Raw genomic sequence first — 576,716 nt, forward strand, 5'->3', positions numbered from 1 at the left:
AGTTTCTTAAACTGAATTGCTCACATTACAGTATTATATTAATTATATGTATTATTTTTACTTTTCCTATTAGAACTAACTTGGTGGACAGAGCTGAATTAAAAAAACAGCATTATATATATTTTTAAAAATTAGGGTGTAATTTGAAAAAATATATTGGAATGAGAGAAGAATTATTAATATAAATAAACGTGACAGGCTTAATATGCTAAACAGGGAACTTACCAAAAAGCATTCTTGATATATCCTATCAGATTTTTGTCATTAAAGTTTTCAGGATTTAATTCCACTTTTTCATTTGGCAATATTTTCTCTAAAGTTGTTATAGTAATATGTATTTGTTCAACAATTTTAGGTTTTATTCGTTTGTATTTATTTCTGTATATCTCAATAGTTACACATTTATGAACCTATGTGACCTTAGTTTCTTATTCTAATCTATAAATCTTATAACTTTTAGACTGAAGGGCTAGATGGAATTGACATTTTCATGAGCAGAGCTCTCATAATTGAGAAAACTGTTTTCAAAATTAATATTAACTTGACTTCTTAAATTAAATACAATGACTAAACACATATACTATTATATAATAATTCCCCTATATCATAGTTTATATAAAATATACATAATTACATAATGCATATTTTAATATGTAACATGTAATTATATGAAATATATTAATAATACATTAATATTACATATATCATTGTAAATCTATCTCAAAGAGAATTTCTATATTAAAAAATAAAATTATAGAAATGTGGTTACTTCAGTAATAATAACAATCTATAATTAGATAATGGATGATAGGTTTCTTTTTACATATGAAGCTCCTTTGGGACAAAACTGTAATTTGATCAGTGTGCTTATTTCAGGATATTCTTTTAGTATTATTAGAAGTGAATCATAAAACATTTATAGTCACAATCAATTCTGCAGTTACCTCATGGCTGATCAAATTTCATCTACATCCCTACTTACTTATGCTCCTTCTTAGACAAGGCCATATACTCAAGAGAATATAAAATTAGTTAACGAACAGTCATCTCAAAGAGCTTTCAACTAACTATTAAAGTTCTACTTTAAATCAACTGAGGAGAAAGTGAAATAAATGAATTAAAGATCAAAAGAAAATGCTATTACACACCTGTGAGTATGCTGGGAAAGCTCATTTTATAAAAATTGTTTTATAAAACATCTACTCTGAAAGTTTCGGTGACCCCAAGTTATATAGCAGCTCACATATTCCGAGCATGATGGATTGAATTGAGCATGAGATTGGTTATTTGGAGGCTTCATTTTTATTTTCTGAATGTAAGCTACCTTAAGCAAATCAATTCACCTTTTTATAATATGAGTTTCCCTACCACTTTCTTTAATTTTATATATTCAAGATTTTTTTTAAACTTTCAAATCATAACATAGAGCAGACTGCTAGACTTTTTAAATCTTGCAATACTGCCTTTCATCTCAAGCATTCTCTGTCCACACTTTTCTCATTGTCTGGCATTTATGTGATTTTTGGAAACAATCCACAACTTTTAAAGAATCCACGTTTTATTAGACATGTTGAATCCCCCAAAAGGCCTTAAATAATCTACATTTTTATTTCAAATACAGTAAAAATGCGTACTTTATTCTCACCTCCATAGCTACATTTAATGTGATTCTGGAGCTGAGGCTAATGTATGGGCTGGAGACATTTTTCTTTAGTAGGTTACTCTAACGTCTATGGAGTGAAGTAAGTGAAAATAAAGAAAGGCCATTATACAAATTAATCAGTGTCTGCTCTCACTTGTCTTAAAGATGTAACATTTCTGCCTTAATTTATCTGCTGATAACTCTATTTGCCATGCCTTGTTACTGTACAATTGCAATGAAAATAAATGTGAGGAAAATTTTAGCAAAGGTTGCATAATAGTAGGGCTAAAAAAATGTTTGTGAACTCCTCCCTGGCTGAACCCATGTTTGTATCAGTATATCTCAAGTCTGAGATCACAGGTTATTAATGTATGTCCAATTAAACTTATGAAGAGGCCTGCCAGTCAAATCTTCTTTGTCTTAATTTACCTTAATGCAGGACCTGACATACTTTCTCTAAAGAAATGAAAATATATTTTCATCTGTAAAATAGAAGTGCTTCAGTAAAGTAGAGTGTTAAAGAAGCCAAGTATCCTGGCTGATTTTTAATATGTTTTGGGGTCTCGCATTCTCTTTTTCTATAGAGTCCCAAAGTGGGTAACTGAAATGGGAATGTAGGACAAAAACTATGATGGGGATTACAGATATAGGTGATTGAGTATTTTCCTGGTTAATCAGAAAACTCCGGCCGGGCACGGTGGCTCACGCATGTAATCCCAGCACCTTGGGAGGCTGAGGTGGGCAGATCATGAGGTCAGGAGATCGAGACGATCCTGGCCAATATGGTGAAACCCTGTCTCTACTAAAAATACAAAAAAATAGCTGGGTGTGGTGGCAGGTGCCTGTAGGAGCTCATGAATTCAAAGAAGGAAACAACAGACACTGGAGTTTACCTGAGGGTGAAGAGTCAGGGGAGGAAGAGAAGCAGAAAAAATACTATTGGGTACTAGACTTAATATCTGGGTGATATAATAATCTGTACAACAAACCCCCATGACATGAGTTTGCCTATATAACAAACCTTCACGTGTACCCATGAACCTAAAGTAAACATTAGAAATTAAAAAAAAAATAGAAAAACAAAGTTAAGCCTCGGCAACATAATGAGACCCTATCTGTACAAAAAAAAAAAAAAAAAAAAAAGGCTGAGCATATTTGTGCATTCCTGTAATCCCAACTACTCAGGAGTATCACTTGAACCCAAGGGTTTGGAGGCTGCAGTGAGTGATCACACCACTGCACTCCAACCTGGGTGACAGAGTGAGACCCTGTCTTCAAAAAAAAAAAAAAAAAAAAGAGAGAAAGTAATGTGAAGAAACATGTACCCTCGCACCCAACTTGAAGATGTTTGGACAAGCTGTTACCAATTCAACCAACCTCAGTGGAAAACAAAATAAAATTTTCTATGTCTGAAATACTTGTCATAATAACAAAGATCAAGACTATTGGATGGAACTATTAATACTTTGAGTGTTTTAAATTTTCATTGTAATAATAACATTTTTTTCTTTTCTAGTAAATGTTCAAAAAATAACTTACATAGTAAACATTTGTGATACTAAAAACAATCTGTGCATTTTCAGTACAGATGCATTTTTTTGAAGAATATTTGTTGAATCCACAAATATGGAACACACAGATAACAGAGGGTCAAGTGTACACACACACACACCTTTTCAGCTGTTGTCTGTCTTGCTAATGTTTTCAAAGATCAACAGAGATCATGATAAAGTTTAGCTAAAATTTGTAAAGGTAGAAAAATACCCTGAAGTCCTGTTTTTTATTCTATTCACTAAGAATATTAGAATTAAGTTATCCATTTTTTTTGGCTTACTTTAAGATTTTATTTTGTAGTTCTTTAAAGGAAATTATTTTCTTGGAAACCTTTTGTTTGGTTAAGAAGTGGTGCAGCCAAAAGACACATTGAAAAAATGCTCACCATCACTGGCCATCAGAGAAATGCACATCAAAATCACAATGAGATACCATCTCACACCAGTTAGAACGGCGATCATTAAAAAGTCAGGAAACAACAGGTGCTGGAGAGGATGTGGAGAAATAGGAATACTTTTACACTGTTGGTGGGACTGTAAACTAGTTCAACCATTGTGGAAGACAGTGAGGCAATTCCTCAGGGATCCAGAACTAGAAATACCATTTGACCCAGCCATCCCATTACTGGGTATATACCCAAAGGATTATAAATCATGCTTCTATAAGGACACATGCACACGTATGTTTATTGTGGCACTATTCACAATAGCAAAGACTTGGAACCAACCCAAATGTCCAACAATGATAGACTGGATTAAGAAAATGTGCCACATATACACCATGGAATGCTATGCAGCCATAAAAAAGGATGAGTTCATGTCCTTTGTAGGGACATGGATGAAGCTGGAAACCATTATTCTCAGCAAACTATCACAAGGACTAAAAACCAAACACCGCATGTTCTCACTCATAGGTGGGAATTGAACAATGAGAACACATGGACACAGGAAGGGGAACATCATGCACAGGGGCCTGTTGTGGGGTGGGGGGAGCAGGGAGGGATAGCATTAGGAGATATACCTAATGTTAAATGATGAGTGAATGGGTGCAGCACACCAACATGGCACATGTATACATATGTAACTAACCTGCACGTTGTGCACATGTACCCTAAAACTTAAAGTATAATAAAAATAAATAAATAAATAAAAATAAATAAATAAAAATGTTGAAAAAAAAAGAAGTGGTGATCTCAAAATACTTTTCTTATGTTTCAAATATATTTTTCCTAAAACTTATTTACATTCTTCTTTATGAATTCACATATATTTATCTTTTTATCAAAATCAACATTTTATGTTCTTAGTAAGCTGCATTATTTCCAAATGACATTATAGTTAACATACACTCTTATGATGTTATATTTTAATATCTACTATTGTGCAAAGACATAAATATGTTTGATATCAGTCTTTAATGTTCCTGTCCTTATAAACCTATTTCACAAAGTTCATTCAATGCTCTCTCTTTATTCTACATTAAAACACTATAAAGTGAACTCCAAATGTGTAGTAGCAGCTAAGACACTGCCTACTTATTATACCATTTACAAGGAAACTATTCACATTGGTGAGGTTATATTAACTAATATCTTTATTAGATCAAAGATATAATGGACTAAAATATGGCGATAAGCTAGAAGATATCTTCATAGCTCAAATGAGACTGCTGTTGCAGGATAAACAGGAAAGTATAGGCAAAGATATGGACCCAAGAAAGCTCATAGTGATCTAGGAAACAGGGGTTTATGTTAATGACTGGAGCTTAAGGGATATAGAGGTACATGCAAACCTTTTAGGTCAGTTGATCCTAAATAATTAATAATTTTAAAATTCATGATAATTATTTGAGTTTATGCAATGATTTCAACTTTTTAATTTCATTTTATTTAAAATTGACAAATAAAAATTGTCCATATTTATGAGGTACAATGTGATGTTTCGATACATGTACACATTTGTGGAATGATCAAGCCAACCTAATTAACATTTCAAAATAACTAAAAAATGATTTTTTTCTATTTGAGAAATTAAATCACATATCAACTGTACAAAAGATGTACTTGACATGTAACAGCTATAACAGCAGGATCCTTTAGGAAACAGTTACTTTAGTAGGACACTTTACAGAAGTTCAAATAAGCAAAACTCAGGGTTTGGCTTGGGGCAGCAGGAATGCAAGCAAAAGGGAGGAGACATGTAAGGTTGTAGTTATAGGTGTAATTACTGCTAAAAATGTGGGGGTCTTTGAGATTAGATGTAATAAATGGTTACCAACATCCAAATTCAAATAACATTGTTGGTTGCTGCACTATTAGTTAAGACATGGAATGCAGAAAGTACAGGCTGTCTATAAATATGTGTTTTGCATTGTAATCCCACTTTCAAGATGAAAGTAAGAAAATTATGTGGATTTATCCAAGTTGCAAAGATTATCAACTGACCATTTCAGAAAAAAAAAAAAAACTGGCACTGCAAGTTTTTGTTTGTTTATTTTACCCAAGCAATAAATTCATATAACTTTACAACTTTAACTATACAACTATACAACTTCATATAAACTATACAACTTTACAACCGTATAGTTGCATAGTTTATACAACTATACAACTTTAACTTTTTAGATTTCTAAGTAAGAATGGCAAAGCCAAGCCATATCATATTAAATATTCTGAATATCTAATAAAATGAAGAAACACTATAAATACGAGTAACAACTTTAACCATAGAAATCAAACAAGAAATTTGATAAAATATTAATTGAAATTATTCAAAAGACATCTGCCAAAGAAACAAGGGAAGTTTATTGTGAGGATGGATGAGACTCTGTGTGGCTCCCAATCCTAGTTTCAACCATCAGAAACAGAAGATGTGTTTTCTAACTCTACAGCTTGGAAATACACATACACACACACACACACACACACACACACACAGAATATTATCGTTATCTTTCTCACCTTCTGACTGGACCAAAGATTAGAAGAGTACAGAGGTGAGACTAGGAAATTGTGAAAAACAAAAAATGTAATGGTAATTTCTCAGTTAAGTAGTAAAAAGAAATTGTCAGAGTTAATTAAAAGAAGACTCAGCTATATATTGTCTATAAGAAACCCATGGTATTACATTAAAAGTCTCAGGTTGAAAGTAAAGGATTAGAAGATGTATTATCCTAACACTAATCAAAAGAAAGCTGGAGTAGCTGTATTAATTTCAAGAAAATTAGACATGAAAACAAAGAAGACTGTCAGAGATAAAGATAAATGTTAGATTATAATAAAATGGTCAATTGTTCAATTCTTCAAAAAGACATATAATTCCAAATATGTCTGAACATGACTTAATAAAAAAGTTTGAAAATACATGAACCAAAACTCATAAAACACAAAGGAGAATTAGGAAAATCTACTATTAAATTCAAGAATTCAACACCCTAAGATGACCCAAATAACACTGCTGAACAACTTTATCTTATTGGAATTTATGGAATCTTCCATCCAATAGCAGAGTACACATTCTTTGTAAGCTCACATGTGACATTCTCCACGATTAACCCATATTCTTAGCCATAAAACACACCTTAACAAATGAAAAGAATATAAATTATACAAGTATGTCCTCAGATGACAAAGGATTTAAACTAGGAATGTTTATACAAAGCTGCACAATCTCATAATAGAGATTTTTAAAATTTCTAACTAACACTTTGGTCAAAAAGGAAGTATCAGATAAAAACAATTTCAATTATATGAAAATGAAAATACAATTTATCAAAATTTGTGGGATGTAGTGCAAAGAGTACTTAGAAAATTATAGTATTACATGCACATATTAGAAAATAGGAAAGATTTAAAAAATAACTTCAGTTTCTCCTCTGGAAAACTAGACAAAGAGAAGCAAATTAAGCCTAAAGCAAGGCAAAGACAAAGAAAACAATAGGAATTAGAATGTTCTCTCATTCCTACTATTCATCATCACACTGGATGATATGGGTTGGGTCTGTGTCCTTACCCAAATCCCATCTCAATTTGTAACCCCCACATGTTTGGGGAGGGGCATTGTGGGAAGTGATTGAATCTTGAGGGTGAACTTCCCTTTTTCTTGTCTCATGATAGTAAGTTCTCACACAATCTGGTTGTTTGAAGTGTGTGGCACTTCCCTCTTTGTTCTCTCTCTCTCCTCCCACCATGTGAAGAACTTCCCCTTTACCTTCTGCCAAGATTATAATTTTCCTGAGGCCTCCCAGTCATGTTTCCTTTTAAGTCTGTGGAACTGTAAGTCAATTAAATCTCTTTTCTTCATAAATTACCCAGTCTCAGATAGTTCTTTATAGCAGTGTGAGGAAAAATACAGAAAATTGGTACCAGGAATGAGGGGCATTTCTGTTAAGATATCTGAAAATGTAGAAGTGATTTTTGAACTTGGTAATGGACAGAGGATGGAACAGTTTGGAGTGTGCAATTAAAGAAAGAATGATGTAGAACGTTTGGAACTTCCTAGAGACTTGTTGAATGGTTTTGACCAAAATGCTGATAGTGATATGGACAGTGAAGTCAAGGTTGAGGTGGTCTCAGATAAAGATGAGGAACTTATTGGGAAGTGGAATATAGGTTACTCTTGCTATGCTTTAGCAAAGGGATTGGTGACAATTTTCCCCTCCTAGAGATCTATGGAACTTTGAACTTGAGAGATATAATTTAGTGTATCTGGCAGAAGAAATTTCTAAGCACCAAAGTATTCAAGAAGTTACCTGGCTGCTCCTAATAGCATACAGTCATATGCATTCACGAAGAGATGCTCTGAAATTAAAACTTATGTTTAAAAGAAAAGCAGAGCGTAAAATTTTGGAAAATTTGCAACCTGACCATGTGGTAGAAAAGAAAAAAAAATGTGGGGAGAAATTCAAGCTGGCTGCAGAAATTTGCATAAGTAAAGAGGAGCTGGATGTTAGTAGCCAGGACAATGGGGAAAATGTCTACAGAGCATGTCAGAACATTCATGACAGCCCCTCCCATAACAGGCCTGGAGGCCTAGGAAGGAGAAATGGTTTCGTGGGCCAGGCCCAGGGCACAGGCCCCAACCTTTGATGGCTTCCACATGGTGTTGAGTCTCTGGGTGCACAGAAGTCAAGAGTTGAGATTTGGGAACCTCTGCCTAGATTTCAGAGGATGTATGGAAGCACATGGATTTCCAGGCAGAAGTCTACTGCAGGGGCAGAGCTCTCATGGAGAACCTTTACTAGGGCAGTGGAGAGGGGAAATGTGGGTTTGGAGCCCCCACACAGATTCTGCACTGGCACACGGCCTAGTAGAGCTGTGAGATAGGGCCACCATCCTTCAGAACGCAGAAATGTAGATCCACTGACAGCTTGCGCAGTGTTCCTGGAAAAGCCACAGGCTCTCAATGCCATGCGAATAAGCAGTGGTGGGTACTGTACCCTTTGGAGCCACAGAGGTGGAGCTACCCAAGGCCTTGGGAGCTCATGTCTTGAATCACCATGCCCTGGATATGTGACATGGATTCAAAGACTATTTTGGAGCTTTAAAATTTAATGATCTGGTTGTTTGAAAGTCTGTGACACTTCCCCCTTCACTCTCTCTCTCTTCCCACCATGTGAAGAGCTTTCTCTTCACCTTCCACCATGATTATCAGTTTCCTGAGGCCTCCCAGCCATGCTTCCTGTTAAGCATGCAGAATGTGAGTCAAACCTCTTTACTTCATAAATTACCCAGTCTCAAGTAGTTTTATGTAGCCATGTGAAAAAGTACTAATTCAATGGAAGTCCAAGTTAGTGTATTAAAACAACAATAAATAAAATCTATCCAGACTAAAAATGAAGAAATCTAACTGTCTTTATTTGCCAATAACATGATTGTCTATGGAGAAAAGTCAAAAGAACCTACAACAAAAAATTCCTGGTACTAATAAGCATGTAGAGTATGCATGCAAAATACAAAGTCAATATGTAAAAGTTGGTTAATTTTCAATATAAGCAACAAAAAATGGGAATTTGAAATGTAAAAAAGTACTAATTACAATAGCACCTATATATATAAACATTTAGATATCAACCTAACAAAATATATACAGATTATAAATGTAGAAAAATACGAAACACTGATGAAATAAATCATAGAAGATCAAAATAATAGATACGTCATATACATTGATGGGAAATTCAATGGTTAGAATGTCAATTATTAACAATTTGATCTAAAAATTAATAAGATTCCAATCAAAACCACAGAACAGTATTTCATAGTTGTAGATAAACATTTATAATTTACACAGAAAGGCAAGAATCTAGGACAGTCAATAAAATGCTAAAGTAGAACAAAGTAGGAGTACTGGCACTACCCCAATTTCAAGACTCCTATAAAGCTTCCTGTAGCCATCTATAAATCTGCAGTAATCAAAACAGTGTTAATAAGAGAATAACACATAGATGAATATGACAGAATAGAGCACTCAGAAATAGACACATACAAATATTGTTTATTGGTTTTGAACAAAGGACCATGGGCATTTCAGCTAAAAAGAGATAGACTATTTAATAAATATTGCTGGAACAATTGAATGTCCCTATTAAAAAACAAAATTGAACACAGATACAGACCTTATAATTTAACCAAATATTATATTAGCACAAAATAAATCATAGCTCTAAATAATAAATGCAATACCATAAAAATTATAGAAAAAAAATCAGAAAAAAAAATTCATGTGAACAAAGGCTGAAAAACCTTTCAATTTTTAGGTACAATAACAAAAGCACAATCTGAAAGGAAAAGGTTGGTTTTTAGAATGTATTAAGTAAACTTTTGTTCTGTTAAAACCACTAATGCCTAATTGGGTCAACTATTTGAAAAATAGTTGAAAAATCATATTTCTGAAAGAGGACTTACAACCAAAATATAAAAAGAATTATTAAAACTCATTAAGAAAATGAAATTTAAATTTTAAAATGAGCATAAGATGTGAACAGATATTTTACCAAAGTAGACAGACAGGTGGAAAATAGCATATACAAAACATAGTCAACATAATTTGCCATTAGAGGACGGCAAATGAAAAAATTTTTTAAAAAATGGGATAAGAACACCCATCTATTAGAATGACTGAAATCCAAAAATTTAAGAATCTACTAACAGGGTTACAGAGCAAAAAATCCCTTATTCCTTCCTGGTGGGAATGTAAAATGGCATCTCTATTTTGATATAGTTTGGCAGGTTTTACAAAGCTAAATCTATTTTTTCAATACAATTCAGAAATTTTGCTCCTGGGTATTTACTCGACTTATCTGAAAACTGATGTTCATATACAAATATGCACAAAAATATTGAGAGCACATCTCTTTATGGACACTCAAAACAGAAAGCAATCAAAATATCCTTTTGAAGGTAAATTATTAAGCAAATGTGGTATATCCCATAGAATGGAAACCAATTCAGTGAAAAAAAGGAATGAGTTTTCAATCCATGCAAATACAAATACATAGTTTTTTTTTCCTGCTGTTTTATTATTATTATTATTATTTTTGACAAGGTATTGTTCTGTCACCCAGGCTGAAGTGCAGTGGCATATTCTAGACTCACTGCAACATCCACCTTCTGGGTTCAAGATGTCTCCCACCTCAGCGTCCCAGGTAGCTGGGATTACAGGCATGCGCCACCAAGCCCACCTAATCTTTGTATTTTTGGTAGAGACAGGGTTTTGCCATATTGCCCAGGCTGGTCTTTAACTCCTGAGTTCAAGTGATCCACCCGCCTCACTCCCCCAAATTGCTGGGATTACAGGTGTGAGCCACTGCACCCAGCCTAGATAATTCTTAAATGCATATTTCTTAGTGAATTTACTCAATGTGTAAAGACAACATACTGCACCATTCCATTCAGCTAGTATCCTGGAAAATGCAAAACTATAGAAATTATAGATAAGTAGTTGCCAGGAATTTGGGGAAGGGTATGTTTTGAGTAAGGGAAGTACAGTGAATGTTTCAGAACAGTAAAACTATTCTATATGACACTGTAATCATGGATAGTGGCACTATGCTTTTGTTAAAAGCCATAGAATATTATAGCACCAAAAATAAAAACATAATGTATAAAAATATTTTTAAATAATGTAGGAGAGCAGGGAATTCCAAGATATAATATAGAATGCTACAAAAGCATCCGACCTTGTAAGTGTGTAAAATAACCTCACTGAAAGATGTGGGGTAAATATACTGACCCAAGTAAGTTTTAAAATTAAAGGCATTAAGGAACTGTGCATAAGCACTATATTCTAATTGGGAAGGCAATAGAGAAAGTTAAGTGGGTAGTATATAAAATCTTTATATAACCTCTTTGCAACTTTTTTGTAAATTTAAAAATGCTCTAAAATAAAGTATTTATTAAAAATGAAGAAAACATTATGCCAAGTGAATGAAGCTTATAATTAAAGGTTTCATGCTGAAGTGCAGGTGTATCCAAAAGGATCTTCGCATTGAAACAGGATTCACCATCTAATCTGTCAAAGAAACTCTAGTGCTAGACATTTAAAAAATAACATCCTGAAGAATGAAGAAAGCACTTCCAAGATGGCCGAATAGGATCAGCTACAGTCTGCGGCTCCCAGCAAGATGGATGCAGAAGACGAGTGACTCCTGCATTTCCAACTGAAATACCTGGTTCATCTCACTGGGACTGGCTGGATAGTGGGTGCAGACTACGGAGGGTGAGCTGAAGCAGGGCGGGGTGTTGCCTCACCCAGGAAGCTCAAGGGGCCAAAGGATTTCCCTTTCCTAGCCAAGGGAAGCCATGACAGACCGTACCTGGAGAAACTGTACACTCTTGACCAAATACTGTGCAACCTGCAGACAAGGAGGTACCCTCCTCTGCCTGGCTCAGTGGGTCCCAAGCTCACAGAGACTTGCTCACTACTAGTGCAACAGTCTGAAATTGACCTGCGATGTTGCAGATTGGGGGGGAAGGGGGTGTCCGCCATTGCTGAGGTTTGAGTAGCTCACAGTGTAAACAAAGAGGCCCAGAAGCACAAACTGGGCGGAGCCCACCACAGCTCAACAAGGCCTATTGCCTCTATGGATTCCACCGCTGAGGGCAGGGCATAGAAGAACAAAAGGCAGCAGACAGCTTCTGCAGACTTAAATGTCCCTGTCTGACAGCCCTGAAGAGAGCAGTGGTTCTCTCAGCAAGGTGATTGAGCTCTGAGAACAGATAGACTGCCTCCTCAAGTGGGTCCCTGACCCCTGTGTAGCCTGACTGGGAAACACCTCCCAGTAGGGGCCGACAGACACCTCAAACAGGTGGGTGCCCCTCTGGGACAACGCTTCCAGAGGAAGGATCAGGCGGCAATATTTGCTGTTCTGCAGCCTCCGCTGGTGATACCCAGGCAAACAGGGTCTAGAGTGAACCTCCAGCAGACTCCTCAGCAGACCTGCAGCTGAGGGATCTGACTGTTAGAAGAAAAACTAACAAACAGAAAGAAATAGCATCAACACCAACAAAAAGGACATCCACATCAAAACTCTATCTGTAGGTCACCAACATCAAAGACTGAAGGTAGATAAAACCACAAATATGGGGACAAACCAGAGCAGAAAAGCTGAAAATTCCAAAAAAACAGAGTGCCTCTTTTCCAAAGGATCACAGCTCCTCACCAGCAAGGGAACAAAACTGGACAGAGAATAAGTTTGATGAGCTGACGGAAGTAGGCTTCAGAAGGTCTGTAATAACAAATTCTCTGAGCTAAAAGAGCATGTTCTAACTCACCGCAAGGAAGGTAAAAACCTTGATAAAAGGTTAGACGAATGGCTAACTAGAATAAACAGTGTAGAGAAGACCTTAAATGACGTGATGGAGCTGAAAACCATGGCATGAGAGCTTCGTGAACACGCACAAGCTTCGATAGCTGATTCAATCAAGTGGAAGAAAGAATATCAGTGATTGAAGATCAATTTAATGAAATAAAATTAGAAGACAAGATTAGAGAACAAAGAGCAAAAAGAAATGAACAAAACCTCCAAGAAATATGGGACTATGTGAAAAAACCAAATATACGTTTGATTGGTGTACCAGAAAGAGACGGGGAGAATGGAACCAAGTTAGAAAACACTCTTCAGGATATTACCCAGTAGAATTTCCCTAACTTAGCAAGGCAGGCCAACATTCAAATTCAGGAAATAGAGAGAACACCACAAGATACTCCTTGAGAAGAACAACCCCAAGACACATAACTGTCAGATTCACCAAGGTTGAAATAAAGGAAAAAATGTTAAGGGCAGCCAGAGAGAAAGGTCAGGTTACCCACAAAGGTAAGCCTATCAGACTAACAGCAGATCACTTGGCAGAAACCCTATAAGCCAGAAGAGAGTGGGGCCAATAATCAAAATTCTTAATGGAAAGAATTTTCAACCCAGAATTTCATATCCAGCCAAATCAAGCTTCATAAGTGAAGGAGAAATAAAATCCTTTACAGACAAGCAAATGCTGAGAGATTTTATCAACATCAGGCCTGCCTTACAAGAGCTCCTTTAAAGGAAGCACGAAACATGGAAAGGAACAACTGGTACCAGCCATTGCAAAAACATGCCAAATGGTAAAGGCCATTAACGTTATGAAGAAACTGCATCAATTAATGGGCAAAATAACCAGTTAACGTCATTATGACAGGATCAAATTCACACATAACAATATTAACCTTAAAAGTAAATGGGATAAATGCTCCCATTAAAAGACACAGACTGGCAAATTGGATAAAGAGTCAAGACCCATCAGTGTGCCGTATTCAGGAAACCCATCTCACGTGCAGAGACACACATAGGCTCAAAATAAAGGGATGGAGGAAGATCTATCAAGCAAATGGAAAGCAAAAAAAAGCAGGGGTTGCAATCCTAGTCTCTGACAAAACAGACTTTAAACCAACAAAGATTAAAAGAGACAAAGAAGGCCACTACATAATGATAAAGGGATCAATTCACCAAGAAGATCTAACTATCCTAAATATATATGCACCCAATACATGAGCACCCAGATTCATAAAGCAAGTTCTTAGAGACCCACAAAGAGACTTAGACTCCCACAAAATAATAACGGGAGACTTTAACACCCCACTGTCAATATTAGACAGATCAATGAGACAGAAGGTTAACAAGGATATCCAGGACTTGTACTCAGCTCTGGACCAAGCAGACCCAATAGACATCTACAGAACTATCCACCCCAAATCAACAGAATGCACATTCTTCTCAGCACCACATAGCACTTATGCTAAAATTGAGCACATAATTGGTAGTAAAACACTCTTCAGTAATGCAAAAGAACAGAAATCACAGCAAACTGTCTCTCAGCCCACAGTACAATCAAATTAGAACACAGGATTAATAAACTAACTCAAAACCACACAACTACATGGAAACTGAACAACCTGCTCCCGAATGACTACTGGGTAAATAACGAAATGAAGTCAGAAATAAAGATGTTATTTGAAACCAATGAGAACAAATACACAACATACCAGAATCTCGGGGACACATATAAAGCAGTGTGTAGAGGGAAATTTATTGCACTAAATGCCCATAAGAGAAAGCAGGAAAGATATAAAATCGGCACCTTAACATCACAATTAATAGAAGTAGAGAAGCAAGAGCGAACAAATAGAAAAGCTAGCAGGAGGCAAGAAATAACGAAGATCAAAGCAAAACTAAAGGAGATAGACACACAAAAAACCCTTCAAAAAAATCAATGAATCCAGGAGCTGGTTTTTGAAAAGATGAACAAAATAGATAGACTGCAAGCAAGACTAATAAAGAAGAAAAGAGAGAAGAATCAAATAGACTCAATAAAAATGATAAAGAGCATATCACCATTGATCCCACAGAAATACAAACTACCACCAGAGAATACTATAAAAACCTCTACGCAAATAAACTAGAAAATATAGAAGACATGGATAAATTCCTGGACACATACACCCTCCCAAGACTAAACCAGGAAGAAGTTGAATCTCTGAATAGACCAATAACAGGTTCTGAAATTGAGGCAATAATTAATAGCCTACCAACCAAAAAAAGCCCAGGACCACATGGATTCACAGCTGAATTCTACCAGAGATACAAAGAGGAGCTGGTACCATTCCTTCTGAAACTATTCCAATCAATAGAAAAAGAGGGAATCCTCCCTACCTCATTTGATGAGGCTAGCATCATCCTGATACCAAAGCCTGGTAGAGACAGAACAAAAAAAAAAGAAAATTTTAGGCGAATATCCCTGATGGACATCAATGTGAAAATCCTCAATACTCACAGACTGAACCCAGAAGCACATCAAAAAGCTTATCCACCACAATCAAGTCGGCATCCCCATCCTGGGATGCAAGGCTGATTCAACATACACAAATCAATAAGCGTAATCCATCACATAAACAGAACCAATGACAAAAACCACATGATTGTCTCAATAGATGCAGAAAAGGCCTTCAACAAAATTAAACAGCTCTTCATGCTAAAAGCTCTCAATAAACTAGATATTGATGGAACATATGTCAAAGTAATAAGAACTATTTATGACAAACCCACAGCCAATATCATACCGAATGGGCAAAAACTGGAAGCAGTCCCTTTGAAAAACAGCACGAGACAAGGATGCCCTTTCACCACTCTTATTCAACATAGTGTTGGAAGTTCTGGCTAGGGCAGTCCAGCAAGAGAAAGCAATAAAGGGTATTCAATTAGGAAAAGAAGAAGTCAAATTGTCCCTGTTTGCAGATGACATGATTGTATATTTAGAAAACCCCATCGTCTCAGCCCAAAATCTCCTTAAGCTGATAAGCAACTTCAGCAAAGTCTCAGGATACAAAATCAATGTGCAAAAATCACAAGCATTCTTATACACCAATAACAGACAAACAGAGAGCCAAATCATGAGTGAACTCCCATTCACAATTACTACCAAGAGTATAAAATATATAGAAATCCAACTTACAAGTGATGTGAAGGACTTCTTTAAGGAGAACTACAAAAGGAGAACTACAAATCACTGCTCAATGAAATAAAAGAGGACACAAATAAATGGAAGAACATTCCATGCTCATGGGTAGGAAGAATCAATATCGTGAAAGTGGCCATACTGCCCAAGGTAATTTGTAGATTCAATACTATCTTCATCAAGGTACCACTGACTTTCTTCACAGAATTGGAAAAAAACACTTTAAAGTTCATATGAAACCAAAAAGAGCCCACATAGCCAAGACAATCCTAAGCCAAAAGAGCAAAGCCGGAGACATCATGCTACCTGACTTCAAACTGTACTACAAGGCTATAGTAACTAAAACAGCGTGGTACTGGTACTAAAACAGATATATAAACTAAGGGAACAGAACAGAGGCCTCAGAAATAATGCCACACATCTAAAACTATCTGATCTTTGACAAACCTGACAAAAACAAACAATAGAGAAAGGATTCCCTATTTAATGGTGCTGGGAAAACTGGCTAGCCATATGTAGAAAGCTGAAACTGGATCCCTTCCTTACACTGTATACAAAAATTAAGATAGATGAAAGACTTAAACATAAGACCTAACATCATAAAAACCCTAGAAGAAAACCTAGGCAATACCCTTCAGGATATAGGCATGGGCAACGACTTCATGACTAAAACACCAAAAGCAATGGCAACAATAGCCAAAATAGACAAATGGGATCTAATTAAACTAAAGAGCTTCTGCACAGCAAAAGAAAATATCATCAGAGTGAACAGGCATCCTACAGAATGGGAGAAAATCTTTTTAATCTACCTGTCTGACAAAGAGCTAATATCCAGAATCTACAAGGAACTTAAACAGATTTACAAGAAAAAAACAAACAACCCCACCAAAAAGTGGGCAAAGGATATGAACAGACACTTCTCAAAAGAAGACATTTATACAGAGCCAACAAACATGCAAAAATGTTCGTCATCACTGGTCCTCAGAGAGGTGCAAATCAAAACCACAATGAGATATCATCTCACATCAGTTAGAATGGTGATCATTAAAAAGTCAAGAAACAACAGACGCTGGAGATAAAGTCATACTGTAGTAGGGTGGGCTCCTAATCCCATAAGACTCATGTCCCTATAAAAGGGGACATCTGAAGATAGACAAACAGGGAGAACAAACACTTCTCAAAGAAGACATTTATGTAGCCAACAAACATGAAAAAAATCTCATCATCACTGGTCATTAGAGAAATGCAAATCAAAACCGCAATGAGATACCATCTCACGCCAGTTAAAATGGCAATCATTAAAAAGTCAGGAAACAACAGATGCTGGAGAGGATTTGGAGAAATGGGAACACTTTTACACTGTTGGTGTGAGAGTAAATTAGTTCAACCATTGTGGAAGACAGTGTGGCGATTCCTCAACGATCTAGAAGTAGATAGACCGTTTGACCCAGCAATCCCATTACTGGGTATATACCCAAAGGATTATAAATCATGCTACTAAAAAGACACATGCACACGTATGTATGTTTATTGTGGCACTATTCACAATAGTAAAGACTTGGAACCAACCCAAAAGTCCATCAATGATAGACTGGACTGAGAAAATGTGGCACATATACACCATGGAATACTATGCAGCCATAAAAAAGGATGAGTTCATGTCATTTTCAGTGACAAGGATGAAGCTGGAAACCATCATTCTCAGCAAACGATCACAAGAACAGAAAACCAAATACCACATGTTCTCACTCATAGGTGGGAGTTGAACAATGAGAACACATGGACACGGGGTGGGGGGAACATCACACAGTGGGGCCTGTCAGGGGGTGGGGGGCTTGGGGAGGGATAGTGTTAGGATAGATACCTAATGTAAATGACGAGTTGATGGGTGCAGCAAACCAACATGGCACATATATACCTCTGTAACAAACCTGCACGTTGTGCACATGCACCCTAGAACTTAAAGTACAATAAAAAAAATTTAAAAAATCACATCAAGAGACAGCATGGTGAACTTTCTTTACCAATTTATGCACATAGCTCAAATTAAGTACCCTTCTCCACCCATGTAATTGTAACCAGTCAACCCAGTATCCAGTCCTCGAACTAGAATTTGAACAATCTTTCTTTAAAGTAGCACTTCTGACCTAGAGTTTGTGTAAAGCAAATGGGTCACAAGAACTGTCTGACAGTATATCATAACTTGTAGAAGATCTGCGCAAATCTACCCATGTTAAATATAAACAAAATATAAAGAAACAATGAAATTCCATTATTAGAATATATGGGAAACTAGATAACCTAAAACTCTTCTGCTAAAACATAGATAAAATTACTACATAAAATCAAATGAAGTCTTTTAAATGATTAGACAAGACTCCAAAAATGTAATAAGATTTCTCTAAGGCCAGGAATACATGACAAAGGAATTAAGACAATAGTGCCTCTAACATGTTTCCTGAGCATATCCAGCGATCTGGGAGGTTTAAATATTGTGTGCCCCACATGGAATAGAGTATACAGTCTTCGTGTGTGTGTGTGTGTGTGTGTGTGTGTGTGTGTGTGTGAGATGGAGTTTTACTCTGTTGCCCAGGCTGGAGTGCGGTGGCGTGATCTCAGCTTACTGCAACATCCGCTTCCCAGGTTCAAGTAATTCTCCTGCCTCAGCCTCTCGAGTAGCTAAGATTAAAGGCGCCCACCACCACGCCTGGCTAATTTTTGTATGTTTGGTATATACGGGGTTTCACCATGTTGGCCAGGCTGGTCTTGAACTCCTGACCTCAGGTGATCCACTCGCCTCCGCCTTCCAAAGTGCTATGACTACAGGTGTGAGTCACTGTGCACTGCCAAGAATAGAGTCTTAATGAAGACCAAGCCGTGTAAAGACAGTATGTAGAAAAAACTTACTCAGCAATGCCAGACTGAAGGAAGAATTTTCTTTCTCATCATTAGTTTGGTTGGTACTGAAGAAAAAGGAAATTTCCTTTGATATTTCATAAATGTACATAAGCTAACATACTTTTGGAACTGAAGATCATATCTGTGTAATGCGAAACCTTAAAAAATAATTCTATTTAGCAAAGAAAAATTTTATTGTGTATTAGATGCTTGGCAGAGGCAAAACACAGGTACTTCATGGAGGAAGACCCCCTAAAATATGCCTCATAGAATACTCATGGAAAGAATTCTTAATCATTAGCTTAAATTTGAGGTGTTTTTTTTTTTTTTTTGTGGTGGCTGTGCTTGGCTATCATTGTCCATTTTCTCATTGGACTAGTTTTTTATTAATATTTAAATATTCTGCATATTACATTGTCATCATAAATGTATTTTTTCATAATCTATTATTTGTAGATTTTTCATGGTATATTTTCTATATCCCAAATTTTATTTTTATACATCCTTTGAGTCTTCTGTCTGGGTTGAGAAACTCCTTCTTGACTCAGGATAGTATTAGTAGTTGCACATTTCTTGCAAAATTTTTTAAAAAAATCTATGTCTAAGAAAAAGATTTAATTTATTTCTACATGTGACAAAAGATATGGGTGTTATAGTCTTAAGAAGTTCATAATTTTTAAGATAGTAATTTGTGTCAGAACCATTTATTAAAATCTTGTTTAACATTATTTTTAACTGTAATATAATTGAACACTGTCAAAATTATTTCAAAGAACCATAAAAAATATGTATTAGCAGATACTTCAAGCAAATCGATCAATTTCCCACTTTATCCCACTAGCAAAACTATCAGGTGGAAAATGTGAAATAAGCATGTCTAGTATGCTTAAGGAAATACCAGAAAGAATACAATACATAGCAAAAAGCAATGAAAAAAATAAAAAGATAACAATAGAAATTATAATTCTAAGTAAATATTTAATAGCAGACTAACCATGACAGAAGATAAAGACACTCGCAATTTTAGCTATACAAAATTTACAAATAATGTAGCAAAGAGAGATAAAGAAGTGGAAATTTGGAAACAGAAGTTAGCATAGTTCAGAGTTCCTGAATGAGATCATAGGGTAGACAGCAGAGTGATGAAATTTTCTTGAAAGAAAAAACAGCTGACAATTATTCAGCATAGATTTAGCGACAAAGATTTTTATTGTCTGTTACTATAAGAACTACAAACAGAAAATAAAAATAAATCTATACCATAGCCAAATGGCAAAATAACAGAGTCTTGAAGTAGATATAGAAAAAACAAAAGATAGATTATTTGAAGGGAACTACATTGACAGTTGCAACTGTCTCAACAAGGGTAGATAACAGAAGACAATTTCTTCACTGTTCTATGAGAAAATAATTGTCAAACTAGAATTCTTATGTCATGTAAATTCTTTCACAAGAGGGATTGTGAAATAAAAGTATTTTATATAAATAAAACTCCAATCTTTTACCATCAAAAACTCTCATTAATAAAATTCCCTGGGAATATTAAAAAATAAATCTCTGATAAGCAAAAAGAACAAATAAATTAAGAAAACTGTAACAATGTAGTTAAATCTAAGCAAAACTTGTCTATACATATCAATAATAATGTTTAATTTACAGAATAAAAAATAAACAGAAGTTTGAGAGGTGGAATAACAATGATGGGGTGATCAGCATTACGGCATAGTTTATTTCAAATTAATGCAAATATATTACTTAACTTTAAATGTTTAAATGTATTGTTACAAGTTAATGGCTGTTAGCATAAAAATAAAAATATGTTACTTTCAAAAAGCTGAAAGGCAAAAAAGAGAATGAGGCCAAAACCAACAATAGAATCCTAAATTTAAAATATTAGGAATTGAATAAAAGGTAAAATCGTGACAAATAACCCCCAAATTACTTGGTAGAAATAATTTCAAACATATTCATAAGCCAAATGAATATATTTACCCTATTTTTATAGAATGTAAATACACTAAATTTTTCAGTTGAAAGCATAGATTCTCAGTCTCACAAAATAGTAACCAAAGGAAAGCAGGTATATTTAATTAAAATAACATTCTGATCATTTATTCTATTAAACATTGTACCAGAAGTTTTAGAAAGGACATTTTGACAAATAAAGTAAATGAATGGTAAAGATTTGAGGGGGAGAACATGAGGTAGTTCTCTAGGATTAAATTTACAAAAGAAAGAAAAAATTTATAAAATATTTAATTAAAAATATTAGGGAAGTACAAAGTAATTATTTTTGTAGAGATTGCACTAACTTCATAAAGATTTCAACTCTACTCAAATTTATATAGTCATTGCAATTCTAACCAACATCCCAACAAAGTTATTATTGACTCGATAACTAAAAAATAAAATTTTTATAGAAGTCCAAAGAACCAAGATTATCCAAGACATTTACGATTAAAAATCAATAGAGTGAGTATATTTGACCTAGAATAAATAAAGGTCTTACAAACTGAAGTCATTAATATAATATGTGGTAAGATTCTGACATGGTCATGAAGAAATAAATAAATGGCACAGAACAGAAAGCTAAGAAACATATCAACATATATAAAAGTTATTAATATATCACAGAAGAGTCAAAATAGGTCTTTGGAAAAAGAATGGACAATTTAATAAGTGATGGGACAAATGATCATTGGCATAAAAAACCCATAAAACAGTTTTTATAAAATTCAGTGTCAATATAGAAATTTATTTTATAAATTAGAAAAGAAAGATTTTTTTAAGTATATAGATTTTCCCCATTACTTGGAGAAGAGAAAGCATATCTTAACAGGACACATCAAGTGTGATCATAGAAATGAAGACTGAGCATTTGATACTGTCAAATTTATAACTCATATCAATTAATTGGCACCACAAGAAAATAAAGACAAAAGCAACTAACTGAAAAAATATATATGTTTGACACTTATAATAAAAATAAAAATATGTAAAGTCTCTACTTGTAGTAAAAGCAATTTTCTAAATATTATCTCTTTAGCATAGAATATCATCCAGCAGTATACCAGGGATTTTATTTTACATTTTATCAAGGTAAAAACTATGGCAATTAATTTCACCAAATCTGATAATGACAGGGCAAGATGTAAGCATCCAGGGAGTCTAATGTAATCTAATATTATAAAAAATGTTAGTGGAGTATTGATAACCATTCTCTGTATTCCGTTAGTGGACTGCATATGGATTGCATGCTCTAGTTCATGGATAGGATCAGAAAACATTTCCTCCCTAGTAACACAGAGAGTTTGCTGTATATATAATTTGATATCTTTAGATTGCATAGTAACACATTTCCCAAGTACTTCCGATATGAAATTCAACTTGAAAGTTAGATTTGTGTGCTCCAGCTCATGAACTTGACACTATTCTGACTATCACCATGGGTAAGTTATTCTCTGCATGGTATCGAATGTTAGAAGTTAATCAGAGATGCTACATGATTTCAGCTACTTGTGAAATGTGCAAATGGAGATTTGATAATCCTCAGGAAAATATTTTTTCTGACACAGAAAAAGGATAGATATGTAGCTGTAGCTGATTTGCATTTTAGTGTGTCATATAATGTGACTAATTTAGATAAAATTGCCAAATTGTCTATCGTTTATCATTTGCTTACAGGCTCTGAGTTCTGTGTGTCATCCCTCCAGTGATATCACAATTTATAAGGAAGTTACAGGAGCAAGACTATTGGTATTAATGGTAATTAAGACTAAAGACAATGCCAATAACTCTGAGGGATAGGATATTGAATTTCTTTCCAATAAAAAGGCACTTAAAATCATAACTTGTGTACCACAATATATTATAGTATCTGATTTTGTTTATCTATATTCACCACAATACCATAAGCTTCATGAAAACGAGGACTTTATTGAAGCTAACAGTGTGTGTAACATGGCAGGCCCTAAATAAATATTTGCTGAATGAATAACTAAATGAGTAAATGAAATGACCTTTTTCTCCTTGATAAACAGGTTATACAAAAGCAAATATAAGATTAACCAGATTAAATAAAAGATTGCTTTTTTAGTGTTCTGTGGTAGATATGCTATGATCTAGCCAATTTGAATTCTTAGTGTAGTATAAAAACACACATCCCATAATACTGCTGGAGGGAAAATGGCATTTAGGATTAGAATTAATTTTTAACTGATGCAGTTCCAAAATGTTCTAAGCATAAAGGCTATGAAAAACTGAATTATTTATTATGGTTCTTACAGACCTTTCTTTTCACTGAGAGTCCAGGTAAGTGCAAGTTAATTATAAAAATTGTAGGCTGGGCGCGGTGGCTCACGCCTGTAATCCCAGCACTTTGGAAGGCCGAGGCGGGGGGATCACAAGGTCAGGAGACTGATGCCAACCTGGCTAACATGGTGAAACCCCGTCTCTACTAAAAATACAAAAAATTAGCCAGACGTGGTGGCATTTGCCTGTAGTCCCACCTACTCGGGAGGCTGAGTCAGGAGAATCACTTGAACCTGGAAGGCGGAGATTGCAGTGCGTCGAAATCGCACCACTGCACTCCAGCCTGGACGACAGAGCGAAACTCTGTCTCAAAAAAAAAAGAAAAAAAAAGATTGTAGGTGTTCCTTAAAAATTGGGGGTTTTCATTTATAAATCGCATTGCAAAATGTGTTTATATACAGCATAACTTCATAAATTTGATTAAATTTCCCAAAGAAACATGGGATTGGTGTATTATTAACCAGAACATAGTATATATTACAAAAGTACTAAATAAAGGATAATTTAGTGCAAATTTCTGCATTAACTGTAAGGCAAGAATAGTTTCCAGAGCTTACATAATAGCACATAAGTGTGTTTTATACTTGCACCTCCTAAAATAATAGATGTATAAGTATATATTCAGGACATTAAACAATTGTTTTGATTTGTATGTTAAAGATTTGATCTAAATGACAGGAAAAATTTAAAAAATAATTGTTTTGGTTTTCATTTTAAAATTTCACGCTATTTAAGAGAATGTTCTAGTTAACTGTAAAATGATGTTGAATTAAGATTTCTTGGATTTTTCTTTTTCAAGGAGTAAACTTTCTATTTATTACGCTTATTGAAAGTGTTTTCACAAATTTTAAGATCACCTCAAAAATGTATAATTGTCAATGTCTATATTCTTGTTGGTGATGGTAGTGATAATGATGACAAGCTTTTAAGAAGTTTAGAAAATAATCAGTTTTCTTCTCTTTATTATTTCCTAACAATCACTTTTCTTTCAAAAACTAAATTAATATACGACAGGTATTCCAATTCCAGTCTTCATTGAAAAAACGAAAAAGGAAATCTATTATCAACCTTTTTCAAACTTTTCAGAGGATTCTAAACCTCCTCAACAGACTGCTAAAATATGCATTAACATTTCAACAGTATATGCTTAATTGTCATTGCCCTTTTACTCAGTGAATGAATAAACGCACATGGGGTATGGGAACTTACTAGGAAATGTTGAATCAATAGAGAAGGAAAATACAAAATTTTCTACTTTAGTAGGTAAAACTTATATTGATGACTTCAGGAAAGGCAACTTAAATAAAAATAGCTAATGTTTGTAAAATGTAAAGTATGCATGTGTTACGATTTGATATCATTTACATGAGCCAGTAATAACTGAGTGAAGTATTATAAGTATCATTATGCAAACCATTTCACAGATGAGAAAACTAAGGTCCAGAGAGATTAAACAACTTGCCCAAAGTTACACGCATACTAAATGGAAAAACTGAGACTTAGACACAGGTAAGCTGGTCTACTTTTTTTTAACAACTAGCATTCTGCCCTAGCATTGAATTTAATTGATTTAAATTGAAACAATTTTTGGGTCAGCAGCTAGTGCTTTACTGAGAAAAAGGCAAAGATAAATAACACACAGCTTCTGCCCTGAAGCAGCTTTCAATCTCATAGCCATTCATAAACATTGAACACTTAGAAATGCATTCACAGATCTTTGGTATGCAAAAATATCTTTTTTGTATGATTTGCTATTTAACACCTCTACATGTTTTTATCTCTCTTCTTTGAATTACTTAGCACTAAGTTGGCTGGGTTGCTTATTTTAGCACCCAGTCACCTATTTTCTTATCCCATTAATTGCATTCAGAGTCACTCACTCAGGCAACTTTATTGAATGCCTGTATTGCTTAAGAAACTGTGGTGACACTATTTTTGTCTTTTCTCAACGAAAAGTCTTCAACCTGGGGCCCTGGGGTACATAAAGACTTTCTATCAGGTTGGCATGCACCAGTAGTTTCAATGGAATTGATTCCTAGATTCTCGTTCTCATATATGCCTTTTTTAAAAAAATGATCTGAAAACAAATCTAAATTCACATAATCTGCTATCAATATACACAATTACAGGCACACCTTTCTCTGAACCTAAATCTTAATACTGTTTATTAACCCAAGGTTTATAAAACTTCGGGATGTCAAACAAATGGATACACATATATAGAATACAGAAAATTCTCCTTTAATCTTTAATCAAAGCTGTCTTAAACCTTAAAATATTTTTTTCTCTTTACACACACAGAAACACACCATATCAATACAAACACACACAGTGTTTTATATTATAATGGATATTTTGATCCATGCCTCAAGATCAAATTTAGAATAGCCAAAGCATAAGTTACTGATGTTCCTATTTTGAAAGATTAATAATTCATACATTTTGCAGGAGTACTGAACTCTGCCAGTAAACAAAATACATGATATGGTTTGGACCTGTGTCCCCACCCAAATCTCATGTTGAATTGTAATCTACATTGTTGGAGGTGGGGCCTGGTGGAAGGAGACTGGATCATGGGGGCGGTTTTCTGATGAATTATTTAATACCATCCGCTTGGTACTAACCTCGAGATAATGAGTGAGTTCTGGTGAAATAAAACTGTGTGGCCCCACCCCCTTCTCTCTCTTGCTCCTGCTTTCTCCAAGTGACTTGCCTGCTCCCCCTTCACCCTCTGCCACAATAGTAAGTTTCCTGCGGTCTTCCCAGAAGCAGATGCTGCTGTTTCCTGTGCAACCTGCAGGACCATGTGGCAATTAAATCTCTGTTCTTTATAAATTAGCCAGCCTTGGATATTTATTTCTAGTAATGTGAGAATGGACTGATATAATACATTTTTTTATATTTGTTTTATTCAATTAGGTAGTTAAAGTTGACTTTATAAATATATTCAGTATTTATTACTACTTTAATCAGTACATTGTTTCAAATTTTAAAATGAAATATCTAATATTTTTTATCACTCATGAGTAATAAATTTATTTAATCTTAGGATGGACATCTTTAGTTGTCACCCCTAAAAAGGAAGGGAAGTACAGTGTTCCAGAATTCTTTTAGGTATGTGTAGTTAAAAATTTGAAGGCTACTGCTCTAAAAGTTTAGCTCTTAGAGAACAACTTCCTGTGAATCTATAGTAAAATATTGTGACTTTTCTACTGAAAATGAATTATTGAAAGACATTTGAAATATTAGAAGTTGTAAAGAAACATATAGGCTAATACTCCACTGTAAACATTTCACAGTAAGTAGTAATTCAGTTATGGTCAAAGTTAAATCATGTCCCCAAGGATGGCAATGGAGGATTCAAATCCTTCTCAATAGCACTGAAAGGGTATTTATTGCTATAGCAATATTGCATAATTCACAAAATCTCACTGATATACACTTATTAGCATTTATTTCACTTATATGAACCCCTTAACAACTAAGAGTAGCCATAAATAGAAGATCTTTTTGATTTTGGCCGAGGTGACTTATGCACCTGAGTATATGCAGTGATAATTGGGGCAACTCAGCTATGCCCCATGTGTTTCTCATCTTCCAGTAGCTAGACAGTGAATTTCTTTTTTATATACAATTTAAAATTGTATTTTACATTCAGGGGGTACATGTGCAGGTTTGTTACATGAGTATGTTGCATGACACTGAGGTTTGAAGTACAAATCATCCTGTCACCCAGGTAGTGAGCACAGTACCTAATAGCTAGTTTTTCAGCCTTTGCTCTCCTCTCCACCTCCCCTCCCTAGTAGTCCCCTGTGTCTATTGTTCTCATCTTTATGTCCATATGTACCCAATGTTTAGCTCTCACATTTAAGTGAGAACATGAAATTTTTGGTGTTCTTCTCTTGTGTTAGTTCATTTGGAATGATGGCCTCCAGCTACATCCATGTTGCTGCAAAGAAAATAATTTTATTTTTTATTTTTTTATCAGCCAGTGCATTTCTTAAGGCAATGAAATAAATACAGGAGAAAGAGTAAAAATATTCATGGACTTGGCTTAGTACCAGCATAATGTCACTTCCACCTTATTTCATTAGTCAAAATTAGTGAAATGACCAAGCCCATATAGGTAGGGAGGGCACTACAAAATACCATGCCAGAGAGCATGGTAACAAGAAAGAGTAAAAAATTATATTCAGGGCCAGTTTTATCATCTACATCAGATGTACACAGTATTGAATTATTTCCCTTTATTAATTAAGCAGAAGGATGAAATCTTAGGTAGTTTGCCTGGATGTTAGCTTTGGGCATATTTTTTATAGCTCTGAGTTAGGTGACTATGTTCTACATGTCCAAATCTGAAGGGGGAAAAAAAGAACACTTCACTTTATATATAATAAGTAATTTTCAAGCTATACAATTTAATATACAAGATAATTAAAATATGTACCATTAAACTTAAAGATAAAAAAGAAAGATCTTACAATGTGGGTAGGGCTTTTAGACCAGTGGTATGGCCTAGGACCAATTTGACTATTTTTTCCGCTTTTTATATTTCCTGTATTTTCTATCATTTATTACATGTATGGTACTTTTTTCCTACTTTTTATATAAATATGATGAATTTTTATCATAACTATAATAGAAAAAGCATGAAAAATAATCTGGAAATAAAAATGGGTTAATTATAACACTGAGCCTAAGTCTTTATATTCCCTAGTCATTTTTTTAAATGCATGAGCTTTTATTTTATTTTCTTTGTACTCAGATATATTATAGGTTGGTGCAAAAATAATGGCAAAAACTGCAATTACTTTTGCACTAACTTAATAATTTATATGACAAATTAAGAGCATATTTGATTACAAATTTGTGGTTAAACAAAAAATTGTAAGTGCTTGTTAGAAAATCCCTGGAGGCAGAGATAGTTCTGGATGCACTTGTAGATGTCACAGTAATTTCACTGTTCAACAAAAAAAAAGTAAATTATTATTTTTAATGTCTGAATAAAAAAAGCTTTATATAATTTTAGTTCAGAAATATAAACAAAATAGGGAAAATAGTGTATTCACATAGGAAATTAATTACCAAATATATTAAGTCATCTAACTTGTTAGATGGAAATATGGTCTTTGTCTTTGTGAATATTTAAGACCATATCAAAAAAATATGAGCATAATTCTTGATATTCTGTTACTGAAATATAATATGGTCCTGATGATGATGGGGACAAAAGTATCTTTTTTTTCTCCAAAAGAGCAATGATTAATTAAAAGCAACAAGTTTATGATGATAAATCATCTTTCATTTCCTCCAAACAATACATTCCGTTCTAGCCTTAATGTCCAGCTTTAAATTCCATTAATGTTAGACCATTCTGTGAACAAATTTTCAGGGTTTTCCTCATGAAAATCACTGGAGATATTTGGGATTGAAAAGGGAGGGTGAAGAAATAACTAATGGGCTTCCTTAAGTTGCTTATGAAATATTTAAAGATACATAAAGACATGGAATACAAATAGCTAGAAAATTAGTGTCTATGATAACTAAGAGAGAAATAGATAATGTAATCTGGGACTTTAGGGGATGGGGCAATAATACTATAGCATATCAATGCCACTGGAAAATAAGGAATATAACTCAATCAGATAACTAACAAATGTTTTTAAGCATCCTCAATAGCCCCAGAAGTTTGCTAGCAACTGCGATAGAAAACTAAACAAAACAAAAACATAGTGCCTGCACTCCATAAGTTTTTTTAGTGACCTAGTAAAAAAATCGATTCATTTTGTAAAATTTAAATACTTTATTGTATGGTAGAGAATGTAAGTGCATTCGGGCTAGGGAAAAAGAGATCAGGGGAACCTGGCAGAAAATAATTCATCGAAGAAACAGAGCCAAAACTGAACTTGGTAAGCCAAGGAAGACACTGGCTGTGAGGAAAGGGCATGTGAAGTGATGAAGAGCTCATAATGAGTGTTTGTGTTCCAGGACTAGAGAGCAGATATATTAATTTTTATAACAGGTACTTTTTTTTTGGAGGAAACAACAATGGGCTAAACATATAATAGAAAGGCAGACAAAAGGAGACAATGGAAACACATCTGGGTTTAAAATGCATTTAGGAAATCTTCTAGTTCCATAAAGACATGAATATTTATTTGGCAGCTAAATGCAACATGGATTGGAAGAGGCAGAGAGAGGAGAAACAGATGACAGAAAAAAATTGAAATGCTTTTCCCATACAAAAGCATATTCCATTCTTGCTCCTTTCTCGGAAATGAAGTTTATTTCCCCAGCTGCTGCCAGTGCTGCCAGCAGACAGCTCAGTTGTCAGCCCCCTTGGAGATTCCTTTAGCCAAAGGGAACCACTTTACCAAATACCAGACCTCCCTCTCAGGGTGACCTGCATCTAATTTTCTTGTTCCCACTGGGGAGATTTCTGAAGGATCATCCCATTTACTATGACTACATTGGAGCTTGACGTCTTTCTCTGTCCAATCCTGATGCCTTGTCTTCTCTTCCACAGGTCGTCTGGCGAGCACCCCGGTATTTCTCCCGCACATTAATTTCCTTGGAGTCCACTTCACACGAGCCCAACTGGCAGACATACTCTCTTTTTTTCTCTTTATAGAACTATAAAACTGTGTTATTTGAGTTATACATTACCAGAATGGATGCGGTAATAGTGCTTTGTCAGCTGTATCTCCCTGTTGGCTGTCTCTGCTTTTGCCTTGAGGAGCTACTATTGTACTGTAGGAAATGTTAAGAAAAAGAGTAGACTTCTATCTTATTTATTAACAATGCTGAGTAATTATATCTTAAAACATTTGTCCCACTCCATTTACCCTCCATAACATAGTTTCTTGCCAAGAAGACATTATTTAAGAGAAATTGAAAGAACATATGCATTGTGCACTGCCCCAGTATCACCATCACCTCCACCTCTACTTCCTGGATAATCCTGTGTGGTGAATTACTCACTTTCTAACCCAGCTCTTCATTTTTCAGCAAAGAAGAATTGTGTTTATAAGATGTGTGAAAAGAGAAGAAAGATGTTTGTCAGTAGGTTGGTTTACTCTGTGAAAGTAAGTGTCCTTAGGAGGCATCACTTCTGTTGTAAGAGTCTTAATGGGAATAAGCTTTAAGTGGAACCAAACAACTTCAAATGCCCTGTTATTTATCGTCTCACATTCATTAAAAAAAGTGTGTGAAGAATACTCTTTTGAAATGCTGTATTTTTAAAAATGTATTTATATTAAAAATAATAAAAGTCATTTTGACCATTAGTAAAGGTAATAGGTTTTAATTAAGATATTGAAAAGAACAAGTTCACTTAAAGAATAAAGCAAGTATATTTGGGGCAAATTATTCTTTGAATATTAAAGGAGCAGAGCCTTTAATGAGCTAAAAAATTACCATTATTTGTCTCAAACATTGCTTTCTCATTGGCTTATAACAGAAGAAAAAGCCTCATTTTTGGATATGCAAATTTGCAAGAAAAGCTAACAGGTCACAACTTTTATCATTTAATTCATTTGAAGGAGAATACTCCAATTAAAGTAAAAATGGTTCACAGTTTTAGTCAGAAACATGAGTCTGTGGCCCATCCACCAGATTAAGTATTGAGAGCTTAATTAGCCAATTCAGTACTAATTTCCAGGGAAGTATCCAGCTGAAGTCAAAAAACGAGGAAAGACTATTCAAGGGAATGTTCTTCTCTATTAGGCCTTACAAGTGAATTTAATAGTTCTGAATTTAAAAACCTTAAAATAAATGCTTTTGCTATATACAATTTTAAGTTATGTTATATTACTTTCATCTCCAAATATATCTATATCTAAAAATTAACCTATTTAACTTGTGCAAAAATTTACTTAAATAAGATGTATTTTGTTAAAAATAGTAAAAACTTGTATTATTTTTATTATTATTATCATCTCAAATACTATGACACAGAGTGACTTATACACACAGTATTTAGCAAAGATGTCAGCTTTAAAGATCCAGGCTGATCAACAAAAAGTATTCATTTTTATTCTGATAACCAGTTAATGGAAACCATCCTTCAGCTGGGAAAAAGAAGCCATGAGCTTCCACAATCTAATAGCTAGGTAGATATTAACTGAAACAGCCTCAACTCTATAGTATGCAAATGTAATACAATTTTGTGAACATTTAATAGAGATATCAAAAATTCACTCTATCTTATGCCTAACTTCTTAGGTTTTGAAAGTGATAAAAATAATCAATAGTTAATATTTCAAAATATTTACTCTAATTGCCAAACATTGTTTTCTGTCAGATTGTTTATTCTGCAACATACCCATAAGCTCTAGTCTCCAAACCTCTGTTACTAAAATAATCAGTTGATTACTTATTAACGTATTTTATTCATCACTTTACAATTTCTTGAAGCGATAACACTTTTTTAATGATAGACTATGTTTTTCTCCAAAAGTCCTCGCTGTCCTGGTAAATATATTTTATTGTTATGGCTTTTAATTACTATGCAGTGAAAATTCGACCAATGCTTCCAATATCCTCTCAAAAAGAATAAAATGTTACAGAAACAGGAGTCTAAACAGAAACAAATCTAAAAATGGCAAAAGGATAAGGAAATAACTATAGTATAAATCATAGGCAATTAACGAAAACTCTAATATATCTTCTTGCATACTAAATATCTTTATTCCTGTATATCAACTGATTCATATTTCTAAGGATTTTATTCTCAAACAATATTCTTCTATGCAAAATTATATAGCACTTTAGTTTATTAGAATAAATCAAAAATTTGTTGAAGCTTTACTTATAACCCCTAAGTGTATCCTGCTAAAATTATCAAATAATATATTTATATAATAAAGTTACTCTCACTGAGAATGGTATATTATTTGCCATTATCTATGTAGAATGATTTTATAAAAAGAACAACACAAATTTAAATGATTGAGTGCATAAGGAGTTGTTTAATAAATCCCAAAGTAGTTAAAGAAACGTCAGAAAAGTTTTCAAAAATTTACTGAAAACTATAAACAAAAATGGCCTTTAACTTTTATAAAACCATATGCATTTTCTTTTAAAACTATTCATATTTATATGTACTTTCCTGTCATCTTCTTAGAATGTTTGCAACCTGAAAATAAATTCTGCTTTGATAACTATTTATATTTAGTAGATATTTGCTCTCTCTTAGTAGAAGCTCAATATATATTAATTGACAATTGTAAAATCTACTAGTTTCATAAAGTACTTGTGGCAAGTTTTGATAACCATATCTCTGGATATGCACTGAATATAATTCAGCTTTGCAATGACCAGATGACTCTGGAGAAGTTCATGCTCAATCTCCTGGATTCCTGGAACAGCAAAAGGCCTAACAGCAGAAAGAGTGAGGCACAAGAAAGCCACCCGGGGAGCAATGCTGTTTGTTAGGTCTATGTAGTTACAGCCTGAGTAATTGCAGGGTGCTTGTTCTAGGAGCAATTTTGTTTTCCAGGTCTCTGGAGCCCTGCAACAAGCAATAGATCAGACTAGCCACCAAGGAAAGAGCTATGTTACACAGCCCTACATATGGCAAGGAAGGCAAAAATGGCCAAGAATGGGAATCAATCTTTTTTATGGGCTCCATTTGAAAACCAAAGTAATATCATGTGGTACAAGACTAAGTGACCCACCTTGGGACAAATGCAATTGTACCAATTCTTTGAGCATGAAAATAGCTCAGTAGATCTTTGGTTGAGTGATACGTAGCCCTTAACTATACGGTTGGGAGCAAGTTGTCTCTTGTAAGAATGAAATGTTTTGCACCATTATTTTCTAGGTTGGGTTATATAAACAAGGCTGTTTTATTTTCTATGTGGTGGGTTTAGAGAGAAGAATACATACTAGTCTACTAATATTTAGTATTCCGTTGCTAATGTGCAGTGGTTTTTTTTCCAAAAAAGTTTTGCTTACAATTTTCATTTTTTATACAAGGATTGAGTCTATCCAGTAATTAGCATTGAGTGAGGCTTACCTGAGGAATCTTGCATCTGAAATTCATCTTCTTAGAGAGAATGCCTGTGTGGCAACTGCTAAGTACTAAGCAGTCAGGTACCCAAACAAAACAATCAAAAAAGTAAAAAACGAATAAGATGAAAATGAATTTTATCTGAAATGGGTCCCAGTGATTACATTTTGCATTTCATAACCACACGTGCTTTGTAAAATATTCAATCTTAATGTAATTGTGTTATAATGATTGCAACAGGTAAACATGGGAGGAAAATGGAAAGACTAATAAAATCAGCAGAGAAGTGATTTTATATCTCTCTTCCACTCAAAGTTATGATTGAAGCCAAAGAGAAAAACGAACAACTGTTGTATCCATTGAGGTAATTAGGGAGTTTTAGGAAGAAATTTAGAGAGTCAAAGGGCAGAGTCTCCTGCGTAAGCAAAGTAAACTCCAATGACTGAAAAGCCTAGGACAGTAAGCGAAAAGTGGAAAGAGTAGGAATGATGATAGAGGTAATTTTTAGAGCAGTAGAAATACTGTCTGTACAAACACACCTAGTGCTTAAGGTTAGTAAGTAACATGGTATCATTTTCTCAATTATAACACTGTGGGTCAGATTAAATGGCAAAATGGACAACCATCAGGAGAAAATGAATCACAAAAGTAAAGCAACCTGTTCCTATGCATGTGGTACTTCCAACTTATTGATACATGTAGATGTCCAAAGAAGGACTGGTGGTACGCATTCCCTTCAGTCATATCATACAGGCTTGGAGCAGCTTGATCTTTGAGAACATTCATTGCTACCCAGATTATTGGTGCCTTTCGACAGCTCAATTCAAGGAAACTGACCTGGTAAACTTCTTGTTCTACTGCTCAGTTAAGATATTCCAGAGGATACCTCAAGCCCAGCATTGTCCTTTTTCTGAGCTTCACAATCAGGTGTTATAGCCATTTAAATTACTGGAAAATAGCTCGATGTGGTAGTGCACACCTGTAGCCCTAGCTACTGGAGAAGCTGAGGCAGGAGAATAACTCAAGCCCAGGAGTTTGAGGCTGCAGTGAACTGTGATTGTGCAACTCCAGCCTTGGTGACAGAGTGAGACCCTGTCTTTTAAAATATTGTAAATATTGATATTTGAATTTTCATATATATGGATATATATATATGCATATAAAAATAGACAACATTTCAGTGAGGCAGCAAGTAGGTACTATTTACCACTGTTAGATACTAGAATGCTAGACATCATGCTATACTAAGTGGTTTCAGAATAATGGGGTAGTCTGTCCCTGGTAACAACCGAAATAAGATAATCTTATTATGCATAACACCAAGGAGGTTTATATACCATTTCCAATGACAGTCACAAGAAATACATGAGTAAACATAGATAAGCTTATCTGTATTTCAAGTAGACTTAAATCTAACAATTTCATATCCACTTAGAGTTGAACAATGACAAAACTATCAAAATATTAATTACGATCATCATATAGGTAGTTGAATTACTTTAAAAACTAGACTTTCAGTTTCACAAATAAACTAGATCCATTACTCCCTTCTTTGTTTAGTTGTAGGGGCAGAAGGAAGAGGAGAAGGAAGGGAAAAGAAGTAATGATAAAACATTGATAATAATAATTAATATTTATTTAGCACTATAAAAATTTAGGCACTATTTTAAGACATAACATGTATTAATGCATCTAATTATCTACCTGGAATACAGGAACTACTGTTGCTTACATTTTCCAAATTCGAAAATTTGCACAGAGAGAATCAATAACGAGTTCAATCTGATGCAGTTACATAGTGTCAGGGACGGAGGATAAGCCCTGGCCTTCTGATACCAATGCCTATATGAAAATGAACAAGCTGACTTAGGTGTTTTCTGAAGAGCATTAGATAAGAACGTCAAGGTGAACAGAGACAGATCCCAATATACTGCATAACTGACTGATAACCTAAAGTTATCAACAACAGAGGAGACGGACTAAAAGTTAACAGTATATCCCATTGCATTCATACTTATGAATTACTCTGTATTGTCAGCAATATGATATCTATTTCCAAGACTTATAAACAGTATGTAGTTTTCCCTAGGCTTAGTTAATTCCTTTTTTTCCTTCATAACATTTAAAAATTAAAGAACTACATCAGACAACACTTAAGATGAGGTACCTGAAATTTTTGGTTTAAGGCATATTTGTATAATGCTTATTTTGATATCCAAAATTAGAAGTCAGATAAGGCACAACTCTACACAATGATTTTGACCAGGACTTGTTCTTAGTATAAATTTGTATCTACCTACTGTTATTATATACTGTTTACTACCCATTGTCACTATCTACTGAGCTTTTGAGCTTGAAAAACATAGAACCTAAAAAAAAATACTAGAACTAATTTCACCCCATTGTTTAATTTAAAACTATAACAAAAAGCTGACAAAATTATTTTTCTTGTGGCTAGCTGCATCTCCTTAAAATGTACTCCCTGTAAAGGATACTTTTAAATCATATTCTGAAATTTCAGTAATATAACATTCATTGACATTAATGGAAACTGCCCTGCTAAAACATCACATGATGTTTTCCTAATGCACCCTGCAGTCCCCAGTGACCAATATGGCCATAACATATTGATTCACTCATTACTGCCTGAAGCTGCACAAGAAGAATAAACTAGTGAACTGTTAGTTCCTAGTTTTATTATTCTGCTTCAAAATGAAAAACAAATACCCTTTTCTACTATTAACATTGCACCCTATAACTTAGGAATTACAAATAAAAACAATTATATCATAATTCATGTTAAAAGGGCAATACTGAATTTCATCTTATTGAACAAACTCTTGCCACATCAAGATTGAAGACACTGAATACTAGCCACGATCTCATGACCATTCAGTAAATATTGCTTTATTGCAAACTGGGATTCTGAAGTATACAGCTACTGACCTGAAATCCTTTCAAGTACAATGATCTAAGAAGTATGTTTAAAGCAATCCTTCCTTATGTAAGAATTTCTCAGATGTCTGCATCTTTTTCCTTACTTAGTACTTGTAAAATTGTGTTCATTATAGCACAAAATGCCTTGCAATACATTAATAGTGATTCAAAATATCTTTGTGACTTTGATTCATTTTTGAAAGAAGATATAATTAGTTATCTTAGAGAGATGTTAAATACACACATCCATACTAACATATATATATGTATGTATCATATATGATACACATACTAATATATATGTGTGTATCATATATATGATACACATACTAACATATATATGTGTGTATCATATATATGATGCACATACTAACATATATATGCATATATATATACACACACATATATATGTATATATATACACACACACATATATATATAAATATATATATATATGATACTGTTCCACAGACATATGAGTGATTTTAAGGAAATCTGCTCAGAGAAAAAATCCAATAACTTCATCCCTGTAAGCCATGTTTATGTCTGATTCCAAGGTTCTTCTGCATTGCAATCAGTAAATACATGCATTTCTTTTTTTTTTAAATTATACTTTAAGTTTTAGGGTACATGTGCACATTGTGCAGGTTAGTCACATATGTATACATGTGCCATGCTGGTGCGCTGCACCCACTAACTCGTCATCTAGCATTAGGTATATCTCCCAATGCTATCCCTCCCCCCTCCCCCTACCCCACAACAGTCCCCAGAGTGTGATATTCCCCTTCCTGTGTCCATGTGATGTCATTGTTCAGTTCCCACCTATAAGTGAGAATATGCGGTGTTTGGTTTTTAGTTCTTGCGATAGTTTACTGAGAATGATGATTTCCAATTTCATTCATGTCCCTACAAAGGACATGAACTCATCATTTTTTATGGCTGCATAGTATTCCATGGTGTATATGTGCCACATTTTCTTAATCCAGTCTATCATTGTTGGACATTTGGGTTGGTTCCAAGTCTTTGCTATCGTGAATAATGCCACAATAAACATACGTGTGCATGTGTCTTTATAGCAGCATGATTTATAGTCCTTTGGGTATATACCCAGTAATGGGATGGCTGGGTCAAATGGTATTTCCAGTTCTAGATCCCTGAGGAATCGCCACACTGACTTCCACAATGGTTGAACTAGTTTACAGTCCCACGGACAGTGTAAAAGTGTTCCTATTTCTCCACATCCTCTCCAGCACCTGTTGTTTCCTGACTTTTTAATGATTGCCATTCTAACTGGTGTGAGATGGTATCTCATTGTGGTTTTGATTTGCATTTCTCTGATGGCCAGTGATGATGAGCATTTTTTCATGTGTTTTTTGGCTGCATAAATGTCTTCTTTTGAGAAGTGTCTGTTCATGTCCTTTGCCCACTTTTTGATGGGGTTGTTTGTTTTTTTCTTGTAAATTTGTTTGAGTTCATTGTAGATTCTGGATATTAGCCCTTTGTCAGATGAGTAGGTTGCGAAAATGTTCTCCCATTTTGTCGGTTGCCTGTTCACTCTGATGGTAGTTTCTTTTGCTGTGCAGAAGCTCTTTAGTTTAATTTCTAAACATTAAATAGGTAAACAAGTTGAAGAAACAACACACAATGATGATATACTCTGACATTATTTTGATGGACTCAAAATACCAGACTAAAGAAGACAAAATAATGAGAATACTAGTTGTTACATAATATTCAATAGTAAAATCACTTTCTTCTTAGTTGTTCATTGCATTTATTTTCAAAGTCCATCTATGTGTGTTTGTATTAACCAAAAGAATGTTAGATGTTCCCTAATACCAGAGACAGCCAATTTTGTAGAGTTTTGGGGATAGGGTGATTCTGTAAAAAATATATGTATAGTCTTATTTGATGAGTAATTTCAACCCTAACTATACTAACCTTTAGCTCTACTGTTTATCTGTTTATATTTGCATGAATTAATTATATATTGATACATACCTAAACTATTAAAATTGTTGCACGGTTTCTATATCTGTGGTAATAAGGGATGAGCATTTTAAAATAGTTAATACACTTGATCCGTTCAAGGCATATACAGAATTATTTAACTCATTTTTTTTCAATAATTTTACCTAACAAGGCTATACATTTGATAAAGAAGATGTGCTACAGTTATTTAAAGAAAATTTCCCATACTCTCTTGGTCAGTACCTTTTTGTGCTTAATGGCTGTTCAACCTAGATATTCTTTGTCATTATGCCAGAAATCTCCCATACAGGGTTTAAGCCAATTTATTCTTATCTCTCATTGAGAAAGAAAACCTCTATTCACAGTTTATCTAGATTTATTTTTACTTTTCAAATACCTCAAATTAAATAAATCAATTTTCTTTATATAATCAGAGTTGCATGTATCATCTAATTGTAGATAATCTTTTTTTTTTTTTTTTTTCAAGACTGGGTCTTACTCTGTCGCCAGGCTGGAGTGCAGTGGCATGATCTCGGCTCACTGCAGCCTCCGTCTCCCAGGTTCAAGCGATTTTCCTGCCTTAGCCTCCCGAGTAGTTGAGACTACAGACAGGCACCACCATGCCCAGCTAATTTTCTTTTGTATTTTTAGTAGAGAAGGGGTTTTACCATGTTGGCCAGGATGGTCTCGATCTCTTGACCTCTTGATCTGCCCACCTCAGTCTCCCAGAGTGTTGGGATTACAGGCATTTACAGGCATGAGCCACCACGCCCAGTCTGGGATATTATTCTTAAATTTCAGTTTTTATAGTTATTCTATAGGTATAATTTCTACATCTTTATATAATTATTTAAATACAGTTTATTTCTAAAAATTAATATCTAGAGTGGTCTCTCCTGCTGAGAATCATAACTCCAGAAGAATTGCTTAAAAAATATGTTAGCTTCTCCATTGTTTAGAACTATTGTCATTTTTGAGGGAAAAAAAAGGAAGTGCTTCACTCTTGAATGCAAAGTATTATGTATACTTATAACATACAATTAAAAGAATCCACATAACATACAATTAAAAGAATAATGATTCAGTTTCAGCTAATTATTTTGCTGTTTGTTTACTCTTCATGTTACTATAATCTAATGTTTAAAATATCTCTCCTTCTTTACTTTTATTCCTCTTTAGCTATGTGTCTCTATTCTCATCACCTCTGATAGCTTAATAAATCTTTTGTCATATATAATGGAGAAACATTTATTTTTTAATTAAAAAATAGATTTTAATGGTAAAAATATGCTGCAAAATTTTGTCTTAGTCTTTAGGCTTTTATTATGCAAAGTGACTTCAAAAACCTGACGGAAAACACATATAAGAAACTCTGCATGGCTTTCCATCTTTCTGCATTAAACTCACCCTAGCTTGTTACAGCATGCCTGAACAGGAAGTAGCTTGAAGCCTTAAGAAGGATACGACATTAGTTTGCAAAGAGCTCCTATTGGAGCAACGTGAATTCTGGTAAACTCGAAGCAAGAACAAACATCAAACTTATGGTGAAGCTTGGGTGGAAGAATGGTGAAATCATGATGCATTACAAAATGTTTGTGAGGACAATGCCCCAAAGAAATCAGCAGTTTACAGATGAGTAACTTGTCTTAAGAAGGGATAAGATGATGTTGAAGATTAAATCCACAGAGACAGACCATCCACATCAATTTGCAAGGAATAAATTCATCTTGTTTGTGCCCTAATTGAAGATGACTGATGATTAACAGCAGAAATTATAGCCAACCCCTTGACATCTCAACTGGGTTAGCTTACACAGTTTTGACTGAAAAATTAAAGTTGAGCAAACTTTGCACTCAACAAATGCTAAAACTGTTGTGCCCAGATCAGCCGCAAACAAGAGCAGAGCTTTCAATGCAAATTTTAAACAAGTGGGATTAAGTTCCTGAAGACACTTTTGAAAAATTGTAACAGGATATGAGACATGGCTTTAACGGTAATATTCTGAGGACAAAGCAAAATCAAGGTAATGGCTATGTGGAGGTGGAAGTAGTCAAGTCGAAGCAAAAGTGAACCAGCCAAGAGCAAAGATGATGGCAATGGTTTTCTGAGATGTCAAGTCATTTTGTTTGTTGACTTTCTGGAGGGCCAAAGAAAATAATATCTCCTTGTTACAAGAGCATTATAAGAGAGTTACCCAAAAGCGTTAGCAGAAAAATGCCCAAGAGAACTTCACTAGGGAGTCCTTCTCCACCATGACAATGTGCCCGTTCATTACTCTCGTCAAACAAGGGCCATTTTGCAAGATTTTCAAAGGGAAAAAATCCACCTTATCTAAGGTATCCACCTTAGAGTCCTGATTTGGCTCCTTCTGACTTCTTTTTGCTTCCTAATCTTAAATAAAACAAACAAACAAAAATACTTTAAAAGGCACCAATTTTTCTTCAGTTAATAATGTAAAAATACTGCATTGACATGGTTAAATTCCCAGAACCATCAGTTCTTTAGGAATGAACTAAATGGCTGATAGCATCACTTACAAAATATCATGACCTTGATCAAGCTTATGTTGAGGAATAAAGTTTATATGTTTCATTTTTACCTTGTAATTCCTTTTTCCACAAGCTTTTCAAAGTCTCCTCGTATTGTCTTAGAGTAATATCTTAATGAATGGGTTCCTAAAAGTACTTTTATATTTCAGAGTGGATCAATTCAATTAATTTACAATAACTACTTGAAGGTCTCTGATGTGTAATAAGCAATTTTAGGAAGATAAAAATGATTTCCTGGAGTTCTTACGTGAGTTGTGTATTTGTGTGAAATCAGAGGAAAGACAGAGAGAGGCTTGGAAATGGATAGCACTTTTAAAGAGGCATAGTTGCCTTAACTTTACTGTTTTTATATTGTATGTCAATGTTCTTCTGGTTATATGCAAATAACCATTTTCCTTAGTGCAGTTATGCAAACATTGGACTTAGAAAGGGAATAGATTAGGGGGAATTAGAAGAAAACAATGCATATTAAATAAATTTGTGTGTTATGCTATGTATGAAATGAAGCCTATAATATACTTTTACTTGAATTCTATGATCTAATGAGGCAAATACTACTCACAATTGAAAGGCTGGCTTCCAGAAACTTTCTTTTCAGCAGTCGCAAACCCCTTTGTTAATCTCTCTGATTTGAAGGTCAGACACCCATTCCTCAAACTTTAAATAAAATGACATTTCTAGGTTTTTTTGAATATCTTTAGAAAATATAAAAATACTTTCTAAACATAAAAGATTCAGATGGAAAGTATATTTCATGATTGTGCTGAGATTGATCTAAAACTAAACACAGCTTATTTTTCTGTGTGCTTCATGAAATTTATTTGTTATTGAATAGCTATATTTAAGTCTTAATATTTATTAATTTTATTGCTGTCACAACTAAGAAATCATACCTTTTCTAGCATTTGTTTCCAGGATCTTCTCTTAATTAAAAAATAATAATTACTGCCTCCTTTTTATACATCTTGTGACACAAATTCTTCAATCTTGGTATTGCTTACCAAGTTGAAAGGGAGAGTGATTTTCCCAGTTTCCACGGCGCAGTCTTGCATCTTTTCTTCAGCAGTCTAAAGCACAAATCACTGCTGAGTACCAGGTACACAAGCAGGGGCTTACATGAGATATCATGAGGAACAAACAAGCTGCTCCGACACTGATATAACTTGCATTATAATAGGAGTTTGATGAAAACCCCAATTTTTTTTCCAAAGAACTCCAGAAATGTGAGATTCTAGGGTGATAACCATAAATACTAGAAAGCAAGGAAAGGGAAATGAATGCATTTCTTTGTTGTCCTCATTCTCTTTTCTAAATAAGATACAAATGGCAGCTAATAAAATGCAAAGTAACAAATAGCAATTTTTCCCTGAAGTGATTGACCATTGTACTTCGCTTTCCTACTACACAGCACTGTTAACACTCAAGCACCTCCTGGATTCTATCTTTCCCATCATATAATTCTTGTTTAGGTTTATGGATCACTTACACTCTACTCTTTGTGACCTTTTAGACACTCTTGCCACTGAGAAAACCTCACATTTATGCCTATTTAACCATTGCCTCCTCAAGTACATACTTATCAATGTTCAGAGTATATATGAATAGAAAAACAGGCCGGGCACGGTGACTCATAGCCGTAATGCCAGCACTTTGGGAGGTCGAGGCGCGCGGATCACCTGAGTTCAGGAGTTCAGGACCAACCTGGCCAACATGGTGAAACCCTGTCTCTACTAAAATACAAGGCACATTTCTGTAATCCCAGCTACTCCATGGGAATCGCTTGAAGGAATCGCTGGGAGGCAGAGGTTGCAGTGAGCCGAGATCACACCACTGCACTCTGCACTCCAGTCTGGGCAACAGAGCAAGACTCTGTCTAAAAAAATAAAAATAAAAATAAAAGAAAAAAAGGAAGTACAGATGTATTTTAAATGCATTTAATTTAATCAGCAATGCCTCAAAATGCTTTCATGCAAGTCATTATTAACATGCAAAGACTAAAGTGTACGTAAAACTTTAAACCCTTCGTGTAATAAAGGAAGAATCCCATCTTAGAATATCTTCAGATGTTTTACTTTTTCTGATACTAATAGAATGTTATCAAACTATTCTATCACCCAAATTTGAAAGAAAATACAATGGGTATAACAAACTAAAAATAAATTGCTGATTTTGCAGTGATTGAAACTTATTACCTATGATGACAAAGAAAATATGAATATCCAAATAATAAATAGTACTGTATTTTTCCTGATTCAGTGAAGAAAGCAGCTGATGGCTCTATCAAAGATAAGATGAGTCAAAAGAAATATCTGGAAGATTATAGTTTTCTGCTTTTGAAGATTAAAAAAACAGAAAAATTGAAATTGTTCTTTACAGAAAGGAAATAATCAAGGTGGTATGTATTTCAAAAACATATATAAGTTTGCCTCAGAACAACTTTAGGACTTAATATTTACATCTTAATAACAATTTCTTATAACAATTTCTAATTACTCATTAGAGCTTCTAGGAAGAACAGTTGTAAATCGTGTTTATGAAGCAAAAAAAAATAAAAAGAAAAAGAAGCGATTGTTGGTATAAGTGTCATTGTTTCTTATGCTACATTTTCTTAAAATGAAGCCTCAGAAAAGCTAGAACAAAATAATAAACCAGTGAAAAGAAAACAGTAAATGGTTAACTTTCTAAATAATGTGACTCAATTTATCAATCACCATATTTTCTAATTCCTAATGTAATGTTTACATAATTTATTGTTAGCTCAATCATACAGTATATTATTTCTGCTGTAAAAGTCTTACTTTATAATCTCTTTTGTTTATTGTATAATCCCTTATTTTACTATATATATGAAACAGTAGAAAATATTTGTAATAATAGAAAATTAGTAATTATCATTGGAGCATCACTATGTTTAGGTACATTATCATTTTCACAGTCCTTTTTGGATTTTATTTTTATGAATAGTGGGATAAATATTCTAATACTGTATTTTTTGGAGATCAATATGTTTTTCGTGGCATTCATTATTATTTTTATTAGTAGTAGTAGTCATAGTAATAACAACGGTATGCTTCTTTTTCTGATAGTGATACTAGAGTACTTGGGGAAAGATATGATATATACATGCCATTTTCAACTTCATATTTTGAATTGCTATAATGACTGATTTTATTATTACATTAAAGATGAAAGATTATTTAGCAAAGTGAAAAAAGTTAAATTTGCTACATTATATACATGAGTATGGATAGACATAGATATATTTTGGATATATGTGTATATTCACACATACAGATGTGAGTAAAAATTTTATAGGAAGAAAACATTTGTTTGAAAAATGCAAAGGCAATAATCATGGAATGTCCATCATCACAGACTGCAGCTGTGGGTGAGTTATGATTACTATAAGAAGCCACATTTTTGCTTTTCCTGACTATAATGGTTTTCAAATTTCCATCTGCCACATTGTTGAAAACCTCATCCCCTGTTGCCGTCCACAGTAAATCATACCTGATTGCTCAGCACCAAGCTTTATAATCGAATCTCGGGGCCAAATCATTTACTAATGATTACTGTTCCAAACAGGAATAAACAACAGAGCCTACAATTGCTGCACTGTTTTTTTCTGGTTTTAAAAACAAACTGCTTTCCTGCAGCTAATTATGTTCCATTTTAAACAGGTATAATCTTTTCCTTGGCCTTTTCCTCTAAAAATTAATTCATGCACATAGAATGCAATCACATGCTCTCCTTAAAAAGAGACATGCTTTGAAGAGACAAAAAGTTAATTGAAATATCATAAACAACAGAATAATACTAAGTAAAAAACCTAAAAGTAAAATCCTGAGCATCACAAAAAGAGACAGGGGACCCTGGACTTTTCTTTGTCTATTATTTTCATTCAGTCAATTAAACACTTATTTTTCCTTTTAAACTTTCTCCAAGTGGTTTCCCATTTTCCTCTATGACATATATATTATCATCTTCAATAACATATCAAATTTCTTCTTTTACACAGCATATAATAAAAGGTCTATTAACCATCTAAAAAATCCCCAAATAGATTATATTCTTTTTATTAGGGTTTATTCAATTAGTAGAGAGCTGCTATCATTAAAATGGTTTGAAGTATGTCAAAATGCCTTTTGATCCTGAAAGGGTCACAGTAATTGTATGCTTTCCATTTATCTCCCACTTGACCAAAGCTGACACTAAATGACATGTTGGCAAGAGTACCATCATTACAGGGACAATTTACTAATCAGTTGATTGTTAATGGACATTAATGGATAATTCACTGTCACATTTAATATAGGAAAATTCTATTCCCATAATTTCTTCCAGAAGTTAAATGTAATTCAACTCTACATTGGCTTTACAGATGAAAAATTGCCTTAAAAGTAGTAACTTCCTCACTTATGTCAATTTTATTTCAATAAGAAATTTCAAAGGCATGAGGACACAAAGACTCAGTGTTGCAGGTAACATTTTTTGAAACATCACTTTGAAGTACATAAGACCATTTAAACACAAAAAGTAATATATCTTTCCAACATTTTAGGGCGGGGTATAAAGCCATGAAATTTTTTCTATCTCAACATTCTAGATATCCTTAGTTATTTGTAACTTATTATTTTGCCATTTACCCAATCAGCACAACTGTAATATAACAATTGGAAGGAATTTTATACCATCAGTTTTTTCCTAACCATCTATTTAAATCAAAATTTCCTCAATTTTTCACTATATAAACTTCGAACTTTTTCACTACATTAATATCACTGATTGTTTATATTTACCTTTAGTGAAAAGTATTAGAATTTTTTAGAATTCCCTTGAAAAGAAGTGTTTTGAAAGGATTTTATAAATGAAATACTGAAAGTAAAACTTGTTTTGCAGTGTATAGAGTGGTTCTAATATTAAGAATGAACACCAAATGACAATGACTTGGGGATACAAAATTCTTATATAATACAGAATTCTAGTTTTTATAACTGATATAAAAGTGTAAATATTAATGCAAATTTCCATCTGTAAGACAATAATAGTCTCCCTAACCTCAACACACTACCTTTACTATTCCTTAGATTAATCACAGTCTTATTTCTAAGGTAAAATCATTTTTTAGTTTTTATTGGTTAATTACTCATGCGATGTTTTTCTTTATATGGGACTGAGTCTACTGCACATTTTACAACATATGTTAAATAATGTATGATTTATACATATATTTCACAGTTTAATAGTGTAACTGAGAAAATGAAGGGAAATATTGTCCTCAAATCAAATAGAAGTGATTTTTTAAAAAGTGATTGAAACAAAGAGGCATAATTCAATGAGGAGTTTAAGGTGATTTCATTATAGCTATCACTCTTTAAAATGGAAGAGAGAAAACTAGATTATAAGACTTTATCTTCAAAAGCATTAAGATTCCACTTGACAAGTTATACTTGAAATTTACTTAAAATCACCTGTGACTTAATGGGTTGCCAGTTGCTTCCACAATAAATTGTTCTTAAAATTGATGAGATTGTGTTGAATAACAACATGCATATAGTCAACACTACCGTAATGTACTTAACAGTTTTCAAGACAATAAAGTTTATATGATTTTAAGCACAATTTTAAAAATTGTATGAGATTTCAATGTTTGAAAATGATTTTAAAGACAGGAACAGTGTAAGAATCTAAGATTAGCCCAATTAAATAAATAAAATCTAGATTAGGGTTAATAATATATTGTTTAATGAACATAATTACTACACTATCTTAAGAAACACTTACAAATGTAAATATAACCTATAAAGTCAATAAGAAGTGTTGTCAATTTTAATGATTTACTTAAAAAACACACACTCTGGTTTGATTTGAGCTTTGTATTTTATGACATGAAACATGGAATATTTTAAGGAAAAGGAGTGTTACATTATAAACAGGACTAAAAATGCTAATGAACACTAATAGAAATATGTAAAGTCTTTAAACAAATCATAGCTTACTTAAAGATTAAACAATATCAAAATCTTTTCTTGTTATTTTTATAGCACCAGGACCCAAACACTGACTATATTTATTTTGTTGTTTAACTGTATTCACTTTTTTTCATATATTGCTCTTAAAAGCAGCAAATGTCTTAAAATTATTAGTTGAAATAATGTTTCTATAGCATGTTTTGAGTGTTCTGGGTGGAAAAATACATCCGCTAATAATGACAGTGTGCTGTTTTTGTCTCTTAATTTATTTTTCTTGGTTTCGTACACAGGCTGGAACTTCTAGTACAAAGTTTATTACATGAAACAGCAGTGGGTATCTATCTGTGTGTTTGCATGTGAGGTTTCTCTTTAAAGAACATATCTGTTTAGATTTTTGTAATGTCAGTATTCATAGTTGAAATTGGTCTGTAATTTTCTTCACGTATAGTCTTCTCAGATATTATTAATATTTTCAATATTGATACATAATAATTGTACATATTTATTGGGTACATGGAAATATTTTGATACATGCATGCAATGTGTAATTATCAAATCAGGGTAATTAGGATATCCACCAACTCAAGCATGTATTATGTCTTTGTGTTGAAAACATTTTAAATCTTTTAGGTATTTTTAAAATATGCAATAAATTATTGTTAACTATAGTCATCCTATTGTGCTATTGGACACTAGAATTTATTCCTTCTATCCCACCTGTATTTTTGTACCTAATAACAGACCTCAGTGTTACCCTTTTGCTCATCTTCACCAGCATCTCTTAGTCATTGTCTTTCTAATAATGGCCATTTTAACTGGGGTCTTATGGTATCTCATTGTGGTTTTGATTTGCATTTTCCTAATAATTAGTGATATTGACATTTTTTCAGATAGCTGTTGGCTATTTTATGTGTTCTTTTCAGATCATTGATCCATTTTAAGTTGGATTATATGATTTTTTGCTATCAAGATTTTTGTTCCTAATATATTTCATTTATTAATCCTTTATCGGATGGATAGTTTGCAAATATTTTCTTCATTCTGTAGGCCGTCTCTTCACTTTGCTGATTATTTCCTTCGCTGTGTAGAAGCTTTTTAGCTTGATGTAATCCCATTTGTACATTTTTGCTTGTGCTGCCTATGCTTTTGAGGCCTTACTCAAAAATCTTTGCCCAGACCAATGTCCTGTAGTGTTTTCCCCAATGTTTTCTTCTGGTAGTTTCATAGATTCAGATCTTACATTTAAGTCTTCAATGCATTTTGCGTTGATTTTTGTATACAGTGAGAGATTATTGCTAAATTATAAAAATGAGTAAGTTAATTCCATCTTGTTCCATCATTTGAAACAATTTGCATAATATTCATGATTCATTTCCTGAAAATTTGATAGAATTTTCCTAAAAACTGATGTGTGGTTCATGTGTGAAAATAATTACAGGTCTATTTTCTTTTTGTTATACTTCTTGTGTCAGTATAGATAATTGTATTTTGTGAAAGTTGTCTTGAATTAAAATTTCTACTTTAAGAACATATAATTTATTTATAGTATTAATTCATGACATTTTAAATTTCATATATATATAAAATTTGTAACGTTCCTCATACATATTGATTAGTCCTAACAGAGGAGTATTTTTTGGTTGAATTACATTTACAAAGAAAACGGTTTTTTTGTCACTAATATTTTTGACTTTTTACCTTTATTAAATTCAAAATTTACATATAATAGTCACCTTACAAAGCTTTCTATCAATTTCTCTTGTTCTTTATGAGATTTAAAGTTGTGCACATTAATATCCATTTTTTCTTCCTTTCTAATATATAAATATATGCTAAAAGTTTTCTTCTAAATGCTATTTTAGCTGAATTTTAGGGATACAGCAATACTGTGTTTTTGTATTCATGTGACTAATTTGTCATATTCATTTTAATGAATTATTTTGCAGTAATTTTTAAATGTCAAAAAGTAAGGTGCTGAGTCTTATATCTTCATTATTGAGTTGTAATAATTGGATGTGACTACAGATTCATTTGCTAAGACCCTGCTGAGATTTCTTCTGTTGCTTAATACATGGTCAATATTTCTAAGTATTCCATGAATGGCTTTAAAAAGTGTTTCTTCATATGTTATTTAAGTCAAATTTGCTAAATATGTTAATTACAATATTTCATATTATTGCTTATTTTTGTCTATTCTATTTATCTATTGTGCAAATTACATATTAAAATCTCCAATGTGATTGTGAAGCTTTTGTTGTCTACTTGTTAATGTTAAAATGTTTGCTTTATAAATTTAGTAGCTTGTTTCTAGAGATATAAAGATTTAAAGTGGCTTTTTTTTCCTGTGGAACCACAGAAATAATATCAGTAATTATCCTTTTTATTACCAATTTGAGCATATATATGCATATACACTGGTTAGTATGTAAATATATTTACATGCAAATATGTGTGTATATATAATTTTATAGTCAATATTTTAATTCTCCTCTCCATTCTTTATTTCTAAGCATATATAGTAAATAATATGCAGTGATATATATTATAATTATATAATATATTATTAAAAGCATGTACTATTATACATACATATATACATACATTGATAATTTCTAGTAACTTTGTTTCAACTTTGAATTTTATATACCTATTAATTGTTTTCCTTTTCAGCTTGCTAGTTTATTTATCATGTTCACCTCATTTTCTATTATTTCCTCTTGTATTTTTGGCAATTAGGTTTACATTTACACAAATACTTTGACATTAGAAATTTCTTTCCTTTTATTTGTTTGTTTGTTTTAGAGACTGAAACACAGTTTCAGTTTCTCAGGAAACTCCACCCCTACCCCTCATAAACTGTCCCTCAAACCAGGAAGAAACAAGGTTATTTTTTCTTTTGCCTGTAACGCATAGGGAGGCATTTTCTGGTTCTTCCTTTCATGCTGATGTAGCCTTTCAAGCATTACGGTTCATGCAGTTTCATTTGTTGCTCTGAGTTTGGTTCAGACTCAAAGTCTTTTAACCTGTGATTGTATGTCTGTGAGCACCAAGTTTTTACAGAACATTGTCTCATATTTATTCCACCACCTCTTCCAAAGCAGTTTGAGGTTGCAGTCTCAACAGTGGCTCCTGTGTTTAACATTTTATTTTTATTTTTTTATTTCTGCCAACTTTACATTTTCTAATTATTGTTGTTATTAGTGTGAATAATTATATTAATTGTTATATTTAAGCAAGCCTAGGTCTTTTAGCTGAAGGGCGTGTAGATTTTCTTAGTCCTCTATTTTTCCAGGATCAAGAATAAATATTTATTGATTAAAATCTTTTATAAGTGACAAATAAATTCCAGATCATTTCACTTTAAAGCTGTTTATGTCATTACTCAAAATACTATCTTTTTAATAAAATAAAATTTATGAAGATACATTAAAACCTGTTCTACTAATTTGATGTATTACTAAAAAGGCATATGATTTACATTTAACTTATAGAACAGAAATACATATGAGTAATGCAAAAATCATTATAATCATAATGAATAAACTTTTTAACTTTGCTAAAATAATTGTTATTATAGATTATGCTTCTTTGGCTGTCATAGATCATTTCACCAGAATCAAATGATACTTTGACTTGTTTTGACAAGAATATTAAAATTCTGGATGTCTCACGGTCTCTGATGGCTACATAATTCAGTTAATTAATTTGACTAAACCCAAACACATTGGTTGTATCACTGCTCCATTTCTTCAGTATATTGACTTTCCAATTAATTGAATATTCTCACTTTATTTTAGTAGTACGATATAATGCTATTAATAATAGTTAACATCCTATATTTGAGCACTTAAAAAGATTAGGGATTATAATTGAGCACTTAATAATGGTTTGGCACTTCTATTGTTATTAACTTACTTCTATTTCTCAAGAAACCTCAGAATTTTTTTTTGTTAATAACTCTATTTGATAAATGAGGAAACAGAGGTAAAGAAAGCTTAACTATCTTGCTAAGGGCACACAGATAAGTGGTAAGATGGGTTTGCAAATTCAGACATGTTGGGCTCCAGAGACAGGACCTTAACCACCATTCACTGCTCTGCAACTGAGAGAGACCCTTGTAGAAATTACCTTGCAATTCAAGTGATCATTAAGTTAGAGAGAACACAGAAAAAAAATAGCAAAAATTATACCCTTTTCATTTTTAAGAGTTGCCCTTAAATTTAATAAGAAATACACAGATTTATAAGACAAAAATTATAAATCTTAACTCAGAGACAAAAGAGAAGACTTGAACAAATCACATCATATTCTTGGATGGTAAGATTTAAATGTATAGATACTCTTTCTCCCTCAATTCTTTTATTAGTTCATGAAGAACAATATGAGATAATTTTAACAAATACAAGTGGAAAACAAGAGTTCTAGAAGAATGTGCTTTAGTACATATATTGTATAGTTAAATAATGTGGCTTATTAATAGAAAAATTGATGTAGTATCAGTCAAGTTGATATGATAGATTGTGTTGGAACACTGTGTGTGTTTGTATGCCCGTGTGTATACAGAATGTACTTTCTAAAGGATGATAAAGAAAATCTATAAAGAATATAGGCATTATTCAACAATTAGTGCAAATAAAAATTTTAAAAACTTTAAATATTAAAAATCTATTCTAGCGTATATCATACAACAAAGATATACTTCAGACGTAGTAGAAATTTAAAACAACAAATAAATTCCAAATAATATAACAATTTAAAGGAAACATTAGCTAATATTTATTATCAAAATAGTGAAGAACTTTCTAAGCATAAAAACAACAACAAAAAAACAGAAAAGAATCACCCAGAAAATAAAGTATGTATTTAACTACATATAAATTAAAACTCCAGTATTTGCAAATATTATATGAAACTTGATCAGTGAGAAGCTTGGAAAATATGTCAGTATATATAAGGATGAATTACTGATATGTTTAATAGTCCTTAATGGATAATAATTGATGTCTTTATAAAAATATGGTACTGTGTATAGGAACCAACAAACATGTAAAAAATGACTAAACTGTAGCACTCAAGGATTTACCTATATAATTATGATATATTTTCAAGACTAGAAGTTGATGAGACTTTCTGTTCTTTAATGATAATTCCCCATGTTAGTGACAGTGTTTAGAGAGATAGGCACTTCCAAGCAATGCTGGTGGTGAGACAACTTAATCCAACATTTCTCAATGTCATATTGTTGATATGCACTAAAGCCTTCAAAATAGTAATATCCTTCTATGACTAGAAAGAGTTGTAAGAATTTCTCATAGTTGCATTTATACCACACAGAAAAAGAAAAAAAAAAACCTTAATATAATAGACAGGAATACAGTTTGATTAATTATAAGGCACTTATGTTTCAAAAAATTGATTTTATGTAACTTTTTATATTTTCAGGGTATTTAAAAGCAGAAAATGATAATTATGATTTATTTATCTGAGAGGTGAACAGGGTACTATATTATGTGCAGTAAACAGAAAAATTCATTTATATTATATATATATATAATATTTTTGAAAGTGATAAACATTTATTCTGTGGTTTTCACAGCATCAGGAAGGGAGGGGGAAAACTGGAGAGGGCCTGCGTGGGTGCTGTAGGGACTCCTGAAGGCTTCTTTCTGGTGGCTTGAGGGCATAGGTTGGGGAAGTAGTCAAGTTAAAGTGTTGTCCTGGAAGTTCTGCAGGTTGAGAATGGCTCTCAGGTGACAAGGTTTAGGAAAGGCCCAGATGGTGGTGGAGTAGAGGTGCTTCCTTCAGCCAGGCCAAGCAGAGCAAAGGGCACAGAGCAGATATAGGAATGCAGACTGCAATCAAGAATGAAAAGGGTCACTTAGCCCAGTTTGGCTTAAAGGGCACTGGGCTTTTTCCCCACCAGCTGCACCTTCAGCACACTGTAGATGGGCAGCACATGTCAGATGTTCAACTCAGAAGTCACTGTTCATGACAATCTTGATTTCAGTAAGTCTCTTGTTCATAATAGAATTTGTAACAGCAAGTTTGGAAGGTCAGGAAGCCTTCCCTTATGTGTAACAGGGACATCTTGCTGAAAAATGAGAGAATAGAAAAGAGCATCCCATAAATTAGCCGCACCTGTACATCACCTCCTTGGGATCTCCAATTGTTCCCTGAAGTACCATTCCTTATAGCGCAGACACACTTGATTCCAGAAGGCCAAACAGGTTAAACAGGTACAGGTTGTGGACAGTGATTTGAACTGCTCCTAATTGCCCCTAATGCCTATCACTAGCCACTTCTGGTATATGTATATACATGTATACGCACCCACTCAGACATACGTGTCTATATACATATATATGATGATTTGTGTGTGTTTGGGACTCAAACACCCAAGTTTTGTTTATGACATTAACGCTCACAGAGTGACCTGGGCTCTTTCTTAATTGAGCCGAGCTCCAGTTTTGTCATCTATAAAATAACAATAATCAAACCTAACTCCAATGTTGGTAAATTAAATAGAAGTCTACATAAAAAACACCTAGTAAGTCCCCAATGCATTTTTCATAACTATATGAAGTTATATTAAAACTAATTTTGAAATAAAATGACTGCTTATTGTGACAAATTGTTTTTTAAAAATTAGATTCTTCACACATTACGTTTACTAGTCAAATAGCATAGTGTCATTGTTCTAATACTATTTTGTCTTGGAGATAGTATATTAATTTTAGTAATAGGGGATATGGATTGAGAGTGACAGGGTGTAGTGAAAGATTTGGAGTTTGAATTATGCTTCTGAGACTTGTGAGCTGGGCATCCTGGGACAGTTATTTAGGCTGTTAAAACTATCATTCACCTTTTTAAAATATGATAACATTTATATCTAACTTATAGGGTTTTTATAAGAGTGTGATTCATTAATGAACTTAAAGTGACAGAAATTGTGCCTTCCATATAGCGAGTATGAAATTTTAAATAAATTTATTATTAGTGGTACAATTTCCTCTATTAGTTGTAGTAGAACTAGTAGCAGAAAGCATAGTACTGTTTTATTTTAATAATATCATGCTCACCTTTGGATGATGTTACCTGTTTGCTGTGTTATAGATTTCTTACATATTTTTCAGAGTTATTCTATAGCATTAATATAACAAGCTACCTGTAAGAAAAAAGGCTGCCAGGGCTTAAGGTACATGTTTGGTACTTTCTTAGATTTGCACCTGTATTTAGAGATAATTAAGTAAAATTATTACCAAGTGTGTAGAATTGTATTTATAAGTATAATGATGAAGATTTTCATTGGATAGATTAATTATTTAATTTAATCAAGAGCCTAGTAAAGTTACTTAAAATGAAATTGTCTGGTATTATGTCATATAAGTAAATTAAGAGCATTATCGTAGTTGATTTTTTTCAGTTGGTCTTTAGGCACATGCCTGATTAATGTAAGTTAAGTATTTAAGGAGAAAAGCTATTGTGATTATTTTAAAAATCTACAAACAAATAATATTGTCTCGTTATGATTTTAATAGTTTTTGAATGTTTGAAATATTCCCCTCATATTTTTATTTGTCCACCAAATATTTATTATCAACTTTGTGTTATACACACATTTATATGAGTTTTTAATCGTGTGTTTAGTAAATTATATGCCCTGTTTTGACCGTGTAGTGGTCACAAGTTCTCCATATAAGAAAATATGTATGCTTTATTTAAAAGTAAAGTAAGTAATTGACCATGAGGCTTTTTCTTTCCTCTTGACTTTTAAGTTAGTAACTTTGAATTCCTAAACCATTTCAGACACTTTTATGGTAGTAAGATTTTGCATTTGGACTTCAATTTGAAGTTCGTTCAATCTGAAAGCCATTCTCTAAGAGATCCACAAAAGGTCTTGTACATGGATGTCTACTTTCCCCATCCCTTCAGTCTTGGGCTAATTATAAGCAGATTAATACTTCTAAATTAACATGACAGCTCTTTGCCTGAACTGATTGCTTAATATTTGGTGACCAATGAGAAGGTTAAGTTCAATTAAATCTACCACTGGGATCTAATCTATGTACAAGTGATGTTAGATGCAATTAAAAAGTCTTTATAAGGCCAAGTAAATTTGAGTAAAACTTTTACTGAGTTTGCCGGGCACTTTCGTATCTCAAAAGCAAACTTCATAATTATTTGTTTAGGAAAACTGAAGACATTCATCATGTACCTCCTAAGTGAGCTTCGTCTTCCAAGGAGATCACAGTGGCAACAGAATATGGCTTGATCTGTATTAGTTCCATCTTTGTTTTTTGAGACAATTAAAATAGTCTTAATCTTATGTAATGTTCTGTGAAAAACACAGCCTCCTGTCTGTGCTTTCAACAGATTGTAACCTTGGGTTCCCTCCCATAGAGAAATGTTTAATCTGCCAGAGAGCAGTGGCAAGATCCTTAGTGAGGTGCCATCTAGTGGGATTTGGGGGATTTTCCAAGGAGGAGAGAGCCTCTAAATTAAACTTGTCTACTTAATTTCTAATCAGGGCCATGAGTATCAGTGAGAATAAGTCTCAATACATCATAATAGGAATTAGATAAACGCATTATTTACAAGTGAAACAAATACAATATTATAGAATTATAATGTTAGAAATTATAGAAATTTAAATCTGTCTTCTAACCCACATCGTCAGCTATCTAATGCTGAATAAAGCTTTCCATCCGAGCTAGGAAAGATAGTGCTGTGTCAGCTCCTCACAATGAATCTAGAATTTCTAAGTCTTATAAAGTGAAACATTCTATTTTTGAAGATGAAGCTTTCAGCTGTAATTTACTACTGAATACATTTATAGGTGATGCTTAAATAATTCAAGCTAAGTGAATTGGACCACACTTACAACTAAAATCAATTTGTATTTGCTCCATAAAATAGCTACTGCTCTCATTTACTTGAGTCTTAGATTGAAACCCAAAATACTACACCATAGTTTCTAAAGCTTTATAAATTATTTCACGTGGTGTCAGGCAAAGGTCATCAAAATATGGTGCAGTGGTTACATTGGAGAGTCAGAAGTCTTGAATTATATTCTCGACAACGTTAACAACTCCCTTTTTTTTGACTCTGCGGAAATAAGTCAATTAACCAATAGCCAAAATAATTAGCTTTGAAATAGTCCAATGATATTACACTCAGGATTTTTAACTCAGAATTTTAACTTCAGCCTAACTTTAGTCTTCTTCATTCTAAGGCACCACACTTTGGCCAAGTGCAGAAAAGAAAATGTAAGATTTAATAACATTTAAAAATATAAAATATCCATTGCCATCTGACTGAGCACAAGAATCACCTGTAGAAGACCTAGAGATGCATGTGAAATTCATCTCTATTTTAACTTTATAATGCCCTCCTTTTATTGCTTCCACCTCAAAGAATCCTGTACCATTATGCTATTGCCCTTTGGAAATTAATCACCATTCTTTATTCTCTTTCATACTGTGCTTAGTCCCCTATTAAAAATTGACTATCTCTTATCAAAACATTAGTGTCATGTGACATTTATTGAAAGCTGACTTAGATCTAAAAATGCATCTCATTATCTTCCTTATCTTGTTCTTTTTCTTATTCACCAATTTTTCCATTTACAAAATTCTGACAAGTTTTCCACTCTCTACTTGCCCTTAGATTCAACTTTAAATTGGTAAATCTTTTCCATAGCTTCAGTCTTCGAAATCTTATTTAAGATAGCATCTCTTCCCACATCTACCTCTCTGGTCCCAGAATTTATATACTTAACTCCCTAGCTCCAATTTCCTGCCAGTCCTCTCTGCCTAAGGCCTCTATTATAGTTCAATTTGTTTAATTTTGACAGCCAAAATTTGATTTTCATTTATTTTTTGTAGATGACCTTTACATATTTTTGTAACTGTTATTATTTAATGTACTATATTTCATATACTTCATCTATCTACTATGCTTATTTTTTGGATTATTGTTAAATTAGAATAAGTATTAACAATAGTAAACCAATTAATTATGAGGACCGAAACACTAATAGAGTTACAAAAGAGTCAACACCAAAAGAGAATCATATAGACAACTAAGAAACAGAGAATTAAGTAATATGTAATTAGATTAATGTTAAATATCTTGAGATTAAAATTTGAAAATGTAGCTGTATAAACAATTCAAGAATAGAGTAAATAGTATAATTTAAAAATGATTTTATAGGCATTAAGGGTGGCAAAAAGTAAAATTGTAGAATATTACATGAAGACCACACCATGTAAAGAAATAGAATAAGAGTGGAAAAGATGAAAGACAACAAAAATACTAGTGATGGCACAAAATAGATATTTATCAGAATTTAAATCCTAGTACTCTGGGCAGAGATAAGAAGTCTGTCATATTTACCTACATTAACTAATTGGATATTGATTAATTATCTAATATTTCATCTCGCTGCTAACTTCAAAGGATCCCTAGAAAGAAACTGCCCTGGAAAGATTACCATTGTTGTGAATTAAATACACAAATTTAATACACTAGATGCATTAAAATGTTGATTGATCAAGCATCTAGTTGCTTCTGGAATGCAACTTGTGGATGTATATTTTATAAAAATATAGAGCACTAAAATGTTACATAATAAAATTAGTATTGCTATAAAGACATTATGTATCTTTATTGATTCAAAAGAAAAATATTAGAATAATTTGACCATTTCAATGAACTAAAGAAAACAATTATAATTAAACTATTCCTGAATTTCTAATGAAGATTTGCTCTTTTTCTTTGCATCAAGTCTTATATTAATCACAATTCTGGCCACACTGAGATCTCAGGAAATTTGAAATGGTAAGAAACACAATTATAGTGACTTACTTGTTATTTTTTCATTTAGAAAACTTTATTGCTACTTCCATGTGTCCCTCTTGTAAGCTAACATTCAAAATAGTGTTAGAGGCACTATAATAAATATCTTTATAGATAAAATTAATTTTTGTCATTAGAGTTTGTTTAATTTACACGAATATTAAAATTATATAATTGAACAGAGCAACTACTTATTCTGACAAGTTACGTCAATTTAGCATGAGTGATAATGTAAGTAAAAATGATAGCAAAATAAATGCATTCATTGCAAAGTTTAACAGTGTCTTTTCAGAAGAAAAATTTTGTAGTGTAGAAAAGGCCTCCAAACTGTAAATTAATATAAGATGAAATGGTATCACTAAGAACAGTGAAATTTAATAAAAATAATTTCTCATTTATTTGAAAATAAACATTTCATTTTAAATAATGAAAACATTTTTAAGGAAAATATTTAACTTCTTAGGTAATATAGTGAAGAAACTTTTAGCTGACCTTGTCAGAAACAAATAATCAATTTTCATGAAATATTTATTTCATCCCTGCGTTTATATACCATTAGTCAATCCAAATAAGAAAGATAATTTAAAAATCACTCATGATGAAGACCAAATTCTTTTAACTGAATTTCCAACTTTCCAGATATTTTGATACCTTAGCAGGCCAGTCTTTCCCAGAATTTTATTCTCTGGACACCTACATTAGAATCATGTATGTGATGAGGTAGAGGATGTAAACTGTTGAGATACTCAAGATTGACACACAATTTGCTGAGAGAGTGGTAAAGGCCAGGAACTGACTCATTTCTGAGATAATCCTGATGTCCAGCAAACTTTGAAAAATGTTGTTTTAGAGAATATTTGATGTCATTAAAAATCCATTGAAAACACTCTTGATAAAAGGGTTTGCCTACACTGTACTATTCATTCTTAAATAAAGGAGAGTGGAGAAGGAAATAGAACCACTGGACCATAGAACTGGAATTTAGGGTGATCAAGTTTCATTGTTTCACAGAATCTGCCCAAAGAAGGATTAGAGTGTTCATTGACTACGTAAACAAGAAAAGTGATTTTTGAATCACAAGCCCAGGGATACAAATGGTACTTATTTGCCTCTAAATAATTATTACAATTTTTATTTTCTGTACCTTTGGAAATTATATTTTAAAGATAAAAATAAACAAAAATAGTATTCTAGTTTTTGAGTACTATTTATTCCAGCATTTGCCAGTGAGTCAATAGAAGAAACAGCAGAACACTATAAGGGTGCCAACAAGAAATTATTGGGAAAAAAAAAAAACTATTATTGAGGTTCTAAAAATGAACTTAAATTTATCTACATTTCACATTAATTTATTTTTTACTGATTTTAAAGAAAGTAAAAAGCAAATCAAGACTAATAAAAGAAATAAATAAAAAGCATACGATGAAAGAAATCCACAAATAATAAAAAGTAAAGAAACGTATACAGCCGATTTTAGCTATTCACAATTGCTAAGGCAATATCAGTTAATTCACTTGACTTGCCCCTTTAGCTCAGTTAGGGCAGTCATCATAGAGAAGAGAGTGTTAAGCAATTTTGAAAGCATAATCTATAAAAGTGTTTGAATAAATTAATTATAGAGAAGATACTAGATAAGACTGTGTGTGATTACTCTTCAGTACATTCAGGATAGAAATTAAGTTTGTTTCCCATAGAAGAGAAAGAAAACAGTGGTTAAGCACCCAAGAATAAAGGTTTAAATTTAGTTTAATTTATATTCAGAGCTACATACATTTCCCCAGTCTCAAAGCTCTAATTTTCTATTGCTATCATTATAAAACTTAAAATTATGCATGGGTTAAATGGAAATAACACTTTATACTACTCACTTTTTCCATTAGTCTTGGTATTAATCACTATATTCTGAGACACCAAACTCAGAAACATGTAATAATTTATAATCATGTATTTCTCTTCATTTCTCACAGTGTATCTATTAAGCTTACTATTGTGCATATGTTATGTCTTATATTAAAGTTTCCTGTTACCATATTTATTTATTCCCATAAAAATATGCTCTTTTAGTCTAGGAACCAAATTTTCTATGAAGTGCATGACATTGACTTGGTATGAACTCATATTAGATATTCAAAAGTCACTTACTCTCTCCTCTAGATCACCTAAAAGACTAAGAAGCACAGAATTCTAACAAATAAGTGTTACATAAATATGAGTTTATTAAATATGAAAATGCAGGTTCTATTGATACTTTCTGTATCTTATTTCAGCTTTTCTTTATTTGTTAGCTATTACCCTAATGTAATCATAGAAAGACTTGCACATTCTTATAGCTGACTCCAAATTTGCCGTTCCTTGGTTCATTCTGTATACAGCTACAGTTACAATGTATTTATATAGCAAATATATATAATCTGTCTTTCGTATTTGCAACAACAAACTAAGCACTGTAGGAGATCCAAAATTTAATAAGAAATAATGCCTAATATCAAAGGAACTTAAGATACATATGTCTTTAAATGACACAAGGGTACATGGAGTATAGAGCTCAGGAAATGTAGTTTGAGTTGATGTGGTAAAATACTAAGAGTGGATTCAAAATGAAAATGTAGAATCTTGTGTTTCCATAATTAGAATTATGATTTGAGGATTTTATTAAACCTTACTCCTTTTAAGTAGCACCATTGTATAAACGTTTTTTCATCTTTCTTGTTCAGTGGTCATTGGGTTGATTTGTACTGTTTCCAAAGAGTTGTGATCCTAAATGACATAACAATATTAATTCTTATGTAAATATATGGGTCCGCACACTTAAATACCATATAGATATTAACATATGGGAGGTCTTTAGTCTGTTATCTCTGTATTCACAATAAAGAGTATCATACCCAGGCCATACTAAATGCTGAAAAAATAGTTAACAGAATTGAAAACGTTTGATAAAAAAAGTCATAAATTTTGTAATATTCCATTTAAAATACAATAAACAGCTTTTAGGAATTGGAGATTCTTGAGGACATTTTGTAAGCCACTCCACTCAAAAATTCATTCAAAAAATGTTTCTAAATGTATTCAGTTAAATGTTTTATGTCTAAATTGTTAAATGTAATAACTTAAGACTTTTAATGCACCAACCTTATTAACTTGATCTGGAAAAATAATTTTGATCCACTCTATTGCTTTCATTTTTCTAGAACTTTGCATGTCTTAAATGCCCTAAGACTTATGAAATGCTATTTTATGTCATAATAGACACAGACAATGCTCCTTTTCCTTAAAAATAAACAACAACAATGAGAACACATGGACACAGGAAGGGGAACATCACACTCCGGGACTGTTGTGGGGTGGGAGTAGGGGGGAGGGATTGCATTAGGAGATATACCTAATGCTAAATGACGAGTTAATGGGTGCAGTACACCAACATGACACATGTATACATATGTAACAAACCTGCACATTGTGCACATGTACCCTAAAACTTAAAGTATAATAATAATAAAACAAAAATAAAAAATAAACAACAAAAACAACAACAACAAAAAACAGTTTAAAGTAACGTATCCATAGATACTTAGTGAGTCCCAATTGACCTGCATGTACGCTGCCACAACATAGAGTATTTATTGTTGACTTGTACATGAATTCACACATAAACTATTTTACTAAAGTTTGTGAATAATTTATGCATATAGATAAATAATGCATTCTTTTGCAAAGGATTGAAGTTTAAACTTTTTGTGATCATTTTTAATTTTTAGTCATCAAAGAGGCATTGTCATCATAGGAGCAAATAAACAATGGTTATTAACCTAGATAGAGAAAAATGTATTTACCGATAATTAGATTAGGTGGCATTTTGGAATTCTGCTTTGTTGGAGTAAGGCTCCAGAAGTTAGTAATATACTAATTATAGAAAGGCTGGTATATGGGTTAGTTAAGGACACACAGGTAAGTGATAGTTGCTAGGTCCTGGAACTGAATTTTAAATATGAAAAGAGGAATAAAAAATCAGGGTCATTAAAAAATAAAAGAGGAGCCATTGATAGTTTGGGCAAGAAGTAAGTGAAATACATATGACAAATTTACACCTAACAAATAAGGCTAGTGAACTCAAAGTAAATTCATTCATTTAACAATTATGACAATCAGATTTGTGATATTGAAAACATTTTAAAATGAAAACATTCTAAAATTCTATAAACAACCTTGTTCCCATCATGACCAAAACGTTTCTTCTTTCCATTACCAAGATACTTATCAAGAGAAAACAAAAACCGTATAGAGTGATATCAGCAGAGTAGTCAGTTCCAAGCTCTTGTTATTCCACAGAAATTGTCAGAACCAACTTTGACAGAACTCTGGTAAATAGTCAAAGATTTACCTCAACCAAATGGATGCTAAATTAAGAAAACTGCAACTTAAGATGGTGGAAAGGCATTTGTGGCATTTTTAATTTCCTTGTCCATCTTTCACAAGTCTTAAAGCAGTAGCACCCTGTGTACCCAGTTCAGAATCCTGGTCCTTCATTCTGAAGAAAGTCAAATGGACCTTATTCACAAATTATTGCGTATGTCTGTTTTATTGTGTCTGGGGACTACCTGGAGAAATCGTGAAAAGCAGTCATCTCTGTTTTGGATGTCAGGCTAAAGAATCAGGTATTGCTCAAAAATGCAGCAAGGCAAACAAACAGATGCTTGAGGTAAAAGATTACAGTTGTGACATAAAGTAGACTGCTTAAGATCTAGGAAGAAATTCTTTGGAAAATCAGGATATTCAAAAGCACTTGTATATACAGGGGAATTTATAAAGCCAAGCACAGGATCAAGGCAAGACTCATGTTAATAAAGGAACAGAGAAAACTGTGTTTCCACCCTGAGCTGATGCCTAGGCTCAGTGCAAGTCTGGCTAAATGATGAAAATGCCACAGCACGGAGACAATCTCCAAATACTAAAGCTTTTTTGTTTTGTAATTATTTTCTAATATTTTATTTGCTATGTTTTGTATTTTTGCTTTGTTTTGTCTTTATTTTAGCTCCTAGAGTTCAAGGAAATATCTGTTAAAACATTAGTCAGACATTAGCTGAATGAACAGATACTTTAATGGTCACAAAAAAACAAGTAAAAAGTTTTGGCAAGAATAGCTTGCAAAAGTAACTAAACAAATAGACTAGCACAGACTTCAACAATTGAAAATATAGGAACTTTAGGGAATGAATAAAGTTTGATTTCCAGATTCACTATATTATAATATGTAAATGTCCAATTTTCAACAAAAATCAACAAGACGTATAAAGTAATAAGAATGAGTAAAAAGGAAAAAAAGTAAATTGAAATAAACCGTATCAGAGGAAGCCAGGCATCACACATACTGGAAAAATATTTTTAAAAAACTGTTTAAATATGTTTAAAAAGCTAAGGGAAAACATAGAGAACTACAAAAAACATAAACAAAAAAAGATATATGAAAAAATTATGGTATCAGTAAAAACAGAAATTATAACAGAGAATACAACAGAAGTTACTGAAGTAAAATTATAGTAACTGAAATAAAAAATCACCAGAGGTGTTCAACAACAGATTTGATCAGGCAGAGGAAAAACAGCATGGACTTAAACATAAGACAGATTAAGTTACTAGGCTTAAAAAAGAAAAAAATAAAGAGGAAAAGTGAACAGAACATAAAGGCCCTCTAGAAAACCATCAAGCGGATTAACACATGCATTATCTAAGTCCCAGAGAAGACAGAGAAAAGGGGGTTGAAATAATATTTAAAGAATATTCAACTTCTCAAACTTACCAATTTTAATGAAATACATGAATCTAAAAGTCTAAAAAGCTCAACAAACTTCAAGGTGGAAAAATTCAATTATACCCACATTTAGACACATTTCACACACTGAAAACCAAAGGCAAAGAGAGGATCTTGAAAGCAACGAGAGAAGAAACTTGTCACTAACAAGGGATCTGCGATAAGTTTCATAGCCCAAATGTAATCGGAAAGTATGATGGTAAGAAGGCAAGGGAATAGCATAAAATGTTGAAATTCTTTTATCATAAAAGAATCTTATTTGATTTTAAAAAGTCAACCAAAAATTCTATATCCAGCAAAATTGTACTTAAAACTAAGAGAGGTATTCAGAAATTCTCAGATTAAAAAAAAAAAAAAGGATGGAAGACTGTTTACCATCAGATCTGGTCTAGAGGAAAAGCTAAAGAGAATCCCTCCAATTGAAATGAAAGGACACTTTGCAGTATTTCAAAATCATGTAAGTAAAGGTCTTAGTAAAGATAAATACACAGAACTATAAAAAACTAACATTATTTTTGGTTTGTCATTCTAATTTGTATTTCTTAAAAAAATGTGTAAAACACAGTATTCTATGTACCCTAGAACTTAAAGTATAATTTAAAAAGTGTAAAACAGAAATGCATACAAATATTTATAAACTTATGTTATTGGATGCACAAGGTATGAAGCTGTAGCTTTTGATGATAACATAGAATGAAGGCTTATACTGTTTAGGAGTAGAAATTTTGTATGCTATAGAAGTTTAATCAGAGTCAATTCAAATTATGTTGTTATGCATTTAGTATGATAAATATAACTCCCATCATAAACACAAAGAAAATATTCATATAATATACATGGAAGAAATGAAAAGAGAGTAAAAATGATTCATCATCAAAAATTAACTAAATACAAAAGAAGGCAATAATGAAGGAAATAAGGGACAAACAAGGTATAAGACATACAAGAAAACACATAGCAAAATGAGAGAAGTAAATATTTCCTTATCAGTAATTATTTCAAATGTAAATTAATTAAATTCCCCAATCAGAAAAACAGAGATTGAAGACATCATGAAAACAGAATGTAAAATATCTAGTTAACATTTTATATTTGAACATAAATGTAAAATTTGAGTTTTGAATCTCAACACTATTAATGTTTCTCTGTCCTGCTTACTGATAGCTGCAATGATAGAAGATATAACTTACTAAAAAGTCCTAATTAAAAACTATTTTTTCATAATTTGGTGATTACATAAACTCTATTGGTATTCAAGGACTCTTGAAAGCGGAGGTCCTGGATATGTCATTGTTTATTTTTTTTGTTTTTCCTCTTTCATGTTTTCTGAGGTTGCTCATTGATATCAATGTACTGAGACATCTTATGATTTATCCCAAGACATCTTATCCTAAGACATCTTATCATTTATCCTAAGACATCTTATCATTTATCCTAAGACATCTTATGTTTATCCCAAGACATCTTATGATTGACCAGAGAATGGAAGACCAAGTCCTTCTAGTTTTCACCAAAGAGAATATGACCATGTGGAAAAATGCCAAATATAAACAATATTGTGTGGAATTTTTTCAAGAGTAAAAAAATCAAACAAATTAAAAAATCCAGTGATTGGTAGAATTGGTAAGAAAAATCACCCAATAATATGCTGACACAAATATTGTGTCCAAAAACATAAATATATAAAAGGGTAACTTCATCAAGAAATATAACAATTGTAAACTCATATACGACAACAAATATGAGCAAAATGAGCAAACACTGACATAATCAAAGGTACAAACAGACAATTCTACAGTAATGGTTGGAGACTTCAACACACCACAATCAATAATAGATAGAACTGACCTTAAAGAATCAAAAAGAATTATAAGAAAATATTACAAATCACTAGTAAATTAGATAGCCTAGATGAAATTCAGCAATTCTTAGAAACACAAAAATTACCTAACCGACTCAAGAGAAAATAGAAAATCTCAGCAGGACTATAACAACAAATACATTGAATTACAATCCAAAACCTTCGAAAAAAGACCTGCCAGGACCAGATGGCTTCACTGGGGAGTTCTACCAAACTCTTAAAGAGAATTGTTATCAGTTCTTCTCAGACTCTTTAAGAAAATGAACAGAAGAGAGGACACAGTCCTTAACCCATTCTATGGGGCCAAAATAGTCCTGATACCAAAGCTAGATGAAGATATCACAAGAAAATAAAACTGCACCAATACCTATTTTATACATATACATATACATTTATTATATATATTATATATATAAATAAAACTGCACCAATAGTCATTATATATGTATGTATATTATATACAATATATATAAATGAAAAAGCTATATATATACTAATCTACAACAGAACACTAGCAAAAGAAGTGCAACAGTATAGTGAAAGGATAATAACAGTGGCCAAGTAAGATTCATCCCAAGAATGCTATGGTAATTACAGATCGAAAATCAATGAATACAATACAACACAATATAGTAAAGGAGGACAAAGCACATATGATAAATCAAAACCAATAGGCATTTGATAAAATCCAACACTCCTTTCTGAGAAAAACACTAGAAAACAACAACGAAATGGAAATTCCTTAACATGACAAAGCTTATTTATGAAAAATCTACAGCCTACATCATACTCATCATGAAATATGAAAACGTTTAATATCAATAACAAGACAAAGATGTCAATTTTCACCACTGCTCTTAAACATTCTACTGGAATTCTAGCCAGAGAAATTAGAAAAGAAAAGGAAATAAAAGGCATCCAAATTGGAAAGGAAGAAGCAAAGTGTCTCTATTCACAGATGACATGATCCTACATAGAGAAGTTCCCAAAGAATCGACAAAAAAGCTACTAGAGCTAATCAACACATTCAGCCATGTTAAAGGGTACAAGATCACATATAGAACCAACTGTGTTTCTAAATAGCAACAAAACCTTGTTGAAAAAAATTAAAATGACACAAATAAATGGAAAGACATCCAACATTCACAGATTGGAGGTTTTAATATTGTTGCCATGTTAATACCACCCAAAGCAATGTACAGGTTCAATACAATCTCTATAAAAATTCCAACAGATTTATTGCCAAAATGAAAAATCTAAACTTCAAATGAATATGAAATTGCCAGGGGCTTTCACTAGACAAAACAATCTTGAAAAAGAACAAAGTTAGTGGACTCACAGTTCCAGATTTCAAGACTTACAAAGATACGGTAATCAAAACACTGTAATATAGACAAATAGACCAATGGGATACAATAGAGATCCAACAAATAAACCCATACATCTTTGACCAATTGATTTTTGATGAGACTGCCAAATTAAATGAGAAAATAACAGCATCTTCAACAGATGAAGCTGAGACAACTGGATTTTCACATCCAAAAAAAACAAAGTTCGAACTCTACCTCACACTATCTACAAAAATTTACTCTAAACAAATCAATTACCTAAAAATAATCACCATTGGCTTGTGCACTGAAACTATACAACCCTTAGAGGAAAACACAGGCGCCAATCTTCATGACCTTCAATTGGGAAACAGGTTCTTAAAACGACACCAAAAGCACAAGAAACAAAAGCAAAAAATACAATCAGACTCATAAAAATTTTAAAAATTTAATCAAAGTATATTATTAAGAATGTAAAAAGACAATCTACAAAATGGGAAAAAATATTTGCTAATTATATATCTGATAAAAGGACTGGTATCCTGAATATATAAACAACTACCAAAAGTCAACACAATTTTAAAACGGGCAAAAATGTTGAGTAGACATTTCTTCAAAGAATATATACAAATGATCAATAAGCACATAAAATAATGCTCAATATCATTCTTTATTAGGAAAATGCAAATCAAAACCAAAAACCATAAAAAAATTAAAAAGTTGGAGAAACTGAAACCCTAACACCCTCACAAATTACTGGAAGAAATCTAAAAAGGTGCAGCTATGGTAGAAAACACACTGACACTTCCTCAAAAAAGTAACAAAAAACTCAAAATTAAAACTATCATATGACCTAGCAATTCCACTGCTAGATATATAACCAGAAGAACTGAAAACACACAGTCTCAAACAGATACCCGTACACTGATGTTCAATGCGGCATTGCAGCATTATTCGCAGTGGCCAAAGGTAGAAATAACGAAAGTGTTCATCAAAAGATGATGGATAAACAAAATGGGATATATAAAATATCATTATACCATAAGAGCAGGTGAAGATCTGAGGCATACTTCAACATGTGTGAGCCTTGGAGACATTACAATAAGTGGAATAAATTAGACACCAGAGGGCAAATATTGTATGATTCCACTTACATGACATATCTAGAATTGGCATATCATAGAAAAAAGGTAGATCAGAGTCTATTAAAGATAGGGAGAGAGGAGGAATGAGTATTATTTGCTACATGGGTACAGAGTTTGTGTTTAGGTCATAAAAAATCTTTAAGTGCTTTTTAAGAAATATTTAAAATAGAAGGTGATGATTGCACAGCACTGTAAGTGTAGTTTACACTATTGGCTTGTACAGTTAAAATGGTTAAAATGTCAAATTTTATGTTACATATTTTCCAAAGTAAAATCTTCTTTAAAAAAATTAGTGTAGATAGCCTCCCTATATAATTTTATATTAAATAAAATAATCAGGTGCTGGGGACTTTTACTTGGTACTATACTTTTACTTTTTTACTTTTACTCTTCTACACAAAAATTTATACCTCATTTGCATTTTTAGATAATTTCGTATGTTTCAATACACACCAGTGCACATGATAATTAATTATTAGATCTATAAAAGTCTGTATGAATATATTTTGGAAATATAAAAGTAAAGAAATAAAACTTGAATAATTTTCTGGAACAAGTACAACAAAGTGATTGAATAAATAACCTGAGTTTATGAGTTTATTTTAGAAAAAATAAAAAAAGTGTCCTAAAACATTCCATATATAAGAAAAAGAATATTTTGTGATTTATCTGACAGTTAAAACTTGTATAGAAACTAGCCAGAGAGCTACAAAATTATACATAAAATAAAAAATAAAAGTTATTTGAGATTTATTTCCGTGTTACTCCTTTCTAACAGTACTTTATTTCTACAAATTGTTAGAAATATTAGAACTCTTTAGTTCTAAAGATTATTCCAAATTTTAAAAATCATGATTTTAGATTTTCAAAAGAGGAACTTATAGCTTGCAGTCTACTTCCACACCTCATTCAGCTATAACTCTATTGCATTCAAAACACTTTTATTTGAAATTCTTGTGTTTGTTGTGCTTTACAGTATATACTATGCATTAGATGTGCCCTAAGATGTGTGTATTTATACTTTCGTATTTTTGGCAGCTAGACTACTTCCAAAATTACCCAGGAATGTAGAGTAACAGGAATGATTTAAATGGTTTCCAGTCTATGTCCATTAACATTAGCACTGAGACTTGTTATCATAGATTAGCTAATTCCTGTACCTTATAAATATGCTCAGCTAAAACAAATTTCTCCTGCTTATTTTTAAAATATAATTATGCCACTTTCTGTAGAACTTTATGTTTTTGTAGAACTCTATTTGTTAATGATTATTAATCTTAGTTATGGGTATACACCTATGTTCTATTAATCTCCTTAATATAATAATTAAATACCATTTCGGAGGTGGCAGCCAAGCTGGCTGCATAGGAACAGCTCCGGTCTACAGCTCCCAGGGTGAGTGACGCAGAAGACGGGTGATTTCTGCATTTCCATCTGAGGTACCGGGTTCATCTCACTGGGGAGTGCCAGACAGTGGGCGCAGGTCAGTGGGTGCGCGCACCGTGCGCGAGCCGAAGCAGGGCGAGGCATTGCCTCACTCGGGAAGCGCAAGGGGTCAGGGAGTTCCCTTTCCTAGTCAAAGAAAAGGGTGACAGACCGAACCTGGAAAATCGGGTCACTCCCACCCTAATACTGCACTTTTCCGACGGGCTTAAAAAACAGTGCACCAGGAGATTATATCTCGCACCTGGCTTGGAGGGTCCTACCCCACGGAGTCTCGCTGATTGCTAGCACAGCAGTCTGAGATCAAACTGCAAGCAGCAGCGAGGCTGGGGGAGGGGCGCCCGCCATTGCCCAGGCTTGCTTAGGTAAACAAAGCACCTGGGAAGCTCGAACTGGGTGGAGCCCACCACAGCTCAAGGAGGCCTGCCTTCCTCTGTAGGCTCCACCTGGGCAGGGCACAGACTAACAAAAAGACAGCAGTAACCTCTGCAGACTTAAATGTCCCTGTCTGACAGCGTTGAAGAGAGCAGTGGTTCTCCCAGCACGCAGCTGGAGATCTGAGAAGGGGCAGACTGCCTCCTCAACTGGGTGCCTGACCCCTGACCCCGGACCCCAAGCAGCCTAACTGGGAGGCACCCCCCAGTAGAGGCAGACTGACACCTCACACGGCCGGGTACTCCTCTGAGACAAAACTTCCAGAGGAATGAGCAGAGAGCAGCATTCGCGGTTCATGAAAATCCGCTCTTCTGCAGCCACCACTGCTGGTAACCAGGCAAACAGGGTCTGGAGTGGACCTCTAGCAAACTCCAACAGACCTGCAGCTGAGGGTCCTGTCTGTTAGAAAGAAAACTAACAAACAAAAACGACATCCACACCAAAAACCCATCTGTACATCACCATCATCAAAGACCAAAAGTAGATAAAACCACAAAGATGGGGAAAAAACAGAGCAGAAAAACTGGAAACTCTAAAAAAGCAGAGCGCCTCTCCTTCTCCAAAGGAACACAGTTGCTCATCAGCAACGGATCAAAGCTGGACGGATAGACTTTGACGAGTTGAGAGAAGAAGGCTTCAGATGATCAAACTACTCCGAGCTACAGGAGGAAATTCAAACCAAAGGCAAAGAAATTAAAAACTTTGAAAAAAATTTAGACGAATGTATAACTAGAATAACCAATACAGAGAAGCGCTTAAAGGAGCTGATGGAGCTAAAAGCCAAGGCTCGAGAACTACATGAAGAATGCAGAAGCCTCAGGAGCCGATGTGATCAAATGGAAGAAAGGGTATCAGGGATGGAATATGAAATGAATGAAATGAAGTGAGAAGGGAAGTTTAGAGAAAAAAGAATAAAAAGAAACCAACAAAGCCTCCAAGAAATATGGGACTATGTGAAAATACCAAATCTATGTCTGAGTGGTGTACCTGAAAGTGACAGGCAGAATGCAACCAAGTTCGAAAACACTCTGCAGGATATTATCCAGTAGAACGTCCCCAATCTAGCAAGGCAGACCAACATTCAGATTTAGGAAATACAGAAAACGCCACAAAGATATTCCTCGAGAAGAGCAACTCCAAGACACGTAATTGTCAGATTCACCAAAATTGAAATGAAGGAAAAAATGTTAAGGGCAGCCAGAGAGAAAGGTCGGGTTACACACAAAGGGAAGCCCATCAGACTAACAGCGGATCTCTCGGCAGAAACTCTACAAGCCAGAAGAGAGTGGGGGCCAATATTCAACATTCTTAAAGAAAAGAATTTTCAAACCAGAATTTCATATCCAGACAAACTAAGCTTCATAAGTGAAGGAGAAATAAAATACTTTACAGACAAGCAAATGCTGAGAGATTTTGTCACCACCAGGCCTGCCCTAAAAGAGCTCCTGAAGGAAGCACTAAACATGGAAAGGAAAAACTGGTACCAGTCACTGCAAAATCATGCCAAAATGTAAAGACCATCGAGACTAGGAAGAAACTGCATCAACTAACGAGCAAAATCACCAGCTAACATCATAATGACAGGATGAAATTCACACATAACAATATTAACTTTAAATGTAAATGGCCTAAATGCTCCAATTAAAAGACACAGACTGGCAAATTGGATAAAGAGTCAAGACCCATCAATGTGCTGTATTCTGGAAACCCATCTCACCTGCAGAGACACACATAGGCTCAAAATAAAAGGATGGAGGAAGATCTACCAAGCAAATGGAAAACAAAAAAAGGCAGGGGTTGCAATCCTAGTCTCTGATAAAACAGACTTTAAACCAACAAAGATCAAAAGAGACAAAGAAGGTCATTACATAATGGTAAAGGGATCAATTCAACAAGAAGAGCTAACTATCCTAAATACATATGCTCCCAATACAGGAGCACCCAGATTCATAAAGAAAGTCCTGAGTGACCTACAAAGAGACTTAGACTCCCACACAATAATAATGGGAGACTTTAACACCCCACTGTCAACATTAGAAAGATCAACGAGACAGAAAGTCAACACGGATACCCAGGAATTGAACTCAGCTCTGCACCAAGTGGACCTAATAGACATCTACAGAACTCTCCACCCCAAGTCAACAGAATATACATTTTTTTCAGCACCACACCACACCTATTCCAAAATTGACCACATACTTGGAAGTAAAGCTCTCCTCAGCAAATATAAAAGAACAGAAATTATAACAAACTATCTCTCAGACCACAGTGCAATCAAACTAGAACTCAGGATTCAGAAACTCACTCAAAACTGCTCAACTACATGGAAACTGAACAACCTGCTCCTGAATGACTACTGGGTACATAACGAAATGAAGGCAGAAATAAAGATGTTCTTTGAAACAAACGAGAACAAAGACACAACATACCAGATCTCTGGGACACATTCAAAGCAGTGTGTAGAGGGAAATTTATAGCACTAAATGCCCACAAGAGAAAGCAGGAAAGATCCAAAATTGACACCCTAACATCACAATTAAAAGAACTAGAAAAGCAAGAGCAAACATATTCAAAAGCTAGCAGAAGGCAAGAAATAACTAAAATCAGAGCAGAACTGAAGGAAATAGAGACAAAGAAAACCCTTCAAAAAATTAATGAATCCAGGAGCTGGTTTTTTGAAAGGATCAACAAAATTGATAGACCGCTAGCAAGACTAATAAAGAAAAAAAGAGAGAAGAATCAAATAGATGCAATAAAAAATGATAAAGGGGATATCACCACCGATCCCACAGAAATACAAACTACCATCAGAGAATACTACAAACACCTCTATGCAAATAAACTAGAAAATTTAGAAGAAATGGATAAATTCCTGGACACATACACCCTCCCAAGACTAAACCAGGAAGAAGTTGAATCTCTGAATACACCAATAACAGGAGCTGAAATTGTGTCAATAATCAATAGCTTACCAACCAAAAAGAGTCCAGGACCAGATGGATTCATAGCCAAATTCTACCAGAGGTACAAGGAGGAACTGGTACCATTCCTTCTGAAACTATTCCAATCAATAGAAAAAGAGGGAATCCTCCCTAACTCATTTTATGAGGCCAGCATCATCCTGATACCAAAGCCGGGCAGAGACACAATCAAAAAAGAGAATTTTAGACCAATATCCTTGATGAACATTGATGCAAAAATCCTCATTAAAATACTTGCAAACCGAATCCAGCAGCACATCAAAAAGCTTATCCACCATGATCAAGTGGGCTTCATCCCTGGGATGCAAGGCTGGTTCAACAAATGCAAATCAATAAATGTAATCCAGCATATAAACAGAACCAAAGACAAAAACCACATGATTATCTCAATAGATGCAGAAAAGGCCTTTGACAAAATTCAGCAACCTTCATGCTAAAAACTCTCAATAAATTAGGTATTGATGGGACGTATCTCAAAATAATAAGAGCTATCTACGACAAACCCACAGCCAATATCATACTGAATGGGCAAAAACTGGAAGCATTCCCTTTGAAAACTGGCACAAGACAGGGATGCGCTCTCTCACCACTCCTATTTAACATAGTGTTGGAAGTTCTGGCCAGGGCAATTAGGCAGGGGAAGGAAATAAAGGGTATTCAATTAGGAAAAGAGAAAGTCAAATTGTCCCTGTTTGCAGATGACATGATTGTATATCTAGAAAACCCCATTGTCTCAGCCCAAAATCTCCTTAAGCTGATAAGCAACTTCAGCAAAGTCTCAGGATACAAAATCAATGTATAAAAATCACAAGCATTCTTATACACCAATAACAGACAAACAGAGAGCCAAATCATGAGTGAACTCCCATTCACAATTGCTTGAAAGAGAATAAAATACCTAGGAATCCAACTTACAAGGGATGTGAAGGACCTCTTCAAGGAGAACTACAAACCACTGCTCAAGGAAATAAAAGAGGATACAAACAAATGGAAGAACATTCCATGCTCATGGGTAGGAAGAATCAATATCGTGAAAATGGCCATACTGCCCAAGGTAATTTATAGATTCAATGCCATCCCCATCAAGCTACCAATGACTTTCTTCACAGAATTGGAAAAAACTAAAGTTCATATGGAACCAAAAAAGAGCCTGCATCGCCAAGTCAATCCTAAGCAAAAAGAACAAAGCTGGAGGCATCATGCTACCTGACTTCAAACTATACTACAAGGCTACAGTAACCACAACAGCATGGTACTGGTACCAAAACAGAGATATAGATCAATGGAACAGAACAGAGCCCTCAGAAATAATGCCACATGTCTACAACTATCTGATCTTTGACAAACCTGACAAAAACAAGAAATGGGGAAAGGATTCCCTATTCAATAAATGGTGCTGGGAAAACTGGCTAGCCATATGTAAAAAGCTGAAACTGGATCCCTTCCATACACCTTATACAAAAATTAATTCAAGATGGATTAAAGACGTAAATGTTAGACCTAAAACCATAAAAACCCTAGAAGAAAACCTAGGCATTACCATTCAGGACAAAGGCATGGGCAAGGACTTCATGTCTAAAACGCCAAAAGCAATGGCAACAAAAGCCAAAATTGACAAATGGGATCTAATTAAACTAAAGAGCTTCTGCACAGCAAAGGAAACTACCATCAGAGTGAGCAGGCAACCTACAAAATGGGAGAACATTTTCGCAACCTACTCATCTGACAAAGGGCTGATATCCAGAATCTACATTGAACTCAAACAAATTTACAAGAAAAAAACAAACAACCCCATCAAAAAGTGGGCAAAGGACATGAACAGACACTTCTCAAAATAAGACATTTATGTAGCCAAAAAACACATGAAAAAATGCTCACCATCACTGGCCATCAGAGAAATGCAAATCAAAACCACAATGAGATACCATCTCACACCAGTATAGAATGGCAATCATTAAAAAGTCAGGAAACAACAGGTGCTGGAGAGGATGTGTAGAAATAGGAACACTTTTACACTGTTGGTGGGACTGTAAACTAGTTCAACCATTGTGGATATCAGTGTGGCGATTCCTCAGGGATCTAGAACTTGAAATACCATTTGACCCAGCCATCCCATTACTGGGTATATACCCAAAGGACTATAAATCATGCTGCTATAAAGACACATACACACATATGTTTATTGCGGCATTATTCACAATAGCAAAGACTTGGAACCAACCCAAATGTCCAACAATGATAGACTGGATTAAGAAAATGTGGCACATATACACCATGGAATACTATGCAGCCATAAAAATGATGAGTTCATGTCCTTTGTAGCGACATGGATGAAATTGGAAATCATCATTCTCAGTAAACTATCGCAAGGACAAAAAACCAAACACCGCATGTTCTCACTCATAGGTGGGAATTGAACAATGAGAACACATGGATACAGGAAGGGGAACATCACACTCTGGGGACTGTTGTGGGGTGGGGGGAAGGGGGAGGGATAGCATTAGGAGATATACCTAATGCTAAATGACGAGTTAATGTGTGCAGCACACCAGCATGGCACATGTATACATATGTAACTAACCTGCACAATGTGCACATGTACCCTAAAACTTAAAGTATAATAATAAAATAAAAAAAAAAGAATTAAATACCATTTCATAAAAACAAGATTCTCACGAACCTTGAGAATCAGAGTCTGTGCCTACTCTTCATCATAAACAAAATTAAAAAAAGAAAATGTGTACATTATGGGTGTCTGAGTAACGTTGTTTGATCGAATATATGCATAAATGGAAATTTTGGATTTAGGTGTAGGGGATGCAGGGTAAAGTCTTAAAGTGATTAACTTTCATTTTAACTCACTAACAATTCTGTTCCTTCGAAAACAATAGCATAAATATCCTGAATGAATGAAAAAGTAGATGACAGGACAGGCTATGAACAACACTGCTTTGTTATCACCATCAAGAAAAGAATTAGCCCCATAGGGGTGGGAGGACTGTAAGAATAAACAGGACAATGTCCTTGAGGAACCAAGAGAACTGAAAATGTCACTCTGAGCTGAGATCCAGGAAAGCCATTCCTGTTCTTGATTCTCTCTTTACACATGTATATTAGGAGAAAAGCTGTATACAACAGCAATGTATTTGCAGAGGCAGTATTCACTGTTCAATCTGTCTCTTTTTAATCATCATACACATTTATGTATGCATATGCACACACACCCATAAGCAAAATTGTTCCAGGGTGTTGAAGTTGTCAGAGAATTAGGTAAATTGCCCAATGTCGTGACTACAAAATGTAACTACAAAAATTCAATTCAAACTTGTAACTTCTGTTTCAGTCTTGCATTGTGTATGTCAGGGAGTGTGTGTGTGCACGTGTGTGTTCCTCTATGTGTGTGCATGCAAACAACTGTGTCTATGTTGTCCGGTGGAGTTAGGTTCCTGAGCACGGCTTCCAAATGTTCTGAATGGCTAACATCTTGAAACCTCTCCTTGGATGACTGGATATTTTTAATAGTCCAAATGTGGAATAATTAACAGATTAACCTGAATTTCTTAAAAGGCAAAGAGTTTTCTAGCTTATTTGACTTGAATTAAAAAAAAAACTACATATTGGTCTCAATGCTAACTATCAGAATTACCAAGGAATAGAGATATAATCTATAATATCTGAGAGAGTCTGAATTCAATTGGGAGTAACAATGCTCTTATGAATATTTTTATTGAACTTATTGCTTTTGCCATGTATTCTGATAAATGTACGTGCTTTCAAATTTTACACTAATATCTTTTCTATGACAACATGGAAGATTGCTGTGCATAACTGTCCAAACTCACACAGCTGAGGCCTGCTTCACACCAAGGGCAGCTCTTAAATGCTTAGCTTGGATATTGCTTAAATATGACTGCATTCTCCTGTATTAGCCCTCAAAATTAACTCAGTTCTACGTGTGCTGGTAGTAAAGCAGATGCATATTCTTTGTTCTTACTCTGAACTTGTGCAAAATTGGAGAAATGTGCACTTAAGGCTTGTAATTATTAAAACCTCTTTTGCCCCGGCTCCCTAGAAAAGCAATGAATCAATTTGGATTAATTATAATATTCCTATCTTGATCATTTTGGAAGTTTCACTAGGAGAAGAGAGCCTTTATCACTTTCTATCCTATACTGAGGCATAAAATGAGTATAAATTTGCTTAAATAGCTGTACTGCTCTCCCAAAGAACTGGGTGCACTGAATCATGGAAGAAATATTTCCAATATTATAAAGCCGCTTGTAATCTCTTAAGGTTTTTGCACGGCCTACATGTAAAACAGTAGTATTAGTTCTTGCAATAATTATTTCACCACTCACACTTGAAGCAATGGGTACTTTCACAAATCAGGCAATGTGCAAATTCTGTCATAGTAAAACATTTATTTGTTAAAGTGATATAGATTATTCAAGATTCTACAGTCTGTTAAATCATGGACGGCAATGTAAGATGGATTGATACAGAACTTGATGCCAACGTAGGCTTTTTTTCTTTCTTAAAAAAATTACTTGTAGGCCAGAAGAAAAAAAAAATTTGGTTTTAAAAGAGGATGAACCATGGTCTAACGGAGCCAGTTCCGCCGTCATCAGAGACTTTCACCTTGGCTCCTGTAGACAATTTCTTCTACGACACCAGTTCAACAATTAGCCTTTGTGAATTGAAACATTTTTGAATTTTATCCAGCAAAAATATCAGTGGCAATTTTTTTCAGGAGAGAGAGGAGAAGTGGTGCTCTTCAGATTAACTCCAGCCTCTGAAATGAAAGAAGAAGAAAAAGGGGGGGAAAAAAAAGAAAGAAAGAAAACACATAGCTAATAAGACCATTGTGCTAGCAATCTAAAAGTAACTAAATGTAAGCACCCAAGGAGGAGTTGCTTGCCATGAGATACAGCACACACCCATGAAAACTATCTAAACATGCATATAAACATATAAAATGCTTCTTAGTAACTTCAATTGGTGAATATATAAAAGTATCTTATTTTTTTAATCTAAGTATATGAAGCCTAGATAATTATGTAAAGTCAAAGCTACATTGTAAAATGGCATTTTCTACTGCTTTGTTTTTCACATATATAATTTCAAGGTAAGATAAACAAATAATAATTGCAGTTATTAATGCATGCTACTGACAAATTTTAAAAATTCTGCTAGAAAATGTGTATGATATTAAAATTTTACAAATATTTACTAATACATTTAATGGTAGTAAATTATTCACCTTAACTAATCAGTTTTTCACCCACAAAACAAAATAAATGGAAAACTCACAATAACTCTTAAAGGCATTCCATGTTTGAATTAAACATGATTTTGAAAGAAAATAATGTAAAAGCCATTTTATAAAAATATTTAAACATACAACTGTGAAAATATTTTTCCTCTAATATGTGTTCTCAGTCTTCACGGATTTAAGATATGTCTAATGAAGTCTATTCTTGATGAAAATGGAAAATAATTTTTTGAGAAATATATGCTTTCATATACATGAGTACAAGCAATTTTCTCTTTTCCATTAAAAAACAACTGCATCTTTACAATTTTTTATTTGGGAATTATAAAATGCATGGCATGAATGAATCATGAAATAGAGATTCATTTATTTAGTATTCTATATTAAAATGATGTAGAATATCTTCAGATAATTTTATGTGATAAAGTTATTAAAGTATATTAAAGGTTATTTTGGTAACTTTATGTGAAGGTAGGTAAACTGATGTAAAGATATTTTATTTAAGAAAACATTTCAAAATAATTGATAATCTGAATAGTGAAATTGATTTTAGCAAAAATAATAATTTTGGAAAGCTAATAAGAAATACACCATATATGTGAAGACTGTTAAGGGACCAGTGTGTATCTTATTTGTAAAAAAAGAATTACTTTTTAAAAAGCTACTGAAATATAGATATTATTATCATAATTTACCTGGAATATACTAAGAAAAACATTGCAAAATCACTGTAAAAATGTAACGGTATATATTACTAAATTCTTCTTTATTTGGTTCATTGCAGAGCTCATATTGGTAAAATTGAAAATCAACATGTTTTCTCTTTTTATATTTCAAGTGATATACTCCCTTTGACACAAAAAAGGTGTTATGGTACTATATCAAAGGTCAAGTTACAAAAACTAGTAACATAGTAAAAGCTGCAGTACACCTAGAAGGAAAATGACAGTGGACAAAATAACTAGTTTAAGTTTTTAAGTAATAAATGGTTCCAGGATAGCAAACTTTAATTTAGTATCAAGTTAACGATTTTGTAAGCTGACATATCTTAAAGATTTACTTGAGTTTGACATTAACTAATGATATTAACAAACTGTGAAATTATGGTTTATATTTGAATAGTAGGAAATAAAAATGTTGTGAACTATGAAGTTTGTCTGCTCTGAAGATGTAGCAATATTAAAATTATTAAATAATATGAAGCCAAATAAAAACTGGCATTTAATAGAATATCCAAAATGACACTTTTTAATTTACTTATCAATAGATAGCTCCTATAGTAATTCCATAAATACCTAAACATAAAACACAAAATTACAAGAGTATCAAACAATACAAATAATACAGACTAAATATGGTAAAAATGTTACAAAAACTAAAAATAATCAAATTGTAGTAGGTTTAGGATGTTTTGGTTATTGTCCTCATTTAAGAGTGAGTGGATATCATGCAAAAATCTGTGGACAGTCTTATTAACAGTACTAAAAGATAAATAAGAAATGCAAGCTCCCTGAACATTAAGAGAAGAAAAAAATATCCTGACATTGAATGAATTGTGGGAAAAGATTTATTACTGCCCCTATTCTCAATGTAATTAAGAACTGTGAAATATTTTGATCTTTTATAGCTAGGATGTCTAAGCAAGGAGATGATTTCTAAAGGTCATTGCTGACACAAAGGCTCTCCTTTTTTAAAATTTGGTATAATGTTCAAATATATATGTTAAAAACATGCTTTAATTATTATAAAAATAGCCAAATGTTTCCTACATATGTGTTTATTCTATTACTCTTATTTCAGAAAATTTACTTGAAAAGAATATCATAGGAACCTCCTCCTGCAGAAGCAAATATTTTACATTGATCACACTCACCTGGAAACATATTGGAAGCATATTTGCATCATGTGTATAAAATTTGCTTTTCTCTTTGGCTCTTATTTCATGTATTTTCCTAACCCTGTGTTTTCCCATAGTTTTATCAGTGTTGTTATGTATTCATAATCAATATTAGCTTTTTATTAATTTGTATATTAATTATCTAAAAAATTGTACTCATCTGTAACAGAGATTTTATTGCAAAGTTTACATTTTTGCTTGTTATTAAATGTGGACTAATCGCAAGTTAAATTTATTAAAATCAGGAAGCAATTATCTTAAAGGCCTGTGCAAGCAATCACAGAATAAGCTATAGCTCTTGTGCAAAGCTACACACACACACAAACACACACACACACACACAATGCATACATATTTTATTGGTCAGAAAACAGCAAACACTTCTTAAGAAATTTTATTTAAGGCATTTTCAATATAAATGGAAACTACTCAACTATTTCTTACTTAACTGCCAAATAGCATAACTATTGTTTTACTGTGTTCCTTGTAAAGATAAAAATCTTGCGTAACACAAGGAAAATTTATAGGTAAGTGTCAATTTCCACGTAGAGTTATCAGCATTAATTTTATACGTAATTCCTTTCCCCTTTCCTCTCAATTCATTTTAGTGTGATTAAAATTTTATGATTATATTATAAAAGAATTATATTGTATATTAGACATTAAAATATTTCAAGGCCACTCTACTTTTATATACATTCCTAAAAGGCTTCTAAAAAAGAAAATTGGCATGGGGCATATTCTGAATAATGGAAATGAAATAAGTGTTTTAACTCTCTATGCTTAGAAAAAAATTCACCTTAACAGGTACCTCAGTATGACTGGCTACGGAAAACTCGGAGCTGAAGAGTTGCAATCACAAAGGGTCTCTGCCCGCTCTCCACCTCTGTTCATTCACACACTGACAATGTGAAAGGCTATGACAAAGCTAAGAACACACAGGTCACACACTGTCTTCAGTAGGGGCATCACTGTTTGGTCTTCTCACAGTGGTAGACATAGGCCTGCTATAGCACTAATCATTTACCGAGAATCAAGAATAGTTACCTTGGGGTCATACAGTAACTTAAATCTGATAATAGAAAGGTAGCAAGGAGCTGGCTAATAAGTGAATGATGTATGGCCACTGAATTTTGTTAAAAGTATTATTTGTCTCTGGATTTGTTTTACTTGCTAATATTTATAGAAAGAGGAACAAGGTAGCTTAAGTATGAAGGGAAGTTTTCTATAATGTTATGACAGTCATTTATTTTTAATGATATTTTCTTATTTTTCGTAATACTAATTACTTTAAGATAAAAAGTCATTATTCAAAGCCTTATGTATGTATCATATTTGCAAAATTTTGTGCTATATCTCATAGTACAAAGACTTCCAAAGAAAGTCCAAATTCCATTTCTAATAATATACTAAAATAAATACATAAGCAAAATAATATACAATATTCCATTTCAAATGTGAATCTTTCAAAAATTCTTTAAATTGATAATTGAAAAATTATGTAGACATTTACTCACCTGCTTCCAAATTTTGAAACAACATTTAGTACCATTTTGGCTTGTGTTCCTTATAGATTAATCATCTGTTTCCTAATTATTATATAAAGGTATCCTATCCTAAATTTCAGGTTGGCTGGATATGATTTATTAAAGTTACATGATAAATGAACTTTAAAAATGAAAGAGAGAAAGAGAAGGAGAGGCAAAGAGGGAGAGAGAGTGATGGGTAGAGAGAGAGAGGTGGAAAGAGAAATAAGAAGAAATGTTAAAATTGAGAGAGAGAGAACAAAAGGGGTGATGGAGAAACAAGACACCTTCATGCAGGTCAATTCACTGCATACAATAGAACACAAACATGTGCCAGACATTGTGCTATTGATTGTTTCAGTATTTCCAATGAGCCATCTGCTGTTTTTTGCAACATAAGAATGGGATTCTAAATTCAGTAAAGAAATGATGCATGAAAACATTTTGATTTGTGGATAGAATTCATCAGGGAAGATCCTGAAAGATTGACAAAGTTTTTTTTCTTTTAAATATAAAATGTTAAAAACCAAGACCCTATTTTTACTACCAGCAAATAAATCAATGGCCTTTTTTAGAACTGTTAAAAGCAGAATTTTTGTGTGTGTGCCAAACCTCAAGCAAATGGCTGATGCTTCCAGCTGTTTGAACAGATTGCTAAAGTGCTTCTCTGCTCTGGAAACACACTCTCCGATCCAATTAAAATTCAAGAATCAAATACTCATTTCAAACATCCCCCCTGAAAAAACCACTCAAGAAGAATAATTGGTTGCTGACAAAAGTAATACCATGAATATTTCATATGTAGTCTTTTGCTCCATTTTAAAGAGGCTTCATTCATTTTAGATAACAGTGAAACACTTCTGTTCATCTGTTTTCAAAGAGGCATAATGTGTCATCTCAGCTCTAATTAGGATGTGGAGGTCAAGGATAGGAGTAAATACATTCTTATCAAGGTACTGTCTTCACATTTGGAAATATTTGTAAAAATGCACATTGTATCATGTATGACTACAAGAGTGATTCCAAAGTTGCATGCATCACTATTATTATTAACTTTATTTCTTACAGGACAAAGCAGAGATGTTTAGTTAACCCCAAATATCTCTAAATTTAGAAACTGTGAATTCACTTAATCAAACTAAACTTCAATCTTCACTGTTGAGAATTATAAGTAAATTTTAAAAGAAAATTTCAACAAGCTACATAAATTAGCAAACTAATTACTTAAAGTTAATTTATAAAAAGTGTATACCCATTTAAGTGTTGAAGTAAGTTATAGGTAATAAGAATCTCACCTGTGTTTCCTTGACAATCTGGTCAACATTAGTCAGCAAAGCATCTGGGAACAAAATGTTCAGTGTCATAAACAATTCATTTTTTTAAAAGAAATAGATTCAAAAAACTTCTTACTGGAATCTTGGTAATACTTCATATCAAGAATTAACAAAGATTTATCTAAAGATTTTTTTTAAAAAACTTACCAGTTCATGGGTTAATTGCAATTGACTTTTATAATATTTCAGTTGTCTATGTCTACTTTCTTATTCCTAATGCTTAAAAACATAATTTTCTAAAATGTTATTCTAATAACTAAAATGAGTGATTTTCAATATGCATTTGGTATTCGTGACAGAGTTCAATAAGATAATCAAGTTTCTGTTCATTTTCTTACTCACAGTTGACATTTCATCTATATAGATTCATATGAATAATATGCAAAATTACATCAAGAAAAAAGAATTCAAAGCAGAAAATATAGTTTAACTATGTTCACCATACGGAGTACAAAAGAATCACTTAAAATATTAACCATCATTCAATACCTACTCCCCAAATAATAGCTAATATTTTAACAAGTACCTGTTTGTCCCTATGTAAGACACTAACATTCTAAATACGAACAACTTTCCTTTAAATGTTTATATGTAGGTTCCAATTGCCTATAAAAGTTTGATACCATTACATAAACCTGTGCAGCACACATTCTATTTTTTTCCAAAATGCCTTCTTTTTAAGCAAATACGTTTAATCATTGAGAAGTGACACATGATAGAAAACGGGGAGTAAAGGATAAGTCCTTCTTAGGATTCACAGGTGAGTGTCACGAGATTGAGACAAATTGTTTTTTACAAAACTTTCAGCACAAATATTCATGTAAATATACAATGGTCTTTGGAGATTAGATTTTACATAAAATCAATAATAGGAGATGTTCACATTATAGATGAAAAAAATAATACAGAATTGTATTATGGTAGAGCCAATAGCCAACACAGTATATTTCATAAGCTCCTTGATTTTACTCAAATATTTATTTATTAGACATATTCTAGAGCAGAAACATAATATGTACATAGCCTATGTGTCAGGTAAGGTTAAATGTTCAACCACTTCCAAACACAAGTACATTAAATGAAAGGGCCGTCATGGCTTATTCCTGAATGAATTTGAAAATATTTCGTTTTTGTTTTCAGACATCATGAACCTAACAGTCACCAAGTCTGAAATGGATGAAATTAGGTTGTAGAGATGGTTATAATTAAAAAATGCAGAAAATTAAATTTGTACTTTATATTCTATTGTTATCTGATAAGTAACAGTTATAATTTTTACAGTTTTTCTGGAAGAAGTTCTCTGACAGCCAGTGCATTTAAATCTATGTTTTCATAGTAATTAAAATTAATCTATATTGCAGGACACAAAATTATGATTTTAGCTGGTTAATGTTATGAGTATAAATATTTATATGTCTATATAATACATATATAGGCAGATATTTGTTGAGCACATATATATTTATACAAATGTATGTGATGTATATATTTATTCAATGTTAACTTTAGATCCTAAATTTTGACTTTGAAAGTGCTGAACATAATCAGAAGACAATCATTCTAAGTGTACCATTACACTTACCAGAGTAATCAGTGATTATTTTGTTATAGTCACTGTTTGTGTAATTTGATGAAATCCCCAATGCATTAACAGTACCTTAGTGACGTAATTTACTACTTAAATATACTCCTGGTTATAAATTGTTGCTTTCTATTTCCCTCTTCAAGATAACACCACATTTTTAGGATGGCTCAATCAAAAGAATATGCTTACCACTCTATTTTTTAATATTTATTTATTTATTTATATTTATTTATTTATTTATTTATTTATTTATTTATTTTGACAGAGTCTCACTTGTCACCAGGCTGGAGTTCAGTGGCACGATCTTGGCTCACTGCAACCTCCGACTCCGGGGTTCAGGTGATTCTCCTGCCTCAGCCTCCCGAGTAGCTGGGATTACAGGTGCGTGCCACCACACCCAGCTAATTTTTTGTATTTTTACTAGAGGTAGGGTTTCACCACGTTGGCCAGGATGGTCTCGATCTCCTGACCTCGTGATCTGCCTGCCTTGGCATCCCAAAGTGCTGGGATTACAGGTGTGAGCCACTGAGCCCGGCCTACCACTCTTTTTAAGTGGCCTTCTGTACCCTGCTACATGAATTGATTGTTTCTGTGGAAAACATAATAATAAATAAATAAACAAATAATAAAGATGTGAACAAACTAATTTTATTAATAATCCCAGCGTATATTTATCTAGCATGGGAAGAAAAAGACTGGGCAATCTGTCCTTTGAAAGTAAAAATTCAAATATTAATTTTGATTATTCTTTTCTGAATGCCATTTCAAAAATGACACATTTCTTGTCTATAAATTTACTTAAATATCACTAACATTGTAAGGTACAGTGTTATTATTAGCAACATAAAAGGATAAGAAAAATATCCTTTTCACATACAATCCACCTCTGTGCAGAAGTCCTTTCCTCAAAACACTTCACACCCACACAGAAGCACACATTGTTAATCACTGGACTGTTCTTGAAACAAGGGAAGGCTGAACAAGGCAAAGATCGTAGATAGTCTTCATTCTGTCTAATGTAAATGAACATTGTTTTCTTAGCATGATAAAATCCAATTGGAAATCAACTATGCTGAGAAGACAATGGCTTGCATTTGCTGTCTTCTTAAGAAATGTCTAATTTGCTTCACAATTCTACCCAAAAGATGATACTTTATATTTATGGATTTTTAAACTATTGGAATTTTAAAAAATCTTATGTTTATTGCTATAATGAAAGAGAAAAACTTAAATTTAAGAGCTAAAAGGCAAATAGTGTAAATTTTAGGGCAACTTTTAAAGTTTTTAGCTTTATAAATGATATATTTTCTTTTCAAAAATATAAGCAAATAAAATAATAAAATTTATTGGATGCAAGTAGTTTAAATTGAAGAGAAAATACATTAAAACTAAAAGAAAAATATGTCTGGAGACTACTGGATCACATTTATGTTTTTTAATTGTTTATAAATTTGTGGAGAAATTATGCATCTTTCAAAGATTAGACTTGTTATGTTTAGAGATTTCTTAGAATGGTTCAAAACTTCTATTCCAAAATTTTAAGTAAAATATATCTACAAAGCAGGTAAAAACCCACTGTTTTAAAGCATGAAACAACTTACAGAGACCCCCACTGACTCCTTTAATGGTTAGGAAAAAAAAAAGGGGGAAATAAATTGGCCACAGTTTGAGTGTTACTGTGTCTAATTTATTTATTCATTTATTTACTTTTCTTTTCTTCTCTTTTGAGACAGAGTCTCTCTCTGTCACCCAGGCTGGAGTGCAGTGGTGGGATGTCAGTTCACTGCCACCTCCACCTCCCAGGCTCAAGCGATTTTCCCACCTCAGCCTCCTGAGTAGCTGGGACTACAGATTCCTACCACACCCCCAACTAATTTTTTTGTGTTTTTACTAGTGACAGGGTTTCACCACGTTGGCCTGACTGGTCTCTAACTCCTGACCTCAAGTGATCTGCCCATCTGGGGCCCCCAGAGTGCTGGAATTACAGTGTGAGCCCCCATGCCCAGCCACTGTGTCTACTTTAAATTGCTGTATTTATATATTTGTAGACTAACATAAATAATATCTATCAAACTAAAATATACTGCTTCTTAAAATTTGGGGCTACGTTAGATGCTTCATTATCCCTTTATGACACTACTGTAATAATAATTTTATATTTTCAATTGGGGGACAATTATTCAAAAGGGACAAAAATAATGCAGGAACACAATTTTAAAAAAAGTTTGAAGTAAACATCGTTAATACATGCATAACAGGAAACACATTATTTTGTTGGTTCTCACATTGAACAAGCTGAAACTATAATGTAAAATGACAAAAATAAAAGAAAAATAAGAAAGGAAGCAAAAATAATATATATGTATATATAATCTTCATATAGTCAGAAACAACAAACAGCAAACCAGATGCTTCAGATCACATATATATGACCGTTTAAATGAGGAATAAAATAATAAATGACAGAAAGCAAAACAAGAAAAGGACAGAATTTGTTGCTTATGGTAACATAATATTTAGATAACAAATTTGTATTGTACTAACAAATGAAAATTCTTATTTCCACACCTTACTCCATGGCCATATTTACCTATTCATTTACTCATTTATTCATCTAAGCAACAATCATGTTTCAGACATCATGATAGGTAATATCATTCCCAACTTTTCTGTAGACTTACTTTTCAGTCACTTCACACTGCAATTACTTTAAGCAAAAATTTCTTCATCTGTTTATAAACAAATACAAAAAAATTTTGACCTTCTTGATAAGCCAGTCTTTTGTTAATCTCTCAAAATATAGACTTTTTGAAGGGCAAAATCTCAGGCCAGATACTCACCTTTCTACCATTTTTAAGAACAAGTGTTCAGGCATTTGGTTTAAATATTGTAAAAATGATCATATTAAAAATATATTAAATCACATTAAATTATTTTCAATGGTGTTAGTCAAACAAAATAAATCTCATATGATTAAATATGGAATTTTAAATGTCTATGAGAAATGAAAGATATTTAATCAAACTTTATTAGAAACATAAGTAGGCAATTGATTTTTAAAAATACTGGAAAATACTAAGTTCATCAGTAACTTATAGTACATATGTTAACCTTCCTAATGTTGCATGATTTCAGAGCATCCTTATCTTTGATCACAACCTTCATAATCCCAGAAAGTCTTTGAAGATTCATTTCTTTAAGTCTTGCAAGCTTTTGTATGTTCAATATTTTTAATACTATGCTGATAAATCTAAGAAGGGAAAAAGTAGTATGCTTCTGCAAATCAACACCTATTGAGGAATTAGGCAATTGTGTTAATTAAAAATATTTAGTTGGAATTAGAGCATTACTACATTAATAGTACTGAAAATATATTTCACTATGAGTGCTGCTTTTGATTTCGCAAACTACGACCACATGTGACCTCATCTATTCCTTACAAGAAATAAATAACTGGGCAGTGAAGGATAATTAGACTTTGCAAATGTGAAAAGTAAACTTTTTAGAAAGAGAATCAGGGCAGAGAAGGGATTTAGCAAACACCTAAAATAAAAAAGCCCATTGGATAATTATTTTCAAGACTGGCACTGAAAGTAATCTCTAACTACTTTAATCTTACATACTATTGAATGGCATCATGATACATTGTGTATCAGAAGATGTGGCTTTGTCAAGTTAACAGTAACTGAAATTGGTGTATATGCTTCTACCAGAAGGAAATTAATGATTCCACATTCCTCACTTGTGTCTTAAGTGGTATTTCAAGTGATCTGAAAAAGTTAATAAACTTTTACTGTGTGTTTAACTTACTCCCAAAGAGTACTTGACATAAGACAGCAAAGTACCTATCTTATGATATTATGGCTAAAATGTCATTTCTTTTGTGCAAAGCAATGGGTCAGTTCTCACGTGAGCCTTATTCTCAAAACAAAACAAAACAAAACAAAACAAAATAAAACCTCTTTGACGGTAACCTGTTTATAGATCTTTAATAGAACACCATCAAATTATTATATAATTAAGTTTTTCAAGGAGTGAATAGAAACATTTATCTATAGACCTTAATTTCAGTAAATTTCTAATAATTCCACATTATCCAGGAGCAATATTAGTTTCTACTAAATTTAAAATCCTGTTTTTAAAAATTATGTATTCTCATTAAGCGGCATGATTTCTAGTTAAATTTACCACAGTTTTTGGTTAAAATAGCAAATGCATTTACTTTAAAAGGAAAACATTCAAATGCAAAAACTATAGTGCAAATGGGAAAAAAAATCCACTATCTGCTTAATGAGCAATGACTTGTATGATTTATAAATATAATGAGAACACCATTAGAAGTTTTTAAATTTTACTTGGTGATAAAAATAAACACCCCTTTGATAAAGGCAGTCTTGTATGTTTGTCTCCCTCTTTATCTTGTATTAAGAACAACATAAAACTCATTCATTCAAAAAATGTGTATTAAATGAAGGAAAAAATCTTCATATGTCCATGTAGATGCATAGGAATTTGTAGCCTGTGACTGAAAACTGATTAGAGTTTTCATAAATGCAAAATAAATTGCACTTTCTTCTCCTTTCCACTGAAAAAGGTGTATCATAGAGGAGAAATATCTTACAACCATTAAGGCACCTGCACCAAGGATGTTGTTTAGAAGTGAACTAATTTTAACATTAACTCGGTATACTAATTGAATATTTTATTTTAAATAATTTAGCAACATGAAGTTGTTCTCTACAACATTTCCCTAAAAACAAAGGAAACACTATTACCATTGAAAGAAAATATACAGTCTACTTATTAAAAATATCAATTATCCATAGGTGGCCCTTTGTAAAATTAGAGAAATATCATTTTTTATGCAATACTTTTTTTCTACAACAATTTTCATTTTTTTAATCTGCTGTTGCTAGTCCTAGGAGTTGGTCCTAGAATAGGGAAAGGCACTGCTGCTATGTCATGCTTTTTCCCTTATCCATTTTATTTATGTTTCCTTCCAGTATACATATACATACATACACATATATATAGTTATATATGTATATATATATACTGTACCTGAGAAGGTTGATTTATACACAGCATTGGAATTGCAAATTCCAATCTTCTATGTGAGTTCTCAAAATGATTTTTCATGAAAAAGAAATTATAAATTACACAGAGCTTTCCAGTAGTCCCTCAGAATTTGAGAGTTGCCTTTCCACTATGACCATCAGAACAGTCAGACTGAATAAACATCACATTCATAGACATGCTTCTTTTAGGAAACAGTCCACATGTGCTCGGCGAGTTAATATAACAATAGTATTCCTTTAATTCTCCATTGAGGGAGTACTTGTGCCTTGCTCTGGATCTCTCAGCAGGCAAAGTGATAAACTTACTTGGCTTTATATGTGCTCTTTTAGACGTGGGCCCCTCTGTGACAGAATCGGGAGGTCGGCTAGCTAACTGCAAGGCAGTTGAGTTGTTCCTGTTAGTGTTTTGGGATTCAACATTTGTGACGGCTTCATTCTGTGGTTCTGTACTTGGCTTTGTGCCAGTCTTTCTTTTCTGCTTTTGGGACACAGAAGTGCTTGAAGTCCAGGAAGGAGGCAAAGCAGAGGTAGTGGTAGAGGAGTCCTGACTCGAACAAGTTTCTGAAGATTGAATCACATTGTCACTGGCAGCTTTACAACACTGGGCATTCTCTTCGTGTCCCACAGCTTGTTTGGACACGGACTGGGGCAGCGTTACACTACAGCCTTGTATTTGAGCCCCGTTAGTTTGAGAATAAACATTGCTAACCTTGGTGACCTTGTGTTGCCCATTATTGTTGCAAACCTTATACCGGATCATCAGAATAATGATGAATACCAACACAGATGCTACAATGATTCCACCAATAATAATAATCATGGTGCCTCCCAAAAACTGGGACTGCATGAAATGGCAACGCACATAATCCTGTTCCGTAGTAAACTGGATGCAACCCACGACTCTTGTGGCAGTGAGGGAAGTGATGCCATCATCATATATGGCCAAGACACACAAGTCATACATAGTTCCAGCAGCCAGATTATTGACCAGAAAAGTTTTGCTCGTAGGAGGTATCATTCTGAGGGACAATGGAATTTGCGTTAATATTAATAACAAAACAAAACATATACACAGAAAGTCATTATGACTTTAGTTCAGTGTCATTTTAGTATCATTAAGATAAGTACATTTATAACATATGAATTATTGAAAAATGATCTAATCTCATATTTACTGAGTTAAAAGGGCTAAAAGTCCTTGTCAGCATCTGCACTATATTAATCGTGCCTACCCCAAGCCTTCACAAGCTTACTAATTACATTGCTTAGCAAAGGAGAACTCCTAATAAAAAACACTGCTAAAAAAACATTGATGACAAATTACTTTTGAAAGGTGTGACTGTGACATTATCTGACTGCTAAACAAATCCATTTAGCACTTAGAATACCTCTATGACTAAAAGCAAATTTGAAGGAAGGGAAAATGTTGACAATCACATTAGAAATCAAAATAGATACGCATTTTAGAGCATTTATTTTCCATTTCAGAAAAATGAAATGGCACCCAGTAAATATATACTTAATAACTAAGATTATTACTAAGATTAAAGTATTTTCTTTACAAATATAATCCTTTTTTAATGCAGTCAACACTTGGACCGCGTTATGTTTTTATCTATACATGAGGATAATGAAAACATAAAAGTAATATTATCCTAGAAACATGAACAAGGCAAGGCTATTGACCAGAGCATAAATCCCTCATCCAGTTGTATGCTACCGCAAATTTCCATCAGAGCACAATTTATAAAGTGCAAGAGTTTAGACAGTGCCTAAATCTAATATCACCTAATTCCAGTGATACTTTCACTGCGGTGGCTCATGCCTGTAATCCCAGCACTTTGGGAGGCCAAGGCAGGTGGATCAGCTGAGGTCAGGAGTTTGAGACCAGCCTGACCGATATGGTGAAACACCGTCTCTAATAAAAATATAAAAATTAGTTGGGAGTGGTGGCGGGCACCTGTAGTCCCAGCTACTGGGCAGGCTGAGACAGGAGAATTGCTTGAACCCAGGAGGCAGAGGTTGCAGTGAGCCGAGATTGTGCCACTTCACTCAAGCCCGGGAGACACAGCAAGACCTTATCTCAAAATAAATAAAAAAATTAAAGAGTTTATAGACATCTCTGAATCTACTACATTCTAAAAATTTCTTGTTGATGCCTACTTTCTTCTGTTCCTTCAGTTGCAACTGAATATGACCTAATTTATAATTAAATAACAGGCATTGCTAAGCATTTTGTACACATTAAAATTTAATCTTTACAATGACCTTATGAGACAGGCATTATCACTTTTTTACAAATGACAAAAAGGGTCAGGGATTCAAGAAATTTCCTCAAGATTAAACAGAATTTTACTTGTCATTGCAGGATTAAGATCCTGGAATTTGGAAAATAAAATCTGGCTTATTTCACAGAGCTAATGTTTAAAATATATAGAATATCCAATAGCTACAAAAAAGTGTGGGGTGGGGAGGGGTATTTGTCATTGACAGTAGTCCATGAGTTATGTGAAGAGCCTGGTATGACAAGAGCAAATTACTTTAAGTTAATATATATGTATCATAGTCCATGTCCCCATATATTTAGTGATGAAGGGATATTAGAGACCTTTAGTCTAATTTCTCCCTTGTAATGACGAGGAATTGAAACTCAGCCATATAGAATCCTGCTCTGAGCTGATCACATGGCTAGATAGGTAGGTTTAATTTGGCCTATTAGTCCATGCTTTAAAAAAAAATTACTCTCATTTCCACACAGGAATGAAAATCAATTATATTGAATAATTCACCTGGGTACATAGGAACTGATCTGATCTGATTTCTGAATATCTTAAACAGAATATATATATATAGAGAGAGAGACATATAGAGAGAGACATATATATATGGCTTTGAAATATCTATATATGTGTGTGTATATATATACACACATGTATATATACATGTGTATACATACACACATATACATACACACATATGTGTATATATATATATATATATATATAAAATGCAAAGCCATGGTTTTGCATCATTTCCCAGGGCATAGTAAGTCTCTCACAAGTGAAATTATATGAAAGGGTAAAAATATGTCTTTTTAACTGAAAATTGGATGTGACTATAAATCAATGAGGCTGAACTTTAGAAAAACATACCAGAAATTGTTTAGTAGGTGCAAATTCTCCATCATCATCCTTACTTGGATATTACATACCTAATTCCAGTGATACTTTCACCGCTCAAATTATTTATAAGGTTTCTTTTTGGAACTGTCTTAGAACCAGTACACATGAGACAACACAACCACACAGACACACGCACACACACCCCTTAATCACTCAAAGAATCAGTCTCATTATTTTATAGTTACATCCTATTTTTGACCAAAAATGGCAATACCCATCTTGATCACCCACCTTATTCACAAGACTTGACTCCAAATGGCTTTTGCTTGTTTCCAAAATTCAAATTCACCCTCAAAAGACGAAGATTTGCCACCACTGAGGATATTCAAAATAGTATGACGAAGGTTCTAAAGATAATTCCAAAAGTGCTTTGAGCAATGGCAGCATCATTGGGATAATGGTATAGCCTCCCAACGTGGCTTCCTTGAAGGAAAGAACACTCATGTGGATGTGTAAGTTCTGGTATGTTTTTGAATTTTTATAATAAATCAGTGTTGTTCTCTGATAGTCACATCTCTTAGATGAGGGGGAAAAAAGTAAGTAATCATAATATTAAATATAAATTGAACTCTCTAAAAAAATACCATTCAAAATATCTCCCCACTTGTATTACCACCTTTTTCAAAGCTTACACTATGCACTTTAAAATATGGAATTACAACACAGAACAGCACTGCCAATTAAAAAAAATCAGTAGTACATTAACAAATTCTACACTAAGATGCACGGTAAGTATACAAATTTGCTTAATTTTTCTTACCTGTAAACAAGGGTGTCATCATAAGTACCATTGTACTGGATTTGAAACATACGTATCCCGGGGATATTTCTTTGAAAATTAAATTTAAGTAGTGCCGTTGATGATGTAGCTTCTGCCACCACAATTTTATCTTGACTCAATTTAGTATCACCATTACTACTGCTTGTATTAGAACCTGATTTGGTAGAAGTTGAGATATCTGAAGAACCAGGATCAGGCTCATGGATATGGTTTGTACTATTTAGTAAGTGAGGGAGCTTAATTATATGAAGATCCACTATTTGTGTTGCTTCCCCAGCAGGATTGGAAGCAATGCAGGTAAAAGCACCTGTATCCTTTACAGTTGTGATAAGAATGTCAAGTGTTCCGTTATCATACACCAGAGATCTTGTTGCATTTGAAATAAGCTTCCCTTCAGGAGAAATCCAGTGAATTGCAGGCTCAGGGTCTCCCCTGGCTTTGCACCTCAGTGTTGCCCTTTGTCCCTCCAGGACTCTCATCTCATGTGTATGACGAGTAATGAGAGGAGGCTCACACAAAAACTCTTCTTCAGGAATTGACCAAAAGTAGCGGCCAGTTAAAAGTGGAGGAGAAGCACAGGTCTCTAAGTCATCTTCTCTGGACAGACGCCTCAACCACAACAATTCACAATTGCAATGCAAGGGGTTTCCACCAAAACTTAATGCAAAAGTAGATGGGCTTATGATTCCTGAGGTTGCTAGTACCTGAGCTCGCTGAAAGAGAGGGTCAGGTGGTAGCTTCTGCAATTTATTTGATGTCACATCTAACCGAGTCATCTTGTGCAAATGGGAGAAGGTCCCCTTAGGAATGTTATCTATCATATTGTGATCCAAACTAAGGGTATGCAAGCTAACCATCTTCTCAACAGCATCCCAAGGAATGGTTTCTAGATTATTATAGGACAGATCCAGCTCCTCAAGGGCGAAGACATCATCAAACGCTGTAGAGGAAATTAAAGTCAGCTGATTGTTGTTCAGTATCAAATGATGAAGATTGGAAAGACCACTGAACATATCATTTGTAATTTTAGTCAATCTGTTGCTATTCAAATGCAAAGCCCTCAAATTTCGTAGGTCAGCGAAAGCATGAGGTGTAATAAAACTTATTGTATTCCTGGATAGAGTCAGGTCCACCAAGCTGGTCATATTGGCAAAATCTTTCCTTTTAATATTTGTAACAAAATTGTCTGCCAACCGCAGTTCCACAGTTCTTCTGTCAATGTTTGGTGGAACAAATAAAAGCCCTTTCTTGGCACAAAGGGTTGCAAGATTAGGAGACAAAATCTGACAGACACAACGCTTTGGACAGATCTGAGCTTTCACTGCTATGCCAATGAAAAACAGATAAAAAAGAATTTTTTCCATTGTAGATCAGATTTAAGAGCCTGTAACGGAAGACACAAAATAGAATGTTAGCATCCAATGATTTAATTCATATTCATATTCCTACTAGAATAATATTTGTATGCAATCTAGAATAGAGAAATAATTTCACTTGTTTGCTTAACAAGCATTAATATTTATTCTGTAGTAAAGGCTATAATGGGCACTAGGGATGAATAACATACCATTGATAGTTTCATGGGATTTAAAATCAAGTAGGAAAAACAAAGCAGTCAAAAGTTTATTATAACTCTGCAAATTAAGCGCCATTTTTTAAGTATGTCCAGGGTACTCCATGGGTGAACCAAAAGAGATATACAGCCGAGATTGTAGGCCTGGGGGTTCAGGAAAACATACCCTAGACCCTGAAGGACGTCTTGTTACATAAAGATATTTAAAAAATTAGAGGCATATTTGAAGATTTGTAAGTAGGTCAATTCAGTAGCCTAAACAGAAACAATAAAAAACAATATTTGTTAGCTTGCAGCATGACCTTTGAAGATAACAAATTCTTGATTATTTTTTTTCATCTTTACAAACTATCTTGACATAGAACAACCTTCACTTTTTTTTTTTTTTTTTTTTTTTGAGACGAGCCTTGCTTTGTTGCCCAGGCTGCAGTGCAGTGGCGTGATCTTGGCTCACCGTAACTTCCACCTCCCAGGTTCAAGCGATTACTAATGACCGTTCAGCCTCCCTGAGTAGCTAGGATTACAAGCACCCGACACCACGCCCAGCTAATTTTTGTATTTTTAGTAGAGACAGGGTTTGTCATGTTGGGCTGGCTGGTTTTGAACTCCTGACCTCAGGTGATCCGCCCGCCTCAGCCTCCCAAAGTGCTGAGATTACAGGCATGAGCCACTGTGCCCGGCCAATCTTCACATCTTAACTGAAAATACAAAAATCTTATTCTCAAAAATAACAAGGTTGAATGTTTATCACAATAGCTCCGAGTTCCCTAAATATTAAAATATTTTATTGGTTAAAAATGTGGATTTTTAAAGATAATTTCTGGGAAGTAGCCATCAGTGCTTTCACTTAACAGTATGTTCAACAAGATATTATATTCTGTTTTCCTTCTTTTACAATCTTAACGAATGTATATTTATCCAAATTTTATTTTAAATAAACACTTTTGACAATTTTCATTTTTCTGTTTGATCTTGAGTATATGCTATTGAAATCAATTCTCAAAAATAAAAATAATAGCATATATTTGATTAAAAGTTCTCATATGTTGCATCAGGTTTTCTTTTTCTTTTTTCTTTTCTTTTTTTTTTTTTTAGACAAAGTTTTTCTCTGTCACCCAAGCTGTGCAGTGCAGTGGTGCGATCACGGCTCACTGCAGTCTCGACCTCCTCAGCTCAAATGATCCTTCCTCTTCAGCCTTCTGAGTAGATGGGACTACAGATAAATGCCACCACCCTAGGGTAATTTTTTTTTTTTTGTAGAGACAGGGCTCAAACTCCTGGACTCAGCAATCCTCTTAACTCAGTCTCCCAAAGTGCTGCAAGTGCAGGCATGAGCTACCTTACTCAGCCCATTGCATGAAGTTTTAAAAACCATGAGTGAAAATAGCTGCGGAAAATCATACATATTTTCAATTTAATATAAATATGAAATCATCCTGGAAATGTCATGCCTAGTTTTCTAATTAAAGCATATTTTATGACTTTTAATTATTTAATGCCTTTTGTAGGGTAAAAGCCCCTGATAGCAATAACTTAAACATATATTTAGAATGACCCCAGATTGAAGATGCACCTGAATGTGTGTCCTGAGCTAGGGAATCCAGGAGTGGCCAATCCGGAGATTCATTCCTTGTCTATGAGAAACATCTGAGCCCCCAACCTGTCCAATGGAACATGGGCTGTACAGGGGATTGATGCCCTGAATTTTGGGTTAAATGGAGGCTGCCAGGTGGAGATCGTTAAGGGGAGGGTGTTAAATGCTATGTAAGTTTCAAGCAGTTGTGGTTTTCCTTACCAGCTTGCTACCACTGGACTGTGCATAAGGCAGATAAGCAGTCCAGCCTGCGACCACTGGACTCTTCCCTGTGTGTAATCCCCTAATCAAACCCTGTATCTCACTTGCTGGCTCTGGGTCTCTTCTTCCGCCTCTTGAACCTGGATCCTTCCCTACTGAGGTTAAGAGGTGTCCAGCACAACACCTATTTGATGCCATATGAAATGTTGATCTAGTTAATAAAAATGATCATTATCAACACATAAAGATAGAATCTTCTGTTCATTACTAACTGGTATTAAACTAGCCTTTCCAAAATAAGCATTAACAAATAAAGTTACAAAAATATACAAAACAACAAGTTTTGGACATTGGAAGTGAATAAATACAGAACTGTGATCCTTGAGATAGTGAGTTAAAAATTAATTCTATAATTACCCCTGGAGACATCTTCCAAATCACAGCACAAGAAGGGGAAACAAGGCAAAGTATGCACAGTCTTGTTAAGCTGAAAAGACAAAGATTGGAGAGCAGAGTCTCAGGTGTCTTGAATTTGTGGGGCAGTGTACTAGCGAAAAGAGAGTTATTGAAAAAGAGCTCTGGTAAACTACGTAAGTGGAGGCAGGGTAATAGGTACAAACCATGCTGTAATACTGATAAAAAGGGATGAAAGGAAAGGGAACAAAAATCCAATGACCTATGGAATGGTGTTAAGAAGTCAAACATATACGTAATTGCAATATCAGAGGAATGCTGTTAGGCAGAAATATATTTAAACAACTAAAAGCAAACAATTTGTTGAATGTTATTAAAAAAATCTATAAATCCAAGCTCAACACAATGAAACCATACCAAGACACATCATCGTCAAATTGCAGCTAACCAAAGGAAAAATAATCTTAAATGTAGGCATAGAAATAAGACGGATTACAATAAGGTAAGGTAAACAAAATAAAAGTAACTGCTGACTCCTCACTGACTTCTCATCGTAAATAAAGTGAGATGGAAGATAATGAAAAACATCTTTAAAGTGCTCCATGAAGAAAGGAAAACCTAGCAACCTAGGTAGGATTATACTTTTATAAAAGATGAAAACAAGGTAAGAAATTTTAAGAGAAACAGTTTCTTCACCAGCAAACCTGCACTTATATGAAAATGTAAAGGATAGTGTCTTTAGGCTGAAGGAAAATTATATATGATGGAAGAAACTTGAAACTTTATAAATGGCTAAAGAACAACAGAAATGATACATCTGTAGCTATGTATGCAATATTTTTATTGCATTTTAATGTGTTTATAAATAGTATTTCTGGAATAAATATAGAAAGTAATAAGAAACCATCACTGTCACCCTAAACAAACAAAATAAGCTGGATAAGCTATAAATAATATTTTTAAAAATAGTAACATTATAACCTTTGGAATACAAAGAAACTTAAAGAATCTAACTTCCAGAGGTGGCAGTCCTTGATAAAAAGGGGGGAAATGGCGAGGGGTGGTGACTCAAGCCTGTAATCCCAGCACTTTGGGAAGCCAGGGTGGGGGGGACAGATCACGTGGTCAGGAGTTCGAGACCATCCTGGCCAATATGGTGAAACCCCGTCTCTACTAAAAATACAAAAATTAGCCGGCCGTGGTGGCGTGCAACTGTAGTCCCAGTTACTGGGGAGGATGAGGCAGGAGAATGGCGTAAACCCGGGAGGTGGAGGTTGCAGTAAGCAGAGATCGCGCCATTACACTCCAGCCTGGGTGACGGAACGAGACTCCATCTCAAAAAAAAAAAAAAAAAAAAAAGAGGAAATACATAGCTGTTGCTCTACTTCCCCCACCAACAAAAAAGAAACTAGGACTTCGTATCTATCTGACATAACTTGGGATAAAACAAATCCTGTCTATATTTTACCAAACTTTTAAGAATGCATTTGTGGTTCAACATAACAAAATAGAATCTACAAGAGCCCCAATAGCAGCAGTGAGAAAATATTAACACCTATCTCATTCTCATACCTTCATTGAGTAACAGGAATATTATCTTAAAAATATGGGAATAGAAAGAGGGTAGAGATCATTTCTCTCAGATACACCTTATTTTCAGACGAGAAAAAAATTGAGGAAGGAAAGGAAAATTGAAAGAAATATTTCAGGCAACCTTGCTTTTCAGCTTGGAAAGAATGGGAAAGATGCAGAGGAACTAGAAGAAAAATACAGTCCCTCGGGGATTTCAGCTATCAGGACTGACAGAGGGGAGGGAGAGCTCAGTCCCCTTCATTTCCATACAGATACCTGTGATTTTAACCACAAAATGCCTAGGGTGACATTTGGCAGCTGAAAAATCCTTCCTAGAGCTTCCTAGAGGATATTTCCACCTTCGTAGACTATGGGGTAGCTGCAGCCAAAAGAAAAAAAAAATGCTAGGGGTGAGATTTGAGATCAATAAATTCTCCCAGGCCACCAACAAATCTGGCCCCAGAGCTATAAAGCAGGGTGGTGAGGCCTCTAGAAATTTGGAAATCAAAAGATTCATCTGTAAAATAGAAATAGAGCTCCAAAACCACCATAGGGCACAGATCTCAGGTCTTACTAAATAGGAAATTCCCAAACATGTAAGAATTCACATAAAAACTTGAAGAAGCAAGAAAAAGTGATGAACATTAAAAAGGTAGTGATTACTAGAAGCAGATCCAGAGACACCCCAGATATTACAATTACCACAGGGAGCATAAAATTACTATGATAAAAATTCTAACGTATCTGCAGGAAAAGATGGACATCATGCATGATTTGATGGGTAATTTTAGCAGAGATGTGAAAAACAATTTTTAAATGTATACGATCTAAAATATAACAATATCTTCGTAACAGAAGATTGGGCACAGCAGAAGAAAGTATAAATGTAATTGAAGACAAATCAATAGAAAAAAACCTAAATTCAGATTTTAAAAGCCTGAAAGAACAGAACAAAAAGTATTAGATCTGAGGGAAAAGAATTTGAATGATTAATATTATCATAATTTTATTCCCTCTCAGAAAGAAAGGGAGAATGGGGCAGAATAAATAGTAGAAGTAAAAATATCTGAAAAGATTCCAGAGTTGATGATATTGATAATATAAAAAGACCAATGCAGCAGATAAACACCTAGACACAAAAGCCATTTGGCTGAAAACTAAATATAAAGATAAAGATTTATTAAAAGAGGCAGAAAAAAGATATTGCATATATGGAGAATAACTGTATAATTTACAACTGAATTCTCATCATAATTAAGGTCAAAAGAAAATGAAATAATATATTTAAAATTTATAAAGAAAAGAAAAAATCCTATACTCTAGAATTTTATATCCAATAAAAGTATTCTTCAAAATGCATAAAAAGGTATTCACAGCTAGGCAAAATCTAAGAAAAATTTATCTCAGATATTCTGTGCAAGATATAACAACAGCAGTTCACCAGTATAGAAGGAAAAGAGAAATAATGAACCCACTGGGAAAATAGAAAATCACTGCCAAGGTAGTAGACTTAATCCTAAACTATACCAAAAACTTCAAACACGAATGGGATGTAAGAGTTAAAGGCGAAGGTTTTTATCCTGCCTAAAATAACCAGGCCATCGATGAAGCATTTAGAAAAATACACGTTGAAAATAAAGATATAAACAACCAAAAGTAAAAGGCTGAAAAAGATATGTCATTAAAACACTGAACATAAAAAATTGATGTGGCTATAAATTAGAAAAAGGCAAACAGTATATGAGAGATAAATATGGGCATTTTATAGAGAAAAAGGATCAATTCATCAAGAAACCACGAAAACACTGAATGCACATGGACTCAGCAGAAGATCTTCAAAATACATGAAATGACACATGATAGGAAAAAGGGAATTTTTTTTAAATCCAGTTACAATTGGAGATATGAACTCTTCTCTTTCACTATTAATTGATATAATAAGCTGACAGAAAAGAGACAGCAGTAGCTATAAAAGATTTGCACAGCACTATCAACCAACCTGACCTAACTTATAATTATAAAATGCAACTTCAATAAATAGAGAATATACATTCTTTCCAGATTCTCATGGAACTTTAGCAAGACTATTAAATTGAAATGAAATTAAAATTAAATTAAAGTAATTAATTAAATGAAATTAATTGAATTGAAATTAAAGTATAACAATTTATGGTATAAAAAATAGTGTATTTGAATTGTTATGGTGATTCAGACTAAATATATTATTAGAAAGAAAACATGGTTTAAAATCAGTTATCTAAGCTTGATACCTAAGAAGCTAGAAAATAAATACCAAAGAGAGTAAACAGAAGAAATGAGACTATTAAAATGAGCAGAAATTTATAAAATAGAAATCAGATCAAACAATAGAAAAAATACATAAAGTCAAAAGCTGTTTTTTAGAAAAGATTGAGGGCCCGGCGCGGTGGCTCACGCCTGTAATCCCAGCACTTTGGGAGGCCAAGGCGGGCGGATCACGAGGTCAGGAGATCGAGACCATCCTGGCTAATGCGGTGAAACCCCATCTCTACTAAAAATACAAAAAATTATCCCGGCGTGATGGTGGGTGCCTGTAGTCCCAGCTACTGGGGATGCTGAGGCAGGAGAATGATGCGAACCCAGGAGGCAGAGCTTGCAGTGAGCCGAGATTAGATCTTGCCACTGCACTCCAGCCTGGGCAACAGAGTGAGACTGTTAAAAAAAAAAAAAAAAAAAGGAAAAATTGATCCCTGCAAGATAATTAAGAAAAAATGAGAGAAACCAAAAATTGCCAATAAGAAGAATAAAAAAATACAAAATCCCCTGTCATGCCAATACGCCAATACATATACACAATAACTTAGATGAAATGGACAAATTCATTGAAAAATGCAAATTACCAAACTACTAATAGAAGAAAATGTATAGACAACAAGATACATAGAAAATATAAACAATATCACATTTGTTAAGGAAACTGAATTCAAAATCAAAATCCTCTCATAAAAGTAATTCCAGATCAAGTTGGAGATCTATATGTCCACATATCTATCATAATATAAATATATAGCATATCAGTTATGTATACAATTTAAACATGTAACATATAATTTTATATATAACAATATAAATACACATATATAGAAAGAGAGAGAGAAAAATAGAAAGAAGGAAGACAAGGAGAATATGAGGAAAGAAAATGTGGTATTTGTGAGTATTTGGGAATCCGGGTAAAGGGTATACAGAAATTCTTCATGCTATTCTTGCCACTTTTTAGTAATTGTGAGTAGGTGATTAAATTTTTTTTAAAAAAGGAAATAGTGATTTTTCATTATGTTTCTAAATATTTGCTCCAAAGGAAGAATAATATATAAAAGGGCACTTTATCTGTAGTTAATCAAAACTTAATCATATTTTAGGAACATAAATATTCTTAACTTTGTCATATATGTTCAAAGAGGTGACCCTATTGCAACTTAAATTATATTTCCTATTTCATAGCTTGATTTACTTTTTATCATCAGGCAACATATATGCAGATACGGTAATTTAGAAAGTAAGAGTAAGTGTACAATAAAATCTGGACTACTCCCTAAAGTCTATTTTCTGTGTGAGACCTCTAAGTAATGAAAAAAAAATCATATAAATTGTGATTAATGATTTTTCCCAACTTATTTGGACAAGATGAAGATTTCAAAGTTTATTAAAAAATACGAGGTAAGATCTCATGTAAAGAAGCATAGTTTTCATTTCCTACAAGTTCACAAACTGATCCTTGACATATTTATTATATTAACACATAACCACTTTTAAAAAATCAATGTAAATGGAAAGTCAGAATGGCTTTCATGCTTTCCTGGAATTAATAATTTAAAAATTCATAAATATAAAACATACTATCTATGTTTTTAATCTAGTTAAGTAAAGCCATTTCAAGCACGATCTATTTCTCCAAATAGTTAAATGTAAGCAACACAGGTTTTTGTTAAATATTTGAGTGGAACTGTAACTCAGCAAATAGTGATGCAGTTGCAGCTCTTTAGATAATATTTACATATCTCTTTATTATATGTTATTTGAAGCAAATTCTGTTTAAAGAAGAGTCTATTACACACAAACTGAAAAATGATTTTCCATTACTACATCCATCTTTCTGTCATGGCTATTACATAACATATGCTCAAGAGTACCAGTACTTATTTGGGAACCAGGATGGAATATAAAAGCAAATTTAGATTTTACAACCAACTGAGAGTAAAGCCTATTCTCTGCAGAAACCAATATGGTAGTAATTTATATGTTGAGTTAAAGGAAAGCTATTGGGCTCATCCATAGCTACTTTGCCATCATTCAGTAGAATGCTATTAATTCAATTAGTGCCCCTTTGTCTCAACTAATGTCTGGGGACAAATGTTAATGTCTGTTGATATTGATGAGTTTTTGCAGGATGTGTTAAACGGCTACAGTATTGTAAAGGATATTTTATAATATAGCTTAGAAACTGAAATGCCTTTAATAGTTTTATTTCAAATATTTTAGGTTTTCTGTCTAACTTTTTTTCTAGAGAGACTATAAATGCTAACATTTTAACTGCATTCTCCATTAAAATACATACTAATAATATTATTATTGAGCCTCTAAAATTCAGGCCTCAAAATATGATATATATATAACCTGGAACAATTACATTTTGGGATTTGATTATAACAGTCACTAGTAATATGGCTAAGTACATTGAATGTAATAAATTCTTAAAATTCACCCATGCATCAATTTATTTATCCTTTCATTAATATTTTCGGGAAGATGTGTTTAGCAACTGCAACATACACAAGGTGCATTGCAGGAAATCTACCAAACTTAGAGAGTTGGGATCTGTGTAAAACGGGTATATAAACAAAATAGATGGCCAACTATGAAAATGTTGACTTATTATACTTTGATATTTAAATTTGCATAGTTCTAATGGGTTTCTGAGTTCTTAATATAGTATCCTGTAATTTTTGTTCTCAACATGTGCGTGTGTATATATATACACACACACATACGTATTTTTACCATGAAATAAATTTACATAAACATTATTTACATAAATTAACTACAGATAAGACACCAATTACTTACACAAAACAAATAATTTTAAAAATAATAATTATCATTTATTGAAGATAGGTAAACACAAAATAAGTAATAATTTATTTTATAGATGAGGAAACAAAATTTGTCATGATCATGCCTTCTCTAACTTGTGCCTTCTCTAACTTGTAGATATGCAATATTCCAGATATTCATTGCTTTCTAAAACTGAGGTGAAGGCTGCATAAAAAGATGTTTTATGTCATTTTGAAAATTTATTAGCAGGGCATAGTATTCTGCACCCGTAATCCCAGGTACTCAGCAGCCTGCAGCTGCTGAGCTTGTGCAACTGTATTGCACGACTGCATATAGTTAATTTATTCTCATTGTATATGATAAAATTGAATTTAGGAAATGTAAGCGATATTCTCACAGTCGTATAGAAAGTAAACAAAAGGCAGTTTTAAGAGAGAGAGAGAGATCTATTTCCCAAAGCCATGTTCTTCCTAGTATGTTAGATTGCTAGTGGTAAATATTATTTATATTGTGTTTTTCTGATTATGTAGCACTTTCATATAAAGGATTTTTAATTCTCACATTGTAAACAATGATACTTTACATTCATCATGTCATTTACTCGTTTATTTTCTTTGTCTCTCTTTACAATTAAATTACATTTTAAAGGTGCTAGCAGATTATTGTGGCTGTTAACCAAAAAGTGATTTCGACAAGTGTCTCAATTGATAGAGGTTTATTTAGCCAAAGTTTGAGGATGCTTCGGGTGAAAACACAAGGCATAGGAGCATCTGTATTGTGCACTTTTCCCAAGAGGGTTTTGGAAACTTCAGTATTTAAAGGAGAAAGAGCAAGCAGGAAGGATGAAAGAGAGGGCAGGTAGGTAGTAAGGCAAATGGTCACATTCTTGGGAGATTAGTGCTCAGTAAACCTATATTTTACAGGTGAAAGGGAGTAAAAGAAAAAGACAACTGGCTGGGCACAGTGGCTCACGCCTGTAATCCCAACACTTTGGGAGGCCGAGGCGGGTGGATCACGAGGTCAGGAGATTGAGACCATCCTGGCTAACATGGAGAACCCCATCTCTACTAAAAATAAAAATAAAAAAAAAAATAAGCCAGGCATGGTGGCGGGCGCCTGTAGTCCCAGCTACTCGGGAGGCTGAGGCAGGAGAATGGTGTGAACCCGGGAGGCGGAGCTTGCAGTGAGCTGAGATCGCGCCACTGCACTCCAGCCTGGGCGACAGAGTGAGACTCCGTCTCAAAAAAAAAAAAAAAAAAAAAAAAGAAAGAAAAAGACAATTATTATGCATTCCTCTGGTGCTCAGTGTATCTACATTTTACATAAAATATAGGAAACATGAACAAATAGAATAGAGAAAAATTCTATTACGCATTCTTCTCTGGGTAGGTGGAGAAATGATTTCTGGTCTGCTCTTGTCCTGCACCTGTGAAGACAAGCTAGTAATTGACATAGTCGGGGTGAGATTAAACAGAACTTGGATTTAGTGCTAGGTTACAGAGGGGGATATCTCCCTTACGTGTATACATATGTATCTTTCAGGATATATATGTATCCTGAAAGATTTAGGAGCTTACAGGGAATTTCCCCATGAGCAATTTGTGAGGGAGGCCAGCTGGTTAAATACGTGGCCTATAGTGGGAACCTGATCTATGTATGAAGTCAGGACACAGGGTTGTGAAATAACAACTCTCTTTTGGGGAACAGAAGGAAGACAGTATTACATGACTCAGTTTCCAACCTTAACTTTCCCTTTGGCATTGTGAGTTTGGGATCCTAAAGATTCTATTTTCTTTCACACAGTAAAGACATCAGAACAACTTGGAAGGCAACCAAAATGACACACTTAACTATAGTCATAAATTTTTCTTTGGTAAGTGAAAACATGACTGAAGTCATCCAAATATTTTAATTCAGAATGCTAAGTTTTCTTTTAAGTGTATAAATTCCACCTCATACAAGAGAGAGTGATTTCTGCATGTAAAGAAATCTCAGTATTCTTTAATTGGTATAGCTTGAGTTGTCACCTATCTTGCCTACTCAGAAATCTCCCTACAGAGACTCTATGTGATGTTGGGAACCCATGGATCCTACCAGTAAATACTACTAGGAACTGTGAAGGTAAATGTGTTCTTTCTTGCAGAAAATTGCTTGGGGAGAAAAAGCAGCCTAGAAAAGGCTAGTGCTAAGAGGCTGTGAAGATTCCCTACAGTGCTGGAACAGCAGGAGTTTGGAGTTGAGTCAGCTGGCGCAGGTGGCAAAGTTTCCCTAAAATGAATTTTTGTTGATCATAAGCATTTCCTATGCATGTGCAGAAATAAGTGGGAAATATCTGGGAAAGGGGAGTGATGTGTGTAGAAAAGAGGGAGATAATTCATATATAAAACTTCAATTAATTAAAACAGTAGTACCTCCAGGAGATAAGTACAATTAATCTGGGGAGTAGATGGCTATTTGTTGATATTGTTTGACTTTGTCCCCACCCAAATCTCATCTCAATTTGTAGTTCCTACAATCCCTATGTGTCATGGGAGGGACCCAGTTGGTGGGGGGGTAACTGAATCATAGGGGTGGTTACCCTCATGCTATTCTTGTGACAGTGAGTGAGTTCTCATGAGATCTGCTGATTTTATAAGGGGCTTTTTCTCCTTTTGCTCAGCACTTCTTGCTGCCACCATGTGAAGAAGGACATGTTTGCTTCTCTTTTCACAATGATTGTAAGTTCCCTGAGGCCTTTCCAGCCCCGCTAAACTGTGAGTCAATTAAACCTCTTTTCTTTATAAATTACCCAATCTTGGGTATGTCTTTATTAGGAGTGTGAGAATTGACTAATATATTCATTTAGATAAATAATTTGATTATCCACTTTGTTTGTGAAAGGTACATTCCCCAGGGCATTGCTTTTGTAGGTACAATAAAACAAGGATAGCCAAATTCTTCTACTTGATAAATTAAAGTGCATTATGAGGAAGAGGAGAAAGGACCCAAGAAAGTATAGCAAAGAATAATATTCTATATAAAATGTGGGTAGGCATGTGGCTTCAGATAAATAAGCAGAGTTGTTACCTTTCAGTTACAGAGTATATTGTTGCTGTGATATTGCCCTGTTGCTCCCTATCAATGTCAAACCTGAAGATGTTTGCCTCAACATATCTGTGCCTTTTGGAAAGCATCAGAGTAAAAAGGTCTCGAGTTCTACATCATTGATTAATGAGGAATCTGAATCTCAGTGAAGGCCAGAAAACATTATTAGGTATCTAAGATTCCAACCTGAATTTAATGCCCCAGTTCTCTTTCTACTGCATCTCATTGCAGGATAATTAGGCTTCAATGGTCACAGGAATTAGGAAAGACTCACACATTGAACATTGCCACAAGTGTGAAATGCAATGAAATCATCATGCTGCTACCTCAGCACAGTAGATGACCCCTGTTTCTTCCAATATAGCAGCCTCTTTCCTGGAATTCACATTGATTTATGACAACTTGAAAGGACATAAAAAAGGTTATAATACAAATTTGAATGCTATTAACTGGTGTTTCAAATCTAATAAATGATTTATTACTTTATCCAGTTTTTCCTTGAAATTCTGAAGGGTGAATCTCTGAGCCACAGAGATGTCAAACTATCCACTGTATTTCAGTTTCCCTAGGGTATTTAACATTTCTTGTAACTGTAGTCCCTGTTATATTGGCTCTGTTGTGCTGTTGCCATAGCAATTAAAGAAACACAGTAGTAAAGCAATGCAGAAAGAAGGATCATCAGTATGGAGATGCTGTATGACAGAATTCAGGCATCTAGAAATATGGAAAATTCTTCAGGAAATAATTTCTCTTCATATTATTGTGGGCATTGAGGTAGCCTAGTTATCTCTATCAGAAAATCAAATCGAATAGCTGAGTCTCTGTGAACATGAAAAATGGGAGAAGAAAGGCATACCCACATACAGAAGGAAGAAAAATGAATTTACTGAGGGTATAAATACTAAGTATGTGTGTGGGTGGAAAGTTCCGGCAGTACTCCTACAGAAATATTTTGACAAACTAACACCATATGGAAGATTTTATATCACTGAACGCAATGTCTCTCTCCTTCTCTCTCTCTCTCTCTGTCTCTATCTCTCTCTCTTTCCCCTCTCTCTTTCTCTCTCTTCTGTCTTAGGAAAACGGAGGGTTAAGAATATTTAGTACATTTTATTGTATTTTGGGAAGTGCACTCTGCTCTTCTACCCCTAAAGAAAATTTTAAGAAAGCTCTGCACTAATTGTGTTTCTGTGATTTGAGTTCGTGTTACCTTCAAATCCTGCACTACGCCTGAAAATAGGATCAAGATGCAGTTTCATTCACCCATTGTAAATACAAACTGTTTAACAAAATTCTTGGCCCAGGACAGATTCTCCATAAGCAGCAGCTGCAGCAGCAGCAGTCATTACTGCAACAGTGTAGTAAGCAAGAACAATAACAAAGTGGAAACAGCCTATTACCAATTTTAGGGTGAACAATGCTACATCAACTCAGTGAATTTTAAATCAAGCCATTGAAATGTTTATGACTCATAAAGAAGTGGAATTTAGACAAAAGTTTAGTGAAAAAACAGAATAAACTATCATATATACTTTTGTGTATGCAAATCTATACACATATCTGTGTGCACACATATGTGCCCGTGTTATGTGTTTATGAGAAAGTACTAGTTGCGTTTCTAATATCCACTTGTCCCTTCTTTAGAAGAAGAACCTAATTTTTACCCATTGCATTGCCCAGAATGAAGTTTGTTTTGTAAATTGTGCCTTCCAATGATACTAAGCGAAAATGTTGAGAACTTCAGAGCAGGCTGCTTACACGGAGATAACTGAGATGGGATCTACCACTTATCCTGTGCTGTTTGCCTTCTTTCGAATTACAGTTCGAATATAACGTGTGGAACCCTAGCACCAAACTGGGACATTAAGGTAACCTTGAAGATGAGAGTCATGAGCAAGGATGATAAGGACTCATTCCTAATTGCCTTGAATTTACTCTTCCAGCCCTGGATTGCTCTCTAAGATGTTTAAACTACTACTATTTTGAAAAGTCTGTTATTTATAGCCAAACTAATTTCAATTGGTTACAGTGTGATTTTAAATCATTAAAGCATCAAATATGAATATGCTAAAATGATTAGAAAAAAACATAGCATGCATTCAAGTCTATATGTCTATAGATACTTTAGATACTTTTTGTGTGTAGCTCTTTTCTGTAAATTTTTCAAAAAGGTAAAAGTAACTTGGGTTCTTTTAATATTAAATCATCCACATTAGTGATTAGTCATAGCCATAAAAGTTATCTACTAATTGAGAAGTTTTTGACAGGTATAGCTGTAAGCTGTAATAAAATTACTAAAAACAAATATTATATGATGCTTAAAGTGAATAAACACATTTAGCCGACATCTGTCATCTATCAGCAGGCAGGCACTGTTCATTCAGTCTCTGAAGCATTTCTTGATAGCAGAGATTATTATTTCAAACCAGCTAAAGAAATTCTTATTTAAAAAAAGCCATTGAGCCCACATTCCCTAACTATAAGAATGTAAAATAATAATTAAAAAAAGCTTTCCAACATGGTTATTGGTTAAATATGTGGAGTAAGTACAAGTGTTGGCTAATGTCCTCAACTTTAGCTTGGGTAAAAGAGCAGGTAGAGTAATATTAATTAGAATGTAGTAAAAAAAGTTGGAATGTGATAAGAGATAATAAATTAATTGGGGTAATCTATTTTTGAAGGTAACTTTCTGGCTTAAATCAGGGTGGGAGAGATGTTGAAATAAACAGGATACTGTGAGTAGAAAACCTTGGAGGATATAATGGATAGATACGGCTGCTTTGCAAACAATAAGTATGTGCTATTTGAAATTTCTTGACAGCACCCTATTGTATAAATTTGGGATTTTTTTTTTTTAACAGAGTTTTGCTCTTGTTGCCTAGGATGGAGTGCAATGGTGAAATCTCAGCTCACTACAACCTCCACCTCCCGGGTTCAAGAAATTATTCTGACTCAGACTCCCGAATAGCTGGGATTACAGGTGCCCACCACCATGCCCAACTAATTTTTGTATTTTTTAGTAGAGATTGGGTTTTGCCATGTTGACCAGTCTGGTCTTGAACTCCTGACCTCAGGTAATCTACCTGCCTTGGCCTCCCAAGTTGCTGGGCTTATAGGCATGAGCCACTGTGCCTGGCCTAAATCTGGGAGTATGTTTTTACTGTTATTTGTTATTACACAAAATAATAATTACTTTTGATTTGATGATTATTTTTAATTTTTCAATTGGCAAAGCTATTGATGCAAGCAGTTTTTTAATGAGAAAAATCTAGTATCTACTTTTGTCCCTAGGATTTTAAAAATAGAATTGGATGATTTTTAAATAAGACCCCATCTCTCATTTTTTTCTAGTTTTTAAAAGCACTTATTTCTAGCTGAGAATATCAAGGCCTAAATATTTATCAGATATGATTGGAATTTTTCAAACCTTAAAAACTGACATATGCAACCTAAATATGTACTGATAATCTAGTATTTAGATGAATTATAATATACCTGGTCAGTTGTAATATAAGACAGTCATAAAAAATTTTTGAGAGTTAAAAATAATAATAAAACATGTGCTACAATGTATGTTGGCATAATTCTAAAATGTCCCTGTTATTGCTACTCCCTGGTGTATACACTTTTGTGTAATCTTATTCCATTGAGTGTAGTTAAAAGCTAAAACTTCTAATCAATATTAAATGTCAGTAAAAAAAGGCAGTTTCTATATGTATGTACAACTCCCAATTATTTGACTTTGAGTTAATAAAAAGAGAGTTATTGATATGGTTTGGCTCTGTGCCCCCACTCAAATATTACCTTGAATTGTAATAATCGCCATGTGTTGTGGGATAGACCCATTGGGGGTGGATTTTTCCAGTGCTGTTTTCATGATAGTGAATAAGTCTCAAGAAATCTGATGGTTTTATAAAGGGGAGTTCCCCTGCACATGCTTTCTTGCCTGCTGCCATGTAAGACATGACTTTGCTCCTCATTTACCTTCTGCCATGATTATGAGGCCTCCCTAGCCATGTGGAACTGTGAGTCAATTAAACCTCTTTCCTTTTAAATTACCCAATCTGGAGTATATCTTTATTAGCAGCAGGAAAACAGATTAATACAGTTATTTTGAGGGATGTCATATTGGGCAAATCGTTTGAAGGAAGGTATTTTTCCTGAAGTTAGAGACTCCAAACAGCAGATTCCCTCTCTTAATTGTTGGCTTTGAAAAATCAAACTGTCATAATTCTATAGCAGTGAGAAAATGAATTTTACCAACAACCTGAAGGAGCTTGGAAGTGAGTTCTTCCCCAGTTAAGCCTCCAAATGAAAACTCAACCAGGCCAATACATTTATCATAGCCTTGAACAGAAGACCCAGCTAAGATGTGTTTAGATTCCTACTCCATGACAACTGGAGATAATACATGTGTACTATTTTAAGCCCTCAGTCTTTATTCATTTCACAGCCATAGTAAACTAATAAAAAATATGTAGATTAAAAACTGAACTAAAAGTCAAATGTGCACCATGGTCACAATTATTGATATGGTTTGGCTGTGTCCCCACCCAAATCTCATGTTGAATTGTAGCTCCCACAATTCCCATGTGTCATGCGAGGGACCCAGTGTGAGATAACTGAATCATGGGGGTGGGTCTTTTTCTTGCTGTTCTCATGATAGTGAACATGTCTCATAAGATCTGATGGTTTTATAAGGGGGAGTTTCCCTGCACAAGCTCTCTCTTGTCTGCCACCATGTAAGATGTGCCTTTAGCCTTGCAACATGATTGTGAGGCCTCCCCAGCCATGTGGAACAGTGAGTCCATTAAACCTCTTTTTCTTTATAAATTATCCAGTCTTGGGTACATCTTTATCAGCAGCATGAAAACAGACTAATACAACTATGTAAAAAAATAAAACTAAAATAGTACTCGATATAATTTTTATTTCAACAATGCCAGGCTAGATAATTTGGATACCTCTTTAAGCTGAATGAAATACTAATAAAAACATTTTTTTAAAAAAAAAAGCTGCATAAAGTTAACACGATGAGGAATAGCAGACTGACATTTAGGAAACATAAGATGCCACAGAGGTAAACTTACTTCTTAAAGACAATTTTGTTCTGAGAGCTTTTTCTGATGATGAAAATAGGGACTTCCTAACAGACCTGTGGTGTTGTACAGGTGCTCAGGAGACATGCAAAAAGTGTTTTCCTTTCAGCAGTGTCATTTGTGATAATGTCAAACTGGAAACAACCAAGTTGCCCACTCAGAGTAGAATAGAAATATAAATTGGAGAGAACAAGAAAATACTACAAAGCAATGGAAATGAATAACTACCACTCCAGCAGTAACAAGTTACTTGTAAGCATAATGTTGACAAAAGAAAGACATAAATGAGTGAATACTCTGGATTTTATTTATATATAAATTTCAAAACCAAGGACATATTTAAATGGTGATGGAAGCATAACTAAAAGCAAATTAAGTGATTAGCATAAATGTGTGCATTATGTTTATTTGCCAGTGATTGGAGGGAATGTAGTTTCCATGGGACATATAGGATTTGAAGGTACTGGCATGTTCAATTTCTACACCGAAAAGCAGGCTGCATGGCAGTCATTTTATAATTACTCATTGTACTACACATGTATGTTTTATGCACTTTTCGGTATGAATAATGCATTTCACAAAAATGTTTTAAATGGCTTAAAATATTGAAAAGTATTCAATGTGTCCTAAGACTAGTAATGGCCTCTATTCAAATGCTTCTCATTTTGGCAAATTAGATACTGCTAACGCAGTGGAAGGAGTCAGGGAGCAAAGAGATGTCTTCTAAAGACATTTCATGGCCTACATTCCATTCGTACCATGCATCAGTAGGTGGTGGATAGTTGGAGAACAGGGACTCATATTTATGTGCCCTCTGGAGAAGCCAATTTTTAAGCACTTATTCAGGATTTTTTAGATAAGTAAATGACTACCAACACTATTATCACTAATAAAATTAGAACTAGAAATAGTCTGGCTACCACCGTGCATTCAATTGGTTTCTTTGTGTTGGTGCTAAGCTTGAAGGAGCATGATAGTTAAAATACTACTCAATATGGTAACTTTTTGTCCTAAAGTTCTAGTTCCTTTACATATTCCATTGTTCATTCTTTCCACTAGCCAAATATTTAGAACCTTGTCATCTGCTATTCAATAGGTGGTCAAAATCTAAATAAAATACAAAAAAAGTAAAGAAAAGTTAATTTTTATGAGCTTTTGAAGGCCTATGTCTTGGAGAAAACTTTTTTACTGTATTGCATCCCAACTAGTTTGCTGCTGCTTTTTGTTTGATTTTCTCTGTCACAGAGGAGTGTGATTAAAAAATTGTGGCCTGGAGAAAAAAGTACAAAAACAAAAACATACATATGGATAGCAACTCCATGGTGAATATAAGTGAAATATATTTATAAATATAAAGTGAAAACATTAATGCTTTCTAGGAGTCAGGAGATCTGTCCTACACTTTCTATCTGATTTCCTGGAAGATCTCTCCCCTACGAAAGTTCTTTTTGCAATTATGGCAAACAGAGACAAAGAAGAAATGAAAAAATTATTCCCAGTTAGCATAAGACAAAGAGGGAGGATATGAGGGAAGGCAGCAAGGAAGTGAGAAAAGGTGAGAAGTGACAAAAAATAAAAAGTCTGAATGAGGAGATTTTTTCAGCCAATTCTTCACTGAACAAAATGGCAGAGATCTGATGGAGATAAAATACATAAGGAGAATGTAATATGGAGATCTGCTGTGAACTGAGAATCAGCTGGGATGACGTACACATGAAGCATCAACACCAGCGTAAATTCACATTTAATACATGCCACCCATCCTAACCAAAATAAAACTTAATTGGCAGTCTGGAAAAATGAGTGGAAAGAATTAAAAATCCGGTGGAAATAAGTTGAAATATAGAGATTTGCTTTATGTAAAACATAAATCTCTTTTCATAAGCCAGAGATTTGGATTAAAACCAGGGCATTAGGATTTTCACCATGTGCACCCAGGCACACACATACCCCTCCACACACAAACACAGATGTGTGCATATGTATAATACACCAACTAACATTTAACATGACACTCTTATGTAGGTATTAGAATACCTTTAAAATATAGGTTCCAAGAGTCTAAGTAAATCTTCAAGAGTCAAAGAACTTTTAAAACTCATAGCTTCCATTCCAAATATACATATTTAAATCTAAAGTCTATATTCCTATCCAGTATGTTTTATCACCTTCATTGAAAATATTCTCATACCATACTTGTACTGCCTTACGGATTTAAGGAGGCTAGTCTTAAAGTAATGTATATAATTAAAGGTTATGTCAATAACCTTTTCAGTGTAGTTTTGGAAGATAGTTCTTCGTGATTTGTAGACTGTGTATCTCACTATGTAAGATAAATTACATTGACAACTACATAAGTAAGAGCATGTGGTCCATATAATAATATGATCCAATATTATGTAGCTAATAATATAATCTAGGTCATATTCTGGATTCACTAATCGAAATTACTTGTGGGAGACAGCATTGATATGTGTCTATGTTATTGTTTAGAGATTAAGTCATATGTGTGTTAAAATCAGGTATATTTGATTTGTCTCTTAAATGCAACTTGTTAATTATGTGATGATTTTAAATTCTGTGATTTTCTCTATAAAGGAGCTTGCCTGTTTGGCTGTTCCACATAAGTGATATAAAGATAAAAATCAAACAAAAATGTAGAAGGCTTTTCTCCTTTCTTATATAATAATATAAAACGGCACGGGGTTATCAGGGTGAGTTGAAGGAAAGGCAACTAAGCAATAAGACCAGGTCCGAGGGAGTTTACATAGTTTATTTGCACATTTTGGAGATCCTCGGCCTCCTTGGTTCAGATATACCATAACTCGGGGTGAAACTTCTTCTCTGCCAGTGATTTTATCTTATGCTAAGAGACCCAAGAGTAGAGGATTTAATAGTGGCAGTGTATCCGCAGCTCTTTTAATGGTAACCGAGACTTGCTCCTTAGCTGTAACTGCCCTGAGCCTACAGAAGATGAGAAAATTCTTTAAAGGTGTTTTCTCGTGTAAGAAACCCTGTTAACACAATCTATAATTGTCAGAATTCCCAGGAAGAAAGAAAAATGAATGATGGAGAATGAACCCACTTCCTTTACCAAACTTAACTAATGGATCCAAATGTAATATCTAACCCTATAAAACTTCTAGATAAAAACAGAGGCGTAAATTGTTGTGGCCTTGAAATTGGGAGTAGTTTTTTAGATGTGTCATCAAATCCCAAATAATAAATGAAGCAAAATTGGTCATCAAAATTTAAACCTTTTGTGCATCAAATGATTCCATAAAGAAAATGAAATGACAACTTGCAAGATCGGAAAAAGTAGTTGAAAATCATACTTATGATAAGGGTCTGGTATTCAAGAACATATAAATGACTTTTACAATTTAATAATAGGAAGACAAACAGATTATAATTGGGCAAAGAATTTCAATAGACATTTCTCAAAATAAGATATACAAATCATCTATAAATACATGAAAATATGTTAAATATCAAGGGAATGTAAAACAAAACAATAATGAGATGCCACTTTGCACACATTAGAATAGTTATAGCCAAAGAGAAAGATGAAAGCAAGTGTTGGTGAACATGTAATGAAATTAATATCCTCATACATTGATTTTGCAAATGCAAATATGTGTAGCCACTTTGCAAGCAGTTAAATATAATTGCTTAAAATGTTAAATATATGATTACCGTATGACTTAACATTTCCATTCCTGATTACACACCAGAGAAATGAAAATATGGTGACACAAAAACTTGTACAAAAATTGTGAGAGCAATATTACTCATTATGGCAAAAATGTGGAAACAATCCAAATGTCTATAGGCTGATGAATGGATTAATAAAACCTGGCATATTCACACAATGCTATATTATTTGACAATAAAAATAATGCAGTACTGATATATGCAATACCATAAATGAACCTTGAAATCATGCTGCATAAAAACAGCCTGTCAAAAAATACTGCATATAATACAATTCCATTTATATGTGATATCCAGAATCAATAGATTCATAGAGATGGAAAGTAGAGTGGTGGTTATATGGAGTTGGGGATGGGGCATGGGGAGTGGTTCTGATGAGTATGGGTTTTTTGTGGGATGACAAAAGTGTTCTTAAATGTGATTATGGTAATGGTGGCACAACTTTGTAAATACACTAAAAAACACTAGATTGCACAGCTTTAATGAGGAGATTGAATGGCATATGAATTATATCTCAATAAAACTGGTCTAAAATAATGATACACAAATTTTTTTAAAAATAGAAAAGTAAAATTCTATAAAAACCAAGAAGCTATTTTTAATGTGATGTGGTTTGCTGCCTAAAAAGTGGCAAAGTAATTAACTAAGTCATCTTGTAATAAATTAAGAATATATATTATAAAATAATATAAAATAAGGTACAATGTAATAGCTGATAGAGGAGAGGAATGAGAATCATAGTAAAAGCTTTTCATTATCCCAAGGGAAAAATAATCAACCAAAAAAGGAGAGAAAAGAAAATAAAGTATAATAGGTCAGAGAAAGGGAATGTAAACACTAATGTAGTATATGTAAACAAAAATACATCAATAAAAATATAGATGGGCTATCTACCCACTGTTATGGGTTGAATTGTGTTCATCCTAAAATTTATATATTGAAGTCCTAAACTCCCAGTACTTCAGAATGTGACCTTATTTGGTGATAAGGTTACTGCAGATGTAAATAGTTAACATAAAGTCATACTGGAGTAGGGTGGGCTTCTAATCCCACATAACTCATGTCCCTATAAAAGGGGACATTTGAAGACAGACAAACAGGGAGAACAAACACTTCTCATAGAAGACATTTATGTAGCCAACAAACATATGAAAAAATGCTCATCATCACTTGTCATTAGAGAAATGCAAATCAAAACCACAATAAGATACCATCTCACGCCAGTTAGAATGGCAATCATTAAAAAGTCAGGAAACAACAGATGCTGGAGAGGATTTGGAGAAATAGGAACACTTTGACACGGTTGGCGGGAGTGTAAATTAGTTCAATCATTGGGGAACACAGTGTAGCAATTCCTCAAATATCTAGAACCAGAAATACCATGTGACCCAGCAATTCCATTACTGGGTTATACCCAAAGGATTATAAATCATTCTACTATAAAGACACACGCACATGTGTGTTTATTGTAGCACTATTCACAATAGCAAAGACTTGAAACCAACCCAAATGCCCATCAATGACAGACTGGATAAAGCAAATGTGGCACATATACACCATGGAATACTATGAAGCCTTAAAGAAAAGGATGAGTTCACGTCCTCTGCATGAAGCTGGAAACCATCGTTCTCAGCAAACTAACACAGGAACAGAAAGCCAAACACTGCATGTTTTCACTCATAAGTGGGAGTTGAACAATGATAACACAAGGACACAGGGAGAGGGAGATCACATAACCGGGGCCTGTTGGGGATTGGGGGCTAGGGGAGGGATGGCATTAGGAGAAATACCTAATGTAGATGACAGTTTGATGGGTGCAGAAAACGACCATGCGACGTGTATACCTATGTAACAAACCTGCACGTTCTCCAAGTGTATCCCAGAACTTAAAGTATAATAATAAAACAAATCAAACATTCTTTAAATTAAAACTAGCCTACAAAATTTCAAAGAATTGTATTTATTCAGAATAATTTATACTGCAGTGCAATTAAACTAGAAATTCATAAGGAAAACATGTCTATAAAATATGCATTTGTGTAGAAATTGGCCAGTGCACTCTAAATAACCCATGGGTCAAAAGAGAAATCATAAAATAGATTAGAAAACATTCTGAATTAAATGATGATTAAAATCTCTATATATCAAATCTTGTGGGATATAACTATAATCACCAATAGGTCAATGTATAATCTTAAAGACATTTTTTGGAAAATAAGGAAGGTTGAAAGGCAATGACTACTCATCAATCTTCAAATGTTCTAAAGAGAACAACCAATTAATCCTAAGCAAGTAAAATAGTATAATAAAGACAAGAGGAGAAATTATTGAAGTAGAAAGCAAATATAAGATAGGAAAAATCACATACAAAAATATTATTTAAGATATCTATTAGAATTTACTACCCACTAGTAAGACTGATTAAGAAGAGACTTAGGCTGGGCGTGGTGGCTCACGCCTATAATCCCAGTACTTTGGGAGGCTGAGGCGGGCGGATCACAAGGTCAGGAGATCGAGACCATCCTGGCTAAGACGGTGAAACTCCGTCTCTACCAAAAAATACAAAAAATTAGCCGGGCATCATGGCGGGCGCCTGTAGTCCCACCTACTCGGGAGGCTGAGGCAGGAGAACGGCGTGAACCTGGGAGGCGGAGCTTGCAGTGAGCTGAGATCGCGCCACTGCACCCCAGCCTGGACCACAGAGCGAGACTCCGTATCAAAAAAAAAAAAAAAAAAAAAAGAGACTTAAATAAGCACTTCATGAAAAGTGATTATTAAAAGCCAGTATACATATGAAGAGGTAGTCAACCTCACTAGTCATCAAGAAAATACAGAATAAAATAACATTGTGTTACTACTACATATATACACATCCACCAATGACCCCTCATAAAAAATAAAGTTGTCAATTATAGATAGAGCAACATCTACTCTCATACTCTGTCTGTAATTTGCACAATCATAACTTGGCATTTTCTACTTAATGTTGTATGTGTATGTATAAATTATGATCCAGCCTTTTCACAAATGGCATATATCCAACACGAGTGCATGCTCATAGGCACTAAAAGATATGTATGGGAATGTTCCTATCAGCATCATATGCAATCAAGAAAAAAAAGAAGGAATTCAAATGTCCATAAATGTTGGAATTAATATAATTGAACAACATAAAAGAAAAAAATTAAGCTGCTTTTAATACACAAAAATACAAATGAATGTCACAAGAGTAACACTAGGTAAATAAAATCACATAAAGTACTGGGTGATTCTACAAGATGTAAAAACAGGCTAAAATAATTAATAATGTAGAACTCAAGATAGTGGGTTTTATTTTGTTTGTTTGGGTTTGGTTTGCTTATTTGGAAGAGAAAACATGAGTGTATTAGTCCATTCATACTGCTATAAAGAACTACCTAAGACTTGGTAATTTATAACGAAAAGAGGTTTAATTGACTCACAGTTCTGCATGGCTGGAGAGGTCTCAGAAAACACTGTGGAAGGTAAAGCATGGCACGTCTTACATGACAACAGGAGAGAGAAGGTGAGTGAAGTAGGCAGAGGGGTACTGCCAAATACTTTTAAACCATCAGATCTCGTGAGAACAGCATGGAACAAACCGCCTGCATGATCTGATCACCTCACACCAGGTCCCTCCCTCAACACATGAGGATGACGATTTGAGATGAGATTTGGGTGGGGACACAGAGCCAAATCACATCAATAGGCAGGGTATGAGGGGAGTGTCTAGGCTGTTGGCAATAGTCTTTTTCTTGGCCAAGGTGGTGTCTACATAAAGATTCAGTTTGTAATAATTAGTAGGGCTGTACATTTACTTTTTGCACCATTCTGCATATTACAATCTACTTCAATAAAACCTTTAAAATTAACGTAACTCACATGAGAGCTATTGCAGCCTTCTATTCACCCAACAAATGTTTGCTGATCACTACTACTATGCAAGCATTCTGTCAGACATTGGAAATACAGAGACAAATAACACAAGGTCTCTCTGCCCAGACAGTTCAGTAAAGATGGAAAACATGTAGACACTCATTAAAAATGCAGCATAATATTTGCTACAATGAAGCTTTTAAAACCGTGATGCTTAAAGTGAGTTACATCCAATTTTAACATCAAAATACATGATAGCAATGGATTAACCTGTTGAATAACATAGGAATTCATCAGTCAATATGATATAATAAACATATAAACAAGTAGCAGGGAAGGAAATGGTCTTCTTTATAGTAATAGAATGGCAATGAATAAGCAAAGAAACAACGAACAAGCAAAGAAACAATAATCGAGCTAGTAAAAACCACCATTTGGCAAAGATCATAGTAATAATTGATTCAGGCATAAGTCAATGTTAAAATAGTGGGTCTAATTTTGATGAAAAATAGGGTGTTTTTACAGTCTCAAAATATCTCCTCACAACTGCTAACTCCGAAGAAAAATGTGCTTTCTTTATAGCAAGGAAACCTGGGAGATAACATATTAAATTAGAAATGTATAAACATTAATGACATTCTGAAGAAGTGTTCCAGATAGAGACTAATAAACTCCATGAAATAAATGCAACAAGTAATCCTGCACTGGACTCTGAGCAGAATTACTTTTCTTATAAGGACAACCTTGGAATAGTTGGCTTTAGAGTATTCTTTCAAAGTGCATTATTCTTTAAATGTATTTCATTTTGTTTAAATTTGCAGAGGTTTCATTTTGTAGTGGATGTCTGTAGCTTTCGTTTTCCAAGTATTTCTTCCTCCTTCATCTACTAAAGAAGTCCTATGTCTGCAGAACTGCCTCTGGCACTCCAGGGAGTTCTGGAGAAATGACTTGTTACAATTATCTGTCTTTCTGTCCTGAACACCAGGGCAGTCATGTAAGCCAAGGGAGGCAAATCAGAGTCATTTGCTTACTTATCCAAACTTGGATGAAAATGTAAAGAAAACATTCTTTTTCCTCTTTTAATTTTTAAATAGCAGTTTCAGCAAGTTGGTTAAATATAACATAGAAGTATGCTATGAGACAGTAGAAATAATATATATTGTGTGTACAATGTAATTATGTCCACGGTAAGGTGTTAAATTAAAAATGATTAGCTTCAGAATAGTCTACTTTGATGAACTGACGTATATTAAAATATTGTATATTTGGTTATAATTATTTTTGTTTATATAAGAAGATATCAAAAAGAATATAAATATAAAACAAAACTAAGATTGGATTAAAAAGGAGAAACACTTTTAGTTTCTAAAATCCTTTAGTGTTTGAAATAATTATCTTATAAATAAAGCAAATGAAATAAAAGCAACATTTTCTTGTTGTTTATTGCTGTGTGCATAAAGTATGAAAAGATTTTTATTTTGTATGCTGAGTACCTTATTATGCCTTTAAATTTCCTGGGGTGTTTTTGTTTGTTTTATTTTGTTTGTTCTCTGGACTATAGTAGGAATTCTGAACTTCACTTTTCTTCTGGATAGCTGGAATTGTGTTAAAGTAATGGCAGCGATAACTGTCTGCACCCACGGTCCTTGGAACCAAGTCCAGAATATTTGGAAAAAAGTTAAGCACAGGAATGCATGATGGCCACACCATCTCCAAGTATACTCCACATGTCTTTGCCTGTGAACCACACTGTCTCCAAAACCCAGTGTAGAAAGAAGGGTATAGTGATTGATGTGATAAATGGTTGATTATTATGTATAAGAAACCTGGCACAAATAAGGGGAAAATGATACTTTCAGTGTGATGACAACTATGAGAGAGTATTAAGGTATAACATTAATTTTTAAAAAGGTATAATATTAAAATATTCAAGAGAAGCAAAAAGAAATGTTAAAACTGCATCTTTTCTCTTAATCTGTGCCAGAATGTTCATGAATTTCTATATATTTGGAGAATGTTTGAGTGTTTTCTGTCCTGAGTTAGAAAACTTTTGTTAAATAAAGCTTCTTCCTGCATTTGAACTCATTTATAGCACTACCTAAATATGGCTATAAGTAGGCACAGTGACCGCTGAAAGCTTCCCCCTCTGGGTTACACAATAGATATTTGTAATGTTTGGCGTGAGGCAAGAAGGAGTTTAGCCACTGCCTACGTGTTATAATAAAGAAGGTGTTAGGACCTCACCAAACATTAGGGTTAATGGTCTTTGCTCGTGAGGTTACTTCCTCTCAAACAGGTGCAAATGGCTATGGTTTTACCTGCAGAATTGTATTTGGAGATAGCTGAATCTGTAGACAGGGAACACAGAAAGTGAATAAAAGTCTGGGACTAATGAAATCATTTAGAATTGCTCTCTATGTCAAATTAGTCATAAATATATTCTGATTTTTCATGACATGTAGCTAGAAAGTTTCTGAATCCAGTGGTATGCTGGAGATGGCTCTCAGTGGCACATGGAAGACTGTTAAATTTTCAGGAATGATGTCAGCTTGTTCACCTGACAAAGGTAGCTTGAAGTTGGCCCTGGTGGGAATAATTTCACCATAGAAATTCATAAATGCTACAAGTCAGGATTTCTCCCTCAACGACCAGCCAGCTATTAATATACATTTTCCAAAACACTACTGTGTAATATCCCGCCAGCTAAGTGATCTTTCTCTCAATTCACATAATCAGTAAGACCACATAGACCATTACTCTTGGGCAGGACTTGTATGGGAACCATTTGGAAGGAAAACTAAAGAACAATGCTACAAAGTAGGGATAGTGGGGAGTTCTAGAGTAAACCAGATGAAATGCCTGGAGAGCCCAAATAAGATTGTGATTGAGGAATATACACTGAAGTTCAGGGTTAATCATGATTTTTTTTTGTGTAGTGGTGGAGACAAAGCAATGTGCACTGGAATGAGTAAAACCATGGGAGGATAGAGAGTGGTGAAAGTGAGTTTCTATGGAGTACTCTGAAGATTCTGCTTTGAAGATAAGACTCAGGGGACAAAGATAAGAAAAGCATGTGAGATTAAAGGAAGAGTTTTACTTTGTTGTTTTGCTTGGTTTAGTTTTTAGCATTGTCCAGTCCCATGCAAGGCTGAGGAAAAGTCCCAAAAGAGAAAAAATAAGCCTATGGCAGAAAAAAACTTACTAGAGCAATGCCTCTGTGAGGCCAAGAGCTGATGACATTGAGAACATAATCCTTATTGGCAGGGAGGGGAAAAAAAAGGATGTATTATGGGTAGAATCAGAGAAATTTTTTACTGGAAATAGGTATTTGAGAGAATGCATGTCTAAAGGCCTTTTTATCTTGGAGAAAGGGGGACTCGTTCTGCAGAACTGCCACCTTTACACGAAGGTGGCAATAACTGGGTGGTGCTTGGAGAGAGTGGTAAAGGGTTACGATAGGCCCTGGGTTAGTGAGCAAAGACGCTGCCTTGCTCACTAACAGGTGAAGATAATATTCCTGAATGTGTATTAATTTGCCTTTTGCTCCTTCTCCTCCAGTTTGTTCTTCCTACAGCTGGCTCCATACATTAATGTTTGAAATTAAAAACCCACAATGTCATCTCTTAATATAATAACATTTGCAAATGTATATTTATAAGATAAAATTAAACTTTCTCCAATTTAGCTCTAATGTATTATATTCCCCTTATCTTTCAACATTCCCTGTTGGAACTCTACATTCCATTCACCCTGGCCTGCTTAATCTTTGCCCAATCATTTCAGCTCTTGTATTTCACATCCAATGGAACTATCCCTTTTCTCTTCTCCTCTTATTTTCAAACTTCAAGTTTCAGCATAAATGTTCTCATCTCTATGAGGTCTTCACTGGCATTTTTGCTGAGCATGAATTGCTATCTTCTTATCGTCTAATAACATTTTTAGAGACTTCTAGTAAAGAACTTGGAAGACTGAACAGTAATTTGTTTTCAGATTTGTGTCTCTTTCCAAATTGTGTGATGAACAAGTCCAGAGTATGTGTATTATGCATGTTTTTATCACCACACAGGTAGTACAGGTTCGACCACAGTGTTTAGTATGTGGGACTTAAGAATGAATGAACAAATACATAAAACGATGAGTTGCATGCAGTAGAAAAATCAGAATTATAAACAGCAGTATCACCAACTGTAAATAACCTTGCTTACTTGAAGGTAGAAAAAATAAGTAGCATATATACTATAGAGACAAACCACGAGGAGACAGATTCTGGGAATTATATTATTCCATCTATTTATTTCCTAAATATTGTATCGCATAAATAACAAAATGAATGGCATCTGTCTCTTTTCTGTTTCCAGGGAAACAGTATTATTAAATAAGTTAAAATTGTGAGATCTGGGCCAAATTATTTGGGCTCCATCAAAGCAGGGCTCTACCACTGAAAGCTGAGAGACCTTGAATATGTCACAAAATGATTTTTTCTTGAGTTTTATCTATAAAACAATAATATGAAGATTAACTTCCACTTAAATTAATTGTGAAAATAAAACAAAACTTACAAGGTTCTTAGATAAGGACTTCATACATAGTAAGTGTTATTATTGGCCATTAATAATTAGGAAAGAAAGAATTGCAAAATACTGAATTTTGTTGTGAAAATAAAACAACACTTATAAGGTTCTTAGATAAGGACTTTATACATAGTAAGTGTTATTATTGGCCATTAATAATTAGGAAAGAAAGAATTACAAAATACTTAGAAGACTCACTAACAAAACTCGGCAAGTTCAGATTCCTTACATGCATTGGGTGATCAAAACATGTTCAATCAATGGTTTAGAAAGTGAAATTTTGAAATGCTCACATTCAAGGGGGCGAACACACCCCATAAGTTTTTTCTTCCATTATTGCCTCCACTAGGGCTTTAACTCCTTGACGGAAACGGCCATGCACTATTTAAATGTCTTTCTCTATTAGAGATAGAAGCCCCTTGAAGTTCCTTGAATGAAAGGGCTATGCACTATTTACATTTCTATGTGTAGAACACAGCACGAGGTCTAATGGATAATATATATTCAAGGACTATCTGCTAAATGCATGGATTAATTAGGTTAAAACCACACGTTTAGTATCTAAATTTTGATCATGTGTTTATAGAAGATGATTCCCTTTGTTTACTGTCTGGATCATTAAGCATGGTCAGTAATTTCACAATGACGGTACATTTGCTATATTTGCTGAAAGAAAAAGCTAGATAAGAGAGACAGTGTCTTTGCACACATCACATTCCTCTCATGAAAGGACTACTGAAATTCGACTATGCATTGATGTTAAACTTAACTCCTTTACAACACAAAATTAAGTGTCTGAAATGCCTAGATATTAGGGTACTAAAAGAGGAAACAAAAAAGGTAACAGGTTGATTTTTTAAATACTTTAAAAAAAAGAATTATTGATGATTCTCTAAGTTGTATCTAACAGGTCTCTATATACTAATATATGTATACTAACGTAGACATATATCACTATGTCTACAGTGATACATAATTTCAAAAAATAAATATTTTATTTGGTTAGATCCTAAGAGGTAAAACAGTTTTGCAGTGAAAACGTCTGTTTTACTGAAATTTATGCTTGGATTGTTATAGGTGAATCAAAAATATATTTTAAGCCAGTGGGACTCGTTAAACATTTATTCAAATGTTTATTCAGCTTGCTAGCATAGTCATCAAGAGTTTCCTTAGTAGGCAAGAACACTTTTGTCGTTACATTTTTCAGAGTGGAAATGTGCCACGGATGCTAAATGGCTAAAATATTTAGTTATATTTTAACAGACAAAAATACACCCCAGTACCTATGACATTCTTGTCCAACTGTATAAAAGAGCGGTGTCCTCCAGTGTTGCCCTAGGCTTGGAATAGAAAAGATAATAGAAGGAAAAAAGTGTCAACCTAAAGTGTAGCTAGATATGTTCAGTGGTATTAAAATATCATACATTCCAAATTACAAAACAATAAGGCTCATTATCTACTTCCAAATATATTTGTCTCATCACTCTACTGCTAAAACCCTCCCATGTCTCCCAGTTTATTACATAATAAATCTATACACAGTGTGATATTCAAGGCTGTTCACAATCTGTCCCTAGTATCTATGTGAGTTATATCCCACTATTATAACTTTATTCATCCTACGTTTAAGCCAATTCAGCTTTATTACTTCTGATCATGCCTTTCCTCACCCTGCTACATCCATCTGGATTACTCTTCACTCAAAATTTTGCCCATGAAAATCCCACTCATTCTACAAGTGTCCACTGAAATGTGTTTTCCTCCACGAAACCTTTTAAGATCACTGGGTTTAAATGCAGACGTTTTTAAGTTTGATAGAATTTTATCTTTCACCTGGAGAATTCAACTAATTCATGGCTTATCCTGTTTTCTGCAGTCACGGTTCCTTGCCAACAGATGGCTCATGCCATAGATACATGTAAGTGCATACTATTTATGAAGCTTTTGTTTTATCGATCAGAGATGTGAATTTGTAAGTGTATTGAGTTTAAAACCTACAAGATAATTAGGCTCTCCTCCACAAATCAATCTCCTTTGATTCTCTTTTAAAACACAACAAAAACAAACAGAAGCAATCAAAAGGGAGTTCCTCATCTTCACATGCACAAGCTGCACATTCCCAATGCACTGTACATTTGCTCAATTTCTTCTTTCCTCCAATTACACTAACTACTCAAAGACCAACCTATTTTCTTGAGCTTTGGATTCTGAATTTTGTTTCCTTCAAATTCTCAAGGGCATAGCTTCAGTGTTAATTCTGTTTCTTTCCTACTTCAGCAATTTCTCATTCTCTCTACCAGGTCATTTCTTTTTATCTTTTCTTTTTTTAAGTTCTAGGGTACATGTGTGCAATGTGCAGGTTTGTTACATATGTATACATGTGTCATGTTGGTGTGCTGCACCCGTTAACTCGTCATTTACATTAGGTATATCTCCTAACGCTATCCCTCCCCCTCCCCACCCCACGACAGGCCCCTGGATTAAGTGGCACATATACACCATGGAATACTATGCAGCCATAAAAAAAGGATGAGTTCATGTCCTTTGTAGGGACACGGATGAAGCTGGAAACCATAATTCTGAGCAAACTATCAAAACGAAAGAAAACCAAACACTGCATGTTCTCACTCATAGGTGGGAATTGAACAATGAGAACACTTGGACACAGGGTGGGGAACATCACATACCAGATCATTTCTAATAGCACACAGATGTGTTCTGGTGCTCTCTTATTAAACAAATATGCAAGGAAAAATAACCTCTTCAACCCAGACAAGTCACTTTACTCTTTTGTACCTTACCTGCCCCTTATGCCAAATGAAAGTGATAATAGTGCACACAGCATACGGTTGTCATGACAATTAAACGAGTTTTCTAAAGTAGTGTAAAGTGCTTAGAATACTGATTGGTTTAGAATAAGAACCCAGTAAATTATAGTTGTTGCTATGACTGCTGTTGTTACTACCAACACTATCCTCAGTCATCAATTCCTCTAGCTGGTATCTAAACATTGCTGTACCACTAGAATCCAGTACTTCTTCCAGCTTCTATTCTTCTTTACCTATATTCTTATTCAAAGTAATCTCACCATTCCCCATGGTTTTAAATAATTCCTATAATGTTATTTTTTCCAAATATATCTTGTGTCCTGATTTCCCCTCTGAGTTCCAGAACCTTATATCTATCTGCTTCTTGATATCTATATTTAGATGTTTAATAATATCTCAAATATAATATATCCAAAATGGAAACCTAATTTAACCCAAGGAAACTACTCCCTACAACCTTATTTCCCCCATCTCAGGGACTAAAAAGTTCGCTTAAGAGTTACTACTGTGGCATTACTTTTCCCATGCTGCAATATCCAATTCACTGGTAAGTCTACAGTCAAATATATCCTGAAAATACACACTTAACTTGATCTCCATTGTCAGTTCCCTAGACCAAGACTCTATTACCTTTTGCTTGAAATGCTTAATTTCCCACTACCTGGTATCTTTGTTGTCTACAACAATGTTCTACTTATTGTATCCAGAACAGAGCTGAGAACTATTAGCTCTAAGGTAGCACTTGTTGTATAAATTAATGAATAAAATATGCATTGATCTCTCACACATAGCGAACAATTTATTTGAAAAATTCAGGTGGATTCTAAATTTTGAAAATATTTAATGGATCCATCTTCATTCTTAAATTTGGAGATAGTAAATTCAAGAACGCTGTGATAATAGCTTTATAAACAAATTAGCTACTACTTTTTATGCCTATGAGTTCCGTGTCTTTCTTCTAAGACTAATACTAAGTTTGCATTAAAGATAGTGTCTGTAGATAAGAGACACATTAATGTGTTTTAATTATCTTATAATGGGACAACTTGGCAGCAAGAAAACACAAAAAATTATTTTAGTTATAAAGAAAAAATACCCTCCATTTGAAGCATCTTGGTGGAATGTGACAAGGTATAAGATCAGGCAGAAGATTCATGGTACCTGTCACAATGTGACATTTCATTGGTGAAAAAGAAAACATGCAGATAGTTTCATGATTTAGGTAGTTTTATTCGATGGAGCAATAATCTCTGAAAGAAGGATAGCATAGACGTTTTTGAAGCCCTGTGAGCTAAAGAGAATAAAGTTTTGGCAAGGGGCTTAAAACTTAATGGGTAAATTTAGTGCAAAGCTGAAATGCTGGCTTTCAAAAACAGATAAAATAACTACAGAGCTCAGGAAAAAAACTATGTCAAAAAAGAAGATAGGCAGCAGAAATGGGAGAAAAAAACTTTATGTCAATATGTAGTATCTGAAAGTCTGAATGCCTTTCATAATTAGCTTTAGATATTTTGATGTTCTTTAGATCAAGGAAAGAGAACAAATCTAATTTTGAACTACCTGCGAGCCAGTGAAAAGAAATCAATATATAAAAGGAAAATGTGAGTGACATGCTGAAAATTCATTTTTCATAGATTATTATTTTGCTTTAATGTTGATGGTAGTGATAAATTAGAAGGTTGTATTCCTTTACATATGTATCTTTGATTCAAAATGCAAAAAAAAGAGGTATAGATTCATTTAATTATGTTATTTGCCAACTTCTGAGAGTGAACTAACATAATTTGATCTTGTTCATAGAGTACTTTCTAACAGGATTGCATTAACAACTTTTTTCTTTTTAACATGTTAAAAGAAGACTGAAAATGGTAAATTAATTATGATCATTTATAGTAAATAAGCAATTTAAGGGAGTATAGTTATATCCACAATTTTCATTAGGAAAGAAAATGCCGTGTGAACTAAGCTGGAAAAAAAAGGATGTTGTGGGTTCCACAAAGATTCTTTTTTTTTCTGCATTAATTTAGAGCAAGGATTACCACTGCCAGAGGATATACATCAAATTAGGTATGGTTTCTATACCAAAGCTTGATCATTAATAAAACAGCCTAATTTCTGATTTTTCTCAAGTGCCACAGACCAAACAGACCCATTAATATTGGTTTACTAATTATGGGCAAAGGTCTGAGACTGTTAAATGCTTAGACTGAAACATGCAATACTAATAAACTGCCTATGTAATGCAAACTGATGTTTTAAAATATGCTTTCTATGGCATTTGGTACTTTAAGCCACCCAACCTGTTTATGAAAATTAAACTTAAAATTACATTTACAGTATTTATATTAAATAACCTTGTTCTGAACAGCTTCAGAAAAAATTAAACAACCGCCATAAGTTTCCACACTGAACAGATGTACATGTTTAATTTAAATTAATTTATGTAAAAAAGTACCTGTAGACATATTTTTAATTTTTCAAAGAATTGTGGTTCCATATTGGGGAACTTTTACATAAGTATTTTATGCAAATATCGAAACATCATATGTAACATAATCAAAAGCTTGGCTTTTTACTCATTAGCTCTTATATTTGAAGTGAGAATTAGCTTTGAAATCAGTATATTATAATATTACTCTAATAATCATATTCAAAATGCTTTGCACGTAAACTGAGTAGTAAATATACCAGAATGTAATTCATATGTTAGTATTGTAAGTCTGAAAAGTCCCTAAGAATTGTTTTCTAGTTTCATTGTTTTATGTAATATACATAGCGTGTGTGTTCAGATGCCAATTTCCACAGTTTAATTATAGGCAGAAGGGACACCAAAGTAGAACGCATTATTACAACTTCTGCTTGGAGTAGTAAGTATGGTGTACTGCAATATTGTTACCAATGAAACTGTTATCTATTTGAAATTAAATTAATTGTATTGAAGCAAGGAAGGCAAATGCATAAGATACTATGTTACACACATTTCAATAGTTTATTCATTATTACTAACCCTTTGGGCAAAAATGGTGGACATTTTTCTTACCCACTTGTTAACTGCAAAAACATTTGGATACTGTCATTCAGGAATCCTTCAGTAACACATATTTTTTTTCTGAAATACTACAATTACATTTGGATAACAAAGTTATAAATTGTTTTGCTAAGATGTAACTTTCAGGAAATAGTCTCTAGCATGGAGGGGGTGCTGTGTAAGACAGAGGACTGTTGTACTGTACTGGAATGTACTGCAAAAATAATGGCCAACTGGTGATCCTATAACAGACTGAGATCATATAAAGGTAATGAAATTGAAATTGCTCATGGAAATTAATTCAGCAAATAAAGAAAGAAAATATATCTATAATTATCAAAGGGACATTAAACTGTTATTCTTTTTAATATGCTATTTACCTTTTTATTTCTTTTTGTTCTCACTTTAATGAGAATAAATGCATTGGTGTGGTATGTAGTCCCATAATTTTCACAGTTCTATGACATTTTAATAACTTGGTAGTAATAATAAGCAAGAGGCCTCAATATTGGGTGTTAAATATAGATTTTTTTTCTTTTTGGAAAGTGACTATGTTTCTTAGATGCAGAAGTTATTCAAACAATTCATTCATTTTTGAAGCAGATTTATGTGACTGGATTTAACTTCTCTGCACCTCAGCCTTGTCCTTATTCTACCTCAATCACTTTTATTAATCACTCATTAGTCAGATCTTTCATGAGCATGTATTGTGTACGTGTCAGACATATATCATGTTAAGTACTTGCATTACCTATGTGTATTCTACTTGTTACATGTATGTAAATATACTATACATGTTCAGCTCCAAGTAGTATACATGTACATAATACATGTACTATACATACATGTACTACATTATACATGCACTATACATACATGTACTATATTATACATGCACATATTATTACACGTATGGTACTTGGAGGTGAAGACCAAAACCTAAGTAGGTCATTGTTTCTATCCTAACCCTTGAAAAGCTCACCATCTAATTTGGGGCAGTGGTAGAGATGTCATAAAAATAACTGCAAATTTAGTATGATAAAATATTTTTATAAACAAGTTTTCTTTTAACAAAGTTGACTAATCACTATAAAAAATCTCAAGTCTCTTAAGTATATAGAATATAATATTTACTTATAAATGGTAAATAATGACAGTGATTTAGAATTTCAGAGGGGAGGATTGACAGGAAACTATTTTAAAATTTATAAAAGTTACAACATTACTTCCCTTTGAGCCGACGCATTAACTGAATTTACACCATGCATGCAGTAAACCACCCCACAAGGGCAAGAGCACATGATTCCACGTAAAAGAGACAGAGAAATCTTCACAGATATGGTGATGTTTGAGGTGGTTCTTAAAAATTAAATAATCATTTGGAACAGAGGGAGTAGGAGAATATATAGAAAGGCAAGGAGGTGTGAAGAAGCAGGTGAGCAAATGGATGTTCACAAGGAGGTGTCCCAGTAATCGTAGTGCAGTCTGGCAGAGTCTGAAAAGAGCCTCCCACTTTTGTTTTTTTTTTAACCACACTAAGAAAATCTGACGCTACCTTATAAAAATGTGTTGAAATGTTTTAAACAAGAAAGTCAAAACTGTGTTTTGGATTCAAAATTTCACCATAGAGTGGAAGACAGTTTGGGAAGATAAAGACGAAGACCTAGGGATGGGTTAGGATCTTCTTCTCAAAAGTAGAGCAATATTTTAGAAAATAAATAGCTGGATTTTGGGGGAATAATAGCATTGGATTACCTCATTCTATGCAAGAGGGGTTAATAACATAAGGTTTTGTAATAGCTCATGGAAGTAAAATTTGTTACTTTATAGTGTAAGAATGTATAGAATTTCATGCCACCATTTCTTAATACTGACTCTTTAGGGGCATAAATGGAGATCACATCAGCGCAAGTTGATTCTCATGTGTCAAACATATGTGAGTTCAGCTGTTAAATTAGTCAATATTTATCTTAACATTGCTGAGAGGGACCTACTGTAAATGTGACATCCTCACACTTCCCAAATCTTTAACTCTGAAAAAATCTCAAAAACTTGAAGCCTAGAAGTATTCCAAAGCAAGGGTTACAGAAGTCTTTATTCTCAGGCTCACTGAATTAAACTCAGGACTAATTTCACAATACAGGCACAAGAAGCCTGTTGTATGGTATATTCTGCCAGTGTCTTGGTTTAGGGGCTCCATGGGGAACTGAACAAAGCAGAAAAGATATGATTTGAAGCCAGTCAGTCCTGGTAATCTATGAAATGCTCACTTACAGGCAGGTTTCATAAGCTTCCAATTCTACAGAAAAACCAGGCTCTAAGTGTTTTAGAATTTCCCAATTCATAGTGTTTCTTGTCTTGATCCCATGACCAACAGTTGAAGGTTGGTAAGGACTTTCCTACAGTCTAAACACAACCTGAAGCCCTCTTCATTGTTCACACTCTAACTCCTACTTCTGACGAATAGGAAAAAAAAAATAATGCAGAAGAGATTTATGTCTTAGCCATAACTCCCACTGTACAACTCAATGGCCCCATTCTCTTTTACAGTTCAAAATGTACTGCTGACCTTGGGTTTGTTTTACTTTTTTCTTTTTCCTGTTAGGTTTTATTTGGGGACTTTTGGTAGTTTAAACTTTCTAACTTTTTCCTTGCTGTGTATGAGGAAAGCTAAAGCTGTTATCAGCTTCTTATTCTACGATACCAACACAGGTTTTCAATGTTTGTTTGTTTTTATTATTGTTATTTATTTTGCGTGATGTGAATACCCTCTTCCATCAATATTTGTATTATGGTGCTATATATTGGTAATGATCCTTTAATATTGGGAAGGGATTTTTAAAATACTCTGATTAAACTGGGGTTCTTCCTTTGATTTTCATATTTTAAATAAAGCCACAGTCATTTATATAAAAGAAAAGCATCTGCCCCTGGGCAAATCTTTTGAGGACAGAAGTGAAAGTAAACTGAATAAGGTTTTCACATCATTTCTGCATGTGTTTGATATGTAGATCAATATCTGTGTAAATTTGATCTTTTATTTTCTTGGTAACTTGTAATCATTGAGAAAGTGTTTGAAACTTCCTCATGACGTGTTTATATAATGGTGTGAAAAATTCCTTCGGAGAATTTTATGTTCCTTTCATCGTTATCTAATTGCAAATGTACAGTATGTATGTGAAAAGCATTAAAATTATAACTTTTGTACAAGATAAAAATAATTCATAAATTTACCCTTTATAAAATGTGAAAATTAAAAAAATATATATTCCTCCACCAATTACTAACTCTGGAAATTTGGAAACATTTCTTCACTTTGATTTTCTCATCGGAAAGAAGGGTAATAATTCTGAAAAAAACCACATATCAAACGATTAAAATATAGTGAGAGCATAATCAAAAGTATTATTTGTAATAAAGCAGGAGAAAGGAAGATACTAACCATGGTGATGTAATTTTAAAAATTTGAGAAGTATTAAGGAGTTATGTTCAATTTTAAGACCAAGAAAAAACATTTCTTATGCATGATGTTAGGAACTTTTTCAGGATATTTTTGAAAAATTCCAACTATATTTTGGTAACACTGGGTTAATGCAGGCAAGTAAATTAAGTAAATTTCTTTACTGGAGAATATCTCAGTCTTGCTATACTAATGCATACTATTACTCCCCATGAAGGAATATAGAAGTCAGGTTTCTCAAGTTTAATTAGACATTTTTAAAGGAGGACTAGCTCACTTTTAACAGAAATCTTGAATGATCTCAGATAGTTTACTAACCTCATGGAGCAGAAGGGCAAAGAGTGTGGACCCCAATGAAGGCTCTAAAAAAAAAATAATTACTCTTGAATTAGTCCTGTCTTGATATGTTTTTAAAAACACTTTCGTGAAAATGTTTTATCTTGAAGGTTAATATCATGGTAGGCAGAAAAACTGTACCTCCAAAGATGTCCAAGCCCTAATCCCTGGAATCTATGAATGTTACTTTACACAGCAAAAAGAAACTTGAAGATGGAAGTAAAGTTAATAGAAAACATGAGGAGACTGGGCCCAACTTTGTCGCTTTGAAGTTGAAGGAAGGGGCCATATACCAAGAATATGGGTGACATGAGAAGTTAGGAATGGTCCTGACCTGACAGCCAGCAAGGAAATGAGGCTCACAGTCCTTAAAACCTCAATAAGTTGATTCTTACCAACAATCAGAATAAACAGAAGACAGATTCTGCTCTACATCCTACAGAAAGGAACACAGCATTGCTCACACCTGGGGTTTAGCTAAGTGAGATCCATATCAGACTTCTATGCTACAGAAACATACATATAGGAAAGTGCAGAAAATATAAATATGACAAAATAAATTTCCACATAAACATAGTTATATAACTAGCATCCAGATTAAGAAACAGAAATTCCAGTTTTAACACCATCTAACATTATTTTGCTAGTTTTTGAATGGTATGTGTATGGAATCATACAGTATTTTTTTGCATGTGACCTCTTTCCCTCAATAGTTTGTGAGGTTCAACCCTGCTGTATTGTTTTCACTTTCATTGCTATACATTATTACATTATACGATTATAGCAAAATGTATTTTTGATTCTATTGTTGGAGTCTTTTTCTAGTTTTTGATTATTTCAAATAGTGCTATTATAATCATTCTTCTCATTTTGTAAATATATGCAAATATATGTTGAGTTCATACCTAGGAGTAAAATTGCCAGATGGGAAAGTGTGTGTGTGTGTGTGTGTGTGTGTGTGTGTGTCTGTGTACACATATACACATCTCTGGTAAATTCTGGAAATAGTTCTCTAATACTGTTGTACCAATTGAGATACACACTAGCAGTGTATGGACACAGTTTTGAGTTTGCTGGATTTCAAGATTTCAAGATTGCATTCACCGCCATGCAACCAGACACATGGTCATCTGTACAGTTTTTTAGTTTTATAACAGTTATGGAAGGGGCTCTGAAATGGCTACAAATACTGTTGGTTTTCTTTCTGAAACAAATACTTTAACAAGTGTTAAGCCCTTGAGATTCAAACTTTCCTATTAGTTTTAGCTCTGGAATGCAGGGAAAATGTTCCTCTTATTCATTACTTAATTAACTAATTTTCAGAAGTAGCTGGCAATAATAGGCACTAAATGCTTTGGCTATATAGAAGAATGCATGCATTTACAGCAGTTAGCTATATGCATATGAGCTATTTTAATACTCTTATTGTTGGGTAGTATTCAACTTTTTTTTGTTGACAACTAATGAAATTATTATCTGTTGCTAGTTGCACCTAATAATCTTGAAATTTAAAATTACATTATATGATATCCTAGAAAAGAACTAGGTTCTCTCTTCACATTTATATATGTCAGAATTAGATGTCAGATTTAAAATCACAGAATACCTTGCAGTTTCCAAGGAGATGTAGACTACTGAGAGAATAGAGAAACACAAGAACAAAGAAAGAAAAAAACTTACAAACTTCACATAGGATGAAAAATGCTTTTGTTTAGATACACCATGCAAATATGTAAATATACATGCATATGGCAGATGACATATAGCATTTACATAGTATGTGTATATTATATACACACGGTTGTATAACTATATGTGAATAACACAATAAATGCAGATATAGTCTATTAAATGTATACAATCTTTTCTAATAAAAGACTATACATGCTGTCTGGTTGCCTCCTTTTCCAATATGTATTCTGCAATAATTTTGTCGTGTCCTTTAAATAGTATTTCAAAATATTTTATATAATGCATGCTTATTAATCTATCTTCTAGCTAAACCGTAACTGGATTAAAATATTTATTATTATCTACTCATGTTTTCCCCCAGCAGTTGCTCAAAAAAGGTAATAGTTCAGTGAGCCTAGTGTTAGATAAAATTGTGCACGTTCATTTTAATTTTCTTAGGATAATCTAGAGGTAGAATTTCTGTATTAAAATACGATCATGTTTTTAGATTTGATACTTATTTATAAATTGGCCTCCATGAAGCCAAAATCTTTTAATTTTACATTTTACATGAGGAAAATAAGTCATATTCAAATCCATTTCTTCTTAAAATAATTAATTATATCTGATATATTTCTAATTTAATCTCTTGTTTAACAATTCACAGCTATATGAAAATGATACAAAAAAAGACTATGTGTAGTGGAATTCTTGTTCTGGCTTGAATTTTCTTGCAAAGAGGTAACTGTGAAATTCTGTGAGTGAATTGTTAAACTGTTAATAGCTTGAAACTGACCATGTTGGGAGTACTTATATCATAAACATTGGCAAATGCTACAAATCAAGGCTTTACTTTTTCCAGAGAGTCAAATTAATAGCATACCATGGTTATGTGTATTAGAAATCAGTGTCAGTGTAAAGTGGTAAAAGATGTGATATTTATATAACTAAACTGTCGTTTAAAATGTTGGAATGCTTTTTAAACTCACCAGGAGGTTGTACAAATTCCCATCTTACCACAACTCCAAAATCAGTGTAAATTATACATATATATATATATATATATATATATATATATATATTTTTTTTTTTTTTTTTTGAGACGGAGTCTTGCTCTGTCACCCAGGCTGGAGTGCGGTGGCAAGATCTCCGCTCACTGCAAGCTCTGCCTCCCGGGTTCACGCCATTCTCCTGCCTCAGCCTCCCGAGTAGCTGGGACTACAGGTGCCCGCCACCATGCCTGGCTAATTTTTTGTATTTTTAGTAGAGATGGGGTTTCACCATGTTAGCCAGGATACTCTCGATCTCCTGACCTCGTGATCCGCCCACCTTGGCCTCCCAAAGTGTTAGGATTACAGGCGTGAGCCACTGCGCCCGGCCGAATTTTATATTTTTAAAATATTCATTCATTTCAGTTGAACTGTGACATTGTTATCCTTTCCATTTCTCTAATAATTAGCATAACCAAAAATTGTTCATGAGTTTGTTATCTGTTTTTTCCTGTTATGAAGTATCTATTCACCTCCATTGTTCTTTTAGCTATTGGCCCCTTCATGTATTTTTATTATTTTGCATAAGCTATTTCTATAACAGTGACCATTAAAATTTTATTTTTAAGTGCCAGTTGTTGCAAATATCTTTCCATCTCTTATTTTCTATATTGTTACTTGTTTATGAACATGTGTGTTTATCTTCTTTACCTTTCCTTTGTGATTAATTCCATTTCTTTCAGGTTTGTAAAATCCATGCTCATGAAGTGATTACTTACATGGACCATATATTCAGATGTAGGTGCATTTTGTGTTGACATATATGTATACGTAGGCAAGAAAGTATTAATACAATTTATCAGTAAAAAGAAGGCCTTTTTGGTAAATGGTGCTGGAGCAACAGTATATCCCTATGGTAAAAAAAGGAATCTCGAATGCTACTCTCAGCATACACAAAGACTGATTTGAATTGGATCATTCACTAAAATGAGAAGCTTCTACAAAGTTTTTAGAATAAAACACAGAAGACGATTTTTATAACAGAGGGGTAGGCAAAGATATGAACAGGACACAAAAAGTCAGTAACCATTAAATAAATAATTGATAAATATAATTTTATCACAGTTAAAGTTCTGCTTATGAAGGATATCATTAAGAATGTTTTTCTCACGTATGAAATCCCAGCACTTCGAGAGCCTAAGGCCAGAGGATCACTTGAGGCCAGGAGTTCACGACCACCATGGGAAACATAGTGAGACCTCATCTCTACAAAACAAATTTAGAATATAGCTGGGCATGATGGTATGCCTGCAGTACCAGCTAGCTAGCTACTTGGGAGTGTGAGATGGGAGGATCACTTGAGTCCAGTAATTCAAGGTTGCAGTGAGCTGTCATTATATTACTACACTCCATCCTGGGAGACAGAGTGAGACTCAGTATTAAAAAAAAAAAAAAAAGAAAAGAAAAGACAAAAAGAAAAATGAAAATTTTTAATGAACTATAGAGTGGGAGAAAATTTACATACACCTATATCTCAAAAAGAAATGATATGAATAACATATAAAACATTGATATAAATTAACTAAATATAAAATATGTTTGAATGGCAAAGATCTTGATCAAATACTTCATTCGAGAAGTATTGCCAATAAAAATGCAAATAGGCATTCAGCATAATTTCCATTAGGTAATGTTGAAATCACAGGGAATGTACTTAAAACCACATCAAAATGCCAAAAACAACAAAATGACTAAAATTTTACAGCACTGACAATACTAAATGTTAGATAAGATGTAGATTAATTAAAACATTCATACACTTCTCATGGTAAAAAAATGTTATACATCCACTGAAGAAAAGCCTTCAGTAATTTGTTTAAAATTAACTATTTTTTAAAGTTTTGTGTTGTGTGGGAAATATTTAACAAACAGCACTCTGAAAATAAATGTATCAGTGTATTTAATGCTTATAATCCATGTAAGCCTATATACAATTATTATAAATTTTAATGATATAATGGAAGTGTAACCCTTAATGTACAAATACTAATAGACTATAAAATTCTATTTGTTGTAAATTATATACAACTAACATGTTTTAACATAACATTTTTTAAATACCTGCAGCCAACCTATGGTTGCAGTTAATCAAGTGTAGTTTTGACATAACTATTTGTTGATATTTGGGTTTACATTAATCAGCAAGACAAAAGTTAACCTACAATGATGCTTGTCACTGTCTATTTAATGATGTATCCAACTTGTTTGCTGACTTAGATAATAGTTTTTGAATACTGAAAGAATATTAGTTAATTTTTGTGATAATCTCAATGCAATATCTACAAATGCAACAAATGTTTAGGTTTAACCTGCATGAGTAACATCATCTCCATCATTTTCTTAAGCCTGGAAAAGCCAAAAACAACACACCCAGCTATTATTTATAGCATATATCAAATTGTGTGGTATAATTAGTCCCACCATATTCATTGTGACATCACTGAATGGAAAGCTGGGGGGAATATGTACTATAGCACATATTTACACAGCATTTCCACCATCCACATATAAAAGACATAAATTACCTCAATAGCATAGATAATAGAAAATTATAATAATTACGGCATAGTGAGTTTTGAGAATTTTTTAACTTTAGTTTTAATATAATTTATTTAAGTGTAAATTTATATAATTTATTTTTTATAATGTCCATGCATAAAAACTAACCCACAAAACAACTAAACATTTAATAAGATCTGATGGGCTGATATGAGATTATTCCAGCATGCCCATCTACCCTGTGAACAGAAAGTCTACACTTAGTATACTCATAAAAAATGAGTGTACAAATCTACAAAAACATAAGAATGTTCAAAGCACTTTATTCATAATAGCCCAAAACTGGAAAAAAAACATGTGAGATCATCAAGAAGAGGATTCGTCAAGAAATTCTGATACACTCATGCAATGGAATAGTACATAAATATAAAAATAATAAATTACTGACACGTACAAATCATGAACTAAAATATTTCATTGAGTAGAAGAAACCAGACACAAAATGGTATAACCATCTAATGCCATCTGTGAGCATTTATGTAACACATACACATACAAACATACTTAAACCAATGAGATTTATAAAATAATTCAAAGGGGAAAACAAGGCAATTTATCTCTACAACCCTAATTTTAGAACTAGCTATTTCCATCCAGTGAAGCCATTTTACTTTTCTCTTACATGAAGTATAATTCTAGAAATTTCTTTTTCATGTTCAGGTTTTCTAATTAGGATAGTAACAGATAATGTCCTTATATAATTTCTATAATTGCCTGTAAAAATTATTAAAATGTGATACTAGAATCACTGGTTTATTTTTAGCCTATTTATTTATTTAGTTACATATTTATGTATTATTTATACAGTTAAATGATTGCTATTGTAGAAGAAAAGTGGTTTTTTTTTCCATATTGCTACAGACACATACCATACTATTGTTGATTGTGGGTTTGGATTACACACAGATCTCTTGAATAGTAACATTTTTAAACAAATTCAAATACTGACTACTAAAATACGTAATACATACATTGATTCTGTGCATTTGTATAACCAAAAAATAAAATAATACAACCCCTGTGTAGATTCATATTTCAATCCAAATCCATAGTTGAATCCAAAAATAATTCTATCTCAGGTTTATACAACAAATAGATACCACATTATTAAATCATTTAATATCAACAGGAGCTAACTGGATAAAAATTAAAGAACAATGTTTAGAATTATTTTAGTTGCCTTCCAGTCCTCTGAAGAATATGGCTCTTTTGGCTCTCTTAGCTGGCCTATAAAATAATATAATGGCAAGGTTACAATTTTCCCTACTTAAGGGATGAGAGGAAAAAGAATATTAACTATTGATGTACACAGAAAATATTTATGCCTAGGAGAGGTACACCAGAGTTCTTATCATTGTCAATGGCTACTTTAAATTGCACTTAAGCATCAATAAAACATTTTACATTCTACTTCTGTAATTTTGATGTTTTGTGCATATTATGATACTAAAATATTTAACAGATTTGATTAAATAATAACAGAAGTCATTCCATGGCACTGTTGCCTAAATAGCCTTCAGGAATAGCTGCTTTGAAAATAACCACAAAATACATTTCACTAATAGTATTTATATTAATTTATTTTATAAGAGAACAAAGAGTTTTAGAGATGTGAAGTTATTAGTCTACGTATTTGCTGCTTGAATTCCTTTGTAACACTGATAGTTTTACATTGGTGAGAAAAAAACTCATAAAGAAATATTTTGCAACTTTTGAAGGTCATATAATCAGCGTACCAGACTGATTTTTCTACATCTTTTAGGACATTGTGGATTATTTATTAAGTGACTGGATAATTCTGTCTAACAAGAATGATCTTCTTTAATTAATGAAAATTTCCAAGTTGCCTTCCACAGTTATTGCACACATCCAAATTATCCTTCCAAATAATCATTAAATTAAATTTACAGATTGGGGTTATATGGATGAACAAAAGAGAGGAAGAATTAAGAAGAAACAGAATGCCAGGATAATGTGACTATTTATAGTACAAACAGCATGCCTGTCTTGATTTGGTGATTCTTTGGCTGTTCCCCTCTGTATTATCAAAGCTATGAATATGTGCACACAGCATGCTTTAGCAATACCCGCTGGTTAGAAATTGAATTAGCTAAAGCCAGGGAAGTTCAATCGAAAGACCTCAGCAAGGGTATAGCAATAGGTTCACAGGTATTTAGATCAGGAAGAAAAAGCTGATCATTTTCAAGGTCCCTCCACAGAAATAGCTTTGGTGAGTTGAGCTGTCTTTCTCACAAATTTTACAGCTATTATTCTTATAAAGAAAATCAATGGCTCACATTTAGCTTGAGCATGTCTTCCTTCCTCCCAGAATGCATATTATTTGATAAAATACCTAGGCTTGCTTGTATGGAAAGCATCAGGCAAAAAATAAGATAGCTGCTACCAGGTTGCAAGAACTGGCAATAAGTATAATTAGGTGAATGTAAAAACAGAGATACTGTACAGACTGATCATGCAGTCATCATTATTGAAATTGTTGTTATTGTTATTGTTATTATACTATCTTAAGGATCAAATATACATTTCTGAATATCAACAATATGTTTGAAACCATTTCATCTTTCATTATGAAGTTCCTTCTTTTTTTAAAAAAAATCTACTCTTATGGTTGTTCAAAAGCAACTTGACTAGGACACCACATCTGCTGAAGTACTCAGTAAATTTGTTCACTTTGATTTCTACTCTGAGAATTATTTTGTTTATATATGCAAAGAGGAGATAGCTGTAATTAATAGAACTGTCTAAATCATAGAAATTATAAAAATATATGACATTCCAAGTAATTTATGAAATTAAAACTCTGTTCAGTAGTAGGTAGAATACACTATCTCAGGCTAGCAAAGACCTTGAGAGGAGACAGACACAATTCAATATTGTAACCTGAAGCAATAAAAAAGCATATAACATAAGCAACAACAAAAAGACATTCTCCAATAGCCAATCCCTCTCTCCATAAGGGAGAAAAAATAGAGGCTGCAATATTTTAAAATTGCTTTCCTTTAACTCTCCTTAAAATAAATAATGATTTTGGTCATATGTGTAGAGGCAATGAGCCAAGAAAATACCCACACATTCATGGCCACCAATAATTTTAGTGCTATTTTCTAGTCAACATTCCCACATCAGTCTAAGACAGGCTAAGTTTAATTTTTTTGGAAACATGTTAAATATTCATTCATATCTAAGACACTCATTATTTAATGACTTTTGCAAAATAGTGCTATAGTATTTCTGGAAATAATTGTTTCGTTTAATTATTTTTGCCTTTATTTCTTTACTCCCTGCACCCCCATCTGAGTTTCTTTCAAAACCTCAAGGAGAACAGGGAGAGACATAAGACATATCTGCCAGGAAGATGATAAACATATTGTTCCTACTCTTCTTATGTCTGCTTAAGGTTCATCTGTTCATAGCTCTAAATGCAGAAATTGGAAACAACTTCATAACTAGGTTGTATGGTGCGGGCAGATACTACAGAAGGGTGCTGGAGGAAAGAAAAGCATAGAACCTCTCTTCCAGGATTGCAGCTCTTATCCAAGTCCACGGAGTCCTACTTCATTAGCATCTCCCTTGGGTATGTGATACCAAGTATTGCCTATGCCATAATCATAGACTTCCCAAAATGAAATGTTTAGCATTAAAATCTCATAATAGTTTATATATTATGTGAAGGATCATCAAAGGAGAAAAATAATATGTCAGAACCAATATGGATGTAGTCTTAATAATAAATAATACAAAATAGAATAACATAGTGCATATCCGTATTTTTGTAGATGTTAAAAAATAGTATTATATTGATATTACACTAACGATAAGCACACATTTCCTTTTTACAACATTCACTGTGCTTTAACAATGTAAAAACCACACAAATTAGGCTCTACATCCTTTTTAGATGATGCACAATTTTTCCAGATACTAAATATAGTCTCATGTGGGTATGTTAATGTTGTATATGTTCATAAGCAAAAGCACACACAATTCCTACATTTACAATAAGTATATTTGTGAAAAATTGGTCCCTAAGAGAGAATTAAATTAGAATTGTCAGCGGTTAGCTTTCCTTGGTTTGCATTACAAGCTTCAAAGCTGAATATCATTCTACAAACTCCCAGATAAATTATTTTAGCTATTTTAAAGCAGCAGCTCTTTAAACAGAATAATTCTTCCACATGACAGAGAGCTTGCACATGCAGGAAATACATTTTTTAAAGTGCCTCTAGCAGAATAACTGAAAAAAAAAAATGATCCCTTTTCCCCTTGCTGGCCTACCTTCTCCATCTTTATACAGCAAATATCATTCTTTATTTACTACTTTATGTAAATTTATACTTGTCTCTAAAGTGGGTTGTTATTTTGGCCAGATTGTACAGCTGACAGGTTGCTTTTAGTTAATAAAATTTAGTTCTTACAGTTTAATACTACAAATTCATTTCTGATTCAGAGGTCTCTCCATGCACCATCTCAGGACACAGTAAGGAGACTAAGAAGCCAATGGAAGTAGATTCTGTCCTTCTATGTCTTTCTCCACTGCCCTGTACTAAGTCTAGCATTTCACCACAGGGGCAGAGCAGTGGGCAGGGAAAACAAATGCCGATTTGCCTTTAATTGCAGGTGTGGTTGTTCCTCTAACACTAACCTGACTGTTGATGCTCTTGATTTAACTGAGATTTATTCAAACGCTGGCTTTTTTTTTTTTTTTTTTTTTTTTTTTTGTGGAGTGCGTGAGAGAGATAATTCTTCAAATTCCCTTTAGTGCCTCCAACTTCTCAGTCCGCTGATTTGGGAAACAAACTGGACTCAACATTTTTCACCTTCCAATTCTCTAGAGGTTCTGGCTTGACCTTCTTTCCTTTGGAGCAATCTTCCTGTGTGGGGAGGAAGAAACTGGCAAAACCACCCAAGCTTAGTTAACTTTCCAAGTAACCACTAGGCTCAAAGAAATTTCACCTGTCCCAGCCCTGTCAAACAGGGGACTACACACTGCTCCTCTGTCATTCCCTCTCTGTGTCCTGCTGCTACTATCTTCCTCACTCCTTAGGAAAGCACAGGCTGAACAGGGAAATTTCTGACTATTAAGATACCCAACAAGGAGGCTACTAATGAGAAGGAATAAAATGCCACTCTTGGAGGCATCCCTATCTCTCTGAATTAATCTGTTTAGGTGCAGTCATACACTCATACTGAAGAAAAGGAACTGCCTCGCAGAATAAGCACTACAAATTCCACAAGGCCAAAGACTGTGTCAATTAGCAAAAATTGGGTAATATTTGATCCAGTTGTTGCTGGATCACTTCAGAACATGAATATATTTAGCTTCTTTTTGTTCTCAGCTTTGGGCCCCACTCCCCAAATCAAAAGCAACAAAAAGTTACTTATAGCGTCCTATAACAAATATAAACATGCATGTATTATAACAAATATATACATGCATATTAACAGACACATAAGTACACATGCATATATTATACATGCATGTGCCCAAACATACACACGTCTACTTATATGTATATACATGTATATCAAGTATGTGCAATTCATGCATTTTAAATGAGCTTGTTTTGTTGGTAAATATATAATCTTTATTTGCTAAGATTGTTAAAGTAGAAAGTGTCTCCTTTTTAGCAGCACATATTTGAAAACTTTGTCAAAGAATACTTCCCCATTTTTCCAGAGATATTCATGTTCTCAGAATAGTGGAAGCATGACAATTTACACTTTAAATAGGATGCAAAAGCTGAAACTAAAGTCTGAGTTCATAGAAACATACACTATTCCTCTTTCCCCCAAGTCCAAGTAAGCAGCATTTATTTGTAAAGGCTTTTTATATCTTTGTGATTCTTTTAAAGGTGGAAGATCATATAATTTCCGAGCTCACTTTGAGATTTCTCTCTTTAGGAGATGGGATTATTATAGTATTTGTATTATAGTGAATTCTGAGGATAATTGAAAGCCACATTTTCAAAGGTTTTTTTTTAAAAAAAAAAAGAAAAAGAAAAACTTTTTATCCTGATTAAAATCATTTTTGGTTTGCATGCTCTTTGTTTATGAACCACTACTTTCATCTAGAATTATTACTTTAAAATAAACTCCAAAGATTTTTATCTGCATTTCCAAAATCTGTTTCTCTCTACCTCATTTATTAACTCATTAGTTTGTTTTGTTTTGTTTTGTTTTGTTTGAGACATGGTCCCACTCTGACATGCCAGGCTGGAGTGCAGTAGCGTGACCGTGGTTTACTGCAGCCTCGACCTCCCAGGCTCAAGCGACCCTCCCACCTCAGCATCCCAGGTAGCTGGTACTGTGGGTGCATGCCACCATACCCAACTAAGTTTTGTACTTTTTGTAGATACAGAGTTTCACCATATTATCCAGGCTTACTCATTAATTTTTAATGCTACCTTGACTACATTTAACCCTATTGGAAGTTATGAGGTCTATTTGACTTCAAAGTAATTGGCAGGTGTTCTATTTCCAAACATAAGCATCTGCTCAAATTGCTCAGACCAAAGGTTTATTTGAACCCTTGTTTACTGCACAATTTTGTGTCCTTAGGCAAGAGAGAGCATTCCATGTTTTTAGCCTATAGCCAAAGAAGCACAGACAAGCAGTGAAATACAGCAGTAAGCATTTATTTATCATGACCATCCCATCTGGTTTGCAAAAATGATGTCCTGTATGTTTAATAATCCTGGACTCAATTATCTTTTTTTTCTAAGCAGGACATTTGAAAATGGAAACTGCTAAATAATTTTCTGTTTAAATTTACACCTCACTTTGTTTTTGCTTTTAAAGTCATTATATTCAAGAAATAAGAATATATAATGATGAAAAAACTTTGCTTTCATTCTTTGGGCTTCTAAGATTCTCTTCCATTTCATGTTTTTTTTTTTTAATTTGTTCTGAAATTCACTGGAGACTAACATTCAAATGTCAGTCCCAGGCTGGGTGTGGTGGCTCATGACTGTAATCCTAGCACTTTGGGAGGCTAAGGTAGGTGGATTGCTTGAGCGCAGAAGTGCAAGAGCAGCCTGGGCAACATAGCGAAACCTCATCTCCACAAAAAATACGAAAATTAGCCAGGTGTGGTGGTGCATGCCTGTAGTACCAGCTACTCAGGTGGCTGAGGTGGGAGGATCACTTGAGCCCAGGGAAGTTAAGGCTGCAGTAAGCCTTGATTGTGCCACTGCACTCCAGCCTGGGCAACAGAGTGAGAACCTGTCTCACAAACACAACAAAACAAAACAAACAAACAACAAAAAAAAATCCACCCACAAATATTAGTCCCTTTATAATATTTAACATGATTATCAAGTAATTAGATGAAGATATAGAGAGTGTACTTTATCGAATGTTAAGGTGAAATAAAAATATAATTAAAACATGTTATGTAATTAGCATACAGCAGATTTTGCTGGACTGTGAGCACAGGTGAATGTTAATAGGATTAAATGCCCTAAGTGTAGTTGGGTTCAAAAAGTAAATACAGATCTCATTCAATATGGTGATTTGAGCCCTTGAGTTTAGCTCTAAAAAACCAAATGAAATGACCAAAGTGCAAGTAAGTAATTGAATAAATGAATAAACCAACACATATAAATAAAACATAACAATAAACTTAGAAGATAACAGAACACTTTGCAAAAGATATTTAAGATTTTCAGCTAATTATTATGCAAATTGAGACCAAAATGAGATCTAAAAATACTGAGGTTCCCTGAATGCAAAATATTTTTTTTTCCCTAGGGAAAAAGTGGCACATACCTTCACTGGAATCTTACTGACACCTTTAGCTCACAATGTAGATCTGGAAGCAAGTACAGGCCATGCTGACACACAAATAAAAATGTTCTCTAGTTCTTCCTTGCTTTCCCTGGAAAGCAGGACACCACTGCACTAAAATAGGCAATTTATAAACACATTCAAAACATTATGCCCTCACATATCGGGGGCATAGACTGCTGTACAAAAATCACTTCAGCTATCAGATTCCCAATAATAAGTAAATACTGAACTTCACCCTGTTAAGTGTTCTCAGAGATTCAGTAGTTCAAAAGAAAGAGACTAATTTGGAGAATCTGAGCAACTCTCTCCCTACCAAGAGATTTATGCCAAGGAAAGGGAGAAACTAGGAGATGGTTATCATATGAAAAAATAATTTGACAAAGTTAAGAAAGTAGAAAAAGTAAATAATAAATTGGATGTTGCCCAAAAGCCAATACTGAATACACACATCGTGTTCAGAGAGGTACACTAAATGTTCTTTGCACAAATATGAATAACAGCAGCTGTAGCATTAAAACATCACATAAAAGTGACATTGAAAGACAATGACGAAGGAAACTCTGCTCAGCAGGCAGGACTTTGAGAAGTGTACCTGGTTGTAACTTTGCCTTGAAAGAGATAAATCGAGGTGTGAATTTTCTGTAACTCATGTGTAGTGGCTAATATTTTGGCTGGATGGTTAAAGATTTGAAATAATATAATTGGAAAATGGTATCAAGAGATTCTATAGAAGGGGGATGTGGCTAGACCTCTCTGATTGAATCCAGAGAATGAAGAAATTTGTGCCCTCTCTGAATGCTCATCACACAGCCACCTCAGCAGAGGATCCTAACAATCAGGTGGATAAGCTGACTTTTCCTGCGGATTGCTAATCATTTTCTTTCTGTGGCTACTTCTGTTCTTATCAATGGACTCGTAAAAACATTGTCATAATGGTTGTAATCCAGTTGTGATTGAGCTTATCAGGATAAATTTCTACTTATCAAGGCTTATCTGTCTAGAGAAATTACTGAATGGGTAAACTGCCAACAGCAGAGATTAATACTGAACCCCTAATATGGCATGATTCCCTGATAGGGAGGAGACAGCTACCTGGTCACAGATTGAATATATAGGACCACTGGACCACATCTAAAACAGAAAAGGCCGCATGTTGTTCTCCAGATATATATATTTACTATGGATGCAGATTTGACTTCCCTTCCCACAATGTTTCTGTTAAAACTAACATCTTACATTAAAGAAAAGAATGTATGACAATGGGCTCACAAACTAGGAATTTACTGGTATTATATTTACCATTATCCTGAAACAGCTCCCACAAGAGAAAAGTAGAATGGCATTTTGAAAAATCAGTAATGGTATTATCGGAGTGATAACACATTGTGGGACGGGGGCAATGCTTTACAGTATGTGAGAGGTCCAGATATATGTTCTGAGAAAGGGACCAATATATGGTGAACCCATAGCCAATATAAGGTTAATGCACCACAACTAGCATTAAGTCCAGGAGTCATGTTGTGCAAAGGTGAACAGCTCCTCTCATGATTACCCCAAATGACCCTCTAGTGAAAATTTTGCTTCTCATTACTGCAAATCTGATAGCGCTGCTAGTATAATAATCTTAGTTCCGAAGGGAGGAATATTTCCACTTAGGGGCACAACAATGTTTTTATTAAACTAAAAAATGAAATTGCCATTGGTCGCTTTGTGCCCCTTATGCCAGTGACCGAATATTGTATTGCTACTATAAGAATATAAAAGGGATTCTGGAAATGGGGGAAACTCTTGGGAACCTCTTACTACTTTTACATCCTATGATTAGCCAATGGAAAATGTTATCAACGCAATACAAGCAACACTAGCCATGTCACAGACAATTCAGAAATAAAAATTTGGTCCAGAATAATGTTCTGGGTCACCACACTAGACAAGAAACCCTGACTAGCTGAGATGCTTGATGAGGGCTGCTATGGACTGAATTGTGCCTCCCCACAAAATTCATATATTGAATCCCTGACCTCCAAAGTGATAGTATTTGAAGATGGGGTTTGGAGAGGTAATTAGAGTTTGATGAGATCATGAGGGTGGGACACTTGTGATGTAATTAGTGGCTTTATAAGAAGTGGAAGAGAAAAAAGGTTAAATTTTTTTTCTCTCTGCTATGTGAGGACAAGGAGAAGGTGGACATCTGTAAGCCAGTAAGAGGGCTGTCACCGGGAACTGAACTTGTGGGCACCTTGATCTTGAATTTACTAGCCTCCAGAATTGTAATATATAAAAGCATATTGTTGAAGTCACCTAGTCTTTGGTATTTCATGAGGCAGTCTGAGCTAAGACAAGAGCAAAGGGAAATGGAATATATAAGGTAAGAAGGAAGAGGCAAATACTACCTTGAGCCATATGAACTAGTTACAGAGAAAAAGGACTGTGGTAGTTGTAAATGTATAAAATGTAATAATATATTAATATTTGTTTATGTGTGTATTCAGTTTAAGGAAGAAATACTCATAAGGTAACAGTCCTTTTTTCTCTAACTAGCATGTACCAAGCATATATATATAGAGAGAGATAATGTGTATATACTTACAAACATAAACACACACACACATACATCTATGTAAGAGTATAGCATACGCTGTGTGTATATTTTACATATTGCATACATTGAGTGTTTATATTATATATCTGTGGCATGTATATATGTGTATAATGTATATTTATGGTATGTATAGAATGTGTGTTTACGTCTGTATGTATAAACAAACATTACACATACAAAATTATTATACTTTACTCATTCTCCTATTCATAAAATGTGTTAGTAGTGATTAAGTTATATCTCAGTATTTAAGTTACAAGCTATCAAAGAATGGTGTGACTCAGCTAGTAAAAAAATAAACATTATTAAAAGACGGGTAATGTAACACATATCCTCTTTGTATTCTTTTTTGGAGAGAAGGTTAGCATGTTTTCAATTGTATAAGGTACAGCTGCGTGGGCTTTTTAACTCACTTTATTCAAAATAAACAGATGATTAAGAAAATGAAATATAAATACTGAGTTTTTAAGAGTGACAAGAGTGGCGATAGACTGTATAAAGTTGTAAGCTGGAGCAATGTTTCCCAGAATTTCTAGTATAAACAGTGGTTGCCTAAAGATAAATTTCTGTGAGATGTAGAAGAAAGAAATGACGCAACAGCTACTAATCTCTGAAGGCTGTTGCAGTCAGATGAGAGAAGAGGCAACTCGGAATGGGCAGGTTGCAACTTGTCCTGGCTTCCCTTGTTCCATGGCCAGTTCTTTCCAACTGCTGACACTGCTGACCAACAGGCCCACCAGGAGACAGAGCAGCAGCAGCCTTTCACACACATCTCTATCAACTTCCCTTTATGGTTCCCCTCTGGCAAGTCAGCATCCCCAGCTTCCCTGCAGCTCAGGTTTATCTACCTGAGCCAGCACTGCAGGAGTGCTAGTTTCTGACTCTTCTCTGACTCTCCAAGTGCTATTTCTGGACTTCATCTCCTATAATTCATTCTTTATTCTTCAAAATTTACAGTAGCTCTGCTTTCCTGATCAACACTGACTGATATACAAGGGTGTATTTATTAAAATATGAGGTACGCTAAAGATAAATCTTTCACAATATTCAATATATCAAACAGCAGTATTGAAATCAAAGATAAAGCTGATGGGAAACATTAATAAAACCCTTTATATATTTTATTAACAGTATTTAATAGATTGAGCTTTGACTTTTAAGGATCATATTTTTGAAAGCTAAGTTAGAATTCAAAATATATGAATATTATTACATATGAGTATTGATCATGAAATAAGCCAGAAAGAGAAATTTTGCCATATCAAAAACAACAACAAAAAACATGAAAAGTTGTGTGGATTACATAACTCTACTACAATTGAAAAAAGACAGATATAAACACAAGAAATATAAACCAAAGATTTATAAGTTAATACAAGTTAAAAGAATTGTATGATCTGAAATAAAACGAAATCCATAATTTAAAAATATAAGATAAATAAAGCCAAAAGTTAATTATGTATTAAGATACAATTAGAGATAAATCCAAAGCTCTAAATAGTAAGTTTATTTATGTATTAAGTAATACAATTAGAGATAAATCCAAAGCTCTAAATAGTTTCATAGTTAATAATGAACAAAATATAGATGAACTAAGAATTCAAGTAAATACATTTTAAAAAGAGACAAAGAAAATAATTTGAGAAAAGAATAAAAAGGTTGTATAAATGTTACAGCAGAAATTTTAAAAAAAGTATTACTAAAAAAGGTAAAGTTCAAAAAATATTGACAGTAAAAAAAAGCAAATAGTTTAATTAATAAAAAGGTAAACACACACACAAATATATAATATTTGAAATGAACAAAGGAATATAACCACTTAATGAAAGGGAATTTTATAAACAAAGATATATTTGAAGTCATTAAGAAAATAACCAGATTAATTCAGAAAAAAAAGATAAAAATCAAGAGGAAAACAACCATTAATAGACCTGGATAATATGGTTTATAATTTACCTCATTCAAGATAAGGTCAATCAGATAAACAGACCACCAGACAGTGTGTGGTGATCTGAAATTGCTCATCTCATCATAAATTTTATTTAAAAAACTAATGGTTTCACGAAATATACTTTTAAAAATAAATCAAAAGGAAGATATGAGTTTTTTGTGGATTTGAATACTCATGATCTCTGTGGCTCTTTTGTTAATATTGACATTTAATGTAATTATCTTCAAAAATTCATTCATGGGTTGTGGTTTTATGTTATCTGTAAGGAAATGTAACAAAATTAGTTCTATGTTCACAGAACTAATCTCTGTCTTCATAGAATGCAGAGTATAGTGTAGGTGGAGGTGACAAATATTAAACATGTAATTATGCAAATGACATATAAAGAAGAAGCAGAGTACTCTAGGATTGTGAAACTAGGAGTGATTTTATCATCAGAGAAGTAAGAAGAAGGTTTTCTGAGGAAACAAAAATTAAGCTAATAAATGAGTAATGGTTAAGTCATAAAATGTGGGAGAAGGACAAATGAAGAGGGAAGATTATTATAAGAAAAGACATTATGTGTAATATCTCATATTAGGAAAGACAGCTTTAGAACAACTGAAAAAGGATCACGAATCTGGTGCCTGTTGTAAGGAAATTGCATCAGGTAAGTCTAGAGAGGTCATAAAATAAAGTCCATTGTAAGCATTTTCAACTTTAAGAAAAATGATCTAGTAGTTAATTTGAGATTGGAGAAAGTTATAACATTATTACTCAAAGTGAGAAATAGTAGTGTCCCTGACTATCACAGTGTTGACAATAGAAACCTGAGATTTAGTGAAGAGATTTGGGAGTTAATTTTGCTGGAGAATCAATAGGACTTATTTTCTTATTAGGTTTGAATAGGTAAACGAATGGACAGTTGCCATAAGGGACTTCCAGATTTCTGACTTGAGGAATACTACATGGAGAAAAGTGGGAAAAAAGGAATAGGTTTCAGAAAACGATCATGAGTTCGGTATTAAACATGTTGATTTGGATGTGCTTGTTAAAGAAGCATTTGTTTAGTATGTAACATTTCTTCATCAACTACTTGATCTGTTTGCTTTAGGGTAGAAGTTGTGAAGAATGCAAATAAACTTGATTCTACTAGCACTACTACCCTCTCTAGCTAACCTGATGCCTACAAAATAGATGATTTGTTTGAATTTCAAATCTTGATCTGTGAATATTATTTTTTGAGAAAACACACGTTATTAGGTTAATTAATATCCTATAATAACAGCAATAACTTAAGAAGAAGTTGTATTTAGATAATAAATGAAAGAAACTATTTTGAGTTTGAAAGGTTTTCTTCATATCTAAAATCTAAAATGTACAGTCTGCTCTACTGACATAAAGTTTATGACTAGAAAAAGCTGAAAAAAGCTGACCTATTTCCCTTTAACTTACTTCAGTTTCATGATACAACAATACATACTTATTTTTACTGTGAACAGATATAGTCCCCTTGTGACATGAACCAAATGCTCAACATTAAGGACAACCTTGAAGCAAGTGCAAATTTGAAGGGTAATAGTTGAAACTTTTGAGAATAAAAGCACATAATCAAGGCAACTGGCAAGGAAGATCATGTATCTTACGTTTCCTTTTACTGCTAAAATAAAGTAGGAGAACAGAAAGATGTAAACGAGAACTAGTTCCCAAATTTAGAAACATATAAGCAATGAAATGTGTTGGTATTTCAGGCAATTATAAACAAATAAAAAATTGTTAAAACAAATGGTTCTAAATTTTAAGTTTGGAAAGATATAGTAATCTTATTCAAATATAATTAATTTTGCTTTAATTGGTTAATGAGTAGCAGGTCTATGGTTTTGTTGTCATAGTTTTTGGAATTTATGTCAAGGAAAAATTAATATCAGATGGTGCCTAGAATTTCAGGGAATGGCTAATGAATGTGCCATTCATTTTTTCATTTTTAAAAAAATTTCCTTTGATACATTTTGCCTCGATTATTTTTCAGTGTATGTGGCTTGATATTTCCTCTAGCTAATAAAAATATATACTTACCAAATATATATTTTTCAAAGTAATTCAAGCAATAACTTTTGAAATATGATTCTATCTTTATTCTTATGCATTCAAATTTATATTCCAGCATTGCCTATAATTTACTTCTTCTTGAAAATTAGAAATAAATGTACAGATCTTTTTAAGCAGCTGAGAAATGCAACTGCCATCATAAGCTTACATTTTAATAGCTATGCTTTTATGTTTTGTAAAGTGCCAGTAGGTTGATATAAAAAAGAAAGCTCTAAATGACCCTCAGCTTCATGATTGTGAAAGGAAACAAAGTATATGCCATTCAACACTAATTCACTTGATATTAATCTTAATTAATTTCTATCCTTCAGGTATAGGTAATTTGTTCTAATTATATGTGTTGTAATTTCAGATTTTTGAATTAGGTAAGGTTAATTCATATTTCTGAAGTTACTTATGAGATGATAGAAAATTACCTTTGCCAAGTTGGATTGTTTTGATCTGTTTTACTCAATGTGAATCAAAATAATTACTTATTTTGTGAATCAAAATAATTACTTATTAAAACAACATTTACACAATTCTTACAACATATCATATATATTATTTTCCCATATTATAGATGAAGATACTTATACATTTACTTAAATAACATGTCCAGAGGCATGTGAGTAGGCACTGGCAGAGCTGGTATTCAAACCCAAGCAATCTGGCCTCTGGTTTCATGCTTCTAGTCAATAATCCACACTGCTTTATGATTTATGTGACAAGAATAAACCTACAATAATGACATATATATTCAACATCAAAATATTTCTTAGTTATTATTGAGTATATATTGGACCAAGAGAGAGATTGGGCATTTTCTATAATATCCCTAGGTAGGTGGTGAAACTAACAGCTGAGATAGTTATGGTAAATGACTTTTCAGACGAAATGACATCTAAAATTTGATAAGAATGAAGACAGAGTATTAATGGAGAAAAGAAGAGCATTTCAAATTAAAAGTACAGCATGAGAAAGGATCAAATATAAGAAAGGCATAGATGACATTTGAAGAGCTAAAGGAAGTTAACCATGATTGGAACTTCATGTGTAAGGAAAGTATGGTACAAGGCTAGTTTAAAAAGCAGAAAGTCACTTTTAAAGTATCTACATAATCTTCATAATGTAATGAGCAACCTCTGAAGGGTTGTAAACTATAAGTGAGTTAGTGTGACTTCTCAAAAGAATTTCCTCTCTCCACACTCCACCTCACAAAATCCTTTTAAAATGATGGCAGTGAGATCATTTCAAGATTGATGACTAGACCTATCTGATGCCAGTTCTCAGAAAGAATAATCAACATTATAGATGAACATCACAACTTGAACTAAATGTTGAAAGTAGAATGCTGGAGCCTAACAGAAGACTCACAGGAAGAAAATGGGGTGATGAGAAAGAAGGAAGCAGAGAAGGAACACTGAAGAACTTGAAGTCCTATGGAAAAGGTAGGTGGAGTTATTGTTAGTTCACCAAATCCCTGCAGCAGGCTGCTGGTTTCCAAACTGCTGGAGGGCTCCTCTGCCCTCATAAACCCAAGCACTGGTGTGGGTGGCGATTTGAGAACTTCTTGAGGGCATTGCACTGAGCTGCCAGCTGGCAAAGGGTAACTCACCCTCCCCCCAAACCAAAGCTGAGGTGGCAGGCACTATACTGAGTATGCATCCATTATGGGCCAATGTCATGCCCAGGAAATCTCAGCCCTAATGTATTCATATCCCTTGATCCCTGGAAATATACACCAACAACTGCTCAGACTACAGCGGCCACAAAGGGCCAACGAGAGCCAAGGGAGCTGCATAATTACTGGTAGTCTGAACCTCAAGGCAGACAGTTCTTGGGGAAAGAGAGTGAGTGCAGCATTCCAAGAGAATGCCCCTCGGGACAAAGGAAACCAAAATCCAGAATGCATGTTCTCCCGTACCAAGAGCTCCCTGAATGTGAGCTGAAGGTGATTGTTCTCCTTCCAGCAGAGAGATGAGCATTGCTCTGGGCTCTGAAAGGGAGGAGTGTGGTTCTGTCCCAGCAGCCAGGCAGTACCAGCACTTTCACATAAACATGGAGAGGGGGACTTCTCCCCCTCCCAACCCTCTAGGGTTCCTCTCCCAGGGGCTTGGTGCAAAAGCGTCTGTGGATGGCCATTCCAGGTCTATTAAGGGTGACAGGACCCACAGTGGCAGTGTGCCCATTGGGCCAGGGCTTGAACAGAGGGCACGGTCCTTCCCCCTTTCTACATGGAGCGGCAGAGTTCCTGCAACAGGGAATAGGTGAGCTGCAGAGCTATCTGTTCTGGGCTAAGAAAAGAGCTTCTGCCCAGAGGCCATTGCAGCAGATAGCTGTGGCTAAGCATTTTCCACAGCCATTAACTACGGTGCAGCATGGAAATAAATGACAATATCTCTCTGAACAGAGAGTCGGGAATCCCAGGACAGGGATATGATAGGGAGGTGGACATTGTTTTTGCTTGCCCAGGACTTGGAGCTAGTGCAGTCCCCTCTCCCCTTGCAGAGACCACAGTGCATTTCACCACAGGTTCCATCTCCCACTTCCATAAGGGGCAGTGCTAGTAATTATGATATCTGAGAGCAGCTTTGTCCCTCTCTCCAAGGCTAAGAAGGAAACTCAGGGCATCAGGCATGCATTCCACAGAACACCCCACTGCCTGAGACAACAGAGAGGTCCTTCTCATAAACAAAGATGGAACAGTATACCGATTTGCTTCTGCTACAGCTTTTACCCATAAACACCACCTACTGGCCTGGAGGCAGAACTACATAACCCAATAAAAAACCTGCTAACAAAAGTGCACAGCACTGGGTGTAAGATAAGCTTCCTGAGCTCCGCAATCTCAGTCTTGTGGAAGGTAGTGAGTCTGCTTATACAACCAGTGCATCACTACTACAACCGAGATTTAAGAAGGTCACTATACAAAAGCTTCTACAACCAAGGAACTCATAATGAGCCTCAGCACCCTGAAAGCACCCGGAATAAAAGCTAAATGGTAATATACAACATACACACCCTTTGGGAGGGAAGAGGAACCAACTGACCAAAAGTAAATTCAAACCTAACAAGTGATAGCTTCTCCAGATGATAAAACACAGTGTAATAATTCTGGCAGTGTGAAAAAACAGTATGTTACAGCACCTCTAAATAATCATAACAGCTCTCTAACAATGAATTCTATCAGAAATGGAAATTCTGAAATGCCAAATAAATAATTCAAACTATGGCTTGTAAGTGAACTCAATTAGATCAGAGAGAAAGTTGAAAACCAACACAAAGAAATCAGAAAAAACAATTCAATATATAAATGAAAAATTTACTAAAATGACTTAAAAAAAATGAACAGAGTTTCTGGAAATAAAACATTCATTGAAGGAATTACAAAATACAGTTGAAAGCTTTAATAATAGCCTAGACCAAATAAAATAAATTATTTCAGAACTTAAAGACGGTCTTTTGAATTAACTCAGTTAGATAAAATAACGAAAAGATAATTTTTAAAAATGAACAAAGTCTTTGAGAAAGAATCATGTAAAGTGTTCAAAACTATGAGTCATGGGTATTTCTGAGAGAGAAGAAGAAAAAGTAAAATGTCTGGAAAACCTATTTGAGATTTTCCTCAAATATTTCCTATTTGAGAGAATAACTGAAGAAAAATTCACTAGTGCTGCCAGAGATTTAAATATCAAGATACAAGAAACTCAAAAACCTACTGAAAAATACATTGCAAGACAAACTTCACCAAGGCACACAGTCATCAGGCTTTCTAAACTGAATGTGAAAGAAAAAGTCCTGAACCAGCAACACATGAGGATGTAATTACCTATAAAATAAATCCCAAAAGACTAACAGTGCACTTCTCTGCAGAAACCTTACAAATCTGAAGAAATTAGGGTCCTATTTTCAGTCCTTTAAAATCAAATATAGATATAGATATAGATATAGATACAGATATAGATAAGCCAAGAATTTTGTATCCTTCTAAACTAAGCTTCATAAATGGAGGAGAAATAGTCTTCCAAACAAGCGAATGCTAAGGGAATTCATGACCGCTAGATCAGCCCTACAAGAAATGATCAAAGGACGTCTAAACATGGAAACGGAAGGTTAATAGTCACTGTCATAAAAAAAAAAAAAATGAAAGTAGAAAACTCACAGGTCTTATATAGCACATACACGTATACAGTACAAAACAACTAGGTAACACTTAACATTATGACAGAAACAATAAGTCACATATAAATATTAACCTTGATCACAAATGGGCTAAATACTCCACTATAGATGAGCAGAATGGATTTTTTTAAAAAAAGATTCAACCATATGCTGCTTACAAGAAGCCCGCATAACTAGTAATGACACTTATAGACTCGGGTGGAAAAAAATATATCATACATATGGGAACCAAAAGTGAGCAGGAGTAGCTACACTGATAACAGACAAAACAGACTTTAAATCAACATTAAAACAAGACACAGAAGATAATTATATAATGAGAAAGAGATCAATGCAGCAAAAAAAAAAAAAACAACCCTAAATATATATGCAGCCAATACCAGAGCACCCGGATTCATAAAGAAATGTTACTAGACCTAATAAAATATATGGAAAGCAACACAATAATAGTGGTGGACTTCAACACCCCACTGATGCACTAGAGAGACCGTCAAGGCAAAAAACTAACAAGGAAACAGAGTACTTAAATTGGATGCTAGACCAAATGAACCTAACAGACATTTACAGAACATTGTTCCCAACAACAGAATATACATTTTTCTCATCAGCATATAGAACATTTTCCAAAATAGACCATATATTCAGCCCAAAACAAGTATCAACACATTTTAAAAAATAAAAATCATATCAACTATCTTCTTCAACCACAGTGGAATAATACTTAGAAATCAATACCAAGAGAAACAATCAAAACTACAAAAACACTTAGAAATTAAACAACCTGCTCTTGAATGATCTTTGGGTCAATGACAAAATTAAGAAGAAAATTTTAAAAACTGAAACAAATGAAAATAGAAACACAACCAAAACCTTTGGGGTATGGCAAAAACAGTGCTAGGAGTTTATAGTAATAAATGCCTACATTGAAAGGATAGAAAAGATCACAAGACAACAAGTTCACATTACACCTCAAGGAAATAGAAAAATAAGAACATAACAAGCCCAAAATTTGCAGAAGAAAAGATATAACAAAGAACAGAGAAAAATTCAATAAAATTGAGATGAAAAATACAAATAATCAACAAATTGAAAATTATGTTACCTAAAAAGATAAACAAATTTGCTAGGATGCTGGCTAGATTAACCAAGAAAAAAAGGGAGAAGATTCAAATAAGCAAAATCAAAGTTGAAAAACGAGACATTACAACTTATACAACAGAAACAAAAAAGATCAGCAGAGACTGCTATGAGCATTTCTACATGCACAAACAAGAAAACCTAGAGGAATTTGATAAATTCCTGGAAACATCCAACCTCCCAGGACTGAACCAGAAAGAAATAGAAGCCTTGAGTAGACAAATAATGAGTAGTAAGATGGAAACAGTAATTTAAAAAAAAATCTCCCCCCACCCCAATAAAATGCCCAGGAACAGATGGATTCACAGCCAATTTCTACAGATGTACAACCAACTGGTACAAATCCTACTGAAACGGTTTCAAAAAATCAAAAAAGAGGAAATCCTCCATACCCCATTCTACAAAGCTCATATCATCTTGATATTAAAGCCAGGCAATGACACAACAAAAATAAAATACCACAGGCTGGTATCCCTGATGAACACAGGCACAAAAATTCTGAACAGAATACTAGAAAACCAAATCCAACAGCACATCAAAAAGTTATTATATTATAATCAAGTAGGTTTTATTGCAGGATAACTCAATATATGCAAATCAATAAATGTGATTCAACCCATAAATATAATTAAAAACAAGCATCATATAATCATTTCAACAGATGCAAAGAAAGTATTCAGTTAGATTTAGCACTCCTTCCTGATTAAAAAAATAATAAAATTAAATAAAATTAAAAAAACTTTCAACAAACTAGGCATGGAAGAAACATACTTCAAAATAATAAGAGGCATGTATAACAAACCACAGCCAATATCATACTGAACAGGGAAAAGTTGAAAGCTTTCCCTCTAAGAACTGGAATAAGACAAAGATGCCCACTTTCATACTTCTATTTTACATTGTACTGGAAAACCTAGCAAGAACAATCAGGCAAGAAAAAAATTAAAAACATCCAAATTGGAAAGGAGGAACTCAATTTGTCTCTATTTGTTCATGATATAATTGTATACCTTGAAAACCCTAAAGATTCTTCTCAAAGACTTTGACATTTTAAAATTGACTTAATTAAGTTCTATAATGCAAAGCAACATACAAAACTCAGTAGCATGTCTATACACCAATGACAATCAAACTGAGAACTAAATCAATAACTCAGCTCCATTTATAATAGCTGCAAAAAATCAAATATCTCAGGATATATTTAACCCAGGAGGTGAAGATCTGTACAATTAAAACTATAAAATACTTGAAGGAAACTGTAGATGATACAAACAAGTCAAAAAGCATTCCATGATCATGGAATGGAAGAATCAGTATTGTTAAGATGAATATGCTAACCAAAGCAATCTACAGACCCAATGAAATTACTCTGAAATGACCAATATAAATGCTCACAGAATTAAAAACAAACAAACAGAAAACTAAAATTCACAAGGAAACAAAAAAGAGCCTAAATAGCCAAAGCAATTCTAAGCAAAAAGAGCAAAGCTGGGGGCATGATGTTACCTAACTTCAAATTATACTATAGACTACAGTAACCAAAACAGTATGGTACTGGTATAAAAATAGACACATGGATCAACAGAACAGAATAAGGAACTCAGAAATAAAGCCAATATCTACAACTAATCGGTTATCAATGAAGTCAATACAAATACACCATGGAAATGGGAATCTATTCGATAAATGGTGCTAGAATAATAGGATAGCCACATGCAGAAGAATAAAACTGGATCCATATCTCTCACCATATTTAAAATTTAATTCAAGATAGATTAAATATTTAAATATAAGACCTGAAACTATAAAAATTCTAGAAGAAAACCTAGAAAAAAACTCTGGGATTTGGCCTACGAAAATAATTTATGACTAAGACCTCAAAAGCAAATGCAACAAAAACAAAAATAGACAAATGGGTCTTAGTTAAACTAAAAATCTTCTGCATAGCAAAACACACAATCAACAGTATCAGACAACCTATAGAATGGGAGAACATATTTGGAAACTATGCATTCAACAAAGGACTACTTTCCAGCATCTAAAAGAACGCCAAAGAAATCAGCATGAAAAATAAAAAAAAAAAAACCCTATCAAAAAGTGGATATTTTTCAATAACATACAGGTGGCCAGTGAACATATGAAAAAAGGCTCAACATCAGTAGTTGATATGTTTCAGATATGTGTCTCCACCCAAATCTCATGTAGAATTGTAATTCCTAATCTTGGAGGAGGGGCCTGGTGGAAGGTGATTGGATCATGAAGGCTATCTCTCCTGGTTTAACACCATCGTCCTTGGCACTCTAGTGACCATAATGAGTTCTCATGAGATCTGGTTGTTTAAAAGTGTGTGGAATCTCCCCTCTCTCTCTCTCTTTCTCCTGCTCTGGCCATGAGATGCCTGCTCTCACTTTGCCTTCTGCCATGAGTAAAAGCTCCCTGAGACCTCCCCAGAAGATGATGCCATGCTTCCTGGACAGTCTGCAGAACTGTGACCAATTAAACCTATTTTGTATAAAAATTATCCAGTCTCACGTATTTCTTTATAGCAATGCAAGAATGGACTAATACACTAGTCATCGGAGAAATGCAAATTAAAACCACAATGAGATAACATCTTTCGTGAATCAGAATGGTTCTGATTCTGATTAAAAAATCAAAATCAATAGATGTTAATATGAATGTAAAGGGAACACTTATACATTATTGGTTATACAATTTAGTATAACCTCTAAGGAAAAGAATACAAAGATTTCTCAAACAGCTAAAAATTGAACTACCATTTGATCCAACAATCCCACTAGTGGATATCTACCCAAGGGAAAATAAATAATCATATAAAAGTGACACCTGCACTGGTATGTTTATCACAGCACTATTTACTATAGCAAAGTCAAACTAAGTGTCCACCAACGGATAATTTGATTAAAATGTGATGCATTTATACTATGGAATACTATACGGATATACAAAAGAATAAAATCTTGCCTTTTGCAGCAATATGGACAGAACTGGAGGCTATTATCCTAAGTAAAATAACTCAAAAACACAGCCAAGTACCACATATTCTCACTTAAAAGTTGGAGCTAAACAATGTGTGCTCATGGACATACAGAGTGGAATAATAGATACTGTACACTTAAAAATATAGGAGGTTTAGGAGGGGCATGAGGGATGAGAAATCATCTACTGACTACAATGTACACTATTCAGATGATAGATACACTAAAAGACCAGACTTCACCACTTTGCAATATATCCATGTAACAAAACTGCAGTGTGCCCACAAATCTATTTTTTAAATTATGGTAAAGAGATGAAACAAAGAATTAACACAAAAAGACAAAAATATTTGGAGAGATAACAGTAGCTATTCCAACACATTAGTTACAATTGAAACAAGAGAAGTAGCCACAACAAACTTGAAAGATCACAAGAATATAGCCAATTAGCCCACATACTACTTAAGAAATATTGGAAATGTGATGGCATATATCACTTGAAGGGAAGGAATGTAAATGGGATGTGTATGTGTGTGTGTGTGTGTTTGTGTGTGTGTATATCATATGTATATGATATATATATGTAAATGATATATTTAGTTACTAAACATAAATAAAGTTTGGTTAATGATCTCTATATAAAACAGTGAGATATTTTAGTTCCCCATTAAAAGCCAAGGTAATTAAGAATTTTGTTCCCTGTTTAAATTGATTCACAAATCAAAAATTGAAATCTATATAAAAAGCAAACTGGAAAAAATAGTACCATGAATTACAATAGATAAAATTAAAAGAAGAGTTGAAGATACAGTTAAGTATCTCACCCAGGAAATAGAATGAAATGGCAATGAATGCTAAACAGGAAGGGAAGAATAAAAAAGGAAAAGGCTAAGACCCAGATAATTAACATGAAGTTAGCATGATTTTTTGAAATAGAAAATAAGTATATAAGTAATAATTTAACATTTCCAGAATTAAAGGAAATAAAGTATATGTGAATATTCCAAAATACATAGAGGAACTACATTAAAATACATTAAGTCATAGAAAAGGATTTAGAATCAAAATGTCATTGAATTTCTGGTTTCATGATGGGATGCAGAGAATCACAGCTTGCTAGAGCAGAAACCAAGCTCACAAACCTCAGAAGGAACCACTATCTATACAGGAAAACCTCAGTTATGACTGATAAATTGCTGGAGGCTCAGCATGAAGTTTGAGAGTTAAAAACTCCAAAGGAACCTAGTCATCAGGGGCCCTTACCCTTTTGTATTTTACCCCCCGGAGTTTATCTAGGTTCTCATAGTAAACACTAGAGAAAACTCTTGGTGCTTCCAGCAGGAGAAAGATGAAAATAAACATTTTGAAATGTGTCAGAGCATCTGGCTCTTCTAATAAGGTCTTCTCTCAGAAGACGGAATTTAGCCAAATCCTAACCTCTAAGTTTCATCAGAGTCTAAGTGACCTGGAGGAAGAGAAATACCCAACTGCGGACCCCTCTAGTCATCCTGTCTTATAGAGTGGCACAAGTGAACTAAGAAGCATGTGAGAAGCTCTCAGTTCAGAGGTACAAGCTCGTAAAATACAGTTCTACTCCTAGGATTATAGAAGGCTTCTCCACTCCTATCCATTGCCACCATGTCACTAACAGTCTATTCATAGCATTTCTATTTACCTAGCACATCATGTCCAGTTATCAAGTACAAAGTACAAAGCTAACTAAAAGGGAAGAAAAAAAATACCTATGAAGAGACAGAGCAAGCAGCAGAATGCGACTCAATTGTCAGGCATGTTGGAATTCTCAGGCTGGGAAATTAAAACAACTATGATTAAGATGCTCAGAGCTCTAATGGACAAGCAACATGCAAGAACAGTGACAGTGTAAGCAGAGATATAAAAATTTTAATAAAGAAACAAACATAAATGCTAGAGATTCAAAACATAGTAACAGAAATAAAGAATTACCTTCATGGGCTTACCCATAGACTGGACACAGCGGAGGAAAGAATCTGAGCTTGAGGCTATCTCAAAAACAAAACAAAACAAAACAAAACAAAACAAAAACTTCCCACATTAAAAAGCCTAGAGAAAAATAATACTTTTAAAAAGAACAAAATAACCCCAAACTGAGAAATAATTACAAATGGTATAACATGTGTGTCATAGGAATTCTAGAAAAAGAATAAAAGAGAGAAAGAAAGATAGTAAATATTTGAAACCACAATCACTGAGATTTTTCCCAAATTATGTTTAGACACCAAATCACAGATCCAGGAAGCTCAGAAAAAATCAAGCAGTACATATGTCAAAAACACCATACTTAGGTATATCATTTTCAAGCTACAGAATAAAGAGACAAAGTTTGGAACATACCAGAGGATAAAAAACATCTTACCTCTAGAAGAGGAAAGATAAGAAATTACATTTAGCTTCTCAGAAAACATGCAAGCAAGAAGAAATTAAAGAGAAATATATATAGTATTGACAGAGAAAGAAAAAAAACATAGAATACTGTACTCTATGAAATTATCCTTCAAAAATGAAGCAGAAATAAGGACTCCCTCAGACAAACAAACATTGAGGAAATTTGTTGCCAGTAGACTTTCTATAAAAGAAATGTTAAAAATAAATTCTTTAGAGAGAAAGAAAATAATAAAGGCCAGAAATGCACCTCTCCATAAAGAAGGAAATAAAACAGAAGATAAAATGAAAATTTTAATTTTTCTTGTTCTTAATTGATCTAACAGATAACTTTTAAAAATAATAATAGCAAAAATCTGTTCAATAATCTATGCATATATATATGTGAAATGAATGACAGCAATGATGTAAGGAACAGGAGAGAAGAATTAGAATTATTTTGTCATAAAAAACTCACAAGGGAGAGAAAATTGAGGGAAGGGAGGGGAGGAAGAATAGGAACATGGGGGAGAAGGAGGAAGGGAAAAGAGAAGGGGGTATAAAATAGAAATATAAAACTCACACTACTTGTGAAGTTGGTACAGTGTTCTGTGAAACACTACAACATCTTGGAGTAGTTGTAAAAGTATATCGCACACTCTAGAGAAAACTCTAAAAAATGAAATTAAAAGAGTATAATAAGGGCAACAAATAGAAAACACTAACAAATATGATAGATATTAATCCAACTATAACAATACTCACATTGGACACCAATGGTCTACATGTAACCATTAGAAAACAGAAATTAACAACGTGGATCAAGAAACAAGATCCAATTACATGTTGTCTACAAGACATCCACTTCATTTTATTTATTTATTTATTTATTTATTATATTTATTTTTATTTATGAGACAAGGTCTCACTCTGTCACCCAGACTGGAGTGCAGTGGCACTCAGTGGCACTCAGGCTGGAGTGCAGCTTTGATCTCTTGCATTCAAGGGATCCTCCCACCTCAGCCTCCAGAGTAGCTGGGGCCACAGGCATGCACCGCCACACCTGGCTAAGTACTTTTATTTTTAGTAGAGATGAGGTCTCCCTATGTTGCCCAACCGCTCTCAAACTCCTTATTTCAAGTGATCTTCCTGCCTCAACTTCCCAAAGCACTGGGATTATAGATCCCAGTGAGCCACCGCGTCTAGACAAGAAACCCACTTTAAATACAAAACCAGGTGAAGATTAAAAGTAAATAAGTGGAGACCCATACATCATGTTAGTACTAATCCAAAGAAAGCAAGAGTAGCTATATTGATTTCAAAGAGTAAACTTCAGACCAAGGATATTAATTACATATAAAGAGGGGCATTATACAATAATAAAGGGCAAATTCTCCATGAAAAATACGACAATTATTAACATGCATGTACCTGAAAACAAAGTATCTGTTTTGAAGAAACAAAAACTGATAGGATGGCAAGAAGAAATATATTAATTCATTATTATAGTTGGAGACTTCAACACCTGTTTATCAGAAATAAACAGATCCAGAAGGCAGAAAATCAGTAAGGACCTAGTTGAACTCAACAACACCATTAATCAACTGGATATAATGGACATCTGTAGACTACTTTGTTATTATTGGAATAGACTTTTTTTTTAGTTCTTAAGTGCCATCCATGCTTTTTTCGATGGATGTTTTTCCATGCTGTTCTTCTAATCTAAAATGCTCTTCTGCCCTCTCTTAACCAGCAATACTCTTTCTCTTTCTTCATACCAAAGCTTAAATATTATTCCATCTCAGAAGTGTTTCACAGTAAGTGTCCCAACTATTAGATTCACCACCCACCACCCAACACTATAGATGCTGTCCAATTTGTCCATTTGTCTAACATATACCCAACAATGAAAAAGACATGCTTTGATGTTGACTGAATATGGCATTTCTGTGGGTTAGTTGTGACAAAATACAAAGTCAGGGGAGCAGTAATTAGAAGCACGAATTGTCAAGACAGGCCCAAGAAGACAAAGATTCTCTTAACCTAACAAGGCCAGGCCAGAACTAATACTCAAGAAATAAGGCCAACAGTTTATTAATAAAATAAATTGATGCTTCTTTCTACAGAATATGATTTAAGACATAAATTCAAACTCTCTATGTCAAGAAATTAAGGAGAAAACTGGGTACTACCAGTAAATCTTTGTAAATAGGGTACACAGGAATCAAAGCACCTGCCATACTTCCGCCCAACTTAGAGGACCACAGCTTACCATTCTCTATGTTGGATCATATAACGTGGCTAAGGTTAAGAATTAGATATAGCAGTTAAGAGGCAAGAAGTATTTGCACAATGACTAAGAACTCAGGTTTTTGTTTTCATTTGTGAAATGGCTTAAAAATAATAAAACTTCCATTCTAGGGTTGTCGTGAATACCAAAATAATACATAGAGTTTATTGAATAGTGCTTTATTTGCTTCCCTCAAATTCACCTAAGGCAGAAGGATTTCCAAGATACAAGGAGGAGCCCATTATTAAATAGTCTATGGTTTGTCCATTTAGAAGGAATAAGATGAGTATCAGGCTAGGCAAGACTCTAAAGTTTGAGCTCTGAATGAGTACAGTAAAGATTAAGGATATTAAATTCATGTATTCCAAGTCTATACTGCCATGTTATATTTAATGTGTGGTGATATTTAGGACTAAAGCTAAAGTTTCTAATAACCTAGGGATTGAAAGAAAGACTGTGTCTTTCCTCTTGGATTATTTGGCAGAATAAATTACAGGCTACATTAAAAACTCCTCAAACCTTGGAAAACATAGCACTTATTTTTCTCCTTTACAGAATGAAAAAGAACACTTATGATTCAAATGTCAACTTCAGGTTGTTGAAATGCCCTCTTTGTTACATTACCCTCTCTGCTAAAATCCCATCGCTACTGCAAATTCCAGATCACAAACTATTAGATTCTCATAGTTTTTACGTTATGAAGAAACTGAAGCAAAGTAAGACAGCTAGGAATGGAGAGTCAGAAGACCAAATTTCTGAAGGTTTGGCCATACAATACTTGAGCAATATTGATTCTGAGTGTTGATTTAATCATCTGAGAAACAGGAAAAATTTGGCTCCTAAGATTGTTAAAATATTCCATTCTGTAAAACAGGCAAACATGAAGCTCAGTCAGTATGTGGTACATAGTAGGGTTTCTTTCCTAGTCTGAGTCCCCATTGATTTATTCCCTCGTTGCTGACTTCCTTGAGTTCATCTAGGTTGCCCAAGAACATTTACCATTTAAGTAGGTTCTGTAAATATCTTTATACAGGGTCCCCTATGTGCATTTGTTATGCCCCTAAAAGCATTATAAGCTATTTAGGGAAAGAACTATGTTCTTGACTCAGTTGAACTTTCATACCATTTAATTAAACCTATTGTTCAATTAGTATTTATTGATTGCCAGTAAAAAAGACCTTTTATAGTGAAGTGTAGCCCCTTTTAGACCAGAAGAATAAGGTCATAATAAGAAAGGATTAGAAAAGTTGCTCTAAACATTGGCTTTCTAAATCCAATACCATTCAGGAAATAGGCATAAGAAAATAATTCATGACTAAAATACCAAAAGCAATTGCAACAGAAGCCAAAATTGACAAATGGGATCTAATTAAATTGAAGAGCTTCTGCACAGCAAAAGAAACTATCATCAGAGTGAACAGGCAATCTACAGAATGGAAGAAAAATTTTGCAATCTGTCCATCTGACAAAGGGCTAATATGCAGAATCTCAAGGAACTTAAACACATTTACAAGAAAAAAACAGCCCCATCAAAAAGCGGGCAAAGGATATGAACAGACACTTTTCAGAAGACATTTATGTGGCCAGCAAACATATGAAAAAAAGGCTCATCATCACTGGTCATTAGAGAAATGCAAACCAAAACCACAATTAGATTGCCAGTTAGGATGGCTATCATTAAAAAGTCAGGAAGCAACAGATGCTGGAGAGGTTGTGGAGAAATAAGAATGCTTTTACACTGTTGGTGGGGATGTAAATTAGTTCAACCATTGTGGAAGACACTGAAGCGATTCCTCAAGGATCTAAAACTAGAAATACCATTTGACCCAGCCATCCCATTACTGGGTATATAGCCAAGGGTTTATAAATCATTCTACTGTAAAGACACACACACACATATGTTTATTGTGGCACTATTCACAATAGCAAGGACTTGGAACCAACTTAAATGTCCATCAGTGATAGATGGATAAGAAAATGTGGCACATATACACCATGGAATACTACGCAGCCATAAAAAAGAATGAGTTCATGTCCTTTGTAGGGACATGGATGAAGCTGGAAACCATTGTTCTCAGCAAACTAACACAGGAACAGAAAACTAAACACCATTTGTTCTCACTCATAAGTGGGAGTTGAACAATGAGAACACATGGGCACAGGGAGGGGAACATCACACACCAGGGCCACAGGGGGCTGGGGGAAAGGGGAAGGATACCATTAGGAGAAATATCTAATGTAGATGATGGGTTGATGGGTGTAGCATATCATCATGGCACATGTATACCTATGTGACAAGCCTGTACACTCTGCACCTGCATCCCAGAACTTAAACTGTAATAAAAAGAAAAATCAAGGGGATGAAATTGTTAATGTAATTGTTCTCTGTAGTTAGTTGAAAACAGATTTGAGTGGACTATTAACAAATGTAGTTTAGTATTCAGAGTCATCTTCAAATTATCTCTGCATAATCAGTATTAGGAATACAGCCATTTCAAAGGGTGGGAAACAACTTTCCCATCTATTTCTCATCACTTTCAACCTATATTTTCTACGCAGTTAGCATCTTTTACTTATTTTCCTCAGTCGAAAGCTACCTGTGTGTGTCTTTTCTCTAGTCTGGAATGTGATGACTTCTTCAAATCACCACCCCATTCCTGGATCTAGCACAATCTAAGTTTCTTCATGAAACTTTCCATCATTACTTACACTGCCTTGTTCTCTCCTGAAATAATTTTGGTCTATACTAAATAAAATATTGCTCAGAAGGCAATCATTTAAAACATTGTTTCATCATCAATTTTATTTTTCATCATCAATTTTATTTAACAAATTTTATTGTATTAAAATCATTTTGTTCAAGCAAAGAAAAATACAAAATTTTAGTTACAATCTCTGTCAAACAGATCTTTTTGAATTTTGACTCAATAATTTATATATATATATATATTTATTTCTACTTCTGACATGTGGCTGAAGTTACAAAAATAAAACTGCAAGTTTTCTGTGTGCCTTTGTATATATAATTGAGAATAATCTTTGTCCATCGTTGTCCAAGTATACTAAGAAGGTACTAAGGAATTAGTATCCCCAGAAGGTACTAAGAAATTAAAAATGAATGTCTTAAAACAAAGGAGCTCTGTTGTGATTAGTTTATCACAATTCCCAGGAAATAAGGGAGCTAAAATTATAATATTATTAAGATGCTAGTCTTTAAAAAACACTCATAGAAATTCCTAGTTAAAAATCATTTTAGTATATAATAAATCCAAATTCTGTAAAAAATGAAGACCTGTTTCGATCATTTTGTTTTAAAACAATCTATGTATTATTTCTCTGATATCATTTTGGAATATATACAAGTACATATGGATTTGTGTAAGGTAAGAACTCAGTTTAATTTCTGTTAAACAAAAAATTGGTTCAGAGTATTTAATTAGTTTATAATAAGGTTACCTTCTGTGTAATGTCCTAGATAGCAGATATTCCATATTCACCAGAATAACTTTTCACGCTTTGTGCTGACTTTTTAAAAGATGTTATGCTATAAAGAATTACTTTGAATTATCTTATACTCCATATTTATTTCTGTAATTATTTTAAATAGATTTATTGAAATATAAATCAATAACCATACAATGTACCCTTTTAAAGTATATAATTCAAAGGGTTCTAGTGTGTTAATGTAGTTGTACAATAACCACCACAATCAATTGTTGAACATTTTCATCACGCCAAAAATGAAACCCCCAGTCCATTAGCACTCACTCCCTACTTCTCCCAAGCCATCCCACCTGACCCACCAGGTCCTAAGTAAGCACTAGTTCTTCTTTCTCTGTAGATTTTTCTATTCTGGACATTTCATACCAATGGAATCTTATAATATGGAGTCTCTCTGACTGGCTCCTTTCATTAGTGTGATGAGGATTCATGCACTTTGTAGTACATATCATTACTTCATTCTTTTTTATTAATAAACAATAGTTCACTGCGTATATACCATGTTTATTTATGGATTTATCAGTTGATAGTTCCCTGGGTTGTTTCCATTTTTGGGCTATTATGAATTATGCTGCTATAAACAGTTGTGTACAAGTATTTATGTGGATATATGTTTTCACCTCTCTTGAGTATGTATACCCAAGGCAAGGATTGCTGGGTCATATCTAGTCATATATTTAAGAGTTTGGGAAACTACCAACTGTTATCCAAAGTAGCTGCAATATTTTACACTCCCATCAGCAATATATGAGAATCCTAATGTCTCCACATGCTCACAAACACTTGTTATTGTCTGTCTTTTTTATTGTAGTCATCTTAGTGGATGAGAAATGCTATTTTATTGTAGTTATAATCTGCATGTCTCTAATGGCTAATAATTTTGAATGTCATTTCATATGCTTATTGACTATTTTTATACCTTCTTTGGAGAAATGTCTGTTCAGATTATTTGCACCTTTTAAAATTGAGAAATTTACCTTTTTATTATTAAGTCCTTACTGTCCATATTATGCTCATCCTCAGGGAAAACACCAATAAAATCCTTAGGAAATAATTCTGTATTTTAATCTAATAGATGGCTTTATTGTCCTTTATTCAGATATCATTTTTATTTTCATTAAAAAAACACAACCATCAAGTCTTGTCATCAACATGTAGTTTCTGCTTTTCCTTGTGCTCGCCTGAAGGCTTTTCTAATAGCTGCATACTAGAAAGAGTGTTTTCAACTAAGAAAGACAGTACAGAAAAGACAGCATTAAGGTTGGCAGGTTGTTTGGGTGTGTTATTGATATCTTAATTTTGTTTTTATTTTCTGAAGAGAATGGGATGAAATATTCTTACTTTCTTCATAATACAACTTAATGATAAATATAACGCATTTGGAAAGTAAAATACAACCTTTAAAATAGTATTTCATTTTCACTCTACCTCAGAATTTAGGAAAATAATTTTAACCTGTATCTTTCTTTTTAATGGCCATGTAAATATTGCGTAAGTCAATGAAAAACTATTCTCCTATTTTATCTGGATCTGATAGGAAAATGAGACAATCAACAATATCTTGGGTGTCATACTGAGGGTGATTCTGATTTTACTATGGATGATAAGCCCACAATTACTACCAAGTCTTTTAGAACAGACATGAAACTAATGCCTACAAAGCTCTGACCAAAAAACTGGCACCTCTTCGGTGTCTTAACAAGCATCCAGCCTCACAAGTAGCTATGGTCTTCCTGGGAGGCCAGGAAAATTAACAAAATTTGTGGATCTCAGTGAGGCAGTAATGTATTGTTACCTATAGCTCTTCAGGCAAAAACTGGTGGAGATGAACTTCTTAGGTTTGGTTTTCTAAATTCTCTAGAGTAATAAAAGTCACTGAAGTACACTACAATAGAATGTCTGTTAATCTGTGTATTGGTCTACAATTATGTCATAAAGCTCAATCAACTCAGTGAATTCACAGCTTTAAAAACACTAATTATCATGTTAATTTTTATTATTAAAGAGAAATTTCATATTATTTGAAAGCTGACTTTTACATTAGTATAGATTTGAAGTGACTTATTCTGCTATCCACACTTTCTGGTCATAGTTTTGGTAAACTTGGCTTCCCTTAGATGCTAAATAAACAGATTGTCAGTAATTGTCTGACATACTTACCTTTCATTCCTCTTGTATTCATTAACTCTTATCTGGAAAGGACTCAAATCAGGAGTGTACAGTATTTCTAAATAGTATTTTTACACTAAATAAATCATAAATGTGTGTATGTGTATCTCCTATAAATCTGTATGCTATCACTTTGTTGATTTATATTTAAATATATTTCTTTTGTTTGCCATAATTTAAAAAACAATAAATATTAGATATAAAAATATATAAATATGATATAAAAATACATAAACATATATTTAAAATATTAGACAAAGGTAAATATAAAACATAATGCTACCATCCAGAGGTAATATTGTTAATAATTAATAAACACTCTTAACATCTTTACTTGACTTATATATTTTAATTAAAATTTTGAAGAGTTTTATAAAATTAGACTTTTTCAGTTCACATCCTAGCTCTGTCACTTGGAGAAATGTAATGATTGGGTTGCTCTACCTGTATCATCTTTTGCCACCCTCTCAATATTTCAGTGTTGCATTAAGAATTAAAAAAATAAAAGAGTTTAGTAAGGTGCCTGCCTACTATTTTAGATATAATATAAATAATCAATTGTTATTTTAAACTGCTTTTTAAAACTTAACTTGTTATAGTCACTTTTCATGAAAACACACTAGACTCATTTTTATTCCATTTTATATTCACTTCATGACTATTTCATAATTTGTTTAATCACTTTCCTACTAATGGACATTACCTAGTTGAATTAGCCATTTAAAACACTACTTTCTACAACAGAATAATTGTGCTTCATTAGACTAAAAAATCCAGATAACTATAGCCATATGGCACTTTGTACTATAAAGGAAGAACAATCTGAGGATAGGAAATGTCCTCCTGCTTCACATAACTGCAGTTCAACAGCAGGCATATTTCTGCTAAAGCTGATGGTACTTACAGTGCCAGATGAATAGAGGACTTTGTGTTTTAGAATGAATAACTGATCAAGTAAACTGCCTAGAAACCTATACTATGGGACAATATTATAATCAAATGCACAATGCAGGGTCGTAATTAGGAGCTGGAGTGGATTTCTTCCTGACCTAATAGGCAATCAATTGACACTCAAAGCCTGAAAGTTATCTTACCTTTAGCTTATCCTAATAGTGAACTATGTTAAATGACACACATCTAATTCATTATTGAAATGTTAGAAGGAGTTTTACTTATTTTGATTTATCTTGTTTTAGTGTTTTTACATCTGCTTTAGTCAGGATTAATAGGTCTGGCCACAATTGGGTACACTATTTCTGAAACTAATTTCATAGGTTCCTTCCTTCCTTCCTTCCTTCCTCCCTTCCTTCCTTCCTTCCTTCCTTCCTCCCTCCCTTCCTTCCTTCCTTCCTTCCTTCCTTCCTTCCTTCCTTCCTTCCTCCCTTTCTTCCTTCCTTGTCTGGCCACAATTGGGTATACTATTTCCAGAACTAATCTCATAGGTCCTTCCTCCCTCCCTCCCTCGATTCTTTCTTCCTTCCTTCCTTCCTTCCTTCTTTTCCTTCCTTCCTTCTTTCCCTTCCTTCCTTCCTTCCTTCCTTCATCCCTCCCTTCCTTCCTTCCTCCCTCCCTTCCTTCCTTGTCTGGCCACAATTGGGTATACTATTTCCAGAAGTAATCTCATAGGTCCTTCCTCTCTCCCTCCCTCCCTCAATTCCTTCCTTCCTTCCTTCCTTCCTTCCCTCTACTTCCTCTTCTTCCTCCCTCCCTCCACTTTCTTTCTGCTTCTTAACATATAACATATAATTATACAGGCTCAAGACACAGGCATTGTCTTAAGATCCTACAGTGCAAATATGTAGACAAGCTAATCCTGGGGGTTAGCTTGTCTACATATTTGCACTGTAGGATATTAAGGTATCAAACTTTAAACAGCACATTTTAAATCACCAAATAGCTCATCTTGGTCTTACTTTGACTGAGGGTCAGGACTAGACTACAAGGAGTCCTGGAGATAAACATCGTGAAAATTATTCACTTCGATGGCGTCAGCCTCAAAATTATTTTTTACATTTCCAATATCTAACTTCCCAAAGTTACCCAGTATAGGAGGCCAATTATTAAAAATAAAAGGGGTGGGGGCTTATGGTAATTTCTATCTTCATTCAAATCTATGTAACAAGGAAAATTCTTATTAATCTACTGCTACCTATATTTTCTTTTCATCACATGCTGTTCCTATTAGTATGCATTAATTTAAAAATACACCAAAAATATTCTCATTGTCCCTCCCAGCAGACAGGGTGGTCTGTGCTTTCTAACTTTCAAACTTTCACACATAGTGCTCAGGATCTTCTTGCAAAGAGCATTCAAATCTCATTTACTCAGATTTCAGTGCCTAGATCATGGTATAGATTCAGTAGATGTGTATGAAATAGCTTTTCATCAGATGTTTTCCATATTCCTCAAATGGCTAAGATAATTCTAGAACTATTGTTTACTTTATTAAAAATGTATTACGCATAAAGATAGATGCTGTCATTCTGATAACATATCATCCGCAGTTGTAGTTTTGGCTAACAGGTTTTAACAAGTGATTTCTATTCTTTAATGTGTCCCCTATTCAATGGATACAAAACGATCATATTATGTTGAGCTAAAAAAAAAAAAGTTTTGCTTTTAAATTAATTGGCAATTCTAACCAGTTCATATTTCTTCAATAGGTAGAAAATCAAGTCTATAGACATCCTTTAACTTCTGGATTATACCTAAAAATACCAGCAAATTATTCTGGATGTTTGCATTACACATCCTTCTTACAGAATGTATCTTATTTCTTTACTTCTTATATTAATTTTTTGACTTGTTAGATGGCATGAATTCCTTCAACAGCCATGCAAGTTAGTCTTTTCTGGAAGGTGCTAGGTAAGTAGTAAAAGGTAGTAGTGTAGTTACTCCTCTAGAGTAGCACATAGGCGTTCAGACTTAGGCCATTTAGTTTAGTAGTTTAGGGGTAGGGCTTCAGAAAGGCTCTAGATTCCCAGGCTGCTGCAATTTTGACTGTTAAAGGTTTAGTCTCCATATAAAAGGAGCTGTCCAGGCCAGCAGTAAGCTGATGAGACGTCTTCATCAGTGAGATCAGTGTGCTTCTTCAGATCTGTCTGTGTACAGTAAGCAGGCAGGTGTACTTCCTGTTTGTGTGTGGAGGGTATCTGCTTAGCTGAATTATCCCCAGAATTCAGTTTATTTGAAATGAATCTCCAGTCCTAATCCATAGCCAAACTTCAATCATACCGTGTTCCAATTTCATCATCACCAACATCTGGGCTCACTTTCCCAGTATAAAGGATGTGGCTTTGGCCCTGGTTTATTATTTTAAAGTACTCAGAATACTTAGTATTATCACAAGTAATCACAGCAAAGCTTTTAGTTACTCAAGATCTATCTTAAGTGCTATCACTTCTAGGAATATCATTCTGCTTACTCTAGCAAACAAAACTTCCTTTTCTCTAATGGTAAAGTACATAAAATAGCAATTGACTATCCATCTAGTATATTTTTCACTTTATGTTTTTTAGCCCTTTTCCCTAAGAAAGCAATAAAGCCTTTGGCTGGACAGATAGCTCATATGTCTGTATTCCCTGAATGCTGAGCACAATGAAGGCAGTCAATCCTAAGTTACCTAGAATGATCTAGATATGTACCTATCTAATTTAGCTAGGTTAATGTTAAAGATTATCTTACAGTTTAATTGGAGTATCATTAGGCTTATTTCTCAGACTCCTGAACGTCTAATCCTGACCCTCAGTCAAAGTAAGGCCAAGATGAGCTAGTGAAAGGAATAAAAATATTTTACACCAAAATATATTTCTTTGACATATTTTGAGATGGCTGCCAGGGGCTAGCAAACAGAACTGGCACTGCAAGTTTGTCTTCTGTGGGGGAAATTTGCATCTGCAGATCTGTAGGTCTGTCTGCAAGACCAGTGGGCAGAGTCCACTGATAACTTATGCCTCAGTCGTGTGACCAAGATTCCTCATACATATCCTGATGATTCATAATATGATGAAAAAGGTATGCTGTGCAACAACCAAAAAGAAAACCACTCTGAGGAGTTGCACCAGGAAGTCACTCAGCTCCTACGTTTGTCTTCACTTTCATCTTCCTGTTCTAATGTATCCTCTACTTAAAACTTACACGGTGTTTGGTTTTTTGTTCTTGAGATAGTTTACTGAGAATGATGATTTCCAATTTCATCCATGTTCCTACAAAGGACATGAACTCATCATTATATTCTCACTCATAGGTGGGAACTGAACAATGAGAACACATGGACACAGGAAGGGGAACATCACACTCTGGGGACTGTTGTGGGGTGGGGGGAGGGGGGAGGGATAGCATTGGGAGATATACCTAATGCTAGATGACGAGTTAGTGGGTGCAGCGCACCAGCATGGCACATGTATACATATGTAACTAACGTGCACATTTACCCTAAAACTTAAAGTATAATAATAATTAATAAATAAAATAAAACTTATGTAAGTATGCCCTGACGAGTTTTGTGAGAACTTCCAATTATCCAAATCTGCATAATTGATATACTTGTTCTTCTATATTTTATTCTATAATATATAAAAATAAAAATCTAATATTCCTGATATTTTTCACTTTCATAATAACCAATCTGGCCAATATTTTTTTCTGATAAAAATGTTCAGACATTTGCTGACATCCAAACCTTTGCTTCAAAAGCAAAGAAGCCACATAATTTTGCTGTAATCAAATTTTATTTAAATTGAAAATACAGATGCTATTTATTACTTTTCTTCTGTAGCTAATTTTAGTAATGTTATCCTCCATCTGCTTTTTGATTCACATTGATTTTTCATTCTCATTCCTTCTGCAGTAAAACCATTACCATCACTAATGGCCTAAAGATATTTACAATTAATAGCTAATATAACAATAATTTCTAGAATTAATGAGCTGACATTTCAAAAAAAAAAAGGAAATGCACATTTCTATTCTGGAGGTTTATTGGTATTAGAGGTAATATTAGTTTCCATTCAAAACATTATAAGGCAATTAAAAAGTAGAAAAGAAAATAAGAGAATAAATCAATTATTTATTCATTTAAAAAATATGTTTTTGAAACTGCCTTTGCCAAAATTGTAACTGAGAAAATTGTGACAGTGAAAGAGATCTGATCTAACCAATCTCCATCTTGCCTTTAACCTCTAAAATTCCCTTAGTCTTTCCAGGGCTTGGGTCAAGCTAACTTTAGGATAAATTTAGTTTATAGTTTAAATGATAATAGTCCTTCTCCAAAACTGAACCACCTTTGTAAAACTAATGAAAGACCACCAGGTTAGAGGATGAGAGGAGGCTGAATTCTGCCAAGATGTAGACATAAATGATTACCAGTCATTATTCCAGAGGTCACAAGATTTGCAACTTCCCCAGTTACTCCTGCAGGTAATATCACTATTGTAGAAATTAAGATTGGCCTTTGAGATGTCTTTTCAGGCTTTTGCATTTCTGATGACCAAATGGCTCCACCCACATCTGCCAACTTGTCGTGTGGGCCCTACCCAGAAGTGAACTTGGTACACTAGGACCATTTTCTACACCCCTATGATTGCATCCCCAACCAATCATCAACACTCATTCACTAGGCATCTCCCTCTCTGCCAAACTATCTTTGAAAAACTCTAGTCTCCAAATTTTCAGGGAGGCTGATTTGAGTAGTAATAAAACTCTGGGCCAGGCACGGTGGCTCACGACTGCAACCCCAGCACTTTCAGAGGCTTTGGGCGGATCACTTGAGGTCAGGAGTTCGAGAGCAGCCTAGCCAACACGGTGAAACCCCGCCTCTACCAAAAATACAAAAATTAGCCGGGTGTGGTGGCATGCACCTGTAATCCCAACTACTCAGAAGGCTGAGACACAAGAATCACTTGAACCTGGGAGGCGGAGGTTGCAGTGAGCCTAGATCGCGCCACTGCACTCCACCCTGGGTGACAGAGTGAGACTCTGTCTCAAAACAAACCAACAAAACAGAAACAAACAAACAAATGAAAAAAACTCTGGATTTCTGTTTAGCTGGCTCTACCTGTGTAAAGCTCTTTCTCCATTGCATTTCCTCTGTCTTGATAAATCAGCTCTATCTGGGCAGCAGGCAAGAAGAATCCAGTAGGCAGTTACATTTTGAGAACTCGCTATGTTCTAGTTACTGTTATAAGCATATAATGAAAAAATGTTCTAAAACAACAACATAACTAAAAGTGTATTTGGGCTAGGTATGGTGGCTCATCCCTGTAATCCCATCATTTTGAGAGACCAAGGCAGGAAGATTGCTTGAGTTCAAAATTAGCATGGGCAACAAAGTGAGGACCCATCTCCACAAAATTAAAAAAAAAAAAACTATCCTGGCACAAAGGGGTGCACTTGTAGTCCTAGCTACTCAGGAGGCTGAGACTGAAGGATTGTTTGAGCCCAGGAGTTTGAGGCGGCAGTGAGGTATGATCATACCCCTGCCTTCTAACCTGGGTGACAGAGTGTGACCCTGTCTCAAAAAGAAAAAAAAAAGCTATATGCACATAAATGCACTGTTCAATGAGTTGAATTAGCTTTTTTAAACCAATTACTGTAGGTACGGTATGTGATTTTGGAAAAGAATGTACATAAAACTTAAAAACTGCACATCCATTGGCTATCAAAAGAATCTTAATGACAAATACTGAAATATATTATTTGTTCTGGGGATAATTCATACCTGCTATGATTTATTAACTTATCTGATTTTTACACATAAATAATTACATACTTGAAAACCACTAATATCTTTATAGTACTCTATTTTGTTTGTTTGTTTTGGGAGGTACAGGTCAAGAGCTTCACTTTGACTTGATACCAACACTAAGGCAACTTGCATTATTAAATAGGACACAAGAGACTCTTAAATTTATTTTCCATTTACAGAAGAACATAAGCAGAAAAGGATTATGCTGAATAAAAGGTCTTACAATTTGTCTTCAGTAATATACAATTCCCTTTCATTTCTGTTTTCTGCCACAATCTCATTGTCAAGTAATTCTTCAACCTTCTTAGATTATATTCTTCCCACTTCCTACCTTCTATTAAACAATTTAAACTCTGAGTAAGTGATATTTTTGGAGCCTAAAGCTACAGAAAAGGAAAAAAAAATCCTGCCTATGAATGTCATCTTTACTATGATTTTAGCCTAAAATTTACTTAACTGGAAGGAAGGGTTTTCAGTTTGCATGTAAAATTTAAAGACCACAAAACTCTGGGCTAAGAAAATTTTATCCTAGCCTATTAAATTATTCTATGGTGATAGACTTTCCTTGACAAAACATTTTTCCAACTCCTCTAAACTCTTTTCTCAACTAGGACTCCACCTTTGGGTTTTGTGTTCCTCTTTGCATTGCCTAGTTTCAGTAAGAATCCTGCTAAATCACTTTAGGAAGAATCCCTTACCCTCATACCTGATGGAATTCCTTATCTCCTACCCTTAGTATTAGATCACCCTGGCCTGCCTTGAGCAAGAATCCTGTCAAATCAGTTTAGCCAGAATCCTCCCTGCCTCTGATGTTTTCTCTTAGTAATTTTTCATCTCCCAATTCCCATCCCTGACAACCTGTTCCTTGGCTATAAATCCCCATTTGTCTTTGCTGTATTCTGACTTGAGCCCACATCTATACTTAGGTTTCTTTTCCACTATTGCAATAGTCCCTAAGTAAAATCCATATTTACTGCTTTAACTTTTGTCCAGCTCTGGTTTTCTCTGACAATATTAAGGCTGACTGTTGCCATTTTAATGCTGCTGAAAGATGAGTCAAAAGGGACAGAAAGATGCATTAAATCAGTTGCAAAAAATTTCCACCTTAACCCTGTTACATCTCATCTAATTTCTCCACCATAAGACTTCCTCAATTTCCAGATTCTGGGAATTTCAAGTCCATTCCCCTTTCTGCTTCTTCACTGAGGTCCCTCCCAGTTCCTTGTGAACACCCCTTGGCAGGTGTACCTCAACCTTAAGACCCACTTGGGATGTCAAGGAACTGGCAAGTAAGATGAGACTTGTCCCTCCCACCCGGTGAAACATGCTGCTTTTCTCCTGCAGGTTTTAAGGCATTCTTTCATTCTCAGAAGAGCAATTTATGCAGTTACTACCAATCACTCAAAGCTGGCAGGGTGAGAAAAAAGCTATTTACCATCTCCAACACACTCTGTGTGGTGCTTCAGTGCCCCAACATCTGGGATAATGAGCACATGCTGCAAGATTCAAGCTCCTCAAGGATCCTTCTTGTAGAGAAGTAAACAGGCATAGGAGAAAACTAGAAAAATGGAAGAACACTGATGGAGCACTGAAAATCTTTACTCTAGAGTAACTTATCTGTCAATGGCACTGGAAAAGAACACTTAAAGTATAAGATCAAGGACTTTTGTCTAAGATATATGCAGTTTGTTTCCTTGTAGGTAGGCATGATGACTAAAAGTTCTACATTACTCTCGAATACTAATTTCAAAATGAAAGATTAAGAATAATATTTTAAAATATGCAAGATTTTAATTGACATTAATTGAATCCCTATCATTAGTTGGATACACAGAATCTAACTGCTTTACAAACATACATATACTTAATCCTAATAACAGTTTTTAAGGGAGGATTGTTGTTCCATTTTTTATATGCAGATATGGAGTGGTTGAATATTTTTGTGTATATTTACACATCATTTAGTGCTAAGTATGAGAAACTAAGTTTAAATTATACCAGGCTTCAAAATCAGGTTTTTTCTACTCCTTTACCAATATTTTCACATGTATATTATGTAATATGTACATATATATAACTCTGATATTGTTAGATATAGTGTGATATTGTCATTATATATAAACAAAAGAGTGTCCCATTAATTTTGCCATAGGATTGTTGAAAAGTACAAATAATTTATATGTATATCCAGTCTTTTTATCTGACTCATAAGTGGAGCAGTCCCTAAACATTACATATTTTTCTTGATGGCCCTGCTCTCTAGGGCTAGTATTTTTTAAAAAGACAAATCTGCCTCTTCCTATAAAGCACTTAGACAATACTAGTGATTTTTATATTTTCCTTGAACTGCAGTGTTTTTTTTTCTCCAGGGTAATCTTTTATGAGTTAGGAGACACAGAATTTAGACTTACTTTTTTATTGTATATATTTTCCTCTGATTTTCCATGTATGCTGCATTTAATTTTTTTAAAACATATTATTTCATTTGTTAGGAATTATAGACTTTAGTTTGTATCTCATATTTATATAGAGTACAGCTAAATTCATATTAAATAAAGTAGTAATGAGTTTTTTGCCTATATCTCTACTGTCTAATAATGTACTTATTACATAAAATTTGTTATACATTTTTGCTTAATTATTTAATATAATCATTCAATTATTAGAAAATATATTAAAAAGTTAGAATTCATTATCTAAAATGAAAGTATAAGTATTGATAACCTATATGTTAATACAAATTTCTCACTTTTACCAATTTTAGTTTAGTTATACTTGAGGAAGTAGAGTCCAGAATTATAAACTAAAATAATATATCATTGCAGTAATTAGCTTTAACTTAAGGACATTTGCCAATAATTTCTTTTGGTTTCATCTGTGATCAGTATTTTAAGAAACAACAATATCAACCAAACATAAATCCTGCCATTTAAAATCCTCCAATTAAAGATAAATGAAGGCAAATAAATAATTATAGGATGTGATGCAACTTGAAATTTTAAGTGACCCACAAGGTACATCAGTAAGGTGTCAAATTTTGGAAGTGCCCTTTAGAAATATTAGCTGATGTCAATTATATATGATATAACAGGTGAGTTATTCATATTAAGTAAAAATACTTAGTCCATTATCTTACGAATAATTGATCAGTGATAAATTTTTCCTTCCCTTCCCTTTCCCTTTTCCTTTTTCTTTCCCTTTCCCTTTCCCTTCCCTTTCCTTTCCCCTCCATTGACTCTAATTCATAGCCTGAGATATCATTTTATCAGTTACACTATTTACAAAGAGGATATTTAGGACACAAATACTAAATACCACCCATTATTTATAAGTGATGAAACAACAATGGCAAAAACAGCAGCAAGAGCCACACTTCCTCAACTTCCAATTCCAAAGGACAGAGAACACCACCAAATGCATTTATCTCCTCACATACCCTACCATAAAACTGACAGTAAATCAATTCAGAAAGAAAAGTATCCACAGTGATGAGGAAAACCAGTCTGAAGCCATCAACAGAAAAATATATTAACAAATAGGAGAAAGAAAAAAAGTTGATAAAGGAGTTCTAGTGTCTACAAATCAGATTTGTAGAACTTGTAGAAGAAGGGTTACAGTATTGGAAAATGGAGGCAAGCAATGTTTCAGAACACCAGAAAAAGAAGTTGTACCTAGAAATACTAAGCATGAGGGAAAGGAGAAGTGAAATGTGCAGTAGAAAACAGTGCTATTAGTTGTTAAGTTTGTATTTGGATCAGCAGTGACCCCCCTCAATACACACATGTTGCTGTGCACAGAATGCCTGGCAGCAATCCAACCTTCAAATTCCCAGGCAAAAAGTGGAAAAGATTTTCCTAAAAAACAACCATTATGAACTCCCTTGGAAAAATCAGAGCAGACTTTTGGTTATTTGTAGACTACAGAAAAGGTCTTCATATTCTGACGTTTAGTGATCCCTTGGCTCAGTGCAACAACCAGCAATTTACGCACTTACCTGTGAGCTAAGTTCACTAGTCAATAAGGTTAGATCTTACACAGTGCTCCCAACTGGATTTATACTCTATTTTAAAGTTTGGACATACAACTAAGTTTTCCAGGTCATCTAAGGAAAACCAGAGACCAAGTTAAAACAAACAGAAAAAAGAGTAATAAAAGGTAAAATGATAAAAAGAGCACACACACCACAAGAAAACCTCAACTAGAGTAGCCTCAGAAAGATTAAAACATATATTACAGAGATATAAATTAATATAACACTATAATAAATGATCAGAGACAAAAATGAGTATATGGAATAAAGTCAAAATGTTAAAATAGTAGAAAACCTGTGTGATTACGTGAAAAGTAAAACTGAGTCCAAATTTTAGAACAAAACAAAGTAAAACATGATAAAAGGCATAAGTTGCAAAAGATTACTATACAAACTTTTACCTCTAATGAGACAATGTTTCAGGGAAAAAAAAGTGAATTCAGTCATTACAAACTAATACAAGATAATTTCTGTTGGTTAAGATTACACTATTTCTGACTAGAAGGGCTTGTGAAAGTCTAACAATGCATATAAAAAGATACATTCATGGATCTAATCATTAGGAAATTGCTAGTCTTTCTCTGCCAGCTCTATGGTAAACTACGTAAGAGCAGGAATTTTGCCTACTTTGCCCACTGCTCTGTTTTAAGTACACAACATAGAGCCATAGCCAGCACACAGCAACTACTTAGTGGATGAATAAATAAGTCAAACATAAGTTCTTAAATTTTCTAGAGAGGAAAAACAGAAGACAGGTACCACAAATCCTGGATTCTAATCAGCAACATTGATGTTAACAGAAAGTGGAACAATGCGTGTAGGCCAAATTACAAAATTAAGTAAGAATATTTTCAGACGTGGAAGAGCTCAACAAGATTTACTCCCCCAAATTTTCTCATAAAGTATCTGAAGATGGCTACAATAAAATGATTAATTTAAGTTATAAGAAATCCTATGCACCAAGAAATAAGCTGATTCCATGGTCTAACAAGGTGAGTAATGAAGGGTGGTCTGAGGATAACAGTTTGGAGCATGTCTAGAGAGCAATAAGTCTAAGTTAAAGCGGGGATAGAGATAGTTCCAAGAGGAAAACATGTGTGCAAATAATGGGGCACTTGTATTTTGGTACTATTTTAATAATCACTAATAAAGATATGAAAAACTACATAATAAAGTAAGAGAGACATTTAAAAAATAAAACCAACAAATTTTTAAAAACAACAAATCCAAACATTAAAAAATTCAAAATTGAGAAGCAATACATGTATGGTACATCGAGTAAATTAGAGATTTTTTTGTAAGAAATACTTAAAAACTAAAATCAAGAAATAGTCTGAATGGAACAAATGAATACCACTGGGATGTTAGTTTTCTCAAAGATGAACAGACAGATAGATGGACAGATGGGTAGATAAATATATGCATACATATATACATACATACATAAATATGTAAAAACTTTGATTATTTTATATAATATAATTTAAATGTGTAAAATCCAAAACTTTTTCTCTGGCTGGAAATTTAGCAAATTCTAAGCAGAGAAAAAATAGTAATTTAGCTAAGAAACTTTAAGAAAGAAAGAAAAAGAATAAGGACAGAGCACTTTTCCAATAAGGTATTAAGTAATATTATAAAGCTATTTATATTTAAAACAGAACAATGCTATCATAAGATTTGCCAAGTTGATAAACAGAAATATATTCCAATGACTAAACTTAGGTGTAGAATTTTAAAAATCATCACAAAATAGGAAGGTGATATATTCACAAACAAATGGCATTAGGAAAACTGTCTAAATACTGAGAAAAATAAACCAGCTAGGGCATCATATTTAATAGTATTCAGAAAAATTAACTCCCAAATAAATAAATAATTTCAAAATTAATGCCCAAATAAATAAATAATTTCAAATGCCATGAAAAATGCTAAGGAAACACAGTTGACTATTTATCTGATCTCACTATGACAAGAAACTTTCTCTGCATAAGACATTAAAAATCACTAAAATATTTGACACTGTTGATTAATATACATTTAAGATTTGGTAGATTAAAAACTATTTGAAATAATTAGTAACCATGCAGGAAAATGTGAGCAGAAAGTACATGAGATAAATATTCTTACTTATCAATTTAAAGACAATTGAATTTTTAAAATAAGTAAAGGATACAAAGAGAATATACAGTTAGAAATAAAAATCATAAGCAAATATTACAAAAATATTTAAAACCTTTAATGATTGAAGACGTGAAAAAATACTAAAGGATTATTATCTTCGACAGCTAGTTGAAAAAATATTTAGGAGTGCCTGTTTAGTAAACATACCCAAAGCAAGAAATGAAACCATCAGATGGGCGAAAATGTTGCCATGCTTGTGAGGTTGTTAAATAGAGCAATAAGATCAGAGATTCAGGCGGAATTCTATAATATGTAGTTTTATAGAATTAATATACATTGATATAGTAATGCCTAATAAAGTGACCCTAATTAATTGCTAATATAATAAGATGCAAACAAAAATTATGTGATATACTAAAGTACTTATAACATAAAACTATAAAAAATACAGCAAAGTATTCATTTGTTAAGGTATACATAAATAACAAAACATTACCCAGGCTTTTTAAAAGCACATTTTGGAAGACTAATATAGAGGAACTGTCTGAAAAATTCACTTACTTTAAAAATCTGAAACTCTATGTAAAATATAATTTCAACTTATTTGCTTATCTACCATGCGTATTCACATGCACTAAGCTTATTAAAACAGATGGCAGCAATATTTTAATGCTGGTAATATCTGAATAACAAGTTTATGAATGACATATATTTCCTGCTAATTTTCTGTATTCTCTACAATAACATTACTATTATCATTAAGCAAAATGATGTTTTTAATAAAATTGTAATATCAATCTTTAAGAGGTGATTAGAAAAACTTTTTTATTCAAAGAATTACTCAGATTTTTGAATTCACACAATATAAAGAACATTTTGTGTTTAAAATTTATTTTTTTATTTTTGAAAAAACTTTTATTGATTTTGTATTTTTAGAAAGTAACTACTAAATTAATTTTATCTACAAGAATAAAATTATGTATTATTTGTATTATGCCCATTCCTAAGATAAAAAGTGTCTTTAAGGCACACAAATACAAATCCGATGACAGAGTGTTAAGCCGGAACTTTTTTTTTATATACTTTAAGTTCTAGGGTACATGTGCACAAAGTGCAGGTTAGTTACATATACATACATGTGCCATGTTGGTGTGCTGCACCAATTAACTCGTCATTTACATTAGTTGTATCTTCTAATGCTATTCCTCCCCCCTCCCCCTACCCTACGACAGGCCCTGGTGTGTGATGTTCCCCACTCTGTGCCCAAGTGTTTTCATTGTTCGATTCCCACCTATGAGTGAGAATATGTGGTGTTTGGTTTTCTGTCCTTGCGATACTTTGCTGAGAATGATGGTTTCCAGCTTCATCCATGTCCCTACAAAGGACATGAACTCATCATTTTTTATGGCTGCATAGTATTCCATAGTGTATATGTGCCACATTTTCTTAATCCAGTCTATCATTGTTGGACATTTGGGTTGGTTCCAGGTCTTTGCTATTGTAATAGTGCCGCAATAAACAAATGTGTGCATGTGTCTTTATAGCAGCATGATTTATAGTCCTTTGGGTATATACCGAGTAATGGGATGGCTGGGTCAAATGGTATTTCTAGTTCTAGATCCCTGAGGAATCACCACACTGACTTTCACAATGGTTGAACGAGTTTACAGTCCCACCAACAGTGTAAAATTGTTCCTATTTCTCCACATCCTCTCCAGCACCTATTGTTTCCTGACTTTCTAATGATCGCCATTCTAACTGGTGTGAGATGGTATCTCATTGTGGTTTTGATTTGCATTTCTTCGATGGCCAGCGATGATGAGCATTTTTTCATGTGTCTGTTGGCTGCATAAGTGTCTTCTTTTGAAAAATGTCTGAAGCCTGAACATTTAATAAATATTCTAAAGCATAAATTTTAACCTATTTAGCTGCCAAACATTTACAGCCCACTTATAAGAATATATAGTATATATACCAAACATATGTGTGTATGCATAATTAGAATATACAGCATGCATACATATGCATAACATAGATCTATATTTGTATATATACACACCTACAGACATATATATTTAAATATTTATAATTAAAGTTTTCAATAATTGTGCATCTTAGGAACATATGACCACATTGCACAATTAACAAATATGGAACAAGAAAACCCCACAATTTTGAAGCAGATTATGCATTTTTTTATATGCTGCAATGCTTACCTGATTTTAGAAAAATTCCTGAACTCAAAGTGCATCTTCTACAATTTCTGGCTAGCATAAACCATATATTCTTATTATTAACTCTATACAGATTTATTTTATCTACCAAAGGACAATCATCTCAAGAAAGGTACCTTCACTTATTGATGTCAGTACCCTCACATCTAAGCTCATCTTGAACTTTTCCCACACTGTACTTTTCTGTATTCCTTTATGCACTTATCCTGCATATGAAGGCTACACTCCTGTTGAGGAGAGAGCTAAATAGAGCAACTCTTATAATGAAGTTTAGTAATTGCCAAGATAAAACTAGTAAAACATGCAATACAAATACAAGTGTAAATTAAATGAATCAGAAAAGTCTTACAGGAGGTAATATTTGAACTTAATTTTTAAAATACAGTAGAAATTAGATCAAAAAAGGAAGAATAATTTACAAGAATAAAATGTCATATTTTCAGGCATAGAATGTATTGAATTATTATATGTTAGACAGAGATTATGACCAGTTTAGTATTATTACAAAGCATATATACAGGAAGGAGAAATAGTCAAATGGGGGTATGGATGACATACAGTAATGAATAAATGTAGCAGATCCTAGAATGTAAACAGTAAAATGTCTGGACAGCTCTTTGGAGCTATTATATTATTTTCATCATTTGTGGGGGTCACATTTATAAATATGAGTTGATATGGGCAGAACCAAAGCAGTGGAATAAAGAAAGATAATAATGAATAAAATCTATGAAGTTGGTGAAAGAATAATTATGGAAGTGAGTGACAGGAGGAATCTATAATAACTCCCTTGTTTCTGCATGTGGCAAAGGAATATAAAGACAGGAGAGTAGATTTTCAAAGATGAATTTAATTTCAGATATATTGCATGTAAGGAACATTTAGGACATACAAGTGGATGAACCCCCAAAGTAACTGAACATCCAGGATAGGAACTTAGTGAAAATCTCTGGCTAGAAAGTAGTTAATTAGTGATCTGCTTTTGTGCTTCATCCATGTTTTTCATTCGTGGTATCAAACTTGGGCAGTGTGACTATTTAGTTCTATTTTTCTTTTCTTAGGAGTAGGATAACTGTATATAATAGTGATGCTTGGGGGAGTCCCAGTTGATAACTGTGGCCCCACCATGCTCTTTGGATTAACATTTTTACAGCTAATAGTGTCCCAGTTGGACAATAAATTGTAGTGTTGCCCTACCACGAGGCAGTGGTCTTATGGGTCTCTTGAATGAATATTTAAGCATTAGAGACAACAAAGATTACACCATGAGGTGAGAAAATATATAAAAAAAGTTTTCTAGTAAAATTATATTACAAAAGTTACAATATTATGAAATTTTACTGGAAAAGAACTATTTCAAAAACACAACACACATGCATTATTATACGTAGGACTTTGGTATGTCAGAGTGCACAGAGTGCATTTTATCTCATCTCCAACCTGTGTGCCTTACATATGATTTAGGAGAGCATTCAAATTAATTGTTGTGGGAAGTCAGGAACCCCGAACGGAGGGACCAGCTGGAGCCCCAGCAGAGGAACATGAATTGTGAAAATTTCATGGACATTTATCAGTTCTCAAGTAATACTTTTTTTTTCTTTTCTTTTTTTTTATTATACTTTAAGTTTCAGGGTACACGTGCACAATGTGCAGGTTAGTTACATATGTATACATGTGTCATGCTGATGTGCTGCACCCACTAACTCGTCCTCTAGCATTAGGTATATCTCCCAATGCTATCCCTCCCCCCTCCCCCAACCCCACAACAGTCCCCAGAGTGTGATGTTCCCCTTCCTGTGTCCATGTGTTCTCATTGTTCAATTCCCACCTATGAGTGAGAATATGTGGTGTACAAACAAAAAACCAAGTAATACTTTTATAATTTGTTATGCCTGTCTTTAATCTCTTAATCCTGTTATCTTTGTAAGCTGAGGATATAGGTCACCTCAGGACCACTGTGATAATTGTGTTACCTGTACAAATTGATTGTAAAACATGTGTGTTTGAACAATATGAAATCAGTGCACTTTGAAAAAGAACAGAATAATAGTGATTTTTAGGGAACAAGTGAAGACAACCCTAAGGTCTGACTACCTGCAGGGTCAGGCAAAAAGAGCCATATTTTTCTTCTTGCAGAGAGCATATAAACGGATGTGCAAGTAGGAGAGATATTGCTAAATTGTTTTCCTAGCAAGGAATATTAATATTAATACTCTGGGAAAGAAATGCATTCCTGGGGGGTGGTCTATAAATGGCCACTCTGGGAGTGTGTGTTTTATGTGGTTGAGATAAGGACTGAAATACGCCCTGGTCTCCTGCAGTACCCTCAGGCTTATTAGGGTGGGGAAAACTCCACCCTGGTAAATTTGTGGTCAGACAAGTTCTCTGCTCTCGAACCTGTTTTCTGTTGTTTAAGACGTTTATCAAGATAATACGTGCACAGCTGAACATAGACTCTTATCAGTAGTTCTGTTTTGCCTTTTGTCCTGTTCCCTCAGAAGCATGTGATCTTTGTTCTGCTTTTTGCCCTTTGAAGCATGTGATCTTTGTACCTACTCCGTGTTTTACACCCCATCCCCTTTTGAAACCCTTAATAAAAACTTGCTGGTCTGAGACTCAGGCAGACATCATGGTCCTACCGATATGTGATGTCACCCCCGGCAGCCCAGCTGTAAAATTCCTCCCTTTGTATTCTTTCTCTTTATTTCTTAGCAGGCCAACACTTATGGAAAATAGAAAGAACATACGTTGAAATATTGGGGGCGGACTCCCCCGATACTTAATCATGTTTGCTGCAAAAGTATAATAAATTGTTATTCAACCATACTGGATAGCCAAAGGAAAGGAACTGTATTGCTTATATGATGTTTCATATTCAAAGACTCCACAGTAATTACTTCTTAGTTCATAGTGACATTCAAAAGTCTTATCTAGCATAAATTTTCAGAATAGCCTCATCTTTGAATAAAACATAGATCATAGATATTATCTCATCTCTTGCAGCAGTATTACCTGAAAGTTGAGATTAAATAATCCTCTTAATGGAAACATAGTAACATCAAAGACACTTTTATCAGTAAAAAAACTGAACACAGTTAATCAGTGATACTGTTAACAGGAAACATTTTTTAAAATGACATGATTGTGACAAAAACTACCAACCTAAGTACTATTCAGTCTTGAAATTTTTACTTCCCATATCAGAAATGAGTAAATATTTTAGACAAAGTTAAGGGAAATAAATGGCAGTCCACTTTGACAAAATACATCATATGGAAAAAGTTGAGTCATTGTTACCTATTACTGCCTATTAATCTTACTTTATTTTCAGACATAATTGGTCACTCCTTAGAAGCAAGTACATTCATTATGCTGAGGAGACAGGTAGATAACTATAACAGAAATCTTCTACTGATACTGACTGATCATCTGCATTTGTAGAGAAAATGATACATAGCAGATCTTTTATCACCTTGCCTCCAGGTTATTGTTGATGTATTTATTTTATAATCCATAGTATAATGAGTGTCAAAACGACAATTTCAATAAAGTTGGAATGTTTTCCAAAATACTTTTTTTAAAAAAAACACTAGGTAATCAAATTGGTATTAAGGAAAAAAATATACAGATAATCTGGGTTAATAATGTTAACGTTTTTAACTCTTAAAGTCAATACCATCTTTAATCACCAAATAGCATAGCAACAAAATATATAGAGTAAAACTCTGTCATACCATGAGGACAAATAGGTAAATCGAAAATAATATCTGGATATTTTAATACACATTTCTCTGTTACTGATAGACTAAAAAGAAAAAAGACATTAAGTACATAAAGGATTTAGTCACATAATTAACAGCTGAATGTATAGTGCATAATGCCCAACAATTATAAGATAAATAGTCATATCATATGCTAAAAGCTTATTTAAAAATTGGACTGTAAACTAGTTCATAAGGCATTGTCTTAACATATTTCAATCTGGAATAATAAAGACCATGGTTCCCTACCAAAATGAATTAAGCTTTAAATTAGTCATAACTGTTAAAAGATAAGAAACATTCCTAAATGATCGACTGATAAAGTTCTTTTTTATAAATCAGAATATACTTTAAACTCAATGGTTATTAAATACTACATATCAATAATATGTATTGCAACTAAATCAGACCTTAAAAAAAAACAAAATTAGCCTTACATGTGTATTAAAGAAGAAGAGCAAATATTAATTAGTAGAAAAAGAAAATCCACCATAGTTAGGAAAAAAACATATTAAAATAAATTATGGGAGTAACGGGAAGGAAATAGTAGCGATAAGAACTGAAATTGAATAGAAAACAAACATACCAGAGAAAATATCAACAATGTCATTAGTAGTACCTTTAAAGGACAAAATGAACAAATAGTTTATAAGTCACTGGTAATATTAAGAAAAAAAAAAGACTCAAATAGGAATTCCATCCAGAATGAAAAAGAGAACACTACCACAGAAAATGCAGACATAAAATAATAATAAAGTTGTTTATGCTAAGTAAATAACAATACATTTTAAAATTTAGCTTTAAAGTACAAATTCCTAGAAAAAGTGTCTCTTGAAAATAGTTTAAATGGTAATGGAAAACCTGAATAGTCCTTTAATCATCAAAGAAGTAGAATTTATAATACCACATCTTCCACAACGAAAATTCCAGGCTCAGATGTATTCACTGTAAAACTTGAGAAAGCTTTCAAGGAATAAATGATTTCAGTTATACACTAACACTCCTAAAAACTCAGAAAAGGGGAAAGTCCCCAATGCATTTTATGAAGCAGCATAACCTTGAAAGTAGAAAAAAGGATAATTACAGGAAAATCACTCATAAACTCAGATGCAAATTGTTTATGAAAATATTACGAAACCAGTCAAAAAATACATTTAAAAAATCCTACCCAAAAAACATTTATCCCAGGAATGCAAAGCTAGTTAAACATTATAAAATCACTATGTTTATCTTAGCAGATACAGAAAAAATGATGGGAAAATTAAAATTAGAAAAGAACAGCACACATAATCCTAGATACAAATGAAGATTCTATAGTGAAATAGAAGTGAGAGGCTAAGATGCAGAGTGTACTTTTTGAGAGTCCCTTGGATCTGGGAGAACAGTAAATGGAGTTTGGGACTTTCCAGGTAGAGTAGCCTTTGTAGAAATACCAGAATCTTGATTGCAATAAAAATGGGCTACTCCAAAGGGCATGTGTGCATTACAAATAAGCTAGTTCTCAAAATGACTGACATTTAGGTCTGTATTCATTCAAATTCTAGTTGGATTCAAGTGAATATCAAGCGATATCAGAAAGGAGGAAGGTGCCTCCAGCTTACTTGCCATTTCTAAGCAAAGGTAAATCCTCCATGTGATCTAATCTACTAAAATATTATCCACATACTGGAATTATTTCCATAATTTTTTATATCCAATAGTTGGAACAAAATTTAAAAATAAATCAGTCAAATAAAAAGGCAACATTTGACTGCATAGAAACAAGTAATGGATATAATAGCAAAAAATGTAAAAGACAAGAAAATATTTGACTTACCATTTATCAGACATGGTCTTTAAAATAAATTTAATTAATATGAGCTATAAATTAAATGGCACAATTTAGAATGCTGGAAGAAAAGTATAACTTATTTAGAAACTTCAAACATCAATTATCAGAACTAAAATTGTAAACTCAATAAATGAGTTTAGTAGGAAATTAGGTATTTTTAAAGAAAAATTAGAAAGTTGGAAAACAGTATAGAAGAAAAATAATTTTTCCTCAACCCTTTCAAGTTCTTAGTTGGAACAGACTTCTGTAATTCCACTTTCACACGAGAAAAACAAACAGAAGTATATTAACGTGTATATTAACACGTATATTAACACGCACATGGGAAGTACCTAAGGAATTAGTAATTCTGAAAAAGTTGTACTTGAATTGCAGCTTACGTGACATCTCAAAGAAAAGTTAATTATTGGAAAAGTGATAAGTCAAAGAAAAAGGACTTTGAATCTCTATAGGCAGAAAATTGTGGAAAAGTAAATAAATAGTAGATAAAGGCTAGTTAGTAAAGCATGTTAATGTAGATTCCTTTGGTGCTATCTCCAGGTAAATAATTGTTTATAGTTGTCTTCAGTGGTTATTCTTTGTTCTCCCTGGAGAGAGGAGATGGAACATCTTTTTTTTTTAAACATAATTTTTAAAATTTATATCCCTCTTTTATGTAAATAGAGGAAAGGCAGAGAGCTTTCCTGCATCTACTTCTTCCCAATTGCATTCAACTGGAAACAATACTTACGCCATATCTGGCCTCACACAATTGGGAGTAAATATCCAGATAAAACTTTAAGAGGAATAAGGACAAAAAACCAGAAAAGATAAGTAAATATCAATGGAACAAGGAGAATGAATCTGCCATACATGTAATTGAAGTGGCAGAAGAATTAACTTCCATATAATGGAAAAAAACAATATTCAGAGATATAATGAACAGCATTTAAAGCTGTTAGAAGGTATCATGAAATAGATTCAAGTAAGTCTATGAACTCTAGCACAATAAATAAAATAATATAACTCTGCTTGGGCTGACATAATAAAATATCATAGACTGAGCAGCTTATACAACATAAATTTATTTTCTCACAGTTCTGGAGGCTGGAAATCCAAGATCAGGGAGCCAGAAGAGTTGAGTTCTGGTGAGGGCTCTTTTCCTGGTTTTCAGACAGCTGCCTTCTCACTATATCTTCATATGTTAGAAAGAGAGACACAGCAAACCCTCTGGTATCTTTTCTTATAGGGCACCAATTCCATTGGGAGGGCCCACTCTTAGGACTTCATCTAACCTTAATTACCTCCCAAAAGGCACAAGTCCAAACATCATGACACTAGGGGTCAGTGCTCCAACATGTGAGTTTGGAGCAGACACAAACATTAAGTACAGAAGATACTGCTGCATCATAAAAATAAAAAATAAAATATAAACTAATGAAAAACTACAAGGAGAAAATACAAATAGCAATAGGAAAAAAAAGTTACATTCCTGTAATGAAAAAACAAACATAAAATATAAACTAGACAACAAGGAAATGAAATAAAATATTTGTGAACTTATAATACCATGCTCAGCAAAATATACTTTGAAAATTCAGGAAAAATAGAGATTTCTGCTTCTACCTCTACTGAAGAGACTGATATATTTTTATCCATTTTTCAAGCCACTAGAAAAAAAAAAGACAAAAAAAGTGCTATATATTTCAAACATGAGACAACAATTGGCACAGAATTTTAATTGCTAAAAAAAGAGTAGCAATGAGATTATCCCTAAAACTGCTTCAACTTTCTGTGTGGAGGCAGTTTCCAGGTTTTATTACAGCACAGGAAAGAGTGACTCAAATAGAACCTATAAGTTTGGTTGGGTTGGGTGGACAATGATAAAGTTCAGAGAGATGTAGATATCAGAGAGGAGGAAGATGCATAGAGAAAGCTCCCAAGATTTGCATTGGGGTCACCCTGAATCCAACAACCAATAATTTAAAATTCATTATGTCTGGTATCCAGCTAAAATTAATAGGAAGGAACAGAAGCAAGAAAATATTATCCCAAGTCAGAAAAAGTCAATCAATAGAAGAAAATGCAAAAAAGAGATAACAGAATTAGCAAACAAAGATATTAAAATAGCTTTAAAGATGCACCATATGATCAAAAATTTAGAGGAATACATGACCATGATGAGTAAGGAGATTAAATATATATAAAACACATCAAATAACACCTGGAGATATAAGAAATGCAATATGCAAAATGAAAAACACACAAGATGGTATTCATAGCAGAGTAGACACAGTAGAAGAAAGGTTTAAAGAATGTCAAAACATAGTGATAGAAACTGCCTAAAATAACGCACAAATATACTAACAACAACACAATGAAATGAACCAAAAAAATAAAGAAATAAAAAGGTATCGTGCATCAGTGTCCTGTGAGACTCCAGAGCAGTTCAACATAAGTGTCACTGGAATCCTAGAAAAATGAAAGCGTACATGAAGAAAGAAATTTGAAGCAACAATGGCTAAAATTTCCAAAGATAATTTAAAAAAAATCACAACCTCACCGATGCAAGATGTTCAACAAATCCCAAGCAAAAGAAATCTTAAAAACTACACCAAGCCATAGTATAATGAACTTTCTGCAAAAAAAAAACAAAAAAAAAACTCATAAAGCGGAAAATTCAAATACAGCTAGAAAAACACATACACTACGTACAGAAGAACATAACTAAGAATGGATGTATGCTGTTCTCAGAAAATATGTAAGAAAGAAGATAGCTGAAAGACATCTTTAAAGTACTGAAAGAAAAATGTTAAATTAATGTATTTAAAAAACTCTAAATATGAAAAATAATTACTTTTTGAAAAAACAAAAACTGAGAAATTCATCACCTGTGGACTTATACTACTGGAAATGCTAAAAGAACTTTTTTAGGCAAAAGAAAAATGAAACTAGATAGAACGAAGTCATACAAATGATAAATATCTTGTGGGTATTATTTTGCCCATTGTCTGTCTCTTGAAAATGCAATTGCCTGTTTAAAATAAAAATAATAACCCAATGTTGTAGAGTTTATAACATACATAGAAGTAAACTATAAGACAACAATGGCCCAAAGGACAGGAGCAAAAATATAGACATAAACCATTGTAAGCTTCTTGTACCATATATCAGGGGTCCCCAACCCCAGGGCATGGACCAGTGCCAGTCAGTGGCCTGTTCTGTTTAACACAGCAGGAGGTGAGCAGTGGGCAAGCTAGCAAAGCTTCATGTTTATTTACAGCTGCTCTCCATCATTTATATTACCACCTGAACTCCACGTCCTGTCATTAGATGGCGTTAGATTCTCAAAGGAGTGTGAACCCCATTGTGAACTGTGTATATGAGGGATGTAGGCTGCATGCCTTTTATACGAATCTAATGCCTGATGATCTGTCACTGTGTCCCATCACTCCCAGAGCGGACTGTCCAGTTGCAGGAAAACAGGCTCGGGCCTCCCACCGATTCTACATTATGGTGAGTTGTATAACTATTTCATTATATATTACGATGTAATAATAATAGAAATAAAGTGCAGAATAAATGTAAAGTGCTTGAATCATTGAAAAACCACCTTCCTCTCATCTGTGGAAAAATCACCTTCCACGAAACCGGTCCCTGGCACCAAAAAGTTTGGGGACCGCTGCCATATGTGATATGGTATAGTATCATTTAAAGGAAGCTTTGGTAAGGTAAAGGTTTATAAGTGCTGAAGCAAACCATAAAAAATAAACAAAGAAGTATAAGTATATAATCCAACAGAGGAAATAAAATACAATCCTAAAAATACTCAATTATTTTCAAAGAAGGCAAGAAAAGAAGAGAAAAATGAACCAAAGATATAGGGGACAAATAGAACAAAAATAACAAAGTGGAAAATTAAAACCCACCATCTCAATAATTGCATAAAGTATAAGTGGTCTGAACACTGCAATTAAAAGGCAGAAATTATCAAGCAGAATAAAATAGCAAGACCTAACAATATGTCCGCTAAAAGAAAGACTTTAAACTCAAAAATGCAAATAATATAAAATAGTAAAAGAATGGAAAAGCTACCTTATTCAAACACCACTCCAAAAAAAAGCTAGAGTGGCTATTTCATATTATTTGAAATAGATATCAGAAGAATGAGTATTTTCAGGATTGAGATGTATTTCATGATTATCAATATGTCAGTGTCTCCCAGAGAACATGGTAATGCTAAATGTAAATTTAACAATTAAAGAGGCTACAGGGCCAGGCAAGGTGGCTCAAGCCTGTAATCCCAGCACTTTGGGAGGCTGAGGCTGACAGATCACCTGAGATCAGGAGTTCGAGACCGACCTGACTAACATGGTGAAACTCTGTCTCTACTAAAAATACAAAAATTAGCCGGGCATAGTGGTGCATACCTGTAATCCCAGCTACTTGAGAGGCTGAGGCAGGAGAATCACTTGAACCCAGGAGGCGAAGCTTGCAGTTAGCCGAGATTGCACCATTGCACTCCAGCCTGGGTGACAGAGTGAGACTCTGTCACACACACACACACACAAACACACACACATACACACACAGGCTTCAAAATACACTTAGGCAAATGAAGAAAAAATGAAAACATTTTCAGATAAACAAAAAGCAAAACTATGTCGGCAGTCTACCTACAATAAAGGAAATTTCAGAGAGTCTTTGCGAGGAAGAAAATAATACAAGAAAGACAAAGAGGAAGGAATAAAGGGCAACATGAGTATGAGGGTAAACCTAAATGATTACTGTGTTTTTTTTAAAAAAAAAAAGGAAATAAAAATTTTTAAAAAGGTCATGAAAACCTAAGAAAATTTGGAAATACAACAATGTTGGAGGATTGGCACTATTAGAGATCAGCATTTATTATAAAGCTATGCTAATTATGAGTGTGTTATAGATACAAATGTAACAAAATAGAGTAATATATTAAAGTGTCAAAAATCACTACCTTCATTCACTTCACTACTATACTCTGATACATTTGGAATATATCAAGTATCTAATATAAATAATTTTAAATAAAAGTGGTGGAGCATAGCAGTGATGTAAAGAAAATTTTGTCGTTAATAGAATGGTAAGTCAATTAGTTTTTGATTAAGAAAAAAATCTTAAATCCTACCCAGCTCCTTACATATAGGCCAATGTTCATGGGCATGAGAATGTGAAAGGTAAAATAAGCTTGTGGAAAGCAGCATTAAGAGTATATTCATGATTTGGGTACTATAGGACTTTTCTTATAACACAAAAATCATAAAATGAAAATTAGAAAAAGACTAATAAATTGTACTAGATTAAAAGTAAGAACCTCTATTAATCAAAAATCACCATTATGAAACTAAAATGCTAATCTTCAGAGTAATACACGATAATGATATTTATAACATGTATAATTTACAAAGGACTTATGTAAAAAATACATAAGGAACTTCTAAATTAGTGAAAAAATAACAGAACATCCCCTTTTTTTAAGGCATGGGCAAAAAGTCTTAAAGAGGTACTGCACTACAAAGAATATCTAAACGGACAAGCAGCATGCAGGAAATTACTGAAGTTCATTACTCATTAGTGAAACTGACAGCCGTATTAGTCAAAATTGAAACCTCTAAACTACCAACCAAAATGGCCACTAAAAATGATTGATAAGGTTTTAGCTGTGACACATAAAAAAAACTTGGATGCTGTCATTCCAGGCCTTACAACAATAAAGAGCCGAACAAAATATCAGTGACTTTTCATGGACCCATCAGATAACTGAAGATACAAGAAAAACTGCCACAATGAAATCTGGAGACTCAGGCACATCCAGAGAGATACAGACAGCATCCGCTTACCTGGAGCAGCAGCTGTTAGAGCCACACAAAGGAATATTTACATTGAAATTTTGGTGATTTGCTGAAGGCTGAGAGTGAGAGTGAGAAACTCTTGGAGGCTACAGTTCGAAAGTCTCCCCCTACATTCTTATATTTTAGTTCATAAACCCACCGATCTGATTGACAAGAAAAATCCCCATAGGCTTCTGGCAGGGAAAGGGGAAAAGTAACCATTCTGAAATATACCCAGATTTTTCTCCACAAGGAAGCCCTGTTTGTCAAAGGAAATGATTTTACCAGGCCTTGTACCATCTCGAGAAAGGATTTCCACCCACTTGAGCCAACACTAGCCTTCCTGATTCATCTAATAGAAAAATAAAAAAAAAAAAAGCTGTATCATCACAGGAACACTTGTAAAGATTATAGCCAAGAGATATAGCTCACTAAAAGACAATATTCAGTCATAAGATTATAGAAGACTTCCCCTATCCCACATTACTACCACTATAACAAGGCTCCAATGTAATAAGAGTGATTTCAGGTGGAAGAGCTGTAAGACACAGTCTCTTTCTGAGGAGAAATACTTGGAGAAGCCCAACAGTGAGAAGAGGGACAAAAATAAGTACACTGAAAGAATTTACAGCCTCTGGCACCTTCAACTAGAGCAAATGCTAAACAAAGTCTATCTCTAGCCAAATGAACATAAATCCTCAAAGTAAAGGCCTATTTACTTCAATTCTGTTACTCAATGCCACATGTCTGATGTTTAACAAAAAATTACAAGGTATCACAACAGGGAAGAGAAACAGTTTAAAGAGACAAAGCAAACATCACAACAAGATTCAAATATGACTCAGGTTTTGCAGTTATCAAAGAGGGAATTTAAAATAACTATGATTAATATGTTAAGGGCTCTAAAAAAGACATCATGCAAGAGCAGATGACAATGTAAGCAGAGAAATGGCAACTTTAAGAAAGAATCAAAAGAAAGAGTAAAAATTAAAATATTGTAACAGAAAGGAAAAATGATTTGATGGGCTCCACAGTAAACAGGATAAAGCTAAGGAAAGACTTAACAAGTTTGAGAAATGTCAATAGAAACTCCCCAAATTAAAATATCAGAGGAAAAAAAGAATTAAAAAAAAATAATAAAAAGAAACGGAATATCCAAGGTCTTTAAAACAATTTCAAAAGGTTAAACATTAAAAAAGTATGAAATAGCAGAAGGAAAAGACAAAGATAATGGAGTAGGAAAATATTTAAAATAATAATAATAACCAATAATTTTTTTTAAATTAAAGACAAACTCTAAACTACAGATCCAGGAAGCTCAGAGAACACTACACAGTACAAATGCCAAGAAACATACATTTAGAGAATATTCAAATTATAAAGCAAAAATCTTGAAACAAATCAGAGGGAAAAGCACCTTATTTGCCGAGCAAGAATATGAATTGCATTGGGCTTCCCATCAGGACTCATGTAACAATAAGAAAGTGGAATAGAATACATAAAATGCTGAAGGAAAAACAAGACCAACAACCTGTGATACTGTATCTAGCAACATCTTTTCCTCCAAAAAGTAAAAAGAAATAAAGGCTTTCTCAAAGAAAATAAAAAGTATAACTTCCTTCCTTCCTTCCTTCCTTCTTTCCTCTCTCTTTTTCTTTCTTTTTCTTTCTTTCTTTCTTTCTTTCTTTCTTTCTTTCTTTCTTTCTCTTTCTCTCTTTCTTTTCTCCTTCCTTCCTTCCTTCCTCCCTCCCTTCCTCCCTCCCTTCCTTCCTAATTTTATTTGAGACAGGGTCTCACTACAGTGCCATGATCACAGCTCAATGCAGTCTCAACCTCCCATGCTCAAGTGATCCTACCAGATCAGCCTCCCTAGTAGCTGGGTATATAGGCACTGTTTATTTTGAAGAAAAGAGGTTTCACTACATTGCCCAGGCTGGTTTTGAACTCCTGGCTTCAAGCAATCCTACTGCTTCAGCCTCCCAAACTCCTGGGCTTACGTGCATGAACCAACACACTTGGCCTTAGAACTAAGGAAATTCATCACAAGCACACATGCCCTTCCAGAAATTTTAAAAGAAGTTCTTTCAGGAGAAGAAAATAGTAAGTCAGAACTTCAATTTGTATAAAGAAAGAGAGAAAGAAAAAGTAAAGGTAAAATATTTTCCCTGTTCTTAATCAATCTAAAAGATAGCTAGTTGTTCGAAGTACAAATAGTAATAATATTTTGTTTGAATATAGCATAAAGTGAAATATGGTATATGTGAAATGAATGACAGCAATATAAAAAGGGATGGGAAAAGAAATTAGGAAAATTCTGTTGCTAACTATCTGGATACTTGTAAAATAGTATAGTGTTACTTAAAAGTAAATAATTTATGGTAAATGTATATTATAAACACTTGGGCAACCGTACTATAAATTTTTTTGAAGTAGAATTAATACATAAGGAGAGAAGGTGGAATCATATAAAATGTTCATTTAAAACCAGATAATGCAGAAAAATAAAAATTAAAGAAACTAAAAATAACTGAAATGAATAGAAACAACTAAAACATGGTAGATATTAACTCAATATAGTAATCATTTTTAACATGAATGATCTAAATTCTTCAAATAAAATACATAAATTTTCAGATTTGGTTTACAAAAAACTCAATTATATGTTATCTGCAAGGAACCCACTTTAAATTAAGAACATATTGATTAAAACTAAAGGGATGAAGAAATATAGACCATACTAACCCTAATCAAAAGAAAGCTGAAGTAGCTATATCAATTTCAGACAAAGCCGACTTCAGAGCAATGAAAGTTATTAGGGATAGACAGGAACATTTAGTAGTGAGAAAGCTGTCAGTTCTTCAGGAAGACACAACAATCCTTAACATGAATTCACCTAACAGTGCATTAAAAGATGTGAGGCAAAAACTCACAGAAATGCGAAGGAAATTATATAAGGATAGAAAAAAATATTATGTTCTAAGATGACTATGGAAATAAATGTAATTAAATTAATGACAGAAAGATAGCTTGAAAATATCAAAACATTTGGATAATAAGAAATATACCTGTAAATAATCCACATGTCAAAGGCTCAAGAAAACTTAAAAAAATTTTAACTAAACAAAACTTAAACTATAACTTAACAAAATCAGTGAAAGCACTGCCTACGGAGATATTTATAGCATAGAATACATATATTAGAAAAAAAGATATAAATTCAATAGTCTTTCTACTTTAGGAGCCTAGAGAAAATTGACCAACATCAACCTAAGGAAAGCAGGAGAAAATTAACAATAGTAATTAAAGCAGAAAATAATTAAATGGAAAACAGAAAAATCTAGTTATTTGAAAAGACCAGTAACATTTATAAACTTCTAGCCAGACTAACCAAGAAAAGGAGATAAGACACAAATTACTACATCAGAAATGAAAGAGGAGTTGATATTACTGGTTCAATGTACATTTGAATGACAATAAAGTAATATTATGAATAACTCTATGGCGACCAATTTGATAAACTGGACAAAATGGACCAATTCCTTGAAAGACAACTACTGAAACCCACACCAAGAGAGTCAGATAATCTGAATATCTCTTTATCTCTTAACGGACATTGAGTAAATCATAAATAACTTTCTAAAGAAAATGCACCAGGTCCAGACTATTTCACTGGCAAATTCTACAAAACACGTAAGGGGAAATTATGTTGTTCTCTACAAATTCTAACAGAAACAGAAGCCAAGCATATGCTTCTTAACTCATTCTATGTGAAGAGCATTAGCCTAATAATAAAAACAGATAAAAGACATTACAAGAATGGAAATCTATAGACCAACTGCTCTCTTTAACATAGATCCAAAAATTTCTAATAACATATTAACAAATTGAACAAACAATGGATGAAAAATTATACACCATGACGAAATCAGATTTATCCAAAGCTAATTTAAAATTGTAAAATCAGGGTAATCCATCACAAGCTAAAGCTAAAGCAAAAACAAAAAAAGTCATATCAACTGATTTAGAACAAGCATTTGACAAAATCTGATATCTTTTCATAATAAAAATTCTCAGCCAACTAGAAAGAGAGGAAAACTTCAACTTGATAAAGAACATTTACCAAATACCTACAGCTAATATATACCCTATAATGTGAAACTAGATGCCTTCCCTCCAAAATCAAGAACAATATAAGAATGTTCCCTCTCAACATTCCTATTAACAGTATAATGGCAGTCTGAACTAGTATAATAAGAAATGAAAGAAGAATAAATGTTGCACAGATCAAGAAGACATAAAACTGTCTTTGTTCACAGATGACACGTCTGTCTACATAGAAAATCCCAAAGAACTGATTAAAAAAACTCCTGCCATTAGTAAGTGAGTACAAACTTAACAAAATATGTACAAGATCCTTATGTGGAAATTTGTGCACATGTACAACAATTCACATGTACCTTATAATAACCATAAATCTAAAAAAACAAAGAAATGGTTATTACGTAGCTTAGATCATTATACAACTTTTAGCTTTAGTGAAGGACAATATTGCACACAGAGGCAGAAAGGGATCATAACAATGTTCTATTTCTTGAACTGAGTGGTAGCTCCATAGTTCTTCACATTGTAGTTATTAATTAAAGTGTACATGAGTTTTATAAACCTTTCTTCATTAAATGTTACAAAAATAATAGCACAATATTATTCACTAAAATACTAAACCGTAATCATGATGATAATAATAACAATCTGTCCATAGGAGCAAATGGCAGTATAGAAACCAACGATAATCAAAGAAATAAACTGGGAAAGAAAACCAAGAAATTTTACCTGTAAAACTATAAAATAGTCCCCAAAGTACTTTAAATTTTTGAAGTTATAGCCCAGAAGAAGATAAGCCAGTTACACAAATTGTCTGCATAGGCTCACGTAAATTAATCTCTTGATGGCCCCTAATCCTTCAGTTATAAAAGAAGAGTTATGTTGTTTCAAATTCTATCCAATTATGAAACATATGCCTAACTGCTCATTTATTTTAAAAATCCTATTTTCTTCTAGATTCAGACTGGGAATCAAATTTCTATTTTCAGTTATTATAAATATTTCATATTTAAATATGCCAAAATAAAGTTTTCTGGAAAAGAGCTGAGAAGGGACATTATTCTGAGCCTGGAAAAAATACTATTAAAAATTATCAAATATTGAGATATTCAAAAGTATAATCCTCCCCTCTCAATCCCCCCCAACCAAAAAAAAAGGATCCCATGCATCTTCTTAATGGTTCTTCTATCCTGACTGCAATGTAAGTTGAGAAGAATTACCATCTTAAAGACAGAGTCAGAAACAGGATTAAGGTTTGGTTAGTTTAAACACCATTACCCATTAAAAATTAAAACAGACTACTGCAATAGAATCTCCATAATGTTCATTATGAAGAAGATAATAAAAAGGACAATTGTGCTTCTGCAGTTTTACAGTGTATATATCCAAAAATGGTACTCACCATAAAATGATTTAAAGAAAACATCCTACACTATGGCAAATACAAAAAGCGAAGGAAAACATAAGAATGACCTTGATCACTATTTTCATTTACCATTGTAATAGAGCTCCTAGCATGCTCAATTAGATGATTAAAAAATAATATAAGGAAAATTTAATACTGCTATTTTCATAGATATTATAACTACAAACATGTAATCGGAATAACAAAACTACTAAAACTAGTTAGACTTCAGCATAGATAGTTAGAAGAGATAATGATAAAAAGCAACGTTACTGCTCAGACAAATCAATGTAAAAATGTAACACTTTAAAAATCCATACACAGAAACACAAAAAGCATCATTTGTGAAGAAATAGAAAAGAAACTCAAGATGTATAGAATAATTTTATAAAAATGTAGTATAGGACCTAAAAAAGAACATTGATAGAGTAATTATTTAAAAATATAAAATAAAATATTTCTACTCATCTAAAATAAAAATTACTTGTGACTCCAATAAAATTTACAACATAATTTTTCACCAAACTTGTGTACTCCTAAAATTAAAATAGAAGGATAAAGAATAAAAAATCAACATTAGGCAAGGCAATTTTGAAGAGAAATGGAAGTAGCTATTTATTCCACAATCTATTGAGACATATTACAAATAGGATAATTACATTAGAGTATAGTATTTGTGCAGAGATGATGAATATAACAATAAAATAAACAGAAAAATCAAGATACATCCATTCATATATGAAAACTGTATATGGCAGTGCTAGAATTCCAATTCAATGTGTAAAGGATACATTATTCAATAAACAATACAAGACAATTGGTTATAAGTATGGAAAACATAAATGGAACTGTACAGTACTGCAAATCCAACTTAATTTCTACATTACACAAAAAATGTGAAAATAAACTTTTAAAATACTAAAGAATGCCTAGGAAAATATCTTTATTTCTTCAACAGCAGAGAAAGATAGCTTAAACAAGGCACAAAAAAGCACACACGCACACACAGCAAAATAAATAATTGATAATTTCATCACATTAAATGAAAGCTTTTTATTTTGGTAAAGGGTTTCTGAGACAATCCTTTTCTTAAAATGTTGGGTCCTTTATGAAAATTCCTCTTTGTAAAAAGGACTGTCACCCTCAGTGGGCAGTCCCTTTAAATTAAAGACAAGTTATTAAATATAAAAACGTTTCACAAAAGCTGATGACAATAAAACACACTAAATTAAGGCATCCATACACTGTGTGAAATGATAACTGTGTCATTATATTAAAAAATTATCTCTGTGTTATTCGCATAGGTAAACACCGGAATGCCCATAAACCCACACCAAATAAGACTCAGGAATCCACTCAGAAGACACCAAAACGGGGATACTCACGTGGTAACTAAAAGATTCTTACTTGACATTTCCTTCAATACCTTCCTTATCTATCATTACTTTTCCTATTGGGGCAGCATAGATCCCTTGACATGAATACACTTATGGAACTAACTAAACAGGAAGTCATTTATGTGTATTTTGTCCCCAAATATTTAGGAATCAGGATTACTACTATAAAACTTCCCATAAAATACACTAAAAATTTAAACAATCTCTTTTAACTTTCAGAAGAGTAACATGTATGTTATGATAAATATAGAACCACAAATCCAAGAAGCGATTCCAATGTTGGTTGTTTGCTGGAATCACTACTTAGTGACACATTCAGGCACACCAATTTCCAGACTGGAGTGTTTGCATATAACTACCTAAAGAAAATCCATGAAGGCCATAAGCCCACTCTCATCATCAGTATAACTGTTACATTTAGAACCACTTATTAGTAAATCTGACCGAAAATTTTGATCACCTGCTGTTTTATTGCAGGATGCATATAAGAAATGTTGAAAAATGCTTCATAATACAACCTTGATAAAATGAGAACATTAATTTAAAATTACATATGATTTTATTTGTGAATATTCCTCCTTTTTTATAACGAGAGGGTTCTCATTATAAAAAGGTTTACCCTACAATTCTGTCACTTTATAAATAATGAATGCATTTTTTCAATTGTGGATGACTTCTGCGTTGAAATCATTACTGCAGTAGGTATTGAAATAATCTAAGGGATGCTTATTTGCCTGTAATGGAACTACATCTTCAAGACATAAATAAGTAAGCAGGTATGAAAAGGTTATTTGTTTTCCAGATATTAAACAGTATGTGAAAGCTTGAAGATTTAGCATAGTAATCCATATTTGCATGCCAGTTACCAAAAAGAAAGCCAGATTCTTATTATGGATTTATGATTGCCTGGCATTAAGAGGAAAAGTCACCTTATGAAAAATAGTTGCTTAAAAAGTAGCAACTGCCGGGTGCGGTGGCTTGCCTGTAATACAAGCACTTTGGGAGGCCGAGGTGGGCGGATCACGAGGTCAGGAGTCGAGGACATCCTGGCTAACACGGTGAAACCCCGCCTCTACCACAAACACAAAAAATTAGCCGTGCCTGGTCGTGGGCGCCTGTAGTCCCAGCTACTCGGGAGGCTGAGGCAGGAGAATGGCGTGAACCCGGGAGGCGGAGGTGGCATTGAGCCGAGATCACACCACTGCACTCCAGCCTGGGAGACAGAGCGAGACTCCGTCTCAAAAAAAAAAAAAAAAAAGAAAAAGAAAAAGTAGCATCAAATCTTTCACCTCAATTGTCAAATCTAATGTGCCTGGTCTTTTACTGTATTACTACAGGGGAAATGTGTTTTTATGTTGAGTCAGTTATCCTTGATTATTCCTAAGAGGCCAAAGGGAAGTTTAGTTATACATGTAAGATCAAGCTACCCCCCTGCAAGATCACAGTCATTATCCAGCCTTACATATGTAATCAGGAGTGATGAAAGAGGTTATTGTTCGCAACTAACCTATATATCGCCTACATGTCAGCATTCCCAATAGGTGTGCTTTATGTAACCTCTCTGTCATGATCTTTTCAACCTCACTGGGATTCTTAAATATTCTAACTATTGAATACTTACGTGTGAAAACTGTATGATCAAAGTTAACTAATATCTAAGTTAACGCTTTTCAAAATCAAGTCTAGATTTTCTTATGCTATTAATGTTTTCACCTGGTAGTCCTATGTCTATCAAATTCCTCACGTTTTTTCCATACAATTTGTCATGTAGTTCCAACATTAAATTTTGTCATGTTTTATTCATTTCATATTACAAATCATTAGCAATATTATGTTAGCATTTATAATCAATACACAATTCTTCCAATCCGTGAATTTCTTCCCATAATAAATCATGAATTATCCTAAAAGAAGCCTTTGTAGAGACTGCCAATGTTTTTCTTGCTGTAAAGGCTCCCATATTCTGTTTCATATTGATAAGAGATGCCTCAGTTTACACAGAAATTCTAAGTTTAATATGTGTTAAAATATTCCATAGTGTAGTCTGTAGTGGTATATGGAGATCAACTGCACATTCACAAAATAGATTGTTCATTACAATAACTGAGTTAATAACCTTACATTGAGTCAGTACAAATTGGATTGTTTCCATTGGTTTTCAAAGCCAATGCTTTGCAATTAAGATTGTTGTCATGCGTCTAATGTTGGTTGCCAAGAGTACTCTCCAAGTTACATAAATCTCTCCTGGTCCTAAATGTAAACTAATCATTATCTCATAAAGAAGAGCATTTATTCAGACTTCTTCCCTGGACATTTCACAGTAAGAACCATAGTGTTAGCAACCCAAAGACCAACATTAACAGCAGGCAGAGACAGCAGAGACTCCTCTATATCAAGTACTGCCAGCTAAGACATTTGTAGCTGTTGTGTCAGTATGTATGGGCTTTCAGAAAGACTCTGCATTGTCTTTCTAGTTTTTATAATTTTTATTTAAAAGAGACAATATATCAGCATATTAACCACAATAGTTTAATGCTGAAGCCTGTCTCTGAAAGCCAGAAAATTTCTACTTCTAATAAGTATATTTGCATTATCTCAGATGGAAGTAATCTCCTTTTCCACTGAACTCACATGACTATTTGTAGCTTTTCCTCACTATTTATCATATGGTAGTTATTTCTGCAGTGTACTGCCTTACCTCACCAACAAGTCTGTAATTATTTTTTAGACAAAAATTCCAGTCGTATTAATCTGCAGAGAGAGAGAAAGAGAAAGAGACAGAGAGAGAGACAAAGAGAGAGAGAGGAAAATGCTCTATGCCTGTGATTATATACAATATAATAAAAAAGGCATTTTAATGTTGAGCAAAATTGATGTAGACTCTGATCTTGCAGTGTTTACATTCTGGAGGAGAGGACAATATTAATCAGACAACTAAAGAAAAAAACATAAAAATATAATGAAATACAGGTATATGATGCTATGAGACCATATAATAGAAAGAACATATCTGGTTTGGCTGACCAAGAAAAGCTTCCTTCAGAAAGTGACTACTGAATGAGATGCAGGCAAAAAAAGTGAGCTGCTCAGGGAGAAACAGTCAGGTGCAAAGACCATGGTGGGAGGTGACATTATATGTACAAGAACAGAAAGGTCTTTGTGCCTTGAATGCAAGAAATGCATGATGGGGGACAACTTGGGGCCATTTAGAAAAATGCTAAACCATGGATAACATTGTAAGCCATGTTAAATAACTTTGTCTTCAGTCTAAGAATAATGGTCTTTACTGAGGTCACGACATCTCAATTTTGTGTTTTGTAAGCTCTCTCTGTCTGCACGTGGAGAATAAACAAAATAGATACATCACTGGGTATTGTAAATAATTTAGGAGGCTCTTGGGGTAGTCTACGGGAGAAATCACAGTAGTAAAGATTAAGATAATGATAGTAAAAATAGGGAAAAGTAGATGAATTTTAGAATTTTCTTTGTAGGTAAAACTGACCAGATTAGGTGATGAATTGTTTTTGTGGAGTGAAAGATTGAGAAAGATGACGAAATGATTCAGAATTTTACTGGTATATGGTGAGCCATATACTGAGCTCAAGAACACCAGAAGAATGTATGTGGCAAGATAATCAAGAGGTTAGTTTTCCAAGTTAAATTTAAGGCATGTAGGTAATTAGATATATCAATTTGGAATTGACTAGCAAGGTCTATGCTATACAAATTTGTGAGAGCCATTATAAAGAATTTTTTATTGTCTGAGGATTTTTTATTCTTTCTTCTTTGTAAAGTGAATACTGCATAAGATAGCATGTCTAATTTGCTCTAACTTTTGATATCATTTAAACTAATTGAACTCAATTCATGTAACCAGATAAGCATTTATAGGTAGCATATTGCTTTTGTCCTATTGATGACTTTATTTTGTATCTGTATGTTTTTGTGGATCATATTTTATGGGATGATTTTAGGCAGTGAAGTATATACCTAAGGATATTAAACATGAAAATATATCTATCCGATTTGATATGGTTTGGATGTTTGTCTCCTTTAAAACCTATGTTGCAACGTAATCCCCAGTGTTGGAGGTGAAGCCTAGTGGGAGGTGTTTGGATCATGAGGGTGGATTTCTCACGAATGACTTAGTGCTATCTCCTTGGTGATGAGTGAGTTCTCACTCAGTTCATGCAAGATCTGGTTGTTTGAAAAGATGTGTCATCTCCCCCCTCGCTCTCTTGTTCCCACTATCATCATGTGACCTGCTGGGTACTGCTTTGCCTTCTGACATGACGGTAAGCTTCCTAAGGCCCTCACCAAAAGCAGATGCTGACACCATACTTCCTACAGCCTAGAGAATAATGAGCCAATTAATCCTTTTGTCTTTATAGATTTTCCAGCCTGAGACATTTCTTTATAGTGATACAAAAATGAACTAACACAGATAATTGGTATTAAGCAGTGGGGCATTGCTATAAAGATAACTGAAAATGTGAAAGTGGCTTTGGAACTGGGTAACAGGCAGAGTTTGGGAGACTTTGGAGATCTCAGAAGACAGAAAGATAAGGGAAAGTTTAGAATTCTAAGAGACTGGTTAAATGGTTTTGACCAAAATGCTGACAGAGATATGGATGGTGAAGACCACACTGACAAGGTCTCCGATGGAAATGAGGAAGTTACTGGGAAATGGAGTAAAGGTCCTCCCTGTTACACCCTAGCAAATAGCTCAGCTGTACTGCATCCAGGTCCTAGGGATCTGTGAAAGTTGATAATTAAGAGTGATGACTTAGGGTATCTGGCAGAAAAAAATTCTAAGCAGCAAAATGTTCAAGAAGTGACATGGCTCCTTCTAACAGCCTAAATTATATACAGGAGCAAATAAATGATCTACAGTTGAAACTTATATTTAAAGGGAAACAGAGGATAAAAGTTTGGAAAATTTGCAAACTGGCCAAGTGACAGAGAAAGAATATAAAGAACCGATGGAGCAACCATGTGCTAGAGAGGCGTGCATGACCAGAAGAACGCCAAGAGCTAATATCCCAGACAATGGGAAAAATGCCTTGAAGGAATTTCAGAGATATTCAAGACTGGGCCTGCTCCCAGAAACCATTCTACTCTCCTGGGCCTCTGGGCAAGGAGATCCAGGGCCAGAGGCCCAGGAGAATAGAATGGTTTCAGGGGCCAGGCCTAGGGCCCCACTGCCCTGAGCAGCCTTGAGATATTGCTCCCCATATACTTGCTGCTCCAGCTATGTAATGGCTCAAAGGGGCCCAATTACAGCTCAAGCCACAGCTCCAGAGGGCACAAGCCTTAAGCCCTGGTGGTTTCCACATGGTGTTAAATCTGCAAGCGTGAAGGGGGCTTGGTGGCTACCACCTAGATTTCAGAGGATATATAGGAAAGCCTGGGTGCCCAAGCAGAAGCTTGCCACAAGAGTGGAGCTCCTCACAGAGAAACTCTACCAGGGCAATGCTGAGGGAAAGTATGGAGTTGGAGCCCCCATACAGAGTCTCCACCAGGACACTGCCTAGTGGAGCTGTGGGAAGGAAACCACTGTCCTCCAGAACCCAGAGTGGTAGATTCACTGGCAGCTTGAACCCTCTGCCCAGAAAAGCCACAAGCATACAACTGCAACCTGTGAGAGCAGCTATGTGTGCTGTGTCCTGCAAAGCCACAGGCACAGGGCTACCCAAGTCCTTGGGGGCCCATCCTTCACAACATGCTGTGGAACATGAAGTCAAGGATTGTGTTGGAGCTTTAAGATTTAATGCCTGCCCTGCTGGGTTTCAGAGTTGTACAGGGTCTATTACCCCTTTCTTTTTGCCAATTTCTCCCTTTTGGAATGGTAATGCTTACCCAATGCCAGTAGCATCATTGTATTTTGGGACCAAATAACTCATTTCGATTTTACAGGCTCATAGGTGGAAGGAGATGAGTCTCAGATGAGACTTAGGACTTTAGACTTAATGTTGGAATGATTAAAAACTCTTGGGGCCTATTGGCAAGCAATGATTGTATTTTGCAATTTGAAAAGAACATGTGATTTGGGGGGCCAGGGATGGAATGACAAGGTTTGGATGATTATCCCCTCCAAATCTCTTATTACAATGTAATCACCAATGTGGGAGGTGGGGCCTAGTGAGACGTATTAGATCATGGGGATAGATACCTCATGAATGGCTCCTTGGTGATGAGTAAATTCCTGGTCAGTTAGTTCATGTGAGATCCGGTTGTTAAAAAGAGTGTAGCACCTCCCCACTTTCTCTCCTGCTCCCACTCTCTCCATGTCATGTGCCTGCTCCCCCTCTGCCTTCTGTCATAATGATTACCTTCCTGAGGGGCTCACCACCACACTTCCTGCACAGCCAGCAGAACCAAGAGCCAGTTAAATCTCTTGTCTTTCTAAATTACCCAGCCTTGGGTATTTCCTTATAGTGATGCAAAAATGGACTAACACATGGTTGAAGAAATAGACAAATGAAAACTGGACTCATAGAAATGGTATACATGGCAAATAAATTAATGTTTAGTAAAGAATACTACAAATTGTCAAATGATAATATGTTGACAATTATTATGATAGCTAGTTAAGCCACTTTCAAATAATGTCATAAAAGGTGATAATTTACACACTTTAAATATAAGGGAGTTGATTTCAGAAAAATAAAGCACCACTTAAATATTATATATTTAATGTCATTAAGGATACCTTAATAGTTAAAAGGAATATTAGCTTTGTAAAATAATTATCGTCATTGTGTGTACAATAAATTATCTTTACATATACATACACATATATACATATATACACACACATATGTAAATATATACATACACATACATGCACATAAATACACACACATACATAGGTATGTATTTTCAAAAGCATGTACCTACAGGCACATTTGCTGTTAAGACATTAAGCATTGTTTAATTTCATCAATACTTTTGTCAAGTGAGAACGAATAGAGAAACAGATAAAAGTAGTCTTCTACTGTCCAAGGCTAATTGGAAATGCCAGTGTGAGAAAAATAATCATAATAGCAACCGTTACCACCTCAGCTGTCCTCCTTAATCACAAGTGGATATTCCATTGCATCACTATTCTACTACTACTACCCCATTCACTGTTTCACTCTAAGAAAGTTCCTGGTATTCCATTAATTTTTAAAGGTATTTTAATGGATGTCCTGTGAATTTTCAATGAGCTATTTGAAGTTGGACAAACCTAATTAGGAATGTGTTTACTTTCCGATTTTTTTTTTCAGAGTGATTAATTTCACGCAAGACTTTAACCTAATGTTACTCCAAAGAAAAAATAGAGAACATGAGGTACTACTTCTACACGCTAATGGACTGCTAATTTAAAAAACCGAATCAAGCATTAACTTGGAAGAGTCTTTTTCAACATATAAATTATTTCTGGTTAGCCTTTTATTTCCAGGTTAATTAAGAAAATCTTTTGGCCTTGATTTTAGCAATTAGTAAATGAAAATGTGTTTGAATTTACTTTGTTTTGTGATTTACACTAGAGAATCTATCAGTAAACACAGTTCCTTTGCTAACAGCTTTTGTAAAGTAAACGCTTTTATCTAGAAAAAGTCTTGCCAGTGGAAAACAACATACAAAAAATTATTAATTAACTAATTGGGCAGATAAAATCTCTGGAGTTTCTTGTGGGGTTGCCATAAAGAAACACACTATTTTTACATTTTCACAGTCACCTCAGGCTTGGACAGTGTCCTCTGTCTCCTTAAGAACATGAAAAACACAGAAAATTTAGAATGCATTTCTCATGTTGTTTCATTTAATGGAAATCTAAGGAAGCAAAGCAACAAAAGCAATTCCTAAAATAAATGAATAAATTTATGTACAAAAGCAGTACCAGGTAACAAAATATAGGAAGAAGAAACCTACACTAAAATCATGTTTGGAATGAATCAATCTGCATACTCAGACTCATCATTTTACACCATCATCACAGTTATAATCAATTAACCTCAATATAATCTAGATATATTATTTTTGTATATGTCTTAAAAGTAGTCCTTCTACACCACCTTGAGCATACTAGCAACGACATACTGGCTGCCTATTTTAAATGTTATATAATTAGATACATCATGATTCAGATATAAATTCTTAACTACAGTTTTTCTGTTCTTCTAATAACATATGCATTTCTATTGCATATTGACATGTAATATGTTGCAAAATAAAAGCGGGTTCATTAAGTATCTCTTGCCTGTTCACTTCAAGAAAAATTTTAACTGCCAAGCATCCAATCACTGACAACTTCAGCTATATCAAACTTTTGTTCTATATAAAAGTGCACCTACAATCAATTTTCTGTGCAGTGACATTGCGATGTAAATATATCCCCAAGAGCAACAAGAAATGCTTACATCAAGTATTTAGGAGAAGAAAAAAAAAATGCCTCAAACATAAAGTTAAACTAGAAACATGGCAAAACAACAGGCTCATAAGTATGAACCAGGAAAGTCCGAACTTTTCCTGAGACGTTGTCTTTATTTTCAAATCCTATGATCATAAATAATCTTTTAACTAATACATTTACCTGATTTCCCTAGAAGTTAGAAAGCCCATACATAAATTTATGGCTGGGAATTTGTTTTGTGGTGGTATGCAGTACATTGTGTTATGCATTTTACAGATCTTCATGTCCCCTGATTTCAATTCATTTTCCTATATATGATTTTCATTTTCTTTTGTTTTTCTAGTATGCACATTTAAAGGCTGGCATAAACTCTCCTTGAATGACCCAGATAATGTATCATTCAATAAACCAACCAATCAGGAAAAGTGTTCTTTCTAGCACCAGTTCATTACCCTCTATATAGCACTGGACATCAAAGCCATGGAAACAGCACTTATTTTTTTTAAATTTAGAAAACAAGAAATTGTACTCCACTTTCATAGTTTATTAGCCAAGCAAATTTGATAAAATATTTGGTCATTTTGAACCTTTTTATTCATTTGCAAACATAGTTATTTTAATCTATTCCTTGTCCAGGCCTTAGGGTTGTAAGTATAAATTATGATAATGCATGTGAAACACAAATCCTAAAAAAAAAAAAATCAGAAAATTCCATAAGGATATAGGTTATCAACACAAAAAGTGGTAGACATTGAATTTCCAAAAAATATGACTCAAAAACAACAACAACAACAAAAAACAAGATAATCAGTGATGAATAATACTAGGTTTAATTTGTATGTAAGTTAGCAAGATTTTTAGTTTTCCTCCCTTAAGTGTTTTAAACCCACTGACAATGATTGAACTGAATGCAATCAACTTACTTCTGGAGCCTGAAGAGTTCCTCACGGCTGTGAAGGAGTCGGCACTCTGCCTGGCTGCTGCAGAAGACGGACAGAGTGAAAGCATCTCCAAAGCTGATTTCAGAGGACGGTGTCAAAAGATGGGTGCTCGGCTGCTACATATCTTCTCAACACCTGGATGAATGGTTACAGAGATTCTTCAAAGGAGGCAAGCACAAAAAAAAAGTGTATCAAAAAAATGCTTACAAAGTATCCTTGAAAAATATAGTGGCTGTTAACTGGGTGATCAATCTCAAACTACAGCAGGACTATCATGCAATATGATTTAAATATATTTGCATAATAAAGCTTTTCAATGGAATGTGCAACATACTGTGATTTCAATAAATATATTAGCATTCTCCTTTCCTTTTTGAAATAAGTTTTCTTATCAAAACTGAGGATAATTTAAATAATCTTAAGCTGTATAGTTCGATTTCATCATATTTAAATTAATTCAACTTGCAGTCTAATGTTAAAACACTGCATAAGTTAACATATATTTAAGCATCACCTACTACTTACGAGTCATATGACAGTTAGGATATGGCAGTGAATGAACCTGAAAAACCCTTATCCTGATTAAACTAATAGTCTTATGTTGTTTTTCCCGTATATTTTTCAACAGAGAAAATCTGACTATTGCAACCTATATGTCTATGAAATAAATACATAGGCATGCCATTTATTTTTTAACTTTATGTCAGAAGATTACTGATTTCTACCTCTTTTTGAGGTTTTCATGTCACTCTAAATAAAGAGTAGCTAACTTGGCTCTATAAAACACAATGCTTAACTTTCTTTCCTATAAGATTACTATGTAATAGTACCAATTGATATTCAATCACTGATATTTGTAATGCAGAAATAGGCTGAGTTTTTAAAACGTTCTTGAAATTAATAAAAGCATTGTAATTTTACTTTAACTATAACTTATTTTGTCTGAAGAAGCGAAAGTGAGAAATAATGAAATTCCAAAGCATAATAATAAAAAACAGACCTAAGATGAAACAGCAACTTGAGTTTAGCTTATTATTTCTGCTGCCTCCACTTGTAAAGATATATGAATGATCTTATAGAGTCAAAATTTAAAGAAGTGATTATATTGTCTTAAGATACTCAATAATTAGGAATTTATTTAAAAAGGAAAATTAAGCTATTGCTTAATTTAATACTAATATGGTCAGAAATACTAAAAATCAAGGCACAGATTACTTGTACAATTAAATAAAAGTAAATTATAGCTTATATATTTCAATTATTTATATGAATCTGTCAATCAATGCTGTATCTTTTTGAAATTTATGTTTACTATAGCATTTTAGAATAACTGGGACATACCACATACACAAATATGAATATAAATCAATCATTTGACAACCATGTTGATACAGCAATTGTTTGCCTTTTCATTTATTTCCTTCCATGAATATATTTTAAGCTAACTTTCACGTTCATATATGCATGATAAAAACATCAGAAATCCAATAGTACATCTCCCTCCAAAGTAAGATATCCTCCTCGGAGAAAACCAATTTCACATTTTAGAACATTCTTTCAGAAATACTTTGTGTGTGTATGTATGTGTGTGCGTGTGTAAATTTTTGTACATATATCAGAATACTTTGCTCTGTTGTGCTGTGGTTTTTTTTTTTTTTTCTCCTTTTTTTTTTTGAGACGGAGTCTCGCTCAGTAGCCCAGGCTCGAGTACAGTGGCGCGATCTCGGCTCACTGCAACCTCCGCCTCCTGGGTTCACGCCATTCTCCTGCCTCAGCCTCCCGAGTAGCTGGGAATACAGGCGCCCGCCACTACGCCTGGCTAATTTTTTTGTACTTTTAGTAGAGACGGGGTTTCACTGTGTTAGCCAGGATGGTCTCGATCTCCTGACCTCGTGATCCGCCCGCCTCGGCCTCCCAAAGTGCTGGGATTACAGGCGTGAGCCACCGCGCCCGGCCTGTGCCCTGTTTCTTTAACGTCTTGAAAAACATTCCATTTCTGTCTCCTAGCACGAATCCATCCATTCTAACAGTGCACTTCTACCATAAGCATAATCTTAGCTGGTAAAGTATCTTAACTGAAAAAGTACACGTTTCTGGGATTTCGTTGTTATAAAAATAATATTTATATGAATATATATGTATTCTGCATATATAATCATATATATGTAGTCTGCACACATGTTAGTAAATACAGGCACAATATATTCCTAAATATACTGTTTAGGTTAAAACACCTCATTGTCCGTGCAGCTCTGATCATGTTTCTTTCTTTGTAGTAAAGATGCAGTATAAAAAATAAATCTGAATTCTGTAATTACATTTTCTATTATTTCATTATGGTAGCAAAATATAAAGGCCTCAAAATATCATCCTAACTCCCCCTAAAACTTACTGTTGACCAACAGTAGGCCTATGTCTTTATTTTAGCATGAAAAGCACAGTAACAACCGAAATTCCTACCTAAATTATAATTTCCCAGAGAAAATTTATTGTCTATATGGTCACATTACTAATGAGAACAGCATTTCCTTTTTTGTAATAATACCTTTTATTAAGACTTACTATGTGCCAGCTACCATAAAACATGTGTTAACTTAAAAAAATTCTCTTAAGAATCGAATGAGGTAAATACATATTTCTATTTTAGTGCTACAAAAATGCAAGGACAGAGAAAGGTCAACTAACCTTGGGCAAGGTCATATAGGTAAATAGCAAAGTGAGGACTCTCGCCTAGGGCTGTCTCACTCTATGAAATGTCTTATATCTCATAATGTAAGTGAAATTTTCAGAAAATCAATAAGGATTCTATCTTAAAGTAAGGTGTTATTTTTTTTAGTCCATATATTTTGGTCAATGCAATGACCAAAGAGGGAAAGTTCAGATTTGAGATTCTAATACTACATTTTCTAGTGTTACCATACAAAGATTTTTTTTCTTGATATTATGTTGAAATGGAACATCCTATAAAAAATTATGGTCAATTTCTTAGTTCCAAGTTGTTACATTCTTAGCATAGTCTTAGAAAATTCAGCAACTGTTATTGTTTATGTACATGTATTTCCAAGAAATATAGTTCTCCCTCTAACAATTATTGTGGATGCCATATTAGTCTGTTCTCATGCTGCTAATAAAGACATAACTGAAACTGGGTAATTTATAAAGGAAAACATTTAATGGACTCACAGTTCCACATGGCTGGGGAGGCCTCACAATCATGTCAGAGGATGAAGGAAGAGCAAAGGGATGTCTTACATGGTGGCAGGCAAGAGAGCATATGCAGGGGAACTCCCCTTTATAAAATCATTAGACCTTATGAGACTTTTTCACTATCACCAGAACAGCTTTGGAAAGACCTGCACCCATGATTCAATTCCTTCCCACCATGTCCCTCCCACGACAGGACACATGGGCATTACTGAAGCTACAATTCAAGATGAGATTTGGGTGAGGACAAAGCCAAACCACATAAGGTGCCAATACTAAACTCAGAAAGAACTTAGAAAAAATGGGCAAAGCTCTAGAAGTTATTAGAAAATATGTATTTAAAAGTGAGAATCATTACCTCCTCCAGCACCCAATGATACTTTCTTATCCTCTAGGATATCTTTACTAAGTGTTCATCAATTGCCTGAACATATACATTGGTAAGAGCCTTAAAATCAACAAAGGTAGGACTTTAAAGTCTTCTAGACCAAGGCTGAAATCACAACTGTGACCATTTTTCTCTTTCAAAATGAAAAAAGTTACAAAAAGTTGTAATTATTTCAAGATACAATGTATGTGAAAGTACTCATCATAAAACCTTATACATTATAGGCATTGCAACAGTTTTGTTACCCTTAGAAAATTCTTCCTAAACCTGCCCTAAGTTTTGACCCATTGAAAGCCCTTGAAATACTTGAAGACACCAGAATATTATCTCACATATTCCCTTCATTTTAAATATTCATAACATTTGAAAAATTATGAATCCATCAAATGGTATCATTACCAATCATTTCTCCCTAGAATTCCTAATAGTACAAAATAAAGAATGAGTTGTTCTACCTTTGTTTTTAGCTATATTTACTTTGTGTTAAAAATGATTAAAAAACAAACAGCCAGATGTTTTGGCCTACATGATGCAAAAACCAGCTGTTTTAAAATATATAAATAATTGAATCATATGGTTTTACTACAGTTCATTCAATTACTTATTTATAATTATGTAATAATATATTGAGATAAAATAGCCATTATCTTTTCAGGGATTACTCCAAAACTGAGGTTATAAGATAGGAAATGCTATTTTATTAAAACAAATGACTTGAAAAATAATTTGGGACACAAGCAAAAAATTGAAAATTACTCCATATTAATGAGTTTGTTAAAACATAATTATTCAGAAATTCATATAAACACTATTATTAAAACATGCTTGCCTCACCATTAATACTGCTAAACCTACTTTAAAAGTAAATTAGAGGCAATGATTGAATATGAAAATGCATTTGTTATTGGAAAAAATGTAGCACCATATCCTTGGCTATAGGAAAACTTTTACAAATTATTACACACATCCAAGATCATATGACAAATAAATTAATATACTACTAGAGCATTTATTGCTTAATGTAAATGTCACGTTGGAAATGAGAACAACTAATCATTCCTTTCCTCTAATAGCAAGAGTTCAGCAGTTAAATAAAGCATAAATCTTGCTGACCTAAAAATTTTATTACTGCATTTGTAATATCTTGTTAACAACTAACAGAAAATAACATTAAGGGATACTGTATTTCAGTAAGCTAGAACTTAGGTGAAGGTTTTTTTTTTTTTTTTCAGGGTGTGAAGACAGAGGGTGGGTAGAGGTTGTGCTTGCTTTTCATTGTTTTTAAAGAAATGACTCATTCACTATGTTTCATAGTAATAGTTTAAAATAAGATATTCTCACCACATACAAAAATGAGATGCTAAATTAATAACGGATTCAGTGAAAACCAAAATGTATTATTATAATTTAAATTTAATTACAAAATTTCTGATTAGTAGATAGTGGTTGTAAAATTCCTGTACAAAAAATAAACAAAAGAAATGTAAAACCAGGCCCAGATGAAGACCCCAGAGCTATCAAAGTACTTTTACTTGCACAACAATATTTTGTCAAATGATAGAATCAAAATAATCCAAAATAATAACAAAAATACTTCAAATAATGACTTCACAATTTAAATTTACTCTGCTAAAATTTTTTTTGATATTTATCAGAAATTCAAAGTGCTATAAACTTTTTTTCCCTGAAGACAACTTTGGCACATCTTCATCCCTTGGTGAAATGAGAGAGTGGTCCTTTGACTTCATTTGCTAGCTCATGTTGTGCTCTGACAATGTAAATGTCAGGCCTACTCTGTTCTTTGAACCATAGGGAAAAACAAAATACAACATTCTTGTTGCTCTTAGTGGTTTGGCAAAAGTCAGCAGACAGATAGTATGGTCACACTAATATGTATGTCAGTTTATCTCTTTGGTAATGATCTTTTTCAATTAAAACAGAATATCAGTTTGTGCCTATCAATAGAATAATTATCATTTTTTATCTACATACGGTATTTCCTTCTTTCTTCCCATCTCCTTTCTTTCTTTCTTCCTGTATCCCCCATTTCTTCCCTCCCTCCCTCTCTCCTTTCCTTCCTTCCTCTCTTTCTCCTGCCTCCCTCCCTCTCTCTTTTTCCCTTCAGTAACTCAACAACTTATACTTAAACCTTTTGTCCATTAGTATTTAAATGGTTATAATACCTACATCAGAGTGTCACTGTGAATGTTATTGGATATATTACATACATGCACACACCTGTGTATGCACATGTACCCAAGTACCATAACCTGAAAAAAAATGTTTTATATAAATCAATATCTTATCTATTTCAAGTTTGTTTGACCTGATTTTTGACCTCTTTCCACTACTTCCATCAGGGGCCCAATTTAGGTTCATGTCAGGAGGAGGTGGCAAATCTTTATTAGTCCAAATGGACATTGGGGCTTACCATGAACATCATTTTAGCTGATTATTGGATAACAGCAAATCTCCGTGTTAGTGTATTCATGGAGGTTTTATCTCCATCTAATCCCTAACCATTTTGTTCTATAATATAATCCCCTTATTTAGATCCTTTATATCTACCAGTTTTCACCTTCCCTCTTTTTCTCCCCTCTTCTGTGTCCCTTCCCTCCCTGTTTCCTCTTTCTTCTCTCTATCCCTCCCTGATTCCCTTCTTTCCTTCCACTCTCCCTCTCTCATCCTTCATTTATTCCTCCTTTGCATGTTACATCAGAAATTATTTCATAAAGAAACCATAATACTGCACATTTTATAAACATACAAATTTTTAAAAACCCAATTCAGTAGAATTTCAAAACATTTATATTACATGATGTCCTCTCTTTAGCGTTCTGATTCATGTGTAAATTTGCAGAAGCCAGATCAATTTTTTAATGTGCAAATGAGAAAGTGCATGTTCTGTTTGTTTATTAATATTCATAATACAAGTAATACATGAGTACATTATTCTTTTAAAATTAGATATAATAGAAGCAAGGCACAGTGACACATGCCTGTAATCACAGCTGCTTTGGAAGACTGAGGTGGGAAGACTGCTTGAGCCCAGTAGAACAAGCCCAGCCTATGCAACATAGTAAGACCCTATGTCTGAATATTAAGAAATAAATGTTTATTTATTTATTTATGGATGAGGGAGAGAATTATTTGTGGCTATACATGTGTAGCAGAATGTATCATGTTAACTGAACTTTTCCGTATTTTTACTGTGTTCATGTATACCTACATATGTGATAAAATTTAGAAAACTAAATGGAAGCAAATATAAATATATATAAAATTGATAAAAATCTGATAAGGTCAGTGGGTTGTATGAATGACAGTTTCTTGATTGCGATATTGTACTACAGTTATGCAAGATGTAACCACTAGAAGAAACCAGGTATAAGATATGTGGGAATCCCTCTGTGTTATTTCCACGACTGCATGAAAATTTACATAATAGCGCATCATCTGCCTTAGGGCGGACTTAAGTGTGAACAGTTTCAGGACTGCAATCTTAGCACTTTACTAGAAAATGAATATCTAGAAAAACATGCTTAATTGTCAAGTGAATTATTTGTCCTTATTAAACCACACTTGAAATACAGTGTGTCTCACAGAAAACTAGAAAAAATATAAATCTATCAGTCAATGAAAAGCTCTGAATTGCTGTTTGCTTTGGGTACCAGACCACATCAATGGCATTATAGTAAAGCACAGAGATTACATTTTGTACCAGGTATGTAATATGGTAAAATGAACAACTACTAAGTGCACTCCTGGACTGGTGTTAATCAGAGTCTTTACCTGTGCTTGTCTAATTGCATTTCCCTTTATTAGCCAATAAAATAAAATAAAATGCTGTTTTCTGGTGCTCTCTATATGTGTGTATGTGTGTGTGTGTGTGTGTGTGTGTGTGTGTGTGTATAGAGAGAGAATATACTTTATAATGGTCACTGTAAAAATACTGGAACATATATATTAAAGTCAGTGGGTTGAACATGAGACTGTAAGTCCTGGGAAACTATTAAGCAATTGAAAATTTGATTCATAGATAGTTAAGAGAGATTTTGAAATAACTCAGAAAAACTAAGGACCACATGGAGTATGGGAGTTTCGAAGAACTGCAAATATTCTGAAAAGCAATATGGGTGTGAGAAATATCTACAAGCACGAGAAGCACCTTTTTTGGAAGGAGGACTTAAAAACACATTACAGTGACAGGGAAGAACTAAGAGTTTTGATGTGAGAGGTATTACACTTTAAAATGTGCCATCCTAATGGTACATCATGTGATGTACCACGTGTCTTAGATCTCTTATTGGCCTGTAAGCTCTTTGAGGTCCAGGAATAGAATATGAATAATTGTATGCCCTGCAACATCTAGCACCTTCACCTACATGCAACAAATTACATTTTTAACTGCAAATGAGGAAAAATCACATAGTAAAAAACATTCAAAGAAGTCATCTCTTGAGGAGAAAGTTTCCAAAAGAAAAGATGACTCAAAAAGAAGAGAATATTTTAAAAAGGAAAATTAAATGATGCAATTAGAAATTATTTCGATAGAGAGGTCATTGGAAACAAAGTTAAACTATGAAGGCTGTACGGGACAAATTTTCCATAAGGTCAGATTATAAACCATCATGTATAAAAGACAGAGGAAGAATGAAGAACTAAAGATGAATACAAAATAATGTTTGCAAAGCATTTTCAGACACGTTATTTTATTAGACCGTAACCCTGCTGTCCTTGGTCTTTTCTTGTTCAGCATTTTAACATTGACTTAAGAAAGGACATAAGAAATTATACTTGTTAAATCTGTGAATCTGTGACTGACACAAAACTGGGATTTAAAAATGTCTCCATAGGTTTAATGAATGGGCCAAGACTGTCAAAATGAAATACAGTAAAGCCAAAGTAAAGAGGCTTAGATTTAGAAACTTAACTATTAAAGTACAGGCAAGGGTTACTTATTTGAAAGTAGTTTATATGAAATACACATAAGGGATTAATTGTCTCTATGATCCTTAATGGTCAATAGTTTCAGGACTGCAATCTCAGCATTCATTAATAGAAAAGATATATCCAGAAGAACAACTTTAATAGTCATATTGAAATATGTCATCCTTATCAAGCCACATCTGGAAAACAATGTATCTCATTATGAACTTGGTGAAACACGCCAAGAGACAAAAACTCAAGGAAATCTGGCAAGCACTGCAACTAAAATGTGGTTGGAAAAACCTTGGAAATTTTAGCTTGAGAAAGAGATATGATAAAGAGAAGATACCTTCAAAGGCCATTTGAAAGCATAATTTGGAAAGAAGGATAAGAGTTGCATGGGGGCTCTACTTTTACATTAAGAACATACTATTAGGATAGTCCCATATTAGTATGAGCCACCATGGAAAAAGTGAGTGAATTGATTTTGGATAGCTCACTCTATATGGGTACCAAAAATGACATTCTGGTGGAGCCAAGATGGCCGAATAGGAACAGCTCCAGTCTACAGCTCCCAGTGTGAGCCACGCAGAAGACTGGTGATTTCTGCATTTCCAACTGAGGTACTGGGTTCATCTCACTGGGGAGTGTCAGACAGTGGGTGCAGTACAGTGGGTGCAGCGCACCGAGCATGAGCCGAAGCAGGGCAAGGCATCGCCTCACATGGCAAGCGCAAGGGGTCAGGGAATTCCCTTTCCTAGTCAAAGAAAGGGGTGACAGATGGCACCTGGAAAATCGGGTCACTCCCACCCTAATACTGTGCTTTTCCAATGGTCTTAGCAAATGGCACACCAGAAGATTATATCCCACGCATGGCTCGAAGGGTCCTACGCCCACGGAGCCTCACTCATTGCTAGCACAGCAGTCTGAGATCAAACTGCAAGGTGGCAGCGAGGCTGGGGGAGGGGCGCCCACCATTGCTGAGGCTTGAGTAGGTAAACAAAGTGGCCAGGAAGATTGAACTGGGTGAAGCCCACCACAGTTCAAGGAGGCCTGCCTGCCTCTGTAGACTTCACTTCTAGGGGCAGGGCATAGCCAAACAAAAGGCAGCAGAAATCTCTGCAGACTTATATGTCCCTGTCTGACAGCTTTGAAGAGAGAAGTGGTTCTCCCAGCACGCAGCTGGAGATCTGAGAACAGACAGACTGCCTCCTCAAGTGGGTCCCTGACCCCCGAATAGCCTAACTGGGAGGCACCCCTTAGTAGGGGCAGACTGACACCTCACATGGCCGGGTACTCCTCTGAGACAAAACTTCCAGAGGAACGATCAGGCAGCAACATTTGCTGTTCACCAATATCCTCTGTTCTGCAGCCTCTGCTGCTGAGACCCAGGCAAACAGGGTCTGGAGTGGACCTCCAGCAAACTCCAACAGACTTGCAGCTGAGGGTCCTGACTGTTAGAAGGAAAGCTAATAAACAGAAAGGACACCCACACCAAAACCCCATCTGTACGTCACCATCATCAAAGACCAAAGGTAGATAAAACCACAAAGATGGGGAAAAAACAGAGCAGAAAAACTGGAAACTCTAAAAATCAGAGCACCTCTCCTCCTCCAAGGGAATGCAACTCCTCACCAGCAATGGAACAAAGTTGGGCGGAGAATGATTTTGACGATTTGAAAGAAGAAGGCTTCAGACGATCAAACTACTCTGAGCTAAAGGAGGAAGTTCGAACCCATGGCAATTAAGTTGAAAACCTTGAAAAAAAAATTAGATGAATGGCTAACTAGAATAACCAATGCAGAGAAGTTCTTAAAGGACGTGATGGAGATGAAAACCATGGCACGAGAACTACGGGACCAATGCACAAGCCTCAGTAGCCGATTCGATCAACTGGAAGAAAGGGTGATGGAAGATGAAATGAATGAAATGAAGCAAGAAGAGAAGTTTAGAGAAAAAAGAATAAAAAAGAAACAAAAAAAAGCCTCCAAGAAATATGGGACTATGTGAAAAGGCCAAATCTACGTCTGAATGGTGTACCTAAAAATGACGGGGAGAATGGAACCAAGTTGGAAAACACTGCAGGATATTATCCAAGAGAACTTCCCCAATCTAGCGAGGCAGACCAACATTCAAATTCAGTAAATACAGAGAATGCCACAAAGATACTCCTCGAGAAGAGCAACTCCAAGACACATAATTGTCAGATTCACCAAAGTTGAAATGAAGGAAAAAATGTTAAGGGCAGCCAGAGAGAAAGGTCGGCTTACCCACAAAGGGAAGCCAATCAGACTAACAGCTGATCTCTCGGCAGATACTCTACAAGCCAGAAAAGAGTGGGGGCCAATATTCAACATTCTTAAAGAAAAGAATTTTCAACCTAGAATTTCATATCCGGCCAAACTAAGCTTCATAAGTAAAGGAGAAATAAAATACTTTACAGACAAGCAAATACAATCAGACTAACAGCTGATCTCTCGGCAGATACTCTACAAGCCAGAAGAGAGCGGGGGCCAATATTCAACATTTTTAAAGAAAAGAGTTTTCAACCCAGAATTTCATATCCAGCCAAACTAAGCTTCATAAGTGAAGGAGAAATAAAATACTTTACAGACAAGCAAATGCTGAGAGATTTTCTCACCACCAGGCCTGCCCTAAAAGAGCTCCTGAAGGAAGCATTAGACGTGGAAAGGAACATCCGGTACCAGCCACTGCAAAATCATGCCAAATTGTAAAGACCATCGAGGCTAGGAAGAAACTGCATCAACTAACGAGCAAAATAACCAGCTAACATCATAATGAAAGGATCAAATTCACACATAACAATATTAACCTTAAAGGTAAATGGGATAAATGCTCCCATTAAAAGACACAGACTGGCAAATTGGATAAAGACTCAAGGCCCATCAGTGTGCTGTATTCAGAAAACCCATCTCATGCGCAGAGACACACATAGGCTCAAAATAAAGGGATGGAGGAAGATCTACCAAGCAAATAGAAAACAGAAAAAGGCAGGGGTTGCAATCCTAGTCTCTGATAAAATCCTAGTCTCTGATTAAACCAACAAAGATCAAAAGAGACAAAGAAGGTCATTACATAATGGTAAAGGGATCAATTCAACAAGAAGAGCTAACTATCCTAAATATATATGCACCTAATACAGGAGGACCCAGATTCATAAAGCAAGTCCTTAGAGACCTACAAAGAGACTTAGCTCCCACACAATAATAATGGGAGACTTTAACACCCCACTGTCAACATTAGACAGATCAATGAGACAGAAAGTTAACAAGGATATCCAGGAACTGAACTCAGCTCTGCACCAAGCGGACCTAATAGACATCTACAGAACTCTCCACCCCAAATCAACAGAATATACATTCTTCTCAGCACCACACTGCACTTATTCCAAAATTGACCACATAGTTGGAAGTAAAGCTCTCCTCAGCAAATGTAAAGGAACAGAAATTATAACAAACTGTCTCTCAGACCACAGTGCAATCAAACTAGAACTCAGGATTAAGAAACTCACTCAAAACTGCTCAACTACATGGAAACTGAACAACCTGCTCCTGAATGACTACTGGGTACATAACGAAATGAAGGCAGAAATAAAGATGTACTTTGAAACCAACGAGAACAAAGACACAACATACCAGAATCTCTGGGACACATTCAAAGCAGTGTGTAGAGGGAAATGTATAGCACTAAATGCCCACAAGAGAAAGCAGGAAAGATCTAAAATCGACACCCTAACATCACAATTAAAAGAACTAGAGAAGCAAAAGCAAACATATTCAACAGCTAGCAGAAGGCAAGAAATAACTAAGATCAGAGCAGAACTGAAGGAAATAGAGATACAAAAAATGCTTCAAAAAATCAATGAATCCAGGAGCCGGTTTTCTGAAAAGATCAATAAAATTGATAGACCACTAGCAATAATGATAAAGAAGAAAAGAGAGAAGAATCAAATAGACACAATAAAAAATGATAAAGGGGATATCACCACCAATCCCACAGAGATACAAACTACCATCAGAGAATACTATAAACACCTCTATGCAAATAAACTAGAAAATCTAGAAGAAATGGATAAATTCCTCGATGCATAAACCCTCCCAAGAGGAAGAAGTTGAATCTCTGAATAGACCAATAACAAGCTCTGAAATTGAGGCAATAATTAATAGCTTATGAACCAAAAAAAAGTCCAGGACCAGATGGATTCACAGCCAAATTCTATCAGAGGTACAAGGAGGAGCTGGTACCATTCCTTCTGAAACTATTCTGATCAATAGAAAAAGAGGAAATCCTCCCTAACTCATTTTATGAGGCCAGCATCATCCTGATACCAAAGCCTGGCAGAGACACACACACAAAGCAGAATTTTAGACCAATATCCCCGATGAACATCGATGCAAAAATCCTCAATAAAATACTGGCAAAACGAATCCAGCAGCACATCAAAAAGCTTATCCACCATGATCAAGTGGGTTTTATCCCTGGGATGCAAGGCTGCTTCAATATACGCAAATCAATAAACGTAATCCAGCATATAAACAGAACCAACAACAAAACCCACATGTTTATCTCAATAGATGCAGAGAAGGCCTTTGACAAAATTCAACAACCTTCATGCTAAAAACTCTCAATAAATTAGGTATTGATGGGACGTATCTCAAAATAATAAGAGCTATCTATGACAAACCCACAGCCAATATCATACTGAATGGGCAAAAACTGGAAGCATTCCCTTTGAAAACTGGCACAAGACAGGGATGCCCTCTCTCACCACTCCTATTCAACATAGTATTGGAAGTCCTGGCCAGGGCAATCAGGCAGGAGAAGGAAATAAAGGGTATTCAATTAGGAAAAGAGAAAGTCAAATTGTCTCTGTTTGTAGATGACATGATTGTATATCTAGAAAACCCCATCGTCTCAGCCCAAAATCTCCTTAAGCTGATAAGCAACTTCAGCAGTCTCAGGATACAAAATCAATGTGCAAAAATCACAAACATTCTTATACACCAATAACAGACAAACAGAGAGCCAAATCATGAGTGAACTCCCATTCACAATTGCTTCAAAGAGAATAAAATACCTAGGAATCCCACTTACAGGGGATGTGAAGGACCTCTTCAAGGAGAACTACAAACCACTGCTCAATGAAATTAAAGAGGATACAAACAAATGGAACAACATTCCATGCTCATGGGTAGGAATAAGCAATATTGTGAAAATGGCCATACTGTCCAAGGTAATTTATAGATTCAATGCCATCCCCATCAAGCTACCAATGACTTTCTTCACAGAATTGGAAAAAACTACTTTAAAGTTCATATGGAACCAAAAAAGAGCCCGCATCGCCAAGTCAATCCTAAGCCAAAAGAACAAAGCCGGAGGCATCATGCTTCCTGACTTCAAACTACACTACAAGGCTACAGTAACCAAAACAGCATGGTACTGGTAACGAAACAGAAATATAGACCAATGGAACAGAACAGAGCCCTCAGAAATAATGCCGCATATCTACAACTATCTGATCTTTGACAAATTTGACAAAAACAAGAAACGGGGGAAGGTTTCCCTATTTAATAAATGGTGCTGGGAAAACTGGCTAGCCATATGTAGAAAGCTGAAACTGGATCCCTTCCTTACACCTTATACAAAAATTAATTCAACATGGATTAAAGACGTAAATGTTAAACCTAAAACCATAAAAACCCTAGAAGAAAACCTAGGCATTACCATTCAGGACATAGGCATGGGCAAGGACTTCATGTCCAAAACACCAAAAGCAATGGCAACAAAAGCCAAAATTGACAAATGGGATCTAATTAAACTAAAGAGCTTCTGCACAGCAAAAGAAACTACCATCAGAGTGAACAGGCAACCTACAAAATGGGTGAAAATTTTCGCAACCTACTCATTTGACAAAGGGCTAATATCCAGAATCTACAATGAACTCAAACAAATTTACAAGAAAAAAACAAACAACCCCATCAAAAAGTGGGCGAAGGACATGAACAGACACTTCTCAGAAGAAGACATTTAGCAGCGAAAAGACACATGAAAAAATGCTCATCATCACTGGCCATCAGAGAAATGCAAATCAAAACCACAATGAGATACCATCTCACACCAGTTAGAATGGCAATCATTAAAAAGTCAGGAAACAACAGGTGCTGGAGAGGATGTGGAGAAATAGGAACACTTTTACACTGTTGGTGGGACTTTAAACTAGTTCAACCATTGTGGAAGTCAGTGTGCAATTCCTCCGCGATCTAGAACTAGAAATACCATTTGACCCAGCCATCCTATTACTGGGTATATACTCAAAGGATTATAAAACCTGCTGCTATAAAGACACATGCACATGTAAGTTTATTGTGGCACTACTCAAAATAGCAAAGACTTGGAACCAACCCAAATGTCCATAAATGATAGACTGGATTAAGAAAATGTGGCACATATACACTATGGAATACTGTGCAGCCATAAAAAATGATGAGTTCATGTCCTTTGTAGGGACATGGATGAAGCTGGAAACCATCATTCTCAGCAAACTGTCGCAAGAACTAAAAACCAAACACTGCATGTTCTCACTCATAGATTGGAACTGAACAATGAGAACACATGGACACAGGAAGGGGAACATCACACACCGGGGCCTGTTGTGGGGTGGCGGGAGGGGGGAGGGATAGCATTAGGAGATATACCTAATGTTAAATGACAAGTTAATGGGTACAGCACACCAACATGCCATATGTATACATATGTAACAAACCTGCACATTGTGCACATGTACCGTAAAACTTAAAGTATAATTTTTAAAAAAATGACATTCTTGTGTAGGACTTAAGTTTGGAGGAGATTGGTCCTAAGGATTCTGTCTGATGCTAATGTCCTGTGAGACTGCCTTTAGTAAGATACTTAGGGTTAAGTTAACCCTATGCTCAAAGTCAAACTGACTTCTCTGCATCCTCAGAGTGTGCATCTGCTTGGAGAGACTTCCAAGGAGATGAGATAAACAGATACATTGTATGTATCACCAGTGACTTTATAATGTGATAAACATTTAAAACTAAATATAAGTGTGAATATTTATCTCATCTCCTTGAACATATCTAGAAGTCCATTCTTAAGCCAATACATATGTGCATTGGAGGAATGAAAAATATACATATGTGGAAGGATTATAATTTCAATTTTTTTTCAATATATTCTAATTTGTGATTTTGATGCTTGACCACAGGAGCTGTAATTCCATTTATAGCTCTAAAAGTATGTGCATTTGAATTTTACCATAGTGCTATTAACACCGAACTTTATTAACAAGAGCATAATTTGACTTTCTTCTTTAGAGTGATTACATGCTGAAATGGTTTAGTTCCGTGTTCCCACCCAAATGTCATCTTGAATTATAATTCTGTTGAGGGAGGGCCCTAGTGGGAGGTGATTTATCATTGGGGCAGTTTCCCCTGTGCTCTTCTCATGATAGTGAGGGGGCTCTCACAAGATCTGATGGTTTTAAAAGTAGCATGTTCTCACTCATAAGTGGGAGTTGAACAATGAGAACACATGGACACAGGGCGGGGAACATCACACACTGGGGCCTGTCGGGTCGTAGGGGGCTGAGGGAGGGATAGCATTAGGAGAAATACCTAATGTGGATGATGGGTTGATGGGTGCAGCAAACCAACATGGCACGTGTATACCTATGTAACAAACCTGCACGCTGTTCACGTGTACCCTAGAACTTAAGGTATAATAATAATTTTTAAAAAGTGGCAGTTTCCCCTGTGTGCTCTCTTCTGCCACCTTGTGAAGAAGGTGCCTGCTTCCCCTTTGCCTTACTCCAGGATTTTAAGTTTTCTGAGGCCTCCCCAGCAATGCAAAACTGTGTCAATTTAACTTCCTTTGTTTATAAATTACCCAGTCTTAGGTAGTATCTTACAGCAGTTTGAAAATGGACTAATACACATGCATTAGCCAAATAATTTTGTGTAAATGGTAACTGAGATCACAATACAATGAAAGCAAATTTTAATATTTAATATATGTACTTTATTATTTTCAAAGCTTTTTAACATACATTATTTTATGTGACCTTCAAAATAATATTACAAAGCAGGTATCACAGTTATCATTTGCTCTCATTTTCAAGGCCCAAAGATGATATGTCTTGCACAGGTCTATGCCACTATTTGCTGGCAGGTAAAACAACAAACTAGAGAATCTCTTTCCATTCTCTCTCTCTCTCTATAGAAATATATATACATGAAATCTTATATATATATAAGAAATCTTATATATATATATAAGAAAAGTTACTCAGCCTCAAGAAATTCCAACTAAGCCATGACGTTAAGAGAGAAGAAAACTGATAACATTATACAGGTTGTAAACAATAAGAAATAAAATGGAAATGTAATTTATAGGGACCAAATTGTAAAATCACTTATACACATTTTTTCTAATTTATTTTGGAGCTAAGGACAATATATGTTTAAACTTATCTCATCATATCAAAATGAATAAGCCAAACAGAAAATATGTTTTAATATAGAAAAGAAAGTTAGAGAGACAGTTTCAAAATGTGCATGTCTCCCTATTGATGGTAGCTAAAAGTTACCATTTTTGATATTTTATTTAAATATGTGCTAGTTTTCTAACATCAGTAACCCAATTCTTAATTCTGGCATTGATTTAGTGATAATGAACTTTCAACACTAGGATGAAAATTTTTTCATCTAATTAGTGAACTTATTTTAACTTTTATTTTAGGTTCGGAGGTACATATGAAGGATTGTTACGTAGGTAAACATGTGTCATGGGAGTCTGCGGTACATATTATTTCATCAGCCAGGTATTAAGCCCAATATCCAATAGTGATCTTTGCTTCTCCTCTCCCTCCTCCCACTCAAATACACCCCAGCGTCTATTGTTTCCTTCTTTGCATTCATAAGGTCATATGGTTTCACTTCCACTTATAAGTGAGAGCGTGCAGTGTTTGGTTTTCTGTTCCGGTGTTAGTTTGCTAAGGATAATAGCCTCCAGCTCCTTCCATGTTCCCGCAAAAGACATCATCTCTATATACACCATGGAATACTATAGTTGTATAATATTTCGTAGTGCATATGTAGCACATTTTTTATGGAATCTATCATTAAATCAATGAATGTTTGTTAATTCAATGTCTATGACATCCTTTGGTTCTCTTTGCACTCAGTTCTTGCTTTATTATAAGTCAGTATTTCACTACCTCTGGCATGCATTAATACAATAGCTTTATAAATGGATTCAATCTTATAAGACAATACAGTTTTATAAGACAATACAACATATTCTGGATTGTTACTGTTTGCATACGTCTCTCAACGCTCATGTATTGGAAATTTAATTGTCATTGCAACAGTATTAAGAGGTGAGGCCTTTAAGAGGTGATTAGGTAATGAAGGCTCTGTTCTCGTAAATGGTTAAATGACATTATTTTGGGAGTGGGCAAGTTATCATAACAGTGAGTTGCCATGCTATAGAATCCATTGCCTCCAGAACTACAAGATAAATAAATTTATATATATATATAAAATATCCCGTCTGTGGTATTCTGTTATAGCAGCAGAAAATAGAGTAGGTCATCCATATTTTTATTTTGCCAACACTGTAATGATTACCTTTAAATGCAAATGAAATTATGTGTCACATATGAAATTCTAGTGTACCATTAAAAGCCCATAAGCATCTGGCTTTCACCATTCCTCACACTCTAAGCTGTATTCATACTGAACCATATATTTTTTTCTGAGTTTTTAATATTGGGGTAAAAATGCACAACAAATTTACTATTTAAGAGTTTTTAGTGCACAATTTAGTAGTATTGTGTACATTTATACTGTTGCACAACCATCATTACCACTCTTCTCCAGAACTCTTTTCATCTTGCAAAACTATTAAAAAATAACTCTCCATTATCCCCTACCTGAAGCCCCTTGCAATCACCATTCCACTGTCAGTTGCTATGTTTGGGACTACTCTAAGTTCCCTCTATAAGTGGAGTCCTATAATATTCTTTTGTAATTGGCATATTTTATTTAGCATAATCTCCTCAAGATTTATCCATGCTCTATCATATGTAAGTTGTTTTTTCCTTTATGAGGCTAATATTCCATTGCATATATATACCATTACCTTAGCCATTTGTCTGCTAATGGACAGGGGAATTGTTTCCAACTTTTAGCTTTGTGAATAATATAATTTTAAACATGGATATACAAATACATTTTTTGATATCTTCCTTTCTATTCTTTCCACTTCTATACCCCAAAGTGGAATTACTGAATCACAGTAGTTCTATTTTAATATTTTGAGGAACTATCTTATTTTCCCAGGCAAATGAACCACTTTCACTTTACATTCCCACCAACATATCAAGAGCTTAGAAAGGTTGAAATCGCTTCACATCTTCTCCAAGTCTTCTTATTTTCTGTGTTTATATTCTTTGGAGAGTCTTCATCCTAATGATTATGAAGTAGTATTACATGGTGGTTTTGATTTGCATTTTCCTAAAACTGTTGATGCTAGGCATTTTATTATATGTTGTTGTCCATTTGCATATCTTTTCGGGAGCATGCCTGTTGAAGGCCTTCATCTATTTTTGAATTGGCTTATTTCTTGTTGAGTTTTAGGAGTTCTCTATATATTCAGGATATTAATAACTTATCATATATATAATTTCCAAATACTTTCTCCCATTCTGTGGGTTGCCTTTTTACTCTATTGATAGTATCTTCTATGCACTTTAAAAAATGTTCACGATTCCAATTTGTCTATTTTTCTCTTTGTTGGCTATGCCTCTGCTGTCATATTCAATAAACCATTACTAAATCCAATATTTTAAAGCATTTGCCTTGTGTGCTGTTTTAAGAGGTTATAGTTGTCAGTGTTATATTTAGGTCTTTAATCCAGTTTAATTTTTGTATATGGTGTTATGTAAAGGTCCAACTTAATTATTTTGCAGGTTTTTCCAGCATCACTTGTTAAAAAGACTGTCCTTTCCCCACCTGAATGGTGTTGGCAACCTTGTCAAAAATAATTTGTCCACACATGCAAGGGTTTGTTTCTAAATGCTGTATTCCATTTCATAGGTATATATGTTTGTTTTTATGCCAGTACCAAAATCCTTTGATTACTGTAGCTTTGTAGTAAGTTTTGCGATCAGGAAGTATAAGCCCCATAGCTTTAAAAAATATATATTGTGTTGCTTATTCAGGATTCCTTGAAATTCGGTATGTGTTTTAGAATTTTTAAAAATTTCTTCAACAAAGTAATCAGAATATAGTGATTGGAAATTTGTAGATCCCTTTGGGTAATACTGATGTTTTAACAATATTAACTCTTCCCATGGTGAACATAGGGATTCTTTCTAATCTATGTCTTCTTTCATTTATTTCAGAAATGTTTTGTAGTTTTCATCCTGTAAGGCTTTTGCCTCCTTTGTTACGTTTATTCCTAACTCTTTTATTCTTTCTGATGGTATTGTAAGTGGAATCATTTTCTCAATTTTCTTTTCATACTGTTCATTATTAGTGTATAGACTGCAAATGCTCTTTGTGTGTTAACATTGTATTCGCTTATTTTGCTGAATGTGTTCATTAGTTCTAGCAGGCTTTCAGGTGTGTATTTTCTTTAGCATTTTCTACTTAAAAGATCATATCATCTGAGATCAGAGATAATTTTATTTCTTTCTTTTCGATTCTAATGCCTTTTCCTTCCTTCCTTTCTTCTTTCTTTTACACATTTGGAGTGCCTAATGTATTTTTGCTTTTTAAAAAAATTTTTGTGAGTACACAGTAGGTGAATAGATATTGCTCAAAAGAGGAAATATAACTGGCAAAGAGGTGTAGGAAAAGGTGTTCAACATCAGTGATAATCAGAGAAATAAAAATAAAATCTACAATGAGATATCATCTCACCCCTTTATTTGTTTTTATTGCCTAATTGCTCTGGCGAAGTCCTACCACTCCATTGAGTAAAAGCGGCAAAGTGGATTCTTGCCATGTTCACAATTTTAGGAGTAAATATTTTAGTCTTGCCCCACTGAGTATGATATTTCTGTATTTTTTGTCATACACGAATTTTATAATATTGAGGTAGTTTCCTTCTATTCTTTGAGTGTTTTGTATCAGGAAAAGATAGTGAATTTTGTCAAATCTTTTCTTGGCATTAATTGAGATAATCGTGTATTTTTTCCTTCATTCTGTTTATGTGGTATATTACAGTGAATGATTTTAATATGTAGAGCCATCATTCCATTCTAGGAATAAGTCACACACAGTCAGTCGGTATATAATCCTTTTAATATGCTGCTGAATTCAGTTGCCTAGTATTTTGTTGAGAATTTATACATCAATGATCATAAGGCATAACTGCCGGCAATATTTGTTTCCTGTATTATCTTTCTTTGACTTTGCTACCAGGGTAATGGTGGCCTCATAGAATGAGTTAGGGAGTGTTCCTTCATTTTCCATTTGAGAAAGATTAGTGCTAGTTCTATAAATGTTTAGTAGAATTCATTAGTGAAGCCATCAGATCCAGGGCTTTTCTTTTTGGGGAAAGTTTTAATTAGTGGTTCAATTTCCTTACTAGTTACAGTGCTATTCAGATATTCTATTTCTTCTGGGTTAATTTGGGTAAGTTTTGTATATTTAAGAATTTGTCTATTTCATGTAGGGTTATTCAGTTTGTAGATATACAATTGTTCAGGATAATTTCGTAATCCTTTTTATTTCTGTAGAATTAGTAACATCTCCACTTTCATTTCTTATAACAAACTTATTTTGAATCTTCTCTCATTTTTTTCTTAGTCCAATATTCATAAATTTTTATTAAGCATTTCAAAGAACCAATTTTTAATTTGAATGTTCTCTCTTATTTTACTATTATTTATTTCAATGATCTCTGCTCCAATCTTTATTATTTATTTCCCTCTGCTATGTTTGGGGTTTAGTTTGGTACTCTTTTTCTAGTTCCAGAAATTGTAAAGTTGGGTTGTTCAATGAAGAGCTTTCTTATTTTTAAATGTAAGCATGTATAGCTAAAAGTTTTCCAGTTAGCATTGCTTTCACTGAGTACCGTAAGTTTTGATATATTATGATTTTGTTTCCATTCATTGCTAAGTATTTTCTAATTTCCCTTGTGATTTTTGACCCATTTGTGTTATTTAATTTCCACAAATATATGTTATTTAATTTTGACAAATTTGTGGTATTTTCAGCTTTTCTTTTGTTATTTCTAACTTTATTCTGCCATTGTCACCAGAGTAAATATTTTATGTGATATCAATCTTTTAAAATGTATAGATACTTAATCTGTGGCTTAATATATGTTCTATCCTGAAAAATGTCTTGGGTGAACTTGAGAAGAATGTGTATTCTGTTGTTGGGTAGAGTGTTCTGTGTATATGTTAGGTCCGGTTGTCTTATTTTGTTCATTAAATCTTCTATCTTCTTATCTTCTGTTTAGTTGTTCTATTGAGAGTGAAGTATTGAAGTATCCAACTATCGTGTAGAGATATTTTCCCCTTCAATTCCATCAGTTTTTACTTTATATTTTTACAGTCAATTACTACGTGTAAATGTTTAAAACTGTTTTGTCTTCTTGCTCTATTACTCTTGCTCAACTTTTATTAATAAATAATGCCTTTGTCTCTTGTAAGCTTTATAAATTTAAAGTTTATTTCATCTGCTATTACTATAGCTACCCCAGCTTTATTCTTGTTAATATTTGCATGAAATATATTTTTACATATTTTCATTTTCAACCTATTGGTGTTCTGGATCCAAACTGAGTCTCTTGTGAACAGCATATTATTTGAATTATGGTGTGCGTGTGTGTGTTTCTTAACGCATTTTACCAATCTCTGTCTTTGAATTGGAGTGGTTAATCTGTTTACACTTAAAGTGATTACTGATAATGTGGGACTTACTTTTGTCATGTTGCTATTTGTTTTCCATATATATTATAGAATAATGCTCCTCATTTCCTACACTACTGTCCTCTTTTGTGTTTACTTAAATTTTTTTGTATTGAAATGGTTAAATTTATTTCTCTCTTCCTATTTATTTATTTTTTCATTTATTTGAGACAGGGCCTCATTCGGTCACCTGGGCTGGGAGTGAAGTGGCACGATACCAGCTCTCTGCAGCTTCAACTGCCTGGGCTCAAGTGATACTCCTGTCTCAGCCTCCTGACTAGCTAAAACTACAGGTGCATGCCACCACCATGCTTGGTTAAATTTTGTATTTTTTCTAGAGATAAGATTTTTGCCATGTTGCCTTGGTTGGTCTCAAACTTCTGGGCTTGAGCAATTCACTCACTTTGATCTCCCAAAGTGCTAGGATTATAGGCATGAGGTACTGCACCCAGTAGCTTTCTCATTTTCTTTTGTGTATATTCTTTAGTATTTTATTTGTAGTTACCAAATGATTGAATTTAACATCCTCCAATCACAACTCTGATTTTATTCCAGCTTAACTTCAATAATGTACAACATCTCTACTCCTTTGACAGTTTCATCCACACCACTTTTAGCTGTTGTCACAATTATATCTTTGTACATTTTTTTCCTAAAGTACAAACGAATATATTTCTTTTAAAATTTTATTAATTTATGTTTAATTCACAAATAATTGTACATATTGATGAGGTAAAATGTGATGTTTTGATCTATGTATACACTGTACAGAGAGCCAATTAAGCTAATTAACATATCCACCACCTTAACAACTTATATTTTTTTGTGGTGAGGACATTAAAAATCTATTATTTTAACAATTTTTAAATACATGATATATTCCTACTAACTGTAGTTACCATGCAGTGGAATACAACACTAAAGTTTATCCCTCCAATAAAACTGGAACTTTGTCCCCTTTGGTCAACATTTTCATTTTCCTCATCCTTCCCCAATCTCTAGTAACCACTTTTTAACTTTTGATTCTATGAGATAAACTGTTTTATTTTTAATTTTATTTTATTGATTTATTTTTTGGTCAAGCACTGCGTCTTTATTTTACATATTATTTCCAAAGCAGACACTGTTTAAGTGAGCAGCCAACAGAATTTATAAGATAGAAAGTGAAAGCAAAGGTAACTGGCTCAAGTCTCTAGCGTACACCATGTATATTTCATATCTGATCACCTTGCATGTCTGGCTTAAGTGAAGGTAGGGCGATGTAGATTTTGCAAGCAAGAAATCTATTTTCTGTGACCAGGAATGGCTACTACATGCCTTATTAAAAAATGCACAACATGAAATGTTTCAATGCAATCAAAATTTCCTCAAGCAAGGATATGCATGAACAATAATGAACACATACACAGCAACTTGGGCAGAAAGAATGGATCATGCCATGAGACAGTGAGGTTAGCACACTGATCAAGAGCCCCAAACAGGAGGAGCCAACCCAGTGGCAAAGCAGGCTAGGAGGGTGAGCAGCAGCCATCTCCATCCACCTTGATTTCCTTCCTGCCTTCACTCTAAGTTGAGCAATTCCATGTCAAAGATAGGGTAGCACTGGGAGGGATGATACTAGAGTAGCCTGGAGCTCTATATGACACATCACATATGCAGGTCAGCTTCACCTTCTGCCCCAAGCTCATCTGTGCTATGTACTCTTCAAAACCATTGATGACTTCCTGTTCACCAGTTTTGAACTTGAAAGGTTTGTTTCTGTCTTTGGATAAATCAAATTTATTCCCATTTTGGAACACCCCTATGTAGTGCGCTACACACATCTGGCTCTTCTTGACTCTTCTGGCTCTTGTTGGTGAATGTCCTTCTTGACCCATCATGGCCCCATAAGCCCCATCCATGGGAATTGTTGATGTTGCCCCAAACCCAGTTTGGCTCCCGCCCCAGTCACATAGTCGCTCCAACTTATCTTCCTGTCACAACTGCAGAGATGAAAGAAGTGCAGCTGAAGTTGGGACCTAAGTCAGTGGGTAGGATGATATCAAGTTTTTTAGATATTACATATAAGTTAGATCATAAAGTATTTGTCTTTCTATGACTGGCTGAATTCACTTAGTATAAATTCCTCCAGTTCCAGCCATGTTGTGAATGAAAAAATTTTCCTTATTTTTATGGCTGTATATTATTCGTGTGTGTGTGTGTGTGTGTGTGTGTCTGTGTGTGTATATACACACATTTTCTTCATTAATCTTTTAATAAAACCAGGTTGCTTCTATTGCTTCTATATCTTGGCTACTGTGACTAATTCTGAAATAAACATGTAAGTACAGGTATCTTGTTCACATGCTGATTTCAAATTCATTGGCTATATATCCAAAAGTAACATTTTTGGGGTCATATGGAATCTACTTTTAGTTTTTGGAAAATCTCCATACTATTTTGCAAAATGATTGTATTAATTTACATTGGCCCCAACAGTGTACAAAGGGTCCATTTCTTGCCAACACTTGTTATCTCACCAACACTTATCATTTTTTGTAATAGCCATTTTAATGGGTGTGAGGTGATATCTCATTGTGGTTTCAATTTTCATTTCCCTGATGATTAGAGACATTGAGGATTTTTTCATGTATCTGTTGGTCATTCACATGTTTTCTTTGGAGAAATATCTGTTCAGATTCTTTGTCTATTACTAAATTAGTTTTTCGGTTTTTTTTTAATTTTAGCCCCTTACCATATGTATGGTTTAAAAATATTTTACCTAAATTTGTGGGCTATCGCTCCACTATGTAAATTGTTGTCTTTGCTGCATCAAAGCTTTTTAGTTAGATGCAATATCCTCTGTCTATTTTTGCTTTTCTTATCTGTGCTTTTGAAGTTCCATCCCAGAAATCCTTGCCCAGACCAAAATAATGAAGCTTTTACCCTACATTTTCTTCTAGTAGATTTATTGATTCAGTCTTTCATATTGGTCTTTTGTCCGTTTTGAATTAATTCTCATATATGGTGTGTCAGAAAGATCCAATTTCATGCTTCTGAATGTGGATATAAAGTTTTGTTAACACCATTTATTGAAGTGATTGTCTTTTCTTCATTGTGTTTATCTTTGTGGAAAATCAATTGACCTTAAATAGTCAGGTTTGCTTCTGTGCTTTCTATTCTTTTCCATTCATCAATATATCTTCTTTCATGCCAGTACCATGCTGTTTTGACTACAATAGCTTTATAATCTATTTTGAAATCAGAAAATTTGATACCTCCTACTTTATTCTTTTTGCTCAATTGCTTCAGCTATTCAAGGATTTTTTTCTATTAGACTTTTATTCTATTTGTGTGAAAAACAAATTGGAATTCTGGTAGAGATTGCATTGAATCTGCAGGTTGCTTTGAGTACTATGTATGTTTTTAAAATAGTAAATTTTTCAACCTATGAACATGAGTTATCTTTATATTTACTTGTGTGTTTTTCAACTTCTTTCACCTATTATAGTTTTCATCATAGTCAATCATTCACCTCTTCAGTTAAATGTATTCCTAAATATTTAATTTTATTTTTGGATGCTATTGTAAATGGAATTATTCTCTTGATTTCTTTTTGGATGGTTTGTTGTTAGTTTATAGAAATAGTACTCTTTTTTAAATTTTGTTTTCATAAACTACAACTTTATTAAATGTACTAATCAGTTCTAATAGGTCTTTGATAAAGCCTTTAGGGTTTTCTACAATAAAAATCACCTCATTGGCAAACCTGATGCCAATTTCAATTTGCACTGACAATTTCACTTCTTTTTTTCCTTTATGGAGGTCTTTTATTTCTTTTTTCTAATCTAGTTGTTCTAGCTAGGACTTCCAATACTATAATGAATAGAAGTGATGACAGTGAGCATCCTTTTCTATTTCCTAATCTTGGAAGAAAAGCTTTCAACTTTTCACTGTTTAATATGATATTAACTGTGGGCTTGTAATATATGTCTTTTATTATGTTCAGGTACATTATTTCAATACCTATTTGTTGAGAGCTTTTATCATGATGTTAAATGTAGTCAAATGTTTTTTCTGTATCTATTGAGAAAATGTTTTTTTTCCGTATCATATGATTTTCTTCTTCATTTTGTTAATATAGTGTAACTCATTTATTGATTTATGTGCATTGAGCCATCCTTTCTCTTGTGGAATGAATCTCATTTGATCATAGTTAATAAATATTTTATGTGCTTCTGGATTTGGTTTGCTAGTTTTGTTGAGGATTTTTGCTCCATATTTATCAGGGATTTTGGCCTGTTGTTTTCTTTTCTTGTAGTGTCCTTGTATGGTTTTAATATTACGTAAAGTTTGCCTTGTAAAATAAACTTTGAAGTATTCTCTCCATTTCAGTTTTCTGGATAATCTTGAGAAGGACTGATATTAGTTATTTAAATGTTTGGTAGAATTGGCAGTGAGACTATTATGCCCTGGGCTTTATTTTTATTTTTGAAAGTTTGTTATTGCTGATTCAATCTCCTTACTCATTACAAGTCTGTTCAGATTTTTCTATTTCTTTTTTATTTGTCATGGTACATTACATGTTTCTAGGAATTAATTTATTTTTTCTGTGTTATTCATTTTTTATTATATAGTTGTCCATGATAGTCTTTAGGTCCCTTGCATTTCTGTGGTATCAGTTATAATGATTCCTTCCATTTGGATTTTATTTGAGTCTTCTTTCTCTTTGTCCTTGTTAGTCTAGCTAATGGTTTGTCAATTTTATCTTTTGAAAAAACCCCAATTTTACTTTCATTTATATTTTCTACTGTTTTTCTAGTCTCTATTTTGCTTATTTCTGCTCCGATCTTTGTTATTTACTTCCTTCCACTACGTTTGTGCTTAGTTTGTTCTTTTTTTTTCTAGTTGCTAGAGGTATAACATTAGGTTGTTTGAAATCTTTCTTCTTCTTTGATGTAGGTGTTTATTGTTATAAAATTCCCTCTAAGGATTGTTTTTGCTGTATCCCATAAGTTTTGGTATATTGTGTTTCCATTTTTCCTTGTCTCAAGATTTTTTTTATTTTTCTTTTAATTTATCCTTTGTCCTATGTGTCATTAAGAAGGATATTTAATTTCCACATATTTGTGAGTTCTTCAAGATGATGATGATGATGATGATGATGATGATGATGATGATGATTGACACAATGTCTGGCTCTGCCACTCAGGCTGGAGTGCAGTGGTGTGATGACAGCTCACTGAACCATTGATGAGCCAAGCTCAAGCAATCTTTCCACGCCACCCTCCCGAATAGCTAAGACTACAGGCACATGTCACCATGCCTGGCTTATTTTTGTATTTTTGTGGAGATGGGCTTTGGCCATGTTGCCCAGGCTTGCCTCAGACTTCTGAGTTCAAGCAATCCACCCACTGTGGCCTCCCAAAGTGCTGGGATTATGGAATGAGCTACTGTGTCCAGCCTGCTCCTATTATTGGTTTCTAGTTTCCTGCCATTTTAGTCATAACAGATGGTATTCGATGTAAATTCATTCTTCTTAAATTTGTTAAGAATTGACTTGTAGACTAACATGTGATCTATAGAAGAGAATGTTCCGTGCATACTGGAAAAGAATATGTATTTCACTGCTGTTAGATGAACTGTTCTATAATACCTGTTAGATTCATTTGTTGTAAATAGTAGTTCAGAAAATTTCCCTTGCCTGGGTAAGAAGTTAGAAACACAGATTTATAAAGCTCAGTGAACATATAACAGCTTGAATATAAATCAACCTACATTAAGACACATTATAAATAAATTGCTAAAAGTTAAAGGGAGAATATTGAAAGCTATCAGAGATTCCATCATGTAATGATGAGCAATCTGGACTCTGAAAGCTATCAGACGAAAGCTACTTAATGTATAAAACGGGATCTTGAAAAGACTGTCACTGGATTTTTCAGCAGAAAGCTTGCAGGCCAGAAGAGAATTGAATGATATATTCCAAAAGATGAAAGAAAAAAGAAAACAACTTCTGACGAAGAATTCCATACCCAGAATCCTGTCATTTAAAAATAAAGGGGTTAGATCCCATTTGTCAATTTTGGCTTTTGTTGCAATTAGTTTTGGTGTTTTAGTCATGAAGTCTTTGCCCATGCCTATGTCCTGAATGGTATTGCCTAGGTTTTCTTCCAGGGTTGTTATGGTTTTAGGTCTTACATTTAAGTCTTTAATCCATCTTGAGTTAATGTTTGCATAAGGTGTGAGGAAGGAATCCAGTTTCAGTTTTCTGCATACGGCTAGCCAGTTTTCCTAATACCATTTATTATATAGGGAATCATTTCTCCATTGCTCACTTTTGTCAGGTTTGTCAAAAGTCAGATGGTTGTAGATGTGTAGTGTGATTTCCGAGGCTTCTGTTTTGTTCCATTGGTCCATATATCTGTTTTGCTACCAGTACCATGCTGTTTTGGTTACTGTAGCCTTGTAGTATAGTTTGAAGTCAGGTAATGTGATGCCTCCAGCTTTGTTCTTTTTATTTAAGATTGTCTTGGTATACAGGCTCTTTTTTGGTTCCACATGAAATTTAAAGTTTTTTCTAATTCCGTGAAGAATATCAGTGGTAGCTTGATGGGAATAGCATTGAATCTATAAATTACTTTGGGTGGTATGACCATTTACATGATATTGATTCTTCCTATCCATGAGCATGGATTTTTTTTTTCATTTGTTTGTGTCCTCTGTTATTTTACTGAGCAGTTGTTTGTAGTTCTCCTTGAAGAAGTCCTTCACATCCCTTGTAAGTTGGATTCCTAGGTACTTTATTCTCTTTGAAGCAATTGTGAATGGGAGTTCACTCATGATTTGGCTGTTTGTCTATTATTGGTGCATAGGGATGCTTGTGATTTTTGCACTTTGATTTTGTAACCTGAGACTTTGCTGAAGTTGCTCATCAGCTTAAGGAGTTTTTGGGCTGAGATGATGGGGTTTTCTAAATATACAATCATGTCATCCACAAACAGAGATAATTTGATTTCCTCTCTCCTATTTGAATACCCTTTATTTCTTTCTCTTGCCCGATTGCCCTGCTCCGAACTTCCAATACTATGTTGAATAGGAGTGGAGAGAGACGGCATCCTTGTCTTGTGCCGGTTTTCAAAAGAAATGCTTCCAGCTTTTGCCCATTCATTATGATATTGGCTGTGAGTTTGTCATAAATAGCTCTTACTATTTTAAGATACGTTTCATCAGTACCTAGTTTATTGAGTGTATTTAGCATAAAGGGGTGTTAAATTTTATCAAAAACCTTTTCAGCATCTATTGAGATAATCATGTGTTTTTTGCCATTGGTTCTGTTTATGTAATGTATCACATTTATTGATTTGCATATATTGAACCAGCCTTGCATGCCAGGGATAAAGCCAACTTGAACGTGGTGGACAGGCTTTTTAATGTGCTGCTGGATTCAGTTTCCCAGTATTTTATTGAAGATTTTGGCATCAATATTCATCAGGGATACTGGCCTGAAATTTTCTTTCTTTGTTGTGTTTCTGCCAGGTTTTGGTATCAGGATGATGCTGGCCTCATAAAATGAGTTAGAGAGGATTCCTTTTTTTTTCTATTGTTTGGAATAGTTTCAGAAGGAATGGTACCAGCTCCTCTTTGTACCTCTGGTAGAATTTGGCTGTGAATCTGTCTGGTCCTGGGCTTTTTTGGATTGGTAGGCTTTAATTACTGCCTTAATTTCAGAACCTGTTATTGGTCTATTCAGGGATTTGACTTCTTCCTGGTTTAATCTTGGAAGGGTGTATGTGTCCAGGAATTTATCCATTTCTTCTAGATTTTCTAGTTTATTTACATAGAGGTGTTTATAGTATTCTCTTATGGCAGTTTGTATCTCTGTGGGATCAACGGTGATGTCCCCTTTATCATTTTTTATTGTGTTATTTGATTCTTCTCTCTTTTCTTCTTTATTAGTCTGGCTAGCAGTCTATAAAGAGCTTCTGCACAACAAAAGAAACTATCACCCAAGTGAACAGGCAACGTATAGAATAGGAGAAAACTTTTGCAATCTATCCATCTGACAAAGGGCTAATATCCAGAATCTACAAAGAACTTAAAGAAATTTACAAGAAAAAAAATCAAAAAGTGGGCAAAGGATGTGAACAGACACTTCTCAAAAGAAGACATTAATGAGGTCAACAAACTTATTTTAAAAAGCTCATCATCACTGGTTATTAGAGAAATGCAAATCAAAACCACAATGAGATACCATCTCATGCCAGTTAGAATGGTGATCTTTAAAAAGTCAGGAAACAATGGATGCTGCAGAGGTTGTGGAGAAATAGTAACGCTATTACACTGTTGGTGGGAGTGTAAATTAGTTCAACCATTGTGGAAGACAGTGTGGCAATTCATCAAGGATCTAGAACCAGAAATACCATTTGACCCAGTGATCCCATTCCTGGGTATATAACCAAAGGATTATAAATCATTCTACTATAAAGACACATGCACACATATGTTTATTGCAGCACTATTCACAACAGCAAAGACTTGGAACCAACCCAAATGCCCATCAATGATAGACTGGTTAAAGCAAATATGGCACATATACACCATGGAATACTATGCAGCCATAAAAAAGAATGAATTCATGTCCTTTTCAGAGACATGGATGAAGCTGGAAACCATCATTCTCAGCAAACTAACACAGGAACAGAAATCCAAACACCACATGTTCTCACTCATAAGTGGGAATTGAACAATGAGAACACATGGACACAGGGAGGGGAACATCACATGCTGGGGTCTGTCAGGGGGTGGGGGACAAGGCGAGGGATAGCATTAGGAGAAATACCTAATGTCGATGACGGGTTGATAGATACAGCTTATCACCACGGCACTTGTATTCCTACATAACAAACCTGCACCTTCTGCATATGTATCCCAGAATTTAAAGTATAATAAATAATAAAAATTAGTAAAATTAATAAAAAAATAAAGGAGTGTGGCCAGGTGCATTGGCCTATACCTATACTCCCAGCATGTGGGGGGGCTGATGCAGAAGGACAGCTTGAGCCCAGGAGTTTACGACCAGCCTGAGCAACATAGGGAGACCCATCCTCTGCTAAAAGTAAAAGTAAAGATTAGCTGGGTATGGTTGTGCACACCTGTGGTCCCAGCTACTCAGCAGGCTGAGGTAGGGAGATTGCTTGAGCCCAGGAGTTTGAGGCTTCAGTGAGCCATGATTGTGCCACTGCATTACTGCCTGGGTAACAGACTGAGACACTGTATCAAAAAATATATAAAATAAAAACAAAAATAAAGGTGAATGGATGGTAAAAACTTTTTCAGACAAAACCCAAAGGAATTTATTTGTATAAGAAATGTTAAAAGTTTTTCATGCTAAAGGAAAACATTGCAATGTAGTGACATAAAAACATGTAAAAATATAAAACTCATTAGTAAAAATAAGTCGAGTAAAACTCAGAATATTTTTATGCTGTAATGATGTTGAGAAAATAAATCAAATATTTACGATGATGGTTTAAAGAAAGAACTATTAAAAACTATAGTTACAAAAATGTGTTAAGTAACACAAACTATAAAAGATAAGAATGTGTCATCAAAAACACTTTTTTGGTTGTCAGGGGAAGTGGAGCTTTTTTTGTAAGTGATCAAAGTTAAGTTATTATTAGCTTAAAATAATCTGTCAATATATTTTATGTAAGCATTATTGTAACCACAAGCAAAACTCTTACTAGATACACAAAAGATAAATGAAATAATTCAAAGCATACCACTACAGAAATTCATCAAAATGCAGACAGCAAGAAAGGAAGAGAGAACAAATGATCTACAAACTAACCAGAATGTAATGAACAAATGGCATAAGTTCTTACCCATCAGCAATTACTTTGAATGTAAATGAATTTAATTTCACAATTGAAAGATGTAAAGAGGCTGAGTGGATTAAAAAAAAGACAAAACTCCATTGTATACTGCTTATAAGAAGCTTACTTCACCTCTTTGCACACACAGAGACTGAAAACAATAGAATGGAAAAAAGGTATTCCATGCAAATGGAAACAAAAGAGAGCAGGGGTAGCTAGATAGCTATACTTATATAAGATAAAATAGACTTTAAGTTGAAAACTATACAAAAGAAAATGATGTCATTATAAAACAATAAAAGGTCAATTCATCAATAAGTTACAGCAAATTTAAATATATATATATAAAACCAGTCCAGGCAAGGTGGCTCACGCCTGTATCCCAGTACTTTGGGAGGCTGAGGTGGCAGATCACCTGAGGTCAGGAGTTCAAGACCAGCCTGGCCAACATGGTGAAACCCCATCTCTACTAAAAGTACAAAATTGGTGCGCACCTGTAATCCCGGCTACTCAGAAGGCTGAGGCGGGAGAATTGCTTGAACCCAGGAGGCAGAGGTTGCAGTGAGCCGAGATCATGCCATTGCACCCCAGCCTGGGCAATAAGAGTGAAACTCCACCACAAAAAAAAAAGAAGAAAAGAAAAAATATGTATATATACATATATAAACACAACATCAGAGGACCTGAATATATAAAGCAAATATTAATAGAACTGAAGAAAGAGATCTGCAATACAATAATAACAGAATACTTCAATACCCTACTTTCAACATTGGGCAGTTTATGTAGATAAAAAATCAATAAGGAACTATTGTTCATAAATCAATAATTTTTTTATATATTAATATTTTAAATTGTGTAGAAAACAAAATTTAGAGTTACCAACCAGAGTTACAATGATATTAGCTTTTAGAGTAATTGCCTTTTAATGTATTCATGACTAAATCATGGAGAAATCAAAAACTGGAGTTACAATTATTAAAAATAATATGACTTTTACAATTTCCCACATACTTACTTACCTTTACTGAGATCTTTATTTCTTCTTACTGATTGAGACCTACTGTTTGATGTCTTCTTATTTCGATCTGCAGAACTCTCCTTAACATTTATTTTAAGGCAGGTCTAGTGGTAATAACTACTTCAGCTTTTCTTTATCTGGGGTTCTTTTACTTTCTCTGTCACTTTTGAAGACCAGTTTTGTTAAATACAGGAGTCTTGGTTGATATTTTTTTTTTTTAATTTTCTTTTAGCACTGAATATATCAACCCACAGCTTTGTGGCCTCCAAAGTTACTTATTAGTATCGTTTGCATATGATAAGCAGGCTTCTCCCATGCTGCTTCGAAATTTATTTGTCTTTAAACAGTTTGATTATATAATGTATTTAGGTGTGGCTATCTTTGAGTTCATCCCACGTGGAGTTCTCTGAGATTCTTAGCTGCTTATATTTATGTCTTTCATCAAATTTGGAAAGCCTTCAGCCATTATTTCTTCAAACATTCTCTCTGCTCCTTTCTAACTCTCTTCTTTAGGTCTACAAAATATGTATGTTGGTCTCCTTGATGACATACCAATGGTCCTTTTGTTCAATCTGTTTTTTTTAACTTTCTTTTCCTAAGACTATAATTTTTAATGCTCTATCTTCAAGTTTGCTGATTCTTTCTCCAGCCTGATGAAATCTTTCTATAAATCCCTCTAGTGAATTTTTTTCTTTTCTTTTCTGGTACTTTTTAGCTATAAGATATTTTTTGTTTCTCCTTAGGTTTTCTGTAAATTTATTGATTTTTCTACTTTATTCACATATAATTGTGTTGACTTTTCAATGTGTTCCTTTAATTCTTTGAGTATTTTTAATACAGATTTTTTTTTGTCTAGTAGATCTGCCATCAGAAATTCTGTTGGTTAATTTTTTTTATTGAAATGTCTCATTTTTTCTTGTTTCCTTGTATGTTTATACATTTTTCTGAAAACTATACATTTGAATCTAATTATATAATAACCCTAGAATATTAGATTATCCCTTTCCCACAGTGTTTGTTCTTGTTTTCATTTTTTGTTTATGTTTTGTTTTTATTGTTGTAGGCTGTCTCTGTTGCAGAGTTCGCCTGAAATGTAAACTTAAGGTGTTTTCATGTCTTATTTAAGCCTGTAACTTCCCCTTGGCAAGTGTGGTTACTTCTCAATTTACCTAATATATGTATTTTTAAAAAATATTTTAGTTATCAATGTCTGGCTCCCAAAATGAGACAAAGGCAAAAATAAAAGTGGGAACAAGGCACCAGCCTCTTAAATCCCCTTGAAGTCACCTCAGCCAGAAACAGAAGACTTACAACAATGGGGGTTGGTGCAACAATAACGGCCACTGCCTCGTCATAATCATCAAAATCAGCAATCGATAATCAGAACACAGATCCTGATATTTGAGAGTCGTTTTTGCACATTCTGGCTTCCCCAAGCTGTATGCATGCTGCTCTAGGAACATGTACACAGCTGGCTGCCCTGGAACTGGGTGCAGGGGATGGGTAGCTGAAGTGGAAGATCAAAATTAACTACAATTTACTGTCCAATCCTTCTTTCAGAAGTTTCAAGACTTCAATAGGCTTCAGAGTTTCATTACAGTTATATCAGACATATTCTGAAAGTAAATTTGTTGTCTGGATGAGAAGACAGATTTCTGGTGCTTCTCACTATGCCATCATTCCAGAATCACCTGCTAAAACATATACTTTAAAAAATGACTTCAACTCTCTAATTATACTTGCAAATCTTCAAGCAAACTTGCCGTTTGGATATGTGAGGCATCTGCACCGCCAATTTGGAATATCCTAATTCCTCTTCTTTGCCTAGCTAACTCCTTATCATGTAAATTTAGCTCAAATATCTGAAGGAGATAAAGAAGGGAAAACATCAACAATGGATTACATGATCAAATTTATATTTTTTCAAATATTTTTCTGGCTAATGGTGGCTAAAATTGAAGCAGAGAAATCAGTTAGGGGATGATTTCCATAGTGCAGGCTATAGGTGACAATTTTAGGGTAGAATGGTGGAAGTAGCAAGAATGGAACTCCATACAGATCTGTCTGCTGCAAGACTGCATAATAACTATACTAGAAAGACGGATATTTTAAAATTTGATTCTATCATTTATTAGCTTTATGACTATTAGAAAGTCATTTTACCTAAGCACCAATTATTTTATCTCACAGATTTTACATGAAAATTAAATAAGATAATATCAGTGAAGAGTTAGCACAAGAGACTGAAGAACACAGAAGGTAGCCAAGAATGGGACTTACCTTTGAAAATATCAAATCTGGTTAAGTTTGTGACAAATTTAAAAAGAGAGAGAGAGCATTTCAGATACTGTATGTGAAAAAAAAGATCCCCTAAATTCATATGATCTGAAAATATAAATAAAAACCCAAATGATTTAGATAATTTTAACCATGGACAAAAGGAAAATAGAGTGACGAAGACCTACAGTTGGTGTGTGATGAGACTTTGGTCCTAGACTCAATTATCTCACACTTTTTTGTTGTTGTTGTCATTGTCCATAAGAAAAATTTATTAACATTGCATCATTAAACATCTTAGATATTAAGAGTCTTGAAATATATAACTACAAAATTTCCTTTTGTTTTTAAAAACGAACATCTAGATGCCAAAAGCCCATTTTGTATAGACCACTCCATTGGGTACTAACCATCAAATGAGCAGATGAGAACCTTTCATTCAATTAACATATACAGGCATAAATTAAGACATTACCAATGATTGGAGAAAGGAAAGGCAACTTCAAATTCTCTATTTTTTTTTAAACTCTCATCTTTTGTTAACAAAACCATACCATTTTGGTGGCTTTATTTTAATAAAATCATACAGATATATAGATATATATTCTATTAGACATATGTATAATGGCAAATTAAAGGACTGAAAAGAAGAAAGGCTCTAAAACAGAAAAATCATTACGTAAAATAGAGATGACTTGAACACTATATAGTCATTAAAAATGAAAATTATATGTGTTAACGTACAAAACTGATATTATCTATGCTTTTTTATAACTACTTCTAAACATCAAGTTCACACTCAAACTACAATTCCTGTGGAAATCCTTTCTGGACTCATAAGAATGGTTTGTAAATCACATTTTAAGCTCCCTGAAATATAAAACAATATGCATCTTCTTGCAAGTCCATTATATTCTAAATCTAGCAAAGTGCATTGCCACTAAAGTGTTTGAAATTTAGCAACATCGATAAAAGTAATTTTGCATATTATCAAAGACTAGAAAGGAATAGACACATGGTTGTTTCGTTCAATATTTACTGTAGGGGTGATAAATGATAAGGACCTTTATTTATTTTTAAATAATATAGTTTAGTAGTTCATATCATCTTTGTAATACAAGGTGAAAATTAGAAGACAGCCGTTTAAAAGCAGTCTATTTTTGTCTATGGTTTTATTTGCATCTGTAATGAGATAATAAATAACTGATAATTTGCAATAAACATTTTCATCTTTATTTATGAACAGAAAAACAATTGCTATGTTAAAATACCAGAAACAGAATTTTGGCAAACATGTACAGATTACATACAGAACATTACTTCTCATGTTTTAGGTTGCAGTTTATATACGATTTGGTTTCAACAATTAAAATTTTTAATACTAATTATTCCAGTAAACTATCTCTTTAAATAAATTATTCTTCACCTAATTGGCAACAAAGTGTTGCTTTCTTAAATTTTCCCCTAATAATCATGTATACTTTAAAATATTTAAAACTCCAAAACCATTGCTAAATATTTGAGTATTTTTTTAAAAAAATGAATATTATAGGTACAGAATGCATTAACTTGGACATATTTATTTTAAAAGAGGGGTGCAAAAACAAAACTTCATTTTTTTAAAATCATGCCTTCCATAGAACTACTTAAGATATAAATGTGTACAAGAATTAAGATATCAAAATATATGCAAGAATTATTTTTAAAAGGTTTGAAATTACAAAAGCATTGTCACTCAAAACAATGTATTCTTTCCTGTATAGAATAGGAAACGATTGTTTATGAAAATGAGGATAGGTAATACTATAATGCTGTATTACTCTGTTTGTGTTACTATAAAGGAATACCTGAGACTGGTAAATTTATAAAGAAATTTATAATTTATAAAGAAAGGAGGTTTAATTGGCTCATGGTTCTACAGGGAGTATGGGTAGTGTGGTACTGGCATCTGCTTGTATTGCAGGCTTCTGGAAGCTTCTAGTCATGATGGAAGGTGAAGTGGGGAGGAGGGATGTCATATAGCAAGAATGGGAGCAAGAGAGAGAAATAAGGGAGGTGCTACACTCTTTTAAATAACCAACTCTTGTGTGAACGAACTGGGCAATAACTTATCCACCACCAAGGCAATGGTGCTAAGCCATTCACAAGGGATCTGACCCCCTAAACCAACCACCTCCCACAAAGCTCCACCTCCACCACTGGGAATCACATTTCGACATGAGATTTGGAGAGGACAAATGTTCAAACCACATCAGATGGTGTGACTGAATGACTGATTAACTGCAAAAACTGAGCTCATTGTTGGAAACCTTGGTTCTGGGTTTCAAAACACAATTCAGATTTATTTTTAAAAGATGCCATCTGTGAATAAATAGTTAGTTCATGTAGTGAGCTGAAGGGGTGTTTTTAAACAAAAATGGATGAATCTTTAAAATTGTTGGTTAGTGAATTCATTTCTAAAAGGACTCACAAAAACAACATGCTCGATCAATTTTTGATGGAGCCATTAAAATTAAAGATGCCATTTTTGTCGAAGTGATAAAAATGTCTCTCATCTAAAATGCTCAGACACTCAACTGAGTTAAGAACATTAGAACCAAGAGACTCATAAAATGTTTTGGCTTCAAGATAGAAGGCAGCTATAAAATTTGGAATCTTTCCCATTCTTATGTGGTAGCCTTGATGAATTCTCTTAATGATAAAGAATTAGGAGAGAAAGTTAGATGAATTGAATAGATTCTAATCTTAATTACAAAAGAAATCTGAGAGTTAAAGGATTTACAAACATTTACAAAGATTCTGCAGTATCTTTCACTCTTGTTTTATTAAAAGACAGATAGGGGATGGTTTCAATTTGCTTTATTTTTCATACTTGAAAGACTTCCGTCTTTTTTGAAATGGAAAGACAAAGATGTGTGTGGTTTTTTTTTCCTTGAGAGTCTTTGGACTCATTAAGATGATCTATCTATAGGAGGCTCAGACACGTAAACTTTTTTGCTGAGCAATTATATTTAGTCTTTTCTTCTCTGGATTATAGTTTTTTTTAAGTTGTTAGTCTGTAACTCTCAAAGAGATAGTTACAGCCTACCTTATTTGTGTTTTCTTCAAACAGAAGCAACACCAACTAAATTTGTTTGCGTGTGCTTTTAGTGATTGCTGACCTGGCCAAGTTTATCCAATAAATATGACTAATGGAAGATTGCTCAAAGTGAAATACTGCCCTTTAAATTTTGGAAACCCCCCCCAACAGGAGTGATATTGCCAAAATCATTACCAGAATTTTCCTATTGAATGAGCAGAAACCTGAAAATAAGCATGGGTGTATGTTAATGCAGTGTCATGAAAACAAAACAGACAAATTTTTTCCCATCTGCAACTGACCTCTCTGGAGAATTTACACTCAAGAGTGAGAAGGCATTTGCATTTCAGATTATTTAGCAATTTAGTAATCCCCTACCACCCCCACCTTCATGTACTACTCAATACTCACCTAACTTTCATAGTTGGAATATTTTATAAATGCAGAAAATAAAAGTATTTTGGCTCAAAGTCACATATACAGCCAAAGGTATTGCCAGAACTAAGATCCATACATTTCAGACTCCAGTTCAAATGTCTTGTTGAAATTGTTTCTATTTATTTGTTTTATTATTACTCTTATTATTTTGTATTATACATGCTGCTTGATGATGTTGACTATTTATTTTATTTTTAAAATATATTTATTTTATTTTAGAGACAGGGTCTCACTCTTTCGTCTATGTTGGAGTGAAGTGGCAGAATCACACCTGACTACAGCCTCAAACTCTTAGGCTCAAGCAATCCTCCCTGCTCAGCCTTCTGAGTAGCTAGAACTACACAAGTGTGCCACCATGACTGGCTAATTTTTTTTTCTTTCCTATTTATTTATTTATTTATTTATAGAGATCGGATTTTTGCTTTGCTGCCCAGGCTGGTCTCAAACTCCTGGGCTCAAGTAAGCCTCCTGCCTCTGCCTACTAAAGTGCTAAGATTACAACTTGGAGCCATGAGGCCTGGCTGACTGGCTGTTTTACCTCAGTTGCTGATTTGATGTTTATAAAGCACTGGTTTTAATACTAACTGTCATTTAAGATAGTTACCAGTAAATAGTTCACTGTTTTAACATACAAATTACTTTTAAATTAGTTTCCAACATTAAGATTATATTCTTCCACACATATGTGAAGTCATTACCCTCAAATAAATGATTAGTAAAAAGTTTTGTCACTGTAAAAGGTCAATGGTGATTCCACCTTCAAATGGAAGTGTCTCACCTATGTATAAGCACTGACTAAATTGCATAGTGCACAAGTTTCATAAAACACCAAGATGTTATGACCTCGTTTTGCAACAAAATTCATATTAAGGGTAAGAAACAAAAAATAACTGGTAAAGAAACTGAAAGTAAATAATTTTACATAAAATGTTAATATATACATACAATTACAGCCTTTTGTCTACACTCTTACTATAGTCCTATATTGCTCTGGCGAGCATTATGTTGATTTAGTGTTTTTACTAAATATCTATCAATGATCTATTAAAATATTACCCATTTTAGTCGTTTTAGTAAATATGTATGTTTACACAGTTCAGCAGTTTAACTATAATGAATAATGTGCTTTATACTTTTGAACCACCTGTAACAGAGAAAACAGTGTTTCAGAGTGACAGATTTCTGTGATGGCCATTACAAAGTCAAAAAAAATAGAAAAAAATATATGAACCATTATTTTGTTCATGGAGTAGGTATGACTAAGTAGAACAGACTACTGTTCATATGGGTTTTCAGAGGCACATTGGTCTTTAGTTTCAGCATCGTAATGCCCCTATGAAAATTCAGGCATTATAAACATTATTTTAGTTTAGTTATTATTTGTAGAATATCCTGGAAGGATGCATGGGTGTTACTTCCTCTGATGCAGTTTAGCAAGAGTTATCTTTCATACAGTATATTTTTTATTTAACAAAGATTAAGTTCCACCAAATTATAACTTAGGAAAGTTTTAATTGACACAAATTGGAAAGGAAAAATGAATGCAGTTTATAGGAAAGGCAAGCAATGATGAAAGTTCCCTGGATCCCTCTGAACAACAAGGTTTACCAGACAGCAAAATTAGAGCGTAGATAATGAAAAAATAATAATTGAAGGAACAAAGACTATGTATCATACTTTTGAGCTCCAAATAGGAACAGTTCTATGGCCAATTGTAAGCCAAGCTACTTGAGTAACATGATCCCCTTTTTATCCAATTAATGTGTTGTGATCATCAATCGTACTTGATACTATATGCTTAGGTTTCTGAGAGCAATCATGTTTAAAAACTAGGAAAAATACTACTAAATAAATAACTGATGAGAAATTTAAACCAAATGAATCATAATTTCCTGTTTAGGAGATAAGAGGTAAACACTTTGAACAGTAACATTTTCCAACATTTTTTTTACCTTAGTATAAGAGAAAGCAAATAAATATAAAATTAGAGAGTTAAAAGTAAATACTGGTTACTCCAGAAAAGAGCATGTCTTCTGCATTCAGGAATCTATATATATTATGAAACAGACATACACAGCCTGGAAGATCTTAAAAGACTTCATGAAGTAAAGCAATCTGGTTCAGTGGAGACTTAGAAATATTATTTGATCAGAAGCATTCTGTAATAATTACACATATGTGGCAATTTATAGTAATTCTGGCAAATACTTACCAACTCCTAACAAACAGATTTGGTTGAGGGTACAAGATGTATACATTAAAGAAATGTTCTGGCCCCAAAAATATGGTACAACAACTATGGAATTAAGAATGACTTCTGGCTTATAGTTTTCAGACAGATGACTAGTTTTCATCTGTCAGGCAGTGGACAATAGCCAGTAACGGTTAAAAGAGACAAGAAGATATCTCTCTAGTCCTGATCTAACTACCACATGATATACAGAAATAAAACTTGTGAATCAAGATGCAGTGAAATGTCAACTATCTCCAAACAGCAGATGAAGCCATGCAAGCAAATGTGAAGCAGAAAACACGAGAGTTAAAGCAAGGATTCCAAAGTCAGCTAGCCCCACGTTCTTATCCTGAGTCCTCCTCTTAATAGCAATGTCACCTAAGGATGATAGCAACATTTTTAAGCCTCAAGTTCGCCACACCTAAAATGTGAATCCTAACTCTAGGCACCTTGTTAAAGTAGTAATAAAGCATAAATGAGAGAATTAATGTAAGGCGATGGGCCAATAACTCAATTTCTAGTACTAGGCTCCTATTTACTAAGAAACAAGAAAGGGAAAATACATAGCCCCAAGGCAAAATATCCTAGTGGTTTTTCACTTCAACAGGGCCAATAAATGTAACAATTCAGCTCTGTTAAAAAAAAGGATAATCTGACAAAATGGACAAAAAATAAGGGAATATAGTCCTTCAAAATCTACAAGGCTTTTGAAAGGTAGTAACCGTTTACCAAAGTTTGAAATAGAAAGTTCAAAGAGTAGGGAAAATAAATGAGACTTTTATTATGGCTGTGGGACGAAGATGAATGAAGAACTGACATGATTCTCATAAGGGCGGGTTGAGGTGTAAAGATGTAAACATTTAAAGATTAAAATTAATAATTATCACATATAATAATTTTCCAGGTTATTACATTCTATATTATATATTGGTCATAACACATTCTTGAAAATATTTATACTTATTATATTACACAAAGATAAAAATAACTACACTGGCCATTTTGCTACTTAAAACAACCATAACTTAATATGGCCTTGTAGTTTTAATTAATATAAATTCATTCATATGAGCTTATGAACAGTTTTTAGATCTCAAATGCAAATTATTTCAGTCTTCAGTGCAGCATTTTAGAATATATTTTAGCTAAAGGTATTAGCTAATTGGTAATGACATATAAATATCTTAATGTGTTTCAAAGATTTTTAGTTTGTAAACTTGTTGGTCTGAAAAAAACCTTATGCTCTAAATGTAAATGGTTCTTTCAGTCACACTAACTGTGAAAATTAGGGGTGCTTTCTAATGTTTCAAAGTCATTTTAGTTTTTTTTCCCCAAGATGGAATACCAGGGGATTTTAGCATGCCACTGGAAAACAGCAAGATAGCGCATAAAGATCAACTCTGTCAGTTGTACTTTGAGAAAGAAAATTGGAGTCATGAAGGACACTCCAGATCTCAAGAAGGAGAAGAGATGGGTAGACAGACCCCATGACAGCATTTGGCTGATAAAAGTGAGTGTAGCCCCAGTACGTGAGAGAGGCACAGAACCTCCTTTTGTGACTCATCTTTTCACACGGAATTCGAGGCCAAGGGAGAACATTTTGTTTCTCCCCAGCCCTGGAGCTAACTTGGAGATAGGCTTACAGACAGTGAGAGGGAAAGATACCATGAAAAGTGTCAGGTGTTTAACCCAGACCCAGGACCAAGAACAGGACACAATTTTTAATCCAGGTGTATACAAAGTCAGTCATTCTTTGGTGACATGGCATTATGACGGCACAGGCATTTTAGTTTCAGGCCAGAGACTAGAGTTCTTACTCTGGAGTAGGGTAGGGGCCTTCACACTCAGAACTGTGAAAAGTGGCTCAGTAGTAGGTGCTAGAATTGTGCTCTCCATGGTCACAGGCCTGGGACAGGAGAAGACCTGCTGCAGCTCTGGTTTCTCCTGGGCAATGAGATTTGCAGCAAGAGTCAGCTTGGGGACCTGGAACCAGTCTGTGTGTGTCATTGCTGGATGCCCTAGCCTGCTCCCCAGAGATCCTGGTGCAGCAGGGTGCCCTCTGCTCCACTCCTGGGAAGATCACCAGGCATTTGGGACATCCGCTAACATGAACTAGCAGCCTGAGCTGTCCCATCCTTCCTGTGCAGAAATCTTGGTGCAAGAAGGCCTTGTCTTCCTCATACTTGGTCAGAGCTCCAGGCATTCTGAGAACCTGCTTGCCGGGTTCAGTAGCCCAAGCCACACCACCCTTTCTGTGTAGAGATCCTGGTACAGGGAGGCCCTCTCCACTTTACACCAAAGTAGACTTCTAGGCATTCTAAGCACCTGCTTGCCTGGCTCAGCAGCCTGAGCCACACCACCCTTTCTGTACAGAGATCCTGGTACAGGGAGGCCCTCTCCAATTCACATCCACGCAGATTTCCAGGCATTAGGAGTATCCGCTTGCCCGGTTCAGCAGCCTGAGGCACCCCACCATTCTTGTGGAGCGATCGTGCTGCACTGGGGTCTTCTACACCTCACACCCATGCAAATTTCCAGCTATCTGGAGCACTCACTCTCCTGGATTAGGAGTTGAGGCTACCCCCACCTACTATGCAGAGAGCTTGGGGCCAAGGAGGTTTCCCAGCTTCAAGCCTAGGCACACTTCTGGGTGCTTGGTGGCTACCCATTTGATTCTCCCTTGGCACTGGTGCTTGTGCCTGCCAGCAGGGAAACTGTAGGTGGACCTGCCCAACCTGGCCCCACCCATCTTGTCCCCCACCTTAGGAGCACAGAACATTGTGTATTCCATGAATCAGCTCATTGTCTGAGGGAACAGAGAGCTCCCAGTAAACAAGAATTAAGTATATACACAGCCACATTGGCCACATCTGGCACTTACCCATAAGAATCATTTACTGACTTGTAGGATGAACTGCACAGCCCAATATAAAATCTGCTGAAATGCATAGGGCTATAGAGGCAAAGCAAAAAGACTCTTCCCAACATTCTTTATAATCACACCCCAGAGTGGGGACAAAGGGAAAAGGGAAAGAGAAAGAAAAAAAAAAACACCGTATTTTATTATAGGGAGAGAAAGAAAAAGAAAAAAAAGTATTCACATATGAAAATGATTATAAAAATTAGAAGTTCTAGTGTCTCCATATAAGAAATCAGAACAAGAATTCTGGAACCATGAAAAATCTGAATGCAGTGAAACAACCAATGGATCACACTAGCTCTCCAGTAACCGTCACTAACCAAAATGGAAACTCAGAAATGACAGATAAAGAATTCAAAAGCATGGATTGCAAAGAAACTCAAAGAGACCCAAGACAAGGTTGAAAATCAACATGGAGAAACTTCTATATCGATCCAGGAAATGAAGGAAGACATAAACATTTTAAAAAGAAATCAATCAGAATTTCTGAAATTGAAAAACTTAAGGAATTTCAATATATAATTGAAACACTTATTACTAGACTGGATCAAATAGAAAAAAAGAATTTCAGAGCTTGGAGCTGGTCCTTCAAACTAGCCAAATTAGACAAAAATTAAGAAAAAGTAATTTAAAAAAATGAACAAAGTCTTCAAAAAATATAGAATTATGTAAAGTAACCAAACCTACAAATTATTGGCATTTTTGGAATCAACAAAAAAAGTAAACAATTTGGAAAACATATTTGAGGGATTAATGCAAGAAAATTTCCCTAATCTTGCTAAAGAGGTAAACATCCAGATACAGGAAACCCAGAGAAGAACTGTGAGATACTGCACAAAATATACATCACCAAGACACATAGTCACCAGACTGTCCGTGGCTAACCCTGAAGAAAAAATCTAAAAGGTAGCTTGAGAAAAAGGCTACATTACATACAAAGGGAATCCCATCAGGCTAACAGCAGACTTTTCTGCATAAATCTTATAAGCCAGAAGAGACTGGAGGCCTTTTTTCAGCATTCTTAAAGAAAAGACATTAAAACCCAGAATATCATATACCACCATTTAAGCTTCATAACAAAGGAGATACATTTTTTTTCTAGTCAAGCAAGCACTAAGGAAATTCATTATCACTATACCAGCCTTAAAGAAGATTCTTAAGGGAGTTCTAAACATGGAAATGAAAGCATGATACCTGCTACCACAAAAACACACTTAAGTACATAGGCCACAGAGCCTATAAGGCAACGACACAATAGAAACTACAAAGCAACAAGCTAGCAACTTCACAATAAGATGAAACCTCACATATCAATATTAACCTTGAATGTGAATGATCTAAATGCCCCATTTAACAGGCACAGAATTGCAAGTTGGATTAAAAAGCAAGATTCATCCATCTGCTGTCTTTAAGAAACCCATCTCACACATAATGACAACCATAGGTTCAAAGTAAAGGGTTGGAGAAAGATCTGTCACTCAAATGGAAAAAAAAGGAGTTGCTATTCTTAGATCAGATAAAATAAACTTTAAACAATGATTTAACAAAGCCAAAGAAGAACATTACATAATGACAAACAGTTGAAATCAACAAGAGTACTTAACTATTCTAAATATATATGCACCCACCACTGGAGCACCCAGGTTAATAAAACAACTACTTCTAGACCTACGAAAAGACTTACAGAGCCACAGAATGATAGTAGGAGAATTCAACACCCTACTGACAACATTAGACAGACCATTGATGCTGAAAACTAACAAAGGAATTCTGGACTTGAATATAACACTGACCAATTGTATCTAACAGACATCTATAGGACACTCCACTTATCAACCAGAGAATATACATCCTTCTCATCTACACACAAAACATTCTCCAAGATCAACATTATGTTTGGCCGTAAAGCAAGTCTCAATAAATTTAAAAAAAATCAAAATGACACCAACCATATTATCAGACCATAGTGGAATAAAAATATATATCAATATAAAATAGTTTCCCCAAACCACACAAGCACATGGAAATTAAACAACTTGCTCCTGAATAACTTCTGAGTAAACAATGAAATTAAGGCAGAAAACAAATATTTATTTGAAATATATGAAAACAGAGACACAACAAACCAAAATATAGGAGATACAGTGAAAGCAGTGTTAAGAGGAAAGTTTATAACCCTAAACACCTATATCAAAAAGTTAGGGAGATCTCAAATTAATTTTCTAACCTAGCAATCGCATTACTGGGTATATATCCAAAGGGAAATATATCATTCTGCTGAAAAGACACATTTACTCTTCTGTTCATTGCTGTTCTATTAACAATAGCAAAGACATGGAATCAACCTAGGTGCTCATCAACAGTGGATTGGATAAAGAAAATGTGGTACATATATATCATGGAATACTATGCAGCCATAAAAAATGAAATCATGTCTTTTGTGGCAACATGAATGGAGCTAGATACCATTATCCTAAGTAAACTACATGTTCTACTTGCAACTGGGAGCTAAACATTAGGTACTCATGGACATTAAGGTGGCAATAATAGACACGGGGGACTACTAGAATGAAAGGGATGGATGAGGGAAAAACTAATGATTGAGTACAATACTCACTAGCTGCGTAACAGGATCATTCATATCCCAAACCTCAGCAACACACAATATACCCATATGACAAAACTGCACATGTACCCCTTGAATCTAAAATGAAAGTTAAAATTATTAAGTAAATCAATACATACAGAGAAAAATATCTATACCTCTCTATATGGAGAGATAGTTCAGATATACATATATGAGGAAAGTTTATAGCTCTAAACACCTACATCAAAAAGTTAGAAAGGTCTCAAAGTAATTAACTTTCTAACATAGCAATCGCATAACTGGGTATATATCCAAAGGGAAATATATATATATATATATGGAGAGTGAGTTCAGATATATATATATATATACACACACACATACATATATATACACACACACATCTCAAAATCTATCAAAATTTTGAAGTATATATCAAAATCTTAAAAGACGAAAAGAGTAAAATGATTTGAGAAATATTTATCTACGTCAGAAACAAGAAAGTGATTAGACAGAATGCAGTGAAGTTGCATTAGAGGTAATCTGAAGCTTATGAGATTACTAAGTGTGTTAAGTGTTGGCATAGTAAAAACAGTAGTAAGAAATAAACGTTGCTATGTTGATGACTTGCAATAATAACTATTACAATAGGATAATTTCAACAACAATTTCTTAAAATATACATATGTATAACGGATATTAAAATACCACACAATATGAATATAAAAGGATGCAGTAGTCATCATTTTTATATTTAAAATATATCATATATCTAAAATGTTATCAGTCTAAAAATAATAAACCACTTACTTAAAATCTACTACTCTTGCTAAAATGGAAAGCCTAAATGGAACAAATAGACATCATATTTCATAAATAGATATATAAGCCCCTTTTCAATGATTTGAGTACCCACAGCCAGGATGAGAGTAAAATAATGAACACATTCCTTTATATGAGGTCTCTTTTCGTGTTTTGCATGATAATTAAAGACAAAGATTCTAATGACTGACAATTCTGGGATTCCAGAGAAAGGACAGTTCACAAAAGTGATGAATTACCCCAGATTTTTCTTTTCTGGTACTCTGTAATCCAGAGTGTTCAGCTTCCTCTTAATGCTGCCTCCTCCTGTGGTTGTTCAATGGCTTCCTGTCTTACAGTCACAAGAGGAAGCTAGCATTGGCTTCCTCATTCCTATTTGCTGCAAGAGAGGTGGCAAATGCCTCTTTCTAACTATGAAAAATAAACTTCCATCCTGTTAATGCCCCATACATAGGTACCTACAAAGCAGTACCTATCACCAGTTTAATGTCAATCACTAAAGTGTTTAAAGCTGAGTTTCTGAGCCAATGGCTAATAAGGCAGGTGAGATTTAGCTTAGATTTAGCGTAGATGAATCAGGGCCGAGATGTGGAGTTTTGGCCAATTGCCTAAATAAACATGCAGTCAGGAAGACGTGAGATGTATTTGAGGGAACTGACTATGCTGTCTACCTCATCTAACACGGAGAGCTTTCCCATATGCAGGTGGCATGAGAAACTAATTCAAAATATGTAAATTCTAAAAGTGAAGAATCTTATCTTTTAATTTTAAAACATGAACAATAGGTAAGTACATGTAAAATATAGGCTTAAAATGGTTATAATAACTAGAATTTCTGCCTGTTAGTAGCTAAAGAGATATTTCTCTGCCCTTTTTAATCCATGTCAAACAAATCAAAGAACAGGTACTTAATATGACACTTAATGGTATGGTTGGCTAATTTCAATAAGCTCAGTTATCACTTGTACTGGTGATATTTTAAATTGCAAGACAGAGAAGTGCATATTCTACAATTACATTCAACAATCATATTATTGTGAATCTATTTGTCAGGCATTACACATAGATATGATATTTCCTTCTGACAGATGAGGAACCTAAGGCTTAGAGATGTCAAGTAACTTCTCCAAGGTCACTTAGTTAATAAGAGAAGATGCCAAGACCATAGCCAATTATTTTTAATAGAGTCCAGTTATTTTTCCACTACATGCATTACAATGTAGCTACATTTTATCTATGTAAAACAAGATGCTAGGACACTTTCTGTCTTGGTTTTGGAGACAAAAAGTCTCCATGGGTTCTTAGCTTCACCTAAGCTAAGAATAACACAAAAAATGAGAAGCATACTTATATTCCATAGTGAAGAGCTAGCCCATGGGTGTAGGATTTATAACATACATGGTCTAAAACCTGTCTAGTAACTTTTGGCCTACCACCCTTTTCTAAAATAAATAAGAGGTTTGAGACTGAAGACACCAGGAAAAAGACTTCCCTTTTTGGGGAAATTTGTAGGACTGCTGAGATTGAGAGAATTTACCTTTAGCAATGTTCACTAGAGTTATACAGTATGTAAAATGTCAGCCTCAGGATTTAACACAGTGTAGACACTCAATGATAAAAACTAGTGTAACCCTTAAGATGGGTCTGACCATAAGTTACAGAATACCCAACTTTAGCTGGTTTAAAACAATAAGAGAAACTATTGGTCAACAAAAGTGGAAGCTGTGGTGAGAATGGGCTTCAGCAAAGGTCAGAGAGACTCAGGAATTTCATCATGGATCCAAGTTTTGTAACCCTCCTCAAGTGCACAGGGTCAATTTTACTCTAAGGCTGGTGCTTCACCATGTAGGTGGCAATTTAAAACTACGTGTTTTGGTGTTTACATCTAGCAAGACATGGAAAAAATTAGCTTTCATAGCTTTCATTTAAACACAAGAAATATTCTTTCCTCAATATGTTCAGTAAGTCTATCTTCAATATGCATTGATCCATCCAAGCCTACTCTAAGCCATTCCTGCAAGACTGAAAGATCAAACACGTTTTGCCTAAGACAATTAGATGGGATGTAATAGAGGGTGAGTGTGGAGTTGGGAGGGCAACCACGACGTCCATAACTTCTAGGTAGAATCTTCACCATTTACATTCTTTTTTATTTATAAACATGGACAACTTAAAATGCTAACCTATAAGCTTAGATTCGTTAAAAGAAATTTTAAAATGACCATTGCTATCATGAGCCTGTGTGGTTTTTATAGCAGTAAAGGAGGACACGATTTAGAAAATACATTGGTTTGACGAAAAACAAAGGTTGAAAGACTCTATTAGAAAATAGAGCATAGAAAAGTAAATCCATCAGAACAAGGATTCCATGGTGGGCTCTGACTTGAGGGAGAGAAGACAGAAAGAAAATCAAACAAAACCAGAGTGCTATGGTTTGAATATCCCCTTCAAAATGCATGGTGAAATTTATTTGCTAATTTAACAGGGTATTAGCACCAGTAGAGTGGGGTGCTGCTGAAAAGATACCTGAACATGTGGAAGCAACTTTGGAACTGGGTATCAGACAGAGGTTGGAGCATTTTGGACGGCTCAGAAGACAGGAAAATGTGGAAAAGTTTCGCACTTCCTAGAGACTTGTTGAATGGCTTTGCCCAAAATGCTGATAGGGATATGGACAGTAAAGTCCAGGCTGAGGTGGTCTCAGATGGAGATGAGGATCTTGTTGGGAACTGGAATAAGGGTGACTCTTGCTATGTTTTAGCAAAGAGACTGGCAGCATTTTGCCCCTGCCCTAGAGATCTGTGGAATTTTGAACTTGATAGAGATGATTTAGGGTATCTGGCAGAAGAAATTTCTAAGCAGCAAAGCACTGAAGAGGTGACTTGTGTGCTGTTAAAGGCAGTCAGTTTTACAGGGGAAGCAGAACATAAAAGTTCTGAAAATTTGCAGCCTGACAATGCAATAAAAAAGAAAATCTCATTTTCTGAGGAGAAATCCAAGCTGGCTGCAGAAATTTGTATAAGTAACAAGGAGCCCAATGTTAATCCCCAAGACAATGGAAAAAACGTCTCCAGGGCATGTCAGAGGTCTTCATGGCAGTCCCTCCTATCACAGGCCCAAAGGCTGAGGAGGAAAAAGTGGTCTTGGGGGCCAGTCCCAGGGTCCCCGTGCTGTGTGCAGCCTAGAGACTTGGTGTCCTGTGTACCAGCTGCTCCAGTTGTGGTAGAGCTCAGACCGTGGCTTCATAGGGTGCAAGCCTCAAGCCTTGGCAGCTTCCACGTGGTGTTGAGCCTGCCAGTGCAGAGAAGTCAAGAACTGGAGTTTGGGAACCTCCACCTAGATTTCAGAAGATGCATGGAAACGCCTGAATGCCCAGGGAGAAGTTTGCTGCAGGGGCAGGGCCCTCATGGAGAACCTCTGCTTGGGCAGTGTGGAAGGGAAATGTGGGGTCAGAGCCCCCACACAGAGTCCCTACTGGAGTACCACCTAGTGGAGCTATGAGAAGAGGGCCACTGTCTTCCAGACCCCAGAATGATAGATCCAACGACAGCTTGCACAGTGCACTTGAAAAAGCCACAGACACTCAACGTCAGCCTGTGGAAGCAGCCAGGAGGGAGACTGTACCCTGCAAAGCAACGGGGGCATGCTCTTGTACTTCCCAACCTCCAGAAATGTGAGCTGAATAAACTTATTTTCCTTATAAATTTCCCGGTCTGTGGTATTCTGTTATAGCAGCAGAAAAGGAACAAAGGCACAGAGAAAGCAAACTCCTTTGCTTCTGAAAAAAGTGTCCATCTGAAAATTAAAGTTAAGGTGAGATACCACATAAGGTATTTTTGTTAAAGGAAGAGGTTTAAAAAGAACACAGAGGCAGAGTTGGAATTCTGACCTTTCATATGGAACCATAGAATGTTCTACATTGTTAACCTAATTGAAACCTCTTCAAAGTGTTAAACATTCCACATTATTGGATCAAATGATAGAATTTCTGGTGACTCAATACACAGGAAGGATATAAGATCAAAAATAAAATAATGCCAAAGAAGTGGTCTTAAAGAATCCCTCTTTGATTTTTAAATAAGTCATTTCAGAATGGTAATGCAGTGTCATGCATTAGAGAAAGCACAAGATTTTGAAGATGTTTTCTCTCCAATTTGTTTCAATTTTCTCTCTATGTTCATATACCTTAATATACAAATTCCTTTAATTCATGGATATGTTACTCATGGATATAAGGATCTTGGAAATCTGCCTGCCTCTGCACACCTTCCACCACCAACATTTTATAAAACCCTTTAACATTCTATGTTTTTGAAAGTTTGAGGACTATGTTGCCCAGAACTCTTGAAATGAAACATTCTAAAAAGTCGTAATGATTTTTCAGCACTTTTTTTTTTAAATAGGGTCTTACTTTGTCACCCAAATTGGAGTGCAGTGGCATGATTACAGCTCCCTGCAGCCTGAACCTCCTATGCTTAAGCAACACTCCTGCCTCAGCCTCCTGAGTAGCTGGGACTATAGGTGTGCACAACCACTCCTAGCTAATTTCTACATTATTTGTAGAGATGGGGTTTTGCCATGTGCTCAGGCTGGTCTTGAACTCGTGGGCTCAAGCAATTTGCCTGCCTTGGCCTCCCAAAGTGCTGAGATTACAGGCATGAGCTACCACATCCAGCTGATTTTTAGCATCTTTGACCAAAAAAACCTAAAATACCAATGTCCTCCACACATCAGAAAATAGCACACGTCTGTCCAATTAAATTAGTTCTGATTATAGTAAATAAAACCTTACCAGTTCACTACAGCAAAGGGAAAAAATTAATCCGATTTTGTTAACCATGCATAATTTTGAAGTAATAATAGACTATTATATAGTTCAGTAACAATTCTTTTATGATAATTATATGTCAAGTATTATGTTTTGTGCTTTGGGGGTAAATAATATGTTGATTCATCTAGGCAAATCTCATGATTTAATGTAAGTCCTTGAGGAGAAGCATGACCAAATTTATGTGGGCAGCTAAGAGAAAGAGAAAGAAGTAACCCTCTAAATATCAACTAAAGAGGATGATAATTATGATTCTCAAGTCTCTGTTCCTTTGAATTCCATATCCCATCCACTTAAAGTAAGCACTTTTAAAAATCTTACGTTTTCCATTTTTTTCCCTTAATTTATTGAGGTATAATTGCCATACAAAGGATACACATAATGCCATTTCTCTTATATAATTTAGTTTTGCATATTTATGCATGTAGTTATGTCTCATTTTAACTGCTGCATGATATTCCCTTTCAAAATACAACTCCATTTACATATTAATTGCTCTGACAGTGGGCATTTGATTGTAACCTGCTGATGCTACAAGAAATATAGGCATGAACCTTCTTTTCTAACTCACATTAAGAAAAATTTCTCTGGAATTATTACATTCCTACAACTGAATATATGAAGTTATAAGGCATGAACACACTCAACTTTAAAAGATAATGACAAATTGTTTCAGGAAGAGATTATATCAATTTACCTCTCATCAGCAGGCAAAATTATTAATGTTCTCTATACACTGTAACTTGATTATAAATGATTAACAGTTTGCCAATATGATATATTTGAAATGGTATCTCACTTCGTTCTTAATTTTTAATTTTCTGATTACCAATAACATTGAAAGTACTTCTATAGGTTTATTGATCATTCTTCTTTCCTCTTCTGGCAAATATATCTTTATGCCTTTTGACTATTTCACACTGAGATTCTGGAGATTTTAGATTGTATATAGATTTTTTTGTATACCTCAATACTACTCATTTCAATTTTATGTGTTACATATATCTTCAGTTTTATGTTAATAAAGACAAGTTTATAGATTGTCTTTGTACTTGATGTACTTTATCAAATATATGTTTAAAAATCTTAATTGTACAAGAGTCTAATTTCTCAGTACTGCTTTCCGTGGTTTGCACACATTTTTCTTTACTATTTATTGTTAATACGTTGCCTAAAGTTTTCCCTTACATTTTGAAGACTCTCCCATTATTTACTTTGAAATTACTAACAGACTGTTTTGCACATTTAAGTCTTTAGCTGGAATTGATTTGGGATTACTGTAGTCATTTTCAAATATTTTCACATGCATATTCAGTAGCTGGTTCTACAGCTTTCTTAATAATCCATTCTTTCCCACTAATCTGCAAAGACATTTCTATGATATACAGTTTTCATATCTGCATAGATTTGTTTGTAGACTCTCTTTTTTTAATCAGACTCTTCCATGAATATTTCCTTGCTAATACCACAGGCTTTTATTTTCCTTTTATAAATTATATTTCTCTTTACATTTGTTTCATTTTATTTTTCATGGAAAATAATAATTACATATATTTGTGGAGTAAAATGTAATGCTGTGATATATCTATACATTGTACCAGATTAAATCGAGACAATTAACATATTCATCACCACACATCTTTTCTGGAGAAAAAAATTTTAAATCTATTATTTTAAACTTCAAAATGGGAGGAGCAGCAAAAGTGGAAAGTTTGGGCATGAGATCAAATTTAAGCTCTTATTTGCATAAAATAGCCTGTTTTAAGATGTCTTATGCAAACTTCATAGTAATCACCTTCTCTTTCTTGCTTAGGTTATATAAAAATTGTTGTGATTTGGTAGAATACCTAAACCTGTTCATTTAAAAAGAAATATGTCTTGGCTATTTTTGATCCTTTCTCTTTACATATTAATTTTAGAATTGCCAAGTTATATAACAAAACCTATTATCCTTTTGTTTGGAATGACATTTAATCTGTGGATCAATTTTAGAAGAAGATATCTAGATACAAAACTAACGCAAAATTCAGAACATTTTACCTTTCATTTTTTCTTTGTCATAGAGATGTCTATGTCATAGAGATGTCACTGTGTTGCCTAAGCTGGTCTCGAACTCCTGGCCTCAAACAATCCTCCTACCTTAGCCTCCCAAAGTGCTGGGATTATAAGTGTAAGCTACTGCGCCTGGCCCAAAACCTTTTTCTTAATGAAAATTACAAATCTTACAGAGTTTTTAATCCTGTCTTGAAAGACAATATAATTTTTAAGAGATGTACCTGATCTGTTTATAGGACTGTTTTGACATATATTAGATTATCTCAAGCTGTCCCTCATGTCTCTCAGTCTCTCTTGCATATTCCCCGATATTACTTCCACTTCTTGTTGTATCATTTCTTCCGTTCTCGTCAACTTCAACAATTCTTTCTTCTATTGTGTCTAATCTGCTGTTGGATGGATTTTTAATTACAACATTATTTTTCATTTAATGAAGTGTCATTTAGCTCTTTTCCTAATCCACATGGCAATTTTTCATAGTATACAATTCCTAAGCATCATTTTGATTCATATATATGTGTGCATACACATGCAGACACACACACACACACACACAAAACGGTTTTATATTCCAGAATTATCATTCCAAAATCTAAGAAGATGGAGAGTCTAATTCTGTTTTCTTTGACTTCTTCTTGGTCGTATTGTCTTATTCATAATGCGTTTTTTTATGTTTTCAGATGTATTCCTGTGATTTTACATTAATAACAGTTTATCTGTGAAACGGAATCTTCTTTTTAAGGTTTTCTTTAGAAAGAAACTGTGATTGCTTCTGCAAGCTATCCATTAAACACTACAAACCTGGGACTACATTAAAAGTAATTTACAGCTTAAGATTATTTGGAACAAGAAGTACAGAATATTCAGGTCCCAAATCTATTCTACATGATGGGGAGATTTGAATTCTCAGGAGATATATACATATGTCCTCTGTGTTTTTCTCCCCTTCTATGTAGAACATTTTTCTTATCTCTATGATTCAGTAAGATGTTACTCTCCAGGGCTGGCTTTATATAGGCAACTCCTATGAGACCCTCATCTACATGTTACCCTGTCCTCTGCACCATGTACCCATCAAACAAAATAAGCTCAACATCTTCTATGACTACTTTATAGTTTTTATACAGCTCTAGCTTCCTATTTTCACTTGCCTTTTATGCCTTAGTCAATACTCATTCAATTCCTGAAAATATGTGTGCATGCGTGTGCATATGTGTGTGGGTGTACATATGTATTGCCTATTTAAGACCATTTTTTTCATCTAGTCTTCTTTCTTGACAGAGAGAAACTCATGGATATAATTTAAATACATAGTTTCAATTACTATTTTGAGTGATTTTCAGAGTGGAGTCATCAAATTATTGATTATCTAAATATGCAAGTCAGATGAAAAATGCATCAGCATTTAAAAATACGGCACATATACACCATGGAATACTATGCAGCCATAAAAAAAGATGAGTTCATGTCCTTTGTAGGTACATGGATGAAGCTGCAAACCATCATTCTGAGCAAACTGTCGCAAGGACAGAAAACCAAACACCACATGTTCTCACTCGTAGGTGGGAATTGAACAATGAGAACACATGGACACAGGAAGGGGAACATCACACACCGGGGCCTGCTGTGGGGTCGGGGGGAGCGGGGAGGGATAACATTAGGAGATATACCTAATGTAAATGACGAGTTAATGGGTGCAGCACACCAGCTTGGCATGTGTATACATATGTAACAAACATGCATGTTGTGCACATGTACCCTAGAACTTGAAGTATAATTAAAAAAATTTAAAAATAAAAAATATATGTTTTAATTTATGTTTTATCCCTTTTTCAATCTAAAGTAGATCAAGAAATCTTGTTAGTTATAACAAAATGAACTACTATTATCTTCATAAAACAGTATCTTATGCTGTTACTCTACATTAACAAAAAACACACCTACATTAACAGGAAACCCTCTACTGAATACATATTTGAAAAGATGTAATCACGTTAGTTATTTCAAAAAAGATTAAGAAAAATATGTTAAATGCTTTTAAAAACTTATTCCTGAAGTAACTTTAATAAGCCATGATGCAAGAATATGCCACTAATGAAATTTCATTAATTTGAGGTCCTTTCAAAATGTTTGGAGACTGAGACTCTTGGTCAGTATCTAAAACTGTTTCATACTAATACCAAAGAAAATGTATTGATACTTTCTTGCAGTATTATATTGGAACACAATAATCCAATACATTCATATTATTGCTTTAAAAGTTTTCCCTGTAAACAACCTTGATCTACAGTCTTCAAGAGCTGTAAATTATGCTACATTTATTTAAAAGACAACAATATATTCTATCATGATATTTGAATTTAGAATAGGTAATAATTAAGTGTTAAACACGCCAGTTAGTCCATGCTCAGAGAAAAAAAAACTGAATACAGGCCCTGGATTTCAATATTATTGTTTGATGCTTTTTATTTGATGGTGGTTGTTTATTTAGGTATATTTACATCTATAGTAAAGTCACTTAAGCTGCAATACATTTTATTTTCCTTTGAATTTTTATATTGGAGTAAAATATTATATTTTTCTATTTAGGTAAAATTGAGACAAATCTACTTTTTACTATTGATAAAATATTAACTCAAAATAAGCTTATATTATCTTTTATATTTCCTATTATGTTATTTTGGCTTTTTGGCTATATGTTCCTAAAATTAAAATAAAATTCCAGGAAGATACAAGTAAATAAAATAAAACAGATAAATTAAGATGGATGACATACAGTGTCATTCTTCATATACAAAGAGAAATTCCACACCACAGTTAATGCTATAAAAAGGACTGGCAGGTAAGATATTCAATAGGCTTAAAATATGACTAGGAAAATATTTGAAGCAAAATATAAAAAAGGAATTAATACATGGGAAAATAAATGTATGAAGTATTTCCCTGTCAACATCTTTAATAAACAGTGTGAAAAATGAGAAGTGATTTCAAGTTCTAGTCCTCAAAAATATAATAGAATTACAAGTCTGGGTCCAAAAACGTACAAAGCAGGTTAGGTCATCTCATTTTGCCATATAAGCAAGGAAGTCTTCTGAGTTCCACTCAAAAGAAATTAGGAAACAACCAAAGGAATCTTTTACTAGCCAAATTTGTGTTAATTTCAGCATATTGATATTCAATAGGCAATCAATCCAACAGATATAAAATAAAATAAAATATATATTATGTTTGATGCTAGGAAACCAAGATATTCTGAAAACCAGCAAACAAAGGAAAATAATCAAACATACAGTTACATGAACTGTACCTAAGTGGAAGAAACAGCTGGTACGAGTTTTACTTTCTAGAAGACTTACAGCTAAGAAATAAAGAAAGAAAAATAAACCTAGAATATCACCACTTTCATGTCCTAATGAATAATGACTCTCAATAATGCTCAAAATATCATTAGGGAACACCAGATGGATACGTTTTTAACACATGTGTTAGGCTCACAATACACGAAAGCTCAATTCTTAAGATAAACCAGACACAATGTACCTCCTGATAAAAACAGTTGGAAGTACACAATGCTATCTATGAAGAATATTGATTTTAAAATGTGAATCTAAATCTTATCAAGCCTCTGTATCTTGTTTCTAGCTACTAGTCCACAATCAATAACAAAATGTAAAAAAAAAAGGAATTCAGCAAAATCCATAATGGGAGGGATCAATATAGAACAAAGCAGCCTACTTACTTCAAGGAATTTCTGGCAAGGGAGGTGGGAAATGAAAATTCATAGACTTGAAGATACTTCAGAAACATCAACTAATTGTAATTCTTGGAATTTATTTGAATCTTGATTAGAAGAACAATCATGAAAAGAACCTTTATGAAGCAAATACGGAAATTTGAACAGTGATTAGATATTTGATTATATTAATAAGGTAAGAGTAGCTTTTTAAGCCTGATAATAGTATCACAGGTTTGTTTTTAAAAGTTCTTAATCTTTAGCAATGAATGCTCAAATATTTACAGATGAAATAATACAATGTTAGAGATAAATATTTTAAGTTGTTGAATGAGAATAGGCAGATGAATGAATAAGATTAGCCATTTGGTGATAATTATTGAAGGTGGGTAATGTGTACTTGGCATTTATTATACTGTTCTTTATATTTTAAATGTATGTTTAAAGTTTCTGGCAATCAAAATAACAAAAATATTTAATATGCAATATGATACAACCCCTATGAGAAATGTTTTCCCAAAAATAAAAACTTTATGAATATGGAAAAAGTACTAATATGAAATACTTTACTGTACATTTTGGTACTTAATTCATCATCTTTTTTAATATCAAAAATTGGTTTTGATCATTTGTTAATAGTTTAATTTGTATTGGCATATATATGACATCTTATTTATTGCTCAAAACAGTTAACATGTATAAATATTTAGACATTAGCAGGTATTTAGTTTTTGAACATCTTTCAATTAGGTCAATACCTTCCCTCATTAACTAGTCATTTAGGGGCCAAGAAACTTTTGTGTAAAAGAATTAACAGTTAATATTTTAGTCTTTGTGGCAATATATAACCATTGAGCTCTACCAATGTAGTCCAAAAGCAGCCATAGATGATATGCAAATGAACAGAGGCATGAGTAAGTTCCAATAAAACTTTATTTACAAACATCAAGCAGGGGGTTGCATTTGTCAATGTGCTCTAGTTTGCTAACACTTGAAAATAATTAATTTAATTTAGTATTGTACTGACGGAATAACAGAAAATAGATTAAGAGAGAAAGTCCAGAAGTATATTTTAGTATATATAAAAGTAAAGTAAGTGGCAAGGGTCATATTTCAATTTAGTGAGAAAAGCATGATGAGTTTCATCATTTACTAATGCTAACATACTTAATAGCCATACAGACAAAATCTAATTTAAATCCTTTCATCACATTATTTGTAAAAATATACAAAGATTGATTAAATATGCAAAATAAAGCAATATATCATCTTAGAAACATGATATTATCATATTCATTCAGTGACTTGGGAAGAATTCTTAACCAAAACAAAAAACTTAAGAGGAAAAAGACAGATTTGACAGTAGCAGGTAGTACCCAAAATTTAATAAATAAGACATATAATTCAATAGTAATGTAGGAAAAGGATAAGCATGGCAGAGAATGCCTCTGACCTCCTAATGTATATTCTTGCCTTCCACCTTAGTAAGATAAAATTGCATTTAAGGCAGGCCTTCTTCCAACAATGTAAAACACTACACTTCATAAACTATATTGTAATTATTTGTGGCAGTACCTACCTTCCAGTTAATACTATATAGTCAGGCAGAACAAATTTGTGCATTTAGGGAAGATTTATTTTAAAGGGAGGGAGCAAGTGCACTTCCTTCTCCTCCTCCTGTCTCCACATGCCAGGGATGTAGATTTAACGGTTAAAGTTCCAGCCCATTTTCGTGGATCAGGTAAAAGATGCTAAGCACAACAGAACACAGACTGGACCCAGGACCCAGGTTATAGTAGAAAGCCACCATTATAGGCACTGCTAACATCTAGATCTCTTTTATAACAGAAACTTATCTTTCTATATGGCTTTACATACTATTATTTACAGTGTTTTATTTAATGCAACTAAATCTAGCTCTACTTAACAAAAGGAAAAATATTCATATGAAAGCAAAACAAAAGCCCGCAAACACATAAAAAGATGCTCAATATAAAATTAAAACAACACTGAGATATTAGATAACATCCATCACATAGACTGGTATAAATTTAAATGAATGATAATAACTACAGATGGCCTGAGTGAGAAGACATACTCACATATGAATAAAGGAATGTGGATTTTGATAGGCTTTTTAAAAGTCAGACTGACAATATAAACAGAATCTTTGACTCAATAAGCCCTCTCCTGGGAATTTATTCCATTGAAGAATAAAAAATAAAAAATAAATAATTTAAAAAGAAGCACTAAAATTTTTAGGATAAAGTACAGGAACAGCCGGACACGGTGGCTCACGCCTGTAATCCCAGCACTTTGGGAGGCCGAGGTTGGCGGATCACCCGAGGTCGGGAGTTCGAGACCAGCCTGGCCAACATGGAGAAACCCTGTCTCTACTAAAAATACAAAATTAGCCAGGCGTGATGGCATATGCCTGTAATCCCAGCTACTCAGGAGGCTGAGGTGGGATAATTGCTTGAACCTGGGAGGTGCAGGTTGCGGTGAGCCAAGATCACGCCATTGCACTCCAGCCTGGGCAACAAGTGCAAAACTCTGTGTGAAAAAAAAAAAAAAAAAAGTACCGGAACTTTGTTGTAGCATGTTTGTAGTAGTAAAAATAAACAAACAGCATAAGTGATATCAATGTGCATATGGTTGAATCAATTATTGCCAGGTTTATTATGATGGGATAAAAAGGAAGAAATTGGAGGCACAGTAGTCAAGTTGGCAGGATTTCCACAAGGTATGCTTAAATGATTAATGTGTATACGTTGAACACAAGTTTACAAAAGCAAACAGTGATAACATATGTGTAAGTGAGGGGTGTGGGTGTGTTTGAGGGATATGAAACACGTTTGTATTGCAGACAAAAGAAAAACAGATATTGTATAAACTATATAAAGATCGTTTACTATAAATGTGTAAACCCTGTATATAAAATACCATGTAAATGACATATGAGCATAATGAGACATATGGAACTATAAACATGTTGCTAGATTACCTTGGGTAGGGATAGAGTATGATATGGATAAAGAACAGAAGAGCTGGACAAAGAAGAAAAAGAAAAGTGTATTACCCTATCATAAAACAGTCTATACAATGTCTTATATGATCCTATCATTTTTATGTCTGTCTGTGTGCATGCTCATGTATATGTGCATATGATGTAAGAGTGATCACCAAAATATTAATGGCATTTCACAATAATTACTAAAATATTTTATAATGCAAAATAGTATGTATTATTTCATATATGTTCCTTAATTTCAAATTGTAATATTATCATTTCAAAACAATTCAAAAATTACCTTAGTCACCTCAAGAATTTTCACAATCTAGAACAAGGTACTTGGAGAACCGGCAGCTGTGGTGACATTAGTATTTATGTCACTTTAGTATCTTTGTTGTCTCTAAGAAAGCAACTGAGGCCATAGCACTGCGCAGAGTAGTGTGTTACATTGTTTAGTTTGGGGATTTTTTTTTATTTTTGCATTTTCACCAAATAGATTTTGAGGCTCATTTGCAATTATATTAGTTAATTTATATGAAAAATTGTTACCCTCTCCTTTTGAAAAATGGTACATTTTAGTATTTAAGTGCTCCTAGAAACAAACAAGTGAACCAGTCAAGCCACATAACAACTTATCCTTATAATTAATGAGTGAGTGATACAGCTGACTAGCCTACATATATCACATCATTAAACTGTATCTCATTTTTATCTTTTATTCTTTAAGAGCATTTGGAAGATGAGCAGGTAGAATCCAGAAACCTAATTGCTTACAATAAGTTTATTTCTCCAGAGATGTATAATATATTCCAGCTAACATAATAGGTTTCTTCTTTATTTCCTCTCCCAAAATATCTTTAAAAGATACTTATTTCCTGTTGTATATATAACTAAGGAACGATAATAGGAAAGTGGCATGATCCTTCACTTTCAAAAAAACACAAAGCTAAGAAACACCTCTGCAACTAGTACAATAAGTGATAATATATTTTGACATGTGGATAGGAAAAATAATGACAAGTATAAAAATAAGTCTATCCAGGTGTGGTGGCATGCATCTGTAGTTCCACCCGCTTGGGAGGCTGAGGCAGGATGATGGCTTGGGCTCAGGAGTTCAAGACTGTGGTACACTATGATTGCCTGTGAATAGCCAGTGCACTGCAGCCTGGGCAACATAGTGAGACTTCATATCTCACAGACAAACACACACACACACACACACACACACACACATACACACACACACACACACACAGAGAAAAGTATAACAATGAGTCTAGAAAATGGAGGTGAAATTCTCACTGAAAGCGAGGTACAAGCAATACAAGGCCAGAGGTAAAGTAATGAGATGATGAGACAATGCCAGGGAAAAGAGAGAAAGGGAAATCACGTGGCTACTCTGGAAGTTATAAATAATTCCCCAACTACAGCTCTGGCTGCTGATGTCTAAAGATGGCCTCCATATTAGAGAAATATATTTGGAAAAGCATTCATTTAAATTCAAATAAGTGCAATGCAGTAGCCGCTGGTAAAGGTCTGTTTTGGCCACTGTTAGCCCACACACTTCTTTTAAAAACATTATTGTCCTTCAGCTTCTTTTTGTGGAGATATGATCTCCTTGAGTCTAGAATATAGAAGGTCATATTAACAGGGTAAAAAATTCTGGGGTAAATAATGGAGCTACCTAGATCGGAGTGATAAGCAAGTCAGACACAGAATTTTGAAGATTTTCTCCATCCTTATGCTCTGCTTGACATTGTTAAATATGAGTATTAAGTCCCATTAAAAGAAGATACATGAAAGTCAAAGTCCCCAAAGAAAACAAATCTACACTATCAAGGTGTGATACAAAATTGTTACAATAATGCTGATAAAATACTTACATTTATCGTACCACCTGACACTATCATCTTTGAAGGCAAATGTGCTGATTTTCAAAGGGTTACCATGAAATGATCATCAAATCTAGGGCATTTACTCTGAGAATGTGCACATTATTGTAGGCAATTATTTATAAATAGTTATTCTCCCAAAAGAAAGAAAACAAGGAGCAAAAACTGATGTGTGTGGCAGCCTTTTTAAAGAAAACACTTTTGCTGGGAAAAAAACAAAAAACAAAAAAAAAACACACTGTCTTACCTGTCATTGCTCTGAAGGCCATTCTGTTTAATAGAATAAGTTTAAAAGGAAAACTGAGAAAACTGATTAAATAGTCAGAATGGAATAATTAATGCAGTTTTTTACAAGCTGACAAAATGTTGTCACTTCATGGGTCTTGATTTTTCAGGAAAAATAAAAGGAAAAAGTCCAATGCTTGTTTATAGAAACCTTCTCTTCCAAGAAAAAAAGCTATTTTTGAAGAAACCATTAATTTTACTAAATTTGTCCTTGTAACATATGCACATGCTATGTAAATTAGAACCCATCATCAAATATTACTATATTTAAAGGGCTGGAAGAAATTAACTGAAGAATTAAATTAATCAAATTGTTTAATTTCTAATTAACTAACAACGATATTTCATTTGTAGATAAATACAGACATTATCATCAGACTTTGATAGCTACACAGCAGTCTTAAAATATTCCTAGTTTATAAAATCTGAATTTTCATTTCATTCCTCTTTCATTTTTACCAGGAGAGCTAAAAGGATCTTTTAATAATTGTCACACATTTGAATTTGAAAGTGATAAAGGGGTGCCATGGTTTTAAAAGATACAGGTAAAAATAAACTTTGAACTATTTTAGCCTCAGGAGGGGGTTTAGTACTGCTTCACCAACTTCTTTCTCTCTCTTAACTGAGAGATAGAAAATATATATTGTTTAAATAGTAGTGTATATCCTTATCTCCAGAAAGTACTGTAGAAATTAGTGTGATTATGCTTATAAAACACATTCATTCTGGGTTTAGTGGCTCATGTCTATAGTCCCAGAGCTTTGAGAGGCCCAAGCAGGAGGATGGCTCTAGGTCAGGTGTTCAGGATCAGCCTGTGCAACACAACAAAACCCCATCTCAAAAAAATAAAAAATAAAAATCAGCTGGCGCAGTGGCATGTTCTTGTAGACCCAGCTCTCTGGGAGGTTGAGGCAGGAGAATCCCTGGAGCCCAGGAGTTTGAGAGTGTAATGAGCTATGATTGTGTCACTGCTCTCCACCCTGGGTGAAAGAACGAGACCCTGTCTCTAAAAAACAAACAAACAAAACCTTCACCACCAACAAGAAGAATCACATTCAGCCCTTGAATAGAAGCTGCTTTAATTATAACCAGAATTATTGAAAGTATACAATGTATTGTGCCAGTGGCTTCCTATTGATTTAATTTAGAAGTGTGAACTGTATTTCACTTCAGCATCCTTGTATGTCGCTTCATGGATTCCCTGCATGTGCCACCTTGAGCAAGCTACTTAACTTCTCTGAGTCTTGGTGTAACACAAGACTCATTTGTAACACAGACAAAAACCTCAATTTATCTAGGCTTCACTAACTTGTACTTACAGATGGAGTCATGCTAATAGCAATTAGCAGGATTTTATTTAAATTCTCTCTCATTTGCTCACATTGGGTATGTATTCATCTACCTAATCAGTACAGGATCTTCAGAATAAGTCCTATGCTTAGTCCTGGGCAAGTCTCCTATTTCTAATATTGCTACTGCTCCAGGAGGTTCTGCTCCAACTAACTGCTTAGCCAAAGCACTACCTACCAGTGCTCCTCGTATTTTAGGATGGGGAGCTTGTTAAAATGCAGATTCCTAATAGTAAATCAGGGGTTGGGCTTGAGGTTCTGCTTTTCTGAAAGGCTTCTAGATGATGCTAATGCTGTTGATCCATCAGCCAAGTTTAAAAGGTCACAACTTTCAAAGTAGTGCTAATCTCCACTTTTCCCTTTGATATTTATGATGCTGTCACCATCACCCTGAGCCTTCTCAACAACGAGTCCTCTTGGTGATCTGTGTCAAGTGAGATAGCGGAGTTTCTCTTCCTATCACATTCTGCATTTCCCTGTGTATTACAGCATTTACTGAAGCACCCTTTTTCTCTGCCCATAAAGCACACCTATATTCGTGCAGGTAGGATAGGGACAGGGACAGGTTTTTATCTATCAGATCAGAAACGTCCACTTACCAATTAATGCTTTGTGATGAACCCACTTCAGCCTGACATCTTCTTTGTTTAAAGAGGTATTCTGTCCCAAGAGAGACTTTATCACACAAATTATCTTTTGTAACATCTGCCCAGTAAGTTCACTATATATTTTTGGTCTGAGCTCTAGCAGTAAGAAATTGACAGTTTAAATACAAGCTTAGGTCCCCATTGGTATAATAATAATTACTTTCAAGAGTTATTACGAGGATTAAAAAATAATGTATGTACAGCATGTGATTCATATTATGAGCTGAGTAAGTGTTATGTATTCTGATGGTCCATCAATACTTAGTGAACACTTGGAGTGATAAATGCTTCATAAAATAACATTCCCTTTAGCAGACTCATAGTTCTACAATAGCATCTAATTGATCAACATATTCTAAATTTTAAAAAGGTGTGTTTATTCATGTATTCTGCAAATATATAATGAGTATTAACTCAATCAGATATGTTACCAAGAAATAAGAGATGAAAAACCCCTGTCCTTACAGAGCTAACATTTTGGAGGGAGCATTAGAGCCAAACATTAATTTACCTTTCCATTTTGTATTAGCTAGGAACGAAGTTTTCTTATTTAATAAGCTCTTGGTATGTATGCCTACACCACTATGTTCAAAATCACTACCACCACAGCCATCATCTTTACTGTTACCAAGAACAAGGGAGGTTAATTACCTTGTATTCTAGTCCCAACCATTATCTAAGAGATAGCTGTTTCTGGACAAGAAATTTCCTCTCTTGGTTATGATCTTCCTCATCTATAAGTTATAGTATTGTACAATATTAGTTCTAAGTTTCTTCCCAAACCTATTACTCTATGATTTTATGATTATATCCCTCTTTTCAAATCCTCAAAGCTAGGATCCACTTTCTCCCTACTCGACAAGTTCAAAAACTGGTTTGCATGTTTTGTTTTTCTTTTCTTCTCTTCTCTTTTCTTTTCTTTTCTGTCTTACACATGCAGACATCTATACTACCTCTAACAATACATTGTGAAACCCCATATCATCCTGTTTTTAAAAAAGGAAAAGCTTCTCTCCTTCATGCTATTGATGATCATATTCACTCTCTATCACTCGTTTACGCTTCACATAACCATGTCTTGTAACTTGTCATCACATAGCATATTTCAAACCCAAAGTTTCAGATATTTTTTTGCCCCCATGTCTCACAAAGTAATTCATTTTTGCCTCTTTACATTCATCAAAAACTTCAAACTAAATTTCTTTCTAATTGACTCAACTCATTTGTTCCTTTCTAGCTACCTGCGCTTCTCCTAATATTAATAGCCAACTATTATCATGTAACCCTTACTGCCCCTCCATAATTATGTTCTGTGCTATTACTAACAGTGGTCACAAGTCCCTCACTACACAAAATCATCTACTTCTCCATTACCTTCCCTGGGCTGCAGCACAATAACATGTACCTTGCCCGCCACAAATTCATGTTTCTAGTAGCAAACAAGATCTTCACGTTGCTTTAAAAGCCTTTGCAATGTTTTACTGATCATTTTTTCCTGAGTTGTAAATCTTCATTTCTTTTTCTCATTCTTGGCAGATATCCCCTCCTCCTATTCTCTCAAGATGGAGGAGCCCTCTGACACACTTTCCTCAACCAGTTTTAGTTGTTCATCCTTGAAAGAGAAAAAATGGTCTTTTTCTCCCTGCATGGTTTACTTCCAACTCTAATGTTATTGTATGTCCTTCAGTGCTCCCTGAATACCTACACTTTCAAATTTTCTGTTGATGATATCTCCATGTAAAGTGGAGTCAGTTCCTGATTAGTGTCTGGGGTTGACTCAATAACTCTATCTCCTGTAAAAATCTCTTCCATGGAGTGTTAGTGTCACATAAACAGATGAGTAAACGCATTTGTGAAGCATGTGGAGTTTTATATTGACTATGACCAAAGACAGCTGCAGATAAAACAGTCCTGCTGAACTTCTAAGTTCCTAAGCTCATAAGTTCTATTAATCTTTTTAGAGAGGAATCAAATTGTTCTTCAAGTAGTCTCATCTTTATGAACTTCAGGAATTCCTCCCCCAAAACTCCTTCCACATAATCCTTTAACATGTTGTTCTATCTCTCACTGAAGTTTATCTCATTTTCATTTGAATTTTACAAGTTGTGTCTTATCCTGAAAAGGCGCAGTTACTAAGGCAACTAAGAAAGATGCATGAGCAGCAAGACCTTTGCACTACTTTTAGCGATAACTAGGTTCCAGCTCCTTGCTGCGGTTAAGTGTGGACCCACAGAAAAAGCATTTCATCACCTAGAACCTTATTTAAATAGCAGAATTTCATAACCTACCCCAGAGACATACAAGGTAAGAATATTCATTTTAATAAAAATATCCAGGCGATTCCTCTGTACGTTAATGTTCGAGAAGCACCGATCATGTTCTTCTCACTTTTGTAGCGGTAAAAATGAAAAAAAATTCTACAAGTCTGTCATGTACTTTGCCTGTTTTGTCTTTTCTCAAACTCACCTCAACTTACACTCTCATAAATTTATTGGCTTATCTATTTTTATTTCTGCAAACCAGTTTTGATTGCTTTTCTGTTTCTGATATAATTAAATTTTCTGATCACTACTGCTCACTCAATTTCTGAACAGTTACAGTCAGCACATTTTCTTACCATACACAAATTAATCCTATACCAATGATTACCACCCATTATTATATTTTGCCAAGTATCTCCTAAATTACAATCCATAGACAGAAAAATCACATAATTTTAGAACTGAAAGAGCATATTTGCTAAATATAATTTTAAAATATACAAAAATAAAATTGATTTATAAGGAATAAATGAATTAACTCTCAAAGAAACAACAAAGACTAGAATCCAGTCTCTAAAATCCTCACCATTTCTTAGTAATTGTCTAGTTTTGCTTTGTTCTCTTCCATGTGCCTACAGCACTGGATCTCAACCTTGGCTGCAAAAGAGAACCACCTAGGGAGCTTTAAACATATAGATACCCGAGTGCCAAACCCACAGGCTCCAATTTAGTCTAGGGTATGGCCCAGGCAATGGGATTTCTAAAGGCTCCCCAGAAGATACTAATATGCAAATAAGGTAGAGAACCACTGTTCCATACATTGCTCAAATTCAATGTGCAAAAAACATCATTTGGCAATTATTTAATGTAAAATCTGATATAGTAGGCCTGGAGCAGTGCCTAAATTTTCACATTTTAAACAAGCTCCTAGAGAAAGTGAATGCTGCTTGTTCTAGGACCGCACTTCAATAATAAGAAGGCTTTATCATATTTGATAATATAAATCATCTAGTCCAGGAGGAAGGATTTCTGAATGTAAAATATCCAGGTTCTCCTGTAATCTTTGATTCCTTCCCTATATTTTTATAGGAATTTGTTGCTTTACACATTTCTTAAATTTGTCCAGCACCTAAGTGTAAATCTATAGCCCTTCCCTTTTTAAAACAAAATGTTTACCAACTATCCCCTTCATGTGCAGGATTCTGTTCAATTTTTCCCCTAGTCTCTATAATTCCTAGGATAGCAACATCTCAAACTATTAATTGTAACAATCTCCTGACTGATTTCTCTACCTCATCCCTTGCCTTCATCAGTGACATAGCCTACTTCTTCTATAACTCTCATCATATTTTTTAATTTCTAAAAATATTTTAATAACTCACTATATCTATGATATAAAATAAAATTGGATGAATACATTATCAACTACATAAAATGTAAACACACCATTATTTCATTTAAAATACAAAGACATTCTTTTAAAAACTAGTATATGCTATTTGTAATAGTCATATCTTAAGTAGGAGGACATAGGAATGTTGAAAATAAATAGATGGAAACATGAAACTCTCCTATCAAAAAAAAAAAAGAGCAGTGAAGCTATATTCATATTAGTTAATAGTTTAATACAAAACTCTTAATAAAAAGGTAGACTTAATATGGATGAGTCAATCCACATGAAAGATATTAAAATTAACAAAATCTCTGTTTTACATAAGACAGTCTCAAAATATTTAATCAAAAATTGACCGAACTTGAAGAAATAGACAAATCCATGATTATGATGGCATATTTTAACACATGTCTAACAGTAATTATAAAGTACTGAAACAAAATTATTAAACTAACTTCCACTTCTGATTTGTATAATTTTCAAAAGATTATTGATTTGTAAAGCAAACATAGTAACAATGTATTATTTTTGAAACAAAAGAAAGTAATTAAAAAATTAAAAAGCAAAATTTAATTTCTTCAAAATATTAATCCAATTGATAAACCTCAAGCAAGGATAGAAAAATCTTCCTACAAATAAAATTCTATGCCCAGATGGCTTCATATGTGAATTTATCAAACCTATCTATAAGAAAGAAATAATAACGATGTCTATAAAAATTATATTAGAAAATACTGAAGAAAAATAATACTTAACAAGTTTTAGGAGGTTATCATAACTCTCATACCAAAACCTAATAAGAATACTACTAATATCAAAAGTGCAGATTAACAATTGAAAGATACAAAAACTGTGTACACAGTATTAATATGTTGAATCCAATAATATCACTATTTGTGGTTTACTCCAGGATTCAAGGTAGGCATGTCATTAGAAAACAAATAACCTGATTAGACTATGGACAATGTGGTGAACACTTTTCAGAATTTCACATACAAATGGCCTACAGGTTCATGAAACATGCCCGGCATCATTAGTCACTAGAGAAATGCAAACTGAAGCCACGATGAGACGTCACCTCATACCAGTTAGAATGGCTTTTCTCAAAAAGATGAAAGATAACAAGTGTTGGCAAGGAGGCAGGAAAAATGGACTCCTTGTACACTGTTAGTGGGAATATAAGTTAGTTAGTCCATTGTGGAAAATGTTATGGAGGTCCCCCAAAAACTAACCTTAGAACTACTATATAATCCAGCAATTGCTCTTCTGAGAATATATCCAAATGAATAGATATCGACATGCCTACGGGATTTTTGCACTCCCACATTGATTGCAGCATTATTCACAATAGGCAATATATAGAATCAACCTAAGTTTCCAACAAAAGATGAATAGATATAGAAAATGTGGTATATTCAGGCATACCTCAGAGATATTTTGGGTTTGGTTCCAGACCACTACAATGAAGTGGATATCACATAAAGCAAGTCTCATGAACACTTTTTGATTGCCCACTGCATATAGTTTTATTTACACTATACTGTATGTAGTCTATTAAGTGTAATAGCATTACATAACAGCATTACATCCAGGAGAACAATGCACATACCTTAGTAAAAAAAATACTTTGTTGCTAAAAATGCTAACAATAATCTGATCTTTCAGAGAGTCTTATGTGTTTTGTTGGTGGAGGTTCTGCCTTGATTGTGATGTCTGCAGAGTGATGAGGGAGGTAGCTGCTGAAGGGTAAAGTGACAGGCAATTTCTTAAACTTAGAGAATAATGCCGCATCATTTGGCTCTATATGAATATACAAAATATTTCTCTGTAATATGTGATGCTGCTTAATAAAATTTTACAAACAGAACTTCTTTCAAAGTTGGAATCAATCCTCTCAAACCTTGCCACTGTTTAATCAACTAAGTTTATGTAACATTCTGTATCCACTGTCATTTCAACAACGTTCACAGCATCTTCATCAGGAGTACTTTTCATCTGAAAAGACTACCTTCTTTGCTCATCCATAAGAAGCAGCCCCTCATCCACTCAAGTTTTATCATGAGATCGCAGCAATTTAGTCACATCTTCAGGCTCCACTTTTAATTCTAGTTCTCCTGCTATTTCTTTCACATCTTCAGTTACTTCCTCCACTGAAGTCTTGAACCCCTCAAAGTTGTCCATGAAAGTTGGAATCAAACTTCCAAATGTCTGTCAAAGTTATATTTTGGCCTCCTTCAGTGAATCATTAATGTTCTTAATGACATCTAGAAGGGTTAATCTTTTCCAGAAGCTTTTTAATTTACTTTGCCCAGATCCCTCAGAGAAATCGCTATCAATGGCAGCAACAGTCTTATGAAATACAGTTCTTAAATAATAAGACAAAGTTTGAAAGTACTTGTTGATCCATGAATTGCATGTTGTTGTTAGCAGGCATGGAAATCACATTAATCTCCTCGTACATCTCTATCAGAGCTCTTGGGTGACTAGGTATACTGTCAATGAGCAGTAATATTTTGAAAGGAATCCTTTTTCCTCAGCAGTAGGTGTGAATATTGGGCTTAAAATATTCAGTAAACCATGCTTAAACAAATGTGATATAATCCAGGCTTTGTCGTTCCATTTATAGAGCATAGGCAGAGTAGATATAGCATAATTCTTAATGGCTTTAGGATTTGCAGAATGATAGCTAAGCACTGGCTTCAACTTCAAGTCACCAGCTGCATTAGCTCTCAATAAGAGATTCAGCCTGTTCTTTGAAAAACTGAAGGCCAGCATTGACTTCTCCTCTTTAGCTATGAAAGTCCTAGATGGCCTCTTTTTCCAATAGAAGGTAGTTTTATCTATATTGAAAATCTGCTATTTAGTGTACCCACTTTAATTCAATATCTTGTCCAGGTCTTCTGCATAACTTGTTGCAGCTTTTACAACAAGACTTTCTGCTTCATCTTGCACTTTTATGTTACGGAGACACCTTCTTTCTATAAGTCTCATGAACAAATCTCTGCTAGCTTCAAACTTCTCTTCTGCAGCCTCTTTACCTCTCTCAGTCTTCACAGAATTGACATGAGTTAGGGCTTTGCTCTGGATTAGGCTTTGGCTTAACAATGTGCTGTGGCTGGTTTCATTTTCTGTCTGAACTGCTAAAAGTTTCTCCATATCAGCAATATGGTTGTTGTGCTTTCTTATTATTTGTGTGTTCAAAAGAGTAGCACTTTTAATTTCCTTCAATAACTTTTGTATTTACAGCTGAGCTGTTTGGTGCAAGAAGTCTAGCTCTTGGCCTATCTCAGCTTTCAACATGCCTTTTTTACTAAGCTTAATCATGTCTAGTTTTTTATTTATAGTGAGAGACATTGGACTTTTCTCTCATTCAAACACTTAGTGGCCATTGTAGAGTTATTAATTGGCCTCATCTTGTATGGGAATGTTTTTTGGTCCCCCAAAACAATTACATAGTAACACCAAATATCATTGACCACAGATCCCCATAACAGATAAAATAATAATGAAATATTTGAAATATTGTATGAATTACCAAAATGTGACACAGAGACATGAAGTGAACACATACTGCTGGAAAAAATGGCACTAATAGACTTGCCTGACACAGAGTTGCCACAAACCTTCCATTTATAAAAAAGAATATCTGTGAAACACAGCAAAATGAAATGCAACACATACACGGAATGCCCACATACAGAAAAGAATATCACTCAGTCTTAAAAAAGAACAAAATATTGTTATTTGGGATACCATGGATGAATCTAGAGAACACTATGCATAGTGAAATAAGGAAGGCACAGAAAGACAAATACTGCATGATTTGTAGAATTTATATACAGTATCAAAAAGAGTAGGATTCATAGAAAGAGAGGGTAGAATTATGGTTACTAGAGGATGAAGAATTGGGGAGCAACGTACTGAGGAGTTATTGGTCAAAAGATACGAAGTTTCAGCTAGATAGAAGGAATAAGTTTTGAGATTTGCACAGCAGCGTGAGTACATTCAATGATAATGTATTGTATAATTCAGAATAACTAACAGAGTAAATTTCAAATGTATCTCCACAAAAAAATCAAGTAAATGAGATGATGTATATGTTCATAGCTTTTATTTAACCACTGCACATTGTACACATATGTAAAATATTAAATTAAACTACATAAATGTCAATTAAAATAATAAAATTGGTATATTTCATGGTATTAATAAGCAAAAAACATATACAAACATCTCAATAGCTGCAGAAAAAAATTGCCAAAATCAAGACTCAAACATGACAGAATCTCTCAGCAACTACTATTTATAGAAAATCCTTAAGTCTGGTAAAGGGCATTGAAGTGGTCTGCAACTCATAAAGGGCTAACATTAAACCAACGGAGGACACTGAACGCTTTCTCCCTAAGATGTAAACAAAGCGAGAATTTATTCTTTCTGTTTTTAATCAATAGTATATGGAGTCTAAGCAAGAATAATGAAGCAAGAAAAAGAAAAGTTATAAAGATCAGAAAAGAAGAAAAAAGTTATTATTCTCAGAAAACATGACAATGGCATTCAAAAAATCCTTTATGAAGCCTATCAAAAAATCACAGAATACAAAGTTAATATGTAAAAGCCAACAACATTTCAATACATGTTAAAGGAACAATTGGAAGATGAAATTTAAATATAAATTCAATAACAGCAAAGAAAAATTAAATTTCTACAAAAAAATCTAATAAAATATATACAAAACCACCACATTCAAACGTCCAAAACATTGTTGAGAAAAAATAAAACATACCTAATTAAATGGAGAAACATAACATGTATTTTGGAGTTTACAAAACACGTTGAGCAAAATACGTGTCAATGAAAGGTCCCATAATAAAAGCAAATGGAAGACTCTATATTGTTAAAGTACGTTTTAAAGTATCTTTTATGCCAACAACAATTTATAACTTCAATGCAATCTTAATCAAAATTCAGGCAGGGTTTATTATAGAAACTGCCACACTGATTTTTCATAAGTTATATTGAAATGCAAATGACCTAAAAGACACAGAACAACTTCCAAAAATATTTAAACATTATTTAAAACACTTGCACTACTTGATTTCAAGACTTGCTCTACACTTAAATAATCAAGATTGTATAGTGTTTGAATAAGAATATGAAAATTCATCAGTGAAATAGGAAATGAAGTCCACAAATAAATGCACACACATATAGTTAATTGATATTTAACAAAGTTACCAAAAGCAACTGAATGAGGAAATAGAATTTATATGACATACATTGATGGTTCCAATGGATATCTACAAGAAAAAAAAATAAACTTTAACCTGTAGATAACCATACAGAGAAGCTTGTTTGATGTATATCATAGAACTAAACACGAAAGCTACAATAATAATGATTATAGAAGAAAAAAAATGAAGAGCTTTGCCATTTTAGAAATAGACAAATATTTCTTAAAGAGAAGACAAAAAACACAATTCACACTGTAAAAGAAAAATCTGATACACTGTCTTTACCAAGTTAAAAACATAGGCTTTTCAAACCATCATTCTCAGCAAACTATCGCAAGGACAAAAAATCAAACACCTCATGTTCTCACTCATAGGTGGGAATTGAACAATGAGAACCCTTGGACACAGGAAGGGGAACATCACACACTGGGGCCTGTTGTGGGGTGGGGGAAGTTAGGAGGGATAGCATTAGGAGATATACCTAATGTAAATGACAAGTTAATGGGTGCAGCACACCAACATGGCACATGTATACATATGTAACAAACCTGCACGTTTTGCACATGTACCCTAGAACTTAAAGTATAATAATAAAAAAAGAAAATTAAAAGGGTAGTAACCATTTAGAAGAAAATATCTACTGTATATCTTTAATGAGGAGTACATATCCAGAATCTATAAAGGACTCACATAAAGCTACGATAAAAATTAACAAAAAAAAAGACAGCATTTATTCCAAGAATAGCTAAAATCTAAAGAAAAATAATGACAAATAGTTACAAATATTGGCAATGATGTGGAGCAAATAACACTTTTGTACAAGTTGGGAGTGTAAAGTGGCACAAGTACTTTGAAAAATGATTACCAGTTTCTTACAAATTTTAATATACATCTACCCTATATTCAACATTTCTATTCCCAGATGTTTGCCCAAGACAACTGAAAACATATATACATGAAAAGATTGGAGAAAATATGTTCACATCAATCTTACCCACAAGAAGCCTTTCTTGAAAAATAACACAAGTATCCATTGACAAAATAATGGGTAAAGAAATTGTGGTATAAGAACACCATGGAACATTACCTAGCAATGAAAATGAGCAAAATACTGATATATACACTAATATTGATGAAACTCAAAAAGGTTGATGATTATTCATATGAAATTCAAAAATAGGCAGAAACAAGCAAAACTAATCCACAGTGTTAGACATCAGAAAGTATTAGTCTCCGGGAATAGTAAGGAATGGGGATAATCTGGAAAGTGAAATAAGGAAAATGAAAATATGAAATTGTTCTATATGTTGCATAGTGTGGTGGTTAAATAAAGTACACAATTGTTAAAAAATCACCAAACTCATCATTTAAGATCTATGTATTTTAATGTCTATAAAATATAACCCAAATTTTTAAATGTTACATATAAATTGTATATGTATATGTATATATATGTATATGCACAATTGCACCAATAACATAAACATTCTTTTCAAATACATATGGGAAGTTTAGCAAGCGTGACCAGTGATGGGCTTCTAAATATCATTAAGCATTGAAATCATAAAGAGTTTGTTTTCTGACAACCGTAAAGTTCAGTTAGAAATAATAACAGACAACTAAAAGTTCCAAATATACACGTATATAATTCATAGGTAAAATGTGATAGCTTGATGAAAGTTAGAAAATATTTTGACATGAATCCTGATGAAAATTTAAATTATAAGGAATAGATGTAAATTAATTGTATGAGGAAGTTTGTAGCTTAAAAGCACATGTCAGAATAGAAAAATGATTTTTAAAAATCAATTATTTAAGTATAGAGCTGAAAAAAATGTTCAGAGTAAATTAAGCCTAAAATAAGGCAGAAGAAAGTGCATAAATAATAATGACAAAATTTAGTACAATCAAAAATAAACGCTCAACAGAGAAAACAGCAAACTCAAAATCTGTCTCTATAAACAGACATAAAATTGATTAAATGCATAAAACATAGGAAGAATAAAAGAGAAACAGTATAAGTGTTTCTCTTTTATTCTGTGTCAGGAATGAAAATTGGCTTATCACTAATAAGCCTAAAAATACTAAAAATATAAACAAGAGTTCACACAAAATATGAGCAATCAAATGAAAAAGATAAAATGTTTAAACAATAAAACTTACGAAGTTTGATATAAGGGTAAATAAACAATCTGAATGTCTTTTATTTATTTTTTCTCACCGAATTGCTCCAGTTATAATCTCCAATACAATGCTAAATTAAAGAGAAAGAGTGGACTTTTCAATATTTTACCTGATTTGGAGGGAAACTGTTCTTTCACCAAAAGATATAAATTTAGCTGTGGGTTTTTCATAGATGTCCTTTATTAGGTTAAACAAATTCCCTTCCATTATTTATTTGGTGAAGGTCTTTATCCTGAAAGGACATTAAATTTATGCTAATTTCTTTTCACTTTTTTTGAGACAGAGTGTTGCTTTGTCACCTAGGCTGGAGTGCAGTAGTGAGATCTCGGCTCACTGCAACCTCCACCTCCCAAGGGTGCAAGTGATTTTCATGCCTCAGCCTCTTGAGTAGCTGCAACTACAGGTGCACGCCACCATGCCCAGCTAATTTTGCATTTTTAGTAGAGATGATGTTTCATCATGTTAGCCAGGCTGATCTTGAACTCCTGGCCTCAAGAGATCCACACATCTTGGCCTCCCAAAGTGCTGGGATTAATTCCAGGGGTGAGCCACTGCACCTGGCCAAAATGTTTATTTCTTTATTTACTTTTGTACTTATTGAGATGGCCATTTTTTTCTTTTAATTATACATGCCTATGATGAATAGGACTTGGTTATGAAGTACAAATTTTTTAAAAATATTGCTACATTTGGTTTGCAAGTACTGTGTTCAAGGTTTTGGCATCTGTATTCATAAAGAAGAGTTTAAAATTTATTTACTTGTTTTTGTTTGGTTTTGGTATGAGGGTAATTCTGGCATCCTATTTTGAAAAGAGAGTTTGTAAAAAGTTAGCATTCATAATTCTTTCAATGTTTTTCATAGTTCAAAAGTGTATTATTAGGGACCTAGGCCTTTTCGGTGGGTAATTTTTAAAATACTAATTTTATCTTTTTACTTGTTATAACCTTAATTAGATTTTTCATTTCATCCTGAGTCAATTTTAATAATTTTTGTCTTTCTAGGAACTTATTTATTTCATCTAAGTCATTTAATTTGTTTGCGTAAGCTTTTAATAGCATTCTTTTAAAAAAATTTCTGTAAGATCAGTAGTGATTTTCTCTCTTTTGTTTCTGTTTTTCTGTAATCAAAGTCATGTTTTCTTTTTATTGGTCAATAAAGTGAAAGATTAGTCAATGTTGTTAATCTTTTCGAAGAACCAAATTTTGGTTTTGTTGTGTTTGTCTATCGTTTTTCTGTTTTCTACTTCATTTATTTATACTTTGCTTTCCGTATGACTTTCCAACTATTTGCCGTGTTCAATATTCTCTTCTCTTTTCTAGCTCCTTAAGGAATAAATTTAAGTTATTGATTTGAGAGCTTTCTTCTTTTTAAAATTCATTATCATTATCATCATCATCATTATTTATTATTTATTATTATTATTTTAGAGATGGGTTCTCACTCTGTTGCCCAAACTGCAGTGCAGTGGTGAGATCTCAGCTCACTGTAGCCTCAACCTCCCAGGGTCAAGTGATCCTCCCACCTCAGCCTCCTAAGTAGCTGGGACTCCAACTACAGTCATACACCCCAACACCCAGCTTTTTTCTTTTTCCTTTTTTTTTTTTTTTTTCTGGTAGAAATAGGGTCTCACCATGCTGCCCAAAATGGTGCTTGAACTGCTGGCCTCAAGAGATCCTTCTGCCTCGGTCACTGACAGTGCTGAGATTTCAGACATAAGTCACTGTGCTTGGCTTCTTTAAATGTAGGCATTTCCAGGTCTACATTGACCTCTGAGCATTGTGCACTGCTTTAGCTGCATCTCATAAATTTTGGTATCTCATGTTTTGTTTTGTTTTGTTTTTTTCCCATTGATCTCGAATTATATCCTAATTTTCCTCATTTTTTTTCTTTGACCCACTGGTAATTTAGAATTGTTTGGTTTAAATTTGTGTATTTGAACTTCACGAATTTCTTCCAGTTGATGATTTATCATTTAATTACATTGTTATTAGGAAAGATATTTTGTAGAACTTCAATCCTTTTAAATTTACTAATTTATTTTTAAATTTTTTATTTTTAATGTTTGTGGTGGGTATGTTTATGGGGTACATGAGATATTTTGATACAGGCATACAATGTATAATAATCACATCAGGGTAAATAAGGTATCCAGCACCTCCAGCATTTTTCCTTTCTTTATGTTACAGACAATCCAACTATACTCTCTTAGTTGTTTTTAAATGTACAATAAGTTATTATTGACTATAGTCACCCCATTATGCTAGCAAACAGTAGATCTTATTCATTGTATCTAATTATATTTTTGTATCCATAAAGCATCCCCGCATACCCACCCACCAACTACCTTTCCCAGGCTCTGGTAACCATTATTCTACTGGCTATCTCCATGTGCTCAACTATTAATTTTTAGCTCTCACAAATAAGTGAAGAAATGTAAAGTCTGTCTTTTTGTGCCTGGTTTACCCCACTTAACATAATAATCTTCAGGTCCATCCATGTTGTTGCTGACAAGATCTCATTATTTTTAAAAGCTGAATAGTACAAGCTTTTCTTTTTTTATTGTTTTTCTTTATTTCTTCTAAAAAAGGGGGATACATGTACAGATAGCGCAGGTTCTGTACATAGGTATACGTGTGCTCTAGTGGTTTGCTGCATCTATTAACCATCCTCTAAGTTCCCTCTGTTCAAACCCCAACCCCCAGCAGGCCATAGACTGTGTTGTTCCCCTCTCTGTGTCCATGTGTTATGAGTGAGAACATGTGGTGTTAGGTTTTCTGTTCCTTTGTTAGTTTGCGGAGGATGATGACTTCCAGCTTCATCCATGTCCCTGCAAAGGACATGATCTCATTGCTTTTTATAGCTGCATAGTATTCCATGGTGTATATGTAGCACATTTTCTTTACCCCGTCTATCATTGATGGACATTTGAGTTGGTTCCATATCTTTGCTATTGTAAATAGTGCTGCAATAAACACGTGTGCATGTGTCTTTATAGTAGAATGATTTATATTCCCTTGGGTGTACACCAAGTAATGAGATTGCTGGATCAAATGGTATTTCTGGTTCTAGATCCTTGAGGAATCGCATTACTGTCTTCCACAGTGGTTGAACTAATTTACTTTACCACCGACAGTGTAAAAGTGTTCTTATTTCTCCACAGCCTCGCCAGCATCTATTGTTTCCTAATTTTTTAATAATTGCCATTCTGACTATAGTGAAATGGTATCTCATTGTGGTTTTGATTTACCTTTCTCTGATGATCAGTGATGTTGAGCTTTTATTCATGTGGTTGTTGGCTGCATAAATGTCTTCTTTTGAGAAGTGTCTGTTCATATCCTTTGACCATTTTTGATTTTTTTTATTGTAAATATGTTTAAGCCCCTTGCAAAGTATAAACATTAGACCTTTGTCAGATAGGTACATTGAAAAAAATTTCTCCCATTCTGTAGGTTGCCTGTTCACTCTCATGTGCTGGTAACATTCCTTCTGAAACTATTCCAAACAATTGAAAAGGAGGGGCTCCTCCCTAACTCATTTTATGAAACCAGTATCATCCTGATACAAAAACCGGGAAGAGACACAACAAAAAACAGAAAACTTCAGGCCAATATCCCTGATGAACTTCGATGGGACAATCCTCACTAAAATACTGGCAAACTGAATCTAGCAGCACATCAAAAAACTTATCCCCACGATCAAGCTGGCTTCATCCCTGGGATGCAAGACTGCTTCAACATATGCACATCATTAAATGTAATCCATCACACAAACAGAATCAATGACAAAAATCACATTATTATCTCGGTAGATGCAGAAAATGCCTTTGATAAAATTCAACATCCGTTCATGTTAAAAACTCTCAATAAAGTAGGTATTCATGGAACATATCTCAATATAATAACTATGACAAACCCACAGCCAATATCATATGAAATAGGCAAAAGTGGGAAGCATTCCCACTGGAAAACTGGTACAAGACAAGGATGCCCTCTCTCACCACTCCTATTCAACATAGTATTAGAAGTTCTGGCCAGGGCAATCAGGAAAGAGAAAGAAATAAAGGGTATTCAAATAGGAATAGAGGAAGTCGAGTTTTCTCTGTTTGCAGATTACAAGATTTTATATTTAGAAAACCCCATCGTATCAGCCCCAAAACTTCTTGAACTGATAAGCAACTTCAGCAAAGTCTCAGGATACAGAATCAATGTGCAAAAATCACAAGCATTCCTTTACACCAACAATAGGCAAGTAGAGAGGCAAACCATGAATGAACTCCCGTTTACAATTGCTACAAAGAGAATAAAATACCTAGGAATACAGCTAACGGGGGATGTGAAGGGCCTCTTCAAGGAGAACTACAAACCCCTGCTCAAGGAAATAAGAGCGGACACAAACAAATGCAAAAATATTCCATCCTCATGTCTAGGACGAATCAATGTCATGAAAATGGCCATACTGCCCAAAGCGATTTATAGATTCCATGTTATTTCCATAAAACTACCATTGATATTCTTCACAGAATTAGAAAAAACTATTTTAAATTTCTTATGGAATCAAAGAAGACCCCATATAGCCAGGACAATCCTAAGCAAAAAGAACAAAACTGGAGGCATCACACTACCTGACTTTGAACTATACTACAAGGCTACAGTAACCAAGACAGCATTGTAGTGGTACCAAAAACAGATACATGGACTAACGGAGCAGTACAGAAACCTCAGAAATAACACCACACATCTACAACCATCTGACCTTTGACAAACCTGACAAAAACAAGCAATGGGGAAAAGCCCTTTTATTCAGTCAATGGTGCTGGAAAAACTGGCTAGCCATATGCAGAAAACTGAAACTGGACCCCTTCCTTACAGCTTATACAAAAATTAACCCAAGAGGGATTAGAGACCTATATGTAAAACCCCAAATCATAAAAACCTTAGAAGAAAACCTAGGCAATACCATTCAGGACATAAGCATGGGCAAAGATTTCATGACAAAAATGTCAAAAGCAGTTGCAAAAAAGCCAAAATTGACAGATAGGATCTAATTAAACTGAAGAGCTTCTGCAAAGCAAAAGCAACACATTTTTCTTCATCTGTTTGTCTGGTAATAGGCATGTGGGTTTCTTTAAAATCTTGGTTATTGTGAATAGCGCTTCAATAAATACGGGGGTGCAGATATCTCTTCAAAAAAAAACTGATTTCCTTTCTTTTGTGTATATAACTACCAGTGAGATTGCCAGATAATATAGTAGTTCTATTTTTAGTTTTTTTGGGGAATCTCCATACTGTTCTCCAGTTCTTGTGCTAATTTACCTTCCCAACAACAGCGTATGGAGGGTTCCCTTCTCTCTACATCTTCACCACATTTGTTATTGCCTTTTGGATAAAAAGCATTTTAACTTGCGCAAGATAGTATCTCATTGTAGTTTTGATTTGCATTTCCCCAGTGATTAATAATGCCTAGCACCTTTTCACATACCAGTTTGCTATTTGTATGTCTTCCTTTGAAAAATATCTATTCAGGACTTCTGCCCATTTTTAAATCAGGTTTTAGATATTTTCCTATAGAGTCCTTTGGGCTTCTTACATATTCTGGTTATTAATGTCTTGTCAGATGGATAGTTTGCAAACATTTTCTCACATTCCCTGGATTACCACTTCACTTTGTTGACTGTTTCCTTCGCTGTGCAGAAGCTTTTTAACTCACTGTGATCTCACTTTACAATTTTTCCTTTGGTTGCCTGTGCTTGTGGAGTATTACTCAAAATATCTTTGCCCATTCCGATGTCCTACAGTTTTATTTTACTAGTTCTATTGTTTTACGTCTTAAATTTAAGTTTTTAACCCATTTTTATTTGATTTTTCTGCATGGCAAGTGATATGGTTTGGCTGTGTCCTCACCCAAAATCTCATTTTGAATTGTAATCCCCACATGTTAAAGGAGAGACCACGTGGAGGTAACTCAATGATGGCGGTGGTTTCCCACATGCTGTCTTGTGATAGTGAGGTTTCACAGGATCTGACAGTTGTATAAGAGTTTGGTAGTTCCTCCTGTGTTCATTCTCCTTCCTGCTGCCTTATAAAGAAGGTGCCTTACTTCCCCTTTGCCGTCCACCATAATCGTAAGTTTCCTGAGGACTTCCCAGCCATGCTGAACTGTGTGTCAGTTAAACCTCTTTCTTTTATAAATTACCCAGTCTTTCACAGCTCTTTATAGCGGTGTGAAAATGGAATAATACAGCAAGAGATAGGGGTCTACTTTCACTTTTCTGTATACGGATACCCAGGTTTCCAGGCAACATTTATTGAAAAGACTGTCCTTTCCTCATTGTCTGTTCCTGGCACCTTGGTCGAAAATAGTTCACTGTAGATGTATGAAATTGTTTCTGGATTCTCTATTCTGTTCCATTGCTTTATGTCTCTGCACTATGTTGTGTGGGATACTATAGCTGTGTAGTATAATTTGAAGTCAAGTAATATGATTCCACCAGTTTTATTCTTTCTGTTCATGACAGCTTTGGATATTCTGGGTCTTCTGAGGTTCCACATAATTTTGGGGATTGTTTTTTTCTATTTCTGTGAAGAATAACATTGGTATTTTGATTGGGATTGCACTGAATCTACAGATTACCTTGGGCAGTATGGACATTTTAATAATACTGATTCTTCACATCTATGAGCAGAGAATATCTCTCTATTTTTGTATATCTTCTTCAGTTTCATTAATCAATGTTTTATAGTTTTAATTGTAAAGGTCTTTCACTTCTCTGGTTAAGTTCACTCCTAAGTATTTTATGCCATTTGTACCTATTGTAAATGAGGTTACTTTGGTGATTTTTTTTTTCAGATTGTTTGCTATTGGCATATAGAAATGCTACTGATTTTCATATGTTGATTTTGTATCCTGAAACTTTATTGAACTTGTTTATCAGTTCTAATAGTTTTTGGTGGAATCTTTAGGTTTTTCCAAATATAAGATCATATCATTTGCAAACAAAGATAGTTTGACTTATTCCTGTCCAACTTGGATGGGCTTTATATCTTCCTCTTATCTGCTCTAGATAGGACACCCCATACTACGTTGAATAACAGTAGTGAAAGTGGGTATCTTTGTCTCATTCCAGATGCTAGGAGAAATGTTTACAGTGTCCCCCAATCAGTATGATACTAGCTGTTGGTCTGCCATACCCAGCTTTTATTGTGTGGCATTATCTTCCTTCTATACTCAGTTGTTTGAGATATTTTATCACGAAGAGATGTTTAATTTTATCAAAGCCCTCTCAGCATCAATTGAAATGATCATATGGATTTTTTCCTTCATTCTATTGATAGGATGTATCACATTGATTGGTGTGCAAAAGTTGAACCATCCTTGCATCCCAGGGATGAATCCCATTTGGTCTTACTGAATAATATTTTTAATGTATTGTTGAATTTGATTTGCTAAAATGTTGTTGAGGATTTTCATATCAATGTTCAGTAGGAACACTGGCCTGTGTTTAATTTAATTAATTAATTTATTTACTGCTGTGTCTGTCTGGTTTTGGTACCAGGGTAATACTGGCCTCACAGAAGGAGTTTGGAAGTATTTCCACCCTCTCCATTTTTTGGAATAGTTTGAGTAGGATAAATATTAGGTCTTCTTTAAATGTCTGGGAAAATTCATTAGTGAAATTATCTGGTCCCTGGCATTTCTTTGCCAGGATACTTTTTTGTTATGTCTTTAATCTTGTTACTTACCATTGCTCTTTTCAAGTTTTTAATTACTTCTCATTCAGGAAGAACCAGGAAGAACCTTGGTAGATTGTATGTTTCTAGGAATGTATCCATTTCTTCTAGATTCCAATTTATTGGCATATAGTTGCTCTAATAATCCTCTGAATTTTCTTTATCAGTTATGATGCCTTCCTCTTCATCTATGATATCATTTATTTGGGTCTTATCTTTTTTTCTTATGTAGTCGAGCTAAATATTTGTCAATTCTGTTTGTCTTTTCAAAAAAATAACTTTTCATATTTTGTATTAGTTACTTTCATTTCGATTTCATTTATTTCTGCTCTGATCTTTATTATTTCATTTTTCTACTAATTTTGGCTTTGCTTTGCTTTTGTTTTTCTAGTTTTTTCCATAAAAAAATTAACTAATAAGTAAACAGATAACTAATAAAAACTCTAAACTTTAACTTTGTCCTCCCACTTTTTAATGTTTTGTTGTTTCTGTTTGTATCTTATTATACTGTCTATGTCTTGACAAGTTGTTGTTGTCATAATTATCATTATTATTATTATTATTTTAAGATGAAGCCTTGCTCTGTTGCCCAGACTGGAGTGTAGCGCCATGATCTTAACTCACTGCAACCTCCTTGTCATTATTTTTTATTGGTTCATTGTTTAGACATTTTACTTATGATAAGAGTAGGTTAGGCTGGGTGTGGTGGCTCATACCTGTAATCCCAGCACTTTGGGAGGCCAAGGCAGGCGGATCACTTGAGGTCAGGAGTTCTAGACCAGCCCGGACAATATGGTGAAACCCTGTCTCTACTAAAAGTACAAAAATTTCCAGGCATGATGGCGCACGCCTGTAATCCCAGATACTCAGGAGGCTGAGGCAGGACAACTGCTTGAATCCGGGAGGCAGAGGTTACAGAGAGCAGAGATCGGGCCACTGCACTCCAGCCTGGGCTCCATCACAAAAGATAAATAAATAAATAAATAAAATAAAATAAAATAAAATAAAATAAAATAAAATAAAATAAAATAAAAGAGTACTTTATATATCACAGTTACAGTGTTATAATATTCTGTGTTATCCTGTGTACTAACTTTTACTAGTGAGTCTTGTACCTTTAGATGATTTCTTATTGCTCATTAACATCCTTTTCTTTCAGTCTGAAGAACTCCCTTTAGCATTTCTGGTAGGACCCTTTTGTTATTTATGAAATCCCTTGGCTTTCATTCATCTGGGAAAGTCTTTATTTCTCCCTTATATTTGATGGATATTATTGCTGGATATACTATTATAGGATAAAGTGATTTTTTATTCTGTTTGGTTTTGTTTTCCTTCAGCACTTTAAATATGTCATGCCACTCTCCCCTGGCCTATAAGGTATCCACTGAGAAGTCTGCTGTCAGAGGTAGTGGAGCTATATTTTATGTAAATTGTTTCTTTTCTCTTGTTCATTTTAAAATCTTTTCTTTATCCGTGATCTTTGGGAGTTTAGTTACTAAATGTCTTGAGGTGGCTTTATTTGAGTTAAATATACTTGGTGTTCTATAACCTGCTTGTTCCTAAATATTGATATATTTCTCTAGGTTTTGGAATTTCTCCTTATTTATCCCTTTGAATAAACTTTCTACCCACATTCTTTTCTTACCTCCTCTCTAAGGCCAATAACTCTTGGATTTGCCCTTTTGAGGCTATTTTCTAATAGGTGTGCTTCATTTTTAAAATTATTTTTCTTTCCTCTCATCTGATTGTGTATTTTCAAATAGCCTGTATTCAGACTCGCTAATCCCTTCTTCTACTTGATCAATTTGGCTGTTAAGAGACTGTGACACATTCTTCATTATGTCAGTTACATTTTTATTTCCAGAATTTCTGCTTGATTCTTTTTAATTATTTCAATCTCTTTGTTGAAGTTGTCTGATATGATTCTAAATTGCTTCTTTTTTTTTAACTTAAATTTTGTTGAGCTTCCTTGAAACAGCTAGTTTGAATTCTCTATCTGAAAGATCACATATCTGTGTCTCTTCAGGATTGGTCCCTGGTGGTTTATTTAGTTCATTTGGTGAGGTCACGTTTTCCAGGATAATCTGGATTTCATCAGTTTCTGGAATTAAAGAGTTAGGTATTTATTATAGTCTTCACAGTCTGGGCTTGCTTGTACCTGTCCTTGGGATGTCTTTCCAGGTATTCAAAGAGACTTGGAGGTTGTGATCTAAGCTTTTGGTCACTGCAGCTATATTTGCATTAGGGGGCACCTGAAGCTCAGCAATGCTGTGGCTCTTAAAAACTCACAGAGGGACCACCTTGGTCATCTCTGATAAGATCTGGAAGAATTCCCTTGATTACCAGGAAGATACTCTTGTTCTCTTCCCTTTCTTTTCCCCAAACACATTCTCTCTGTGTGTCTCAAGCTGCACAGAGCTGAGGGAGGAGTGACACAAGCACCCCTCTGGCCACCACCATTAGGAATGCACTGGGTCAGACCTGAAGCCATAACAACACTGTGTCTGGGCCAAAGGCTAGAGTAACCAATGCCTGGCTACCGCCTATGTTTGTTCAAGGCCATAGGGCTCTACAATCAGCAAGTGGGAAAGCCATCTGCTCTTGTGTTCTTCCACTCAGGGTGGCAAGTTCCCTTTGGTCCCAGGCAGGTCCAGAGATGTTGTCCAGAATCCAGAGCCTGGAGTTGTAAACCTTAGGGATCTACCTATTGTTCTATTCTACTGAGGCTGATCTGGCACCCAAGCCACAAGAGTGAAGTCCTTCCAACTCTTCCCTCCCCTTTCCACAAGCAGTAGGGTCTCTCCTCATGGCCGCCACCACCCCAGGCCCTCAGCCACTACTGCCTGGCTACTGATGATGTTAGTTCAAGGACCAAGTGCTCTTTAGCTAGCTTTTGGTGAATGCTGCCAAACCTGGGACTTTCCCTTCAGGGGAGTGGTCTCCCCTCTGTCCCAGGGAAGGTCCAAAAATGCCATCCAAGACCCAAGGCCTGGAATCAAGGACTCCAAGTGCCTGCTTGGTTCTCTACTCCATTGGTGCCGAGCTGGTACCTAAGCAGTAAGAAAAACTCCCCTTTACTCGCCCTTTTCTTTTTCTCAAACAGAAGGAGTCCCTTTCTGTAGCTACCACCGCTGGGAATGTGCTGGGTCACACCTGAAGCTAGCACATCCTTGAATCTCACAGAAGGCCATAACAAGCACTACCTGGGTACCACTGCTTATTATTCAGGGCCTAAGGGCTCTTTAGTCAGCAGGTGATGAATTTTGCCAGTACTGGGCCATTCCCTTCAAAGACAACATGTTCCCTTCTGGCCCAGGATTTGTCTAGAAACGTCATCTGAGACCTAGTGCCTGGAATAGGGGTCTCAGGACTCTGCCTGATGCCTTATCTTACTGTGGCTTAGCCGGTATACAAGTTTCAAGACAAATCCTCTTTACTCTTCCCTCACTTCTCCTCAAGCAGAATGAAGGAGTTTCTCACAGAGCTGCTAGCTGTGCTGCCTGGTGTTAAGAAAGTGGTGTCATATTAACTCCCTTAGCCACCCTGGCTTGTGTTTCACTGCGTCACATGGCTGCTAAGTCCATTGGCTTTGAGCCCAGCACAGCTCCAGAAATTGCCCAGGAATTGCAGTCCTTGTGGCCTAGACTGCCTTTCAAGTTTATTTAGAACCCGAGAGTACTTTAGTCCACAGTGGTGGGGCTTGCCAGAACTCAGGTTCCAACCCCTGGGATTGATGATTCCCCTCTGGCTAGAGCTGGTGTAAATACTCACTCCATGGGCACCAGCTGAGTTCTGCCTGGTGTTGCATTCTGCTGAAGCACTGAGTTCCAATGCAAAGTCTCATAATCACCATACTCTACCTACGCCAAGGTCACAGATTCTTTCTCTGTGCCGTGAGACTGTTGCAAGAAGATGGGGGAGGTGTGTGTAGGTGATTCAAGACTGTCTTTCTTACCCTTTCCAATGACTCTTTCAGTAATATGAAGTTAAAACCTGGTACCATGACTGCTCATACGATTTTTGGTTTTTAGAAGGTGCTTTCTTGTGTGGATAGTAGCTCAATTTAGTGTTCTTACAGGGGTCAAGGATGATTTTTGGAAGCTCCTATTCAGATATCTTGCTCTGCCTCACTTTCCTCTTTTAAATTTATTGAGACTAGTTTATCCACCTAAGATGTTATATATACTGGGAATTGTTAAGACGCACTTTAGAAGAACTTATATTCTTTCATTGTTGCGTGGCATGTTCTATAAATGTCTGTTAGGTGTAGTGGGCAAATGATATCATTCAAGTCTTTATTCCTTTGTTGATCTTTGATTGTTATATCCATTATTGAAAATGGGGTATTGAAATCCCCAACTATTATTGCTGAATTGTCTATCTCTCCCTGCAATTCTATTAGTTTTTGCTTCATAAATTTGGGCCTCTGTTGTTAAATGTATATATATTTTAATCAAATTTGAGAAGTTTTCAACCATTATTTGAATATTTTCATATATATGGCATATACATATATGGAATATATATATATATGTATATGTATATGTATGTATATATGCATGTATCTTCCAGGTAGAGTGATCTTTTTAACATTATAAAAAGTCCCTCAGTATTTCTAATAACATTCTTAAGTGTATTTTGTCACATATTAGTATATCCACTCTAGCTCTTTTTTAGTTGTTGTTTGCATGATATAGCTTTTCCATCCTTTCTCTTTTCACCTAATTTGAAATGTGTCTCTTATAGACAGCGTTTAGTTGAATTTTTAAGTTTTCTTTTTAAATTATCATGACAATCTCTGACAATATTTTCATTAGATTGCTTAATTCATTCACATTTAAATTTATTATCAATATAGTTGCGTTTATATTGCCATTTGGTCTTCTGTGAATTTATCATACTTAGGGTTAATTGTACTTCCTGAGTTTGTAGACTGATTTTTAAAAAATCAAATGTGAGAAGTTTCAACCATTGTTTGAATATTTTCCTATCCTACTCTCTCTCTTCTTCTTTTGATACTCACAATATATATATATATATTGTATGTCTAATGGTGTTTCACATTTCTCTTATTCAATTTTCTTTATTGATTTTATCTGTGTTCATTGGAGCACATAACTATTATCTATCTCAAAGTCTGCTTATTCTCTCTTCTACAAACTCTAATCTACTGTTAAGCCCTCTAGTGAAGTTTTTGTTTTAATTATATTACATTTCAACTTCAGAATTTCCATTTGATTCTTTCAAACAAGTTGCATCTCTTTATTAATATTCTGTATTTTATGAAGCATTTCCATTATACCATCCTGTAATTTTTTAAAGCGTGTTTTTTCTTAGTTCTTTAAATATAATTATAATAGTTTCTTTGATATGTTTATTTACTAATTCCACCTTCAGAAGAAGTTTCTACTGCCTGATGTGTGTGTATGTGTGTGTGCGTGTTAGATTTTTCCTGTTCCTTTGAATGCTTTATAATTGTCTTTCTTTAAAACTTGATATTTTGCTAATAGATTGTAGTGACTCTCGTTATTCATCCCCTGCAGGTGGTAGCTGTTGTCTACTTGGCCATTTTGTTTATGTGTTTAGTTACTTGACTGAACTAATTCTCAAAGTCTATTTCCTTAACTATGTTTAGCCTCTCATACCTCTGCCAGATTTTTTTTCCCCTTGTTTTTCCCCCTTTTCTCCTTGTTTTTACTTTTTTTGCTCTACTACCTAGGATGTGTTCCTGGATTGGCATAAGCCACTTACTGGTCAAAACTTATGTTTAATCACCAGTTATAATTTTACCTTTTGTCTCTGGATGCATGTGTGTTGTGCAGGCTGATAGCACATATCAGAAAGTTTTCATTTTCTGGTCCCACATTTGGTGAGGATCTCAAAATGTGTAGCATATTTCATCCCTCTCTCATTGCTTCCAAGAAGGTACAGCTTGAGAATGCACAGTCTTCCACATCCACAGGGATGTCTGTGATGATATTTTAAAGACTAGCTTCTCAGGAGTCACCCTTGGGGCAGAATAGCCTATTTGTACAATAGTGCATGATCAGTGGTTTTAAACCCTTGAGTCAGGAAGACTTTTTGCCCCATATTTATAGGTCTTTTGTGCAGGTTGGTGGATGCTTTCAAGTCTGTTCCACATCTTTCTCTAATTGCTCTTCAGTGGATGCTGCCTAGAACATAGGAACAACATTCTCCAGACCCCGAGAGTTGACTGAAACCCTGGGAGGGTTCTTCTTAGTTGTCTGTTTCCCTGGTTCTCACCACCACTGAATTTTTTGTTTCTTTGACATTTTGTTCATTATCAAAGCTTCCAGCCTCCTCTTAGTTTCTCTCAACCAAGATGCCCACTGTTCTTGACACACTCTTAGGTAAGGAGTTCTCCACTCTCTTTTGCAAAGTCAAATCCTTCAACAGTGGCTTCTAAGCTTAAGGTCTGCCTTTTTTTTCTAGGCAGAGCCATATAGGCCACTGCTGCTTTTCCCAAGGTAATACTCTTGATCTGCAGAGTGGGCACTAGCAGTGAGCACCACAAGGGGAAGTAGCCCCTGGTCTTCTCAGCTTGCTTCTTCAGAAATGTGGAACTTCTGCTGTAGAAGGTTGAGAGAGGGGAATTCAAGAGACTACATACAAAAAGAAGATACAGTCACTGAAGGGGCATTTGCTGAAATATGGCTTCTGCAACATTTGGCAGGAGGGTGATGAGAGACACTGTCAGCCTGCCCCTCCCAGGGTGAAACCATAGCCCCAGACTGGATGTAGGGAAAAGGGAGCTTTCCCTTCTTGGTTGCTCACACCCATCTGTATTATGGAGCTGCTGGTGGTGGGGTGGTAATAACGAAGCAAGTCATAAACAAAGCAGCCCCTCACTGTTTTTATAAAGGTATTGTAGATTTTCTCAAATGAATGTTTATCTGTTTGCTGAATGCCCTTTAGGTAATTTTCACAGGCTTTAGGTGATTATCATTTTTATAATTTTCACTGGTTAAATTATTGTTTTGCTGGAGAGAGTTCTGCAAAGCTCATTATTACATTATGTTGGAAGCCAACTGATCATCATTAATATTTGTAAAGCAGAAATTTCATTTAGTCAAATGTGGGCAGGGAAATAAAGGCTTATTCATTTAGGCCCTCATATGCAATAAATACAATAAATAACAAAATCATAAAAATCTCATATATTTAACTTAGAGTAGATCTTTCATAAGCATGGTGTAGAAGAAAAATAGGATATATTTATATAATATGATACAATATCCAGTGTTGATTAAATTGTATATTCTTAGTTTTGTCCCTATTTATTTTAAAGGCATAGATAAAAACAATCAATCATTAAAATAATTCCTACTATTCTGTGTGTCCATCATTTCTCTTGAAGAAAATACATGTGTTTACATACTCAAAAGTCTATAGATAGTTTCAGAGGCTTTCTGTGCCTCTTGAAACCCATCCACAAATCCCAGGGTAAGGATTCCTGTATTTAAGGGCGATTCAATGAGTTTCATGTAAAAACAGAGAGATATTTTGGTTGAGAGAGTGATAAAGATTAAAGGTTATAGCTTTTCAAAACTTGAGTCCATGAAATGGGTGCATGACACATAAGAAATTTGTTACTTTATTGATTCTAACAGTCTACTTCTGAAAGACATCTGAGCACCCAGACATTAGATGAAATCAAATAACTAAAAACATCATCACTACTCCTAAGAAGTATTTGATTAAAAGCTAAGTATAATTTTCAGTCCACTGCCATTAGATATCTAGTTGAAGTACACAGAGAAGTATATATCAAAAAGGAGGCACTTAAACTATGTTCTGAAAAAAGAATAGAATTTTAATAAATAAAGAGAAGGAGGAATGATATCTTACACATGAGACACAAAGGAACCTATGGGAGAAATCAAACAACTTTGACACTTCAAAAAAGAAGGTAATAAAAATAGCTAATAAATCAGAGTACTTCCTAATGCCAATTGTATTTCTAAAACAAGTTACATGTGTTATCCTAATTTAATCCTAACATCCAGTGAGGTAAGAAGGAATGCTTATTATTCCAATTTAAAAAATAAACAGAAGGAGGAAGCTAAGAAAGGAATATTTGCCCTAAGGCACCTAGTAGAACCAGAATTTGAATACAGATTAAACTTCTGGCTTATGGAAAGATAACTATTAAGAATCAGGTAAATAAGTATGGGTAGACCTTGAACATGGTTAGATGCTTAGTAAATAGGTTTTGAATCAAGATTTGGCTATGAAATATTTGATCTCATGGCTGGGCGCAGTGGCTCACATCTGTAATTTCAGCACTGTGGGAGGCCAAGGCGGGCGAATAACCTGAGGTCAGGAGTTCAAGGCCAGCCTGGCCAATATGGTGAAACCCCGTCTCTACTAAAAATACAAAATTAGCCGGGCATGATGGTGCACACCTGTAATCCCAGCTACTCTAGAGGCTGAGGCAGGAGAATAGCTTGAACCCAGGAGGCAGAGGTTGCAGTGAGCCTAGATAGTGCCATTGCACTCCAGCCTGGGCAATAAGAGGAAACTCCATAAAAAAAAAAAAAAAAAAAAACGAGAAAAAAAATCTCTCCTCCACACCCACACAATAGTGAGCTATTGGAAGTTCTTGAGCTTGGAAGTGATACCACGAAGTAATATTTTAAGATTTAATTAACCACTTTGTTTGAAAAGAGGTGAATTGTTCAAAGTGGTACTGCAAAGAAAATAAAGATTAATTGCTTGATGAGAGACTGGAGTGAACAAATAAAGATGACAAGCTTAAATAGCTAGAAAGATGTCAGAGCAACAAACAAAGAAATTGTTAGGAATGGGGTAAAATATTTTAAAGAGGAAAATATTAGTGTGTTGCCCTTCACTTTTAGATTAACATAATTATTAGTTTGCAATTGACATTATATTTAAACTTTAGGAAGAAAAGTCCATATTCTCATCTTAGATGATTACGATATTGAGAACTTAATTTCTTTTTAAACTATAAAATGCCTTGATAATATTAATTTCTTTTCATGACTTTGTAAAGTAGACAAATAGACATTCTATTTTCAAAGAAATCCCATATTAGAAAATAAATTTCCTTTACAAGCATGACTTTTGCAGTCTAATAATTAAAAGAAAATTAAATATTAATTTTATATTCTAAATATTAATGGTTACTCTAAAAATACATGTTAATATATCTTAGTTTGAAACTTTCACATTCTATTTTGCTAACATTGTTGTCCTCAAAGAAAAGCCAGTTCAAGGTTTTTACAAAATAATAAAACAGAAGCTTTTAAAAGTGAAATAGAACATATAAGAAATAATAGTGTAATGTAATAGAATTCATCATCATTAAGGGAATAATGGCTGGAAGTTAAAAAATAGAAAATTTAGTGTGTTTTTTCCTAGTACTTTGCTTTCTGACATTATGCAAATGTAATTTTCCTAGGTCTTATTTGGCTATCTATTGAAATAAAAATGATGGATAAATCCTGAGCCTGGTTCAGTGAGGAATTACGATTTTATAACTCAACTGGATACAACCAAAGATGAATTTCAAAAAAATTAAATTCAGAGGCCAAAAGGTTCACTCTACCCACATAATAAATAAAATTAATAGTGTTATAAGTGGCTTGAAAGATAAGCTACATAAATATAATTTTTATTTTGAATTTCTCAAAGGGATATTTTCCTAATTAAACATTTTATAATTCAATTTATTGATTTTTAAATAGGTAATGCATTTAAACTGTCATAAATCAAAAACATATACAAATTATATAGTGAAAAGTTTTCATCTCATCTCTATGCTCATATAACTAATTGTCATGTATCACCTTTAATAATATATATTCTTCCTTCCAGGGGTTTTTTCTGTGTGTGTGTGTATATATATATGTAATATATATATACACACACACACACACACACACACACACAGAATGTATATATATACACAAAATGTATATATAGAATGTATATATATACACAAAATGTACATATATACAGAATGTATATATATACAGAATGTGTGTATATATATACAGAATGTATATATATACACATAGAATGTATATATACATGTATATATGTATGTATATACAAATATACATCAATCAATGTATGTATATATGTATGTACATATGTATGTATATATGTGTATATATATGTATACATACATACAATGTATGTATATATGTATATATACACATATATACATACATATATGAAGGTATAGATATGTATGTGTGTATATATGTGTATATATAGATGCATATAGTAAAACACATTTTATTATACATTTTTGTATTGTTATTATATTTTATATACTGCATAGCAAATTTTTTTAACTATATTTTTTAACTATATTTTTAACTATTTTTTTCTTTAACTATAACAAATTTTTTTTATTTAACTGTATAGCTTGAATGCTTTTCCACATTTCCATATAGTGAGTTTCTCTACTCCTTTTTTCAATTATTAGAGTCAGAGAGCATTCCATTTTATGAGCATACTTTAATTGGTTTAACCATCAAATACAATGGAAATTTAAATTATTTCTGATATTAAAATAATGTTAAGTGAAAATTTCTGTGCCCGTATTATTTTATGCATATGCAACGATAGAACTGCAATAAATTCCTACAATAAGAAATGGCTAAGTCAAAGTGTGTACATTGTTTCACTAACTATACTTCTTTCAAAATTGTCCTACATGTGAAATGTATTGCTTACATTCCCACAAGCAACAACCATGCCAATAGTATGTGTTAAGCTTACAGATGCCTATCAATCCAACAGAAAGAAAAACAGTTCAAAAAAAAAAGTTCAATCATTGTTGCTTTAATTTGAATTTCTAATAGGATTCTAATGTTAGATATAATTTTCTATATGAAATAACTATTTTACATTTTCTTGTATTAAATATCTGTCTTTTTTGTATTGGTTTAAACTTTGTTTTGTTTTTGACTTCTAGAAAATCTTAGTCATATTTTCCCTTTCTGTGTTATTAATTGCAAATAATTTTTCATCTTTCCTTTAATTTTTTTTTCCCGGACAGATTATTTCTAACTGATTTGTATGGGTTCCAGTTTTGGAGTTGCAGTTATACAACTGCAAGATTATAAATGTCCTCATGTTTTCCTCTTATATTAGTAAGGCTTCATATTTTACATATAAATGTTTTACCTCTTCACATTGGTTTATGGTTTCAGCTATAGATCCTTTTGTTTTGCTATTTGGCTATCCATTTTTCACAAAACCATATATAAATTAGTCACTTAACTTCATGAACAAAATTACACATTTCTATTACATAGCTGCCAAGATTATTCATCCTGATTTTCTACTTTTTTTCTCTTCTTTATATAGATCATAATTGCTTAAGTACATAAGCAATTACCAAGGTGTATGTGTATGCACATTTATATTTATATTTATAAATCGAATTTTTAGAAGAATAAAAGCCAGAGCTACGTTCAACAGATAAAATCCATAGTACTGAATGAAGATAAGCTCATGGGGTTCTTGGCTTCATTATTCTTCAGGATATCCAATTATTACGTAAACGCTGCTTGGTAACTGGTAAAAACATCAATTATAAAAAACTTATTTCAAATCTGAGACTTACTAATTCTAATACAGATGGGGAATTACATAAAGAAAATGTATTCTCACATAAGCTGACATGAAAAGCAGTCTTGGGGACAGCATTTTGTCTGAAAAATTCTGACGTTTTATGGAGTCATGGTTAAAACCCATAACAGCATGTGTAATTAACAGCGATGTTGTTTGAAACTGCTTCCTAAGAGGATTTTGCTGACCCAGGATTTTTTATTTGACTAGGTAGTAATGTGGGATAGGAGGGGTGATACAACATGAGTGAAGGAGAAAAAAAAGAATGCGTAGATATGTGTGATTGTCCAAGGTTATAAATTAGGGAGCTTGGGATAAAAATTGAGTATTGAAAGCAAATTTCAAGTTCCTGAAATTGAATATATAAATATGATCTCTTTCCTAATTCTTCCTACAAAATTTTCAATCTAGATTATAAAAATAAATATAAAAGAGGCTTATTTTGTGATACTCAGACACATAATAAATATGAAGAGTTAAGTGAAAATAATCAAATAGTTTTGATGGGATCTGAGGTACTGATGCAAACTGCAGTAATATAGTTATTAATGGCTATATCTACACAGCAATCACTATATGCTATTCTAAGCACCTCCCTTATATTAACATTTATTTCTCAAGTGAACAAACAAGCAAGATACTGTTATTGCCTCCACTTTATAAGTGAGAGAGCTGAAGCACAAGGTTCGACCTTCCCAAAGTTCTACAGCCAGTCTTGATCCAGCTGTGCAATAACAAAATGAAGAATAGTAACTTCATCACCAGGTTTGGTATGCAGGGATCTCCTAAGGAGCACAGTCAAGATGCCCGTTGCACACTGAAAAATACTTGTATGTTCAAGAATCACAAATAACTAATTATAAATAGGTATAAACTGTCAGAAGCCATGCTCAGTAGTTGTCAGTGTGATTCAGGATTGGGAAGAATAGGATCCAATCTTAATTAAAAGAGAAGGCAGACAGGCCACCAGCATTCCAAAGCTACAGGCCCACTAACAGATACTGGCTAATCAAAGAATTTTATAGATAGAGGTCTACCCATTCAGGATAGGCTGACACTAGGGAAAAAGGAATGTTTAAATTCATCAATGAGGCAGGGATTGATGAGTCTTACCAAAGAACTAGCAATCTATAGATTCAGGAAAGGGGCAGGAGCGTGGACACCAGCAGCCTCTTCTGAGCACTAGAGCTACACATTTCCCTGTCCAGCATGTTAGCCACTAACCACATGGAGGTGAACTGACAATTCAGTTCCTCAATCACACGAGGCACATTTCAAGTGCTAGATATAGCAAACATGGCTATGGCTGCTGTATTACACAGCACTGCTAAAATATAACAACTTTATCAGAAATCCTTCTTGCTGAATATAGGATGAATCTATTGATTTAATTCAGGTTTTATCAAGAATTGACTACAATCTAGATGTGTGCAGTAAAAATACCCATGAGAAATTCAGGAATGTAGAATGAGGAAAGAACAAAGCAAAGAGTGATAGCCTACATTACATATTGAAGCCATAAACATTCTTCTCTAAACTAACAGTTCATCGCTTTCCTTACATTGATCCTGACTACCCACTAATTCTTTGTCTTGTTTTAACCAAAAGTATGAACTATTACAAATTCTTAAAGCTTAAATACAGCTTTTGCTCTAATTGTTAAAATAAAATTATTAGACTGTAAAGTAGACTTTTAAAAAGTGAAATAAGAAATAGAAATACAATAAAAATCCTACAAAACTCTATAACGTTGTATAATCATTATGTTCTTACTCTTGTAAAGAAATATCAAAAATAAATTGTGAATCTATATGGGTCAAATTGAAGGAAGAGTACATTTATTGCAATTTAGGTTAACTAACACTGTTGCATAGCCTTCCCTCCTTAGATCTAGCTAGCACTTCTCATCTCTCTTTTCTGTCACTCTTGGGCAGTGAGAAATGGCTGAAGAGCTCATCCAAAGAACTTCATATTCCACAAAAAAATTTAACAGGAACAAGACTTTATCTTGGCCTTTTTATTTCTGTTAGTTGGACAATGCCTTAGCCACGAAATTGAAACCTTAAAAGAATGAAATCCAAGTATAAAATGTTTTATCTATTGAAAATTAACTCTATGTTGCATTTTTCCACATAAATGTGCATGCTTCCTACTTAAAAATAGCGAGGAATTACAGAAAAAAATGAAAAATCTATAGTATGAATCATTTTGCCATTTAGCAGGAGTAGTCATCATGATTTGAAATATTCATCCAGAATGCTAAACACTAAGATGGATCATCTTTGCTGAGTAGTGTGGCCCAGTGCAGGATACTTTAAACATTATAAATATCCATCTCCGTTGCTGAAAAGTGGGGATAATACTAGTAATTTTCACTAAGGCTAGAATTTTTCGAGATTTTTTTTAATTGGCGAGCTCTTTCAAATAATTGCTAATGTCTTGTAACCACAAGTGCTCTTCAGGGCTGCAATAAAATGAGAAAAAGTAGAAGCAGAGATTAAACACATCACTCATCAGTTTTATTTCAAAGGTACCTAGACAAATTCAGATAAGATAATTTTTAAAACTCTTGAAATATGTGATTTCTGTTGCCTCTAGCCCCTTTTTAATGTTAGTAAAATGAATTTTTATGTGAAGAAAAGAGAATGCTAGTTAAAATTTAAAGGATAAATGGTCTCTGAAAGAAACTGTCTTGTTTAAAATGAAATATTCATACACTAATACACAACTATTTAATACACGAAATACAGAAAATATTCCTTGACAACAAAGTTAGTAACCCAAGTTTAACGAAATATTCAGTCATAATTGAACATAAAACGACATAAAAATAAAATTTTACATAGTAATATAATTGGATTTAAATTATAATTAGAAATGGCTAAATATATCTGTTATTATAATTTAAGTGAATAAGATGTATCGGGTCTACACATTAAAATTGAAGTGAGCACTTTAAAAAATGCCCAGTTTTCCTCTACGTATGGAGCTTCAACTTATCCTATTAGTAGCTTTTGAAATAAGAGATTATATATTTATGTTAAAAATGTCAGAGCAGTAAGAGACACAAACCTAAACAGGATACTATTATAGTAAAGTTTACTTGTTCATGAGCTGAAAATCCCAAATACGTCTGTCTTATTATGATACTTTTACTGTAACTATGATAATTATAATTTCATACCCATATAAAATGTGTTTCACTGCTTAACAATTAATGCTGTCAATCAAAGGAATGAGTTAAGTGCTGGCAGAAAATGCCCAGATGAGTTTCCTGCACTGGATGGAGGGTAGTCATTTCTAAAGTGCACCTAGTTACATTGTTCTATAAATTATCTGAATGTTACCTCTCATCCCTCATTTGTTAGTCCCTTATATAAATTTCTAATTTCTAATTTGTTACTCTTTTTTTTCTTTGTTTTCTTTATCCTTCACATACATAAATTTCTTCACTGGAAAACATTACAGCAAGTGTGTCATTGGTCTTATATCTGGCCATAAGCACCTTCTTGCATAAAACAGTTTTGGAAACCAGACAGCATAAGAAATTTGAGAACATTTTTTTTTTCCAAAAACAGAAAAAAATTGTCAGAGAAGGATGCCAAATTAAAAAATAAACAATTTCAAGTTTTCTAGTCTTGGATACATATAATATTGATATAATAAGCAAAATATATATTTTGAAGAAAATAAGCATTTTAGAAGTCAAAGACAGCAAAATGGTTTACTGACAAATTATCATGTGCTGACCAGCTGGCTGAAATACAATCGTCGGTACCCAGATATTTGGCAGTTATCCTGTGGATAGAATCACTGTCATCACATACAACTTGTCTTCTTGTGTATTGATTTGTGTGGCCCATACCTCAAATCAATCAATACCAACATGTTAGGAGAAAGAAGCTAATCAGAAAAGAATTTTTAAAGAACTCTCTCAGAGTAGAAAAATAATCATTTTTGTGACTGAATGTATATTGCATAATTTTTTGCCTTTTTTTCTTTATGTCATTGGATTAGAGAGGAAATTTTATTTATTTTTCATTATTTCTCAGAGATAGGTTCTCACTTAATTGCATGGGCTATGGTACAGTAGTGTGATCACAGCCCACTGTAACCTTGAGCTCCTGTCCTCAAGCAATCCTCCCATCTCAGCATTGCAAAGCACTGGGATTACAGGCATGAACCATTCTGCCCAGCCTAGAAAGAAAATTTTAAAATGATTTTGTGCTAACATACCCCCAAGTTCTTAAATAAGGACTTAGTTAATTCTCAAACTGGTGAGATTCAAACCTGTTAATATCAGGAGTAGATACCACCAAGAAAAACTGTCACAAGGAAAAATGTACAAAATGATGGCACAGACAACTGAAAACTGATATAAGCAATATCCTGTGTCATCTGTTACCACTTATAACTAGGGAAGTAGTAGAAATTTAGCAGTTTTAAATATGATTTTATTAGCTATTCTTGATAGTATTTTAAGTTAAAGGTACAACATCACTCATAAAATTTAGCAACTTCCCATGACAGCAAATTCTTATTATAATTTTTACTCCCTCGTGTCTCACCTACACATGATTTGCAAACACTTGTAGGGAGAGTTTAATTTTGTAGTTCTGTTTCCAGGAATGAGGGAAGGTGAGACAGAGGGTATATACTGAATGTTTATAACACTTGAGACTATTAAGTAGGAAATGGGGGGTGAGGACAAGAAACAGAAAACATTGCAATTCATACTGTGAATACGATGATTGTAATCCAATATAAGTCTATTTCTGGTTGTTAATGTGTATTGATCAAGTTATCTCTCTCCTATATGAGAGATTTTTCATTTAAAAAAACTATTTCATTTTTATATGAGTTCATCTTATTATTTAATATTTTTCTCCTGAAACTAGCAACTCTTACCAGGTTTTCTAACTTCAAGTCTATAAATATGTGTTCCCCTTTGTGAGACCAGGTTGCAGAGTGCAGAAGAATAAATCACTGCCAAATCATCACTAGGTTATCGATGCACAACTAAGTATGGGCTGCCAGGATACGCTGGCAAATGAAGAATGAGGTAAGTCTCACAAGCAGCTGCTTTACATATGAGTAATGTCTTCACGGAGGAAAATGAGATTCCATTCAAGGTAATCCTCCCTTATTCTTATTTTTTTCTAATAACTAAATCTTGGTAGGCACTCTTTCCTCTCTATTCTTACACAAAGGGTTCATAGTAAATATAGAAGTTAGAAGACTTACTTCCCTGTAAACACCAATGCATTTAATTCACCTCCTATCAGGTCTTACAGTCCTGTGAGGCTCTTTCTATACCTCAAAGTCCTTTTTGGTGAGCTGTGTCCTTCTGGTTGGCTTTTCTATTAAACACCAACCTACTGACATCAAAGGATGCAAGTGAGTTCTCTCTGACAAGGAAGTGTAAACACCTATCTGAACTCTGAACATTCTTCTCACCACTATTTGGGTCAATCATCAAATGCTGATTCTACTCTCAACAGCACGGCGGTTTGGCTATGCCCCTTGGCCTAACAAATTAGCATTTTTTAGATAAAAAGACAGTTAGAAAAATAATGTTAGTCACCTCTCATGTTTCTATGCATATGAAATTAGATTAAACTGCATGTAAACAGTTTCCACAGTTCTTGGCAGAGCCTAAGTAGCTAATAAATGCTACTTATTTTTAGTAGTAGTGGTGGTAAACCACCCTTATGATTCACATGTCTTATCAAGGTACAATTTCATACGATATGTGAAACCACTCTAACTCATAAATGTAAAGAAGGTGGTTGGCAATGTCAGTGATGGGTATATTGTGCTGTGCAACTTGGTTAAACTGGGATCAATGGTTGCAGAATTTGAATTCCCTTACTTGTGTTGTGCAGGTTAGTCAGTTGTGGAATTTTCACAAAATTTAGAAAGCAGAAGTGAAGCAGTTGTCAGCACTCCCTGAAGATCTTTTCACAGACTGATGTGATGATAAACAGCTGCAGAGATGCTTCATGGGTTCCAGGTAGTTTACACTCTCCTCTACTCCATGTACAGCTGATTTTCCTGATTGGTGGCCCTGCTGACCAACTGCAACTCCAGGCCCACAATAGATGCTTGGCTGTGGACCCAGCCATATTTTTTTAATTATCCTCCTGTCTTGCTTTAATGACAAATCTTGTTTGCACTTGTTTTATATCCATTTCCTCTTATATCTGTACTATTTAAAATTTTACAGTTGGTTGTAGTCCTATCACATAGCAAAATATATCTATCTCTCTAGTTTACTGGTTCTTAAGTTCCAGGGTACAAAATAATCTCTTATTTTTTTAATGGATATCCTTAAGCCACATACCCCAGAGATTCTAAGTTAATAGTCCCGAATTAGAAGGCAGGGATTTGAATATGTATAAGCATTCCTAAATTATTCTGATGTAGGTGGTTAGGAACAATGTCATGAATAACTAACTACCAAATGGGAAGGAGACATCTCAGCTCTTATTCATATTTGACCTTTCTACAATATTTGATACTCTTAATGAGCCCTCCTTGAAATTTTGTGTTCTCAGAGGCTCAGGCCCAGGCCCCTGAATAAAGCTGGCCCTGTTATCTGTGAGTTCATAAAAGAGAGTTACAGACACCACCTACCCTAAGTTTGTGCTTGCTGCTCAGTCTGAAGCTTCAGCAGCCCCCACCCCTTCTCTTGTCAATGTCATTCATGGGATACTCTTCTCTTTTCAGCCCTCTGCTGAAATAAGTAGTACAAATAATGATAAGTAGTTAATGAATGCTTTTAATCAGTGCTAAGTACACATATTAACTTCTATAATAACCCCTTATGTCAGGCTTTCTCTCATTGCAAATTTTTCTTGGTTTAGGTTTATTGTTGTTCTATTTTTTCCCATAAATTACTCTCAAAGGTGCATAGAGCAACCTTCCCCACATTCTGCTCCTGCCACTAGGGTCACCTTCTCTGGGATGTTTTTCCTAAAGGCCTTATTGACACTCTCCACTACTGGAGGCTCCTCTCTCTGTGCTCCACATCACCTAACACGATAAGCGATTGATTTTCTTATTTGCCACCACCGCTAATCAGCGGGCTTCTTCAGTCATAAGGACTATGGGTATTAGCCCTAGGGCCTGTCATAGGGCCCAGCTAAATGACTTTATTCTTAGTTACTTGGCCCTACTTTTAATTATTTATTTATTTAACTCTTCAACCCTTCTAGCAGGATATTGTACATTATTTCACAGAATGTAGGCCTTGAACCACTTACATTCAAATCACCCTTGAGGGTTGTTAACAAGATAGATTTATATGCTTCTTTTACTACAGCAGTATTTTGAACCCAGGAATACTCATTTTGAAAAACATCCTGGGTGTTTCTTATGAGGAGCAAAATTTGAAAAATATTGCTTGAATGAGAGGAGTTCTTACTGAGATTAAGAGACCTATCTTCTACTAGTGACAATACCAGTGATTAGATTATGTTTCATGAATAAATATTTCAATAAGATGAGATTTTAGTTTCAATTAGGAAGAAGGGATTAGAAACAAGTTGTCTACAATATCTCTTTAATCTCTAAAGGATTTATTTTGTGTTGGTAAGTTGAAAGAACTAGTACTATACATGCAAGTAAATTTGCTTCTGACCCATAAGAGATTAGCATCTATTATTTGTACCTCATAGGAATGAATAACAATAATTCCAAATCATGCAAAGGTGCAAAAATGTATAAGTGCAATAAATCCAAGATTGGAGCTACAGCTATTATAACTAAAATTAGGTAGAGAAAACCAGTAATGGCTGTTTGAACTTGGCCAAAGTATCTTAATTTATTTAACTACGCATTCTAAATAGTTCATAGAAAATTATATATATATATTTAAAAAGAATATATATATATTAAAGAGAGTGATCCATGGGCCACATGCATCAGAATCACTTGAGGTTCTGATTAATACTGTAGTTTCCCAAGTCACATCCAATACTTAACTGAATCGGAATGTTCGGCCAACAATCAGTATCTTTACAAGCTCTCCAGGATAGTTATTCATCTATCATTTCAGAACCACTGATATATTTAAGCTGTTGAGATATACACGAATAACAGACAAACTGTTTCCAATGTCTACAATAAAGCGATAACTCTTTAAAATCCTCTGCAAGCCAGTCTTCTAAACATGCATAGAAAATGCTGGCACAGCTATATAGACAACAACAGCATGTTTTCTAATATTAGTAATTGTAAATTCAGGTTTGTAGACCAGGATACAATTGTAATCCATCGCATAACTACTGTTTGCAAATGTTCAAACATTTTGATCCAGCACGGTTTGGGGTTGAAATAGAAGCACTGACTAAGATATAAGAGTTAGTCATATGGCTGGGTGTGGTGGCTTACACCTGTAATCCCAGAACTTTGGGAGGCCAAGGTGGGTGGATAACCTGAGGTCAAGAGTTCAAGACCAGCCAGGCTAACATGAAGAAACCTCCTCGCTATTAAAAATACAAAAATTATCTGGGCATGGTGGTAGGTGCCTGTAATCTCAGCTACTCAGGAGGCTGAGGCAGAAGAATCCTTTGAACCCAGTAAGCAGTTGTTGCAGCAAGCCAAGATCATGCCATTACATTCCAGCCTGGGAACCAGGGAGAAACTCTGTTTCATAAAAAATAAATAAATAAAATAAAACTATTATCAGAGTTAACAGGCAACCTACAGAATTGGAGAAATTTTCTGCAATCTATCTATCTGACAAAGGACTAATATCCAGAATCTACAAAGAACTTAAGCAAATTTACAAAAAAAAAAAATCAAAAAGTGGGTGAAGGACATGAACAGACACTTCTCAAAAGAAGGCATTCATACAGCCAACAACATATGAAAAAAAGCTCATCATCATTGGCCATTAGAGAAATGCAAATCAAAACCACAATGAGACATCATCTCACGCCAGTTAGAATGGCGATCATTAAAAAGTCAGGAAACAACAGATGCTGGAGAGGATGTGGAAAAATAGGAATGCTTTTACACTGTTAGTGGGAGTGTAAGTTAGTTCAAATATTGTGGAAGACAGTGTGTTGATTCCTCAAGGATCTAGAACCGGAAATACCATTTGACCCAGCAATCCCATTACTGGGTATATACCCAAAGGATTATAAATCATTCTACTATAAAGACACATGCACCCATATGTTTATTGCGGCACTATTCACAATAGCAAATACATGGAACCAACCCAAATGCCCATCAATGATAGACTGGATAAAGAAGATGTGGCACATATACACCATGGAATACTATGCAGCCTTAAAAAAGGAAGAGTTCATGTCCTTTGCAGGGACAGGGATGAAGCTGGAAACCATCACTCTAAGCAAAGTAGCACAGGAACAGAAAACCAAACAGCACATGTTCTCAATCATTAGTGGGAGCTGAACAATGAGAACACATGGACACAAGGAGGGGATTATCACACACTGGGGCCTGTTGGGGGTTGGGAGCTAGGGGAGGGATAGCATTAGGAGAAATACCTAATGTAGATGATGGGCTGATGGGTGCAGCAAACCACCATGGCAAATGTATACCTATGTAACAAACCTGCAAGTTCTCAACATGTACTCCAGAACTTAAAGTATAATAATAATAATCATTACATAATAAAAAATATAAAAAGAGTTGGTTGTAATAGAGCCAAAGGAAATTTTAGGGGCTAAGAAAAAAAGAAAACACTGTAGCATACAGAGAGGCAGGCAGGAAAAGAGAACAATTAAGGAATGAGATAATGAGTTAAGTAAGTGAAACTGAAGTTTTGATAAATTAGATAAACCAGCTTTGATCCTCAGATCTATTATTAGGAATCACAGATTTAGTTAATAAAAGTTACACATATTAAAATATATTGACCATTGATACATCATATCCAAGGTCATAGTTAATATTAACTAATAGTAAATATATTTTCACTTCTTCAAGAAGAAAAATAATCAGTGAGAAAAATTTTATATGACATTAAGGTATTTGGGAAAATATGCTAAAAATTTCAAAGTAGATGTAATGTAACCTTTTAATAGGATAATTGCGTATCATTGGCTATATAGGTAAAACTTTTATGAAGTGCATTATAAGTTTTTCTTATTTACATATGAGAAAATTTGATATATTAGAAATAAATTATATGCTACAGATGGAAAGAAAAATAACTTGAAAAATATATTACAAGTTCATAGAGGTTACTTTCAAGAAAGTGAGAAGTGAATGCCTGAATCATCAATGAATTATTATTCACCTCTTTCCCTGGACAAAGTTCCATGTATTAATTAAGTCATGATTAAAGGAAGATGGTATAAGTGCCAATCACACACTGATCAGGAATGTATCAAGTAAAATTATAGCTTAATTTTCTTTTTACAATCCTATGAATAAAAATGCCATTCCCTCTTCATTGGAAAATTAGTCTGGTGTTTTTGCAAGGTCAGTCTTTCCTGACAAATGTGTTTTCAATACCTTGTTGAAATAACAAATACAAAAGCTATTGTCTCCATTGAGACCAAAATGATTTACTAATTCCTGTAACATGACTTACCCTATCAGCATGTGACCTTCAAAAAAATCATATTTTAGCTATAAGATTTAAGAAAAATGTTTTCATTCCTTTAATTACTGACAAGATATTTTTAAATGTTTGATTAGAGCTTTGTAAACAGGTAGAATACACATGAATTTAATAATAAAGACTTGAAAAAATGTTGACATAGGTCAGAGGTTTTTTTTTTTTTTTCTCCCAAGCTGGTTTTCAACAAGCTCTTTTACCTTATTGAAGCAATTCCTAATTCCAGTTTCTATGTGAGAGAAAGCAAGAATATTCCTTATGCCAAATATATTTAAGGTTCACCAACAATTCCACAGGATGCCCTTGACAAAGGAGATGAATTGGGAAGGTTTATTAAATAATTTCATGCCTTTAGTAAGAAAGCTTTTAAAAATGACTATGGGTATATACATTAGTTTGGTTTTATTATATCATCACAAAGGTGTCTAACAAGTCATAAGTCCTTAAATACTTTAAATGGCTTTGAATATTTCTCACATATTATAAGGTGCCTGTAAAATCAAAAGGTTTTAAAAGGCATTTTTCTTAGTTACAAAGAAATTTTCCAAATTACCTTATGAGCTTCCTATCAAATGCAATAACTATTTTTGTAGAGACTAATTTTAAAATGTTGCCTTTCTGATGTCCTTCTGAGATGGGTCAGAGCAGAGTGTTAATTCCAGTGACAACCATGGGAATCTTCCACTCGCTTTACATCATTCAAGATAAAACCGAAATGGACAGTATAAATATACAGGTGTCCTCCAGACTCCTACTAAGAACAGGATGTTAAAATTATCCTGTATCCATCTTGTGGGTAAAATTAAATAAAAACATAGCCCCACTTACCTATAAAACATTTATAAATAAACATAAAAGCTGAAATATCAACTTTTTTCTGCTAATTAGGAAAATCCTTTTACCTAAATTGACAATGTTTCATAATGCAAAACATGTAGATCAGAAACATAGAAGAAAGATATAGACGAAAGGCTGGAAAACAAAGTTGTATTTCATTTCTTTCCCTTGAAAACAAATGATCCTATGACTTAGTCTCTCTTGGCCTCAATTCCCTTTTCTATATATTAGGAATAATAATATATGACTAAGAAACATAACGATTGAGGATAAGGGTTTTTACTTTAAAACGAATCCACATGGAGAACTGTCTATAAGTGGTAAAATGATATAAAAAAATGAACAAATATCAGATAATGCTACGTATTCCTATCTGGCTGAGGAAAAACATATAGAATTGTTCCCACCTTCAGTCTCAATATGGATATAATAATTGAAATAAAATAACGTCACACTTTCAGTCCCTCAGTCTTCTCAAGTTTTACATAAGCGATCAACGCTCTTCCTCCCCCATAAAGGAAATGACTTCTATGTTCCAGTAATTATGGGACACTGATTTGCTGAGCATTTGAATCATAACAATGCGTTTGATCACTGTACTCTGGGAGTATCTATCTAAAGTACACTAAGGTATGAAGCACTCTTCAGTTGAATGCCTTAGACAGATCTCGTCTAAATTGCTCCCCTCCCCTACACTCCCTTCTCGTGCCCAATATTCATCCTGACTGGAAGATTTGAATTCATCAAATCTTTTAAAAAGTGGCTCAATAAAGCTGATCAGGTCTCAATAAATCTCAAACTGTGAAATATAAAAACAAATCTCACCAAGAAAAACATTCAAATACTATCAAACAAGAATAAAATTCGGTGTGAATAACTAATGCGTTCAAATTCATTTCTTTCATGCCTTTAAGTGGGTAGGATTAGCATAAAGAGCCTTCTCAGAGTGTAGGCAACAATAAAAACTGCAATAACTCATACTTTGCAATGACTTTCATTTTTGAATCTGGATATTTTTTAATTTTCATAATAGCCTTGGGAGGTAAATATCATTATCCTCATTTCAGAGCAGATGAAATTGAGAGATTAGTGATTTGCCCATAGCTATGCAGTAAGTGAACTATATGCCAATTTCAGTCCAAGGCAATGGCACTAAGATTACTACATTACTCAAGTTTATTTAGCTAGATGGTTACCACTGAAAGGAAATGGCATTAAGTTTACGCTCAACTTGAAATCTAGACGTCAAAAGCATTAAAACAATATATAAAAGTATAAAAGTGCAAAATAACTAATAAGCATTTAAAAATATTAAATGCTAATATTTATTGAGCACTTATTATGTGCTAGGCATAATTTAATATGCTTTATATGAACTATGTAATCCTTATCATCATCTCAACAACAGAGCTCAAAACTGTGAGATCATGCTTGATTTCTTTCATTTTCCTGCAGTCTACGTCTAACCCATCCACAAATCTTGTGGTCTCCAGCTTCAAAATATATGTAGAATCTAACCACCTCCCACTGCCTACATCACATATGTATCTTCTCTTACCAGAATTACTGCAATAGCCTCCAAACTCCTCTGTTTTTTCCTAAGCAGGTCCCCTTAAGCCTATTCCCTAACCCAATACCAGAATAATCTCTTTAAACCATGTCACATGGTGTCACTACTATTCTCAAAACTTCCTAATGGTTTCCCATCCTACACAGAGTACAAGCCTTAAGCAAGTTCCAAAAGGCCCTCCATGATCTCTTCATTTATACCTCTTGACCAGGCCTCTCTTTGATCTATCTAGCTCCACTAATCTAGCTGCTTGTCCTAAATCATTCTAGACATGCTTTTTTTCTAAGGGGTAATATGCTTGCTGTTTTCTCTTCTAGAATACTTACGATTTAGTCTCTAATCTTCTTCAGGTCTCTGTTCAAATATTATTAGTGAGGATTTCTCCCACTAGTCTATATAAAATAATAATCCTTCCAACAGCTTCCCACTCTGATCCAGATTCATTTTTCCCTAGAATCTATTAGCAGCTGCACATGTATTTTATTTGTTTGCTTGTTTGGAGAGGAGGGGAGTCTATCTCCCCTACACCAATGGAAGCTCCATAGACAGTTTGTCTTGTACGTAGCTATAAGAGTATATGTCACAAACCAGATGCTCAACATAAACATGTTGAACAAACGACTGAATTAACAACCCAAACAAGGTAAGCATTACAGTATATATCCTGTAGAGATGAAGAGACACAGGCAGTGGCATACAGAGACAGAATAACTTATGTGAATCACAAAAGTACAGAATGGCAGATATTGAAGAAAACCTGTGCCATGTGGTTGCAGAGCGTATGCACCTAACCACTAACTATACTACTGTTCATGTGGTATCTCTCTAAAAATAATTCTGTGACCTAAAATTACCTATGCTACTACAGTATCAGTACTGTGGGAAGGCCCAACCCTCCCTGTTTTCTACTTGTTTTTATAAGACTGCTGTTTAAAAAAGACACTGATAAACCTAGAGAACACCAAAGACCTACATTTTGCCAAAGCTAATGATAAATTATCTCTTCTTATTCTACCATGCAATAAAATTTGACACAATTGATTATTCTGTCTTCTTGAAAATGTATTGAGGTTTCCTAGTCCCTATACTCAGGATTCTTTTAGTTCATGGAATGTTTTTTACTGAGACCTCCTTCTGTTCCAAACCTGAAAAGTGTTCTAAGTCCTCCAACTCGATCCTAGAACCCTTTCTTTTTTCTTTCTGAACTCAAACTATGTGATTTCTTCCAGTTCCCTATGGATTTAATATGTACATATTAAAAACTATGTACATACGAATATGCACTATGTACATACTATGTACATGCTAAAAACTCTCAAACTCAGACTTCTTGCCTGGAACTCTTCTCTGAGAACAAAGCTCACATCCTATTACCTATTGTCTTCTCCATTTCAGAATTAACTTGACAAAATAAAACATGTCATGTCTCCTCCAATCCACCCTCACTCAGAATATCTCCCAGGAACTGGTTCTACTTTTCTTTTTTTTATTATTATTATACTTTAAGTTCTAGGGTACATGTGCACAACGTGCAGGTTTGTTACATATGTATACATGTGCCATGTTGGTGTGCTGCACCCATTAACTCATCATTTACATTAGGTATATCTCCTAATGCTACCCCTCCCCCTTCCCCCCACCCCATGACAGGCCCCGGTGTGTGATGTTCCCCTTCCTGTGCCCAAGTATTCTCATTGTTCAATTCCCACCTATGAGTGAGAACATGCAGTGCTACTTTTCATACAGTTATTAAAACCAAAAAGAAGTCAGATTCATCTTGGATTACTTCTTTCCCCTTACACAACACACCTGATTAACCTGTTACTCCTGTCAGCTGTATCTTCAAAGCAAATCCCAAATTTGATGACTTCTCCCCTTTTCTGCTTCTCCAGCCCTTCTTAAGGCCATCTTTTCCTCTTCCCTGTAGCACTACAGAAGCAATTTCAGTGGTCTACCTATCTCCCATCCTGCCTCCCTTCTATGCAATAGTGATGTTTCTTAAATATTTATGCAGACCAGTTACTCTCCTACCTCAAACTTTCAATGCGACAAAATTTTACTTAAAATAAAATCTAAACTTTTTAGTATAAGCCAAAATATTTTCTGAACTCAGTTTCTCCCTCTACACACTTTGTTTGCTTCATTTCAGTCACAATCACCTTGTTTCCATCCTTTAAACACTTAAGGGAACTTAAGAAAAACTGCATGTTGGCTTATAAAAAACAGAAATTTATTTCTCATAATTCTGGAGGCTGAAAGTTTAATATCAGGATTCTCTATTTAATAAATGGTGCTGGGAGAACTGGCTAGCCATATGCAGAAAATTGAAACTGAACCCTACCTTACACCTTATACAAAAATTAACTCAAGATGGATTAAAGACTTAAATGTAAAACCCAAAGCTATAAAAACTCTGGAAGATGACCTAGGCAATACCACTTAGGAAAATAACACAGGCAAAGACTTTATGATGAAGATGCCAAAAGCAATTGCAACAAAAGCAAAAATTGACAAATGGGATCTAATTAAACTAAAGAGCTTCTTCGTAGCAAAATAAACAACAAACAGAGTAAACAGACAACCTGTGGAACGGGAGAAAATTTTTGCAAAGTATGCATATGACAAAGGTCTAATATCCAGCATCTACAAGGAACTTAAACAAATTTACAAGAAGAAAAACAAACAATCTCATTAAAAAGTAGGCAAAGGACATGAACAGACAGTTCTCTAAAGAAGACATACATGTGACAACAATCATCTAAAACACGCTCAACAATACTGAGCATTAGAGAAATGCAAATCAAAACCACAGTGATATACCATCTCACACAAGTCATAATGGCTATTATTAAAAAGGAAAAAAAATAACAGATGCTGGTGATGTTGTGGAGAAAAAGGAATGCTTATACACTGTTGATAGGAGTACAAATTAGTTCAACCATTTTGGAAGATAGTGCAGCAATTCCTCAAAGACCTAAAGACAGGAACATTGCATTTTAAGAGAAATTACTCTTGTTATTTTTGCCTAAAAAGCCTACTCATCAGGTAGGTCAGAACTCCCAGCTCATCTGCTGAAGAAGGTTTTCCCTGGTCCTAGTAGAAACCAGCCTGTCACTCCTTGTCATATTTTTCTATTTTATTCTCTTCCTTGTAGAATATTAAATGCTAAACTTATTTTATTGATTGGCTTGCACATTTATTTACTATATTCTCATTTGTTTGTTAATGCTTTGAAGGCAAGGGCTCAATCTCCTTTACTTATTGTTACATTAAGTAATGAGAACAGCGCCTAGCCCGCTCTACAATTATTTGTTAACTGACTTATTGATTTAGCAATGATTGCATATCACAAAAAAAATTCATCTTGCTCCAAAATTTTTCCTTACATTTTACACTTCTAGGAATATCATAGAAATGATATAATATTGTCAACATGCTACATTAAAATATGATGTTGAAAAGATTATATCACTAATTTTCAATAATTTATTAATATTTATGCATATTTAATTGAATATATTAAAAACAATTTTAATATTAGAAAAAATAATTCATTTATCTATACATCAGTCATTCATTCCTTCAATTTGTTTGTGCTCCCCTCAAATTCATATGTCGATGTCCTAACCCCTAGTATTCCAGAATGTGACTGTATCTGGAAATGGGGTCTTTAAAGAGATTATTTAAAATGAAGTCACTAGAATGGATCTTAATCCAGTGTGACTGGTATTGATACAAGAAGTGGAGATTATGACACAGACAGACATATTAAGACAAAGGGAGAAGAAAGACATTTACAAGCCAAGGAAAGACGCCTCAGAAGAAACCAACCCTGCCAACACGTTGTTCTTGTACTTCTAGTCTCTAGAATTGTGAAAAAGTAAATTTCTGTTGTTTAAGCCATCTAGTCTTTGCAAATAAGCTTCGTAGCTCTGGCAAATGAAAATAGCTGAGAATAGGAATCATCCAATATAGTATGCTTTGCTTAGCAAAATTTGTGGCTCAGTTACACTTTTTGGAATTAACAACTTCACAACAAAAGTGTTAAGATTCACATTAGTATTTGGATGTCTATTTTTAATTCTTTCTAAAGGATGGTTTATTCTAGCAGCATTTTCCAGGCTTATCAGATACATAACTACGTGGAGAAATTGGAGAATCATGTAAAGAATTACCTACACTACAACTACCTGGTAATAAATGTGAAAGGTTTTTGTTTTCCATTTCAAGTTCTTTCTGTAAGTGTATATCAAAATTTAATCTTGTTTTTCCATTTTTTGCTCACATACATTTTCTCAGGGACCATCTCAAAAGCATAGTTTGAGAGTGTTCTCCTTTTGAGATTCAGTACTTGTCCAGAAAACTCCAGAGTTAGAGAACTACCATTTCAGGTTAGCTGAGTGACCGGGCATTTTTGTAGCATAATTTTAATATTCATTTAAAGTTTTCACAAAGGAAGCTCAAATTGTGTCTGGTTGTTAAAAATCCAGGAGAGTGCTGTGACAGCAAATAATATACACAATTTGCTCCCTTGCCAAGAGCTTGAGCACAAAATGTATCTGTTGTCTTCATGTCTAAATATATGAGACAATACATAGAAATAGCTTTATCTTTTTCCAAATTCAAATTAAAACATGCTTATTTCATATATAGAAAAACACAAAGAAGAAAATGAATTTATAGACTCGGCATCTTTTTGTAAGATTTTGGTATGTATCTTTTTAGTCACTGCATAAACGCCATATTCCTCTCCCTCTCCCTCCCTCCCTCTCTCCCTGCCTCCCTCCCTCTCTCCCTCCCTCTCTCTCTCTCTTTCTCTGTCTCTTTGTTGCTTAATGAGATTGCATTACATGTGTAGTCTATCATGTCTACCTTTACTTAAGACCATATTAGTGAACATGTTGGTTTAAATATTTGATGGCTACACCACATTCTAATGTGAGTAGCAATGTACTTTAACTTAACCAGGAACAAAATACTTCAAGATGTTTTCTTCCTTTTTGTTCTTTATAAATATTCTCATATAAATCTACATAAATATGTAATTTTTAAATCATTTCCTTAAAAGAGATTACTCAACGTGGATTTTCTGAATTAAAGCCTTACTAATATTTAAGTTTTATACATACTGTCAGGTTGCTTCTTAGAAAGGTCCTATCAATGTATCCTCTAACAAAGAGTTCATGTAAATTTCCATTAGCTCACCGATTTGTTGTCACTGAAGCACATCTTTAATTGCTAACAAATTTAATTATATTTTCACTCTGATTGACCTCAACCATTTCACCTATTACAAATTACCATATCCTCATTGGTCTTTTTAATATTGGCAATTTATATTAATATTACAGGTAAATTAAACCTCTATCTCTCATCTGTGTTGCAAGTATCTTTTGTGTGTGTGTGTGTGTGTGTGTGTGTGTGTATTTTTGTAGATACAAGGTTTCACTATGTTGGCCAGGCTGGTCTCGAACACCTGACCTCAAGTAATCTATCACCTCAGCCTCCCAAAGTGCTGGGATTACAGGTGTGAGCCACCACGCCCGGCTTGTGTTGCAAATATCTTTTACCAGCACATAATTTGTTTATTGACTTTGGTTTTTTATTACTTTTAACTAAAAAGCAAAATAAAATGTTTACACAGTGAAATCTTTACATTTTTTCTTAATTATTATTGCCTTTGAGCACTACAAATGTTAAAAATACATATATTCTATGAGACTTATTAAAGCCCAATAAGAAAGATTTTATTCAGTAGCATCAACGTGGCTAGAGGAACTACTGAAACAGAGTATTGCAATGGGGGAGAGTGGTTGGGCTCTACTCCAAATACAGCAGGGTCAAGTAGGAATTTATAGCCAAGGAGCAGTGTGGAGTTCAGTGAACTGAAAATTACTAAGAGGAAACATCAGGGGTAAGGAGAATTTTGGTTAAACCCACCTAACAGGATTCTTGCTGAAGACAGACCAGGGTGATCAGGTGTCATTTGGGGATGTGGAGGATGAGGAACCTGATAAAATATCAAAGATGATCAGATATTGAGGATGGGGGATTCTTGCTAAACTGACGCAGCAGGGTTCTTTGCTAAAACTGGATTTTACAATGAAGTGCACAGATGGGCCTAGGAGAAGATTCAGAAGCCTGACTCAAGCTTAGCCAAGCAAATGATTTTTGTCACCAAATGTAAAATGTATTATACTTATACCATTTTATTATAGTATCTTAACAGCTAAATATTAAATATTTGAGTATTTATTTTGATCTACAGTGGTAATATATTTACTCAAGTGCTTTTCCAAACTTAAAACTATGACAATATTAATTATTAAACAATTTATCATTTTCTCAATATTATTAAAATTCTAGCCTAAAAACTAAATTGATATACTTACTGGTGCTTACTTTTTTGGGGGGGTGGGGGTGGTGGGGAGACAGACTCTCGCTCTTTTGCCCAGGTTGAAGTGCAGTGGCGCAATCTCAGCTCACTGCAACCTCCGCCTCCCGGGTTCAAGCAATTCTCCCCACCTCAGCCTTCCGAGTAGCTGGGATGACAGGCGCCCGCCACAATGCCCAACTAATTTTTGTATTTTTTTAGTAGAGACGGGGTATCGCCATGTTGGCCAGGCTGGTCTTGAACTCCTGACCTCAGGTGATCCGCAAGCCACCGCGCCCAGCCTGGTGCTTACTTCTTTAAAAACGTTTAATTTTCATTATATTACTTGTCAACTTTTCACCAATATTTAATTACACGTTTTCAATTACATGATAGAAGTTTACAGGGCAAGTTCTAGAATATTATTTCTATAATAATTTTTATGATTAATAATTTCAAGTAAAGGTTTATCCTTCAAATAAAATTGAGAATTATTTCATTATGTTCCAAAAAAAACAAAAGTGGATGCCACTGTAAGGGGAGGGCGGAGTGGAGGGGAGGTGTATTCTAATAAACACATTAAAGAGTTTTGGGAAAAGTGGCATGTTTAAAATATAGAGTCATCCCATGCAAGAGATTTGTTAATGCCACTTATTTGTTTTATTAAATTTCTCTCAGAAATACAGTTTTATTAATAAAATTTTTATACATGTCTTAAGATTAATCCTGAGAATTTTTTAATGTTTTAAGGTATTTTGATGACACAGCCATTTTATTTTTCAATTGGCAACTGCCAATTTTTATTTATTTTTATTTTTTGGAGACAGGAGTCTCGCTTGGTTGCCTAGACTAAGATTACTGCCAATTATTTAAAGCAAACTATTGAATTCTATATGGTTATATTATCACCAGGCACAATAATTGTTATTATTTTGAATACATTTATTGATTTGGAAGATTTCCGGGTTGATAAAATAATCTGGAAATAATATTAAATACACTTCTTCATTTCCAATGTCAATTTTTTTCTTGAACACTTCAAGAACAATTTTAAACAATAATGCTATATTCCATACTAGAGCCTTCTGAAAAATTACTGGTGGTAAAAGGAATTATTATATTGTTTTATTGTAACAATAACAGATTTGGTGATTTCTCACCAAATAAGCAAAATGCTGATGGCGCTTGTATGTTACCTCCAAAAGCATACTATTGAACAAAGGATGCAGCTATATAAAAAGATACAGATGTAGATGTGTTAATATAGGGTTACATAGAGATATACTGCCTCAAAATGTTAAATTGGCCATATTCTTCTTAACTATTACTGTAATAACCTCTATTTGCCTATGTAATCTTTATTCTTCTTAAAATTACCTGAGTTTAGATATTGTCTCTCCTGTTGTTTAAAATTTATCATCACACTCTCCACCATCTTGGTCTAGTCCTCTCAGTTTTTTCCCACCTGGTTAGCTCCTTCATCCAATCACTTCAAAAACTGGATGACTATCAAATCTCTTCTTGGTCCAGAGTTGGCATCTCTTCTTATGTTAAGTTTTGAATCCCTGTTCTTATCCCATGTGGAACTCAAAGTAAACATGCCCAAACCTGAACACTTTATCCTCCTGATGAGCCATATCCTTCAGCCTTTCTTACCCTTGTTAAAATTATAATTACTATCCATATTATGACCTCCAACTAACCTAACCCCTTCCTCCACTTCACTGCCCCCTTCAGTTACCAATGCTTGTAGATTGTACTTCTACATGGCTTCTTCATAATCAGCCTCATGCCCACTGCAAAAATCCCCTGACGTACCTACATCCCACCTTCTACATACATACTGCTATCCATCTGATTTTACTAGTCATGTTATTTCTTGTCTAAATTCCTCCATGAGATGTAACATTTATAAAAAATGCCCAAACTTCTTTGGGTGGCATTTGATGACTGATTTGCTTTCCCAGATAAGCTGAGGCTGGGTCTTCATTATATGGGGCCTAGACATTTATAAAAAATGCCCAAACTTCTTTGGGTGGCATTTGATGACTGATTTGCTTTCCCAGATAAGCTGAGGCTGGGTCTTCATTATATGGGGCCTAGACAAGGAGTAGGCATTTGTCATATTGTTTCTGTGGTATGGTGATTGGTGACATCTGAAAGAATTTTATAATATGCAGAATCAAAATCTATGTATGTTATCCAAATACACTAAAATCACATGAAAAGGATGAGAGGAGCTACTGGTTAAACACCAACAATATAAACATCAGGGGAACTTGATAAGACTTGGGGCTAATGTTAGGTGCATAAATTGATATATACCAATAAAAGTGTCATATAAACATTCAGTCTTCCAAAATTTTTCACCAAATTTTACTTCCTCACAGACTCCTGGAAAACAAAAGGACTCTCTTGTTCTCTGAATACTCTCCATCCTTGCCTCAATTTAGATATGCTCAAGATGGAAGCACCCAGAGTGTGGCTTGATCTGACTCCAAGCTGATCTAGAAGTGAGGCTGTTAGGAAGACTATTCTCACACATAGTTGTACTTTGAAAGGTGGCTCTAGAAATTGTCTGGAGGCCCATGGCCAATATCAACAGAGCTTTGTGAGGAAAGAGATCCCCTTAGTACCAGTGAGCATTGTCATGCACAGCATGAATGCTCAATAAATGTACAAAACTGAACTAAAATGTTTTACAAATATGAGGATATACTAACATAAAATCAAAAACAAAAAAAAGTAAAATGATGTTGCGAGCTTATCAGGGCATAATTAATAGAAAGACATTTCATATTATCTTCTCAAAGCTAAAGGAAGCATTTTGGGAGTTAACTACAAGGATAAGTGATTCTAGGAAATGGGATACAGAAAAGGGGTTTGTGTCCCTGAGACTTCTCCCTTGTCTGGGGAGCGCCATTTCTACTTCATGTTGAATATCCTCACTCAAAAAGTGAGACAAAGTTTGCTTTAGTCCAGCAATAGACAGGATAGTACCAAGAGCTGAAATTATTTTTATAGGAATAGGAATAGAAAGAAATTTCTGCAATAAAACTTAAAAATATCAATTAAAACAAAGACAAATATACATGATGAAACACAACAGCATCCAATCAATGGGATAGGAGATTAAAAATCGTTTCATTAAGGGTTACAAATTATGCCGGATAGAAGGAATAACTTCTAGTGTTCCACAGAACTATAGGATGATTAACAATAATATATTATAGTTTCAAATGGCTAAAAGAAGGATGTTGAATGTCCCCAACACAAAGAAATGATATTTGAGATGATGGATATGCTACTTACTCTGATCTGATCACTATACATGATATATATTGAAACACCACTCTATACTCCCCAAATATGTACAATTATTGTGTCAACTAAAACATGAAATAAAATAAAATAAAATAAAACAATTTTAAAATCACTTCAGATTTTGTGTTGACTGAAAGGTTAATTTTCATGATGTTGCTGAAAATGTAATTTGTAACTGCCCCAATTTAACATGAAAATGTAGCCCCAAAATAATAAGAAAGGAACCTACATCACCAAAAGCAGATTACACTGAAGAGTATGTGAAAATTCTGCTTCACTCTGCCCTTCCAATCTACAAGAAATATTGCAATCAATTTCTAGGAGAACATTAACAAATGTTCAGTCCCCAGAGGAGAATAGTAAGAAAGATGAATCATGACCCATGAAGAGGTGAAACAACTGATTATTTTAGTTTCAGAGGAACATGTGACCTTAAATGCTTAAATGGCTCCCATTTGAGAGAGACAGTCCTTTTGAATACCATCTACAAGGTATAAACTCTTCTAACATGTAGGAGTAACAAGATTCTAGTTTGAGACTTAAAATGTGGGGAAAGAAACTTTTTAACAAACTCAAAAAATGTAAGCATATAAAAATAATTGCTGGCTGGAAACCAGCCTGGCCAACATGATGAAACCCCATCTCTACTAAAAATACAAAAGTTAGCTGGGTGTGGTGGTGCACGCTTGTAATCCCAGCTATTCTGGAGGCTGAGGCAGGAGGACCACTTGAACCTGGGAGGCGGAGGTTGCAGTGAGCAGAGATTGTGCCACTGCGCTCCAGCCCGGGTGACACAGTGAGACTCCATTTCAATCAATCGATCAATCAATCAACAGGTAACATTGCTACTAGTCATTGAGCATTTCCTTCCAAGCACTATGCTATACTTTACATGCATCATCTCTTTTAATCCCCTCAACCAGACTGTGAAATAAGTATTATTAATAACTTCATTTTACAGTTGAAGGAATTGAAGCATAAAAGACGCTAAGCTCATTTAGCTAGGACAGGTAGAACACACAGGCCCAGCTGGACTAATCCATACCAAAAGCTCTCAACCATTATGCTTTAGTTACCTTACTGTGGTTGTTCTAAAGGAACTAGACAGCTGCTTTTAGACCATAAAAAAGAAACCACGTTTTAATTTAGAATGTCAAATATGATCCCTGAAATTTATTCCCATCTCATTTTAAAGATTCTCTGATCTTGTGTTCTTTGCAGAAGAGAAACCCACATCTTCAGCCAAGATTCTCCCAGAATTTCTGCATCCATCTGTTCTGATCCTCAGCATCTGAGAATTAAACTATCAAATAATGGAGCGACTGAAAGTTGGAGGACACAGGGGAAGGACATAAAATATATCCTAAAGAAAGAGCCTTATACATTTTCTTAGGATAAGCCTTGATTCCTTTTTTATCACAGGGTTTAATTCAACCTCTGCCAGTATACACACATATATGTAACACACACACACAAAACACACACTCAGACTATCTCCTTACCCAACCCTGCCACACTGTGTGGTACATGGTTCATGATAACTAACAAAACTGGACGCATATTAAGTAAAGTAGGATAGGTATATAATTTTCAGATATTACACTATCAAAACTTTAAACAGCAGCTTGCAATTATATTCCTAAATGCATGATAGATTTAAACAGTTAGTGAAACCAACATAAATGGTCTTCATCCCTTCTGCATGTTCTTAAAGATGTAAGACATTATCTAATAAATTCAACGACCAATTTATAACTCTTGGAATCTGCCTACATGCATGTTGTAAATGCAAATGATTTAAAGTCCATTAGGAATCTTGGATCCACACATGAAGTATCTATATTATCAAAACTGGTTATAGTCATTTTATAAAACTTTTAGAATCTCAAGGCATCTATTAACTTTAAAACCCTCGGGTGTTTGCAAAATAAAGCAACCACAAAAAGTATCAGAAACAAAAACACACTTTCATTTTCAACCATGACTTCAAACAAGAAAAAGTATTCTAATTACTTTTCATTTCAACTTTCAACAGTAGTACTTTAGTTTTATATTACCACATGTTATATAGGGTAACCTACTAAACTGCATTGGTTACAGAGCATTCTCTCTGAGTAGAGAAAGATTAGTTTGGGCATATTTAGTAAAGAATTCACTTTGAGACTTACAGAGATTATGAACAGAAGTGGTTTATTGTAAGGAAAAACATGACCATAGGCAGAGAGGGAAAGATGGTTTCATGTGTAGAGAAAGATGAGAAAATCAGAGTGTTTAAAGCAGAGGGTTAAAAGAATATATGGGAGTAACGGTAAATAGCTTTAAACAGGCAGTGTATGTGTGTGTGGTGTGTTTATGTCTATGTGTGCACTCTCACGTGCATGCCAGTGGGGAGAGATTGTGCCCAGGAAAAATAGTTTATAGATGAATGTGAAATGATGTTACTGAATTTGCCTTGTTTAGTGCATCATGGGAGCTACTGAAGATAGAGCCAGAATCTTGAATCAACCCAATGATTCAAAGACAAATGATTTTCAAATACGCAAGATAACTTAGAAGCTAACACACATGGTTTGTGTGCCGAGAAGATACGTGTGTGGGGGGAAAGGGGATTCATTTCAAAAATACTCCCTGAGAGGAAATCGTTCCAAAATATTTTCCATTTCAATATCTCCACAGGATATTGCATATGTAAAAATATATAACTTTAATTGCACTAATATGTATTCAACATTCCATTGGTTTTGATTATTTAATTTCTGCTGATATTGTTTAGTCAGCTTTATTCACTTAAACACTTTGGTAAAATGTAATGGAATTAAGAATGTTTTTGATTCCTATTGATACCTTTTTCTCTTCATTTATTTTATAAAAGAACCACAGAATATCTACCTAGGTAATCATTAATTAGCTTATCAACAAAATATGTGGGGAGTCAAAAATATATGATTTTTCTAAATGCTGTATTTTGCTCCTGAATTATAAGTCAGTTAAGATGAATTTTTAATACTGCATTCAGTGTGACTGTCTCACACTGATTATGTAAAGCTCTTAATCCCATTTTTATTACTTGCGCTAAGATATATGGTATAAATTGTGACAATGAAGTATGAAGTAACAGTGTACAAGTATAACAAATTATTTGGATTTAACCAGCTAACTATGTGTCTCTAATCTTTAACATTTAAAACCTCTGTGTTATATTGTGTACAATTTTATATAAAACAACTGGACATCTTATTTAGCCTTTTACGCTACAGTTCAATATGTTAAGAAAAAAAAGAAAGAAAGAAAAGGAAAAGACAGTGTGAAGTAGCAAATGGAAGCCCATGAATCATGAGATGTATTGCCTTTCTGTCAATCCATGCTGGCAGTCTTCATTTGATCCAGGTCACTATGAATGAAAAGCAGGAGTCAGGGCTCAAGTCCTGGAATCTATGCCAGTTCTTCATGATAATCCATGTCTTTTGGCAGGTAGCCTATTTTGCCCTTAGAATGGGAGAAACTAAATAACAATGAGGAACCACTTGCCTCAGCCAGGAAAGTTGACCTATGCATTACCTCAATTTGCAAAGCAACTTTCTTCTAAAGCTTTGGGAACTATTCACATATGCTGCCTCATGTATTTTCATAACAGCCATTGAGCTAGAAGAAGACTAATGTTATCACTATTTTCCAAATGGAAATGCTGAGGTGCAAAGGAATGATATACTAAATCTGAGAAAGAGTGGAATTCAGGTTATAACACAAACAACCTTTTACTCTAGAATTTATTTTCTCCACATGTGCACTAGCCAGATTGTACTTTGTGGTCCAATAGATGATTCAGTATGCGTATTTATTTCAACACATTATTGAAGGATGAAAGTGTTATAAGAGTTATGTTGGTTAATCTGTTAGCTCTTATATTGAGTATAATGTGTTTGATGTTTTCTTAAAGCTACAAACAAATTCAAATAGTAAGACAAGGTCTTACATGTGTTTTTCATAACAGAAATTACTTCTGCATCTCTATTAAGCTTTAAATCAATAAATAACACATGAAAAGAATCCATTGTCAGAAATAGAACATGGTTTAGGGTCAATTTCAATAACTTCAAGGTATTACAGAAAAGCACTTATAGTGATCAATATACATTTTTCTCGCTCAAGAGGCTTTTATGCTGATGCACTCATTTTCAACAAGGAGAAATATTTTGCACTATAAAAACAAAGGAACATCAGTTGATTTGTGTGACTATAATAAAGTTTCAAAACTTCATTTTCTGATATTTTAGGGCGGCACAATTACCCTTCATCTATCTAAATATTTTAAATATAAATCATAAAGCCATTATCAAACCACAAGGAACTATGTTAATATCTGGTTTGGGACACCATGGATCTGATCTGTATTACTGTGGCATTATATTTATGGAATTTAAAGAGCAAATTGGCATTTAATTTTGTGTTTTCTTCCCAAGCAAACTACAAATATGTGTATAGAAAAGTACAGAAAAGCCATTTCATGCTAAAAGTACTGATGTTTATGTAAAATGGGAAAATAGTAATTTTATTACTATAGTATGGTGTTTCAAAATATCGAAAAATGTTTTATAAAATAGCTAAAATTTGAAACTTAAATTAACCAAAATATTAGTCTTCCCATCCAACCAGCAAGCAATAAAAAATGGTACGGGAAAAATTGTCTTAATGATGGTGAAAGAGAAAGATGAATTCACTTCTTTCATCCATTTTACGAAATCCACCACCAAATGCATTTTCATTTCTGTAGAGTGCTCTATTACCTGAATTTATAGTTAATATTTTATATGACCCATCCAATGTCCTTTTAGACCTTCAGAATAGCATTTTCAAATGCCCTCTAAAGAGATCTTCCTGTCTCCGGGAATTATCAAATATGTCTCAAGTCACTGTGCTGTGGTTTTACATTAGGAGGGGTTTATCTGCCCCCAGTTCATGTAATTTGCACTTTAGAGAGTGTGATTTTTTTTTTATTCTTTGTCTACTCAGCCGTTCTATATCTTTGAAAAACATCAAGATTTTTGTGGCATTTCTTTCAATAGTCATCCTTGAAATACTAACACCAGGGATTCACATATAGTTGTTAAGGTAATGTCCTGTGTGTTCTATTTATACCTGAGTTTTCCCATATTTTGCTGATACAAGCAACCAAAGATAAAAATAGGTCATTAAGATAGAGAATCCCAGAAGCATGCAAGACAGAAGCATGAAATTATGAAATATGGGATAAAGGGCAATAAAATTCGAGAAAGAAACTTAACTAGATATTATTTGTTTGTTACAGTTTCGTGTGTACAAAGTATTTATTTGTACAATAGTTTTTGCAAATAAGGAAGCCTCAAGAGTACCTAATATCCAGATACAAGTTAATCAGTGACTATAATGTATAAATTTAATTAAGAATGAAATGACCTACTTCTGTGAATGCTGAGGACATTTAATTTTTTATGAGTGCTCCACATGACTCTGTCTCCACAGTGTCCTGATCTTTCCTGTGTATTTCTCCTTCAAAGATATAAACACAAGTACAGTCTGATATAAAAAGGTCATGATAGAAACCATTTGAGAATGGAAATGCATCCTCAGTTTGCTTATTCAAAATCAGGTTTGCCTTCCATGTAGAGCTACACGAATATATGGTTCTTTGACGTCCATTACTGTTCTGAAAATCTGAAATCATTATAGGTTTCTGACAATAACTTATCCCCACTTGGTTTGACATAAAAAGTGTATGTTTTATATTAACAGCCTAAGGAAAAGCAAAAGTGGCACTCCAATCTACCTCAGCCTATAAATTCATATTGACAAAGCTTATTTGGAATGTCAGGGCCTTCAGAGGGACAATGAAATATGTTTTCACCTCTGATATTTTCATCACCTAAGTTTACTTTTCCCCCAGGATCCCAGGGGTATGGCCCGATTGAAGAATATGGGCTGGGCATAGTGACTCACACCTGTAATTCCAACACTTTGAGAAGCCCAGTCAAGAGGATTGCTTATGCCCAGGAGTTTGAGACCAGCCTATGCAATATAGGGAGATCCCAGCTCTAAAAAAAAAAAAAAAAAAAAAATAGCCAGTTATGTTGGCTTCCATCTGTAGAAAAATTAGCCAGTTATGTTGGCATCCATCTGTAGTCCCAATTACTGTGGAGGCTGAGGTAGGAGGTTCACTTGAGCCAGGGAGGTCAAGGCTGCATTGAACTATGATTGCATTACTGCACTCTAGCCTGGGCAATGAAGCAAGACTGCATCTCAATAAATAAATATATTAACTAGTTAATTAAAATTAATAAAAGTAAAGACAAGAATGTGCTGGATACCATCAATGCAACAGTTTTTATTATAACTCTAGTTATTTGATAATAATTGTTCCATACAGTCCAGAATTAAACATTGTTATCCTGTATCTGTTCAGTCCTCCTACATTTTTCAATTTTGATTTTACCTATGAAATCATATTTTTCTTCCTCATATTGATCCTGTGAGGTAGGTAGGTCAAGTTTTATTTTAACTATTTCATAAATGAACAAACTAAGGACTAAAAAGGTTAAATGATACTCTCGATGTTACACATAACGTTAGTAACAAGGCAAAAGTGGAATCCAGGTGTCCAGTTCTTGGAAGAGTTCTCTTTCAATGAGAACCTCCACTTCATCTGCGGATAAAACAAGTTGAACCATGAGCTTCTTTTTGGTCAATCAATAACATTGTAGGGGAAAAGAGAAGACTGCATAATACTGTTATGTGACTTCTAAATTAGAGTGTTTATCAGACTGTCCATCCGTTGAAGGCAAACCTACTCGTTAACGTTGTGTTCCCTGTGCCTTGCAAGATACCTGGCCAAAAAGAGAAACACAATGGATTCCTGCTATTGAGCAACTGATTCATGAGCCCTGTCTTTAGTAATATATATATTATACATATATAATTTCAGCATTTCAATAGAGACAAACTAATACTAGAAGTCATAAGACTCTAGCTCCATTTCTGTCACTTTTCAGGTATGTTTTATTGAAGAAATTTCTTCGATTTAATGTAAATATAATGACATCAACCTTTTCTACCTCACAGCATTTTTGTAAGGATTAAATAAGAGAAATATTTTCTAGCAGATGCCAAAGTTATGTACAAATATAAATTACTTCTGTCTATAATTGAAACATGTCCACTGTATCACTGATGCTGTATTTCTAGAAGAATATTTTTAAAACTCTAATTAAAATATTTAATGATGTTAACATATTTATCATTATTACCATGCTTTATAAAAATTAAATCTATGTGTTTATACATTATATAATTTAGTTTATGTTATAAAAGCTATAAATTATCATATTAGGTTACATTAATTCTAAAACTAGCATCTATTCATTGAATTGGCTAAAATTATTTTATTAAAGAACTAATATCTTTCTCTCACAGAACATGAATTTCAGTAAGCAGAATCAATATACAATACTAGGAGAGTTACAAGCTAGAAAGCTGGTAAACCAGTTATTTTTAAATGTCTTTTTCCCATTTAGCAATAGAAAGCGATTAGAATTTTATATTACATGTTCACAGTCCATTTTTCTTCACTAAATTGCTTTCATCATTCATTCCCTAAAAGTATATTTAAGCAAGAATGGGAAGGGCTGTCCTTCAGTAATTCCTTGGGACACACAGCTGCCCCTCTGACAGTATAGAATTAATTATTGACACTAGAGAGATGCTTCCACTGTATTCTAAGGAGAATTGCACAGCTCTTGCTTGGGTCAATCTTGGTTTCTAACCCTCTATCATTTTAATTAGGAGGAACAAGTTATATCTAGTGTGACATGAAAATATATTGACATTTTCAAAGTCCTCACTACTAATGGCAGAAATCCTGGAGGTCCCAAGGTCGTCAGGGTACATAATTTCTATGAGCTGAGTAGAGAAATTGGGGTGCTGTTATCCATAAGGATAGGTTACTGTCATAATATAGCATGCATTTAGGATATCACAGCTGTCTTGTGGTTAGTGTTGTCCAGTCACAAAAGGTGATAACCAAGAGGATCTGGTGTTGCTGCAATAGACAAAATGGGCCTGGAAATAAGAGAATGTTTTTATATTAAATCCAAGGGACTAAACAGAAAGTAAAATTTGAAGCGAAACCCAGAAAGCTATCTAGGTACCTGCAGTGGAGCCGATGGGCACAGAGGAATTGTTCAAGGTGCTGAATTGACACGACAATCTGATCTTGTCTAAAAGGTTCTAAGGGACTCCCTCGAATTTATGAAGAATGCGGTCATATCCCTGGTGCTTAACAAAAATGCGAATCAAGAAGCTCTTATACTTTTTAGACTTATCCTTGGACACAAGCTGCAAAATTCACTTATCTATAAGCAACCTATAATATTAATGACCTCCAAATAAGGTGTACAGAGCTCAGAGCAAAAGAATAACACGGATCCACCCAGTCAGTTCTGGGCTTGAGTGAAATAGACCTCAAACATGAGTGAATAGAATCATTCCAATTCCAACTACTCTGCTGTGATAACAGGATAAGGGTAAAGTGTGCAAATTTAGAATGGAGCTCTTTAAGAATTCAACACTAGTATAGAAAAATTCTGGATTTCATAAAGACACCTTAATTTATACCTACATAGGAGCAAGGCCGGTTTGGAAAAGGGAAAAAAAAGTTTTCCTTCCTCCCTTGATTCTAATAGTTTTAATTTGTTTAAATCACTAAATTAAAATGATATATTTGAACATATCAAGCTGAAAACCATGTAATTGGTTGACTGCAAGATGATGGAAGCACAAGAAAAGAGAACAAGTCTCCCTAGTTACAATCATGAAATTAAACAGCCTGACTAGGATAGGGCTTCCTACAGAACAGTTCTCTGGGTGACCTTGAACTAACCCAATTCTCCCCTCTTTCTTGTTTGTAGTTATCAAGCATATCTACAGAATGAACTGGTAATGGAATATCCTGAGATAGGGAGACGCTGCCTGACACAGTTCAAGCCTTGTTCATGTCTCTCTTGTGGAATGTAACATCTTGAGTTAGAAAGGAATTGCCTGCAATATTCAAGACTTAGATTCTCATTCTCCTGGATGCAGGATGTCCTTCAAATATTTACTCAGTGATTCATGCTGCCGCTGAGGTATAATAACCCAAGGCAGTCTGCCTCTAGGGGGGTCCCTCAGCTCTGGTGCAAGTGGGGCCTGTGCAGTCAAAACTCAGTCTGCCCTGGTAAGCTTTTTTGAACCTTGAGAAATGAGCTCACATAGGATGCTATGCTTCTTTTGTCCCTTTCTGCTTATCTGTAAGTAATAAATCCACTTCATGTGGCTTGCTGCATATGAGTGTGTTCTGTCTCACTGGCATCAGGCAAGTTGGTAACCAGTGCACAGTAAACCTGCTCCACACCTCCTACTGGAGACCATAGCCTAAGCACCTACTTTCTTTTTTTTTTTTTTTTAATTATACTTTAAGTTCTAGGGTACATGTGCACAACCTGCAGGTTTGTTATATATGTATACATGTGCCATGTTGGTGCTAAGCATCTACTTTCTATCTGGCCTAAACAATGTAACTGCTGCTGAGGGGCCTGCAAGCCATAACAAATACCCATAGTAAGGAACAGTGCAAGACACCCATGAAAGTAACTCCTCTTTCAGACCAAGAGCTTAAGATTAAAAGAAAGTTCATTATTCACCTCCATGATATCAGAAATGAAAATGTTTAACTCCTAATTTTAAAACTCCTAATTGCTAAATTCTAATGGAAGTAAACTGAAGTTCACTGAGCCATATGTTTATGTCCGTTTGTAATACCAACTCCGTGATGTATTTCCTCATTGCCTCCACCCAGAATGTTTTAACTGCCTTTTAACCAGTCTCATTGCTTCAAATATTTCTTACTCATGAGTTGAACCAATATCTGATTATACTCGTAAGTTCCAACAGTATAATTTCCCAACAGGGAACCTCAGTGGCTCCCAAATGTCATCAAAACCTAATATGAATTCCTTATCTTTAAAATATTTCAGGTGTTTTCCCCCATTAACATGGAGTCCACCCAGTCAGTTCTGGGCTTGAATGAAATAGACCCCAAACAGGGTTGACTAGAATATTCCAATCCTGACTGCTCTGCTGGGATAACAGGATAAGGGTAAAGTATGCAAATTTAGAATGGAGCTCTTTAAGAATTAGAGACTAGTATGGACAGATTCTGGATCTAATAATAACACCTTGAGTTATGCCTACATAGGAGCAAAAAAAGGAAAAACATGCATAAATATTCTATTTATGTCCTATACTGAAGCAGTAGTGAGACTGCTCCTTACACCCAAACATGATTTGGACCTCACCTGTTGTTGTTTTATTCATACTGTTCCCTTATTCTAAAATACCTGCCCTTATTTTCAAACCACTGTAATCTAACCTGTTCTTCAAGGACAACCTCAGGTGCCTCCTTCTCTGTGATATTTTTCTGGATTCCTAACAACTTGATCTTATCTTTCTTTCTTTAAACCCCATAAACACAGTAGTCTCCTACTGCACGCTTAGTATTCTGATTTGATTAGAATCACGAGTGAGGTTCTCATAGTTCTCAAGGATATAACAACTTAATTTTGACTGCATGTATTAACTTTTAAAACTGGACTCAAAATTATGACACTTGAGTATTTGGGTTCTTTGGTTTATAAAGTTTCAGATAAATTATATGTACTAGCCAACACAGAGGCCTGTGAATACATAATCTTATTTATGTTTTTAAAAATAATGTATTCAAACTAAGACATTTTAAGGTAATACAAAAGCACATTCTAACTTTTCATCATTTTGAAGGCTGTATCTAGGTCAATAGTCAGAATTCAGCATGGTTTCTTAACAAAATACAATGTATTGGAGAGTAATATGTTCCAGATTCACTATAAATCAAAAATGATGTTTCTCTGAGTTCTAAAATTATAAAAATATCAACATGCTGTTCTTTTATAATTGTTATTTGAGAGCAACTTACTGATTATACTGATAAGTTCTAATGGTATAATAATTCCCCCATTGTAAAGATTGCCTTCTATAGTTAGAAAATTTTAAAAAACAGCATAAAATAAAACTGTTTAAATGTAATTATGTTTCATTACATAATTAAATTATTTCTCAGGGAATAATTATTTATCAGGGGACTATAATAATGCATTTTTCATATTATACACCATATTTAAGAATAATTTAAAAGAATGTTGATCCAGTGTATGCAAAAGTAAAAGAACAAACTTCACTTTCAAATGATTTTCAATATGCCAAAAAGGAATCAAAACTGAAAATGATACAAATTAAAACAGACCCAAACCCTACAGCATTATGATTCAATTTAAGCAGAGGGTCGTTAGTACACATTGGAACATACAGGTCTTAGAATCAGTTTACAAGATATATTATAGTTAACCAAGCCCTGAATTCATACTTCAACTTTTCAGGACCTATGTCTATCCAGATGGTGTTATCAGGGACGATTACAAAATCCTTCCCTAGTTACCAAATTATATGATTCTACTATTTTATTTCCACTGTTGAAGTACAGAAGATCTCATGTCTAGCCAACGGCACTGCATATCCTTTCTCTGTATTAAGCTATTTGCCTTTATGGCTTTTTGAACATCGGGAGACTCCACGGGGAGAAACTGCATTAGACAGAGGGCTATCTCTGGATGATTCCATCACTAGAAGAACTTCCTAACTTAGTGACATATTTTTGGCTACTATTCAAAAAGGAGTATGGCTTCCAATATATTAATAGAAGATGCTGAAAAATCTAATTTAAGAAAAGATAGGTTCATCGGTGATTCATACAGATCTAAAATTAAGTGTGGTGGAGCTCATTATGATGCATACCCTTCACAAACTCAGCCCAGTTTTACTGAGAACTATTACATAGTATGAGTTTATTTTATAACAGTCACTGTACTATGAAGAATCCTGTGACACTGAAGGAAATTGAAAGCTAATGAGAATAACTTATAACAGAGGCAAAGCAAATGTTAATAATATAATTATATGGCGATAATTCATTAGAACTGATAATTTTGAAACATACTGCAGAAGATTGGATTTTTTTATTTCTTTGTTCCATATCTCTAGGAAAAATGCAATTGAGTCACACTAATTGGTATCTAGCAGTCTTTTATTAGGATTGCTATAAAGCATAGGGAAAAAACATACATACATAATACATACACTTGTGTATGAGGAAGATAGGGTCAATTCCATTATTTTAGGTGTGCACATAATTACATTTAAAGTTTTATTTTATACTGTTTTTTAAAGTTTTCTAACTAGAGAAGGCAACATTTACAAAAATTACAGAAAACATTTTTGTTTGATGTTTTTAAAAATGTAACTGAAAAAAAGAATATCTTAATTTACTTTGTCACACATAATGTCATAATTGCAATGACTTTTATGGAATTGGATCCGATCCTAAAACTTCTATTTAGACAAAACAGGTACTGACATCAAGTCTGTTTGCAACTGATGTTAGCAGATTGTTTCACTAAACACTGGCCCATGTTAAACCAGTATCTAAGAGTAATCCTGAACTGATTATTCATAATTTTTCAAAGTTACTGAAATGTATCTGCTAAGGCATTTATAAGTAAGTGACAAGAAATTAATGCATATTAATTATTTAAAAATGAAAATAAATGCCATCTACAAAGGTCTAAAATCAAGTCATAATATTGAAGAATTAAACAGTGAAATTTTTTAACATTCTGAACTGAAATTCATTTTCATAGTAATTTATTAGTTATATACAGCTATTTGTTTATATATATTATAGTACTATATCTTTTTTCTTATCTGCTGAAAAATTTAATCTGAATATCTACATAACATGGGCATCATAATAGCAGTCATTTATTATGCTGTATTTTGTGACAGGTATTGTGTTTAAGACTGTCATTTTGTTTCCACTTACATCCTGAAAATAAGTCTAAAACCTTGGGATTTCAGTTTACAGATGAAGACCCTGAGGTTCATAGGGTCTAAATTATTTGTCCAAGGTTATAGAATTGGAAACCAAGTCTGACTACAAATTCTGTCCTTTGTTAACTATAAAATAGCACAGAAAAATCATATAAATGGGGTATCAATTCATAATTCTTACATTTAATGGTTATGAGATTATTAAGGCAATATCCTTATTCACCAAAATATAAGAATTTTAAAATAAGTAGAAGAAAAATCATACATTTTCTTGAAACAGATGCAGATAAACATAAAAATCTAAAATATTATTTATTATTCTACCACTAGTAAAATTCTAGTGTATTTATTCCTTGCCTTTTTTTCCTGTTCTACTAAGACTACAGGAAGATTGACACATACAATATTTTCTTATAACTCAAACTCTCTGTATTCTAAGTTCCTCATCTGTATAAATGTAACAATAACAACACATACTTTTATTTTTGTTTTTGAGACAAAATATCTCTCTTATTGCCCATGCTGGAGTGCGATAGTGTGATCTCGGCTCACGGCAACCTCCACCTCCTGGGTTCAAGAAATTCTCCTCCCTTAGCCTCCCGAGTAGCTGGGATTAAAGATGCATACCACCACAGCCAGCTAATTTTGTATTTTTAATAGAGATGGGGTTTCACCATGTTGGCCAGGCTGGTCTTGAACACCTAACCTCGGGTGATCCACCAGCCTCAGCTTCCCAAAGTGCTGGGATTACAGGCGTGAGCCACCACGCCCGGCCAACAACACCTACATTTTTAAAGGGCCGTTATGAGATTAACATATGGATGATGGAAGTAACAGCACAGTAAAGAAACTGTTACAAGAAACAAACATAATAAAAAGGAATGATAGTTATTAAGATGAAGTACTATTCCCCAAAATGCTACGTTTCTTTTTCCTTGTGATTTCTCATTCACCCTTTATACGTACTTCCTTATTTTATGATAGTTTCCCTGAATCTAGTCACTTCCTACGCCAGAACTCTGGTTCAATTTACCACTAAGTCTTGATCAGCATAGACTTTAGTCCTCCCTTGTTTTTCCTTTGTGTCATTAGAGTCTATTCAAGGGCAGCAGCCAGAGCAATCCTTTATAATATAAGCCATTTCAGGTCATGCCTCTGCTCAAAACTCTCCGTGGCTTCTCATCTCTTTCATAATGAAAACCAAAGTCCTTTAACTGGTCCCCAGGACTTACTCCTCTCTGACTTCAGTGACTCTTCTGCTCACTCATTTCTGTTTAGCCGCATTTGCCCTTTGGCTATTTTATAACCATGCTAAGCTTGCTTCTGCCCCAAGGTTCTTGAACTCACTCCTCTCTCAGGCTCTGTTCTTCTGGATATACTCATGACTTATTATTTCTCTCAGTAGACATCTCTGAAAAATACCTTCTCATCTGAGATGACATGTTCCTGATCACTTTCAATAAAATATCAGCCCACCCTCTCAAATTCCACACTTGATATCTTACATTCACTATTTTCCTTCATAATTCTTATAACTTCATATTTTATATATTTAAATCTTTATTTTTTATTTATATGTTTCCTCATTTATTATCTACCTCCCCTAGCTAAAAAGTAAGCTCTGGATAATAGGGATTTTTGTCTTTTTCATTCACAGTACACTTGACTAATGCCTGGGAAGGTACATACTTGTTGAATAAATAAATCAGGAGAGGCTTCTCACAGACATGGTTTTCTGAGATAGGCTCTGAAGGATCAATTGGATTTGAATAGTATGGAATGATACAGGAACAAGTGTTCCAGGAAGAACAAGCCAAGAAAAATACACAGAGTGGAAAAAAATAAAATAGAGTCTGTGGAAGCCAAATAATTCTGTCTTACTGTTGTGAACAGTGTAAACAGAGGAATAGTAATAGTTGAGATTAGAGCTGGATTATATTGGGGTTTGGAGGGCTATGAATGTCAGAGATCAAGTTTGAGTTTAATTTAGTAAGCAGTGAGGGACCTCTAGAGGTTTTTGAGTGGGGAAATTACTTGACTGAAGCACTTTACGAAGATTTATCCTGCAGGAATATACAGTATAAATTAAAAGAGGGAGGATTAAAAGAAGAGAGTCCAGAGCTTTACATAAGCCATTCCAACCTAATTCACCCCAGCAGTCGGTAAATCAGAAAAGATCTCCAGATTATAATTGTTAAGCCTTCCAGTTAAATTCATTTAATTAAAAGGAAATACCCTTATATAAATAATTAGCAAAACAATAAAGAACTAATATAAATATCAAAGGAAACTCTCAAGAAAATATAATTTCTAATCGTATATAAAAGACTTTACAAGTGACCAATGAAAACTCGAGCAGATAAATTTATGTCCCATGATTGAAGCAGTTATGTGTTAAATGAATAAAGTAAAAGAAAATTATCTTTTCCCATTTATGTTCTCTCAAAAGTATATAGTGCAAAATAGCAATGCTCTTAAATAAATGAAATTCTACTCAATGTTTCATTACTGCACATCTAAATTGACAACAAATAAATAGTAATTACAGTATATAATATAAAACATGGAATTAGAAGTTCTAAGCAAACAATACAGATTGATATTAAACAAATGAGAAGAATGTAATCCAAGAGCATATTTTTAAGGACATACATTTCTCAAAAGCAGTCTTCAGAAACCCTTGAATAGGATCAACAATTCCCATTATACTTTTGAAACAATAAATATTTACAGTATTTATTGAATTTACATGATCCAACTGCCAATTCAGACAGGTATCTACAAAACTGAAAAAAAGTCTTTGCCCTAAAGTGATTTAATCCAGAGGAATGCTTTAATTTAACCAAGATGTATATAGGTCCTTCCCAGCTCTTCCCCTTACTTCTTTATTGATAAAAGTTTTTTCAGATATCATTCTATAGTAAATCTTTTGCTTAGCATTAACAGGGTCAGAGAAAACCTCTGAGAAAACTGCCACCTGTGTTTTATGACATCATTAATGCCTTTACACATAACTGAGTGCTTCATGTTGATAATATCTTATGCACCTTTCTAGGTACTTGGATAAAAAAATTGAAAGAAGCTAAATATATCCCATACTCAAAGATATCAGTGACTGTCTCATATGTAAATAGAAGGATAAATGATTTAAATATAATGTGTGCGACAACGAAATAAAGCTCTGATACAAAACAGCCACTACATAAAAAAAAGCAAGGCTCTCAGAAAAAACAACTTCTCAAAGATCCTGGAACTGATTCTGCAACTTATGAAGCTACTTAGAAGAAACTCCCCTGTGGTCTCACCAGTACATACCATTTGAGTGCAGTATGGGAACTAAGACATGTGACACTAACTTCAACTTTGAAGCACTGGGAATGCCTCCTTCCAAAGGAGATTTTGGAAATCTTGTTGAATGACTAATTAAGGGATGATCAGGAAAACGACATTTTAGCAGAATGAGGAGCAAAAGCAAAGACACCAAAACATGAAATAGCTTAGTGCGTTTAGAGAACTACAAACAATTTAGTTATCCTTGAACAATATTTGTATCAGCTACACTGACTATACAATTAGGAAATTTTATTCAGAGAAATAAAATGGTATTTGTCTAACCTAAGTAAATGCAAGAAACTTTGAATATCTTAGTGTGTTGAAGAGAGTGAAATAAAGCAAAACTATGGCATTATTTTACAAATAAGTAATAGAAAACTCTTTCAAGGCCATAAAGCTGTATGGACATGTAACCCACAAATAAGTAAGCATGAAGCTGGTTGAACAGTAAAATCCCATTCTCCTGTTGTTGGATAAATTATCTGATGGTGCAATACAAGAAACAATCATAGGGCTGTGAGTTTTTGATTAATGAAGAATAATCTTTAAAGACATTCTCAACCCAACACTTGAGCCAGAGCAGTATACATGATCTAAAATAAAAGTGGGAAAATCCCCAGAACTCATAAATAACTGCAGAATGTATTTTTTTTGCAAATATAGAGACATATGGCATCTTCAATGCCTTTAAATATCTATATAGATCTATAAATATCTACAAATATCTACTTTTTAAAAGCAGCTGGTGATGAATCTAACCTAACAACTGGATTTTAACAGTTTACACACTAAATGGGAAGTTGTGAGAGTCAGAAAGGTAGATTCGACATAAACAGCGAGTCCAACATGCACCATCTCTGTGCCTTATGTAGTATGCGCTGACAGGAGACACAGAAGGTGAGTCTGATGTTGAGATGTCACCTTACACACTGCCAGGGCACACGAAGTTTCCTGTTTTATCACAGTCCCCACACGTGCAAATCCACTCTATATCTTCAATGCTACTATTCATATCAGACATCATATTGGTGCTCAATATATTTAATCAATGAATGCTTGGGAATCTGATTCCCTCCTAATCTGTACATTCAACCAAGACAACAATCATCTCTCTCTTGTTTACTGCTAAGCTTTTATTTATTTATTTATTTATTTATACCAGGGTCTTATTCTATTGCCGAGGCTGGAGTGCAGTGACACAATCATGGCTTGCTGCAGCCTGGCCCTCCTGGCCTCAAGTGATCCTCTCACCTCAGCCTCCCAAGCAGCTAGAACTACAGGTGCATGCCACCACACCTGGCAAGTTATTAATTTTTTTTTGTAGACATGAAGTCTCACTGTATTGCTCAGTCTTTAGATCCTACCACTCTTTATGGAACAGGAAGATGTTTAGCAATAAATATTTGTTGAATGAATAAATCAATGAGTTAAAGATGCAAAACCTGACGAGAAAAAGAGGACCAGCCTAAAGATAGAAATCTTTTATTTTTGCCTACTCTGATAAATGACTTCACTGACAGCTTAGTGAGAAAAAAGCAAGATATTGTTAAGAATAAATGAGGGGTAAAAGAAACTTAAAATTATAGAGAGGATTCAAGAACTCACTGCTGAATGATCAGATTAGCTTCGTCTTTACAGAACAGTCTCTTCCTAGAGTTTTCACCACATATTACAGAAGCAGTTGTGAAAACAAACAAAAAGAAACTCAGCATCCTTGAAAGTACCTATCAGTTAAATGTCACTAAAGCCTAGAATAAAAACTAAGTAAATGCTAATTTTCTTAGCTGCAATAAATAAAATTAATTCCCTCAGTCATCAATTGCACAAATAGAAACTAAGTACATTTCATTGTTTCTCAAGAGAAAAAAAAATGTATACAATTTCAAGTGATATACAAAGAGGCCCTTAACCTAGTATTATTTATTCAAGTCTCTGAAATAACAAGATTGCTTAAAGCAGAATATTGTCACTACAATATCCACTAAAGAATTACTCATGTACATAATTAGCCCCATTCAAATGTCTCTTCATATTATACCAGCACAGAAAAATGGACACATAAATTAACATAGAGATATCTATATATTCGACCATGTTGTCGATTCCTTTATCAATACTTTTGGATTACAAACATAAATATAGCTATGGAAAAGTGGAATGGAAATTTCATTTATAAAGGTTAGGATTTCATGAAGTCAATGAGAATTTTGTTGGATAACTCCTAGACTCAAATGTATAGCTGCTAATAAATGAGATTCTGGCAAAATCAAACCACTTGACAAAAGGAAAATATACCTAGAGGAATGCTTCAAAAAATGGTTTAATTATCCTAAAGATTAAGAAAAAGGCCCTTGGGGAAATGAATTTTTTATAAAGTTTCATTTTTGCGTATGTGTGTTTGTTTTTCTTTTGCTTGTTTCTCATTTCCCAGAAATAACCTCCTGAGAGGTGGAATGGGGTGTGACTCCTAACAGATACGGAGTTCCTTTTAGGGATAATGAAAACATCCTAAAATTAGATGCTGGTGATAAGCTGCACAACCTTGTAATTATAATAAAAACCACTAAATTGTACACGCTAAAAAGATGAATTACTTGTTATGTGAATTATATCTCAATATAAAGTGAGAGATTAGTCTTTAAAAGCTAACCTCCTTAGAGTTCTGCTGTGAAAGTTAAATGTGAAAACTATCCTTTTATACTGTTGATCAAGTTTATTGAAAATGTACAGAGCAAAGATATGATTTAAGTATTTTTTCTGTTCTAGGAATATGCATCAATGCAAATATATTTCTGTTAAATATGACAAAATGTTTTCAAAAGTGTAGCTTCATTCTTCTGTACAAACCCAAATAAAACGTTTATCTCTGTTAATGTGGAATTCAGTGTTTTTTTTCTATTATTAATTTTCTAGAATAGCATCTTAGCAGAACCTATTAACCTTTTCGTTTCTTTGTCTAATACATCAGAGTAAATTAGAATACACAGTTGTATTATACGAACATAATCTTAAAATTACGTTGAAATTGTAGGAAAAAATGGTATTTTTAACTTAATTATGTAATCATTAATCTACATAGTGAACATTGTGCCAGGGCCAGACGTAGAGATGCACAATAGACTCAACATTCCTGTCTCCATAAACATAACACTATGAACATAAATAGAGCCCCCAAATGACATATCCTTTATCACGTAAGTCAAAAGTTTAGTATTACTTTAATTAAATTAGATGTTCAGATTCTACAGGTACTCCCTCCATAAAATTACATTGTAAGACATAGAAAAACTCCCAAAAAATTAGTATTTTTGGTACTTCCCACTGTTAGTGAAATTCCCATTAGCAGCCAGGCATACAGTCTGTTGTATATAGTACAAATTACATTGTAGATCAGCTTGATTGCTAAATTTCTTTAATTTATTTATAGAAAAATAATTTGCAAATATTACTGATGTTTTAGTTGGCACATACATATTTAACAGCACAGTAAGTAGCATATACTGGCCTTTAATCATAATTTTAAAATACTCATATTTAACTTTATTTGACCTATAATAATAATCTCTGTTAAAACATGTATTTGTTTTTATTACTATGAATTTTTACATTAACAAGGTAAAAAGTGTCAAATTCTTTAAAAAAGATAAAGTTGAATATCATTTGACCCTCCTACCCTAGAACCTCCCACCCTAGAAAGTACTCCCATCTACTTTTTGCCTATGTATGTATCCTTCCAGAAAATGTAAATTCACAAATGTGCATTTATGTGTGTCTACGTATGTTTCTACCCAAAGAAACATACTCACAATGGCTTCCATGCTTACGTAACCACATATTTTCAGCAACTTACTTTATTACCAAATATAGACCTATTTCATTTAATTAAGCAGCAGAATAAGATTGTTAAGAAACCGACACTCCATTGATGAATAGTTAGGCTGTATAAAGTTGTTTAAATGTGTTTTTGCTGTTGTACTTGACATTTTTTTTTACCTTGTACATGTGAAAATTCATAAAATACACATTTTAATAGAGATTATTATAGGTCAAATAAAGTTAAATATGACTATTTTAGAAATGATCATTAAAGGTCAGTATATGCTATTTGCTATTGACACACAGCAATGAACTTTCTTGCAATTACAGTTTACCTGTTCAGCTATACCTAAGGAATAATTCCAATGCCATACCTGTATACTATTACTTCTAATAATGTTTGTATTCATCCATTCTCATGCTGCTATGAAGAAATAGCTGAGGCTTGGTAATTTATATAGAGGTTTAACTGACTCACAGTTTTGCATGGCTGGGGAGGCTTTCAGGAAACTTACAACCGTGGCAGAAGTTACCTCTTCACAGGGCGACGGAAGAAAGAATGAGTGCCCAGCACAGGAGGAAGCTGCTTATAAAACCAATGGATCTCATGAGAACTCACCCACTATCACAAGAACAGCATAGGGGAAATGGCCCCCATGATTCAATTATCTCCAGATGAACCCACCCTTGACATATGGGTGTTATTACAATTCAAGGTGAGATCTGGGTGGGGACAGAAAGCCAAACCGTATCAATGTTAGAGTACAACACAGAGTACTATATGAAGAACAGCAGACTATAATTGTACTATCCTCTCTCATTCATTATTTATCTTTAAATATTCATCCATTAATCATGATGAAGATAATAAAGCAATCTGTATCTTAGAAAAATATGAATAGAAATACTAGTAAAAAGCACATCCTTAAAGCTGCTTCATTAAAAATTAAACTGGCAATTGATTGCCTATGATTAGGATATTTTATCTGGAAATAGTCAACTCTTTGCAAATAAGACATGAAAAGAAAAAAAATTAAGAAGCAGGAGGGACATTATTTAATCCAAACAGAGGAACAAAGGAAGATAATGAAAAAATTATAAATCCTGTGAATGTGTATGTGCATGTATGCACACTTAGAGGTAAACTGTGAAGAAACTGATTTTAAAAAAGCATGATTTAGAACTTTTGCTTCTTTGTTTTTGCTTAGTTGCCTTTGTTGCTTTTAGTCAGATTCTGCACTTCAATTAAGGTTCCCAGCAGTAATGTAGAGTAACAGTATTTCATAATTCAACATTGCTTAATCAAAATGTTACTTTAGTCTGTCACTGGTTACACTTCAAGAAACTCAGGGTTATCTCAATTAAAAGTGAGTGTTCAGAGCACTTTTCAGATTCCCTGCAGAATCATACAATAAATCTGCTCTACCCAAATTGGAAAAGATTTTTTCTATTTTTTGCTATATGCTACTTTCGCTGTTAACCTTCTAGTTCAATGTTTCTCTTTTCCAAAGAATTATTTGAAGAGGCTACAAATGATACAATATTATATTACAGTATATTCTCCTTGTTCATGATTATGAACAATCTATTGTTGATTTTAATTAAATAGTGGCAATGAACTTTTCACAAAAGGATTAATTGTAGGAAAATTAACCAGTCATTCAAATTTCAGTCCACAATGATTAAAATGACAAAAGTATAATGTCTTGGACTATACTTAAAATATTAAATATTTCAAAGTATGTTTATCTAGTGAAATATATGGAGTATGTGCTACCCATGCTGAAGTTAGGAGTAGAGGTTATTTCAAAACCTGAATATCTGAAGCTCAAGGTATTTGACTCTGAAACATCTTAGTTGTAGAGGCGTAGGAACTATTTCCTTCTTGATAATTCAGGAGATTATTTCTGCACATGTAATTTATTAAACTAGTTACATTACACTATAGGAAACAGGAACATTAGTTAACCACACTGCATTATTTTCTTCACAGGCTGTCAGCAACTTCCTCCCAAATGGAATGCTGAGTTGTGATTTCACCATAATTAGTTAATAAATTTTAGAGTACTCTGACCAAAAAATGACTATGAAAAGGGGACTTTCAGATTTCCATCTCCACAATATTGAAGTGAGCTGAAACAAAATAAATATGCAACTTTTAAAGAATGTGTTAGACCTGAAGAAGCCTGCCCAGTGCAATTAAAATATAATAATAATATAAGTTGATACTGCCCTACAGTTTCCAATTAAAACTAGAGAGTAGGGCCTACATATTTTTAATGTTCTCACACAGATTTATAGCAAAGTCACTGAAAGTTTATATTTAAAACTGATCTTAAAACCACTTAATATAGACTGCATACACAAGTAACTGAACCACGTTTGATTCCCTACAAAACAGAGGTGTGTTTGATTACTTTGCTGACATGCCACTTGGGAACTCAAACACAGAGAATTTTTTTAAAATCCCCACATTTTTAGTCCATTTTCATATTGCTATAAAGAACTGCCCGAGACTAGGTAATTTATAAAGGAAAGAGGTTTAGTTGACTCACAGTTTAGCATGGCTGGGGAGGCCTCGGGAAACTTACAATCATGGTGGAAAGTTACGGGAAAGCAAAGCAGCCGCTTCACAAGGTGGCAGGTATGGGACTTCAAATCAAGATGAGATTCGAGTGGGGACACAAAGTCTAACTGTATCACCACAGGAGGTTAATTTTGGCTGTTTTGTTTGTCAAATGGAAAATTATTTATTCAATGACTGTAGAAATGCTGTGGTCCTGAGAGAAAAGCAATGACCCTTTAGAGGGTTGGAAAGCTGAACTTTAATAGCAGAGCTGACATTATACCGAAACAGAGGCTCTCAAACTGACCTAGATCTCACCAGCTCAAAGGTTTGTTATTTCCTTCCTCTAACTGTAATCATAGCAGAAGTCAATACAAAATATGGTATATCATAACTCAGTTAGAATTGAGTTCGTTTTTGTCTCATATAAGCTTAAAATTAAATTATTGTACAAAGCTAAAAGGAAGTTGATAAGTAAATATGGATTTATCCCTATCAAAAAGGAGTATGACTTGGATAAATCATAATGGAGAATTCTGTATTTCAGATTATTCCAAAATAGATCATGATAACAAATACAAAGCTACAATAATTCTTCAGCACTTGTGTGATCTCTAACAAAAAGAAAAAGAAGTTACCTAAGACTTTAAAGAAAAATTATATTTAAATGCAGCCATTGTCATACTCCCTTCTATAATTTTACTGTATTTTATTTCATTTTAAAATGAAGGAAAGATTATTATATTTCCACAACCTTGTAGCTTAAGTTTATTTGTAAACTTCTTTTAAAGTATAATAATTATGAACAGTACAATATGTAGTATGCATATTAATAGAGATTCAGTATTTCATAAAAATAAATGAGCTTATTTGAAAGTATGTGTATATTCATACATGTACATGGTCCTTTACTCTTTTATGATCGTAAGACAAAGCTTAGCTTATACAAATATTACAGTTGTGAGCTTCTCAATGAAAAATGATGCAATTCTATTTGTAAAATTCTATTAGATCCAGCCATTTCAAATATTTTGCTGTAAGACTGTGGCTTGCCAATTTTCCATTTGTTTCCCTAAAATAACAAAATTTGCTAAGAAATCTTAAAGCAGGAAACACTAATTATCAAACCAAAATATTAGAAGTTCACTAAAGGTATATTGGCTTTTGAATTTCACATGGGGGACAGAAAAATGGCTTCTCAGATAAACTATTTCTGAAAGAAATGAAAAATAAAAAAGAGGGATGGAAAGAGAAAGAGAGGACAAGAAGAAGGAAGGGTTAAATAAATCAAATAGTGCATTGATTGTTCCCAACCAAGTTCAGAGACGTTAACATGAGCCAAGTCAAACAACTAGGGCTGAAAAGAATCAATTTAAGGATCTTTGTTAGGACTGTCAGGAAACAGTTTATTTCTCCCACTTTCTCTCTCCCTTCCTTCCTCTCTTTCATGGTCTTTCTCCGTCAGCCTTTGGACGTGGTGTTGTTATGATGCGAAGCGACCCTGACCCACCCCTCCAAATCTGAGAAAGGAACCAATGGAGACAAATCAGAGCTCAAAGTTGCATCCTGATTTTTCAACTTTTTAAATACTGAGCCAAGCTATGCCTGAAAATAATCCTGCAATTGGTTGTCTGAACAAAAAAATTCCTTTGATGCTGAGGCAATTTAGGTTGAGTTTTTCACATCCTGCTAAATGAGTTCTAAGTGATACAACCCTATTTTCCAGCCTTAATTCTAGATGCTGAAACCAAAAATATTCTGTTAAATGCGGGTTACAGAACCTGAACTCCAACAAGCTCGGGACCATCATATAATTCCACCTGTCTCACTCTTTTTACACATTGTTCACCTGTAGGTCTCAACTCCTCCTTGGACTGATACGTAGTCAATTTATCATTTCAGTTTAAAATGGCAAAGCATATCTTCAAATTACTATTGATAGCACCAATTCAGCAACAGTGAGTGCTAACTCCATTTAAATTCAGCTCACATAGTTTCTCCACTTAATAATCACTGATAATCCTACAATACCGATCACCCTGTTCAAGAAAGTTTTGTGTTATGGGCTTTGAATCAGTTTGAGAGACTTGATACTAATTTCTCATTCCCAATATAGACTGTATTTCACACAGGGGATATAGGGACACAGAAAATAGAAAAAAATCTTTAGAATGATATGACATTGTTTTTCAAAGGCTCTTTCATATTTCAAAAATTAGGACTCTTTTCTTTTTTGTGTATCCTCAAATGTAAACAAAATGCTATCACTAAAAGTATATATACCAATATAGAGGTAATGACTATAAAAAACAAAATTAGTTTCCTTCTATTGGTACATATAAGTAAATTTTAGTGCTTTATGGTCACATTCCAAAATCAAAATTTATTTATTAATGTATGTATCAATTCATGTATTTGACCAACACCTCCTGAATACACACTTTATACCAAGAGTGATATATTTCACTTAAATTTCCTATCCTGGTTTTAAATTGCCCTTGAATCTGCTTCCTTTGTTTAATATCGACATTAGAACTAATTATTTATTCCATGTTTTCAAAATGTGATGGTACAGACAACACTTAGAATTGAAAAAAAAAAAACTGCTTTCCCCAACATCATTGGGAAAACTTGGCCATCGATTACACATTTTCATTTGTCCATTTATTTTGATCCCAATAGAATAATAAGTGCGATAGTCATATACTCACATAGCTATTTAAACAATATTTTAATTTTCAATTTAAAAAAGAAATAGAACTATTAAACAGACAGACATCAATGGGAAAAAAGTTACACAAATTAGTCTAAGCTACTATAAGATCAATTTTCCCAAATAGAAAACAAAATCAAGTTACTCATCTCTCCTCAATTCTTCGAACATGTCCTTAATAAGAGTGACACATGTACCACAAAACCAATGGTATACACAAGCCCCTTCCAAGATACTTTACCTACTTTTTGTGTTTGTAACTTTACATAATTTTTTCTTTAAAAGATTTCCCAAATTAAGTTACTTCAAAACCCTAAACAACCTGGATTGGTCCTGCCTATTAGAACTATATATTATTTGAGACGTTGCTTTTAAAATATCCCAGTTAGTTTAACAATAGTTAGTTACTGTAGATCTGTAGGAAAGTTTGCTTTTATTTTAATTATTTTTTTAACAATTGCTGTATCAATCTTTAAGGAAATTTACTGCCTTGATATGGTTTTATAAGATCCCTTTGGTCCTGTGTCTCAATAGAATAAACTAGAAACAGATTTCAAAGCTGACAATCTACCAAGGCCAAATATTACAGTCTAACATGTAAAATATAAAGACGTATTTTTTTAAAGAGCCATCATGCTATGCATAAAAATATTTGCAATTATTCGTTATGTACAATTGCAATTTTCTCACTTTCAATATATAATAATAATAACTGCTAGTGCTGTTTGAGCATTCCATTATTTGCCAGTCGCTGTGTGAGGTGCTAGGAATACATTATTTCACTGACTCTTCACAACAGCTTTTGGGATGGTCATCAACATTAGCCCCATTTTACAGATAAGGAAACTGAGAAATATGCCAAGAAAATCAATGTTTATGTACTGTATATAATACACATAGCATATGCAGTGTGTATGTGTATATGTATGTACATATATATGTACATATATTGCAATATACATATATTGCCATATGCAGCATATGGAACCTAGTTATTTTAGAATTTACTAGTAGAAATTTCAAATAAAAAGCATATCACACATTACCTATCTTACATTAGATTCTAAAGAAAATATAAATAAAATATTTTATATTCAACATAATCCAGGGAGGCTTTCAACCCAATTACAAAACACCTTTGAAGAAAATATTTAAGTGAATATGACATGTATTTTCAGGTACCCCCTCACAAATACATCTCTTTTACTAAAAATACAAACAATGAAGTCAAATACACTCATTTTAATTATTTTCTGCAAATAAATAATAATCAGAAAGTTAGGAAATTATAATTGTAATGCCCCATGACCTATGCCCTGCACCTCATTATACCTGTAATAGTATGTCAAATTCCTGTAGAGTAATTTGATACATAAATGAGATTATTTAATAAAAGAAGATGAATATCAAGGCCCAGAATAAAGTAATTGTGCAACATCGATTTAATTTACGAAAGAAATGAGTAGTAAATATGAATCACCAAAATATAATTAGAAGATAAAATGAAATCTTGGAGAAATTACAGAATATCACACTGAACTAAACCAGCCCAAATACCACTTGGAGGGAAAAAAAGCCAAATTTTCCCTTGGGTTTTAGGTGAATAGCATTACTCCTAGCACAAGAGGAAAACCTTTTCACAGAAGCTTCTCTAATACAATGATAAGTCACTACGTTATAAATTAGGCATATCAAAATTACTTATCATGCACATGTTAGGAAATATCATAGAAAATTTTACCTACTGAGAAATCAGCAAATATTTCCAAAGGTGTAAGAAAAAAACATACTCTGCCTCAAAAATATATGAATCCATGGATTGAGGGGCATCATGCTTAGCTATGGTAGATATTTAACAAATATTTGTTGAAAATATTTTTTAAAAAGAGAGCCAGGCTTTTCTTCTAGAGAGGTATGGTGGCTGGCTATGGCTCAGTACCTAAGACAGGTGTCTCAGTTATCTATTCTGATTACACAATTTTGTGGCTTAAAGTAACAACCATTTTATTTGTTTACGATTTTATGGGTCAGCAATTTGGGCTAGCCTCAGCTGGTTAGTTCTTCTGCTGGTCTCACCTGGGGTCAATCTTGTGACTGTAATTATCTGGAGGTTTGAATATGTGTGAATGGTCTCAGGTGGCCTCATCCGCATGTCTGGCCATTGGAGCTGGCTGTTAGCCAGGCCACCTGTCCTCAGCAGAGGAATCCATGTTTCTTCACATAATGGTAACATTTTTTGAAAAGAGCAGAGTAGAAGCTACATAGTCTCTGGAGGATTAGGCTTGAAAATTATACCATATCACCTCTGCAATCCCTGTTGTTGAAAGCAAGTAAAAAGGCCAGCTCAGATTCAAAGAGAAGAGAAACACACATCTATTCTTGATGAGAAGCACTGCAATGAATTTGCGGCCATTTTGAATTCAAGAGGTAACAACGTAGCTTACAGATAGGAAAACATGACAGGGCTTACTTTAGAAAAGATTTGTCCTGATAACAGTTATATCTAGAATTAAGCCCAGATTTTGACTGCCCATTATCTAGCCCCTCTGTCATGGAAATAACAACAGTGATTCAAGATGAGAAAATGAGTTTGTCAAGTGCCTTCTTTTCCACCCTCTGCCAAATGGAAGAGGTAACAGGAGTAACACCTGAAGCACTCATTAAGAGCATCAACAGCAGTCTACACAAGTAGCACAGCAAAAGAAGAGGTGAGTGGAAGGTAGAACATGATGAGACAAATGCCAGAGTGTTCATGATGGACAGATGATCTGTTAAGTTTCACCCTATCATGATATTGCAGTATGTTCTGATTCTTTGCACTAGGAAACATGTTAACCTGAACATTTATTTATTACTTACAGCATACCAGTCCATTTAAATGGCATGTCAGTCCCTTCTGCAGATGGTAACTGAAAATTAAAGAGGGCAAATCACCCAAAATCACACTATTTTATCAAAAAGTTTTAGTATATATTTATATCCCAGACTCAGGATGCAAATACCTTCTCAATACAAACAACTACAGAATCTCCTAGTGGATAAAGTGCTTTTATAAACATACAGATACAAGACATGGCAGTTCATAGAGTACCGAAAGCACATGAGAAACTAAAAATAGGATATATGATCAGAGGATGCTCATCATCCTTGAAGGAGATTAAAAATGCATTTTTTGTAATAATCAATGGAAAACAGCCATAAGCAGGAGAAAAGGGCAATCCCCTAGGTATAGCCGACAGAGCATCCTCTTTAGAATAAAAAATGTTTGGATTTTAATTTTAGCCCTATCATCTTAGCTGTATAATCATGGGCAAGCAAATTAACCACCCTGGGCCTCAGTATGTTCCTCTAAAAAACAGAGACAATCATGATAAAACTGTAGGGTTAGTGCATAGAGTACAGAAAAGTAAAAATCTACAGTGCCAGGAAAAGACCACCTTCTCAGAATATGATGAAGATGATGCTGATGATCATCATCATCCATTATATCCAAGTTATATTAGCATCTTTGAGTGCTATCCTCATCAAGTACAGGGAAAGCTCATGTGCTTGTCCCAGAGGATGAAGCCTTAGACTTTCATTCAGCCTCAGGTCCTTATTTTACCAACATACCTAGCAATCTTATTATTTTCTTAGTAAGTTCCTATCAGGAAGTTTAAAAAGAAAGCAAGTACACTGACAACAATTAGCTATATAAGAGCAAAGAAAATCGAAGAAACACTTTACAGTTGAGACAGAAAGAATAAAAGAAGGGGCAAATTTATAAACTGCCTTAAACATATCTTGGATTGGTCCCAAGGGTCTTCTGCAATCACTAACATATATATTGAAGGAGTCATTAAGAAAATAACTATACCTAGATGTGGTGTGTTGATCTTGACAACTATTTGAATTCACATCAAATGCAATACTTTTAATAATTTTTAAACAGGATGCCTAAAGACAACATTCAAGACTATGGATAATGTTGATAACCAAAACATTCTACCAGGATACTTAGTCAAGTAAGTTTACATGTCATTTTCTTCTGTATTCAAATTATTTTTCCCTCTTTTAGGAATTAGATAACCTCATATAGAGGCTGAAAAACTGCTAGGAGCTTAATCATCAATTTTATTAAACAATGGAGGAGGTAACAAAACTTAATTTAGTAAATAATCTAGAGATCAATGGCATCTAGAGGAAAAGGTGTGAGAATGTCATCAAGACTGATTAAGGACTAGGGCTCCTCTCTGAAAGAATGTTTGTTTCTCACTCTAGACTGCAACTTTTCTAGAGTGGCATCTATGCCATTTTGGCTTCTGTGACTTAAAGGAGAAATGGTTAGCAGAAAATCCAAGTATGCATTAAATGCCAAATAAATGTTAAAGGAATTAAAGAATGGGCTTGAGTCATTCTTGTCTAGAACAGACAGCTCATGATGCAGCCAGCCAGTCACCTTAGAGTAAGGCGAAAATGTACTCTTCTTGTGTTGCTCCATTTCATTGTTGTTCATATTTATTATGAACAATAACATTAAAATATATGAGTGAATTTTCTCTATTTATTGGGAAAGATTTAAGTAACTTTGTCATCATGAGTAAATCATATGATCTGAATGTTCAAAAAGTGTCAAGATTCATAATAGCAAATATGTTTAATCCTGTGATCAAACTTGGATTGACCAGTTGTTGCATCTTGAAGAGTTAAACTTAAAGTGTGTAATTTGATTGTTTGTAATTCAAAAGATAAATGCTTGAGGGGATGGATATCCCATTCACCATGATATGCTTATTTCACATTGCATGCCTGTATCAAAACATCTCCTGTACCCCAGAAATATATACACCTGCTATGTATCCACAAAAATGTTTAAAAATAATTTTTATTTTTTTAAAAAAGAGGTATATATTCTAAGAACCCCAATGCCTTGTCCAGGATCAGCAAGAGGAAAACATTGGTCAAACGGTAACATCTAAAACGAGTGCCGGCTGGAGAGTTACAGCAGTTTCTTGCTTTCTCTGCTCCAAAAGCAATGAAGTAATGGCCCTGCTTGACTGGACAGTAGTCTACCCACGTGGTTGTTGTCATGCTTCAGCGAAAATTTGGATAACAAATGAAAACATTCCAGAAAATGGTGATGATGAAGACTAATGATAGCTAACATTTATTAACCATTAAAGGTAAAAGGACTTGAAATCACGATATACAGAAAACTGTCCCAAACCAGTTTAGGGCCAAGATATGTTTAGTCATAAGCACAGCAATTGTGGTTTGGAAATTTCAAGGAACTCAGTGCAAACACTCGAAGTACTATCTCAGGAATTAGACTTGTGTGCCTCTTTCAACCATGCTAAAAATAATTAGAAGCAACAAGATGCCAGAGTTTTGTCTCAAGTTAAAGGAGAAAATTATAATACATCTATATAAAAGTGAAATAATATATTTTAGTTGGAGTGATTTGGGAATCACTAAAGTTACTCAAGCTTAGTCAAGATGACTACTTGGCAGAGATGCTTTAAAAAAAATTTAAGATTGAATATATATGTCAGGAGAACTTACAAGTTGCCTAATGCCATGTCCATCAGAGATTAAAATGAATATAAATTTGAACATCTGTGGGTAAGTCATGCACTCTCCAGTGTATTAGAAATACAGCCTACGATTTCTTAAACTCAGCTAGATTCTCTGCTTTACATCTTCTGCCTGGTTCCTGAAGACACTGGACTATATTATGACCCCTGGTCTGGTGAGCTTTTGAAGCCATACGATTATCACCTCCTTTATACTTTCCCTCTTGGTGCTCATGCTAGCTAATGATGAGATGATCATGGTGATGGTGATAATGATAATAACAGTCAGGTGCCTAATGAACTATATCACTGAAACCTCCAGACCGTCTGATTGCATAAGTCGTATTATTAGCCCTATTTCTTAGGTGAGGATTCTGATGCTCAGAGAAGTTCAAAGACTTGTTCAAGGTTATACAGGGCTGTGACCAAGGAGGGTAGAATTCCATAGTTCCTTTTTCTAAGTACTGCACAATACCAACTTCTACAAAACACAGCCATGATTTCTTAATTTCTTCTCTCTCTCCTACTACAAAGCGTAGAACATCAAAATAGAACTAAAAGTTTCAGTTAATAAATTACTTTCAAGCTTATTAATTTGGTTATGTTTTTCATGTTACTAAGAAAATAAGTTATTGAGGTCAGGACCCAATGTCCAGTAATATATTGTTTAAGTGCCTGATATTTGAACAGTCAATACATGGCAAATATCCTAACATAATTCCTAAAAATAACCTTAAACTTTTCACTTAAAGTTAGGCCTATTTTTATTGAGTGCGGGATTCCAAATTAAAATATTTGTAAATATTAATGATCTCAAGATATCTATCCACGTAAAATAAAGCATATGCACTACTCATGTAGTGTTCAATGCTGCCATATAAATTATATGTATTTTAATGTTACTGTACAAATGTCTAAACACTAATAAACACAAGTGCAAATAAACCATGCAAAAACTTGACAAATCTTCACACCATAAAAAAATAATAAAAGGAGAGCTAATTAATAAGAAAAGTACCACATCCTATATTTCCAAAGGAGATAAGAGAAAGTTAGGTTTCACAGTAATGTAGTTGGTATGTCCCCACTAGTAAATCACATTAATACAAATATTCTATTACTCGGGAGGTAATACCACTAAAATCCATGGAAAACCTACTTGAAGATAGAAAATAAGGAGTAAAAATGAAGACTGGAATCAAGAAGTAAATTGAAGTTTGTCCTTCAAGGCTCTTGAGCACTTCCTCAAAAGAGCTGAACATGGTGGAGTGAAAATAGATCAAGATAAACAGCATTGTTTAGGCTTCCATTCCTGATTAAATATGCTATTTCTGATTGAGCATCTATTGAATGAATTAGTTTTTTTGTTTTTTTTCTAAGAATTCAGAAACTGCTCCCAGAATTTGTTAAAAGTATGCTGAAACCTTTATCATTTATTGTATTACTTCTTTTCTAGAGTCTTTTATTCTTGTAAAATCTAAAATAGATTCCATTTTCTATCAAAATTCTACAATTGTTTTCCACAAGGATTATAATGCCATTTTCGAAATATTTGTTGGGAAGATTTTTTAGAGCAATAAATTATATATATGTTCCCACAAAAAAAAATTGCAAGAACAGTGTGAGCTTTGAGTTTTGATAGATTTCTTTTGTAAAAAGATATATTTTCTCATTTTATTTTAAGTTCTGGGGTACACGTGCAGGTTTGTTACATAGGTAAATATGTGCCATGGTTGGAATGTAAATTAGTTCAACCATTGTGGAAGACAGTGTGGTGATTCCTCAAAGACTTAGAACCATAATAATATCTGACCCAGAAATCCCATTACTGGGTATATGCCCAAAGAAGACATATTTTCTAAGAAGAGCAAAACTTGTCGGTTGACATTTTCCTGCCAATATGACCATGTAACTTAAACATTGTCTATGAAAACCAATTTCTGAGAAATATTACAAATGTAGTTTGTAGTTTAAACAATAAATCCTTTTCATGTGGTTTACTTGGAATCAGTAAAATGATAGACAGCAGAGTTATATAACCATGTAATTCCATTGTAATTTTTATCACTTATTAACCAACTTCATAATTAGTATTAAATTATGTCACATAAAATGTTTATGTAAAATTAAATTATGTTTATTAAAAATCATTGTGTCAACACAGTATCTTTCACAACAATATGATGAAAAAGCTTAAAAGTAGCATTGGTTATCTTTGAATTAAATTCTTATATTTCTGTCTTCTGTTATATGAAACTGGAATTTTCATAACATACAATTTATGTTGGTAGAGCATACTAAAAATGGTTCACCTCTGACTGGAATAGCTTCAATAATTATGAACATAATACTTCTTAATTTCACCATGCACATACCATGTAATGAACAAATTATACAGCCTTAGGTTCTAAATAGTCCTCAATGATTGAAGGATGCCATGGGAATAAAAATGTGGGCTCTGCAACCAGAATAAGAAGTCTCACTCTCAAGGCTTGTTGAACAAGACAGAGTATGCACATGTGTGTCATTGGAATGATTTAGCAAAATTATCTGCTAGTTATGTATTCTAGGGGCTCTCACACCTATAAGGTCCAAATTTCCAGTTTTACTCTTCAATAATACATAAAACATAAAATTCATTATACTATATACAAAACCCTGAAGATAACGCCAATATGTTACATTTTTAAGTAAACAGAAAATAAAAATCACTGAAATAAGCTAATAGGTTAGCCAGTTAAGCCTTTAGGAAGTTTCAAGTAGCTTCCTTTTCCCAGCCTCAAAATTGGCAATAATACTTATTAGCAATCTTATTTATGACACATTTATTTTTAAATATATAATTTAGTAGATATTATGCAGTAGTTTCATGTAGAGGCAGAAATATTGTTAGATACCTGCAAGCATCTCATCCCAACCATATATCACAGCAACAGGTCAGCAGAAAGCAAGATCTCAATTTCACCAGCAAGAAAACTCAGCAAAACTACTAAGCCAAAAGCGCTTCAAACAGCAAGAAGATCCAGATCACTGATATAAATGGACAAAGGAAAATGACGGTCATTTATGAAAAGATGAAAGAGTGATAAAACATGATATAACATATGAAGATCATTTAAACACCAATGCCATAACTAGATACTGCTTTAACACCCAAAATCCATTTAATGACAGAGGAGACAAAAATAATTGAAGAGGGAATAGGGTGGGGGTATTCTCCCACAGGTAACTACAGCTCTTGCTATCCTCTCTTGAGAAAAAGGAAAGAAATCACTTCTGGCTGCTATCAGTCAGAACTAAACCTTTATGAACTTCTCCCAAAACACCAGCACAGGAATCTCATACTTCAAAAACGAGGTGTGTGTGCTCATATACACATTAGATCTATGAGGGAAGGAGAGACGTATGTGAAAGAACAGAAGGCTGGTGTTCAAGGTCATTCTCCTCTTGAAAAGAGAAAGGGAAAAAAAATGACTAAAAGAAATTATCCAAGGTACAAGAATCAAGTGACAACTTCTTTTCACCTATCTGCTTATGCTTGTTCTTATAGATATCTTATTGTTCTGTCCCTATTAATAGTGACTAAAACAGGGCTTACAAAGAAGGAGGCTTTTGGCTGGGAAATTTCCTATCAATACCTGAAGTGTTAACTCATCAATGAACCAGGCTAGTGAGCCAGGCCAGCTCTATTTAAAGACAATTCTTAACAAGGACAGTGGACTTAGATTTTCAAAGTAACTTGTACCCTCTCCATTTTTCCAGAAAAGGGAGAAGAAAAAGGTGGCAGAAATATTTTCCCCCTGCCTTAGGAACTTCTATGCATGTAACCTTGTGCTAGTAGCTCTATTTAGTTATGACCTTTAACCTAACTCCAATCTGCACCAATGAGTGACATTTTCAAACATGCATCACACCATCATCTATGTTCAGGTTTCTGAGCATTCAGCATCCATTTTAATGCATTTGCTTTGCCTTCCCTGAGGCTGAGGGCGGAAGAACAAAGCTTAACCTGCAAAAATCGAGTCCTTAGTGGGAAAAGGCCAGAAGAAAGTGAAATAGGTGGGAGGTGATGAAAACACCTTATTTTCCAAGTACCTATATTCACCAGCATTTCTTTTTTCTTGTGCACTCTCTAGATAGGTATGACTTACTTGCTAACAAATATTGTTAAGTATGATATCAATACTGTTGTAATAGTATTCTGGGGTAATTTGGGAGGACAAAGTGGGGTCCTTGTCAGACGTTTAAAATACACAAATCAGATTTCTAAGATTTTCTGAGTGATAAGAGGATTAGAAGTAAATTCATTAAAAGACAAAAAAAAAGAGAAGATAAAAGAAAAAAATCCTTTTTTAAATTTATTCCCAATTATCTGTTATCTTTCATTTATTTCATTATTTAATCCAGGCAATACACTTTTTTTTTTTTTTTTTTTTTTTTTTTTTTTACCTTCCCTGGGACCTCAGAGGGGGAAAGTTCTGTTAAAGTCGAGATATCTTCTGTATCATTCCTTGGTTATCCCTGGAGCTAGAAGTTACAAAGCAAATCTATCTGAAGAGTGGAAATCATGTTCTCCTCTTTCACGTTTATTGGGTACCAGGTGGGGGAGGGAGGTTAGTTGACTTTACAGAGGTGTTTCAACTAGAAACAATACGGGTATAAATGACATGATCAAACCGAGGAGAGCAAGAAGGGAGGGAAGAAAGAGGAACAAATGGAAATCTAGGAAATACACACTTAGCTTCAGGTTTTTAATCCTGATAAATCATGCAGTATTTGAATATCAAGACATTTTTGTAGCCAGCTTTCCTTCCATATTCTTCAATATTCATTGTCGCGGGGAGGGAGAGAGAGAGAAAGGTTTTGCAGGCAAAGAGAGGACACCACCGCCCTCCACGCTCCTCTGTGGCTCTGGACATCTCCCTCCTCTCGCATCCAGGCGGCCGCCTCGGCCACGATCCGCTTGCTGTCTGCCAGGGGGTCCGCTGAGCTCTTCCGCCCTGCCCGGAGAAAGTGTCAAAGCCGTCCCGCCAGCTGCAGTGGCAGAGCCCAGCCCCCAAAGCCCGCTGCATACATGGCCTTGTAGCACCACCAGCCTGCGAGGGCTGCAGCAGCAGCCGAGCCCAGACTCGAAGAGGAGTTGGGGACGTCAGTGCGCAGGGACAAGCAGAGCAGCTATCGGCCAGCTAGAAGTCTGCAAATGCCATCATATGGATATCTATAGAAACGCAGCGAGTGGGGGAAAATCAGGCAGCGCCCCTACACTTCCTAAACGGCGTTAGCAAAGAGAACCCCCCGCCCCCCAGCAGCCCCAGTCACCGCCTCCTGAAGCAGAGCACCCTGAGCTTGGCTGGGCCAAATCCTCCGCTGAATGTAGCCAGCAAGCAGCTCCCAAAGGCGGGAGACAAACGAACACTCCTTAGTTAAATTATTCAGACCGTCTTCACTATGGAATAAAACATTGATGAGACTACTTTGGAAGTGCTTTATCTTGTTAATTCTAATGTCTTCGAGAAGGGAGTGAAATTTTCCGTTGGGGGCGGGCGCTGAGATAAGACGAAAGGGAATTCAGGGAAAAAAAGGCGCCAGGGTAAAGGGCTTTGGAAGTTAACTAAATTTGTTCTGCTTCAGCCGGCCATGGGAATCTCATTTTAACATACCAGACCCAATATGTTAATTAGGCAGTCGCAAATCAACCTGCTCCTTGTAAATCAAGGCACCGGAAAAAAAATTCAAAATATCTATTATACAGGGACAAAACAAACAGAAAAAAAAAAAAAGCGCACAGGAGTTGCGTGTCCGTGACGGGGACAACACAGCTGGAGAGAATGTTGGGTGGTGGCTATCGTTTTAGCCTGGTTCTGCTAGATATAAAAATGACTTCTTTCATGGATTTATTCTGCTACATAAAAGCACGTCCTGGCAGTTAAACACCATATCTCAAGACAAACAGCCGTGACAATATATATTCCCTTTCATGCAAACCAAGTTCCAAGAAAACTCCATTTCGAGTCAAAGTCTCCAGATGCGTAATTTACAACTACTAAAAAGATCTGGCAAGCTCCTCCACAACAAGGAAAGGAAAACAACCTGACACCAGAGGTAGAAAAGGGTAGAAAAGATCTTTGGTTTAAATGATGGGTGGAAACCAAACACCCACTCACACTCCACAATCTGGAAAGGGTTGGGTACCAAATGGTCCGTGGCAACCACAGCCTGAAGGAAACACAGAATTTTGATCTCTGGCATCTTCAGACAGGTTCCACACGCCTAGCTCTCAAAAAATATCCTCAGGGTGGAGCACATCCATATTCTCAAAGCTTTCACTACTAGATTAAGTGCTTAGGTATAGATTTATATTTCACCTACTAGAAATCGTATTACAAAATCACAGAGCAGGCGCCCTTGGATACGCAACCCTTCCCAATGATTTTCAAAACATTAATAAGTAAAGTAGCCTGCAATGCAGATAAGACACTAGAAACAAGATCAAAAGGAAATTGGGTGAGGCGAGTAATCGTTGGTTTGTTACCTGGTGCCTCTAGGGGAAAAGACGGTCGTAGGAAGACTTTCTGCCTGCAGGTACAATCCCGGCAAGGTGGCTCCAGGTGGCTTTCACAGTCGTACGCGGGTCTCGCTCGTCACTTCGCTGCCCTTTGCCATAGCTCAGCACCCGCATCGTAGGGAATCGGAAAGGCGGCTCCTGCCACTGCCGCCGCTGCCCGCAGGTCGCGCTGGGTGGGGGAATCGCTGCAATCGCCCCATGAAACCCGCGGCTCCGCGCCCGGGGAGCGGGCAGAGGCAGGGCGGCCGCGCACGCACACACAGACACACGCTCACACTCACACACACTCGCACCCGGGCGCGCGCGCACTTGCACTCACACTCGCACACGCACACCCAGCACTGCACGGGGAGGAAGCAGCACGGAGGGAACCGGTCCTTCTCACGATTGGCTTCGAAGCCCACCGGACCGCGGGCAGCAAAGAGAGCGTTCTCGCATAGCCCTTTAATCACGTTTCCTTCAAGTTCTCCTCCAACCCGAATCCACGTAATTCAAGAGCTGGTGACATTTTGGTGGGGAGGAGGGAGCCGAGAAAGGGCTGAGGAAGAGTCGGGGATTTTGTTAAGCAGTTTAATAAGCAATCCTCATTACCTTATTTGTTTTCTTTTGTTTTGTATAGCAAACCAGTTCGAAGGGCTGAACTTTTGGCTTCAAATGCTGTGAACCAAAACGTAAATATCCTTCTGGCCAAGAGAAGAAGGTGTAGATACACGGAAACAAGAGGGCTGCAAGACACTCTCTTGACCTTGTGATGTACCTGGAAGCAGGTTAATATTGGCGCTTTCCAAGCTTCTGGATAAAGCGATCCACACACCTGGGTCCACAGCCCAGCAGCCGCTCCAAATCCAGCCAGGAAAATGGGTCTGGGCGTCCTCAGAGCTCTGCAAGAACCCGGGCATGAAGGGGCATCGCCGAGTTAACACATTTGCTTCTGGGCAGTTGGATAAAAGACAGTCAAATGCATCAGATAGGCGCGCGCGTACACACACGCGCGCACACACACACACACGCAGCTAGCTGGAAAGCGGCTTACAAAACACTAGAGACATGCCAAGATGACTTGAAAAGGTAGCCAACATCCAGGATCTTTCCGGAAAACAGAAGAGCCAGCAGGAAGGTTATCAAAGTCTTCTCAAGTCTTTCAATTCTTCCTCTCTCCTCTGAGTGTGTGTGTGTCTGTCTAGAAGGTTTCGTTGGTCTGCCCCACCCCCGTCCAGTTGCGCTTTTTTTTCTGATATAACCGACCGTGCAAAATGGATTATATGGGTGGGCTGTGTTCACAGCCCAGAGCTCCCCAAAGTCAAGAATCCTAAGGGAGCAGCCAGCTGCTAAACAATTCACATCCTCAAGGGAACAAGGAAAAACACGCTCAAACACACGCAAACACGCGCACACACATACAGAGTCCTCCGTTAGGGCAGCTCTGCACACGCTCACCGCCTCCCTGCGCGGCGCTGCACACAGCGCCCCGCCCGCTGGCCACCGCGCTGGGGCGAGTCTGCAGTTCAGGCGCGAGGCAAGCCGCCGAGGTCCGGGGCTGCGGCCGCGGCCGGGGCGGACCCGGGAGCTGGGCTTCCCAAGGCGTCGCGTGCGGGCAACGGCGGCCTCCTGGCCGCGTGGAACTGAGCCCTGCGCTGCAGCATGAAGGCGGCGGCGGCGGCGGCGGCGGCGGCGGCGGGCGCGCGGCCGTGAGCTCAGCCCGCGCCGCAGTGACGGGAGCGGCCGTGTCGGCCAGACCCCGAGAGTCCGTGAGACCCCGGCCGGGGCCGCTCCGCTGCTGTCAGCCCTCGGGCCTCCCAGCCAGACTGGTTCTGAACCGATTTATCAGGGGGGTGCGGAGAGGGCCGGCGAAGCGCCAGGAAATCCCCAGGCTGAGGAGGCGCGGGGGCGTTGCAGGAAGGGGGAAGGGAAAAGGCAGAAAACCTGGAGAATGAAAGCGAACTTCCAGGGGCGTCCCCAGCCTCCTGCAAAAGGGCAATTTGCTGATCGCCCACTTCCTCGCAGTTACGGGATAGAGAGAATCATCACTGAGTCAAGCTTCGGCTGCTTAGGGCGGTGGGAAAAGTCATTAGCTATAATAACCCGCCGGAAATTTTGAGGAGAGCTACTGACTTGGGGGTTTCAGTCATCTGAGGCTGGCTTCCGCTGTCCCCTTAGTTGTGGGTGGTGATTTGCTTACTAATCAGATGGGAGCGGATTCTGAAAAGAACATTTATATTTGGGAATCAACTCAGCTCAGCATCAGACATTACGAATACTGCAGTTGGTCACATTTTACTATGTGAAGGGCAGAAAGGGAGCCCAACAGTCTTCATAAGCCAGACCTAGTCTCTAAGGTCACCGGCACAGACGCAGGGTCTAAAGCAGGAAAGAGGTGCGACTGGAAAGGAGGTTAGACAGGGCCCTGCGGGAATGGATCTGCCCGGAGCCCTCGCCTGGTTTTGCTTGAGACTCCGACACGACTCCCAATGCTTCTCTCCCCGACCCTATCCCCACTCCCTCCATCCTGGAAAAGCCAGTAAGCAAAGTTAACTCTTTCTTCTAAGAAACCCTGAGTGAAATCTTGCTCTTCCTTTCTGCTAGAGTCCTGAAACCCTCTCGCTTCTCATTGTGGGTTCACCAGCACGTGGTCTTCGGACACTGAGCGAACCTTCGCTCTCAGCTGTGATCCTAGCTAGCCCAGACACCAGTCTGTACCCAAAGGAAGAGTAGGAAGTTGCAAAGGGAAGCTGGCTAACAAGGGCTTCTTCTGCCCTACTTGGCAAAGGCCCATACGGGTGGCCTCCGTGGATATGGAGCTCCTTCATTTTGTTCCAAAAAGAGCTCTGCCAGGCTTTACCATTGCCCTGGAGGTGCACAGGCGCCCGTATACTCGAGCACAACCATGGGCTCACCCCAAGCGCGCACACCTGCACCCACGCGTAAGGAAGAACCACACAGCTAGCTCTGTCGCGGAAGAACACGAGGAGTCAAGTGCTTTAGGTGGAAACCGCTCACATCTCCTTTCTTTCCTCTGCTCCCCCTCTCTGCCCCTGGTACTCCGGATCCAATCCTTGGCTTAGAAATCCACTCAAGCCACGTCTGGCTGCTTTGTTCCAGAAGAGCGCAGCTCCGAGACTGCACTTCAGCGGTGCAGCCTCCCTCCAGGTCGGCGAGCGGCGCCAGATCCGGGACTTCAGGGTCTCCGCGGGAGCTTAGGAGGCTCAGGATCTGAGTTGGAGAGCTGGAAGGCCAAACTCCGAGCCGCTGAGGGACTGCGCAGGAAGACCACAGAAATAAACCAAAGGGACACCGCGGACAGATGTACCAGAAGACACCACTGAAGTCCAGGAGAATCTCCACCAAAGCCATCAGCGTTTTCCTTGTAGCTTTCTGTCCCTCGAAGTGGAAAATTGAGGTTTCTGAGAAGTCCACGGAGAGAACCTGCAGCAAACTGAAGCCACAGACTCCGAAGGCATAGGGAGAAAAAATGCTTCCATCCCCCTTTCACTTTAAACTTGATCGCTTCTGGGACTTCACTGGAGGGCGGTGGAGTTGCACCAACCTGGAGTACAGGCAGATCCCAGCGAGCACTTCCAAGTACTTTAGGACGTGGGGGTGACTCCTTTTTCTTCAGGATTGTCCCACTTGCCACCCTTTCCAGCTGAGCTGATAGGAACCAATGAAAGTCTAGGCGATGAGGATTTTCCGTTACCTCAGGGATCAAAGTATAAAATGTTGAATGAGAAACCCGAAGACCTTGCATCGCTGGGCTGAATAACTTTTTGTTTTCTTTTTTATGGTGTCCAGACTGAGGTAGGGAGGGGACACACTGACCTAGCTGTAAGAAGTCAAGGGTTGGGACAAAACAAAGTTCAAATATATACTGGAATTTGTGTGTGTGTGTGTTTCAGAAACTGTGTGTGTGTGTGTGTGTGTGTGTGTGTGTGTGTTTTCAGCTTGAGAAAGATGAAATCAACGTTTCCTTAATGCTGGGAGTAATAATGCTTAATGCTTAACTTTTCATTGTTGTTTCATGTTTCAAGCCCTACCAGGCCCAGGAAAACACTTCTTTCCGTTTCCTGTAGCCTTCCTGCGTATCATGCATTATATTTGAAAGTGCTTTCCTCTACTTTCCTCATTTTATCTCAATAATCTCTGCTAAAACCAGATAACTTTCACTCTCCCGGTTCAGCATTTGCTCTTTTCCCTCCTACACAAGCTGATTAGAATTTGCAAAGAGAGAGGAAGAAGAAAGGTTCTATTTTGTTTCATGATTGTTGCTAGAAAACGGCAAGACCTCGGGAGAGAGACCGGCATATTATTTCCCAATGGATGTCAGAGCTAGCAAAGTTTTTTTTTTTTCTTTAAATTTTATTCCCTAGCAGGTCAAAAACTAGGATGTTTGCAAGAACAATTTCTAGTTTGCTCATAAAACTATTGTTATTAGCCACTCTAAGGTTGGCATACTTTTAAAAGTTCAAACAAGTTCCTTCTAGAATAGGGTTCTTTTAAACATCAACATTTAAAAAGAAGTTTTTTCATAAATAATTTAGATTTAACTCTTTACCTCTATAGTATATCTGCCTTACTTCGTTAATGTGTCCCCTGATTTACTGCCTATGTCAAATCACTTTTAAAATAATGTCAATTTTCTTGTTCTCCCAGGTCATTTTTCTGAGGACCAATGGTGATAAGTGTTGGTCTGCCTATCTTCCCAGAATAATCCAAGATTTGGGGAAAGAAAGAGTATTTTGCTAATTTCAGGTAATTAATGGAGATATGAATGTTTTTCAGTTAAAGTGATGAATATCAAAAGATTACCTGAGTTTCTGTTTATATTGTTATTTAATATTTGAGTTTCCCTTTAAGGTAGTAAAAAAGTTATGATCTAGTTTTTTTTTAATGGCGTTAACAATTAGTTTGCACATCTTATGCATTTTATTTACATGGATTAAAGTATGTGGTAAGTTATCACTTTAATTCATTAATTTGTTTTATATGTAACTGAAGAAGCTTATTGTAAATTGGAAATACCTTACCTTCAAATTTCCTGGGTGAGAAATCACTATTGAGTTATTTTTACTTTGATTATTTTTACTAATATAATGTAATATAAGTTATCTGACAGTTCAAGACTGGAAATTGGTATGAAGAAACAAGGAAATACAAGTTTCTGAAATGAAGGGATATCACTAAAAACAAATCTGAGTTAAACAGAATAAATGAAATCCAAACATTGAATTTTTTTTTAATCTACATAGTTTTGAAATATAAAACGAAATGTGCTTATATTAGGAGCATGTTTCCAATGTTGCAACTGACCTTGAACTCCTAGAATACACTGTATTTTAGCAACTAGATCTCACCAAAATATATATTTCAACTGACTTCAAAACAGAGTTGAAGACCCCAGCATATTTCTGGCATACATAGGTAAACAGATTTCTCATTGGAACAAAAAGAACCAAACGTATTTAGTATTTAATCTTCTTTTGAGTTACAGAAATTTTTTTCTTATTTTATTGTTTCTTGATTTTTTAAACTTGATTTATATAAAACACATTTCCTTTCCTTTCTTTCTGTATCTCTGTTGTAGATTTTAACCTTTATAGATCATAATAGTGAACTAAAAGATCAAGGTCTACTTGATGAAAACTGGAACTAGCCCTGGGAACCCAGTAAATTACTGGACAGAAGTAGACATTTATTTTACTAAGAAAAATGGTTTTTGAACCTAATTTTTTGAAACACAAATACAATGTGTTTCAGAGATTATATCCTCAGCAGAGACTTTTTGAGAGAGCTCAGAGGAAAGGAATTACTTCGGAGATAAGCATTGCTGTAGAGAAAGGACATTTCTTAATACTGAAAGTTAGAAGTAAATTTTATCTTTCATCTCCATTCATATTTTTTTCTTGCTTATTTGCTGATACCTTGATGTTAACTCCTCATATTTGTCTGGTGCTCCTATTTAGTTATCCAAGGGCCCCAGAATGCATCATGCTCTCGAGGGCTATCTGACCCAAAGAAGAATTCTAAGCTATTACAATTTCTACTTCTCATCAAAACTCCATTGAGTCATAGTAGATAAATCTAATTGAGCTTTTAATAATAAATAAATTATATCAGGCTAATTTAAGCTAAAGTATGAATGACTAGCAGCCTACATCAGGAATATGAAGCCAACTTAATTTATAAAAAGTAGACTTTCTGGCAAATTGTGTTAATACATATGGGAAGCAGGGGCACCTCAATCATTCTTAGCCTTGAATACCAAATTGAATAAGCATGGTACTATATTTTATATTTTCCTTTTTTGTGTCTTTGATAATGCTATTGAACAATTATTCACACCTAGCTTTAGCCTTTGAAAGAAATATTTTTTTAATTTATGTGTGTGTATAGATAGCATTTCAAAAAGATTTCCACTAGATAGTGAAACTGTTCTCTAAAATGAATCTAGTCGTAAAGCAATTATCTTAAAAATAAAACATCAGAGTAATTGTTGTTATGACTTGATTTAGGAGTTCAGGTAGGCGCACCAAATCATATTAGGTGGAAGTAATAAGCTGTTTGAATGTCTGTGGAATTCATTTCTTCAACATACTTATGTTAAAAGCCTGATTAAGAACTATTGTCGTGCCGGACCCCTATTAACTCCAATAGGGATGATATCTGACATCGTGTCTGAGAGTCAGAAGGAGAGACCCTGAGCCAATGAATCAGACACAGCGTTTATTGAGGAATTATACATAGTTCAGGCCAGGAGTGGTGGGCTGGACAGGAAAACTGCTACTGTTTATAAAAAGCATACAGGATATGTAGCATTTTCATTTAGGAATCTCTAGCTAGCAACCTCCGTTTTACCCGAAACAAACGTCCTCAGTCCCCTTTATGGCCTGAGTTCCAAGGTATGGGTGAGGGGTTCAGAAGTCCTCCGTCCTTAACGAGTGAATCTCCAGGTTGGCCACTCCTGAATTTCTTAGGTCAGAACTCCAAACAAACCTTCTTCTTACACCATAGGGACCTTTTCAGGGTATGCTTGAGTTATTGCTATCAAGTGCATCTGCCGTACAATTACATAACAAAGATTTGGCTTCTTAGCTTTAGTTTTACAGGTTTTATTTTTTTAACTTATATTTTTTCTTTTATTATTTATTTATTTATTAATTATTTTTTGAGATGGAGCTTTCACTCTGTCACCCAGGCTGGAGTGCAGTGGCACAATCTCGGCTCACTGCAACCTCCACCTCCCAGAGTCAAGCGATTCTCCTGCCTCAGCCTCCCGAGTAGCTGGGATTACAGGTGTCTACGACCACGCCCAGCTAACTTTTTGTATTTTTAGTAGAGACTGGGTTTCACCATGTTGGCCAGGCTGGTCTCGAATTCCTGAACGCAGGTGATCCACCCGCCTTGGTCTCCCAAAGTGCTGGGATTACAGGTGTGCGCCACCACGCCCAGCTTTTAACTTTTATTTTACATTCAGGAGTATATGTGCAGGTTTGTTACACAGGTAAACTTGTGTCATGGGGGTTCATTGTACAGATTATTTCATAACCCAAGCATTAAGCCCAGTATCCATTAGTTGTTTTTCCTGATCCTCTCCCTCCTCCCACCTTCCACCCTCCCAAAGGCTCCAGTGTATGTTGTTTCCCTCTGTGCCCATGTGTTCTTATCATTTAACTCCCACTTATAAGTGAGAACATGTGGTATTTGGTTTCCTGTTCCTGTATTGCTTTGCTATGGATAATGGCTTCCAGCGCCAAATTAGAAAACTGAATCTGTCTTCAAGGTTGAGGCAGATTCAGCTTCTTAATTATTCATCTTGAAACTCTGTCCTTGAATTTCAGGCAGGTGGCCACAAGTCGGCAGTAATGAGACACTCTCACGTGGTTGTAACCACATGGTTGGACTTTCTTACAAGCCCCCATAGATTTAGAAGGAATAATTAATTTTAATTTATTTCATTAAAGATCCTTTTTATTAAAATAAATGATGTGTTTTAAGTTTTATTTACATGAAATTAGATAATTTCTTTTGGAACAGTCATTTTTTAAAAAATTTCTAAAACATGATTAGGTAATTTGCCTTTTAATCTCTTCACTGGTTCTTTTTCTTTTCCCCTTTAAATCACAGTCGTTTAGAGAGAAGACTGAGTTACTGTTCTTTTTTAACTCATCTTTTGCTTCCATAGTATTCCTGGTCCTGTAACTGAATGCAATCTTTTGGCTAGCTTGGTGTTAAAGTTCTTTTGGATTTGTATCTCAGCTCTTAGTGGCTGTGACTTCTGTAATGAAAGGGAATCCTTTCTGCGACTGGTTAGCATCAAACTTCTTTCTCCACACAGTGTCCTTTATTTCTCTGCTTGCAGTTTTGCTCATTCCATGTAAATTCTTTGAATGCCTTTGTCAGGCCTCTGAGCCCAAGCCAAGCCATCGCATCCCCTGTGACTTGCACGGATACGCCCAGATGGCCTGAAGTAACTGAAGAATCACAAAAAAGTGAATATGCCCTGCCCTGCCTTAACTGATGACATTCCACCACAAAAGAACTGTAAATGGCTGGTCCTTGCCTTAACTGATGATATTCCACCACAAAAGACGTGAAAATGGCCGGTCCTTGCCTTAAGTGATGACATTACCTTGTGAAAGTCCTTTTCCTGGCTCATCCTGGCTCAAAAAGCACCCCCACTGAGCACCTTGCGACCCCCCATTCCTGCCTGCCAGAGAACAAACCCTCTTTGACTGTAATTTTCCTTTACCTACCCAAATCTTATAAAACGGCCCCACCCCTATCTCCCTTCGCTGACTCTCTTTTCGGACTCAGCCCGCCTGCACCCAGGTGATTAAAAGCTTTTATTGCTCACACAAAGCCTGTTTGGTGGTCTCTTCACAGGGACGTGCATGAAAGCCTTGTTATAGCCAGTGCCCTGCACCAGGCACTAGAGAAAGAAGACTAACCATAATTTTCATGGCCTCTGTCCCTCATAATAGAGCTTACCATCTAGTAGAGGTTAATAGACCAACAAATTAGTTGTTACATTATGAACTTGTTTTTATTTCACCAACTACAATTTGTTATCAAGCCCAAGTGTGTTCTTTTGTGAGACCTCTGGAACCACCTCCTATTAACTCCAATAATAGCTTCTCTGTTGCACTTAGTTTCTGGTTTATTTTCCCACATTCATTCTAACTGCCTTGGGAGGTAGTTTGTGAAACATCTGTATGAAGTCTTTTACTGCAGTACCAGATACAGCCCAGGGTATTACTAAACAAAGTTTTGGAATAAAACAAACCTGGGTTTGAATCATGGTTCTTTGATTCACTGTGTTACTTGTGTAAATCATTTAACTCACCTGAATCCTCAAGTTATAATGCATATCAAATAGAAATTAGAATATTTATATTTAGGGTTGACAGGTTTTAATGACTGCCTGCATATAAACTACCCAGTAGAAGTAGGTACTCCATAGATAACATTTCTATTCCCTGTCAGTCTATCTCAAATCATGTAATGAATGATTAATTTCACATTAAAGTATAGTACAGATAACCCAGTTTCTCAAAATAAACTACTTTTTAATCAAGAAAATCTGCTCATAAAAGCTTCCTGAGATAAAATCCTTGAGAAGATGCCTAAAATATTCTACTGATGTTTTTATTTTCCCTCATATTAAACATATATAATATATATTATCTATTATATATAATACATATACCGAATTATATATTAATTCAAACATGAAATTTAAGCAAAATTTTCATATCCAACTTATTCTCCTCAGACGCGATTTGTTCTCAAAATGCTTTTTAGAAGTTTTGTACCTTAAATTAGCTCCCCTTTAAAAGGGCTAGTTTTAGAATAAAGTAATCAAAGAAGTTTCCATGGATTTTATACAACTGGTCTTTGGCTTTCAGACTAGTTTCTCTCTCTCTCTCTCTCTCTAAATATATATATATATCTGTATACATCAAGCCCAAGTTTGTTCTTTTTTGAGACCTCTGGAACCACCTCCTATTTACATACACACACATAGAATCTTATTGAGGTACTTACACATTATTGAGGTATTTAAAACTCATTAGAGGGAAAAATGTTACACTAATTGTTACAAATATTAATATGTTGAAAATAAAAGTAGGGTAATATGAAAATAAATATAGAAACATTAAATATAGATTTTAAATTATTTACCATCCATTTGTTAAAATAATCATGAACATTTATATTTGTAGAAAATGTGATTAGTTTAATAGTTTTTAAACTGCATTATATGGTTTTGCAGTATTTTTCCACTTTAAATTTGTCTATTGTCAACATTAAACTATTAATTTAACAAATTATTAATTTAAGCTATAACTATTATATATTTAATTTCTGCTTGGATATGCAAAAACATAAATTATTGTTTTATTTTGTGTTTAGTTTGGCATGTTTTAACATTTTGTAATATTGTAACTGAAATGCAATGGAGGGGTACCGCGAACAGGTAGGGCCGAGAGGCGAGACAAAGAGGACAAAAATCTCCTTTATTGAGCTCTCGGGCGAGCTTCACTGGCCCGCAGGGAGTGGGCCAGGGAAGTCGCGCTGTGCCAAAGGTGCAGCGCGCTTATATGGATGAGTGAGTTGCCTTAGTGACGTGCTTTAGTGGGCATGCGCGTTCACTGGGGCGGCGGGAACAAGAAAGGTGAACCCGGAAATGCTGAGACAGGGTATCCGAGGTGGCTGTCGGGATGGCGGGAATAAATGGCGGGAACAGGCGAAAATGCCAAGTCAGGGTAGCCAAGATGGCCGTTAGGATGGCGGGAACCGGCGAATCTGGGAATGCTGAGTCAGGGTAGCCAAGATGGTTGCCGGTCGCCATCTTGGAGTCTTTACCGGAGTCCAATCAGTAACATTAGAACATTTTAAAACCAAAAAATATATTGTTGAAAAATTAACATGACACCGATTATGGGAACTTATTATATATTTTATAATAGTTTTATTATCAACAGAATTTAGGAAACAAAAGAAATTGCATGAGAAATCATTGTGAAAAATTATATGGCATTGTAGTATTTTCTATATTGTTTTCAAACTTGTGCGTCCAACATTGATTACCGTTACCTTTTATAATTTTACAAATTTGAGGATTTGCTACATTTTCTGGTTGAATATTTTCAATACTTTTTTTTAATACTAAATAATGTAGCCAAAAGTGTAAAAATATTAGCATTACATTTATTCATGCATTCATTTTCATAACAGTATGCTTTAGGATTAGGTACCTCCTGATATAGACTTCATTCACTAAGATGTATTTTCACTCTCCAGTTTTCTTTCACATTAAAAAGTTCAACGTATCTAGAACGAAACAAAATGGAGAAAGCAAAGAATAAAGGTAAACTCTAAGTTAATGGTTATTCAGTAATACATAAACAATTCTCTGTATGTTATCTAGAAATGCTTTTTTTAAAACTAAACACTCTATTTTCAAAAACATTGTCTTACATTACACAGAGAAGTTTATTTTATACTTTTAATAAGACGAGGGTAAACGAATGATTTATTAAAAAGACAAGTAGTAATGTGAAAAACATGCACATACTCCCAGGCACATATGATGGATCTTTATAATACACTAAGGTTTTATTTTTCAATTTGGTAAATGGTGAGATGCAGTTTTAAATCTTAACTTTTTCTAAAATGTGAAAATGCTCATAATGTAAAAAATAAAAAATTTACTAATTTTGAAATAGACCCTTATGTGAGGCAGTGAACTAGAATAAGGCAGTTTCTTTTTCTACTGACCTCATCTTGGAAACTTTGATTGGATTCAGTAGTACTACTGAATTTAGTAAAAATTTAGAAAATTGCCAGTGAGCTATGAGATGGATTCCTCGACCTCAACTCATTTCTGCTTATTGTGTTGTCTTTATAATATGCAACTAGGTTCTCTTTCTTGCTTTTGTTATTTAAAATCTTCTGATTTATCCTTGGTAAGAGGATTCTTACTCGACATGTTATTAAAAGTGTGTATAAATGTGATTGCTACACTGCCCCGAGCTTCTAGTCTCTAAGTATGGGGTAGCCTTGCAGGAACAGTCACGGAGCAGTGGCACCGCTAGAGCTGTAACACTGCCTCCTCAATAAAGCTGTTTTCTTCTCCCTCTGGCTTGCCCTTGAATTCTTTCCTGGGCAAAGCCAAGAACCCTGGCTGGCTTAGCCCCACTTCAGGGCTTGCCTGCCCTCCATCAGAATGACTCTTCTTAGAATTGCAGAATTAGAAGAGTACCTCTTTGAATAGTTAGGAAAGAAGCTTCTGGAAAATGTCGCACAGAACACTACAGTGTAAGTTGAAACTTACAGTGAAACTTTAAATGTCAAATAAGAAAAACAATATGTGTAGAGTGGCCATGCCTACACTAGTTTATGTTAATGTGAAAACATTCTTGTAAAAATATGCAAGGTGATTTTATAATTATAGAGCAAATGTTTAGTTCAAGTGGCAACTACTCTTTGAAAGCTAATATTGCTTTCCCTGAAAATATTTTTCTGTTTTTTGAAATGTATAAAGTCTTGGACACTTTGTTGATTGTAAACTCTCTCCCACTGGGGCTCATTTGCTTTTTTTTTTTTTTTTTTTTTGAGACGGAGCCTTGTTCTGTTGCCCAGGCTGGAGTGCAGTGGTGCGATCTCAGCTCACTGCAAGCTCCGCCTCCCGGGTTCACGCCATTTTCCTGCCTCAGCCTCCCGAGTAGCTGGGACTACAGGCACCGGCCACCACGCCTGGTTAACTTTTTGCATTCTTAGTAGAGACAGGGTTTCACCGTGTTAGCCAGGATGGTCTCAATCTCCTGACCTCGTGATCTGCCCTCCTTGGTCTCCCAAAGTGCTGGGATTACAGGCGTGAGTCACCGCGCCCAGTCTTTTATTTTTATTTTTATTTTTTTTGCCTTAGTGCAATGCATCTACGCCATGGTATACACTAAGAAGTGAAAGCTCAGATTGAAAGGCAACATTGATGAGTGCAGCCCATTAAAAAAAAAAACAAACAGATTTGAACAAAGTTGTTAAACTTTGGAAAAGAAAATTAGTGAATATCATCCGCAAGGTACTGAAGTGTGTCTGTAGTTTCAGCTATAACCCAGTCTGCAAATTCAGAGTCTCACATTCTATGTAGATCACATTTGTATATGGTGGTAAGTTTTTTTTAAATGTAGTCAGTACAAAGAATCCTTAAATTTATGTTTTGTCTTTTCAAATTTATTATTTATTATTTCATCTCTTAAGTGTTGCAATGCATAAGATAGTGTGCCAGGCTTTTTTTTTTTAACCATTGGTTTTGTGATAATCAAACATCTGCCTAAATCTCTCCTCTTTGATTTTAATATTAACTAGAGCCATATACATAACATTTACATGGAACATATTGTTCAATGGGGCAGATCATATTTATTTTAAAATGTTTTTGTTTTATTTGTCCTAAGCTAATAACTGTAAAATAAGTGAAACAAAATACCTGACTTTAAGAAACTGCAATCCAAGACAATCAGAAGTCTTTTAAATTTAGCAATCATGATAAAAAGGCAACTGATTATTCCCTGTTCTGATTCTGGTAGTGGTTCTTTTTCAGGCTTCATAAGCATGAACTAATGATGAAACAATCTTGATACACAATCTATTAAACTTAACTCCAACTGAATAAGTACTTTATCAAATCTGACATTTAATTGTACTATATCTCTGATTTAGTCAAAATTATAATGTCATAATTCACATTTACTATTGATTTAACATATAGCCACTGTGATTTATATTTATGTTACTATAATCAAAATGTTTTGTTGGTATTTACAGCCTAAGAAGATGAAAAGTACTTTATAAATATATTTTTAATTCAAATTTTAGATTACTTTATTGGAATAAAACAAAATATTTGCTGTTTACAAGATTATTTCTGTGTCATGAACATTATCTCCCTCCCAGCCATGTTTCTGGAATTACTGTCCTACCTGATTTAATCTTAGCTGTCACAATCAGACAGACAGAAAGTGTGGGACACTTTTCTTGCATCTGTAGTGGAAACTTTAACAGCATCCAGTAACTGCTGCAGGTCTTTCAGATAAATAAATACATGATTAATTGCATTTTTTTATTTATGCTTATACAAAAAGTAATATATGCCTTTAAACATTAATATGAATGCATGCAGGTCAGTAATAATTACAAATTACTCCATTTATTCATATTTGGAAATGCCTGAATTTCCCAAGAATAAAAATTTAAAGTTAAAAAGGAATTTTTAGATCAGTTATTTCAACTGCTATTTTTAAGCTTAGTAAAACAAAAACAAAACAAAACAAAACTGATGCCCAAAGACTGTAAGCTTGGAGAGAAGTAGAGAAACGAATGAATCACAACTAGACTATCCTGACTCCTTCTCTTGGCTCTCCAAAGCATATTAATGAGATTCCTTGTTGTGATGAACAGATTCACCCACATTTAGAGAAAAGAAGTTTGTTTTAAAAATACTTATGGAATTTGAGTAGGAAAAGATAAATTACAGTTCTAAGTAAACATAGTAATATGTGTCACAATTTGAAGTGCTGTGAAGAGAATCATTAAACAGGACAGAATTTATGAGTTTCTTCACAATTAAATCAGGTGCAGTAAGAATTATAATAATTTTTCAATTGTATTCTTTCCTGAAGAGGAAGTGAATTGGATTATGGATTAAAACATAGGCCAGTGGATATTCATTAGGATCCTGAAACCTAGCTGTACCTTGCATTAAACCTATAATTTTCTGAGTATAGGCAGATCATAATAAGCAAATCAATGCTAGATAAATAATGAAGTGTTCTTTTCCATCAACAATGACCTCATATTCTGGAATGAAAAAAAGAAAGACATAAGTAAATGAAATAGAGTAGAATAAATGGGTATGTGTGTGTCAGTGTGAGTGTGTGAGTGTGTTTGTGTATTACAAAAAAAGGAAGTAATAAACTATGTGGCAGATCAGGGAAGGTTTGCAAAAGTGGACACTTCAGTTGGGTCTGAAAATATAAGTAGGGATGACCCACACAGTGAGGTAGAAAAGGGTATTTTAGGCAGCAAGAATGACATGAACCAAATAGAAAGGTACAAGGCAGTAGGCACACAGGATAATGTGAGGTTAGGCTCTGTTGTGTTTTTGTTTGTTTGTTTTTTGTTTTTTAACTTTGATTTTAAGTTCTGGGATGCATGTGCAGGTGTGTTACATAGGTAAACTTATGTCATGGGGGTTTGTTTTACAGACTATTTCATCACCCAGGCATTAAGCCTACTACCCTTTACCTTTAGTTATTTTTCCTGAACTTCTCCCTCCTCCTACCCTCCTCTCGCTAATGGGCCCAGGTGTGTGTAGTTCCCCTTTATGTGTCCATGTGTTCTCATCATTTAGCTCCCACTTATAAATGAAAACATGCAGTATTTGGTTTTCTGTTCTTGCATTAGTTTACTAAGGATAATGGCCTCCAGCTCCATCCATGTCCCAGCAAAAGACATGATCTCATTTTTTTATGGCTATGTACCATTCCATACTATATATGTACCACATTTTCTTCATCGAATCTACTGTTGGTGGACATTTAGGTTGATTCCATGCCTTTGTTATTGTGAATAGTGCTGCAATAAACATACACATGCATGTGTCTTCATAACAGAATGATTTATATTCCTTTGGGTATATACCCAATAATGGGATTGCTGGATCAAATGATATTTCTGTCTTTAGGTCTTTGAGGAATTGCTGCACTGTCTTCCACAATGTACTAATTTACATTCCCACCAGTAGTGTGTAAGCATTCCTTTTCTTCCACAACATCAACAGCATCTTTTTCTTTTTTCTTTTTGGACTCTTTAATAATAACCATTCTGACTGATGTGAGATGGTATCATTGTGGTTTTGATTTGTATTTCTTCAATGATGAATAATATTGGGCTTTTTAATCATATGATTGTGGGCCGCATGTATATCTTCTCTTGCAAAGTGTCTGTTCATGTCCTTTGCCCATGTTCTGATGAGATTCCTTATTTTTTTCTTGTAAATTTGTTTAAGTTCCTTAAAGATGCTGAATATTAGACCTTTGTCAGATGCATAGTTTGCAAAATTTTTCTCCCATTCTGTAGGTTGTCTGTTTACTCTGTTGATAGTTTCTTTGTACTGTGCAGAAGCTCTGTAATTTAATAAGATCCCATTCGTCAATTTTTACTTCTATTGCAATTGCTGTTGGCATCTTCATCATAAAGTCTTTGCACATGCCTATGTCCCGAATAGTATTGCTTAGCTTGTCTTCCAGGGTTTTTATAGTTTTGGGTTTTACAGTTAAGTATTTAATCCCTCTTGAGTTAATTTTTGCATACAGTGTAAGGAAGGAGTTCAGTTTCAATCTTCTGCATATGGCTAGCCAGTTATCCCAGCACTGTTTATCTAATAGGGAATCCTTTCCTCATTGCTTGTTTTTGTCAGGTTTGTTGAAGATCAGATAGTTGTAGCATGCAGCCTTATTTTTGGGGTCTCCATTCTGTTCCATTGGTCTATGTGTCCTTCTGTACCAGTACCATGGTATTTTGTTTACTGTAGCCTTGGACTACAGCTTGAAGTTGAGTAGCATGATGTCTCCAGCTTGTTATTTTTGCTTAGAACTGCCTTGGCTATTCAGGCTCTTTTTCAATTCCATATGAATTTTAAAATAATATTTTCTAGTTCTTTGAAAAATCCCAATGGTAGTTTAATAGGAACAGCACTGAATCTATACATTTCTTTTAACAATATTGATTCTTCCTACTCAATAGCATGAAATGTTTTTCCATTTGTTTGTGTCATCTCTGATTGCTCTGAGCAGTGTTTTGTAGTTCTCCTTGTAGAGGTCTTTCACCTTCCCTAGTTAGCTGTATTCCTAGGTGTTTTATTCTTTTTGTAGCAATTGTGAATGGGAGTACACTCCTGATTTGGCTCTCAGCTTTACTGTTGGTGTATAGGAATGCTAGTGATTTTTGCTTATTGATTTTGTATCTTGAGACTTTGTCGAGATTGTTTATCAGCTTAAGAAGCTATTGGGCTGAGGCTATGGGGTTTTGTAGATATAGGATCATGGCGTCTGCAAAAAGAGATAGTTTGATTTCCTATTTGGATGCCCTTTATTTCTTTCTTTTGCCTGATTGCCCTGGTCAGGAATTCCAATACTATGTTGGTTTTTTTGTTTTGTTTTGTTTTGTTTTACTTTTTAACATTTATTTTAAGTTCAGGGGACATGTGCAGGTTTGTTACATAGGTAAACTTGTCTTGGGGTTTGTTGTACAGATTATTTCATCACCCAAGTATTAAGCTTGGTACTCCTTAGTTATTTTTCCTGATCCTCTGATACTGATCCTCCTCCCACTTTCTACCCTCCAAAAGGCCCTAGTGTGTGTTGGTCCCCTCTGTGTGTCCATATGTTCTTATTATTTAGCTGATAGGCTGGATAAAGAAAATGTGGTATTTCCTCAATACTATGTTGAATAGGGATGGTGAGAGAGGGCATTCTTGTCTTGTTCCAGTTTTCAAGAAGAATGCTTCAAGCTTTTGCCCATTTATTGTCATATGATATTGGCTGTGGGTTTTTATTTATATATGGTTCTTATCATTTTGAGGCCTGGTTCTAGACGTAGAGTGATTTGCATACTTTACCAAGGAGTTTTACCTCATCTGATAATCAGCAGGGAGCTAGTAAATGGTTTCATGCAGAATAATAAATATAGGTTTCTATTTTAGAAGGAATAATCCTGCAGCAATATGGAAGATGGAGGTATGGCTAAGGATGAATGAAAAAAAAAAAAGACTTCCTAAAGGAAAATCAAAGTAGTTTCAGCAGCAAATAAAAGGGTATGACTATGAATTGAGGGGGAAAGATTGGATTTTAAAGTTTATAATTATGTTATATATATATAATATATATAATTATGTATAATTATATATATATCTGCTTCTGATATTTTTGCTTATATTTTGTTTATAACAAAAAAATTTGTTATATTTGCTTCTGTAAGGGCAATGTGCAGCATCAAGACAAGGTGCAAAAGTGGAAAGGTTAGTGGATGTGTATAAACAGACCAAACATGAAGAGGAACCTTGATTTGTAACAACCTGCTCTCAAAGTAACTAATCTAGTTTCTCAAGAATAAAATATGACTCCCATGTGATAGTATTAATCTGTTCATGAGGGATTCACTGCCCTGACCCAAACAGCTCCCACTAGGTCCCATCTTCCAATATTGTTTCTTTGGCAATTAAATTTCAGCATTAGTTTTGGTGCAGACAAATCACATCCAATTCATAGTCCATGATATTAAAAGCTAAGGCCTTTGGGAGGTGATTAGGTCATGAGGGCAGAGTCCTCATGAATGGGACTTGTGTCCTTATAAAAGAGGCCTCAAATACGAAAAAAATTTCTTTGTCCTTTCTATCATATGAGAACACAATCAGGTCTCTATCTATGAAAAAAACAACCTTCACCAAACAATGTGTCTGCTGGGACCTTGATCTTGGGCTTCCCAGCCTCAAGAACTGTGAGAAGTCAATAGTAGTACGTTGTTTATGAGCCACTCAGTTTATGGTATTTTCTTATGGTAACACAAAGGAAGTAAGACAAAAGTAAATAAATTGCTGAAGCAAGATACCTAAGGAGTTTGTAGGGTATCCTATCTAGTAGAGATTAACTCTAAGCAGAAGAAGGAACACTTCTTTCTAGAAGAATAACAGAAGCTGCTACATATTGTCTTGTCCAAGCTCTTTCATAAATATTTCCATTTATTTTTGTATGACTTTTCTTACTGATATTTTAAATTAAATTTAGGATGATGGAATGTGGTGAAATTTTTAAATGTCTTAATTTTGAGAAACAAAGGTCCTGTGATAGATGTATTATTATAACAAGCCATGTAAGAAAAATCTGTAAGCAAATTAGTGGTTGACAACTATTTTTGAAAACTAAATAAATGATAAAACACAATAAAAATTCAATTTAGAAACTAACAAAATGAAACAAAACAGTTCAAGCACACTGTGGTTTCCCCTCACCAATTATCAGAATTTTTAGTAGACTTTGGATAGGTATAGGTCTTTCTTCTAACAGTACAAACACTTTGATTCCAAGGACAAATACTTTATGGATAAATATTAACATTATGTGAGTAATGTTTTATAATATAGGAAATAGCAACTTCAGAATAGTTGTTTGACTTGCTGAATATCAGAAAATATCCAAATTATTTTTAATACAATCTGAGCTCTTCGTGTTTTCCATTATGCGGGTCAACTAGTTGAGGATAATAACCTCAATAAGATTTCAATTATACTTCTTAAAAGTACTGAGGTTTACTAACTAGCATTCATGTGTCAAAGATTTGGGTGATTTGTCAGTGTCGGTGTGGTTACCATTGATAAAGTCAATACTTAGAACACTTGCACTTTTAGAGCAGCCGTTCACAAAGTGTGGTCCTTAGAATGCCATATTTTTAGAAGTGCAGATTCTCAGGTCTACCCAAGATCTACTGGACTAGAAACTCAGGAATCTGTTTTAACAAGCCTTCCAGGTGATTCTGTGCTTCTTATATATATATATATATATTTTTTTTTTTTGGTTCTGTGAAGAAAGATGATGGTATTCTGTTCAGAATTGCATTGAATCTGTAGATTACTTTGGACAGTATGGTCATTTTCACAATATCAGTTCTTTCCATCCATGATCTTGGGATGTGTTTCCATATGTTTGTATTATCTATGATTTCTTTCAGCAGTTTTTTTTTTTATTTTTTGGTAATTTTTCTTGTAGAGATCTTTCACACCCTTGGTTAAGTATATGTCTAAGTATCTTTTCTTTTGCAGCAAAGAAACGTATATTGGGGAAAGGATACTGTATTCAGTAAATTGTGCTGGAAAAAGTGGTAAGCCACATGCAGAAGAACGAAACTGGGTCCCCAGCTCTCACCTAATACAAAAATCGACTCAAGATGGATCAAAGACTTAAATATAAAACCTGAAACCATGAAAATTCTAGAAGATAACACCAGAAAAACTCTCCTAAATGTTGGCTTACGCAAAGAATTCATGACTAAGACACCAAAAGAAAATGCAACAAAAACAAAAATAAATAAATGGGACTCAATTAAACTGAAAAGATTTTGCACACCAAATAAATCAGAATAGTAAACAGACAACCCACAGAATGGAAGAAAATATTCACCAACTATGCATCTGACAAAGGACTAGTATCCAGAATTTACAAGGAACTCAAACAAATAAATAAATTCAAAAATCCCATTAAAAAGTGTGCAAAGGACATGAATAGACAATTCTCAAAAGAAGATATACAAACAGCCAATAAACATTAAAAAAAATACAGCATCGCTAGTCACCAGGGAAATGCAAATTAAAACCACAGTGAGATTCCACCTTACTCCCGCAAGAATGTCCACAATTAAAAAGTCAGAAAACAATAGATGTTGGCATGGATTTGGTGAAAATCACATCAGTGAATACAGATTTGGGAAGAAATTGTGCATAACTGGTTTCAGCTAGCCAACACGCTGGTCCCAGTATACCACTGGCTACGGCATTCTAAAAGTGTCCTCATATGGCTCTATTAAATATTCAAGAACTTTGACCAATATATTCTCTGCCAAATGCTCTCAAGAAATCTTGGTGGAGATGGTGTGGGGGTAAGGTGGAGGTTTTTCCAAAGTGGAATCATGTTAATGTGGACTTAAAATATGAATTTTCAAAAAAATTTGCTTTACTTTCAGTAGGCTAAATACCTACATAGTAAAATTAAAAAAAATCTGTAATTCTCTCTTAATTTATTCATTATACTATTATATGTGGTAGGCATTGTTTTCCTGGCTCTCATATCATTTGTGTTTGTTTTATACTAATGAAACACAGAAAAACTCTGTAGTATATAGAGCCCGATGGAACTTTCAAGAGTAAGAAATTTTAATTTGTATATTATGGAAAAGTCATCTCAGAAATATTAGTTTATAAATATGCAGATACAATTTCTAGAATGTCAAAAAATAATCCTTTCACCTGAGTTGTCTTAAGTAAATTACTTTTAGTATTTTTAATTGGATTATTTATGTAATCATTATAAAGGAGATCTGAGGTAAATTGCTTAAGCATTCTATTTAGCTTTTTGCAAGACTAAAAATGGAGAATAAATATTTGCTCAAATATCGAGTCAAACTAATTTTGAAGAGAAATCTCTAAATACTTTATTAAATGACCAAAATATAAGAAAATGTTTAAAAAGACTGCAAATAGAAACACATCAGTTTAAAGCACACAAAGAGATAAATGGAAAAAGTATTTTCTCAGAACATGCTAAAAAAACTTAGAATATCCAGGATACTGTATTTATTCATCCTTACAACATGAATTTTAAATATCTTAGTGACTGTGCTATCATTTTCAGTGTTCTGTATGAATTCTTACCTTCTCAGATTATGTAGATATAACAGATACTTCTGGAATATATATCCATGATAAGATTTGTCTTTTTACAGGAGAAAAGAAAATATATCAAGTCCAACAGAACTTAAGAAAATAAAATTTAATTAACTTTATATGATATAGGCCTTGTTAATATTATATATCAAAAAAGAATTCTAGTTTATATTCTTTTGCCTGTAAGATGGGGGAGCTGTTGCATTATAAAAAATGATGGTCAGTTCCATTCCTCTAAGCATTTTCTTTTGATTAAAATCATTTGTAGTAAAAATGATGACCCAAACCTTTGTAAATGATATTTTAGCTGGGTTATAGTCTAATGAAATTGTGATTTTAAAAGTGCTTCAATTACTACAACTATAAAATCTTGGTTTACTAGGAATATGTATAAAGTGAAGTATCCATTATTTCTTTAACATCAGTATATATTGTTTAACATTCTACTTTTGGGCTAAGACTTCCTAGGCTTTACAGAAGAGAGGTTGTTTATCTGAACAGTGTAAAAATATGTGTGTGTGTGTGTGTGTGTGTGTATGTGTATAAAAATATATGTTCTGTTGTTATTTAGTTATGTCTTCCCTGAAAACACTGATAGATCCAACAAGTCTCTTGATTCCTCTTAAAGATAAGCAAGAAGAAGAATAAAGTATGTCACACTTAAACTTGAGTAAATCCAAGTTGGAAAAACAGAAGCAGATTTTTTTTTTAATCCTACAGGATGAATGTTGAGAGAGACAAAAATATTAACACCACATAAATTATAACCTAGAGAAATTCTAAACCAGGTTGAAAACCTACGCATAAGCAGTCAATAATTATCTTACACTTATGCAATACAATTTTTTATTACAGAAAGAACTTTAGTAATTACCTCATGCTGTATATATGGGAAAGGAGATAAGGAAGAAAAACTCTTTATAGTATGCAATTAGTTATCTCCTGCCTTATCTTGGTATTTGGAGAAACACTTGGAAGTAGGAAAAGTGAACATTTGTGTCCCTGTTCTATAGTTTAAAAAATTGACTCACATAAGTAATTTTTAATTTATCCAGTTAATCACCAGTAATCATGATGCTTTATGAATGACAATTCTTTTATATTTATTCAAAAATATGGGGAAAATAAATGACATCTGCCTATATAACTTAAAATTCTTGAAGAAAATGTGTATAGGAATAACTTGTTATGAAATGTTATAGAAATGTTAGTTCTTTGTCTCTTATAGTTACAGTAAGTGGCTAATCATGTCTACCTTTATGTATAATTTATTTACATTTTAAAATGTTCTAACCTTGAATACATAGGGAACAAATATCTGATGATAGGTGTTTGCAAGGCAGCGTCAGTGTTTTCTCTTGATATTTTATCTGAAATATCTGAGTATCTACTAGGAATCTAACATGGAAAGGTAATTACATATGATGATGGAAGCAAATTTGTATACACCCTATTTATGGCCAAGCAAAACAAAGTGTAATGTGTCTGAGCATGTATGTGTTCCTTTCACCAATTTTCTTGTGGTAGAATTTATAAAACTGCATATATTCACAATGTACAATGTGATGGTTTGATGTATATATACATTGTGAAATAATTACCACAATCAAGTCAATGAACACATTCATCACCTCAGCGTTTTCTAAAATTACATTTATCAAACTGTATTTGAAAGTAAATGTGTTTTCTCATTGTTAACCACGACTTTAAAACTTTATTACAGATTAATGTAAAGAAAGCTACTGAAATTAATTTTAGTAATAAAACATCTGAATATACACCATGGAATGTATAAATGTATGTGCTGATTTTAGGAGTACAACTAAATAAGTAATGCAAACTTACTTGCAGGATCATCACTTTAACTCTCTCTCTCTCTCTTTCTATATATATATGTCTCTCTCATATATATGATATATCTTATACATCTAACTATATATATGTAGAGGGAGAAAGAGACACTATAGAGTAATACAACCTTTCCATTAACTGCATATAAAGTCAGCCTTATAACAATGCCCCTGGATTATCTGACCCTTTAATAAAATGTTATACATATTTAGAGACTTGGATTGTGCCTGTTTTTACTAACAGTTATTATTTAAAATATTATTAGTAAGTTAATTCATATAAACCATGCAGAGAAGCTGTATAACTGTGCATATAAATAGTGAAGAGAAACTGATCTGGCATTCAGGGATGTTGAGATTATTCCAACTCCGCTGCCAATTGGCTCTGTGTCTTTGGAGAGGTCACATAATATCTCCGAGCTAGAGTTTCCTTATCAGTAACATAGACTAGATGATTTTTAAAATTTCACTCAGCACATAATTTGATCTCTAACTTAAAAGAGCTGGAATAAAAATCACCACTAAAAATTATTAGCGTTACTATGGTTGTACTTTGTTTTTATACATTACAGGCATTAAAAACTACCTAGAGTTAATTAGTATTCAACAAAATTATTTGTTACAAATCCTATGCTATTCTGTAACGCATGGGTCTAATATGTATTTAATGTAGCTTTCGTACAACTGCAAAAACTTCAAAGCATATCTGAACTTGTGGGTTTTGTAAGACTTGAACGCTATAAATGAAAGTAATGGAAGTTTTATATTCTATTATCGATTGTGTGATTAGAGTTGTTGAGTGGTAACTCAGTGTCTCGTGTGTGTGAAAGAGAGAGAAATGATGACAGTTGTAAAAGCCTAAGATACACAAGACAGAATAGGGGTTAGGATCATAAGCTTGGAAATTAGAACCGATATTTTACTTCCAGTGTCTGCCACATCTCAGTGGTATGACTTTGGGAAAGTAGTTTAATTTCTCTGAGTTACTTCATCTGTAGTATGCAGATTACAATAGCCACCGCACAGTGGGTATAAAGATGAGTAAGGTTATATTTTTGAACACGTAGAAGAGTATCTGACATACAATAAGTGTGTACCGTTAAAGTATACTTAAACAAAATTTAATATTAATAAAAGCTATATATAGGTATATGGTTTTCACTTTTTGTTTTTGTTGTTATTATTGTTTTTCTTCAGTGCTGGGAAAACTGGCTAGCCATATGTAGAAAGCTGAAACTGGATCCCTTCCTTACACCTTATACAAAAATTAATTCAAGATGGATTAAATACTTAAACGTTAGACCTAAAACCATAAAAACCCTAGAAGAAAACCTAGGCAATACCATTCAGGACATAGGCATGGGCAAGGACTTCATGCCTAAAACACCAAAAGCAATGGCAACAAAGCCAAAATTGACAAATGGGATCTAATTAAACTAAAGAGCTTCTGCACAGCAAAAGAAACTACCATCAGAGTGAACAGGCAACCTACAGAATGGGAGAACATTTTTGCGATCTATTCATCTGACAAAGGGCTAATATCCAGAATCTACAATGAACTCAAACAAATTTACAAGAAAAAATCAAACAACCCCATCAAAAAGTGGGCAAAAGATATGAACAGACACTTCTCAAAAGAAGACATTTATGCAGCCAACAGACACATGAAAAAAACACACGTCATCACTGGCCATCAGAGAAATGCAAATCAAAACCACAATGAGATACCATCTCACACCAGTTAGAATGGCGATCATTAAAAAGTCAGGAAACAACAGGTGCTGGAGAGGATGTGGAGAAATAGGAACACTTTTACACTGTTGGTGGGACTGTAAACTAGTTCAACCATTGTGGAAGTCAGTGTGGTGATTCCTCGGGGATCTAGAACTAGAAATACTATTTGACCCAGCCATCCCATTACTGAGTATATACTCAAAGGATTATAAAACATGCTGCTATAAAGACACATGCACATGTATGTTTATTGTGGCACATATACACAAATGTCCAACAATGTCCAACAAATGATAGACTGGTTTAAGAAAATGTGGCACATGTACACCATGGAATACTATGCAGCCATAAAAAGGATGAGTTCATGTCCTTTGTAGGGACATGGATGAAGCTGGAAACCACCATTCTCAGCAAACTATCGCAAGGACAAAAAACCAAACGCTGCATGTTCTCACTCATAGGTGGGAATTGAACAATGAGAACACATGGACACAGGATGGGGAACATCACACACAGGCGCCTGTTGTGGAGTGGGGGGAGGAGGTAGGGATAGAATTAGGAGATATAAGTAAGGTTAAATGACGAGTTAATGGGTGCAGCACACCAACATGGCACATGTATACATATGTAGCTAACCTGCAAGTTATGCACATGTACCCTAAAACTTAAAGTATAATTAAAAAAAAAGAAAATCGGCAAATATTTAAAATAAAAAAAGAAAAAGTATAAATTCATCCTAAATTTATAAATTATTGCTTTAGTCATGAAGGTCTCTCTCCCAACCATAAATATTATTTTATTATATATCTGAGTGAATAATAATTTTCAAATTTTCATTCTTTCATAAAAATATAAAAAACTATAATACTAATATTTTGTTTGAATGTCTTTAATAAAACATTGCCTTTTGTTTATTTAGATTACACTGCATTTTGTTGAATCACTAAGGAAACAACTTAAAAAATTCAGACTTAAGCCTCTAACAGCCACAAGAATGTGTTTAAATTAACCAGCCACCAGATATGTTTGACAAACGTCTACTTCCAAACCTCATCCGAAGTCACTATATTATGGCGAATAGAACTTTAATCATTAGAGAAACTCTGACATCCACTAAATTAAATTATTCTAAGCAAATATCTTTATATTCACTAGTATAAAGACATAGTATCTTTCCTAGTATACAAAAGATAGACACGTATTGCTACATATATGTCTATCTTTTGTATACTAGGAAAGACACTAGCCATCTTTCATCCTAAATAAATTTCTTTCATTGATAATTGTTTCATGGCTAACAATATCATATAGGTTAAAATTGCAGGCTTTGTTTGTCATTAGATAGTTTGAGTTCAAATTCTGCAGCAGGTTATTTAATCCCTGTCAATCTCAGGTTCTTTTACTATAAGAAACAGTAATAATAAAACCTATTTAACAGGTCAGTGTGAATATTAAATAAGCTGACACAGGCAAAGGGCCTAGAATAGTGCTTGGTGCATACTAAGTGTTCAATTAACATTAGCTATTATTTTTTGAAGGAAAATAACATAAGAGATAACTTGGATATATATATTTCAAGAATAAGCATAGATGTTAAAGTTAGCAATTATTGAGGTTATGAGTATATGTATATTTTTAAATCCTTAAAATGAATTATGTAAATTCCTTAACTTTTTAAAAATTTAATCCAAGTGCTTTCATTTGACAAGGGCTGTCCCCCCTTACTATTTTATAGGTAATGGGATTGATAATGAATAGGTAACTGTGTGGCATGGCTCTCTGGATATAATATAGTTTTCTTAGAGGCAGAATTGCAATGAGGATATATCATTTCTGGAATCTTATTAGATAAGACCGCTTAAAAGTTGAAAAATATCAGAAAAATATCCGGCATGTGCATTATTAACTCCTCAACATGAAAAGCCTAAAATGAGACTTCAGAGAGTAAGATAAGAAAATATATAGAAGAAAATATCTCTCAAAATGAAGAAGTAAATTAAGCAAGTTTTTTTCCTATAACCTACTAAATCTACCTTGAAAATAGAAAAAGATAAAACACACACGTACGTACAGAGAGAGAGAGAGATTTGAAGGGAAGAGCAATTAGCTCAAAGCCACTAGAAAAAAAGCTCTTTGTTTGTTTGTTTTCAAAGCACAAATCAGGTTCTGAAATCACTTTTTCATTTTTCTCCTTCTTAGTGAAAACAAACATCACATAAATCCCCATGTGAAGGGAATACTGAGAGAATAACTTCTCCAAACAAATTTGCATATGCCCACAAACCAAAAGCATTTCTATGGGGCATTTTATTTTAAATTTTTAAATTTAAATTTAATTTTTTCATCATTTGCTTATTAATATGCTTTTAAGACTTTGTGGTTAAAAAATTCTTTAAACTGTTTTTAGATGATAAAACTCATTTATTTAGGGAAATGACAAGTAATATCATGTATACTACTGGTAGCTCTTTAAATCACAAGAATATGCAGACATATATGCAATTTAATTTTAACTTTCACTGCTTGATTACAAAATCATAAGCAATTATTTAAAAATATTTTATATGGTAACGTACATGAGCATATGACATGAATCCATATACATCTTTAGTTATATGTAACATAAAATACAGTTTCTATGTGTATAAAGACAGAATTCACTTTATACAGAAAACATGTTTAAAAATTTTCCACTTGATACTTCAAATACCAACCTGAGGCCAAAAATGTTAAATTAAAATAAATAAGTGTGTACAAATACATGTGAACATTTTTTAAAAAAACTAAAAATGTTTATTAGTCCATTTTCACACTGCTATAAAGATATACCTGAGACTGGGTAATTTATCAAGATAAGAGGTTTAATTAAACTAAAGTTCCACATAGCTGGAAACTTACAATCATGGCAGAAAGGGAAGCAGGCCATCTTACATGGTGGAGGCAAGATAGAGAGTGTGAAGAAGGAATTGTCAAACACTTACGATCATGAGAACAGCGTGGGGGGAACCGCCCCTGTAATCCAATCGCCCCCCCACCTTGTCCCTCCATCGACACATGACATTTACAATTTGATATGCGATTTTGGGTGGGGACACAGAGCCAAACCATATTAAATGGTAAACACCAACATAGTAAAGTGATTATTTCAGTGTTGTTATTATGGTTGATTTTTAAATCAATTATTGCTGATCTAATTGTTAAAACTGCCTCATGTTTATATTTTATATTAATGCTTTAGGTGTTTCCTGTACTACATGATTTTGTGTCATTTTCTTAGTGATTATCCTGGTAGTTACAATTTACATATTAGTTGAAAATCTAGATCAGATTAATACTGAATTAATTTGGATGACATATTTAAAAAGTTGTTACAATACAGCTCTATTTCTCCTCCTTTGTATAATTATTCTCATACAAATTACATGTCTATGCATTATGAGCCCATCAACAATATTTTTAAAATATTGCTTTACACAATTGTGCTTTAAATCAAACAGTAACATAAAACAATCACAAATAAAAACTACATTTATACTGTCTATTTACCTATATAGTTAGATTTACCAGTGTAATTTCTTTTTATTTTATTTTTTTGGATTCAAGTTAATATTTGGTTTTCTCAAGCTTAAAAAACTTCCTCCTGGGGTTCATCTGTTAATGATACATTCTCTTTTTATCTTGGAATGTCTTAATTTGTCCTTGACTTTTGAAGAATAGTTTTGCAGAAGATAGAATGTTTGGGCTGGCAATCTCTTCTTTCAGCATTTTGAATATGTCCTTCCACTGACTTCTGGCCTTTGTGGTTTCTGATGTCAATATTATTGAGTATATATGTGAAGTCATTTTTTAAGCTACTTTCAAGGGTCCCTCTTTGTACTTGCCTTTCAAAGCTTTGATTATGATATGTTTACATGTGGATATCCGAATTTATCCAGCTTGGAGTTCTTTAATCTTCTTAGATGTACAGATTAATTAAATTTGAGGAGTTTTTAGCTGTTATGTATTCAAATATTTCTTCCTTCTCTTCTTTCCTTTAAAATCTCCCATTATATATTAGTGTAATTTATGTTGTCAAACAGATCTCTAAAGCTCTGTTTATTTTTCTTCACACCATTTTTTCATTGCCTTAAAATGGATAATCTCAATTAAGCTACTTTTGAAACTGTGAATTCTTTCTTCTGCTTACTAAAATATGCCATTGATCCTCTCTAATTAATTTTAAAACCCCACTGTACTTTCAACTCCAGAATTTTTATTTAGCCATTTTTAAAATTTTTATCTCTTTATTTCTATCTTCTATTTGGTAAGAAATTTATCTCATATTTTCCTTTAGTTCTTTAAACACGGTTTCCTTTGGTTCCATGAATATGTTTTAAATGATTAATTTAAAGTCTTCACTAAGGTCAACATCTAGGCTTTCTTGGAAGTGGCATCTATTGGCTGCTTTTATTCCTGTTTATGGCTCATATTATCTTATTCTTTTGCATATCTCATAGCTTTTTTTAGCTGGACATTTTAAATTACATGATGTTTCAACTCCGAAAGTCAGATCACCTCCCTTCTTACCCTGGAGATTGTTAATTGTTACTGTTTGCTTGTTTAGTTACTTTTCTGGACAAATTCTGTAGATTATGATTTTTTTGTCGCATTTGTTAGCGAAGTCTCTGCTCGCTTCAGTTAGTGGTCAGCTAATGATTGAACAGGAGATTTCCTTCAATACCTTGAACTAATGAATTTGCCAGACATTGCTTATGAGTGCTGTGGTTGTATTGGAAACACATCTTCAATTCTGTAGAAGACAGTTGACAACTCTGACTTAGTGTTCACTTTCTGCTTCTGCAGACCCTCAAGGTCAACTAAGTGGCAGGGATAAGCACCTTCTCACGTCTTTCACTAGTATGTGCATAGCCTTGAACAAGTATGTGGCTTTTCAATCCCAGATATATTAGTCCATTTTCACACTGCTATAAATAACTAACTGAGACTGGGTAATTTATAAATAAAAGAGGTTTAACTGACTTGCAGTTCCTCATGGCTGGGGAACATACAATCGGGAAACATACAATCATGGTGAAAGGTGAAGGGGAAGCAGGACATATTTTGCATGGTGGCAGGAGATAGAGAAAGGGAGGGGTGAAATGCCACACTTTTAAGCCATCAGATCTCATGAGAATTCACTTATTATCACCAGAAGAACACAGGGAAAATCTGTCCGCATGATCCAATCACCTCCTACCAGGTCTCTTTCCTGACATGTGGGGATTACAATTTGACATGAGATTTAGGTGGGAACACAGAGCCAAACCATATCACCAGGACTTTGTTAGAGCTTTGAAAGCCCCCTGTGGACATGTTATTCCACATTATTTTCCTTTACATTTTTCGATCAGCCTCTTATTATCTCCAACTGGTAATCCTACCCAAGCAGCTATGATGACAAACAAGTGCCACTAATTGCTCTTGACAAATATCTTGAGGATAGGACTATTCGTGCAGAGGAATCCCTCTGTTAGATCAAATGTAGTCAAGCCCTGAGAATAAAGCTTTTTAGTGAGCTGCCAGATAAGTCAAATAATAACTATAATCTGGAATTTTGGAGTGCTCCAATCTGATTTTATTCCCTCCAAGTTTCCAAATGGTGGTTTTACATAAATTTTTTAGTTTCTTTGGCTGTTAGTTTTCAAGGCTACTACAGAATTGGGGAGGAAGAAGATTGGAATAAGACATAAAACACATAGCTCACTCTTCTTGTTGAGAGTAAGCTATAAAAAAAAAAAGCTCTCTATATTGTTGCAAGTCTTTAGTTAATTTCCAGAGTTCCGAAAAGGTTGATTCCAAAATCTATGAATTTTGACAGTTTTTGCATTTGTTCTCATTGTTTGTATGGAGTAGATTTTTGGATATTATTATTTTACTTTTCAGAAGAGGCTCTCTCAGGAACTAGAATTGTGGCTTGTATAACTTTCCTCCATAACTAGTGTTCATTTGGATGACTTGCTATGTCCAAACAATTCAATGACAACGGTCTGCCTACTTATCTAGATATATCTCTGAAAAATCACCTTTTCCTAGATTTCACATCAAGTAGACTACACTAGAGCAGTCATTCCAGGTTCAAAGTCATGAGAGTAACAATTTGTATGTGAGCAACATTATTCCCACTTTGTTGATTTTTAAGTCACATTCTAGGGGTGCGTAATTCTACATCGGTTCTCCCTCTTACTCCAAAACTGTGCTTTCATACAGCATTCCCTAAGATATCTTGACAAAGGAGCAAAATATTGGAACACGAATCGCAGAATACCCAGCATGATATGCTGGCCAGCCAGATGGGCATTGCTGTAGTCTCACTCAGGTAGGGCCCTGAGAGGCATGCAGGAAAGAATTCTTCCAGTGGGCAGAACGTCAAGTAGTGCATCCTGTTGTCTACATTGCTTATAATTAGAGCTGGCCTAAAATTAAAATCCATATTGCTTTCTGAGAATATATGGAAGTTGGGTAGCATAGGATTGGAAATAAAACAGGAGAAATTATGAGGAGATTGATGGAGGAGATATGCAGATGGACCCCTAGTAATGGACATAACACCCACAATTTAGTAATATTTGTATGTTATATAAATATTCCCACCCATATGTCCCCAAAATAAGTAAAAAAAAAAAAAAAATTGCCCACTCAGTGCTTTCTAATAAAGCCATAAAGTACCATCCTAAAACTGGAGGCTATTCTTGGACTCAATATCAACATTTTCTCACAACAAGGCTAATTTGGCTAATGTCTCAGCTAAGTGCCTGAGTTTCTAACAGAAGCAGCCAATATTGAGCCACCAAATGGGATGCTGCCTCGAAACGACATGCACTGCAAGCTACAGGTGAAAGTTTGACTACATTAGACCCACTTACCTGAGCTAGTCTTTTGTTCTCATGTGTAAATAAAAAGAGTATAGATTTAAATTATTTTCTTTTTTCATCATATTTCAGCTAGAATCATCTTTTGAATTTCTGACTGCCTTATAGAATGTCATTTCACAAAATATTACTCTCTAAAATTAACTCATTCTACAGTAAACAAAGTGAAATGATTGACAAATGTTCAGATAATTCACTGTTCCTATAAGGTTCTCCATCAGCCAGAAGTCACTAGACATAAAGGAAACTGGAAGGCTTATCATGGCAACAGTTAAGAGACAGTAACTTGTCAATATTGGGGTACCCTCTAGCAGTGTGTGGTATGTGCTTCAAGCCGGCGAGCAATATAAAATATTTTCATTCCCCATAGAATACGTAGGTTTGAAAATAAAAGGTAGAAATAGAGGTGGTATCTCTCACTCATATATATCATGACCTGTTGGCAAAAAAAAAAAAAACAAAAACAAACAAACAAAAAAAAACTGCTTTTCATTTACTTGGGAGTTAGTTGGTTTAGAGATTGTGAGGTCCAAGGAAAAATGCTCCTATCAGCCTCTGTATCTTAAGTAAATAGACACAATAGGAGTGTAATGTGTTGACTGAGGTTATGGTGTTTACTATCGAGAAAATAACATGATGCCAGAGAAAAGGGGAAGGGAAGACTATGAAAAGAATCTAGGGCATCCTCTGAGGTTTCTCATTTATGTGATCATCAGTGCTAAATATTAGAGGAAGAATGTAGACGGGCCAACTAAAGATTCAGATTTCTTAGGAATAAAGCTTTCACTCATCTAGTCTCCATCCCAAGTGGATAATCAAAAAAATGTGAGCAGAAGTGTTGGATGAAAGAAGGGAATTTTGAGTAGCTGGTAAAGAAAGAAAGGAAGATATATATATATATATATTTTTTTTTTTTTTTTTGAGATGAAGTCTCGCTCTGTCACCCAGGCTGGAGTGCAGTGGCGCAATCTCGGCTCAATGCAACATTTGCCTCCCAGGTTCAAGCGATTCTCCTGCCTCAGCCTCCCGAGTAGCTGGGACTACAGGCACGTGCCACCACGCCCAGCTAATTTTTATATTTTTAGTAGAGACGGGGTTTCACCATGTTGGCCAAAGGCCTCTATCTTTTGACCTCGTGATCCGCCCTCCTCGGCCTCCCAAAGTGCTGGGATAACAGGCATGAGCCACCGTGCCCTGCCAAGAAAGGAAGATTTATTCACACTCTTCATGGTCTTGTATTCGTTGCAGATGCACTGACCCTATCTGCTATGTTTACTTGATTTCCTGTAATTAAATTTCAAATTTTAACTAATTTTTCTTTTTTGATTCCATTCTTCCATCATTCTATTTGTAGAAGTTTTCTTTATAATTTATGTAACAATATCCACAATGCTAAACAAAATATAGTACACTGCTCTTTTTTACTAAAGTAAAAAAGTTGGTAAACTTTCTAAGATTTCTCTGTTTTTTAAGGGAGCAGAGACTTGTTTTAATTTTGCTTACAACTTTGTAGCCTAAACTTTAGTAAAGTGATAATGGGCCAAGTACTAGTTATATTACTGGAAAAAAAATATGTTATGCCTAAAGTAAAAATGATTAATTAGTCTTCTTTTTTAAAAAAATTCCCAATTGTAATGATTGTGTATGTATGTGTAGGAATTCGTGTATTGGGAGATTATTACATATCTGCAGTATTAATAATGTACAAAATTCATTTGCTGGTATTTAAAGTCAAGAATTCAACACTTTTTCATAATTAATGGTATGAAGTTACTGTGAGGCTTTTTCAGATATTAAAGTTCACATATACTGACAATCATTGCTAATTACCTGGTCTAGAGAAAAGCAATTTATCTTGGAAGTTAGAATATCATAGCCAGCAGAAATCTCTTCAGCTGTTACATATGTACACAAGTTAGTGTTATCAGCAGAGTATAGGTGTATATAAATGGAAAACTTTCACATTTAACCTACTGCCAACTATATATCATCATCTTAATTAGCTTCATTCCTTTCTCCTCCATCTCTTCTTGATATTCACATTTTATATATTTACTATTAAAACTTCTACCAGGGTGTTTTTGGAGAAAGTTGTGGGAGAGATTTACTTTCTTTTAAATAACACGTCAGGACATAGACAATAAAATTTGAATTTTGAAGTTTATTTGTGACTGCTGTTTCTTTCCACCATATGTTCTAAGAAGACTTGGATATATTAATGTGCACATAGGAGATCTCACTTAAAGCAGTATTTTAAAATCTAATAGATTTGAAAATTTAAATACTAACCTGTGGATTATTAAAAACTATACAGATATTTTGATGCTTCTCAACATTACACGGAAATCTACAAGGGTGGTGGAATTTGGGCATTTATATCTATAAATTTCATGGACTCCTGTTATAACTATTCCTAGTAAATGATTCCTAATTAAAATGTCCACAAAGCTGACACTCATATTCATTCAGGTTAGGAAATGATTTTTTAATATACTTCCAAAAGTAATTTGAGCATGCGTGTGAAAAGTCTACTCACTTTCTTGTATGAATTTATATAAGAAGAGATGCAAACAGAAACTCATATAGAGTTTAAGGAAACAATTTGTAAGTGTGGATTTTCATAAAGAGCAAGTCTTTGGCATGTATAGAAAATGCAGCTATATCAAGTATATTTTGAGAGATGATGCATGAACTGACCCTGTTATAGTATCTTACCTTCTCACATTGCTCACTCCCTTAGTCTCAGCTGAGAGGATAATGATTTTTAAACTACAGAAACTTTAGTTTATAATTATGTTTCAGGTTATATAATAATGCACCTGGATTGAACCCACATGAAGAAGGGGAGAAAGAGTAAAAAAAGCTGAAGCAAATGTGCTGTTGGCAAGGGCACTGTGGATACTGCATTAGGAAACCCTGCTTTGACAGCAGCGGGTTCCTGGAACTGGGAGATAAAGTACTAATTTGGGGGCAGTTGACATGCAGTAAGCATTCAGCCAAAGGAATTATTCTCAGATTGAAGTAGAAGAATTGATATAATGACAAGCATTCTATAGGAACTTAAACAGTAATTGAATTGAGCAATCCCTGTCTTTACATTCACTCATTATACACATACATTGAAATTATACAAAAACATTCAGAATTTATCATTTGGCATCTCAAAGCAGAGGTGGCAAACTCATCCATAGAAAGAGGCAAGTTCTATAGCTTTTTGACAGCCTCATATTCTCAAGCAGTAACATTCTTTCTTCCTTTTTTACAAGACGTATGCCTTCCCTAGGACTGATATTACCTGGAGAGTAATTTATTACAGGCACCAGTGCATTTCTGTGTTGAAAAACATGTAAAAGTATTCATATGGTCTAAGACAGCAATGCCCTTACCTGGCACTATTTTGTGGCCATATGGGAGCTTTCTAAAACCTCTTCCTATTTCCTTGTTGTTTCCTTTCATGGATTTTGTGGATTAATTTCCTTTTTTCTTTTGGATGCTCAAAAACATAACAACTTTAGATCCTAATGACTAAAATAGGTAGCATTTTATTACAATTATCTTGAAAATACTATGATAAATGTGTACTCTTAACAACAATCTATTTTTTTGTTAGCAATCATAAATTTTCAGATATTTAATTTCTGCTACTTCAAAATCTTTCAAATATTCAAACTGTCTGCTTCCTGTAGCACAGACAGATAAGGATCAGTCGTAGTTTCTACAACTTTCAGTTGTAGTAGTAGAAACTAGAAACATTCATTTAGTAAACTAATATTTATTAAGTACATAGTATATGGCAAAGATGTGGCACAATTGTGAAGTCCTATCCGATAGCCTGAAAGGCATAGGAAGAATATCAAACAAGGTAGGAAAGTGCTTGGAGGCAAGATGGCATGAAACAGTTTAGGACTAAGACATGTCTTAATTATTTCTCAGTATATATTCAGTTACTAAAAAAATAAAATAAGATAGGCTTGTAACTAAAGAAATAATATGTTTGTTGATATATAGCAATGGAGAGAAGGGGATTTCTCTTTTAGTCTGAGGCCAAATACCAATATTGTAATACAACACTTAGGTCACTCATCTTCACTTTATTTCCCTTGGAAAATACTACTGCATGTCTTCATATTGTCGACCTACTTTCTAAGCACCAAATTTGTCTTAATAAAACTTAAGTTCTTACATAGATATTATTTTATAGTTTATCATCTAGAATCAATAGACTAATAATAACATAGTCAAGATATTACTATTTAATAAATCCATTAACTCTCATAAACATTCTGGTCTATAGGTATTAGAGGTTTTCTGAAAATTATTTTTCCCCTAAATATGTTGTCATACTAGAAAGAATTACATAAATAGGGTTCTGGTTTTTTAAACAAAGGATAAATGCAGAGTATTGAGTGTATATACACACACACAATGTTAACTCAAGTTTAACCTTTGTTGTTAAATGAAACAAATTTTATATCATCAGTTACATTTATTTCATTGTGATAAAGTAATATGACCATATTGTAATAAAGCAAAAGAATAAAAAAGTAATTCACACTTTCATTATACAATTCAGAATTATCCCTCTAGTCTTTGTCCGGAGCTTTAATTTTTTTTTTTTTTTTTTTTTTTTTGAGACAGAGTCTCACTCTGTTGCCCAGGCTGGAGTGCAGTGGTGTGATCTTGGCTCACTGCAGCCTCCACCTCCTGGGTTCAAGCAATTCTACTGCCTCAGCCTCCCAAGTAGCTGGGACTATAGGCGTGCAACGCCAAGCCCGGCTAATTTTTGTATTTTTAGTAAAGATGGGTTTCAGCAGCTTTAATTAATTTTAAATGCTAAATACATCTATATTTAATGGCAAAGCCAATATACATATTATAAATAAGTTAGAAGGAAATTTGGAAATGTTCACATTTAGCCAGTTTGTTATACGGTAACGTTTATATCAATAATTGTCTAAAGATTTTACTTCCATTCATGATGAAAAGACACAATGCCACCATTAGAAAATTATAAACACTGTGTCCAAGTACTTTCAAGTGTCACGTTTTGTTTCTAAAATCCAGTCTGGATTCTGCATTGCCACTGGCAGGCAGCTTTAATGAAAATCATCTCCCAGGCAGCTGAAACTTCCACTTCAGTTTTAGTCACAGCAGCTCTCCTGATTAGCACCTGCAGGAGCTGCCACAAGGCTGAACCTAAATCTGCTCTCCAGAGTCACAGACATGCGTACCACACGGCCACTAGTTATCAAAATTCGTAAATGCAACGTGATAACCTTTCTGTTTGGCTTAAACATTTTGTATGCTCAGAATAGCCATAGATGTTCCCATAATACACATTGCTAGAACTTTGAGCATAAGGCTAGTAATTTGTTATTATGTGATTTTTGCCCACTAATGATATATGATGTACAAGAGCATGGAGAGCTAAAATAACAGCAGAAACCATAGCCACTAAGGTTTCATTCTATTCTTTTGTATTTAATTGCATGTGTTTGAACTCTTGGTTTCCTGTAGGTTTTCTGTATAACTCAACAGGTGCAGGATCTGCATAGTTTTCTCCAATTCTTATGTAGAAAAGGCACAGCATGCAGGTGAGGTTTTATTTAGAATAAATTTTACCATCAGAAAGTCTAATTGAACAGTCCTTATGCTGGGATAAATTGTTTTGAACATGCAGGGTTTTATTACGATACAGTTGTAAGTTTGGGCTTTGTTTATTCATTCTGACTTAATGTACTACAAAGTCTTATATTCTCACTAGTTATTCTGGACTCAAGGAAAAATTTTAATTCATGGATATGCAAACATGAGTATGTGTTTGTGTGTGTGTGTGTGCGTGTGTGTGTGTGTTTGTGCGCATGTGCTTTGGTACATTTATCCCATTAGATAGGGTCCTCAAGGGAGCTAAAATTGGAGACAAAGGCATACACAGAAGTGGTAATCAGACAACGGACAACATAAGTTGAGCATTTTTAGGAGTCAAATGAAAAACAACATTAGGGTGTAGAGTGGGTAGGGAAGAGTTTGAGAAGTGGGAGGTTCTGTTTTATGAACAGAAAATCAAGTTGGAAGGCAAATATGAGCACAAGACCAAAGAAGCTATGGTAGGAATTTGCATGTTGATATGGTTTGTCTGTGTCCCTACCCAAATCTCATGTTGAATTGTAGTTCTCACAATCCCCATGTGTCCTGGGATGTACCCGGTGGGAGGTAATTGAATCATGGGGACAGTTACCCCCATGCTGTTCTTGTGATAGTGAGTGAACTCTCATGAGATCTAATGGTTTTATAAAGGGCTTTTCCCCCTTTTCTTGGCACTTCTCCTTCCTGCCACCATGTGAAGAAGGAGGTGTTTGCTTCCCCTTCTGCCATGATTGTAACTTCCCTGAGGCCTTTCCAGCCCTGTGAGACTGTGAATCAATTAAACTTTCCTTTATAAATTACCCAGTCTTGGGCAGTTCTTTATAGCAGCGTGAGAATGATCTAATATGCATGGTATCTCCACATCCTAGTAAATAGTTCCATATGAGTCTAAAATAATTGGAGGTTTTAATAAAAGCTTTAGGTCCACTTCTCCCTATTTCCCTGCATCTCCAAAACACTTATGTTTGGGTGAGAGAGGGAGGAGATACTTGAGCTGGGCTACACACAGCATTGGCAATTAATTTCAGAGAAAATCCTAGACCCTGGTTTTTTTCCAGGGTCTGGAATGGGTAGAAGTAAAATAATAATATAAGACGATACTTATTGACTAACATATCTTTGTTGGGTACTCTTTTAAGAGAAAGCAGCAAAAATAAATAAATAAATAAATTTTAGTGTGGTTTTTGGACATGAAAAATGAGGTAAAACTGAGTACCGATTGAGGACAGAGAATAATAAAGACATGCTTAGCATAGATACATGATTGTTGAAGGGGAATAAGGGAAGACAGAGAAGGGAAAACTGTATTAGAAGAATTGGAGGAGGGAGTACAAGAAAGGTGTGGTTGCATGAGTCCTCTCAGTAAAAGCATGGCTCAAGTCCACAGTGTGGGCACACAGTATGAAGTAGCACTCAGAGCTTGAGCAGGAGGAGTGGAGTCTGTGTGGATTCCCCTGATCTAGACACCAATCACTGCCAGATTTATGGTCATTATATAACATGACCATTTAATTCAATGCGTGAATTAAATCAGATATAATAGGGTAAGGAATGGAATTGACATTGAGAGACTTGGAGAAGTATTTCAGATTCCAATCCATGTAAATAGATGAACAGATCCCAGGTACAAGGCTGCCTGCCCTCAAACCTTATTTGAGCAGTTATTCTATCATAGCTGATTAATATGGATGCCCCAGTGATGTTGGGCTGTTTGCAAGGAGCAAAGACTCTAGACAGAACTAACAAAGAGGCACTCAGAATAAAGCTAAGAGAGGTGCCTTTTCTTTATATTCAAGTTACAACATACACAAACATGAACACCAGGACTAATATCCTTTATGGAGTCACTTCACCCCTTTCTTAACTTTCGCATCAGATATATTCATAGAGAACAGTGAGGGGATCACTTTTGTAAAATAGTATTTGAGCAAAAAAGTAGGATTCAGGACTGGGATTCAGCAACATGATTTCCAGGAAGATGGATTAAACAAAATGGCACCATCTCAGTAAATGCTCAGGTGCTCAGGGTAAATGTACAAGTTTGTTATGTAGGTAAACTTGTGTCACGGGGGTTTGTCGTACGGATTATTTCGTCACCCAAGAACTAAACCTAGAAACCAATAGTTATTTTTTCTAATTCTTTTCCTCCTTTCACCCTCCAACCTAAGTGTCTGTTGTTCACGTCTTTGTGTCCATGAGTTCTCATCATTTCAGCTCCCACTTACAAGTGAGAACAAACAGTATTTGATTTTCTGTTCCTGCGTTACTTTGCCAAAGGTAATAGCCTCCAGATCCATCCATGATCCCACAAAGACATGATCTTATTCTTTTTTGTGGCTACGTAGTATTCCATAGTATATATGAACCATATTTTCTTTATCCGATCTTTCATTGATGGGCTAATTCTGCGAAGAATGTTATGGTAGTTTAATAAAAAACAGTATTGAATCCATGCAACTCTTAATCCTTCTTCATTCCAGCAAACTCTCTGTTCATTTATTCATTGAGGCCTATGGCTAATGACAGCTTCAGATTTACACTCTAGTCCTTGTGATTTTCCCACACCCTTCCCATGCTCTGTAATTAGTTGTTTGCAAATAAGTTTTCCTCAGAAGATCCTAATGTGAGTGTGCCATCTGTTTGCTGCCAGTGTTATGAATAATACAATCTCTAAATTAAAAATAGCTTGTATAGTCACTGATTTTATTTGTTAAAGAAGATATATGCCAGAAATCATTTATTAACATATAAGAAATAGCATTCCAGAGACTCCTTAAATGATTCCTTGGTAGAAGGAGGAATTATTTAAATAAATAAAATACAATATTTATGTTATTGAAATAAATTCTTGACTCACTTAAAATATTCCAAATAGTGTAGACTCATTTCCAGTGAAAAATATTTTATAAATATTGCATAGAAATATCATTGTTTTTGGCTATTGCCCTTCTAAGTCATTTATGTTTTTCAAGCATCACCTGAATCAGGATTAGGAAAACAAATGACTACTATAAAATGGTCAAGTTTGTGTTTAAGATTCATTTACCTGCAGACAGGATCATATAGCAAAGGTTAAATCAATAAGCAAAAGTATCAAAATGAGGGGCAGCTTGATCAAAAGAATGTCTCAGTAACAACGGATTATCACAAGGAATGGACTTTAGAGTCAAATAGGCTGGCCTAGAACCCAAGTTTGCTACTTAATACCTAGGTGAACTCAGACACATTACTTAAACTGTTCCATTGCTTATAAGAATGTAGATAATAGGACTATCATGCAGCATTGTTTGAATGATTAATTAAAAATGAAATGACTGATGGTACAATATATTACAAAGAGCATAGGCTTTGGAGTCAAAACATTCGTGTCAACACTGGCTTTTCCACTTAGTAGCCATGTTCTTTATTTTTTTATTTTTATTTTTTTTTATACTTTAAGTTTTAGGGTACATGTGCACAACGTGCAGGTTAGTTACATATGTATACATGTGCCATGTTGGTGTGCTGCACCCATTAACTTGTCATTTAACATTAGGTATACCTCCTAATGCTATCCCTCCCCCCTCTTCCCACCCCACAGCATGCCCCGGTGTGTGATGTTCCCCTTCCTGTGTCCATGTGTTCTCATTGTTCAATTCCCACCTATGAGTGAGAACATGCGGTGTTTAGTTTTTTGTCCTTGCGATCGTTTGCTGAGAATGAGTTTCCAGCTTTATCCATGTCCCTACAAAGGACATGAACTTATCATTTTTTATGGCTGCATAGTATTCCATGGTGTATATGTGCCACATTTTCTTAATCCAGTCTATCATTGTTGGACATTTGGGTTGTTCCAAGTCTTTGCTATTGTGAATAGTGCCGCAATAAACAAACGTGTGCATGTGTCTTTATAGCAGCATGATTTACAATCCTTTGGGTATATACCCAGTAATGGGATTGCGGGGTCAGATGGTATTTCTAGTTCAAGATCCCTGAGGAAACACCACACTGACTTCCACAATGGTTGAACTAGTTTACATTAAAACGTCAGGAAACAACAGGTGCTGGAGAGGATGTGGAGAAACAGGAACACTTTTACACTGTTGGTGGGACTGTAAACTAGTGTATGCCATGTTCTTTTAGTCACATTCATTATTTAACTTCTCTAATCCTCATTTATCTATCTGTATAATTATATGGGAAAATAATACCTAATTTATATACTCATTATAAGAATTTAAATGGACATAAATTGAAGAATGCTATTTGAATTCAGGCATCAAGGTGCCAGAATACAGGAAGCCTTCACAGCAAGGCCTTTCTTTTATGTTTCAAGAGGGCAGAGTCTCATATTGGTTAAGCATGTGACCTCTGATGTCAACCTGCCTATGATCAATTATTGTCTGTGTGACATGTTCCTAAGCAAGTTACTTAATCTCAGTTTCCTTGCTTGAAAACTGGATATAATGATAGTACAGAACTCTTAGAATTATCATAAAAAGTAAATGACACAATGTTTCCAAAGCATTTTATAGAGTAGCTGGCAAATTGAGTTAGTGCTCAATCAGTGTAATGTATGTATAAATAATAAAGATGGTATTCAGAAAATTAAACAAAAGAGGAGGAACACATAACTGTCTTGACTTTCAAGAATGTTATCATTTTGGTCTATCATCCTTCTAAGTAAAAAGGAATAGAGAATTGTGTGTAATTATGTATAATTAACTGTGAATTTGGGGTCAGTAGAAATATATCTAGACATGATATTTGGAAAAATATAAAAAGACCAAAAAACCATTTTAGATCTAAAATTGTGTAATTACACATACACATTCACACAACCTCCTACTAAATTTAGATTGATTTGGCTTTAGATTGCATAAAGAAAAAAAAATTTCAACCTCCCCCATGAGAAAAATTAATTTTACTTATTCCTGAGTTTTCATTTGAAAACACTATGATTCTTCATAGCTCTTATGAAAGACACAGAATGGTGCTAAATCTGATGTCTCTGAGGCCACCAGGAGCCATCTCCCTCTGCATGAGAGTGAGATGATGTTCATCTCAGAATAAAGATAATGCAATTCTTGAGCTTCCATTTCTGTGTACATATTTTACTGTATAATTTTTAATTGAGAAGTTTTCACATTGTTATTAATTAGGAAATAAATCTATCTCTAAGAGTTCTGAAGTACAGAGACTCTTCACTTTGTTGATATTTACATATAGACCAGGGGAAAAGTAAGCAGAGAATATAGTTTTCTTCTAGAGTTTTCCCTCATTTACTGTTTACCTCGTCCTTTTGTAGTTCCGTAACTATTTGCTCCTCAGCAATCTGAGAACCTGCTGTTCATTAGGCATCTCTAACAATTTCAGTCAAATTTCTTGTGGCCTCTTCAATGTAGGGTCCCTCTTCAGTGTAGAGTCCCACATCTTTGTGCTTCTTGAGTCGTTTCATAGCTTGTGTATCATGATTCCTTAAGAGTTTTAAGTTACCTGTTTTATATTTGCCAAAAGATATGGTTTAGATCCTTGCTGACTAGATTCCTAGGGCATAATTCTGGCTTTAATTGCAATTTCATGAAGTACATGGATGTAGATATTTGCTCTATATTGTACACACAGATCTCCTTCAATGACTGAAAAATCTTAAGTCTCTAGGGGCAGTCTTGATTGTTGTAAGAGGGTGATGACCAGAGCTTGAATCAGTTGTATTATCAGAGAAAGAATGCTATAGCTTAAAGGAAAACATATATAATTTTTTTTAAATGATTTTATTGTTTAGGGTTTAGAAAGAGAATACTTGGCTGGGCATGGTGGCTCACACCTATAATCCCAGCACTTTGAGAGGCCAAGGTGGATGGATCACTCGAGGTCAGTAGTTCAAGACCAGCCTGGCCAACATAGTCAAACCCCATCTCTACTAAAAATACAAAAATTAGCCGGGCGTATTGGTGAGCCTGTAATCAATCCTAGCTACTTGGGAGGCTGAGGTGGAAGGATCGCTGGAACCCTGGAGGCAGAGGTTGCAGTGAGCTGAGATTGCGCCACTGCATTCCAGCCTGGGCAACAGAGCAAGACTCTGCCTAAAAAAAAAAAAAAAAAAAAAAAAAAAAAAAGAATACTTGATCATAATAGCACATAGAACATGTGTTTTATTAATTTATCAACTTTTAATTTGAGATTTAAAAATTTACCCTATAGCTAAACTGGTCTCCTAGGAATCCTGGATAACACTATACATTGTCAGTTATGTATTTTAATTAATAATAATAATAATAATATATTTTCCATTTTTTTCCTGGGGGAAAAAGCTTAAAAACAATTGCAGAGATACTTGTACAATTATATTAATGTAGGGGCCAGCCCACTCCTAAATATCCAACCAACTTCCCTATAAAGTTAAAAGGCTTGGCAAGCCTTATGATTAGTCTGTGTTTGACACAGTTGTGGCCTTAATAATAAAAATTAGAAAATATCATATAGATTGTTTGGTTTTCATAAGTATTGTCTCCAACATTAAATATTAAGGCATTGGTATTTTGTAGACTGGAGAAAAACCATAGATGAATAGCATCAGTAATTACACAATGTCTTAATATTTGTAGGCAATAGACTATCAATCTCTGATGTGCTCACCTCTTACATTAGCTGTATAGCGATTGGTAGCTGATGACACTATACATTCTACTAATGCTTTCCTATGTGGAACTCTCCAAAGACTTGCAAAGGGAAAATTCAATTATATCCGAGTCTATGAAAATGCTAAAGGGCAAATAACTTTGACAAAGATATCTTATCACAGGCAAGTGTATTTACCAGGAGGTTTATAACTATTAAATTTTATCTTTGATGATGTCTAGCATCTTACCTGTAAAACAAGATATGAGACACTCTGAAGCGGCTCAATTTTAACACTTATCACACTGCAGTGACACTTCTCCTGGGTACTCTCTAGCCTAGGCTAATGCATGCTAGATGATGAGCTTGTTAAACAGAAAAATCTTTCCCTATATAGTTCAACAAAACTAATATCAACAGCTGATCTTTACATACCGCCTACTATGTTCTAGACACTATTCTAGGTGCTTTGTATAAGTTAACCTACAATCTTCTAATGCTGCTAAGGAATTTTTATTAATATTAGTATTAATCTATGTTTTACAGATGAGGAAACTAAAGCACAATTATGAAGGAACTGAATTCCCAGGAATTTGCTGAAGTCTCACAGCTGATTAAATATCTGATCCCAGTCCACATAGACTGACATCTGTGTTCTTAACCGCTGTAAAATGCAATATGTGCTTCTTAGTAGTTCACCAAACTTTGGTTGACCTAAGATAAATTATATAGTATTTCTTGTAATTAAATTGTACAGCTTCTGGATCCAGAACAATATTTGGAATTACCACATGGAGAAACCTTCCTTTCTTTCTGATTATTCCACAGGAGGAGAAAGTATTCACATTTTTTCCTCTGGAAATTATAAATTTCCCTTTACATGCTTATGAAAATCTTATTCTTGACTGGCAGTTTGTAGAATCAGTTTGATATATATATATCATAAAGACCATTATATTAATATCCTAACTTGCTTTCAAATGCCTCATAATTCAACTGTGCTTACTTTTTAATGTGCCTGAAAAAAGTGTTTAAAATGCATTAGATAGCACATTTCTTTAAAGGAATTGTATGATAAATTTCTTTGCAAAACAAGAATGTCTGACATCATACTATGAACTCATTTGTGGGACTGGATAGTCAAAATTACATTTCATTAAAATGAGATAATTATTTCATTAATTGACTACAAAACATATATAAACACAAAGTCATGTTTCTATTTGTTCAGTGGTGTAAAGTACACTCTTCCATTGTAATAGACACACAATAATGGGTTATGGTATCTTTTCTCTCCTCCATTAATGAAATTCAGCCAAACTTGAAGTCAGTTCTGTTATAATCTCTATTAAATAAAATACATGTCTAACATATAGTGAAGAGCTGGAAGCACATTAATTTAGAACTTGGTGGTTGGATACTTTTTTTTTTAATTCTATAATTGCTTAGGACTATACACGTATTAAGATAAATAAATTTATTATTCAGTGATTTTTGTTTAGTCTGGTTTAGTCTTCTCAACAAAGGCAACATTTAAAGATTCTAATTCATTTATGGTCTAGCAGCAGTTATGAGAGATATAAATTTCATGTTTCTATTTACTATTATTTAATGTGAAAATCTTGGAAATTTTGTATTTTCCAGTGAATTAATAAGATGTTTTAAAATTCTACTTCTAGCATAGTGTGTTATGAAATGTGTACATCCTTGTAAAATAATAAAACAACATTTCAATAAATATCTATTTAGTGTCTGAAATATGACCAATGTTGCTTGTGAAATTTTACTTACAATATTTTATTCTTACATTTATTGAAATTTTATAATGCTAATGTTTCTACAGATCAGAATTGCCCTTTCAAGGCCTTGCTTATATTCTATAAATGTAACATTTAAATTTTCACAGGCACCTTTACCTCCATATGCAGGTGCAGTTCTCAGGAATTCCACTTCAAAGCACATTACTACAAGACTGGCTATAAAAGATCCTTTAGCTTCTCACACCTGGGCATCTGCCTTATCCCCAGTGCTTGTATTCTTGTATTGGTAACATTTTCAGACAGAACATTACGCTTTCTAAGAATACTGTCTACCTTGATTTTGGCAATCTTTCCTCTTCGATATAGTATAGCATAGTATAGTGCGGTACCAAAGAGGGAAGATTCTGGGATTGATCAGCCTGAATTCAAATTTAGAGACTGGAATGATAATAGTAAAAAATGGAGACTAGCAAGGGGAATGGAGACTAGAGTGAAAGAGGATGGATGATAAAAAATTACTTAATGGGTACAATGTGTGTTATCCAGGTGATGGATACCTTAAAGCCTTGACTTGACTGCTCAGCAATCTATACATACAACAAAATTAGGCTGTACCACATAGTTTTTTTGCCAAAAAAATTTATCTGCTTTACCACCAAGCATGCGTGTGATCCAGGGCAAACCCCTCAGTCTCTCAATCTCTTGCATGCTCTATAGGCAAATGGTTTTTGGTCTGAGTGGCTGTCATATCTTCCAGTATGAATTTCTGCATAAACACATTTTTTCCTTCATGAGTTTGATTAACACTGGTTCTTAAAACGGAGGAATAGTTTTTGTTACATTAAAATTTTGGTTTCATGAAAAATTATGATTATACATTTTGTAGCACATTACCATTCACCAAACTAAATGTTGGTTTGAATGTACCGTGCACCAAAGTTTTCCATCTCTTTCCTTTTAATTATTCTGTAACATCAGATTTATGTGGTCTAATTGTTGCACCTTTTTGTGCAAAACTATGTTTATAATCACTGAGTCAGTTTTTTCTTTCACTCATTTAAAATCTCTCATTCTTGTAGGCATACTCAAAAAAGATGTTATATACAAGAATGTTTATTGTGGTTTTATAAAAGTAGCAAACAACTTTAACTTTAATATTTACCAGTATGAAGCTGGTTGAATGCAATATTATAAATATATTCAGTTAAATACTCCTTAACTTTTTAAAATAGTGTGCTAATAATACTAAGGGATATCCAGGATATTGTAAATAAAAAAGCAGAACTCTAATCATTACACAAGGAGTGTCAAAACCATTAGCAGGGATTAATTCTGAGACTAGGCTCAGGATACTTATAGTTTTCACTTCATGCCCCCACACCTTTTAATAAACAAGGTCAATTAAGTAGTTCTAATACAAAGCAGATTCATTATTTCAATTACATGTTCTTGCAAATCATATTTTTCTTATTACAGACAGAGAAAAAAATAAAATGTAAAGAACTGATTAAATTTACTGTTGCCAAGGATTATGGGCACTCCATTTCTTGTTAGTGAGCAATAAAGCTTATCCATTTTTAAACAGTAACTTGGCAATTTCTACGTCAATTTAAAATATGCATGACACTTGAACCTAGAAAGTTTATACCTCAAAATCTTGAAGAAATTCTTATAAGATTGCACAAACATATGCATGGAGTGATGCATACATTTTTCAAGGGCACTTTGTTTCTTAAAGGCTAGAATTTGGCTTTATCAATTATAAAAAAGAAAAATTTAAAGTAGTCTAAAGGTCAGTTAAAGAGCTCAGATTAGGTAAATTACAGCACATAATATGACAAATACAATGTGAGAAAACAGCTAACAATACACCTGGTAGATTTGAACACAATACCCTAGAATAAAGTCTGCAATACAGTGCCATGTGAAGAAAGCAAATGGAACCCAGCTTAGTAGAAACAATTAAGGAATAGGTATGTATTGAAAATGCTATGGAATTGTATTAAAATAAAGGCATGACTCACTCTGAGGCCTGACACGACATGGATAAGTATGTTAACTTTCCACCAAAATATTACTGAATGTCTTCCAGTGAGTTCCTTGCATTGCTTTAAAATTAAAAGTGTTTTTGACATACAACATTTTTCTCCCTGTATCTGTATTTCCATCATCATCACCCTGTCCTATATCTAGTCACCCTGATCTGGGTTATAGGAGCAAATAATCTGGAGTTAAAGAACTCTAGGTTAACCTTATCTGTATACCTTTCTGAGACTTGACATGTCTTGTTTAGTTGTTGGTCAGTTTTTGCTTGACCTCTTCCATTGAAATCTCACTAGCACTGTTAGCAGCTCCCACTCATTGATAGGAGATCAGCAGAGTGGTTTAAAGACCAGTCTTTGTTTGCCATCAGACAGTTTGAATACCAGATCTGTATTTACCAACTAAAGGCCTTACTCTTTATGCTCCAATTTCTGCATTTTAAAAATGAGGATAATGCCAGTGTGTTAGTCAGCTCAGGCTGCCACAACAAAATGCCACTGATGGGGTAGCTTAAACAACAGAAATTTATTTTCTCACAGTTCTAGAGGCCAAAAGTACCAGATGAAGATGCCATCAGAGTGGTTTCTGGTGAAAGCTCTTTGCCTGGCTTGCACACAGCCAACTTCTCACTGTGTCCTCTCATTTACTTTCCACTGTATGCATGCAGAAGGAGAAACAGGTCTCTGTCGTCTCTTTCTCTTCCTGTAAGGACACCAGTCCTACAGGCCCTTCCCTTGTGATCTCTCTTAATCTTTATCATCTCTTTATTGCCTCTATCTCCAAATACAGTCACATTAGGAGTTAGGGCTTTGAAATTCGGATTTAGTGGAGAAACAATTCAGTCTATAGTAAACGGTCTCTAATTCACAGGGCTCATGTTAGTTTTAAAAAAGGTAAGTGTAGGAGAGGCAAAACTTCACCTCTACCCTCTAGTGTCCCAGCTGGGCCCAAGAATCAAATTGACATAAGACAAATTAATAGAAGAAAAGTATACACATTTCATATAAGTTTTACTTGACATGGGAACACTCATAAGGAAATGAAGACCCAAAGAAATTGCAAAACCTATGCACTTCTGTATTAGGTTGAAAAAACAGAGGCTATGGTGGAAAGGTAACTAAATTGTGTGAGGAGGCTAAATAGTAAGAATTATTTTAACAAGGTTTGTACATAATAATCTTGACTATGACTCCCCGTTGAAGAGTGTTTATTATCTCCTGGTACAAGGAGGACATCATTCACACAGGAGTGTTTTTTTCCCTGTTTTCAGGAAGAAATGGAGAAATAAGCATGTCCTTCCTGCATCTGCTGTTTTTCAAGTGCTATTAGCTTGAATTAATCCTTATGTCAAAGTGGCATATTTTGGGGTGGCATATTCTGCCACTCTTCATAAGCACATAATTCACTTGGCACAGTGTAAACACTCAATACATTAGAGATGACAGTGTCTTCACTACAGCTGTTGGTTATGATTATTCAGCTTAACAATGAATCAAAGTCAAGCTATTCCAGGCTGCTCACACAGTATCTCACTGTATTCTGCAAAATATACTGTTTTGTTCTGCTTAGGCTATTTCTTCACTATCCTATAAATAACGAAACCCTTTATTCCTCTGTATATATGTATGTATGTACATATGTATGTGTTTTCTAATATTGTTATTTTCCTAGCATCAAATAAAAACAAGTCTGGACTTAGATAAGGAGGGTTTATTTGAAGACTGTTGCAAGACTGGGAAAGGGATGATTACAATAGGGTGAGAGGAACCACTGCAATAGAGAGAATACTGTGATGAGAAGACCTGCAAGTTATCTCAAAGGTCATGGAGAAAAGGGGTTTTCTTTTATAGGGAAAGGTAAACAAAGCTATAAGAATCCTGGTGAGAGGAAGCGGGACAACTGGGTGTTGTGATAGGATAATTGGTTGGGGAATAGCCTTACTTGCAATCAGCTGATTCTTGGGATGGGCCCTTACAGAGCTCAGGCTAAGGATAGGTCACAGTTTGTGAGCCTGGAAGAAGGGGAGAAACTTAAGTTTGGTCAAGTTAGGGAGCATTTTGTCCTGATTGGTCAATAGGGAAAAAACATCTCAGATAATTATTTATGAATCAAAGAATGAAAATTTGGAGGGTCTGTGTCTGGCTGTGCCTTAAGTAAAGAAGGAGGACATCCATGATTATTATCTAAATCACATGGGGGAGGATGATTATTTGAAGCAAGTTGTTTCCCAGAAAACAGAAGGATGGGGATTTTCTTAACAGTTGCTCTTTTCCAGGAGCAAAGGACTCAGGCAGGTAAATTTAATCTTGTCACTAGAAATATTCTCTCGTTTCCCTTTCACCCATATAAATCTTTCAAAAGGTTCACTTCCTTCATTAGATCTTACAAAAAAAATCCCACAACTATACTAGTTTATAAAAACCAAGTCCTAGTTTGAAGTATGAAGAGTTAAAATTCTGACATGCCTTTTTTTTTTTTTATGACTTTTCTACTAGAGAGTAAGGTTCTGGGAGAACCTTTGATTTCTTATATCTCTTCAACTTCCTTACATGGTAGGATGTGATGCTCCTCATACGCACTATTGTTTTCTTTAAGTGTGTGGGTTCTAGAATCAGATGGTGCAGGTGGGAGAGCTACTCAAAACATCCTATCTAGGTAACCTTGGATAAGTTACTTAAGCTCTTTGTGCTAGAGTTTCCTTATACGTAAAATAGAAAAGAAAACCAGTAATAACTATCTAATTGTTGTATGGATTATAAAATGTTCAGAATATTTTCTATCACATTGTTAAGTGCTCAATAGATATTAGTTGGCTTTTAACATGTTATAAGTACAGATTTTGAAAACAGAATGATGTTACCCTTATTGAATTCCAAGTGATACATGCGGTAGATTTATTTGTGTTCCACAAACTTTTTTTAAAAAGAGAGAGAGCAGTCTATGGTACAAGACAAGCAAATTAGTCCTCTTAACACTCTGAAAGTCTTCCTAAATATTGGTCCTTTTTATTTTTTTACAAGACCAATAAATATGAACATCCTCCTTGTTCTCCTTGTCTCCTGTATATAATTTACCATTATAGTATCACATAACATAATAAAATAAATATAATTATTACCATTATCATTGGGGTCAGACCATAGATTTGGCCCTCTGAGTCCTCTGGCTCTTTGTCTAGTCTTCAGGAACCTACTGGGCTATTTATTGACATAAGAACTAATCTCTCACTTTCTTTCCTTTCTCTTGACACTCTATCAACAAACCAAATGATGTCCTTCATTTTGTTCATTTTATTTCCCGGTTTCCTGATCATGATCACCATGTCTACTTTATCTTGATATGTTTAATATAGGAAAAAATTATGTATTTATTCATATTACCATCTAATAAGAACAATGTAGTAACAATACAAAGCAGGAAGATTAAGGGAAATTATGTAAAAATGATATAAGGGAGAGGACTGGTGAACAATAAAGACTGACAAAGATAATGCCATCTAGCAAAAGCACAGGGAAATTGGCAACACTGTTCTTATCCACATGGTCTTTTATGAAAAGAAAAAATGAGGAAAAGAAAAAACTTAAAAACACAAAAGCAAAAAAGACGTTTAGGAAAAGCTAATTCTATTGACATGTTTTCTAAAGTTGTTCTTGTCTATTCTTAACAATTCTGCCCTAGAAGTTATTTCCCATTGGAAACAAATCTACCATATGACTTTTCTCTTAAAGACTTATTTTATAATTTCTTATTAACAGAAATAGCAGGAGAATAAGGCATTAGTACTATTTTCAATAAATCATTTTCTTATCAAATATAAAACATTTTCCACAAATATTTTCACTAAAATTTTACCTGTCTAGCCTCCCATCCCATGACCTACCTCTGTCCCCTGCCCTCCTAGTTCCATCCCCAATCTGTTTAGTAAGGTGACTGTGTATGTCAGAGCAGGTGTGAGAGTAGACAATCCTTCTGTGCTGCTTGAATAATCGAGTTTTAGCCAGACCTTTAAACACATACTGAGATAGTGAGGAGCCAGATGAAAAGTAAAGACTATGCCACAAAAAATGGATTAACACAAACTTAGTGATTTGGCCCGTGACCTTCCAACTCAACGTTCTGCAGGTCCAGCTGGGGATGATATGTTTCATTGGCAAGCCACAATTATGGAACCTGATAACAGCCCATATTAAGGCTGTGTGTTCCTTTTGAAAATTCACTTTCCTATAGACTATCCCTTCAAACCACATGAGGTTGCACTTAGAAAAAGAATTTATCAAATATTAATAGTAATGATAGCATTTGTCTTAATATTCTAAGATTAAAGTCATCTTCTGCTTTAACTATTTCTAACGTTCTCTTATTCATTTGTTCGCTACTATGCAATCCCAACCCAGACAACTTCTATGTGCCAGAGATTGCAGGGAACAATAAGACAAACAGAGATAGGTACAAAAGAATATCTCGAGAATGGACTTAGAAGTATGCCATGTGATGCTACCTTAAAGTCAAAATTAGGTGCATTGTAGCTCGAACATTCAAATATTGTTCAAATGTTTATAATTAACATTTTACACGCTAAATTATTGTTCTTTTTTACATACCTAACAAGCTCAAAACAGAATGTCTAATCAAAAGGAACTAAAGATTAATTTTGATTTTGCATAATTAAGTGGTCCTTTATCATTCCAAAGATGCTTCCTTAATTGCCTTATTTATTTTACACATGAAGTACAGAGGTAGAAAGAAACAGGGACACATTATCTTGTTTCTCTGTTTTGCACTGCCAATTTATGGTAAGCTCAAATAATAACTCAAGTCTTCTTATTGTGTCGCAAAACTTGAATGCCAGTTGCAGTATGCAAATTATTCAACTCATTTTTCTTAAAATAGTTTATTCTCTGAAATTGGTCCAGTTTGTGAATATAGCCAGACCCTCAAATTGTTTTGGTACTAAAAAGCATGGACTTGGATTATTTAAATCGCTTTAAATTTTGCTCAGCTCATGGCTGCATGCTTCCCTTTTATATACCAATGTTTGTGATGACAATAATAATGAAACATTCTGCTCCAAAATATCTAAATTGCCTCTAATATATTTGAAAAACCTTGAATTAATGAAAAAGTCTTTAAAAAATATATTTCTAAGAGGAAATCCTGCTTTTCTTTCTAAGACATTGTTTGTTCCAAATGAGAAGAGTTTCTGCCAGGTTCTCGGCATGCTCACGGTACTATAAAGAAACCAGTCAAAATCTTCATGAAATTGCTTTTTTACCAGTCAGTGAAAACCAACTCTGAAAAGGTCATTTTTATTTTTTGTTTTGCTTTGCTTATCAGGATTAATCTTTTTTTAGAATGTAACCTTCAGTCTATTTTGTCAATATAGCTATCGGAGATAGGAAAATACTATATTATTTTATTTTCTGGATTATAGGAGGAACTTGATTTATTTATTGAATAAATGCATGAAAGCTAGAGGAGGACAACTAATGAACAGTTGATTCAGGTGAAACATGACTTTTAGTGATTGGGAAGAGTCTTATGAGTTAGTTCCCCAACGTTAGCTCTAATGTCTTTTCTCCCTTCATCTTTCTCACTCTCCCTTATTCTGTTATTCTGTTACTGTCTTTATTCCTTCCTTTCAAGCCATCTGTTATTGCAAGATTTCCAACCATAGAAGGCCCAGAGTCCCAGTTTACGGTTACCACTCACATTTCTCTTCAGCTGATTAGCCACCGCTCACTGACTTCAGTCAATTTTATTCTTACTTTTTTTTTTTTAACTTTTATTTTAGGTTAAGGGGTACATGTGCAAATTTGTTATAAGGTAAATTGTGTGTCACAGGGATTTGGTGTACAGATTACTTCATCCCCCAGATAATAAGCATAGTACTTGATAGGTATTTTTACGATCCTCACCCTCATCCCACCCTCCACACTCAGGTAGGTCCTGGTGTCTGCTGTTCCCTTCTTTGTGTCCATGTGTACCCAGCATTCAGCCCCCACTTATAAGTGAGACTATGCGATATTTTGTTTGCTGTCCCTGTGCTGCTTTGCCTAGGATAATGGTCTCCAGCTCCATCCATGTTGCTGCAAAGGATATGGTCTTATTCTCTTCAATGTCTACGTAGTACTCCATGGTGTATATGTACCACATTTTCCTTACTAGTCTACCGTTGATAGGTGTTTAGATTGATTCCATGTCTTTGCTACTGTGAATAGTGCCGTGATGAATATATGTATGCATGTGACTTTATAGTAAAAAATTTGTATTTCTTTGGGTATGTACCCAATAATGGGATTACTGGGTAAAATAATAATTCTGTTTTAAATTATTTGAGAAATCTTTAGACTGCTTCCAACTAATGAGCTAATTTACATTTCCACCAGCAGTGTATAAGCATTCCTTTCTCTCTAAAACCTCACCAGCATTTGTTATTTTTTGACTTTTTAAAAATAGCCATTCTGACTGGTGGGAGATGGTAATTCATTTTGGTTTTGATTTGTATTTCTCTAATGATTAATCATGTTGAGGATATTTTCATATGCTTGTTGGCTGCATAAATGCCTTCTTTGGAAAAGTGTCTGTTCGTGTCTTTTGCCCACTTTTTAATTGATTTGTTTTTGCTTGTTAAGTTCCTTAAAGATTCTAGATATTAGACCTTTGCCAAATGCATAGTTTGCAAATATTTTCTCTCATTGTGTAGGTTGTCTGTTTTCTCTATTTGTCTGCAGTGCAGACACTCTTTAGTTTAATTAGGTCATGATATAGATTATATCTTCCTCAAACAGAGATATTTGACTTCCTGTCGTCCTATTTGGGTGCCTTTTATTTATTTACCTTGCCTGATCGCTCTGGCCAGGACTTCAGTACTATGTTGAATAGGCTGATGATTCTTGTCTTGTTCAGGTTTTCAAGGGGAATGCTTCAAGCTTTTGCCCATTCAGTATAATGTGGTTGTGGGTTTGGCAAAGATGGTTCTTATGGAAAATATTATTTTAAATGCTGTAAGAACAGTGACTATGTCCCCAATTAAAGAGAATGGTACTTTGTTGTATGTCTCTCTTTAAATGAAGAAAACAACTCACTTCCACTAGCAGCAGTTGTAGTTCTCAAATATGAAAATATAAGGATTACTCTTGATGCCTGATCAGGACCTAGGCACCATTTATTTTCCCATCATAGATAAATAAATAAGGTGCTGTGGGTAGGTGGCAGAGAAGAGGTGTGAGTAGAAAGAGACAAGCAGGGGGGTGGGAACTGACTTGTGCTAAAAAGACAATCATCTAAATGTCAGTGCCTGTATGTATATATAAAGCATATATTATTTTAAATCTGATTATTTTGGATCATGTGGCCAAAGAAAGAGTGGTTAATTTGTTGTTTTTAATCTTAAGGTTAGTAGATTCTATTTTCCTTTTAAACATATATGTATGAGTGGGTATTTTTTTAGTTTGAAGTTATTTCTATGTGAATGTATGTCACATAGCATATATTGTTTACTCATGACAACTCCTCACAATCCTGGTTGTACTCAGCTCTCCTCCTTCTCCTTGTTCATATCAGGCAGCAAACATGGTCAGAGAAAGAGGCAAAATTGTGCCCATTGGTTTCACTTTAAATTAATGCACAGTGACCTACCTATTTGGCCTTTAGCACTGCCTAGGAAGTCTAATACGTTTCTTAGTTTTTTGTTTTTTTGTTTTGTTTTGTTTTGTTTTGTTTTTTTTATGCTCCCAATCTCAGACTACTATTTTGCCTCCTCTCTCCTAAGTCCTTCCTCGTGCTTCCTCCTTCGTCATGATCACTCCCTGTAGTTATTTTGCTTTCTGTTTCACTGACAAAATAGAAGAAAGGAAATTATTTATACACATTCCCATACCTCATTACTCAATCTAGTCATATTTCCTCTCTGCCCTCCTTTCTGTTAGTTTTATTTAAGAGCATTTATATTTAAGAACAACCCTTCATTCAGTCACACCAGCTCTCATCCACTCAAGTATTACACTTAAGCAATAGACCCCTTCTGTATTCCGTAACATCAAATTTTCCACTCCAATTGAGTTATTCTCATGATCATTCAAACATGATGTAATACTATCCATGTTAATTAACAAAAACCTTGAACACACATATATCTCCAGATACCACCCCATCTCCCTGCTAATTTTAAAGCAAAATTTATTAAAAGATTTGTTAGATTTTCTATTTATAATTCCTCCCATTCAGTGTTGAAACTTCTCTAATTAGGCTTTTTTCTCACAACTGCAATGAAGCAGATTTTGTCAAAATCACCACTGGCTGTTACGTTAATTCCTGGTTCTCAATCTACAGTCCTCATCTTCTTAATCTATTGACTTTATCACTTTCTCCTTCTTCATACAGGATCTAGACAGGATTCTCTTCTTGTTCTCCTCATACTTCATTGGCCATTTTTCTCTAGTCTTATTTATGAATTCCTCCTCATCTTCCTATGAATGAATATTGGTGTGCCCAGGTCTCAGTTCCTGACAGTTCCCTTTTATCCTCGCTCTCTTAATGATCTCATCATACGGCTTTAAACATCATCTGTGTCTTGGGGGAGGGTTGGTTGGTTGGTTGTTTTTTGAGACAGGGTTACTCTGTTACCCAGGCTGGAGTGCAGTGGCATGATCTCGGATCACTGCAACTTCCACCTCCCAGGTTCAAGCGATTCTTGTGCCTCAGCCTCTGGAGTAGCTGAGATTACAGACATGCACCACCATTCCAGACTAAACTTTGCATTTGTGGTAGAGACAAGATTTTGCCATTTTAGACAGGCTGGTCTTGAACTCCTGGCTCCAAGTGATCCATCCACCAAAGTGGCTTCCCAAAGTGCTGGGATTGCAGGCATGAGCCACTGCGCCTGGCCATCATTTATTTTAAGAACACGTGATTCCAGACTTCTAGTTTAACAACAGCATTGCATTTCCAATTGTTTGTTTAATTCTATGCAGTTTCTAATATGCATTTCAAACATCACATTCTCAGATGTATTTTTTATTTCACAACTTCTCTCCACCTATTTTTCCATAATCTTATCCATCTTTGTAACTTTAATTCCTTTCTTACAGATGCTCAGGGAAAATCCCTGGGATCCTCCTTTACTCTTCCTTTTTAAAAAATCATACCCATAAATCTGTCACAAGTGCTACGATTTACAGCCTCAAAGCATATACAGAATTTGGCCATCTCTACGACATCCACTTTTACTATTTTTGTCCAAAATCATTTCTCTCCTTGCTTCTGCTTTTTTCTTCTTAAGTCTCCGTAAGCTCAAACTAGAAGGTCCTATTAAAACAAGCCAGATCCTGTCACTTCCCTTCCTCAAATCCTGTAATGGCTTCTTATTTATCTCAGACTGAGAGCCATAGATTTTAGAATAGCTGACAAGGCCCTTCTGGAACTTCTCTGCTCTATCTCTTACAATCTTTTCTTCAAATCCTGCACTCTTGCACACTGGAGTGATTCAACAAATATTTATTGAGCCCCTAGTATGAGGTCAGCACTTTTAAGATAGTACAAAGTAGTAAAAAACATATCTTTTCACTACTCCTCCTTGTTTTTCCTCAAATATAACATATCTGCTACCCTGGATCTTTGCATTTGCTAGTTCTGCCTGTAAACTCTCTATTATTGTTGGGGCTCAGAAGATGATACACCAAAGTGTGATGCTTTGGCATGCTGACTACTTTGAACTGAAGAAGATTGGAAGCCCTCAGAAATAGCTTCATAAGCAAAGTCTGTCTCTGACCTTTCTCTGCATTCTTATTTTCTGCCCCTCTTACCAACCCCCACAAAAGTGAGTCATAAAAACCAGAATTATTATTTCCAAAGGTGAGTCATAGAAACTAGAACCTGTCTTTCCCAAAGCAAACCATTCAACCTAGAAATATGCTTTCTCCTGCCTTTCTGTGTAGAAGTTGCCCATAGAGAAATTCTCTGACTTACCTTGTCTGATAGTAAGTCTTAAGACCCTAATTCCAGAGGAGTCCTGTGCCCTACCTAGGAAGAAGAAATGCCACACAAAGAGGCTATAAAGCATCTGAATGGACAGACCTCACCAGGTTTTCCTCCTCAACCTGCTACCATTAGATGTATCCTTTTCTCAATCACATTTCTATACGGCTTTTCATTCTTTATCAAAGCTATGAATAAAAGTAGACAGTTTTCCCTAGGTCTTTGGGTCTTCATTTCTGAAGACTCCCATATCACATAAGACTTTGATTATATAAATTTGTCATGCTTTTCTCTTGTTAACCTGTTTTTGTTACAGGAGTGTTGGCTGTTATTGTTATGATAGGTGAGGAAAGTATTACATCATCATATAGTCATATGGATGGCTCCCTTCCCTCCTCACATCTTTGCTGCAGTAAAAGCTTCACTGATCTCACTTCTTTCTCATCCCCTAGCAGTATGCCCTAAACTTTAGCTCTCCTTTGTTTTTCTTCATATCACTCATCACCAACCAACACGCTCTATATTTAGCTTTTTTTATTTGGTTATTTTGTATCTCCACCCATTAGAATATATTACATTTTTTTTCTGGCAATAAAATGGGATAGAAAAAGAAAAGGAAGAATAGATTTTTAAGTTATTTTTAAAAGCAGGGATATAAATAATGCAGATGAAAAATTTAAAGCTACATTTATTACAACATTTTTCATTTCACTGTTTTGTACATATACCACTTTCCCCAAAATCAAGTCAACAGACTCCTATTTGGCTTATTTAGATTCACTTGTGAACAATACTTCATTAACACAAATGGTTTACTTGGCTTTTTAAGGACTCATAGCAGAATAGTGCTAAATAAAATCTTTCTGATTACTTTATTATCAAAATATTATCCAAATCCAAGCACAGTGCATACAGCCAAAATGTTGTTTATGCTCATTGAGAATTGGAGTCATTGCTGGGAGAATCCAAGTAGCTCTCTATGCTATTCATGGATAAGAGCCAACCCTAATCTAGTTGCTGGCTGGATTCATCACCCCAAAGTATTTCTACAGAGTCTATTGCAATCGGAGTCTATATTTAAATTTATATTTATATTTTATTTATTTGTTACATGTCATAAAAATCTCGTATATAATTTTCAGCCTTTGTTATCTGAAGTAGTCATCTTTTCATTAGGAAAGCAGAGAAGTAGAAATCATGATGGGAAATTGGATTGCTTATGAGGCTAATGTTCATGAAGCTCTCATTTCATTGGAGTTGTGTGACCTGCCATTTGGCAAAACCATCAACAACCTTGGATATGGTTTTGAAATATGATTTTATCATAATATTATCTTAAAATATATTTTTTTAAATTTAAAAATTATATTCATAAAACAAATATTGTTCCAGTATGTTTTAACATATTAGCACTTTAGTACTTGATGGAGAAAAAAAGTCCAATTTCTTATCTTAGTGTTGAGGATCTTCCAGAATATGCCCTCAATCTATCTTGCAGTCTTCTAACCCATAACTTACCCTAAAACTGTCAGGGATTTTCACCATTTCTCAAATACTTACTTTGCTTTCATGTTACTCAGCCTTTGTGTGTGCTATTGTTTTTTCAGTCCCCTTATACATTTTTTTTGTCTACTCATCTTTGAAGTCTGCAGTCACATTTCACTTCCTTTAAAGAATATTTACTGATTTTTCTTCTTACTTGCTTTTCCTCTGAATTATTTTACTATGTTTTCATAAAATTTTGCTGAAATGTCTCTGCTTATACTAATCACAAACTGATATGAATTAGGTGAACTAAAATACATTTTTAGTAAATATTTCTTCCTTACCAGACGATAGGTACCTTGAGGAAAAGAGTGACTTCTTAGTAGGCATTTCAATACCTACTAAAGTCTAGCACAGTGATTCTCAAATAGGGGGCGATTTTGCCCCCCAGGAGACTTCTGAGAATGTCTGGGGACATTTTTATTGTTATGACTTGGGGGAGGGGCTGAAGTGACACTGGCACTTAGTAAGTAGAGGCCAGAGATGTTTCCAGACATTCTACAGCACACCAGATGTCTGTCACAACATTGTCTGGTCCAAAACGTTAATAGTGCCAAGGTTAATAAGCCCAGCATATGCCCACCTGTGGTATCTACCATATTCCTACTTATGAAATACGTTTATCAAATTTAGGATATCTGAACAGTTTTGCCAAAATTTCTTTTAGTTTTTTTTCTGTTATACATTTTAAATGATCATCAGCTTCATTTTAATAGAACTTATTAGGACTTAGGACTCTAAGTTAGTTCCCAGCTTTTTCTCTTGCTTTACCACTCTCCTACAAGCTTAACAGTAGAAAAGAGAGGGTGAAAATTAAGAGAACGTAGTTGTGCAGTACACTGACCTACAAAAAAAAATTGTGATGGTCTTCTCTACAACCTGCCAAGCTGCATGCCTCACCTTGTCATTCCCATGATAGGAGACAACCTACAGCCTCACTTGTTCCTTTCATGGCAGTAAGTTCAGCCATTTTATTTCCCTGAAGATTCCCCAGACTGTCAGATTATAATATTTTTGAGTATAACATAAGAAGAATGCAAAGTAGAAATATGTAAGATTAATCAGTCAAAAGATCTTGTGCACATGTGGGCTAGTGTTAAAAGTAATGTACTGTATTCAAGAATTTTGCTAAATGACTAAATTATACCTACTCTTGTCATGTTGGGGGAGGGGGATGAGTAACTACGTAAGATGATGGATATGTTAATTTGTTTCACTATAATAACACTTTTACTATATATATTATGTATCTTAGAACATCATGTTGTATACTTTAAATAGATACAATAAAATTTATTTTTAAAAATTAAAAAGTTTTAAAATAAAAATATAAAATTCTTTAACAGAACTACTCAAAAGAAACAAACCACAGAACAAGACTGGAGGAAAAACATTGTGGGAAATTGACCTTGGATTTCTGACCTGGAAAGCTGAGTAGGAGACAGAGGGAAAGAGAGGTCTCTGATTATTGCTCCCATTACTGTCTTGTTCCCCCAAGCCCCCTGCTCACAACTATCCCATCATCTTACTTATTTTGTATGCTTTGTTCCAAGTCTTCTGAACATAGACTTTGCTTCCCCCGATCTCTTAATTTCTCTTCTGGGTTTGGTCATCCCACTTCGTTTTACTGAAATATCTTTCTATTTCCTTTGATTATTTCTTCAACTCTTATTTAGACTTTAGGAGTATGCCTAACTATTAAGTCAAAGAAACCTTCCCTGGTTGCCCACACCTCTTAAATGAGGATTAAATGTCCTTCTAAGTAGTCTCTTAGCCCTCAGTGCTTTCTCCTAACAGATCACTGAATACACTGAATTACTTTCTGATTCCCTCCATGAGGAGAGGTATCCTGTCTTCCTTTCAGTGCTTAAATAATTACTTTTTGAACAAATGGTTAAGAGGAACAAAATAATGAATGAATAATACAAGTCATACTGAGCATCAGTTGCAGGCTTTTGAAGTACTGAACAGTGAAGTCCATGGACGAAATGTCCAAGGAGTTATTCTGCTCTTTTAGGCCTATGTGAGAGGTAAATATTTAATAACTGGAAAAAAGAAAAAGAAAAAGGGCTGGGCATGGTGGCTCACACCTGTACTCCTAACACTTTGGGAGGCCGAAAAGGGTGCATGGTTTGAGCCCAGGAATTCGAGATCAGCCTTGATAACACAGTGAAACCCTGTCTCTAGCAAAAATAGAAAAATTACCAAGTCTCATAACCCGGACTCAAGATAAATAAATAAATAAATAAATAAATAAATAGATTAATGTGTTTTAAAAATGCCATTGTGTCACTCTATTTCCCATGTGACAATATTGCCCTGTTTGTTATGTAACTTTCTTTTTTTAATAATATTAGCTGTGAGCTTTTAATAAATGGCCTTTGTTGAGGAAATTTCCTTCTGTACCTATTTTGCTGAGAGTTTTTATTTTTTAAAATCCTGAATGGGTATTGAAGTTATCAAATCTTTTTTCTGCATCTATGGAAATGACCATTTGGTATTTATCTTTTATTTGTTTACCTTTTTGAGGGTGAATAATTTGTTTCTTTATGCACTGACTATTACAGAGGGTATAAAAACAGGTGTTTTTACTAATATGCACAATGTTTTTATATAAAATGTTGCTATACCATGCAGTAATGTGTGAAAACAATGAATGTGACAATATTCAGTTAAGAGAAGTTCTGTTTCTGAGACAATTCTTTTTTATTTATTTAGCTATCTATTTATCTATCTATCTATCTATTTATTTATTTTACTTTAAGTTCTGGGATACATGTGCTGAACGTGCAGGTTTGTTACATAGGTATACATGTTTTGCAACTAACTTTCTATTTGAAAGAAGTATGGCAAAAATTTCAGTTTCTTGTATCCCAGTATCTCTGCAAAATAAATTGACCAAAAAAAGGTAATATTCTATCTGACACTAACTACTTGGAAAATTTACGTAAAATATGAGTTAATATAAATGTAAAATGAGAGCTTATGAGCTGATTCTCCATAGCTACATCTTTTGTGAAGGCATGGGTGTTAATCATAAAATCTAAGAACTGTAAGACAGCTCTTGTGTCATCTTATCCTTTACTTTTATCCTACAAAATTATAATAATCACTTTCATGGAATAAACAACATATATTGAATAGTTGGAGACACCCTTCAGTGGGAAGCAGTGGTTGAATAGTTGTAAACACAGATGTTATTCTCAACATGGTATGCAGTAACCTTGAAGTGGCCTGACATCAGACACAGCAAAGGTATTTGATTTCTCATCCTAACAGCAAATAATGTTGAGACTTAAGCTGAGGAAACACTGTAGAATAGTATAGTAGGATATGAACTGTCCTGATGATGTCCCGATGATTTAGGTAGAAGAGGTTAACTCCCAGAAAGACTCATCTGCTCCTGCGTGTAGAAAAGAAACGGGGCTCATGTGAAGGACTGATCCCTTCCACTGAACTGTTCTTAAGCACCCAGAACAGGTGCTGCTTATTTCACGTTCAGTGGTAAAGAGCTAAGATTATCTAAATAGATGCCAAAAATGAGCACAGTGGAAATGTTGTAAAGCCACCTGATGTTTAATGCAACATAATCATATCTTCTTCTGGGAACTCTCAACCCACATCTCCTCACAAAACCTGGGAATACTTCACATAGAGAAGCAGTACTCTTACAGCAGCAGTAGCATTTGAATTCTCTGAGAGTACTGTGAGCCTTCTAAGAGGGCTCATCGATCAGGAAGAGTCATAACAGTCATGCACTAAGCAAAAGATGATGCCAGCTGAAAAAATCTATCCCATTGTGAGTCAGAGGAAAAAATGGCAGTTTGAAAGACTGAAACCCAGGGTAGACATTGAAGTTTTCATTTTTTATTTTATTTTTCACAATGAACTAGAACTCAAGGTGGTAAAATTTTAATTACACCTAATAGCAATATCTGTATCCTCATTTCAAGATCCTAGTGCCCTGGGTCAGCAAACCAGGAGCAGCAATTGTAATGAAACGCTGCTTCACCCTGGCTTATTTGTGAATAGGCAATGAAAACAAGGTTCAGAGGTGGGGGCAAAAGATGGGCAATTAGACAGCCAGAAAGCACTTCTCTAAACCTGAGAAACCAAAACACCAAGTAAACCATCACACTCTCAAGAGATCTTTTGAGAAAAAACACTGAAAGTCAATGGAGAGGTAATGCAGACAAGAGGTGGATGTTTCAGGAAGCTAGGAAGCATGCCGAGTTGCCAAGTACCAGGACCAGCTTCCAGCCCTGAAGAATTCCTAAAAAAGGGATAAGTGAAGAACCTGCAGGGCAGCACACTCCTGCTGTGGACCTCTGGGAGTCTACTCCAGGAGATTCCACAACCCTCATAGACATTTGAATTGGCAGGGGAACCCCTCAGAAAGTAGGCAGAGACAAAGCTGGAGCCTGTGTGGTTATGTGTGAGGGGCAACTGCAGCAAAACGTTCCCATAGGCACCCATTCCCTGAGGCTTTGAGTGGTTCCAGTCCCTCTTGACTGCCAGTCCTCTTGACAGCAGGGCTGTTTTTCCTGTGGAACCAGGGTGCATCCAACCTATGTGCCCTTTGTCAACCGGTCCCTCCAAATGCCCCTGTCTGGCTGCTCCCACAAGGGCATACGCACAGCACATCCTCTACTTTCCCAACTAGGAAAACTACTTTTCCAACAAAGTTTCCCAAAACTTTCTGTTTTGCCAGTGGCCTGGGAGCACTTCAGCCCCCCGGCACAGCTGGTGTTTGACCCTGAGGAGCCAGAGGACAAAATCGTGGGACCGGTCCCCATCCCCCAGGGTGTAAGGACTGGTACCAATCCCTCAGCTCTGGAATATGGAGCTGAGATCTGTGCCTGGAGCTCAAGTAGTGGGGAGCCCCCACTCTCTGAGCACTGGGAAGGGTGAGGCATGGGTTCATGGGCCAGCTCAGGAGCTGGGTATTCTTCCGTCAGTAAGACAGGTCCAGGAAGGATGTAGCCTGTTTGCCATCCACAGCATTTGCCTAAGGGAGCCTTGTGGCCTGGAACTCCAAACAGCCCAGTGATCTAGGTGCAGAAGGCTTGAGACAAAACTAGCTGGTCAGGCCAGCTACTGGGACAGACATGGGAAGGAGACCCAATTGGGGCACTATGAGGTAGATGGTACCCACAGCCCTCTACTGGGCAAAAATCTCTGGGCTATGGGCACCACAAAGCTGCACACCACCCACAGCAACACTCTCCTGCCTGGGAACCCTTTGCCTTTGGCCCACTACTTCAACAGAGTACCTCCAGACTTATCTCACAAACCCCTCCAACTCTGCCAAACACAGAAGACCAGCAGGCCCCTAGAAAATTGCAGGTCATCTGGCAATCTAAACTTTGGTTCCAGCTACCCTTAAGGGAGGAAGGAGGGCAGCCCACTAGGGACCCCATAAATACTAAGGAAATGTGGGCATGGCCCCAGTGACTGGAGAGGGTTCCTCAAAGGCCAAGGAATGGATGTAGTAAGTGGGTCATCTCTTGCCCACCTCCTGTCTTCCCCACCCCAGAACACTGCTGTGAAAGTGCTGAAATACAAAAGAGGCATGTAGCTGAACCTATCTGTAGGCCTTTACTTTTAACCACCATCTACTGGATTTCAGCCTGAATTAAACCAGCAAACAAAAATTATTTCAGCACATATGGCTGGGTGAAACCCGGTGCAGGAATATAGCTCCACACAAAGATTCTGCACAGAGCCTTGGTCCTCTGAAAGCACACCAAAATCAAGTTAATTGACTACACTCAACACACATCACAGTCAAATCCTCAAAAGAAATAAAGACTATAAAAACAAAAAGCTTCATTTAAATGACAGCAACTTCAAAAAGATAAAGAAACACTAGCCCTCTCAGATATGGAATAATTAGTACAAGAACTCTGAAAATTATAAAAGTCAGAGCATCTCCTCATATCTAAGTGAATGTATTAGCTTCCCAGCAATGGTTCCTAACTGGAATGAAATGACTGAAATGACAGATATAGAATTCAATACCTGGATGGCAAAGGCACTCAATGAGATTCAGGAAAAAGCTGAAACCCAATCCAAGGAAGCCAATAAAGTAATCAAAAATTTGAAAGGCTATTTTTACAAAGAACCAAACTTAATTGCTGGAATTGAAAAAAACTCAAAACAGGAATTTCATGATACAGGGGGAAGGAGTAACAGCAGAATATACCAAGCTCAAGAAAGAATGTCAGAACTCAAAGACCGGTCCTTCAAACCAACACAGTCAGACAAAAATAAAGAGAGAAGAATTTAAAAGAATGAGCATAACCTCCAGGAAATATGGGGTTAGGTAAATAGACCAAACATATGACACATTGGAATTCCTGGGAAAGGAGAGAGGGTGAGAAACTAAGGAATATAGTCCATAAAAATTTCTCCAGTCTCACTAGAAAGGTCGACATACAAATTCAAACAACTCCTGAAAGATACTATACAACATAACCATCCCTAAGAAATATAGGCAAAAGATTCTCCAAGGTAAACATGAAAGAAATAATCTTATGATCAACTAGATAAAAGGGTCAGGTCACTTACAAAAGGAGCCTCATCAGGCTAACACAGGACTTATCAGCGGAAATCTTACAAGCCAAAAAACACTGGGCACCTATTTTCAAAATCCTAAAAGAAAGAAATTCAAACCAAGAATTTCATATCCTGCCAAACTAAGCTTCATAAGCAAAGAAAAAATAAAATACTTCCCAGACAAGTAAATGCTAATGGAATTTGTTACCACTTGACAAGCCTTACAAGCGGTCTTCAAGGCAGTTTTAAAAATGGAAACACAAAAACAATACCTGCTTGTTGCGGAAGTCAGGGACCCCATGGGAGGGACTGGCTGAAGCCATGACAGAAGAACGTGGATTATGAAGATTTTATGGACATTTATTAGTTCCCCAAATTAATACTTTTGTAATTTCTTATGCCTGTCTTTACTGCAATCTCTAAACATAAATTGTAAAGATTTCATGGATACTTATCACTTCCCCAATCAATACCCTTGTGATTTCCTATGCCTGTCTTTACTTTAATCTCTTAATCCTGTCAGTTGAGGAGGATGTATATCATCTCAGGACCCTGTAATAATTGCGTTAAGTACACAAATTGTACAGCATGTGTGTTTGAGCAATATGAAATGTGGGCACCCTGAAAAAAGAACAGGATAACAGCAATTGTTCAGGGAATAAGAGAGAGAACCTTAAACTCTGACCGCAGGTGAGCCGGGCAGAACAAAGCCATATTTCTCTTCTTTCAAAAGCAAATGGGAGAAATATCGCTGAATTCCTTTTCTCAGCATGGAACGTCCCTGAGAAAGAGAACGCGCACCTAGGGGTAGGTCTCTGAACTGGCCTCCCCACCAGGGCCTACCTGTCTCTTATGGTCGAGATTGCAGAGGTGAAATAAACTCCAGTCTCCCATAGCGCTCCCAGGCTTATTAGGAAGAGGAAATTCCCGCCTAATAAACTTTGGTCAGACCGGTTGATCTCAAAACCCTGTCTCCTGATAAGATGTTATCAATGACAATGGTGCCAAAACTTCATTAGCAATTTTAGTTTCACTTCAGTCCTGTGGTCCTGTGATCTCGCCCTGTCTCCACTTGCCTTGTGATATTCTATTACCCTGTTAAGTACTTGATGTCTGTCACCCACACCTATTCGTATACTCCCTCCCCTTTTGAAACTCCCTAATAAAAACTTGCTGGGTTTTATGGCTTGTGGGGCATCACGGATCCTACCAATGTGTGATGTCTCCCCCGGACGCCCAGCTTTAAAATTTCTTTCTTTTGTACTCTGTCCCTTTATTTCTCAAGCCAGCCGACGCTTAGGAAAATAGAAAAGAACCTACGTGATTATCAGGGCAGGTCCCCCGATACCTGCTGCCACAAAACACACCTAACCACACAGCCCACAGACCCTACAAAGCAACTACAAAATCAAGGCTACAAACTACCAGCTAACTACGTGATGACAGGATCCAAACCTCATATAATCTGGAAGGTAAACGGTCTAAATGCCCCCACTTTTTTTTTTTGAGTCTCGCTCTGTCACCCAGGCTGGAGTGCAGTGGCGCAATCTTGGCTTGCTGCAAGCCCCGCCTCCTGAGTTCATGCCATTCTCCTGCCTCAGCCTCCTGAGTAGGTGGGACTACAGGCGCCTGCCACCATGCCAGGCTAGTTTTTTTTGTATTTTTAATAGAGACGGGGTTTCACTGTGTTAGCCAGGATGGTCTCAATCTCCTGACCTCGTGATCTGCCCCCCTCGGCCTCCCAAAGTGCTGGGATTACAGGTGTGAGCCACCACGCCCAGGTAAATACCCCCACTTAAAGGGCAAAGGGGGGCAAGTTGTGTATAAATATATAAAGTTTATATATATATAAACTTTATATATAAATACATATATAAACTTCATATATATAAATATATATACAAAGTATATATAAATATATATAAAGTATATATGTAAATATATATACAAAGTTTATATATAAATATATATATAATTTTATAAACTTTATATATATATAAAAAGGTTTATATATAAATATATAAAAATATATATAAATATATAAATGTATATATAAAATATATAGAAATATATATAAATGTATATATAAATATATAAAAATATATATAAATACATATAAATATATAAATATATAAAAATACATATAATTACATAAATATATATAAATACATAAAAATATAAATATATAAATATATATAAATATATAAATATATATAAATATATATGTAAATATATAAAGATATATAAATATATATATAAAGTTTGTGTGTGTGTGTGTCTATGTATATATATATATATATATATATATATAAACTTCTGGCTTCTGTCTTTAAGAGATCCATCTTACACATAAAAATACCCACAGGCTCAAAGTTAAAGAATGAAGAGAGATCTATTATGCAAACAGAAAACAACAAATAAGTGACCACTGTCACTTATTCTTGTACCAAATGAAACAGACTTTAAGCCAATAACAGTAAAACAGGAAAGGAAGGGCATTACATAATGATATGCTGTTCAATTCGACAAGAAGGCATAACTATTCTAAATCTTTATACACCCATACAGCCAGATTAATAAAAAAGTACTTCTAAACCTATGAAAGGACTTAGCCATACAATAATAGTGGGGGCCATCAACATCACACTGACAGTGTTAGATCATCAAGGCAGAAAACCAGCAAAGAAATTCTGGACTTCAACCCATGCTTGACCAATTTGACCTAGTGTACATATACTGAATACTCCACCAAACATTCAAAACCACAGAAACCACAGAATATACAAATATATATTCTTATTTGCACACAGAACATACTGTAAGACCAATCACATTCTCAACCATAAAGCAATTCTCAATACAATTTAAAAAATAAAAACCAGACCAACCATACTCTTAGAACATATTGCAATAAAATTAGAATTCAGTGCCAGCAAGACCTCCCCAAAACACACAATAACATGGAAATGAAACAACTTACTCCTTAATGACTTTTGGGTAAACATAAAATTAAGTCATGCTTACAAAATTATGTGAAATTAATGAAAACAGAAATAAAGCATACCAAAATCTGTTATTCGGCAAAAGCAGTGTTAAGAGTAAAGTTTATTGTGCTAAGGGCCTATGTCGAAAAGTTAGAAAGCTCTTAAATTAATGCTCTAACATTACACTTAGAGGAACTAGAAAAACAATAACAAACTTACCTCAAAGCTATCAGAAAAAAATAACTAATTAAATCAGAGGAGAACTGAACAAAATTGAGAACCAAAATCCATACGAAAAATCAAAACAAAAAGTTGGTTTTTTGAAGGGATAAGCAAGATTCTTAGGTCACTAGCTGGATTAACAAAGAAAAACAAGAGAAGATCCGAATAAACACCATCTAAAATGAAAAAGTTGGCATTACAATTGAACGCACAGAAATACAATAGTATTTGTATTTCAAATCCCCAAAGACTGTTGTGAACACTTCTATGCAAAGCAACTGGAAAATCCAGAGATGGTGGATAAATTAAATTCCTGGAAAAACACAACCTTCCAAGACTAAACCAGGAAGAAATGAAAACATTAAATAGATCAATAATGAGTTCCAAAATCGAATCAGTAATTTAAAAAACATATCAAACAACGACAACAACGACAACAAAAGCCCTGGACCAGATAGATTCAGTGCCAAATTTTACCACATGTACAAAAAGGTGGTATCAGCCCTGCTGGAACTATCCCAAAAAAGTCATGGAAGAGGGTCTCCTTGCTAGTTCATTTAATGAAACCAAAATCCTCCTAATACCAAAATCTGTCAGAGACACAAAAAGAAAACTACTGACCGAAATCCCTGATGAACATAGATGCAAAAATTGTCAACAAAATACTAGCAAAATGAATCTAGTAGCACATCAAAAAGTTAATTCACCATGAGCAAGTAGGCTTTATTCCTAGATTATAAGATTGGTTCAACATATGCAAATCAACAAATGTGATTCACACATAAACAAAATAAAAAATAAAAACCATATAATCATCTCATTAGATCTGGAAAATGCTTTTGATTAAATCCAAGATTGCTTCATTTTATAAAACCCTCAAGAAACTAGGTATCAAAAGAACAGACCTCAAAAGAATAAGAGCCATCTATGCCAAACCAAGAGCCAGCAACATACTGAATGGGAAAAAGCTGAATGCATTCCCTTTGAGAAATGTTAAGAGGACAAGGATACTAACTCTCACCAGTCCTTTTCAATATAGTACTGAAAATCCTAGACAGAGCAGTCAGGAAAGAGAGAGAAATAAAAGACATCCTAATAGGAAAAGAAGTCAAACTATTTATTGTTGCTGACAATGCGATTTGATACCTAGAAAGCCCTAAAGAATCCACGAAAAGGCTTCTGGAACAGATAAAATGTTTCAATGAAGTTTTAGGATACAAAATCAATTTTAAAAATTAGTAATATATCTATACATTTATAATGTTCACGCTGAGAGTCAAATCAAGAACACAATTACTTTTACAGTAGCCAAAAAAAAAAAAAAAAAAAATCTAAGCACATATGTAACCAAGGAGGTAAAATATCTCTGTAAGTATAATTACACAACACTGCTGAAATAAATCAGAGATAACACAAAAAATGAAAAAAAAATCTATGCTCATGGATTGGAAGAATCGATACTGCGAAAACTGCCATACTGCCCAAAGCAATTCCCAGATTCAGTGCTATTTGTATCAAACTACCACTGTCATTTTTCATAGAACTAGAAATTATTATAAAATTCATATGGAAACAATAAAAACTATATGATAAGGATACAATAATTCAAACAGCATTATACGGATACAAAAACAGACCTATAGAACAATGTAAAATTCATGAACTATTGTTCATGAATTAAGCTGCACACCTATAGACATCTGATCTTTGACAAAGTGGCCACAAACAATAGAGAAAAGACTCCTTATTAATAAAGGCTGCTGAGATAGGTCACTATGAAGCAGAAGAATGAAACTGGACCCCTTCCTTTTGCCATATATAAAAATTAACTCAAGATGAATTAAGGATTTAAATGTAAGACCTCAAACTATAATAATCCTAGAGTAGACCTAGGAAACATCATTCTGGACATGGCAAATTATTTATGACTATGTTATGAATAGCAATATAACAAAAAACAAAAATTCACAAGTGGAACCTAATTAAACTAAACAACTTCTCCACAGCAAAAGAAACTACCAACAGTGTAAATTATCTACAAAATGGGAGAAAATATTTATGCACAAGGCATTCAACAGAAGTCTGGTATCCAGACTCTATGAGAAACTTAAATAATTGAAAAAGCAAAAAACAAGTAACCCTGTTATAAAATGGACAAAATATATGAACAGACACTTCTCAAAATAAGACATACAGATGGCCTACAAACAGCTGAAGCAATGCTCCACATCACTCAGCATCAGATACATGCAAATCAAAAACAAAAAAAGATACCATCTCACACCAGTCAGAAGGGTATTATAAAAAATGTCAAAAAAACAACAGATGCTGGTGGGGCTGCAGAGGAGAGAGAACATTTATACACTATTGGTGGGAATGCAAATAAGTCCAGCCACTGTAGAAAGCAGTTTGGAGTTTTCTCAAATAACTTAGAACTACAATTCAACACAGTAAGCCCAATACCAGATGTATATCCTAAAGAAAATATTTGATCCTATCAAAAAGATGTAGGCACTTGCATGTTCATTGCAGCACTATTCACGATAGCAAAGACATGGAATCAATCTTGGTGCCCATCAATGGTGGACTGGATAACAAAAATGTGGTATATATATATACCATGGAATACTGCACAGCCATAAAAAAAAATAGTCTTTGCAGCAACATGGGTTCAGCTGGAATCCATTATCCTAAATAAAGTAAAGCAGGAAGAGAAAACCAAGTACCACATGTTATCACATGTAAGTGGGAGCTAAGCATTGTATACTTATGAACATAAAGATGGCAACAATAAAAACTGGGGGCTGCTAGAGTAGAGAGGAAGGGAGTGGAGTAAGAGTTGAAAAGTAACTAGCGTGTATGATGCTGAGTTCCTGGGTAATGAGATCATTTGTATCCAAATGCCAGTACCATGCAATATAGACAAATAACAAACCTGCACATGTTCCCTCTTAATCTAAAATAAAAGTTAAAAAAATTAGAAATTACATAAGAGAAATTACAGTGGACTTGTCAACAAAAATCATGCAATCAAGAAGAGCATGGAATGAAATATTTAAAGTGTTTAAAGGACAAAACTCAACAACCTAGAATCATATATCCAGTAATATTGTCCTTTATAAATGGAGAAACAAAGGTTTTCTAAGACAAAAAACAAAACAAAACAAAAAAAACCCTGCAGGATATGTCACCAAAAAAAAGTTAAAGAAAATGTTTTTAGGGAGAAAGAAATGATAACATTCAGAAACATGATTTTACATAAAGGAAGAAAGAATGTCTGATAAGGAATATATAAAATAAGTAAAATCTTTTATTTTTCTCATTCTTAATTTATCTTATGGACCTCTGGATTCAAAATACTAATAGTAATAATCTATTGTGTGATGACAGTGTATTGATAAAGGAAATAAATCAAATCAGTATTAATAAAAACTGGGGAAAACAATTAGGAATATTCTGTTACAAGTTAACGGCACTACACCTGAAGTTCTATAGTATTATTTGAAGGTAGACTTAAGTTATCTAAAAAGACATATTGGAAACTTTAGTGCAACAACTAAAACGTTCTTTTAAAATATAATTGATACAATAAAATATGAGATAAATGGAAACATATAAAACATTCAATTAAAACCAGAAAAGACAAAAAAAGAACAAAAACAAGAAATGTAATGACTATTAAAATGTTATAAATATGGTAGATATGAATGTGACTATCACTTAAAATGTGACTAATTTAAATGTAACTATTAAACAACTGAGGTTGTCAGATTATATAATAAAACAATAATCAACTGTATGCTATATGTAAGAAATCCAGTTAAAATATAAAGACTCAGGTTAAAAGTAAAGGGATAGAAAAAGATATACTACAGCTAAACAAAATGTTACCAGGACCCAGGTGTCACATATTCCTAGGACTAGTTATTATTTTATCTGATTAATTGATCTAGTTTTAATTACATACATAGGTAATGTGCAAAAATTAAGTGTTTTAATTTTCACAAGACAGTAAAAAAATTCCAAAAAATTACATATATTATGTATAATACACTCCTTTCTACTAGAAAATATCTGCACTACTACTATATGAGAGAGCAAAAACATTATATTCTAATAATAGTAACAATAATAATTGTCTAGATCTTTGTTTTCAGAAAATTATTATTTTAAAATTAATAGTTTAATAAAATTGAATCTTATTTTGGTTCACAGTTATGAGTCACTTTTACCATAGAGAAATAATACCTAGTATATTTATTCCAATAGACAAAATTTCTAAACTAAACTTTTATTTTAATCTTGTACACACGTTCCACAAAATAAAATGAATTACCTTCATTTTTATTTCTACTTCTACTTTTTCTTATATCAGTTATATATTGCTAGAGTAAATACATGTGGTAATATAATATCAGAACCTTGTTATATCTCATCTCTGAGTTCTATTTTTACTATAATAGTAAACTATTTTTACTATCTGTACTGTATTAAAGATGCTCAAACTAAAAGATGAGAAACTCAAGAAAATCATGCATTAACAAAATGTTAATATCAATAAAGATAAAATATATAAAGAAAACAGAAAGAAATTCTAAACTGAAAAGTACAATAAATGAAATAAAAATTTTACTTGAGTAATTCAAAGGCATATGTAAACAGGCAAAAGAAAGTATCAGTAAACTTGAAGATAGAACAATAAAAATTGCCAGTCTAAGGAACAAAAACAAACAAAAAAACATTGAGGAAAAGTGAACATAGCAAAAGGTGTTTGTGGGACAACATCTTGCAGACCAACATTTGCATTATGGGAGTTCCAAGAGGGGAAGAGAAAGAGAAAAGGGCAGAGAAAGTATTTGAATAAATAATGACCCCAACTCCCCAAACTCAATGAAAGACATGAATATAAACATCCAAATATGACAATGAACTTCAAGAAGAATAATTAGAAAAAGATCCACACTAGAGAAATTATACTCAAACTGTCAAACCCCACAGAGTTAATTTTGAAAGGAGCAAGAGATAAGTGAATCATTACATATACCAGAACCTCACTAAAATTATCTGCAAAATTCCCTTCAGAAATTTTGGAGACCACAAGGCAGTGAGATGATTTATTTTGGATATTAAAAGAAAAAGATGTCAACTAAGAATCCAATATCTGGCAATATTGTTCTTCAAAAGTGAGAAAAAAATTAAGACATGACCAGATAAACAAAAGCTGAGATATCTCCTTATTATTACACCTATTCTGCAAAAAATGCTAATGATAGTCATGCAGGTTGAGATGAAAGAACACTTTAGCATAACTAGAAGCAATCAGGAGAAGTAAAGATCTTAGCCAAATAAATATATGAATAATTATAAAAGCTAGTATTATTGTAACAAGGGTGTGTAACTCCAGTTTTTGTTTTCTGCATGATTTAAGCAATTAATACATTTTTCAAAACCCAAACACTTATTAGTTTCAAAGATAGTATTATTGTAACTTTAGGTGGTAGCTTTACATTTGTACTTTACATAACTTAAAAGTTTAATACATTTTACAATTATTAGTTTATGTTTTTGGACACAATTTATAAAGGTATAATTTTGTGACATCAACAATTGACATGGGCGGAAACAGAGTTATCAAAGGAATAGAGTTTTGGTATGTTATTAAAGTTAGGCTTGTAATTATTCAAATTAGAGCATTATACCTTTCAGCTGTTAAATACCCATGAAAACCACAAAGAAAATATCTTAAAAATAGGTACAAAATGAAATAAGAAAGGAATTTATTTTTTTTTTTTTTTTTTTTTTTTTTTTGAGACGGAGTCTTGCTTTGTCGCCCAGGCTGGAGTGCAGTGGCGCGATCTCGGCTCACTGCAAGCTCCACCTCCCGGGTTCACGCCATTCTCCTGCCTCAGCCTCCCGAGTAGCTGGGACCACAGGCGCCCACTACCACGCCTGGCTAATTTTTTGTATTTTTAGTAGAGACGGGGTTTCACCGTGTTAGCCAGGATGGTCTCGATCTCCTGACCTCGTGATCCGCCCGCCTCGGCCTCCCAAAGTGCTGGGATTACAGGCGTGAGCCACCGCGCCCGGCCAAGAAAGGAATTTAAATGCTTAACTACAAAAGAAATCAGATAAGCACACAAATAAATAAAACAATAATGCAGGAAATGAGGAAAATAACAGCATATGGAAAACAAATACCAAAAGGACATAAGTAAGTTATTAACAATTACTTAAAATGTAAATGGCTTAAACATTTCAATCAAAAGCCTGAGATTAATAGAGGGTGTAAAAACACATGGCCCAACTATATGCTGTCTATAAGAGAGTCACTTTAGATTCAAAGACACATCTAGGTTTAAAGTATAAGGATGGAAAAGGATATTCCATAGAAAAAATAGTAAGCAAATGAGAGGAGGAGCACCTATATTAATATTAGACAAAATAAACTTTAAATAAATAAATTTTACACAAAAGACAACTAAAGACATCTATATTAATAAAAGTTTTAATGCAGCAAGAAGACATAACAATTACAGACATTTACACTTATAGTAATAGATCATAGAAATATAAAGTAAACATTGATGAAATTGAAGATAGAAATAAAAGTTCTACAATAATAGTTGGAGACTTCAATACTCCACTGTCAATAATAGAACAGCCAGACAGAAGATAAGTAAGAAAATAGAGTACTTGTACAACACAACAGATTTAACAGATCTATAAGAACACTCTATCCAATAAAAATAGAATATACATTTTTCCCAAGTGTACAGCTGACATTTCCCAGGGTAGATCATATGTTATTCCACAAATCACATCTCAGTATATTTAAAATAATACATATCTTGCATAGTATCTTCTCCAAACAAACTGGGATGGGTTTAGAAATCAACAGTAAGAAAAAACTGAAAGATTCATAATTTTTAAAACATTAAATAATATACTCTTAAACAAGTGAATCAAAGAAAAATCATGAGGTAACTATGAAATACTTAGAAACAAAAGAAAATGAAAACATAACATGCCAAAGCATAACATACAAAAATTGTGGGACACAGCAAAAATAGTGTTAAATCAATATTTATAGCTTTAAGTGCTTACATTAAAAAGCAAAAATGATCTCAAATGAACAACCTAACTTTAAATGTAAGACACTAGAAAATAAATCAAACTAAACCCAAAGCTATCAGAAGGAAAACAATAGTAGGTATCAGAACAGAGATTTTTTAAAAAATATAGAATATAAAATAATAGAGAAAACCAATGACACTGAAAGTTGGTGCTTTGTGAAAACCAACAAAATTGATGTCTTAATAGACATATAATTGGTATGATGATTAAATCAGCAATCAAAAATTTATTGGCAATGAAAAGCCCTGGACCTGTTTGTTTCACCAGTGAGTTCTACAAAATAAAGAATGAATACCAATGCTCCTCAAACTTTCCTAATAATTTTGTGAGGAAATAACGTACTGCAACTCATTTTATTAGTCTAGCATTACCCTGACACCAAAGACAGACATACACAGTTAAAGAGAAGAAAGCTATAGAACAATTTATGTTATAAATACTGATGTAAGGATCTTCATCAAAATACTCAAAAACCAAATTCAGCAACATATTAAAAGAATTATAAACCATGACCAAGTAGAATTTGTTCCTGGAATTCAAGTATAGTTCAACACATAAAAGTCATCAATATAATATATGACTTAACAGAATGAAGGAAAAAAGAACATATGATCATCTTGATAGATGCAGAAAAACAATTTCTCGGAATTCAACCCACTTTCAAAAAAAAAAAAAAAAACTCAACAATCTAGGAATAGAAAGTAATTACCTTAACATAGTGAAATATATATATATTAAAAAAACAGTGAACCTCATCCTTAATGGTGAAAGATTGAAAGCTTTTCTTTCAGACTAAAGAACAAGGCTAGGATGCTTACTTTCTCCATTTCTATTCAACTTAGTACTAGAAATTGGAGTCAGATAAAATAAGGCAGAAAAAATCCAAATTGTAAGGCAAAACAAAATTATTTATTTTCATAGATAACAAGTTACATATGTAGAAAAAATCTAGATTCCCCTCAAATCAGAACTAATAAAGGATTTTAACAAAGTAGCAGGATAGAGTTGACACAGAAACATCTGTTATGTTTCCATACACTAACAATAAATATTCTGAAAAGAAAATTTAGAAAATAATTCCATTTATAATTGCATCAAGAAGAATAAAATACTTAGAAATTAATTTGACCAAGGAAGTAAAATACTGTATAATTAAAACTTCAAAATATTGCTGAAAATATTAAAGAAGGCATAAACAAATTAAAAGATATCCATGTTCATGGATTGGAAGCCTCAATATTGTTAAGATGTCAGTATTATCAAAAGCTATCTACAGATTTAATGCAGTCCCTATCAAAAATCACAATGACATGTTTTTTAGAATTAGACAAACCCATACTAAAATATATATGGAATCTCAAGGGATCCCAAATAGCTAAAACAATCCTGAAAAAGAATAACAAAGCTAGAGGATTCACACTACCAAGCTGATTTCAAAACTCACTATAAAGCAACAGTAATGAAAACAGTGTGGTACTAGCATAAAAAGAGACATACAGACCTATGAAATAGAGTCTAGAAATAAACCTTAAAATATATGTCTAAGTGATTTTCCACAAGGGTGCCAAGACCATTTGAAGAGGAAGAGTCAATCTTTACAACAAATGCTGCTGGGAAAACATACAGTATGTTCGCATAAAAAAGAATAAAGTTGGACCTTACCTAACACCATATATAAAAATGAACTCAATGATCTATGATCTAAATGTAAAACCTGTAACTAAAAATCTCTTAGAATAAAATATAGGACAGAAAATTCAAAACATTTAATTTTGCAATTATTTTTTGAATATGACACCAAAGGCACAGAAAACAAAATAAAAAGTAGATAAATTGACCTAAGGAATTTTTTTTTAAATATGCATCAAAAGACACTGCCAACACAGTGAAAAGGCAACCCACAGAATGGGAGAAAATGCTTGGAAATTATATATCTGACAGCGTATTATTATACAGAATATACAGAGAACTCTTGAAACTAAACAACAACAAAAAGCAACCCAATTAATATTGTTCAACAAATTGTGCAATGTTCAAAGTCGCTAAAAATTAGGGAACTACATATCAAAACTACAATTAGATACCACATCACACTCATTAGAATGGTTACTATAAAAAATGGAAAATATATTGGCAAGCATGTGGGGAAATTAGAACACTTGGACATTGTTGGTGAGAATGTAAAGTGATACAGATGTTTGTGGAAAATAGTATGGTGTTTCCTGAAAACAATAAAAATAGCATATGATACAGCAATTTCACTTCTAGATATTTGCTTGAAAGAATTGAAAAGAGGGTCATAAAGAGATATTAGAACATCCATATTCATAGCAGCCTTATTTACAAAGCAAAACAAGGAAGCTACTCTAGTGCCGTGAATGAATAAATGGATAAGCAAAATGTGATATATGTATTCACTGAAAATTATTCAGCTTTACAAAGGAAGGAAATTATAATATATGTCATAACATAGTTGAATCTTGAGGAAATTATAAGTAAAATATCAATCACAAAACATAAAACATTATATCATTCCACTTACATGAAGTACTTAGAGTAGTTGAAATTATAGAGACAGAAAGTAGAAAGCTTGTTTTCAGGGTCTGAGGGGAGGGGGAAAGAGGTGGTTATTGTTAATTGCTATAGAATTTCAATTTTTTCAAGAATAAATGAGTTCTGGAAATGGCTGGGAGAAATGGTTACAAAACAATATGAATGTATTAATACTTACAAATTGTACACCTAGAAGTAGTCAAGATAGTACAATTTTTTGTTATATGTATTTTGCTACAATAAAATATTGGAAATATATATTGCATAGTATGTACATAATAAAAATAATGAATGTTTAATGTATTATATAAAATGTGTATATATTGAGGTAGGTAACAACATATCACATATGTAATATATAAAATTATGTCTATACATTATGAATCTCAATATATTCATAGTTTTATACATTTTAATTGCTGAAAAATACCATTGATAGAGGATTTTTTTTCTCCTTTATTAAACTTGCTTCCTGGAAACTGGAGAAATAAACATCTCTTTCATCTTCCATTGTTCAATTTAGTTTATATTTAGTTGTATACAAATCTGACACATCATTCATCAACATTTTACCCTTAGTAAGTGGCTAAATATTAGTCAACTGTGATGGCATTACATCAAAATACCAAATATTTTGGTTTAGGCTTTCTTTTACTTTGTAAAAAGTAAAATGCTTTGTCAAAAAATAAATAATGCTATTTTTAACAATAAAATTCTATGCAATAGTTTGACAGATAATTTTATATTTTTTATATCAAGGAAAGAATTATCAGCTAAACAACTTTATCAGTTTTAAAAGAGGCAAAATTTTGTTAGCAGGAATATTCTTGTTCCTGCTTTCTAAGCACAGTATGTCTTAACACATGGAAACTTTCCTAGCTGGCATCTGTCAATCAATGAAAGGCTTTACAATAGGCATGAAGGTACAGCTAAAAAAATAATGAATTTCAAACCTTGGGTGCATAGAATAGCAGAAAGAGGACCTTTTACAAAACAGTGGTTTTATGAAATCAGAGGTGGTTTCTCAGGGAAAGCCATTTGTGGTAACTCCCAGACAGGGAAGCTGTCCACCTGAAAGTTTAAAGCATCCTGTATAATCCCTGTTGCCCTGTTGATTTCTATCTTAGAGCAGTTGTTCAAAAATGGAAGGATAAGCAAAGAGTAGAAAATCATCAGTATCAGAGCAGAAACAGAGGCAAAGAGAAAAACAGACAAAAGTCCTGGGAGAGACTGACAAAGACACTTCATTTTCCAGTTGTTAGTTTACCCGTCTGATTCTACCTAGACATTTATCTCACTTGCAAAAAATTTAATTTTCTATTTCTTGGATCATTTGGAAATGTGAAAGATCTACTTATTCTTAAAACTCTCCTTGGTGGTCTAGAATGTTCAAGATGTGTTTTTACATTTTTTTTATTTTTTCATATTTTTTTCCATACTCTTTTCAGTTTTGTGGACTTCTACAATCTGTTACCTGTGTAAAGAAATCATTAGTCACATTTGTGCAAGCTAATCTTTGGCTAATCCTATTACGAAGGCAGGGGCAATTTCAAGAAATGCAAGTATGTTCTAATAAATGTAGTTTCCTAACAATGACACCTGCAATAATTTTATCATACAACTTCAAACTGTGGAATCTAAAGAATATGGACAATATACTTTTTTTTTTAATTTTACTTTAAGTTCCAGGATACATGCACGGAATATGCAGGTTTGTTACATAGGTATGCATGTGCCATGGTGGTTTGCTGCACCTATCAACCTGTCATCTAGATTTTAAGCCCTACATGCATTAGGTATTTGTCCTAATGCTCTCCCTCCCTTTGCCCCCCACTCCCTGACAGGCCCTGGTGTGTGTTGTCCACCTCCCTGTGTCCATGTGTTCTCATTGTTCAACTCCCAATTATGAGTGAGAACATGCAGTGTTTGATTTTCTGTTTCTGTGTTAGTTTGCTGAGAATGATGGCTTCTAGCTTCATCCATTTTCCTGCAAAGAACATGATCTCACTGATTTTTATGGCTGAATAGTGTTCCATGGGGTATATGTGCAACATTTTCTTTATCCATTCTATCACTGATGGGCACTGGGTTTGGCTCTATGTCTTTGCTATCATAAATAGTGCTGCAATAAACACGTGTACATATATCTTTATAGTAGAATGATTTATAATCCTTTGGGTATATACCCAGTAATGGAATTTTGGGTCAAATGGTATTCCTGGTTCTAGATCCTTGAGGAATGGCTACACAGTCTTCCACAATCATTAAACTAATTTACATTCCCACCAACAGTGTAAAAGCATTCCTATTTTGCCACACCCTCACCAGCATCTATTAAAGCAATTGCAACAAAAGCCAAAATTGACAAATGGGATCTAATTAAATTAAAGAGCTTCTGCACAGCCAAGGAAACTAGCATCAGAGTGAACAGGCAGCCTACAGAATGGGAGAAAAATTTTGCAGTCTATTCATCTGACAAAGGTCTAATACCCAGAACCTACAAGAAACTTAAACAAATTTTGAAGAAAAACCAAACATCCCCATCAAAAAATGAGCAAAGGATATGAACAGAGACTTCTCAAAAGAAGACATTTATGCGGCCAACAAACACAAAAAATAAAGCTCATCATCACTGATCATTAGAGAAATGCAAATCAAAACCGCAGTGACATACCATCTCAGACCAGTCAGAATGGTGACTTTTTTTTTTTTTTTTTTTGAGATGGAGTCTTGCTCTGTTACCCAGGCTGGAGTGCAGTGGTGTGATCTCAGCTCACTGCAAGCTCCACCTCCTGGGTGGAGCATGCCATTCTCCTGCGGCAGCCTCCCGAGCAACTAGGACTACAGGTCCCCGCCATCATGCCCGGCTAATTTTTTGAAGTTTTAGTAGAGACGGGTTTTCACCATGTTAGCCAGGAGGGTCTCAATCTCTTGACCTCGTGATCCACCCGCCTCAGCCTCCCAAAGTGCTGGGATTACAGGCATGAGCCACCGCGCCTGGCCCAGACTGGTGATTATTAATGTAGTTTTTAAACAATTAAAAAACATTTGTTTTGCCTTCGAAAGAAAATGTATTTTATTTTAATGAAATGTCTACCATCAGTTTTGGAACATTACCTAAGTGAAATAAGGAAGTTTCTAGTAGTTTTGTTCCAAACATAGGAAAAAAAAAACCACAAGAAAAAAACAAACTTTTTTCCTTTACATGTTCTATATCAAGAAGTGAATAATACTGCTCAGAAAGACATCAGAGACCAGGGAAGGCAGAAGAAAACATAACTGAGATACTTGTTAAGAATACCTGAGAAGATACTAATTACATAGTAAAAGGAAAAAACATGGATTTGGAAAAGGAAAGTAATCAAGAAGTCTAACTATCATAAGTAATATGCAAAGAAGGATCCAGATGAATACATTCTGTAAACTCTTGGAAATGTGAGTGTGGAACTTAGGAGATATACCAAAAAGGAGATACAATGATACACAATTTTATCACCTACAAGATACAGGTAAAGTCATGTGAATAGATGAGAACATTATATTTATATAATATATATAATATATTTTTATATATAGAGAGAGAGAGAGACAGAAGGTGAAGAAGAAAATAAAAGAAGAATGAAGATTATGAAGAATGGAGAAAGGAAGAATATGTTGGGTCATAAGTACAGAGGAAGTGACTCACCAGGGAAACATACCAGGTGTTAGAACAAAGAGACCACTCAGGAAAGTTCTGTGTCATGAAGATGTCAGAGATGCATGAGTTAAGGAAGAAGGTGGGGTGATAAGAGAATAACAGGTAGAGAAGAGACCTTGACTTCATTCATGGTTACTAGAGCCTATCTCTGTAAATACATCTAATAGGTTTGTATGGGTAAACCATTCATCAAGAACAATGCATACATGTTTTGGATGATTCTTTCTGTGCTTGTACTTGAAATAAAGCAGAATGTCTTCTGGTGTTGTATACTTACCAAATCAGAAAATAGTGAAGTATGAAACTATAGAATTCAAGTGCAATTTGTATTTATATGTCTAGAAGACTGATTATAATCTTTAGTAATGAAATTTGATTTGGTAGTTAAATAATAAATACTACTTGGTTATGTGGGAAGGATAAAGGAAGACATTCCAAAGAGTTCGGAGACACATTTGGGAAAGAGTAAAAAATTAAAAACAAACAAAAAAACGTAAAGGCACAAATGGCAATGGAGTGTCTATGGAGGTTTGAGAAACAATGAAGAGATAAGCCTGAGATAACTATGCTGAGAAAGTGTGAAAAAAATAAATTTGGGAGAAACAGGTAATAAACAAATGTATTAGGTTGGTGTAAAAGTAATTGCGGTTAATAAAAGGCTTTACAAATATAATAGTTTTGGATTTGTGAATAGATAACTAGCTCTTATTGAACAGTCTTTAATCTGGAAAAAATATTTTTTGGGAGATGATTATTTGCAAGATTTTAGAGACACTGGTGATGGTATTGGTGGGCAGAGAGGGAAGAAAGATTCAATGGTGAGCACATCCTGAAAGCAGAGAGATAAGCCAGTAAAGGGCTCCTGAGAGGTGGCAGCCACAGGAATGAAAGGGAAAAATCTAAATTAAAATGATTTAAGCAAATTATTGCAATAGAAGAAAAATAGTGTGATGGGATACTGGTCTACCACACAGATTTGGTTTAAGCTAAGATACTAAAGAAGCCAAAAACTTATAATTGTGCATGCTTAAATATAGTATTCCAGCCAACACACTTGAAAGTATATGGAAAGGGATAAATAAAATACGTTTTTCGCCTCAATTAGAACAGGGGAAATTATTTAGGGGATTGTGAGTCTGAGAATCTAATTTTATGATTATGCTTTCCTCTTTTAAAGAATAATAAGAGATAATTTTAAGTATATACTAGGATTTGTCCTTTACTTATGTATTTATCCACTTATTCAGTTATTAATCAACATATTGAAATTTTAACATAAAATAGGATTCATTTAAAAAAGAACCTTTACTTTTCAATTAATATTGGTGAGATAGACATAATCTTTTACAGTTCAATATGAAAATTAAAATATATCACAATACCAGTTTTATTTTCTCCCTTTGAATCTCTATTTTATTTTTCAGGAATGTTAGTAAATATTAAAACTTATCCAACAACTAAACTGGTGTGCTTAAGGAGACTATGTTTTAAATTTTAAAGAAGTTTTCTTGTAATGAATTTATTAACTTCCTGTGCTTTATACCAACTATACTCATCTTTCAGGAACTGCTGGCCTTTGTTCCTCTTTGCTGTGACTCCAGTCTTCTGTCTTCCATTCCAATGTGTTCCTTAAATCCATTTGCACACTTCCCCATTCAAGATCCGCGATACTTTCATTAAAGATAAAAATCCTCTCAGGCTTATTCATTTCCTATAAAACCCAGTTTAATGCTTTCCGTTTTTGTGAATAAATCCCTTACTTATGTTTGGGAAAATGTCCTACTCTCCAAATTTTAGTTGCCTTTCCTTTGCGTTGGAAAGTACTGCACAAATATTTATCTTGTCTTGTACATTCGTAGGCTGAACCTATACCTCTTTTATTACATTCTCCTGAAAAGCCAAACTCTAAAAGTAGAGCAGAGTTTATTTTCTCTACTGTTAAGTTTCTTTGTTTCCCATCTCAAGAAAATCATATACGTAGAATGATTGCAGAAAATGTGGAATATGGTGTTTTCTGTTGGGACATATTGAGGAATTTCAGTAGAAAAATGGTCATTGTTTTATTTGAAAACAATTCATGAAATCTTTAAAATTTATGATGGCAGAATGAACAATAGATGGTGAGTAAAAAAGATTCTATTTGAGTGCCTATAAGGGTGAAAAGTATTCTGTCCTCCAGGCATACATATTTTCTCTGCTGGATTTCATTGAAAGCTGACTTTTTGTTAGAAAAGGTAATAGCCTAGAGTTATGATCTCAATAGCATAAAACACTGCAGCCAATTTTAGATGAACTTGCTACTAGGAATATTTTATTGAGTATATGCCCAATTGTCTGCAAAGATTAATAAGATGGCAAAGAAAAAGAATTACAATATCTAATTTAATAATCTTTTGTGGATTACAATAAAGTATCTATCATTTCAGCACAGATTTTTATTATTTTCTTTATACTTTCTTTTCTGGATATTCTCTGTGTGACCTTCTACTGAACTATTTTGACTAGGTGTGAAGATCATTCCGTCAAATTGATAGAGGAAAAAAAGGCTCTGCTTTCATTATAGTCTGAAATATCTATTTGTTCAAAATACTAAAAACAGATATCTACTAGCACAGCAAGTTTTCTTTCTTGAATAATAGTTTTCTAAATGGATTTTGAAAATGTTTTTAAGAAAATCTGTCCAGTTTTCTATTATGTTCAGTTAGTTTTAAATAATTTTCCAGGAAAATATTTTCAAATTTCCCGTTATTATATAATTACATTATATTTTTCTGAAAAGTATTTAGAAATGGACTCACCTATTTTGGTAGCAAATATGGATCTGAACAGGAATTTTATAATACTTAATTTCATACTTATGTGAAATTATATATTTAATAACAGGGAGATGGTTTTATTTTATTTCACTGGCCTACCACAGTTTCCAATTGAAGATTGACTTGTTCTGCATACATTGAATAGTTTTTTCAAGTAGTATATTATAACCTACAAATAACTTCCCCATATATCACTGGGCATATACCTGACTCTTGCTGAATGATTGTGAATAAATAAAATAATGTAGAGCAATAAAGGAACCATAGGGAAACAGCCTGTTGCATGGCAGGAGTGATGTCATCTTGAAACTAAGCAGGTATAATGACTGATATTTGACTCCTGCTAGCAAGGTGTTCTGCAAGGCCAAGAAACAATGCCTGTAGCATAGATAATCCTTCATAAAGATGCTATCTAACTTCCTCAGCAAACAAGAGTTTCATAAAATGGTCTGAGACATAACCAGCTGCACATATTTTACCAAAAAAGCTTGCTATATAAAGAATACTTTCTGGAGGTTGGTGTGGGATCTACCATCCCACGGCCAAGACCTTGCTTCTGTTCATAAGCCCCTATTAAATGTTTCTTTCATGCGCGTCTGTGTGAAGAGACCACCAAACAGGCTTTGCCTGAGCAACATGGCTGTTTATTTCACCTGGGTGCAGGTGGGCTGAGTCCGAAAAGAGAATCAGCCAAGGGAGAAAAAGCTGGGGCCGTTTTATAGGATTTGGGTAGGTAAAGGAAAATTACAGTCAAAGGGGGTTTGTTCTCTGGTGGGCAGGAGTGGGGGTCTCAAGGTGCTCAGTGGGGGTGGTTTTTGAGCCAGGATGAGCCAGGAAAAGGACTTTCACAATGTAATGTCATCAGTTAAGGCAAGGACCGGCCATTTACACTTCTTTTGTGGTGGAATGTCATCAGTTAAGGTGGGGCAGGGCATATTCACTTCTTTTGTGATTCTTCAGTTACTTCAGGCCATCTGGGCGTATACGTGCAAGTCACAGGGGATGGGATGGCTTGGCTTGGGCTCAGAGGCCTGACATTCCTGCCTTCTTATATTAATAAGAAAAATAAAACAAAACAGTGTTGAAGTGTTGGAGTGGCGAAAATTTTTGGGGGGTGGTATGGAGAGAGAATGGGCGATGTTTCTCAGGGCTGCTTCAGGTGGGATTAGGGGCGGCGTGGGAACCTAGAGTGGGAGAGATTAAGCTGAAGGGAGGTCTTGTGGTAAGGGGTGATACTGTGGGGATGTTAGAAGAAACATTTGTCGTATAGAATGATTGGTGATGGCCTGGATACGGTTTTGTATGAATTGAAAAACTAAATGGAATAACAGAAGGAGAAAAACAGGTATAAAAGGTCTAAGAATTGGGACAACTCAGGATATCTGATTAGAGAGTGCTTAAGGAGATTCGGCATAGTCCTGCCAGCAAAGATTATTTATTTACTTCAAGAGTTAAGAGTGGCAGTTTGGGGATAGCACCAGGAGATATCAGCTGTGATGACTTGGAAAAACAGTGTAAACCAGCAGTGTAAACAAGAGCAGGGCATGTATGAGTAGTTGAGAACGGTGAATAGGAGTATGACTAGACAGAAAATAGTAGGGATGACAAGTTTTTTTTTGGGGGGTGGGCACAGTCTAAGTTGGTCTGGTGTCTGGAATGAGACTGGGGCCTACTAAAAAGGAGCGTCTATACAGGAGCTTAAATGGGCTGTACCCTATAGCATTCCGAGGACAGGCCTGAATTTTGAGAAGGGAAAGTAGTAAAAGTATTGTCCAGTCCTTTTTAAGTTGGTGAGCTTGGTGAGGTGTGTATTTAAAAGACCTTTAGTCCATTCTACTTTTCTTGAAGATGGAGGACCATAAGGGATATAAAGGTTTCACTGAATACTAAGAGCCTGAAAAACTGCTTGCCTGATTTGACTAATAAAGGCTCATCTGTTATCAGACTGTATTGAGGTGGGAAGGCTAAACTGAGGAATTATGTCTGACAGAAGGGAAGAAATGACTGCGGTGGCCTTCTCAGACCCTGTAGGAAAGGCCTTTACTTATTCAGTGAAAGTGTCTATTTAGACTAAGAGGTATTTTAGTTTCCTGACTCGGGCATGTTGAGTAAAGCTAATTTGCCAGTCCTCGAGCTTGATGTGTAGGGAAGGGATGGGGCCTGAATAATCCCTGAGGAGTAGTAGAATAGCAGATGGAACACTGAGAAGTGATTTCCTTGAGGATAGATTTCCACGATGGAAAGGAAATGAGAGGTTTTAAGAGGTGGGCTAGTGGCTTTCTGGTGTGTGGCGATTAGGCCTGGTGGAACAGCCATCAATAAATCAAGCGTGATCAGGGTGAGAAACAGGGAAGAAGGAAATTTGGGGAAATGGGGTGAATGTCAGGTGGATCAGATACAGTCATGGGGGTCAGGTGTGGTATCAGGAATAATGTGCGAGGCCGGATTGAAGTCTGGGCCAGGAACAACAGTAATTGTGGGAGACTCGACAAAGAGTGAGTATAGCTGAAGGAGCCGGGAAGCAGAAAGTATATGCATCAGGTATGAGGAAGAAGATAGATTTTGGAAGTTATGAGAACTGTAGAGAGTGAGTTGAGCATAGTTTGTGATTTTGAGGGCCTCTAAAAGTATTAGGGCAGCAGCAGCGGCTGCACAGAGACATGATGGCCAGCCTAAAACAGTAAGGTCAAGTTGTTTGGACAAAAAGGCTACAGGACGCGATCGTTGTCCTTATCTAAGAATTCCGACTGCACAGCCCTGCACTTCGGCTGTGTGTAATGAAAAGGGTCGGGATGAGTCAGGGAGAGCTAGAGTGGGGGCAGTTTCTAAAGCTGTATGCAAGGAATGGAAAGAGGAGTGGGGAAAGGATTTAGGATCTATGGGGTCAGCTAGGTTTCCTTTTATGAGTTTATATAATGGTTTTGTTAGGATGGCAAAACCAGGTATCCAAAGGCAAAAGTATCCAACCATGCCCAGGAAGGAAAGGAGTTGTTGTTTTGTAGAAGTGGTTAGGGTTTGAGAGATCAGTCGGACACAATTGGCAGGGAGAGCACGTGTGTTTTTTATGAGAATTATGCCGAGATAGGTAACAGATGAGGAAGAAATTTGGGCTTGATTGAAGTAATGGGGGCTGTCTGTGAAGCTTTGCAGCAGTACAGCCTAGGTAATTTGCTGAGCTTGATGGGTGTCAGGGTCAGTCCAAGTGAAAGCAAAGAGAGGCTGGGATTAAGGGTGCAAAGGAGTAGTAAAGAAAGCATGTTTGAGATCTAGAACAGAATAATGGGTTGTGGAGGGAGGTATTGAGGATAGGAGAGTATATGGGTTTGGCACCATGGGGTGGATAGGCAAAACAATTTGGTTGATAAGGCGCAGATCCTGAACTAACTTGTAAGGCTTGTCTGGTTTTAGGACAGGTAAAATGGGGGAATTGTAAGGAGAGTTTATAGGCTTTAAAAGGCCATGCTGTAGCAGGCGAGTGATAACAGGCTTTAATCTTTTTAAAGCGTGCTGCGGGATGGGATATTGGCGTTGAGTGGGGTAAGGGTGATTAGGTTTTAATGAGATGGTTAAGGGGTGCATGATCGGTCACCAAGGAGGGAGTAGAGGTATCTTATACTTGTGGGTTAAGGTGGGGGGATACAAGAGGAGGACGCAAAGGAGGCTTTGGATTGGGAAGAAGGGCGGCAATGAGATATAGCTGTAGTCCAGGAATAGTCAGGGAAGCAGATAATTTAGTTAAAGTGTCTGAGCCTAATAAGGGAACTGGGCAGGTGGGGATAACTAAAAATGAGTGCTTAAAAGAGTATTGTCTAAGTTGGCAACAGAGTTGGGGAGTTTTAAGAGGTTTAGAAGCCTGGCCGTCAATACCCACAACAGTTATGGAGGCAAGGGAAACAGGCCCTTGAAAAGAAGGTAATGTGGAGTGGGGAGCCTCCATATTGATTAAGAAGGGGACAGGCTTACCTTCCACTGTGAGAGTTACCCGAAGCTCGGTGTCTGTGATGGTCTAGGGGGCTTCCGAGGCGATCGGGCAGTGTCAGTCTTCAGCCGCTAAGCCGAGAAGATCTGGGAAGGAGTCAGTCAGAGAGCCTTGGGCCAGAGTTCCAGGGGCTCTGGGAGTGGCTGCCAGGTGAGTTGAATAGTCCGATTTTCAGTGGGGTCCCACACAGATGGGACGCGGCTTAGGAGGAATCCCGGGCTGCGGGCATTCCTTGGCCCAGTGGCCAGATTTCCGGCACGTGTAGCAAGCTCCTGGGGGAGGAGGTTCTGGAGGAACGCCTAGCTGCTGCGGTTCAGGCATTTGGAAGTTCTTATGTGCTGGAGATGCGGCTGGGGTTTGTCTCACAGTGGAGGCAAGGAATTGCAACTTTTTTTCTGTTATTGTACACCTTGAAGGTGAGGTTAATTAAGTCCTGTTGTGGGTTTGAGGGCCAGATTCCAATTTTTGGAGTGTTATTTAATGTCGGGAGCAGATTGGGTAATAAAATGTATATTGAGAATAAGACGGCCTTTTGACCTTTTAGGGTCTAGGGCTGTAAAGCGTCTCAGGGTTGCTGCCAAACGAGCCATGAACTGGGCTGGATTTTTATATTTGATGAAAAAGAGCCTAAACGCTATCTGATTTGGGATAAAGAAAAAGGAGCATTAACCTTGACTATGCCTTTAGCTCCAGCCACCTTTTTAAGAGTAAATTGCTGGGCAGGAGGGGGAGGGCTAGTCACAGAACGAAACTGTAAGCCGGGCCAGGTGTGAGGAGGGGAGGTGATGAAAAGATTATAGGGTGGAGGAGCAGAGGCTGAGGAAGAATTGGGACCTAGCTCGGCCTGGCGAGGAGCAGCCTGGGGAGGAAGGGAGAGGTCAGATGGGTCTGTAGAAAAGGAAGATTAGAAAGACTCAGGGACGCTTGGGATTGGTACTGAGGGGACAGGCGGGAGGGAAAGAAGGAAGATTTGGGATGAGTTGCACTGGGCACAGAGACTAGGAAGGGACTGATGTGTAAAAGAATGCCTGGACATCAGGCACCTCAGACCGTTTGCCTATTTTACGACAAGAATTATTTAGATCTTGCAGGATGGAAAAATTCAGAGTGCCATTTTCTGGCTATTTGGAACTACTGTCAGGTTTGTATTGGGGTCAAGCAGCATTGCAGAAGAAAATAAGGCATTTAGGTTTTAGGTCAGGTGTGAGTTGAAGAGGTTTTAAGTTTTTGAGAACACAGGCCAAGGGAGTAGAAGGAGGAATGGAGGGTGAAGGTTGCCCACAGTGAAGGAAGCAAGCCTAGAGAAAAGAGAAAGTAGAGAAATGGAGGAAGGGGTTCGGGGGTTCTTACCTTCCAGAAAAGTGGGAATAGGGGTTGGGGCACAGAAATAAGGGATGGGGCGCAGAAATAAGAGGTTGGGGCACGGAAATAAGGTATTGGGGCACAGAGATAAGAGGTTGGGGTGCAGAAATAAGGGAGTGGGGGTTCTTGCCCCGTAGAAAAGCAGGACTTGCCACTAAGGGTGAAGGAGAAGGGGTTGAGGGGTACTTGTCCCTCCCCCAGAAAAGCAGAGAAGGGGTAGAGACAAGGAGAGAAGGGGTTGGGGTACTTGCCCCTTCCCCAGAAAAGCGGGACTTGACACTAAGGGTGAAGGACCAAGGCAGGCGTCCCTGCGTGGTCTGACACCTTCGAAACGTGGGTGAATAATCAGAGAGGTGTCCCTGCAAGGATTAAACACCAAGGGAAGGCTGTCTTCCCAGTCCGTGACCGGCGCCGGAGTTTTGGGTCCACGGATAAAACGTGTCTCCTTTGTCTCTACCAGAAAATGAAAGGAATTGAAATTAAGAGAAGGGAGAGATTGAAGTGTGGCGCCAAGATTGAAAGGAGAAAGAGGTTGAGGGATAGTGAGGGAGGTTGGAGAAGAGAGTAAAAAGAGGTCGCTTACCGGATTTGAGATGTTTCTTGGGCTGGTCGGTCTGAGGACCTGAGGTCGTAGGTGGATCTTTCTCATGGAGCAAAGAACAGGAGGACGGGGGATTGATCTCCCAAGGGAGGTCCCCCGATCCGAGTCACGGCACCAAATTTCATGCGCGTCCGTGTGAAGAGACCACCAAACAGGCTTTGCCTGAGCAACATGGCTGTTTATTTCACCTGGGTGCAGGCGGGCTGAGTCCAAAAAGAGAATCAGCGATGGGAGATAAGGGTGGGGCCGTTTCATAGGATTTGGGTAGGTAAAGGAAAATTACAGTCAAAGGGGGTTTGTTCTCTGGCGGGCAGGAGTGGGGGTCACAAGATGCTCAGTGGGGGTGGTTTTTGAGCCAGGATGAGCCAGGAAAAGGACTTTCACAAGGTAATGTCATTAGTTAAGGCAAGGACCGGCCATTTACACTTCTTTTGTGGTGGAATGTCATCAGTTAAGGTGGGGCAGGGCATATTCACTTCTTTTGTGATTCTTCAGTTACTTCAGGCCATCTGGGTGTATATGTGCAAGTCACAGGGGATGGGATGACTTGGCTTGGGCTCAGAGGCCTGACAGTTTCTTTCTGAGAAACTGGATTTGTCAGTCCTTTTCTTCGGCCTCTCAGCTCCCTTGACCTTTATAGGTAGGTCTGAATATACCTGCTCAGAGTGGAACATACATCGTTATCTAATCTACTAGAAGAGACATGAAGGCATGTAAGGAGTGAAAAAGGATTACAGAGTAATTTACGGGGAATATTGTTAGATGTAGGCAGGAATATTAGAGCAACAACAGTTTCTTCTCAGAAGAGGTGTGTGGCATAAATATTTTAGATCTTTACAAGAGTCACAATTGGAAAACCATAAATTAATTGACTAATCATCTAATGAAACATCTTGGTTTTTTAGGTGAGAAAACTGTATTCCAGAAGGTTAAAGGAAAGAGTTGAAAGTCATATAACTTCTTATTGTTAACCCTGTGGTGATGATTCACAACTCCTGGCACCTTAGTTAATTTTTAAAATTATAACAATAATGGAGTTTACATTTTAAAATGATTTTTAATATTAAAAAATATATAGAATACAGATTAACAATTGAATTGACAGACATACCAGCCAATAGCTGTCCAACTATCAGTTAACAGAATGATGCTATCTTACTGTGAGGATTCTGGGCTTACAGCATTCGTTTCCAGCATAACAGTGATGATATGCTTTATTTATTGAGTTTCCTCATAATAACATGTTAAATATACATTTCATATTTACTTTTTATGATTATGGAAGTAATGTACTAACCCTTCATGAAAAAATGAAAAAATATCAGGACGATGTAAAGGCAAAAAGACACATCACACATCTCATTCAAAAATGAGTTATATTAGTATATTTCCTATTAGTATTTTTCTTTCACAAATATTGATTTATAGTTATATTTTATAACATTAGAGCTATAATATACAATAACTTAGGTGTCTGACTCTTTGTCATTTAATGCAGTTGACAACTGTGTAATATATTTCTTTGCATGGATACAGTAAAGTTTATCCAAACCATTTAAGTTAATCTAGTTTCAGCATATGTAATGTTTGAATGCACAGCACTGTGTAAAGGTATTTATACACATATCTAATTATTTTCTCATCTTAAATTCCTGAAATTTAGTTACCTGGTCAAAGTATTAAAATTATTTTAAGGATTTAGAACTTTGTCTATGCTGCTTACTTTCTGAAAATATTTCAGCTTATACTTTATCAGTGGTGGATATTAGTTCTATTTTTACTAAACTTTACTAAACATTTAGTGTTACCTAGGGGGAAAAAAAAGCAATTTGATAGGAGTAAAGTGTATCTCATTAAAGTCTTGTACTATACTCCTGCTGATGCTGTAACAAATTTCCACAAATGTAGTATTATATAATAATGTACATTTAAGGTTTTAACAGTTCTGGAAATCAGAAGTTCAGAATAGCTCTTACAGCACGAAAATCATCAGAGGTTCTGCAGAGTTGCATTCTTTTTAGAGGCTATTAGGAGAGAATCTGTTCAATGCCTCTTCCAATGTCTAGGGCCTGCCTGCATCTCTTGGCTAGTGGCTGCATTTCTCTGATTTCTGCTTCCATCGTCATATCTCCTTCCATGACTCATTTGTTTCCACCTTCTGTCTTATAAGCACCATTGTGATTATATTGGTCCTACCCAATAAATCCAGGATAATCTTCCATTTTATGATCCTTAACTTAATCACATCTGTAGGGTCCCTTTTGCCATGTAAGATAACATATTCATAGATACAGGCAAGCAGGAAGTGGACATCTTTGGGTGGTTATTACTTGGTCTACCACAAACTTCTTTTGCATTACATGTTTATTGCTCATTTGAGCTTCTACTGTAAAATATCAATCACTTAATCATTTATTTAGTACTATCTTATTCTAAGAAAATATTTAATTTCGCTTAAGAAAAGAGTGTATAATAATGTCACAATATTAAATGTTTTAATGTAAAAAAAGTGAGGTCAAAAAAGTAAGAGTAGGAAATTCAAGCTAGCATTAAAGCTACTAAATAAAGAGCCTGAAGAATCCCGAAGACCACCACTCTAAGGCACAGATACACTAATATTAGCATTTGCACACAAATTTCACATTTTTCTTTACCTCTCACCATCATAAGTGTAGGAACTGGTGTCCCTGAGAATTTCTCCTTAAGCATTCCTACGGGTTCAATATGTCTCAGTGTTGAGGTTGGACATGCTTCAAGCCAATGTTCTTTTACCAGGCTGCACTGTGTCTTTGCTGTCTCCACTGGTGCTCTGCTGGGCCAGCTACCACTGTCGCTCTGGGAAGAACATGTCTTTCTCTAGCACAATGCTCAGGCTGCTATAACTGCAAAACTGTAGGTGCAGTCCTTCCTCAGGGTGTTGGAGCACAAATGGGAAGATAAATTATGTCTCCTACTGTGTGTTTCCCATTGGTACCTGGGTCCAGAGGAGCATTGTTTATAGCCAGAGTCGCACAAGATTCCTCTTGGAAAAAGCTTCTGAAGCTTTTCTGTACCACTCCAGAAGGACTTACAGGGCAAAGTCCAGTGGGAAGGCTAGATCTGGGTAACAGAACAGACATTGTCATGCCCTATCATTGTGCTACTGTTCCCTTTCTTTTGAGACGGGGTTTCACTCCCATTGCTCAGGCTGGAGTGCAGTGGCATGATCTTGTCTCACTGCAGCCTCAACTTCCTGATTTCAAGTGATCCTCCCATCTCAGCCTTCCATGTAGCTGGGACTACAGACATGCGCCACCATGCCCAGCTAATTTTTTGTATTTTTAGTAGAGACAGGGTTTCACCAGGTTGCCCTGTTTGGTCTTGAACTCCTAGGTTCAAGAGATCCTCCCGTCTCAGCCTCCCAATGTGCTGGGATTACAGATGTGAGCCACTGCACTGGGCCTACTGTTCCCTTTCTTGTTTGCCACACTCCCAGAGAGGTTGACCACAGTGTTTTTGTTGTCGTTTCTTGTTTGTTTGCTTTCTGTAACCTTTTTAGCAGCCAACATCAGAAAGAAAACTCAATACATTATGAGGTTCACAGCAATCAACATAAACAAATGATTTGTTTCTTAGGAGAAACACAACCACTCTTCATATCAAGACAAGTGAAACATTTCTCCTGTTGTTTTATAAAAGGTGACACTTCTGTGCAACGAATTTGATATGACCAAGAGTTTCATAGTTAAAATTTTTATGTCTCCCAAAACAGACTGTACTGATGGAAACAAACATGGCTTTTGCAGGAATGAATTTTATCGCAAATTATGATTTATGTAATTTTAATTATATAAATAAACATTTTTAATTATATAAAATTCTAATTATATAAATTATATAAATTTTCCAAAAATTTTTGTATTTTTAGAAAAGACGGGATTTGGCCTTATTGGCCAGGCTGGTCTCCTACTCCTGACCTCAAGTGATCCACCTGCCTCAGCCTCCCAAAGCGCTGGGATTACAGATGTGAGTGATTGCGCCTGGCCTATCAGTATCATTTTCAAAGGAAAATTTAATTATATAAATTATATGGTTTATATAATTATACTTTTATAATTATTGCAAATTATGACATCATGTGAAATCATGACAAGTGATTTGTGGGTTTTTTCAGGGTGCAGACGTGAATACATTTGAATGCTGCACACTTTATATTGCTCTTGTAGATGTACAAATCACCTTAGTTTATTATCAGGCTCTGAGGAGTCTTGTGGAAGAGAATTATTTTTACCTTAGGTGAGCTTAGTGTGTTCCTAACGTTTTATCACAGAAATTTTCCTTTATGTTTCTCTACTAATAATTCTGGGAATATTAATCTTCACATGAACACAATTTGAGGAATACTTGCCAATGAAATTGGAAGGTATATCCTACAGAGAGTTCTCCATAAATATTGCTTGTCACAGTCAAGTTTTTGAAATTTCTTGAGTGGAAACAGGTTCAAGATTATAATCTGACAAAGTCCACAAATGTAGTTATTCTACCGAGGGTAGGGTTGGCCTTCATTATGAAAATAATAAAAGCACCCAGAACAGATATCATCTGATTGGAAGGAGTGTTTCAGCCTTCACATTGGAAATACAGTTTGTCTGAGAGTGAAATTCTTAGGAGAACATATTTTTCCTTAAGTTTTTGTATTCATTGTTGCTTTAATTTCAAGCATTTACCAATGTTAAAGAAATGCAGAGTTTTTCCTGGCATGTGTTAATTAATAATCTGGTTTTACTTCCTTTATGTCTTCTCTTCACTGAGTACTTGTAGTTCTTTTTCTCCTAAAAACTTGTCATGTGTTCTAGATAAATGGTTAAGTTATTTCGTTTTAAATATTAGTATAATTTCCTTTTTGTTTTGTTTTATTTTTTGAGATGGAGTCTCACTCTGTCCCCCATGTTGGAGTGCAGTGGCGTGATCTCAGCTCACTTCAGCCTCCACCTCCTGGGTTCAAGCGATTCTCCTGTTTCAGCTTCCCTAGTAGGTGGGATTACAGGTGACCACCACCACGCCTGGCTAATTTTTGTATTTTTAGAAAAGACGGGATGTAGCCATATTGGCCAGGCTGGTCTCCTACTCCTGACCTCAAGTGATCCACCAGCCTCAGCCTCCCAAAGTGCTGGGATTACAGGCGTGAGCCACTGGGCCCGGCCTATCAGTATCATTTTCAAATGAAAAATATTTATTTCCAGTTTTATTTCTGATGACTGCTTTTGTTTCTGTTCTGCATTTTTTTTTTCCTGAGGAACACCTACTATTAGGCTTCAATGTTGTTTCATCATATCACCTTCTTGTTGACTGGTTTTATCTCTTTGGTCTTTTCTTCTATTCTAGGAAAAGGATAGCTTCTCAAATTTATCCTCCTCATAACTGTGCCATAGTCATTCCAATCCTTACCATCTCCAGGGAGGCATTTAATTTTCATAATAAAATATGTATTTCCTTTTGATCATTTTGTTCCATTCCAACTCTTTTCTTTTTGGTTTGTGTCATCATATCATTTTTTCTTAGCTCAGCCTCTTCTGTCCTTTTGCCTGTTTTTTTTTTTTTTATGTGTGTGTGTGTGTGTGTTCCTAGAAATTGAGACTCTCACCTCCCACTAAAAGATGTAAAATTTTTCTGAATTTTTTATCTCTGCTCTTTTTTCAAGTAATTTTCATAGCTGTCATATTTTACTGAATCTACAATAGTTAACTCTATGATGAATCATTATTTTTTGTATAACTAAGAGAGAAAAAATATTGCAAATTAAGTTGTAAAGTTTAACGCATTGATTGTTAGCTGAGTCCTAATTTCAGACATGTTAAAATATATTAAAATTATGTGTATTAGGATAAATGAAACAATATATTATTTTTCTGAAGCTTCAATATGTTATTCTTGAGTTTTTTTAACTGTTTTTTTCCTATTATTTGTGATTGCTTTAGTTATGTTAAATAAAATTTATGGGAAGCCATTGTTTTAAACTGAGATGCTGCACATGGCCCAAAGAGACCAGACCAAATCATGAGAGTCACTCGTGCTTGGTGCCATGTAATAAAATGTAACTTAGAAATTGGCCAGTTTTCCAAAAATAGGACATTTATAGCAACCAATAAAAAGGGGCCCAGTCAACATGAATCTGCATGATAAGAAGGTTCCCTCTGCCTTAGTCCTTTAAGGAAAGGAACTTTGAAAGGGCCAATCTCCTTTCTGTTCCCGGTTTTGGCTTTCTTCAACCTTTTCTGTTTGTAAAGGCTCATCCTCTCTATTCAGCTCACAGGAGCACCATTCTGTTTTATAGATGACATGCTACCTGATTCATGGATCATTTTAAAAAGCCAATTTGATCATTAAATTCAATTCGTTAACATTTTGCTTTTTGACATTTATTTTTAAACAATAAAATTTATAGGGACTCTACTTGACAGGAAAAGGGTGTGTGAATCTCCTTTTCTTCTATTCACTGTACGCCTGCCTGATAGTATTCAGCAATAGAATGCTCAAACCTCCCACCTCTGAATCTTTACACTTACTGTTCTTTCCAGCTAGAATGTAGTTTTTGTTTTGCTTCTTAATATAGAAGTCCAGTGGTGCTCTCTCTCACCTCCTTCCAGGTGGTTCAAATGTCACATTCTCATTATGGGCTTTAATACCAGCTTATTTATTATTATTATTATTATTATTATTATTATTATTTTGAGACAGTCTTGTTCTGTTGCCCAGGCTGGAGTGCCGTGGCACAGTCTTCGCTCACTGCAACCTTCGCCTCCCGGATTTAAGCGATTCTCCTGCCTCAGCCTCCTGAGTAGCTGGGACTACAGGCATGTGCCACCACACCTGGCTAATTTTTATATTTTCAGTAGAGATGGGTTTTTACCATGTTACCCAGACAGGTCTCGAACTCCTGACCTCAAGTGATCCGCCTGCCTCAGCCTCTCAAAGTTTGGGGATTACAGGCCTTTTTAAAAATTTAATAATCGATTTTCTCAGCAGCCTCTAATGTTTTTCTCTGCTTATTTTTTTTCATAGCACTTCTTGCCTTCTTTATATCATCTGTTTCCTCTGAAAGAATGTAAGTGCCATGTATTTTGTCCACTGTGTTTACTGCTGTCTCAAGTATATAATGTTCTCCACTTAATACATACTCAATAAATAAATTTCTTTTGCAATAAATGAATGGTAAGTCTAAGTATCACTGTGACTATTTTACACGTGAGAAAACCGAGGCTTAGAATTATAGACAATGAGTAACAAAGCTGGGATTCCAATGTAAGTCAGTCTGATTTAAAGTCTATGCTCTTAGCATCTAGCTGGACTTGATAATAATGGTTGGGAAAATCTTCTTTAATATTTTAGTTTTGGATGTCAGGTAGATTTTAATATGTGTGTGGTTATTCTCTCACTTACCTAAATCTCAAGCAGTGGATCAACATTCCTGGTGGTTAAGGGACTTTCACCACACACAGATAACTCTGTGCACCTATTTCTGAATTCCACTAAGTACGATCACTGGACACACAAACCTTCCACTTCATATCATCACAAAGGTTCGAAAAAATTATTTAAAAAAAAATCACCAGAACAAAAATGAATCTTTAAATTTTACTTGGAAATTCTTGGTGCTTGAATGGCATTAAGAAATTGAAAGATCAACCCCATAAACTGTTATATCAGGCTCTGTGATAGACAGGAATAGATATTATTGGCACCTGTGTAGGTATCAAGTACTCTATGTATTGCTAACGTCATCTGGGTTTTATGTAGATAGTACTGTGTGCTTTAGCATATTAATGTTCTTCTCATGCTAAGCAATTTTTTTCTAATTTCCTATTTAGGCCCTTGTATACACTAATTAGAGAAGCTGCCATAACTGGGTAATAAAAATATTTTCGGCGGGGCGCGGTGGCTTACACCTGTAATCCCAGCACTTTGGGAGGCCGAGGCCGGCGGATCACGAGGTCAAAAGATCCAGACCATCCTGGCTAACACGGTGAAACCCCGTCTCTACTAAAAATAGAAAAAAAAAATTAGCAGGGCGTGGTGGCGTGTGCCTGTAGTCCCAGCTACTCGGGAGGCTGAGGCAGGAGAATGGCGTGAACCCGGGAGGTGGAGCTTGCAGTGAGCCGAGATCGCGCCACTGCACTCCAGCCTGGGCGACAGAGTGAGACTCCGTCTCAAAAAAACAACAACAACAACAACAAAAAAATTCTTCAGAGAAAAAGCAAGGTGAAAATAACTAGAAGCAGAAAATGAGAAAGGTAAAATAAAGTAGGAACTAGTTTGGGATCTTGTTGCTTTTTAAATCCAACTTCCAAATTGACTTCTAAATTTGACTTTGTCTATGAATTTTAGACCTACGGATTTTCAAAATAAATGCCTTTATTTTTCTGGATAGCACCATTTATGACAGAATCTACTAGGAAAGTCAAAGTGGTGTTAGGGTTCAAAAGTACGAAATAATGCAAATTTTATTCAGAGTGCTTTTCAAGGCTACTGCAGAAGACTTTTCTACTTTCTTAGGTATGAAACCATTGAAAAATGATGGATTAAAACTTAAACATAGAATTAAACTTAAACATAGAATTGTGCATTCTAGACAACTAATATAGGATTCCAGGCAAGAGACAGAAATTAATATGCCGAAATATTTTGCTGCAATATGAGTCCATTTGTTACTAAGGTTTATTGTTAATTATCTAATTCCTCCTTCCCAGTGAAATGAGTAAATTAAATAATTAAGAAGATGAGTCTTGAGAGTGACTGTAGTCTGGCATATTAGTTTAGAGGACTGGCTGGATGTTGAATTCTCTTGGAATTTATGTTTTCTTATATCTTATAGTATTATGGGTCAGGAATTTGGAAAAGGCCCAACTAAAAAATTAAGCATCTCCATGAAACATTGACTGGCTTCGTGAGCAGCTACTCTGGTCTTGATAAAGTAAAAAAGTCGGTTTCCCTCACATGCCTAAAGCCTTGATGAGTATGATGACTGGATCTCTCTGCCTTTCTCTGTAGTCCCAGGGCCTCTTCATATAGTCTCTGTGGCTGGGTAGTCAGAATTCTTATGTAATCCAAATCCACAGCATCCTGCTGTTGAGGTTTTGGGCTTACTTTACGTTTCCAAACCCCAGATCTCCTCATTTGGAAAGTAAGAATAATAATTGTACTGTAAGTGGTAATTTGGATATTGGCACAATGCCTGGCACATAAGTAATCATACCTATAAATGGTTTTTGGTGAGCTGGATTTTAAAGCACAGGGAGATTTTACCAGGTATGATGAAGACAGAAAGGTATGCAGGATGGAGTGAATGCTCCAAACAAAATCGCCGTAATGAAACTCACATGGAAAAGTACTGAGGTGCCATATTTGAAGGAAATAGATAGGCACGGGTGCAGTATTCAAAAACTCATTTGTAGATAGGTGGGGATGACACATAATAGAGGATCTTGAGTTGGTAGAAAGAATATAACTGGATTGTAATAATTAAAGCGAATCTCAATTATAATTAAAATAATATTATATCACTGCATAATTTGAATTCTGCCTAGTAACGAAGATTTTTCTCTAAATATTGACTGAAAATTTGACTATTTTTAAACACCTTGGTTTTCCCAAATGTACAAACGTGTACCATGAAGCAACAATTGAATTTTATTTACCTGTCAGCATATAAATTCACACTTCATGGAATAATCTTTTAACATAATTACCAGGTGATTAACTTTAATATTAGTTTTCCAAAATTTCCCTCACTGAAGAGTTGCCTTTTCTAGATGCAGAGATTGGCTATCCTGCTTTAAAAAAGAAACAGTTATCTAAATACTAGGTTTCATGAGTAATTGTGATGTTCTTTATAAACCAAAAGAAATTGCTAATAGTGACTTTATAATTGGAATTTCATACTCCTGGAAGATGGTTGCAATTTAATCAAAGTTGTATTAGAGTTTTGGAAAAAATATACTATAACTTAGCACTAAATTAATAGTTCAAATTTTATACTGAAGTCTAATGTTACTAATTCCCTCCAGCCATTAAAAACAAAACTCATTTTGTAATATTGTTCTTTTCACTGGCTATAATATTATAGTAATTTCTTACCTCCTTGACAGCCTCAAATATTATAATTTACTTATCTTTAATTCATGTATTTATTCAAATTTTTGTAGAAAACCTACTACTTAAACATTACCTATACCATGTTCTATCTTAATATAATATTTGGTATGTAGTAAATATAGTCCATATTAACTGTTATTATTAATTTAAATATTATTAACATTATCATTATTTTCAGGCAAATAGCCAACATAAAGTAGTTTAATTAAAATAAAATTAATAAATTTAAAATTATTATAATTTTTGCTTTTTATTAAGAGATAATTATATAGTCATAGGAAGTTTCAAAAGAATGTACAGGGAAGTCCCCACGTATACTTCACTCAATTTCCAAACAGTACAACTTTAGCATTAGGATGTTGACATTGGTACAATCCACAGATTTTACTCAGATTTCCTGAGTTATGGATGTAATGTAGTCCAAAATTAGACTGGATATCAGTTACACCTGTGTATCTTCCTACATTCAGTTGTTGAAAAATAAAACAAAAAGTAGCAGAAAAATCCCAAATATCACGTTTATTACTCACAGAAGTGAGGTTGGGAAATGCAGCTCAGTGTGAGAGCCTAATGGCTTACTGATGAAACCCAAGAACTAAGTAGACTTAATCTCCCTGATCATAACAGCAGGCTTCCCCTCCTGGAGGGTTACATCCAGTCCCTGAGGGCAGAGGAGAATGCTTGCCTCCAGAGTCAGCTGCATACTATGTGGTGCCTGACACAAAGTGAAAATGTGGGGCCACTTCTTTAGTAGGTTGGAAAAATGTATTAAAACATTAAAAGTTTATTTTCTTTGTTTCACCGTCTCTCTCTCTCTCTTTCCCAATTAGGACATTTTTATTTGCTACTTAATGTCATTCTAACTAAATGAAAATTGAAAATTTAAATTATTAGCATGAATTTTACTGTTCAATGTTATATTGTGCAATGGCAGTTTTAAATGAAACTATAAGAGAATTTAACTCATTAGCAAATTATCACAATTAATCTGTATTTTGTAGCTTATATATAACCTATGTATTTCGCTTTTAACATAACTGTGTAAATGATGCGCAAAACTAACTCAACTGTTTTTTATTTCACTTCTTGATATACACCCATTCTACCAACACTTTGCCTTTGGCCTACTGATGAGTAAGGAATGGTTGAAATGAAAAGAAACCAAGGGTGTCTCTATTTCTCTCTCTTCCTTCTATGCCCTTATTTCAATGTAGTGGCTGGCTAATACAGAGAAGTAACATGAGTAATAAAGTATATGAAAGGCTCTCTTGGTTGTCCATGCTTCTTAGAACACCATTGTCTTACTTCTGCATTCAAAGCAAGTTCTGGTTTGAATGGAAAACTTGGACTCTCTAGGTTGTCAGCACTCCCACTTTTTCAGTCTGACATGTAACAGGCTTACCTTGAACTCTTTTTAAATCTGTTTAAACTCTCCTGGAAGGTGGGTCCACAGAAATTCTGTGTTCATGGGGCATTATGAATATCCTATGCTAACGGAGCAGCAACAATGGTAGACGTATATACTGCATTTATCTACTCTACTCCTAAGTGTGCTTCATTTTCCTGCTGGACTTCATTTCCATAATACAGTTTAAAGATAAAATTATTAAGAGTTTCAAGATGGCAACGGTAGAACATTAAACCAAGGAGGGCTCGTCTCAGTGGTAAGTTCTATGTGGCCACACAGGTGATACATTTGTGAAGCCAATTCTGCTTGCTCCCTCGAGGTAGCTCACTTTCAAGACAAAGTTTACTCCGTGGGAAGAACTACTGTTAGCATGTCTAATTCATTTGTCCCAAATTTATCAATTGATTACTCATTCTCCTGGGGAAAAAAGTGTAAAAGATGGAGAGGCCACAATTTACACTAACTGAGTTCTCTCCAGGTAGAAAAAAATAATTATAAGAATAGACAAGAAGTATTTTTTCTCATTTCTCTCCTGACTTGAGAACCATCAGGGAGTAGACACTGGAGTCTGAATTTGTGAAGATCCTATGTGGTAAACTTGTTTGACTAGCTTTAATTCAACGTCTCCAAATCATTATTATCACAAAAGCTTTTGAACAATAACACAAATATGCTTGGAAAGTCTTCTGTGAACCCATTTTTTGGAAATGACATATTATATAGTCAGCACGTGCATATACATGGGAAAGGGATTACCTTTCTCACCTTTATTTTAATTAACATACCTATTTTTCATTTCTAAAAATGTTCTGTTTCAACATGTTTCTTTTCTGGATATTGGAATATTCTATGTTTTATCCAGATGCTGATTACGAGGATGTGTTCAGTTTGTGAAAATTAGCTGAACAGTTTACTCATAAGTTATGCTTAGACATTTGTTTTCTGTATTAGGTTATATTTCAATAAAAAAGGTTCAAAAATGAAGAAAGAATAGAGAAAACATTTTTTTTGTGTTCATACGTGTGTGGAGAAAACTTTAGGAAATGAGGATAGAGCTTGAGGAGATTAGGGAGGAGTTTGCAATCCATAAGGTGACCTTCACAGCCTCATGTCCTACTAATTGTGAGTGCTCACTAACACCAGGGTAGAAAGCATCATGTGCTGGGGGATGATTTTGTGTTTTCCTGTTAGTCATGAGTGACTCTTGCAGAATTGATAGCTAACTTCTGTTCAGAGGTTTTAAGTAATAAGAATGTTTCCACCGAAAATAGTACAAACACAAAATGTTTGACCCATTTTCTCCCCTTTCCTTTAGCTGTATTTTTAAAGATGTTTGATCCATTTGAGAGAGTATAATATAGGCTTCAGGCTTTGAGTTATAAGTTAGGAGTCTCTGCAGCATTTCAGCCTACTAACCTCAAGCATAAAAAGTCAGAGAAGTAATCTAAAGAGTTATGAAACTGAAAAATGAGCAAAAAAAATATTTGGGGCAAAAATAAAATTACTACCATTATCACATACTGTATTCAATTGAGATAGTTTGTAATTTTCAGCACATTCTACAAAGATTTTTTGACTATTGTCGAAAATAAAGCCTTGCTAAAAAGTCAGGATATGGAGAATAATTACAAAAGGAAGGAGTTTGACATTCTACATAAATGTATTACAGGAAAGACGGCAATTTGAGGCTATTTTAAAACTGTTTAAAAAGTCAGTAGTATCATCAACTTTGATACTTCTAGTGCTTATTATACGTTACCCTGTATACTTGCAGCTCACCACTAGACTTCACGAGCCTTGAGAAAGTAAAATCACTTTTTACTTTTTAGTCTCCTACTGGGCTTGCACATTCTGTATTTTTAAAAATTAAATTATTGTAATTATTTTGTCACATGAGTGACAAAATAAAGTGTTGAGAAAATGGAATATAAGTAATAATTTAGGAAGAAAAGAAAATTACAAAGAAGATTGATAAAAGAAGATGAAATAACTGCATGGATTCCCATGACTGAGGGCCAGGGGGTAGACCTAAATAATCACTGAGTAATTGTTAATGCTCAGGTTACGAATTTAGTGTTTAGTACGAGGTCACTAAAAGATGAACATAGAGCTGAAAATCTAACTGAATTAATTACTCAAAATAACTCACTCTACTTAGGCTATTTTGTCTAGGGTTAGACCTGATAGATGAGAACAGACCTGTGGTAATATTATCAAAGTTGAAAATTATTTGATAAGTAGTTGAAACTTATTTGTGTTTTGGAGAATTGAATTTGGATCCCTAAATAATTCAAGTAGGACAGAGCACGGCAGTAAAGCAAAAATCAGATTACACTATATTTTGCATTAGTATTTTTATTGCTACAAAACACAATCAGCTCTGTGGTTCTATTACATGAACTCATTATGGCTGCCGTATTAAAGCATATATAGTTGTAAATAAGCAATTTAAAATGTAATATACAGAAACTAAAGTGCTTTAATAGAATGACCTGTAAATCTACCAGCACTTAGGTGAAATATATTCGTTTTACAACATAACAAAAAAGAAGTGAATTAAATGTTTGAGGATACTTATTATGGCCTTTAAAAAAATAAGTTAAAATTTAACCTGATTATTATTTTTAATATTTATTTATATTAAGTACACATGAATTAACAAAAGCCTACAAAATCTTGTCTATAAATATAAACTGTATAGCAACTTTAGAGGATTAATACTTTGAAAATATCTGAATCTCAGTATTTATGTTACAAGTTAGTTCTATTTCATTAGAAATTATTTTGTAAAAGTAGGGCTCTTGAGTCTAGTTATAGTCATTTCCACATAATTCCTTTTTAATGCTCTCTATTTGAAAATGTACCAGAATTTTTAATTCAAATCACATATCTAATTAACACCTGTTTATAAGTGCAGCCAAAATAGAAACTAACCTTCATTCTTATATATACAAGGAGCCTGGCTCCTATTATACCTAAGTTTTGTTTTGGCATTATATAATCTAGTCAACATTTCAAAGGTTATTAGCGTACCTGATGCCAAAAGGTCATACATATTAGCAGTAATTGGCTTTTATAAATATTGCTCATTATGCAAATGCATTATTTACAAGCACCATTAGGCCAAAGTGGTTGTAAGAACTTGAGTATTAGGTTTTCTGCATTCATTATGAGGCAAAATATTTGACAATAGATAAATTAGAAGTTCATCTTAGATATTAGAATGTAATTTAGAATATGAAAAACTTCAGATGTTTGCTGGCTTAGAAGCCTTAAAATGAGACTGGTTAGGAGACAGAAATGACAATCAGTTGGTTGTGAATATCTGTTCAGGATACTCATTCTTAATGATCTATCATCAGCATATTGGTTACAAACTTTAGGAACTGATGAGACCATCTGAGAAGATACTATAAAGAGGCTGGAGAAGGGCTTCAGGATCAACTGCATATCTCGTAACATTTTTTTACCTGCATATTTTTGAAAATATATTGTAGCAGCTCTGGATTTTTTCCTGAGATTTTTCATTTTTATTTAGTTGTTGTTGTTGATTGATTTGTTTTAACAACTTGCTTGGGCTAAATTTGCAGGATCTGCCTCTCTCCATGGTGTGCAGCAACTAATGCATCTGCTTAATATTTTTGAATACTTTTAATCTTTTTTGGTTGGCTTCCTAAGAGGTTGTGGCAGTTTTTGCATAGCTTAGCAGTCGTACAGTAAGTGATTATATGTTGTCTTCAAACACCTCAAACAGGAAGGCTTCTATCCCTTACGAATGGAGCTTAGTGTGGGTTGGGAGCACATTTCAAAGCTCAGTCATTTTCCAATCTATCCTGGCTTTATTTTCTGCTAGGCCTTCTTGTGTTTCTTCTGCACACATATGTAGACTCCTGGTTAGCCAGGGATATATGGAGATATTAGCAATGCTTTCTGTCAGAAAGTGATCTTGGTGAGAAGCACATGGAGAAAGTCAGAAAATTAAGAGGAAAATCCTTTATATGAGACAGCCATTTGCTTCTCACTAAGATCACTCTCTTACAGAAAACATTGCTAGATTTTTCTTCTTCTCCATCAGTTTATGTGCTCCTTCTCCATCAGCAAAGCTGCTGGCTTTCATGGCCAGTGCTACCCTTGGAGAACCACTTCTGTTTGTCATTTAATAAAAAAAAAAGGCAGAATATTGTGTTTAATGTGTTCCCAATTTTGCATTTTATAGATGTCCAAGATGTGTACCAAGACCATTATGACATTGAGGTAGATGTGAAAAAGAATTCCTGACGAAATATAATTTTATGGAAAATCTAGAAACAAATAGAAAACTCATTATGCTAAGGCAATATACATGTACAAGGTAACAAGCTTTTGAATTATGGTGGTAGCAATGGGAATGAAAAGTGTCTATGTAATATAATTTAAGAATATTAAAAATAAGTGGTAAAGATAATTTTGGCATTTTTAGCATGGAAGAAGGGTGGAACTATAAATCAAAAGAGAATCCAATGAAAACTTTGTTTCCGAGAAAGACAATAAGTTGCCTTTTAGACACATTAAAGTGGCAAGATTAAGGACATTCAAATGGTCAAGTCTAATAGGCAATTGAAAAATGAGGGTACTCAGTTAAAAGTAACAACTGGAGATAAGATGTGGAAATCATTCTCATAGGCATAATAATTTAATTTATGAGAGGGAATGAGTTTTCTAAGATTATATAATTTTATCTTTAATATATATGTGTGTATATATATAATTGAGTTTTTAAATATATATTCTCTCTCCCCTTCCCCATATAAACAGATTATAAGATTATATCCTCTCTCTCCCTTCTGCCATATAAACAGATACATCTAAAACTTTATAATACTTGAAATACAATTTGGAGATTATTATAAACAGATATATCTGTTTGTGTGGGGGAGGGGAGGAGGGAAGAGAGAGCATATAGCATATAGCAATATCTATGTCTATCTATCTGTCTATCTATCTATCTATCTATCTATCTATCTATCTAATCTAATCTATCTATCTATTTATGGAGAGAGAAAGAGATAGATGGTAAGGACAATTATCTTGTAATTACCTTACAAAAAAATGTTAGAAAAATCTGAAGAAATTTCTCCCTGAAGGCAGGAGAGGAGGAAGAGGACTCATCAAGGAGGGCAGAGAAAGAGTAGTCAAGAAAGTAGAAAATGAATTGAAATAAAGTTCCCTAAGAATTAAACATAAATGGGGATTCCAAACAGAAAGCCTGATGGTGCCAAATGCTGCCGAGTTCCAGCAAGTGGGATGACTGAGAACGGCGGTTTAGTCATTAGGTTGTCCTTGGAGATTTTGCCCACATAACTCCCAGGCAACCTAAATTTATGGTAGACAATAGCTTTCAACAGAAAATGGAAGTTATGTCTAATTAGATTCCTTAAAAGCCTTAATTTACTAGTCTTTTTATTGTTTCAAAATAGGAAGAGATAAAAAATTTTTCCACTTCATCTATTCAGTGTTCTTAGTAAGACAATACTAAAGCAATACAACAATCATATCAATAATTACTCCTCTAAAGTTGTATTTTATTTTTTTATTTTGGAGCAGATGATTTCTAAAAAGACTTTTTGAATATTGACCTCATTATAGGATTGAACCTAATGCTTTCATGCATTATGACATTTAATTCTTATAACATGCGTCTAAACTTGAGATTGCACAAGAGGAATAAGAACCAGAATGATGATAAACCATTTGCCAAAGTGATACAGCCAGTGAGTAAAGGAGCTGGAATTTGAACCCAACTGTTAGAGCTGGTAATCACTTTGCCAAAACATGCTCTTGAGGAGACAGGGATATGAACCTCTGTGTATACACACAAACTCACAGCATGCATGTAGAATTCCCTCCCTTCTTATGTCTGAAAACATGTTATATCCTTTCTACATCTTCTCTGTATTATTTCTCCTCTACTGAGCAATCCTTCTCATCTGTAATTTAACTTATATAGTGCTGCCTCCATTATCTTTTGAAATAATAATAGTGATCATCTATTCAAAAAATTACTCTCACCTCTTTCTGAGCTTGAATTTAACCCTTTCTTTAGTATGACACCACATTTCCTTTTTTATCATATTTATTAATAATTTGTCTTACTCCTTGTCCTGACATTTACTTCCACAAAATTCCATTTGCACTAGATTGCAAACCATTTAACAGAAAGAACCATACTATTCAACTTGATGTCCCCACTCCCCCAGATTTTTTAAAAAAATTATTATAATATTAATCAGATTGCCTGATGTTTGTGAATGACATGTATGTTTCATTGACTCAGTACCTAACACATTTTCCTTTTGGATACTCGGTAGATATTTATTAACTGTAAAAATGAATGTGTGTCTAAGTGAAGGGAAACTTCTTAATTATCTACTAGGGGTGCATTGATAATCAGACACATACTGTTGCTTACCTCTACTCACTCTTGATAAAGCAGCAGGTGTTTCTTGATAAAGCAGAAAATCAGCAGGTGCTTCTTTTCTGTGCCAAGAAAACTCTCATTGAAATTCACAATGAATTAGAGCTTTGTAATAGTCAGGAAAAAAAAAAAAAAGAGAAATGTCACCCATAAAACCCATAATACCAAGCACGTGGATCCAGATCTAGTTTGGCTTTCGGGTTTATGAAAATAGTTGGGGGTGGATAGGTGGACAAAGATAATAGAAAGTTCAAAATAACACAATGTCTTGGGTCAAATGAAAATATATTTCTTTGAAAATAGGAATGATTATCACTTAATTTTTAGAGGCCCACCTTGTCTCTAGAGTGTATAGTGTGTGTGTGTGCGTGTGTGTGTGTGTGTAGTGAAGGGAGGTGTAAAAGAAAACAGGACACTGCATTTTTAAACTGTTACCGTCACATACTTGTGGTCCTTACAGAGAAATGCATGGTAGTCTGGCAAAAAAAAGGGGGCTATACAGGTCATATTAAAGAAAAATTAGTCTTGAATTTATTTTTTCTTTATGATTGTTGTTGATATAAAGTTGATATAAACAGCTTTTGATTACCCAAATTTTAATTTTATAATAAGTTGTATTCAAGATGTGTGCATGGTCCAAAATAGTAAACTAATTTTATTGCATCTTTACACAATTCCAACTAATTGTAAATAGAAATCACACGTAAAACTTTATAATACTTCAAATACAATTTGGAGATTATTATGAATGCTGATTTTCTCTCCTTATAGCTAAATAATGGATTAAGTTGCCAATCACAAATTAGTTAGAAGATGATAAAATTATTGGTTATGTTCTCATATGAGGACCATAATCTCAAACCTATTAAATATTTTTGTTTGGCTGAGTGCTAATGGAATTGTTCAGATCAGCATGTGCTTAATTTATGTGCCAGGAAAACTCTTATTGAAATCCACAAACAAATTAGAACTTTGTAATAGATGTGTGGGGCTGTGGAGGATGGGTGGTATCACCCATAATGCAAAGCATCAGGATTCATATCTAGTTTGATTTCAAGTTTGATAAGAATAGTTGGGAATGGATGAGTGGATAAAGACAATGAAAATGTTCAAAATACTGATTAAGTGTGTGCATTGGCACTCGTTATATTGAATAGATGTATAACTTTCTTTTTTTTAAATTTTACTTTAAGTTCCAGGATACAAGTGCAGAACATGTAGGTTTGTTACATAGGTATATGTGTACCATGGTGGTTTGCTGCACCTATCAATGTGTCAACTAGGTTGTCAGCCTTGCATGCATTAGGTATTTGTCATAACGCTCTCCCTCTCCTTGCCCCCTACCCACCACCTGGCCCTGGAGTGTGTTGTTCCCCTCCCTGTGTCCATGTGTTCTCATTGTTCAGCTCCCACTTATGAGTGAGAACATGTGGTGTTTGGCTTTCTGTTCCTGTGTTAGTTTGCTGAGAATGATGGCTTCCAGCTTCATCCATGTCCCTGCAAAAGACATGATCTCATTCCTTGTTGTGACTGCATAGTATTCCATAGTGTATATATACCACGTTTTCTTTATCCAGTCTAGCATTCATAGGCATTTGGGTTGGTTCCATGTCTTTGCTATTGTAAACAGTGCTGCAGTAAACATACGTGTGCATGTATCTTTATAGTAGAATGATTTATATTCCTTTGGGTGTATACCCAATAATGGGATTGCTGGGTCAAATGGTATTTCTGGTTCCAGATCTTTGAGGAATCGTCACACTGTCTTCCACAATAAATGAACTAATTTACATTCTCACCAACAGTGTAAAAGCATTCTTTATTTCTTCACAGCCTCACCCACATCTATTGTTTCTTGATATTTTAATAAATGCCATTCTGACTGGTATGAGATGGTATCTTCTTGTGGTCTTCATTTGCATTTCTGTAATGATCAGTGATGTTGAGCTTCTTATCATATGTTTGTTGGCCACATACATGTCTTCTTTTGAGAAGTGTCTGCTCATATTCTTTGCCCACTTTTTAATGAGGTTTTTTTTTTTATCGTAAATTTCTCTAAGTTCCTTGTAGATTCTGGATATTATACCTTTGTCAGATGGATAGATTACAAAAATTTTCTCCTATTCTGTAGGTTGCCTGTTCACTCTGGTGATAGTTTGTTTTGCTATGCAGAAGCTCTTTAGTTAGATCCCATTTGTCAATTTCGGTTTTTGTTGCAATTGCTTTTGGCATTTTTATCATGAAGTCTTTGCCCATGTCTATGTCCTGAATGATACTGCCTAGGTTTTCTTCTAGGGTTTTTATGGTTTTGGGTTTTACACTTAAGTCTTTAATCCATCTTGAGTTAATTTCTGTATAAGGTGTAAGGAATGGGTCTAGTTTCAGTTATCTGCATATGGCTAGCCAGTTTTCCCAGCACCATGTATTAAATAGGGAATCCCTTCCCCATTTCTTGTTTTTGTCAGATTTGTCGAAGATCAGATGGCTGTAGATGTGTGGTCTTATGTCTGAGGTCTATATTCTGTTGCATTGGTCTATATGTTTGCTTTGCTACAAGTACGATGCTGTTTTGGTTACTGTAGCCTTGTAGTATAGTTTGAAGTCAGGTAGCACGATGCCTCCAGCTTTGTTCTTTTTGCTTAGGATTGTCTTGGCTATATGAGCTCTTTTTTGGTCCCATATGGTTCCATATGATGTTTAAAGTAGTTTTTTTTTTCTATTTCTGTGAAGAATGTCAATGGTATTTTGATGGGAATAGCATTGGATCTATAAATTACTTTGGGCAGTATGGCCATTTTCATGATATTGATTCTTCCTATCCATGAGGATGGAATTTTGTTTGTTTGTTTGTTTGTGTCCTCTCTTATTTCCTTGAGCAGGGATGTGTAGTTCTTGAAGAGGTCCTCTACATCCCTTGTTAGCTGTATTCCTAGGTATTTTATTCTCTTTTTAGCAATTGTGAATGAAAGTTAATTCATGATTTGGCTCTCTGCTTGTCTATTGTTGGTTTATAGGAATGCTTGTGATTTTTGCACATTGATTTTGTATCCTAAGACTTTGCTGAAGTTGCTTATCAGCTTAAGGAGTTTTGGGGCTGAGATGATGTGACTTTCTAAATGTAGAATCATGTTGTGTGCAAACAGATACAATTCGACTTTCTCTATTCCTATTTGAATACACTTTATTTCTTTTTCTTGCCTGATTGCCCTGGCCAGAACTTCCAATACTATGTTGAATAGGAGTGGAGAGAGAGGGCATCCTTGTTTTGTGCTGGTTTTCAAAGGGAATGCTTCCAGCTTTTGCCCATTCAGTATGATATTGGCTCTGGGTTTGTCATAAGTAGCTCTTATTATTTTGAGATATGTTCCATTGATAGCTAGTTTATTGAGGGTTTTTAACATAAAGGGATGTTGAATTTTATCAAAAGCTTTTTCTGTATCTATTGAGATAATCATGTGATTTTTGTGATGGTTCTGTTTATGTGATGGATTAAGTTTATTGAGTTGCATATGTTGAAGCAGGCTTGCATCCCAGGGATGAAGCCAACATGATCTTGGTGGGCAAGCTTTTTGATGTGCTGCTGGATTCAGTTTGCCAGTTTTTATTGAGGATTTTTGCATTGATATTTATTAGGGATATTGGCATGAAGTTTTAATTTTTTTTTGTTGTGTCTCTGCCAGGTTTTGGTATCAGGATAATGCTGGCCTCATAAAATGAGTTAGGGAGGAGTCCCTCTTTTTCAGTTGTTTGGAATAGTTTCAGAAGGAATGGTATCAGCCTCTCTTTGTACCTCTGGTAGAATTTGGCTGTGAATTCATCTAATCCTTGGCTTTTTATGGTTGGTAGGCTATTAATTACTGCCTTCATTTCAGAACTTGTTATTGATCTATTCAGGGATTCAACTTCTTCCTGGTTTAGTCTTGGAGGGTGTATGTGTCCAGGAATTTATCCATTTCTTCTAGATTTTCTAGTTTATTCGCATATAGGTGTTTATAGTATTTTCTGATGATATTTCTTACTTCTCTGGGGTCAGTGGTGATATCCTGTTTATAATTTTTATTGTGTCACTTTGATTCTTCTCTCTTTTCTTTTTTATTAGTCTGTCTAGTGATCTATCTATTTTGTTAATTTTTTCAAAAAACCAGCTCCTGAATTTATTGATTTTTTTGAAGGGCTTTTCGTGTCTCCATCTTCTTCAGTTCTGCTCTGATCTTAATTATTTCTTGTCTTCTTCTAGCTTTCGGAATTGTTTGCTCTTGCTTCTTTAGCTCTTTTAATTGTGATGTTAGGGTGTCAATTTGAGATCTTTCTAGCTTTCTGATGTGGGCCTTTAGTGCTATAAATTTTCCTCTTAACACTGCTTTAACTGTGTCCCAGAGATTCTGGTACATTGTCTTTTTGTTCTCATTGGTTTCAAATAACTTCTTTATTTATGCCTTAATTTCATTATTTACTCAGGAGTCATTCAGGAGCAGGTTGGTCAATTTCCATGTAGTTGTGTGGTTTTGAGTGAGTTTCTTAATCCTGAGTTCTAATTTGATTGCACTGTGGTCTGAGAGACTGTTATGATTTCAGTTCATTTGCATTTGCTGAGGAATGTTTTACTTGCAATTATGTGGTTGATTTTAGAATAATTTCCATGTGGCACTGAGAATAATGTCTATTCTGTTGATTGGCATGGAGAGTTCTGTAGATGTCTATTAGGTCCATTTGATCCAGAGCTGAGTTCAAGTCCTGAATATCCTTGTTGATTTTCTGACTTATTGACCTGTCTAATATTGACAGTGGGGTGTTACAGTCTCCCACTACTATTGTGTAGGAGTCTAAGTCTCTTTGTAGGTCTCTAAGAACTTGTTTTATGAATCTGGGTGCTCCTGTATTGGGTGCATATATATTTAGGTTAGTTAGCTCTTCTTGTTGAATTGATCCCATTACTATTATGCAATACCCTTCTTTGTCTTTTTTGATCTTTGTTGGTTTAAAGTCTGCTTTGTCAGAGACCATGGTGCTGCAAAATATGTGGTTTCAAAATTTTTAATGGCTGATTAGTATTCCATTGTGCATATATACCACAGTTTTAATCCAAGCTGTTGATAGGTACTTTGGTTGATTCCACATATTTGCTATTGTGAATAGTGCTGCAATAAACACATGAGTACAGTTATCCTTTTGATATAATGATTTCTTTTCCTTTGGGGAAATACACAGTAGTGGGGTTGCCAATCAAACAATAGTGCAATTTTTAATTCTTTGGGATATCTCCCTACTGTTTCCCATAGAGGCTGTACTAATTTACATTCCCAACAAAAGGGTATGACTTTTCTTTTCTCTGCATCATCACCAACATCTGTTATTATTAGTCATTTTAATAATAACATTCTGATTGGTGTACATTTAATATGCCATTGTGTTTTTAATTTGCATTTCTCTGATGATTAGCAGCAATGTGCATTTTTTCTTAGGCTTGTTGGCCATTTGTATGTATTCTTTTGAAAAATATCTATTCATCTTCTTTGCCCACTTTTCTTTAAATTTTATTTTATTATTATTATACTTTAAGTTTTAGGGTACATGTGCACAATGTGCAGGTTAGTTACATATGTATACATGTACCATGCTGGTGTGCTGCACCCGTTAACTCGTCATTTAGCATTAGGTATATCTCCTAAAGCTATCCCTTCCACCTCCCCCCACCCCACAACAGTCCCCAGAGTGTGATGTTCCCCTTCCTGTGTCCATGTGTTCTCATTGTTCAATTCCCACCTATGAGTGACAATATGCGGTGTTTGGTTTTTTGTTCTTGCGATAGTTTACTGAGAATGATGATTTCCAATTTCATCCATGTCCCAACAAAGGACATGAACTCATCATTTTTTATGGCTGTATAATATTCAATGGTGTATATGTGCCACATTTTCTTAATCCAGTCTATCATTGTTGGACATTTGGGTTGGTTCCAAGTCTTTGCTATTGTGAATAGTGCTGCAATAAACGTACGTGTGCATGTGTCTTTATAGCAGCATGATATATAGTCCTTTGGGTATATACCCAGTAATGGGATGGCTGGGTCAAATGGTACTTCTCTTTCTAGATCCCTGAGGAATTGCCACACTGACTTCCACAATGGTTGGACTAGTTCACAGTCCCACCAACAGTGTAAAAGTGTTCCTATTTCTCCACATCCTCTCCAGCACCTGTTGTTTCCTGACTTTTTAATGATTGCCATTCTAACTGGTGTGAGCTTTGCCCACTTTTTAATGGGATTATTTGTTTGTTGTTGAGTTGTTTCAGTTCCTTGTCTATGCTGGATATTAATCTCTTGTTGGAAGTGTAGTTTGCAAATATTTTTCTTATTCTTCATGTTGTCTGTTTACTCTGTTAGTTATTTCTTTTGCTATGCAGAAGCTTTTTAGTTTAATAAATCCCATTTGTCTATTTTTGGTTTTGTTGCCTCTGCTTTTGCTTCATGAATTCTTTTCTGATGTTAATGTCAAGAACAGCTTTCCCTAGGTTTTCTTCTAGGATGTTTATAGTTTCAAGTCTTACATTTAAGACTTTAATCCATCTTGAGTTGATTTTTGCATATGGTGAAAAAGATAGGATTGAAGTTTCATTCTTCTGCATGTGGCTATCCAATGTTCTCAGCACCATTTATTGAAAAGACTGTCCTTTCTGCAATGTATGTTCTTGTCAACTTTGTCAAAGAGCAGTTGGCTGTGTGTGGCTTTATTACTGGAATATATTTAACCAAGAAGGTGAAAGATTTCTATGAAAGACACTACAAAACGCTGATAAAAGAAATTGTAGATGACACAAATTAAAAAAAGTTCCATACTTATGGATTGAAAGGATTAGTATTGTTAACATAACCATACTGCCCAAAGGAATATACAGATTAAAAACAATTCCTATCAAAATAATAATGTCATTTTTCACAGTATTAAAAAAATTCTAAAATCCATATGGAAATGAAAAATGCTCAAATAGCCTAAGTAATCCTAAGGAAAAATAAAAAAACATAGAGCCATCATATTACCTGACCTGAAATTATACTGCAAGGCTATAGTAACAGAAACAGGATGGTAGTGGTAGAAAAATAGATCAACATGTTTTCTTTAAGATATTAGAATAAAGTGTTGTGTTGATGATAAGGCCAATAATTTATATTTACATAATAAATCACTTCATCTTATTTGACTCAACTTGTGAGTCAACAACCTGTGTTTAGATTAATAAATTTATTGACTCATAGATGCTGTAATATACTTATTTTCATACCTCTTATAAAAAGTGGAATCAGATCTCAAATTTAGGAAGAGTACCATTACTTAGATCCATGCTTTCTCATCTATATCAGAGCTGCTCCCAGAAGTTTATCATCTACCCTCTCACTTAAGCCATTCACTCACCCTGATAGGAGGTAGGATTGGTATTATTGCCTCCATCTCATATATGTGACAGCTGATGGAAAAAGAGAGTCAGTGATAGAGGTTAGTGGCAGGGCCATAATTGGAATTCGTTTATATGAACTCAAGATACCTTTCAAAATCATAACAATCTCATGCCAAATAAAATAACAATTCTTTGCTTGAGTTACTGCAATTTTTTATGAAGGCCACATGCAAGTTTTCAGGTAGATAATCTACCATTTCCTGAGCATGTATTTAAGGGTAAGAGTGATGCTAAGACTCAAGTTACTATTAACCTTTGATAAACAGAGAATAATATAATTAATATAATGTGTATTTCTTACCATGTGTGTTCATGTGTTTAAAATACAAACTCAGTGACTTCCAATGAGAACGATTTTCTTATTTACATTATATGTTCATTTGTGTGAGCCAACTACTTATTCAAGGACCCAGTATGAACAATCAGCCTCTGTTTGGAAAATGCAATTCTCATTTCAAAGGGAAAAGAGGAAGTCAGCTTGTAAAAAATGACTTTTGAAACTTCTGCTCAAACTTAGTAAATGTCATATCTGCTCATTCCATTGGCCAAAGCAAGTCACACAGTCAAGCTCAGTGTCAGTGAGGTGGGCATTTATACTTTTTCTACAGTAGGCAATACAACTGTTGGGAATCACTGGGAATGTAATCCTCTTATAGGAAGGGAGTAAATAATTATGAACAATAACAGCTACACATGGTGTTTAACTCAAAGTAATAAATGATGGAATTGAACTTTTAATCCAGGTCTGTAGACTTTACAATCATGTTGCCTTTTAAAGGTAGCTTATTTTATAGAATAAAATAAGATTGTAAAATATATGCATTATTCTTGACCCATTCTTCTTATGATGAAATGGACAGAGGTGGGATTGCAATTCATTATCATAGAGGACATGCTCATGCTTAATTATAAATACTAATTTGTTTTTTAAAAAATGAACTATTTGCTTTATTTTTTTCATTTTGACAGAAATTGCATGTGCACATTTCATATGACATTAAATAAGATGTTTAGAAAACAGTAAGTGGTTAATATGACAGCCCTTTTCACAGTTTGCTAATTTAATCAAGCTTTTGTTTCATCAAAAAAGCCAACTATGCCTGAGAACATTACCAAATAATTAAATCACAGTTCTCTGTTTTCTGGGTTGTGAGTCTCAAAATGCTGTAGGCTAGGTCTTTAAATAGAAATGCAAAAATATGAAGCTTGAAAGGATTAACCACCCATTTCAAGAAGCCAATATCTTGCTGAATCACTGAGTGACCAAGTGTAGAGGAGTCATGAGGTTGGAAATTGAATATAATAAAAGTCAGTACAATAGCCTTCTCTTTCTTGTGTCAAGAAAACATTTTGACATTGTGAAGGAAAAGTTTGTCTTCACCTTTCAGGTTCTTCTTGTCCTCCTCTCTGCTCCCATCTCGTATAATTAGGAATAATTAGTAATCTTCCTCCACTGTGTCCCTCCTCTGTCAGTCCTGGTACACCACAAGTATGTGCATTTTGAGAATAATTCAGATATTGCTAGGCAAGTTCAGGTAGTTAGATGCAAAGACAGAAGAAAGGGAACATTTAGCATGGTGAGTTCTCCACTCTGTCCTAGACTCAGAGACATTGATTTATTTCTTCCTTTTTGTGGACAAAGAGGTAATATAGCTTAGTGGTTAAGAAAATGCATCCCAGTTCTGATCATTTCTACCTGTGTGATCTTGGCCAAGTTTCTCTCTGTGTCCCAGATTCTACATTTATAAGACGGAGGTAATAGTAGGTTTGAATTAATGATTAAATGAGTTTATGTATCTATATTTATATTCACATTTATATGCATATATAACTTAGAATATTTTCTATATAGAATTGGTACTATTTTTTAAGTTATTCAATAATAGCTAGCTATAACTGAGAGGAAATATGTATTAGAAAACAACATATCAACCCCTATTAGTTATCTAATGCTGCATTAAAAATTACTCTACAATTTAATGACTTAAATCATAATAATCATTTATATTTATCATGATTCCTGTGGAACTTGAGCATGGGTCAGCAGAGAGATTCTAACCTGGGTGTGTCTTGTGAGATTGTTGTTTAATGTCACCTGCTGCTATAGTCATCTGAAGGCTGGAAGGGAGCTGCTGATTCACTTCCAATGTAACTCATATGCATGGCTGGGAATATGGTACTTGCTAGTTGAGTGGAGACCTCAGTTTCTCTCCATGCAGGTCCTTCAATGATGCTGCTTGAGTGTTTTCACAGTATGGTAGCTGGCTTACCCCTAGAAGGAGTGATGCAAAAGACCAAGGTGTACTTTATCATACTTTTTATGACCTAGCTTGGAAGATTTTCTTTCCCACTGAGGACAATTGAATACCTTCAACTGAACACTTGCCTTTTGAATTTATAGTTTAATGCTTAGAGGACAATTTTATCAAAACTGAGAGGGAACAACTCAGTGTTCCCTCCATATGCTGTGGATACACCCTAAGCTTTTGTTCTGCTCTTTCCCATTTTTCCTGTCTTCACCATAATTTGTACCTCATGCCCTACTTGGGTCTCTCAGAAGGGATTTATTCCCAAATTTAATTTTTACTTCCTATAGTAGGAGACTATAGTCTACTACTCTTCGATCCACTCACTCACTAACTCACTCATTCATTCACTCACTCATTCACTCACTCCTCCTTGGTGAAAAATGACTTAATCTCTCTCCTTTTCCTTGGAGTAAGCTACCTGTGGGAAGCAAGTTTTATTCTTTTCTCCATGTTTAAAAGCATGTCAGGAATAAAGTCCCTAAAAAGAGAGACTGGCCCTAGCCTGGTCTAGTACAAACGGGTTTAGAGAGTAAATTACTCTACTTTTATTTTTTGGGAGGACAGGGGGTGGGGGGACAAAATTATCTTAAAGTAGAGTCACATTCTTTATCAGTAATTGAGATGACATTAGGTCCTCTTCTGCCTTACTTCTCCTGTGATTTCTGGATTGGTTCCAAGCCCGGGCAGATTGGTATTAATTAGTGGCTCACTAAAATTCCCTACAGTGCTCTATTGCTTCTTATTTCTACATGATCTTTCTCTGTGGTATTGAAGTGATGAGGTACGGGGGGCTACAAAGCCAAGATAACAATTACATTCCAACAATGGGTTTCCTCATCAAAATGCCTTTATCTGTGATAGACATCATGTTTTGCTTTGGCCTCATTAAATTTTTTGCATGCAATTTGCCTTACTAAAACCCTCTAATTCCTGTTATAGAACATTATTTATTAATATATTTATTATTTATACTTTATATCTGAAGATGATTCAGTGTTGCCGTTTAAACATTATGCCAGACAATAAATGCAAATGACATATGAATACTCATTCTTTTTCTCTTGCATTACCACATAATCCTATATGTAACTTCAAAGTCTTCAACTGGGCTTCATAGCATTGTGAAATATTACAAAAAGAGTGGCAGTCAGAAACTTTAATTTGAGCTCTAGTTTGTGAATTTAGAGAACTCATTTATTAATTCATAACTCAATTTATGTATAATCACATCATCAAAATGCAGTAGTTTTGAGGGTTAAACAAAATGGTGTAGGTAAAATAAATTCAAAATTACTATGAAATTGCATTTATAACTAAGCTATTAATATTTAAAAGGATTTATCTAATAGTTGTAATTTTAAGATATTGATCCAAGTATTTGGTGGTTTATGAAGGGAGTTACATATTCCATTCTAGATGTTAATAGTAATTATTGAGACAATATTTTAAGCATATGTACATCATGAGAGAAATACTATTTAAAACCTTCTTTACAAATATGCTCTTATCAGATTCTTGAGATAATAACATAGTTGTTCCTGACTAAAAATAGTTTTCAGAAAGTATAAGCACATTCTCTGATCTATCCTTGTGCCTTGCTAATGTAAATAAAATGGTTACATGTGTAATAAACTGTTTAACTTTTTAATATTAAATAAATATTTATATTATTGTATATTGTGTATTAAAATATTTGTAGATACAACAAAAGAAAATAAATTATTAAGAATGTATGTTCACTACTGATGGCTAGAGTTTATATTTTATGTTATTCTATTAGAAGTTAATTGTGGATTCATGATTATTTACATCCAGTTCTCTTTGATTAGTGTTAAGATTTTTTACTCATCTTACTTCAATTCTTTCTCTGAATGGGTTTGCTTGTCTACATTTTCTGTTTCCTTTTTTTTGTTTGTTTCATTGCACTTTATTGTACTTTGCAGATATTGTGTTTTTTACAAGTTGAAGGTTTGTGGCAACCCTACGTTGAGCAAGTCTATCAGGATTTTTTTTACAAATTTTATTTTATTTTAAGTTCCAGGATACATATGCAGAACTTGCAGGTTTGTTACATAGGTAAACTTGTGCCATGGTGGTTTGCTGCACCCATCAACCCATCGCCTAGGTATTAAGCCCCGCATGCATTAGCTATTTATCCTGACGCCAAGTCTCCATTTTCATGCAGGGCTAACAAACTATGGCCCAAGGGCAAAATTTGGCTCAGAAAATTGTTTGAATTGGGCTGCAGAGTGCTCACTTTTTAAAGCCAATATTTTGAATCTGGACGTTTTATATGAAAATTTATGTCATAAATTATACTGAAAAATTAGAAGGGCTATAACAGTGATTTTTCATTTCTGCATGGCTAAAATTCACTAGAGACAATTTTCCTTTTTTGAATGAGATAAGTTCTCTTGAATTCACCATACTAGTCTGCCTTTTCACACACTGCCCATTTTCCGTGATCTTCTCCTTGTCTGTTTTACCTGAGTATTACCTACCTGACTCTTAAAGCATTTGCATTTTGGAGAAGACAGAGGTCTAATTCATCAAAATTGTCTAGATTTCCCCTTTAAGTATGTTTCTCTTTGATTTTTGTTTACTATCCTTAGAATATTTCTCTAATTTTGAAGTTATTTTTCTAAGTTAAATCTAAATTATGAAAATATAATTATTTCTATTCTTAGCACTCAAAATTCTTAGTATTGTTATTTTATGGGTTCCTTGACTATCAACATACACACATACACAAAAACATCAATTGGATTTTCACAGTTTAAGAGGAAGAATGTATATACTGAGAAGTTTGTGTGGTGGAGGTGCTTTTCAGAAAACCAAACTGATGTTATGAGCATGAAATATTTACTATAACATGTCAAATAATTCAAATTTTGCCTATCTTGTGTTCGCCCTTCTTAATGTGGTTAGTCTGTCTGTCTGTTTTCTTCTTACAAATGCTGACCTGCAAAGTAGCTGAAAAAAATAGCACAACATCATTTGTGAAATCAATGGATAGCATCTGGACATTTCATAAAGAAATGATTTTAAATTATGGAAGAAAATTTAGCAGGCTGTGGTCAAAGTATTAAATATCTGTCTTACCATTTTTCAGTAGATGTTTCTTGTGCAGATTCCTCAGAATACTTGGAATATTCCTTCAGTTACAACTTATCTGTTGAAACTACACATCTATTTTCTCACAAAATGGGCTATGAACATTCTAGCAGTGATTCAAGTTTCCACAATGTACTGATATATAGCCCTGGTTTATGTTATTGAGGTTGTGAAGCTAGTGGCTATCACCCCAATTAGACTTAGGATGAGTGTTCCAGATATCCCTCTCATTTGGTATCATATGTGAATGAATCCCTAAAATGAAGAACACTGCTTCAACATCTGGAAAGAAGTTGCCTTGATTCCTATTAGGACTCCCTGTACTCCTAGTGTGAATGAAAAAGAAGACACTTAACATATGCATTTTATCTTTGGATCGTTGTTTCTCTTTGTATCTGGTTAGAATGTGGAGATCTGCTTTTTAATTAACTAGAATCTGGTTTGGGATTTTTAAATTTAAGTTTAGTATGCATATTACTCTCCCAGATGATTCCCACATTTGGCATAGAAATGTTTCCATCTTGCAATTCAAATAGAAAGTACAATTATTCTATTTCCACTTGAACATTCTACATAGCCTTATCAAAACTTTATTTTTTGTCTGTATTTCTATCTTCTGCCTTAGCTTACCATGTATTACTATGAGATTTTAAATAATCATTTTTGCTTTTTCAAAAACGTGTAAGAATTGATTTCTTTTCTATTTACACTTTGAGATTATGTATGTTCAGACAGGTGTCAAAAGGGAGGAAGGGTTGGCTTGACATGTTATGGACAAAGGCTTTACTTATAGGAAATTTGTGGAAGGGAGATACTATAACTCAGTCCTTGTATTATCCACTATTAATTCATAGTATAAAATTATTGAGTTAAGTACTCATTTATCTCAGTTACTAAAGAAATATTATTAATAATAATTATTTACATAAAACACATTGGGAATTGATGATACTGTCCCATAGATTTACTATTGTTTTCAATATTTTCTGAGACTGTTTCCTGTTTCCACCTCCATACGATGATACCAATTAGGAACAAGTATAAACCACTTTAATAAAGTGGTCTGGTTAAGTAACTATGTATAATAAGATTGTGGAGGAGGCAATGAAACTGTATTTCATTTATTTTTAATAATAATAATGTATAAACTAGCACCTAATTTGCTGAATTTGTTGGAAGGGCATTATCAAATGTTAACAAGTGTTATGGATTGTATGTTTGTATACCCGTAAAATTCATATGTTGAAACCTAATTCCCAATGTGATGGTATTAGGAAGAGGGACTCTTGAGAGATGATTAGGTCATAAGTGTGGAGCCCTCATTAATGGGATTACTGCCCTTACAAAGAGCTGAAGAGACCAGAGCTTCCTATTTACCATGTAAAGACACAATAAGAAGGAGCCACTACCAACTACAAACCAGAAAGTAGGCCCTCACCAGGCACCAAATCTGCCTCCATCTCTGACTTCTCAGCCTCCAGAACTGTAAGAAAATAAATTTCTGTTCTTTATAAGCTAGAGATTCCACGGTATTTTGTTATAGCAGCACAAATGGACAAAGACAACAAATAAACCCTCTATTAAATTAAATATTTGTCCACAAAATCTGACTTGTTTGGTAAAGTATTGGCAGAGTATCATAATACTTTTTTCGAACTCTATTCAGTCACTCTGTTCACAGCACATGTTCAACTGTCCTTTTTTCCATTTTCTCTATAGCAAACCTACAAACCCCTTACTTTAGATAAAGGTTCCATTTAAGTAACCACTTTAGAGATATATACTTTCTGATTGAATCCAGCTTAGCCTGTTCATAGATATTTCATTTCTAGTACCAACTGTCAGTCTCCTAATATTCTTTCAGCCTGCCTGACACCAGAGTATTACTCGTTTTTGATAACATTGCATTCACCTTAGAAAAAGGCCCTCCTTAGATCCATAGCCTCAGCTGCTTAGCTGTTTTCTCCATGATTGACTCATTTTTCCAACAGCAGTGACAAGCTTTTCCTTTTATCTCCAAAGTGGGGAAATATTCAAGGTTGTATATTGGAGATTTAAAAATATATATTTTTATTAAATACGAATATGTGTATATCCCTTTTAATGATAAAATAAATGTTATTCAATTAAATTAAAACACAAATATAAGAAGATTAAATTTTAAAATATATACATATATGAAACCATGAATAACTACTCTATATAAAACTATAGCTAATGTTATTACTCTTATAACTGTGGTTGATGTAGTTATATATATATAATTATATATAATTCACATTTTGCTTTTTTTCTTCATTTTACCTTTAATATTTCTAGATTCTCTGATGGCTGTTTCACATATGCTCATAGACTATTCACACTAATGATGTGGCAACTTTGGTTTTATTTCAATACTTTTCCCCAGCCCCATTGGACATAGACAGATCATGGCCCTTAGGCACCACCAACCCTATTGCTTTTTGCTGTGGCTCCTGCCTGCTCACTGATGCATTATTTGGATTCACTGTATTTTGCACAAACCACCAAATTATCAGGCAAGCTCTGTGGTTTCCTGTCTTCATTCATTGCAGCCTTCAGAGACAAAGTGGCCTCCAAGTTGAGAGAACGTTATAGTCACTAGCAATCTAAGATTTGGTCATATAAGAAGAAAAGATCATCATCTATGAACAAGTGAGGTGTAAATGGTTGCTGATTAGAGGGAGTTTAGGAATATAATGACTGGTCAAGACAGAGGATAGGGGATGAGTGAAGGTGGCTGAGGAGATGGAGACATGTTATGATTAATTTTTTTGTTTGTTTCACACAATTTTCTAGGCTGACCACAATGGCTCACACCTGTAATCTCAGAACTTTGGGAGGTAGAGGTGGGTGGATCTCTTAAGCCTAGGAGTTCAAGACCAGTTGGGCAACGTGGTGAAACCCTGTCTCTACAAAAAATACAAAAATTGGCCGAGCATGGTGTCATGTGTCTCTGGAACCAGCTACTTGGGAGGCTTAGCTGGGAGGATCACTTGAGCCTGTGATGTTGAGGCTGCAGTGGGCCATGATGGCACCACTGCACTCCAGCCTGGGTGACAGAGTGAGACCTCGTCTCAAAAAAAAAAAAAAAAGGAGTAGTATGCAGCTCCAGGCTGAGCCTAAAAGTGAGCACCATTTAACCCTGCCAAGAGCATGCAGCTGTCCAGTCTCTACATACCTGATCTATGAGGAAGCCTGGGACCATAGGAGGTGGGAGAGCAGATTTTTCTGCCAGAAGCTCTGTGCTCATGCTATGGTCCTGTCTCCCTAGTTGATTTGCCTTCTCTGTCTTCTGGGCTGCATTTGATAATGCGTGCTACAGGAGAATAGCCAAATCAGGTTTAAAATAGAAATATAAAAATTTTAATAGAAAACTGTTTAAATTTTCAAATATAACAGTATGAGGCTAGTCTTTCAATGTAAGGTTTCAGGACCAAGAGACAAATCTAAATGTCAGGCACCATGTTTTCTTCAAAGTCACTTGGCCCTGCTTAAGACTAAAACTTTGACATTAAGTCAAGCTCATCTGAGGTTTTTTTTTTTATTATTAAAACAGGTTGAGTTATCTCCCCCTAAATCCTAAGTAATTTATGCAAAGAGATTTCAGTTGGGCAGGTGCCAATTATCTCCAGATATGTCCAGATTGAGCTGCAAATAAAGCTTAGACCATAGGAGAAACATCTGCTACATTTGTGTTGTGTAAATACTCTGCATTTATTAATGTAGTTTAGTTTATACATCCACAATTTTAATGCATTTCAGTTAGTCATTTCTCTATTTAGCTTTTGGGTATTATTTACAAATTGTATCTTTATTTGTAGCAAAACGCTTTTTTCAGTTGTTTGCTTGTTGGTCTATCTTCAAAAAGAAATAATTAGAGCAAAACTAATGAAAAGTTTTAAAACACGTGCTGTACATTATCCTCCTTTCATTCACAAAATATGTTGATGAAATAAAACTTCAAGGCATTCAACTATAAGCTGAATACACAATGGTAGGCAAAATAGACATGCTTTCTATATTTATGACCAATCACGTAAATACAGAAAAATTACAAGAAAATTAGATATGTGCAAATACAAATAATTATAATAATAAAATTAGGAAAAAAAAGAGAGAGGATGCTAAGTTGGACCTAGAAATCTAAAGAGTAATCTAAGGTTTAAAGCATCAGTCTGTCTGCTAAGCAAAGAGCCAAGGAGGAAATGCTACAGTAGAAAGGCTGTATTCTAATTGAAAATGGGGCAGTGTGTCTGTCAGGTAGTGAACTAGATAAGAGAGGTGTGAGAGGAGGTGGTAGAGGAAGGCAAGAGCTTATGTGGGTATGTGGTGGCTTACAGGTCAGTGTAATATTTAAGAAGTTATTCCCAAGTGTAGGGGAAACAGTTGACAGGTTTTCAGTGGGGCATGAAGGGATAAAAATTTTACTAGTCTTTTATTAAGATCATTTTGACATTTTATGTATGATAACCACATGAGGTAATGGAGTGGGGGGGGGGTGAAAAAATTTAAAAATTAGAGAAGCCAATTTGAATACATTTACAATAGCTCAAGTAGGAGGTGATAGTGAGTTATTCTGTGTTAGTGGAAGAATGGAAATAAACAAAATGCAGGTATCAGAATAAGATTTTGAGGGTAGAATTTAAAGAGTCTAGTATGGTCAGGTGTTAAAATTCTTTCTTATCTGTGGTTTGAGCAAACAGAGAGTTGGAAAAATCACTATAGAAATTTGATAAATATTTGCTATCTCATTTAAAGCTGAAAATACTGAAAACCTATCTGTGAGCACATTTCTGCATTAGGATATATTTGCTCAATTGTGCATTTTGAAAAACCATTTATTAGTACAATATGTGTGCCGGACATTTTACTAAGTATTGAAGATATAAAAATGAATAAGATATGGTCCTAGCTTAAGAAGCCATCATTATTCTGCAAAAGATAGACAAACAATTTTGTGCAAGCAAATTTTATTCATAAATATTTATGAAACGATCCAAACAAATTATAATCAAAACAAGTCCATTGATGTACATAAGTGATAGTGTATCAAGACCTAGTTGGTTTTGTCCTAGGATGCAAAGGTCAATTAACATTGGAAAACATGTAACATATTAACAGATAAAGCATGTATAATCATCTCAATGGGAGCTTTAAAAGATTCTGAGAAACTAAAATAACCTTTCATGATAAAAAACTCTTAATTAAATTTAGAAGAAAATTCCATTCACTTGCTAAGAAATATCTATTAAGACCTGTACCATATATTATTTTAATGGAGGAATTTTATAAGCAATCCTCTTAGAATTAGGAAAAAGTGTACCGCTTGTCCCACTTTTATTTAGCACCATACTAGAGACTCTAAAAGGTACAGGAAGACAAGAAAAATAAATTCCACATGGGAAAAACAAAATAGGATTTCATGCTATTTTATATGAGGTTGGACTAAGCTTTCAGAAGTAACATAAAAATCCCCCAAATTCCAGTGTCTTAACACAATAAATATTTACTTCTTCATCACATAATATTGAATTCAGTAGGTCAAGAGCATCAAGAGTATGATATTTTACCTGACTTGCAAGCTGTAAATTAGGCCAATGTATGAGAAAAAATGAACTTTATTCCTCATGGCAGCAAGCAGCATGCACATCATGTTTGTTTAGTTCCTATTGCCTCAATTCCCCAGGACAACTCAAAGAGGGCCAGGTAGCATCTCATAATAATGGGGCTGCATAAAAGGGAGGAACCCTGAGTTAGACAACCTGAACCTAATACTGGAGAATAAGCATGCCTGGCCTGTGAAACAGCATGAGAGTATCTCTGTCCTCCAGTGTTGTTTGCCATACATAGTCCTTGGAAACATAGTCCAGACAAAGGCAATCAATGCCTCTGCTCTTCAAACATGCAAAAATGCAAGAGACCAATGGAGAAGAATTGTCTCCCAATAGAGTAAAATCATCCTCCTAATCTTATCCTTAAGTATTCAAACACTCTCCTTCTTGTAACACTCTTCCATCTCCAACACAAAACCTTGTCACTAAGCCTGGGGAAGAGAGAATGTGGAGAAATCACACCCACTCACAAATACTTCATCCAGAAGTATCAAGCAATACTTTCTCTTATAGACTCTGCCCTGCTCCCTAAAATGAGAGTGTCTTAGTCCATTTGGGCTGCTATAACAATATTCTATAAACTGGGTAGTTATATACAACAGAAATTTACTTCTCATGATTCTGGAAGCTGGGAAGTTCAAGACCAAGGTAGATTGAATGTCTGGTGAGGGCCTTTTTTCCAGTTTATAGATGGTGCCTTCCTGCTGTGTATTCACATTGTAGAAGGGGCACAGAGCTCTCAAGGGCTCCTTTTATAAAGGGCACTAATCCCGTTCATGAGGACTCTCCCCTCAAGGCCTAACTACCTTCCAAAGGCCCTGTCCTTTAATAACATCACCTTGGGGATTGGTTTCAACATATGAATTTTGGGGGGACACAAACATTCAGACTGTAATAGAGAGTATATGGATTATTTGGTTGATGTACTGTGCCTGCCATGATTTTAAATCACTATCCCACAAAGTTTCTAAGAAATGTATTTAGTTGATTTTAAATATTGATATTTAACAGCAAAGGCCTAAGAAGAACCAAGATTCTCCTAAAGAAGAATAAGGTGGAAGGTTTGCGATGTTTACCAGATATCTCCCTGTATTTATGCCTATTAAAACCTAAAGTAAAGGCCATGAAGTTTTAGCACAAGCGAAACAAAATAGAAAGACTAGAAAAACCCATGCATATATAGAAACCTAATATATGACAGATATGGTAGATGACAGAGGAAAGTAAGTTCCAGTCATATAAGTGTGTTGATAAATTAACCAAACTGTAGAAAAAAATAAATTCATTTCTTAATGAAAATGAATAAAACTTTTTTGAGATTTAGTAAATAAATAGGGAAAAAGATGATGAAATTAAAACAAATACAATAAAATATTTTAAAAAATAACTTCATGACCTCAGGATAAGAAAGAATTAACTCATAACAAATGTGCTAAATATAAAAAGATGGTTAAATTAGAACACATTAGAAAACTAAAATTCCATTCTACACAGAGTACCACAAAAACTCTGAAAACGTAAGATACAAAGCAGCAGCAAATATTGGCAATGCATAAAATTGATAAATGTTTGGCACAAAAATATAAAAGGAACTCATAAATCAACAGAAAAATAATTTAAACAAACCTTCAGATAAATTGCCAAAGACTTAAAAAAGCATTTTTAGAAAGAGGAAACGACTTCTGAGTGAACATATGAAAAGATGTTTAACTTTATTAGTAATCAGATCAAGGGAAATTAATACAAGGTGTCCCTATTTTCATGATCCAGATTGGTTAAAGTTTAAGAGTCTTAAAATACCAATGTTGATAATGATATAAAATAATGAGAACTTATTTGGTTTATGTGTGAGTGTGAACTAGGACAATAATAATCTAAAACAATCGGCTACTACCTAAAATTGAACATAGATACACACTAAGATTTAACAATTTCAATTCTTGCCATAAACGCTAGAGAAACTCCTTCATGTAAGAATCTCTTGTTTCTGGAATATTCTAACCCAAGATATGCTGGATCTATACCAAAATATCCTGCACCCATGTGTTTATTATCAAAACCAAGAGAGTGTGAATAAAATCTTCATTAACAGGAAGTTAGACAAATTAATTGTACTCTTTCATCACCATGAAAAAGTATACAGTAGAGAAAATAAATCAACTTCAGTTACATGCACCATTATAAAACCATGTTATAAACATAATATTAAATAAGATAGTTTAAAATAAATGCATGATATAAGGCTAGAAACTTAGGAAAAACAGCAATAAATCAAGAAAAAGATGAACAAGGAAGTCAGGGTGATTATTTCTAGGGCAAGAGTGATATGAAATAAGATAAGAGCAATAGGTAGTTTCAGTGGATTGACAGTGGTCTAGTTTAAAGTAGGTAGGAAATTACCAGATGATCATTTACTATTTTATGTTTCATAATATATATATGTGTGTGTGTGTCATACCCTGTTACACCACTCACACTAGATGTACAACATGAAAAGAAAGGAAAATGGTATTTATTCTCTGGGCTTGAGAGGGTTGAGGAACATTTCCATAAAGAAGGCAAAAATTGAGAAAGAGACCTTATAGAGGAAGTAGGCTTTTGTCGGGTAAGAAGGTGGAATATTCTTTCTTCTGACAAGAAGGAAGAATATTTAATAATGGCAGGAAATTGTAAAATTGCATTGAATATGCAGAAAATCCAAGCATTAAGGGGTGGCCATGGTATAAGTAGGATTATTAATAAAAGTCATAGAAATTCACCAGGATCAAATTTGTTCCAAACTTCACATACAAAAAAATTTGGATTATATTGCATAAGCACAGAAATATTAGCCTAAATTTAAATCATGTTTACTTTCAGATTCAAGTATAGAAAGAAAACCTAGGAAAATTATTGTGACATTTAATTTATGGGTACTTGACTGATCTATGGGGTGCTCAGGTATTTGGTCATATTTGGTCAAATATTATTCTAGATGTTCCTATGAGGCTGTTTTTGGATGAGATTAACACTTAAACTGTTAGAGTGAGTAAATCAGATTGCTCTCCCTAATGTGAGTGGATCTCATGCAACTAAAAGGCTGACTCTTCCCTGAGTAAGAGAACATTTTCCCTGCTTGATTACCTTTGGACTGAGTCATTAGCTTTTCCCTGCATTCAGAGCTGAACTAAAATTTTGGCTCCTCCTGAGTTTCTGCTGTGCCAGCTGTCAAAGTGGAATGAACTGGAACTGCAATATTGGATCTCCTGGTTCTCAGGCCTTTGGACTCATACTGGAACTATACTTTCTGCTCTCCTGGGTCTCTGACTTGCCTATTCGCCCTACAGATCATGGGATTTCTCATCCTCTGTAATGACATGAACTAATTCCTTATAATAAATTTCTATCTCTCTACATCCTACTTATTTTGTTTCTCTAGAGAATCCTGACAAATACAATTACTAAGGTCATCTGATAGCATTGGTAAACTAATAAATAGCAAAAAATACTGGATCCAAATTGGGTGAAAGGGAAAGAACCAGGAAGTTTAACCTAGATTTGAGGGTTTTGTTACAGTTGCTGGAGTGAGTAATTCAGCAGGCAAGAGCCTGAGAGGCTCTTTTGAGGATTTTGAAAAACTAAAGTGACAGAAATTGATGTCCGGGTGTTATTAAAGGTGAAGGAATGGCTGGTGGATCTGCCTTGCTTTAGGACGAGAACTTAAAAAACTGTAATCTGAGAGTAAGGGTCAACCAGTATAGGTTTTCTGTAACCTAGAGCTCATGTTTGAACATATAAATCTATGATTTTAGACAAAGATAATACTAAATTATAGGCGTTAATAGGTTCCTCAAGAAAACACACAAAAATATGCTATGGAAAAGGATAATATGATTCTAGTTCTCAAAATTATGTCTACAAATATTTAAAAACAAATGTTGGACACATACAAAAATTACTAGACCCACAAAGAGACAAGAGGGCAAAACCAAACCAAATCAAAACAAAAATCACATAAAACAGTAAACATTAGATAATAAAAACCACTAACAATTGAGCCAAATACACAGGGGAAGAGACATTGGACACCTCACATAAACTTCAGGTAACTTAATTTACTGTGCTTATTAGAATAAAAGATAAGAATAAGAATATAAGCATAAAACTGGAAAATATATAAAGGTAGAAATTCTAAAGTTGACAAATTCATTACTCAAAGAATCAAATGTGTTGATTAAACAGAAGATTGTATATATGGAAATGAAATAAGTCAAAAGAAACTATTGTGAATAAAGTAGCGGGAAAAAAGGTTTTAAAATTAGAAGGGGGGAAAAAAGACATAGAAGATACAAGGTAAAGATCTATTATATATTATCCTGAAAATGAGAAAAATAAAAAAAGTAGGCAGAAGAAATAACGTGTGAAAAAATAATGTCTGATAGTCTTCTTAAAACCATCGAAAGATATTGTACTTCAGATGCAGAACCTCAATAAATTCTAAGCAGAAAAATTATAAGGAAACCTAATGGGCCGGGCATGGTGGCTCACACCTGTAATCCCAGCACTTTGGGAGGCTGAGGCAGGCGGATTATGAGTTCAGGAGTTCAAGACCAATCTGACCAACATGGTGAAACCCTGTCTCTATTAAAAATACAAAAATTAGCCTGGCGTGGTCATGCGCGCCTGTAATCCCAGCTACTCAGGAGGCTGAGGCAAGAGAATCGTTTGAACCTGGGAAGCGGAAGTTGCAGTTAGCAGAGATTGTGTCACTGCACTCTAGCCTGGGCAACAGAGGGAGACTCCATCTAAAAGAAAAAAAAAAAAGAAAAAAAGAAAAGAAAACCTAAGGTAGGAACATTATACTGTGTTGACTTTCTATTGTGGCATCACAAATTTGCCAGCTTAAAATCATAACTATTTCCTAGCTCACAGTTCTGTGTAGTTGAGTTCTCTAATCTGAGCATCACAAGGCGATGGGAATCAAGGTGTCTATTGTGCTGGGTGTTTGTCTGAGGGCTCTAGGGAAATAAGTTCTTTAGCTCATTCTTTTTGTTGGTTTTCTTGTGATAGCAGGACTGAATGAGGTCTTTGTTTCCTTGCTGGCTGCCAGCTGGGAGGTGCTCTCCGAAGGCCACTCATATTTCTTGTCACACGGCCTCCTCCATTTTTAAGGAAGCAATAGTGCATCAAACCTTTCTGGTGTTTTAAATCTCTGACTTCCTGTTGCTACCAGCTGGAGAACACTCTGCTTTTAAGGTGTGCACATGATTAGGTCAGAGCTACCTGGATAAACTCCCTATGAACCAGTCAACTGATTTATAACTAATATAATCAACAAATAAGAAATCAACTAATAGGATATCTAAATTACAATTGTAAAATCCCTCACAGGAGTCCTGGCTGAGTGTTTAACTGACTAAAAGAGAGAATGTGTTTGTACATCAAGGACTAGGAACAATAGGGTCTTCTTAGGATGCTGCCTACCACACACATTAAAATTGCTGAGAAAAAAAGATAAACAGAAACGATTAAAAGCAACCACAGAGGGAAAAATAAATCATATTATCTTCAAAAACATCACAAATATCTCAGGAATTAATTGAATTAATACTAATTTCAGATAAGAGAAAAGTGAGAAACTTTATCACCATTAGACGTATTAAGCAAAAAATACAAAGAAAGGTTCTTCAGGCAGAAGAAACATAATCAAGATAAAAGTTCAAAAAACATGGAAGTGCAGATATCTCTTTGATATACTGATTTCCTTTCTTTTGGGTATATACCCAGCAGTAGGATTGCTGGATCGTACAGTGGCTTTATTTTTATTGATCTGAAAAACATCCATGTACCATATATATATATATATATATATGGTACATATATATATATGGTACATGGATATAACTATGTACTCACAAAAATTAAAAAGAAAAATGAAAAAGATGAAATTTTAGAAATACAAGAAGGAATAAAATGAAATGAGTAAATCTAAAGTAGTATTGAGTAAATAAATGACAAAATATCCTGTTGAATTTTAGACATACATAGAATAAAGCATGGAAATAATGTCAAATAATTCAAAAGTAGGTGAATTGGGTTAAAGAGTTTTAGTGTTCCTTAAATTATTCAGAAAGAAAGTAAATTATCAGTTCATGTTAGATTTTGATTATTTGAGGATGCAGGCTAAAATTGCAAAGAAAATCATTAAAATAAGTTGTAAACAGTACATACCAAGCTCACAATGGAAAAAATTAATAAGTAATCAATGGAAAAGAAAGTAAAAAAAGAGAGAGGGGAGGTGGAGCAAGATGGAGGGATAGGAGGCTCCACTGACCTCGACCCCAAGCCACCCAGTGCCCCCAGTCCCCTGGCGGCAGCTCCCTCCACTCTCATCCCTGACAGCAGCAGTATGGTGTGCAGAGTCTCTTTGTTCACTGGGGAAGGCATTTAATTCAGTGTTATCTTGTTAGAGCAGCAAGGAAAATCACCCCAAAGTCAGCTGATGACCTTTCATGGAGGGAGCATTTAAAACAGCCCTAGTCAGAGGAGAATTGCTTATTCCCAGTGATCCTAACTTGAGTACCCACAAACCTTGTCACCGAAGGCTACAATTCTCTTTGTCTCTAAGTAAACTTGAAAGGCAGTTTAAGCCATAAGTGCTACAACTCTTAGGCAAGTCCTAGTGCTGAACCAGCCCCAAAGACTGGGCTGGCAAGGCATGCCACCTACTGAAACACCATCTGGGTGGCTAAGGAAGTGCTGGCATCACCCCTCCTCTAACCCCAGGCTGCATGGCTGGCGGCTGTAGAAGAGACTCCTTCCTTCCACTTAAGGAGAGGAGAGGGAACAGTGGAGAGGGCGCTGCCTTGCATCTTGGATACCAGCTCAGCCACAGCAGGATAGGGCACTGGTCAGAGTCAGGATTAAGAATCATTGAGTTATGGTTCATATATACCAGTATAAATCTGATATGGAAAAATTTAAAATAATATTTCAGATATGACATAGTAATGAAAAAAAAACTATGCAAAGGAAGAATTAGAATACTTGGGAATGACTCCTGGATACACTATATACACTATACTAAGTGATTGTATGGCCTTAAATAACTTCCTTGAAGTAAACTCTACCTGTGTTTTCTCATCATTTTCATGAGACTGTTGGATTTTCTTTTTTTAGAAAAAAAATGTAAAATACTTTTTATAATAACCACAGAAAATAGCAAACAACTAAGGATAAGTCTAAGTAATTTCATATAAAGCACTACATTAATTTATTAAAAAATAACTTCATTTCTCACCCTCCCCTAAACAAATAGTCTTCAGGGCAAAAAATAATAAATTTATCAGAATACAATATAGAATATGCTTAATGACCTTGATACAGTTAAAAACTTATTTAACACTTTATAAAAAGTAATAAACACTAAAAAAATTTACAAATTAGACTAAGATTAAAAGAGAGACTCTGTATATCCAAAGATACCATTTAGAAAGTGAAAATTTAAGCCACCATGTAAGAAATTACATTTCAAATGCACATTAAGAACTTCTAAAATTAGTAAGAGAAAGTCAGAAATTACTAAATAAAAATACTGACAAGAACTTTAAATAGGAATAAAAGAGAATATTCATGTGGTCAAAAAGATAAGAAAACTCATCAAATTTCATTAGACATCAAGAAAATACAAATTAAAGTCACAATGGGAAACCACTGCAAGTTTACCAAAATGATTCAGATTAAACAAGGGCAATGCGTAGTTTTAGGGAGTAAAGTAACAGAAGCTCAGGCACTGCTGATGGAAGTTTAAGTTGTGCATGCTACCTGGGAAAGGAATGTGTGGGCCATCACAGAATTGGCTGAGAAGGTTGGAATTCAAAATCTCCTTGAATTTTTCTTGCTAATAGATAGAGCAATCTACTCCTCTCTTTCCTTGAAGTCTTAGCTATGGAATTTGTCTCACAGGAGGATGCCACTTTTTCTCAGAACGCAATCTTCACCTCCTCCAGGTCCAAGAGAATTAAACCCCAGGATAGAAAAAAGCAGAGCACCAGAATTGTATGGGAGGCTGCCTGGGAAGATTTCAGATACAGTGAAAAAAGACATGGGACTTTATCATTTTGTATTGGAAGGAGGCTGGAGATTGTTATGGATTTATTGTGACCCACCCCCAAAAAAGATATGTTGAAGTTCTAACCCTCAGTACCTCAAAATGTTATCATATTTGGAAATTGGGTCTTCATAGAAGTAATCAAGATAAAATGAAGTTGTTAGAGTGAGCCCTAATATAATATGACTGGATATCCTTATAAAAAGAGGAAATTTGAACCAAAAAAGCCAACCATGCACAGAGGGAAGATAAAGTGAAGACACAGAGAGAGAAGGTGGCCACAAAACTGGCATGATGCATCTAAAGGCCAAGGAATACTAAGAATTGCAAGCAAATCCCAGAAACTGAGATGCAAGAAAGCACTTTCCCGTAGAGCCATCAGAGAGAATGTGCTCTGCCAATACCTTGAATTTGGACTTTTAGATTTTATAGCTGTGCGAAAATAAATTTCTGTTATTTTAAGCCACTCAGTTTTTGATACCTTGTTACAGCAACATTACAAAACTAATATAAGCAATGTATATAGTGATGAATTCTATGGGAAGTAGATGAAGGAAGACTGAAATATTAGATTAGATGGAGTCAAATTCATGGGTACACTCACCTGGGATTCAGGACTTAACACAGTAGCTTGAGCTGTTGGAAGTTGTATTAATAATCCACTGAATAGATTAATTGATGCCTGGACTGATTGATGGTCTCATAGTTAATGAGGGTAAAATGCTAGATGTTCCACTGTCATGCTGGAAAAATAATCTGAAAGATTAGGAAGATGATAATTTTTGAATGGATGATGAGCAAATTGTTTAACTACTCCTTCAGTATTCTCTTCAGTAAGGACCAGAGGATACTCTCTTTGCTAGGCTATTATAAAAAGCAGTCATGAAGGATCCTTGATGAGTACCATGGTGGCTGTCCTGGTAAGCTAGAGTTGACTATGGGGGATGCCCTGATCTTAATGGAAATAATGAGACCTATAGGGATAAAAATAGATGGAGACAATACAGTTATCAAAATAAGCCATAGGAACAGAATAGTAGACTATTTTGATTTGTTGGGATTTTTTGGCACTGACAAATTGATCCTGAGATCCCCAGAAAGGAGCAATGATAGTTGACTTATATATATATATTGATTATATTTTGCTACATACATTACAAATTACCCTAATATTTAGCAGCTTAAAATAACACGTTTATTAATTCATAATTTTTGAGGGTCAGAAATGTAGGAGCAGCTTATCTGCATGTCTCTGGTTTCCAGGTCTCTCACGAAGTTGCTGTGAACATGTCAGCCAGGAATGCATTCATCTGAAGGCCTGAATGAGGCTGGAGAATCCACTTCCCACATAGCTTGCCTACATGACTATTGACAGAAGGCCTCAGTTTCTTGACACATGGAACTCTCTATAGGTTGCCTGAGTTTCTTTCATGACATGGCAGCTGACTTCCCTAGAAGGAATGATCTGAGAAAGTCGGCAAGGAGGAAACCGAAATGCCTTTTATGACCTAGTCTCAGAAGTTATACTTTATCAGTTCTGCTACATTTTTTTTTTTTCATTACAAATGGAGTCACTAAATACATCCTATAACCAACAGGAGGAGAATTACGCTCCATCTTGATGGAAGTATTGGTACATTTATTTGGTAGACAGACACCTAACTTGAGTCTCCATAGTGGAAATTCAAGGATTTTTGCTGAGTTTTTGTATGTCTGTTCAGACTTGAAGCCCTTTGAACAACTGGAAGAACAGAGTACTTTGAGTAAGGACTCTGCAACAAAACCAAGGAGTGTGTGTGTGTCTGTGTGTGTGTGTGTGTATTTTTTTTTTTTCATTCACTAGGGTGACTGTGCACTGCAGAAAGGGAAATGAGGAGACTTTCAGGAGGACAACAGATACTGGTTCTGATCTCCTGCTAATCCCCAAAAATTCAAAATGACATCATGGTGTACTTTTCAAAGTGCTGTCAAGGGAGGACTGGTGATACCAGACTTTGTGTGTCCCCGTTTTACCTTTTTTGTTTGTTTGTTTTTTGTTTTTTGTTTTTTTCTGAGATAGAGTCTTGCTCTGTCGCCCAGGCTAGAGTGCAGTGGCGCGATCTCGGCTCACTGCAAGCTCCGCCTCCTGGGTTCACGCCATTCTCTACCTCAGCCTCCCAAGTAGCTGGGACTACAGGCGCCCGCCATCACGCCCGGCTAATTTTTTGGTTTTTTGTTTGTTTGTTTGTTTGTTTGTTTGTTTGTTTTAGTAGAGACGGTGTTTCACCGTGTTAGCCAGGGTGGTCTTGATCTCCTGACCTCGTGATCTGCCCGCCTTGGCCTCCCAAAGTGCTGGGATTACAGGCGTGAGCCACCACGCCTGGCCGTGCCCATTTTACTTTATGGAGCACGAGGTTGACAGGGCAGCAGCTGCCCAGGCCATGCTTTCTTTTTGCAGAGGTAGAAGTGTTTATTCAGACAAATGACAAGAATAGATAACAACAGGTAAAAGTACTGCACTCTGCTAGATACTTCCTGATTGATTCTTCAGACCTACCTGCACTCTGCTTCATTCTGCTTTGTGCCTGGGGAGGCTTTAACTTTAGAGATTGCATCAGCAAGCTATCTTGCCCTCTGGATCCCAGTTAGATTTAGCCAATGGCAAGCACCAGTAAAAAATCAGCAGGCGAAAGTAAAGTTTAGACATTTATTTTCCTGAATTCATGTTTATTTCTCCATCTTTTTCTCTTTCTTCAGATAGGCAGTGGCTGCTTTTCATTATTGAAAGCCAGAGGTGCTATAGTTGTAGGACTCTCCCTGGGTAACTAAGGTAACTATTCCCTATGGATAATCAACTACACTGGGATATGTTGAATTTGAAACATGGCTGTCTTTGGTAGGTGAATTTGAAAGGTAACTACATCAACAGAGAGTTAGATACATGGTTTTGATTTTCAGGTGTGATATAAGACCTGTTGAAAAAAGATATGAGTGTTGTCAGCTTAATGATGGTAGTTAGAAGTCATGCAGGACGATGGAGGATACTCACAGAAAGTGCACACAATGAGAAAAGAAGGAGGCTGGTAGCTAAAGAAGGAGGCTGGTAGTTGACACTTGGGCTATTTAAGGGATAAGCCCAGAAGGAAGTAGTTGCAAAGGAGATTAAAAAGCCATGATTAGAATACAATAAAAAGAACCAATGTCAATATATGCCAAAAGAACATTTCTAAAATAAAAGAGTTGTCAGTGTTGTAAAATGAGATAGAAAGTAGGATAAAAACTAAAACTTAAAGTATAATAATAATAAAATTAAAAAAAATAACTCAAAAATATTCAGTGACTTTAGAAGGAAGAACTAGTGAATTTGGTAAGAACAATTTCAGTGAATTAATGGTGGCAGGACACAGAGTCCAGTGGTTTGAGATAAAGAGTAAAAAAGTGGTGAAAAAGTAAAAACCGGGAATGTTTCTTTCATGAGTCTTGTATGTGAATGGGAAGAGAAATGACTGAAACTAGAAGACTGAGAGATTCATTTGAGGGGTTGTGGTGGTGGGGGATACTTATGAGTATGTGTAAAAGATAGGTGGGAAGAAATAAAGAGGGAAATGTCTGTGGTACAAGAAATGACGCTTTTAATTTACTTCCCTACCCTCCATGTTTTAAGAAACGTGCATTTCAGTCTCTTTAGTTCTCTGGTTCATAATATCTGTATCAGGTGACTGCTGATTTCTTTGTATGTGATTGGTTTATATTTTGACTATCAACACTCTCCACTGGCATTTACTATCCATTTATTATCTAGTCATTCAAGCCTGCCTAATAATCCTATGCTAGATTAATTGAGTCATATATTTGATATCTCTAAGTTTTTGGTAAAGTAGTCTCAAATTCTTATCCTAAGCTAAAATATCAGGAGAGGAGGGTTTACCACTTAACAACTGTGAGAACCAATGCCTCCTTTTCTCAGATGAACTTTAAGTGATATCAATAATCCAACTATTCATTAGAAGAGAAAAACAGACATCTATGGTATTAAAGAAAAAAAATTATTCTGACACATTAAAACAGTAAAGAAGACTCCAATCAGGAATATTGCAATAGAAGTCAATTCTACTGCAATAGGGAAGAGAGAGTGAGTCCAGCTCCAAATACAGCAAAGACAGCTGGAGATTCATAGCCAAGGAGTAGAGTGAGGAAATTAGAGGATGGCAAATTATTAAGAGGAAACATCAAGGATAAGGGGATTCTTACTGAAGGCAGGCCCAAGTGATCAGAAATCAAGGGTAGGTGTTCTTGCTAAACTGATGTAGCAATATTTACTGAAAACAGGCCTAATTGAGAAGAGTGCTTAGAGGAACCTAATTTAGTTTGAAGAAAAAGATAGTCTTTGTCAGGGATGATGGTGAAATAAACTAGTTGAAATGAGCTGATTCTGGTTAAAACCATATCTGCTAATGGAAGTCAGGCAATTTTGTGCTGTCTAATATTTTATGACTGAACAATATGAAAATTTATCTTGTATCGAAAACTATAGTATTATGATGATAAGAGTTAATGTTTTCAAAGAAACAATAAAATAAAATAACATCCAATGCATTGTCTTTTATTATTTACTAGATTAAATGGAGCTATGTCAAAAATCATTATGAACCACATTGTCCCTTACAAGAAATTCCCCCTGTCATACAAGCTACATAAATAAGCCATTTTTACATGAACCTGTTCAGGGAAATATTTAGCCAAAGCTGTAACTGTTTTTTTCCTTGCTTGCCTGTTGTTTACTATTGTAAACAATGAAATAGAAATACTTTAAGAGAGTAAGTCACAAAGGAAATAAGTGCAAAAATTCAGTCAAATAAAATGGACTTTTCTGGTTATCTTAGGATGCTGTTTCTTTCCCATATATTATTTGGTGATATGGAATATGCAAATAAGTTGTTTAAATAATGTTGTATTGAATGTATGTCCTACTGCTTAGAATCCTGAGGAAGAAGGTCTCAGAAGAAAAGTACTAGAAGGTCTCAGAAGAAAGAACTAGTAAGCAGTGGAACTTACTAGTTCTCACTATTGTTCTGTTTCTGTTAGACTTAATAGATTACAATAGATTTAATAACCTATTTACTTGACTGTCAGATGCGAAAAGCACAGAAATAAGTTATATATTTTTGAAGCTTTCTAAGGTAGACAACTTTGTTCTTAAACATTTTTAGTATGACATTCATTAATTGCTTTGAAATGGGAAGATAGTAGGAACTAAATTACCCTTTATAATTCTGATTAAGAAAATAGCACCTGTAATCCCAGCACTTTGGGAGGCCAAGGCAGGCGTATCAGGAGGTCAGGAGATCGAGACCATCCTGGCTAACACAGTGAAACCCCGTCTCTACTAAAAATACAAAAAAATTAGCCAGGCATGGTGGCAGGCACCTGTAGTCCCAGCTACTTGGGAGGCTGAGGCAGGAGAATGGCGTGAACCCAGGAGGTGAAGCTTGCAGTGAGCCAAGATTGTGCCACTGCACTCCAGCCTGGGCAACAGAGCAAGACTCCATCTCAAAAAAAAAAAAAAAGATATTAAAGTCAGATTAGCTATAACATCTATAAGTACTTTTCTACTTAGTCATATGTAAAATCATTTATATACTTCAATGTAAGCAAAACAGTTAAAAAAAACATTAAGGGATCTTTTTATAGGGAACTCTTCAAAATCTGTCAACTTTTTATGTTTTCCAATTAAAAAACAATCCCCTTTGGCATTTATATTTCTTTTTTTTATTTCCATGAAGACCGTATTACATTTTGCAGAATTAAACCAGATGGCCTGTAAAAGGAATCTATCACCAAATTTAACTAGTGCATTTCATAGAAGTCTTTCAATTTCTACATGACATTTTTATGAAGTGTTTTTTCTTCATACCCTTATGTAAATTAGCACAGACCCTGAGGCCCAAAGTTTGAAAAACGTTAGGCCAGACATAAAAAGAACCAGGTGGTTGAAAGATAAGAAGCATAAAGTGAAGACATAGCACTAATCTATACTCATGCTTTTAACAAGCATTAACTGCACTGGCTCGTATGCTAGTCGTGATTATGTTTAGAAGTAGTTAGAGAAGGTTGTAGACTGAGAAGAGTTTAAAAAGAATAATTCTATTTAAATAGCTAGCCTAAAGCCTTCTTAATGTTTATTGTCCTTGCTTTTGTAAATTGATAATTTAAGTGGTTAGCCTCCTTGGCCAGTTCCCCAGACCTGGTTTTTCTCTCCATTGCTAATCATTGACTTTGTTCCCTTCCTCCAAGTTTCCTTATGGAATTAATATTTATAGCTCTGATGGTCTATGAGGGCTCTGTTAAGTCAGTCATTTTCTATCTTCATTTATTGCTGAGTGCAGCTTTAGAGGGTGAGGAGTTGATCAGGTTAGGATTTAGTCTGACAGGAATTTTTAATCATAGATTTTCTTTAAGAATAGGATATGGGAAAGACATTAATAATAAAAGACTTTGTCCCCTTTGCATTTGAAAATGATACTGTGACTGGTATTATCATTCAAGGTTTTGGGGTGTGGCTGAAAACCTGGAGCCTTTTGCAGCAGCTTTCTGTATGCTGCTAGAATATTAAAGAGAACCCTTTGGTCTACAGCTGCTGATACAATTCACTAAGCCTAATGCAGCTTGGAACTGTTTCCCTTTTCTTTTTCAGAAATTAATTCAGAGCATAGAAAGGCTTCGAGAATGAGCATATGTTGGTGCACACATGCTAATACGAAATCAATGAGGAGCCTTTCATAAGTAACAGAATTTGACTCAAGCTAAATTATAACAAATTTATTATCAGACACTAAGGATTACAAAGAATTTTGTTTTTAAAAGTTTGGAAAACCTGTATAGTAGTCAGGATAACCCAGATTGCAAGTCAGGAGCTGATGACTAGTTTCCATATTCATGTTGGAAAGAGAAGCCGAAAGCCTTCCTGTCTTTTTGCCGTGATGATTGAGATTAAAATTCTATGGAGGGAGAGATATTGATTGGCTTGTTTTGTGGCACAGTGAATGACAGCTCCACCAGAACACTGTGGAATTGGGAAGGGTAGTACTTAGGATTAACTAATGCTAAAGAAAATAGAAGGTACAAGCAGTGGGCTATTGGTCTTATTTCATTACTGCTACTGGTCTTTGATAATGAGGTGCAGGACTGAAGAATTATCATGGATCATGTTTTAGAAAGCAGGTGTTTTAATCTTTAATATTATCGAGATTTTTCTATCTTCTCTATTTCTATCTCTCTCTCGCTGTCATTTTTCTCTCTCAATAGTCATTCATTGGATCATTTCATAGGACAACTTCTGGGCAAAAGCATTTTGAAAATTGTAACTGCTACAGTCTGAATGTTTGTGTTCCCTCAAAATTCGTATGCTGAAACCCTAACACCCAAGGTGATGGTATTAGAAGGTGGGACCTTTGGAAAGTAATTAGGTTTATATTAGGTCATGAGTGTGGGTCCTTATGATGGGATTAGTGCTTTAATAATAATAAGAAGAGATCTTTCTCTATTCATGAGCGTGCACCCAGGAAAGGCCATGTGAGGACACAGTGAGAAGGTGGCTGTCTACAAGACAAAAAGAGGGCCCTCACAAATAACCAAATCTGCCAGCACCTTGACCTTGGACTTACCAGCCTCCAGAATGGTCAGAAAACAAATTTCTGCCAATTGATTTACCTAACCTTTTGTTATTGCAGTCCAAACTAAATAATACAGACAGGTTCTAAGAAAGGGACTATTATTATTATTATAGTTTGCTTTGTAGTTTCAGTTAGTAGACTAGCATGTCCACATTTGCCCAAAAAATGAAATAAAGCTAAATAATACAGACAGAGTCTAAGAAAAAGATTATCATTGTCACAGTTTGCTTTGTACTTTCAGTTAGTAGACTAGCATGTCCACATTCACCCAAGAAAATGAAATCAGTTCCTAATATGAGTAACTCAGAGAAAAACAATATAGGGGTGTTAGTCAAGTTACCTATTTTCCTGATGTCTTTGTTTACTATTTCAATATTTTAGTAATATTAATAATACCAGGAAGTGTCTGGGAATTACGTACAGCATTCTTCACCGAAGAACACCTGTATTTTTACCTTCAAAGACTGCTATTATATTTAGGACTCCTCTCTTTTGAAACACAACCTATTCCAGGTCACAAGTTTCAAGGACAGGAAAATTTATGCTCTTAGTGAAATGCCTCCCATGCAAATCTCACATAAAATTATTTTTTCCAATTTTCAGACTTACTGTAAGCATTAAATAAAGGACATAGAATACTGAAGAAGTTAACACCAAATTTCTTTTCAAGGGGGTATGTTTCAATGTTTCAAATAGAGAACAAATTTTTCTCTTCTTTAAATTAAGTTATCGTAAGGCCTCTTTTGCTAGGAGCAGAAAGTTGATGAGATAAAGCAAACTCTAAGTGAAATAAGAAATTGAATGCACACGTTAATTTATTGAGAGAAGAAATTACTGATCTTCTTGCAGAGTTTAACCGATAGCCTTTTGTGGAATGATAGACTTTTGCGGAAAAAAGCTAATACCAGTTAATGGTAGTGATGGTGAAGACACACAATCATCTAATTTCAGCCAAAATATTCCAATGGGATTGATGAATCATATTATATAGATTGGTTGTCACCGAGGAGTGTGCTGGCACACAAGTAATGAGACTAATAGTACAGAGATTACCAACCAGGTAGGTTGAAGCAAAAGAACATGAGATTGAGTTTAAATTGGGAGAAATTCTTCACATGGTCTGTAAAGTAAGACAACTTCCACAATGACACCATTTTCCAAGGTTACTTTCTAATCTCTATTTCTGCGAAATTTCAGTTTTAAGGTCTGCAAAGTTTCAAAGGCTCAAGTATTATTTCAGTGGAGATAGCAACCTCTCTTTTCTGGTATGACATGTCTGGCCTATTGTTGTATATTTTACATAGAAAATCACATTTGAGGTACATGCAATTACCTAAGAAGTAAACTCATTTATTAAAATGAACTTTGTACCGAAGAGAGATTTATACCAACGTTCCTTTAGGTAAATTCTAAAAGAAAGGAAGTATAAATCTAGTATTTGGTTTGGTTTTATGTGCTTTAGTCAATTGTAAGAGAATCTGTAGTCCAGGACATTAAATCAATAAAAAGACAAAAAAAAAAAAAAAGCTGTAAAAATAGAGAACATATGCATGTTACTTGAAACCTGGTAATCTTTGGCCCCATTCATGTCAATCTAATTCTGTAGGACTTTTTTTTTGACATTATCTCCTTTCCAAAGATGATCTGCTCCTGAGAAATCACTAAAATCTTCAGCTTGAGATGTCTGATTGAGATAGTTTTCCAGTAATCTGAGGATGGCTTATGTTTCTTTTATTGAAAATTAGGAACCCAAGGATTAAGTTTCTGGAGTTTTACTGATATCCTACTAGTTCACGTTACCTGATGTGGTCCTTCCAACTGTGTTTCAAGAGCTGTATTTATCTGTATCTCTTCTAGAAGACTAGATCTTCAGGCTTTAGATCATGTAAGAGTTGTTTGGGAGGATGTTGAAGAAAAGTTGATGATCAGATATGGTATATTGCTTGTATGGTATTGGTATAACCAATATCAATATAGGTAATGTATTGTTTTTCAGTATTCATCCATGTTTGTGTTGAGTTGGCCTATTCTTTAACCATGAGGAAACAGCCAATTAATCCCAGAAGTTGATTTGGTTGTTAAAGCCCATGGCTTTACTTTATGAAATGGAAGTTTGAGTGTCTCCAAGCTTTGCTGATTTTAGTTTGACAATTCAGTTCTCATACATTTTGCAGTGATTGAGGGTGATAAGAAAGTGAAGTTTCTGAGTTTGTTATTACAAAGTTATTACAAAGCTGTTAATAACCATCTCAGTAAAACACAAATTTAAGCTTTTATTTATTTATTTGCTATGATCAGAATGCGGATGTTTGCTAGGTAGCTTTCTGGCAAGGAAAATTTTCACTCTATCCTAAGGCTCAGCAGACAATGACAGAGATGTATTCAAAACTATTTAGGGTTAGTCTTACGAAACATTTTGGAAATTTTAAAGAGGCCTAGGATATTGGTATCTTGTTAGTGCCTTATTTTTATCATTTTTGCAAGATTATACTAGTGATGGGTGAGTCAGGCACCAGAAACTTACTCAGCAAATTTTATAACATTCCTCACCAATATTCATTGAGCCTATTGTCCAATTTGTACTTTATTTGGTAGGCAATTTTATTTAAAATTTTGGATGATTTCTTTTGAGTTACTTTGGTACTATTCAGCAGCTATTTTGAAAGTGCCAGAAATTATCATCATGTAAATTGCAATCAGACTGTTCAAAAAATCTTTTTTTTTTTTTTTTTCTGACTCTAGATCACTAGCACTCTATATAGCCTCTTTGAACTTTTCCATAGTTTTGGTCTTCTCAGATGTAGTGGGAGACAGGATGTTAGGAACAACTGCCTGCCTGTCATGCTGATCAGCTTGGGCATTTCCTTTGGCCTTCTATTTTCCTTTTATACATGTGTTCCTACTTTTATACTAGCTATCTTCTTAGGAAGCTATAGAGCACTTTGCAAAGATTTAAATTAGGTTTCCTAGGTAATGTCAAGAACCCTCATTGTTTCCAAAGCATTCCAAAATTAGGTACTGCCACAATAGCATGTTGCTACCAATTTATGTATTGATTCTTCTATCACTAGCCAACTGGCAAGCTCTGATGGATGCAATGAAGTTACCATTCCTGCTGACGTGTGCTTCTGAAAAGCAATAATTATCTATGGTTGAATGGACTTCTAGTTTGGTGGTAGAATTTGAAATTTTTCTATTTCAGTCTTAAGGTATGACCTAAGAGCAAAAGAGATTAGACTTGTGTTTTCTAGAAAAGTTTCTAATAAGTTTCTTTAGAACATAGTTTACAAACAAAAGCTAATATTAACTTTCCCCTTATGGTAATAAAAGGAGAGTAGCAAAGCACATTAATAATCATCTTGGGCTGCCGTAGCAAAACACTGGACTAGAGAGCTTAAACAGAAATGTATTCTCACAGTCCTGGAGTTTGGGAAACCTCAATCAAAGTGTCACCAATTCAGTTCCTGGTAAAGGCACTCCTTGTGGCTCGCAGATTTTCAGCTTCTCACCGTGTGCTCACGTGGCCTTTCCTTAATGCATACACAGAGAAAGAGATTTAAGTTTTGTAATTTTTTAATTTGCCTTGGCCAGTGAATCACTTCAGGATAAAATTATGGAATCTTGATTTCTTTTGGAAGTTTTTTCATACAAAAATTTCAGACTATTGAATGTTTGGAAGTTTGCTCACCTTTTGCTTCAATTTCCTTTCTATTAAAGTTATCTAAAGTGACAACTATAATTGTAAATTATTCTTGGTGAAATTATACCATTTATAACCATAAGCACAAAAGTGATGTTTATAGCACAAAAAAGCAGGAGTTTGTGCTGAACAAAGTGTGTTCTTAGGCTGAGATAAACCCATGAGAATCTGGAAACATTCAGTCAAATTTTTTATTCATTTTATATGTGGGGTTGCCACCTAAGGACTGGCCATTTTGTGTTGCAGACCCAATCAATCTGCAACTCCTGATAGACAAGAAATTTTCAGATGAGATATTTCCTTTAACTAGACTTTCACAAAACAAGATAAGACTGAGGAAAGTTGTCATAAATTTTGGTAGATGTCCCTATCCAATAATGAAAGGTCTAGAAGAGACTATTACCAGTTAGTCTCTGAGATTAGTTCCAGAGATGCATTTATCAGAACTACGTATCTCTTCCACTCTGGGATTTACTCTTATAGACTCACAACAGATACAAAGGCAGAGAGGCAAACAGAAAAGGTACTAACTTCCATAGTTACAAGAAAAATTAATACCAAGAAAAATTATTTTCAAGTCTGATAAAATAATCTAAGAATCCCTTAAAATGGAGGCTAAAAAAAGTAATCAGAGCTCGGACTTAATGTGGAAACTCAACTTTGCAGTTTGAGAGACCCTAAATTTGTAAATTCAATGGTATCCTGATCAGTATACTATTTACATGGTGAGAGATTTTGCTGCAGTACTGAGGATCCTTGGCTTTATCTCAGTGGGTCCTCTAAGACTATTTGCCCCCTGAAATACCACCAGAGAAACCTACTGATTAATTAAACTTGAGTGTATTTAATTTACTGAAGCAAGGGAAAACATCACTTTGATTAATTATTGGTAATATCTCAAAAGCACTAAATGGACCGAAGGGTATTTACCAAGCTTTGAAGTTTAGGCTTATATTGTTTAAGCTGGCTCATTCAATGTGGGAAACTCATAGGGACTGCACAACGTTTGTGACATTAGAGACGAGGATTGTTGGAAAAAGTGAGATGGGGATCTTGAGATAAATCTTGATAAAAAATGTCTTGATAGATTAGCAGTTTTTCACAGATAAGCAGTCTTTGCTTGGGTGAATTTGTTTGCAAGAACTCATTACAAATTATTATATCATTAAAGTTACTTATTAGTTTGCAGCCTTGATTATGTATGTAATTATCTTCTGGAGAGAATACTTATCAAACATGAGTTAATCCAGACAGAACTGGGTATCACGGCAGACCTTTAGTTCCCGGTCTGGTGGGCACAATGGAGTCAATGACTAGAGAATTCTTATCAGGCAAAAATGTCTTCAGCTGTAAGCAATAAACCTTATGATGTTAAAAAACCAAAAATCAAAATAAAGAGTTGGATACATTGTATATTAGGACTTTGGATGTTCTTCAGATTTTCTTGACTTTGACCCTCACTGAGTTTTGTAGCAAAAAGGCTGCAGTAATTCTGGGAATTTAAATAATTATATCCACACATGACAATGTCAAGAAACAATAACAAACATGTATTTCTCTTTTAAAATTGCTCACTGAAGAAATGTCACTATGAAAACTCTAGTTGCGTAAGCTAGAAACCTTGGAAATATCTTTGAAATTTCCCTCTCTTTAGCTTGGAATATATCCTCATATACTCATATAGTCTTTACTTAAGACTATCATCCTGACATTCCATTGGTTTAACATTTTCCTGGATTTTTATTTTTAATGTGGTATTTTTATTAGAAGTTTTATATAATAAATTTTTCATATAGTTTTAGATTTTTAAATTTTTGAATATTATAATGTAAAGGCCTACTTATTTAATAAGGTTAATTCAATGATTACTAAATAAATACATTTTTAAAAAGTTCTGGCTATGGTGCAGTTAAGTGCCATTTGTTGTTGTTAAACATAGAAGCATAATTGTAATATGAATATTAGGCATATCATATTACATATATGTAATAAGCATATTAAAATTTTGCTTCCATGGTTAACAACTATAGAACTGACAAAATATCTGAAATACATATTTGTAAGCATTGTATTACAGACAGTGCAAAACTCTGATGTTTGAGAGAAGAGAAGCAAATTCAGTGAGCCCCACACTCCCTCACGCTCTTAACTGGAATCATTTTCCAGATAATAACCAGGGTAAGTGAAGCCCTTGCAGAACATGGTCAATATAACCTGAAGAAGAGAATTTCAGACTTCAAAACTTTGATAATTTAGGTGGTAAAGTATCAGAAAGGAGAGTGATGTCTTTCTGGGGCATGACTGAAGTTTCATGATGATTTCCTAGGGACACTTGTCTTAGGACTAATTTATTATATCACACATTGATACTATAGAAAGCCTAGCAGAGAGTGACTCTGCTGCATGACTAAGACTCAAATGGACATGTAAGAAGTCACATGGTGCTAAAATACATTGAAATTGTGACCCAGTCAGAATGTAGAGAGCATCTTGGCAATTCAGCTGAAAGTCCAGAAATGTGTCATGTCTTAGTGTTAACTCTATGATTTAAGGGAAAAACTGAAATAGGCCGTATAGAAAAAAAAAAAAAAAAACCCAAAAAGATCACATGATTTACAAGTATTTTAACTGCCTGCCTTCTAAAATACAATTTAATATCCTTCAAAGGAAGACAATAAACTGGGCTCTCTAAAGTACATTAGTTACAATATAAAGCATACAATAAAAAATTAGCACTCACAAAAAGAAGGAAAATATACGTCATAACCAACAATAGTAACATAGGTCAGAAGAAACAAACACAAGATGACTCAGATGTTGGAATTAGCAGATAAGATCTTCAGAAAATAGTTGTTATATGTATTTTCAAGGACTTACAAGTAAAGTTATCAGAATGAGGGAATGGATAATAATCTTAGCAGACAATTAGAACATAAAAAAGAACTATGTACCAATTTTAGAACTAAATAATGCAATATCTGAAATGAAAAATTTACTTTTTGAGTTAAACAGCAGATTGGAGCCTACAGCACAATGGTTTAACTAAAACTAGTGATGTGTTGAACAGTATCAACCTATTGAACATCCATGTATTTGGAGGCTCCATGTGCATTTGAAGCAATGGTTCTTTCTTTAGAGACAGATATAGAAGTTATATACAACCATTTACATCTATCAGAAATGTTCTCTTTCCCCCCACTACCTTCAGTTTATAACCAGACTTGTAGGATTTTTTTCTACTAAACAAAGATTTCTGTTGGTTATTCCTGAGTCACATATTTTTTGACCATTAATAAATCTTTGCTTTACCTAAATCTTGTATTTTAATGCTTAAAGAAAGATTAGATGTATTTATTAGAAGTGAGATTGCATTTTTAAAAATCTTGCAACACACCATTGGCTATGCTGTTTGCCTTATACATTTAATACATTCCCTTTGAACGGGGCTCTCAAACTTTGTAGCCTTGTTTAGTTTGAGTAACTACATAGGTGGTCTTAAAAATTAATCTAGATTTTAATATATGCCATTCTTTTAAAGAACAAGCTTTACATTTCCACCAAAGTATCTTTCTATTAGTTCATTAGGCATTACTGTTAAACTTGTATTAGGCTGTTCTCGAATTGCAATAAAAAAATTACTGAGACTAGGTAATGTATAAAGAAAAGAGGTTAAATTGGCTTATGGTTCTGCAGGCTTTACAGGAAGTATAGTGCTGGCATCAGCTTGCCTTCCAGGGAGGACTCAAGAAGCTTTCAATCATAATGGAAGGTGAAAGGGGAGCAGGCATGTTACATGGCAAAAGCAGAAGCAAGTGGCGTCGGGTGCGGGGGAGACACACTGTTATATGACCAGATCTTGGGAGAACTTACAAAGACAGCATCAAGCATTGAGGGATACGACCCCATGACTCAAACACCTCCCACCAGGCCCTACCTCCAGCATCGTGGATTACAATTCAACATGAGATTTCAGCAGGGACAGAGATCCAAACGATATCGGAAGTCTTTGCCAGTTTTCTCCTTGTTAAATCATCATCATTAATTTCTCACCCTAAAAATACAGCAATTGGCAGGCATCTTTAGCTTTGATTAATACTCAGCCAGTTTTTGTAATCTCTGTCTTGTTTAAAAATGTGCATAAGATACTTTGTAGTTTGTACTGATTTTGAATCTGTGGACATGAACTAAAAATGAGCTACAATGAGCTCATCAAGGAACTCCTGTTATCTCTAGAATTTTCCAGAAACTTCATTAAAGCCAGTACAGTATAGTGACAGTGTCCTGACAGATCAGATAACACAGTGAAGAGTGTCACATTGGGGGGAATTTTTGAATATTTTTCTGTCAGATTTTTATCTTAATAATTTATAGTCATTTTTCAATTAACTGAACTAAATGTTTTTCCCCTTGCCATTGAGAATAGAAATAGTAATTTTCTACAAAGGTGGTTTAAGTACCATAAAGTAGGCAGGTTCTTATTTGGAAAATTGGTCATATTTTCTAATTATTGCACCAAATGCTCTAAAATAATAAAAGCTCTGAATCATACATTGTACTAAAACCCTCAAAGGTTTAGTACAGTGGTCTAATCTAAATTGTATCATGTGTACAATGGTACAGATAGTCTTTTGATTTTTCTAGGAATAGCAATTCTAGGATTTAGGTAGTGAAGGGAATGTGGCACAGTCTGTTTAAATAAGTTGCCAAGTTACTTGGCTACCAAGTACCAGAGCCAGGATCAAAATCCAGGTAGTCCTTGAACCTGAGTGTTTAACCCTCTACTTTGTAAACTATCTCTATAATACTCTAATGATCACATCTATTCACTCCTGGCTTTGATTACATGAAGCTTCTGTTTTAAATGGACTTAGAATAGGAGATAATCATGAAGATTGGAGACAGCAGAAGTGCTCACCATAGGGAGCAATTCTCATACTGTGGAGCTGGCTGTGTAGATGCTGTTTGGTTAAGGACACATGCTTTTCTGGAAAATACATGTAGGATGAATGGATTTTTCTTCCATATTTATTGTCTTTTGGATGCAATTTCAGTGGTCAATATGTGCATCAAGTATTACAATTTCCCTAGTAATCTTATTTATATTCTGTATTTAGAAGCGTTGCTGTGACTTTGCTCTTCACTATCTCAGACCATGGGTACTTCAGGGTTGGTCAGGGACCCTTAAAGGTTCAGATCTGTCATTTTCTCTAAAGTTTTCATTAGTCCTTCATAGTAGGGATGATCCTGCACAGTCCTGCCTCTTTGCAAAAAACAAAATTTCAACAAATTGAGTTTAAGAATATAATTGTCTTTTATTAGTGACTCATAAATCGAGGAACACTCTATCTATAAAATATAGAAAGGTGCACCATTAGGAATAGTAGAACAGTCAGTTTTTATAAGATAACTTGAGCAGGAACAAGGAAACAATGTAATATAAAAAAAAGATGACTGGTTAACATCAGGGTGTCTTAGGTTACTTTCCTTGTAAGTGTTAAAGCAGAGGGGATTTCTTTATCATGCTGGCTAAAACTGGTCTGTTTGGGGATTTGGCTATCATCTCTCTCCTGATTTCTCAGAAGGTCAGATAAACAACTTAATTTCAGTTTGATGACATGGAACTTTTAGCATGAGTGACTCCATTTTGGTTTGGTCTTTTGGAGTCTAATGCAGACGCTCAGTCTAAATTGACAATGACCTTCCATAAATTGTATTTACTATTCTCATAGAACTACTGGTCAAATTGAATTTTAATTATTTAATTAGATATCTATCTCTGGTCTTGTTGGAACCAACTTGAATATCCCTGTCCCCACTTCCAAGTCACTTTCATGTACACAATGACTTCAATTAAGTGACGAAACCAATTATTCCAATTCTTATCTATGTCCTGTTTTTCTCTCCTGTTCTCAAAAGACTGTCTCAACCATGCAGAAGAAAGAGTCATACACTCTGTTAAACAATGCATCAACTTCAGATGTGGTCCATATAAACAAGCTAAAGGTTGTCTTATCTTGGAGATATTTGCCCCGGAAAAATGAGGAAGTCTAAAAACCTTTCCAATGACAAACTCAAATTACGTTTATTTTCTGATAGGAGATGGTTGAGTAGATAGAATCAACAAACACTTTCATGAGGAGATAAAGGGACCTAAGATATCACCATTTAATGTTGACTTGGTAGAAACATTAAAAACAGTTACAGAACAACTTCAATACATTGTGTATTTTTAAATAATAATTTAGTGATAGTACTTTATGTTAATGAAATTTTCCATCTCATTCATATATAGCACACAAAATTAATTCGTTACACATAGAAGACACTTCCTAAATTTTATGAAATGAAGAGTTTTACTTCCAGAAAACTATATACAAAAATGCTTTGTTTGTCATAAAATATGTACTCAAAAAAAAAAAAACCACAAAAACGAAACAGTTTGTAAGTCAAATAAGTGCAACCCTTCTTGGTTTAAGGAATTCTATGGAACCCATTTATAAGACTGAATATGAATGATTTTTGTTTTGCAAATACTACTATTATTCCTGTTAGTGTCTTCGTTAAGATTATCCTATTCTTAAAATGCTCATGAACTACAGATGGGAGTAGGAAGTTTCAGAGCATTTTTTTATGAAAAAGTGCCCATTTTCTACAAGCTTTCAGAGTGGTATTATTTTCCAAAGCTATCTCCCCTAATGCATTTAAAATTATGTGCTTGATTTTAAAATCCAATTTATATAATTTTTCTAAATTTGCATTTCATGTACAAAGCAAGCACTAAATATTTTAGTGTTATTTGTTACTATTTTATTTTTACCGGGTTTTTCCACCTGCTTATATGAATATATTTTTCATTATTCATTGACCTTCAATTTCTCCATAACCTTTAATGGATTGCCTATGACACAGAAAAGCCTCAGATTATTATTTTATCTAATATTGAGGGGAATGAATAGGACTATCTGTCTTTCACTCTTTCAATTACAATATTTGATATATTACAAAAAGCACCTAAATAGCCCAATAATGATACTTACTGGGTTCATGAAAGCCTAATAGCTATGGTTCATGCACTTTCAATTTTCAATTTTTGCTGAGAAATTGAGGTTTGCTCAATGGTGTATATTGAATTGAATCTTTTCTCTGTTTGCTATCAAGTATGTCTAATTTTTGTTTTTAAAAGATGGCTCTTGGTTAGGTGATTATTAAACATAAGTGTATATGCTGAGAGATCTATTTGAACATTTAAAATAAGGATCCTTTATAAGTCACGTTTATAAGAAAAATAAAGGCTTGCTTTTTCTTCTAAGTGTTGATTTTCTGGTTTGCCTTTTAAGGCAATTCAACTTTATGATTTGTTTACCACAGGCTAGAGAATATGGTTACACAATTATTTATTAAAACTGGGGAAAATACTAGTATCTGAGCTGCATGCTAATGATCCCATAACCAGAGTTTCTCATTAGTACCTGTGTTTTACTTTTAAGATCAAAATTAGAAAGTGTGAGCATATTTGCTCACTTTCTATCTTTGAAAATCACTTCAGAAAAATACAGCTACCAGTAAATCACAGTGTCTGATTTAACATTACTTCAGTATCAGAGGATAATTTAATTTTTATATTATTTGCACAGTTGAAACTCATTCTTTATGTTAATCCAATTTGATTTTTATCTTAAAATATTTTGATGTAAAGATGCCTATATGATTCAATGATAATCAACATTAGAACTACAGATTCCAGGTTATGACCATTGTTCTTTGCAATTGTACCATTTTATTTGTGCCATTGGATTTTATATCAGGCTAATTTTTGAGGCATTTATTACTTCTTATATCTATCATCTTCTCATTAAATAATTTCTTAATTGTTTTTAATGGAAGACAGCTACATCTAAGAAAAGATTATGAGAGATATTTATAGCAAGGTTTCTTATTTGGGGGCTTTCATCAATGTAATTGAGGCAGTCTGTGAATCCTCCAAAATAGTCTGCAAATTTTCATGTGCATATACGTTTTTCTGGGGAAAGAACCCAGTTACCCAAAATGTTAATAACACCGTTCTCTACATTGCTGAGTACTAAAGCCATGAAAGAAAATAAGCGATTTAGGAAACTAGAGAAGTAATGTAAATATATGTATAATAATATATAAACATATATATTCTAAAATATATATCATATATATAATCTAAACATATATGTGTTTAGATTGATAGTAAATAAGCCTTGGTTAAATCATTTCCTGGAAAAGACATGTTGAAACTGAAGAAAAGCGGAGTATTTTAATAAGAAACTAATCTGATGAACTGAAAGTTCCATGCCTAAATGTAATAAGCATTCGAAAATAGTAAACGCTACATTTTCATTAGTAGAGACTGTTTCAGTTGATCTAGGAAACTGCAAAATCTTGCTTTTTCTGCTTCCACTATTGTTTATTCTTTACATGGTAGCAGGATAGAGTTTGTAAAAACTTTGATAAGATTATAGTCCTACCCTACTTAAAGCCCACTAGTTGCTTTCCATTCCAATTAGAATAAAATCAAAACCCTGAAGTGTGTCTTACAAAGTTGTTTGTGATCCCTGCCATTTTCTCTAATTTCATCTTGTACAGATCATCCTGTCATCCTTAATGGTTCTGTCACAGGTGCCTTTGCCGGTGACCAGAGTTTGTTCTCACTCTGGATACTTTGCATCAACTATCTCTTCTGCCTCAGACTCTCCTTCTCTAGATCTGTGCAGGATTTATACTCTCTCACCATCCAGTTTTTTCTTTGAATGTCATTTCATCTCATACAAGGGGATTTTCTCAACTATCAAATATAAAGCTAGTCTTTTCTATCACCTCATCTTGATCCATTTTCTTCTATCACTTATGATTGGTCAAAACCAGCTTACGTTTGTTCACTTGCTCACAGTCTGCTTGTGGACTACTGAATGTAAGCTTCATGAGAGCAGCAGTGCTCACTTTCCTGTTCACTATTGTGTATCTTCTGTGTTTGGGAATGTACCTGAGACATGGAGGAAACTCAGCACATATTTGTTAAATGAATGAAGTGTCATTGAAGAATTGATTATGTTTACCTCCTAATTGGTATGGATAAAAAAAGTTGATGACAGGGAATAAGAAATAGTTAAGCCTTTGACAATGATGTGCTTAGCTACAGTCATATCAGAGGGACATTTATTAGATGAGCTCTGCTCTGCAGTTATTATTTCTATCCTACCTCAAAGGAAATAGCAAACTATCTACCTTTCTCTGAATGACCTTGAAATGGCACTGATATTTGGCCCTTCTAAATCTTTTCTTTCATTTTCTCTCTTTCTTTCTGTTTGTGGAGGTGTACCTGGTTTTCCAGTTTGATATTTTATTAATAATTAAAAATCTTGTAATTTCACTGATGAAAACTAATACTTGTCCAGATTTGAACATTCATAGTTTTGCAATTCTTGTGAAACTTTTAAACAATATTTCAAACTACTAAGGAAATAGATCATCAATTTTTCCTGGGCACGGTCGCTCACGCCTGTAATCCCAGCACTTTGCGAGGCCGAGGTGGGCAGATCACTTGAGGCCAGGAGTTCGAGACCAGCCTGGCCAGTATGGTGAAACCCTGTCTCTACTAAAAATACACAAATTAGCTGGATGTGGTAGTGCATGCCTGAAATCCCAGCTACTCAGGAGGCTGAGGCATGAGAATTGCTTGAACCTGCAAGACAGAGTTTGCAGTGAGCCTAGATGATGTCACTGCACTCCAGCCTGGGTGACCGAGTGAGACTTAGTCCGAAAAAAAAAAAAAAGACTCAATTCCTATGAATATACTGATTTAAGGGAGGGAAGACTTTCCCCTATCCTTTAGGGTGCATAACTGAGTCCATGAAATAAACTGACAACAGGCAGATTAATGGGAGAAATTTATACAAATTTATTACTTGCAAGGGGGCATCACAGGAAAGAAAGGTGAATATCCCAAAGCCCAGTGATATCCGGAAGCTCATATGCCCTCTTCATAAGGAAGGGGGAAGAGGGGACTGTGTAAGCAACTTAAGGGAAGGTAAATAATGTTTTGGAAAGATAAATAGGTCCTTAGGAGAAAAGATGATTTTTTGTGACAGTCTTTCTGGCCGGGGTGTCAATTTCTCCTCTCCTCTCCTGTGATATGAGTCTCCTGGTTGATGAAACTCCTGGGGAGGAGACTGATGACAATTGAGTTATTTTTGCAGGATCTTTATTCAGATAAGGAGAGCTCAGAGAAAGCCTCACACTGCATCTGCTGTGCCCCAAGTGCCCTCTGGTTAAGTAATCTGTATACAAAAGTAGCATATTTTGAGGTAGCATTTCCTACACTCCTTCACTGTCAAAACATAAAACATTCTGGCCACAGTGAGTAAGTTATCTCCTTCCCAAGAAGGCACATTTTAGTTTCTCAACAGCTTTAGTTTTTTCAGTTTCTTCCAATACTGGGAATACAGCAGCTTTTCACTAGATTTGATTAATTGAAAATTCATATGAAGTTCCTACTAAACTGTAAATGGTTTAAATACTGGGTTTACAATTTTTATTCTTTCACTTAGCAAATATTCATTGAGCCTTTATTTGTGGTGATAAGGAAGTGGTGATAGTATTTTTAAAAACTGATGGTATTCTTGTTGTCAAGGAACCTATGCCCTAATAATGTCAGATACATAAATTTACCTTTAAGTTAACTAGAGTTTTACTGCCTGTAATAGCAAATTATTTAATCAATAAATCTTTCACTATTGAAAACTTTAAAACATAGAAGAAATAATTGTATTAAAAACATTAAAGAGCTAATAAGAAAGACAAGCATCATTTGGTGAAAGTTCAGGAGTAGGTAAAAATCCAGCGAGACAGACATAGCATTTGACAGGACTTTTGCCTTGGGATAATTTGCTGACCTACATCTTGGGGCCTTAGCATAGCTTTGAAATCCTTATCAGTCTAAGTAAACAAAAGTTGGATTCCAAGTTTCACCGAGAGTAGGAGTCATGTTTAATTACTCCTATTTGGGCTGTCACTTAGAAGCCTGATCTTTTGGAATAGCACAGGACATGTGTAGTAATCACAGAGACTGCAGCACTTCCTGGTTTTGTGTTGTCTGGTGGCCCAGAATATTGCCCGACCTATACCTCGTAGTGCCTTCAGGTGATAGACAGAAACAGAAATTCTCTTTGGAGAAAATAACCCCATTCTAGTTCTCAAATTATTTTTATAAGTGTTTCTATGTGTCTGTGTGTCTGTATGTGCAAATACCTATATGCCAGCACACAATGTTAAACAGACAACATTAAAAAAAAAAACATAAAAGATAAACATCAGACAATAGTAAAACTCTAATTAGGTCTTCAGATATTTGAATTATCAAAATAGACTCTGAAACAACTATCTCTTGACTTCAAGTAGGTAAAAGGCATTCCAAAAAGTTGAAGTGGAGAACTAGAATCCATAAAAAATCACATGGCAGGTTAGGAAAAAAAAAATCAAGCAGAAATTCTGGAACCACCAATTAAAGTGACTGATATTAGGAATTAACAGAATGGACTCCAGAGCAGATTAGAGATAAGTATGCAACACCAACTTTAGTAAACAACTCCAAACCATTTTCCAGGGTGGTTGTACCATGTCACGCTGCTAACAGCAGTGTGGCGAGGTTTATATGCACAGAAATGTGCCCATGTATGTGTCCTAGAAGACGTAGAAGAATGTTTATAAGCAGTGTCATTTGTCATAGCTAAGAATTGTAAAAAAAAAAAATGCAAATGTTAATTAAGATCAGAGATTTTAAAATGTGATATCATCATTACAATATGTTAGATAATGGCAGTGCACAAACTATAGTGTACACAAGGTGGATAAACATTACAAACATAATTTTAAGTGAAAGACACCAGACATAAAAAAAATACAGTATAATTTAAAAAGCAGGCAGAACTTAACTAGTGTGTTTTGGAATACATATTTCCAGGAAAACTATGAAGAAAAATAAGAAACTATTCACCATAAATGTCAATATAGTGGTTAACTCTAAGGTAAAGGAAGGTCATTTTGATTTTGTAGGCACATGCAAGGGTGTCCTGGGGTGGGAACGAGTGGGAACCATATTCTATTCCTTAAACTTGGTTGTAGTTACAGAGATATCAACTATATACTAACTTATTAATTTGTTCATTTATGTATTATATTATTTTCTTTTTGTCTTTGGCATGTCAAATGTAAAATACCTAATTCTAACCACTAAGTAATTAATATAATATGATGTAATATTAATATAATATGATATATGTACCATAATATAAATGTTTAATGGTACCTACTACATAAATATCCCTTGATATATACTTGGACAGAATAAAAGCATAATAGTTTTATACATTCTGTATTATCTCTATATTAAAATATCTGAATATTTTTATGATATCCTCCTGAATACCTTCTCTTCTCTTCTGAAGATCGTGGGAAAGTTTTTCACATCCCAAGATTACTGGTGAATAATGCTTTCCATTTGCTACTATGCCTAATGCGTCAAAATTTCTGATAAGGTTATTTAACATTCAAAAAAGAGTTATTCATGAAGTGCCCTATTATTCTTATCGCCCCCAAAAAATTTGGACATGCTCCAAGATTTTTATTAGCTGTTGTAACAGTGACCCCAAAATATTGTCTTTACTATGTGATATCTAGGATTATAGGACAGATATCCCCCAAATTACCAAGACACCAAATTTCTCTTCTTTTATGGCTTACTGTTCTTCCAGTTGTTGTCCTTGGCTGAATGTTTAAAGGTTGGTTACTGCCATATTTGTGTTACAGTTAATGGAAAGAAGATAAGGGGAAGTCCAGATTATTCTGTTCTAAATTAATATGAGCCAAATTCTAATCTCAGAATTTTATAATGTTTAGATTGCTGAATGTATAAAAGTGCTCAAAACAAAATTATTTTTTCCAGGATTTTCATTCACTAGCTGACTCACCCAACCACTTCGTAAGTCCAAGCTGCCATTTATTAAGCTCCACACATATTTACAGGTTGCAAATCAGCCTTCTGAGAGACCTATTGAGAAAATATGCAAAAACAACTGGATAAACCTCTATAAGTGATAGTTAGCTAGATGCTTAGATGTATTTATTTATGGTAACATCAGATTGTCAAATCAGGAGAGAAATTATACATCCTAAATGTAAAACTTAAAATTATTTTAATAAATTCAGAAAAAATACATAACAAGTTAGATTTCTATCTTATACCAAACCAAGTCTAGACATGCTAAAGGTCAAAACGATATGTATGTTATGTATGTTCACTTTTGTGTGTGTCTATGTATATTTACACTTGCACACAATTTAGTATAATTGTAGGTAGAAAAGGTTTTCCACAGAACACACACACACACACACACACACACACACACATAGACACACACATCCTAACCCAGAAACTATATAGATAGAAATAATATAGACATTTATGACAACTGCTCTAAAATTAAAAACACCACAAATCACCTAAAAGGACAAGCTATAGGCTTTGGAAAAAATGTAAAACACATATGACAAATATTCCATGGAAAATATTTCAGAAGGGCATGGGAATTGTGGGAGAAATCAAAGAGTAGAGAGTTGACAAATAGTCTTAAACATTTTACACTCTCTCTCATCTTTCTGTCTTAATTATTAGAAGACTGCTGGTTTTATTTACAGCTTAATGAATCGAATTCAATTTCCTATAATAAGCATATTTTATAGCCTAATGAACAAATATGGTTTCTCAAAACAACATAATTTACAAGTCTCTTTATTAAGATTAAATTCCTGAGATTTAGCGAAACATTACTTTATTTGAAGATTATTGGTTAGAGTACACCAGCTGATGTAAAAATGTATTCATATGTCAGTAATTTAAAGCAATAGAATTTTATTTTACCCTAGGAAAAAAGTTCAGCATGGATATTCCTTGGTTGTGTGACTTTTTTTTTTTTTTTTGCATGGTAATTCAGAGAGCAAGACTCTTTCCAAGTTGCAACCTTGTCATCCTAAAGGGATGTAAATTTATGACGAGTAATTTGCTTTGTTTAACACAAGAGAATACCATTTAAAAGAGGAATTCTAGTCATGGTAGCAGGAAGCAGAGTTTCTACGGATTTAGGCTTGAATAAAAGCTTGGGTTTACTTGAGGTCTATCTGCATATTATCTATCTATCTACCATCTTCTTAATGTCTTCTCAATATCTCTTCCTTTTATTTTAGAAGAGAAATTTAACAAGAGCTGTTAAGTGAGCTGTGTGTGTGTGGTGTTTATATATATATGTGTGTGTGTGTATAACACACATTCATATGTCAACATGATTAGTCTATGATTTTTATACGATTGAAACATATTTATCTAAACTCATAATTTCTAATTACATGAAAAATAAAGCAAAACAACAGATTAAGAATAGGAACATAAGGATGTAAGTGTACTGACTCCAACCAAATTTATTCTATCATTATAAGTCAACTATAAAAATATTACTAATTTTTCAGCGGGCAAGTGGGGAAGGTTGCTTTTGAGCAAATCTTTATTTTCTTACAAAAAAACTCCAGTAGCTCTCTTTGTTATACAAGTGTAAACATAGTAGATATCTATAGTCCTGGACAAATATACCTTTTGCCTTGTGGAACTATGCAGAGCTGAGGTTTTTCTTGCTCTATAAGGATCTGAAAAAGGGAGCAGACTGATTTGTAACTGACTGCTTGTTTGTGTACTAGTTAAGCACGTGGTTTCCAAAGTCAAGAGCTTAGCTAATTCTTGATTCTGTCTCTTACTAGCTGTGTGAATTGGAGTCAAATTTTCCATGCCTCAGTTTCTTCATTTGAAAATAAATAAACTAACAAATGAGGCAATACCTATAAAATACTAAGAATAAGATCTGGTATATAGTAGTGCTCAATAAATTTTGGCTCTGTTAATTGCTGTTATTTTATAGAAGTCTAGGATTTTCTCTTGTGGCATGACTTTTTTTGAAAGATAGGCCACAAATTCTTGTTTTATAATAGGTCACATTAGGGGGATATGTTAGAATGAATAATGATGGTTTGATCAATGTCTAGTGATAAGGGCAATAAAACCTCAGAAGAAAGGGCGAGTCTAGTCTGTGGCACTGGTTTAAAACGAAGACATAAGAGTTTATTTATATCATAGGGTTGCCCTCATACAGAGTAGATACTGGAATCTCCATGCCAAGTGAACTTGCCACAGTGGGACACCATACAGGCAGGCATATGTGAAATAAAAACTGTTTTAAACTTGTCCATCAACATGGGGCACTGCTGCAACCTGGGTAGGGAGGGAGCTAGATATGCAGCTAAACATATACTTGTTTGTAAATCTAGGATTGACCATATAGCAGTAAGAAAGAAGATCACCAGCCCTCATGAAAACAAAAGGCTGCAACTTACTCTCTCTTCTATTTACAAACAAATTTAACTGCAATTGGGTCTAGTAAGCCCGTTAATATAATATGACTGAGACATCAAAAAGTGATACAAGATTTCTAGCTAGCACACTTGAAACACAAACAATGCGATATGTGTAATAATAAAGTATATAATTATATGAAGAAACATCTATATTATATTAAATAATATAAATTATATGAAAATAGAAATGTATATTATATAAAATATAATAAATTACATATAACATACTATATTTCAGATTTGTACTGTGAGTTAATAAACAGGCTTATCAATTATGTATCTCATTATGCAAATATCAAGAATTATTTGTAAAGTAGCTGTTCAATAATAAGAATAATATGGATAACATTACATCAGAGGGTCAAACGCAGGGAGTAAAAGGATATTGAGCCATCCTACTTGGAATGACAGTATTTGTAAGACAATATATTAACCAATATGTGTTATGGAAAGAGTAACAGTAAATTCCTAATATTTCTGAAACACTGGACACTAAGCAGTAAGTAAGTAAATGTCCAAGCACAGGAAGTAAAGGAAGTGTAAAAGAACAGATAAAGCAAGATGACAGAAATAAGACTCACTGTTTATTATAAAAGGTAATGCTTATATTATTAGAAAGGGCAAGTAGATAAGAACAAAGAAAAAAGCAAATGCATATTTTTTAAAAAACTGAATATTCAGCTAAAGTTGCTAAAGTATAACAAAATATGTAAAAAGAAACAGGAGAAATAAGCTGATAAAATGAATTAATGAATTAGAAGTTATTATAGCATAAATTTGATAAATTCAAATATTAGTATATAAATCATTTAAAATAGCCAAGTTACTGTTAAACTTATTTAAGGAAAAGGGAAACACTTAGGAATCATTAAGTTGATAATACCATAATTATGGATGAGGTAAAAACTAATAAACCATGTGCCACATATAAGCTCTGAAGATAAAATGATTATCAAAATGTAGTGTATATCTTACACTCAGGTAATTTAGAATTTATAAAAAGAACAAATAATAATAACAAAAATATTAATTGTACATATTGCAAATTATGAAAAGTACCCTAAAAATAGAATCCTCTCATGAAGAGTATTAGGCTGTATCAGATTTACACAGGTAGTAAATGCAAGGCTATCTGAGGAGGGAATATTTAACCTAATACCTAAAAGGTGAAGAAGGAGATTAAGATCACAGACAAAGGCCCTGAAATTGGCTGAAAATTGTGATGTTTAGGAAACATGAAGGTCAATGTGGCAGAAGCATAGGCCATGCTTGTTTCTTTAATGAATTTGAACAGATTCAAGATCATTTTTATAATAATATCATTATCCACAGGTTTTGATACTAGCATATTTCTCATGTGTATGAAAAACAAAAATTTACACTAGAGATTACATATGATTAGGGTATCCCCACTGGGGTTTATTTTGCATGTGAACTTCATCTATCATACGTGTTTTAGCAATAAAAAAGTAGGGAGTAGAAAACCATTGCTCCATTTATGTCTTCCATTTTCTGCCCATACTTTTAAAGCAGAGAGTTCTAACATTTTGTCTCAGTACTCCTTTATACTCTTAACAAATTATACTGAGAATCACTGAATACGTCTTCTATAATTATTTCTATGTCAAATCCACTTTTCTACATAGAATGCAGTTTTTTTCTGCAACTGGGTATTTTAATATTTTTCTCTGGAATTTCAGTTTAAAGCCCTGCTGATCAAGTCAAAATCTCTTTTATAGTAAAAATTTCCTATACCTTTTCCTGATGGGCACTGTTTTTTATTTTTTGCTATCAAATTCAGTTATTTTTTTAATTTAAAATTTTATTTTTATTTTAATTTTACTTTATTTTATTTTTGAGTTGGAGTCTTGCTCTTGTAGCTTAGGCTGGAGTGCAGTGACATGATCTCGGCTCAAGGCAACCTCTGCCTCCTGGGTTCAAGCGATTCTCCTGCCTCAACCTCCCCAGTAGCTAGGATTACAGGCGCCCACCACCACGCCCGGCTAATTGTGTTTTTAGTAGAGACGGGGTTTCGCCATGTTGGCCAGGCTGGTCTTTAACTCCTGACCTCAGGTGATCCACCCTCCTCGGACCCCCAGAGTGTTGGGATTACAGGCGTGAGCCACTGCACTCAGCGCAAATACAGTTATTTTATTCCACTGGATAACCTACTGTTTATTATCCACTTATCATGGTACTCAGTTGCAAGGAAAAATGAACTCATAGCCTAAATTTCAGTTTAGTGTATATAAAATTCTACTTACTTGAAAGGGATACTATGGTTATTCTGTCTCTGGTCACTTGTTACCAAGTAAATCAACAGAATTGGTATCACAGTTTTTATGAGTCTCAGAAGGGTCTCCATTACTTTGAGACACACATGAGGAAAATCATGTTTGTTACAGATAGATGTCATGTACTCACATGGCTGCCTTTGTACTTCAGAACAGGGAGTCACCGATTACCACTGATATTTGGGGTTAGAAATCAAATATCTGCAATCAGCTCTTTTCCTTGAATTTATATACAGCTTTGTAGAACACTTTGCATTGCTTCTTCCCATGACTCAGAGTTACTTTTCATGGAGTAAGTGTTAAAACCATTGTCTTAATTCAAGAGTTTAGGATTTTCTTTTTCTTGTTTCCTCATCTGGGCTAATTTTTTTCTCTGGTCTGAACTTTTCTGGCTTCATTTCTAGGTAATGTCTTGCATTATATTTGACAACCACATTTTAGAGCTGTGCTCCTTGAATCTTTTCACTAATTCTAGTAGGAAAACTACTTTACAATTACAGTCCATGTACTTACTGACTTGCTTAAGAAGGAAGCCAAGCATGTTTGTGACCAGCAAGGCACTGGGAGAATTCCAAATAATATAAGCAGAGCAGCTGCTAGTGTTCATTTGAAATAGATCTATCCATGCATCTAATAAGAAATTCTTCTATATGTTTTCATTAACCAAAACCATTTTCTGCCTTTCCATAGACATGATGCTTTTCTAAGTGAACTATTTCTACTAATACCACAAATGTGAATAAATCACAGTCATTTGTCTCAGTGATTTTTCAACGTAAACTCGTTTTAGTAAAAAATATAATATTGAAAGACCCTTGACCTCATTCTCAATGAGCCATTCATGTCTTTATTTTTTTCAACCATAATAGAGAAGTATATTTTAAATATGTTCATATCTGTAGAACTCACATTACATAATAATAGTATTTTCCATATATAAAATAGAACCTGCAGAGTTCCACAGGACATTTGTAATAAAATTATTTTTACATCTGAGTTATTATTAGTAATTAGCCATTAGTCATATAAATGTTTCTATGTCTTTTATCTATACTTATGTCTTTTTCATGGGTTTGTCTTTATAGGGTAGCTTGTACTTGTGACTGAAGGGAAATAAAGAATGCTTAATCTTGTAGTACTTTTAGTATTTGTTGAACCAGGTAGTAATTATGATATAGTGGACAGAACATGACATTTGAGGTTATCAAAGTTGGATTCGAACCCTGGTTTTCTCCTTTATAAATATCTTAGTGATGTGTTTTTTATTATATGATGTACTATTAATTGGCTTTTGAAGTTTTGAGTATTTATCACTTTGATAAAAAATATTTTTTATTTTAAGAAAATATGTTTTTTATGTTCTAGAGGCATATATATTCTTTTCATAAATTGTTGCAATGATAACCATCAAACAAAGCAACTATAACTTATTTCCTTAATCATGGGTTTGCTTGCTCTTGGTTTATATGTATGTACATAAACATTTTTTATATATTTATAATTTTAGGTATTTTTCCTATGGACAAATGCATAATCTTAAAGTATACACATTTATGAGTACTGAAATATGTATACATCTGTGTAACCATCACACAAATGAAATTATAGAACATTTTAATCATGCCTTAAAATTTTATTTTTCCTCTTTTAAGTGAAAAAGACTATGTTAGGGAAGTATTTTTTTAATCAAGAAATACTATGGAATCTTATGCAGTTCATCAAGACCTTTAACAATAGCTCAGGTGTGCCTTTTCACCATTGTTTTTCAGTCTTTTCTTCCATATGCCATAATCCTATTGAGAGAGACAAATGTAATCTACCCTTAAATTTACTTCCTTTTCTTAATGCTGTTCACTTTTTTTCAAAACACTAATTTTTTTCAGCTCTCATTTCTGCCAATCAAAATAATATTATTATTTCAAGACTTATCTCAAACTTTAGTTCCTACATAAAGACTTTCTGGATCCTTGATTGGCTTCTTCTATGAATGCCTGTAGACCTCATGCAAGACACTCTATTTCAAGTATAAAAAACAAAGTTATTAAAATGTCAATAAGTTTCTTCATTAGTGTTCTTCTGCCCAACCTGTACTTGTGGTTTTACAAGTGTGTATCTGTTTTTTCTAAATTTGAGGCATTTCTTATGTCATTCTTGCTGCCTGAAATTCTTGTTATTCCTTGTTGCCTTTGTCTAGCATTTCCAACTCATCCTTAAACATCCCTTTCCCTGGGAAAGACTTCTATGGCCCTAGACTGGTTTTTAGGTGTTCTTCCTACCATTCACTTAGCTCTTTCTGCTTACTTAGAATAAAGAACTTCATCTGAGCATTTGCCACATTACTTTGTACTTTCTGATTTATCTGGCTGTCTCCTCTACCATAATATAAGCTTTTCTAGGAAAAAAAAGAATTGTCCAACTTACTGTTGATGCTTCAGAACCTGGTATAATTCTGGGTGCATTGCGTACACTATACATACATTGCATGTTGTATATGCACTCAGTGTGCTTTTTTAAATAAAAGATTAATTACTATTTAATAAAGTGAGGATATGTTTGTATTCTTATTTGAGGCATATCTTTATTTGCTATATTGTATGTTCCTTGAAGTTAAGAATTTTCTTGTAATCTTAATTTATTATTAAGTTAACAGTACCTAACCTAGTGTTCAATTTATGTTTTTGAATTTAATTTGTGTTCAAGGTACTTATTTAATGATAATTGAAATGAAATTTAATGTATGGCAAATTATCTATCAAATATGCCTATTAATTTATTTATTCTTATTTAGTTTTTTACCACCCTCTTCACGTATCCTGGACAGAATGTCAGATTAAATTAGTTTATCACTCACAGAATATAAAAGCTTTAATAAATCGTATATCCTGAAATCTACTTACTAATTAAACCATTCTAGAGTTTCAGAGTATCTGTATAATGATTCCATAGCACAAATATCCAATGCATGGTGTGTGTGTTTATGTAAGTGTGTGTATGTGTGGATGGATGGATCGATAGATGATAGATAGATAGATAGATAGATAGATAGATAGATATGTACACAGACACACTATAAAAATTAGAACTACAAAACTCTATTATCTTCATGAAACAGTAAGAGAAAAATGATTCTAGGAGAAAAATCCTCTGAAAAGAAATTACATAACAGCAATGCTACTCCTGAGAATCTTACAAATTCTAACAGTTATCATGTTCATTTTTGCTAGTGCCATCAACTAACAATGTAAAGCAAAAATATTCAGCCTTATTTCAAACTTCTGGAAGAAAAGAAAAGCAAAAATCTTGATGCTAATATATTCCATAAGAACATTTATCAAACAAGATCTTCTATGAAGATGGCAACTGTGCATCTATATATATATATATATATATATATATATATATATATATATTTTTTTTTTTTTTTTTTTTTTTTTTTTTTTTTTTGAGACGGAGTCTGGCTCTGTCGCCCGGGCTGGAGTGCAGTGGCGCAATCTCAGCTCACTGCAAGCTCCGCCTCCCGGGTTCACGCCATTCTCCTGCCTCAGCCTCCCGAGTAGCTGGGACTACAGGCGCCCGCCACCACGCCCGGCTAATTTTTTGTATTTAGTAGAGACGGGGTTTCACTGTGTTAGCCAGGATGGTCTCGATCTCCTGACCTCGTGATCCGCCCGCCTCGGCCTCCCAAAGTGCTGGGATTACAGGCGTGAGCCACCGCGCCCGGCCTATATTTATATATTATAAAAGATTTTACAAGCTATAGATAAATATATGTTTTGGTCGATAGGTAAGAACAGATAATTCCTGTTCACAGTCATGTATTAATCTTTCTCTGCAACTAGAAAACAATCTAGTAAAATATACATTCTGTGTTAGCTTCCTCTGTTGAAAACCATCAACAATCTCCAAAATTGTTGTGATAGGATTCCTCTGGAAAGGTTTCTGCTGAGTGACTTGGTTTTTCATTTGGAAAAATAATAATCCACAAACTTTAAGCAAGGCTGTGTCACAATGCATTTGGTAAGTAACATGATCAAAATATTTGCCCTAGTAAGAGGCGTTTCTTTTTTGCCTCCCAGAACTGAGTCAGGGATCAGCGAACTCTATGATCTCTCCAGTATATTTAAAGCTGTTCATTCAAAAGAATAAGTAGCAAAGGTTGCTTAAAGGATCAGTATGGCTGCCTAGAATTCGATTGTGACATGTAAGAAGCCTTAACATGGCTTTTTTGCCACACTGAAATTATTTTCAATACCATTAAATGATGAATCTAACAAACAATGATAGAATTATCGGATTATTATATTGGTGAGTCATATGAATAATTGAAACCCTCAAACCTGATATAGATGTTTAGCTTTTTTTCTTGACTAATGGGAAATATTAGAGACGAAGTGAGTGTTGGGGCACGCAGGTGGACACATAAATTGATTATTAAATAAATTGGAATTTTTTATTGAGGTATGTTAAAAACACAGTTAAATTCATAGATTTTAAGTGCATAGTTTGATCAGCTTTCACAAATATAAACAGCCATGTAACCATAATCCAAAGTTCAAGACATGGAACATTTCTCTTATCTTGACATTCTCCTGTCTTGTTCTGGTGACCGTTACACTCCAAGGACCCAAGCCATTATTTTCAGGACAATGAATTTCTTAAACTATATGTAAATTGAATCATACTAAATACTTGTGTGTGTGCCTGACTTATGTTGCACAACACAATGTTTTGAGATTTATACATTGTATTAGTCTGTTTTCATACTGCTATAAAGAACTCCCTGAAATTGGGTAATGTATAAACAAAAGAGGTTTAATTGACTCACCGTTATGCATGGCTGGGGGGCCTCAGGAAACTTTCAATCACGGTATAAGGCAAATGAAAAGCAAGGCATGTTTAACATGGCGGCAATAGAGAGCGCGAGTGGGTAAGTGCCACACTTTAAAACCCTCAGATCTCATGAGAACTCACACGCTGTCATGAGAACAGCATGGGAACAACCCCCCGCCTGCCATGATCCAATCACCTCCCACCAGGTCCCTCCCTAACGTGGGGATTACAGTTTGAGATGAGATTTGGGTGGGGACACAGAGCCACGCTATATCATACGTATTGTTGCCGTATCAGAAATTTTATCTTTGTACGTAGAATATTATCCTATTATGTAAAGATAAAACCCTTTATTTAATCATTCTCTTTATTGTTATTTGGATTGGTTCTAGTTTTGGCTAATACAAATAATGATGATTTCAATGCTCTTATACAGATGTGTTTGTGGGAATGCTTTCATTTTCACTTAGTAAATAACTATCGGGAATTTCTGGACAAATGAAGTAATCTGGAATTCAATTAGATTTTCTTAAAGTGTCACATACATTGAAACTCTTTAAGTAACCAGCTTTGTTATATGTTAATGTCTATATTGGAATCTGAGAGAATCACATATTTGTTGACGTTACTGAGGTAGTTTTATGGGGAAGCTTCTTCAGAGTGATTATAATTTAGAAATATTAGATAAAATTATAGCTCATGTCAATGATCAGAGAGTTGACTTTGGGTAAAGCCAAGTATTTATTTATAATAACATGCAATTTGTTTCCAGATAGTGGTAGGTTAACATACTTAATATATACTATTTAGAAGCTCTCTGACATTGCTCAATCCACTTCAACTCTCTAAGCTTCAGTTTCATTTTGTAAAAAATAATTAAAATAATGATAACATCTACAGTGCAAGGTTATTATAGCATATGTAATGAGTATGCTATTTTCTCCTTCTCCAAGTTGTAAGTTGTATTCTGGTGAAAAGGAATGACAGGGACAGCCCCTTTTAAACAAACTGCATGAAAGTTTATCAAATGACTTAAAAAGACTGGTGTGTGGTCAGTCACATTCCTCATGAAGGCTTGTGAGCCTGTTCTTCTGCATAACTTCAAAGTAACAGATCAAGTAATTTTATTTGTGAAGACAAGCAATAATATCTAACCCAATGGTCCAACTGAATGTTTGCTAATCACGTGCTATACCAAATATAGGGAAAAAGCACAGAAATATAAACTCTGTACTTCAACAAACCTATGATACACAGGTAATTACAGGTGCATATGAAATCATTTAAGCTTTGCAATTAAATGTAAAGATTTAAGTACAGTTCATTTAAAGTGTAAATAATTTAAAAAAAAAAAACACTAGGTTGGCTTTACTTAACCATAGAGGTTTATCCTGCTCTTAAATAAAAGTTTTATTTTGATAACGACTTAAATCTTTTTCCAGTAGTCTTCTAATGAGAATGCTGTGCTGAAAGTACATGAATTTGAAATAGAAATTTTTATTTTATAAATTATACAGCTGGACTTATATATTGTTATTTACTTTAATACATGTTAAAAATAAAAATTGTTCCTTTTATTTCTCATTACCAGAAACTCCTTATGGGATTAGCAATTCCACAACTGCCTATATTTTTATTTAAAACCAGATATATAACAATAGTAAGAAATTCATACAGTGAGACAAAAATAAAAATTGATCTTTATTTTATTTTTTTTTATTGTAAGGCGATTTTACTCTTGAGGTTACAAATCCAGCTTTCTGATTCCTTGCTCAGATTATTCTGATAGGAAAAAAAGCTATGCCGTGAAGATAACCTAGATATCATCACTCATGGTAGCTCTACCTGACTTCTGGGAGCTCTACCTGATTTCTGGGAGCTCAGAATATCCTGTTAGCAAATGTATGCTTCAAATATTTTCTGTTTCCTCTTTCTAAATGAGGACTCGGAAACATTATGCCACTGGGGTGTTGAGACAATGTTTCCCAATGCATTTTAGAGTCTTAAATCTGAAAACTTCATAGACAGAAAAATGATTTTGTGTAACCACAGCTTTAATGCTTTTATTTCTAGGAGAAAGCACCAAATTATTATTCACCAATAACTAAATATTTTCTTTTACATTTTCAATGCATGGTCCCTGAGGACAAAGACGATTGAACACAATTAAAAAGGAAGCAGACTTTTCTGTTGGCAACCAAAAAGAATGGGTTCTTTTTCCTATTTATTTTTATTTAATCTATGAGACTGATGGCTCCCTAGTGAGATGATAATATGAAGTCAGCAATCAGGTCAATATTTTAATATCCCTTACATGTCATATTAGGTTCCTACGTGGCATTCCGTTGTGTCAGGTTGAAGACAAAATGACGAAAAGTCTTTTGGAGCATAATTTTTGAATGTTGATTCATTAATTCAGACATATCAGAGGCTCCAAGATGATTCAAAAATACAATCAACAAGAAAATATGTTTTCTAGAGATGTTAAGTGATACTACCTGGCACTGTGTTGGATATAGAATTATACAGCTATGCTTATTGCATTTGGTGATTATAGATGTTACCAAAGGAACTTTCAGATGTTTGTCCAATATGACCAACTCAAACGTGGACAATAAACTTAATAAAAGGCTAGAAGATTTCTGATTCTCAACTTGCTTTGTTTTCATGAATGTTTTCCTCATTTTATTCATGATTAATCACCATCAGCAACTTTTAGTGAACTAATGGCATTACAGGACCAGCCTTTGATGTGTCATTTTCATGTGCTTTTTTCCACTGTAACTGTCTAAGTTTCATCTTTCCAGGCAACTTAGCAAAACAAGTTGTTGATCTTTATGCATTATGAAATTGGATGATAAAAATGCCCAAATACAGGAGAATCTGATAGAATGTACTGCTTTATCATTGTTTTTGTGTTCTTCTTCTTTCAGGTATTGATGACAACGTAAACCTTTGCCCTGTTACTAATCCAAGATTTAGAGTCAGCATGTAAAATTCAAAATAATTACAGTGATACATTTTTGATGTGAGTAGTATGTAATCTTTTACTCATGCTTGATTGTATTAAATCTTACAATGCATGCAGTAAAGAATGGCGTTGTGTAAGATACAGATTGTTGGCCATGATAAAAAATAAAATATTGTATTCCACTTTTTAAAAACGTGATTGCTCTCCAAAATTATCTAAGACTTAATCAAGAAGAGCTTAAAAGTATTATATAAAATTTCCAATGCAAATAATGTAATAGATATTATGGTGTTATTAAAGGAGCAATGTCTATAAAGTCCAAAAATCAAATTAGAATGTATTAATAATTACATATAGGAAAAAGAAGAATTCGTTATATTCTACAAAATACTTATAAGTACATAAAACTCTAGGTTAAGAAAAAATTAGATAAATTCATAGCTCTTTTAGTTTTATTATATTGAATAAATTGCATAGCAGACACTTTACTAAAAGGGAATGATATAGCAGTGTTTGAGTAAAACTGTTTGCATCATTGAATTATTGAATTATTGTTTAAGACAGAAATCACAGTGAAGGAAAGATGAAAATGGAGAAGATAAAAGATTTCTAGCGGGATTATCTGTTGATCAGTACACAAAAGAGAGAGCTGCTAGCACTATTTTATTTGAATGGGGTGTCATGATATGAAATGTGTATAGCTGAGATAATTTGGCAAATGTTACAATAAAACTTTGCAGCTCACTCTGATTTTACTGTAATAACATCAAATTTTATATTCTAACCATTTGCAAGGGCACATAATTTTTACAAATTATTACGAACTTAGCTGTTCATCTCTCAAGTCTAGATATCTCATGTGAGCAGTAGATGCAATGCTAATTTGTGGGACTGTTTAAAATCATACATTTATTGGTAAAGATTGTTCTTCTCTGAACAGCAATTAGATCGAGTAAAGAGTTAATGACCAAGCTACCATGATTTTATGGTGTCTACATTTATTGTAGAAATAAGGACATTTTAAAGTAAATTTCAAAAGATGTTGAATTCATTAGTAGATATATAAAATTAGACATTAGGGATAGTATATCTAATTGACTATTTTTGAACTTTTAACACAATATTTTTAAAGTAGTCTTTTTTTATTTTAAAAGGAATTTTAAAGAGTGTAATTGGATTGTTAATTATTTCTTTAACTGAAAAAAATAGTAACTTTTTGCAACCCAAATTCAATCAAGCCTTTTATTTAAATAAAGTTATATTAATGTATAAAACTCAAATGCCCAAATCTTATCAGTCTATTACATGAAACCACTGTTTCACTGGCTTTTACTTAAAGCTATCATACTGCTTAGCTGCTAAAAATCATCTTTTTTCCAAATTCATATTCTTTTTGGGGAGATTTCTGGGGCAATGTTTCTGAAATTTAGCATTCATCCACATCACCCGAAGAGTGAAATTGCTGGATCCCATCCCCAGACTTTCAGTTTAGTAGGGGTGGGTTGGGTTCAATAATTTATATTTCTAATGTTCCAAGTTGATGTTGATGCTGTTATTTCTGAGCCCATAGTTTGAAAACTATTACTTTTAGGAGTGCCTATAAACTCCACGACCCATTTTGTCCTTTGCTCACTACATTGGCCGGCCAGCTGATTATAGTATTCTGAATTCAGTTCCATTCTTAGTTGACTGTTTCCGAGCAAAGGAACACTTAACCGAAGACTCTGCATCTGCGTCCCTTGAGCTGATGCTGCTAAACCCAGTATCACTTTGTCCTACTTACAAATGTACATTTATTTTCTTAATTTTCCCCAACACAACTAAGGGCATCTCCAAATATAGCTTAAACCGAAAGCTTTATTGTCATGGGACAATACCTTCCTATCAGTTCATTGGCTACGAGAGAGAGTCAGGGACTACCTAAATTCGACACAGATTTCTCTGTCTCTTTGTGTGTATGTGTTGCACACAGAGGCTCAGATGTTCTCTACCTATGTACTATACCTAACTTTTGAAGTTACTCTTTGACCAAGGGAACTAATCTCTTCATATCTGTTATCACTCAACACCAATTCAGAATTCCTTTTTCTTTTCAGACATAGACTCAGCACCAATCATAGTTATCACTTGAGTTACTTTAACCAGAAGCAACTTGCCTCCATATAAATAATTTGAAATAAATAGAGACAATGCATTAATAGGGCAGTCAACAAACTCATCTAACTAGTCCTCACTTTGCCTTAGCACTGACACTTTAAATTTTAAAATATTCATTACCATTTATAGGAGGGAATCATAAAAATCATGACTTGTTCAAAATAACATTTACTGCAGCAGGAAAAGCTAGTACAACATTTAATTTCAGGATCTATTTTATAGGTCATAGTAATAGGTGTAATAAAAATATACAAATTGAAATATTACTAACATATTTTTTCAAAGTGATAATGCACTCTATCGCCATGGGAACTTGGTAATGATGATTATGACATAAAAGATCACTCTATTCTGCTTAATTTGGGATAACTAGTGCTAAATTTAGTGATCTGGTAGTTATATTAAATATTAGCCTGAGTATCCATTAAATAACAAAATTATTGGAATATGGAGAAATAAATCACTTGAAAGGAATCTAAAATTTCTCTGTAGAGAAAAACCTGTTTTTCTCTACAGAGAAATGAAAATACATGGCAAAACTTGTGAAGAAATACTACAGATAATTCCCAACTAAAGACACAAATGTTCTTTATCTTCACAGATAAAAGTACTACAGATCTTAACAAGCCTAAAGCTTCTTTCCTGAGATACCTATTAACTGGTACAAAATAGGCCTCTTCAAATAAATTCTGGTGATTATTTTAACACCAGCACTTCTTACTGTTTAAGTTAGAGAACTGCCTTTTACTGCTTTTTAAATTTTTGAAATAAATTTCCCAACATGATCACTGTCCAAGGAAATACCACATGCAGTGCAGTCCTGAGGTGCATAAGAGACTGGGTAGGAAAAGACCTGAGAGAAGGCCAGAGGGCCGGAACAGGTTAAGGTGTGAAGTATAGCTTGAAATATGTTGGGGATATAAGAACAGCACCATTATGAAAAGTATTGTAAATAAATAAGGAGTTTTAGGTTATTTTAAGTACAATGGGAAGTTATTAGAGAGTAAAAGCATTAATCCAGGTATATGTAATTTTTTAAAGTGACTCTAATGGCTTTCTAAATTAAATTAGAGCAGAAAGACAATATTTATTTCACTCAAAATTATGTCCATTAAACAATTTCATTGCAGCTTTCATGATGCATGACTCTAGGCACATAAATTTTCTTTCCTATAAACGGTAATGAATATTTAAAGAAATACATTTTCTTGTGCCAGAGTCATGCATCAGGAAAGCTCTGATGAAACTGTTTAATGGACATAATTTTGAGTGAAATAAATATTGGACAAGAGAAAATACTTAATTCTTGAAATTACTGCATTCAAATTTATTTCTAAAACATATATTTTATTATAACAAACATGGAAATATTTGAATATATCAGTATAAAATGTTCATGAATTATTTTCAATTATATTTGGGCCCATTAAACATTATATTACCTAATTAATCTAAAATAAAGAAAACAAAACCTGACATTTTTCTTTTCTCTTTTTAAAAATTGTATTTTATTTTAGATTCGAAGGTACATATGCAAGTATGTTACATGGTGGATATATTGCATAATGTTGGGGCTAGGGCTTCCAGTGTATGCATCATCCAAATACGAAAATTGTACCCAACAGGTAAGTTCCCAGCCCTTACTCCTTCCCACCTTCCCCGCTTTTGGAACCTCCAATATCTATTATTTCCATGTTTATGTCCATATGTACCCATTGCTTAGCTCCCACTTATAAGTGAGAATATGTAGTATTTGATTATCTGTTTCTTAGTTACTTAGGATAATGGCCTCCAGCTTAATCCATGTTGCTGCAAAGGAAATTATTTCATTCTTTTTCATGGCTACATAGTATTCTATGTCATATATATACCAGGTTTTCTTTATCCAATCAATCACTGATGGACACTTAGGTTATTTCCATGACTTTGCTATTGTGAATAGTGCTGCAATAAACATACAAGTGCAGGTGTCTTTTTATATATAATGATTTATTTTGGGGGGTAGATACTCAGTAGTGGAATTGCTAGTCCTATTTTGAGTTTTTTTGAGAAATCTCCATACTGTTTTCCAAACGGGTTAAACTAATTTACATTCCCACCAACTGCGTATAAGTGTTCCCTTTTCTTTGCATCCACACCAATATCTGTTGTTTTTTGACTTTTTAATAATAGTCATCTGACTTGTGTAAGATGATACGTCATTGCGTTACCAGCGGTGAATTGGGGCGTGTCTGCAGCAACTTCAATTTTTACCTCCTCAGAAGAAAGAATTCGACTGAGGGGCGTAAGGTAGAAGTAGACATTGAGGCAAGTTTTAGAGCAGGAGTGAAAACATGTTAAAAAGCTTTAGAGGAGGAACAAAAGGAACGAAGGAAGGAAGGAACAAAAGGAACATTAGGAAGAAGGCCAAGTAGGTGACTTGAAAGCCAAGTGCAGTGTTTGACCTTTTGACTTGGGGTTTTATGTGTTGGCATACTTCCAGGGAATTGCATCCTTTCTCCCCTGATTCTTCTCTTGGGATGGGCTGTCCGCATGTGCAGTGGCCTGCCAGCACTTGGGAGTGGCTGCATGTGCAGTGTTTACTGGAGTTGTAAGCATGCTTACTTGAGGCATTCTTCCCTTACCAGCCAAATATCCCTAGAAAATCATATACCAGTTAAACTCTACCATTTTGCCTCTTAGTGCACATGTGTGAGCCCACTCACCCAAATCCTGAGATCTTATCTGGAAGATGCTTATCACAAGCTTCAGGTGTTTCTGTTTTTTGGGAGAGTGCCTTTCCCTGGTGCTGGCTGTGACCAATTATTATTTCAAAGAGATAGTTAACAACTGCCTATCACCTGATGGTCGCCTAATATTCCCAATGTAGAGGGGGCTGGGGGTGAAGGGAGCCCTCTACTGCTCTGCTCATGTCAGATTAGCTATGTATTGTAACAATTGCGGTTTTAATTTTGATTTATCTGATGATTAGTGATGTTGAGTATCTTTTCATATGTTTGTGGGCAGCTCGTGTGCCTTCTTTTGAAAAAATATCTTTTTAAGTCCTTTGCCCACTTCTTGATGGTGGTGTTTTTTTCTTGTCGAGATGTCTGAGTTTCTTGTAGATTTGGATATTATTAGTTCTTTGTCAGAGGCATAATTTGCAAATGTTTTCTCCTATTCTTTAGGTTGTCTGTTGACTCTGTTATTTCTTTTGTTGTGTGGAAGGTTTTTAGGTAAATTAAGTCTCATTTGTCTATTTTGTTTTAATTGCATTTGCTTTTGGGGTCTTAGTTCTAAGCTCTTTGCCTAGGTCAATACTCAGAAGAGTTTTCCTAGGTTTTCTTCTAGGATTTTAATAGTTTCAGGTTTTATGTTTAAGTCTTTAATCCATCTTCAGTTAATTTTTGTATATGATGAGAGACTGGAGTCCAGTTTCATTCTTCTGTGTAAAGAATTGGTTAGCCAACTTTCTTAGCACCATTTATTAAATAGGGTGTCCTTTTCACATTGTTAACTTTTGTTGACTTTGTCAAAGGTCAGTGGCTTGTGGATATGTGACTTTACTTCACATTGACCTGTGTGTCTATTTTGGTACCAGTACCATGCTGTTTTATTTACTGTAACCTGTAGTATAATTTGAAGTCAGGTAATGTGATGCCTTCAGGTGTGCTCTTTTTGCTTAAGATTGCTTGGCTATTTGGGCTTTTTTTTTGGTTCCATATAAACTTTAGGATTTTTTTTCCAACTCTGTAAAAAATGACATTGATAATTTGATAAGAATTGTGTTAAATCTGTACATTGCTTTGGACAGTATGGTTATTTTAACTGTGAACCCCAAAAATTCTGAGTCAGGTCTCAGTCAATTTAGGAAGTTTATTTTGCCAAAGTTAAGGATGTGTGCCCGTGACATGGATCAGGAGGTCCTGATGACATGTGCCTAAGGTGGTCAGAGAATAGCTCGGTTTTGTACATTTTAGGGAGACATGAGAAATCAATCAACATATGTAAGATGAACATTGGTTTAGTCTGGAAAGGCAGGACAACTTGAAGTAAAGCCTGGACAACTCAAAGCGGGGAAGGGGGCTTCCAGGTCATAGGTAGATAAGACAAATGGTTACATTCCTTTGAGTTTCTGATTAGCCTCTTCAAAGGAGACAATCAGATATGCATTTATCTCAGGGAGCAGAGGGATGACTTTGAATAGAATGGAAGGCAGTTTTGCCCTAAGTAGTTCCCACCTTGACTTTTCCCTTTAGCTTAGTGATTTGGGGGCTCCAACGTTTATTTTCCTTTCACTTAACTATATTGATTATTTCTATCTATGAGTATGGGATGTTTTTCCATTTCTTTGTGTCATCTATGATTTCTTTCATCAGTTTTTTTAACTCCACCATGTGGAGATCTTTTACCTCCTTGGTTAAATGTTCTCCTAGGTGTTTTGTTTTTTTGCGTAGCTATCATAAATGAGATTGAGTTCTTGATTTGGTTCTCATCTTGCATATTATTGGTGTATTGGCTACTGATTTTTTTACATTGATTTTGTATTCTGAAACTTCACTGAAGTCGTTTCTTAAGTCTAGAAATCTTCTGGAGGAATCTTTAGGGTTTTCTAGGCATGTAATCATGTCATCAGCGAACAAAGATAATTTGACTTCCTAGTTTCCAATTTGGATGCCTTTTATTCCTTTCTTTTGCCTGATTGGTCTGGCTAGGACTTCATTGCTATGTTAAATAGGAGGGGTGAGAATGACATCCTTGTCCTGTTCACATACTTAAGGGGAATGCTTTCAATTTTTTCCATTTATGCTGACTTTTTTTCTTTATTAACTTCCCTACACCTCCTTCAAATATCTAATAACTATTTATCTCTATTTTTAAAATATCACTGCCAAAATCTAATGTGGAATAAAGGAATTAATTTACCAATTCAAAAAACTATTATTGAACACATAGCTCATTTAATAGTCTCTGGAGGCCTTTGTAGACAAGAAAATCTGGAGAAGGACTTGTGGCTTTTATTTCATTTGGTCAAGGCTGATATCCTCATTCAGTCCACATACTCCATTTTAGGATGTGTTGTTCTGCTTTTCTGGGAAAACATTTTTAACACATAAATTGTATCCTAAAATGTGACCAGTCAGAAATATCTTGTGCATGAGAAAGAAGGGCTTAAGGTCTAGTTATAAATTATAAAATCTATCTGTAGAGAATATTATTCAATCTCAAGCAGCAACCAAATAATGAAATAAAATCTTAAACATTATTTGACTTTTAGTGTTTTTCCCACAAGAAGACCCTAGAACAAAGATTTATTTATTTATTTTGAGAAGGAGTTTCTGTCACCCAGGCTGGAGTGCATGTGGCAAAATCTCGGCTCACTGCAATCTCCAACTCTTGGATTCAAGAGCTTCTCATGCCTCCCGAGTAGCTGGGATTACAGTTGCCTGCCACCAAGCCCAGCTAATTTTTGTATTTTTATTAGAGACGAGGTTTCACCATGTTGGTCAGGCTGGCCTCGAACTCCTGCACTGCCTTGGCCGCCCAAAGTGCTCAGATTACAGGCATGAGCCACCGTGCCTGGCCTGAAACAAGAATTTAGATGGAGGTAGATTATTTGACGTCATTCCATCAAGCCCTGGTAGTTGAACAAGATGTGAGATTAAGGAAGTACAATACAAGGCATGTTACTAAGCAGGCAGCCAGTATGTCCAACTTGGGTTAAATTCCACTGGGGCATGTGGGAGATACTTGTCCCATTGGTAAGCAAATATTCTGCTGTATTTATCCATCAATTTCTGTTCATCACTGATTGAAGGATACTCCTGAAAGTGTTAATTCCTGGCAATTCCAGCCTGCTCTGTGTGAAAGTAAGCATGCTCTTGAAACTGCCTTCGCAAAATTATAACTGAGGAAATTATGTCAGTGAAAGACATCAGACCTAACCAACCCCATCTTTCTTCTAATCTCTAAACTGTCTTTGTTCATTCCTGGGTGTAGGCCAAACTAGCGAACTAGCATTGGGAAGGAATTTAGTTTATAGTTTAAACTCTGAAACAAAATGGATAATAGCTCTTTCCTGAAAAACCCCTTCTTGCCTTGGGACCAGTCTGCCTTTGTCAGACTAACAAATTATGGTTTAGGAGCCATGCAGGCTCTGGCTGCAAGAGTCTGATCCTCCCCAAATTTCTTCCGGGAATAACATCACTATTATAAAACCTATGATCAGTGCTTGAGATATTTTGCAGACCCCGCATTCCAATGCAGCAGATGACACCACTGGCTCAACCAGTTCTGCAATCCCACCTGGGAACAGAAGTCAGCAAGAAGAACTCACTTCGATCCCTTATGATTTCATCTTCAACCCGACCAATCAGCACTCCCCACTTTCCAAACCCATATCTGCCAAATTATCCTTAAAAACTCTGATCCCTGAGGCCAGGTACCGTGGCTCACGCCTGTAATCCCAGCACTTTGGGAGGCCGATGGGGGCAGATCATGAGATCAGGAGTTCTAGACCAGTCTGGCCAACATAGTGAAACCCCGTCTCTACAGAAAATACAAAAAATTAGCCAGGTGTGGTGGTGTACGCCTGTATTCCTAGCTACTCAGAATGCTAAGGCAGGAGAATCACGTGAACTCAGGAGGCAGAGGTTGTAGTGAGCCGAGATCGCACCATTGCACCACTCCAGCTGGGCATCAGTGTGAGACTCCATCTCAAAAAACAAACAAACAAACAAACAAAAAAAACCTCTGATCCCTGCATGCATGCTCAGGGAGACTGATTTGAGTAATAATAAAATTCCGGTCTCCTGCACAGTGGGCTCTGTGTGAATTACTCTTTCTCCATTGCAATTCCAGTTTTGATATATCAGTTCTGTCTAGACAGCCAGCAAGGTGAACCCATTGGGCGGTTACACTCTTGTGACCAATGAAAACCCTTAGGCAGAGACCAGCAGGCTTATAGCAACATTGAGTGCTGAGAAGAAAATATCTGGGTCCCACAGAGCACCTATTATTGTGTTATTTTAAAAAATAACATATTTACCTCAGGAGCTACAAGAAACTTACCATACCTTGGGTAAACTGAGGTCTAAGTCCTGTGTTACCTGGAGCTGTGCATTATAACTGTTAGAAAGCATGAGGAAGGAGAATACAGGCACCAGGTGTCTATATACAAAGTGAGGGTAGAATTTGTAACTGAAGGCAGTTAAACTTCCAGTGCTTTACATCTTCATCTGCAAAATGGGGACAAGGTGTCTGTCACATAAGTGTTGGGAGAAATAAATGGAGATCATGGCTGGCATACAGCAAATTCTTATTTGTTAAGTTTTTTTTTTTTTGTAGAAAGAATAAAATTTATAAAAGTACTTAAGAAAACTGACTAAAAAATTTCTTATTTCTGAAAATCATGTTATTTTATAATATACATGTCTCATGTCTCTCTATTCTCTCTGATCTAGAGAATTTTAAGGGTTCAATCTGAAATCTTTCCACCATTCTTTTAATACAAAAAGTATAAAAAGTAGTTTAGATACTGAGCTGTAAAATCCAAATTAATGTACTCTGATGAGTTTCTATTGTGCATACTGAAAAAATTTGGAAGAATTAGTCATACAAAACTGTAAAGGCAAAATTATTTTGTCTAATTTCTTCATTTGAAGAGGAGGAATCTAAAGCCCAGAAGAGTTTAGACGTTACTTCAGGTAATATAGAAATTGAAATGGAGATATTATTTGTCTATTTTTAATTATTTTCTACTGTTGTTGATAATTTAGCAAAAAATAGGTTGCTGTTATTAACACCTATTAAGATTTGGGTTCTAACGTTAGGAAAATTTAAGCCAGGCCCACCGACCTCCGTATATTCCTTTTGAGATCATATTTTGCTCAAGTTCTATACTCTTTAGGAGTGTAGCTCCTAGAGAGCAAAATTTTTAGACTTTATCCTAAGTGACAATCAAGAAGAATTTCATCATATGTTATTTTCCTGCTTACCTTAGGCCCTGCAGAATCCCCATTCCCCTAGATATCCAGTACTCACTTATTCCCATATTCCTCTTTTATCTGCTGATCTGATTCAGTCACTCACCAAGCTGTCCCCTCCTCTGGTAAATGCCTCTTATTGTGCCTGTCAGACCTAATAATATGTACAAAAATTTTCCCATACCCTTACTTCTTCTCTGAATGTTTGCTTATCCCTTTTCTCTAAATGAAGCCTAGATCTCCTCTGGAGACACTTCTTGCTCATTCAGTCATCTCACATAGCAATAGTTTTAACAAATTTTTCTCACGATCAATATACACAGGATCTTGAGGCGACTATAAGTGCCTCTCATGATTATTGTAGATCATTCTCTACTCACCTTTCTCAAAATCCTCTATTCTTTTAAAGTACCCTTGTGTATAACTTAGAAAGAAACAACCAACAATGAGCGAAACTCAGGAGAAACAACAGTGCAACAATAACAAAAACAGCAAAAACACAACAAATTTAGTACCTCTAATAACTTAAGAAAATAGAATTATCAGAAATATATTATATTACATAAGATGTTCAAAAAGGTAAGGGGTAAACCTAGTAAGAGTGAGCAGAAAACTAGTGTTTATCCACATTGCTAGGATAATTTGGAAAAAAATTAAAAAGAGAAAACTAAACTTCTAAAGCTAAATAATTTAGAAAGTAAAATTAGACAGTACAGTGAATGGGCTAATTGATTTATTATGAGTAGATAAACATAGCATGTGGAAGCTTGAAGAAATAACTCCATGAAGAATCTCCTTGGAATGCAGAACAGAGAGAAAATCAAATCCAAAATATGGCAAGGAGCTTAATGGATTTGGTGGACAGAGTTAAACAGCCATTTTTCAAAAATAGAAAATACAGAGAATGGTTAAGGACATTCCAGAATTGATAAAATATGTGAATTCAATAATCAAGAGAGGATCAGCAGATCATTTTCCAAGAATAGAAAATTATACTGGAGGAAGACATCTCAAGTGAAATAATAGAAGACAGAAAAGTAATGGAATATCCTAAAAGTACAGATGGAAAGTTCAACTTTGAATCAAGTCCCAAGCTATCTATCTTTCTCAAGCCAGGTCAACGTTTGCCGAAATAAAAATTGAGTGTACTGTCCACAGATGCACAGCAAAAAGGTTTAAAGAATGTACTTCGGTAAGAAAGGAAATGAATCATAAGATACAGCTGAGGTCAAGAAGGAATGATAAACTGATTTCCTTTCTTTTCTCTATATACCCAGCAGTGGAATTGCTGGTTCATATGGTAGGTCAATATTTAGTTTCTTGAGGAACCTCCAAACTATTATCCATAGTGGTTGTACTAATTTACATTCCCAGCAACAATGTACCAGTGTACCCTTTTCTCCACATCCTCACCAGCATTTGTTATTACCTGTCTTTTGGATCTGAGCCATTTTAACAAATAAGGAAAGAAATACAAACAAATTGAAATAAATATCAAGTTATAAAGCAATATTAAGAAATCTATTTTGTGGGCGTAATAAAACAAGGCACCAAAAAATATATTGAAGTGAAGTTAAAGGTAACCACACCCTACAATAAAGGATGAAGTTGATTAGATTTCACCTGTTTTAAGTAACTTTTGGAGAGGGGTGTGAGGCTAGTAACTGAAAATAAAGTTTGTTTAGTATTATTAGAAATTATGTTTGGCTTCTGGTAACAGAAATCCAAAATGACTGTCTTAAACATGTTAGAGATTTATTTTTTATCATAAGATAAAACAGGACGGCAGTCTAGGGCAAAGATGGCAGCTCCATGTTGTCATCAGAAATGTAGACTCTTTCTCTTGTTATATTTTGCACTAATTGTAAGTCAGTGATTGCACCATCTCCCATCATGGCCAATTGCAAGACATCAAGACAATTAAGTAAGCTACTAAGAAGTGTCAAGGGCAAAATAGCCTTCCAGTTAACTCAGACCCCTTTGTAAAGAAAGCTTTTACAGAAGTCCTGACCCAGGCTGGATGTGGTGGCTCATGACTGTAATCCTAGCACTTTGGGAGGCCAAGGCTGGTGGATCACTTGAGGTCAGGAGTTTGAGTCCAACCTGGCCAACACAGTGAAGCCCCATCTCTACCAAAAATACAAAAAGTAGCCGTGTGCGGTGGCGCATGCCTGTAATCCCAACTACTTGGGAGGGTGAGGCATGAGAATTGCTTGAACCCGGGAGGTGGAGGTAGCAGTGAGTAGAGACCGTGCCATTGCACTCCAGCCTGGGTGACAGAGCGAGACGCTGTCTCCAAAAAAGAAAAGAAAAGAAAAGTCTTGACCTAGTATTTCCTCTTACATTCTATTGAATACATACTTAGGCTCAGCTGCTAAACTTTCACAGGAAATTGTAGAGTGGAGTTCTCAATCAAATCAAAGATTTTTGAAACAAAGAATTTAAAAAAAAGAGTATTCAAAATTTATTAGGATCTGTTTCTGGTAAATAATAATAAAATATAAAAGACCATCACTAAAATATAGAATATAAGAGACTAATTCTAAACCAGGAGAGGTGGAGAAAGGCACTTTATTGAAAACGTTATTCTTCCTTCGATGAATTACTTTCAAAACTTGGTTGAAAGTCAATTGACCAAAAATGTAAAGATTTAATTCAGGAGTGCCAATTTTATTCCATTGACCTGTGTATCTGTTCTTACTCCAGTACCATACTATCCTGGTTAGTGTAGATTCCCAGTAATTTTTGAAAATAAGGAGTGAAAGTCCTCCAACTTTATCCTTTTTTCAAGGTTGTTTTGACTTTTCTGAGTCCTTTGCTTCTCCATATACATTCTAGAATCAGATTGTCAATTTTGGAGAAAAACATCTGCAATGAATCTTTTGGGGAGAATTTTTATTGTAATAAAACACAGTCTTCCAATTCATGAACATGGAATAATTCTCCTTTCCTTTAGATCCTTTTTATTTTTTCTAAGCAAAGTTTTTTTAGTTTTCAGGGTGAAAATGTTCATTAATTTTGTATATGGATCTTGTTTCCTACAGTCTTCCTAAACATATTTATTAGCTCTAGTATGGGTGTATTTCCTACACACAGGGTCATGTCATGTGAGAATAAAAATAATTTTAATTGGCCAGGCACGGTGGCTCACACCTATATTCCCAGCACTATGGGAGGCTGAGGCAGGCAAATCACAAGGTCAGGAGTTCGAGACCAGCCTGACCAACACGGTGAAATCCTGTTTCTACTAAAAACAAAAAAATTAGTTGTGTGTGGTAGAGCGCGCCTGTAGCCCCAGCTACTCGGGAAGCTGAGGCAGGAGAATTGCTTGAACCCGGGAGGCGGAGGTTGCAGTGAGCCGAGATTGTGCCACTGCACTCCAGCTTGGGTGACAGAGGAGACTCTGTCTCAAAAATAAATTAAAAAATAAATAAATAAATAAATTTTTTTAAAAAAATTTAATCCAGTCTGCATAACTTTTATTTGTTTTGTTGTCTGATAGCTCTGGAAACAGTCTGCAGTACAATGCAGAATAAAAGTGGTAAAAGGGACATTCTTGCCTTGTTCTCAATTTTAGGGAGGGCCCATTGATTGTTTCAGCATTAAACATGATGTGATATGTAGTTTTTGTAGATATCTTTTATCATAATGAAGAAGTTCTTTTCTATTTCTAGTTTGTTGAGTCTCCTACTCCTGCCCACCCCCAACTAAAAGAAATTAAGAATGGGTAGGGCTCTGCTTCTCTGATCATATTATGACTGATATAAGCAGAAACCATCTTTTCCTACTTTTTTGTCTTTTAAGAGTGAGTAAAACTTCCCAGGAGCCACCAGGTACACTTTTCATGGTAATATCTCAAGATACTGGTTACAACTAATTGAGATCCACTCTCTGGGATGGATCAGTTTGGTTTGAAGCACATAGTCTCATGGATTAGTAAGGGTAAATAAACTCTCACCCAGGCCACTGTGACCTCAGGTTCTCTTTGTTTGTTTGCTGTCCTTATTTTCAGTTTTGTCCTATATCTAATTTTACTTTGTAGTAACTTCCTTTTTTTTAATGTTCCACTGTTGAGAGGAAAAAGAGAAAGGAGATGGAAAAGGACAGATAAAATAATATGCATAGAGTGAGAAAAATAGGGCTATATATGTTTTTTTAAATAAACAGCTTGCTACTTAAACAATTTTTGTTTTTGCAATTTACCTGCAAATACAGATATAATTGGGTGGAAGAAAGGAGTAGACAGAGAAGGTGTTCCTGATATTTGGTTTTTGATTTTTTGTCAAGTTAGTGGTAAAAATGTGGAGAATTAGGCTGAGTGAATGGAGGAGGGACCTTTGAGAAACTGTAAAATAGTTTGGAAATAGGAGAGGAAAATTCACAAAATTATGGCTTGAAGAACACTTTGATAAACAAGTGAAATAATAAACCTGCTAAATTGTTGCCAAGTTCTTTGAGAATGTTCTAATATCCTGATAGAATTTTTCAAACTAATTTCTTCAATTCCATTGATTTTAAAGGAGTATTCTGACCTAGAATCTTGTCTATTTCAGTTTTAGGATCAATACCACAGACTGCTTGTTGAAAATAGTTGCTGTGAGTAATGTGGTGTCGAACATGATAAGGTTTCTGAAATTGCTAGATTCTATCGAGTTTTGTGCCCTAAGGCTAAGGACAGAAACCTTAAATTATTTTCAGAATTTGATCGGTATCAGTACAGGGCAGAAAGTACTGATGTGATGTGACCTCAGAGTTCTTGTCCTCAGAAAGAATTATAATTGCCATAGAAACTTCTGCTTGTGGTAGAATTAGAAGTTCATGCAGTAATCTAAACTACAGGCAGGCAAGGGTGAGTGAATCTGTTAAAAACTTAAATTATAATAGGAGTTAACAATGAACACTTTAAACCAGAGGTTAGAGATGAGCTTCCTTTTATTTATTTATTTATTTATTTATTTGTATTTTTTTATTAAGCACTATTTTGACATAAGAATTGGAAAGAAATAAATCTTTGAGGGCACATGAATGTGCATCACCTTGACCATCTGTGCACTGTTTTTCTCAATCAAGGGTGAGGAAATACTTCCTGTCAGAATTTCAAATTCTGTTCTCTAGCCTATTAAAAACACTTCGGATTTTTATTATAATCGGGGTATGAGCCAGCTGGATTTCAGTGAGACTGTTGAAATGAAACCATTTAAAGACTGGATGTGGAGAAGCTATGCCAGTGAGCGAGGGATCTTTTCAATTTAGGTGACTTTGGCAAAAGCAACCTGAGTAGAATGCTGACATTTCTAAGGAAAATCACTTACAGTCTCTTCAAAAACTTACATTTGTGAATTGCCACTTTAGCACACATATAACTGTGAAATCATGTTAAAATAAGCTGTGCCATGATGCAGGTATTTTAACGGGATACCCAATGGAAGAATAAGATTTTTCTGTTTTTTTGTCATGACTTTTGATTAGCACGACTATAGATTAGGCAGAGCTCAAACATCCCATGTTACCGCAATGGAAGAATCAGTATGTGCTTGGCTGCATTTAACCATGATACTCCCCTTTCAGAGGCATCTTGCTTTAAAACTAAGTGAGTTTCCTTACTGTTGCACTCTCTTGTTCTGGTTATACCCCTTCTTTTCTAAGTATTTTTCCGCAGTCAAGAAGAAACCCTAATGCTCTTTTTTTCTCTTGTGCTTTCACAAGGCAAAGAACTTTTTAAAATAATGTCATATTTCCTGGGACTACACAACTTCAAAGGACCAGTTACCGGCCTTTTCAAATTTTACTAAAATTCCATCACTATTATTGAGCAACTTTTGCAGTGGTGATAACACTCCACAAATTTATTTTATTGAATGACTATGTATGTTTTTGAATGCCATAAATCTGGGCAGTACTGAGAATTTGCTATTCTATTTTTAGTTTCTTTTTTAAATTTTCTAAATAAGGACCATTTTAGGCCCTTTTTTTAATATTCAAAGCATTATCAAGTGCTTTCTTTTCACCTGTAAAAACACAATTTTATTTTTACTTTTATGAGTTATTGCCTATGTAAATACAAGAAGAAAACTGGATTGAAAGCTGGATGCTAGGTGGTAGGGTAGGCTTCCTCTCTAGCTGTGGACGTTCTTTAGCCTCTCTCAGCCTAATGACATATATTTCAGCAGTTTCAGCAATATCATGGACTTTTGGAGTGGTTTTCAATTTCAGAATTTACCAGTTCACCAAAAGAGAAGTATAAATTTGTCATTTAAATTTTAATTTGATAAAAGGGCAAAGTTAGTATCATTTACACAATTTATTATATTCATGAGATAAAAACAAACTTCTGAGAAGATTTTTAATATCATTAGGCACCATGATCATTTCTCTTGGGAGAAATGAATGTATATTATGAAATAACATAATGAATTTAAAAACTCAATAATATCTTTCTCAATAATATCTTTATAATATACAATAAAAAGCTCATAGGACTATTTATTACAAGAATCCTTAACATAAATAGATGTTATTACTAAAAAGGGTAATTAAAGAAAATTACATTTTTCAAGGGTCCAACAACATGCAGTGTAGATAACTATATAAGTTTTTTGCTTTTTATAGGAAGGAGAAAATATGGATTCTTCTCTGACACTCTAGTCAATGTTCAATCTTTTCCTTTCAGTATGATATAGCTACCAATAGTCTAGAAGCAACTAATTTGTCTTAACATGCTCAATATAAAATGATAATATAGACGAGGGATCACCAAACTTTTTTTGTAAATGGCCAGATGGTAAATAGTTTAAGCTCTGCAGGCCATATTGTCTCTGTTATAATTATTTAATAGCCACTCAAGGGTGAAAGCAGCCAGAGACAAAATGAATGGGCATGGCTATGTTCCAACAAAGCTGTACTTACACACACACATACAAACACACACACACACACACACACACACACAAAATACAACAAGTCAGATTTGTCCTTGGTGCATAGTTTGCCCATCCCCAAATGCATGAATACACAAAATAATCATGATTTTCTCATTTGGGAAAAAGTATAATGAGAAACATATAGTACTTACATGTCTATAGTAATGATCAAATCTTACCATATATGAATTATAAAGTAAAAATTATTTGGCTAGCTTACCTGGCAAACCATAACTCCCTGGGAAGTTCTTCCTTATCGATTTTTCATGGTCATATCTTAAGTTAACTGTGTTATGAATGCTTTTTATGGGGACTGCCAAATTCCTAGCCAGCATCCTGCTGATGCAATTGTTGTGGGTATGGTGGTAGGGTGGGGGCTGGGGGGACTGGGAGTGTTATTCTTGGTAACTTTAGGGACTAAACAACGACTGGCTTTTGCAAGCCAAGAAGGGTTTTCTGTGAAAGTGATTCTTTGACAACTTAGTTTTGGGGTTATATATAACTAATAAAAGCTATAGATCTTGCCTAGATATAGGTTGAGTCTGAAGACTGTGGTTCTTTCCTTACGGATCATGCTCAGCTCCATCCCAGTCCCTCATCTCCTCTAAATTATTGGAATATCTTTGGAAACCATATGATTAAAGAGGCTCAGATGAGATGGCAACATCTTATTCCTGTTGTTGACTGCAGGCTTGTGTCCTTGTATTCCAAGATAACTGTCCTCTTCTTTCTTTTTTTAAATTTTATTTTATTTTTCCATAAGTTATTGGGGTACCAGTGGTATTTGGTTACATGAGTAAGTTCTTTAGTGGTGATTTGTGAGATCCTGGTGCACCCATCACCTGAGCAGTATACACTACACCACATTTATTGTATTTTTCCTTTGCCCCGCAACTCTTCCCCCCAAGTCCCCAAAGTCCACTGTATCATTCTTAAGCCTTTACATCCTCATAGCTTAGCTCCCACAGTGAGAACATACAATGTTTGGCTTTCGATTCCTGAGTTACTTTACTTAGAATAATAATCTGCAATCTCATCCAGGTTATTGCAAATGCTGTTCATTCATTATTTTTTATGGCTGAGTAGTATTCCATCATACATATCTCACAATCTCTTTATTCACTCATTGATTGATGGACATTTGGGTTGACTCCACGATTTTGCAATTGTGAATTGTGCTACTATAAAGATGCATGTGCAAGTATCTTTTTTGAATAATGACTTCTTTTTCTCTGGGTAGATACTGTGGAGGAAAAGTTAAACATTAAATTTGAACTCAATTGAACATGGACAAAAACAATGGTTACCAAGTCCTGGAACAAGTTGTGTGAGCCCCTTGAGGCTTCATCCAGCTCTGTTTCCAAGAAATCTCTACTTCAATCTATTCCTATACGTTAGTTATTGAAAAACAATAGAGAATCGCAAAAAACAAGTTGACCTTTTTGTGTTCCTTGAGCTCAGTGGGGAAGGGCCCTCGTGACTGGGCCTCATGCCAAAAAACTTGTTACAAAAAGAGCTAGGGTCCCAGACTGTGCCAAAGCTTCATGAGACCTCTCCTCATCTCTGCACGGACGAGTGGCCGACTGTGGAGCCCAGGCTGTTCCTTCTGGAGCCTAGGCTGTTGCTTCCCAGTCTGGTGGTGAATCCTCCATAGTCTGGTGAGTGTAAATATCTTTTCCCTTCTCCCCTTCCTATTACAATTTGCTTATTATATCAGTCTGCTTATTGTATTAATCTGCTTACTATATCATCTGCTGATTATATCATTTGCTTATTATATCTGCTTTGCCATTACATGGGATAAAGGTTGTTTACCCTTAAACGTATTGTTTGTGCACCTTTTCCTCTCCCCACACGCATTTCTCGCATGGAACAGATACCCAGTAGTAGGATTGCTGGATCAAATTGTAGTTGTATTTTTACTTCTTTAAGGACTCTCAACACTGTTTTCCATAGCAGCTGTACTAGTTTACATTCCCACCAGCAGTGTAAAAGTGTTCTATGATCGCTGCATCCATGCCAACATCTACTTTTTTTTTATTCTTTGATTATAGCCATTCTTGCAGGAGTAAGGTGGTATCACATTGTAGTTTTGATTTGCGTTTCCCTGATCATTAGCGATGTTGAGGATTTTTTCACATATTTGTTGGCCATTTGTATATCTTCTTTGGAGAACTGTATATTCATGTCCTTAACCCTGTTCTATTCTTTCACGGCTGCCATTAAGAAGCCTCTATCACACAGCCACATCTAGAGCTAAAGGAATAAGAAATATAATATTTATCCTTGGGAGTGATGTGTCCAGATAATAACCAGGGTTGTTTTGTTTTTTCTTTTTCTTTTTTGTTGTGGTGACTGGGTAGAATGATTAGCAGAGAATAAGTAGTCTCTGTCACAGTGTCTTAGTCTTTGTGAGTATGGCTTGATCTAGGAAGTATTTTAGAATACCAAAAAGACGGTTGTGATACATGTATTTTATATAATAGGAATAATGAAAAATAAAAAATAATAATACTTTTATTAACTGAAATTTGATTTGATTTTTGGTAGCTCAAAATCATACTCACTAATAGATACGTGGAAATAATTATTCCATGCTACCAGTTGCACAGACACGTACACTTGAACAAGCAATCAAACCGAAAGTAGGTTGGCTATCATGATATTTATTTATTTTTGTATACATTGAAGGCATACGAGCATAGTTTTATTACAAGGATGTATTGGGGTTTTAGTGTATGGGCGTTTAATGTAATCAGCACCTGGGTAGTGTACGGTGTATGCATTATGTAATTTCTCACCCCTCACCCCTTTTTATTATCCTCCCACAGAATCTCCAACGTCTGCTACTCCACACTATTTTGTTTTGTTTTTAAGTTAAGACAAGGTGCCGTGCCTTGCTAGGATATGTACCACAATGGAAGTGTTTCTTCTTTCAGTCTGAGCTGAGCTTAGTACATAGGTATAAAACAAGCTTTGATTATTTGTAGATGATTGTTTTGACTCTGTTCCCATATAAAAAGGAATGCGCAATTGACTCTCAAGTTCTTTCCACTCAACATTGCTGAAATTGTTTTACTCAGAAAGATTTTTAAGTCAGAGATAATCCAGTGTTGTCTCAGCTTAAACAAAATATGCATAGTATATTCATGTAGAGAGTGTATCACTTTAGGCAACATTATTTTACAACAATTCTGGATATACTTTTGGGAAATATACACCAAGGAATGTAAATAAGATGTCTTATTATAAATAAATACACTACTTATAAACTTATGAAATATTTAAAAATATATAACAAGATGTATTTTGGTTTGGAATAGTTGATGTGTAGCCCTTCTCTCCCAATTGTCAGAAAACTAAAACGTTAGCTTTCTGTTCAGCTTAAACCTACTTCTAGAAAACAATATATCATTATTTCAAAGTTTGCCAGACTTTGAGGTAAGCAGACAGTTCTGCAGACAACCAAGTCTGCCCTCAGTTTCAATAATTCACACTAAAGACTCACAGATCTCACAGAAAACTATTATATTTATGGCCATGTTTATTATAGGAAAAGATACATTAAAATTAGCCAAGGGAAGAAACACAGAGCACAGAGTCTGGGAAAGTTCCAAACAGAAAGCTTTCTTTTTCTTCAGGACACGTTATGCTCCAGTATTAGTATGTGACAATTAGCATAGTACTTTTCCAATCCAGGAAGCTCATACAAGCTTCAGTCTTCAGAGTTTTTATTGTGACTTCATTACTTAAGTATGATTGATTGATTATATTGTTCACATGATTGAACTCAGTCTCCATCTCCCTCCCTTCCCAGAGGTGGAATGATATAGCATGACCAAAAAGCCCAATCCAATTCTTTCCTTTGGTTAGTCTTTCTGGCATGGCCAGTCCCTACTCTAAGACTATCATGTGTGGCCAGCCCCACCCTGAGTCACTTTGTTAACATCAACTATTAGGTATAGTGTGAACAACTCATCAGAAATAATATGGAAACTCTTAGCACTGGCGAAATTCCAATGCTTTAGACTTTACCTCCTGGGAGCCAGAAAAAAATATCAGATGTCTCTTTGAGTGAGGCCAAATTTCTTTCGATACAGTTATCAATACATAATGACCTGCATGCAAATGACTTATGCTGATTTGTTATTTAAAAACAAATAGATAACAAAAACAATTATTTGTTTTCTCTATTAACAAAGACTCATACAAATTGGTTTCAATGTGGTTATAAATAACGTTTAAGAAATAAGGAGGATGATGAGAATCTGTTTTACACCTTTTGAAATTTCTCACTGCTTCATTTAAGCAATGTTCCTGCCATGTTTGATACTACACTACAGCTAGAAGATGCAGTTTCTGAGTGCTGACAGTAATCATAGTCTTTATTGAACTTGTGTAGCTTGGGCTATAAATATTATTTCTAGCCACAGTGGCCAAGGTCCAGACAGTTTTGGTATAATGATAAAAAAATTAAGCAATTTTCCCTCAGGGAGTTTATAATAAAGTATTGCAATCATCTGTGTGGAAAAAAATGGTAATTAAAAACATCCTGGTCCTCAGAGTATTTAATCAGTAATAGTGGGTTACTACTTGTCCAAGAAAATAGCAGGCATTCTATTTGGATAGTATATGCAGAAAAGAAAAAAATTGATGTTTTTAAGGAATATGGGGTCACCATTTCAGAGTTGGTCAAAATTATTGGGGATATGTATGAAGAGCATGCTACCAATAATTGGAGATTGCCTTATAGGACTTCTTAGGATACTTCCATAGATTTAAGTTTTTAAGTCACTGAATATTAAGAATGTTAATATCTCACAGTCAACTATGTATTGAAAATTACAGCAATTAAACCATTTTCTAAATATATTGGAAGAGACCCTTTTAGTAGTCAGTGTAGATCTAGGCCTCTGAAACTTCACTTGTCAGATTTGTGCTTCAAACAATAGATATTTCAAAATCTCCCTTCTGTGCCAAAACTGACAACATGGCCCAAATTTCCACTTCCCATGAAACTTTTTATTATATTTTAAAAGTTTTTGCAAATAGAATTTGTAAATGTCCTTAAAATTTAACATACAATGTTAAAAGCATTTCAAATATTTTAAAACTAGAGAAAGGAGTACAAAGACAATTATACTTATCAGAGATTATAGAGACAGCATTTTGCAATATTTGTTTGAAATTTTTTTTTCTGTTAACAAATGAAATGTTACAGATAAATCTAAGACCCACATAAACATCCTTTTTAACCTCCTTCCTTGCTAGACTTAAGCACTATCCTGAAGTTTTTGGATATCATTCCATTCATATATTTGCATTCTAGTGTAATTAAATATAGCCAATCCTTATTATTTTCACAGATTACATATTTGTGAATTGTCCTCTTGCTGAAATGTATTTGTAATGTCACACTCGATACACACTAGACCTTCATGGTCACTCATAGAATTGCACAGAAGTACAAGAAATTGTAATTACCCAATGTGTCTGTTTCTAGTTGAGGCTGAACAAGGTGACACTCATTCTACTTTCTTTATTTGGTTCTCATACTATAAATATGTGTCATTTTTACAGTTTATTTGTTAGCACATTTTTTTGCATTTTTGGTCTTTTTTTTTTTTTTGATGGAGTCTCGCTCAGTCACTCAGGCTGGAGTGTAGTGGCGCAATCTTGGCACTGCAACCTCTACCCCACCGGGTTCAAGTGATTCTCCTGTCTCAGCCTCCCGAGTAGCTGGGACTACAGGCATGTGCCACCAGGCCTGGCTAATTTTTGTATTTTTAGTAGAGACAGGGTTTCACCATGTTGGACAGAATGGTCTTGGTCTCTTGACTTCGTGATCCACCCACCTCAGCCTCCCCAAATCCTGGGATTACAGGTGTGAGCCACCGTGCCTGGTCGAAAATGGCTCTTAAGCATAGTACTGGACAGACTGGCTGTCTAGTTTATTTTAAGCACAAGAAGGCTGTGATGTGCCTTATAAAGAAAACACATGTTTTACATAAGCTTTGTTCAGGCATGAGCTGAACAAAGTGCAGTTGGCCATGAGTTCAATATTAATGATTCAAAAATATGCTATATCCAGACAAAGGAAGAGGAAACTCGTTGATTATATAGGAGACCACATCAGAAATTGCTCAGATAACATTTACAGCATGTCATAAAGTTATGGAAATACTAAAATGTGGCTAGATTTATGAATTCATGAGATAACAATCAATTTTTAAAGTATGGTTGACAGCATTGACTTATGAGGCTGAAAGACAAAAAAAAAAAAAAAAAAAAAAATGTATGGTCACATTACCCAGAGTCAAGACAATGTTAAAACCTTCTAAGTTAACGCTGGGTGGCTCACTCATTTCAAAAGACGACATGGCCTAAAAGATGTGAAACATGCAGGTGAGGCAGTTTCTGCAGTACAGATAGTACTGCCATGAACATAATTTTACATATCTCCTTACACACATGTGTGAGAAATTGTCCAGGATAGACATTGTTAAAGCAAACTAAATATGGCTTGAGAAGAACTTCGTACTTCTATATTTGAGTCTTTGTGGATGAACTGTAACCTGGCTTAACAGTCAGACATTGACAACCTAACAGGAGTATGCACCTGTAACAATAGCTAAGTCTTGGCCAATCCCAGTGGCCATACTTCAACAATTCATACACTGCTGAGTGTTCAAACTGTGTTCCAATAAGTCATATGCTGAGCTGTAGCCAACCTTGCCATTCTGTATTTCACTTCCAATTTCTGTATGTCATTTCCCTTTTTTTTGTCTATAAATCTTCTGCACTGGAGTCTATGTTAATCTGCTGTGATTGTGGGGGCTGCCTAATTTGCTAATTGTTCACTGCTCAATTAAACTCCTTTAAATTTAATTCAGCTGAAGTTTTTCTTTTATCATAATACAACAAATTCCTGGGTCATAGAATACAACCATGCTCCACTTAAGAAGTTGTATCAATCATTCATTACCACAATAATGATGTATAACAAATCACTGTAAAATTTAGTGGCATGTAGGAGAAGACATTTACTTTCCACTTATATGTCTGCAACTTGGTTGATGTTCAGGTAATCATTTGGCTGGGCTTTGCTTTAAACTGCGGATTGGGTCAAAGTTATCCTCATGTGTCTTTCATCCTTGTTGAATCAGCAGCTACCTAAGGCATGTTCTTATGATAAAAGGAAGGAACACTAGAGGGAAGCAGATTGAAAGTCTCTGCTCATGTCTCATTTTGTCTCATTTGCTAACATCTTATTGACTACAGAAATTCACTGGTCAAGCTCAATACCAAATTCATGGTGAAAGATACTCTCTATGGAGGTTAGAAGGAAAGGGGGAAATAATATCTGCTGAATAATAATCAAAGCTAACACATTACTTAGCCCCATGTTTCTATTTGAGTGTTTTACCAATTTATATTTTTAATATATAATTTATAACATAAAGCATATGAATTCCTTTTTCTTATGCCTGTGCAAATGATAAACATCAGTGTTTTTAGTTTTTACTCACATTTTATTATTTGTATGTTATTTTAGACTTGCATATTTTCATGCAAAGTGTGAGAGTGCTTCCTTGGCAGCATTGCAAAATACTTCTCTCCTACATCTGGATAGCAGACAGAGCTGAATATTAATTTTAGGAGTGGCAGAATTTCAAAGAAACCTTATTATTTAGCCCAAGAAAGTCAGAGACCTGACAGAGAAGTAGTCAGACGTGAGATTTGGGGTAGGGATACTAGGTATATGTACTTCAGAAACTTTAACCTCCAGGTTCCTAGAGCTAGGGGAAATCTCAGCATAATTGCATAATTTAACTACAGGATTTCTGTTCCTATTAAAGGTAGAAAAGGGAAATATACTAAAGAAACTGTAGGTACTAGCTAACATTACCAGCAGAAACTGGGAGAACAAGCCCAGTAATAGATCTCAAGTGGCCTGGATCAAACAAACAAATAAAAAACACTTCCTCCTAGATGAGAGAAAATTTGTTCCCCATTTGAGTTATGTTGAGATTTTTTCCTAAATTGTGAGTTAAACATACGGGGGCTCCTTTCTGTGACATAGTATTTAACAGCTCGGCAAAGGACCCGGGAGAATGTTGTAATACACTAACTGGATGGATCCTGGAGGCTGTATAAAAGTGACAGCACATATTAAATGATGCCAGATCTGCTATGCCCTTTGGAGGAAGAGAAAAAGCTCAGAGAAGTCTGTGTGCTAGAATAGGTGTACTCTATAGGACCAAAATGTCCCAAGCTCATTATATTCTATAGGAAAGCTGGAGTGCATTCCATTTACCAAGTCAGTCAGAAATGCCCTTATAAGAGAGGCACAAGCATTATTGAGAAGCTAAGAGGTTGTCATCTTCTGTAGGCTGTGGTAATGAAAAGAAATGCTGTAAAACAATTGGGCATTCTAGTAACAACAGAGATAACAGGATTTCAGAATTACTGAGCCAAGTAGAAGCATTTAACTGTCAGAACAATGTGGATGTAATTATAAGTAGCATGTATGAATGGCAGCAAGGAAGCCCTGACTTACAGGGATCTTTGGAACTTACATAGAGAATATAATATTCATAGAGCCAAAGTATTTTGGAAGCCAGCAATAATATCTGTATCAATATATCTCAATCTAGCTATATCATCTATATCTATATATTTGTACCTTTCTACATCTCTATATATTTATCTATCTTCAGACATACACATATATATATATATATATGTACACAAATATATTCTTGATCTTTTCTATATAGGTACCTAGGAATAAGTACCTGTATACCTTCATATGCCTAGAACACATGTACATTTAAACATGTGTATATGCACACAAGCACATACAGAAACACAAGGCTTATCTCAGCCTTCTGCTCATCTATTATTGATCATTTCTATATATCTAGATTATGTATTTTCTATATATATTGATTCTGTATATATATTCTATATATATATAGAAAATATCAAGAATGGATGAGCAAAAGGTTGAGGCAAGCCTTCCCAAGCTAACTCACATTTCACATGTCCCTTACCCACTTTTCTGAACTGAACCTGTTCTCAGAAACCAGTGACTGAAGGAGAGGTTGAGACCTCAGGTGGAAAGACCATGGGGCACCACGGGAAGCATTTGCAGTAGTGAGTCCCCGACTTCCTGCAAAGGGCCATGTGATTATTCTATTGGTTAGTCATACGCTTTTAAAAAAGGGAAAACATATAGGTTTGTGAAGGCTATTTGATTCAAGGTGTCTTAGTCTGTTCCAGCTGCTGAAACAAAATACCAGAGACTAGGTGGCTTATAAACAACATAAATTTATTTCTCACAGTTCTAGGGGTGAAAAGTCTAAGATCAACCAGCCAGAAGATATGTCGTCTGCTAAGGGACCACTTCCTCATAGACAGCCCTCTCTTCACTCTAATCTTCCATGGCAATTGGGTCATGGGCCTCTCTGAGGCCTCTTTTACAAGGGCACTAATCCTGCCCATGAGAGTTTCACCCTCATGATGTAATCACTCCACCTCCTAACATCATCACTTTGGGGGGTGGGATTAGCTTATGAATTTGGGGTGGGGGGACACAAACATTCAATATATAGCATAAAATTTGATTTGATGTAGATACACAGATAATTAAAGTATAATCATAGCTCCATGTTAAGCTGGGGGTGTTTAGGGGCCAGGTAATATTCAGAATCCTAAATGAGGTCCATCTCAAAAGATGCTTGGCTTCTTTGGCACCTATAGTAAATCCTTTTATGTTGTCTCTGCATCCATTTTTTAATACAAGTTCAAAAGTGCTTCTCATATCAGAAGCAGGGCTCAGTCACTCTTGACAGTTTATAGTTCTACACCCCACCCATGGTTCAAGACAGTGGCCAGAGATAAGAACTTAGGGGCATCTGTCTCACCTAGCAGACTGAGCAATCGGATTTCCATTTCCTTTAAAAGGACTTTAAGTTTCGGGCATTTGCCCACAAATTTAAAGTGACCACTGCCTTATTCCCTTATGTATACTGCTAGTTGCTATGTGCATGTGCTCATGAGTGCTCTCTCTCTCTCCTTCTGCCTGCTGACTCTTCATTCCTGCTTTGAGTGACCCAGAAATGGAGGACTGCCCTGCCAGCTAATTACACCCTCCTTCCTCAGGATCTGTAAGTAAACAACTCTGAACTTATTTCCTTTAGTGGTGATGTATTAAATTTGCTCCTTCCATCTGAACTAGATGCTACCCCAGGCCAGGTTTCCCAGAAATCTCCCCCTATCCTTTGTTACTGAGAACACCAAGGAGAACATTGTACCCTCCCAGCAACGAAGCAATGGTCATGCAGGTATAAACTGAACATGGGTGAGATAAGAACTACAAGGGCATCTATCAGTATAAACACATTTTCTGCATGAGGGATCCCCTGGTCTCATGTAGGACATCTAGGAATTAGGATATGCACTAGGTAAAAGAAGTATTCCATGAAAGGCACACTATAAACACCCATGCCCAGTTCCCCTTTGTTTTCTATTAGGGCAGGTTGCTACCTGCTCTGGTACTGGAACCTTAATTTACCTGCAGGTTCTCCACATAGTACCCCAGTTGTCATTCCCCAGTGTCAACCTGGTGTAATTATAATGGACATAGCATTTGACAGAACCTTCACACTGGTTCTTCAGCCTTTAGGGTAAGTACTATTTAATAGAAAAGGTCAAGTAGAAACCCTGATGCTTCCCACTATAGTAGCAGTGGACCCCTTGCCATGGGAAGCATTGGTCCTACCATATACTGCATCATTCTGAAATTGCCATCAAATAGAGAATTAGAGCAGCATCTTTTAGGTGTAGTCTAGGTACCAGTTTGGAGATGACACCCTCTGAGAATGGGCTATTATCCTTCAGGGTACAGTATCCATCTTAAATGATGCTCACTATATGCTGCTGTGTTACTAAGCAGAATATATGGATCTTAAAATGAGATCATAGAAGTAGATGTACCTCTAGTCACCATTGCTTTCAGAAACCAACAGAGGTGATTTATACTCCTACTCCTTAGGATCAATGGCCACAGTGATGCTGGCTCTCAAACGGATAACACTTTTCCCGGGGAAAGTGAGGAAAACTAAGAATCCTGCATAACATAGAGTTCAAGCTTCCATCTGTTCATGTGGGTCTTGAACAATAAGCACAGAAAGGAGCTACTACACTGTGGAAGTAATTGACTTTAGTCATGATGAGAAGTAAGCTGCTGCCTCACAATGGGGACAGGGAGGAATATTTTTGGTGCTCAGGTAATTTATGGGGTCTTATTTTTGTAGCCTCTTTCTCCACTTATCTGTAAATGGACAAATGTGGGAAAATGATTTGATAGGGGCATGGTACCCAGGAACTCAGACCTTTGAGTTATAAGAGCCTGGGTCACTCCTTAGGAAATATCACATACAGATATAGCACAAGGTACTAAGAGAAGAAAGAAGGAATCTAGAAGCACAAGGTACTAAGAGAAGAAAGAAGGAATCTAGAAGCACAAGGTACTAAGAGAAGAAAGAAGGAATCTAGAAGCACAAGGTACTAAGAGAAGAAAGAAGGAATCTAGAAGCACAAGGTACTAAGAGAAGAAAGAAGGAATCTAGAAGCACAAGGTACTAAGAGAAGAAAGAAGGAATCTAGAAGCACAAGGTACTAAGAGAAGAAAGAAGGAATCTAGAAGCACAAGGTACTAAGAGAAGAAAGAAGGAATCTAGAAGCACAAGGTACTAAGAGAAGAAAGAAGGAATCTAGAATGGGTGGTAGAAGAAGGTGATGACAAGTACCACTTACGGCCTCAGAATCAACTGCAGCATTGGGGGTCTAAAGTTTTTGTCTCCCTAACCTTCCTCTGACGAGGAAAAAAATCAACACCATGGATTTTGAATTCCTGGTTGAGATATTTAATTTAATCTCAAGTGTAGGACAGGGAAAAACAAGCTAGAGCCCATGAGCCAAATCCCACCCAACATCTGCTGTTGTAAATATAGGCTTATTGGGACACAGCCACACCCATATTTACATGTTGTCTTTGGCTGCCTTTGCACTGAAATGATAGAGTTAAGAAGTCAGGACAGAGACCTTACCACTTATAAAGCCCTTTACAAAAAAATGTTGGCTGACTAGGTTAGTACAGAAAAGCACTCTTTCCTGGATAGATTTCCACAATTTTGTCTAATCCATATTGTATCTTTTTTTTTAACCAATTATTCCTCCCCTTGAGGGTTCCAGTTAATAGTTTTCTTATGAAGATCAAGAGTTTATCCATGTTTTCTGTACTGGCATTAAAGTCTAAGATCTCCACTCTTCTGCAAAGAAAGAGGTGGATGGAAGAGTTGGAAAGCAAGACTTTTAGTTAATGGAGATGATATAACCTCTCCTCTCCTACCCACTTTCTGTCCTCTAGCAGCAATAGGTTCATTCCTGCTCTAATGGCAGTTTGTTCTTGGTTTTGCACACCAGGACATTTTCTTTATTATGGGCTCAAGCACACACAGAGACGTACATACAGACACACACACACACACACACACACACACACACACACAGAGACATACACATACCAGTGTGCATAGGCATGCATATACATTTCCCTCAGCATTTCTGTGTGATGCTAATGTAATATTTACTGTGATCCTAATTCACCAGTAACAAAACCACAGCTTTGTGACTTATAGTTCAAAGGTTGTCACATATCAATTTTGTGATAACTCACTAAATCTACCATATCTTTTTTTTTGATACCTGATCTTCCAAGTAAATGGAGACTATATGTGTTCTTAAAATTCACAATTAATACTGGTATTATTTTTGATCTATTGGCAATTAATAACATGTTCTGATAGATACCTGTAACAGGATTTTCAGTAGTCTTCATGAGGCAGTAATTGAGTTTGAATGTACCTCAGTATAATTAACCTTTCACAATTCCCTGTGTTTTTTTTTTTTTTTAACAGTACTGTAGTCTGGAACATGTTCTTGGATGAAATATCTAGAGCCATGATTTTTCATCCAATCCGGGACATGGATTCCAAGAATGGTAGGTGGCTAGACATAAGGAAGAGATGGAAGGGAAACATTCAAAATGCTAATCTAGAGTACTGGCACCCAGTATGGATTGAGGATTGGCTTCAATAAAAATTTGCCAAATAACAAATGCCATCAAGTTCTATTCCTAGGCAAGTTTCTTCAGTATTTATATTATGGATAAATATATTTATTTGTGAGGGCCAAGCAAACTTTTCATTATTAATAATTTCAGTTGGCATTTAAATAAATAACAAATATTAAGTTCTTCAATAGAAGACCTAGAATTAATGTCTTCTAAATTTTCACAAAGATGAGCCCATGTGTGTGTCTAAACAAAATAAATACAACTTAAAGAAGAAAACTCACATAGTACGTCAACCCAATCTACCTTTGCTAGAGCTCTGATCCTAAATAAAAGAGAAGAGATCCTTGTCTGAGGAGAGGAGCAGGCTAAGAGAGATAAAGGAAGTCCATAGAAATTGAATTCAGACAATGTTTTTTCCTGATTGCCAGAGAGCTTGTACTCCTAAATTCCTTAAGATAGGGAGATGAATGCTCTAAAATGCAAGGATTTTTTGGCAGGCACATACTGTTCATCATCTCAGGAATGTCTATGCATCACAGACTTCATATTTAGAGCTTGACTGCTAAACTCTGTAGAATACTTTCTCAGAAGTCTTTAAGAGGCAATTCTTGTAATGTATTAATAGTACCTAAAGTTTTGTTAGCTCTTTGATCTCTTTTTTTTTCTACACCTCAAATTTTTTCTTTACTAAATAGAGAACAATTAATACATTATTTGCTCAGAGAGGAAGAGAGAAAGAAAGGAGATAACATCCTGAAACTCATAATTCAGATGAATTGCTATGGATTGATGGGAAAATATAATTTAAAATAACACATTCTCCCAGCCTAGAAATTCTCTCCACAAAGGTAAAAAGAAGGAAAATTCTTTCACTATGGAATAATATCAAATCAGAATGCGATGCTCATCACAGGCAATCTGCTAAGAAATTGCAAAGACAGAAAGAAATCTCACCGTTTTATATAGCCAAGCAGATATATAACATCTTTCCAAGATAAGCAGTAACTAGTCCTCAAGTAAGAGGACTTGACAGCATCATTTGCCCACATACTTCATCCTCACTTTACCTGGTAATTAGGGGGACCATCCGTGCTAGCTAGTTACTTTTTCTTCTGGAGAAACAATCTTCTCATTTCTTTATGACAGAAGGTAGTTTTAAAACTTGGAATAAGGGCACTGAAGTCAGGCTCTTGCCTTCCCACAGAAAGTTGGAGATTGGGCTGCTATCTTCCTTGATTTTTACATGTCAAAGAGATGGCTCTCAGATCTTTGAGAAAGACATCCCTGGGTCATAAAGCTGACAAATGACCTATCTAGTTTTGAAAAGGATTTATATACATTTCAAAGAGAAAAGAAAGTAAAGGTTCTAACAAAAAAAAAAAAAAAAAAAAAAAAAAGACTTCTCTTACTATTATCTGGAAGCTGGAAGAATGAAGCTTTTTCTTTTTGATTTTTATTTGTCCTTAGAGGTTGACACAAAGTTTTTATACAAAACAAAATAAACTATTGAACATTTTCCTTCCCACCTTCCTTCCTCCCTTGTTTTCTTCGTTGTTTTCTAAATTTCTGTTTTAGTTGATAAAATTGAGTCTCTTGTTTTTGCAATCTACCATTTAAAATATTTTTCTTACTCAAAATTTGATAACATTTCTTTTAGATAATGTGAAAAGTATAAGGAAAAGGTACAAAAATAAAATCACATAGTGCACTTTTTTTACATTATTTTATTATAGACATTTCCCCAACATATTATAGTATTTTATTTTTCTCCATCTTTGATTTAGAAGGTATACATTCTATTTTTATCTATTAGTAATTACTTATAATTAATAATAAGAACATACTTAGACTTAAATTTTTTAATTACCTATATACAATTGAAACCATATTTATTCTCCAAAAAGTGTAGCATAGTTATTCCTTTCTCATTTACTTCTTCCATTTAACTTTCCTATTAAATCTAAATTCAATTATTAGATGTAGAATAATTTTATTAATTTGACTGCAGTTTTTCTCAAAGAAGTTGCTGTGATATTTACATTAAATTTTAGCAATGATTAATTTAGAATTTACATTAGTCTTGCAATTTTTGTAATAGTTTTTTTCTTAATCACTGCCATTATTAAATCCTGATTTCTCCATTCCTGAACACTTACCATGATTAATTGCCTGCATTTTTTTAATCCAAAAGTCTGTGTGGGAAGTTTAATTCTGAAATATGGTAGTATGTAAATATATTTTTCTGTGCTTGAACTGGAAGAACAATTTACTGAAGTTCGAATTTTTGATTCTCACACGAAACTTTGAGAAAGGCAGTAGTCAACAATCCAGACTTTGAAGACAGAGAACATAATCTGAACTCTG

At 34.6% G+C, this 576,716-nt stretch overlaps 2 protein-coding genes, 1 long non-coding RNA gene, 1 other non-coding gene and 2 pseudogenes across 10 annotated transcripts; 2 read left to right on the plus strand and 4 right to left on the minus strand.

The window, feature by feature from the left end:
• Nucleotides 1–77,091: 77,091 nt before the first annotated feature.
• LRFN5 (leucine rich repeat and fibronectin type III domain containing 5) lies at nt 77,092–374,964 on the minus strand. 7 transcript variants are annotated; one of them, XM_055362260.2, is made up of 6 exons: nt 371,161–374,964; nt 214,986–215,138; nt 93,325–94,729; nt 89,689–90,401; nt 82,681–82,724; nt 77,092–77,482 (listed from the first exon to the last, which is right to left on the minus strand). In XM_055362260.2, exons 3-6 carry the CDS (start codon nt 94,707–94,709, stop codon nt 77,465–77,467), a joined length of 2,160 nt encoding a protein of 719 aa, XP_055218235.1. In that variant the 5' UTR covers nt 94,710–94,729; nt 214,986–215,138; nt 371,161–374,964; the 3' UTR covers nt 77,092–77,464. The 7 variants fall into 7 exon arrangements, with proteins under 7 accessions (XP_055218235.1, XP_055218234.1, XP_004055161.4 ...); XM_055362259.2 differs by having other exon boundaries at nt 214,986–215,161; nt 371,161–373,028; XM_004055113.5 differs by lacking the exon at nt 214,986–215,138 and having other exon boundaries at nt 371,161–372,628.
• Nucleotides 231,896–247,941, minus strand: LOC134757106 (peptidyl-prolyl cis-trans isomerase FKBP1B-like; annotated as a pseudogene).
• On the plus strand, nt 374,354–397,352 carry LOC129526806 (uncharacterized). The gene is made up of 3 exons (XR_008671559.2): nt 374,354–374,988; nt 375,841–375,939; nt 391,067–397,352. It is a non-coding gene; the product is annotated as an uncharacterized lncRNA (long non-coding RNA).
• LOC129526805 (embryonic stem cell-related gene protein-like) lies at nt 382,206–463,180 on the minus strand. The gene is made up of 3 exons (XM_055362263.2): nt 462,633–463,180; nt 385,173–385,275; nt 382,206–382,521 (listed from the first exon to the last, which is right to left on the minus strand). Exons 1-3 carry the CDS (start codon nt 462,903–462,905, stop codon nt 382,499–382,501), a joined length of 399 nt encoding a protein of 132 aa, XP_055218238.2. The 5' UTR covers nt 462,906–463,180; the 3' UTR covers nt 382,206–382,498.
• On the minus strand, nt 385,162–385,291 carry LOC115930699 (small nucleolar RNA SNORA31). The gene has a single exon (XR_004067314.3). It is a non-coding gene; the product is annotated as a small nucleolar RNA SNORA31 (small nucleolar RNA).
• LOC101147566 (ubiquitin-conjugating enzyme E2 D3-like) lies at nt 423,307–423,716 on the plus strand (annotated as a pseudogene).
• Nucleotides 463,181–576,716: the final 113,536 nt, after the last annotated feature.

Source organism: Gorilla gorilla, chromosome 15 (genome assembly GCF_029281585.2).
Source record: "Gorilla gorilla gorilla isolate KB3781 chromosome 15, NHGRI_mGorGor1-v2.1_pri, whole genome shotgun sequence".
Lineage (NCBI taxonomy): Eukaryota > Metazoa > Chordata > Mammalia > Primates > Hominidae > Gorilla > Gorilla gorilla.

What these genes read in the sequence shown, in the direction of transcription:
- LOC129526805 (XM_055362263.2), bottom strand. Translation starts at nt 462,905, where the DNA reads ATGAAACGGCCCCACCCTTATCTCCCATCGCTGATTCTCTTTTTGGAC. An exon ending in CAAGAAACATCTCAAATCCG is followed by an intron (nt 385,276 to 462,632) that starts GTAAGCGACCTC and finishes TTTATCTGAAAG; the next exon opens with ACCTGCAGCAGTTACTGGAT. An exon ending in GACAGCTAAGATTAAATCAG is followed by an intron (nt 382,522 to 385,172) that starts GTAGGACAGTAA and finishes GTTTCGTTCTAG; the next exon opens with ATACGTTGAACTTTTTAATG.
- LRFN5 (XM_063697680.1), bottom strand. Translation starts at nt 94,709, where the DNA reads ATGGAAAAAATTCTTTTTTATCTGTTTTTCATTGGCATAGCAGTGAAA. An exon ending in GATGACACCCTTGTTTACAG is followed by an intron (nt 90,402 to 93,324) that starts GTAAGAAAAATT and finishes ATTGTCCCTCAG; the next exon opens with AATGATACCTCCTACGAGCA.